The 501,445-nt window shown below is 43.6% G+C and overlaps 68 protein-coding genes, 2 long non-coding RNA genes, 1 other non-coding gene and 1 pseudogene across 121 annotated transcripts; 37 read left to right on the forward strand and 35 right to left on the reverse strand.

The window, feature by feature from the left end:
• Window positions 1-4,469: 4,469 nt before the first annotated feature.
• On the forward strand, window positions 4,470-27,261 carry LOC120453542 (protein serrate). Its single transcript, XM_039638294.1, has 15 exons — window positions 4,470-5,111; window positions 6,927-7,571; window positions 10,700-10,817; window positions 11,318-11,505; window positions 15,363-15,417; window positions 15,922-16,237; window positions 19,426-19,559; window positions 19,683-19,858; window positions 20,112-20,355; window positions 21,708-22,436; window positions 22,764-22,961; window positions 23,033-23,128; window positions 24,432-24,803; window positions 24,909-25,516; window positions 25,639-27,261. Exons 2-15 carry the CDS (start codon window positions 7,335-7,337, stop codon window positions 26,392-26,394), a joined length of 4,227 nt encoding a protein of 1,408 aa, XP_039494228.1. The 5' UTR covers window positions 4,470-5,111; window positions 6,927-7,334; the 3' UTR covers window positions 26,395-27,261.
• A 4,916-nt stretch (window positions 27,262-32,177) lies between these two features.
• On the reverse strand, window positions 32,178-33,591 carry LOC120453720 (DNA repair protein RAD51 homolog 3). The gene is made up of 6 exons (XM_039638548.1): window positions 33,466-33,591; window positions 33,187-33,408; window positions 32,998-33,104; window positions 32,780-32,937; window positions 32,480-32,608; window positions 32,178-32,422 (listed from the first exon to the last, which is right to left on the reverse strand). Exons 1-6 carry the CDS (start codon window positions 33,483-33,485, stop codon window positions 32,246-32,248), a joined length of 813 nt encoding a protein of 270 aa, XP_039494482.1. The 5' UTR covers window positions 33,486-33,591; the 3' UTR covers window positions 32,178-32,245.
• A 90-nt stretch (window positions 33,592-33,681) lies between these two features.
• Window positions 33,682-34,216, forward strand: LOC120453721 (serine palmitoyltransferase small subunit B). Its single transcript, XM_039638549.2, has 2 exons — window positions 33,682-33,841; window positions 33,899-34,216. Exons 1-2 carry the CDS (start codon window positions 33,745-33,747, stop codon window positions 34,054-34,056), a joined length of 255 nt encoding a protein of 84 aa, XP_039494483.1. The 5' UTR covers window positions 33,682-33,744; the 3' UTR covers window positions 34,057-34,216.
• LOC120454298 (degenerin del-1) lies at window positions 34,154-35,816 on the reverse strand. The gene is made up of 7 exons (XM_039639494.2): window positions 35,779-35,816; window positions 35,609-35,722; window positions 35,345-35,561; window positions 34,836-35,284; window positions 34,572-34,778; window positions 34,377-34,483; window positions 34,154-34,317 (listed from the first exon to the last, which is right to left on the reverse strand). The coding sequence occupies exons 1-7, from the start codon at window positions 35,814-35,816 to the stop codon at window positions 34,154-34,156; spliced, it is 1,296 nt and encodes a 431-aa protein (XP_039495428.1).
• Window positions 35,817-36,911: 1,095 nt separating this feature from the next.
• Window positions 36,912-38,740, reverse strand: LOC120453702 (serine protease grass). Its single transcript, XM_039638524.2, has 4 exons — window positions 38,505-38,740; window positions 38,286-38,446; window positions 37,798-38,126; window positions 36,912-37,642 (listed from the first exon to the last, which is right to left on the reverse strand). Exons 1-4 carry the CDS (start codon window positions 38,566-38,568, stop codon window positions 37,036-37,038), a joined length of 1,161 nt encoding a protein of 386 aa, XP_039494458.1. The 5' UTR covers window positions 38,569-38,740; the 3' UTR covers window positions 36,912-37,035.
• Window positions 38,741-40,204: 1,464 nt separating this feature from the next.
• LOC120451422 (serine protease grass) lies at window positions 40,205-42,142 on the reverse strand. The gene is made up of 6 exons (XM_039635095.2): window positions 41,975-42,142; window positions 41,719-41,891; window positions 41,120-41,333; window positions 41,013-41,061; window positions 40,769-40,962; window positions 40,205-40,705 (listed from the first exon to the last, which is right to left on the reverse strand). The coding sequence occupies exons 1-6, from the start codon at window positions 42,048-42,050 to the stop codon at window positions 40,281-40,283; spliced, it is 1,131 nt and encodes a 376-aa protein (XP_039491029.1). The 5' UTR covers window positions 42,051-42,142; the 3' UTR covers window positions 40,205-40,280.
• A 358-nt stretch (window positions 42,143-42,500) lies between these two features.
• On the reverse strand, window positions 42,501-48,497 carry LOC120451421 (NADP-dependent malic enzyme). 2 transcript variants are annotated; one of them, XM_039635094.2, is made up of 7 exons: window positions 48,257-48,497; window positions 45,720-45,894; window positions 44,599-45,648; window positions 44,386-44,538; window positions 44,026-44,320; window positions 43,806-43,934; window positions 42,501-43,736 (listed from the first exon to the last, which is right to left on the reverse strand). In XM_039635094.2, exons 1-7 carry the CDS (start codon window positions 48,271-48,273, stop codon window positions 43,702-43,704), a joined length of 1,854 nt encoding a protein of 617 aa, XP_039491028.1. In that variant the 5' UTR covers window positions 48,274-48,497; the 3' UTR covers window positions 42,501-43,701. The 2 variants fall into 2 exon arrangements, with proteins under 2 accessions (XP_039491028.1, XP_039491027.1); XM_039635093.2 differs by having other exon boundaries at window positions 42,501-42,957; window positions 43,770-43,934.
• Window positions 48,498-49,058: 561 nt separating this feature from the next.
• LOC120451379 (lateral signaling target protein 2 homolog) lies at window positions 49,059-68,305 on the forward strand. The gene is made up of 5 exons (XM_039635035.2): window positions 49,059-49,713; window positions 64,322-64,462; window positions 64,528-65,268; window positions 65,337-66,394; window positions 66,461-68,305. Exons 1-5 carry the CDS (start codon window positions 49,678-49,680, stop codon window positions 67,437-67,439), a joined length of 2,955 nt encoding a protein of 984 aa, XP_039490969.1. The 5' UTR covers window positions 49,059-49,677; the 3' UTR covers window positions 67,440-68,305.
• A 52-nt stretch (window positions 68,306-68,357) lies between these two features.
• On the forward strand, window positions 68,358-71,468 carry LOC120451185 (cilia- and flagella-associated protein 58). Of its 2 annotated transcripts, none has more exons than XM_039634633.2 (4): window positions 68,358-69,022; window positions 69,086-69,703; window positions 69,769-70,085; window positions 70,145-71,468. In XM_039634633.2, the coding sequence occupies exons 1-4, from the start codon at window positions 68,508-68,510 to the stop codon at window positions 71,347-71,349; spliced, it is 2,655 nt and encodes an 884-aa protein (XP_039490567.1). In that variant the 5' UTR covers window positions 68,358-68,507; the 3' UTR covers window positions 71,350-71,468. The 2 variants fall into 2 exon arrangements, with proteins under 2 accessions (XP_039490567.1, XP_039490568.1); XM_039634634.2 differs by having other exon boundaries at window positions 68,886-69,008.
• Window positions 71,432-74,517, reverse strand: LOC120451186 (cilia- and flagella-associated protein 58). Its single transcript, XM_039634635.2, has 7 exons — window positions 74,361-74,517; window positions 74,086-74,305; window positions 73,737-74,026; window positions 73,231-73,679; window positions 72,856-73,172; window positions 71,830-72,791; window positions 71,432-71,769 (listed from the first exon to the last, which is right to left on the reverse strand). Exons 1-7 carry the CDS (start codon window positions 74,451-74,453, stop codon window positions 71,500-71,502), a joined length of 2,601 nt encoding a protein of 866 aa, XP_039490569.1. The 5' UTR covers window positions 74,454-74,517; the 3' UTR covers window positions 71,432-71,499.
• A 46-nt stretch (window positions 74,518-74,563) lies between these two features.
• Window positions 74,564-76,419, reverse strand: LOC120451190 (palmitoyltransferase ZDHHC16). Its single transcript, XM_039634638.1, has 6 exons — window positions 76,251-76,419; window positions 76,023-76,170; window positions 75,645-75,954; window positions 75,373-75,584; window positions 74,982-75,307; window positions 74,564-74,930 (listed from the first exon to the last, which is right to left on the reverse strand). Exons 1-6 carry the CDS (start codon window positions 76,292-76,294, stop codon window positions 74,825-74,827), a joined length of 1,146 nt encoding a protein of 381 aa, XP_039490572.1. The 5' UTR covers window positions 76,295-76,419; the 3' UTR covers window positions 74,564-74,824.
• Window positions 76,420-76,472: 53 nt separating this feature from the next.
• LOC120451188 (NKAP family protein CG6066) lies at window positions 76,473-78,129 on the forward strand. Its single transcript, XM_039634637.2, has one exon. The coding sequence runs from the start codon at window positions 76,561-76,563 to the stop codon at window positions 77,941-77,943; it is 1,383 nt and encodes a 460-aa protein (XP_039490571.1). The 5' UTR covers window positions 76,473-76,560; the 3' UTR covers window positions 77,944-78,129.
• Window positions 78,130-78,366: 237 nt separating this feature from the next.
• Window positions 78,367-80,675, reverse strand: LOC120451187 (protein SPT2 homolog). Its single transcript, XM_039634636.1, has 4 exons — window positions 80,521-80,675; window positions 79,106-80,387; window positions 78,830-79,042; window positions 78,367-78,772 (listed from the first exon to the last, which is right to left on the reverse strand). The coding sequence occupies exons 1-4, from the start codon at window positions 80,581-80,583 to the stop codon at window positions 78,702-78,704; spliced, it is 1,629 nt and encodes a 542-aa protein (XP_039490570.1). The 5' UTR covers window positions 80,584-80,675; the 3' UTR covers window positions 78,367-78,701.
• A 729-nt stretch (window positions 80,676-81,404) lies between these two features.
• On the forward strand, window positions 81,405-85,221 carry LOC120452842 (large neutral amino acids transporter small subunit 1). Its single transcript, XM_039637272.1, has 6 exons — window positions 81,405-82,405; window positions 83,013-83,526; window positions 83,800-84,000; window positions 84,082-84,231; window positions 84,369-84,546; window positions 84,615-85,221. The coding sequence occupies exons 1-6, from the start codon at window positions 81,957-81,959 to the stop codon at window positions 84,674-84,676; spliced, it is 1,554 nt and encodes a 517-aa protein (XP_039493206.1). The 5' UTR covers window positions 81,405-81,956; the 3' UTR covers window positions 84,677-85,221.
• A 1,176-nt stretch (window positions 85,222-86,397) lies between these two features.
• Window positions 86,398-90,818, forward strand: LOC120453719 (carbonic anhydrase 2). Of its 2 annotated transcripts, none has more exons than XM_039638546.1 (6): window positions 86,398-86,476; window positions 89,413-89,525; window positions 89,606-89,696; window positions 89,788-90,056; window positions 90,122-90,272; window positions 90,427-90,818. In XM_039638546.1, exons 1-6 carry the CDS (start codon window positions 86,413-86,415, stop codon window positions 90,681-90,683), a joined length of 945 nt encoding a protein of 314 aa, XP_039494480.1. In that variant the 5' UTR covers window positions 86,398-86,412; the 3' UTR covers window positions 90,684-90,818. The 2 variants fall into 2 exon arrangements, with proteins under 2 accessions (XP_039494480.1, XP_039494481.1); XM_039638547.2 differs by lacking the exon at window positions 86,398-86,476 and adding an exon at window positions 87,515-87,686.
• A 904-nt stretch (window positions 90,819-91,722) lies between these two features.
• Window positions 91,723-93,346, reverse strand: LOC120451788. Its single transcript, XM_039635739.2, has 5 exons — window positions 93,100-93,346; window positions 92,875-92,967; window positions 92,667-92,823; window positions 92,179-92,312; window positions 91,723-92,118 (listed from the first exon to the last, which is right to left on the reverse strand). The coding sequence occupies exons 1-5, from the start codon at window positions 93,176-93,178 to the stop codon at window positions 91,766-91,768; spliced, it is 816 nt and encodes a 271-aa protein (XP_039491673.1). The 5' UTR covers window positions 93,179-93,346; the 3' UTR covers window positions 91,723-91,765.
• A 1,662-nt stretch (window positions 93,347-95,008) lies between these two features.
• Window positions 95,009-98,817, forward strand: LOC120453238 (fibrillin-2). Its single transcript, XM_039637839.1, has 4 exons — window positions 95,009-95,133; window positions 95,195-95,364; window positions 95,868-98,659; window positions 98,715-98,817. Exons 1-4 carry the CDS (start codon window positions 95,032-95,034, stop codon window positions 98,768-98,770), a joined length of 3,120 nt encoding a protein of 1,039 aa, XP_039493773.1. The 5' UTR covers window positions 95,009-95,031; the 3' UTR covers window positions 98,771-98,817.
• Window positions 98,812-100,172, reverse strand: LOC120453239 (protein takeout). The gene is made up of 4 exons (XM_039637840.1): window positions 99,900-100,172; window positions 99,596-99,845; window positions 99,326-99,459; window positions 98,812-99,252 (listed from the first exon to the last, which is right to left on the reverse strand). Exons 1-4 carry the CDS (start codon window positions 100,024-100,026, stop codon window positions 98,891-98,893), a joined length of 873 nt encoding a protein of 290 aa, XP_039493774.1. The 5' UTR covers window positions 100,027-100,172; the 3' UTR covers window positions 98,812-98,890.
• Window positions 100,173-100,474: 302 nt separating this feature from the next.
• LOC120452194 (circadian clock-controlled protein daywake) lies at window positions 100,475-102,118 on the reverse strand. Of its 4 annotated transcripts, none has more exons than XM_039636310.2 (5): window positions 101,871-102,118; window positions 101,470-101,662; window positions 101,150-101,396; window positions 100,962-101,095; window positions 100,475-100,905 (listed from the first exon to the last, which is right to left on the reverse strand). In XM_039636310.2, the coding sequence occupies exons 2-5, from the start codon at window positions 101,552-101,554 to the stop codon at window positions 100,595-100,597; spliced, it is 777 nt and encodes a 258-aa protein (XP_039492244.1). In that variant the 5' UTR covers window positions 101,555-101,662; window positions 101,871-102,118; the 3' UTR covers window positions 100,475-100,594. The 4 variants fall into 4 exon arrangements, with proteins under 4 accessions (XP_039492244.1, XP_039492243.1, XP_039492242.1 ...); XM_039636309.2 differs by having other exon boundaries at window positions 101,470-101,675; XM_039636308.2 differs by having other exon boundaries at window positions 101,470-101,675; window positions 101,735-102,118.
• Window positions 102,119-103,504: 1,386 nt separating this feature from the next.
• LOC120453889 (extensin-2) lies at window positions 103,505-104,916 on the forward strand. The gene is made up of 2 exons (XM_039638805.2): window positions 103,505-103,664; window positions 104,022-104,916. The coding sequence occupies exons 1-2, from the start codon at window positions 103,653-103,655 to the stop codon at window positions 104,715-104,717; spliced, it is 708 nt and encodes a 235-aa protein (XP_039494739.1). The 5' UTR covers window positions 103,505-103,652; the 3' UTR covers window positions 104,718-104,916.
• A 3,064-nt stretch (window positions 104,917-107,980) lies between these two features.
• LOC120453612 (proline-rich protein 2) lies at window positions 107,981-111,598 on the forward strand. Of its 3 annotated transcripts, none has more exons than XM_039638389.2 (4): window positions 107,981-108,265; window positions 110,207-110,409; window positions 110,489-110,765; window positions 110,835-111,598. In XM_039638389.2, exons 1-4 carry the CDS (start codon window positions 108,257-108,259, stop codon window positions 111,459-111,461), a joined length of 1,116 nt encoding a protein of 371 aa, XP_039494323.1. In that variant the 5' UTR covers window positions 107,981-108,256; the 3' UTR covers window positions 111,462-111,598. The 3 variants fall into 3 exon arrangements, with proteins under 3 accessions (XP_039494323.1, XP_039494322.1, XP_039494324.1); XM_039638388.2 differs by having other exon boundaries at window positions 107,982-108,265; window positions 110,826-111,598; XM_039638390.2 differs by having other exon boundaries at window positions 107,984-108,265; window positions 110,225-110,409; window positions 110,826-111,598.
• Window positions 111,599-111,985: 387 nt separating this feature from the next.
• On the reverse strand, window positions 111,986-119,010 carry LOC120453818. 2 transcript variants are annotated; one of them, XM_039638699.2, is made up of 5 exons: window positions 118,503-118,986; window positions 115,843-116,133; window positions 115,386-115,743; window positions 114,682-114,885; window positions 111,986-112,243 (listed from the first exon to the last, which is right to left on the reverse strand). In XM_039638699.2, the coding sequence occupies exons 1-5, from the start codon at window positions 118,506-118,508 to the stop codon at window positions 112,230-112,232; spliced, it is 873 nt and encodes a 290-aa protein (XP_039494633.1). In that variant the 5' UTR covers window positions 118,509-118,986; the 3' UTR covers window positions 111,986-112,229. The 2 variants fall into 2 exon arrangements, with proteins under 2 accessions (XP_039494633.1, XP_039494634.1); XM_039638700.1 differs by lacking the exon at window positions 111,986-112,243 and adding an exon at window positions 112,253-113,344 and having other exon boundaries at window positions 118,503-119,010.
• Window positions 119,011-124,693: 5,683 nt separating this feature from the next.
• LOC120453196 (protein spaetzle) lies at window positions 124,694-129,647 on the forward strand. 12 transcript variants are annotated; one of them, XM_039637771.2, is made up of 8 exons: window positions 124,694-125,584; window positions 127,137-127,244; window positions 127,413-127,499; window positions 127,750-127,923; window positions 127,987-128,044; window positions 128,176-128,557; window positions 128,628-128,862; window positions 129,310-129,647. In XM_039637771.2, exons 1-7 carry the CDS (start codon window positions 125,519-125,521, stop codon window positions 128,803-128,805), a joined length of 1,053 nt encoding a protein of 350 aa, XP_039493705.1. In that variant the 5' UTR covers window positions 124,694-125,518; the 3' UTR covers window positions 128,806-128,862; window positions 129,310-129,647. The 12 variants fall into 12 exon arrangements, with proteins under 12 accessions (XP_039493705.1, XP_039493706.1, XP_039493703.1 ...); XM_039637772.2 differs by having other exon boundaries at window positions 128,203-128,557; XM_039637769.2 differs by having other exon boundaries at window positions 127,750-128,044.
• LOC120453205 lies at window positions 128,853-129,250 on the reverse strand. Its single transcript, XM_039637792.1, has one exon. The coding sequence runs from the start codon at window positions 129,106-129,108 to the stop codon at window positions 128,980-128,982; it is 129 nt and encodes a 42-aa protein (XP_039493726.1). The 5' UTR covers window positions 129,109-129,250; the 3' UTR covers window positions 128,853-128,979.
• A 998-nt stretch (window positions 129,648-130,645) lies between the features above and the next one.
• Window positions 130,646-136,602, forward strand: LOC120453193 (endothelin-converting enzyme 1). 2 transcript variants are annotated; one of them, XM_039637759.2, is made up of 9 exons: window positions 130,646-131,422; window positions 133,172-133,331; window positions 133,394-133,488; window positions 133,561-134,134; window positions 134,197-134,479; window positions 134,545-135,376; window positions 135,620-135,668; window positions 135,858-136,056; window positions 136,161-136,602. In XM_039637759.2, the coding sequence occupies exons 1-9, from the start codon at window positions 131,311-131,313 to the stop codon at window positions 136,503-136,505; spliced, it is 2,649 nt and encodes an 882-aa protein (XP_039493693.1). In that variant the 5' UTR covers window positions 130,646-131,310; the 3' UTR covers window positions 136,506-136,602. The 2 variants fall into 2 exon arrangements, with proteins under 2 accessions (XP_039493693.1, XP_039493695.1); XM_039637761.2 differs by lacking the exons at window positions 135,858-136,056; window positions 136,161-136,602 and adding an exon at window positions 135,724-135,846.
• LOC120453204 lies at window positions 131,730-132,562 on the reverse strand. The gene has a single exon (XM_039637791.2). The coding sequence runs from the start codon at window positions 132,477-132,479 to the stop codon at window positions 131,934-131,936; it is 546 nt and encodes a 181-aa protein (XP_039493725.1). The 5' UTR covers window positions 132,480-132,562; the 3' UTR covers window positions 131,730-131,933.
• Window positions 136,603-136,695: 93 nt separating the features above from the next.
• Window positions 136,696-189,875, reverse strand: LOC120453195 (RYamide receptor). 6 transcript variants are annotated; one of them, XM_039637766.2, is made up of 8 exons: window positions 189,510-189,875; window positions 166,584-167,342; window positions 165,354-165,470; window positions 164,486-164,684; window positions 138,068-138,136; window positions 137,776-138,010; window positions 137,336-137,427; window positions 136,696-137,110 (listed from the first exon to the last, which is right to left on the reverse strand). In XM_039637766.2, the coding sequence occupies exons 2-8, from the start codon at window positions 167,237-167,239 to the stop codon at window positions 137,072-137,074; spliced, it is 1,407 nt and encodes a 468-aa protein (XP_039493700.1). In that variant the 5' UTR covers window positions 167,240-167,342; window positions 189,510-189,875; the 3' UTR covers window positions 136,696-137,071. The 6 variants fall into 6 exon arrangements, with proteins under 6 accessions (XP_039493700.1, XP_039493698.1, XP_039493699.1 ...); XM_039637764.1 differs by having other exon boundaries at window positions 137,706-138,010; XM_039637765.1 differs by having other exon boundaries at window positions 137,776-138,136.
• On the forward strand, window positions 169,096-173,090 carry LOC120453198 (phospholipase A1-like). 2 transcript variants are annotated; one of them, XM_039637783.2, is made up of 3 exons: window positions 169,096-169,153; window positions 169,224-170,190; window positions 173,038-173,090. In XM_039637783.2, the coding sequence occupies exons 1-3, from the start codon at window positions 169,114-169,116 to the stop codon at window positions 173,054-173,056; spliced, it is 1,026 nt and encodes a 341-aa protein (XP_039493717.1). In that variant the 5' UTR covers window positions 169,096-169,113; the 3' UTR covers window positions 173,057-173,090. The 2 variants fall into 2 exon arrangements, with proteins under 2 accessions (XP_039493717.1, XP_039493716.1); XM_039637782.1 differs by lacking the exon at window positions 173,038-173,090 and having other exon boundaries at window positions 169,224-170,242.
• Window positions 171,913-173,090, forward strand: LOC120453203 (annotated as a pseudogene).
• On the forward strand, window positions 173,829-174,974 carry LOC120453199 (phospholipase A1 VesT1.02). Its single transcript, XM_039637784.2, has 2 exons — window positions 173,829-173,894; window positions 173,953-174,974. Exons 1-2 carry the CDS (start codon window positions 173,855-173,857, stop codon window positions 174,930-174,932), a joined length of 1,020 nt encoding a protein of 339 aa, XP_039493718.1. The 5' UTR covers window positions 173,829-173,854; the 3' UTR covers window positions 174,933-174,974.
• LOC120453202 (phospholipase A1 VesT1.02) lies at window positions 175,533-176,600 on the forward strand. 2 transcript variants are annotated; one of them, XM_039637789.1, is made up of 2 exons: window positions 175,533-175,576; window positions 175,631-176,600. In XM_039637789.1, the coding sequence occupies exons 1-2, from the start codon at window positions 175,533-175,535 to the stop codon at window positions 176,598-176,600; spliced, it is 1,014 nt and encodes a 337-aa protein (XP_039493723.1). The 2 variants fall into 2 exon arrangements, with proteins under 2 accessions (XP_039493723.1, XP_039493722.1); XM_039637788.1 differs by having other exon boundaries at window positions 175,533-175,572; window positions 175,627-176,600.
• LOC120453201 (phospholipase A1 2) lies at window positions 176,931-178,067 on the forward strand. Its single transcript, XM_039637787.1, has 2 exons — window positions 176,931-176,990; window positions 177,051-178,067. Exons 1-2 carry the CDS (start codon window positions 176,951-176,953, stop codon window positions 178,022-178,024), a joined length of 1,014 nt encoding a protein of 337 aa, XP_039493721.1. The 5' UTR covers window positions 176,931-176,950; the 3' UTR covers window positions 178,025-178,067.
• On the forward strand, window positions 179,070-180,247 carry LOC120453200 (phospholipase A1). Its single transcript, XM_039637786.1, has 2 exons — window positions 179,070-179,147; window positions 179,223-180,247. The coding sequence occupies exons 1-2, from the start codon at window positions 179,105-179,107 to the stop codon at window positions 180,194-180,196; spliced, it is 1,017 nt and encodes a 338-aa protein (XP_039493720.1). The 5' UTR covers window positions 179,070-179,104; the 3' UTR covers window positions 180,197-180,247.
• LOC120453194 (location of vulva defective 1) lies at window positions 180,709-183,339 on the forward strand. The gene is made up of 3 exons (XM_039637762.2): window positions 180,709-180,749; window positions 180,804-181,080; window positions 181,134-183,339. Exons 1-3 carry the CDS (start codon window positions 180,710-180,712, stop codon window positions 183,106-183,108), a joined length of 2,292 nt encoding a protein of 763 aa, XP_039493696.1. The 5' UTR covers window position 180,709; the 3' UTR covers window positions 183,109-183,339.
• LOC120453192 lies at window positions 183,491-187,018 on the reverse strand. Of its 2 annotated transcripts, none has more exons than XM_039637757.1 (2): window positions 186,976-187,018; window positions 183,491-186,918 (listed from the first exon to the last, which is right to left on the reverse strand). In XM_039637757.1, the coding sequence occupies exons 1-2, from the start codon at window positions 187,007-187,009 to the stop codon at window positions 183,677-183,679; spliced, it is 3,276 nt and encodes a 1,091-aa protein (XP_039493691.1). In that variant the 5' UTR covers window positions 187,010-187,018; the 3' UTR covers window positions 183,491-183,676. The 2 variants fall into 2 exon arrangements, with proteins under 2 accessions (XP_039493691.1, XP_039493692.1); XM_039637758.1 differs by having other exon boundaries at window positions 186,994-187,011.
• A 637-nt stretch (window positions 189,876-190,512) lies between the features above and the next one.
• Window positions 190,513-193,154, reverse strand: LOC120452212 (extensin). Of its 2 annotated transcripts, XM_039636332.1 has the most exons (3): window positions 193,050-193,154; window positions 191,849-192,764; window positions 190,513-191,589 (listed from the first exon to the last, which is right to left on the reverse strand). In XM_039636332.1, the coding sequence occupies exons 2-3, from the start codon at window positions 191,982-191,984 to the stop codon at window positions 190,643-190,645; spliced, it is 1,083 nt and encodes a 360-aa protein (XP_039492266.1). In that variant the 5' UTR covers window positions 191,985-192,764; window positions 193,050-193,154; the 3' UTR covers window positions 190,513-190,642. The 2 variants fall into 2 exon arrangements, with proteins under 2 accessions (XP_039492266.1, XP_039492267.1); XM_039636333.1 differs by lacking the exon at window positions 193,050-193,154 and having other exon boundaries at window positions 191,849-192,857.
• Window positions 193,155-197,135: 3,981 nt separating this feature from the next.
• Window positions 197,136-198,168, forward strand: LOC120452374 (leucine-rich melanocyte differentiation-associated protein). The gene is made up of 5 exons (XM_039636566.2): window positions 197,136-197,150; window positions 197,210-197,243; window positions 197,312-197,548; window positions 197,627-197,775; window positions 197,829-198,168. The coding sequence occupies exons 2-5, from the start codon at window positions 197,214-197,216 to the stop codon at window positions 197,959-197,961; spliced, it is 549 nt and encodes a 182-aa protein (XP_039492500.1). The 5' UTR covers window positions 197,136-197,150; window positions 197,210-197,213; the 3' UTR covers window positions 197,962-198,168.
• Window positions 198,169-198,496: 328 nt separating this feature from the next.
• LOC120452486 (aldehyde dehydrogenase X, mitochondrial) lies at window positions 198,497-201,439 on the forward strand. Its single transcript, XM_039636734.1, has 5 exons — window positions 198,497-198,639; window positions 199,715-199,819; window positions 199,903-200,003; window positions 200,060-200,631; window positions 200,692-201,439. The coding sequence occupies exons 1-5, from the start codon at window positions 198,604-198,606 to the stop codon at window positions 201,333-201,335; spliced, it is 1,458 nt and encodes a 485-aa protein (XP_039492668.1). The 5' UTR covers window positions 198,497-198,603; the 3' UTR covers window positions 201,336-201,439.
• Window positions 201,440-201,728: 289 nt separating this feature from the next.
• On the reverse strand, window positions 201,729-208,228 carry LOC120452487. 2 transcript variants are annotated; one of them, XM_039636735.2, is made up of 5 exons: window positions 207,937-208,228; window positions 202,847-203,101; window positions 202,629-202,787; window positions 202,422-202,563; window positions 201,729-202,368 (listed from the first exon to the last, which is right to left on the reverse strand). In XM_039636735.2, the coding sequence occupies exons 1-5, from the start codon at window positions 208,025-208,027 to the stop codon at window positions 201,831-201,833; spliced, it is 1,185 nt and encodes a 394-aa protein (XP_039492669.1). In that variant the 5' UTR covers window positions 208,028-208,228; the 3' UTR covers window positions 201,729-201,830. The 2 variants fall into 2 exon arrangements, with proteins under 2 accessions (XP_039492669.1, XP_039492670.1); XM_039636736.1 differs by lacking the exon at window positions 207,937-208,228 and adding an exon at window positions 205,363-206,299.
• Window positions 208,229-208,875: 647 nt separating this feature from the next.
• On the reverse strand, window positions 208,876-219,936 carry LOC120450992 (probable Rho GTPase-activating protein CG5521). 2 transcript variants are annotated; one of them, XM_039634295.2, is made up of 8 exons: window positions 219,287-219,936; window positions 216,957-217,067; window positions 216,453-216,470; window positions 215,983-216,154; window positions 214,957-215,923; window positions 210,824-214,896; window positions 210,569-210,765; window positions 208,876-210,511 (listed from the first exon to the last, which is right to left on the reverse strand). In XM_039634295.2, the coding sequence occupies exons 1-8, from the start codon at window positions 219,390-219,392 to the stop codon at window positions 210,255-210,257; spliced, it is 5,901 nt and encodes a 1,966-aa protein (XP_039490229.1). In that variant the 5' UTR covers window positions 219,393-219,936; the 3' UTR covers window positions 208,876-210,254. The 2 variants fall into 2 exon arrangements, with proteins under 2 accessions (XP_039490229.1, XP_039490231.1); XM_039634297.2 differs by lacking the exon at window positions 216,453-216,470.
• Window positions 219,937-220,403: 467 nt separating this feature from the next.
• Window positions 220,404-221,738, forward strand: LOC120452724 (putative gustatory receptor 97a). The gene is made up of 2 exons (XM_039637089.1): window positions 220,404-221,447; window positions 221,505-221,738. The coding sequence occupies exons 1-2, from the start codon at window positions 220,404-220,406 to the stop codon at window positions 221,736-221,738; spliced, it is 1,278 nt and encodes a 425-aa protein (XP_039493023.1).
• A 298-nt stretch (window positions 221,739-222,036) lies between these two features.
• LOC120452725 (tetraspanin-13) lies at window positions 222,037-225,503 on the forward strand. Of its 2 annotated transcripts, XR_005616498.2 has the most exons (5): window positions 222,037-222,224; window positions 222,585-222,752; window positions 223,377-223,739; window positions 223,817-224,344; window positions 224,431-225,503. XR_005616498.2 is itself a non-coding variant. In XM_039637090.2 (4 exons), the coding sequence occupies exons 1-4, from the start codon at window positions 222,165-222,167 to the stop codon at window positions 224,524-224,526; spliced, it is 687 nt and encodes a 228-aa protein (XP_039493024.1). In that variant the 5' UTR covers window positions 222,043-222,164; the 3' UTR covers window positions 224,527-225,503. The 2 variants fall into 2 exon arrangements, 1 of the variants encoding a protein (XP_039493024.1); XM_039637090.2 differs by lacking the exon at window positions 223,817-224,344 and having other exon boundaries at window positions 222,043-222,224.
• A 2,973-nt stretch (window positions 225,504-228,476) lies between these two features.
• Window positions 228,477-237,358, forward strand: LOC120452869 (uridine phosphorylase 1). 2 transcript variants are annotated; one of them, XM_039637315.1, is made up of 6 exons: window positions 228,477-228,767; window positions 230,386-230,455; window positions 235,081-235,204; window positions 235,611-235,958; window positions 236,017-236,388; window positions 236,457-237,358. In XM_039637315.1, the coding sequence occupies exons 2-6, from the start codon at window positions 230,400-230,402 to the stop codon at window positions 236,598-236,600; spliced, it is 1,044 nt and encodes a 347-aa protein (XP_039493249.1). In that variant the 5' UTR covers window positions 228,477-228,767; window positions 230,386-230,399; the 3' UTR covers window positions 236,601-237,358. The 2 variants fall into 2 exon arrangements, with proteins under 2 accessions (XP_039493249.1, XP_039493248.1); XM_039637314.2 differs by lacking the exons at window positions 228,477-228,767; window positions 230,386-230,455 and adding an exon at window positions 233,739-233,993.
• Window positions 237,359-237,414: 56 nt separating this feature from the next.
• Window positions 237,415-239,194, reverse strand: LOC120452868 (sperm-associated antigen 1). The gene is made up of 5 exons (XM_039637313.2): window positions 238,833-239,194; window positions 238,357-238,775; window positions 238,174-238,301; window positions 237,985-238,112; window positions 237,415-237,928 (listed from the first exon to the last, which is right to left on the reverse strand). The coding sequence occupies exons 1-5, from the start codon at window positions 239,103-239,105 to the stop codon at window positions 237,491-237,493; spliced, it is 1,386 nt and encodes a 461-aa protein (XP_039493247.1). The 5' UTR covers window positions 239,106-239,194; the 3' UTR covers window positions 237,415-237,490.
• Window positions 239,195-239,441: 247 nt separating this feature from the next.
• On the forward strand, window positions 239,442-239,513 carry Trnaq-uug. Its single transcript has one exon. It is a non-coding gene; the product is annotated as a tRNA-Gln (tRNA).
• Window positions 239,514-239,561: 48 nt separating this feature from the next.
• LOC120453989 lies at window positions 239,562-241,293 on the reverse strand. Its single transcript, XM_039638944.1, has 6 exons — window positions 241,208-241,293; window positions 240,815-241,013; window positions 240,624-240,760; window positions 240,509-240,562; window positions 240,133-240,448; window positions 239,562-240,076 (listed from the first exon to the last, which is right to left on the reverse strand). Coding segments are annotated over exons 1-6 (1,215 nt in total). The 5' UTR covers window positions 241,209-241,293; the 3' UTR covers window positions 239,562-239,568.
• Window positions 241,294-241,629: 336 nt separating this feature from the next.
• LOC120454700 (aminopeptidase N) lies at window positions 241,630-273,195 on the reverse strand. 3 transcript variants are annotated; one of them, XM_039640233.1, is made up of 13 exons: window positions 273,057-273,195; window positions 272,411-272,500; window positions 263,249-263,945; window positions 262,026-262,061; window positions 248,403-248,586; window positions 247,765-248,094; window positions 245,113-245,484; window positions 243,624-245,054; window positions 243,442-243,565; window positions 243,189-243,379; window positions 242,962-243,129; window positions 242,761-242,904; window positions 241,630-242,695 (listed from the first exon to the last, which is right to left on the reverse strand). In XM_039640233.1, exons 3-13 carry the CDS (start codon window positions 263,271-263,273, stop codon window positions 242,440-242,442), a joined length of 3,261 nt encoding a protein of 1,086 aa, XP_039496167.1. In that variant the 5' UTR covers window positions 263,274-263,945; window positions 272,411-272,500; window positions 273,057-273,195; the 3' UTR covers window positions 241,630-242,439. The 3 variants fall into 3 exon arrangements, with proteins under 3 accessions (XP_039496167.1, XP_039496170.1, XP_039496169.1); XM_039640236.1 differs by lacking the exon at window positions 262,026-262,061; XM_039640235.1 differs by lacking the exon at window positions 272,411-272,500 and having other exon boundaries at window positions 273,057-273,189.
• A 2,822-nt stretch (window positions 273,196-276,017) lies between these two features.
• On the forward strand, window positions 276,018-278,113 carry LOC120454701 (DNA-binding protein Ets97D). Its single transcript, XM_039640237.1, has 5 exons — window positions 276,018-276,187; window positions 276,265-276,379; window positions 276,444-276,513; window positions 276,569-277,283; window positions 277,345-278,113. Exons 1-5 carry the CDS (start codon window positions 276,124-276,126, stop codon window positions 277,773-277,775), a joined length of 1,395 nt encoding a protein of 464 aa, XP_039496171.1. The 5' UTR covers window positions 276,018-276,123; the 3' UTR covers window positions 277,776-278,113.
• LOC120454702 lies at window positions 277,890-308,368 on the reverse strand. Its single transcript, XM_039640238.2, has 3 exons — window positions 308,038-308,368; window positions 305,924-306,526; window positions 277,890-279,422 (listed from the first exon to the last, which is right to left on the reverse strand). The coding sequence occupies exons 2-3, from the start codon at window positions 306,192-306,194 to the stop codon at window positions 278,431-278,433; spliced, it is 1,263 nt and encodes a 420-aa protein (XP_039496172.1). The 5' UTR covers window positions 306,195-306,526; window positions 308,038-308,368; the 3' UTR covers window positions 277,890-278,430.
• Window positions 308,369-308,987: 619 nt separating this feature from the next.
• On the forward strand, window positions 308,988-313,274 carry LOC120454590 (homeobox protein rough). Its single transcript, XM_039640041.1, has 3 exons — window positions 308,988-309,537; window positions 312,387-312,621; window positions 312,995-313,274. The coding sequence occupies exons 1-3, from the start codon at window positions 308,988-308,990 to the stop codon at window positions 313,272-313,274; spliced, it is 1,065 nt and encodes a 354-aa protein (XP_039495975.1).
• Window positions 309,663-313,553, reverse strand: LOC120454593 (oxidoreductase-like domain-containing protein 1). Its single transcript, XM_039640045.1, has 3 exons — window positions 313,408-313,553; window positions 310,370-310,724; window positions 309,663-310,056 (listed from the first exon to the last, which is right to left on the reverse strand). The coding sequence occupies exons 2-3, from the start codon at window positions 310,607-310,609 to the stop codon at window positions 309,799-309,801; spliced, it is 498 nt and encodes a 165-aa protein (XP_039495979.1). The 5' UTR covers window positions 310,610-310,724; window positions 313,408-313,553; the 3' UTR covers window positions 309,663-309,798.
• A 37-nt stretch (window positions 313,554-313,590) lies between these two features.
• On the reverse strand, window positions 313,591-314,269 carry LOC120454592. The gene has a single exon (XM_039640043.2). The coding sequence runs from the start codon at window positions 314,183-314,185 to the stop codon at window positions 313,658-313,660; it is 528 nt and encodes a 175-aa protein (XP_039495977.1). The 5' UTR covers window positions 314,186-314,269; the 3' UTR covers window positions 313,591-313,657.
• A 129-nt stretch (window positions 314,270-314,398) lies between these two features.
• LOC120454589 (ribonucleoprotein RB97D) lies at window positions 314,399-317,580 on the forward strand. 4 transcript variants are annotated; one of them, XR_005616638.1, is made up of 7 exons: window positions 314,399-314,571; window positions 314,735-314,964; window positions 315,036-315,280; window positions 315,345-316,067; window positions 316,121-316,277; window positions 316,463-317,261; window positions 317,323-317,580. XR_005616638.1 is itself a non-coding variant. In XM_039640039.1 (6 exons), the coding sequence occupies exons 1-5, from the start codon at window positions 314,491-314,493 to the stop codon at window positions 316,270-316,272; spliced, it is 1,431 nt and encodes a 476-aa protein (XP_039495973.1). In that variant the 5' UTR covers window positions 314,399-314,490; the 3' UTR covers window positions 316,273-316,277; window positions 316,463-317,580. The 4 variants fall into 4 exon arrangements, 2 of the variants coding, with proteins under 2 accessions (XP_039495973.1, XP_039495974.1); XR_005616639.1 differs by having other exon boundaries at window positions 316,132-316,277; window positions 316,463-317,580; XM_039640039.1 differs by having other exon boundaries at window positions 316,463-317,580.
• Window positions 317,581-318,118: 538 nt separating this feature from the next.
• LOC120454591 (SPARC) lies at window positions 318,119-321,026 on the forward strand. The gene is made up of 3 exons (XM_039640042.2): window positions 318,119-318,253; window positions 319,870-320,049; window positions 320,111-321,026. Exons 2-3 carry the CDS (start codon window positions 319,888-319,890, stop codon window positions 320,861-320,863), a joined length of 915 nt encoding a protein of 304 aa, XP_039495976.1. The 5' UTR covers window positions 318,119-318,253; window positions 319,870-319,887; the 3' UTR covers window positions 320,864-321,026.
• Window positions 321,027-321,293: 267 nt separating this feature from the next.
• LOC120454594 (histone H2A.v) lies at window positions 321,294-323,360 on the reverse strand. Its single transcript, XM_039640046.2, has 4 exons — window positions 323,170-323,360; window positions 322,781-322,858; window positions 322,482-322,595; window positions 321,294-321,864 (listed from the first exon to the last, which is right to left on the reverse strand). Exons 1-4 carry the CDS (start codon window positions 323,170-323,172, stop codon window positions 321,634-321,636), a joined length of 426 nt encoding a protein of 141 aa, XP_039495980.1. The 5' UTR covers window positions 323,173-323,360; the 3' UTR covers window positions 321,294-321,633.
• An 837-nt stretch (window positions 323,361-324,197) lies between these two features.
• LOC120452597 (nucleosomal histone kinase 1) lies at window positions 324,198-326,289 on the forward strand. The gene is made up of 2 exons (XM_039636896.2): window positions 324,198-324,582; window positions 324,639-326,289. The coding sequence occupies exons 1-2, from the start codon at window positions 324,349-324,351 to the stop codon at window positions 326,220-326,222; spliced, it is 1,818 nt and encodes a 605-aa protein (XP_039492830.1). The 5' UTR covers window positions 324,198-324,348; the 3' UTR covers window positions 326,223-326,289.
• Window positions 326,277-327,527, reverse strand: LOC120452598 (integrator complex subunit 12). The gene has a single exon (XM_039636897.2). The coding sequence runs from the start codon at window positions 327,433-327,435 to the stop codon at window positions 326,440-326,442; it is 996 nt and encodes a 331-aa protein (XP_039492831.1). The 5' UTR covers window positions 327,436-327,527; the 3' UTR covers window positions 326,277-326,439.
• A 356-nt stretch (window positions 327,528-327,883) lies between these two features.
• LOC120454274 (cation-independent mannose-6-phosphate receptor) lies at window positions 327,884-349,001 on the forward strand. 8 transcript variants are annotated; one of them, XM_039639439.1, is made up of 18 exons: window positions 327,884-327,969; window positions 328,359-328,436; window positions 328,511-328,597; window positions 328,920-329,136; window positions 329,194-329,351; window positions 329,426-329,709; window positions 329,770-329,917; window positions 329,975-330,096; window positions 330,162-330,274; window positions 334,971-335,425; window positions 335,596-335,709; window positions 341,862-342,008; window positions 342,388-342,567; window positions 342,628-342,754; window positions 344,409-344,476; window positions 347,519-347,789; window positions 347,861-347,991; window positions 348,203-349,001. In XM_039639439.1, exons 2-18 carry the CDS (start codon window positions 328,380-328,382, stop codon window positions 348,281-348,283), a joined length of 2,760 nt encoding a protein of 919 aa, XP_039495373.1. In that variant the 5' UTR covers window positions 327,884-327,969; window positions 328,359-328,379; the 3' UTR covers window positions 348,284-349,001. The 8 variants fall into 8 exon arrangements, with proteins under 8 accessions (XP_039495373.1, XP_039495376.1, XP_039495372.1 ...); XM_039639442.1 differs by having other exon boundaries at window positions 328,514-328,597; XM_039639438.1 differs by lacking the exon at window positions 327,884-327,969 and adding an exon at window positions 327,988-328,296.
• LOC120454276 lies at window positions 338,029-341,853 on the reverse strand. 2 transcript variants are annotated; one of them, XR_005616602.1, is made up of 2 exons: window positions 340,534-341,853; window positions 338,029-340,373 (listed from the first exon to the last, which is right to left on the reverse strand). It is a non-coding gene; the product is annotated as an uncharacterized LOC120454276 (long non-coding RNA). The 2 variants fall into 2 exon arrangements; XR_005616601.1 differs by having other exon boundaries at window positions 340,454-341,853.
• Window positions 349,002-349,050: 49 nt separating the features above from the next.
• On the reverse strand, window positions 349,051-392,914 carry LOC120454273 (protein toll). The gene is made up of 4 exons (XM_039639437.2): window positions 392,478-392,914; window positions 364,832-364,952; window positions 352,455-353,694; window positions 349,051-352,351 (listed from the first exon to the last, which is right to left on the reverse strand). The coding sequence occupies exons 3-4, from the start codon at window positions 353,672-353,674 to the stop codon at window positions 350,293-350,295; spliced, it is 3,279 nt and encodes a 1,092-aa protein (XP_039495371.1). The 5' UTR covers window positions 353,675-353,694; window positions 364,832-364,952; window positions 392,478-392,914; the 3' UTR covers window positions 349,051-350,292.
• Window positions 392,915-400,573: 7,659 nt separating this feature from the next.
• LOC120452414 lies at window positions 400,574-401,899 on the forward strand. 2 transcript variants are annotated; one of them, XR_005616466.2, is made up of 3 exons: window positions 400,574-400,832; window positions 400,892-401,185; window positions 401,242-401,899. It is a non-coding gene; the product is annotated as an uncharacterized LOC120452414 (long non-coding RNA). The 2 variants fall into 2 exon arrangements; XR_005616467.2 differs by having other exon boundaries at window positions 401,018-401,185.
• Window positions 401,900-406,721: 4,822 nt separating this feature from the next.
• LOC120454046 lies at window positions 406,722-407,994 on the reverse strand. Its single transcript, XM_039639041.2, has 4 exons — window positions 407,859-407,994; window positions 407,650-407,799; window positions 407,389-407,495; window positions 406,722-407,241 (listed from the first exon to the last, which is right to left on the reverse strand). Exons 1-4 carry the CDS (start codon window positions 407,859-407,861, stop codon window positions 407,199-407,201), a joined length of 303 nt encoding a protein of 100 aa, XP_039494975.1. The 5' UTR covers window positions 407,862-407,994; the 3' UTR covers window positions 406,722-407,198.
• A 242-nt stretch (window positions 407,995-408,236) lies between these two features.
• Window positions 408,237-408,853, forward strand: LOC120454045. The gene is made up of 3 exons (XM_039639039.1): window positions 408,237-408,391; window positions 408,446-408,601; window positions 408,662-408,853. The coding sequence occupies exons 1-3, from the start codon at window positions 408,364-408,366 to the stop codon at window positions 408,778-408,780; spliced, it is 303 nt and encodes a 100-aa protein (XP_039494973.1). The 5' UTR covers window positions 408,237-408,363; the 3' UTR covers window positions 408,781-408,853.
• A 47,062-nt stretch (window positions 408,854-455,915) lies between these two features.
• On the reverse strand, window positions 455,916-456,787 carry LOC120452648. Its single transcript, XM_039636966.1, has one exon. The coding sequence runs from the start codon at window positions 456,568-456,570 to the stop codon at window positions 456,001-456,003; it is 570 nt and encodes a 189-aa protein (XP_039492900.1). The 5' UTR covers window positions 456,571-456,787; the 3' UTR covers window positions 455,916-456,000.
• Window positions 456,788-458,050: 1,263 nt separating this feature from the next.
• LOC120452544 lies at window positions 458,051-458,895 on the forward strand. Its single transcript, XM_039636819.1, has 2 exons — window positions 458,051-458,209; window positions 458,365-458,895. The coding sequence occupies exons 1-2, from the start codon at window positions 458,200-458,202 to the stop codon at window positions 458,814-458,816; spliced, it is 462 nt and encodes a 153-aa protein (XP_039492753.1). The 5' UTR covers window positions 458,051-458,199; the 3' UTR covers window positions 458,817-458,895.
• A 5,622-nt stretch (window positions 458,896-464,517) lies between these two features.
• On the reverse strand, window positions 464,518-467,139 carry LOC120453640. The gene is made up of 2 exons (XM_039638434.2): window positions 466,942-467,139; window positions 464,518-464,871 (listed from the first exon to the last, which is right to left on the reverse strand). The coding sequence occupies exon 2, from the start codon at window positions 464,867-464,869 to the stop codon at window positions 464,594-464,596; it is 276 nt and encodes a 91-aa protein (XP_039494368.1). The 5' UTR covers window positions 464,870-464,871; window positions 466,942-467,139; the 3' UTR covers window positions 464,518-464,593.
• LOC120453639 lies at window positions 465,261-465,881 on the reverse strand. The gene has a single exon (XM_039638432.2). The coding sequence runs from the start codon at window positions 465,838-465,840 to the stop codon at window positions 465,529-465,531; it is 312 nt and encodes a 103-aa protein (XP_039494366.1). The 5' UTR covers window positions 465,841-465,881; the 3' UTR covers window positions 465,261-465,528.
• A 1,090-nt stretch (window positions 467,140-468,229) lies between the features above and the next one.
• LOC120454303 lies at window positions 468,230-468,607 on the reverse strand. The gene has a single exon (XM_039639501.1). The coding sequence runs from the start codon at window positions 468,605-468,607 to the stop codon at window positions 468,230-468,232; it is 378 nt and encodes a 125-aa protein (XP_039495435.1).
• A 986-nt stretch (window positions 468,608-469,593) lies between these two features.
• Window positions 469,594-474,649, forward strand: LOC120451294 (WD repeat-containing protein 20). Its single transcript, XM_039634847.2, has 4 exons — window positions 469,594-470,660; window positions 471,843-472,031; window positions 472,097-474,037; window positions 474,124-474,649. The coding sequence occupies exons 1-4, from the start codon at window positions 470,097-470,099 to the stop codon at window positions 474,181-474,183; spliced, it is 2,754 nt and encodes a 917-aa protein (XP_039490781.1). The 5' UTR covers window positions 469,594-470,096; the 3' UTR covers window positions 474,184-474,649.
• A 495-nt stretch (window positions 474,650-475,144) lies between these two features.
• On the reverse strand, window positions 475,145-477,064 carry LOC120451295 (protein YIF1B-A). 3 transcript variants are annotated; one of them, XM_039634851.1, is made up of 4 exons: window positions 476,953-477,064; window positions 476,085-476,623; window positions 475,645-476,031; window positions 475,145-475,584 (listed from the first exon to the last, which is right to left on the reverse strand). In XM_039634851.1, the coding sequence occupies exons 1-4, from the start codon at window positions 476,972-476,974 to the stop codon at window positions 475,351-475,353; spliced, it is 1,182 nt and encodes a 393-aa protein (XP_039490785.1). In that variant the 5' UTR covers window positions 476,975-477,064; the 3' UTR covers window positions 475,145-475,350. The 3 variants fall into 3 exon arrangements, with proteins under 3 accessions (XP_039490785.1, XP_039490782.1, XP_039490784.1); XM_039634848.1 differs by having other exon boundaries at window positions 476,926-477,064; XM_039634850.2 differs by having other exon boundaries at window positions 476,941-477,055.
• A 465-nt stretch (window positions 477,065-477,529) lies between these two features.
• Window positions 477,530-479,108, forward strand: LOC120453554. Its single transcript, XM_039638307.2, has 3 exons — window positions 477,530-477,704; window positions 477,767-478,789; window positions 478,853-479,108. Exons 1-3 carry the CDS (start codon window positions 477,638-477,640, stop codon window positions 478,882-478,884), a joined length of 1,122 nt encoding a protein of 373 aa, XP_039494241.1. The 5' UTR covers window positions 477,530-477,637; the 3' UTR covers window positions 478,885-479,108.
• A 1,811-nt stretch (window positions 479,109-480,919) lies between these two features.
• LOC120452886 (neuroendocrine convertase 2) lies at window positions 480,920-496,308 on the forward strand. Its single transcript, XM_039637342.1, has 12 exons — window positions 480,920-481,531; window positions 491,293-491,400; window positions 492,230-492,500; window positions 492,592-492,629; window positions 493,085-493,161; window positions 493,521-493,609; window positions 494,155-494,330; window positions 494,403-494,716; window positions 494,951-495,184; window positions 495,252-495,416; window positions 495,501-495,618; window positions 495,674-496,308. Exons 1-12 carry the CDS (start codon window positions 481,331-481,333, stop codon window positions 495,833-495,835), a joined length of 1,953 nt encoding a protein of 650 aa, XP_039493276.1. The 5' UTR covers window positions 480,920-481,330; the 3' UTR covers window positions 495,836-496,308.
• The last annotated feature ends 5,137 nt before the right edge of the window (window positions 496,309-501,445 follow it).

Genomic DNA, 501,445 nt, shown 5'->3' on the forward strand with positions numbered 1-501,445 from the left:
GCTCTGGGGCAACCCTGCCGAGGTCCAACCATTCATCTTTGGCCGGTTCGAAGGGCCTGGTTTTGGGTTTTCGGTTTTGTCGATTTTCGGTTTTCAGTTTTCAGTCTTCGGTTTCGTCGGCTGGTCATTTGTTGGGTTGGCGTGTTGCTTATCCCGACGATTCTGTTTGAAAATTTCCAACGAAATGCTGGAAATGCTGCCGCCGAACAGGACTCAACATGCAGAGTTTATAGGTATTTTAATTAGTTGAAATTTCTCAGTGGCTACATGAGTCTGGGAACAAGGTGAAAGAAGAGAACCCCTTAAGGGACCACCTAGGTAACAAATGTCTTTCCTATGTAAACATAAGTTTGGGCCCCCAAATGAGCAGCTCGCATATATATTACTTCTCCTAACCGAATTGATTTAAGCCTAATGAAGCTTAATAAGAACGAAAATCCACCATAAATGAAGCGATTACTCTAAAGCAATCTCATTTGAGGATTACGATCTTCCAATGAATAAAGTATTCAATTTTCCAGAAACCAACAGAAAAAAAAAAAAAGTTCACCCAAGCGGGAAACTAAAATTAAAACGTCGACTTAAGCCGCCAACGAGAAGGGCGACATTTATCCGGACAGTGACAAGTGTCCAACCCCGGAGATGAGCCGATCTTCCTCGGTTTTTGGTTCTGATTTTGATTTCGGTTTCGGTTTCGGTTTTTGAAAGGTTATTGTTTGTTTAATTGCGGGCAAGTTGGCTAGCTAGGGCGGTGTGTACACTTGAAAATTGTAACAGCAAAAATGATAAATGATTCGCGCATTTAACCCTCCACTTGCACAGCTGTTGGTTTCCACTTCCTCCATGCGATGCCATGCGATGCGATGTGATGCCAGTGCGTAACATTTGCCGCAAATCAAAGGCAAACCGCTGATGACGAGGTGGTGGTGGTGGTAGTGGTGGTGCCTGGGTGCTTAGGAGGTGGTGGTTTAGGTGGCCGGACTGCCTTGGGTGCACTTACAGCCACGAAAATGTAATAAAAACGTGCGTCTTCACTTCATGTAAATCATGTCAGGCGGTGGCGAGTAGCGCGAAATATTTACCCTGCACTCGTACAAAAAATTTACATAATTTCCAACATTACCCTAATAAATTATAAGGTTAAACGCTGCTGCTCAACATGTCCTAAAAATGTTTTTAAGCCTCCATAAAAATGAACACACGCATTTAATATTCAAATAACACTTTAATGTAATTAAAAATATTTGAATATATGAACCCTTCTGTTTTTTCTTAGTACTTTAATTTAAAGTCATAGTTTAGATAAAAATTATTTTGTAATGACACAATTTGTTTGCAGTGTGATGATGCTGCAGTGCAAGTAACATAGCAGCCGCGGCACAAATGAGGAGCACGGCATGGAGATCATCCTGGCCGCAGTGCGATCGCAATCGCCAAATGGAAGGCAAGGTGTCCCATTCGGAGCTGGAGTTCCAGTCGGTCCAGGGCGTCTCTGCATATGCATCTGCATGTGCATCTGCACTCCGCCACACTGGATGTACTCGGGTATACCTGGTGCTGGTCTACTGTCTACTGGCGGTGGCGTGAACGTGCAAACATGTTGCACATGAGAGAGGCTGCCGCTAAAGTACTTGTACTTGTCATATTGTTATGGATTTATGGCAAACACGTATAGCGCTATAAAAATGACATATGCACGTGTATGGGTTAAAGTATGGGCTCAATATGAGAACTCCTTGCCGCACACCGCCTCATCTTTCCCTTAACCCCTTCGCTGTCATCGCAGTCGCAATCTGAATCGCAGTCGCTGGGTAACAGTTGCACATGTTGGCAAAAGACATGAGCACGCGCAGCCATCTCGATTACTCGCTTGCGTCGGCGCAATCGAGACCAACCCTGTCCCGATTTGCGATCTCTATATCTTTTCAATATATGTATTCTCATCCCCCTTCCCAGTGCCACTAATTAATCGCCTTTGTTCGTGTGATAATGCGATGCGTTCGCAGCCTGTTTGCCTTACTGATTTTGCAATTGGATTTTGTTTTGGCAGCGCCTAGGGGTGGATTTTGGGTTTAATGAGGCGTACCTCTATCATTTTACCCCTCTTTGGGCGAACATGTGTGAGGTTCACAAGTGCCTTGATTTTGATTTCGGGTAAGGTGGTACAAATTGCGGGGTCACGTCAGGTGGTCACATTGATGGATGGTGTGCAATGAAAAATCTGTTCATAGCACAACTGAAGAGTGGTAAGTTCGTTAAGCTGACGAATGGATCAAGCAACTGGAGCATTGTTGAAAAATTATCATAGTAAAGCAGTGGTACAAATTTTTTATAGTCTTTAGTTAAACTAAATCAATGATATGAAATATCAAAAACAATAGTTAAAAACGCCAAAACTTTTAGAAAGGTGGACTTCATTAGCTTCTTCTCTTTACAACCAAATTTTGAAGTCATTCTAACTCAGCTCAGCTAAAGATGTATAATATTTAATGATGCTACTTAATTTAGTTTTTAATAAATTCTGAAAAAAGTAAATGCAACCCTTAGTATTGCACAAGCTGTAACCATTAGCAATAACCATTTAAATTGATAACATCGGATTATTTTCGTTCAGTTCAGGGACCCTTCTATTGTATAGAATTTGTAGTTTCTACACCATTTAGCTAAACAGTGTGAAATGCTATTAGCTAATACTCACAGATCTTTAAAGTAAATAATGCAATGGTTTTCGGGAAAACTGCTGCCCCTTTTGAGCTCACTACCAATTCCCAGTCTTTTGGCTCGAGTGTTCTCTCAAGTGTCCGTAACTTCTCGCTAAAAATATGGCCCATAAATCTCGTGACCCAGCACTGTGCCAATAAAAGCGTTCATAAACAACTAACCTAAGGCAATGATTCTCGGCACTAAGGGCGGCCACTATGTGGTAACCACTAAACCACCAAAAACCACTAACCGCAAGCAGCCACCACAACGGCAGCAGGAGGAGTGAAAAATAAAAAAGAAAAACGAGGAGGCGGAAAAAAACACTTGAAAAATCTGTCATAAAATGTTGAGTGGTGTAAAACCAACTGGTTGAAATTGCCAACATATTTGCCTGTTTGTTTAATGAACTCGCCCAACGAGGGTTTTCTTTGGCTTGAGGGGGTGACCCTTTGTCGAGAGGGTGTGTTTAACATTTTGATTACTCAATATGTTTGATTTTATGGATTTATGCCACCGCTCTGGTCCACTTTTGCAGCTGTTACATATGGCAGTGAGACAAAGGCAGTAAGACTTGGCCAGAAAACGAAAGCTAATCCCAACAAAGAAATGCCATTAAACGCGAACAAGTGTCCAACAAACCGCCAACACAGAGTGCCCCCAAATTATGAGAGACGCGCTCGAAGACACCTGTAAGTCGTTGTCTGCTATTAGTTGAAATCAAAACGAAAACAATGTAAGCCACAGTGAGCAAAAATCAGATCTCTGGGGACTCTGCAGAGTCTCAAAGACTCAGTCTCTGGAGGCTGAAGGCTGTAGTCTGCTGGCCACCAACGCAAAGCTCTGGTCGTCGCCTTTTAGCCAATTTTGATATAACTGAAAGCGTCAATTATACGTGAAATTTATGATGCCGTGTGAAGAATAACACCAACTTGCAACATATTTGGACAACGAAGCCGATGCCGATGCCTATGCCGTTGCCGTTGGCAGTTGCCTTTGCCGTCGCGGTGGCCCGTACAATTGCCGCTCTGGGGTCTCTTGTCGCAGATATGTAAGCTGATAATGGGCATTGTAGTGCAGTTTTTCTTCCATTTCTTATTCTTTTTTTTTTTTTTTTTCTTTAAGCGAGAAAAGATGACAAAGGAGCTGGGAGACCGCTGCCCAGTACGCCCACCAAATAGAGGAGGATGGAGACCCAAATGGCCAGGGAGACGGCTAGAGAAGACATTTTGGGCACACACCAAGTCAATTTGTTTTATCTATTGTCGAACAAGAGTCATGTCACAACGGCACAATGAGATTTACTATGTGTTGTTGCTGTTGTTGTGGCAGCAGCAGTTGTGCTTTTTGTTGCTGCTGTTGTTGTTGCTGCAGTTGTTGGTGCTGCAGTTGTTGCTGTGGTGGGCAGACAATGGAAAATCAGCAACATGATTCGATATTTAGATATGCGCCTCAAGAAATATGAGCCGCTAACAACAACAGTAAGGTATAACAACAACAACAAAGATGCTGCCGCCTGTCTTGTTGGCCGCATGTAATTGCCAAGTTTGTTGCTTAAGTCTTTTGTTTTGGCTGCGCTGATAGGCCAGTTGCATTTAAATTTGATTTATACACTTTTGGCCAACAGATAATTGGATGGAAGTCGCCGCTCTGTCTGTGTGGTTAATAATTGGCTGGGCAAGTATCATTCGATTTGATTTGGTTCCCAGCCGTTGAAGATTGTGGGAGCGTTCCTTCATATTAGGTGTTAATTGCCAGTCCCTTGGAGCTACTAGATCTGGAGCACACACGCACACACACACACACACAGCCCCAGAATGCACTTATTGGCATAATTAAGTTGGAATCGTAAAAAGAAAAACGGCAGCCGGGAGCCTCGGGCGCGCATGCGTGCAGCAGCCGAAGCGGCAGCAACTCCATTAACTGCCGATTCCGATTCAGATTCCGGGCCCCGGAGCTATATAGAGTCGTACGACCAATCAGCGGCTAGCTAAAGAGCACCGCTCGAAGAGCAAACTGGTTTTCTTCAAAGAGAATATCAGAGAGAAACGCTTCAAGTTAAGCTCTCGGATCGACGGCAAGTTGTGCCCAGAGGCAATCAGTCGTTAGTCGAAGCCTGAAGCGCACGCAGCACTCAGCGGAAGTCGTCGTCAGTTCAGTTCAGAAGCGGTTTCGTTGGTTCAGACCGAGCCACACAGTTCTCTTAAGACTGCAGATTACCACCACCATCATCGTACCATCACGAGTACCATCAGCACCTTTACCACCACCAAAACCGCAGCACTCTCGCGTGACTTGCTCCGCCCCGTGAATGGATGCTGCTCGAGGGCTGGAAATGCCGCAGGATTCGGTTAACGCGTTTAGTCGAGCGCCGTGCTTCGAGCGGTGATGTGCCCCCTTTTCTGTCAACGGTAAAACCCCTCCTCGAATTGGATTATTGTGTACCCCAAACTGAAAGCCACCATCCCATCCATCCATCCATATAACATACGAGTATAACAATTGTGAAAGTGTTTAATGTGCGGCAATCGAATTAAATTGCTTGCTGATTACAACAAATGATGAAGAGCAATCAACTACAAATGCTCGGTGGAAGAAAAGCAAATCGAGAGATCGACAATCAGCCGACATTTTAACGTGTGTGTTTCCATAGTGTGTGATTAATTCCTGAGCCCAGATCGTGTGAGCCATGGAAAAACGGAAATACCTTTCAATTAAATACAATACATTAATATATGAAAATACAATGCCGTCAAAATTGTGTTTAATCAAAGGCGAAAAGTAAAAGTGCAAACAATGTGAATATGCGAAAACGAGTGCCCCATTCCGGGGAATCGCTTGGCCACAGTGTGCTCCATTGATAACGCACACAGGCAAAGTACAGGGACACAAGCACACGCTACTACGAAGTGGAATTGAAACATGCCAAGTGAAAGAGAGAAAGAAATGAAAACAGCCAACTAGTTCATAATGCACGCAGATAATACAAATAATAATAATAATGGGCGCACATAGAGAAATTTTTACTAGAACTTTTTAAGTGGGATTCCTAACAATATATTGGAATTATTTGACCTTCTAAAAGCGATGTGATTTTTTTTATAAAATTTAAAGGAAATAGAATTGGATAACATATTCTACAACTCTCTATAAGGAAGTTGGCATATCTTAAGTAAAGATGTAGCTTTAGTTTTCTTCCGTGCAGAGGGAGAAAAGAGAGATTGTGAAATCAGTGAGGTTCTGAATGGGTGGTACGAGCATGGGAAAGCCCCTGATCAAGAGAGCGCGGAAAATGTACCATGCACCGCTTAATGATTTACCATATGCAACGAATTGCGGATCTAGCACGGTCCAAAGCTTATTCAGATCGGTTTTTGTTCAAGACGGATCTGCTTGCACAATTATTTGATAAATCAGAGTGCATCCAGAAATGACTATGTAGTACTTGATGAAGATACAGGGTACAATATAGTTTTGAGGCCTGCAGTAGTTCAGCGTTTTGCAAATTGCCAAGAGTGAGGAGTGAAAGTAGGGGTATTAAGGGGAGGTAGCTGCATCATCCACTTGCAAAAGCCACTTCCGGTCATGCCCTGCAGCAGCAACATCCACATCAGCAGCAGCAGCATGAGCAAGAGCGGCAGCATCTGGGTTTCGATTCAAAGTCAACGACTTCCGTTCCGTGCCAAAGCCGGGTGGAGGCCCCAAGCAAATTACTTAATTAAATGGACAATTAACACCCGAGCAGGAGGAGCACGAGGGCGGGCTGGGGGGCTAAAGGCCATGGGAGTATAGGAGATGGCCCGGATGGCAGGGACAGGGGCAGGGGCAGGGTGGGAAGAATGAGTAATGTGAGCAAGAGTGAAAATATCTGTAAATTAATATGCGCACAAGATGCAAATTGTTTGTGGCCAAAGACACGGCTCCATAGTCGCAGCAGCAGCAGCAGCAACTGCAGCAGCATCTGCAGCAGCCACATCAACAGCAGCAGTAACAGCGTTAAATTAACATAAATTGAATTGCATTTGCATTTGCTGCACGTTGCCGCTTTTTGCGGTCTGGCAAAAGTAAATGTTGCTGCGGTGGCACTTGTTGCGGCTTGCTGCGGTTGCCGCTACTGCTACTGCAGCAGCAGCGGCAGCTGCGTGTCAATTAGCGTTGATGATGCACAGTGAAATAGATTTTCCGCAGCCCGTTTCAATTCCAATTTCGTTCGACAATTGTTACAGCAAAAGATCTACAAAACACCATCCATCGCCTATCAAGTGGAAGTGTCAAGTGTGAACAAAACAAAAACGAGAAAAGCACCACATACTAAGGTTCCATATAAATAATAAATAATTGTGTGTGATAACAACATTAACAAAAAACAAAAACAAAACCAAACAAAACGAAGGCAAAGTGGAGAAAATGATACAGCATCCAGAGTACGACGACCAGTTATTCAGCTATACAGAGCAAGTGTAGTGTGTGGCAAGTTGGAAACAAACAAAGGCAACAAAATCTGCATACATGGGCTAATTAAGGTTGCCCAGCGAATTTACATTTGTGTGTGGTGCCAAACCAAGAGTAGTGAATCCGAAACAAACTCCATCTAGATCGCCGAACCAGCATCACGCTCGCAAACGCCCCCCAGAATGTACAAAATGTTTAGGAAACATTTTCGGCGAAAACCAACAACGTCGTCGTCGACGGAATCAACAATAGAATCACCAGACAGCCTGGGAATGACCAAGAAGACGGCGACAAAAAGGCAGCGTCCGAGGCATCGGGAACCCAAAATCGCGACCCTGCCATCGACGATCCGCGATTGTCGATCATTAAAGTCTGCCTGCAACTTAATTGCTTTAATTTTAATACTGTTAGTCCATAAGGTAAGCAAACCAACATGCAAAAAGCGATCGAATCCCCAAAAGCAATAATCAAAATCGAAAAAAAGGCCCCACATCCAAATACATGCGGGTGTAGTCTCTTTGGCAAAAGGCCAAAACAAAAAAAAAACAGCCAAAGTTGATTCAACCCATGTGAATTGGCAATGGCTGAGGGCAAAGTTTTGATGGGGGACGTAAATAATGATGATTTTGGGTTTTATTTTTGAGTGATTTATCAACGCCGCATCCAAAAGAGCTGTCTTTAATGAGAGCTCTTACGCTGGAATTTTCGCAAAGCAGTAAATCAAGCATAAGTCAATAAACGAGATTCGTAGAACCCGTAAACAAACAGAAATCATTTACTAAATAATTTAACAATATTTAAAATACTGAGAGTAATGTTTGGCATAACAAAAAAAGCATTAAGGTTTTTACAGTTTTTTCTTTCAAAAATTAAGTTGTTAACGCAAGCTTACATCAATCTATCCATTACCTTTTAATATATACCTACGATTTGATACCTGCACTTAGTCAAAATATTCCTCAAGTTTCAACCATTTAACTGGCATTTAAATAAAGTCATTCTCTCGCTTACAAAAAAGCCACTGACTAAGAATTCTGGGTTTATTAGGATCGGATGGAGCAGGATTCCTCCGAAAGGCGATGCGCCAGATTAGTGGGCAGTTCTATCTACGAGAACCATCTCTCCGAAATGGTTCCCACATGGCAACGGTAGTCGAGAATCACCGGAGCCAGGGAGTTTACGGGGTGTAGCCGTCATAAAGTGTTACACAAAGTGCCTAAACATGTATTGAGATGCCAGCGGAGATGCCCCGAGCGGCAATTAAAAAGGCAAAGAGTCGGAGATCCAACGGCAGCCAACGAACGGTTCAGAAATACATAAAAATTAATCGTTGGTCGGAAAGTTATAGGTAGTTTGGAGCATGGAGATGCGAGGGGTCTTAACAACAATTTGATTAATACGCCAGAGATCTCGAGAGCCAGACATTAGAATCCGTGGAGCAGGCGAGTCCCAGTCCCAGTCCCAGTCACAGTCACAGTCCCAGTTTCAGTCCCCAGAAGAGCAATCCGGGATGTGGCCAACCGTGGGGTAATCAAATTGATTACACACATTTATCTACTTGGATGAGGGGATTGCATTGATTTAGGGTAAGCGAGGCGATAAAAGTCGCCGGCAGCAAAGATCCACGCCGGGTCCCAATGCAACTATTTAGTTGTTAATGAAGTAAATAAAAGTTAAATATTTTGTAGCGGCGATTTATGGCCAACTTCCAGGGAAAACCAGGCAGCCAGGCAGCCTTCCAGCCAGTCAACTGGTCAAGCGAATCCGCGATCATATCGTAGCAGTTCACATGGCTCCATGTCAGTTGAAATTAACCCAGTTACTCGGCCAAGTTGGGATGCCAAAAAGGCCGAAAAGCCGCAGAAGATCTCTCTCATTTGAGCTGACATTTATTGATCATAAGCTGCGTATTAAACTGACTGCGAAATATGCATAAAATGCCCAAAATCTGAAATGAGTTGGCGAAACGAGCTCCCACGTTGACGAGCTGCAGTTGACTTTATGGCCAAGATTCGTTTTGCTTCCCTGTTAACTGCAGGCTTAATTAAAATTTAATTTCACATTAACATCGTGTGTCGGCTTCATTAAGCGTTACGATTTTCCCCCAGTTTACATGTGGTGCCTCAGCACCAATTCCTTGAGCATTTCTGGTGGTTTATCTAATCGAATTGATTACGTCAAAGTTGGTCCGGAATATTAGCGGATGCACCTGCTTCACTGCTTCATGAATGAGGAGCATGGCCCGCGGAAATGTGATAAATAAATAGTAAGCAGCCAGAACCGGTTCCATATAGCATCTCTCGATCAACGGTCGTCCAAGAATCCAATCAGTTGCAGTGGAGTCTTTGAGTTTGAGTTTGAGGCCCAAACAAAAGGAAATCTCGAAGAAACGCCAAGAGAGAAACCAAACACAAACTGGCGGAGAACGTCGGGGGGTTTGAAGAGGGGATTGCATTTGATTGATCTATGGCATGATCAACAATGCATGTGGCTTCGAGCTAAAGTTTCGTTTTTTGTCGGCCTTTATTTATTTATTTTTTTTTTGAAGCTCCATCTGCAGCTGCAGGTGACTTGAAACTGGTGGATGCCGTTAGCCAAGAGGCCTGGCTAAATTGCAATTTATTTCTAATAAACTTATCAACACTGCCAGCTACCAAAGACCATGACAATAAATTCACTGAAATATGAAACCATAAAAGCAGAAGTCCCAAGTTTTCATTAGCATATTTTCCGCAAAGCCAGAACCCATCCGCCGGCCGGTAATGAACCCTAAAATACAAAGTTGATGGTCAAGTTGCGGCTTCCAAGATGCAGGAGGCTCTCCTTCTGGCTAAATTATGATAAGCGATTTGGCGAAGAATAGTTAAACTTTATGTGCCATTTGTCAGGAGCGTTCGAGTGCGAGAGATCGGCAATCGGCGATCTAATGTGTTATTAATTTTATGGCAAATGCTCCTATCGATGGAGCCGTGATTTGTGGCCACTCAGGACCCACGGATTCCAGTTGGAGCACAAAAGGCATTCTAAATTATACAAACTGCTGGATATCTCGTTTGATTAAGTGAGCCAAGCCGAACAGTTAAGCCGCTTTGTGGGGAAAATATTTCTCATTATTTTCGTGTTTCATTTGCTGCCAGATTTATCAGGCTCCTTTCATTTGCCTACCACTTTTACGAGGTACGAGGTCTCTTGGTCTTTTGATTTTCCTCTCTTGTATCGATCCATCTATTTTTGTTTTTAATTAAAACCTCTACCGCAGTCCAATCAGAGCGCCCTAGGTGGCTTATTAGCTTTTACAACCGTCGAACGAGCTGGCATCAGATCCATAAAGTGTTGAGCATATTATTCGATTTGGAATCTAAACTGGCGAGGGGATTGGTGCAGTGGGTATGGGTACTATTCGATTGGGATTCACTTTGTTTGGGGTTTGGGGGTTTGGGAGGCTTCGTTATGGGTCATGATTGATTTGAATCGATTTGGGATCTCGGCGCTTGTTTTCGTTGTACTGGCATTTTTGGTTAATTTTGGCCTATGTTCTCCACCACAGATATCCGCAGCTGGTAACTTCGAGCTGGAAATATTAGAAATCTCAAATACCAACAGCCATCTACTCAACGGCTATTGCTGCGGCATGCCAGCGGAACTTAGGGCCACCAAGACGATAGGTAAGTCCATGCTCAACCTTATAAAAGCCCCAACTGTGAGATGAAAGAGTTTTCATCGCATCTTTCATCGCATTTTTGCTTGTCAAAGAAAGTTAAACCCTTAAGTTAACTGCAAAATGGTAATGAAATGGTAACGAACTTCTTAATTGCCCTATTAAATTCATCACGCTTCTATAATAACATAAAACATTATGCAAATTTTCTGAGTTACCAGATATTTCCTCTGCATTCCATTTGGATTCTTAAGTACTCCGATATTTCTTATCTCCCTTCCCCCAAAATAGACGGTCAAGGCTCTCGGCCTATCAGCAGAATTTGCACTCTGCATATTTCTGGTTCTGTGCTAATGTATTCCCTCTTGTTTTTTTTTTTTAACGTTGCCCGGCAATTATGCAATCTCGGAGGCAACAAAGTCTGCATTTCCATAGAGTATATAGAGTAGAGTACTTATATGTATATATTGGCAAGTGTGATAACCCGTGCTGGAATTCCCATTTCAGGCTGCTCGCCATGCACGACGGCATTCCGGCTGTGCCTGAAGGAGTACCAGACCACGGAGCAGGGTGCCAGCATATCCACGGGCTGTTCGTTTGGCAATGCCACCACCAAGATACTGGGCGGATCCAGCTTTGTGCTCAGCGATCCGGGTGTGGGAGCCATTGTGCTGCCCTTTACGTTTCGATGGACGGTAAGTGCAGTTCCCATTAATATTATGCTATATTATACCATATACCATATATCCATGTTACCCCTCTGCAACCAAGACGCACGCTTTTGGCACGAGCTCTCACTTTGTGGGGTAGCTTTCGTTATTGTTTTTTCGACTTTAAGATAGCTCGGTTCCGCCTGGAGAGCAGCCAAGCTGAACTGAACTGAACGTTCCATGGGCGATAAGGTCTAGCCGGCAACAGAAATGTGAATGGATCTGAGCTGAGCCGAGCTGAGAGCAGAGCTCGTGCCGGATTGATAAGAATATGTATTTATGAAAAGCAGCAGAAAACAAGCACAAAAACAACAAAAACTGTGAGGGGCATAGTCTATGTGGGATTTCCACAGCAAACAGATTCTTTGCGCTACTTCCTGTGGCCAAAATTCCAGCGTGGCCTGCACCAAAATCAACGGCCGTGAAAATTCCAAGACTGGCACCAAAAAGCGGCTTACTCATCTCGACCAGCACACATTAAAGTTAAGTCCCTTGGCCAGGCCATCGTCATCTTGGTGTGCGGAGATTCTGCCGGCGGTAGCCGAAAAAAAAGCAATTAAAAATTGTGTTTCATGTTTTATGCTTCTTGGCCGGGCACCTCCTAAGCGGCTTTCGGTTAATTAAGTGAGCATAATGCGGGCTTATGACTGCCAAACTGGGCAGGAATAAAATGGTAAAAAGAACAGACTGAACACACTTGGACCGAGAAAATAATACATAAAATAAACGTGGCCTGCTACGTTCTTTTAACTCGGTTAAGGTAAAAATGTAACCTGACTGGGTGTAGTAGTCGCAGAATTGAAATACAGTTTAGCTCTTTTGCTCTTTTTCATTTCGTTGTTATGTACGACTGTTGTTCTGACGGTTGTTTGCTGCTGTTTTGGTGCTGTTCGAAGCTAACTTGGTTAACAATTACACGCCTTGGCCAAATCGGTGTCCCAACTAATGCGACTGCGAATCGCTGCCATGGAGCACAAATGTTATATTCATTGAGAAGAAATCTTAAGAAGTGGATGTTTCAAATTTGTATTATAGATATCTGCTTATATATTCTATATATATTTTGCGGCATTTCACAATTGCAATCCAGCTAATATCTTGTGTAAGCCATTTGATAACATAAATGAATAGTGCTTAACAAACCACAAAACTTACTTTTAATTACAGTATTAAACCCACCTTTAAATGAAATTTTTCATTGAATTATGGGCTCAAAGCGATGGAATTTCTGTAATTGAACAGCAAATTAATTTAATTATTTTTCGAGTGCAGCAGAATTTGCAGTCGCCGCTTACGTCGACTCCGACGTCGGCATGCGCATGCGCCGTCGTTTACATTAGGCAGGTTCAACTGTGGCTGGGCTGGTGCGGTGAGTTGTGGCGGGGGAGCAGGCATGCGTCAGAGCCGGGTCTTGGTCTTGGTTGGGTCTTGGCTTGGTCTTGGGTCTCGGTTTGGAACTTGCGGCTTGGTGCTGGGGGCTTGGGGCTTTCGTCTGGCCTGCCTGTTCTGTGTCTCCAGCATTCCCTCTCCCCGAGAGCAGCAAAGTCGTGGCCTGAAGTGCGGACAACCTGTTTCGTGGGAACATTACCTTGTCGCGCTTGTCGCTCGGCCGATGGCGATGGCGATACGTTACGCTTCGCTTTGGTTTCGCTTTAATCTTGTGCCTTTGCCAGTGCTTCTTACCTCAGTTCCCCGCAATTCCCCCAACTCGCGCCAAGCTCCCCAGCTCCCCAATTCACATGTGAGTGACTCGAAACTGTGACTGGGTGCCCAGAAAGCGAACGAATACCGGGCGAATTCTGCATAATGCCAGGCGTAATATTCGCCTGCAGACAGTCAGTCAGTTAGTCAGTTAGTGAGTTTGTCTGGCTGCCAGGCACCCTCAAGAAGCCTTTCACAAACTCATGAAAATCTTCAAAAACCGAAAGACAAAAATCAAGAAAGAAAAAAAAAAGAAAAACGAGCTGCCGATATGGTCGCAATTGTCCCACTTTTTATTGAATGACTTCTTCTGCTTCTCCGGCTGCTGATTGAGTGAATGGCATGTTAAGACTCATAAACATGACTTAGGAAATACTTGAGCCCGGCCTCAAGAGCACACATCATAACATATAACATCGGCGGGCCTTCAATGTAACTGTCAAACGCCGACTTCACCTAGGGACCCCCTCTCCAAACCTTCCAAGCAAACCAACCATCCAACATCCACCTGAAGCATTCGAACTGAACACAGAGCCAAACGAATTTCACTTGACAATATTTTCCAAGTTCCAAGTTGCCAATGGCCTGAAGATCTGGAGTGCGCGTGCGCAGCCATTGAGCGATCTCAAGTGGTATTTGTGGTGCCTGTTCCACTTTTTGCTCAAGATCAATGAATGACTGCCCAAATAAACTGTGGGCTTTTTGAACCATTTCGCTACCCCCACAACAGTCACTTTGTCCGAGATGAAACACTTTTGTGTTAGCCCATGGCTTCCATTAATGAAAGTGCTTTGGCCAGAAGACAAGATTCTTCACATTGTGTAAACATTTCGGTGGCCAATTCAGAATTGTCTCGCTGAAAGCTACTTGATTTCATGTTTTATTTTTCGAAAAAGAGAAACTAATTTTTATGCACAAATGAATCTTGTTTAGCCAATCCGTCTCCATCTGTATTCATGTAGCTGAGAACTTCCTCCCATTGGCTCGTTCATATGTGGCATCGGGTATTTTATGAAATCCAAAACCAAACGCATCGCCATTTTCAATTGATACACTTCCGCTGGCATTGCCGTGCGCCATATATATCCGTACATCCAGACGGATCATGATTTTAGCTCGAGCCCGGAACAGAACTTAAGTGACAGCGATATGTCAGCGCGTGGAAAATTGAATGGAGGCTGGAAATTTGAGCCGGGGTGGTCGGTTTATGGATGGATGGATTTGTAAACTGTGTCAAGTTGTTGTCGCTGCTGTTGATCCGTCTGCAATTAGCCAATGTCTGCTTTGGACTGATTTAGTGTCGCGTCGCCAGGCCAATTACATGGGAATCCCCTCATCCGCTGCCCCGCCCATCGGACCATCTTTCCTCCACTGGCGACCGCCTCCCACTGCTAAATGAGCATTTCCTGGCATCCAGCGGCGGCATCCAGACATCGTCGACGTTTAATTGCTTTCTGCCCAACGAGAAATCTTCTACAGCTCGCAAATTACAAAAAGAAAAAACAGAAACATTGGATCTTCAATTTTTATGGGCCCATGCATAGGAAGAGTTGAAAGAAATCAGAGGAAACTCTTGATTTTAGAGGTCGAAATGGTGGATGCTCTAGGATCTCTTGCTTTTGCAAAGTGTTCTAAATTTCAGATTTACATTCTTCTTTTAAAAAGAAGAATTGACTTGGAAATGCAGCTGCAAAATCATTTCCTCCTTTTTAAAATTCAAAAACTTTCTCCGGAGAGGGTATGAAATGCAAACCAATCTAGAAATCAAAGAGAATTTGGTCTGCGTTGCTTTTTCGCATTTTGTTTTGACCAATTGCAATGCCATGGACAGCGACATGGACATGGCCAAACTGAAGTCTGTTTAGAAAGTCCGCTTCTCCTGCGTGAAATTAAAGTGTTTAGTTTTGCTTTGGCTCGCTTTGTTTGTTGTCTGATCGCTTTGTTCGTCTGTCGGTTGGTTTGCTGTTTGTTTTCTTGGTTTTTTTTTTTTGGTTTTTTGTTTTTATTTTCTGTTTTGCGTTGTCTTCATTTGCATGGTGGGCAGCCCGAGATTAAACTGTCCATTAGCGTCAGCGCAGAGTCAAACTTGAAGACTGCAAACTAAATGCCACCTTTCCTCCTCTCTTCACGTTCAATTACAGAAGTCGTTTACGCTGATACTGCAGGCGTTGGATATGTACAACACATCCTATCCAGGTAAGTGCGGTGGCAATTGGAGACTTGTGCTCGTTACCACAGCCCCTTGTTGCAAGCTGCAAGTTGCTAGTTGCATGTTGCTTGTTGCACGCTGCTCGTTATTGTTTGCCAGCCGGGCATTTGGCTTAATTAGCAAGCAAAGACGCAGAAGAATACACTCAGAGAAAGGCGATAGTACTAGTTCAACTGTTGCAAATGTACAATAACTTTGATGTTTCTTATTTGCCAAGTTTTGCCTTCTTGTTTCTCTGAGTGCATCCTTAAGCGCCCGCAATGGTGCCAACAACTAACTAAATTCTTCTGCCCACATCCCATTTGCCCCTGCTCCACTGGAACGCCAACGTTGATGCCACCAACAACGAATCCCAATCCCAATCCGAATCCGATGACAACCGCCACAACAATTGCCATGCCACGCTCGCCGCCCATCGGAATCCTGACCCGAAAACACCCAACATCCCAACTGAATTCAACCCAACTCAACTTGAATAAAATGAAATGCAGATGCGGAGAGGTTAATTGAGGAAACATCATACTCGGGCGTGATACTGCCGTCGCCGGAGTGGAAGACGCTGGACCACATCGGGCGGAACGCGCGGATCACCTACCGTGTCCGGGTGCAATGCGCCGTTACCTACTACAACACGACCTGCACGACCTTCTGCCGTCCGCGGGACGATCAGTTTGGTCACTACGCCTGCGGCTCCGAGGGTCAGAAGCTCTGCCTGAATGGCTGGCAGGGCGTCAACTGCGAGGAGGCCATCTGCAAGGCGGGCTGTGACCCCGTCCACGGCAAGTGCGATCGTCCGGGCGAATGCGAGTAAGTAGCTTTTAAGCCTATGAATATATGTAGATACATACATACCTGGTTTTTCCACACTTCATACTGTTTCATAGTGTCGAGAGTAGATTGTACACCTTTATAATTACGAGCCCCCCTGCCAGCCCACTTAACGATGTGATTATGACACTTTTTGCATGTGGCCACTAAACTTTGGGGCCGGCTTAATGGCCCTGGCCTCTGAGGAGTCGCCACTCGGATGGTTTTAAAAATCGACAGCCAGGCCGGACCAGGCCAGGCCACAGTTATGATAATGGCCGAGAGTGGTTTCTTTTTGCGCGAGATCGGTGGCAGCGAAATGGGTTCTTTAGCTCACATGGGGCGCTTTTTACTACATCTGTTTTTTAATTCAGTGCCAATTTTTTTCGCTGCTAAATGTGTGAAATAGTTGGCAGCGTTTCTCTCAGGAAAACGCCAATCAGTCGATGATCAAGTCAATGATGGGAAACATCAAGGAGTTTCATTAAAGTTAATTGAGTATTTTTGAAAAATTGCATATTTTGGGTATTCCTAAGCTCATATCTCAGCCAAATTGAAAGGTGGGTGAAAATGGTATACCATTTTAGAAAGCTATTTTAATCCTTAAACGATTTGTATTCAAACTTTTTTTAAAAGCGAAAACAATTTTTTTTTTAATTTTTGAAATTTTGATAAGGGGTACCATCATAAAATTTTCAAAAAATCGCCAAAAATTTTATTTTGGAAATCAAAAAAGTTTTAAATGTACGAATTTTGTATAAGTAAAAACCAGCCTAAAAATGGTTTCAGAACTTAAATTGGTTGAGATTTACTCCAAAAATCGGTACAGTGCGGTACTCCTGAGCTCATAACTCCTCCAAAAATAATGATATATCAAAATAGTATGGTTTTTTTCACACTATTCTGAATCCTAAACGATTTGTATTCACACTTTTTTTTAATAAAAAATTTTTTTTTTTTTTCACTTTTCACTTTTTGGTAAGGGGTACCATCATCAAAATTTCAAAAAATCGAACAAAATTAAATTTTTGAATTCAAGTAAAACACGAATTTACTATTATTGTACAAGTAAAATAAAGCGTAGAAAAGGTTTTAAAACTGAAATTGGATGAGACTTCACCAAGTTATGAGCATAAGCCTTTTGATTTTTCGCTAAAAACCGCTACCAAAGCGAATTGTATTTTTCCCAGCGCTGGTGCTCAAATGAAATGGGAAAGAGCTAAAAACTGATCAAATCGGTTTATTTCCAATCAAACCGCATTCCTTATTAAATTGTTCGCACTCGGTAACCACCCATTTGGGAGATAACCCGAGTGCTATAAAGTTGTAACCAGCCATATAATCTGCAATCAAGTGCCAGTACCAATGCGATTCGCGGCCAAAGAGCAGGCTAATCAAACGCCCGCACGATGGCCAAGCAACTGATCTGGCCAGGAACTCCTCCTTCTCCTCCTGCTCCTCTTGCTCCTCTTGCTCCGCTTTCTTGGTTAGAATTTGTAGGCCGCCTCTTTGGAGCGCTCATGCTCAGAGGCTGGCAACTTGGAGCGACTGGCGCAGAGTTTATGCAGAAAATGTACTGAAAAACCCATAATATCATTTGGTAACTAATGAATATATATATTTATATATATAATATCTGTGTAATGGTTCCAGGTCTTGATCTTGAAGTATTAGGCCTGCAACTTTAAATCTTTAAATATCTAACGCATGCAGTAAATTTCGCACAGTGCAGTTGCAAGTCCCCAGACCGCAGCACGAAAAAACGTTTGTGCCGCGGTTGTTCCTGTTGCAGCAGCAATAGTTGCAGCAGCTGCTGCGGCAACAGTGGTTGTTGCCGTTGTTAATGCACCAGCGTAACACAGAATACGTGAGCCGGCGGCCATGATTGCATTTCCCGACTGCATCATGATGCCTCTGTCAGGCATCCCATGGCATCCACAAAGCGCCGAGCACCTCCTCTCGTCCTGGTTTTAAATAGCAATAATTAGTGTGGCCTAGAAAACATCAAAAGTCAGCAGATTTCCGCTGCGCCGCAACAATTATAAGCCAGAAGAAAAATTACTTTTGCTGTTTGCACGTTGCTGGCCCATTTGCGATTTGTTGGACGGGAAGGCCTCATGGTGGAACCAGAGCCGCAGATTCGCAGATTTGCTGGCAGATAACAACAGGCTGCCGTTTTAATGAAATCATAAATTACCGACATCGAACGGCAATGTCGACTATCGCACAAGCATGACGTGATGCCTTGGAGCTTGTAGAGTTAGCACCTCGCCGGGCGATAACTCGATACTTCGATGCCTCGATGCCTCGAAGGCTCTATACTCGATGCCCCGGCTGGCTAACTTTGATCCCGCTGCACTTTGGCGTGTTGCAGCGATAAAATCGCAGTTTTCGCCTCGAGCTGGAGCAGGAATTGCAGGCTATTGCAGTTGCCAAAGTGGCCAAAGCCGACTGGCTGCACTGCCACTTTAGCATTTGATGCATCAAGGCCAAAGTTCAGAGTGACCCAATTCGGTGGTTGGCCAGAGCCAAATGCGTTCCCAGGCCAAATTGAAATGTAAAGAAACACCGGAGCCCAAATTGCCCAAATGAATAATGGGTGAATGTTTTCCCAAGATGCAGATAACCTTCGAAACCCAATGGCTTAGGCCTGCCATATAAATGGCTATTATTATTTAGCAATATACTACAATTAGAGGAGCTTTAACTGCACTGAGACAGGTGTTTTATTAACTATCTTTGAAATAGGAAACATAAATAAGTTTCCTCCCATCGTTGGCTTTATATGTTTCCCAGCTGCAGATAAGATCTGGATGCTATTACATCTTTTCTCGCAATGAGCTCACCTTTCAGCTGGGTTCTTCCACAGCCCATTTTGAAATCAAAGTTACGCTTGCAAATCGCACTCATCTTCACTTGCCGACTTGTATTTTCCCAAGCTGCAAGTTCGAACACTCCCATTTGTATCCCATCGAATGAAGATCACCTTTCGGCCAAGGTCTGCGATGCCCCATTTTGTAATCAGAGCTTCGCATATTTATGGGGGGGGAACTCTTTTTCCCAAGCTGCTGAATCCTTCAACTTTGAGCTAACCCCATTCGGCTAGGGTCCTCTATGCTCCATTTACCAATCAGCGAAAGCAGACACAAGACGCAGAGACTCATCAAAAACTTCGATTTAATCCACAGATGCAGACCCGGCTGGCGAGGTCCATTGTGCAACGAGTGCATGGTCTATCCCGGTTGCAAGCATGGTTCCTGCAACGGCAGCGCCTGGAAATGCGTGTGCGACACCAACTGGGGTGGCATATTGTGCGATCAAGGTAAGTTACCTGCCAATTGGCTAGTGGGAATGAGAATGTGAATGGGTTGGGGTATCATCGGATAAAATCGATGCCATTACGCCGTGATACATATTTCATAGTCTCGCTTTACGCATTGAACAGATTTAAATTTCTGCGGCACCCATGAACCCTGCAAGCACGGCGGCACCTGCGAGAATACCGCTCCGGACAAGTACCGCTGCACATGCGCCGAGGGCCTCTCGGGCGAGCAGTGCGAGATCGTGGAGCATCCATGTGCCACCAGGCCGTGCCGCAACGGCGGCACATGCACGCTGAAGGTAAGTCCCAGATTTATGCGCTTCTTCGCAGTGCCATAAACTAATTTAATACGCTCTGAATGGGCCCCCCCATCTGCACTCAAAGAAACTAGTTGGTATATGAAAACCATGAAAATATTAGTTTAAAAGATGAATAGTAATGCAATTGAATGCAATTAATGAAGCAATGTTCCTATTCTTCTAACGAACTCTGAAGCAACTCTCTGAAGCAATACTATAATACACATTCCCAATCATTAATTTATCTTTGCAGGCGAGTAACCGAACTCAGGCCCAAGTGTACCGCACATCACATGGCAGAGGCAACATGGGCAGGGCGGTAAGACGCAGCAGCTCCATGCGCAGCCTGGATCATCTGCGGTCGGAGGGGCAGGGGCAGAATGGCAGCAGCTCCTCCGGATTGGTATCCCTAGGATCGCTGCAGCTGCAGCAGCAACTGGCCCCCGACTTCACTTGCGACTGCGCAGCCGGATGGACGGGACCGACATGCGAAATAAGTGAGTTTTGATTTAATTTTATTCCGCAGCACGCGATTAGCCACAGCTCAGCTGAATGTGGCTCTTTGTCTGGCCCAAGTTGGCCAAGTTGCTTGCCAAGTTGCTTGCCAAGTTGCTGGTGGCTGATGTTGCTGTTTGTGCGGCAATGTTGCCGCTCGATCATGCAATTGAGCACACACGCATTTGACTGTAGCGAAATAAAATGAAGTGAAATGAAATGGAATGAAATGAAACGTAGCACGCACAGCCTGTTATTGTGGCCGGCTTTGGCTTTGGCTTTAAGTTTCGGTTTTGGTTATGGGTATGGGTATGGGTATGGGTATGGGTATGGGTTTATTATGATTGTTGTTGCCACGGTGGTCCGGCAAATCTTTGGTTCGCTTCGGTTTTGCATTCCAATTGGAGCACGACCGACACATTCACCAGAAACTATTTGCTGGCCAATGCAATAAGCCGTAAGCTAATTGAGTTGCCATTCCCAAAACGAATGTGTCGGCGTTGAAGGATTTACATTTCTACCAGCCATTTTGGCATGCCAATTAAGGGCCTTCAATTGCTGGCAAGAGCTTTACTTTATTCACTGACATTTAAATGGTTTGATTTCAATATTATTGTCACTTTTAAATCCATGATATGAAAGTATTATTTAGGTAATTCAGTATTTTCTATATATAGTAAACACCTTTAAAGTCATCCGATTTCGTGGGAAAATTTCGTAGAGCTTAATTGAGTTAAAAGTTGTCTTAACTGCTGCTGATCGGCAATCTGACCTTATTTGCGGCCTAATGGCCAGCAAAGGGTCAGAACTTTATTTTTGGGGTGCCCTTCTTATCGGACCCTCCATAATACAAACAAATGAGTTGCGTGCTGCTGAAGGAAATACAAAAATGGAGTGAGAAGGAAGCGTCCTCACCTGAAGATTCCAGGCAACCGATAAGCCAGGCACGCAGGCTCAAGCTATGTCCATACCCATACCCAAGTCCATCCGCGAGTCAGTTCAATGACTTGAGCCCGGGCTAAGAGCCACCTGCTCGAGCTTCTGCCGCTCGAGAGCTCAACAGCAAAATCAACACATTCACGGAGAGAAAATAAGTGCTAGTATCAAATTTTAAAATAATATATAAAGGGTTTCTAGTTTACAGCAACAATGTTTTAAAAGCAGCCAGATAAGGGATGTTTCAAAACTGTTTTAGAAAAGATTAAAATATATAGTACAATCATTTATATAAACCAGATTTAGTTGTGCTATTAGCGACTAGTTTTTAATTACGAGCAATTTCCCACAGTGCTTGCACTTTATCTCTCGATGGCACTTAAACAATCTGCTTGAATTTCCCCTCATTCCTTTCCAGATATCGACGAGTGCGCCGGGGGTCCCTGCGAGCATGGTGGCACTTGCATCGATCTAATCGGTGGCTTTCGATGCGAGTGTCCGCCGGAGTGGCATGGCGATGTCTGCCAGGTGGATGTGAACGAGTGCGAGGCGCCGCATTCCGCCGGAAACGCTGCGAACGCATTGCTGACCACCACAGCCACTGCGATCATCGGGAGTAATCTGAGCAGCACTGCACTTCTGGCTGCTCTGACCAGTGCGGTGGCATCCACATCCATGGCCATTGGACCCTGCATCAATGCCAAGGAGTGCCGCAATCAGCCGGGTTCCTTTGCCTGCATTTGCAAGGAGGGCTGGGGCGGAGTCACCTGTGCCGAGAATCTGGATGATTGTGTGGGTCAGTGCCGGAATGGAGCCACCTGCATTGATCTGGTCAACGACTATAGGTGCGCCTGTGCCGCAGGATTCACGGGTCGCGATTGCGAGACGGACATCGACGAGTGTGCCACTTCACCGTGCCGAAATGGTGGCGAGTGTGTGGACATGGTGGGCAAATTCAATTGCATTTGTCCACTGGGCTACTCGGGCTCCCTGTGCGAGGAGGCCAAGGAGAACTGCACACCATCGCCATGTCTGGAAGGCCACTGCCTCAACACGCCCGAAGGATACTACTGCCACTGTCCACCGGATCGCGCCGGAAAGCACTGCGAGCAACTGCGTCCGCTCTGCTCCCAGCCGCCCTGCAACGGTGAGTAAAAATGGCACACAGACCAGGCCGAGAGGCCATGGGAACCGATCTCGCCCCGATGAAGACATCATTAAGCTCATCAATCGCAGATTGCCAGCTTTTTGTCGTCTTCCGAGAGACGAGAGATTCCACAGACATACACTTTGAAAATAAGTTTAGAAATGTTTAAGAACTTCGAGTTTCATAAAAGACTAAATTGTTATATGAAAGAAGATATTGCTTTTTAAGAGTACTTTTATATTTTATTTGCCAACTTTTATGAAATAGTATATATCTCTGAGTGTAACCCTGCGTTAATAAGCCTAATCATGTCCCCCAATCCAACAGAGGGCTGCTTCGCCAATGTCAGCCTAGCGACGTCAGCGACAACGACGACGACGACAACCACCACATCGGCGACAACGACGAGGAAGATGGCCAAGCCAAGCGGATTGCCCTGCAGCGGACACGGCAGCTGCGAGATGAGCGACGTGGGCACCTTCTGCAAATGCCATGTGGGCCACACCGGCACCTTCTGCGAGCACAGTGAGTAATCCCGATTGCACACATCCACCGATGCACCAAAAAGAGACGGCAAACTCATTAACTTTCCGCAGATCTCAACGAATGCTCGCCGAATCCTTGTCGAAATGGGGGAATTTGCCTTGACGGCGACGGCGACTTTACATGCGAGTGCATGTCGGGCTGGACAGGTGAGTCGAGACGGAATGAGATGAGATGATTTGGGATGAGTCGGGTCGGGTTGCGATGAGCTCAGCTGAACTGAACTGCACCGAACTGAACTGAGGCGAACTGAGCCGGGTTGAGTCGGGTGCGCTTTAGGCGCTTTGGCCAAGCCGCCAAAGTGAACGTCAAAGCGTTGCAACAAGTGCAGACTGCAAAAGTGGTGCTAAGCCGCAGGCAAAATACCCTAGGGACATGCTGCTGTTAGTGGGGGTTAGTGAAAGTGGTAAAAAGTATCAAAGCAGGTTAGACTTTCAATCAATCTACATTAAATGAACAGGATAAAATTAGACAATTATATTTTTTGATAAGTTAGGATTATAAAACATATTTCGTTGTCACACACAATGGTTAGCTTTGATTATGCCAAGTTTAATTTACAAGAAGTTTTTTAGACCAGCCGATTTAAATTTACAACCTCACCGAGTTTTTACTACTCCTTCCGAGAGGGCATAAAAACCTGCTGTATGCCGACTGCCTGACTGGCGCATTATCAACGCTTGGGGGGCTTTAAATGGGCGCGAGACGAGTGTTGGCCACGTTAAGTTAACAGCGCTACGCTCTCACACACACGATCGAGTCGGTCGCATTTATTTGAACATTGAAAGTCGGCAGTCATTACGGCCTCAAATTGAAGCGAATGCGGCTAAGCCGCAAAGCTTTACAAAAAAAAAAAAAAAAAAAATAACTATTTGCGCGTTAGTCGCAGTCTTCGTAGCCGGCGAATGTATTTGCCACATGTGGCAGCCAAAAACTCCAAGGGGGGCCCACCGCAGCTAGGCCAAACCTTTGCCATGATTTATGTTTGTTTTTAATTTGCGATTTGCATATTTCACGCGTTTCGCTTTTTTGTCACAGACACAGCTACAGAAAATGAAAATAGATTCGGCTACAGTTTAGATACAGATACAGATACAGTCAGAGCCACATCGATCTATGTCGGCTCACTTTTACTTTTCGATTAGTTCAAGCCAAGCCAACGGTCATGGTAATCCTCTTTCTATGGAGTTAGGCTCCCACACTCCCAATGAGTTTGTTGCTTAAGTCATTCGTTTCTGGAAAGTATATTTTTTTGCCAAGCAAGTATATTATAATAAAGAATTAAGTGAAGGCGTAGTAGGGGTAAGAAATTTAAACAATTTGCGTTAAGTTCGTTGCCTAAGTCTTTTGTTTCTGGGGAACCGTAACCAATTGTTTCAGACATTAAACCTAATAAACTATTTATTAAAATATTAAATGCAATTTTTTAAATTTATTTGTTCCCCTGATTAGGTAAGCGCTGTTCGGAGCGGGCTACAGGTTGCTATGCCGGCCAGTGCCAGAATGGCGGCACCTGCATGCCTGGTGCACCGGACAAGGCTCTGCAGCCGCACTGCCGCTGTGCGCCAGGTTGGACTGGTCTGTTCTGCGCCGAGGCTATTGACCAGTGCCGCGGTCAGCCGTGCCACAATGGCGGCACTTGCGAGTCGGGAGCGGGCTGGTTCCGCTGCGTCTGCGCTCAAGGATTCTCCGGTCCTGACTGCCGCATCAACGTGAACGAGTGCTCGCCACAGCCCTGCCAAGGCGGTGCCACCTGCATCGACGGAATCGGCGGTTACAGCTGCATCTGCCCACCGGGACGCCATGGATTGCGGTGTGAAATTTGTAAGTTTAATTCTCTTGTATAACTGTTATGGATATTTTGGGGTTTACATTTATTTTGAATGTTGAGTTAGAAGCTAAAAATACTAATTTATATGTATTTTTTAGTGCTCTCCGATCCCAAGTCCGCCTGTCAGAACGCGAGTAACACCATCTCCCCTTATACCGCCCTGAACCAAAGCCAAAACTGGCTGGATATTGCTCTAACCGGAAGAAGTGAAGACGATGAGAACTGCAATGCGTGTGTCTGCGAAAACGGCACCTCTCGCTGCACGAATCTCTGGTGTGGATTGCCCAACTGCTATAAAGTGGATCCGCTCTCCAAGTCCTCGAATTTGTCCGGCGTTTGCAAACAGCACGAGGTGTGTGTACCGGCACTAAGTGAGACCTGCCTCTCATCGCCTTGCAGTGTTCGAGGAGATTGTCGAGCACTGGAACCATCGCGACGGGTTGCTCCACCTCGGCTGCCAGCCAAATCCAGCTGCTGGCCCAATCAGGCCGTGGTCAACGAGAACTGCGCCCGACTCACCATCCTCTTGGCCCTGGAGCGAGTGGGCAAGGGAGCTTCGGTGGAGGGCCTCTGCTCCCTGGTAAGGGTGCTGCTGGCCGCGAAGTTGATCAAGAAGCCGGCGAGTACTTTTGGCCAGGATCCGGGAATGCTCATGGTGCTCTGTGATCTCAAAACGGGCACCAATGATACTGTTGAACTAACTGTGGTAAGTTTTTTTCACATTACTTCAAATGGCTTGTGTATTTTGAAGATATACAATATTTACCTAATGTTCATAAGCACATAAATCTAATGACAACCCCATTTTGATCTATTGTATATTTTCAGTCCTCCAGTAAAATAAATGATCCGCAATTGCCAGTGGCGGTGGGTCAGCTGGGTGAACTCCTCAGCTCCAGGCAGTTGAACGGCAATCAGCGTCGCAAGGAACTGGAGTTGCAGCATGCCAAACTAGCTGCCCTCACCTCCATTGTGGAGGTCAAGTTGGAAACGGCCCGAGTGGCCGATGGATCGGGTCACAGTCTGCTGATTGGAGTGCTATGCGGTATCTTTATAGTCCTGGTGGGATTTTCGGTGTTCATCAGCCTTTACTGGAAGCAGCGTCTCGCCTATCGCACCAGTTCGGGCATGAACTTGACTCCCTCGCTGGATGCACTGCGTCACGAGGAGGAGAAGTCGAATAATCTGCAGAACGAGGAGAATCTGCGCAGGTATACAAATCCCCTGAAGGGCAGCACCAGCTCCCTGAGAGCGGCCACTGGAATGGAGCTAAGCCTTAATCCCGCTCCGGAATTAGCCGCCTCGGCGGCGAGTAGTTCCGCCTTGCACAGATCGCAGCCCCTATTCCCGCCTTGCGATTTCGAGCGTGAGCTGGACTCCAGTACGGGTTTGAAGCAGGCGCACAAGCGGAGCTCACAGATTCTGCTGCACAAAACGCAGAACTCGGACATGCGAAAGAACACGGTGGGCTCGCTGGACAGTCCGCGTAAGGACTTTGGCAAGCGGTCGATTAACTGCAAGTCCATGCCACCCTCCTCGGGCGACGAGGGCTCCGATGTCCTTGCCACCACTGTGATGGTTTAGCCGTGATCTCACCAACCAACCAACCAACCAACCAACCAATCAAGAAACCAACCAGCCGCCCACAGCCAGCTCAAAGTTCCAATTGCCACAGCACGGGCGCTATTTCCAAGTGCATTAGTAGCGTAATTAAAACTAGGATATAGATTAGGCTTACGAGGTACTCCACAACGGAGTGGCTCTGTTGAAAACGTAGCTTTTCTAAATCCAGGTCTGTTAGTGTAAGATGGGGTACACAAATAAATTGGCTAGTTAATCAAGCTTTTCGAGGCCACGGGTTGGGCCAATTTATTTGTATACCTGATCTTATCTTAATACCAAACCAGTTTAATCTGTAACTTCGAGTTCTCTTTAAGAATAACTTTTTTTTTGTGGCGTTTTCCACAGTGTCATGTCGATGTGGACACCCAAAATATATAAGTTAGCTAGTGTAATTCCGAACTCTTCTCTTCGCTAAGCAACATCCTACACAGTGTGATATTTAGTGTAACCCAGGCGCGCATTTACGTTCATTTAAAAGTAATGATATACTCGTATATAAAAGAAATCAACTCCTTGGCTAGCACAAGCTGTATATAGTTCTCATTTAGGATCGTCGCGCTCTATATTGTGTATAAGCTGTAAATACTGTAAATTAGCAGTTACCGTTATTGTATTTTGTCTATAGATAGATTCATAGTATTAAACTAAGACCCAGCCGAAACGCGTTAGACTTTAAAAGTTGTTTGCAATTGTACGCAATAATATAGTTTTACGATCGTAGTTAGGTAGCTGTGTAACCGGGTAAGATTCAAACGATTTTGTACTGTATTATACCTATCTGTGTAGTAATATTTATTTATTATATTAATTTTGATCTAGACGCAATAAAGGAATATCAATAAAGATAGTAAAAGACATACAAATCGATTGTGTATTGTGCGCTTTGGGAAGGGCAGAGAGTCCTGTTCATTAAATATAATTCCACATATTTATAAGACTTGGCAATCATACCTTAAGACCTTTTATCTTATGATATAAGGCAGCTCTGGACTGCTGGACTCTTTTTTCCAGCAGCATCGTTTCCTGTCATTTGGACTCGTCTGAATCGAACAGAAATATGTTCGGCTGGGATGGCGGCGATCGCATTTGAAATATGCGCTAATTGAATGTGAAAACCAAATGCAAGTTGGGCACTACAACGGTTCGAATCGGAGGACAGGATCGGGACACAAATGGAGAGACCGGCGAAACAGATCAGAAGGCCAGGAGGAAAGAAATCGAAATCGACCAGCAAACAGCAAACAGCGAGCAATGCATTTTGCGTTGTTCGGTTTCTAATTAAAATACCAAAAAGAGCCGGGCGAAACACACAAAACTAAGCTCAGCGGATGATCAAGGCCCGAAGTCTTGTGGATTCAAAAACAGATACTGCAGAGGTGGCTGGCTTTTTTTTTTTTTTTTACCACAACGTGCGTAAATTTCGTCAGCGGTAAACTCGGCTCGAACAAAACGAAATGGCCGGGTTCTGGAGTATGAGTGTGTTGTTAATGAAGCAGAAAATGCCTTTTCCAGTGTACGGCGGCTAAAGTGTTTTATTTAGTTATTGAACAGTACTGTCCAAGGCCTGGACTTTGGTAGCCGCCCTTTTCGAACCGCCGCAGCCGAGCGAAATTTTAGCGGCATTTTTGGCGCTTTTTTTCTGTATTATTTGTGCTGCCAAGCGCTCCGCTGATGTTTCGGTGGGGTTGTTGCTGTTTTTTTTAATTAACGCGCGATACGTTTTCGACTTTGAAGGGCCAAGGAGCGCACATGATGGGCATATAACTCATTGGAATTATGGTGGACGGAGGCCAACAGGCAGCAGCAGAAGGAAACGTCGGCCAGCGGGCCAGTCCTCGAGCTAAAGTGAAGTTGCCCAGCCAGAACAGAACGTACATAAACTTTATCCGTCTATAATCTAAATATGTTTCTCGGTTGGCTCTTGGCTCTTTGCGCCGTTGTCGTGGCTGTTGCAACAATTTGCAGCAAATTGAAAGCCAATTACGTTGTTTGCAGCATGCCAAGGCAGCGACGGTCGCTGCGGATCGCATCGGATCGAAACAACCATATAGCCAGGGCCACTCGGCTGCCGGCAGACAGGCGAAATTGCGGGGCACACAGCTCTCGTAGACGACATAAATATCAAATACAGGTCCATAAATTTGAAACCAATTAGCCAACTTAAATTGATAATAGTTTGCCGCTGTTCCACAGGGGTTCACAGGAGCTGGGTACCTAGCATTTGCCTACTACTACTAGCCGCAGGAAGCTGCCACCGACGCGATCCACTCGAAACCACTCGAACCACTCGAGGATGTCTTTTGGCGATCGCTAATGGCAGTGCCATTTGATGACATACGTCGCTCGTGTTGAGCCGCCAATTTTCGACCGACCAACAATTGCTGGCCATATATGTATGTAAGGACGCAGGAAAGGCAAATGCAGCAGCGACATCAGCAACTGCCACTGCAGCAAATGCATCGTCTCATATGTCGCATGTCGTGCCTGTCGTGTCGTTCTAATCACAATTGCTGCCTCTGCCTCTGCTGCGGCTGCGGCTGCGGCTGCGCCTTTTTATGGCGCTTTTATGCAAAACAACTTAATTTCGTAGCCCGATCCGTTTGCCACAATGCAGCGCGTAAAATATGCACTCGCAGGCAGCGGCAGTAGCAGCAACTCCAGCAGCAACATGGCTAGCAAAACGAAAGACTTAGACAACGAACTCGTACAAATGTTTCGACCATTTGCCTGTGTGTCGAGCTGTTATAGAAAATTATCTGAAACTGATTTGATATATATTCAAATAGGCGCTGTGCGACACATGTTGCTGCTGTTACATGCAACTTTTGCCGTATTTGTTGCACGCAGCAGCAGCAACAGCAGCAGCAGCAAAAGCACAGAGCTCCTGGAGAAGTTGCAAACCACAACCGCCGACTGGTAGCCAGGTTAGACTTGTCGTTGTTATTTGTATGAAATGCTATGGATAACATCGCCAGCAGTAAACGTTTAGTTTGTGTTTTAATTAAAATATTTTCATTTCCCCTGCGCCAGTGGCAGGCGAAGATTGCCGCTGAGAAACACGCTGCGACTGGATCAAGATCCAGGCACATCCGTGTCTTGCTGGACAAGTGGCATTTATAAGCTGCATTATAAACTAATTTAGGTGGGGAATTGATTGGCTAATAGACCTGGGAAACGTCCGAGTGAAAGTCGTAAGAAAAGATCTACCATCAAAGAAATATCTTTACAAAAATAAATCGAATTTTATGAGGCTATATAGTGAGTCGTTTATTTACTTAGCTGCTGAACAAGTTTAGGACACGCTTTTTAAAACGATATTTAAGGTATTTAACCAATCTGTTTATTATCTTAGCTACAGGAACCTTTACCAGAATATCACAATTAAAATGACAAATTCGATTTGAATGTCAAAACATTAGGATCTAATCCCAGTGGCCATTTAACCCCTCTTAGGCGGCCATTAATTGATTTACCAAGCCCCCTGAAGCCCCGCAACTAAGAAAGAGGAGCCAGAAAACCAGTGAAAAATCACCCAACTGCGGCAGAACCACGCTTTATAAATGTCAGAGGCGACATTAATGTAGCGCATTTGTCTAATTAGACAAGCGTTTTGGGCATGATGCTCCGAAGCTCTTGCTCCACGCCAAATAAATTAATCAGCTAATTGATGGGCATAAATTACGGGCATGCAAATGAGACGAGATCGCGGCTGCTCTCCTGGCTAAAAATTGATGGCCAGGCCAAATTAAATTGGGCAAATGAGCTAAGCCGAACCATTTACTATGTCAATGGCCGATGCTAAAGGGCCACCCACTGGGCCGATGGGCAGATAGCAATCGAGAAGTAGTGGAGCGCTTTCCAAATCGAAGCTTGCCAGGTGCAACGTACAACTCAATTAATAACAATTTCTCAGAACAATAAGCCAGGCGGCGGCGGCGGCGGCAGTGAGTGCAATCCTTTTTGGCCAACATTTGATTATCTCACGGCCAGAGTGGAGCAGCGCCTGCCTCCTGGAGCCGCAGCTTGTGGCCGTGGCTCTGGCTATCGGACGCTGCCATCGGGGCGGCGCGGTGTTGCGGAATTAGCCACTCTGGGCCTGAACTTTGCCGGTGCACGAGGTCGTGGCCAAATTGCCAGGCCATGCTCGCTAGCTCGGAATGTTTGTTGGCTTTTTGCTTTTTGTTTTAATTGAAACCCGTACGAAATGGAAAATGGGAAATGGACTTTCAACTTGCCAGCTTGGTAAATTACCCACACGAAAAAACATTATTTACTTTGCTCAAACTTAGAAGTTAAAATTATGTATTAAATACTATATTAGGTAGTGATATGTATAGTAATACAAATACCAAGCTTACCGTTGCCTTTAAATGATTTCAAAATTAAACCTATACCAAATCTTTATCTGTAAAGTTTTGTACTGAACCTAAACTGTTTTTCCGATCACAAACTTTTTTCCGTGCCACGGGCTCAGTCAGACCATTTCTAGATTTGAGGCCCAAGTGCATTACAGGGCCGTTGGAAATTTATGGCGGGCCAGGCGGTGTCGAAAATAGCGCCAGCAACTCCGCGTTGACGACGAAGACGATGCGAGCCCGATGTTGATAGCTATAGCTTTCCGCCGGCTGAAGTTACTTTCTAATGCTGCAGTCACAGAGCGGAGTTGTGAATGTGGATGTGGATGAGGATGAGGATGCATTGCACACGAAAGTCATAAGCGCAACCGAGGCAATTAAGTTCGAGCGACAAGTTGCGCCGCTGGAAGCCAGGAAACTCGGCTAGGATCGGGTGGGATCGGTGGAAACTGGGAGGGGAGCTCCACTGCAGCTGTTACATGTTTATGGCTCGAAACGGATCGCACGTAATGGGATTTGCGCTGAGCGACAGCGATAGCCTGTGACTGCACCAGCAAGCTCCACCAGGAGGCAGGCAGCAGGCAGCATGCAGCAGACACCAGGCCCAGTCACATCCACCGATTCAGATCCAGAGACTAAGCTATATGGGTAGAGCTATAGCCACAAGTGCTGCTTCGACTCCAGCGCCTCAATAAAGCCGATCGCATTACCAATTAGGCGTGCACACTCGGCTAAACAGCCGCCTCCTTCTGGCAAGTGGAAATTGAATTAGTTGTCGCTGCATATGCGTGACTAGCTGCTGCCCGGAGCTCCATGTTCGCCTGGCGAATGCACTGCAAAAAATAATGTGTTTCAGTTTTCTATTTTAATCTTAAGGACTAGGACATTGGTCCTTACACAGAAAGCACTAAACATTTAATTTAAAATTATTTAAATAGATAACTAATTATAAAATGAAATTTTACTTTTTCTGCGTGTATAATCAAAAGGCCGCGGGCTAGAGATCGGCGGTCTGGTTTGGGTGTCGCCGTTCGTATGTGTAAACACTTTTTACACTTTGCCACATTCCTGTGCCGCGCGCATAAATCAGGCGTTGCTCGCCTGTCAATCTGGAGCTGCGCCATCGATAGGCATCGGGGTCGTCGTGGAGTGGAGTGGAGCTGACCGGAGGAGCTTTTAGCAAGTGCTCAGCAGCTGGCTGGGTGTGCGCTAGTTGCGGATCCGTTTTCTATGCCAATGCGAATCATGGCAAGTGGTTAAGGATGCCGTTGGCCAATGCTGCAGCTTCTCCTCTTTTCTGTGATAATGTTTTGATCCTTATCCCTCAATAAACTTATTTTTATTTAAAGAAAAACAACATTATTTTATTTTTAACGGAAATTCTAAAACTTATATAGAAACCTTAAGGACCTATTTCTACTTAATGTTTTAAATCGATACAAAAGTAAAAGTTAGCCTCATTCAGGCTCCTTAATTAATCTACTCGTCCTCCACGACTTGCCCAGGTGAAGCTCAGAGCTGCTCGCAAACCAGATGCGCTCGTTGATCAAGTGCGAATGCAGATCCCCCAAGGCGGGCTCCACTTGGAACTTTTTCCTGACGTAGCGATGCGTGAGCACATTGGTGAAGACCCACTGCCGGTGGAAGGGATTTTGAAAGGAATGGAAAATTGATCGATTGTGAGGACTTACGACCAATTCGTGTTGACATTGTAATCTCCGCATGCTTTCGTGCAGTTCCAGAAGCATCTCGTAACGCTGGGCGCCATCCTCAAGCATTCGCAGGGTAAAAGCCAGGGAGTCGATTACAATCAGCTTAATCTAAGGAGACAGTCGGGTTTTTTAAGTTACAGAAATGCCTTTCAATCAAAGATAAATACAAATTGGTCTGGCAGATGTATGGATTTTTTGTGATGTTGGGTAGGGACAAGGAAAATATTTTGTGATCGTGAGGAAAAAGTTATAATTAAATATTCTAATAACTAATATTACATATGGATGTTCGGCAAGATGTCTGTGGCAACTGAGAACTGTGGCCATCAGTTGATGCAGTTTGTGGCACTTCACATGGTAGACTTTCTGCAGCATTTTGTGAGCCGTAAATTCTGGAACTTTATGAGCATACTGTCTTTGCAGTTTCAAAGCTAGTTCTAGAAAAAAATTATATTTAAGTTCGCCAGACGAATATATAGTTTACTTCATTAACTAACCCTGTAATCTGTCGGGATGGAAATCCTGATTGGTGTCTATAAATAATGCGCTGCCTTCCAATCCGCCAGCTGCCTTGGGAATTTGTACATTTAGGCAAAGTTGCAAGCTATCAAAAAATACATATGTATATCAAATAAATACATAACATTGTTAACTAATATTTAAGAATGTAATAGTTAATAACGTACCACATTTGCGTTTTTCCCGTGCCTGAATTGCCGATCAGTTCGACGAGGTGACCCAAGGATATTCCACCTCCGAAATGAGTGTCCAGGGCTTTGTTGCCCGTCAGGATCTTGTTTGTGCCACTTTGTGAGATGTCCCAGCAGGATTTATTAAATATTTCACGGTTTTCATGGGACACGGATGGTCTTCTTTCAATTGCTTCTGGTTGCGAGGGCTCACAAACCCTTGAAAGTCGCAGAGTTTATATGGATTCAAAGAGTGCTGTACTTGCTGACACTTACCGCACAAGTTGATGGTTCATAATAAGCTCCTGTGTGGGCTTAATTTATTTTAAAACACTAAAAACAAACGTTGTGCTCACAAATAATCAAAACAACCGCGCCATATGGTTTTACAGCACTGTTATGACTTAACATTCACTGCTACGTTAGTTGACGGTCAAGGGCTGGCTGCTACAGAACTTCAAGTTTTATAAAGTCTGGCTACGCCGAAAATCATATGTTTTTTGTTTACAACTTTATTTCCTGCGACGCGAATTTATTGGACTTTAGTCATACAAAATGCTGAATTTAAAACAATTGGCCAGCCACGCCTACCGCCAGTACGAACTGGTGACGTGCGTCAATATGCTTGAGCCCTGGGAGAAGAAGCTGATCAGTAAGTATCAAAATTGCGAGTCAAATCCAATTGCTAATCCGGATTATCACTCCTCAGATGGATTCTTTCTGGTTATGCTGTTCCTGGTGCTCTTCTCCAGCTTTATGTATCTGCCAAACTACATGCAAACCCTGATGCAGTTCGTCACGCCGCCCAACTGGCGCAATTCCCCGGACAATGCCGCCTATGTGGCACAAAAGATGGCACGGAGCTGAGCTCCACACTACCCATATCACGTACAAGTGCATCCGGTACACGCATACTCCCTATAGAAAGACAACTATGATTTAAAGCTTATGATATTATTGTGATTTACGTCGACTGGTCTAAGATCTGTAAATATTGAACTGTGCCAAGAAATAACCGCTTAACCCACTGCACAATCGTTTTTCTGTACCGCAGACAGATAACAATGGTCTCCACGATTCGCAGAGCGGATGTGTTGAAGAACAGGCCAACCAGTCCTCCCAGGGAAACTGAAACGGCGGTCTCGAGTTAAAAACTAATAGAGATTGATACGGATGGGTTAGCTTACTCAAGAAATCCAGGATTGTCTTAGTCACACGACGTACATATCGTTGTGTTGGCAGCTCAACCAACGCCACTCGGATTTCCGACACTTCATCGGAGGCTTCATCATCCCTAGGAGTTAAAAGTTACATTTTTAAGTGACCCACTTACTTATTTGACCTCTCAAACTGCTTAAATGAAACTTCCGCAATATGCTTACTCATCAGCCGAGTTGTAGATAATGTTGTACTCCGGCTCCTCGCAGGAGCTCATGCACTCGCAGGACTTGCGCTCCGTCATGATCTTGTCGCGGATCCGGGTCAGGCAGATCAGGCCGCGGTAGTCACAGGCGGGCAGGTAATTCTGGCCGGGAATGGCCATAAAGTGACTGGTGCAGTTGCAGTTGTCCAGTTGGAGCAGCACAGTACTATAAATTATTCAATATATGAAATCAATTATATTAAATAAGTGTGCAAAATATTACCATTCCACCACGCAGCCGGAGTAGCTGTAGAAGTCGTAGATTCCCATTCGCTCCGGCACATGCTCATGGCCATAGCGACATCGTCGGTGCTCCATGCTTAGATCCTGGACACTCTCGTCGTTGTGCACCTCGATCACGTTCAAGATCAGCTCCTTGTAGTGACCCAGCAGCACCGTTTCCCGTATCATGCCCTCGGAAAACTGATAGGGCACATCGACTGGGGCATGCACGTAAAGCTGAATGTCGGCGGCGGCATGGAAGCTTAGATGACCCGGTCCCGTCATCCGGTTGTTGGTAAACTGGACATGCGACACTTTGCGCGCCTGATGCGAGTTGAAGGAGAAGCACAGTCCATACTCCGTGGGCAGGGGCAGAAACTGATCGCAGCAGTCGAACAGCTTGTTCAGATAGGTACAATTCACCAGCAGCTGATGGCACTTGGTGCGAAACTGCAAGGATTCGCGGATATAGCTAGGAGTAAGTACAGCAGACTAGGCCACTAAACGCACCACGTCCACAAGGTGGGTGAAGTTGGAGGGACATCGCATCTTGGAGCAATCCTCGCAGCTGCTGCAGACCCCTCGATAGAAAACAATTTCCGAAATGAAATCATCCACGTGCATATCGTGCTCCACGCCAAAGTGTGAATCACTCAGATCCCAAATCCGCTCGGCATTATATATCTCGCATACGGTGATGGCCGGGAAAGTGGAGTTCCAATTCAAACTAGACAATCTAAGTTAGGAGGTATAATTTGTGCCATTTGAACTCACTATATGGTATCCAGATTGAATGAAACCGACGAGGCGAGGTAGCTGTTGAGCAGCGACACGGAGACATTCGCAAAGAAGGGCAGCGTGTGGTAAAAGGTCACCAAGTAGAGAATCCTGCAATGGAAACCAGGCTTGTGTGGGAAGTATATGGATCACATATAGCAAGTTACATTTTCAGAATAATTCCGTGGAAGCGGCTACTGCGCATTGTGAACTATTCAGCTGCGAAAAGGAAACTGTTTGACCAAATTTTCTTTTTGGCCACGAGCTTTTGGTAACAATAGGCTGCATGATGGCTATCTATCCATTGTTTCCGCTTTGGCCTACATCAAAATAACTACCCAGTTTTATTGGCTCGGATTTAGTTCAATGTTAGAGCTCACATAAAACAGTCGCCCCAGACAATTATTTAAATGGATATCCTTAAAAGCATAAATCATATTGCACTTTTAGGTATTACTCACTATTAACACGGAGCTATATATAAATTTAGTTTGCAAACGGATTCGGAGACAAGATCTTAGGTACACGTATGTACATATCTTAAATGGATTTTAAATGCAGCGTCTAACCGCAAAATTATAGCATACCAACGTCATTACCATTATTGATGACTCAGTTTTCGATCAAAAGTCGCAGTTTATAGCAGTTATTATATATAACTTCTGAGAAATCACGTTCTTATAGAATGATTACTCTTCGAAAGATTAATGATATTGAAATAAGTGGTATTTTAGACCGTTATCCATGGCAATGACGACGAAGTTGAGGAATCTGTGATGTAAATATCGAAATTAGTCGGAAAACTAAAGCTATGCTCAAACCATAGGAAAAGCTATGAGTCAGTGGAGCAGTTCATGCACCAGTGAGTTTCGTTGGGAACAGGCGTTGCATGGTACATCATGGATTTAAACAAATTTTTTAAGAGTGACTCACAATTTTCCATCTTAAGATTTCAGTTTTAAGAAACCAAAACCCTGCGGAATCTAACAAACTTAACCTAGTCCTTTTGTGGCAAAAGTTAGTGGTCAGGATTGTTTTGAAAATAACTACATTAAACACTACTACATCCCATAGCCTTTATAACTATCTATAATCTTGAACACCATTTTAGTTGCTTAACTTAAAAATATAGTTCGCTTTCGTAAAAATATCATGGTTATTGTACTCATATACTCTAAATAGACAATATAGACTTGGGTTTATTTAGAAAGGATATGATTTCTTTAAGGCCTCTGCTTCCAATTAAAGCCCAATGTGAAATTATCCTTTAGTTTCCCAAGATAAAAATTGGTATTTCAAGTATTGCTGCTAATATTATTTATTAAAATAATTTACAAAGCTAGATATTCCTGTGGCAAGAACGCTTAAGACTACGGATATAAATAAGTTGGTGTCTTGAGGAAGAAGAGTATCGTGGGGTGGCACTACTGAAGGTTCTGCGTGATCCAGGGCAGCATGTCGATGACGCTGGCGAAGACACCTGGCTGGTTCTGGTTCTGACCGCACAGCCGTCCGCCGTAGGAGACCACGCCGTACTGGACTACACGGTAGGTGTTCTTGAATCGGTGCTTGAAGAACACTGGGCCGCCGGAATCTCCCTGGCAGGTGTGCTTGATGCCGGTACCCGTGGCACAGATGTGGTTGTCAGTCACCTCACCCTTGTTGTAGTACTGCCGGCACTCGTCCAGACTCTTCCTGGTGATCAATGCCTGCTGGAGCTTGGTGGCGATGGTCTCCTTCTCGGTGCCGCCCCAGCCGGCGACAAAGAAGCTCTGATCGAAGTCCAGCGCCTGGGACTTCTGGTCGATGGGCAGGCAGACGGGCTTGATGTGAGATTTCTCCTTGACCACGCGATCCAGCTTGATGATGGCCACGTCATGGCTGATCTTGCCGTGCACGTAGTTGGGATGCACACTAATATGCTCAATGCCGTACTCCTCGTAGGGCGGAATGCACACGCGGTTTGTGCCGCCCAAATAGTGGCAGTCCTCCTCCGAATCCAGGTCATGTTCGCCCAGGCGCACTGCGATTCTAGAAACAGAAATACCATTTCCACACAGATTAGTCATCAGCAGTAGATGTTGAACCAATTATTAAATAATGGCTATCAATTTGATTTACAATCATCTTAGATAATTTGATCGTGATGAAATCGTTTGCGGATGAAATTAGAGGGTGGAACTTACACTTCGGGCTGATTGATGATGCAGTGGGCGGCGGTCAGGATGTGGCGCTCGCTGATGAGGCTGCCGCCGCAGCGGAAGGGACGCGGATCGTTGATCTGGTACTTGAGCAGGGCCACCCAGGGAAAGTCGCCCGGCTTGGCCGTCTTGCCACCGCTGACCTTGGGGTTGCCCTTGTTGCCGCAGTTGGTCACCGAGTTCAGCAGCTGCAGACCCTGGCGATCGTACCGGTTCAGATTTCCACCCTGCGATCGGATCACCTTCGTCTGGGAGGGTTGATTGTATGAGGAGGACTGAGGAGACGCCTCGTTGGGGCAGCAAAGATGGAAGTCCTACAAACATAAATTCAAGTCCGATCATTAGAAAGATATTCTCAAAAGCCGTAAAATGAAGGTTTTAATGGATCTTCTTTTCTTTACTCTTAAAATCAAATAGTTTTCCATTTACTTTCGCAGTTATCTGATATATTTTTTGAAATAATTCAAACTTACCCTTGTGTTTGTGGTGCTCCTGCACTGCATCTGACTGATTTGGTTGTGGATTTTCCGTGGAATATCTCGTCCGTAGAGCCCGATGATCTTCTGCACGAAGGGGCACTCCTGGTATCGGATGCACTGACCGGCTCCTTGGGCCGCAGTGACGCAACTGCTCTCTGCAAGTCAATGGATGGGTAAACATCATCCGTGGGATAGATCTTCGTGTAAACTTACGGCTGATGACCAGCTGGGGCAAGATGCACAAGAGGAGTCCAAGTCCAATCGCCGTAGACAGCATCCTGACTGATTGCTATGTTCAATAATCCGTAATCAAAGTGGGAGGTCTTCCTGCTGCAGTTAAAAACCTGTCTCAAGTCCGGATGCAGATGCTTTTACTCTTCGATGTCTCGTTCCCGGTCACGATAGAGTTCTCCAACGTGCGCGCTGAACAGATGAACTTGTAATGAACCGCAGATCGTCGTGTGCCGAGCTTTTGTAGCTCGGATTCGCGTGCTGTGGGAAGCGCCAATCCAATCCAATCCAATCCAGACAGCATTAATGATCAATAGCTGAGCGCAACCCCAGATCGTTGATACAGGTTTTGCGGCACTTCCACCAGATCAAGCGCATGCCGTTCAGAGCCGGAGAACTACTAGTTTCAGATACTAGCTACCTTATTGAGATAGTGTCGTGGGTCTGTAGTACAATACTATAAAATTACACTCTCTACAATATTATTACCTAATTAAGTGGATAGTATACGTTTTGCTTGTAACATATGTTCAATATTGTTAATATACCTAGTATTTTTACAATCACAGAACATAGCATAACAACGATTGAAAATTGCAATCATCACTTATGGTACGAAAAGCGATAGTGGCACTTGGATCGTGGAGCGTGGGAAAAGCGATTAAATTCCAGGAAACCCCCTTGCGATTAGAGGGCTCTCCCATTCGCAGCTGGTCGATCCAAGTGGCTGGATCTCTGCCCCCATCGAAATCTGAGATTCTCCGACTGGAGACTGCCGATGCAGTCGCGGGGACTGGCACGCGTCGGTGAAGTTCAACAGGTGGGGTAGACGGCCATTAGAGGCGGTACTTTTTTGCTCAATTAGTATGCTCTCCAATTCCCCCATTCACCTGGCTACGCCCATGGTGCAGGTCGTCGCCATAGCCATATCGAAACCCGTTCTTTGGCACATGAGACCGATGTGTAACATGGAATTTCCAGAACAGAAATTCCCAGCATCGCGGGTAAGATCTCTAAATGCGCCATGCGTGAAAAAAAATCCCCCCAAAATTTGCGGTTTGCGATAAAAATCCTGCTAAGTTTAGAACGCACGTCACTTGGGACAGGTCGGAAACTCTGGTTCTCATAAACTTCCTACTCCTAATAACCCAGCACCTGACTATAAGTTATCCCGTGAAGAAACATAAACTGTAGTCCAATCAGCTTATCTGAAAGTTCGTTGGAGGGTCTGGTCATTCGAGTGAACGCATATATTAGCTTAATTATCGCGGTTGATTAATAACTCAATAGGTACTTATTTTCCCCATAGACGATTGGCCCCTAGGCAACATACAATATACTTGGCTATCACTTGAGACTTAAGCGATATTAGTCACACGTCTATTACACAATAATTCTGATTGTTAATATTCATAGAAAATGTGAAATTGTATTCACCTGTCTGAGCCAGGCTTTGTTTATTCATTTGATAGTAATAAGATGTATTTATGATTCATTCGCAAGTAATTGAAGTTGTTGGGGAAAAAAGAGTAGGAAAGCTTTTCACTTAATCAATAATGCTTCCAAATCCACAGGGTATGTGGTGTTTTAAGCCACAAATCGAATTCCTAATCTCATTTACCCTTTAAGGTGTAATTTTATGCAAACCACATTTCGAATAAAACCGCAAAGTTGTTGTATGAGTTTACAAATATGTGTTTAATATATTATTGGGTTCGACTTAATACTAAGGCACACTCTAAGAAATGCCGATGCTCCTCACAGGCCATTACTGGCCATGGTGTCCGTGATCCATTGCACGTACTCGCCAACATTCGTGTACAGGCCGGGCAGGCTAACCTGTCCGCAGGTGACCACACCCTGGCTAACGATTCCGAACTCGACCATTTTCGGGGCATACTCGCCCAAGTACTGGGCGGGTGCCTGGAGTGGACCGCCGGAGTCGCCCTTGCAGGAGTCCTGCAAGTCACCGCCGCCCACGCAGAGTTGGCTGAGCGGCACTGCCCTGCGGTAGGCCTGGGAACAGGCGGAGCGGGGCTGGAGCGGCACATTCGCCTGGAGCAGCACGTCCGAGGAGGAGCCGTTCTCGGTGGTGCCCCAGCCGGTCACGAAGTAGGTGCTTATCTGATCCGCCTTCTCCTTCAGCTCATCCGTGATGGGCAGGCAAATGGGCTTGATGTGCTCTGCATAGAGATTGTATAATAAGTTATGGATGTGGAGATGGGGATTCACTTGACTTGGCTTACTCTGGAATGGAATGCTCCTGTTCAGCTTGAGCAAAGCGATGTCATTCATGATGTGACGCGAATCGTACTTCTCATGCACCAGATACTTCTCAATGCCCACATCCACAACTGGCGGGGCACACTTCTTCTTGCGTCCCTGCTGCCGGCAATCCTCCTCCGTGGAGATGCGGTGCTCGCCCAGGCGGATCTCATAGCTATGAAAATTAAGATTAAGACAGGAGTGCTTTGGGCTTAGTATACTCACAGATCATTCTGGAGGCCGTGGACACAGTGAGCAGCGGTGAGGATGTAGCCTATAGTAGTATACATTAAATACAAGTTCAAATCACATTGTATGGGTGGAACACCTACGCTCGGAGATCATGGCACCGCCGCACAGGAACCTGGACTCTCCAAACTGCTGGTAACGGAGCAGGGTCATCCAGGGTCTGGAGGAGAGCTTCACCTCGTAGCCATTGGCCACCCGCTGGCTGAGGAAGTTGCCGCAGTCGAAGTTTTCGTCCTTAAACAGGCTCATCACCTTGGAGTTGTGCTGAATGTTGGCTGAGGGGCAGCAGAAGTGACGCTGCAGAAGAGACGTCATTAAAATTAATCAGTAATTAGTGGTTCGAGTAAAGACCTAGTTTATATGGAAATTATAAATTACCAGGAATTAGTTTAATTATAGTTTGCCACTGATTAAGTTGCCTACTGCATGTGAATATCAATGAGGTTTGCTCTATATCTTTGTAAATATGAATGAGTTTTGTTGAATAACATAATTGTTTGCCATTCAATTAGTTTTAAATATAATCAGTGCGTTTGCGAAGGGGATTTTTCTAGGATTCCATTATACAAAAGCTGATACAGAAGATGATGTTGACAGTGTTTTGATTTATTTGCTTTGATAATGCCACATTGACCTTTGCTTCTCTATGGCAATGGGTATTAACCCATCGTTCTGCACTCACCACTCCATTGAACTCGCCGCAGGAAGCCTTCTGCAGATAGCTGGTGTAGTCGGCTGGCACTTTCTGTCCGGATTTGTGGACTTCCGTCAGCCGCTGCTCGATGCTGCGGCAGGAGGAGAAGGGCATGCACTGACCCTGATCGCCATCCGGTGTGGTGCAGTCGTCGGCGTAGTCTGACCCATGCAATGTACACCAATATTAGCATTAGCATCCCAACGACGCGGATACGAATTCGGATTCGGAGAATTCCCCTAACCTGCTCGGGCAGATTGCATGCCCATCGACGAGACGATGGCAATGCCATATAAGACGGCGAGGCTGCTGGCTATCATCTCGCTGGAATCGCTGATCTGGACTGATCGGAACCTGTAGTAGTGTGACGTGGATGTCTGGGCAAACAGACGTTTCAAGCTCGACTGGGAGATAACAAGCTGAGAAATTGCGTTTTATACCTCCAGCAGTTCGGTTTGAGAGAACCGAATCGAGTTTAAATCAGAGCTTTAATCTCTCAATTTTTGAGACATCTGTCGCATCATCTCTTCCCCCAGTGATCCGGAATACAATTAACAATTTATGGGAATATCAAAATATTCTGTTTTGTTTACACTTCCCGAGACAATAACAAAACGAGTTAATCAAATGCGATCCCAAGCCTCTCATTCTCTTGCCTAGAGAAACTTGAATCTCTCTCAAAAGCTCTGAAAACAAAGGGGCTTCAAGATCACAAGAGAAATCCAGCTAGTACTTGGCATAAAGGATCCCATTGAGTTGAATAGTGAGTGTTTAACTTGTGTTTTCGTTTTATTGTTTATCGCACATCATCATCATCTAGTCAGTGGTACAAGGGCTGAATCGGTCCAATCGATCATAAGGGGTAGGGGTTTCTAGTTATTGATACATTAGCTCGACCTTTTAACAATAAATTATAACAAAGCTGCTTAATTGCGTTAATAAATATCAGACATGGCTCAACAACAAACATAATCATCGCTCGAATATATCTACAGATATAAGGGAACTAATCGATAGAAAGCATAATGTTCTAACTTAGATAGTTGTAGGTTAACGGCAGCGAATTAAGTTGTTTTACATGTGGAATCAGTTGGATGGTTGGTTGGTTGTTTGGTTGTTTGGGTTGTTCTCACCAGTTCTCGAAGCAGTTAGCTCTGCTGTCTAGCCAATTGTTCTAGGCGGTCGGTTTGTAGGGGGTTTCGATAATTTACATTACTTCCTCGCTCTCTGTGTGTGAACGAAAGGAGCATATAGCAATAGATAAATCAATCAATTGTCGAATTTCGGGTGGGTGATTAAGCGTGAATTTGATAAATAATTATAGATTCAGAGCTCGCTTGATGCCGCCGTCAGAGTTAGTAGTATTAGACAGAGCAGATCATATCGAAAGCTGGGTTACACTGAGAATGCAAGATAGTTATGGCAAGCGGCGAGGAATGGAATTGCGAAGCCAATCGGGTGTTTAAATTGTTACAGCAAACCATAAACATAGCACAGATTAAATACAGATAGTATAGTGATAGGATAGAATACTGCGTAATTGCTTTTTCGGAGGCGTAGTCACCGTCACAGTCATTGTCGTTTGGTATCGTTCGTTTTGGTATCACAAAATTAATAACATCATAATTTTTACAGATATAAAACAATCGCATACATACATAATACTATAAACAATTTGAAAATACATTTAAAAACCGATCCGTTGACTCTGCAGTTTGTTGAATGATCTAATTATATTATTAACATTTTAATAATTTTTTAGTTACGTCTGAGTTTGACTGTTGGTGCCAACGGATCGATCGACAAACATTAAAAAAGAGTGAGCACTGGAAATTTATCTAGTCTAGGGTAGTTAGTAGTCGGTTGGTTGTTTTGTTGCTTGGTGCTGATGGTGTACGCTTGGAAGTAGTAGAGTGTGTTAGATGCAAAACAGAACGGTGCCATCAACCAGTTGAACGCATTAATGCTATTTTATTTGATGGCGGCAATGAGCGGGCTTTCTTCGCCTAGAATAAAATAAGAAAGAAATTAATTTTCACTTTGTTTTCCATAGAGTTTTGTGGGCACTAAATCACGAGTCTTAATGTAGGGCATCCGCGGCCAAACCCAGGAAGCGGGCATCGAGCTCTCGTAGTTGAAGTTGTACAGTTGGTTCTCCAGCCACTTGCGCTTGTCCTGTGGCTCAGGGTAGGTGGATGCCAAGCCTACAAAACAAACCAAATGAGTCATATTTTCGCTTCTATTGGCTGTGTTGCCTTCAGGTTTCTTTTTTCCTAAGAGGGAGTGCTAACTTACCTCTATCGTAGGCACATTTGGTCACGCCAACGGCAATGTTCATGGACACGTTGCGGATGCTCGACAGCGGAGGATACAGCGAGCCGCGCTCAATGTCGCTGGGCTCCACAAAGTTGGCCAACTCCTGGGCGGCGATGAGGAACATTTCGTCGGGTATGTGGTGAGTACCCGTGCAGATCACGCCCAAGCCAACACCTGGGAAGATGTAGGCGTTGTTGCCCTGGCCCGGGTAGAAGGTCTTGTCACCGATCTGGACCGGCGGGAAGGGAGAGCCCGACGAGAAGATCACGCGAGCCTGTGCATTTAAATGATTTCATTGAAATTAGTTTGTCAATACATTTTTTAATTAAAATGACTCACATCCGTGTGCTTGTAAGCATCTTCGGCAGTGCATTCAGCCTTGCTGGTGGGATTGGACAAGGCGAACACCACGGGCCTCTCGTTGTTATCCGCCATGGTGCGCAGGATCTCCGGTGTGAAAATGCCGGCAGCAGCCGAGGCACCAATAAGCACCTGTTGATTAGTTTAAGATAAGCTAAAGTTCTTTCAGAAATACCACTTCTTAATACATACACTGGGCTTGATGGTGGCGACAATCTCGGCGAGATCTGACATCGGATTGATGTCCTTGGCGTAGTTGATTTTGTGGCCATCCAGGTTGCCCACCTTGCGACTCTTGGTCAACAGACCATCAATGTCGACCATGTAAATTCTGTTGTAAGCCTCCTCGATGGGCACACCGTCTTGCACCATGGCCTTGACGGTGAGATCGGCGATGCCGATGGCGGCCTCACCGGCTCCTGCGAACAGGAAGGTGTAGTCCTTGAAGGACTTACCAGTAATGCGCTTGGAGGCATAGAGTCCAGCTACGGCCACGGAAGCGGTTCCCTGGATGTCGTCGTTGAAGGTGCAGTAGGTGTTGCGGTACTTGTCCAGGAACCTAAATGCATTGTGGTTGCCAAAGTCCTCGAACTGGATCAGAGTGTTCTGGCCATAGCGCTGTACCACGGCCTCCATAAACTCATCAATGAAGTCGTCGTACTCCCGACCAACCACACGCTTCTGACGCAGACCCACGTACAGGGGATCCTCCAGCAGATCGATGTTGTTGGTGCCTACATCCACCACAATTGGCAGGCACTGATGGGGCTTGATTCCGGCCAGAGCCGTGTACAAGGCCAGCTTGCCCACGGGAATGCCCATGCCGCAAGCGCCCAAATCTCCCAGTCCCAGGATGCGCTCACCATCCGTCACACAGATGGCACGCACATTCGGCTCCGGCCAGTTCTTCATCACATCAAAGATGTGTCCGCGATCGTTGTACGTGATGAACAGACCATGAGGACGCCTGTAGATCAGACCGAAACGCTGGCAGGCCAAACCCACTGTGGGCGTGTACACAATGGGCATCAGATCCTCGATGTTCTCCGACAGGAAGCGGAAGAACAGACGCTCATTGCGATCGTACAGATCGCTCAGGTAGAGGTACTTGTTCAGCGGCTCTGTGTACCGGTTCACGGCGATCTTGCAGAGCTGCAGCTGCTCCTCCTGCGTCTTGAAACGCGCCGGCTGCAGTCCGTGGATGCCCAGAGTCTGGCGCTCCTCCAGGGTAAAGGCCAGGCCCTACAAAAATAAGCATTTTATATAGTTAACACAAAACTTAAGTACTGCACAATTGATTTAGCGCTGCTTACCTTGTTGAGTCGTGGATCACGGATGTGATCTATGCCGCGCACCTGAGACGGGCAGATGATATCGCCCACCACCTCATGATAGTGTCGAGCGGTGGGAACTGTTGCCGCTGCCACCGTAGTCTTTCCTGTTGCTGATGTGCTGCATCGGCAAAATTTGCTCACAGTTCCACATAAGCTGCGAATTGCAAAAGTGCATTACGTGAATCATTTATCAGCGCGGCAATTGGAGAACCCCCTGGGAACCCTTGACTTTGAGGTGGGCCCACTGATAATCTTGACATGGCCAGTGGGGGGCCCCCTGTCCATCCACAACAAACACACATATTTATGGTATAAAAAAGCCATGTCCAAGGTCGACGTCAGCTGCTTTTTGTTTATCACCGCGCTCTGGGCACGCCAAAATATAAAATGAAAAGCAAAAAAGAAGGAAACTAAGCCGCATTGTTTACAGCTGTCCCCCGGAATCCAAAGCGCCAGCGATAAGAGGGGATGGATGGCCTGGCAACATCACGATAAAAATCTATGCACAGCCATGGCCACAAAATTAGCACCTAATAAAGTTCATTATTAGATATAAAATATAATGTATAATATAGAGAAATTCCTGCTTTACTTTTTAAGGGTTTACATCCTCTCATTGGTAAACAAATATTTAAAAACTCCAAGTTAAGTTTGTTTCTACCGCTTGGACTGAAGCACATTATTTGATTATTTTTATGACGAACAACTAAAGTAGCTAATTTTCTGGGAACTTTCTTGTGCGCGTATCAATTTAATGAATTACAAAATCAATTGGATCATTGAACTTGAAAATGTTTTTCTGTTCCTGAAGCGTAATGCCCCAAGATAAGATTGCAAAACTTACTACACGTTGTGATGGGTTTACAAAAATAAATTATGGACCCGAACTTACTTGATCAATTAATTAAAAACAGGTTGTGGTTACGAAACACTGTAACTGTTTGAGGTAGCCAAGGAAGATCATAAATCACTCGACACCGGTAAGGGAATTGGGTGCTATAATTGTGACCGCTGCTGTTATGTTTTGCTAGCTTCTAGTTTCACTGTATGGTGCTAATTACGAGAGGGGCAAATGACGGGAAAGAGGCGTGTGACTAATTTGTGTTTGCGGTTCATTGATGGCATCATGCTCGTGGGGAATGGGTATGGAAGTGGCAGTGGGTTGGTATCGGAATAGGAGTCTGGATTTTGGTCAAGTTGGAACCGGTTAGTGACGTGCGCCGGGCTGGAAACACCTAGATCCCTTGCGCCGACAAAAGGCGAGCACTTTGGGCTGATAATTATCGTTTAGGTAACGCCAGCTATCATTCGTCAGTTTTTTCCATTTATTTGAATGGCACTCACATGAGCCCCACCACGTTGAGTGCTAAACCATTTCGCATATCTGAGCCAAATACACGGAATAAATGCGTGTCGTAAACCATTTCGAGTGATACCCTTTATCTTCAAGTGAGCGCGCGACTACCAAAAATTATTTTTAGGGCCCCAAAAAGGCCTACGAATATTCCTATGAATACGACTGGAAGCTGAAGTTGGCCAGGTTCATTAAACTCTTTACGTCTTTCTTTTTGCTAGCCGCATTTCTGGCTAACGGTTTGCGGCTAACGTGTGGGAGCGAGAGGCAAGATAGCGGGCCAGCTGAAAACATTTTTGATGAACTTGGCAACGAAAAACGCTGACAACGGCGAAACAAAACACACATTTTTTCGGTATATGCCACTAAATTTAGAATTCCGCCAGACCATCTTTCGAATATACAATGTCCATGTCCATGGTATTGAAGGTGTTGCGTTTTCGCTACACAGGAAATAAATTTTTGTCGATTGGAAAAGTATTATTCGAAAATTTCCATAAGCTGTTTTTCTTAGAAAACTGCCAAAGAATAAGAGATCTCGATCTCTTTGTGTATTTGTACTTCTTATCCAATTATGAATCATAGGAAATTTACTCAAAATATGCCTATTCTTCATGCGAAGAACAACGAAAATAAAGCACATATACCTATGATAGGTGGCACCCCCCGTTTCGCTCACTGCAGCCCATTGATTTTTTCAGCTGTTTCTTGTTTGGCAGCCAAAAAAAGGAAGGCATGCAAGTTCGAAAACGCTTATGCAACTGCAAGGGAAAAGTGAAAATTCTGAAAACAGCTGTTCGCCTAACGGGACCAGCCAGTGCGGAAAAGGGAGGGAAAATGAAGGGTCAATGCCAGGCCATGTGCGATTCCCAATCGGAATGCCTCTCGCTCGCACACACAGGGTTTCCCCAGTGAAAACGAAAGCTGCGCAAAAGGAGGAAGCGTTGAGAAAGAGAAATGGGAATAGGAATATAGTGTACATATATACGGACGCCTTGGCGGCTGCTCGTCTGATCCGAGTGACTAGGTCACTGGGCTACCAGCTGGGGCAGTTGCTCCTCCCGCATCGCGAATTCTTACATAATGCGCGCCTTCACACACACTAACAAATCCTTCGAGAGTCCTTGCAAAAAACCGAAACTCGCGAAAAAAAAAAGCTTACCTGGGTCGTGAGAACATTTTTATTTCGTTTAATTGCTTTCCGTTGGCTTGCTAATATTCGTGCTCTTGTGTCAGGCAGATCCGTTTGACACTTGTCCAGATACAAAGAGCTAATACTTTCGGGTGCGTACGTTTGCTTTACAGTGTGACGCGGTCAGAGCCAACGACGATTTTTCAGGAATAAAATTATAGCTCTGCGCGCGGGTTTTAACCCTCCCCAACAACTTACAAAATCGACACTAGTGACCAGGCGACGCGAAAACCTCCGCGAAACTTAAATGGGACTAGAAAATGGCAGATGCGCTGAGCGAGTGCAGGGTGCGGAGCTCCGCTAGCGGTCAGTGCGGACGCGACCCTTTTAACGGACAAACAGCGTGGAAGCGAACCTGCAAGCCTAAAGTTTAGTTCACCTTCGAAGTTTGGCTAAATTGGAAGTAGTTAGAGTTGTAAATGCATATGCGTATTCCAAATGGGCTTACAATTGTGTTAGCTACATTTACATCATAAAGTACTTACCAATAGAGGTAGCACTATCCTACTTGCTGGAAATGATTCCATATGAAGCAAGATTTAACACTGCGTAATAGATTAACTGTAGATCATAAATTGGTAAAAGTGTATTAATTTATAAACTGTTGAGCTGGAATGTGTAATTTTTTATAATTCACAAGCTTAAAATTGTAAGTCAATAACATACAGCAGTATCTCATTGCTAGTGTGAACGGCGCGAGTATCTTTTCACTTTCGCAGTATTTACCCCGTAACCGAAGAACGCCACACTTCTGGCAGCTACCATTCGCAGACTGCGACTGGTCACATTAATCGAAAAAAAACTTTGCTGCGAACGCACGGACGCTCCGCTGTCGACGGAAATCGCATCGCAACGCGAAGGGCGGATGAGTGCTGCGCGAGTTTAATGGAAAAGTTTGCAATCCGAGTCGCCCGACATTCGAGTGGTCAGCCTCCGCTTTGACGCACTGCCTCTGCAGGCCTCCACAGGACAACCGACGCAGTTTCCGCGAGGGAAATGCAGCTCCACTTAATGAGACCGTAGAGTCACGCGTGTGAGGAGCACGAAAAGTGAAAAAGCAAAAAGCAAAAAAAAAGAAAAGAAAATAAGCGAGAGGAGAACAACAAAAGGCAGGAAAGCAAAGTGCGAAGAGGCCGAGGCATTTAAACAAAATTCACAATAATCAGTAATGTGCATTTAGCAGTTGCCAAACAAATTGCATTTTTTCTTTGTTTTGTTTGGCTCGCACGCGCTTGTGTTGGTGTACAGTGTGTGAGTGAGTGTGTTTGTGTGCGCGAGAGCAAGGACAACAAGAAAGAGCAGCGGAAGAGGAGAAGACGAGCAGCAGAAGGAGGAGGAGGAGCAAAAGCAACAACTGTGGAGCTGCAGCTGGAAAAAAAGAGCCTCCTGCGATGGACACGTTTAAACGTTGGCTAAACAAACCCAAGGTACAGTTGTTGTTTTCTGCTCTTATTTTCGCATAAATTATCAACGATAACCCGATTAGTAGTGCCCTCTTATCACTAAAAATAATAAAAACAAGCAAGAGCGCAGCGCAATTAATTAATAGTGAACTGAACGGAGCGGAGCGCAAGAGAGAGCAACAAATGGTGTCAAATGTGGCTGTGACTGTGGCTCTGCCTGTGTGTGTTAACTGTGCCGTTGTGACGTCAGCCTTTGGCCCTGGCTCATTATAATCTAGTGCGCTCTCGCTCGCACCCTGTTAGCCAGCTGGGATTTAACCGCATTTCGTTTCCGATGATTAATTCGAATTCGCTGACGTTGCAGCAATTGCATCTCGACGTATATTGTTGTTGTTGTCGTTTTTTGCACAATACGTGTGTGCAAACTGCACTCTCAATTCAAATTGGAAACACTCACCAACACATGCACACCCACATGCACATGCCCGAAGTAACAACAAAAACAAATATGGCGCCAGTCCGTTCGTGTTGCAAATTACAAGCAACAGCAGCTAAAGCCAAAGCTAAAGCCAACTAATTTATGTATCTACGCCTGGTAATTTGGGATCTATTCTGTTCCGTTGGCAGCGGGGAAATCCCTCGCTATCTCGCTGTGGAAAATCACTCGAGAAAACAATGTCAAAGCTCCAGCGAACAGTCTATTTATATCCCTCCAACTCACAGTTGAAACTAGCTAAGACGGATCTTTCAGATCCTATTTGAGGATATGGTTTAACTTCATAGATGTCTTATAAAATACTTGCCAAATATCTTTATCATTTACCACATTTTCAATATGTATCATATTTTACACATTTCCAATATATATCATATGGTATATTGTTATTATCTTTCAATTTAGCAAAGTATCCTAAAATGCTATAATATGAAGGTTTTATTGAACTTTTTCGTGACTGAACTCCTGTTGCTTATGAAAAGAATTGTCCCTTGCACACAAGTTCGTCTGTTTCTATTTTAAGAGCCCCCCATTTTCGGGTGTCTGGAATATGTGTACAGGGTAAATGTGAACCGCTAGACCCAAGCCTCCAAAAATAAATCGCCGATGGAGCGAGTTTCGTGCCCCTCATACAGTTTTCCTCCCGATCGCTCGTCAATCAGTCAATCCGTTTGACATTTTGATTGCCGTCGCCAGATTTCTATTTGTGCGCGGTGCTCAAGAGTTGGAAAAATGGAATTAGAAGCAATTTACACGCAAATCCATTAAATCAAAGGCAAACACCCTATATGGCTATATGGATATACATTTGTACATATGGCTATGGCTGTGCGGTGTGTATTTCTATATTTGTGTGTTTGTGCGACCTCGGTTACCTGGTGCTGGAGGTCAGTGTCGAGACTTTTGTCGGGTGTTGGTTGGTGGGGCTCCTCCACTCTCGGAATCGAATCGAATGGCAAACAGATGTCTGGACTGATCTGATTTGGTCTGGTCGGGTCTGTGGGCAGAAGGGCCTCGGATGTTTATGTTTTCGAGTGCTCAACAGCCGGGAAGATATTGTATTGTATTGTACTGTATCTATAGCTGGCACTTCGATTAGATAAGATTGCACTGTGGGGAGTGGGTGGGATTTTCCTGCGCAGCACGTTTAGTCGCAGGTGATCGAAGGGGCTTGGTGTTTATCGATTAACGGGCTTGGTGCTTATCGAATAACGAACTGGGAATGTATCGTTTAAATCGCAATTTGAAGCACGTTTAGCGTTTGTTTTCCATAAACAAAGTTTAACAGCTGGAAAGTCAAATCTATGCGGCTTTAACACTTGAAAACCTTTGGTCAATTAAATGCCAAGAAGAGGTGTTTTTGAAGTGGAAATGTAAATGGAACTTACATTTCGAAACCCCTGATCTTATTGGCAAAACTAAATCCCATAATGAGTTTTTTCTGTTTGGTATTTCCTTAGTTTTTAACTTTGGCCGTAAATAATTGAAAACTTCGTAAAGACTGTTAGGACTTGGCTGCATGATTTATTACGCTCTAAATGCATTCGGAAATTCCAATTGGCTTTGCAAAAGTGATCAAAGCGAAATGGAAATACGGTTTTCTTCGGTTTACTTTCCGGATGCCTTGTAGTTAGTTGCTCTCTCTACTTTGCTTTGTTAATTAACACACTTCTTCCCCATACCCTCTTCCCCTTTTGGCGCCCACCTCGCATGCAGCTCATAAGTAACGGTACGTTTTCCTTATTTTCTTGGTGGTGGAAAATGGCTTGCAAACGAAACGGAAAATCCACACAGACGTCTTAAGTTTCTGCTTTTCTTTCATACTTGCACATGTGTGTGTGTGTGTGTGTGTGTGTGTGTGTGTTTGCAACTCTTTCGTCTGGCATCAACATCACTGCTCTTCTTTTTCATTCATTGACTGCACACAATTTTTCCGCCGCTGCTTCCTGGTCTTCTCGTCTCTTTCTTTTCTTTTTTCCTTCTCGTCTCGTCTTTGTGATTGTGATTGTGTCAACTTTCTTTCTCCTGCAAAGTGAGATTCTTGGGCCGAGGTCGCTTTTGTTGCGATTCAAAAATAAACAGAAACAGCACGGCGATAGCGTTGCCAGATGTGTCGCAAGGCATTGCCATATCGAGTTGCATAATCCGAGATTGCTTTGCTTTGTGGTGTGTCAACCCTGTCCGCTGCATTCTATTGCAGCAACGAGAAACTAGCAAACACTGAATGAGTAATTGTGGCGATTTTAACGCGAAGGTTTTACTGCACCAGGAAGTTCACTCAGCTTGCAACAATTTCAAAACATGAGATGGTTTTACTTTGTGGTGTGTCAACCCTGTTCTTTATTTACACTTTAAAGGCAGCAAAATGCTTAGAAGCTTCCCTTTAAGTGGCACAGATTAATCAGGCGATACAAGTGTAATACCTTTCGGTAGAGTATGCAGTGAATGTAATTGTTTTCACTCCGTCTGTGCATATAAATTTTCATAAAAACGAAACCGACAACGTGCTGAAGGCAGACAAAGGCGAGGAGAAACCGAGACAATGGAGGCTGGGAAAGAGGCGACTGCCCCGAAACCCAGATCCGAAAAAACGCGATCGGATCCGCAGTCAATGGAACTGCCAACTGGCAAACAGGCAACTGGGGGCCACTAAAAACTCTGAAAGAAGGCGGCACGCGCCACAGGCGTCTGTAATTGATTATCTCTGATGTGGCGGCCACTCGATCTATGGGCCGAAAACCAATAGCGTTACATCATTCTCCCATATTTAATTTGCTTGCATAAATACAATATACAATATATATTCCCATCTAAACTCGTACACCGCACATATAGGAAGTATTGTACAGACGATAAAGCAAACACTTTTGTGTTTTTTTTTTTTTCGCCTGCCGTTGGATACTTGATTATAAATGTTTGACGATGAATGCATAAATGTATACGTAACGTATGTACAATAATATAAAGCAAAAATAGTGGGTGCGGACTGAATCGTATTTGAGTCAGTGTGAGTGTGAGTGTGAGTGTCTGCCGGTTGATCAGCATTATTGAGCACATGGCTCAGATTCGCATTCGTAGTCAGATTGCGATGGCTGGGCTTTTCCCAGCAGTACTGAGACAAAGGCATTTGTGATGTTCTTCTATGCTATTCTGCTATTGGCAAAGACTGAGTAGTTCCTCAGCTTGGTTTCTGGTATTTTTACTCGCTGCTTTTTGGCTGGCCAAACGATATCTCTCTTATGTGTCTTGTGTCTTGGGTTTGTGTGCTTGCCATAAACTCATTTGAAGTTGGCATTGAATTGTTTTACGGCCCGAATCGCCAAGAAACAAAAGTAAGCCATAAAAAAGTGAAATCTATGGGTGGCTGGCAATGTCTGATTTTTGTATTTAATCGTTGCTGGTTTGTGTTTTTTTTTTTTCTGTATCGTTTCTATAATTATTTTCGGTTTTTTTCTGAAAACCCCCCCTCTCTTTGAAAGTCTTGAACACCCCCGGATTTTGGAGCATGTTGCAAAGGTGTGCAATTAAAGTCTGTTGCGTCGTCAGCACGAAAATCGGCCATTAACACAATAAACTCTGACTTGTGGCTTACAACAAAAGCATAAAAGTAAAAAAATTACCCACAAAACAATTAAACATGAGCTGGCAAAATGGAAATTACAACAACGAAAGCCGTTTAACAATTCAAGCCTAAGAAAGTCATGACTGGACGACTATAACTAGCTGAATGAACCAAGAAAATCGAAGGGGGGAAGCTATCTCCTTAGCCAGCTTTATAAAATTCACTTATTTACGCTTTCTTAACTTAAACTTATGGCCGAGGAAACGAGAGCGAAGAGTAAAACTTTTCTGACAAAAGTGAAGGAAGTTAAGTGCCAGAAAAGTCAGCCCTCTGGGTAATGGCAACCGATTATAATGCCCATTTCTGTTTCAATGATGCGGATACAGTGCGTTTCGCAATCCCAACCACATTATGAAACGACCTTACAAGTAAATAATTACGATAAATAGAAAGATAAACACCAAAGAAACCTGTTGAGGGAGAGCTCTTATTACACCAATATTTTGTGTTCACTTGCTTGACGTTGTTTGCTTTCAAAGCATTTTTTTCTTTTTTTTAACTAACCCCATAAAATGTTTGGATCATCATTAAATGCATTAAGAACGTACGTTGCATATGTTTATTCATTCAGTCATTGAGTTTACCCCATTTAATGCAATCTCTACCATATTTGCTAACTTCATTTACCGCTCTGCTGTTCTGAAAGCAACTACATATTACACCTCTTGTACAAATAAAGCAAGTTGCCTCAAGCTCATTTTCACCATCTGCGCCATGAATGGACTCGGTGCGTATACGACCCGTTGGACAACACATTTAATGCACTGCAACAATGTGTTTGTAGCTCTGTACTCGTGCTTGTGTTTGTGTTTGTGTTTGTGTTTGCTTGTGGTTGTGAGAATGTCTGCTTGTTGCTCGTGCCAGCAACAACAACGACAGCGATAGTAGCAACAGAAACAACAACGAGAGCAACCTGTATCTGTATCTTGCGGTGCATTTAATTTGGGCCATATTGACATGTGCCGCCACTGCCGGCGTCACCGTTAACGACTTTTGCTTCTGCTCGCCGCTGGCCTCAATTCGGTGTTCTAGTCTGGTGGAATATAAAGTAAAGGCCGCCAAGGTGGGCCACAAATGTCGACCGTTGACTGCCAAGTCAACATTACGAAAGTCTTGATAAACAGCATTCTGATGGAAGTCGCCTGAAGGCGACTCTGAAATACCACTGACTGCTGACTGCACGACAGGCATTTGTCATTTCTAATCACTATTCAAATTATGAATTAAAATGTTGACTGGGGCTTATGCTAAAGATTTTGACATAGATTCGACTCATAATTATCATTACACGGGTATCATTAGGTTTATGGATAATTAATTCGAATGGAATCTTGGAAAGGAAAGCGAAATGTCATGATAAACAGCATTCTTTGTTCCAATCACTGTTGAAATTATATGAAAACGTGATGACTAAAGATGGCATGGCAATCTGAAAAGAATTTGGCATAGATTATAGATTGATATTAACATAATCTTTATCAGCTTTAAGATAATTAAAGCAATCTTTGTTCTGGAATTCCAGGGCAATAACTTAATGTTCGCAAGAATTTATCAAAGAATTTGTCAGTTCTGGTAAATGTTCTAGTTACAAACGATGCGGAAAACATTAGTTGTTTTTCTTATAAGAAAGGCGTACACTTTACAATTTTTCGTAGCACCTCTATTATATTACAGCATCCAATTCCACACTTTTGAACTTGAGGTCATCGCATTGCGAATCTCTTGAGCGTATTCCTCTGAAACGATGGCACGTGATCGGGCTTTTTACTTTGTCACATTCAGCTAAACCATTTTATTTGCTTTGGATGATTTAATCAACTTGTTTTGAGTGTCTTGTTCCCTGACCCTGCTTCTAATTTCCCGCGGGAAACACTTATGACAGAACGCGAGTCTGTTTCTTTTGTCAGCTTACTAGCAACTTTTCCACTGGGGGAAAAATATGAAATTAACACGAAATTAGTTGATAATACAGGCCACATATGTCCAGTGGTCCCTTATGTCCAAGTATTCGTGATCCACGCGCTATTTAGTGGGTTTAGTGACGCATTAAGTCGGTCCAGAGAATATACACAATATACTGATAAAGGAAATCTACGTATAGACAATGTGTATTCATGAATTGAGCTCACGTAGCTTTGTGAATCGTGCCGAAAACTCTTATTCTACAGAAATAGTGACTAAGATAGCATTGATCGATTGCAAAGGAAAAAATGAATTTCACAACTCTACTGGAACTTAAATATCTATTAATTTCACTTAGACTTCATTGTTTCAAATAGAAGAAACCCCCGAATTCCTCTCTTTTTTAACCTATTTAAGGCAGTAAGCAAACAAACCTAATCAGTAAAAGCTATTTAAACTCGATTTATTTACATTAGTAGAGAATCACAGCTGATAGCTATATATTTATTCATTTAAAGTGGGTGCTTGTTTTTTCAGTCATGACCCTATAAGCAGCATTTGTATTATTACCGCAAACAGGAAATAATTATATGCAACATGATTATGGCGATTACAATGATGATTTTCAACCGAGATGTGATGTTAGTGAACGTAGATTCTCTGAGATCCCATCGATTAAGTCGTTATCTCAATAGCTGGCCGCGAGCTTTCCCATGACATTATTTCCTTCTGAATATAGAAACTTGAGTAATTTTCCACTGTTACTGACTATAAGTATGCATTCGGTATTCAGTTTGTCCCGTCTTTATCGGACTCTAAAAACACATGTAGTCCATACATGTCGACTATATCTTACATTTCCGATAAGATTGTGTAACATTTTCAAAACGAAAATCAAAAAATCAAATAATTTAGTGCACGCTCGCCGCTTTGCTTGGTTGGGTTCCCTTCTGTTATTTAGCTCAGTTCGATTATTTTCTTTATTTACTCGCCTTTTTGCGGAAGGCAGGGCTTGTAAATGCTGGTTAAATATTGGTTAGCAACTTAATCCTCATATTTATTCAGTAATTTCCTGTTACCGCTGCTGTGCAGCCAACAAATACAGAAACTGAAATTACTTTACAATGTTTTCATAGTGATTGCGGTCCGTGTTATCACAACTGACGTCGACTGAAGGCTGTCAGGGCTTTAGTCGTCTTATTGATCACTTTTCCTTGCACTCTATCACTCCGCCACCAAACTGATAATTTAGTTTTACAGGTCAACTGCTGAAAACCCCGTTCCACGACTGAAACTCTCTGGCTGTTGCTCAATTCCTGACCCAAGGTGGACCACCACTTGGTTCATTGGCCATCTCGGCGAGGAGATTGTGCCAAGGCAGTCTACGTGCCCGCCGTCTCCGTCGCCACCGTCACTACCATCGATATGTCAATTATTCGTTACGCTTTTTGCCAGACGTGCAGACAGTTTCCCAAAATAAAAACGCTTTTCAAATGGCCAAACAAACGGTCAGTCGGGGAAAAGTAAAAGCGGTGAAATTTTCACATTCACAACGAGTCGATCTCCTCGAGGAGTCTGAAGTGAGTGCAATGGCCATTCCACACCAATCCACTCCACTCCAGCTGCCCAGTCACTCCACAGCTGTGGACTTGGAAGCCACTCTCCTACTTTCGAATGGCGGCGGTTTCAATAGCGGATTGCATTACGCCCGCCAGACACCGCCGGCCATTGCGTCCCACTTATTACCTAATCCCAAACCCAATACCGAACCCAATCCCAATCCGCGGCAGAGAGCGCCCCTGCTTATCAGTTAGCCGGCGACACTTTGTTGCACAGCAGAGGCGAAGCCAGAAACTATCACTGATATTAACTTGTTCACATCGCATCGCCCTTTTCTCCCAGTGCAACTGCTGATTACATAAGGCGGCACAGCGCGTCTAGGTCTCACTTTTTTCTGGCCGTGTCTGTGGCCGGCATATCAATGAGAGGAGCGGGAGATCGGATGCGCGTGTGGACGCCAACGCCCACGTACTGCACGTACAGCTGGTACGACTGGAGACCGCCCCCTTCCGAAATCCGCTGTTTGGTTACTCAATTATCGAGACTTCCGAGTGCCGGACGGACGCACTTTAACCCCCGCTGGAAAGTGAAAGCGATTTGCGGTTTATCCTCTCAGTTGTCATTGTCGGAGTGGAGCAGGGGGTATTATCTATCGGTGGCAGTGTCAAGATTATTAAATACCAGTGACAGTGGCAGTGGCTCACAGCCACATGGAAAATCCCAGCCAGCTGCGATGGGAGGAGCAGGAGAAGAAGCCATTGAAAAAGCGGTGCGGTGGGGGAATCGAATCCGCATTTCGATACGCACGGCTCCAGAAAGGTGAAATGTAATCCCTAAAGTTTAAGGTAAATCAGATTAGTGCTACTGCAGTTTCAGGGGTTTCCATGAAGTTATTAAAGTACTAGAAAGTTGCGAGTTGCTCAAACGCTTGCTATCGAGTGACACTCGTGAAAACGAGTTTGTTAACTTAACTTAAACTTAAAATGTTTGCTGTATAAAATATAAATAAGTTTTTGCAATATTTCATTAAATCGAACTTTACAGATCTTAATCATTAAATGCAAATAATTCAACCGGAATCAACCTGTTGATACGATAAAAAAAAAAACAAAACAAGCTGCGAAATAAGCGGTGACAAAGTGATTTTAAAAATGTGTGGCCCGTTTGGTCTCATTTTATCATCGATTGCGACACATTTTTTGGGGCCTCATGAATATGCAATGGGGCTGATGATATGACCTCTTTCTCCGCCCGACTACCCCTCCCCCCCTTCGTACGCCCACAATGCCCAATCTTTCCGTCTTTCTTCGCTCCCGAGGTCTGCCGCCCATCCATTATTATCCAATTTATTTAATGGGTTTTATTGGCATTCGTCTCTTGGGCGCATTTTGTCATCTCTTCCGCATTGATTTGCCTTCGCCAGCTGTTTTCCGCTCTTTTTCCCTTTTCTTCTTCTGCTTCTGCATTTACATTGGATAATTTCGGTATGCAAATTTTCCGTTCGATTTGTTAAGAAACTGAATTAATTATGACATAATAAAAAGGCCACTGGCTTGGCTGCATCTGATCGTATCGGTGTTCGCCAAGCAAAGTGTGAATTTTGTGGGCAGTCAAACGGTTCGTTCAACTCTGTGCAGTTTACCGAAAATAAAAATCCTTAAAACGACTTCCGGTATATCCGTTTGCAAGGGTTATAATTTGTATAATTTACCCGCGCACTTTGTTTGCCCAGAGTTGAATGCACCCGCGATAATTCGATTTATTTCTGCTCGGTTTGTACATTTTACTTCTTATTTTTTGCTGGCGAATTTGAATTTTATGCTTCTTGGGCTGCAATCACTATGTTTGGCGATATGTCCTGTATAAAGCATATCCGTTGTTCCCTTTTGGTTGCCATGTATTTGTACATAAATAACCATTGTATATATAGGCTGGCTATCTGCTGTGCTGATATTGAATCTTTATATTTACGCGAGTAGCTTTCGTTTGTTTATCAAGCTCATTTATTTATATACGATTTGACCGTGACTCAGTTTTCACTCGGTCTTTCTCTTTTCGTCTGGTGGATTGTTTGCATGCATAGGGGATACAGCGAAATTCCTCTTAAAACATTAAAGATGTAATGCAACTTCTACAGAATAACTGTACCTTTAAGGTGATGGTTAGTCATACGAATGATTACCTGATTAGCCGATTCCCAGAACTCAATCTTTGCATTGGTTTTACCCTATATCACAAGCGAAAAGGGGGGTGTCTAACCAGTAAAACTACACAATTGATTAGAGTTACAGGTTTTTTACTGTTTTCACACAGTCTAAGCCATTGCCTGTATTAACTGCGACGCATTTTCCGATAGTGTTTATTACCGGTTAATAATATTAACTGCAAGATACATTTTCTTCATCTCAACGTGTTTTGATTTATAAATAATTATATTTAGCTGATGAGCGAATTCACGTGAGATTGCTATATGAATGCAAATAGTTTACAATTATTGTTAACTTTTCCCATTTGTTTTTTAATTACATCTTTTGGCGCATTCACGTGAGTATCTTCGATATAAATGAAATTAATGTTTCTAAAGCCATTCGATTATATTTGCATTAAAAAGTCATTGATTTTTGGTTTTGAACAACATCGCATGACACATTCACGTGAATTTATTTGATCTATTGAATGCGAAACGTTAGATGAGAAATTATGAGTAGCTTGCCAGTTTTAGCACTTGCATTTGATATTTGAAATTTGAGCCAATTAAATTACTCGCTTAATTTGCAGTCGAGCAGCGCGAATTGTGCAGAAATTGAATTCAATTGATCGGTGGTTCCCAGCTCGAGAGGTAGTTCTCCAGACGTATCCCCTCAATTAACCGATGACAACCGGGTGCCAGGTGCCGGGACCAAATTGGAATCGTTAGGGGGTCACGACATTCGCCCTGCGTATTCACCTCCAGCGCCATTTTTAGAGAATCTCCTCAATTGGCCAATGCAAAATGTCCAATTGAAATCGTAGCGAAATGCCAGCAGTGCCAGCTGTCTTAAAAAGTACAAATCGTGCGAATATTCCAATGTCAAGTGCGTGTTTCAGTTCCACAGAGTCCTTTTTGCGTCAGCAAACGCGGCGTGGCTTTGGTCCTTCGAGTGCGAAAGCCTTCGGAGCCAAAGGGAAAGATATTCGTTCAAATACATACATAGATACAAAGGCTGGCTGTCTCGCCTGTGTCCTTGCCGTTGGCTGCCCTCAAGGATACAGATACATATAGAGGGACAGATACAGATGGTGGGGCAAAGGGGTGGAGAAGCAGCCTGTTGCGCGTGTCATGGTCACCACTGCGGACAGCTGTGACGTCAGGCAGATGTCCTTATGGTCAGATGACTGAAATCGCACGCTCGTTTGCCTCATTTTCCGGATAATTAATTTCTTTGACTGTGCAGCACAAATTTCACTAAGGCATATTTTCTTAGCGTGCATTTTAAAATAAACAATTGACTTCCATAAATAAGTTTGAAAATCTGGTCACTCCCAAGATCAGTACTCATAAAATCTAGCATTTTTTCTTAACTTTTAACGAATATTTAATTTTAGGTTGGCATTTGCTGATAAACCGTATTTGTTACAACGTCTGCAACAGCGTGCAATTAGAAAGTTGAACTCATAATATCTCATTACTCATAATTGAAGGCTTTGACCGTATTTCTCAACTGGCGGCGTGACTACTTCCTTTTATGATTTGCATTTCAGGTTTGCTCAGGCGTCATTTATTTTCCTCTTCAACTGGAACTAAAAGTGGTTCTCACCCACATCCACATCAAGTCGAGCAGCAAATTTCAGCAAGTTTCACCTCCATTTGCGATACGGCTCTATATCTCAAGGCGTCCATATGAGTGTTGTTCTGTTATCGTCCGTAAACAGCAACTAGCTGGTGGGTGGGGAGAGGTGTTACTCACCCTTAATTAGCTGATTGAACACAAACCAGTTGAAACAACAATTAAAATACTTGACAAAGGCAGCTTCCAGCCGGGCAAATAATATGCAAATAACCCCGGTGGATGTGGATGTGGATAAACACAAATGTGCTGCTCAGATATTAACAAATTCGGATATGAAACCAAAGGTGTGGTCTGTTTTTAAGAGGTAAACAAAGTCAAAGAACTTTTGCCATATCGCCTTGCGAATCAATTCCTCAAATGTTTGCCCTCTTTCTGCCCGGATTTAATGTGCAAATAAAAGTGCCTAATATTTTATCACGACTGTGGCAAGCAGCAGCTTGCCAAAATTCAAGATTCGCAATGAATAAGTCACGAAGTCCCATTTCCTCTCAACTTTGCCAGAAGTGCCAGCAAAATCCTTGGAGTCGTACCTCCTCCAACTTTTGTTCGTTTCGCTTGGCTTGAAACAAGCTTCAAATTTTTAATTACCATTTAACATTTGCCTTTTTGTCAGCCGCTGTTGCCGGGGTTTTTAACTCTTTAATTACATTTGGGATTTGGCTAAATGCTTTTATATATTTATGAGGCATGTAAATGGCTTTTGATAATAATTCATTATTAACTTCAAGGCTCAGAGTACAGTGCGAAAGAATGTCGAGTCGCTTTTTAGCGACTTATTTAAAGTATAATTAGACTGCCTGCTTATCACAAGCTCTGACTTAAAATTCTTCAACACACTACACAGTGTAGGCAAATTTCTAAATTATGGAATTATGTGTAGTTCCCCGGTACTCAGTATTATCAGTATTACTTTTTATCAACTATATTAGGTACCTTCCTTATCCTCTCTATATGGCACATTCTCATACATGGAACTCCCTTCTTGCCCCGCTGCCAACCAGTTTGTGTCCAAATTGCGACGCTAATTAATGGCTACAACGACTGGCACTTACAAAAAGTGGCTGGCGTCGACAACGTTTTGGCCAACATTGGTCGTCATGACGGCCAACAGAATATGGGAATGGGAGCGGGAATTCCGGCAGGGGTAGTGCGGTGGTGAGGGGGGTCTTCTTGGGCAGTCATTGAACTATTTACGCATGGCCTTGCTCAATTTATATAATTTATAATTCTCAATTAGATTGCTTATTCTTTTTCTGCCACCACTTTGCTGCCATTCCCCATTCCCCATCGCGTTTAGCTGGCAAAGTGAGCGACTGAAACGGAGAACAAAACACACGCCAAATCGAACCTCAAACATTATACGATTTTTAGAGCTTTGCCCATTCGATTGTTGTGTAAACAAATGGCAAAAAAAAAGAAAAAGAAGAAAACAAAGGAAAACAAACTTTACCCTTGGGCCTATGACGAAATGTAAAAAACGAATACGAATACGAGTACGATATTCTGCATTGATTCATCGAATCGCGTGGGGTGATTCATTCATAACCACTCACTTGCAATGGCTCAAATGGAATCATAATTACTATTTCATACTTCGTGGCGTAACTACACGATAAAAAACCATTTCTTAATTAAAATTAAAATGTTAGCAGAAATAGGAAACATTAATTTTCTAGTTCTAATCAATGCCTCAATGATTTTTTCAAGAGACTGAAATTTACGTTCACCTAGTTTAGGGTGGATATGAATGATTTTCTTTTAGTTTTTCAATGTGTGGAAATCCAACTGCTATCGTAATTGGTCTTTGTTGTGGCACAAATTTCCCTTGAACCAGCTATACCCAGTACATATATTCGTATTCGGATTCGTATTCGTATTCGTATTCGAATGTGAGTTAAAGTTTTGCGGACGCCCGCCAACACCTCGAACCTCCGGCTCATTGACAAGCGACTACCTTTAACTCGCAAACTCGCAGCGAGCGAGCCAGCGATAAAAAATAAAAAAAAAACTTGCCGAACTGCGCAGTTTTGGGTTTCGAGGCGGAGAGTCAACGCTTTTGACTCGGACTCGACGTGTTTACCTTTATAATAAACACATTTCGCTTCGTGCATTCGTTTCCTTTCCACCACGGCCAGCTGCTCTTGCCGCTTTCAATATTTAAGCGGAGCACATATGCGAAACACTGAAACACTGAAACAATCCAATACAACAGCACAACAGCACAACAACAACCTGACAACCGAACAACTCACACACAATGGCCGGTGAAAACAAGTTCAACCGCCGATAACTTGCTTTATCGCCAGGCTCTCCGCCCCTCCGGCACCTTACCATACCCCGTACTACTCGCTGGTTAGGTACATCTCGTGCGATTTGTTGGGGTTGGCAGCCCCGCTTAAGTAGAGCCACGTGATTTAATGGATCATTGAGATTTCAGGCACATCGCGGCTAAGCCCACTTGTTGCATGTTGAATGGGAAAAAGCTCATCCAAGCTCATTGCATCATCCCAGTGGGCTGGTGGCTTCCCCTTTGCTCCTCCTTACACATGAGGCACATAATTGTTATTCGTGGCATCAGCTTACAGCAGCGGTTGCAAAATCGATGGAGGTGATCTTACAGTGGCCATCAAACTTATTGCATCAAAACTAGATTTTTACATTCGTTCCCCACTATTTTGAAAGTCAAAAAGTTTGTTAGCGACTTTAAGAGTGTCATGTAGTTACTAAAAATAAGATGAATCGTAGTAAAACAACTCTGCGTATGAGTGATTTTTCATACAAATATTTAAAGAACATTTTTCGCAATTCTCTCTCTCTCTTGTCGAATGCAAAGTGTGATTTATTATTTTGAGCCGCATTGTAAGGCCCCAATATTAGCATACGTGATATGTGGATCTGTTGTGAAATCAACGAAAATTAGTGGTGCTAATTAAGCCGGTCGTATATATGCTTGGATGATAGCGTCTACGTGTTTAGTGGCTTATTGAGTCATCCTTATCGCCATTCGGCTATCGTGTACCACATCCAATACAACGGCAACCCCATCATAACCCATTGCAGTTGTTACACGATCCCTCAAGTTCAGCAATCATCCATTATAATTTGTTGCACTCGCGGAGCGATAAGCTGCCATTGAGTTCAGTTGGGGGAAAACGAGAGAAAGGCACTGCTTATCTACGTCCAATTACTCATCCAAATTTCATCTCCATTTTATTTTTACAGGCTGATGACAAATCGCTGCTGGCCCGCTTCTTCCATGCGGATCGCTCCCTTACAGCGGTGGCCAGTGAGTTGGACAGCTTCGATGGACGCGCAGAGCCGGATCGATGCACCAGACTGGTCAGCAGACTGCGGCAGAATCAGGTGGGTTTCGGCAAGAGTGGAATCTTAAGTGAACATCAAAAATATAATTGCATTTCTGTTTACAGGACAAAGTGCTGGCCATCACGAACTTGATAATGGAGGAACTACTCGGCGAAGATCGTGATCCGCGTGCCTTTCGCGCCAAATTCCCCGAGGAGGTACTCCAGGAGAACTTGGCCGGGCAACTGTGGTTCGGCGCCGAGTGCCTGGCAGCAGGCTCTTCGATTATGAACAGGGAGACGGAGAGCAAGGAGATGCGACCACTGGCCCAAGCGGTGACCAAGAGCTTGGGTAACGTGCGCGTCCTATTGAGGGATCAGTGTTTGAAGAACAATGTGCCGAACAGCAAGACACTGCATCTGGACTTGAACGATTCTACCACGGAGCAGCTATACGAAAGTCTAAAGATCTTCGACAGACTGTTTGCCGAGTTTGAGTTGAGCTATGTGAGCGCCATGGTGCAGGTGAAGTCTCGCCATGAGTACGAGATGCAGCAGTGGATAGGAGTGCTCTTCTCGGAGACGCTGCAGCGAGCTCTAAAGATCGGGCTGCTCGACCAGGAGATGGTGGATGCCTTCGATCCCGGCCTGATGTTCTCCATTCCACGGCTGGCCATTGTTGCTGGCTTGGTGGTCTATGCCAAGGGGCCGCTCAACATGGACATGCCGGGTGATCAGCTGTCGGAGATGTTCCGTCCCTTCCGCACAATCCTCATCAAGATCCGCGATCTCCTGCGTAATCTCAATAACCAGGAACTGTATCAGCTGGAGAAGCTTCTGTGTACCAACGAGGACATCAACACTAAGGTGGGTTGACCTAAACTTAAAATAAAAAGCGACAATTTAAAGCCTAATAAATCCTTAATGTATTTCAGGTGCCACTTGGCTCAAGCAGCATTGAAGCGCCCAGTCCAGAGCACAGCGCCCATCCAACGACCAGCAGTAACCAAAACAATAACAACAGCAGTAACAACAACCACAGCAGCAGTAGCACCAACATCACCACCATGGGGACAACAAGTACGCACAGGACCGTGGAGCGGCTGGTGGATCAGCGAAACAACAACCATAATAGCAACAGCAACAGTAGCACTAATCCAACAGTGGAGGGAGCTACGCTGCGCTCTCCGTCCATGTTGTCGCTGTCGCCCACCAGCACGCCCACCGCCTCGCCTGCCCCCTCGCCCACACCCTCGCACTCGATAGCCTCGACATCCTCGGCGGCGACAAGCTCCACTAATCCGCCAGCGGACTGGAGCGATGGCGATGATGAGGACGAAGACGACGACGATATTGAAGTGGATGAAGAGGATCTAGAGAGCAGCGACGATGACACGGACGAAGAGCAGTTGCTCAAGGACATCGTGGCGGCGGACTGTGCCTCCGGTTACCTCATACCCAACACCAATCTGGGCAATCTGCTGCAGCCCCAGGAGGTTCCTCTCACGGACAACTTCGTGGCCAGCGAAGATGACGAGTACGGAACGACAGAACAGCAGGGTCACCAGGGACTGGAGGAGGAAGAGCCCAGCACCAGTGCTGCCATGCTGGCGGCCACCCGCACCTTGCAGCGGCTGCGCCTGCCCAGCAGCGACACTGAACCCCTGGCAGAGCCCACGACAATCAAAGCGACCGAGGAGCATATGCAGCAGCCAAGCGGTCGCCATCGGGAGAGCCACAGTCACCGCCATCACCAACGCCACCATCATCACCACCATCACCGTCACTCTCATCAGCATCAGCATCGGCAGCCACATCCGCATCGCACAACGCGCAGTGGTCGCAAGCGTTGCAGCCTGGAAGCGGTGGATCCGGAAACAATTCAGCCCGAGCGTGAGCAGAACCTAGCCAGCGGCGATACCAGTGCCGCCTCCTCGCTGTCCGATGATGTGTCACTGGCCATGCGCAACACAACGGCGCGCCTCAAGTTCAAGTAAGTAGTATTATAGATAAAATAATGGTCACAAGTTATTAAACTAATAAATTTTTCCATCAATAGAAGCACCGAGAACCTGCTGCACCGCCTGTTTGTCTGCATCGCCGGGGTGGCCGACCAGCTGCAAACTAACTTTGCCTCCGATTTGCGCCAGATCCTGCGCAGCGTGTTCCTCATGAACATGTCGTCCGCCCAGGAGGAGATAGACATACCGGAAAAGACAAAGGAGTCGGAGCTGTTCGAGTTCCGGGCCTCCGAGAACGATGTGATACAGGAGAGCGCCGGCTCCAACCAAAGCATTTACTCAGCCGAGGAAGTAAATCCCGAGCTGGACAACGTGTTCAGCGCCGGCGGTGGCAATCAAGCCACTGGTCAGCGCCATTCCGCCGGCGCCAGTATGCAGCGAAATAATACCATTGATCTGGCGAGTCAGCCTGGCGAAGAAAGTCCCAGTGGAGCAACGATGGCCACGAGTCGCTCGCATGTGACGCGTAGTCGGAGTCTGGGGGATCAGGAGGCAGCCAGCTCGGCCACCAGCAGCACTGCACACTTGCGTCAGCAGGAGCAGCAGCAGCAGCAGCAGCAATTGCAAATCCAATTGCAGCGACAGCGCAACAATTCCGTGGGCAGTAACACGCCCTCAAGCGCATCTTCCACTAGCTCGAGCTCCGAGCAGAACTCCCCGGTGAGCGCCAGGAGTGGCAGTCGCCGACGCCTGCAAAGCAACAACGAAACCCAGATGCCCTCTTCGGCAACGAGCACCTCAGCCACGCTTTCCCCTCCGGCCTGGATACCCGATGGCAAGGCACCGCGATGCATGGCCTGCCAGACGCCCTTCACTGCCTTCCGCCGGCGTCATCATTGCCGCAACTGCGGTGGAGTCTTCTGCGGCGTCTGTTCCAACGCCTCCGCTCCGCTGCCCAAGTACGGACTGACCAAGGCGGTTCGCGTCTGCCGGGACTGCTATGTGCGCGAGGTGCGCTCCGGCATGGGTGTCCAGGGAGTCCAGAGGGTTCAGAGCGTTCAGGCCAGCGCCTCTTAGGACTGGCCAATGGCGCTAGAAGGCGCAGCTGACGACCAAAAATGTGGCCGAGATGGAGGAAAAGCAAACTGTGAATCGCAATTGTTCCGCAAACAATGTTTTCTTTATTTTATACGTAATCCTAATCCCATGCGAAGGGGCCACATGACCACAGCCAGGGCTCGCGTATATAGATCATATATATCTTAAATATATATAAACCCTAGCTATATATTTTTTATTTCCAAACCAATGACCAACTGAGCGTCTATCAAACGAGTCTACAATAAAGCTTCGAACTAAACTAAACGATATTTGTTCATATCAGAAGATAGCGCCAGCTTTAAGTTCGGCTTGCATTTTTTAACTATCACATTTTGTTTTCCGTTCTCCGTTTTGTTTTGGGACATAGGGAAGCACCTTTTAGAGTGGACAAGAGTTTTTTACCCGTAAGCTTTAACTTTGCAAAATCCTTTGTCACTAGCCAAGGCCTTACTATATGGCAGTTAGAGATATAGATAAATGTATATTTTTCTAGCGCTGAGTATCAAAGTGCGATTGTGCGAACGTATCAAGCTGATTAGTAGGCGTTAACTGTAGCAGAAATTTTTGCGAAACATTTTTTGTGATTTATCGTAATTTTATATGTATTAATTCGCTTATGTTAATTCGTTTCTATTTGACCTAGCTGGAATAAATAAGTACGTAGATGTATGTGGCAAGATGAAATCCTTAAATTGAATTTCAACAATAATAACAACTATATTAACACTAAAGATAAACATATATATTTTCTGATTCAAACTTGTAAAAAGAATGTAACAAACGAAAAATATGTAAATTGAGTTTAAGAAATATACGCAATTTTATGCTTAAATAAAAACCAATCAACTTCATTTTTCTATTACATTTTGCGGCTTTTGAAAGGGGGAATGCTGAACACAATGTATTACACTTCAACGTCACACTGATACACAACAATTTTTTTTGTTGACTTTTAATTTTTTGTTCTTTGATTTTCGGTAGGATTTCCTCGTTGTCCTGCAATCCTTCGCGGGTTGTTTTCCTTTGTTAGTTGATACCCTGAAGATGAAAACCATGCAGCGCAAGATGTCCAAGCTCCAAAAGAGCTCCTCCGTGTATTCCAAGACGATTTCGATGGTGCACTTGCAGGAGCGATTCCGGGATAGCGTAGAGCCGGCGCAGATAAATCTTGTGCGAGATCTTGACGAGAAGTTCTTCTCAAACTCCTACCAGCTGGTGCAAGATCTAAGCGAACGCTTCCCCTTCCTCGCGGGCAAGGTTAAGATGTACGTGGACATCCTCTTCAGACTGCACACGCACTACGTCTCCGAGGTGGACCAAGGTAGGGCAATGCACGAGAAGGTGAGAACCGCGGATGAAAAGCTGAGAATGGCCCTGCGAACCACGTCCACCTCGGAGGCGATGATGGAGCATCTGCGGGAGTCTTTGGAGGACGCCTGGCGAAACGAGGACGCTACCAAGAATCGAGAGGAGACCATGCAGCTCCAGCTGATGTCGCTGGTGCGCGGCGATCAATCAAATATGCCAAGAGCCATGACCGAACAGGTACCCATCTCAACGTGAGTTCTTCTTCCATTTTCCATTGACTTCTCCTAACATACTAGAACTTATCTTTTTCGCAGCAAGGACCTCCAACTTCATCGCTTGGTTCTTAGGGAGCGCGATCGGCTGGCTGCCGAGCTTAAGGACTACCAAAAGCGTTTGCATACTAACCGCGTTTACTCGGAGACGGTGGAAGGCATGATTGAGGTGTCCAAGGAGATTATCTCCAAGCTCAATGCGCGGGTGAAGAAAGCCGAGTCGGAGAACTTTAGGCTGGAGCACAGATGTAATGTGGAGGCGGATAGGTACGAGGATCGGCTGCTGCATCTGAACAAGGAGCTGGCAACGGTAGTGCAGCAAAACCAGGAACTTCTGGCTGCAGATAAGGATTTTGTGGAGCTGGCTGCCATCAACGATGCACTGAAGCAGCGCAACGACCGTCTGTCGCGGGAGAGCCATACCCTGACCAAGTCCTTCCGCCTCATGGAGGAGGAGAAGAACAAGCTGCAGACGAGCCTGAAGGTGGCCGAGGCTTTCAACGATGCCCAGAGAAGGGATAAGGCAGATCTCGTAATGGCGCGCCGTGCAGCCGAGAGGGATGCCAAAAAGAAGGCTGACGACTCGGTGCTCTTGGAGCGACGATTCCACCTGCTGGCCAAAAAGAACACGGAGCTCAACGATCAAGTCCTGGTCAAACAGTGAGTAAACTAATGATTTTAGAATAATGGTGATAACTTAGCTGTGCTTGCAACTAACCTTTAAGAAATGAGCTCAAGGTGCAGGAGAAGAAGATAATGATGGCCACCGTCAAGCTGGATGAGGCCATCCGCCAAAGGGAGGAAATACATCGTTCGCGGGAAAAGCTGAGAGTGGAGATCACCCGATTGAATGACATTGTGGCAGGAGTGCGACACGAAATCGCCAGTATTCGCCATCAAATGCAGGATTTGCTAACCGATCTGCTTCGAGCCCACAAGCAGCTGGACGAGAAGGACCTGCAGGTGCAGAAAATAGCTCGGGAAAAGAGGGAGCAGAGCCTGGAGCTCAATGATGCGTACAAGAAGATCGATGGGATAGAGGGTAAGCTCCACGAAAGAAACTATTAAAAGTTAAAATTAATTCTAAAATGATTTCTGTAGAAACACTCGCCTTGAAGACTGAGCGATTGGAGGTGCTCCAAGTGGAGCTGCAGCAGAAACAGCTGGAGTTCACGAACGTCAAGAAGCAGATGGAAGTAATCCACTCGGAGAAGGTCATGTTGATCAAGTCGATGGACATGTGCTCAAGGGACCGCTCCACGCTGCAGAATACAATGACCAAGTTGACGCACCAGATCAACCAGATGACCAGCTCGCTGGCCATTAACGAAAAGGAGATCTCCAGCCTGAAGAACCAAATTGAGCAGCTGAACCGAACTGTGAAGCAGAAGCAGAACGAGATTCACTCCAAAAGTCGCCTGTTGGCCAACACAAAGTCGGATCTTCGGGAGATGAAGATCCGATTGGAACAAGCCACCCACACCATTGACACCGATGAAAAGCGATTCAAGCACATGGCCTGTGCCCTGGACGAGGTCACCAAAGAGAAGAGCCTGTTGGGCTTGCAAATGGTTAGGAGGAATGATGAGGTGCGTCTGCTAAAGGAGAAACTGGATATGATGCAGAAGGCCATCGATCGGGGAACCATGCAATACAACCAAAGAGTGGAGGACATCAGATTGCTCAAATTGGAAGTGGTAAACCTGCGAACTTCACACGAATGCATGCAGCGCGAGGTGGGCAACAAGGCGGCCATGCGCCATGATGTGATTCGATTGGAGCGGCAGCTCAACCAGGAGAGGCTCAGGGTATCCGCCTACTCGGAGGAGCTGTCACGCCCCTGTCGCATCCATCGTTGGCGTGTCATGCTGGGCAAGGATCCGCGCCGTTTCGAGTTGATCAGCAAGATTCAACAGCTTCTGAAGCGCAACATTCGGCTATCCGTGGAACGGGAAAACAAGGCCAAGGAGCTAGCGGCATTGGAGCACGTGCACGAGGAGTTCAAGCGCCAGATGACATATCTACCCGATCCGAGTGTGCGTCAGAAGCTCTGCATCCAGCAGCGCATCAATCGCCGTCAGACCCGCCAACTCAAGGTCATGAAAGCCGAGCTCAGGATCAACGAGATCGACCTCAAGACCAGGGAGCACCTGATAGAGGGTTTCCAGGAACAACTGCGCCTGCATCATCGGGAGAACAAGGAGAATTCCACTGGTAGAGGTGATTTTTCCATTCGCAACGGCAAGGCGTCCGACGATGAATTCACGGAACAAGTGTTCGACATGTCTGCCAACTGCGAAAGTTAATCTAAACGAGCTGAGTGATAGTAGCACCATATACATATCTACATGTGGAGGCCCACCTCCAACGTCGATAGGGTATCTTTTACACTTTCAGAATATTAAAGAAAACATTGTTACCAAAAGTAATGTGTATATTGTTTGGTAATAGTAGTATTAGAGTATGCTACTGACCATCTTGAAACCCGCACCCAGAGTCCTAGGCAGTTGGGCGGGCGCGGAGTAGCAATGCATCTGCTCCAGCAACTGTCGCTCCTCCAAGAGCTTCTGCTTGTGCTTCTTCTCCTCTAGCAATTGGGTCTTGGTTAGGGCCAAGCTAGCACGCATCTCTTCCAGCTTTTCCTTCTTCGACTTCTCATCTGCCTCCCGGGCACTGAGCTCGGCCTTCAGAACCTTCAGTTTCCGATCCTTGGCGGATAGATTAGCCTGTTGGGAGATAAAATATAATATTCTCATCATAGCAATCTCATCTATATAAGGATATACCTTAACGGTGTTGAGCTCCGCCCGCACTTTATGGCTGGGAAGCTTGAGCATGAACTCCCTCAAGGCCGCATACAGCTGTTGGGCTTCATTCAGGGCACGTTCCTGCTCCAAGGCGGCTACATTCTGCTGGAGCAACTGTTTTCGCAGGATACTTATGCGCCCGAGGAGATCCATTTTTTCTGGATCCTTGCCGCTCAAGAGACGCCACCGATGGACGTTCATGGGCGTGACCATCTCGTCCTGCAGCGCACGCGCCTTGATCCGTTCCTGGTTGAGCATGCGATGCATTTGCAGCAGTTCCTGGCGCAGATCCGCTGCACTCTCTCTATCCGCACGCAAGACATCCCTTTCCGTACGCAAATTCTTTATCTCCACGCCCATTAAACGCATGTCGTCCTGACACTGGCTGCACTGCCTCTGAGTCTGATCGTACACGGTTTGCAGGTTCTCCTGGCTGTGCTTGAGTCGATCGAACTCCTCGTTGCGTTTGGTCAGCGCCGCACTGATAGCATTCTTCTCGTTCATCAGGTTGTCCACATCCTTGCGCAGGCGCGCCAACTTTTGCTCATCCTCTTGGAGTGACTTGGCGTGCCGATCGTTCTCCTTCCGCTTGTCCAGCAGCTCCGCCTTAGTGTGCTGCTGCCCCAGCTGGGCATGCCGGATATCGTTGCGCAGCAGACGGCGCTCCTTCTCCATGCGATCGATCTGCAACTGGAGCCTGGACATCTCGGCATCCCTGTACCCGATCTTTGCCTTAAGTTTCTCGACGAGCGCCTGTAGATTCACCAGTTGATCGCGAAGCTTTTGTCGCTCCTCATCGGCCACCTGGACACTGCGCTGAAGGGTCTGACGCTCTGCGGCAAGAGCATCATGCTGTTGCTGGAACTTGGAGCACTTTGCCTCCAAGTCGCTGATGGTGCGTTTCAGTTCAATCTCGTAGTTCTCCTTCAAGTGCATCTCATCTAGGAACGGTGTTCAAAATTAAAATCAGAGATCATTTAAAAGTTAAAAAGTTAAAAGCCTTACTTTGCAAGGCATCCAATTTGTCTATCCAGTGCTGAATCTCGTCCAGCTTTTTGGTCTTCTCCTTCTTGAGCTTGTTGGCGTCCTCGTTGAGCTTCTTCAGCTTGGTGTCCATCGTGGTGATGGTGTCCTTAAGAGCACGCACTTCGTGCTGTGCCTCTTGGTGCAGTGCATTGCTCTGCTCGAGCTGTTGGTGCTCAGCCTGCAATTCTCGCCTTAAGGAATCCCGCTCTTTGGTCAAGTTTTCGTTGTTCTTCTCGAAATGATGAACCACGCGGCGCATTGACTCCAGTTCCTTGTCTTGGGTGCCCAGCTGGGTTCTGCATTATGTTGATTAGTATCTAGAAGATTATCTTTTGTTGAATATAAGCCATATACCTTAGCCTTATGTTCAGCGTTTCCACTTCTCGTTTGGCTTCGTCTAATACCGCATACTTCCGAGCAATCGCCTCCTGGGACTTGGCCAGTTTCCCATTGTCCTGGCGCACCTTTATCAGTTCATCCTCGCGCACCTTTAGTAGATTGATGCGCTGGTTCAGAGCCCGTTTGTTCTTATCCCGTTCCTGCACTGTGTACTCCAAATCCACCGTGATCTTGGCCAGCTTGTTATTGGCTGCATTGTGCTGGGTGTTTAGGTGCTCTAGGTTCGTCTTAAGGGACAAGATCTGCAGGTTCTGGCGCACTTTTACTTTGGTTAGGTGCTCGTTGGCGGCTTTCATGTGGGAAATTTGCTCCTGGTAGCGGGACTCCTCGGTCTTCATTGTGGAAAGTTCCTTAGTCAGGGCATCGCTTTTGCGCTTCAAGTTGCAGGCATCGCTGGAGGTTTCCTAATATGTGAAATATCGATTAGATTGATGGTAAATTAGGGTAATCATTTAACGAACATCAAGTAGCTTGAGCAATTCTTTGTTTTTGGCCTCCAATCCTTCGATGGTGTTGTCCAGTTCGGTGGCGTAGGTCCTTTGCAATTGCATTCGCTTGTTGAGATCGGCAATCTCGGCGTTGAGACGCTCCCGCTCCTTGCCATCGTCCCGCTTGCTCATGGCCAGTCGTTTCTCGTTCAGGTGGGCCACCATCTGCTCGGATTCATCCAGTTTCTCGCGGAGACTTAACACCTCGTCCTGAGCGGATTGTTCACGAATCTGAGCAGCATCCTTCTGCTTCCAGGCACCCTCTGCCAATTAAAAGTATTATTTAAGCTTTTTTTATTACAAATATTTTAATACTACTTACCTATGACCCCACGTAACTCCTCAATGGTGGCCATGTCCATTTTAGTGACCCGAGCGGCATTTTCCAAGCGCTCTTCCAGGCTTTCAATCTCCTTGCGCAGTTCCTGGGATCGCTCCTTCTCAAGTCTCAGATCGCTTTTATAGCGACTGCCGCAGATGAGCAACCTCTGGACATTGTCCGCATTGTTGGGAGTGTCCTTTTGCCGCAGTGCTTTGGTGGCCTATAGATAATATTTGTATTATACAACGCTAGGTTCCAATTTTTTAATTAGGTACCTCAGGGATTTTGTCGCATAGTTCCTTGTAGAAGTCATCATCAAAGTCATCTGGCACCAGAGGCTCATCTTCTGATCCGGAAGCCTTCGACATCTTTAAGTCTTGAGTACTTCCAAGTCTTATTGAACAAACTCATAGCCTTAACCTTGTCCTGGCAACAAGTTGCCATACCGGCACAGGCTGTCAAGGACAACGCAAAACGATTTGTATACTAGTTGTGTCTTTTATTAAGCTAGCAGTAGTATAGAAGCGTCATTGTGTTTCTAATCGTCATGGAAACAAAGTACATGCTTTCGCATCTTAATGCATACGAGTAATGCATTTTGAGTAAACTTTGGAATCGTAAAAGACTTAAATTACTACATTTTACTAAATAAAAGCTTTTCAAACCTACTAAATTGAGCTTAAACGTAAACTATTAACTTAATATTGACTTGCTGGCATCACAATATTTTCTGTTAGAATTACGGCCACTCGTCCTCGAAGGGCGCATCATTAACCGTGTGGAAACTCAGCCCAGTGCCTTCGGGCTTGTGCCAGGATGGAAGAAGCACAGTTCGCCAAAAAGATCTGCATGATGTTCAAATAAAAAAAGGTTTTCACTTAAGAAATTCAACGTACCTGCCACGCACCAGACCCAAGAACAACTTCCAGTTCTTTTTGGTGCCAAAGTTATATGGATTAATATAAATGCGCTGTTGCTGGAGGTGCCGTTTTCGCTCCGCTTCGTTAATATGAGCCTCTACACTTGTCTCGCCACGCGTGATTAGCTTGGCGTGCCAAATGGAGAGGCTTCCGAGAGCCAAGACCACGGCCACATTTGTGAATGCCATGAACCAAAGCGCTCGTCGTCGACCAGGCGAAGCGGCATCTGTGTCCACAATGGGTGTTGGAAGATTGTGCACTGCTGGAGGCAGCATAAACTCATCGTACTCATGCGGATGTGTCTGAAGTTAAAAAAAGAAAGGAAGATGAAATAAAGCCTCTGGCCAAAATCACCTTACTGGATTACCACTGGAATGATGTGCCCACTGAGATTAAATTTGACTGGCTGCCCCTCCAAGGGCTCAATTTCCGTCCAGTTTTCGCCATGCTCCAACCAAAGGTATTTGTGGCCAATCTCCAAGCCAAACAAAATAAGAAACAGGCAGCCCAAAGTGGTGTACGTCATGTAGAGGAAAAAGTACCGATGATTACCATACCCCACACAATTGTTGAGCCAAGCTATATAAAGAATATATGTAACTTAATGCCGAAAGTCTTTAGAGAACTGCAGATACTCACGACAGTGGTGATCCATCTTAAGAACGCAGCGATTGCAGATGGAGCAGTGATGAGTCCTCGGTGGTTTGGGAGCTATGCACTTGCCGCACATGCTAACCGCTTCCACCAGAGACACGCCCTCCGGCGGATGACCAGCCGGCGTGATCACAGCCATAACGTAGTGGAAGACCACATTAAGCAGCAGCCAATTGCCCACAACGAGGAGGAAGTACGTCATCAACTGACTCTTGGCCCACCAAAAGGGCAAGCCAATCCAGTATGCGATACTAACGACTGAAGTGGTTAAGGCAGCCACGCCAACCACAAAGAACTAAATAATTAAAAAACAATAAGTATTTTTATGAACGATGAAAAACATGTTATGTAGCATAGTGTTACCGGTCCCAGGCAGTGAGTGTAGTTGTCCACAAACCAAAAAATGGGGGTCAGACAGACGTCCGAGGCGTAGGAGGAGTTCATGTGGGCGTTGAACGTTAAGGAGTGCCAGCAGTGTTTTATATATGACCAACGAAGCCGCAAAATGGATCTAATAAATAAGTAAACAATAAACAAAAACATTGCAAATTAGTGTGGTACATTTGGGGAGTGGGATATTTCCAAGCTTACAGCAACTCCTGAATGGAATGGCCCCTCCACGTAATGCGCGCCATTGGTAGCAGTTAATAGCTTTCCGAGTATAATTTATTATATTTATATTACAGCATTTTTGGCGATAAATAAACTTTATTTTGGCGAGTATATTTGCAAAGTTCGTTTTGGTGTGACCTTCCGCAGCTAAAATCTCTTAGTCAGCTGTTGCCTATCGATAAGCCGCCGCCACTATCGATGAAGTTTGCTATCGAAGTCGGTTCACCAATAACCACAAACGTTTGTTTTGCATTTTCCGGTGAAATTGTTGAATACTTGTATTTTCAACATGCGTTCACGCAGCAGGAGTCGCAGCAGGCAGAGGGAACGCCGCCGGTCTGTTTCTAGGGGTCGTTCACGCTCGGAAAGAAGGACTTACCAGAAACCACAACACAGGAGATCAGTTTCCCGGGAGAGGGAAAGAGACAGGGAGAGGGAGCACCAGAGGGAACGGACTTTAAATCGCGGATCTCGTCGCTCCAGAGAAAAGGATGCAGTGCCACACCGCCGCAGAAGCCGTTCCTCGTCCTCCAGAAGCTCCAGCAGCAGCAGTGACAGATCCAGTCGCTCGAGAAGTCCCTCCAAAAACCGCAAATCCCGGCCAAAATCCGTGGAACGCTGGCCCAGCGATCGTTATCATGAAAACAACGATAGGCGGCAGAATCCTTTCCGGGGAAGGGCTCCCGAGGGTAGTTTCATTAATGACCCCGCCGAACCATCGTCCAGGTCGCAGCACAGAGGCAGAGGATCGTCGAACCACCAATTCAAAGGTGACACCAAGGCTGTGAATGCCCGCAGGAACCAGAGGGTTCGCATTGGCGAGGAAGGCGTAGCAGAGGTCTGGGGCAAGAGTCCATCCCGGCCAGAAAGCGACGATGTGGAGCTGGTCAAGGGCTCTTACATAGGACCCAAGAAGAAAAAGAAAAAGGGCAAGAGCAAACACAAGAAATCTGAAAAGAAGTCGAAGAAAAAGTCAAAGAAATCGAAAAAGAAAAAGAGCAAAAGAGATTCCAGTTCCTCCTCTAGTTCTTCCAGCAGCGAGGAAAGTAGCGACGAGTCCAGCAGCTCTAGTTCCAGTTCGGAAAGCGAAGATGAGTCCGAGAAGGAAGATGTGTGGCTGGAAAAGACTGCCGACGGTATCAAGAAGCCTAAAAAGAAAAAGTCGTCTGCTAGCAAAAAGGACAAAAAGTCTAAGAAAAAGAAAAAGAAGCGTAAGTCCGAGTCGGAAAAGTCCAAGAAGAGCTCCTCCTCGAGTGCCAGCAAGTCCAAGAACAAGGAAAGTGGCACACACAACGACGAGGACGTGGGACCCTCATTGCGACCTGGCGGTAGCCTCAATCAAAAGGATTTCGGCAAGGCCTTGCTGCCAGGAGAAGGTGCCGCCATGGCTGCCTACATTGCCGAGGGCAAAAGGATTCCCCGCCGTGGTGAAATCGGCCTGACTTCCGATGAGATCGCCAATTTCGAGTCCGTGGGCTATGTGATGAGCGGCAGCAGGCATCGGCGCATGGAGGCTGTCCGTATCCGAAAGGAAAACCAGCTGTACTCCGCCGACGAGAAGCGCGCGCTGGCCATGTTCAGCAAGGAGGAGCGACAGAAGCGCGAAAACAAGATTCTGTCGCAGTTCAAGGACATGATCCACTCGAAGCTGCAGGCCAAGGACAAGAAGTAGGAAAGCATCATACTATGTTAAGGATATTGTCTTCAAAATGGATTTCCAATAAATGCCAAACGCACATAAAGATGTCCGAATGATTGCCTCAAATTCGACGAATGTCGCAACTTCATGAACTTCTAAATATTTTATATGTACAAAACAAATGACGATCGTAAATTAAAGACATTTTTAGTCTATTCATAGAGTAACTTAATAACTTTAATAAACCCACGAAAGTTTTTGGCGGTAAATGGTTTTTTTCTTATTCAAACAAATTCCTATTCTATTATTTTCAATAATTTTCCAATTGTTTCTACGTTAGACTTTTAGATAAATTTCATGTTTCAATCGAATTCGGCATTTGCATAAAACGAAATAATTTTAATACCCTTTGAAGACGACATATTCAGCACTCCGGTGTAATAAAACATATTCATATTGCCAAGGCGAAAAAAAAACTTTATTGCTGTTCCCTTTTTTCTATGCAATTCACTGGATTTCCTGTCCGTCAATCTACCCGAACTGCACTTCAAATCACCATTGCATTCCTGTTGCACTAACACAGCGCCTTCTCCAGCGACAGCACACATAATTATTATTAAAATTCAGTCGTTGCATACTAATGAATTCAAATTATCATATATGGGAATATACATATCATGCCAAGGCTCTGCGGCCAAAATCCATATGGCGACGGATTAGGCCAGGTCGGGATGAAATACAGTATGCGACATGGCATACACACATTAAATTTATTGTGTGTCCTATCCGTTTCATCTTCTGGCCATTTTCTGTTTCTTGTGCGCCGCCTCCAAGCGCATGTCCTCGAGATCCTCTTGCATACCTACGAAAATGATGTCATTATTATGGGTTTTCATACGCCATATGGTTTATTACGTACCCAACTTCTTGCTGATGTACTCCTCGCGCTGCATTTGTGCAAAACTGGACTCCATTCCACGATCATCGTCGTCTATTCCTTTATAACGCCGCTTGTCATACCCGAAAATGTCGCGGATATGGGAAGATATATCCTCCTCGCAGTCGCCATCATCGATGAAGTCATCCAGCTCAGAATCGTATTCATCCTCGTCATCGTCGTCGTAAATGCGTCCTTTAAAAATCGAACAAAAAATATATATCTAAAATCTATTCAATAGCGAAGATGTTTAATTACTTTTGTTGACTGGCGGTTCAACAGTTTTTCGTCTCTTGACATCTGCGGGCGGGAATTGTCGTACGACCTCAGATCTCTGAACATTCGATGAGGAAATCGGTCGCGTCTTTCCGACCGGCGCTTTGTTAGAACTGGAGCTGGGTTTTCCAACCGCCGATGCAGTTGGTCCAGACCTAGCAGGCACTGGAACTGTTTTAGTAGCGGGCTTAGTGCTTGAAGCAGAACTTCGACTAGTAGAGGAATGGGAATTGGAACTGGATAAGCTGGTGGAGCTTGAGCTGCTTTTCGTTGGCTGTGGGGTCGTTGGTTTTTTAAAGCTTTCACTTGGTGGATTGGCTGGCTTGGCTTGATTCAGCTTGGGGATGCGTCCGTTAGCCTCCATGCGATTGGGGATGGGTTTCGAAATGCCCTCCTTGCCTTCACTTTCCCGCATCTTGAGTCGCTGGGCGCGCTGCTCGTCTTGCCGCTGGCGCTCTTCCATCTCACGTTTTTCACGGGCCGACAACAAACGTTCCGGTTCCTTTTTTTTCTGCACCTCGAAGACAACGGGCTCGTGCTGTTTCTTTTCGGCTAAGCGAAGCAAGGCTTGGAAGTCCATTGGCGGCGGCTGAGCAGGTCGTTTGATCTTCGATCGACGCTGCTCCTCCTCCTGTCGCTTTTTGCGCTCCTCCTCGCGTTTCTCTGCGTTCGGGTCATACAGTGTTTTAGAGGTACTATAAGAACGGGCCACGGAGGCCTCCTTAGACTTGGTAGCGCTGGATGGGGTAGTGCTTGTACTGCTCCGCTGACGTGTGTGACTCTTGGCCTCCTCTCTTTCCCTGGTAATGGCCGCCTTAACGCGCTCCTTGGTCCCAGACAGATCTCTCAGCGACTGTGGCCTGCTGGGCGCAAATCCCTTGTCTTCCTGGACATCTCGCACTTTTTCAATGTACTTCTCGTAAAATGCATTCGCTTCGTTGGACACGTAGCCGTAGTCATCGCCCTGACCCTCGCCCGCCTCGTGGCCATCGATGGCCTTATCGTAGTCCTTGGCATCCTCCAACACGGATTTGTTCGCCGACTTGGTTACCTTCAGCATTTTACGAATCTTGTTCTTGGACTTTTCATCCCTCTTGGCGAGCAGATCGTTAAGCTTCTGGCGCTCCTCGCGTTTCTTTTTCGCCTCCTCGGCCTCTTTCTTTTGGAGAAACTTCTGGATGTTGTTGGACAGCTGCTTGGACTCCTTGGACTCTTTCTTGGGCGGTGCATACTTGGTGCTGTAGTATTTCCCCTGCCCCTGACGCTAAAGGTGAAAGATGACAATGATCAGATGCTACATACGTTTTTGGGTCACAAAGGGAATGCAGACGAATCCGCGTTCTCCGAGTTTCAAAATCTCACGCAAAGGATAAACTGGACACCTATTTGCTTCTCACCTCATCCTTAGTGACTGCATCACTCTTCTTTTTCGCAAGGTGCAGCAGAGCTCCAAAATCCATTTTGTGATCCGTATTCTTCTCTTGATTTACTTTTAGCTCATCAATAGGTCTAATGATATCGATTGGCGATAGACCTTCGACCAAAATGGTCTACTGTTGTACCGATAGGAAAACAGAAACAAGCACGTGAGTGATTTTTCGACACGCGCACGACAAATATATTAAAGAAGTGAATTTAAAAAAGACTTGTACTTAATTCTTGATAAATACTGTATTCCAATAAAATTAAACTAAAAAAAAATCTGTTTTCAACTTTAATTTAAACTGTATACTTTCTTTTCTCTTCTGTAAGCCCAAATAAACCAAGTCTTTATTTTTTTATAAAACAAATATTGTGTATTTTTTTGATTTTTATTTATTTTATTAAACAAATTCAATATTCTGAAGTAGTGTGGTCTACCTGTTTTCTCGATAAGTTTTACTGGAATTTTGTATTCGTTTTAAAATAGCGAGTGTCCATTATTAGCGATGTTCTCCACCCACGATGGTCAGTTTCTAAAATGCCAGTCTCCAAATTAGAACGTTTTCATCGCGTGTGCGATACGGCCACACTCTTCCACAGATCGCGCCTCTGCTTGTGCTTGAAATTTCGCGCGTAGTTTTCTTGGGGCTTAATCATTTAAAAAATCCCAATAAGAAAACTGCATCGCCCAACTATGGAATGCGTCAGATTTATATTCTTTGAGCTTATTCTATTATTTAATTAGCTGTTAAGATTGATTTTAAAAATATTTAAAAGACAAATGACAACAAATTACATATTTCATACAAAAAGTGCACCCTGTATCTGGCAGAAAAGCACCCCAGGTATTTCAGAGACAGCCCGGCGCTGGTCACACTGCGGCGGTGCTCGGGAAAACGTGGGGTTGAAAAACCTTTGACCGATAGTGTGCCAATTCCTCAATTAAACCGCATAGTTTGCACAATTCGGCGGTTACCTCGATGTCTGCTCTTATTTACCAGACCCATTAACCGAATTCCGCGAGACGGAGTGTGAATTTTCGTTAAAATCGTGAGTTTTATGTGCGAAAGACTCATCTGCAGGGTGTGTTGTTGGTGCGAGCGAGAGGGCAGCAAGCGAAGAGCCGACCAAAACAAACTAAGGCTAGCCGGCGGAAAAGGAAGAAGAGGAAGAGCAGGAGTAGATAAGCCAAATACAATACAATTGAAAAACACATTAATAAACATACAAACACACGCACACACGCGGAGAGTCACACAAACGAACACACTTGCCTCGTTTAATCAATTAACGGGACAACGGCCAAAGAAACAGTTACAGTTCGCTTTCAGACGTCGCGTGCGAAGATTGTGTCACAGAGCAGCGGGATAATAATACCTTAGCCCTTGGACACAATACATATATAGACGCCATGCCCGCCGCCGATGAACTGCAGTCGCCGTCCAGCGAAATGGTCCTGCTGACCCCCAGCTCCGGAAATCCTCCCTCCAGCATAGCCCAACCAGCGGCAAATCCTGCCGAGAATGCTCAGGGTCGCGAGGGATCCGCCGAGTCGGACAGCAGCAGGGTTGTGATCAAGAAGCAGCTGGGCCTCCTCGAAGGAGTGGCCATCATCCTGGGCATCATCTTTGGATCGGGGATCTTTGTGTCCCCGAAAGGCGTCATCCGGGAGGTGGAGTCCGTGGGCGCTTCGCTGGTCATCTGGGTGCTGTGCGGACTGCTGTCCATGATCGGTGCCCTTTGCTACGCGGAACTTGGTACTGCCATACCAAAATCTGGAGGGGATTACGCGTACATCTTTGAGGCGTACGGATCGCTGCCGGCTTTTCTGTATCTCTGGGATGCCATGATGATATTCGTGTGAGTCTTAGTGGTCAATATTTTTTGAATATTCGCGAATATTTCGACGCTTAAGTTTCCTTATCTTTATTTACTGCGAAAACATGACTACGACGGTATCAAATTGCTTTCGCTGATTGATTTCAAATTACCATATTATCGCCAAAGGGAACTCATTGGAGTAAAAATAAAAGCTCATTAACCTTTTCTTTTATCTATGTATGTATATGTTTTGTACGAAATAGCATAGATAAGGAAGTACACAGAACCTGATTTTCAGTCATGGTCAAGTTCAAAAACTTTTCAGATAAGACTAGAAAGATGGAATACTTCGGATCGGTGTAGATGCAGCCGGTTTTTCAAGGTTAAGCCATGGGCTGTGTATTAGAGCCTTAGAAAGTGAAACGAGCCTTATCACTTAATCTGCGCTATATACATTTATTTATTGGGGCAGTTCCGCCAGTTCTGCATTGAGCGTTTTATTGCCAGCTATTTTTGCTGTTTAGGATCGGCGATAAGCGCAAATATCTGCTTTTCCACTTTTGCATGCGGACATTATCAGCAGGACATATGTCTGAATGCAGTCTGCAAAAAATTTCCACTGATTGTGTGCTCTTATCTCTTGCAGGCCTACGACCAATGCCATAATGGGCCTGACCTTTGCCTCCTACGTGCTGGAACCCTTTTTCGGCGGAGCCTGCCACATTCCCAAAATAGCGCTGCAACTGCTGGCGGCCATAACCATCTGCTTCCTCACCTACCTGAATTCGTACTACATGAAGGTGACCACCAAGATGCAAAACATCATAATGTTCACCAAGATCGCCGCCCTGGTCATGATCATCCTGGTCGGTCTGGTCTGGATGCTAATGGGCAACGTGGAGAACTTCACCAGACCCTTTGAAAACACTGAGACTGATCCCGGCAAGATGTCGGTGGCCTTTTACTCCGGCATCTTTTCGTATGCCGGCTGGAATTACTTGAATTTCATGACGGAGGAACTGCGGGATCCATATCGCAACCTGCCGCGTGCCATTTACATCTCACTGCCTCTGGTCACCGCCATTTATGTGCTGGCCAATGTGGCTTATCTGGCCGTGCTGTCGCCCTCGGAGATGATCGCCTCCAATGCCATCGCTGTGGTGAGAATTTAGCGACCCCGTTCCGCTTTGCACTCCGATCAGATTAGACATAAATCATTAAATCAGGCTGCAAGACAGTAAAATTAATATTTTTACTTTAAAAAAGCTATATGAGCTTTAAATCAGTTCTTTTAACGATTTTGTCTATTTATAGCTTAAAATTGCAAAAATGCGATCAACTGCTAGGAATGTTAAATTATTTGATCGGAAAGAGAAAAGTCAATTAGACCAGTGGATTTTCAAATGATTTCAATTGATCTCTTCTCTTGACAGACCTTTGGCGATAAGATTCTCGGCATCTTTTCACTGATCATACCCATCATGGTGGCCATCTCTGCCTTTGGCGGCCTTTCCGTCCACATCATGACCTCCTCCCGCATCTGCTTTGTGGGTGCCCGGAATGGCCACATGCCGGCGATTCTGTCCCACATCAGCGTGAAGAGCTACACCCCGCTGCCGTCGCTCGTTTTTCTGGTGAGCTGCGCCCCTCAATTAGCGCACAAATGATATTATGTAATTAATCCCTAATTGATTTGAATGTGTCCCTCTCGGCAGTGCTTTCTTTCCATTGTGATGCTGGTTGTGAGCGACGTGTATGTGCTGATCACCTATGCCAGCATTGTGGAATCGTTCTTTATAATGTTGTCGGTGTCGGCGGTACTATATTTCCGCTACACCCGTCCCTGCATGGAGCGGCCAATTAAAGTGAGTAAAGCTTAATCAGTGTTGCCCATTTAGACGTTCTATAGCCAACGGGATCTTTATTCCGATAGCAACGTTATAGTTCTAGAAGCTGAAACTCTTTAGCAACACTAATCTAACTATATTTGCTGCTGTGACAGGTCGCCGTGTGGATCCCTGCCCTATTCGTCATCGTGTGCGCCTTCCTAGTCGTCGTGCCCATCTATGTGGCGCCCTATGAGGTCGGAATGGGGGTATTAATCACCATAATTGGCATACCTTTCTACTACGTGGGCGTCGTGTGGAAGAATAAGCCGAAATGGGTGCAGAGCACGATTGGTGAGTAGCCCTTCACATTAACCCCAATGTGTGCCATTGTCCGACATTTATATGGTTTTCTTTTCTAGACTCGCTGACCTTCACTTGCCAGAAGCTCTTCATGTCCGCCAAAGAGGAGAAGGAGGACTAAACTGCCATCGAAATGACACAAACTGGAAATACTGGAATAATTTTTAAAACGATCTAGCTATTTGGCCTTTCAAATGACTACCTATTAAATCTCTATATTGATGTGAAAGCTTGAGGACGAGAAAGCTTGGCTCGTTGAACCTGAATACCAAATAACGAAAATACCTAAAAAAGCGGAAGACATGACCTGTACATCACAAGGACTGGAAAACGAAGTCAATACTATTTCATATTTCTATATTTATATTTATAAACCATGACAAAAGCGTTTACCTAAAGTGCAAATTCATCGAATAGTAGTTTAGTATTGATTTTTAGCTTAGCATTTATTTTGCACTAATTAAATTCGAAAACTAAACCAAACCAAAGTAAGCCAAAACTGTTTGCCAAAGTTGCGATATTCAGGTCGATATTTGCCATATAAAGCAGTTTCATATCATTTTTTGTTGCTTATTGTTTAAAAATTCGGTTATTGTTTTTGTCCCTCATTTTACTACCTAAGTGCATTGCATTGCAGTTTGTAATAAAGATTTTTGTACGTTTCAACGAAGCGCTTTGAATTCAAACTTTTAGGCGCTGCTCGCGAAAGTATGCCACAAGATTTTTGCGAAAGATAAAGCAAAACAATTGATAAGGTTGAATTGATTGAGCATTGCGTGGGATGTAAGCCCATGCCTCCGCTAATCAATTAGGGCTGATAAATAATGGGTCTATTTTAAGCCATTCACGACGGAGAAGTCGCGATTTTGGCCAAAAATAAGTCACAACCTGTCGTCCCCATTGACATTTCGGACAATCGGAGGCTTGTGGAATGACGCCAACGCTATATTCGATCACTGATAGAGTATTCCATGTGGATCCAGAACCGCGTCTAGGTGTTTTTAATTGATAAAACTGGTGCGCTTATCTGGGATTCTCTGCACGGTTCGCAGGTGCGCCCGTCTATGCGAAATCTGGGCGAGAGTAGTAGGCTGATTTGTATGCGCCGTATTCGGCGTCTCGTTTAATGTCTTTTTAAGTATTTATATGCAGGGAGTATTTCTTGTTACCAGATCGCTCGTAAAATCGCCTCTATAGGATTTGATGTTTTTTATTATGGCCAAATAATTGAGTTATTGCGACTGGCCGAGCATCTCAAGTGCGTTGGGAGGCTCCCCGAGCCGTGGTTGTAACTGCTTTATTACCCATATTAGATGTTAGATGATTGCTATCTCACAAGTTGGGGCCTCAGATAGAATAATAGTTGGCTAAAAGGCTGCTAATTGCCGGCACGTGAGTTCCGCCTCAAAAGAAGCCACCTTTCGCACTTGACGAACTATTCCACATTTGTTGATCGATGCTGACAGGTGACTTAGTGATCGATATGGAGGCGTAAGCTAGCAAATATTGATTTATTCTGCTTGACGTTTGCATAATCAATTGCATGCTAGATTAAATGGAAATGCCTCAAACGGCGGGGAGTTCCTCTTGAGCCAAACTGCTCATGTGATAATCATGCGATTATACTCTGATAAATATTGACACCTTTTTGGGCCATCATTTTGGGCTCTACACAATCGTGTTCAAACAATTAAATTAGCAGCGGGAAAATCAATAAGCCGAACGGACCGAATAGAACCGGTAACCGAATCAGATTCCCTGAAACTAGATTACCTGATTCAAATTGGATTATTCATATTATTTTCTCCTTGAGAGTAAGAAATTTCTATAGTTTACATGCCATCGGTAGTTGAAGAGATGGTATACAAAGTAAGAGTAAAACTGATCGTCATATTGCTTCTCAAATGTTACTTGAAAAAAGGTAAACTAATGGACAATACCCACCATCATTATTAGCATTTCAAATACAGTGCACAATCAAGAAGTAACACCTTTTCCATCACAATTTTCCTCAAGTGTTTTACGACGGGACTCTGACAACTGGAATCCCACTCTAAACCTTGGCATTCAAAATGTCTGGCCTATGATATCTGGACAATTCAATTGCAAATGTGCGACTTCGTGAGACTACTGAATGGCCACCATAAAGATATAAATAGATATCAGAGTGCCTCCTATATACATATTATATGTATGCAATTTTAAACACTATCATTCCCACATGTGGATCACGAACTGCCCATACATGTGTAATATCAGCGTTCTGTAACGCATGAGCATGAAAAAACGGCTCAGATCTGGCATAATAAGCTGAAAACGCTCCAATTCGTATAGCCGAAACTTGAAAACGTGCGAAAATCGCTCAATGAATATGCCCCATTGCCTCGGCAGCGATCGATCGGTTGGATTTTTTTGAGGACTCCGCACTTAATTAGCGACTTTCGACATGACGTTGCCGCGCGACTTGTTGGCTCAGTAACGCGCAGTGACTATCCGAAAACAAACAAATAAATCGGCAAATTGTATGCAAAACAAAATATTATCGTAAATGATCGAGGGCGGCATTAGGTGCGAATTATGACGAGTTTTACCCTTTGATTTTTGATTTCGGCCAGCATTGATCGACATAATGACGCCCTTTTGGTCTTGGGCTTGGCGGTTCGATTGAGTTTCCGTGACGTTAAGCATACGCCGTGTTTGCGCCGTACGTTAAGCATACGCAGGGTGGTGCAGCCGTCTGCTACATTTAATTCAATTTCGCTAAGTGGGCGACTTAGTGGGCTGGCTTGCACCATGTTCCTCCGATCCTCCAGTGCCTCCTCGCCAAATTCCTATCGATCGATCGATCGTCGGCTGTTCGCGCGACTCTTTTGCACAGGTGTGTGTGAGCGGTGCACGCGCTTCGGGCGGGGATTTCAGCTTTCGAATTTTCAAGTAGTTCGTTGACTGCCCGCTGAGGAAGTTGTGAAGGTGCCCCGCCAGCGAAACGTCCGCGCAGTCTAGAATCCGTCACCCGATCGGAAGGTGCTATAGCCGCTCGTCAGGAGTTAAGAACTTTGGAACGTAACCGTGAACCATGAAGTTGGCTACTTTCTTCGAGGCTTCGTTTTTGCTTATCTGCTGGTCGCAAGGTAATTGCATTGCCATTTCTACGAAGTCCTGTGACTCACTCGTGTTTGTCAGAGTCCAAGTTGTGCAGATAGCTACTATATAGTGAACTGAAACCAAAATAGCCATAAATTGATATCTATTCGCGGGAAGTACTTTTCTTTGAGAATTATTGGTTTGTCATACCCCCAGGCAACTGTGCACTGTGAGAAAAGCACCAATTTTAGTTCTCTAATTAAAATATTTTCTTAAAAAATATTTTTTTTTTAAATTTCTTTTCTCATTATTACATAAAAGGTATACTTTTTTTTTTTTAGAATAGAAAGAGAATTAGTGCTTGATCGTTTATATTTGTGCATTTACTTCGTGTCTATTACGAAATGTCAATAGCTGATAATGGTGGGATCTTGGCATTAGCAGTCATAAGTACACACTTCACGAAGCTAATTTTAACCAGTTTAATGGTGTTCATTCCACTTGAAACTGCCAATTAATACATTTTATTGGCCGCCGTTTGATTTAGACGTATTGCTGGACTTGAAGTTGTTGAGGTTTTCGCCAATTATTAGCACTTCAAAAACTACTCAAAATGCAATCTGTCATCTTTGCGGAAGCTCTATAATTACTATTTACATGCTAAATGGAAATCTGTAATCTACTTCCTAAGACTTTAAAATATATTTATTTATTTTCCTAATTAGTACGGACTTAAAAGATCGATTACAACAAATAGTAGCTGAAAGTAATATGTTTATAATATATAAAGTGGATGACATAATGCCCGATGGCCATACCTGACAAAATACTCAATTTAACTAATTAATTATCTAAGACTTTGATAGCCGGCACTGAAATAAATAATATAATATAATAAACGTTACTACAAATAAACAACTAATTAGACTAATTCATCAATCGACGAGCAGTGCACACAAAAATGTGTGCTTTAGTGACATATCGAGCAGTTGTGCAGACAATGGCACAATGGAAAACCATGTCATATGATATGTTAATTCGCAGCGAGCTCTTCAAACTGAAATTATCACCAATCACATGCAAATTAGCCGTTAAATAAGTATTTCCTTTCGCCTTGCAAAAGATTCCATGGAATTTGCTGCCAGCTTTCAATCGCGTTGGAAAATAATGAAAATTGTTTGCTCGCGCCATTATCTGGATCTAAATCAATATCAATCGGCGATATCTAATTATTGGCCCGAACGTGCCCTTGGCGTTCGCACTCTTTCCGAGCTTTCCCTGGAAGCCTGTTTACCCACTAAGCTATTTATTTGCCCAGCCATTGACTAAAAAAAGAAAGAGATATTCAATATTTGTTGCGGAGCCCCATTTATTATGCCGTAATTCACAAGTGCTCGTATATGTCAGAGATAGCCCCGGAAAATCGGGAGAAGGTCAACCAAAGGGGGTGAATAGCACCCACTTGCACGGGCACGTGATCACTCATCAATCGTGGACTCAAGATCGCAGATTGCGGCTGACGTCTGGTCTGCAAATGGGGAAACACTTTAATCATTTTGCCTGATTCAGGACTAAGTGCGCATTCCAGCGGCTAATTGATTGCGGTTTCGTTGTGGAAAGACTGCACATAGTAAATCCAAATGGCATATAGAATACATTTATTTGCATATAACTTTGTTCCTTAATATTGCCTTTGTTTGGAAACCAAACCCTCGAAACAAAAAGCATTGTACATCCTACAGTTTTGAAAACCACACATATCTTCCTTTCCAGCTGTCAGCAGTCATGTCTTCGGCTATTCCGAGCCCAACCAGCGACGCTGGGCGCGTCATCATGGTCACTGTGCGGGGAAGACCCAATCCCCAATTGCCATCACCACCAGCCGGGTAAGACCAACTAGCAGCTCAAGGCCCAGCCAAGCGGGTACGGGAACCCAACTAAGCCCATTTGCCCATCCTCCTTTCAGACAATGGCCATTCATATGCCGGCGGTGGACATGATTGGCTACCACAACCTGTTGCCCTATCCCCTGAAAATGATCAACAATGGACACACGGGTATGATTTGACTTGATATCCACTGAAATTACCTACTTTTGACCAATTTGCGCAGTGTAGAATTAGTGCTAATTAATCCGGTGATTTTCAGTTTCTATCAGCATACCCAAAGTGAATGTGTCTGAGGTGGGTGAGGATTTCCTGCCCTACATCCGTGGCGCCAAACTGCCCGGTGAGTTCGAGGTGGAGGGTCTCCACTTCCACTGGGGCGACAAGAACAACCGTGGATCCGAGCACGTCATCAACGACATCCGCTACACCATGGAGATGCACATTGTGCACCGGAACAAGAAGTACGCGACCATTGGGGAAGCTCTTAATCATCCGGATGGTGCCGCCGTCCTGGGCTTCTTCTTCAATGTGAGTGGTTGAGGAGTTGAGCTTGTTTCGACTGATTTATAAACCGATTTGTGTTGCTTGCACAGCTCGACGAGGATGAGGGTCCCGGCCTGGTGACCATTAACCGGCATTTGCATCTGATTGCCGACGCCAACCAGGAGGCTACACTCAACGTCACTTTCTCGCTCTCCTCGCTGATTGCTGGCGTGGATGTGGACAAGTTCTACACCTACAAGGGTAAGTAACTAAAGAATTCTATTCTATTTGCAATTAGTATTCAGTGAGCGTTTAAGCAGGCAATACTCACTGATTACCTGACATCGAATCGATGTCTACAAGCGATGTTTATCTTTAGTGTCACTCAACTAAATACTGCATGTCGATTCTCCAGGTTCTCTGACCACACCGCCCTGTTCGGAGGCCGTCACCTGGATACTGTTCCCCGATCCCATCCCGATTTCGCCCAAGCAGATCTCTCGATTCCGTCAGCTGTCGGACACGCAGGATGGTGCATTGGTGGACAATTTCAGGACCCTGCAGCCGGTGGGCAATCGCAGGATCTTCGCACGCACAGGACACGTGCGCCACACCTCGATTGCCGCATTGAAGCACGAGGGCGAATATCTCAAGTACGACTGGTTCTACTGATCTATCGACTCGAACTGGCGGCCGGATGTGGAGCACTGTGCCATCCCATATTAGGATACCTCTAAACTAAGCATTTAATAAGTTACACTAACATTTAGTCTAGGCACTCACAGAGAATAAAATTATTAAAAACAATAGAGAACGCTATAGTCGAGTTGATATACGCAAAAAAAAAGGAAAAACGATTTTTAGCAAAATTGCAATATTTACGATTGGTATTTTTGGCATAATTTGGCTAAAAATGGTCAGAAAGCGAAAAGAATTACAGTTTTTTACTCCTAATTACCAATACTAACCAAACAAATCACTTTTTGACCGACTCTGTTAAAATAATTTTTGGCCAAATTTTCGCATTTTTTGTAAGGGGTAACATCATCAAAAATTGAAAAAAATCTGAAACAAATAGAATTTTTTTCTGAAAACGCAGTTCGATTGGAAATTTAATTACGAACTCAACAAGGTATGACATTCCATATTTGGAATACTATTTCGAATGCTGTGATCAAAATACTGATAATTATTTACGCAAAAAACAAAAAATCGATTTTCGCCAAAATGTCCATATTAACGATGGGTATTTTCGGTATAATTTGGCTAAAAATGGTCAGAAAGCGAAAAGAATTACAGTTTTGTACTCCTAATTACCAATACTAACCAACCAAATCACTTTTTGACCGACTTTGTTAAAATAATTTTTGGCCAAATTTTCGAATTTTTTGTAAGGTGTAACATCATCAAAATTTGCAAAAAATGGCCAAAAATTAGAATTTTAAGTTTGGGATACAATTCGATTGGGAATTTTATTACGAATTCAACGAGGTATGACATTCTAGTTTTGGACAACTAATTTTACTGCTATCGGAAAAAACGGATTATTTTTATCAAAATTGTAAAGACAAAAAAATTGTTGTCAAAAACCTGATTATTTCAATCGGCGTTGTTACCATAACTTGGCAAAAAAGGTGACAGAGCTTAAATGAAGACTGTTTTATACTGCTAATAAGCATAGCTAACTATTCCGAACACATTATTTTTGAAATGCATTTTTTTTTATTTTTCTTTATTTAGTAAAGAAACACCTTTTATGTGATCATGTCGGATTTGCGACCATACAAGGTCAAGGAGGTGGGTATGTCCTCCACGAAGAAGCTGGCTGGAAAGACCGCGAATGTCTTGTGGAGAAGATCTAGTAGCGTTCGTTCCACGGTTTCAACCACCAGTGGACGCAGTGCCTCGAAGACACTCTGCCAATTGTCGTTGAAGAACTGATTGGTGCTTTTTTCCACCTCCTTGCTGTGGCCGTTGAAGAGGTTATCCATCCTGGTGCGCACTTTGCCAACCTCCAATTTTACCTTCACGGACGTCACATTGTAGAATGTGTAGCCGCCCTTCTCGTAGAGGCGTGTCTTGGTGCTCATCAGTATGTCCAGATCATCTGTCAGTGGCAATACATCCGTTTATCTTCCACTTATTAGCAATTATCATTCGAATTTACCTATTTCCATAACGATTTTTCCATTGCCCTGCAGAGGCACCAGCAAAATGCGACCGACCATTTTGTAGTGACCATCCATTCGCATTTGGGGCAGATAGATTTTTGTTAGCCAGCTAAAATCCTTCTTGCTGACCCTGGTGGTGAAAAATAAATACACATTGGTATAACAAAAATATAAGTCTTACATATATTTATCCATTATTACTATTCATAGATGCAAAGCCCGAAAGCCGGCTTGTTAAGTAGACAATTTATTGAGACTGGCAATACCACGTGAGCGAAACTAATTGATAGATCAATGTGAAAAAATATTTAAGAGTCTAATATAAGAATAGATACAGGTATAGAAACGTAAGTGTATTATGAAATCGGACAAACTTATGTCTGAGAGTTTCCCATTAAAGATGTTCGCCTATACAAGCTCAACGACCTCAATGGAGCAACTTTTGATCGCTCTTGACGGCTGGGTGGAATCGATAGCTACTCACTTGCTCTCCTTGATCACCATTTTGCCAAAGCCACTGATCAGCATATCCGTAAGATTGGCGGAAAGCGTGGCCACGTCGCTGTTATTCTGATTGAACACCAGCTGTTCCTGCCTCATGGGATCGATGGGTCCAAAGGACTCCTCTATTTCGGGCACACCTGAAGAATAATAACAAGTCAGTCGCATGTCGCAGGATACTGATATCTCACCTTTGATGAGCTGGTTCATAAATGCCTGTATGGAGCGAGTTGAGCACTTGGTGAACTCCGGTTCGTAAATCTTACATGACTCCATAAAGGAAGCTGCGCAGAAAGCATATTTATAAATAAATAAAAACGATTAAATAGTCCACACTATATATAGTACTTTATTTATGTACTTTCCTTATAATAGTTTTGCAATAGTACATATTATTCGCAATTTAAACCACTTACGTTTTTCCGTGTAGAACGCAACGCACCGGATGCCTTGGAGGCTGGCATGGAGCAGCATTAGTAATCCAATTAGGAGCATGGTGGAAAGCTGGCGTCACTGTCACTCCCAGAATCACTGCCGGAATCCCAGTCACAATCCGCACAGATCCTTAATCGAGTTTACTACGCACGAGCTGCGAATGAGATACAACTCGTAGTGGCGTTAGTTTTTATCTGGACAATATATATATCCATGCCTATGACTCGGCTGCAATTGATGAATTGAATCTGGAGTCTCTGGGTAATACCAGAATCGAGCTATTTTACTTTGCTCGCAATGCAAAATTCAATTTATTGCACGAGAGTACGAGAACGTTACATAATGAAAAATTATCAATAGGTTGCCTTAAAAAAGTAATGAAATAAATACATCAAAATTATCTTAAGAATTTATATTTCGTGGAATTGAACATATTTGAAATTTTACTTAGACGTATTAAAAATGTGGCTATTCAATATATCTATAATCTATGCGATGGAAAAAAATCAAAATAAAAACTTATATATTCTTTAGAAGCAGCTTTTCTTGCTGTGTAGCTGCTGATATTGCTGTTGTTATGCGACTCTGAAACTGTAGCGACTTTACCTTGCAACCGAACCGGTAAGCCAATTTAATATCTACATAGCTGGAAAATACGCTGACAACTATGGCACGAACAAAACAATGTTTGTATCTTTGTATTCGGCTCTGCTCGGATGTGAGCAAATTTAATTGCTTGAACTAAGGTTCAATAAAAAGTTTAGATGCCATAATTAAAACATTAAATGGAGGTACGGGAGCATCTTTCAAATTGATCACAATGTGTTCTTTATCTAATAACTACAATAAGTATAAGTGCATGGAATAAACTTCATTTATCGCTTGAATGATGTCATATTTTTAAGATGTTGTATATATCTGGACTTTATTCAGTCGGTATATTTCAGATATTTTGAAAGTACAAAATATGTAATATACTAATATATATTTTGTATATATATTTTTAAGTTTGAGTCTCATCTAACAGTAAAAGAAACAACTACGAGTCGATAATGTTAGTCCCATTTAACTGAATTATGTCATGGTCTAGTAACTATTCGCTCTTATACTTTACATTTACAAGCATGTAATAATATAACTTTATTTACTATCAGCTCTTTGAAATTACCCTTAATAACTTAACAAGTGTATTATAATTTTGCTAAGATGTTCGTAACTTAAATGTGTATTCTTGATCAGCACCACCGACTGTAATTATAGATTCTTTGAGTGTTCAAACCCACCACATATGTTCGAATATTGTAATAGATATATCAATTAATGTGTACATATATATATGTATCTGTAAGGGTATATAAACCTCGGTTGACCGTTGTAAACTTTTATTCATTTCATTTAATTTTATTATGCTCTCACAATTCGTTCATATACACGAGTCTAGTTTGATAACACTGCACTTTCAATCTAGTAAAATAGAGATATGTATACCGTATATTACATAGCCGACTATTATATAGCCTATATTTTACATACTAAGTTTTAAACACATAGTACCATCAGATATCTTGGTATGTGATTCATTTTTTATTATAAAAACCACGACGTGAAATAAAATATGATAAATATTTAGAGTAACGACTTTTATAGCAATTTATGAAAGACCTTCAAATGTTCCATTGTTTGTTGCTCTTTGGCTGACTGAGTGAGTTCATCTCCAAGTCGTCATGTAAAGGAACATAGAATTAATTGCGATAAGCGTTTCTTTAAGTTTGAGAACTGGACTGAATATTAAGTTTCGTGATAAGAGCTGGCTGAGTTTTGCTTTAAGGGAAAAATTTTGCAAAATAATTTGCGCAGGCCTCTTCAGTACTATTTTGAAAGGCTTCACCATCGGTTGAATACTTAAAGCGACCATGTGGATTTGTAAAATAGTTATATATTCCCTACTCTTCGGACTCGTTGCGGCTCAGACCTGTGAGGTTACGAGTAGAAGGCGTGTTAATAACATTACCACGGTAGGAGTTCTATCAATAGCACTACAATTTATTCTTTAAAATGTTTTTAAAATGTGTTTAGATTGTCAAAAATAAGGTTTGCTGTAAGGGATATAGGAAAGTAATTAGCGCTGCACTCAGATGCGTTCCACAATGCAAAGTGCGAGACTGCGGAAGTGGCTCCTGCACGAAACCAAATGTCTGTACCTGCCGGAAAGGATATGTCAACTTTAATAACGATCCATCTAACAGGTAGGTCCATGGTAGATCCATGGACTTTACGAAGCCCAAAGAAAGACGCGTAACCATTATTTAATCAAAACAGTTACGTATTAGTTAAAACAAATTTATCAGAAGGTTGCGCTTCCTCTGTTTATTTAGCTTATTTATATATACATATCTTCAATCCCGTATAAAGGGACTTGACCTTGAACTAAAAAGTATTTTTGTATGTATGCAGTCTAACAGTCTTTAAAGATAAGGTGCATATATGGAAACTCCAAGTTTTTGAAAAAATTCCTATCGCCAGCTTTATGCACTTCCTTACATTAATTTGTGTGATCAAAAATAATGCATGATAATGGCTATTTTGAAAAACAAAAAAATCTCCAAACAAGAAGAAAAAGAATGTTGATTAAGCCGCCATAAAAGGCACGACAGTGACATTGGAAAAACACAAATTTCGCTGGGATAAAAAATTCAAAAAGTTCTTAAAAACTTGATTTCTAATATTTTTTCTTTTTGATTTCGTTCAGATGTATTCCCTTTTGCAAGGGCTGCAGTCGAGGAACCTGTCAATCTCCTAACCGCTGTGTCTGTTCCGACCGCCACCTGTTGGACAAAAAGACAAACAACTGCGTGCCCCAATGTGACAGTGGTTGTCCAAATGGAACTTGCATAACGCCGAACAATTGTAGGTGCAACCAAGGATACAAGCTGAATGCAACCACCCAGGTGTGTATGCCAACATGCAAGGATAACTGCAAGGCAGCCAACGGCTTCTGTGCGGCTCCCAATCGATGCGAGTGCAATCCAGGTTTCATTGTCAAGCCGAATTCCAAATCATTTGGATGTCAGCCGGTCTGCAAAAATGGCTGCAGCAACGGGGTTTGCCGGGCTCCCGACAAATGTGAGTGCAACAAATTCTACAAAAAGAACTTCGATGGCAACTGCGTGCCAATCTGCGAAGACGAATGCGTTAATGGAAACTGCACGGCACCGGACGTATGTCAATGTCTGCCGGGGTATACGAAAATCGGGCGAAATGTTTGCCTGGCCGTTTGTCCCGGTGACTGCAAGAACGGAGATTGCGTGGCTCCCAATGAGTGCTCATGCTACGCTGGATACACAAAGCAGGAAGGTGTCTGCACTCCAGATTGCAAGGATAGATGTGAGAACGGATTCTGTGCTTCTCCTGAAAAGTGTTCTTGTAATGAAGGATACAGGATGGAAACGAATAACAGTTGTTCACCAATCTGCTCTAAAGAATGTGAGAACGGATTCTGTTCTGCTCCAGAACAGTGTTCCTGTAACAAAGGATACAGGATGGAAACGAATAACAGTTGTTCACCAATCTGCTCAAAAGAATGTGAAAACGGATTCTGCGCTGCTCCAGAACAGTGTTCCTGTAATAAAGGATACAGGATGGAAACGAATAACAGTTGTTCACCACTCTGCTCAAAAGAATGTGAGAACGGATTCTGCGCTGCTCCAGAACAGTGTTCCTGTAATAAAGGATACAGGATGGAAACGAATAACAGTTGTTCACCAATCTGCTCAAAAGAATGTGAGAACGGATTCTGCGCTGCTCCAGAACAGTGTTCCTGTAATAAAGGATACAGGATGGAAACGAATAACAGTTGTTCACCAATCTGCTCAAAAGAATGTGAAAACGGATTCTGCGCTGCTCCAGAACAGTGTTCCTGTAATAAAGGATACAGGATGGAAACGAATAACAGTTGTTCACCAATCTGCTCAATAGAATGTGGGAACGGATACTGTTCTGCCCCAGAAGAGTGTTCCTGTAACAAAGGATACAGGATGGAAACGAATAACAGTTGTTCACCAATCTGCTCAAAAGAATGTGAGAACGGATTATGCGTTGCTCCAGAACAGTGTTCCTGTAATAAAGGATACAGGATGGAAACGAATAACAGTTGTTCACCGATCTGCTCTAAGGAATGTGAGAACGGATTCTGTTCTGCTCCAGAAGAGTGTTCCTGTAACAAAGGATACAGGATGGAAAGGAATAACAGTTGTTCACCAATCTGCTCAAAAGAATGTGAGAACGGATTATGCGTTGCTCCAGAACAGTGTTCCTGTAATAAAGGATACAGGATGGAAACGAATAACAGTTGTTCACCGATCTGCTCTAAAGAATGTGAGAACGGATTCTGTTCTGCTCCAGAAGAGTGTTCCTGTAACAAAGGATACAGGATGGAAACGAATAACAGTTGTTCACCAATCTGCTCAAAAGAATGTGAAAACGGATTCTGCGCTGCTCCAGAACAGTGTTCCTGTAATAAAGGATACAGGATGGAAACGAATAACAGTTGTTCACCAATCTGCTCAAAAGAATGTGAGAACGGATTCTGTTCTGCTCCAGAAGAGTGTTCCTGTAACAAAGGATACAGGATGGAAACGAATAACAGTTGTTCACCAATCTGCTCAAAAGAATGTGAAAACGGATTCTGCGCTGCTCCAGAACAGTGTTCCTGTAATAAAGGATACAGGATGGAAACGAATAACAGTTGTTCACCAATCTGCTCAATAGAATGTGGGAACGGATACTGTTCTGCCCCAGAAACGTGTTCTTGTAATAAAGGATACAGGATGGAAACGAATAACAGTTGTTCACCGATCTGCTCTAAAGAATGTGAGAACGGATTCTGTTCTGCTCCAGAAGAGTGTTCCTGTAACAAAGGATACAGGATGGAAAGGAATAACAGTTGTTCACCAATCTGCTCAATAGAATGTGAAAACGGATTCTGTGTTGCCCCAGAAGACTGTGCTTGCTATGAAGGATACAGCAAGGAAACTGAAAACAGTTGTGCACCTATTTGTAAGGATGGGTGTGACAACGGGCTTTGCGTATCTCCAAATGTTTGCAAGTGTAATGTCGGATTTTTATACCTGGCAGAATATAGAAGTTGTGGACTTGAGAAAAATGTACTCAGCGTTGTAGATTGTGATCAGACCTGCCAAAATGGAACCTGCATTGAAGGAACATGTACTTGTGGTGAATATTATAAACTGCTCGAAGACAGCAACGGTCAATTCTGTCTTCCGATTTGCGAGCCCGAGTGCATCAATGGATTTTGTGAATCTCCGGGATCTTGTGTTTGCTGGGATGGAGAGAGTCCGAAAGATGGATATTCTTGCCAATCTGTGGATTCTTTTGGTTCATTAACGCGCCAGGAAAAGACTTTAAGACAATTGAAGTGGTCATTTATAACGATTGCTGGCATGGCTTTGATGTTGGCTATAATAACCGCAGTGGTGATGATGTATATCTTTAAAAAACGCTCTTATGACGTGGACAAGAACGGTAAGCTACAATTTAAGCAGTTTTTGAATAGCTTAATGATTTTTCTTGTTTACAGAGAGGGAGTTCGGTGTATATTTTTCTCCCAAAAAGGTTGATATTATTAGAGCATAAGCTTCAACGGCAAGCCATTAATTAAATAAAGAATATATGTATACGTTTTCAATTTTTTTATTACACAATTTAAACAAGTTTACAGATGGCTTACTATGAGTGAACAATAATTCATTTCACTCAACTATTCTTTTTACCAAGCTCCTCCTTCGAACCATAAAGTTGCTCTGGCGTTGGTATGTCCTCAATGAAAAAGTTGGCTGGTATTAAATGGAATACCGTAGACATTACGTCATAAAGGATATTCTCCACCGTCTCAACGATGAGTGGTTTAAGGGCCTCATAGAAATCGCGCCAGTTTTCATTAAAAAACTGATTCGTACTGCGCTCCACCTCCTTGCTACGCCCGTTGAACAAATTGTCCAAATATGTGCGCACTTTGGTCAGATTTAGTTGAACCCGCACAGAGGTCACATTGTCAAAGGTGAAGCCACCCTTTTCATACAGACGAATCTTTGATAGTAGCAAAATGTCAAGATCATCTGCGGGAATTTTAACGTGTAAGCTGCGCATACCCATACCCAATCTCTTATATAAATATCACAATTTAATTACCGATTTCGATAAATATTTTGCCAGAGCCACTCAGCGGTATAAGGAGTATTCGTCCGGCCATCTCATACTTTCCATCCAGCCTCATTTTCGGTAGAAATATTTTTGTCTGCCAGCCAAAGTCTTTCTTGCTGACACTTTTATTAAAAAAATGTTATGCAGTTTGAGTTAAATTATTAAGATATTTGTTCTCCACTTTATGTTCTCGAACAGCAACAATAAATAATTATAAAGGGAAACTGTCTTTATGATTATCATATTCTTTGTACTTACCGACTCTCCTTGACCTTTGTGTTGGCGAAACCCTTGACCACCAGCTCAGTCAGATTGGCTCTGATGGTGGCCACCTCGTTGTTATCCTGCTTGAAGACAATATCCCTTACTCTCATGGGATCGAAGGGACCGAACCGCTCGAGCACCTCTGGTATTCCAATGTTCAACTGATCGAGAAGCTTCTGGATGGTATTCGTAGAGCACTTGGTAAAGCCCGGTTCGTAAATCCGGCAAGATGGCAGAAAGGCAGCTGGGCGATCGGTTTACATTGAAAGGAACTGCGACTCTAAGGACATATACTTACGCTTTTCGGAATAATAGGCAACAGCTGAAACCAGCGATCTATCCATGGTGATTTCATTTAGACACAAAATGGCCATTAATACACTCCAAATGCCGAGCAAAGTGCGGCCGTAGCGCGTGCTGCTCATGCTGCCGTACTAGCAAGTTTTTAATAATTAAGTAGTTAAGTATCTAAGTAGCTCAGGGAATAGTATCTGTATCTGTATCTGAGACTGAGGCAGCCGCTGCTCAGTCACATCAAACGGTGTCACGCTTTGAAACCGACTAGCCGGCTACTAGCTGCGATCCGGCGTTTTATTCTCAACTGCCAAGATCCGAGATTCGGGTTCTCATATATGGTAACGACTTACAGCAACCTAACGATGCCGGGGCCAAGAGCAACTCATTTGCTTAATATAAAAACATTTTAATTCACCTATTTCCTGACTTAATAGCGAATATACAGTGAGAAAAGTAACTTAAAATCAGGTAATGCATTTTTATTGGTAATATAATAAAAATATTTTGAATTTAATGATATGAAAATATCTTGTAATATAATAATAATACAGTGTCAAAAAAAAAATCATGAAATCATCTGTTATAAACTCCAACACATTCTCACTATTTATTTAATATTAAAAGGTACATCACAAGAACCCAAAAATATAACATTGAAAGTACGCGACTTTGAGCTACTTTTTCTCTGCGTTGCTTTTAATGGAAGTCCTTAATCAAATAGGTAGCTGGTACATAGGCAAAAGTCTTCTTGAACCGATCCAGGAGCACTCCGCCAACTGTTTGCTCCACAGCTGGACGCAGGACCTCATAGAATTCGCGCCAGTTTTCGTTGAACAAAGTGTGTGCGGTGTCCTCCAGATCCTTGTTGCCGCCAAAGAGATTTTCCAACTTGATGCGGAATTGCTTGATCTCGCGGAAATTTACCTTTACACTTTGCACATCAGCGAAATATCCATCCGCTGTGGCCAGCGGCTTGACAGCCATTTCCAAGAATAACAGAGCATTTTCTAAATAAACCCGCTTTTTAGATAGTACTTCTCGTAAATTGTTGATATTTTCTTACCAGCTTCAAAGTAACCCTTGCCATGACCATTGAGATTCAGGGCTACCACATGTCCTTTGACTTTGTAATCGAAATTGAAACGCAGCTTGGGAACGGAGATCAAAGCTTTGGCTACATAGTGATTGGGATCCCAGCTGAGAATTTTTTATGGTCAACCCCGATTTCGTCACAATATTTTAAAAGCTTACCTGGATTCTATGACTAACGCTTGACCAGCACCTGCTACATTGACTTCCTTCAGATCGGCATTGATGGCTATTTGCCTGCTGGCATCCTGGGCAAATTTCACCCTCTTGATGTAGAGTGGATCAAAGGATCCCACGGCATTGTAGCCGGGAATTCCATCCTTCCACTGACGGAAGAAACTCTGGAAGTTTTTGGTCAGACAGACATTAAAGTTGGCATCGCCCACAGCACAAGGTGTTAGAAAGTCGGCTGTAAGTAATATATTTAAGAATATAGTTAACTTTGCACTTTATTAATAAATTATTTGGAGAACGTTCATTACGTTTCTCTGCCAGATATTTGGCTCCTTCAACTGCTGAAAGGAGCACGGCTACAATGCTCAGGAACTTGGCAACTTTGATAAGCATCTTGATGATTTAATTCCAAAATGTGATGACAAGAACCGTTTTCTTTGAATGCTCTGATTGAAATGACGATTCTGTCTGGTCTCCGGTAAATTTATTCGAAATGGTACCCTTGAATGTATAACTTTTAAAATCATTTCATTGTTTTGTTGTTTTATATTTATTTAGTTTATTTATTCCTACTCTGTTTTCGGTACAATTAGTAAGTAAACGAGTTTGGTCGCATTAGACTTGTTGTGGTCGTACAAGGTGCCTAAATCATTCGAGTCATCTGATGCGATACCCTATCCCGAAAATGCATTAATTTCGACCGTATTACTTAGCCTTTGGCTCGACGGCGACTCCACTTCCAGTTGTAAGAGGCAGCAGTTCCATACTACGGCCATAATATATATGTATCTAGATACTTAGCCATATATTCTAGGTGGCAATTATCCCACTTTCGCTGATGGCGAACTGGTTCTACAAGACCATTAAAAAGCGATGGCTTAGTATGACGACGGTAATGCTGACGGATTTACGTGGTTTTGTAGATCTCTCTTGAGAAAATATATTCTTATAAATTATAGACGAAATTCTAGTAAACCACCTTTGCATAGATGCATACTCAAGTGAGGAAAAGAAGCCAAGCGAATGTATTTATCTGCATGCAACCATGACCAAGGTCTGCGGTTCTTGGGTTAACGAACTTGTGGTTTTGGCATAAGTATCTACACAGAAAATAACGAATTATGAATTATGTATCATGAGAATTTTACCTTATATGCATATATTTTTTGTATTATTTGCCACAGTAAGACATGCAAATCTGCCGATCTAAAAGGGGACAGACATAATTTATTTTATGCATTGCTGTCTGGTTTGTTACTTGCTCCGTTTTGCACAGTGTAGAATATGATTTTAACTGGATGAACGAAAATCCCCGAAAGGTTGGAATAACGTCAGTACTATAATGTAGGTTGACAACCGTGTTTGTTTTGAATGTTGTCTGGGGACTTGGGCCCTTAATCTTATATCAATTGGATGCTACGTTACTGGTTGCTTGTGAAATAAGAAGAAAACATCGTTTAAACTAATTTAAATTCAATAAATTTAAATTTTCTATGACGTAATGACAGCAACCAGTTTTCTTAGTCAGAGCATTGACTAGGTCAGTATACCAGCATATAAGTTTTTGAATTGCTTTCTTTTTCTTTCTTGCGCCAAGTGTGAGTTTTGACAGCCTAGGAGTAATGGCTGAATCCGCTGTCAAATTGCTTGTTGTGGTTGCAGATTGCTTTCGGCCAGTGCACTTCACTGGGAGCAAGGTGTTTGGCCAGGTATTTGCAATCGATTAGCAGGTGAGGGGGAATTGACTTGCATAATTGGAATGCTTAGCAAGTGCAACACTTCCGCACCTCTCAGTACTGGCATTTAATTCTTTTCTGGATTGTTGTTTTCAGCGATGGCAAAGGTACTTATGACTTGGATGCAGTTATATATAGTAAGATGTGGAATAAGTGTACCCAGTGTACCTAGTTCTCATCACTGCTGCTGCTCTGATCTCATTGCGTATGCGTGAGTGTGGCGGCCTGGAAGCATAAATTGCTGGCCAAGAATTCGAGTAGACGACGTTAACAACCTGATTGGAAATTGCTGCGCGTCGTCGCGTCGCTCGGCTGGTAAGTGAATTACCTGTAGAGGTGAGTGAGTGGGTATACCGCTCATGTACTTACGTCCAGCTGGCTGCCGACCGCTTTCGATTTCTATGCTGCATTCCAAGCCAAGTCGAATCGGTTCTCGGATCGGATCGGGAGTTCGGGTCTCGGTATATGTATTCGTTTTCGGTTTCTGATCGCAGCTGATCGCCAGATCCAGAGACTTCGGCTTGAAGCTTTAGTTTCTGCCATGGCTTTTTCCCCCTCTTGGCCCGCTTTGGCAAAATGTTGACTGCGGTATAAAAAGCGTTGCACGCCCTGATTTTCTTTTGAGTTTGTCGTTTCGATTCGCAGAGTCTCGTGTGCAAGTGCAGAGCATATTTTCCATTTTCGCAGTGCATTACTTAATTTGGGAGATTGGTGAAAACGGTTCGACATTGACTATTGGTTCTAAGCTTGGCGATATGTTGAAATTGGTAAGATGCAGCCAGGTGGTTGATAGTGCTACATCCCAAAAACTCGATATCAAAAAGGTGTTTTTCAGAATTTGCGCAGTGAATTTTTAGAATGCAATTTAGCCAACCGGTTTGATCAGATCAGTGTCTATGATAAAAAGTAACTTAATTGCGGGTTTATTACTCAGCCATGTCCTTGAGTGAATGTTTGTGCACTGATAATCAGAGCAGCTAATTAAGGTATTTAGCCCAAAGTAAGGCAATAAAGCCAAAAGTTCATGTGTAATTGCTGTTTTCACAGATGGGTGTGACCAACATAGTGATTTTATGATGCAAATGATTTGAGTCACTGTTTACCTCTTTGTTTTTCTTTTTCAGACCTTGTGTTTTGGGCTTCTGCTTCTGGCGGGCCACAGTGCGTATGCGCAACATCAGGACTACACCACACCAGTGCCCATTCTCAAGCAGATCGACAAGCACAACGACGATGGATCCTACACATATGGATACGAAGCGGCCGATAAGAGCTTCAAGATCGAGACCAAATACGCGAATGGGGAGGTCTACGGAAAGTACGGCTATGTGGATGACCAGGGCAAAGTGCGGGAAATTGAGTATGGAGCCAGTAAGCGTGGCTTTGAGCCCGCTGGCAGCCACATCAATGTGCCACCACCCACGCTGACCAACAGCAATCCCTATCCATTGGGACCCAACGAACTGGACGATGGTCAGTATCGCGAGGATCCCGCCGTGTACTACAAGGACCAGAAGTTCAATCGCCCCCTATCACCGGCCAGTAAATTCAGTCTAAACGATTTTGGACGCGGCCAGCAGCAGGCGTACGCCCCGCCCCCTCGGCAACCCGCCCCCCAAGCGCCCTACTACAATCCCACACCCCAGTACTACAATCCCCCGGCTCCGCAGCCCCGCTACTACCAGCCCCCGGCCCAGAACTACTATAGTCCCCAGCAGCAACAGCCATACAGAGGGCTGCCGGAGCAACATCATCCCTCCCTGCGAAACCTCAACCTCTACACCGGTTCCTATAGCATCGACTATACGGGCCGCAAGTAGGAGGGAGGAGGAGCTTTGGATTGGGGGGGGATCACCTTTGAGTTGGGCCAGAGAGTCAGGGACTGAAGTGTCCGAGGACAATGTCAACTTGTTACTGCCAAATAAATCAGTCACTCCGCACACCCCACATATATCTATTACTGTACCTGTTTGTATATGTTCTTGAATGTGTGTAATAAATCGAGTTTCGAGACCTGAAGCGTTTACAGAGAAACAAAATTTGGTTGGTAATTGCTGTAAAAATCAGAGGCATTTTTGGTGTTAAAGAGCGCGTATATAGTGTTTAATTTTATTATGAGAATGCCATTAATTTACAGTACCTTTTTCGCTGTTATTTCCTGCTCACTAATTGTTCTCAGTGCCGAGAAGAATTTGAAGTATCTGCTTTGGCATTCAATTTAGCCAACTACCAGGTTCCGCTTCAATTGGCCCGCCCCATAGCAGAAATCGTAGCAAAATTCAGCCGATTGAAATAAAGACAAAGAGCCCAGCAAGTGGCCAATAATCGTTAGGCCATTACGTCAACACAGAATGATCGAGCCAAACCAAAAACAAAAAAAAGGCAAGCATTGTGGCCAAGTCGGATAGAAAACCAAAGTAGATTTGCTGTTGACTGGAATTTGGTGCACTTATGCAATGTGCTGGCCCCAAACCACTTTCAAATGCACTGCCACCAACGTTCGACCAGTTGGCCATAAGCTATTGGCCATAAGCATGGTCTATGGTCTATCGTCTATGGTCTATGTACTTTGTGCTGGGTGGTGGAACCACTGCCTTTGTCTTTTGGGTGTGTGGACTGCAGGTACTGGAAGCAGTGCTTTAAGACTTGTTGGATAATTGGAAGTCACCCTCGGATCAATAGGCACACAAAGAGCTTAAATCAGCGTGGTACTTATCTGTTCGTTAGCTTTAATGGGCTATTAATTAGGTAATTTAATTGAATTTGAAATAAATTTTTCAAAGGCTTCTCATTTTATTAAAACTGATGATTAACAATTTTTGTATTTGCTTACAGAAATACAACAAAACTATTAATAACTGATCTATTCAGCTGAACCTAAGAGCTATTCCCTGTTTACCCTTAAAGCCACTATTAATAGTTTATCATAAAAATTTTGTTGTGCGAGCTATTCAATTTGCTTTCCACTGTGCCAGTTGGCCAAGTCAAAAATTCAAAGCGTTTTGCTGGCGGCACAAACGGAGAATCAAGTCCAGACTGCACCTCTTAAAAAGCAGTGCACAAACACACATTACAGGCTTGGAATTATTTGTATATTTTCAGCATTTATATAATTCCGCAGAGCAAAATAGCGAAACTGGTCCGCCGCTGCTGGGGCGTTGGCATGACTCAAGAATTTCCTGCAAAACTGTCTGCTTTGCCATGGGTGACTTGCGAACAGCTGCTGCACTTACACCACTTTTTGCAGCACTATTTTCTGAGGTGGCAAAAATCCGTAGGTATGGGATTGTTATGGTTCCCATTCAAAAATGCGTGGGCAAAGATGCTGGCAAGAGTCGAGTTCAGCATTAAGAATCTATTCCTTTTGCACTGCATTCAATTGCATTGAATAGCTCTCAATCAATGGAAAATGTACATTTGTTAGATAAATATAAGTAAAATGCCAAGATTGCTTGAAGCATACTTAAAGAAGTACCTGAAGTTCCATTGTGAAATTATTTCTAAAATTAAATTATGTTCCTTTAAAGTCCTAGCACCGATTCCCTAAAACATTACCCCAAGTTTGTGGTTATACTCCGATTTTTTTTAGCGTACTCTTTCGACCTTGATCGTGCCAGTGCGTCTACGCATGTCCGCAAGTTCAGGTGCACGCCCATTTGCCCCCCAGACCGCTGCCCACAGACAAAAGCCGGACAGAAACTAGTCTTTAAAGTGATGTATTCAGCGAAATAAAAATAAGAGAAAAAAGGCGACTGACAATCGAAATAGCAATCGCACGCACATGAAGACTGGAAATCGCCCTGCGTCATGGGCGGCACTTGTAGGAGATATCAGCATACAGAAGGGGAGCAACTGGGGGGCAGACAATCGTTGATGGTTTCCTGATCTGAGGCAATGTGGTGCAGTGGCCGACCAGTTTTTAGCTGAACTATCCGCCATTCCGCAGCGGGCTGTATGTGGTTGTTCAGCAATAACGGAGTGCTGCTCGTGGTGTGTCATTAATTCCAAGAGAATGACTCCCGCAAGGCCATTTCGAGTGGCTGCAGAAAAGTGCAGGCGAAGGAGTGGAGTACAGCTAAGTGACACGCTGCCTGGATCTGGTTGTGATTCCGACAATATTCTTGACGTCAAGCATACGCACTGTTGCACCACAGAGAATAACATGGTAACAAATTCTTAAGATATTTCTTCGCTGACTGGTGTGTAAGCTTTGATATACTAGAATATGTCTTTCGAACTTTTATAAGTTTAGATATAAAGTTTTTACATATAAGAATACGTATGTAGAGTAGAGTATGTCATTTAGGACAGGTTAAATATAACTTTATACAATTTATAGGCACACCAGTTTTAAAGCGCTCACGGCCTACCAACTTTGCTACATTTTTGTACAATTTACGGGCCTCACAGTTTTGATTAATTATCGTGGATGACCACATCTCAATGGAAGTAGTTGCCATGGCGCACGGAAGGTCGGAGTTAGAGCTAAGACTGCCACCACCCCGATTTCGAAAGCAATTTGTTAAATTTATTAAATTGTTTTGTGGAACTTAACGAATACAAGTGGGTGACCTAATTTGTTAAGCTGTGGGGTCAGCAAATATCTTGAAATTGGCAAAGCAAGTGAAATGGAATTTTGCTGAAGCCATGGGGTGAAGTTTAAGCTTGATGTAAACTGAATAGAATTCCTTGGCATCTAAGCTTTTAATGAGAATTAAACTTGTATTGCATATGAAATTTAATATACTTTATATATCTGGTCATTCTTGGCCATTCCTGTGGTAATGGCGAGGAAAAGCTCTTCAAAGCACTGAGAGAACTCCCGCGAATTCGCTGTCTTAAGCTTGATCAAGCTCTGCAGCTTCTCTTTCTCTCTATATATCTCCATATCTTTTTCTCCAGAGAAACATTTCCACCAGCGACCGCTCTCCGTCCTTTCGTTGGTGAAGTTTTGTGGTGCTGCGGCCGTTGGTGTGGCTCGGTGGTGCAGTGGTGCTGCGGTGGTGCGGGATGTGGGGTCTGTTTGGTCCGTTATGGGAGAGGGAAAAAGGTTTTCCGCGATCGGTATATAAAGCGAAATACAACAACCTGGGCGGCTCAGTTGCCGTCGGTCACAAGTTAACACTCCACGCGATCTCCACCGAAGTCGGTCCGAAGAATTGGCCGATTTGCCCGAGATAGTCACCCGGTTCATTAGGGGGATTTGGAATTGGAATTGAAAGTGCTTTGTTGTCTTCGCCGCTCGATATTCAGCTGGGTGTTGCCAGCGAAGGCCTTTTGCGATTGCATTCAGGGTTTAATCGATTCGAAATAGCTGGCCCCACAAAGCCAATCAGCGGCTACAATTCAACAGTTCAACATGAAAGTGGTATGTGAGTGGGCGGTTATATACTCGTACATACGTATGTCGATGGGTGGTGGTAAATATCAAAGGTCGTTCGACAGAATCACTGGATGCGTGGCTGCAAAAAGGGGGATGTATATAAGTCTGGTACCCCCAGACAAACAAAAGGGGGCGGTACTGATCTGTAAACTTACGTCATCGCCATTGCGGCGACTGTTGTGCAAATATCGCATAATTTGCTATGCAAATCGAGCGAACCGTTAATTTGCTCCCAGCCCCCAGCCCCAATCGCAATTGTTCAGCTTGGCTACAAGCGACATTTTGCCAGGTCTTTGTGCCCGATATCCAGTACACCAATCCAATCCAATCCACTTGGCACCCAATTTGGTAACTGGATTTTGACATAATTTATGAACGACGCAGCTTCTTGAGAAAAAAAAAAGTTGCAGGAACTTCAATCAGCACAAGTTGCACTAACAAGCTCACCGCTGCCACATAGTTTTCCCCCCTTTGGTCCAGCGTGAAAATATCAAAGGCAAACTTTGGCTCAGTTCACACGCGGCAGTCAGCTTTTTGGTCAGTTTGTGTTCGGTTTTCGGCGCACTGGGTCCCTCGAGCATGTCGTGGCCTGGATGTATCTCTATCCGTACCAGTATCTGTATCTGTATCGCTGCCTGTATCTAACTACCTGTCCGTCCACCTGTCCGTCCGCGCCAAGGCTGCGGCACATGGAGCCTAGCTAGTGAAAGGTTTTGGCATGCGGAATGGCAAACAAAAACCAGAGTTCGAAATGCCAAAAAGAGTAAAAGCCAAAAAACAGGAGATAGATTCTGACTATCAAAGCTTGTTCGGCTGAATACTAACCCATTAAGCCAACATTTTCCGCATTTCGGGGTTTTAAAGGGTAATCTCTTCTTAACAAGAAATATAAGTGTTTTGAAATTTAATAGATTTGATTGATTTAAATATTTGATTGCAAATATTGTGATTTATGCAAAAAGCTCCCACGAATTGCATGCCTACTCGTACAAAACATGGACAGTCACAGGGTTGTCTTTCAGTTATTCAGTAATTTCGCGCAAATTTCTTTGGCATTTGCTTGCCGCAGTTGCACACTCGCAACACATTTCGGCAAGTGTGGGAACTTTTCCCAGTTTCCCATGCATAATTTGCGTGCCTGCCTCTTTCGGGTTTTCTTCTCCCTGAATTTGCTGCCGGATTACCCAATTGCAGCTGCGATATGTTCGCTGTGTGGGAGTCACATGGCTGGGCAACGATAATTGGCATTCCCCATGCTTCTTTGGCATCTTTCATCCCGGTAGCATTTCTCCACGCCACTGGTGGCCATTCAATTAATCCCATCCAGCCCATCCAGCTGAGCGGCCGTATCGCGTGTCATTGGGATTGGGCTTTCAACTGGGCTCGGCCTTTATGCAACTACACTGCGGAAATGAAAGGATAGGTTTCCAGAAATTTGAAATGGCTTCAAAAAGATTCTTCTTTTCAAAATACCATCAGTATTCAATTGGTTTAATTTCTTTAAGTCTATAAACATGCAAGCCTTTCAACTAGAAGGTCATTCTTTAAGTAAAACCCGAAATGCTCATACGTGTTGATTTGGCTTAGCTTCTTTCTGACCGAAAAGTTAAGTTATTTCTTTGAGTGTTTGTAACTAAATCCGGGGTATTGGTTCCTGCTTGGCATTGAGGGTGTCATTGGCCGGCGGAAAAGTGAAAGGCAGTCTCAAGTCTGACTTAAGACTTTTGTAGACATCGTCGCCGTCTGGCATTCTGGGCAGCACTCAGACTCTGATGCACTGTCAAGGTGTTTCGATGGCCAGGGGCGAGGTGGAAACTCAACTCTTCTGGCAGACAGTGTGCAATTAACTAACCGGTTGTCATTTCACTAGACACCGACTTATGCCCATTTGTATCCTATCACCATCGTTTTAATTGACTAAAAAAGAATGGGCTTGTCTTACAGATGCAACGCGTGCTCTTTGTCGGCTGCCTCATAGTAGGTGTGGGTATGGTGAGGTCACAGGACTACCAGGATTACCAGGAGAACACACCAAGGGCTGCTCCTATTCGGCTGAGGGCCAATGCCGCTCCTGCTCGAGCTGAAGCGCCACGGGCTGATCCAGTGGCAATCCTCAAGCAGATCAACAAGTAAAGAGTGACACATCTTTATAACATATATAATACACATCTTTATAACATATATAATACATATAATGTTACCCATCAGGCACAATGAAGATGGCTCCTACACCTATGGCTATGAGGGAGCCGATGGATCCTTCAAAATCGAGACCAAGTTGGCCACTGGCGAGGTGAAGGGCAAGTACGGATATGTGGACGAGACCGGAAAAGTGCGAGTCGTGGAGTACGGAGCCAACAAGTATGGCTTCCAGCCATCCGGAGAAGGCATTACAGTGGCACCACCCACACTGGTGGATGAAACTCTCAAGGAGGAACCAGATTACGCCGACGAGCCGGCACTACAGCGGCCTCAGAAACCCTACGTAAGTTGCAAGACACACTTAATCGAATAATTATTTTGGTAAAACTGATCATTTTTTAAGCGTGTTCAGCGTCCCCAGCCACGCCCACAGCCCCGCCCACAACCTCAGCCGCAGCCGCAGTATGTGCAATACGAGGAGGAGGAGGAACCACCACGTCGGATTCAGTATGCGCCAGCTCCTCAGCCACAGCCTCAGCCGCTGCCGCAACCACAACATCTGCCACAGCAGCACCACCAGCCTTCGGTGGGTCCGGCACCGCCAAGACTCCAGGTGCCCGGCGCACAGCGCACCACCGACGTGCTCTACTCACCACTGCAGCGTCCTGCTCGCCCCGAACCGGATTACTCGCAAACGCAGAGCTTCGGCGAAGGACCCTCGAATGTGCGGATTTCCCGGCCCGTTTACGCCCTGCCCCCCGCCTCACCAGCTCCGAGCAGTGCCCGGGCTCAGGGATTCCTGGCTCCCGCCTCCGGCGGACGTCCGCTGCTGGAACCAGTGGGTTTCGGCCAATCCCAGGGACCCAGCGCTCGTCCTGTCCAACAGCAGCCGAGCTTCCAGCCACAGCCACAGCCGCGGCCACAGGCTCGTAGTGGTGGAGGAGGTGGCTCGGGATTGCTGGATCAGCTGGCCCGGGACTACGCCCTGCCCCAGGGAAACGCCCAGCCGCTGCACGACATCACCTTCGGCTACTACTGAGCTAGACTTTAGTAGTAGGCGACTGCAGTACCCATCTTCCTGAATAACCCAGAGATTCCTTGCTTCTAGGTCCTAATCGCACAGGTGTGCCCTGTCCTCAGATTTTCTAAGCGATAATAAAAATTCCCTGTAATAAATTGAACTGTGTTCCAAGAGATTTTACTGCGTAAATTGAATAAGTAAATTATATAGATCAAAGCCTTCTGTTAGGCTTGGGGCAACATAAAATTTTCTTCTGCGGATAAAATTAAATAGTCAGATTCACACGCAAGTACTACTTTACCTAATCTGATTATGAACAAAAGATTGATACATTCTGCAAAGTATTTCTATTAGATGGTACTCATGTAATATATTTAATATACTATATTACTCTAATAATATATAATAAATGTAGTTTTAAGTCTGTATGAAATTGCTAAGCTTTTACATCAACTTTACATAATACCATGTAAAGTACGGCTTTCAAAGTGTACTTTTCGGCTTAAACTGAATTTCCCAAGCAGAGAGTAAAAGAAGCGGTGTTTAATCAACGATTTATTTAATTAAATACTTAAAGGTAAGATGGGGAAGTTTAATTAATGCCAACTGAAGTTGCTGAGAGGCCCCTAACGAGGTTCTTCGAATCGAAAATGTATATAGAATGGGGGGAGAGTGACAGCAGATAGATTCGAAATAGACAGGAACGGCTTGACTAACTCTAGGATACGTGGAGATGGACGGTGCTGTTAGCGAACTGGGCGTGGTCCACAGCTTCCTCAGCGTCCTCTACTGCTGGTAGACTGCAAAGAGATCGGTGAGAGGTGAGAAAAGGGTTCCCGATTCACTTGTGTGCGGTGGTGCAGCAGCGCAGGAAAGTGGGTGTGCGAGTGGAGGGAGTGGGTGGATTGGTGGTGCTGGGGATCTTGTGGGGCATGCTGTGCTTAGATGCTTTCGGATGCAATATCAATGGCGCGCTTTATTGCCAACCATCGCTGGGAAGCTCAATAAATAATTAATTACGATTGCGATAACGATAACGAGAACATAACATAAATAAGTTATAGGTAAATGCTGCACATGACTTAGAGGACTATAAGCTAAGAACTGCTGTCCATTCCATTAGACCTCCAGCAGGCGATTGAACATCAATGGATCCTGTATCTCGTAGTCCTGCGGCCGGAAGACGCGCTTCGTGTGCTTGCCGCCCGCCACCTGGCGGCGCACCTTGTAGCCACCGCTGTGTCCTTGGTGGTGCGGTGGTGCACTGTAGACGTACTTGGACTTTTGCACCACTGGCGGCAGGTACTGGAAGTGGGGCGACTGCTTGTGCACCTGCTTCTCAATGGAGTAGACTGGCCCGCTTCCATGGCCGTTGCCCTTACGTTTGGCCACCTCCAAGGCGGCTATTATGGGCGTCAGATCCTTGAGCGCATTACTCTTGGTGGCGTGGTAGTTCTCCACCCGGTAATCCGAAGCAGCTTGCGGTGGCGGCGCTGCTCCTGCGGGTGGTGTGTAATCGTAACCCTCGTTGGGATGCTTCTGGATGTAGAGCTCCTCGGCGGAGGGGCGTTTGGCCATCTGGTGGTATACATCCGCCGGATTCTTGGAGGCCGGATTATAGGCAGCTGTTATGGATTCCGTGTGCGATAGGGACTCCAAGGTGCCCAGGTTACTGGGCAGTGGTATGCCATAGCTGTTGTAGACCTCTGCCTGCTCCAAACCCGTACCCGTTGGCAAACTGGTATCCAAAGCCACTGTCTTGGATGCGGTGTACTCGGTTTTCCCGTTGGGCAGCATGCTGAGGATCTCCTGGAGCTGCGCAGCCGCCTTGCGGGCTTCCTCGTCCGACAGCTTGGAGTGGCGGCCATAGATGTTAAAGTCATTGCTATTTGCGCTGATCGCTGCCGTTTTGTGGTTGTCGTTTTGAGTGGCGTATGTGTGTATGTGGTTGTTTGTTGTGGTGGTGGTGGTAGTGTTGTAGTTGTTGTTGTTGTCGAGGTGTGTATGCAATGAGATTTCATTAGATTGACTAAATTAAATATTTGCGTTTTTATGTTTGGGTATTTACACTTCGCTTGGTCTGTTTATGTAAGAGTTGATGGGTGTATGACAAAAAGTATAAAAACTGTTCATCATCTTGCTTTTTGAAATGAAAAAACAATTAAGAATAATTAACAAATAAGCTAATTATATTCTGACTCGAAATTATAATTTTGCAAGACGTGAAAAGGTTTCTTACTTTTTACCTCTTTTCTTTGTTGTGTTAGATGAGTTTAGATTTTTTATACAAAATGATTGGTTTACTTTACACATTTTGTACATTTCTGGGCAGCTTCGAAATGCTTTGCATGATGATCGTAGATGAGTTCCGGTTTTAGTTTTGGTTAGCTGAATGAGAATAGTCGATAGCCGGCGTTTCATTGAAGGTTTCGCTAGACTCTTTAATGGGCCATTGACTATACACGTATGCGCAACTTTATCAAGTATGCGACATGTGGCCACTGCAAATGGCACCATTAATATCTGTACAAATCGCTTAAGTACTATTGGTGGTTAACGCAGTAATGTAAGATATGATAAATTATTGAAACATGTTCACATGTCTCTATGTACAATGAATCGATTAATGTTCGCTTGCGCAATGTGTTAAAAAATCGAATAAACTTAGCCTAGGAAATGTGTCATTGGAACAAGTTCCAGGTGCCTGACCATTCATCATAGGCGCACTGGGAGAGATTTCGTCTGGCAGTGTTAATATTTACAGTATTTACAATGTATCTCGACTCTCCGCCTCGTCTTCACGAGCCATGAACAACTGATGATGGTGCTTTCACTTTCTTCTCGTTGTTTGCTGTGTGCGGAAATCAGATGAGGGCCGCCAAAAGGGCGGGTGGGTATGGGGGTGGTATGCAAATGAAGCTGAGTGATTGCTGATTGCAAGTTGATGGGACAAGCCAACGCCTGTTGTGATGTCAGTGTCATCTTTGGGATACTCTTCTCAAAATTGATCAATTACTTAGACTATGTCTTTCAAGTTAAATTAAGTCTAAGAAAATATATACAATCGTATTTACAAACAGTATGATACAAGTTGATTTTTAAATAGAATATTATTCTTATGGATAATCAGATAGAAAACCCAACACCAAATTCTGTTAGCAAAGCAGAGTATGTACAGTGGAGATAGTTAAGAATGGACCCTGAAGGTACTGTATCCTGCAGACCCATTACTACGCACCATCTTGTCCATAGGCCGATGGCAGGTAATTGCTTGGCGGCGACTCGAAGGCCGCCGGGTGGCTCACGCTGAAGGGCGCCCCGCCGCTGTAGCTGGCCCCGCCCACCGGCGGGAGGTACTGGTGGGTGGCGCTGCTGTAGGACGGGGGCTTCGATGGCGGACCGTAGCTGGCGTGCCCGGTGGGTATCTCGTACGTGGTGATGGCTGCAACGAGACAAATGCGGAGGCATTTAGTGGGGTAAAGTGGAACGCAGACGGAGATGGCGATGGAACGGGTTGCTGGCGAAAACGAAAGTTGCCGGCCTGGCCCCCAGGTTCATTGCACGCTCCATGCTCTGATTTGGCCATTGGATCTGCTGCCAAATCGGAGCTGGGAGTTGCCTCTTCCGTTTTGGCCAGGTGCGGCTGTGTTGGTTATTAGGCGGCTTAATTGTCATGCATCTAGTTCAGCAGCCGAGTTACGTAAGCGAAAGACAATATGTTTTGATTTCATGGTCCAATGGACAATGGCATATGCATTTAAATAAATATTATAGTATCGCGACCTAGTCCAATTTCTTTGTGTATCTGCTGCACTACAAGGAGATTGACTAAATGTAACTATATACTTGGGTTGCTTCATGGGTTAACCTAATATACTATTAACGAATGAGGGAACTTGTAGTTTTTTCTTATCAGCTTCTAATTTCTCTGAGTGTACTCACTCTCGTGATGGACGACGGGTCCAGGAGCGGAGACGGTCTTGTGCCCACTGCTGCCGCCGGAGGAGCCGCCCGACAAGGAGGTCAGCTTGGCGAAGAGACCGCCGCCGGAAGAGGAGTGACTAGTGGCGTAGGTGTGCGAGTTGATGTGCGCCGAGTTGATGATGGACTTGCCCACGTCGGTGACCTTGTCGCCGCCGGCGGCCACCAGGTTGCCGCCCGCACTCAGCGCGTATCCGCTGCCCTTGATCAGCTGACCCTTGAGTGCGGTGACCCCGCCGGTGATGGCCTTGACCGCCTGGAAGATGGTGTTCAGCACGGACTTCTTGAACGACCAGGGGTCATAGTCCACCGAGTTGCCCTGCAAGTGGTGGAGGGATGATGATAGATTTAATCACATTAAATTGCAGATCATAGCCAACTGCATAGTCAGGTTGTGAAAATGTCGTTGTCAACTTACGTGGACAACAATCTCGTGGGACTTGTAGCTGTCCCCGCCTCCGCTGCTTCCGCCGGAACTGCCGGAGGCGATTGAGGCGGAGGCCTGGCCAATTCCGGACAGCAGGCCGGACTTCAGGTGCGCCACGTAGTCGAAGCTGCCGGACCGCTTTTGCACCTGTGACTCCTTCACACTCTCGCCCGGCTCATTGTCCAGATCTGTGTCTTCCAGGGAAAGGGACTTATCGCTAGCTGGGAGGGCGTGGCACATCAGTGGGAGGGCGGCCACCAGCAGAAGACTTAGGCTGAAGACCTATATGTGGTTAAATAAATTAACAAGTTTGCCAAAACTAATGTACTTCAAAAATAGAGCCATCACTTTGTAAAATGAGAGTATATTGTGCAATATCTTTGAAAATCTATTCAAATTTTACATGACAGCTACAACAAAAGCTGTAGACAACGAGGAAATTCAATTGCCGAAATGAGTCTCTGCAGCGGTTGCACCACCATCGCTTTTTTGTTGCTACTTTTGTCCGCTTGCCACATCTGTGCACTCATTTGTCAACTTACATGTCACACACACACGCACACATCATGTGCAATCATAATCTGCCACTTACCGCCGCCATACAAATGTGAGTCGTAATCCTCGATCTGCGTATGCAAACCCACTAAAACCAAACCCCTCATTTCTACCCCCATATTACTCCGTTTACAGTTGAGCGGGCTGGGCTTATTGGCGGGGGTGGATGGGCGGTAATGGTCATAACCAATTTGGCCAAGAGCGAGGCTAAGACGTTGCTTTGACTTGCGGCATTTGCAACCGTTTCATGCCCTATCAACATGCCAATATGCTAATTGATATTGAGGCTAATGCTTCGAGGAATCTACTTAGTCTTTATCGTTAATATTAATAGTAATCGCAATTGTGAGGAATAATTAATTGATTAATTCCTCAGGTTTTTTGATCAAAACGTTACAGCATTTATCCAAAAATAATATGCTTGAAATAGAGTTATATTTATTGTAGCCGGGGAATAAAAACGTTTATGTGATTAAGAAAAAAGTGGCTTAGGAAAATGAAAATTAAATAAAATTACAATTGGCTACCTCATCTCTTTTTCTTCCACGTTTTTGTTAAGCGCTATAAGTGTTCGTGAGTAGTAATCATTTCCTTTCAATAAATTGCTTTGTATTTTTACGAAATTATAGAAAACACTTGTTGATATTACGCTGGCCTTATTTTCGGGCATTGATTTGTGCAATCCACTTATAAACTTTGTGAAATATTATCTTGAAATTGAGCCAGATTTCGGTCGGCGTATCGATGGGGGCATGTTCAACAAGCCGTATTGATATTTTTGACAAATGCGTTTTAAATTAGTTTTATATTTGGGTTAAAGTGGAACCGCCTCGAAAAATATAAATTGAATTGGCAGCCTTTCTCCCCGCGATGGCGCAACCTCGATTATGACTGGCCAAATATGTTGTGATATCTTATACAATGCATTAATTGCCCTAGCCATGGCCCAAACAATTGGCCAATTGCAATCTGCATACAAATGCTCTGATTAATCAATATGAATATTGTTCTTCGTTTTGGGATTGCATAAGCAGAAACATAATAAAACGGTGGCAAAAAATAATTGAAAGTTAATTGCTGGATACAATTATTATTTATGGTTCAGCTGAGTAATTAATGGTGTGGAATTTGTTTGCAAAATTCGCTTGAATCCATTGGCATATTGAACTATTGGCCAATATTTGCCAAAACCATTTTCCCATCCTAGCCGCATCTCTTTGATTGCTGTTTGTTGTTTTCTTTTTCTGTTTGCTCATTGTTATGGCCAATATTTTGTCTGGTCAGAGAGTGAAAGTGCTGTATTTGCCGGCTTTGTGGCCGAAACACACTCGCTCTCTTATTCCGTGTTCACTAACAATTAGCATATTAATATTATTGCTTAATGGCCGATGAGCAGAATGCCTACCCTATTTTTTATTATTTTTTTTCTTTTTGGTTTTGGTATACATATTTATATCTAACTACCTCAACTTTGACTGGTAACTTAATTGCGGTAGGTTCGGTTTACGAACCCGTTTATTGTCGCTACGTGTGCCTCGCCTCACCTGGTTCGTCTTCGTTTTCCGTTTGGCATAGCATCACCTGGGCCGTATTCAAATTTCTTAACGATTTTCGAAAGCAACCCGCTGACGGGTAGAAGCCAACGGGTCTGACATAATAATTATGCACGACATTTACCTTCGCACTCGGTCAAATGGTCATCGCTTCTTGTGAGTTGCATGACATAAGGTTCCGAGCGAATGAAGGTCTTCTACTATAGAAAAGCTCAATCTCCTTAGCGCGTTTGGAGTGCACTGAAGCATCGATTGGGATTTTTGGGTTATCCATTTGTTGCGTAACGAAAGCATCTCTATTAGTCACTTATGCGAGACCGCGCAGCGCTACAGCTTAGCTAATAGCGTCAGCGATGTGTGGCCAACATAAAACGGGTTTCGCTGCAGAATGCCTTGCACTTGAACTTGTTTGCCAAAGAAATTGCATAAACTAGATATGAGCAGGCATGCAGGGAGGGGGCGGAGGAGTAGTATCTCCAAGATTAGACCGCTCAATTAGTCCAGTATTCGGATCAACTTTCACTGCGCTATCCTGTGACTTACCTTCATTTCGGGCTCCTGTGTTTTTGCTTTTTGTGGCTTTTAGTTGCAATTTGGGCCTTCGATTAGCTGGGCGGCTAATCGAGATCAAAATTCACTTTTACCGATGACGTCGTCGGGTTGTATTTAATTTTTAAACTATGTTTTAACGCTGTCTCCTCTTCACACCAACTTTCTTCACTTGGCCACTTGCAATTAGCACTTTGGCCGCCGCACTTTTTTCTTTAGCTTCGATTTCGAACCGTTTCGCTTCACGTTTGTTTTGTCATCGGCATTCGTCTCAGCGGCGGTTTTGCAGCGAACACATAAAATTTCACTCTCCACTTTCTTTCACCGATTCGAGTCTCCCGATCTGGGGATTGGAGCTGCGGCTATATCTCGGCAACGTCTGCGCTCGAACTGTGCTCGAAAATCGCGTTGTGCGGCTTATTTAAAGAAATCATCGGAGAGACGCCAACGAAGTGCATTTTGAGCGCTTTTTGGGGGTCTTTTCGAACGCTCTTAGTCGTGGGGTTAAGAGTGTTGCCCTCTCTTTCTATGCTCTTTTTGTGTTACAATTTTATTTTATATTTTTTTCGGCAGCATTGCCGACATTTTCATGACAGCCTCTTGGCCACAAACGAGTGTCTGGGGTTCAATGCGTTTCGAGTGGCATCGGCATCGGTGTTATCCACATGTGGCAATCCGAAAACTGCAATGCGGCTCATTAAGTTCGGTGGCATAAACGTGTTCGACTGCTCGAAAAAAATCACTCTTGGCTTCGTTTTCTGACATGGCCCAATCGAAAGACTGAGGCAACGAACTTGAAATGGTATGATCGCTAATGGAAAAGTTGGTATCGCAAGAAGTAAAGCAAGGACACGATTTTGCTTTGGAAATCTTCTGAGAATCTACTTCTTAGGTTACCATTCGTATGTTATGTAACCCCTGCCAGTTACAGATTGAATCAATACATTAAAATATAATTTAACAGATTAATAATAATTTAACAAACTAGGTAGGTAGGTGAATGAATTATGTTGAATTGACTGATTTTCTGATTTTGGTAAGTATTGTTGACTGTGTAAATTCTGAAAAATCCTTCAGTAGCGTTATATATTCTTGACCCAAAGCTAGCAAGATCTCTAATGTCCGACTTTTGAGAGAGCAACAGCCTTGAACTCAAGTACGTTGCCTACTGATGAAAGCCTTCAACTGCAGACTCCAAAATTGAGTCCCCAAATATCAACACAATGCGAACTTGAGGGCAAGCCATTATCTAATGTTGCGACAAATGGGTGCAAGTCAGTCCTCTCGGTAAGAGTTCACTGTCACTATGTCAGAAGCGGTTCATTTGTAAACGTGCCAAACAATTACGGCTAACAATGCTGGGGTTAACAATGGATATTGTAAGATGCCTGCCTGTCTCCATCCTCTGGTGACAAAGTTGGCCCAAATGGGTAAGTCCTACGTAGGCAAATCCACAATTCGAAAAATCCCCACCTCTCACTGGACTGCGGTTATCTAACCGAAAGTGAAATGGGCCCAAACCGAACAACTGCAACTGCCAACTGAAGTTGCAACTGCAATAGCAACTGCAACTTCAACTGCATAAATGCAAAACGCGAAATGAGCATGAAGAAAACTTGGCCCAAACATAATACTTAAGCACTCGTAGTTAACAAACTGTAAATTTGTTAAACAGCAAAAGGAAAACAAGACGGCACAAACCAAACAGCAGCAAAATAATGAAAATGAAAATAAGAAGAAAAACCCCAACTCATGTAATAGCCGGCGAATATATATACAAATGCGACAAGATAATTGCAATTGGGGGCGGTAGCTGCCGTAAAAGGGTTTTAAGTGGTAATACCCTAAGATGAAAAAAGTGCTTGCAAATTATGGTGCAGAAAAACATTAACATTAAATGTAAAACATTACTTTAAGAACACGCTATTTTGGGCTATTCTAAGTTTGCATAAAAACGCTATTTAATATTTACAAAATTTTGTTATGGTAACACTTTATTGCCAGCTTGTTGAGCGGAAAAAGGTGTGCTGAAGGCCATTTGCAATTCGTGGAAAATCCAATAATCCCATTTTTCCCTCTGCAAATTGTTTTCCTAATAATGTTTGTATATTTAAGCCACAGTTTATTGTGTTGTCAACTTAAAGAGTGGAGCTGGGATATATAAATGTTTTTTGATCGGTATAATTTGTGGTTAAGTTAAATTTCCGCCGAACCGACAATGTGGCCATTCAGTTCAAGTTGAATGCACAGAAAGTGAATCCAATTCAACTTAACTGATGGCCCGCACCCAATATTGCGTATACGCCACCGCAGCGATAAAAAAGAAAAACTATCGAACGACAACCGGTCAAATTTAAAAAGGAAGGAAGTAGCCGATTGGACTTAATATACAATTTATATCGGCTCATGACAGATGAAAGAAGCGATGAGATAACACAGGAATGCAAGAAGTCTACAATTAAAATAAATTCATTATTGTCACGGGAATTCAAGTGCCGAGTCTTCTCATAAATAAATTTACAAGGCGCCAGGCTCCCGAGTGCCACTTCCTGCCATTATGGCGTTCGGGTTTTTTCTATCTTTTTATATCATCATCCAGGCGAAGTCCGAGGCCAAAAAACACACATGTGCTTTTAATTTTTCACTCACTTTTCATGGGTTTTCCTCGGCTGCTAGTGTTGTGCTTTTTGTTTTTATTTTTTTTTTTGTTAATTGACGTGGGGCAATTGGCAGAGCAAGCAGGCAAAAATAAATAAGGCGCAATGTAAAAATGTGTTGGGAAAAGTTTTCAGAGTGTAACGTGAAGTGCGATAACAGGCCGCTGCGCATTGGGAAATGCTAGAAAATACCCGAGCATCGACCATCGAACACCAGAGCCACCAAAGTCCACTCCACTTCCTCGACTTCCTGCTGCAGTTGCTCGTTAGTTGCGCAATGAACTTCAACTTCAAATTCGCCAAATGTTCGGCTGTGCCGGGGACAAAAATATCCGAAATCCATATCGGAAATGAACCCGTTTTCGGCGTTTTTAGTGGTCGATTTCTATTATGTTTTATTTTGTGTGTCTAGTTGAGAGGAAACTGCATGGTATAATTCAATTTGGTGCATTATATGGATCTAAATGGATATGGAACGTCAGGCAGCAGCTGGGCAGGAAAAAAGTGAAAGCATGCCAGGCGCTTGGATTTATTGTTATTTGTCTAGCACTCCAGCAAGGGGGCATCTCCATTTTTCATACCCCTTTCATTGCTCCCCTGTCAAAATATAATACTGCCGAGATTATGGCTATGATGCAATCGTATCGGCCTATTCCGACAAATTGAGCAACAGCTGCTGCCGCGATCTCGTCCTGGTTGCCAGGTTGCCAGGTTGCCTGTTTCGAATGTTTATTTTCGAGGCGAACGCACAAGAAATACGCTGGCGTGTGTGGTGGCTGTCATGGAACTGAAATTGCATTTTGCAAAGCGGTGCGTCCACATTTTTCTCAGGTGCCGTGCCGCTTTAATTGTGCCCCGTTTGAATACGAGTATATTTTATTGAATGTGCAATGCAATTTCATTATTTATTCAGTCGGACGGACGCACACCAACTACACTGCGATACTGTGATACCGCGACCACTTGGACACACATGCATGAGCAGGCTGTCATTAAGCGTATTTCACTATTTCACCATTTTCTCGTTAACTTGACCCGCCAACTAGTTCACTTGACTTGCCCTGACTTTTGGGGCATCCTCGCCAGATTGGCCCATCCGCCGCTTATCTGGATAGCCAAGGTGCCGCATCGATTAATGGACGCCCTAAATGAGCTCATTTCCCGCTCGATTAATAACTATTAGGTTCGTTAAATGAAGACATTGGAAAAATGGCACCTCAATTACTTTAGCCACGTGTTTTTCTTTTGACGCTTTCAACTCACAAAATGGTGCTTAGGCTCGCGAATTGTATAATTATCTACTGTTTGAAAAGTCATGGCTCCTCTGGTAGTTGAAATTAAAAGATTAACTATTTTTGCTCATTAAATTTAATCTACACAAATGTTATTCAGCGCTTTACAAAGTTGACCACATTACAACTATGGCAAGACATTGTGAAAAGTCTTGACCTTTTCCAATATATCAATTCGTAGACAAACGTATGATTCAATGTTTACTAATAAGTTGTAATTTTAGCGGTTTCGCTGAAAGTATTTAATGAAGTAGTTTCAGCTGCGCTAACATAAATTTTAACTGCTAAGTGAATTCCAAATGAACATCTATGATAGTTGAAGCTCAAATGATAATCATTAACTATGCTCATTTAAATACAATCTTGAAGCCGCCTAAATATATGCCTCTCAAATTTAGTAGATCCCCAAAGTATGCAAACAGATTCCTGAAAGTTGAATGCAATCGTATTATTTTGAAATGGATCGCTCAGTTGAGGATTTAATTGATTTTATTGATTTCTTAGAAGCAAATTATAAACACGATTTTATAGAACAGATATAAGCGGGCATTAAATAATAAAAAATTGCATCATCAAGCAATTCAGTTTCCGATCACGTATATCTACTTACATGCTACTGTTCCCCTTCATTGCATTTCATTACGTACTTATTGATAAAGAAATTCTTATGAATCAACGGTGAAGCTGACGGTTCTGCGAAATGGCCTTAAATCATTCATTGGCTTAAAGTAGATGGAATATATGAGTAGATATGGCCAAGAAGAATTCATTCTTTAAGGAAGTTTCGGTTTTTTCAGGGCGAAAGACATCTACTTTGGGCCATAAACATAAACACAAAAAAGATCCATTCATTGCATGGCTGTGTGCGACTACGTCAGATGCCGCTTACATGGCGTAAATTCGCAGTGTGCAACTTTAAGATGCGGTTTTTTATCGGGCGCTCTCGGAAATACCAACTGAGTCACCATCTTTCCCAACGCCCCAGCACGCTCCAAGGCGGCGACTTGCTGGCTAATTTGCTGGCGACTCGGACCTGTGACTCCCATGACGCGTGCGCCAGCGGAACTGACGTGTGCGGCACCCGTTCGGCATACCAAATGTATTAGAGATCTTAGATCGTGGGTATAGTTTCATTGGTGGTGGTGTTGGTGCCGAGAGCTTTGATGCCGAGCTTTGCCCGGCACCACTTTTACTTTCAGTAGCAACAGGTGTTGGCCGGCAAACGGTCAACTTGGCCGAATGTGAAAAGCCCTACACTTGGCGGGTTTAACCCAAAAGAGAAGGTGGTAATCAATGTAATAAAGTTTTGCGTATTTTGAGTTCGGGTAAATTTTTGTCTATAAACCAAAAGATATCTGTGAATATCTGGACATTATTTCTACAAATTTGCTGGCGTATAAACTAAGTTTCCATGCACCCGTGGTTCCAGACTCCGGCGCACTTGAACCGCGGGCTTCTTTGTTTTTACCAAATAAAAAAGCAATAAAAATCTAATCAGGGCTGTTCGACAACATGCAGACAGATAATTCCAAGTTCCTGGCATAGGCCGAAGAAAAGAGCAAGTTTGTACTGTATTTATTAAGTACATCTTTTAAAATCGGCTTTTACCAATCATCCAAATGTAGTTTCATTCACTTCCTCAAATAACCAACCACTGATATCGCTAGACAAAAAGAAAGCCTTTGAGTTATATGTATGTTTGTCTGCTTTAACTTTTTGGTTTTAAATAAAAATAATGCTTTCCTTATAAATGCGATAACATGTGCTTTTTGGCATTTGCTAATCAAATGCCAAAAAGTGCTATATACAATTTTGTACTTAAGTTTTAGGCTGATAAAAGTCCAAGTCAAAAGTTTTAGGTTCAACAACTAATGTATACTATACATGCTCTTTTTTTCGGGAGCGAAACGCAGTTTGCAAATTATAGAGGTAGTTGGGGTATGCACACTTTTCTCCAAGTGTCAGATGATTCAGATAATTACGGCTGGTAAAGTTTTTCGTGAAGCAGGCGCGATATGTACTGCCGTTCCAGAGTCAGCTGTGGATCAAATCGCGGACCGCTCAACCGCTCAACCGCTCAACCGCTCTCTCTCCATACCCTTCTCGCTCGCACACCCTGGCAGTTGGTCTCGCTCGCGCACAGCGCCCTCTCCCGCTCGCACTCTCGCCAACTAGCTTAAAGCTGCACTTAAGCGCGCAGCAATTGTTTGGGGAGCAGCGCCAAGACCGCCTTTTGGTGACCACTTTTCAGTTGCCTCCCAGACGTGCGCTCTCGCTGTCGTGTGTTCTCGATCGCGAGAAATCGAAATCCCAGTCGTAATCGAATTTAGTTATAGCACTTAACACTCTGCATGCCCGCGGGGGGAGCTATGGTGAAACTCTCGATCTCGACCGGAAAAACCCAGCGCGCGTCGCTATAATCTCAAGATCGGTGGCAGATGGTTTCAGGTCCATAAAAGCGCAGGCATCTCGCGCTTCTCGTATCACTCAAAGCCCGCGCACAGAGCCGAAAAGTTCTTACTTATACTGCGATTGCCCAGCCAGCGCTATAATCCAAATCCAAATCCAAATCCAAATCAGTTATAATCAATATCAATATCGCGGCATTTCAACAGAGACCCCGATCCGATTCGAAAACAGTTCCAGCAAAGCGGCGAGAGCGAAACTAAAGTGAAAAGCAAAGCGACTAATTGAAGTGTCTGCCTGTGTCTCGCAAACGTGCAAAGGAAACAAAAACAAAACGGAATAGCCAACATATCACACACAAAGCCGCCGCACAAAATATATTTATAAATAAATACGGCAACAGTAACAATACTGCTAACAGCTACCGATACAAAAGCCCGGCATTAACATTAAGTCTTGCCAGTTTGTTTATTTTTTATTCACGCCAAGCGATAACAAAGTTGTAGAAATAAGAAAATTGGTATAAGCCGCCACCGATCCGCCAATCACCTGCTATATATTTTACTATCACCGAACCCCGACGCAGACGTACGCCGTCCACAGAATCTATATAGTTAAATAGTTGAAAACCCAATCGAATAAACCGAGATCGTTCATGATGACGCCCATGTGGACATCGCTGTTCAAAGTCCTGCTGCCACTGCTACTTGCGGTTGCCATGGTGAGAAGTTTTTCAAATTTCAAAACAGTCGAACCTACATAGTCAAAACTGTAATTTAAAACAAATATTTAAAGATCAACGAAGCTGTTACTTATTCTAAAGCTATATAATTTGATGAAAGGTTAAAGTGTCCTTAAGCAAACAAATTTATTGTTTTCTTAAGACAAGAACTTAAGAACGCAAGACTCCAGAACTTGATTTTTGTTTTGAGACAGTTGCTTGTTCCAGCTATGAAAGTTCGACTGTATTTCTGTTTTTCTGTTTGCTGTTTATCTATGCTTAACATAACTGTCATTTCATTGCTATATATTTCTGGTGGTGGGCTTTTTACTTATTACATATTTTAGTTTAGATTTTCCGCAGTTGTTATAGCAGTTCTATTAGCCGAAGGGCAGTTTCAAGTTGAAATTAAGTCTGAGACTGGAAACCTGTTCGCATTGCCATTAGCAAGTTATGTGCAATTTTCATTCTCTATATGATAAATGCACATCATAGGCATTACAATAATATTAATTGTCATAAACAATTTGAAGTAATTTACTGCCGACAAATGGGATGATCATCTCTGTGTGAAATGCAATTAGTCCGTAATAATGGCGTCGAATATTAGAAAATCCGTTTGAAAAGCGCCTGAAACTTTTGTCTTTCCGGTTTTCCGCGTATTCCGCAGGGGACCGGTTCAATAGATCGTTTTGAGTTCTAGCTAAGTTCCAATGGGTTCATGGAAAACCTAAAACTGTGAGGGAAAAATTATCCAATGTTTGCCTTAGTTGCCTCAACCCAAGACACTGATGAACGCGTTTAAAAAAAGATTGATTGTCGAGCTTGGGAAAAAACATTTCTGAGAAATCGTAAAAGTTCTCAGGTAATCAAGTTCCGACGGGTTGGCATCTAAAATCGGGTTTAATTCGTGTTCGTCGAGACCTAATTTTTGTTTGTTCAAATTCTTTTGGAATTTCTGTTGACTTTATTCGCGATATGAATAATAATAAAAACTCTTACTAAGATTAGAGACTATAACCAAGGCATGTTTATACCACTGCATATATATTCCATGCGAATATTTGAAGAATATTTGAACACACAAGCTGATAAGCTTCGGATTTTCAGAACATTAAAAGCAACTGTTTACGATTGGCTTGTTGTTTCATAAAAGAAACCTTCCGGTTTAATTTTTTCTAAAGATTGGCTGCCTTAAGATTTGTCAGTTTATTTTGAATTCCAATTTGCAGTTGCTAAGTAATTTGCAGTTGCAACTTTCCCGAATATTACCAACTCAGATTTTGGGCTCTAGCTGTTGTTTTATATGCATATGTAGGTTCGGGTCCTAACTCAACGGAACTATAGAGGCGATGGCGAGAGAAAACTGCGCTTGCCCGGAAAACAGCTGTTCAAACTTTTCGAATACGCAAATGTAGTGCCGACAATAGAGAGCGAAGTCTGGATGACAAACAAACGAGCCCGAGCACCGACCCACCAATATTGTATACCCACTCCGTTGTCTTGGCAATGTTGTTGAACCGCAAACAAAACTCTCACCTGTATCTTTCAGATAGTTTATATCAGTGTTCAATTAACGAAGCGACCCGAGGCCGAGGTGGGAGCAGAGGGCATGAGAAATTCGGGACGCGGAGAGCCACCAACTACTACTTACTTACAGGTGTGAGCACAGTGTCCGAGAGAACCAGTTGTGTCCCGAAACAGACCCAGTTGTATCGTTATGCTAAATACCTGTACCTAATAACCCTATTGTGTCTGTGTGGTCAAAACTGCTGAATCGAGACTAAAGTCAATCGTCTTGTTTTTTTATTTCGCCATTTTTGTACAGTACGAGGCCAAGGATTATGATGCTGTGATCAAATCGCTTTTCATAACTCAAAATATTACCAATGATAAGGGAGTTGTACTCTTTAATGTAAGTGTATACCTAGGAAAATGCATGCTATATTTTATAAATTCTTCTCTGATGTGAGTAACCGCCCTTCACCTTAAATCAATGGCGATCCATTTGCTTCAGAGACGAATTGGTGCTGCTTTCTTATAAACTCCTGCTCATCCCCATTTTCCCTGCTCATTCGGTTTCTCTTTGGGTTGTGTGTTGTCTTTGTGCTTTCTTTTCTTGCCACTTGGCTAAAGACTAACACGAGTGAATTCTACCCGTACAGACGGCCGCGGACAGTGCACCCTTCATGCCCATACCCATCCAGCGCGACGATCCGCCCCAGAAACAGAATCTGAAGCATAATCTGAAACAGAATCTGAATCAATCCCCGATCCCTGAAACGAACCACCATTACCATCAGTATCAGAGCCTGATCCAACCAGATCAGTACTTCAAAGTGCAGCGCTCCCCGAATGGCAAGCTGAATCTGGTCTTTAACGATACGTTCGTATCTTTGCAGAGGACGGAAGCGGAGATGCAATCCGATCAGACGAGTCCCCCCCGACATCATTCGAACTGTAAGTACCAAGTACATTGGCCCATATAGATGCTCAGTTACATTCTATACGCAAACAACTGCCTTACAACTAACTACTAAATCGATCCCATACTCATTGGCCAACTGCCTTTGGCGCTTGCCTAATTTTAGCCTTTGTCTTCCCCGATTCCCCCCTAGTCAACCAACACACTTCGCAAGCCCCACCACCTCATTCCCAGAATGACACCAAGGATCAAAATCCCTGCTCCAAGGGTAACATGCACAAGCACAAGACCTTCTGCACGGAAGTGGATGACTACCCGGACATTTCGAGCCTCACACAGAAGTTGAAAACCAATTTCTCCAAGTTCTTTGGCAACGATTTTCAGCCCACGGATGTGGGCTCTCGCTTTGGTGACGCAGACGAGCGATTCCTCTGCAGGAGCATAAGGAGGACTATACAACCGAAAAAGGGCATCAAGGCGGACAATACCTGGGAGTACATTATCAATACCGATGAGTTCAAACAGTCCATCCAGATCGAGGAATGCGAGTAAGTTATACATTGGACTTATACCACTAACATATGTACCTACTATTAACTCCCTAAACCTTACCCACAGAGGAGAGAACCAAGCCTGTGACTTTGCCGCCAACTTTCCGCAAAACTACAATCCCGTTTGCAAGCAGCACTACACACAGCAGACCCTGGCCAGCCTCAAGAGCGATGGCAAACTGGACGTGGTGCTGGAGGCCTTCATGATCCCATCCTGTTGCAAGTGCGCCTTGAAGGCTGTGTGACTCTGCAGAATGGGGATGGGATTCTCCAGTCGATGGCTGCGACAATGTGATATTGAGGTGAGGCCACCATTTATTCGTACATTGAATTTAAAACGGAGGTACAGAACAGAAACGACTGACTATCAATTAGCAGGGCATTTGAATGGATCCTTGGAGACTGGAGACAAGTGCTTCTCACTTGACCAACTTGCGCAGCGTCCAGCCGACGGCATAGAATCCCACCAGCTTCAGGGCCATTCCCTTGCTTTCAGCCTTCACCAAATGCTTAAACTTGTTCTCAAAATTGCCAACGACGCGATCCATCGAAATGAGATAGTATAATGTCAGCAATTCAGAAGCTTGCGAAATGTGTTAAGCTGTGATGTATTACGTATCGAACTTTAATCAAGAATATTTATTGTGACTCGTAGAGACGAACTTTTCAGACTGTGACTGACAACTTGAAATATATATACAGCTTCATTGACATTATTACCATGCTAACTAGATGTGATCTCTTTGCAGCATGAAGTTTCACCCACCACAGAATGGCAGGCCAAACTGATCAGGGGTCGTTGATTTATTCCATAATCTGCAGAATCCACACATAGACTAATGTGCATATTAATTTAGAGCTTTAAGTCGAGTCACTGTAACCATATTCGTGTCATATATTCATTTTTGGCTTCCTCGTCTAATGCCTAAGCTAGAAATGCAAGTAATTAGTCATAGAATAGCAAGACAAAACAAATAAAAAAACAAAAAACACAACACAAAAAAAACAAACATAGAAATAACGATTTGAAAAATGTATGTTAAAAAAGATAATGTATAATAAATGTATGCAAGTACATGCCAGCAAAGTAAAGTTCTTTGAACCCATCAGCGAGTACCTGGTGGACAATTTATTTGCTTATTAACCATAATTCGGTTCCCCCCGCAGCGCAAACCAATTACACCCTAGTGAGTGTAAACACATTCCCCAAGAGGGGTGGCTTCTTTCACCGGCAAAAGGATAACATGCATCGCATGGCTTTCTGCCGCTGGAGTTTCCAACTGACAGCGGGGCGTATGCGCGATGTGTCTTGAGGTGCTGGCGTTGGCGCTGGCGCTGGCACATGTGGAAATCAATAGTATTTATCGATTCCCAGACACAATAAACTATGTCAAAGTTAGGCCGAACAATGCGAATGCTTGTGGATTCGTTGTGGGCGGGCAAAGTGCCACAATTTAATTACTATTATTAGGTATCCTTTCCGTATTTGGCCAAATCCCAGTGTCGTGTCCAGGTCGATTGGGCATTGGACATTGGCCAGGGTCATCAATCATGCATTTCCTCAACACCCGCCACACACCCGCGTCCATATCAATTAGCAACTATCCATATATCTCTACCCGCCGATTTTCCATATATGTATATATATTTAGAGTTTGGGGTGCCCTTTGTAATGTACTTTTTCTCATTACGCCACTGGCTCCGTTGCGCCGATTGTGGTCACTTGGCGTCCGTTCGTGTTCTGTCCTGATTCACTGTGGAAATAAACTGCGATTTGTAATCGACGCCTGCATACCTCTGAAGATTGGTTGGCAACATCTGAAGTCACTTGGCAATACAAGCCACGAAAGGTGCACGAAATAAATACATTTAATACATAATCCCAGTCGGCATTTCCACATCTGTGTTTTAAGTACGCCCGCGTTATCGCTGCTAATTACTTTTAAATAATTTGTTAAGCAATGCACAATGGAAACGCGATATAACTGATTGCTGTACACATGCTACATACCATTTTGCGAAACGGATCGACCCGACCCATAAAGGGTACGATACAAACAAGAATATGGACAACATGCAGGACAGTCAGACAGTGTCGGCGGCGTTTCTGGGTGGGAATGGAGATGGGCCAGTGGGCCGCATTGGTGGCTCGTAATTGCCGCAGCACATTTGCATGGCCAAAGGAGTTAATGGGGGTTGCCTGATTTGTTTGTTGGTACTACTATTGCCATTGCCAGCCAGCCAGCCGTGTTGTTGTTATTCGGTTGCTGGCTGGCTGGCAGGTATCGGTGCGGTATAAATACGTTCTGTTGACGACGCCCGGGCTCCAATACGCCGGTAGTCGCTGCTTCAGACCAGTCACCCGCTGCACTGGCTCCACTTCGAGTCGATTTTTCCAGCGTTCTAACTCCAGCTTTTCGTTTCGGCCCCCACATAATGCCAAATTATGCAACCGCCTTCTGTTGGCAGTAGCGGCGAAAAAAAGGCAAAAGGCAAACATTCCGGCTAACGAACAAACGATAAGCTGCTCAACCGTTCCCACTTGGTCGCCAACTGTTCCCTGCGCTGAGCGCAACATGTGGGCGCTGTGACGTGCATTCGGATAAGGCTCATCATCACCCGGCTCATTGATATGCTCCAGAGTGCCTAGGAAAATCACCGGCAGTCTGCGTTGAAAAAAAAATAGTGGAAAAATCACACGCAATATGCAATAATCGGGGGCTTTTTTCCACTGGGCTGACTGATGACACATGGCTATGGAGGATCGCAATCGCATCTGGACCACGGGCAACATTAACCATGGCTTCTTTGGCGACAATCTGCAGCAGCAGCCGTTGCCCCTGCAGAGATTGCAGACACCAGGTAAGTCGTTTTTATATTCATTGAATGGGTGTCTATTATTTTAAGCATGCCTGATTTTAGAATAAAACATATGTAATAACATTCCTAAGAATTTTGAAAATCAAATTTTCGCAGTGAAGTAAAGAACGGTATTCTCAGTAACAATTCCGAATAGTTAAGCACGAAATGTAACTTTAAAAATGCAAATTAGCAAAAGGTGGCTTTCAGTCTAAAAGTCTGTTTTAGTTTAATTGTAACTATTTGAAAGCTCACAGCTTTAGGAGTAAATTGAATGGTTCCAAATAGCCATTGCAGCTAAATGCATTCGTAATTGAATGAGTCATGTTTATTTTTTAAACGTATGTGAATGTTCATATTTGTATCGAGTATAATAAGGCAATTTATGGTACTGGAGTCTGCCTAATTACCACATTAAATATTTAACCGCAAAACCTCAAGTATCCGCATGTCAGGGAACTCAGAAAATGACTGGACAGATTTTCATTGACGATTCAGTCAAAGTAGATTCAATCTACCGGAACCACCCATCGTAAATAGATCCGAAACTTTTGTTTCTTATTGTGGAAAGCCATTTAATGGCCCACTTGGGAGTACCGACCATTGCCATTGCTTTTTTTTCATCGTCAATGGGTTGAAGGGTTGCGGCATCTTCGTCTATTGCATTTCCCGAATTTGCTATGCTGATATCGTCTTCTTCAGCTTGATCCACGACATTATCGGTATCATTTTCTGGGAGAGAAGCAGCTTTTTCGGGCTTCCGAATCCTTTTTGCTTTTACCATCACGTCTTGGTTATTGTTCTGATTGATCCTAGCCAGCTTTCTGAACAGCACAATGCGATCGTGCATGATGAAACCGACCACCATTAGAGCCACCACCATGAAGACCAAGCAGTCTATAAAGCTCGATATCATTCTATAGGGTCTTCCAAATTTGGCCTCGAATCTGGCAGCCTCCTTGAAGATCTCAATGGTATTGTACACATCGTCGGCCATGCCAAAGAGATTTGCCTCTATTTGGGAAGTATTGAACATCAGCGCGGATAAGGAACGAAACATTTGGAATAGGCCTTTTTGTAATTATTTTAGAATTTTGTATTTTACAATTATGTACTACCTATCTATTACATCTGACAAAGGACGAAAAGCTATATGTTTACAAGACCAATATTTATAGACCCGAAATCCTTCGTTCTAAAAGTACGTAAACACGTAAATGACCGGGATTAGGTGTTTGACCAGAGAAGCCCTTACTGTCTCTATTTTGCATGCAAATTCGAGATCGGTTTGTGGGGCTTAATGGGCTTTAATTTTTTTTAAATAGGTTAAATTGCTGCCGGACACGCGAAATGTTTTCAGGCCATTGAACCGGACGTTGTCACCAGTTTCAAATGCTTGTTGTCTTGGACTTTGTGTAAATGCAGGTCCGCATTCGCAGGACGTTCCAGTGACAGGTGTATGCATTAGCCGGGCGATTAGGGACACCCCCAGGAATGGAATCACATGACGGAGACAGAAAAATGTCCCAGATCAAGATAAGAGGGTATACACGAACATAGAAATGCGATGGGTGGTGGTTTGGCGGTACAAACACAATTGACAACATTTGACTAATTAGTGTTAATAAAACGTACCTCGGAGTATCGGCCATCGATTGATATGCATTTCTCAAATCTAATTGAGCTTGGCCGGAGACCAATTAGTACTCAGTCTGGGCATTGTAATCAAAGATTGTTGAAACCCCATCACAGGTAACCTCAGCCTTCTTGCGGCACCCATTCGAGCCAATGGCAGTGGCAATGGAAACGCAACTGCCAATGGACATGGTCAGCATTCGGCCACGGAGAGTGCGAATGGAAAGCAGCTGCCCTTTGAGCCCGTATCCTCGCACCTAATTGGCATACAATCCAAGTAAGTGCCCCTCTTATTAGTACCTAACCATTGTCTAACCATTTGATGATCATTGTATTAAGGTTTCGTCGGAGCTATTACCACAAAGTGGTGCTGGGCGGACTGGTGGCCCTCGTAATCATTCTGCTCATAGCAATCATAGTCGTAAGCCTAGGCCGTACGTGTCAATTAATATTTTTGGTACAATGCTTAAGTAATTATAAAATAAAACTCACTTACTATATTCCAGTTAAGAAATCCAGCTCGATTTGCCGGAGCAAGGAGTGTATCCGCACAGCGGCCAGCCTCATTTATGCGATGGACGAGCAGACTGATCCCTGCGAGGACTTCTACAAATTCACCTGTGGCCGGTGGGCCAACGAGCATCCGCGTCCGGATTCGGTGACCTCGAACGATTGGTTCCGGGAGCGTCAGGCGAACATAATGCGTGTGGTCCGCGAGTTCCTCCGCTCGAATATCACCAAATCGGAACCGGAAGCGGTGGGCAAGGCGAAGACTATGTACAGAGCCTGCATGGATACGAAGCTGCTGGACAAGCGGGATCTGGAGCCACTGATTAACTATCTGCTGCGTTTCGGACTACCCATTCTGCCCTCCGCCTTGAATCTCACCCTGGCAAGTGGTTCCAAATATGCCACAGAGGCAGCCAATATCAAATACAACTGGCTGCAGTCGATTGTGTCCATTAAACAACACCTCACCATGGACCTGATCATAGGGTTCGATGTCTTTCCGGATCCGTTTAACCGCACCATTAACCGCATTGCCCTCGGAACTCCAGAGACTGATTCGGCGTTTCCTTTGTGAGTAACCAATGAGTTTAATAAATACGTGGTATATTTAAAGTAACTGGAATTACCAATAGCAACAACGATGACTCCCATAAAATGCTCCGAAAGATCCACCGCAAGACCATTTTCATGCAGAACAGCGACGATGAGGATGACACCGAGGAGGATCGGGAGAGCGAGGAGGAGGAGGCGGCCAAGCAGACCAACACCGGAATGACCGCCTATCTCTACTACGTCCGGAAAGTCATCGAGAAGTATCTGCTTTACGTGGATCCGAATGTTAACCAAGAGGAGGCCACTCTGGGCATCACCGAGTTGGTCAAACAGGGCGTTAAAGTAGCAAGGAAGGTGCATGAGGTAGGCACACTTACAAGTACACCGTAATATAAATTAATGGTAATATATTTAATTAATAAACCCAGTTTAAAGAGAACGCTGAAAACATGACCAAGCCGTCTAAGAACCCGGCAGATGACATCATCTATATTACCCTGCAGGACCTGCAGAACCAAACTGACAAGAACATTGCACCCAAGACACTGCCCATCTGGGTGCGTTACATGGAACTGATTCTAAAGGGCACTCGCCACGCCGGCAATATCCAAATGACCCAGAATCTGACAATAGTAACCAGCCAGGCAGACATCTCGTATCTGCAGAACATTGTGGAGTATCTGGAGGAGACGCCACCATCCCACATCGAATCCTATCTGTTTCTGAGTACCATCGAGGAGCTGGTTCTGCACACATCGAGTTCGATGCGATTGCTCCACTCGGAGTACATGCGGGTGGCCATTGGAACCGAGGGTAGCACCCCGAGATCCCTCTACTGCGCCAATGGAGTAAACAGTTTGCTGGGAATGGCAGTGAGCTATGTCCTGGCCGACGCGGACTTCACCAAGGAAAAGCTGCCTAAAGTCGAGCGAATGCTGAGTGATATACGACGCTCCTTCGATCGCCTGGTGAAGTCCACGTCTTGGATGGATGCGGCTACCAAGAGGAAAACCATTCAAAAGTCAGCTGAGATGAAGAGCTTTATCGGATTTCCCCCTTGGCTGCGAAATGCCACTGTGCTAAATGCCTATTACGAGGGAGCGGAGGTGAATGTCAGCACCCACCTGGAGAACCTCATGGACTTCGTCCACTGGCAGATGATGGACAAACTGAACGAAATGGATAAGCCGGAGCCCATTGGCTGGGCCACTTCGCCTTCGAATGTGAATGCTTTTCATACGTTTCAATCGAATGCAATCAGTAAGTGCACTTCAAGAAAAGCCCCACTGAAAAGAAGGAAAGCAATTGGATAAATTTGAAATTAAAAATCCTTTAATGTAACTTAACTGCTCAACTTTACGGCAGTAATAATAATGAATTTATCATAAAATCCGAACATTGATAAATTCGAGTTTGATAGTTCAAACTTCAGTGGTCCTATGAATGAGCATGAACAACATTTACTTGTGGAGTGCCTAATCCCGACACTATCTTCTTTTGCAGCTGTGCCCATTGCCATTCTGCAATACCCGTTTTACGACCTTGGTCTAGAGTAAGTTCGCCCTGGAATAGCACTAAGTACTAAAAACCGAGCACTGAGCACACAGATAGCCGAGCAAACAGCGACCCAGGCACGTTCCCTCACCAGCACCCGCACCAGAACCCGCACCAGAACCCACACCTAGCACTAATCCCTTCCCGGAATGGCCCTAACCCGTGTGTTGGTCTGTGTCCTCGGCAGGGCGCTCAATTACGGCTCGATTGGAACCATCCTGGGCCACGAACTCACACACGGCTTCGACGACAGCGGCAGGAGATTTGACCGCGCGGGGAACATGGTCGAGTGGTGGTCAAATGGGACCATCGATGAGTATGTCAATCGCACGGAGTGCTTTATGGAGCAATATAGCCGCTATCACCTCGCAGACATTGATGAATATGTGAGTACATATGGCATGTACACTTTTAATAAATTCTTTGGAAATTTAGGTTGTTACCCAAATTATAGAGAACATTGCTTATTAGACATTTTATTTTTTCGCAGATTGATGGCGAACTGACGCTGGGCGAGAACATCGCCGACAACGGCGGAATGCGGGAGGCCTTCTACGCGTACCGTCTCTACGTGAAGGAGGTGGGACGCGAGCGGTCCAAGTTGCCCGGACTGGAGCACTATTCCCACGAGCAGCTCTTCTTCATCTCCTTTGGGAATCTGTGGTGTGAGACCTACACGCCAGCTGCATCGCGTTACGCCCTCAGCGATTCCCATTGCCCGGGACAGATGCGATTGCGGGGAGTGCTCTCGAACTCGGAGGAGTTTGCCAGGACCTTCAAGTGCGCACGAGGAACCCCCATGAATCCCAACCAGCCCAAGTGCCGCATTTGGTAGTGGTAGTGTGCTCGATGAATACGCAATTGAAACAGGAACAGTCAAGTGATTTTTCTACCCGTTTGTACTTAAGCTAGCCATATATGTTTAGATCAAATATACAGGTGTCTTTTGCACGGTTCCGTATGCAGGTGCAATGAACTTAATGGTAAAACGCTTCTCAATCGAAACCCTCCGAGCTCGCAGCTCATAAGTAGGCTACGTTTTAATTGTAATAGCTAAGAAAGCTCAATTTAAATTGCATTATTTTGGGCTTAATGGGTACTTGCTCTTAACGATATAAATTACTTGCATGTGAATATTGTATATACTTTTAATTAATTACCTTTAATATACATTCATTAAAATGACATTGAGTTGACACTTACAATACAGGTGAAACACTCGGACACTCACACACGCACACATATACACTCAGCAAAATGGGGTATTCGATCTTTGGTTGGTTGCTGTTGCTTCACGTTGTAGTCGCACTCAAAACGCTGCGCTCTTTCCGTTTGCTTGAGTTCCACCTGAGCTTCCCAATCGCCGCACAGGTGAATTAGTTTCAGTTTTTGGTGTGGCAGCTACCGCAGCGGTGACGTCTCGACGCACGACAATGGGTTCTGGTTTTTTAGAGGGGTAGTGAGTAGGAGAAATGTGTAGTAGTATTATATTTATATCATACAACTCTTAAAAATGTAGCAACATTTTGAAAAGTAATTCGGAAACTGATTAATGTATTTTATTCCAGAATGATATCGATATTTCACATTCAATAAAATTCAGATTTCAGTGATACTTGGTATTATATCTCTTAAAGTAATCTTTTTAAAAAGCTCTTAACTTACCGCTCGCAAAGAAATCGCTCGTGGCTTTCGACGAGCGCTGATGTAAGTGGTGGATGTGTTCATTCGATTGAGCTGAAGTGCTGGACCCGTTCCTTTGTTATCGCCAGTTGTGCGTGGAAACGAGAGGAAAATGTTAGAAAATGATTTATGATTTAAAACTAGTGAACGGGAAGATGCAGTGGGTGCTATTCATGCGGTAGCGTGTCTGTGTGCTTCTTCATTGGCATGCAAGACTACAGAGAAACGACAGAAACTATGGTCACTAAGGACAATGGATTTCAGATGATCTCCAAACTTTCTTTTAACGAATCAAAAAAGCAACAATACGAATACGGAAACGGAAACGGATACTAAGTGAAGGGGCTGGCACCTAATGCGTATTTTGGGTTTCCGGAGTAGGGCATCGCCGACTTGGCGATGGTACTTCGTGGGCATCTCACCGGAAGCTTCGTTCATGCGATCGCCGCCACTCCGCAGAAAGCGATTCAGGCAGCAGCAGCGAGGCAGGCCCGGCACACGGTGCATCAGCTGGACGAATCCGCTCCTGAAACGGGCGTTCATGTAGCAGTAGATGATCGGGTTGTAGCAGCTGTGCGACATGGCCAGCCAGTGGAAGGCGAACCACACGTACGGCAGTGGTTCCCAGCGCGTGAACTCCTCGTCGTTCAGCAAAAGCTTTGGAAAATAAATCCGAGGTAAATGTTGATTTTTCACAGGAAGCGAAGAACCCACCTGCAAAATATTGAAGGGCAGCCAGCAGCTGGTGAACACAACCACCACCGTCAGCATCATCTTGACCATCTGCAAGTGAAGAAGAGGGCGATTAATTTAAGGACACTGAAAGTACGAATCTATTTATAGGACTTCTGCGGTCGTGAACTTTGCGAATCATTTCATTGTTTTTATGGCTCAACGACCTTGACCTCCGCTTCCCAGACTGTTGAGCCGTAAAATCTGTTGTTTGCCATTCCCCCCATAAAACATAAAAACCATCCAGTTCAAGTTTATTTATATAGGGAGGCAATGACTCGCTTTTATGGCCTATTGCAACTTATTTTCATCGTAGCATCATAAGGTTTAGGAAATAAGGTTTCCTTGGAGCTTCGCAAGCAAATTTTACATGTAAAGCCATGATATGTGCCAACTTTTAGGCGGCGAAAACTTTCCCCTTTCTCAACAGAGTTATCATAAATTTTACTTCCCCATTTGACACGCAAGTTACCTATAAAACTCTCCCCCTGTTTGAGTTTTGTTTACTAGTCAGTGAACAGAAAAAACGCCATATTTCTAGGATATTCTATATATCCTAACAAATCATTTCATTAAGTAAGTCACGGGGCTTTAATTCACATATACAAGAAGAGTGGCTCCATTTAGGAGAATTTCGATTGCAAATCGACCAGAAACTGATTTGAGAATATGATGGCTTAGTTTTCTTAAACAATGAACTCGGTGGCCACGTCTCTTTAACGTGACCACCTGAATAAAAAACTAGACATAAAGTTTTACGGCATGAAACAAAGCCACGATTAAGATGTTTAGTTCAGTTTACACATCTGGAGTATCTTACACTAAACAAAAAATATTTTAAAGCCTCATAGCATAAAATGCTTTAACTAATTGTGCGAATTGTTTTTCCAAGGATATTACAAACAGTAACATGGACATATTCAATTCTTTTTATTTGAGTGTACTTTTAAAGTTTTGCTTGCAAGACAGACAGATGAAGCCTGTTGATGCAAAAACCAGCAGATGATGAAATCAGAGATGAGTTCTTAAAAAGCAGACTTGCAAGGATAGAAATGGAATCGAATTTGCATGCAAATATTATGACATAATCGGCGGGCAAAGCGACTATAAATGGAATCTTGCAGGGGACTATGAACTGATTCCATACTCGTTGTGGATGCGAATCTCTGTGTACGACATTTTTCTGATGTCAGATGGGTGCATCTGGCGGCAGTTTTCCGCTGTACAAGCTGGCAGTTGCATTTTATGAACCCGCCAAGTCGTTTTATTGGCCGCCTTTGTTGTCGGTCGATTCTCCCATTTCAAATGCAGTTTCCCGTTCCACTCTTGAGTTGCTGGGCAAAGTAAACGAGTGCTCAACGCGGCCATTTGATTCGTTTTAATGCCTCGTTTGTTGGCCATCCAGCCGGGGAGTGTGAACCATGTCAACATTAAGTATACGCCGCGTTGCTGGACGTCAAAGCAGCAACACGAGGAGCAAACAGAGTGCGCCCAAGCAAGCTCGTCGTAATGAATGTTTATACAAATATGTTCCGTCATGCTGTTTTTCCCCTGACGCCTGGACACGCATCTCCGCCAGCTGTGACCTTTGGCCCCAACATGTGTCTGCAGACGGATGAACTCTGGCATCAACTTTCCCTAGCCCCCCACACAGAAAAAAAAGTGTGTAAGTAAATGTTTTTTTTAAATGTGAATATTTTTTAAATTTAATGACATTTTTTTCCAGTGCACTCGTTGTCTGTGGGTGGAAACTGCAACATCATCTGGCGTCTGGAGAAGTCTTTATGCCGCGGCCGACTGAAGTGCTGACTCTGCGGCCATATGTCATATGTGCCGGCTATATTTTCTGCGCCCGCGGCTCTAGTTTCATCTTTATTTTGGCAGTTTGTTTTGGCCACCTGAGCGTGACAGTTCCATGGCTTAATTGCCGGCTGCGGAGGCTGCCGGCATTAGCTGCAATCACAAGGCACTTGGCTTTTTCGGTGATTTGTTTTGGTTTTGAACCGGTTGGTGGTTAAGGCTGAGTCCGCCCATCAAAGTTTATGCCGCGTCTGGGCTTACATAAAAAATGAGCTCATGTTTGTGGCTCAGTACAGCCGTGTTGTAATTCATCAAAATATTTTTGGCTTCACACCCACAAAATCAAAGCGGTCAGCTTTTGGAACTGGGCCATCAAAGTCTTAGGCTGACAAATGAGGCTTGGATTCGCCGAATCTGCTACAATGAGGTAGAAAGTGAGAGCTCCATTTCGAGTGGAATAGAAAGGTTGTGATGGGGCACAAAGCGGACTTTATTCCAGTTCCTTTCTCCAATGTAATTCACTAATTGAATTACCGGACACGTCCGTCTTATGGAAATTGTTCCTAATTCTAGGTCCTTTTTGCTTGATTTATTAATGAAGTTTTGCTTGGCAAGGACGCTCAAAAGCCTTTTAAGTATGGATAATATACCTTGTATACATGTTTTCTTTTATAAATAAAATCGCTAAAGGCATAACTTCGATTTTGTCCGTCTTAATTTATTTCCGGATGTTATTAAAGTTTTTCATCAGCAAAAATAACACCACTTAAATAACAGCAAAAAGGCGTGGTAACGCGTTTGACTGCGTTTTTTTTTTGACAAGCCTCTTAGTTTTTATTATTTGGAGCTTTTTTCCGTCACTTAGCCTAATGACACTGAATGCGAATGGACAGTAAGCAAACACAGTTTGCTGCAAATTAAAAGAAAAAACTTTATTCACAACGCTGCTGAATTGGAAATCTTTCTTTTGCGTGGGAGTAGAAAACCGGGACCTAAAAAGTTTGGTATAAAGTAATAACAACCGCGAACGAAAATTTGATCAATAAAAGGGTAAAGCACGAATTTTGAAGCTTACAACCATTAATCAATCCAATTCACTTATCGATTAGCTCGTGCCCCAAGTTATCTTGACCAATTCCAGGTAATAACAATTGACCCATGGGCACCCGCATGTTTGATGATGTGGTAATTGAACCAGCTTTTAATTGCTCAGCAATTGCGAAAGTGCCAGAAAAATGGGAGAGAAGCCTAGTTGGTAATAGTTTTGGTAATTTAAAAGCCACAACCCGAAAATCAGTTGAGGTGTACACCTAACGCCCAAGTTGTTATCCGTGAAATGGCAAAAATCAAACGGTCATTAAACATTTCGCTTGGCCGGCAGCCAAACTAATCAGCTACTAATTTACACGGCAAGTTACAGCCCAACCTCGCCTTACAAAATGCGGTTTTACTTTTGATTTCAATTTAAATGAAATATTTTGAGCTTTCAGATGAATTTTAAAAAATTTATTTGTAGCTTTATTAAAATTGATAATAACATTTCAGCACAGCTATCAACGGGATTAGGATGATCATTATTTATAATATCTTTAGTGAACCAACACAAAAGTTTAAGAGCTGCTAATGTTAAAGCGGCGTTTTTACGGATTCCCAAACTTGTGAAGAAAATAAATTGAGTACAATAACCAAATGACCACGACAAGAAAGCCGTAAAAAGCCAGTCATAAAAAATAATCCAATAAAATAATAAAACTAAAACACGAAATAAGAGTAAACAGGACGGAGTGCCAAATGGACTTTTGTTTGCCGCAATTATAAGCTATGCGATTTATAGTCCCATGAACAAGGCTTGGATTTACCATTTTCAAGGAGATTTTCTTTTCAGGAAAATGAGTGCTATTTTTCCTCGCGATTCCCTATAAGCCATATTAGACGATAAAACCAACTTAAGTCAAAGACGGAAATATTTTGTCGGGTTTTGAGGGATACTCCGCTTTGTTGTACATATCTTCCCAGGTCCGTTAGCCCACATTTACTTTAACGACCTACATACATACATTATAATTAACCAAAACGCCATCGTTGAGTAGAGGGGCGTGGCAGAAATACGCACAATTAATTAAAGCGCCCAAAGTGTCATAAACCTTTCAGCGTTGTCAATTAAACGCGGCAACCGAAAGTGCGAACCTAAAACCTCACAATTTCTGCCCCCCTTTTGCTTTTGACCTCTCGGAAGTGCTTCACCTGCGATTTATTGCGGGCGTGGAAATGAAAAAAAAACTCACAGAAAAGAAAACCACACGCCCACCGGGTGAAAAGTAAAGGTCATAAAAATGTTCGCTTGAGCCGCAGTATATACGTATATTTTTATTTGTGACTGGGAGGGGAAACGTTTGTCGGTTATGATAGAATAATGTATTTCCCAGTGTCCGTGCAACAAAATCTCTTTGCGTTCTCCGACAAATTGAATTTTAAGGATTTTATTTTCCCCATAAATTGCGCCTCATACATATATTTATTTTGTATATTTCAAAAGCTTTCCCATTCGCATTATTCTGAATTTGCTTGTTACATTCCTCAGAATATATAACGTAAAACTCAAGCCAACACTGCAATATTAAATTCACATTCATTCTAGGCGTTGCTTTTCATCTTGATTATACTAAGTTTAAAATACGTCATGTATATGCAAATAATGGGTTTGAAGTGCAAATGACTGTGGGTAATTAAGTGAAAGGATATTTCCATCGAAAAGGAAAGTGCACCAAATTGAAACAATGTTGCGGCTTAAGAAACTTTTCAAATTTCCCAACTGCAAGCAGTCATGTTCTATTTTTAGGTAGGATCTATACAGGTTCAATTCATTGGCCACTTCATTCACAATAGCAGTTTTTCCGGCCAATTTCCCACAAGCAAAGTCCTGTTTACGGTCCTTCTGTTCCACAGTTTGTCCTGTTTTGGCCATTTGGCCAGCCGGGCAACACGTTTCCTTTTTTACGAGCCATCTAGGAATATTCTGACAAGATAAAACGCACGTGTACGAAAAGGAATTAATTAGGCTTATTGAAGAGCCTCTTGCTACCAAATTTTGCCAACACTTCACCTATCACTTCACCATCACTTATATATGCAACATTAAAGAATGTGTACTAGGTTTTCCTTAATTTGAATATGATTTTTGAGGGTCTCGTCTGACTTCCAGTAAAGTGTGCCGCAGGGCGACGCTTTTGTATGACGGATTGCCATTGATTGCGCGGCAAAAGCTATGGGTAAACCTATAGTCATGGTAAAAACAACAGCAGTGGTTCATTTTGAGCCCAGACAGGCGGAAGCGAAGCATATGCCGGTGAAATATGAGGCTGGGAACAAAGGCAGCGGCACACAGCACGCCGAATTGAGCTGAGCCCCTTGGAAAAATAGACACCAATTTCTGGTTAACCCATTTGAGTGATACATCAGGTTGGGTTGCCTTCCCTCGAAGTCCTTTTGTTCATATATGCATGGGCACAGTTCTGATTCCTTTACTATTCATTAAATAAATTGGCCAGTGATAGCTTAGTTAACCATTGTTGTACCCAAGAAATAAAATTATATTTATTTTAAGCTCGTGTTTACGTTGCTTATAGTACTATGTTCAAGGTATATGTAATTAGGAAAGCCTGAGAAACTTCAACTTCATTGGAATTATCTTAATTATTGCAATAAAAAGTAGGCTGATATGGGTTAACGGTAACAGCAACACTCGCGATGAAGTGAAAGTGCTAAAGCCGCGCGAAAATGAGAGGAAGAAGCTCGGCCGGCAATGACAATGCCAAGCTGTCTGTATACTTAAGGCATTAAAACATTGTAGCAAAAAAAAAAAATCAAAATTAAAAAAATAAACAGAAATTCACAAAGAAAATAAAGCGAAGGCAAATTGGAGGGTTTCAAAGCAGTTGGTAATGAGAGGGAAGAAAACAGAGCAACAGTTTGTCATTAACTTGAGGCGAACGATCTTGCTGCCTCTTCCCTGAAAACTTTGAATAATATAATATAAAATACCAACTTTAGGAGATTGTGCAACTGGAGCCACACACTCCACAGCAACTTAGCGGAAAGTTTACATTAATTATAAGGATATAAATTGCTGGTCAGCTGTGTTCCTCGTTACTATTTAACAACAGAAATGCGTGAAATCCGTCGAAAAAGAAAACAGAAGGAATGCGAATATGGGCGAGAAATTACTTTTTAATTAGTTCACTGTCCTCCGATGTCAAAAGTACCCTTTTCAAGAGGTTAATTAGTTGAGGGAAAATGGAAATTGAGCGGAAAGGCAGGGTCAGCGAATGATTTTCCTTGTCCCCTTGGCTACTAAGTGCCATTTAGCTTAGAGAGTGTGAAATGAGAATATCTTAAGGGTTTTTTTTTCGTAATTTTGTCACCGTTGTTTTTTTATTTGTGCATAACGTACTTAGGCCTAGTATAATTAAAGTATATGTATTTATATGTATGGAGCAAGTCAGGCCTCGCTAAATCATCTTCTGCTACAAATCATCATCATCATCATTCGCTCTTCCGGGCGCCAGATGAGGTTCCCATCCAAGGAACCAGCACATGTCGCCTATTAGCTAATAGAATTTTCCAGGCAGGACTGAAGGTTAGACTCCAATTTAGTTGAAGGTGAAAAATGTACAGATGCGACAGGTGGATAGCCAAAGTGAGTGAAAAAAGGATTGGAAGAATGGAAACGTATTATGTACAACAGTTGTGGGCGAAAGTGCCGCCCCCCCCTTTGAAGGGAGTAATGTAGGTCTGAGATAATTGGGGGACACATGGTGGTCGAAGATCGTGAGGTGGTTAATGTGATGTGGATGATGTGGTGTACTCGAGTGAGAGTTTTGGGGGCATGTCAACGACAGGACTAGTCAGTTCGAAGTTCGCAATTTTGAGTTCTCGATGGGTTGAAGATCCATTTAGTAGGGTCCGGACTTTCCAGGTGGTCCGTAGTTGCTGGACGGGGCCGAGATGGAGCCGCTGTCTCCTCCATTGAAGCCACCATCGCCGCCAGTGTTGTAACCACCGCCGGTCCCGGCACCAATAGAGCCCGAGTTTCCGCCAGAAATGCCGCTCGAATCCTTCTGGGTCTTGTACTTGATGAAGTAAACCTCTGGCTTCGATGGCTGCGTGGGTGCGGGCGTGGGAATGACAATGTCCTGCTGATCCTCGGGCTTCTTCACCAGCACGTAGACCAGAGTCTTCTCCTCGTTCTGAGGCTGCAGGGGAATAACCGGAGCCTGGTACGATGGTGGCGATGGGGCCTTGATGAAGATGATCTTGTAGTGCTTCTGGGACTGGCCAATGGGCAGGTTGGGGCGCTGGCGCACTTCTTCCTGCTCTGGTGGTGGCACGTGCACGTAGATGTGCTTCTGCACCAAGGTGGTGCCACCGCCGCCGCCGCCTCCACCGCCTCCGAAACCGCCAATGCTGCCGCCTGTGGATAAATAACATTATGTTTTGTGTTAAATTGCGATTACATTCGGATGTGATCTTGGGTGCACAAAAGACACGCACCTCCACCGAAACCTCCGCCGGAGCCGCCTCCGAATCCACCGCCAAATCCGCCGCCTCCTCCACCACCACCGCCGCTACTGAAGCCACCGCCTCCGCCGCTGCTGAAGCCACCGCCTCCGCCGCTGCTGAATGATCCTCCGCTGCTGCTACCGCCGAATCCGCCACCGAATCCTCCGCCGGAACCGCCGCCGAATCCTCCGCCAATGCCACCGCCAATACCACCGCCAATGCCACCGCCGGAGCCACCGCCGCCACCAGGACGGTTGTAGTTGTATCCGGCTTCGGGACGGGCGGCGGCCAGCGCCAGGCAGGACATTAGGATGAAGGCTTTCATGGCTGAACAATCACGGGTCAACGGTGCGTATGGGTAATGGATATAAGATGGGGATGCGGATTCACGGCTTATTCGTTCACAACGCACACACTTAAGCACTCGGCACTATTCCACAGTAATCCTCGGTCTGTGGTTTAGTATGGATGAATGATGATTTTTTTTTTGTTTTGGGAAGAACAGAAACAAGACGGGGATTCAGTTATACGGATTGGGTTAACTCAAAAGCTTGAGGTGCCTCACGTTGCTATATCCTCGGAATGCACTTGGCTGCTGTTTATTAGACCAAATCAAATGCTTCACTGACGAACCACTGCAGCCGCATCACCAATTTATACAGAAATCCAGCCAGATGCACGTCACCACTACAACTACCACAATATCAGCAGTTGTTGTATCCGCGAGAGGGTCGCCGTTTCGGCTTGGGTTTGTTCGTTTTTGGAGATGGCGATGGAGATGGAGATGGAGATGGTGATGATGATGCGACTTTGCTTTCTGGGCACTGCGCATGCGTGGCGAGCTGGCCAATAATGAGGCGCTGTCTTGGCCATCTGTCTGTGTCTCTGTGTATCTGTATCTGTCTGCAAAAGTATCTGTATCTTTAACGGCATGCTTACTTGTATCTGTGGGGTTACCGTCTGTTTGTGTCTGTGTCTGTGTGGGATGGCAAGTGAAACCGAAATTACCGCACAATCAACTTATTACAGCACCGCCGATTTCCCGCTGTCGGATGTGCTGGAGAGCTCTCTCTCACTGAGCGTCTCGTTTTGGCCACACATTTTTTGGCCAAGTCGAGACCCAGTGTCGTGCACTTTCGCTCTCATCGCCGCTGGGCTGCCACTGCCGCTGCTGGGTTAAAACCGATCCCTCACTTCAGCGTCAGCTGGCCTGGCGAGCGGATGCTTTTTTTGTGGGGTCGAATTTGGAAAATTTCTGCACGCTTCTGCTCTCAACGAAAGTGAAAATCGTAGGAAAACTCCCCCAAGCTCACAAGTCTCTCCACTCTGCAAACAATGGCAATTTCGAATAATTTGATGTCTGTCTGTGGATCTCTGGGCCGGCATTGTGTTTTATTTTCTAAGGGGGGGAGAAAAGCCAATTTCCCTGCCCCTCGCACGACAAATGCGAATACGTGCCATGATGGATGGCAGAGTGAATGAGTGTGATTGTGATTGTGACAGCGAGTGTGTGTAAGTGTGCCACTGTGCGAGGCCTACGATCCGTAGATTCTCCGTATAGATAAAGATATATATCTGGGTTGGCCGTGTCTGGTGTGCGAAAGTAATTGCCAGGCGGGATCGTATTTATTGCCAGACATCCTTGGCGTTTGAGCCATGGCAAATAAATCACAAATAATGTTGGCTCTTGTTTTTGAAACCATAAGGCGAATGGTGCATAATGCGAGGTTACCAAATTTCGGGTAACAGTTGCATATTTCACACTACTTGAAACATATACTTTTTCGCGATAAAGTATGTCGAAATTTTGCATCTTTTGTTGAGTAACAAACTAGTATTTTCTAAGAATTGAAGACCATTTGTTGCTATGGTAAAATGGTTTTGTTGAAAAAATCAAAATATATATATATATATTTATTAGCCTTTATATCTCATTATGCCTACGGATAAATCATCATTTTTAAGCTGTAAATAAATCCGCCATTTTATTAAGTTTATTTTCCTACAACTATTATTTATTTGTGAGTACAAAGGGCTCAATGAAGTGGTGTGTTGCGTAATTCACGCTTGTAAACAAAATAAAATCCTGTTTAATGTTTTTTATCAATGCACGTAATGTTATTAAAGCCAATTTATTTCTTTCCACTGCCACTTTTCGTATTCAGGCAGCTAATTGTGTTAAGTTTAATGAAGTGGTCCATCAGTTCGGAACAACTTAACGTTCAATGAACCGAATACAAAGCAGCGAAAGGTGACAGAGAGTGTAATGCAAACCACCACTTATTCAATTAGATGTCAGTTTTCGGGTCAGCATTTTTATTGTGCGATTCGATGCGATTTTTAAATTTTTTGTGGCGGCAGCTTCAAAAGACTAGGTTGGGGAAAAACCATCAGTGGGGCATACAAACATAAAACATGAAATAAGAAACATATTCGGGGGGAACGAATTGGGATGTAAAATAAACACTAGGTGGTACACTAACGACTCAAATAAATACAGTAGTTGACATGGACATATCATTAACACTTTTATGGCTCAAAACACCTCTCACCTTAAAATCAAAAACCAATAGGTGTATTTCACTTTTGGACACATCACAGTTTTGTTTGACATTGTTTTCATGCCCACTCGATTACTCATATTTCTATAAGCTAATGGAATGAGCATTTCTCCAATCTCGGTAATTAAAATCGAGTGCTCATGAATCACGGCAATTCCTAAACGACACTTGACAAACGACTTTGTGGCTTGGGTGTGTGTAATTACCACCTGGTGGGGGTAAAAACGCAACTCCGCCTTCTGATGCAAGTGAGGATGTCGGCTCAAACTCGCGCTCTTAGGAATAATAATAATAAAAATTAAAACGCAACTGCAGTCAGCTGTCAGCCGGGTAGTGTTTCCTATTGCGATTTCACCTTGAATCGCTCTCAGTGGTTGCATAACCAAAAAGAGCTACAAAAAAGGCCATTTCTTCGGGCCAAGTTGAGCCAGGAGCAACAGTTGCCATATGCAAACACTGTTTTGGCTAACGAGCGTCGAGCGATTTTTCGTGTATTGACAAACGCGAGGCTGCAATAAATTGCTCGGTCTGGGAAACGAATCTGCATCAACGAAATCGAATTGAAAGAGCCCAAAGTGCCGAAAAGCCGAATTAAACCGAATTCAAAGCCTGGCCAACAGCACCCGCCACCAAGGAGCAACCAGTGGCCATTCAATCTGCATCTCCGCTGCCTCCGAATGTCACTCCATGGATGGGAATGCAAATCGGAGCTGCAATCCAAGTTCGAGTTCACATCCGAGTCCGCGAAACGCGGTCGCCTTGAAATGCGCAAGTCTTGGAATTTGAATACCCAAAATACCCTAAAAAATCAATTAAAATGGTTAAACTATCAAAAAAAACCTTTTAATATGGAATGCCATACCTTGATGAGCTAAGAAAAACACTCTCTTTAAAATTGCATTCCAATTGAAAAAAAAACATTTTTTTTTTTTTTTGCAAATTTTGATGTTGGTACCCCTTATCAAAACTGAAAATTTTTCAAAAAAAATTTTTTTTTCCCATCAGCCTAAAAGCGGTTTTTATGGAACCTGTAGGTTATTAGATGTAAAAAAATACATTTCGGGTGTCTGTGGTTCACTTCTAAGCCAAGATATTCCAATAAGACCATAAAAACGGTCTTTTACCAAAGACCTGAGTTTCACCCAATGTTTTACATTCTTCAGCAAATATTTTAATAAAGATAAAAGCTACTAACAGATAACAAAGGGTATCTGGTAGTTTAAGGGTGAATGTTTCCTTTCCTTTTCTCCAAACTAAACGCTTTTCATTCAACTTCCGAATGCCGCTGGGAAAAAAGCGCCAAAAGCGCGCCGATCGCCAAAAGACCAAAAAGAAACCGCAGCTGGCGATAAATCTCACGCTCAACAATGCGGCTAAAAATAAGCAGTCGGCCGACTGAGGCTGCCAAACAGTCAATGGGGATCACAATGCCTTTGGGACGATAAAAAGCGTTTAAATTGGAGTAAAGTCAACTGTGTGAAATTTAGTGTACTGAAGTGCTTAACTCAGTAAGTTGTAATGTGGGGCGTAATTTGAATGCGTTGCAAAGGCATTGAAATGCAGGTAATACCTGGACAATGGGATGCTATATAGGTTTTGCAACAGAAGTAACATTGATTCCATAAAAGATATTGTTTATCCCCCTTCGTGTTCAAATAACAATTTGACTTGCCAAATAAAATTGGTACCAACCACAATTTATTTCGCCACTAAATTTCCAATGTACGTTGTAAATAAACTCATGGCATGTATCTGTTTTTGTGTAGAAGTACTTCAAATTTCGTGCAACTATAAACTCATTTGCATATTAAGTGTGAGCCCAGAAAATGTCAGGGGGATATTAGTTTACTCAGGCATCTCAACATGCATATCTGGGATACCAATGACTTGAACTTTGTTCACTGGGCTGACGCCTCGGTGGGCGGTGAATCAACAGAAAGTTGCATAAAAGTAACAAAGATGCAATACATTCAGGTTGACACTGAAAGATAAAACACACACGCAATGGGCAAAAATATGGGAGCATCCCTGGGAAGTGGAGTGGGGATTTTTATGATTTTGGAGGCCGGGCCCGTGGGGTAGGAAGTCGACTAAGACGACGACAGTTGTTGCTTCCTGCATCCATTGTCGCTGGTTTTTACCGGCGGCATCATCCCCCTCACCAGCACCACCTGCACCTCGCCAGCACCTCATCCTCCTCATCCTCCTCATCGGTTTTCCATCTCCAGTCTGCCCAGCAACACTTCCTGCTTGTTAGGCAAACGGCAGCGTGCAAATTTTATATTGTTGTGTGCGATTTCTGTGTTTAGGCTCTTTGCGTTTTTCTCTCGCTTTTTATTTTTAGTTTTTTTTAGTTTTGTGCAGCCGTCTGAACGGTTTCGCCGTTTTTACATTTGACATTTTTGGTGTTGCTTCAGTTGGTGCATGTTGCATGTGGCTGCGTTGTTGGTCTGTGTTGTATGTTGCCGCCGGCGCGTCAATTGCATCTCCCATCTGTCCGCGATGTTATCGTCGCATCGGTGCATCGATTCGAGATTTGCAGACTTATTATTTATTGTATGTTCGGTTGTCCAACGGTTCGAGATGTTCAATTCAATTGAATTTGTTGCTACTCGAACTCTTTTGCCGGCGCATATGTTTCTGCTCGCTCACTTTTAAATGCTAATTAGTGTCAACGACTTTTTGCCACAGAGTTGGCTTTTATATATTTTGGTTTTTCGCTTAACGGTTGGCCATTTGGCAATTCAAGCAGCGCGTCAAATTGTCTAAGGTCGCCGGCAAATGAAAATGTTAATGTCCGATAGCGAATGGGGCATTCAGAGTGGTTAGTAGTCTTCGAGACGAGCTCAAATGTTTGTCATTAACCTTCATTTGCAGGCGGCAATTAAAAGTTCTTGTGTGTCTCTGAAGAAACTTTTGCCCATTGTACCTAAATTGAATTTGGATTTACAGATGTCTAACGCAGATTTCACTTCGCAATTGGATTTAACCATTGGTAACCCAAACCAATAGGTTTAGGGGTTTAGGAATTTTCCATTCCAGTTTTGTTTACACTCACGTGAATACCAACGAACAGATTTCGAAATGTAATTAAGTAAGAATATGTTTTACCAGGTGTATATTAAATTTACGTTCTTCATTCTATTCCGTAAACACATTATTCTTATTGCTTTTATTTAGCAAGCTGTTAATTAAATTGCAACACATTGAAATGTCGGGCATATACTTTGTATTCCTTGAACCACTTTTACACTTGCGTATCCCTTTTTCTTGTGGTCTGCACTCTAAAACTTGCATGACTTTCAGCCATTTTTTCTTTCATTTCAAGTTGCCGTTTAATAAACGCAATTTAAGTTGAATACCACTCTGTTACAATTTGCCGAGTAGTGTTCTTGTACCGCATTTCGGTGGCTTCCTCTCCAACTGACAAATGGAAAAGTCGTGTCGAGTGCGGATCATTAATCATCCGCCACCTTTCGCACATACCGAACGCATTTCACCTATATCACTTTTGAAGTGGTATGCAAGCCCACAAACTTTGGCTGCATTTCTGGCAGCGCGAAAGAGTAACTGCGGAGCTCAAAGTTCAACAGGAGTTGCTCCATATGGATACGCAAGCTGCGAGACTAGTTACTAAGTTAACACTCCACTTAATTCCGGAATAAAAATCAAATTCACACCTGAGTCCGGAGAAATGTGGGTCGCTCTGTGCTTAAGAGGTGCAGGGGTATAAATGCAAAAGAGACCATAAAATGGGCGCACAACGTGGCGTATGCGTAATTTTACAAATGAAGTGCAATTTGAATGAATCCTAAAACTGGATGCTGCTGAGCTCGCAAAAGCGAAAATGTGTGAAAAGAAACTGCCGACTTTGATTGTGCGCCCGTCTGCTCTTAATGCATATCGTAAAACTTTTGCCTAATGAAATAATTAAAGCCAACAGCGATGCACAGAGAAAAAGAGAGTAGACGTAGTGGTTTACTACATCAGGGGTTTCCAAAATATTTGCTTTGATCTTAATTTAAACAACAGACAAAGCTGGGAATCGTATGTATCAGGCATGTAATGGGTTGTATAAAATATGTATTGAAACTTAAAACCAACAGTTTTACAATCCTTGTATATTCTTTATTAAATTGTAAATTATTAAATTTGGTAAAAAATGTTTCGTATGTGTGAAGGATGTGTCCTATTCGTCATAAAAATGGCTGAGAAAAACACATTGTATGCCAATAAGGGCATGCCGCTCACTTGGATTTGCATGTGCCAAACTTTTATTGCATTCGGATTGCAATTGATTCCCTTGCCGCCGAGCGGAATTTCAAATATCTGCGGCTCCCACCCAAACTGATGTGGCTGAAATGGAGGTGAAATCTGGGGATTGGAACTCTGTTTATAATGCCAATTGCGGTGTAATTTATGTTTGCGGTGGGAACCGCGGGGGTTAAATTGTGTGGGATCGCGGTCATTGTGGTTGATTTGTTTGTTTTTGGGGTGGATACAGCAAATGCATATTAAATGGAAATATCATTTTGTCTGTCATATTAAGAGGTTTTCCCCAAATCAGCGGAAATCGCTTTGTGTTTTCTCTTCATCTTTGCATTTCATTTTTGCATTTCCTGGGCGCAATTTTTCATCATTACGAGTATATCTGTTCATCAGCAGCTGCACGTGCCCCAAAAACCCGGAGACCCGAAGAAAAGAAAAGCAAAGAAAAGCTGAGAAGCCAAGAAAGGGAAAAACGTGCGAGTCTGTCGGCCATCGATCCAACAATGGCAGCCACAACAGACGCATTTGCATATCTGTCGAAATATTCGTAATTCATCAACGACATCCATCCATACACTCCTCGATACGTGGCCAGTTCCTCTGGGCGAAGTCCGTGTAATTTGGCAAGAAGATAATGCAAATGGTCATTAGGCACAGAGTCGGATTCGCAACTTTATTGGCCGGCTTATGCAATTTGCCAAGTCTTCGGTCTTGTGGCTAGAAGAAACCACAATTATTTAAATTGCACTGTCGAAGACGTAAATATGCGTGAAGTGTTTGCGATTCCTTTTACTTTTCGGGCGGCAGATAGTTTTGTATCACCGTATCTTTGTATCTTTCCATTGTTGCGTGCGCCAGTGGAGTTTACTTTAAGTCTTTTGCAATCCACTGAAGTCTTCTGTAGATTTTGCAGATCTTAAGAGGTCTGGAATACTCTGGGAATTATGAACAAACCTTGAAAAAGTTCTTCAACAGCTCCCAAGGAAATAGTAATTTGGTTATGCTGCTCCTAATAAATTTCGATTGAAAGCCCCCAACTTTGGGCAAAAGTAATTGAAGTTGACAGCAAAGCTTAAACCACCTTCCTTTACACAAACAAAAGTCAAAACAAGAAATCGTATTTTGCGTAAATGGGTTTCAAATTTCACACTTTGGCCAAGAGCACAAGGCCTGAAATATAAGCCATAAGCTTGGGATCTAAAGATTGATTGAAGGGACTGAAGGCCTGGGGGAAAGACACTTTATGCCAGGGGAAATACGAAAATGTCAAGATAAACACGGCCGAGGCTGAAAACTTGTTAAAATCAATTAAGGGCACGAAGCGAAAAGTGAAAGAACGGCCGCCAAATGACAGTCAAACCAAAGAGAGTGGTCTCTGTGATTGGACCATCGTCGCATTGGTTACGCAACTCGGTTCCAGGATGCAATGGCCATCGAGTTATGAAAGATGAGTGGAGACCTCTGCCGTCAATTGGAATGGCGCGATAATCAAGGCGATTTATGGTGACTGCAAAACGCGTGGCAGCGCGCCAAAAAGGATGACCACCATGAACCGGCTCCCAAAGTGGATGCAGCACCCCCAACTCCTAAACCGTGACCATATCTCCATGGGAATCCTCAGCGCCACCACCCCCAACCACAAAATCCTCCGTAACCGATTGGGTAAGCGCAAATTGAACTCAAAGATAAATGACCAGTCCACAAAGAGATTGAGATTCCCATCGGAACTGGCTGGCTAACTTTCGCTTTTAGGCACTGCCATCCAAGATGAAGACGCTGCCGATTGAAGTATTTTTTAACATCACATGCAGTCACTCGTAATTAATCTAAACTGCCTCTTAAATTGTGCTGCACAGTTCAATTTTTTGTATTTAGTTTATAAGTAGATTAAGCATTAAATAGTAATAAGGAACAATGCAATATTTGTAATGCTTTCAATTACAAGCGTAATTTGCCTTTATTAATTGGTGGACTTAGCGGCTACCTTTGCTTTGGTTTATTAAATCAGCAAGCACTGTATGTTCACTACCCTATACATACGTAATTTACACTTTGCATCTACTAAAATTTAAATAATCAATTACTTATAAGGTAGTGTTTTAAGTTTTATAAATATTAAAAATTTATTTTGCTCTGTAACAAATATTATTAGCATTATTATAGAGTATCTCCGATTTGTTGTGACTTTGCAGATCACGTTGCTGTTTGTATTCATGCAAAGTAGCCGGCGTTGCTTGTTTTGCAGTTGTTCGAGTGGCGTTTGTTGCCGCTGGTGTTGTCATCATTTCCACTTTAGTTGTTCAGGCAACCCGAAACCGCTTCAATTGGCAGTGCAAATATTAATGAGCGAACGTGTCCGGGGCGTTCACGAATTCGTATGCAATGTGGTGATAATTGTCCCTTTGCCAAAATGACTTCATCGTAAATGCGGAAAAGATTATCAATGGCCCGAAGCGGTAAAGGAGGTCGGGTGAAAGAGGAGTGAAAGGGACTTATCACTTGTTGCGTAACGATCGAAAGGGAAAAACTTAAAAAGCGACCGACAATTCTGTGGCAAGGCCAACTCGCAAAGGCCCAAGTCCCAAAATTGAAGGCAATTTAAAGACCACTAAAGCGTTAATTCCCAGCTTTTTTTGCCACTTGAAGGCACACGCACATGTGTTTTGATGTGTCCTCTGGTCGAAACCTCAGCCTTTGGCAACAGATGCGTGGCATTGCTTTGCGTGCCCAATTTGTGAAAAATGTACAAGCATTTGGCAAGTTTCTTTGCAGCTTCGAGATATATATCTGTGATCTACAGCACTTGCCCCGCCCCTTAATCATCGCCAGATGCAGCGACTCACGCACTTGACACGCGGCTCGATTAGGGGCTTATGAAAATTGCGCGAGACACGAAAAGGTCACTGGTGGAACTGGTTTGTATCTGCGATTCGCGGATTTCCAGCAGTTGCAAATGTGACCGCAAGTGGTCGCATTCACGAGCTGGCCGCTTTTAACCTTGCAGACCTTGCCACAGTTGCAGCCAGTAAGTTGTTAGTTGTAAGCTGTAAGTTGTGGGTCTGCCAGTTGGCAGTCGGAGTCCACAAAAGTGTCTGGCCAAGGCGAAGGAGGCGAACCAGGCGAAGTCTTTGCAAACGGGCACAACATTTAACCTTTCGAATGGGAAAACGTGTCAGGAAATGCTCTGGCATAACCAAAAAAACCACAGACTCAGTTTGGGGCACATTCGTTGGTACAAGATACTTGCACTTTTTTCTACTTTCTCAGATGAATTTGGCCACGACTTCGCCCTCCAGGAAGAGACAGATAGAAACGTGGGCAGAAATTGACCAGGAAAGATTGCTTTACACTTTTAATACTGGTAATTTTCCGTGTTAATAACCATAAAATAATAGTAAAGACGAATTGGTTACATTTTATGGCAAATCTTCGCCAGGCTTAGATTTAATATGCAGCTTGCTGTGAGTACGATACGATATTGACATTTGGTTAAAGCTTAGCTAATAAGATAATTAGAAATAAGATTTTAAAAAGTTGGATTATTTAACTTAAAGTTCTTAGGGCTTAGGTTTATATTTCCAGAAGAGAAGAAACATATTTAACCATAATGTGGGACCAATGTGGTTGCCATCGGCAATGGCATCATGTTTGCCCTTTAGTCACTCATGCGACCACATAATGAGGCGAATTGGAGCGTATTTCACGGATGCATCCGAGCAGCAATGCGATCTACCGAATTGTGCAACTGCAACTGGACATCCCAGTGGCTGGTTGTCGCAAAAGTTTAACGCATTTATGCAAATCGCTCCATTATCGAGGCACCCACAAACTGGCATCCTCAAAAGTGCATTAGCCACATGAATGTATCCGTATCTGCATCTACATGCATCTGATATGCGTGCCTCTGGGCGAATCGGTGTGGCTTGTGCCTTTAGTCATTAATCCCGTACACTCATCACCCGCAAATGCTCACGTTTTAATTAGGCGATGAGGGGGAGGCACCGCAATGCTGGCCAAAAGGCATCAGCAAATGTATCTCACGGATGTGCATGGTCGTGTCGTGGTCCGTCGACGGTTGCCAGATATCTGGTTTTCGGTATCTGTATCTACAACTTATATGCAGAACCGTTGTTTACTTTTCGGGAAACTCGAGCCGGGTGAAAGTGCTTCACTTTCGCAAGCTTCTTTCGCACATTTTCACATTTCATTGCAAACGTTTGGCCGAAGAAAACTAAAATTAAACCATTTTCCCAGCCAATTTTACGCTCTTTCTTTCGTTTTATCTATCCTGTTAACATTTCCATTACAACGAAATTCAATTCCGTTGTGGAGCTTAAGTTGCGGACTGAGACTTCAAGGTTTTAGTAACTTTTATCTTAGTATTTTGGTTATAAATTTAAGTATGAGTATTCCTCCTAAAACTGAAAAGCTAACATCAAAATTTTAATCTTCATATATCCCATGAGATGCAACATTACACTCACATTCCCAGTGCGTCTAACCCACTGAACTTGAGCAATCGTTACCCCAATATTGTATTAACTCTATCGTTTAAGCCAAATATGTATGTACAAAAACGGGGGAAGCCCTTAGCACGCGACATTTCCGTACCTGGCAGACAATGGGACAATTGTGGCAACAGTCGAACAGACGACACCTTAATAGCTCCATGGCTCCATAAAACGGGGCGACAATACCCATAAAGCCACCCACGCACCCGATGCGGCAAAGACAATTGTTCGGGGAGCGGAAAAGGTGGCAGATGCTGTGTCATGGGCCAGGTCCGAAGCATGATATGGCCATATTACTTTCGCCATGAGAACCACTAACGCAATGAGAACCACTACGTAAAAAGTGGGATGCGCGTTTGTCCAGGGGAGCCATGCTCATGCTTTTATTTGCAGTCGGGATAGAGATGATATTTGCAGTGGCGCTGTTTATTTGAAAATGCCATGACAACTGAAACTGTTGGGTAGAAGTCACACCACCAACTGTGTCTGCACTTCAAATGCAATATATGAAAAATCTGTTTTAAAGCTTTATGGGGCTTAATGTTATTTACCTTGCCAGACAACAAAACTCTGCACATATCATTCTTATATTGACTTTTGCAACATTTGTACTGCATTGCTTTATGTTCCATTCTGAAGCTTGGAAATATTTTTTGATAATTTCAAAATTGAACTTTGAAAAAAAATTTTATTTTATTTTCATCACAAACGAACAGCTTTGGTTTTCATGTTTTAGAAGTCCACAAGCCAACGATGTGCTGTTAAATTTTCTGCAGAGCACGACGTTCAGAGCTCCACTTAAGGCCACAAATCATTTTGCGGCAGTTGGCATGGATGGGATCGGATGCAATGGGATGGGAGTGGAGCTGGGAATGGAGCTGGTCGGAAGGTGGTGTGTGGTGTGTGGCAAGGGATGCAGATATAAAGTTGTTCGTGCGCCTCCAGGGATCCAGATAGGGATTTCTTTGCATGTGAGTCATGTGAGTATGTGTGACTTGGATGTTACGACACTTGGCGAGCTGAAGATTTATGCCGCAATTACCGCAAGTGTAAACTAATTACGGGTTTAAAGTGCCAACTCAAAGATAATGGCAGTCGACAACACAAGCAACAATGAGGTAACAAATAACAACAAAAACTAAGGCAAGTTAACCCGCTTCGCCGTCGCTACTGGTCATTAAGAGTTGACCATTAACAGTGGCTTATCAATTTGAATTATTTCTGTGCGGGATTTTCTCGAGTGGTTCGATGGGTGAAATAGGAAAGCATTGGGCTCCAAAGTACAGCCAGCATCCCCCCTTCCCTTCACGGGGAATCGTGGGGATCCGCGTTAATCTAAATTGTTCGTGTCTGCCATTTCTGAAGTCCGACACCAGCTACCTGTTGGTTTCCATTTGATTGCTGCACAGAGGAAAATTCACAATAGCATTTATAACGTTTTAAGAGGCTTACTCAAAGGTTATATAAGGTTGGTCCATTTTCAATAGTTTTTAAAAGTCTGCGCGGTTAAAAGTATAAGCAAATAATTGCTAGAGATGTTTCACTATAAATCACTCATAAATTGAAACTCTTCATGGCATTTTCATTGTGCACCTGATGCCATCACCATCACCATCACCAACTGGAATCGGAGGCGGGAAAGACTGCCATGTAGGGTGTGGGCCTGCGGATGAATAAAAGCCCGGCAGGCGATGTTCACGTTTTAATTACAAGCCGCTCAGTTGGAAGGCTGAAACGCGGATACACAAAAACGGGGTTAAAGTGCCGCGAATCACACATTTCGACTCCCTGGGCTGGCCCATCTGATGATCTTTGTAACGAGCGATGAACTTTTCAGTGGTATTTTAAATGGGGCACTTGTTGCTCGAAATGAATTAGCTTTAAATTATCTTAATGTGCCTTAAATAATCTGCGTTAATTTGACACTTCCAATTATTACGCAACCAGCGCTGAACTTTGACGAATTGTTCACCATCTTTGGTCAGCTACAAATTTGCATTATCCAAATGCTGTCGACGGGTTAGCTCGTTAGCTGAGTCTCCCATTCATTTGCAGCCACGCCATACGAGGCGTATACGCAATGTGACAAAGTAGCAGCTGCAATTTGATGCGCTCGTATAGTTCTAACATTAATGAGCAGCCCCATTGATTTGCTCAATGACTGCGAGATGGTAATATCACTAGGTTGTGCATTTCTACACGTTAAAAAAAACTTTAAGAATAATACTTTGGCTATGTAAAAATATAGTCTAGCAGTTTTCTAATTGATTGATACATCATTTTTAAACAAACAGCCACAAAAACATTTTTTTAAGTAATATAACTTATAGAACTTGTATCTGAAGTGTACGCAAATGAACTATAGTAGCTGTGTTCCATTGAGGCATCTCCATTAGGGGCACTCGTCTTGGACCCCGAACATTTTTTAGTGCGTCACTGACACAGATTGCACCCAGTCGACATTCATAAATGTTGAATGCAAGTCCGAACCTTTCACTTTTGTAGAATAAACTTGTTCGGGCGCCAAGCAAACAAACAAACCTCGCCGACAAACAAGCACAAACAGACAGACAGACAGGTGGGGTGGAGGGGGAAAAACAATTGCTGGACAAGATGTTTTCTCAATCAACAGCAGATGCAACCACAATTGCCGGACAGCTGTCTTCCAACTGCAGCTACCAACGCGTTTTGCTTTTGGCCACAAACTGCTCTTTCTGGCCAACAAATGACAGAGGATTCTGCTGGTACCAAAATTAAACCTCATTTGTATCGATGTGCAGCAGGATCGATACTCTGTGACTTTAATTACCCATTTTTGCAATTACAGCAACCGATTGCAAACCACTTTACATACACGAACTGTCCTCTCACCTTGTCTATGTTTAATTTACGAACATTCATTGGCTAATTTATGGTCCTCCAAAACTCCTGGCCATTGAACCACCACCGCATTCAGTTTTATTGATTTAAGCCTAAATTGACCGAAAACGAACAGGCTGATACATTTTATAGTCGAGGGCAAACAGTCCAAATGAGTTGGCCATAAAGTCAATGGTTAATGTTAATTTCATCCTACTTGTTTGTCCCATAATTAATGGACTACACGCTTATTTTGCAATAGTCCAACGATCTGTCCACAAAACTTCGAACAAATTGTAGAAAAATAGTAGACTCTTGCATAATTAACGAAGAATTAGGAATGCCAACATTTGGCCAGGGCTCATCAACTATTTGTGAGAGCCATAAACTGTGAGCCATACCCTATGATAAATATATTTGCGGAGGTTTCGGATAATTATTTATTTGAAGAACTACAGCTAAGAGCATTCATGGCATAGGGAAATCTTCTAAAAACAGAAATTCAACTGTATTAAATTTGAAATTTAATGGTCTCTTGTTTGAACAATGTGCCATCCAAATTTACAGCTCATTTTGTTTCTCAGGCAGTTAAGTTGCAGTCAATATGCAACTAAGTTGCTTTGAAAATTCGTATTGCATAAGAAAATATTACAAATATTACGTTACAAAATCCAGTTGTAATATTCAGAAATTGTATGCATATATTCCTAAATAGTTATAACGTGCTGACATTTACACGCATGGACAAAAAATAAAATACCATGTTTGTAAGCTGGCACAAAGTTTCTTTATTTCTGCAAAGTTGTTGTTTGCAGCCATATGCAGATGCAGGAATAGACAGAAATAAATTGGGCGTAAATAAATCAATGACATGGAAGAAGGGCTCGAGTGTTACCCATCCGGTGGACAAGCCGCAGAGGGAACCGGAATCGCAGCTGGGGGAGATCCGAGATACGAAATCCGAGATCCGAGCGGCGAGATAAACAAATCGCACGAAGGGGAGACTAATTGCAGCCTGTTTGCGGAGTGGTTGCTTCTGCAGCTGCTGGCTTTGTGGGTTTTATCTTTTAATTTGCCACAAAACGCACAAAGTGCACTCAACACATTTGGCTCCGCAGCGTGGGTGTGTGTGTTTGTGGGTGTGCACAGCTGTATCTGCGTGTTTGTTAGCCGCCAGTGCGGGAAGACCAAGCCGAACTTACTGGCCAAGCCTGGGAATCCTCTCACTTTTTTTCACATGCACTCTCCATTGTATCCGTGCATCCATGGGATGTGGATGAGCCGACGATGATGAAGATTCCAGCTGCCCGGCCAACTCTGCTGCCAAGACTGGCTGGCTGCCGACTGCTGGATATGACACAGATTACGTAACGCGAAATTAACATTTTAACACAATTCAGCTGAAAGAGAAGACGATGACGCGGCTGCAATGTCTGCCGCAGCCTCAGTCGGAGAAATAAAACAAGACATTTCATCTTCAATCGAGAAGACCGCACACTAAAACACACTATCAGAACAATGATGGAAGATAGCTCTCTAAAATCAATATATTCTATTGATAACCATAGTTGAAGAATGATTTTGATGGAATATTACGATTAACGACTATTTCTTATAACATCTTAAAGCTCTTGAAAATTGTAGTTACCCCTTGTGAGGCATATAAATGCCAAAGAGAAAAAGTAGAAATGGGAACCAGTTGTGTATATTGAACTGCTGGCCGCCTCCTGTTTGGGACCTGCCCAGTTGGACGGGGATGGCTCATCAGTCTGCATTTTGAGCATCCATGGGACAGCCAACAGGGGATCAAATATCGGGAGGACCACGGTGGCGATAATGATCACGTTGACGATGACTACGATGGCCAATGCATGGGCACTTTCTGGCCAAGAGTTACGCCTCTTGCAGTCAATTATGCAATTAACGATTTGCCAGCAAACAAGAAGCAATCGCGCCAAACGATCCGCGTTTCCTTCACATCACACATTAGTAGTCGACACTTTGACAAAACAGACTCGAATGCAGATGGCAGATGCAAATGTTGGCCAGTCGATCTTGCTTGTGTTGGTTGTGCAAAAAACAAAAAAAAGAAAAAAAAAAAGAATATAAGAATAAAGAAGTAATAACGATATTCGTACTCATTCCAAAACTGCAATCGTACGCTGACAACTATGAAGTGTCATCGCCCCAAGTCAGCAATAATATTATTCCCCCTCTCGGATCTCCGATTTCGACTGATTGTTTTGCCTGCGCTGTGTGTTTCCCAGCAATTAGATGATGGACTGCGAATGGCAACTCGTGCAAACAAATTTAGGAAACACTTGACAAATATTGAAAAAGTGCAATGGCAAAAGGGAATGCCATTTGTCTAGGTAAAATAAAGTGAATTATCTCGAAGTGAGAGAGAAGTGATCACATACGTGTATCTTTTACAGTTGTTAGTAGAATTATACATTAATTGTTATTCCGAGCGAGTCACTCATAAATCCTTTCAGTTGCCCACTCAAGCAATTAAGTCTGAGCAAGATTACCCAATAAACTAGTAGTTTTCAATCGACTTTTAACAACGGGCGACAATTACGATTTCGAGGAAGCTGCGACACACAGTCGTCGTCCCATGGGGAGATCGAGTAATTTGCTAATCATTTCAGCTGCCAATTGGCAAAAATGTTCGAAAGACGATGGGACACAAGGAAGAAATTGTCAACGATGGACGATGGACGATGGCAGCGAATTGAGCGAAGGGAGCCGTCATGAGAAAATGAGAAATCCAAGTCAGCAAAATTGTTGCCGGGTTAAGTAACCAAATAGCTATTGGTAGCCACTTTTTGGGCAACTGCATCGAAGGATGGTCAGAGCTTGGACACTGGAGGGGAGCTCGAAGCTGGAGCTGGAGCCACTGCATCGCAAAAGTGAATGGCAGATGAAGCTGCATTGCCTTGGGCTCAAATTGGGTAACATTGCGCAGCGGTGGGCGAAACTGTCAGCAATTGTTTTTATTTTCATCTTTTGGCATGGGCTCTCTCTGTTTGGCAGATGAAGGAGTCCCTGTCGGATGACTGTCTGATCTCTGGGATTGGGCAGTCATTGGGCCAACTCTTTATTCTCCCGCAAATACGGCTATTTTAATTAACAACTGACCGATTTTCCACAAGAAGCAAAAGTACTGAAACAATTAAAGGCAGACAACATAAAAAATTAAAAAAAATTTTTTGCAATAAGGGTTAAAGATATACTTCAGAAAATGATATTAATTATACTTAAGAATCTTGTAGAACCAAATCATTTTTAAGATAAGATATTTTCCCAATTTATTACTACTCTTTTAAGGGTGGGAAAGTCATTAGTCCAGGTAAGGCTTTGGCCAGCTACCATGTCCACATTTTTGGCCAACGGGCTTTCGGCTTTCTTCTTCATTTGCTCAGCCATCGACTTTGGGGGCTCGTTTGACAAGTAACGCGGTTACGTGGTACTCCCAACCCCACCCCCACCCTCATCGCAACTTATTTCCTGGAAGACCACAAAACGCTGGATGGCATCTTCAGACGACGAAGGCGAAGTCGAAGTCGAAGTCGAAGTCGAAGGCGACGGCTAAGACGACTTGTACGCAGACGCAATGGCAATGACAATCTCGTTGGATCGCAAAGGCTTCCAGCTGGCAAGTGGATAGGTTGGGGGACCTCTGTACCAAGTACGGACCACATGCACCGCATAAATCTTTTCTCATTCACCATTGCCGAAACTCGGCTCGTGCAAGTTTATTGTAAATAGTGTCTGCGCCTTGCACTATGTGATTATGTGAGCATTACATGCCATTTGCCACGCTGCCACAGCCCCAAAATACGTCCCAAAAAAAAGACACAAATAGTTGCTTAAGAAGTTAAAGCTTCAAACACACTATAGTATGTAAAAGCATTTTATGGCTCAGTCCAGAACAAATCTAAAGCGTGGATAAAAAGCTACGACTATGCTCTTTCCTTTTTAACGTTAGAAATGTAGAACCATGCATTAATAATAGTTAAGAAATGAGTTGTTTGTTTTTACCCAAGTCGTACAAAATGTAAGTTTACCCCCTGCTAGGGTATTAAATCAACAGTGAGGAGCAGGAAGCCAGCCTTGCCACGCTTGCTCCCCATTGACCCCAGATTTTTCTCCGGCTGTTGGGAGCGTGAAAAAAGGGGAAAAAATGCAAAATCAATTTGAAGATTGCTGCTTCGACAGCTGTCGTCATCGCGGCTGTCGTTTCCACAAACTCCGGCCTGCTGATGGCTCAGTTTGAGCCTGAGCCTGAGCTTCGTCTTAGGTTTGAGTTCACTTGGAGCATCCAACAAGTGGGGCTTGTCATTGACTGCAGATGAAGGCAGCGGTAAGGTAAGGTGCTGCGATTGGGGTTAAACTGTGGAGTCAGCACAACACAAACAGGAGATGGCTTAAATTATGCAAGAGGAGTTTTTGGCCAAGGAGATTACTGGTATTTGCTTAAATTATAAGTTCAAAATATATTTGTGCCCACTGATTGGTGAATATTTACTAATAATACAAATTAAGTAAACTTCGGGGGTCCGTTAGAGTACACCAATGTGCAACATCAATGTGCTAAGATCAATCAATAACAATAGTTTTACTTTAAGTTACTCGCATAACAGAATGATGTACTACATATCTTCAGTTCGTCGCTTTGGTACTTTCAATTGTTTTCTAGTCACCATATATTTTCCCACAAAACCCCTTAGCCATGGCCACTCTCACGGGGATTTGACTAAGGGAAGGGTCAATTTAAAGCGCATATTAGTTTTTGCGGTGGCTCAAAGGTGGAGATTCAGGGTTTCAAATGGACTCACCTTCCGTTTGGAGCGTGCCATCCGCTGGTCGCGGCTGGTTTCCGCCTCGCCTGGCGGTTTTTTACCCCAGACGCGGATGGTGATCCGGGTGTAGGTGAAGATGAGCACACCCAGCGGCACGACGAACTGCAGCCCGAAGAGGGAGAGGGTGTAGTAGTACTCCTGCGTCCGCGACGGCCACATCTCGCGGCAAATGTATCTGATGGATGCACGCGCACAAAGGACATCACATGGAAGTAGGGGACAGAGACGGGTGGCAGTGCATTAGTTTCAAGTGGTCAGTTCTGGTGGTCACCGAGCATCTGCTGTCACAAAAGGACACCCGCATATACGCTCATGGACTCTCGGTTGAGTGCACAGCTTCATTTTAATGCTAAGCCCTTCAAGCTGTTGCAAACAATGACAGGATGTGATGGTCCTGCAAAACCTTTTCTCATTACTCTCATTGCAGATGAGTTTCAGTTGCATCTATCTTAAGATACAACATAATAACCAATTTTAGTTAACTATTAGCAATTAGAAATTACTTGTAGAATGTGCACAATTTAACTTGCTTGTCTAGGAAGGTACACAAATGTGCGTAATACTTTAAATATGAGCTCCACTTGACTTTTGCTCTGTAGGTTTAAATACTGTACGGCCGGCTTTTAGGCATATGTGTCTTCGCACGGAGTCATTTTCATGCTGTGTAAGAAAACACTCGCCAAAATTAATTTTATACCATTATACCAAAATGTAATGTTAATACTTTCTTAAACCAAAGAGTTGTTAAAATAAATATCTTTCTCCGCTTGTGAATAATATCAGACGATAACAATCTGTCACATTTGGTTAATCTTGTTTGCTGTTTGAAATGCTCTGTACTTACTTCTCACATTTCTCGTGCCACGGCGACATGGGGATGTGAAGTCCAGAGACGATGGGTATGGGAAGTGCGGTGGCAAGTGCGATAAACCAAACGCCGCCGATGATGTAGGTGGCATAGCTGCAAAGGAAGAAAGAGTACATATTTAAATGGGTTGAGTTTATTTTTTTCTAAATGTTGGTTATTTTTGGTTACGACGCTACTTTTGAATTTTGAAGGCTACTCTTATAAATTGTTGCACTTACTCCCGATTCAACGGGGCGTATGAGTGATGCTGTGTTTTTTGTGGAGCGTGATAAGCGGGCATTAAGCACTGAGCTCGGTTTGTTTTGGCTCAAGGAGCGCTCTGCGGTAGCTGCGTGCTGATAAACTGCAGTCATGTTGAATAATTATTAGCATTATTGACGTTATGTCCCCGCAAATATTTGCAGAAGCCACGAAGGATGACTTTCGTCGTCCCCAATTACTATGAAACAGTGACACGCACTTGCAAACACTGACGTCAGCAAGATTTCCATGTGGACAACACAGCAAATTTGCAAAGCTTATAAAATCTTAGCTTAAAATGAAAATAAAAAACTTTCATAAAACAAGTTTTAGTAATTTAAATCAATTATAAGATTTCGTAAAGGAGATTTATTTTATAATAAATATTTGAACAAACGCAGGTAATTTTTCTCTGTGCACATATAACGGACATTAAAAGTAGTCCGAGCGTGAAATACTCACGCCAGCTCTTGAACTCGGCGGAAGATGAGATGAATGTCAGTGGATTGACACCGTGGCTGATTTTCCGAGGGAAAACCCGCTGTATTCAGTTACCAAGCAAATTGACGTTTGCAATACGTCCGGCTAGTGCTTGTTGAAAGCGGCATGGCTTGGATTTACTGGGTCTCGGATTACTATATAAGCCAATCAACACCGTGAGCCGTCTTACTAAAAGCCTACCTGTACTCCATTCCCTGGAGATCGTAGCTTAGGTCAAGTGGTCAAAGTGGACACAAAAGTAAATACCATGTGGCCACTTAACGGTGTCTAGACACGCCAATGTGCGAGCTCTTGGTAAACGTAGGAGAAACTACTTCAATAGTTGTTTTTTACGAGTTGTTTTTAAAGAATTACTTTAGTGAATAAATTAATAACACACAAAAATGAGCAATATGAGGACTAACTAATCTTCTCTAAAGCTTCTTATTCTGAATCGGAATTAATTACATTTTTTCTATGACTTACCGTTTTGTGATGCGAGGCTTGAGTGGCCACATGATGGCTATGTATCGGTCGATGCTGATGGCCACCAAAGTGTAGGCGCTGACCAGAACGGAGACCGCCTGCGAGTAATTGACGAAGTGGCAGAGGGCCAGGCCAAAGGGCCAGTAGTTCAGGATGTACTGCGAGATGAAGGACGACGGAACACAGAAGACGGACATCAGGATGTCGCCCAAAGCCAAGCTGGCTATAAAGTAATTGGTGACCGTGCGCATGCGCGGCGTGGAATAGACGATGTAACACACTGTTCCGTTGCCGATCAGGGCAAAGATGAAGATGGGAATGTACAGCATGTAGACGATGGTTTTAAAGTAGGCACTGGACCAAATGTTCTCCGATTGAAGGTCGTTGCCGTCACAGCTAAAGTTCATCATCACAGTGATATTATAGGTCTCAAACTGGAGGCCACTGAGCGTCGTTGTGGAGCCATATTCATAGCCAGACTCTTTATCGCCCGTTGGCAGTGCAGTGGTATTGTATACAAGGGATGCGGAGTCCGGCAGGATGAGGGATCCCTCCGGGTAGTCATCATCCTCGTTCCGCAGCAGCGGCTGCTGGGGAGCTATGTAGAACATCTTCTCGTTGCCACCAGGCCACCGAAGGCTATTGTGCAGCTCCATTCAGGCGCGTTAATGGAAGGAGAGCAAACTCTTAAGCCAACTTCAAGTCGTGGAAAACTTTGCTCAGCATTCTGGGCATGAAGCCTGGCTCTTCAAACTCGACCTGCAAGTGAAATTTTGCGGCCATAATTACTTCAGTGTTTTAAATATGTGTTGCACTGCATTGCGGCTACTTAATAAATCATGTTATACATTTGAACAAAAAACGTTGCATAGTTTTCGGCGCCTGACAGTATAAGAGTTTCTCGGATGTGCAAAACATGAAGCAGGAAGTGTAATTTACTATATAAAGAAATGTCTAACACCAATTCAAATTTTTCAAAAGTAATTTCAAAGGTAATTTGAATACCGGTGAACAGTAATTTAAGAAATGGGCTATACAAACGTTCCTGTCTTCGATGCTATGCTTGTTTTAATAACATTCTGAATGAACTCTCACATCGACCTGCAACCCTCGCCACCCAAAAACACTTTGCACCACCCACCAGCAAGAACAGGGCAAAGTTATCAGAGGGTAAATTGGTTATCTCAGCTCAATAAAATTTTTGGGAATTTGGCAAAGGTCTAGGCGTGTGCGGAGTCTCTTTTTGTCATTTATTTTGCCTGGCATCCCTCAGTGATTTTTTATCAATTATCCTGGCAAATTCTTCAACCTAGGGTTCTGTCAATATATCCCATGTCAGGCCACTTCCGCTCATTTTTCCGAGAAAATGCTAAGGAATTTACTCATTAATGTTATTCAAATAATTTTGTATTCTCAGGCATTTGATAAGCTGGCAATTAAAGTAAAATACGCATTACTTGAAGTGTCTTTCGATAACGTACAAAATGAGGTAGCATAATGCAATTTAAAAATAGCCCATCTAAAGTTCAGATTAAATTTTTTTATTGACTGATAGGTTAAAGTTGCTCTTTGGTATTTAATCAAAGGACAGGTTGAAATGCAAAGGCCTACATCATAATTCAACGTTAGGTTGCAATCAAAAATATTTCTACCAATAGCAGCAGCCCTTAATTAACGAACATCACATTAATTTTGTATTAACAATGATGTAAAACTGCAAATGTGTGCCGAGAATGCCGAAACAGGTGAAATAATTACATGCTGTTGGGACGTCGATTGGTATTCTGCTTGTACAACCCAATATCGAAAAATAGAAATGTGCAAAGCCTGCGCAAAAATTCCAAATTAAGGGAGGCACCACAGACCAAAGCAATTCAACATAATGTTGGTTACAAAAAAAAAGAAAAAGAAAGAAAGCTGTGGATATGTGCGCCATTAAAAATGTAATAAGGTCTTGTGTTTTCCTAGAAAATGTAAGCAGTTCGGATTTTTTGAGCTTAGTTGGCGCCTAAATTTGTTTAGCGGTCTTTTAGGCAGCACGCAACGATTTTTTAATATCGGCGAGAAACATTAAAATACGTTGGAAAACCACAGGAAGGTAAACATTTGCCGAGAATGTTTTTATATCGTCTAATAAACTTAACGCTTTGCTTTAAAACGATTAGCTTAAATCAAAATGCATAACATATTTTCTCTACTATTCATGCTTTTATGGAACTCAACCTTTTGACGTTGCAAAATAAATCGCAGACAATAAGCGTCACAAAACTTTTCTTTTTTTTCATTAAATAAAATTGTCTAGAGAGCCAACTAAAGCCAGCCTATCAGTAGATAAAAATGCGATCAGATTCGGAATTCCAAAAAGGAAGAAAAAGTAAACAATCAGATTAATTTAATGTACCCATACCACCTAGTCAGCCAAAGGTAAGCCTTACGATCTAATCTATTGTCGATAACTCGACCACCATGGGACCTATAAAAGACACTGTTTGCGTACTGAATAGCCATCAGTTGTGGGCTCTACTACAATATGAAGACTTTCCTGATTTTGGCAATCTTTGCTCTAGCCGGTAAGAACAGAAACATATTCAGACACCCTTGGAAATGCCATATAGCAATGTCATATGCTTCTTTTAACAGCTTCGGCTTTTGCTCTGGAGGAATCCGAGCGCATCAACGGGGAGAACGGCTGGTACGTTCCCCAGCAGGATGGCTCCCTCGAGTGGGTGGACATGGATGTGGCTGAGAAGTGGATGGAGGCCCAGGAGAAGCTTGAGGGTCGTGGTCTGACCACCGTTCCCGTGAACTTCTACCTGTTCACGCCCCAGAACCCCTCCAGCAGCAAGCACATCTACGCCACCACCAAGTCCATTTCCAAGTCCAACTTCAACCCTGCCCACCCCACCCGTTTCGTGATCCACGGCTGGACCCAGAGCTACTTGAACAGCATGAACTCGGACATCCGCAAGGCCTTCCTCTCCAAGGGAGACTACAACGTGATCGTCGTCGACTGGGCCCGTGCCCGTTCCGTGGACTACGCCACCTCCGTCATGGCCGTTGCCGCCACCGGTAAGAAGGTTGCCAACATGATCAACTTCCTGAAGGACAACTACGGTCTGAACCTGAACGACGTGTACGTGATCGGTCACAGCCTGGGCGCCCATGTGGCTGGATATGCCGGCAAGAACACCGACGGCCAGGTGCACACCATTGTGGGTCTGGACCCTGCCCTGCCCCTCTTCAGCTACAACAAGCCCAACAAGCGTCTGAACGCCGACGATGCCTGGTATGTGGAGTCCATACAGACCAATGGCGGCAACCTGGGATTCCTGAAGCCCATCGGCAAGGGAGCCTTCTACCCCAACGGAGGAAAGACCCAGCCCGGCTGCGGATTGGATGTGACTGGCGCCTGCTCCCACGGACGCTCCACCACCTACTATGCTGAGGCCGTCAGCCAGGACAACTTCGGAACCATGAAGTGCGGAGACTACGAGGAAGCCGTTTCCAAGGAGTGCGGAAGCACCTACTCCAGCGTACGCATGGGAGCTGATACCAACGCCTACATGGTCGATGGCGACTTCTATGTGCCCGTGAACAGCAAGGCTCCCTTCGGCATGATTAACTAATGGCTGTACAATAAAAACGATGCTTCAAAAATATTTCCAGTTCCTTTAAAATTTCATATCTAAAATGGGTTGCCAAAAAATATGTTATTTTATTCATAAGAATGGTTTCGTATGTCTCCTATATGAGGAAATACCCTGAAAAAAATATAATATAATTTCACTATGCACCAGAAACATCTCTGCGAATTTCGTCAAAGAGTTTTCGCACTTTGTACGACATGTTTGTAATTATAATTAATGAGCGAATGGCAAGCACAATTTTGTCAGCGGCAAAGTCAACTGCCGCATCTATTTGTATAATATAATAGTGGAGGCACCACCCACAAGACATCACCCACAAATATTTGAATAACGACCTGGTCGCCGGAGGTGGTCTGTGTGTCCTTGTGGCCCAATTAACTCTCGAGCATGTCGAGTATTTGACAACGAGTATGTGCACCTGGTGAGTTGGAGGTTGAAGTGCCACACTTTCTATTATACTTGAGATTCATTCATTTAATCGTCAGATAGGATATTTTTGGACCAAGCTCTTGAGTCCCAACAGTCTGATAAGGAGTTTTTTCAACCCGAGACCCGACGAGAAAAGTGCAACCATATGTTCCACCTTCAGTTTTTTTGTATTTGAACGGACTAGTTTGGTGTTTTAATTCCGCATCAAAGTCCAGGGATTTGTGGCCTAATGTAACCTAAAAACAGGACGAGTAGAGTATTTTAAGCATAGCTTTGTTTGGTTTCCACACAACTTTGGGTGACATAACCACCCAGGTAAGCTAATATTAGTCGCACGAATGTTTAGTAAGGATAGGTCGGACTATTTGCGAGTTGTTTTTATTTAATTTGCTTAACCAAACGACAAAACCCATATATCATCATGTGAGCCAGCGCTACGTGATATACGATACTCTTCGATATGCAAATTATTCAAAATGCTCACTGAATCTTTCTATGATGAACTATAATGAAGTTAAAAGTCGTGGGTGGTCTTGTGTTCATGTTCATATTCGCGTTATTAATTGGATTAATTTCTCAATAAGCGATGATTAAGTGGAAACGGAATAAAAAAAAGTGCCTGAAAGTATGCCGTTATTTCTGAACAAATTTTAAAGTTGTAACTTCCGGTTAAGCGGCTCCATTGTAAAAACGCACTTCCTGTTTACTGCTGCAGATAAAAATTATTTTGACTTGATGATAATTTTTCTTGTTATTTTCTTGATTTAATGCCCCAGCTCTACACATTCATTGAGTAGTTTATAGCACAGATTACAAACCACCAGCTGACCAAGATAACAGAAGTCGAGCAAAACAAGAATGCACTGGAGTGTTAAATTAAATGCCCATTTAATTATACCCACAATTACGTCCACTTAGCCCGACTTACAGAAGATTAAGTTGCTTGAGGGCGCCAACCATTGTAATCGATAGCTGATAGCGGAGGTAACTGCTTGCTGCTGTTCATGACTCGTGTGCGGATTGGAATTTTTCGCCCACACACACAAATTTCCATAGGTAATAACGCCCAACAATCAAAGAATCAGTTTGCAAATCGACCACGAATGGCGCAATTGAAAAGCCAATCAGCAGATAATGGAGCCATCAGATTTGGAGTTCTTATAAAAAAAAAACACGTGTAGTATGGCTGGCAATCATATTAATTTAAATGTACCTAAACCTCCCAGGCAGCTACAGTAATGCCAAGCGACTTAATCATTCCGTGATAAGTTGGCCCACTGGGGACGTATAAAAGCAATGGTTTTCGGTCGGAACTGCCATCAGTTGTGGGCTCTACTACGTTATGAAGACATTCCTGATTTTGGCATTCTTTGCTCTGGCCGGTAAGACATAAGAACAAGAACTAAAATTCCAAAAGAATCCTATTCAAATCCTATTCCTATTCCTTTCAGCTTCGGCCATTCCGATCAAGGAATCTGAGCGCGTCCATGGGGAGAACGGCTGGTACGTTCCCCAGGAGGATGGCACTTCCGAGTGGGTGGACATGGATGTAGCCGAACAGTGGATGGAAGCCCAAGAGCTGCTGGAAGGCCGTGGCTTGACCACTGTTCCCGTGAAGTTCTATCTGTACACCTCGTCTAACCCCACCAAGGGCACGAAGATCACCGCCACCACGAAGTCCATTGATGCCTCCCACTTCAACCCCGCCCACCCAACTCGCTTTGTGATCCACGGCTGGACCCAGAGCTACAGCTCCAGCATGAACAAGGACATCCGCAGTGCCTGGCTCTCCCGAGGAGACTACAACGTGATCATCGTCGACTGGGGCCGTGCCCGCTCCATAGACTACGCCACCTCCGTCATGGCTGTCGGCTCCACCGGCAAGAAGGTTGCCAAGATGATCAACTTCCTGAAGGACAACCACGGTCTGAATCTGAACGACGTGTACATAATTGGTCACAGCCTGGGCGCCCATGTGGCTGGATATGCCGGCAAGAACACCGACGGCCAGGTGCACACCATTGTGGGTCTGGACCCTGCCCTGCCCCTCTTCAGCTACAACAAGAGTCCATCCAGACCAATGGCGGCAACCTGGGATTCCTTAAGCCCATCGGCAAGGGAGCATTCTACCCCAACGGAGGAAAGACTCAACCCGGCTGTGGAATGGACCTGACTGGCTCCTGCTCCCACGGACGCTCCACCACCTACTACGCAGAGGCCGTCTCCGAGGACAACTTTGGATCCATTAAGTGCGGAGACTATGAGGAAGCCGTGGCCAAGGAGTGCGGAAGCACCTACTCCAGCGTTCGCATGGGAGCTGATACCAACGCCTACATGGTCGATGGCGACTTCTATGTGCCCGTGAACAGCAAGGCTCCCTTCGGCATGATTAACTGATAGAAATATAATAAACTACAAAATAGCTAAGAAACCGTTGTGTTCTTTAATCAAACATTCTGTATTTTTCTCGTTATCGAAAACCCACTCTCGGTTTTATTACTAATAGGCAATAATTGTTTTTTATGGGCATTATAAAACTTAAGCATAAAAATATATTTTCCACTACATACCACTAAATTCGATTGATTTCCGATTGATATCTGGATTTTAGGAACGTAAGAAGGCGACAGAAATTACCTTTGCTTCTTCAATGAACTTCCTTGTCGGATTCAGACGACCATAAACCATTGCATTGCTAACCAACCACTTTGTTTTATTGACATTTATGGTTGCACTTGACCATTATTTGGATTACCTTGAGTTCTTTAGTCATTGGTTAACAATGGTTTTCTTGATGGAAGAAACAATTGAATTAAGGAACTGTAATCATCTTTTATAAGATTTGCTTAAAAGGAAGTGGTAAAACGAAACGTTATTAGAGTAAAATCCGTATAATCCGTTTCTATAAAATATGCAAATACGAATAGACTAATAGCAAGGTTAGGGTTGTGACCCTGAACCTTATCTCTGTGTTGATGCAAGCTGAAAAGCTCTACCGTATTAGGTTTTTCCCTTACGATACGCTATCAAAGTACGACGTTCAAATCGTTTGTATCGGCCCTATCTTAGTATTCAGAAGCTGTCAAAGCCTCAAGTGCTTACTGACATTTAACGGTGATTACGGTTATTATTTCAAGACTATAAAAAGCGAGAAATGAATGCTTTCTCTATCACAATTAGTTTGAGACCCCCAACATGAAGGTGTTTTTCGTTCTTGCCGCTTTACTGGCAGCAGGTAAGTTGTCCTTCATATTGGCAATTGAGACATTTAAGACATAAACTATTTTCAATAGTAAGTGCCCTGCCCATTGAGGAGCGCGTCAATGGAGAGAATGGCTGGTTCATCCCCAAGCTTGATGGAAGCTTCGAGTGGATGGACATGCAGGATGCCGAGGATCTGATGACCAACGGAGCCCAGATGGAGGGCCGCATCAGCACCAACGCTGTGAACTTCTACCTCTACACCAAGTCCAACCCCACGGCTGGCAAGGAGATCAAGGCCACGTCCGGCTCCGTCGACGATTCCCACTTCAACAAGGATCATGGCACCCGGTTCGTCATCCACGGCTGGACCCAGAAGTACACCGACGACATGAACACCCGCATCACCAAGGCCTGGTTGTCCAAGGGCGACTACAACGTGATCGTCGTTGACTGGGCCCGTGCCCGATCCGTGGACTACGCCTCCTCCGTCCTGGCTGTTCCTGGAGCCGGTGGCAAGGTTGGCGAGATGATCAAGTACCTGCACGACAGCCACGGCTTGGACTACGATAGTCTGGAGGTGATCGGCCACAGCCTGGGAGCTCATGTTGCCGGATACGCCGGTAAGACGGTCGGAGACAAACGTGTCCACACCATTGTCGGTCTGGATCCTGCCCTGCCCCTCTTCAGCTACGATAAGCCCAGCAAGCGTCTGTCCACCGATGATGCCCACTACGTTGAATCCATCCAGACCAACGGCGGCAAACTGGGATTCCTGAAGCCCATCGGCAAGGGAGCCTTCTACCCCAACGGAGGCAAGAGCCAGCCCGGATGCGGACTGGACGCCACCGGTTCCTGCTCCCACGGACGCTCCGTGCTCTACTACGCCGAGGCCGTCACCGAAGACAACTTTGGATCCATTAAATGCCATGACTACGAGGACGCCGTGGCCAAGGACTGCGGAAGCACCTACTCCAGCGTTCGCATGGGAGCCATCACCAACGCCTACATGGTCGATGGTGACTTCTATGTGCCAGTGAACAGCCAGGCCCCCTTCGGCAAGATCGAGTAGAACCATGCCCTGAATAAAGAACATTACTGAAGCGCCGAAAAATTTAATCATTTTTTCATTTACTTATGACTATTTTAGGGTTTAAAGAGCGCATATAATTATTATGGAAAGCGATAATGGTTAGCTCTTGTATTTAAAAAAAAGTTCATTTATATTTCAATTACTAATTAACTTAATCCGTTTTAAAGTATATAGTGCATTCCCAAAGTATTTATGATTTGCTCGTAGAGTCGTATTTTTCTAGCGCCTGAATTATACTCAGCAACACCCATCGATATGGAGGACCTACTACCGCTCATGAAAGTACTTATAACTGAAGTACACTGGGATTTTCGAAGCACTTGAAATCAATCGAGAAATTCTTGTTCTGACTCGCAATAGATTAAATGCATGACATAGATTACAAATATTTATATATAAATACATCTCGTCTTATTGAGGTTTACAAATACAATCATTAAAAACGAATAAATGGCCGCAAATGATAAGATTATCTTATAATACTATCCTGATCTTGTATGAGCTGGCTTTCAATAACTTACAGCCTATATAAGCTCTGGTAAAATGGTTGAGTACGTTAGATTCAGCAAAGATATCAATATGAGAGTGCTCGTAGCTTTAGCGGCTTTGTTGGTAGCAGGTGAGTTGTAGAAAGTATTGTTGCGATACAGTAGTCATATTTCTTGGTTTCCAGTTAGTGCTCTTCCCATTGAGGAGCGTGTCAGTGGAGAAAATGGATGGTTTGTACCCCAGGAAGATGGCAGTTTTGAGTGGATGGACAAAAAGGACGCCGAGGAGCTTCTAAATAGCAATACTCTCATCGAAGGACGTGCCAACGACGTCTCCTTCTACCTGTACACTAGACATAACCCAACCACTGGCAAGGAAATCAGAGCTGATTCTTCCTCAATAGAAGACTCTCACTTCGATAAGAACCAAGGCACTCGATTCGTAATCCATGGATGGGGTGGACGCTACACCGATAGCATGAATGTCAAGATCACCAGGGCCTGGCTTTCGAAAGGAGACTACAACGTGATCGTAGTTAACTGGGATCGTGCCCAGTCCGTGGACTATATCTCATCGGTGCGAGCTGTTCCTGGAGCTGGAGCCAAAGTGGGGGAAATGATTGAGTATCTGCACGAACACCATCATATGTCCCTGGAGAGCCTGGAAGTTATCGGACACAGTTTGGGTGCCCATGTGGCTGGCTTTGCTGGAAAGCAGGTGGGAGGCAAGAGAGTCCACACGATTGTCGGTCTGGATCCTGCCATGCCCCTGTTTGCCTACGATAAGCCGGACAAGCGACTGTCCACCGAAGATGCCTTCTATGTGGAGTCCATCCAGACCAATGGCGGTGAGAAGGGCTTCCTGAAACCCATTGGCAAAGGCACCTTCTATCCGAATGGAGGTAGAAATCAACCAGGTTGCGGTACCGACATCGGAGGAACCTGCGCCCACGGAAGATCCGTCACCTACTACGTGGAGGCTGTCACCGAGGATAACTTTGGAACCATCAAGTGCCACGACTACCAGGCTGCGTTGGCCAACGAGTGCGGAAGCACCTACAGTGGAGTTCGCATGGGAGCTGTTACCAACGCCTACATGGTCGATGGAGACTTCTATGTCCCTGTGAACAGCCAGGCCCCCTTCGGCAAAATCGAATAGAGGGGCAACTTTTATTTTCATCATCTTATCTAAATTCAAAAATGAATACTCCAATAAAGATAGTCATTCTTTGATTTGAAGAGTACTAGGATTTAAAACCACTTTAAAAAGTTGCATTGTAAAAAGAATACTTTATAGATAGCATGGAAAGTCATATATTAGAACGATGCAACACAGGCAACTTGTTAATGTCATTAGCATACTATCAGTTGATATCATTACCATGTATAAAACACTTTCATGATAACAGTCGTTTCCTGATCTCAAGTAGATTGTCTATTGATAAGTTACAGGCTATAAAAACGGTTGTAATGAACCTTAAGCACACTACTTTTTACGGAGATACCAGAATGAGGGAGGTATTTCTTCTAGCAGCATTATTTGTAGCGGGTAAGTTCTTATTGGTTTTTAGAACCATTTTGATTTAAATCATAATTTCCTGGTTCTTAGGCTTTGCGCTTCCTATTGAGCAGCGTGTCAATGGCGAAAATGGATGGTTTGTGCCCCAGGAGGATGGCACCTTTGAGTGGATGGACAAAAAGGAAGCTCAAACCCTGTTAGAGAACAATTCCCCTATTGAATACCGTTCCAATGAAGTATCCTTCTATCTTTATACTAAACAAAACCCCACGGAAGGCCAAGAAATTACTGCCGATGCTTCTTCAATTGTTGCATCTCATTTCAACAAGGATCATGGAACTCGTTTTGTCATTCATGGATGGAAGGGAAAGTATACCGATAGTATGAATGTCGATATAACCAAGGCCTGGCTGTCGAAGGGAGACTTTAACGTGATCGTTGTGAACTGGGATCGATCCCAATCCGTGGACTATGCCATGTCCGTACGTGGTGTTCCTGAAGCTGGAACCAAAGTGGGAGAGATGATCCAGTACATGCACGAAAATCACGAGATGTCACTTGAAACCCTTAAGGTGATTGGTCACAGTTTGGGTGCCCATGTGGCTGGCTATGCTGGAAAGCAAGTTGGCCAGAAGAGAGTCCATACCATTGTGGGTCTGGATCCTGCCCTGCCCCTGTTCAGCTACGATACCCCGGACAAACGTCTATCCAGCGAAGATGCCTTCTATGTGGAGTCCATCCAGACCAATGGTGGTGTCAAGGGATTCGTGAAGCCCATTGGCAAAGCTACGTTCTATGTGAGTGGCGGAAGGAAACAGCCGGGATGTGGAGTGGATCTAGCTGGAACCTGTTCCCATGCACGATCCGTTCTCTACTACGCCGAGGCCGTCACCGAGAACAGTTTTGGTGCCATTCAGTGCCAGGACTACCAAGCTGCTCTGGACAATGAGTGTGGCAGCACCTTCAGCGGCGTCCGCATGGCAGAGGATTGGAATGCTAACAATGTGGAGGGCCACTTCTATGTGCCCGTAAACAGTGAGGCTCCATTCGGGCAAACTGAATAGAAATCAATAAAGAGTAAATATCAATAAACTGCGCTCCCAAAAATTAGGTGGTATATTTTTGCCAGTCTATCTGCATCTTGATAGGCCTCTCATGGGGTTCTAATCACTGTCAAACCGCCAAGTGCTTTGTCGCACGTCAGTGGATAAGGATGGGTTCAGCAATCCACTATGGAATTCGAGTCGCCATTCATGAAGGGCTCCTTTAGGCAAGTCACGTTGTCTTCAGATATTCTGCATTTTTAATCAAATCGTTTTGCTGGGGGTACTTGGCTTTCATTGATAGGAAAGCATATAAACTAAATAATCAAGGTGGTATATACATATATTGTGTATTGCATTGTTTATGTTAAGTTCAAAGTAAGCCTTCTTATCTCAACAATTAAAATATTTATATAATATTAAAATAACTTTCTAGCACTGACAAGGAACATTTCTTTGATAAACGATTCACTGATTTCCGAATTCAAATGCTTTTGCGATTAGTTTTATATTTAAATTGGCGACCAGCTGCCAAAAAATATTGATTAGAATTGACGAAGTGGCCACAAGCAAGCAACTGATAGTAAAAGCAACTAAAGGCTTACCTCTGCCAGAAAACACAACGCTATACAATAACACTCGTAAAGTGGTAGCAAAAACCATTATCATTGACTTGTGCGTAAAATGAATAAGATTAATATCTTATTTAAATATAATTTTCAGAGTAGTGTTAATTAAAATTGACAGAAAGATAGTAGATAAAGGTGATATTTATACAAAGTTGATAATAGCACTGATCGAATAGTACGTCAACCATTGTTGGCTATCTGAAACGTGAACTACTTCATAGGGACACGCGGCCAGAAGAAATCAATTCAATCAAATTATATTCAAGATGGACATTCGAACGAAGAATAGATTGCCGGAACACATGTTCCACTCTTATCGAAACGGTCGATGGTCCGAGTGGCCAATCCAGTGGCCTATCTTAAGTGGTATGCTTCAACTTGTCTGTGATTTGATCGACTGATCGGACCCACCATCCATATAAAGTAGCAACCACGCCACCCACTGTTGTTAGTTGAAGTTGACTTTGCCGCAATGATGAAACTGTTCTTGGCCTTGGCCTTTTGTGTCCTGGCGGGTAAGCACGAGAAGGTTCCACATTTAGTACCTTATCGTCCTTATTGAATTATCTGTACTTATTTCGCATCTTCAGCTAATGCCGTGGAGGTTCGTGTGAACGGTGAGAATGGATGGTATGTGCCCCAGGCTGATGGTACCATGGAGTGGATGGACCGCGAGTTCGCCGAGGCCTACTTGGAGACCAAGAACCGCATGGAGGGACGCAACGTCCTGAACCCCGTCACCTTCTACCTGTACACCAACTCGAACCGCAACTCTCCCCAGGAGATCAAGGCTACGTCAGCATCGATCTCTGGCTCTCACTTCAACCCCAACCACCCCACCCGCTTCACCATCCACGGATGGTCCTCCAGCAAGGATGAGTTCATCAACTACGGAGTCCGCGATGCCTGGTTCACCCACGGCGACATGAACATGATTGCCGTTGACTGGGGACGTGCCCGTTCCGTGGACTACGCCTCCTCCGTTCTGGCTGTTCCCGGAGTCGGTGAGCAGGTGGCTACCCTCATCAACTTCATGCGCAACAACCACGGCCTGAACCTGGACAACACCATGGTGATTGGTCACAGCCTGGGCGCCCATGTCTCTGGCTATGCCGGCAAGAATGTGAAGAACGGCCAGCTCCACACCATCATTGGTCTGGACCCCGCCCTGCCCCTCTTCAGCTACGATTCCCCCAACAAGCGTCTTAGCTCCACCGATGCCTACTACGTGGAGTCCATCCAAACCAACGGCGGAACCCTGGGATTCCTGAAGCCCATCGGCAAGGGAGCCTTCTACCCCAACGGAGGAAAGAGCCAGCCCGGATGCGGCGTTGATCTGACCGGATCCTGCGCCCACAGCCGCTCGGTGATCTACTATGCCGAGTCCGTGACCGAGAACAACTTCCCCACCATGCGTTGCGGCGACTACGAGGAGGCTGTGGCCAAGGAGTGCGGTAGCTCCTACAGCTCCGTCCGCATGGGTGCCACCACCAATGCCTACATGGTTGCCGGAGATTACTATGTTCCCGTCCGTAGCGATGCTCCCTACGGAATGGGCAACTAAGTCCAGTCTTTAATCTAATAAATTGAGTGAAAGCTCTGTGAGCGAAAGCAATCTCTCGTAAGCTTTATTTATTGATATTCCGGGTTACCATTGTGGAGCGCAAGTTTGGGGACCAACTAGATTTTCTTTTTTCTTACGACTTCAAGCTTTTCAATATGAAAGTTATTTATAGAATTAAAGTTTGGATTATCTTTTTAACGGTTGCGATTTCTACCAAGTTATTACAAAGATAGTTTAGTAATTTCGTTGACTAATACAATTACAATGCAGTCGATATGATATTACTTTTGAAATATCCTCTAAAATTGGTGATCCCATATTGGGTTTCCAAGAATTGCGTCAAGTGCTAGTAACGTATTTTTTCCGGGGTATTAGAATCTTACTGATTAAACTTGATCTAATCACTTCGCTGTTGTTGCGCAGATTTGGTTCTCATTCAACTTTTGCAGACTAAAGGTATAAATACCACCACCAGGAACAACTAATAAACCATTCTAAATATTCACTTTAACGATGAGATTGTGCCTTCTTGTGCTGGGCTGCGTGATTGCTGGTAAAGACTTTGCACATTGACAGTTTTCGGTAACCTAGCATGAATTGAATTTAGCCAGCGCCTGGCCGGTCGACCAACATTCGGTTCGAGTTCATGGCATCAATGGATGGTTTGTCCCTCAAAGGGAAGGTGGCCTAAGGTGGATTGGCAAGGCGGAGGCGGAGCGCCAATTGGAATACTACGAGGCTCAGGAGGCGTTGGAGGGTCGTCTGTCCCTCAACACGGTTAATTTCTACCTCTACACGCAGCAGAATCCTACCGATGGACAACAGATCAAGGCTACCCAGTCCTCCATCGATGCCTCTAACTTTAATCCCGAAAATCCAACTAGGTGAGCATGCCAGCGATCAATTTATACTTAAACTAACTGCAATGCTTCTATAGAATTACCATTCACGGTTGGAACTCCAATTACAAGGATGGGGTGAACACCAGGGTAGCCAATGCCTGGTTCCAGTATGGAGACTACAACATGATTGCAGTAGACTGGTTGCGTGGACGTTCCTTGGAGTACGCTTCCTCTGTGGCCGGAGCCCCGGGAGCTGGCAAGAAAATTGCCGCACTTGTGGATTTCCTTGTGGAAGGATACGGCATGCGCCTGGATACTCTGGAAATTGTGGGCTTCAGTTTGGGCGCCCACGTTGCGGGACACACCGCCAAGCAGGTGGCCTCTGGCAAGGTGGGAAAAGTCGTTGGTTTGGATCCGGCCTCTCCGCTCATCAGTTACTCCAAGACTGCAAAGCGTCTGTCCAGCGATGATGCCGTTTATGTGGAGTCAATCCAGACAAACGGTGCAGTTTTGGGCTTTAGCCAGCCAATTGGAAAAGCTGCCTTCTACATGAACGGAGGCAAATCGCAGCCAGGTTGTGGTATCGATATCACCGGCAGTTGCTCACACACCAAAGCAGTTCTTTATTACGTGGAGGCGCTGCTGTGGAACAACTTTCCTTCAAAGCAGTGCGAAACCTACAAGGACGCCAATAAGAACACCTGTGCCGATACATACAGTTCAGTCTTGATGGGTGCTACTATAAATTTCTTTGTCGCAGAGGGTATCTTCTATGTGCCGGTAAACAAGGATTCCCCCTACGGATTTGGAGAGGTGAACGGTGGCGGAGAGGTTACAACAGCTGCTCCTGCAGTGACTACTACTGTTGATGGTGAAAATGAATCGACGACTGAGGTCTCCACATCGACGACAACGGATGAGCCTGAGGAGACGACAACCAAAGAACCCGAAGAGGACTCCACAACAACCGAATCTTCCGAAGACTCCTCTTCTACAACCGAAAAGCCCGAAGACTCCTCTACTACAACCGAAGAAGCAGAAGATTCAACTACGGAAGCCGTAGAAGAAGATAATACGACCACTACTCCTAAAGATGAAGAAGTAGAATCGACAACTGAAGGGCCCGAAGAGGAGTCTACTACTACTAAGGCTCCCGAGGACCCCCAAGAAACCAATACTACACCTGATGAAATTGAGGATACGACTACTGAGGAAGTAATTGAGGACACGACCACTGCAGCTCCTGAAGATGATGATACCACTGTTCCTTCAGACGATTCGACCACAGAGGAGCCCGAAAAGTCATCTACTTCACCCAATGATAATGACGACTCAACAACTGAGGAGCCCGAAGAAGTTTCGACTACTCCCAAGGAATCCGAGGAGTCGACCACAACAACCCCTGAAGATGATATTTCTACGTCTGCTCCTGGAGACGGCGAAGACGATGACACTACCGCAGCTCCCGGAGATGGCGAAGAGGAATCAACCACCGAGGACCCCGAAGAAAACTCCACTACTCCCGAAACCGAGGATTCAACAACCGACGAGCCCGAGGAAGAGACTACAACGAGCAAGAAACCCGTGGAACCTTCTACCACAACCGAAGAACCTGAGGAGTCCACTACCGAAGTTTCCGAGGATACTACAACAGAAGAACCCGATAATAATACTCCCTTAACCGAAAATCCTGAGGAGACGTCTACAACAACCGCAGAACAGGAAGTATCGACTACCGGTGAACCGGATGTTGATAGTACTGTTGAACCAGAAGGTGACCAATCGACAACTGAGGACCTAGAGGAAGTATCCACAACAGAGGTTCCCACGGAGCTTCCGGCGGCCCCAACCACGATTCCCACTGAGCTTCCTTGGACGACAACCACAGTTCCCGTTGAGATTCCTTCGACAACTGGTGTTCCCCCTGAAGTTCCCATCACCACCCTTGCTCCGGAACTTCCTATCACCACGCTGTCTCCAGAAGTTCCACCACCGAAAGATGAAAGCACCAAGAACATCTTCATTTTTAACGTGTTTTTGGTAAATGTAAAGATAGAAAACAAAAGTTAAAGATAAGCCAATGCTTCTTACATAGTTTCTCGCTCATTTGACGAAGAAAAAATTATAATAAAATTCAAATAATAATGCAGGTCGCTTTTAAAAGTTTTAGCTAATTCGTTTTTCTCTGTTTAACTGGGAGAATAATTTACGTTGATTCGGATGACTCACAATTAATAGTGACAGGGCTTCTAAATCCATGTTATATGTCAAGTTTATCAGCTCGAACACTTGATTATTCCTGAGACAGAACGTGCTGATTAGTATATTCAAGTTCTTGTATCGCATTACCGCCAGTCACAGCTGCTTTCGATGGCGGCAATAAAAAACTTTCCAAAAAGTCCAAGTTACCAAATGGCTACTTCCCAATTAGCTTGATTTATATACTTGGAACTTATCATGCCTGCATATTTATTATTCATGCGAAATCAATTGACTACATTATACGAAATAATCAGGTTGGTAAAGTCGCTACCCTGATTACAGGAATTACTTTCTTTTCTTTTGTTTTGTTTTTAGATTTAAATATGTTTGTCTTATGGTATAAAAATACATCAAGGATATAATCAATTGCACGTTATTATTCGAAATACTTGTATTCTGTTCTCACACAGATTTCATCCACATCAATAAGACAATCTTTCAGAGGCACATTAAAATAGCTTCCAAACGGACATTGCAGATTGGCGACCTGACCTTCAATGCACTGCCTGTATCCAGCACAGTCGTAGGGATCCTCTTCAACTGCTCCTTCATCGCAAATTTGTATATTTGTGACGCAAATTCCTCTCCTGTCCAGCAAGCACATCTTCAATTGCAGATCGTAGTAGAAGCCATCTGGACAAAGTTCCACAATCAGTTCACCATTATAACATTTGAGGTATCCTGCGCAGTTGTTAGGATCTAATTTGACCTGTCCTTCTGTGCATTTTGCAAGTGGATCAACACACACCCCATTGATGTCCAGGATGCAGGACTCATCGGGTTTAGTCATCGGCGGACCAGTGTCATTGTGAAGCACCTCAACTGGGCTATGATCCTCTTCCGTCATTGCACACACTTTATGCACATCATAGAGGCAATCTCTTTCTGCCACATTGAAGTATTGTCCAATGGGACATTTCAGATTTTGCACAGAACCTCGAATGCATTGTCTGTAACCAGCGCAATTATTGGGATCTTCTTCGCGGACTCCTTCTATGCAAAATTTGATATTAGTGACACAAGTAGCTCGCATATCGACTATACATTTGCTCGTTGTGGTATCATAAAAGAAGCCACTGGGACACATCTCCTCCTTCAGTTCTCCATCGACACACTTCAGGAATCCTGCACAGTTGTTGGGATCTAACCTAAGCTGACCATCCCTGCATTTGGCAAACGGGTCAATAGTAGTGGTGAAATTTGGAGTAGACTCAGTTGTAGATTGCAAGCCGATAACAGTTGTTATATTAGATTTTAAACAGACCTCATCCACATCAATGGAGCACTCTCTTTGGGTTATGTTGAAGTATTTACCGGAATCACACTTAAGGTTCTTAGCCTCACCTTCAAAGCATTCTATGTATCCAGCGCAATCCTGCGGATCAACCTCTCGTATTCCTTCTGTAAACGATTTATTATTATAGACACAAGTGACGGTATTGTTTTCCAGATAGTAAGCTGTATCTAAAGTTGTGAACTGCAGATCTAGATCAGTTGTTTGCCAATCCGAAGTAGAACTATCCGTGCCTAGAGGCACATCGTTTGTAGTGCTTTCTGTATTTGGATTCCATTCTGTATATCCTTTAAAATCAGCAATTGAACTATCTGTATATAAATCCGAAGTTGCGCTATCCGTACTCGTACTTTCCTGCGAATCACCAATAGTACTCTCTGAATACGAAAACTGTTCTAAATCCATGTCATATTCAACTCTTGATCTAACGCAGACTTCATCAACGTCAATGAGGCACTCTCCTTGGGTCACATTGAAATATCTTCCAAATGCGCACTTGAGCGATTCGATTTTACCTTGAATACATTGAGTGTATCCAGCGCAATCTTTCAGATCTTCTCCAACAATTCCTTCAATGCAAGTACTAGTACTTCTTACACATTGTCCATTGTCCACTAAACAGGTTTTTGAAATGGAATCGTAGTATGTCCTATCGGGACACTCCTCCTCCACAAATTTTCCATCGATGCATTTGAGGTATCCTGCACAATTGTTGATATCTCTTTGCTTCTTTCCTTCTGTGCAGCTTGTGGATTGCCCCACACAAGATCCATTCAAGTCAAAAATACAGGAGTCTTGGGATGTAAGATCTAGCAGAGCAGAATCAGTAGATTGGGATTCCGCATCAGTACTCTCGGCTTGTTGATCTGAATAATCATTAGTACTTTCAGTATATTGATTATGTTTCAAAGTGGTGAACTGCAAATCTAGATCAGTTGTTTGCCAATCGGAAGTAGGACTTTCAGTGCTTGGAGGAACATCGTTTGTAGTACTTTCCGTACTTGGATTCGAATCTGTATATCCTTTGAAATCAACAGTAGAACTTTCGTTATCAAAATCCGCAATTGTGCTATCCGCGTTCACACAAGATCCATTCAAGTCAAACATACAGGAGGAGTCTTGGAATGTACGCTCTTGCCGAGAAGAATCAGTAGATTGGAAATCAGGATAAGTACTCTCGGTTTGCTGATCTGAATTGGCCGTAGTACTTTCAGTAAATTCATGATGTTCTTTTTTACTATAAGTTTCTTTCCCTGATTTGTAACACACTTCATAAAAATCGGTGAGGCATTCTCCCTGCGTCACATTGAAATATTTACCAGAATCGCACCTTAGACTTTGGACCTCTCCTCGAATGCATTGTGTGTAAGAAACGCAGTCCTTGGGATCCTTTTCGCGCAGTCCTTCGACACAAAGTTGTCTGATTGTAACACAAACACCCTCAGTATCCACGGAACACGTTTCCAGCCTGAAGTCGTAGTAGCTACCACTTGGACACTTCTCCTCCACAAACTCTCCATCGATGCATTTCAGATATCCTGCACAGTTATTAGGATCTATTTCTAGTCGTCCTTCGGTGCACTTACCTGGTGGATCCACACACACGCCATTTAAGTCAACAGTACAAGTTTTATATGTGGGTTCAAAGTATGTGCCACTGGGGCATGTTTCAGTTTCTAGCTTTCCATTTTCGCAATTGAAATAACCAGCGCAGTTAGTTGGATCCACCTGAACTTCTCCATCTGTACACTCATTTGAAGAGGACGAACACACACCATTCTCATCCACCTGGCAGAGTTTGAATATGGGCTCAAAGTAGCTACCAACAGGACACTTCAACTTCACAAGGCCGCCATTCAAGCACTCGAGGTAGCCGGCACAATCCTCGGAGTCCACTTGTAGTTCTCCCTCCAAACATATTTCTCGTTGAGATGCACAGTATCCAGTTCGAGACAGGCGGCAGTTTTTCGATATTACATTGAAATAACTCCCAGTAGGACATCTTTGCTTTACCAGATCTCCACGAATGCACTTAACGTAGGACAGACAATCATTTAGATCCTCGAAGATTTCTCCATCGAAACATAATCTTCGCGATGTAGGGCATACACCAAACTGATCCACCACGCAGATTTCATTACTCGCTTCAAAATAACTTCCATTGGCACAATTTAAGTGTACAGTTTCATCGTCGATACACTGAAAATAACTGGCACAGTCATCCGTGTCCGCAGCTACTGAGCCCTCGGTACATTTTACAGAGTCCTTAATAATGGATCCAAAGGATGGACGCATCAGACATATGCATGCCAAAATACAGAACTCTAAATTGGTATGAAGTTTCTTTTTTAAATAATATTTTTCTTTGTTGGTTGGCTCACCTTTGTAATACTTCCGACCTAGTTGCAACTCCATTTCCTTATATTCCTACAATGAGAGTTGCGCTTTGCAACTCCAGCTTTTATATTGCAGCTCCATTAGCACTATTGTAACGATTGATAAGATAGAGTGATGACTTTATCTCAAAGAACTTACATATGTTCCTTTATAAGTGGCAAATAGAAAATATGTGAGAGAAACCACTGACAAGTGACTCAGCAAAGGTATTATTTAACAACAATGGTGTCATGTAAGTCTGCAATAAAAGGGACAACTTGAGAGGATTTCTCACAAGACAACCCGAATCACAATAATGTTTTCATCAAATAACCTATGTTACTCTCGGTTGAATTCACACTTTGTGCCAAGTGATTTGCATATTTTCATCAGTTACTTTTATCCCCTTGTTCAAGCGGAGGCTTCCGACTAAATTTCTGCACATCTCGATGACGGCAAACTATTGAATTTACATAGGAAAAGTGTCCTCCATCATTTGTTGCTTTTTGAGAGAGGTTAAATGGCATGCCCAAAACTATTTCATTGTTCGAAAAGGTGTCTTGGCAGCTGTGAAGAAATCATTTACAAAATTCGAGAATGGCTGTTTTAAGCTTAGCAAATCGTTATTTTATTTTCAAAAATGCACGTATGTTGTCCAAAGGACAATCATTTGTTGGTTGCCTCTTTTGGATAAGTGAATGCCTGTTTGTAGTGACTTATATGCCAAAAAAAACCTAATGGTCCTTGGGTAAGAGTGACTGCAAGTGGAAGTAGGCAAGTGTGACATAAAAAAAACTTCAGCAAAGTTAGGAGCTCAGGGAAGGGAATATTGAAGCTTAAAAAGTCAGCTAGTTTATTTTTCTTTTTTCCTTGGGCAAAACATTAATAGCATTTCTTTTGAGCCCTAACTCCCGAAAAATTGCCAAATTCCACTTTGGTAGGTTCGAAATGATTGAATTCCTGTGATTGAAAAAGGCAGACTGTAAACCAATCGCAGAATGACTTGAAACTTTTTGTCAGTCAAACAAATCTCTTTGCTCAGGCAAGAGCAAACTTCTGGGAAGAGAATTTTCAATATTAAAAGCCGGGTTGGCCAAGTGCATCTTGCAGATGGAATTATTCAGAAAGCCGTTTGAGATAAGCTCACAAACTTATTATTCCTCCTAAAATACAATTTTCAGTTTTTTATACACACAGCCAGTAAACTGTTTAAAAGTTTTGCCTTTGTGTTTGTGCATGTTTTCAGTGTAAACAAATTGACCTTGTTTGCTGCAATATTGTTTCTTTGGTTATCTTACTATATTTTTTAAGTGCTTTAAAGAAAAAAACAAGTCCTAGTAAATAAAAGCGACATAAGAAAACGTCACTGGGAAGCCACTTGAGAAGACTGCTTCCTCATTTAACTTGGTTGAAAATGCTGTTTATTGTTTGCAAACGAAAATATCCAAATATTTTATATTTAAGTTTCATTATTGCTTTTTGCAATATGTGTATAATTGCTAATAGCAATTTATTTACGAAATCAAATAACATCAATTGAAGACAAACTCAAAAATTGTGTCCAAAGCGAGCTTCAACAAAATTCAGCTGTAACGCCAAAAAATAAGGAGAAAACAAATCGAATGTCTAGGCTGAATTAGTATTTATGATGCTTTTTGGAGTGATGGACAAATTATGCTTCTATCGTTATTCGAGTATATAAAAATATATGCCTTAAAACGAAAATGGTTTTCCGAAATAATAAGCCAGAATCACAACATGCCGGCAAGCAAACAGTAAAAACAATGCCATATTGCGTTAAATGCAAAATAAAAGCGGAGTCGGTAAATAGGATAAACAAAGGCTCAAGTGATATAACCTTTTTGGTAACACAAGTCCACTAAAGCTGAAAGGCCTTAAAGAAGCCCCCAAAAAAATTATAGAATTTAATAACAATGTAGGTATTCATGTGCAACAATGGCAGCGCACAAGGACATAGTTGCTGAAAAGGACAAAGCCCTAAAACTGCTCCAAATTGGGATCATCCTGCATAATTTACAATTAGTCCGGCCAAGCATGGCTGTCGACAAAAGCAAAATGGATGGAAAACTTAGGAGATAAGACCTGCTTAAGTCCAGTTCATGCAACGCTTACAAGGACACCAGCGACAACGTTGCGTATGTGTTATGTTATTTATGTGCAACTAAACTTGTGCAGCTGCAACACAAGAAAGTGCTGATTAATGGTGCTTCCGGAAGGAATAAGTATAATGCAATACAAAATTTGTAAAGGGATTTTATCTTGATCAGTTAATTTGATGAGTTCAATTGAATGACTTAAAGGAGCTACCAAAATTGTAATAAATTGACATTAGCAGGAAGGTTGGTCTGAAACACGTCCGTGAATTATAGTCATGTGTCCGGAGTTAATCCCAGCCAGAACTGAACATCCGAACAGATGTGTGAAACTCAGGCAAATGCTAACGAGCGGAAACAACAAGCCATTTGCCGGCGGAGAGGACAAGCTGATTAGCAGGTAAACAAAGCTCATTACAACTCACCTGGTGCAGTGCGTCGGATGAGACGGGAGCCACCCAGGAGGGGAATGCCAATGTCAATGTCAATGCCAATGCCAGTTGTAATGACCTGAAACAATGGCCCACAATTTCACTTGCACTCACTCACTTGCCGTATTGCGTATACGCAATGTTGGACGCGTGATTTTAATCGCTGTTCATTAACTGTTTATTTTTTACTGATTGTGTTTTCGCTGCTTATTGCCACTCACTAAATTGAATGAAATGGGTGTTTTTATTTTTAATGGGCTTATAAGTTTGAATACGAAATTCGCTAATAAGTCACGGGACGACCGACAAAATGTGAAGGTACACGCCCACCAAAGATGCGACTCGCGCGAGCACAAAAAGCGAACTGAATGTGCAGCCGGATTTTTCATCCGGACTGACTGATCAACCGGCCACGAAACTCGGGCACGAGCCACTTGAAGATGGTCGGCAAAGGCAGCTCCTCGTACTCCTTTTCCCGGCTTTTCCATCCACATGTTGCCGCATCGCTTTGCGCAGGCACCAAAAAAACCCACAGCCAACTGTTGGATTTGGCGGGAAATCCTAGCAACATGTTGCTGCAACCACAACCATCCAAACACTTTGCCATTTTGGTCATTACTTTACGATTGGTATCTGGGCACAGCAATGAGGAAAGCCCTCGAAATTGGGCCTACCGCAGAAATTAACAAAACGTAACGCAATTAAGCAGGCTGTAAATTCGCCAAGTTCACGTCTTCACTAAGGGTCAATTATTATAATAGCCGGCATGAGCCATCATTAAATCACTGAAATGCGAAATCCAATGTTGTTCCACTGCGTTTTGTCCGAATTAACTGGACCATTAACTGTGCTTAAAGAAGGTGTATACAACTTTTGAGCAATATTCCATACTAAAAGCACTTTTTGGTTTTTTTTTATAAATTCGATATTTATTATCTACTCTTTATTAAAACAAATGTAACAAGTTATACAAACGAACAAACAACGAGATGTGCATGTGGGAAGTTTTGGCACGTGTGCATGTGTGAATTGGGAACTGGGGATTGGGTAGAGGTGCATCCAATGGACATTAGACTATGACAAACTGTGAAATTGGCTAAGGCATCACCATCTCAGAGCCGGGACCTTCACTTCAGCTTCTTCAGGAAGTAGCGGTTAGGAGGACCGTAGCTGGTGGCAGGCACATGGGAGGGAGCCAGTCGCTGCTCGGGCTGCTCCTCCACCACGATGGGCGCCATCGAAGGCTCTTCGATGGCCAGGGCGGCGGGAGCGGTGGCAGGGGGCAGGTACTGGTTGGCAGGAGCGGACAAGGTGGTCTGGACCTCCTCACCAGTGTAGGCAGCGGCAGTGGGTGGTCCGTAGACCGCAGAGGGAATGGCTGGCTGCTCGACTTCCGGCTCGGGAGCGGGAGCCAAGGTGGTGGGTGGCAGGACATCGGCGACCTCGGCCAATGGAGCGAAATCCTCGGCGGTGGCCTGACGGGGTTCCATCTCTGCAGGTGGGGGACCGTAGACGGGGGCCTCCTCCTTCTTGGTCTTGTACTTGATGAAGTAAACCTCTGGTTTCGATGGCTTGGTGGGTGGTGGCGTCGGGATCACGATGTCCTGCTCCTGCTCGGGCTTCTTGTGCAGCACATAGATCAGAGTCTTCTCCTCGTTCTGGGGTGGTGGTGGCACCACTGGCTGACGGATGGCCGGAGCAGATGGCGCCTTGATGAACACGATCTTGTAGTGCTTCTGCTTGGGTCCCTGCTGGTGGTGAACGCGGGTCTGGATGGCATCCTCCTCCTCGAAGTCCTTGGGCGGCACATGGACGTAGATGTGCTTGTGCACCTTGGTCTCCTGGGGCCCGTTGTTGTAGCCACTGGCATGCTGGACACCAGACAGACGGTGGGCCATGTTGTAGCTGTCATCGTAGGCATTCAGGGGCTCAGCGGCGGCGGCAGTGGGAGCCACTTGCTCGATGGCATTCAGCTGCATTTGGGGTGGCAAGTAGGTCTGCTGGGGCGCTGCGAAGTTGGCGAACGACTGCTCCTGGGGCAGGGGCTGGTAGATCTGCGGGGGCACGGGGTGAGCTGTCCAAAAAAAGAAAGATACATGGAATATATTATGGTTAGAAAATCCTTTTTAATTTGGAAATAAATATTTTGACTTACGATATTAATACTAACAAATTAAATGTCTTTTATATACTGCATTTAAATTGATATGAAACATAATTGTCATTTTTTATAAACTTATTTGATTAAAAAAACTTTAGATAAAATTATTCTTTAATGATATATAAAGCTGTAATCTATCTGAATATTTTGTTTTCATCCCCTCGCCACTTACCATTGAGTGGCAAAGCCCGCTGGCTCTGCTGCTGAGGTAATCCGTGGTAGGCGTACGGGGATGGGGGCTCAGGACGACCCAAAGTGGTGGCCACCAGGGAGGCCACACACACAACGAACAGCGACGAGACACGCATATTGCTTCTGGTAATCGGAAATCCTTTGCTGCTTAGTAAGCCCGTAATCCTTTGGCTCGATGAAATGCTTCGATGGAGAAGCTCGATGCTCGACTGATGCTGACTTGGCCAACGCGGTCCAAATTTATATGATTCGATGTCCGCAGCGCCGAGTGCTCAAAATCTCATTACAAAAGGTAAATGAAATAAACGAAAAAAATGAATTTAATTAAGCATCAAAAGAGACGCGAAGAGCGTCGGATGAACTTGGCCAAAAGCGAGTAGATGGCGGCGCAGAGCGAAGATACGGATACGGATGCAGAGAGAAGTCGGCGACACGTGTCTTTTGGGCTCACAAGCGAGAAACTGGAGCAAACCCGGCTGCAAATCGAATCTCCCAGGAGGGGGCAACCCCAATAGTCCACATTCAACGCCCTGGGCCAACGCGAAAAATGTTTGCCCAAATCGTTATGTGTAACACTCTCCGCTGAGTATCTCGTATCTTGTATCTTGTAGCTCGTATCTCATATCGCGCATCTAGCATCTGAAAGATGCAGCAGCCGCAACCTTCGGCCAAGTGCGCCAAGTGTTTTCACAATTGGAGCGCACTTAAATCGCTGGCTCGAAATCGAAAGTGACCCACGATTACACACTCGACCGAGTCCCATTGATGAACTTCATTCATGTGACGCCTCGAGGAACTTGTTTGTCCAGTTTGTACCTTCTCGCCAGTCGGGTCAAGTGATTCCCCGGCAATCCAGTCATGGGATAATCCATTTTGTCACATGATAAGCAGGGAATCTAAATGGTTAATGGAAAATGTCAGTACAAAATGTTCTGCTAGGACATTAAACTCAAAAGCTGTGGGTATTCGTTAACTGCCATAATATACATGTGCAGTTTCGTAACGTTAAATAGAAAATGTATGTACAATTTTAAAACAAACTTTTAGATAAATAATGCTTTAAGCTCTATGATTAAGTTTAATTATTTCTACTCATTCTTAAGTATCATTTATCTTCAATGTTTTCTTATAACATATGGAATCAACAATAGTTTCTTTAAAATAACCACGTCATTGCTTACCATACAATGCATTTCAGCCCATTCTTAAGCCCCAACAAATTCCTTCATAAAGCTATAAATACACCCAGTCATCAGACCAAAAATAACACAATAACGAAGGGCTTTTCAAGGCCAGCTTCAAATTTCCCCTCAAACTGTCAACCGTTGACGGCGTACACTTTCAACACCTACGACAACAATTACGAAACAATCGTAACAAAATCAAAATCAAAATCAATTTTCAAATTGAAGCCAAACATTAAACGTCAAAAACGAAATCGAAACAATAAGTAATAAAACAAAACAGCAGCTACCCAAATCAAGTGAATAGCGAGCGGCGTTTAATTGGATTTGGTGCACACAGCCATTGGGATCGAAAGCAAATAGACCCCCCCCCAGTACCCAGTGCCCAATACCCAATGTCCAGTAACCAGCTGAATCGAGACACTTGTCCACTTGCTGTCCACACACAGCAATCATTAATCGTAATTGCAGCCGACGCATCTCGGCGCAGCGAGGTGGAGAAATGTCGAGTGCCTGTACGGACACATGTAGCTTATGGCCATAACTACATCCACATGGCTATAAGGCGGCACAAGAAGCTGGGGGGCGTACGTAATGGCAACAGGGTTTTTGGGGCTTTACGTCACCGATCGATCGATTGGAAATTGGTGCACTTGGCCACCGAAGAAGAAGCCCAACGAGTCAAGCGCTGACAGCGGGACGAAGGGCTCGGCTACCAAAGAAAAAGCAGGGATGCAAAGGTACTCGGAACGTACGCAATAAATTGGGTCAATAAATATTTTTTTATACATTAACATAAATGAAAGGTATTTTAAAATATGACACAGAAATGTGATAAAATGGTTCATAAATATCAGTAAAACAGACCAAATTGTGGGCAGACGAGGTCAAAATATAGATTGTTATACCTTATTAGACTCCTAAAAACATTCTTAATCGATTGGCATTCAAGAATGAAAAAACTTTTTTTTTCGAAATTTTGTGAATATTTACGATGTTACCCCTTACAAAAAAGTAAAATTTTGACAAAAAAAATTAATTTCCTGGAATCAAAAAAAATTGATTGTGATTGTTAGCTGAGGTCTTTAGCTCTAAAAAACTGTACTATTCTTAGCTGTGAGTTCCATTTTGGCCGAGTTCTAGACGAAAGCCTCAGATATATAGGTACTGAAATAAAAACTGGGTCTAAAATGTATCTATAGTAATGGTATTAAAAGTTTCATTTTAAGGAATATTATCTTAAGTACAAGAATAGCTTTTATTCCATCCCTGGCCAAGAGAAAAGTGAGAAAGACCAAAGGAGCTGGCGAAGATTGTGACATCGACGGTTCGAAATTTGGTGAAAATCAGGTCAACAGTGCAGTAGCACGTCCATCGATGAGTTATTGATTTGTGTCGAATATTCGATCTCCTGCCCTTCTCCTCTTGGCATTGGCTTGTTGTCTTGTTGCTCGGTGCCCTTCGATCGTTTCACATTGACATTGCCGGGGAGCAGCGTCCCTCTTGGGGGGAATTTCCATTGGAGCAGCTTAAAATAGACGGAGCGACCGGGGATGCGCCACTTGACTTGCCACTTGTTGCATTCAAGTGCCACGAACAGCAAAAGCCATAGAAGAAGCACGAAGGGGCAGAAACTTTGGGGCTTTGTCATTGAGATGTGAACCCACAAGTCGATTAGTTGGCCAATGGCAGTCAAGAGGCGCATTCCATCGCCATCGAAGAATGCGTAGGTCACTTGACTTAAATACGGAGTAGAAGCAGCTGCAAAACCTTGTAGTTTAAGTGGATATAATGATATGGATAGCACTCTCAGTAGTGCAGAATGCCATATTATTATACTTTCTACTTAATAGTCTAACACTTAAATAAATTAACACCAAAGTAAGTTAACATAAAACACTTACATTCGAAACCTCAAGTTAACCTAGGCTTTACAAATTTGACTTCCACATAAAATAATTTACTGATTTCCGAGAAATGCTCGACTACCACATTAAATCATTTTATTACACTCCAAAGCAAGTGGATATTTTTCACTTTTACCACAAACACCGAAAATAAAAAGGCAACTGCAAACGAAACATGCAAATCATGCTCCAAAAAGTTCATACAAAAAAGATCGCAAGTAGATGTTATATATTTAACTGGGGCTTCAGCCCACACCACGTAAATTATGACAAATGGCAGATGAATGTGGACCTATGCCGTGGCATTCCCCCCCCTTTTGAATACGTTGACAAATGGTTCGGTTAAGTGACTTAATAGCTAGCCCGGAGGAGCATAGTGATGATGATTACTGCGATCGGCGACGCCGATTATCTCGTTAATTAGAGACCACAGACAACCAGAGCATTTTTGCCATTTATTGCCGCTTGCCATTCCCGCCTCGTCAAGGTCACCCGATTTTAGCACAATTATCGAGGCCCTTATCCCAACCCATCATCATCGCCTCCGGTTTTATGTAACGCACTTCCAGCCTGTGGGAAGTAATTAAAACTGGAGCAAGTCGAGTGCTTTTTATTCACGAGGGTGGTTACCGGGCCTTCGTGACCAGGTTCCTAAGGCAATGTTAATGAGGCTCCAACAATTTAATGAAGAAAATAAATTGAATTTCAGGATAAGTTAAATATTTCCCTAGTTTATATACATATGTATGTATTGAATTAAGTGCTGAGAATTTGTCATCAAAGTGGCTGATAAAAATAAAAAGTCATTACGGGTTTTACCACGAGTTTTTATGGCTTAAGTAGTTCTTGGAAGGTTTTTTATTAAGGAAAGTTTTAGATACTAGGACTAACTGCCACTAAGTTTTTATTATTCGCGCGTATTTCCTTCAGGGGCAACGCCTAACCAAATCGAAGACCACTTGCCATGGACTTTAACGTGTGCCCAAATATTGACATTGAATTATAATGCCCATTGAGACGCACGGCAATCAAAGGCCTAAATATAGAGTCACACACACGCTTATTACGGCCAAAAGTAGAGTGTAAGCAGGGGAAATAATAACATGGTTAGCAGACAAAGGCAAGTGGCAAATACTTTGTCACTGACAGGGCTCAAAACATAAAGGGTAAAGGCTTTTCTTTCTCGGGATCTGCAACAGCTGTCGGCCAGGCCTATTACTTTTCACGTATCTCGAAGATACGCAAAACTTTATGAGTAGATACTCATCTGCCGGTGCGTATGCTTGGGTTTCATTGAATTGAGTGCCCGGCTAAATGCTGTGAGCCGCAATTTGTATCTCGCGGTTTATTTACTCACGCTGTCATCCCCTTTTGTTTGCCACTAGTTTGCCCAGCCCCCAGCCTCTAGTTCAATTTGTTTGCCATTTGCAGTCAATCGCAGTGTGGCCACTAACAAATACGCTTGTCAGGCCGCTTTGGTCTTTCCATTTGCCTTTTCATTTCGGGTCTTTAGTGGGCCGTCATCTCTGTTTGCCGGCCAGATGGCAATTAAAAATGTATTTACCAGCTCTTTGCCATTGTGGAGCACTTATCGCCCAACTTGCACTTGACCAGTTCCGATTTGAAGAGGTTTAAAGCCATTCGAAGGACTAGCCCCTAAATGGCCGTTACTAAATGCGGTCTCGCATTTAAGCCCACTTGTCGTATACTCGATGTGCAATCATAGTCGCCCGCTGGCGCCATCTACATGTCATTTAACTTGATAGCTTATCACCAGCGTCTTTCTTTCTTTTTCGCCTTGAACAAGTTCAGGCGATGAAAGAAATCGGCAGACGTGGAAAAAAGCTTCACAAAAGCCAAACAAAGTTAAAGGCAAACAAAGAGCATATGGAGTAGGTTACTGGAGTCAATGGTTTCAACTTTACAATACCTTATAGACTCGGAAATATTTAAAGTTGTTTATTAAAAGTGCATTATCATCATATATAGCCTAAAAGCCAAATGTTTTGACTCTCTTACATTTTATAATTTTACATATCTTCAAAATGCATATATAAAAGCAAATGCCCAAGAAAAATCATCTATGTAGGGTATTAAAAACTTTAAAAGAGACAGCCCAAAAACAAAAGCATTCGGCTACGACTGCAGCACAATCGAGCACTCATTTCAGTTGCTCACGACAAGATCGCCGGTAAGGTATCCGAAAGACACAGTAACGCTCTCGCTGAACACATATACAATTTATCTCAGAGCAATGCAAAAGCCGCAAAATAACGACAGTCAGGTAGGAAAATCAAGCTTATCTAGTCAAGATTACAAATCGTATCTCATTTATTTTGTCAACCCGTTTAGCTTATTTTGGTGCAACAGAATTTACGAACACTGACTCAGGAATTAGTTATGAAGCATGCTGATCACGTAGAGCAACTGGATCTAAGCCACAATTGTCTAAAGGATCTGTCTTGGTTAGCGGACTTTGAGCAGCTGCGTCATTTGGTCCTGGACAGCAATCGCATGCATGAGGCACATTTGAGGACATTGACTTGCCCACTGCCACAATTGGAAGTACTTATGCTCAACAAAAATGAGGTGAAAACACAGACTCACAGTTCAATTACTGTATATTAGAATGGATCGCCAAATGCTGCAATTTCTTATCGATTTCAGTTCAGTGACCTGCCGACGACAATGCGACTGATCAGAAAGTTCTTTCCCAACCTGCAGTATTTGAGCCTGCATGGCAATCCGATCTGTCCAGATGGCTTGGAACTGCAGCCATTCTCCAGTTACCTGCGCTACGACTACGAGTACTACAGGTGGGTTTGTTACAATATTGATCTATCTATACTTAGCTGCCGATCTGTTTTAGCAACTACATTGCACAGTCGCTGAGCAAACTGAAATTTCTGGATCATGGACTGGTTCAACGCACCTACAAGTACGAAAGTTTTCCCATACAAAATTACAATGGCAAACAGCTTATTCAGACCACAAGTGTCTGAACATATTAGCAAATACCACTTTTAAGCTATGTTAATTATATTTAATGAAGGAAATTCAAAAAATATCTCCCGTTGATCTAATTATGGATGTTTGGGTGCTAAAGAGTATTGTTCACGTATAAGACCACATCGTAGACACCAACCGTATAATACAATGGCATGGACATCTAGCCAAGACACCAACCACCACCAAAAGCATAAGCTTTTGATGGTCGAAATGCAAAGAAATTGTTTTAAATAATTGTTTGTGATAAATCAATATCTGCGAGTACACCAAAATAAAAATATAGATTTTTATTATTGTAACATGTTATAGTATCAGCATTATAACTATAGTACAAGTGTTCTTTTACCCATATTTTAAAACCATATATACTACAAAATCTATGGACACTTTCTATAAATTGTAGGGCACTCGTATAAAAAATCTTTTGTTTGCAGCCGGCCGGCATAAGATAATTCAGAGGACGAGCACAAGCAAAGTGAGGTGATGAACGGCAGTGCAAAACAAATCGCTGATAGCCAGTTATCGGGCTCTATATAAATGGGCATCTGGCAGCTTTTCTGTTTCAGTTTCGCGACGACTCCCAGACAGCCGGTTTCTAGTTCAGTTCTTGAAAGTGTATATATATATTGCTCAATATGGCCGATCCCAACGCCAAGCCCAAGTACACAAAAGTGAGTATAAATATTGTGGACAGCTGTCTATTAAATAATGCAAGACCCTATTACTTCGATGAACTTACGCTAAGTGCATTCAACTTGCACTTCACATAATGCAAGTTAAATGATTTAAAGTAAATTGCCTACTAAAACTCAGCCCACACCAAACTCGTTTGTGTCGCAATTTAAGTATGTACAAATACTCGTGATTTTGGCCTCCTGATACATACAAATATTTAAGAAAAAAAGATAATCTGTTATCAACAGATGTGGGACGTAAAAATAAGCAGACTCAGCAAATATAGAGCAATAATGATTAAAAAGTTTTCTATGCTGATAAGGAAACATTCGTAGGGGGCCAACATGAACTTGCCCTTTTTCTGATACGGATGGGACTTTGAATCTTATAAACTTACGCACTTTTTAATTGCGAAATTATGGAAAAAGAATGAAGAAAAACCAACTAGTATAGCAAAACAATTACTTTTAAAATTTTAATTGAGGTTTAAAAATTGTCGTAGAACAACTAGTAAACTTTTCTGTATCTGTAATGTACAAACTCCTTATAATACCATGATTTTAATAACCCACTCCTTTACATTCAATATTGTTGCCAATAGACTCCAATAAGCGGCCTACTTTATCTTGAAAGTTTAAGAACGGTGGGCCTATAATTTCCTATCGCCCAACGAACCATTATAATTCAAAACAACACCAGATAACAGCCTCAAACGACGTTAGCTTATTGTCAACTGTTTTGTGTTGTTTACAAACTCGACAATTTGAAATCGTGACTAGAATTACACTTTACAGTGTTTACACTATCGCGTGTCCCCGGCAAATTGAAATGGCCCATTCAGAGGGTTGATAACTTGTTTGAGCGGATAAGTAATCGCTGACAAACTGGGCTAACAACAATGAACAAATTGCAAAAATTACTGGCACACCAATTGGCTGGTTCACGAAAGTGGATGAAATTTGAGCATACTCATGTGCAGTGCAAACCCAATCACTGTCAGGTTGGGGAAGATTCCATTGGATCCATTAGCTTTATACTAAGCTCAAACCGTCTTAATGCATTTATTTATAGCTTTTCATCAACAATGAGTTCGTTGATTCGGTGTCGGGCAAGACCTTTGCCACCTTCAATCCGGCGACGTCCAAGGAGATTGTGAAAGTCTCCGAGGGAGATAAGGTGAGTCCAGCATTCTCGAAAGAGATACGATGGTGAAATAGTCATAACATTATAACTGCTGATTGCTTCTATAATTTAATTAGGCTGACATCGACCTGGCGGTGAAAGCGGCTAAGAAAGCCTTCCATCGCGACTCGGAATGGCGCAAGTTGAGTCCTCTGCAGCGCACCAATCTGATGAACAAGTGAGCTTTACCCACACTTCACAACCTAAAGCATGTTTATTAATAATCCCCTTCAGACTGTGTGCCCTGATGGATCGGGACAAGGCGTTCCTGGCCAGCCTGGAGACCCAGGACAATGGAAAGCCCTACGCAGAGGCGCTCTTTGATGTCACCTACTCGATCCTGACGCTGCAGTACTACGCCGGCTGGACCGACAAGTTCTTCGGCGACACCATTCCCGCCGGGGGCTTTGTCTCCATGACCCGCAAGGAACCGGTGGGCGTGGTCGGCCAGATCATTCCCTGGAACTATCCCCTGCTGATGCTGGCCTGGAAGTGGGGTCCTGCCCTGGCCGTCGGATGCACCATCATCATGAAACCCGCGGAGCAGACGCCCCTGACTGCCCTTCACATGGCTGCTTTGGCGAAGGAGGCGGGCTTCCCCGCCGGTGTGATCAATGTGGTCAACGGATTTGGACCCACTGCTGGAGCTGCCATCAGTGAGCATCCTGATATTGCCAAGGTGGCTTTCACCGGCTCCGTGGACATTGGACGGATTGTCATGCAGGCTGCAGCCACGTCGAACTTGAAGAGAGTCTCCCTGGAGTTGGGCGGCAAGAGTCCCGTTGTGGTCTTCGATGATGCGGACAGTAAGTGGCTTATCACCTTAAAACTAACTCCAAAACCTTATTTCTGCTTTCCCTCATTAGTTGACTTCGCCGTGGAAACCACCCACGAGGCGCTGTTCTCGAATCACGGCCAGAGCTGCTGTGCCGGCAGTCGCACCTACGTTCACGAGAAGATCTACGACGAGTTCGTGGCCAAGGCTGCTGCCAAGGCGAAGGCACGCAAGGTGGGCAATCCCTTCGAGGAGAATGTGCAGCAGGGTCCCCAGATCGACGATGACATGCTGACCAAGGTGTTGGGATACATCGAGAGTGGCAAGAAGGAGGGTGCCAAGTTGCAGGCTGGTGGCAAGAGGATCGGCAACGTCGGTTTCTTCGTAGAGCCCACTGTCTTCTCGGACGTGAAGGATGATATGCGGATTGCCCAGGAGGAGATCTTTGGCCCCGTGCAGTCCATCTTCAAGTTCAGCTCCCTGGAGGAGATGATCGATCGGGCCAACAATGTGCAATATGGTCTCGCCGCCGGCGTTATTACCAATGACATCAACAAGGCTCTGAAGTTCGCCAACAATGTGGATGCCGGCTCTGTGTGGATCAACTGCTATGATGCCGTGCTGCCCTCCACTCCATTCGGCGGATACAAGCACTCTGGCATTGGCAGGGAACTGGGCAAGGATGGACTGGATAACTACCTGGAAACCAAGACTATTACCATGAAACTGCTTTAAGCTGGAACTTGAAGAGTTTCCTGTATCGTATACACAATATTTGTATTTTATTCGCACTTGTTTTCGGTTTTATGTTGCATTTTAAATAAAACTCATGGATTTTAGTTACCAGAGGTTATAGTCGAGAGAATCGACTGGACAATGTGGCTTAACCAGGCATCTCCAACTTAGATAGAATTTATCAGCCCAAGAGTATGCAACCTTTAAGTTGCATAAATTCAATTCCAGCCACAAAATTGGAATAAAAGTATTTCCTAAAGCCTCGATTAAACCACATTTTTGATATTTGATATCGAGGCACGAGTTCACTACGCTAGGAAAGTGAAAAATATCAATTAAATATCGATCGATCAAGGACTCTCGATTGGAGGGACCCTTAAAACTTAACCTAAATTGGGTTAGTTGATAAAATATTCCTTAGTCATTAAATACTAAACACTAACACAACGTATAAAAATAAACCTGAGATTGCTGATCTGCTGGCCAGCAGCAGGATTAGGCCAAGTTGGTTGGCGGAATCTGAGACTGGCTCCGCACCTCCAGAAGTGGCACCGCAAGATCACTCAAACGCGATCTGGCACTGTGATAGTCATCCTCCGATCTCGGGCGCACCTGCGTCTGATGCTGCGGACTGCTCTGCTGCACTACCTCAGTGTACACCGGTTGTACACCATTTCGTCCGCTATCGAACATATCATCAATGTCCACCAGCTGGAAGTCCACGGCGAATACATATCGCAGCACCATGACCAGCAGAGCCACAATCCACAGCACCATGCCGATCACGTAGCTGCAGCGGAAGAGCTCCAGATATGTATCGTGGGATACGTTGTGGTCGTGGATGATGGGACGCAACAGGGCGATGGCATCGCCGCAAGTGATGGCAGTGGGATCTGTGAGATTCTCCCGCAGTTGGCCACAAAGGCGCCTAAGATGGCCATTGGTCAGGATCGCGTAGATTACGCTGCCCAAACTCATCACCGAGAATATTACAATGGAGGGCACCACAATGCGCCATGGCTTCGGCAGAACTCTGAATATTGTTTATTAATTTAAGCACTATGAGCTTGAAACCTATATACTCACGAGCTCTTTTTGCTGCCTGTCTGATAAATCAAGCACATGGCTGTCCAGATAATGGCCACGATCTCTGATATGAGGGGAAACACATACACAAACTGAGCTCCAGGGCCTCGTTCCCAAAAAGTGGCCGTAGCATCAATGGACACTTCAGTAAAAGGAAATTTATAAATTAATTATTGTTATTATTTAATTGTGCTGTTTTACTCTTACTTGTGCTCAAAAAGTGACGATCTGCCTCAGCGTTGAAAGTAATTTTCGGCGGAGGAGTCGTCGTGCTTGCCAAAACCTCCACTTTCTTTTCAGCAATCAGACGCTCCAACTTCGGTCGATTCTCAATCGATTCATAGATATGCGGTAACTTATAGATTTCTTGTAAAAAAGAGTTGAATTTGTTTTTAAAGTACAAGTATATTTTGAAGCTATCTTACGGCTCTCGCTCTTCAGCGATTCGGGCGTGACATCCTGCACGGAATAATGCCTTCCATAGGCATACTGGGTGGCCTTGATGAAATCCCGATGAAGGATCTGCTTGCTGGGCTCATCCATCTTATCAAGGCTGCGCTCCCGGAAGATAAGTTTGGCACTGACTATTCCCTCGTACAGATCTCCCGATATCATGTTCAGCGATATGTTCCACAGAATGGAGAATACTGCTATCAGGACCATGAGACATATTACCATATCTGAAAGAAAAGAGAAAAGTTGTTAGTAAAATTAGTAATTTAAAAATTATAAGAATTATTTTTTAATTTTGTACAACCTTGAAATGAGTAATACATCATTGAAATATATTTTATACCTTTCACTTTATTAAGTTGGACATAAATTCAAAAGCCAGCCAGCTTGACTCTCAATTATTTACTCATTCCGAATTTAGATTTCCCATGTTAATATGCCACACAAACGTAAAATAACAAATAATGAAATCATGCTTTTAACCTCTGGCACTCTTTAGCATTGCAAACATTTTCATCTTTCAAACGGACCGCTGACAAATTTGAATTTGAAATTAATGGTTCGCAAATAGACATGGCTGCATTTGGAAAATCAACTATTTATGGTTCTGCGTTCAGGAGCCATAGATCAAGTATACGCACTGTTGCTTACAATGGATTTCAAAGTTTTGAGAATGGAAAACACCAGTGCTTGAAGGTTAGCAATTCGATAATTTATGGCTTTCTAGTTATATTCGGCCTGGGTTTGTTGATTTTGTTTGTTTTATGTAAGAAACCGCTAACTTTGAACAGGTCTTCGTATATTAACGAGTTTGTGTGAGTTTCTATCGGCGGTATGATATCATGCCAAATGTTATAGAGCTCGGTTAACGAGTTGGGTCGAAAAATTTTCAGATGACGTCGATACCGTGACTGCCTCCCAATAAAATTCCATTCAATGGATGCAAATATTCCCGCATATTGTTCGAAATAAAGAGAAAACAATTCGCTGGCAGAGTCAACAAACAGATTCGTGGATAAATATACGATTATGCTCGGTGTGCATAATAAAAGTCCCATGGCGGAACATGTCAAAACAAGGAAAAATGTTATATTACCATTCCATTTTATGGTTTATAATGGACAGCTGTATATTACAAGTTCGCCCATTTATAGAGCGAATAGATCACGAGCTGCTACCGCAAATTTCATGCCCCAAGAGCTTTGTACGCATTAAGCGGAATGTTTTTTGCTTTTTGGCCGGCCACCGACTTTATATACACATGTATATATACGAAGCGATTTACTGCGCGTTGCACGATCCGTCGAAAAGTGGCACCAACGGAATGACATCATTTCCATCATGAATCCGCTCTCATCTCCGGAACATGGGTAAATAATATTCAGCAGTGTTGTTCAGTCGTTAGCTCAATCGCTTTTGGCCAGGTTCGTTACTGAATATGGCCCAAAAGAGGCCAAGCCTGACAGGGAAAACTATAAATAAATATTACGAAATGCTTCAGAATGTTATCTCCGCCAAAAAGGTAGTTTTATTTGAAGAATTTTCTTCCAAAAATCTTATTGGAATTTGCATTTCAAGCAGCTAACGATTTTCCTATCGCCATTGACTAAGTGTTTGTTTACAAACGATGGCGCCCGGAAGTTTGGCACTTTAGCCAATTTGTTAATGCCATTAACAGAAGCCACATGGCGAATACGTACTATGAACTACGCCCACTCATATAAACTTTCCGCCACTTATCGACAGATGAGAGCTGCATCAAATGAACTATATACATATATAGGAAAATATCAAGACAAGTGTGAAATTGTTTATAAGCAAACACAATCAAAGTTTATATTAGCGCATTGGGCCCAAAAGGCTGTTGGCCAATTTAGCACCTTTAATGAGTTGATTGACGCTATAAAAATGGTATAAAATTGGCACATTTAGCAACGGAAAATGGTGGCAGGCCTTGTATTTTATCTTAGACTACCATTACAACAGCTTTAATCTATGTCCAAAAAATTGAAAAAAAAAAAACATAATGAATTTATATACAAGTTGAAAAACAGAATTCCCACTGGGAATTCACGTCTATCGAATTATTTATTGTTTCGGTCTGTCTCTGCCAATTTTCAAAACATTCGAATACATATACTCAATCGACTTATTGATGCTGAAAGACGCGCCCCCAAAAAGCAGCCTCCATGACTGATGGACTGATGGACAAAACCATGAAATGGCTTTAATTGACTTAAGCATTTGCTGTCAATGGCAGCAGACAGTTCACCTCAAATTTAACCAATTGGCTTTCCACAGTACGACATTCGAATTTCTAAATGTTTTTATGGATCTTGTTTTGGTTTTTATTTTGGGCTTTATTTTCCTCAGCCCTCTGAAGGCCGACCCCAAAAATGTATTTTAAGCACCAAGGGCTGCCCTCAGCATTATTCTAAATACAATAAGCACATTAAGTCATGTTAAAATATATTATTTATTAACGTACGATTTAGATAGCGAATATCGCTGGTGGTTAGCTTTCCTTGTTGGTATTTTTTAATCAGCTCCATTTTGGCATGCTAGTTTTTGGTTGGGGAAATTCCTTTTATAAAAATGTTCCAGCTTTTTTATAATTTTTATCACATTCATAACATATTTTCAACACATTTTTTCTTGGAATTTATGCACAAAATTTCTAATAATAGTTTTTACTTTCATCTGTTTAGCTTTAGCGATTTTTGTTGGAAATATTATACGTGACTGATGGAAATCAAGATTAGCGTACAAAAATGATTATAAATTTGGTTTCTACTTTGGAGGAAACCTAATGTAGCGCGAAGACTTTTTTGATTTTCGCCTCGATTCTGTTCACTTGAGCGATCGAAATAATTGAGATTAATTGATTTGAAATTACGGAAAGTGTGCGGGTGTATTTGTTTGTACATATGAAAAATGCCTACGCGAATTTAGCAATTGTATTTCAAACACTTTGGCTATCAATTTACATTTGCCGCGCACAGCAGTTGTTCGGGCTTTCAATTTCCATTTCTATTTTCCTGTCACATTACGTATACGTAACGAACCGAAATTAACACCTTTCGGTGCTCGTTTTCGAACATATGTAAGTATTTCAATGGCTTAAAGTCGTTTGGAATGGGTGTTTTTGGTTTGGGAAAAGTGACATCCGTCTGAGCTCACGAGTCAAGGTCAAGGTTTGGGTCGAGAGCAGGGGATTTTTCATTTATGTGGGTTATTTACACCGCTTCGATATCACTGATTTGCATAACAAGCAATGGCACTGTTAATTGCCGAACCCGAAATTAATCCACGCGACGTTCGGGCACGCATCCAAAAGATATAAACCGCACCGCACCGATGGATTTCAAATTCTGCGTTCTGTTCGCTCGCAATCCGTCCGCCTTTCGTGACTGTTGTTTGGACACTGAGGCGACTATATCGGCAGTCCATAATTCTCCAGCGATTTTGTTTTTCTCTCGCACTCATTCGCTCTATAGAGAGCTGTATCTGCAGCTCTAGTCTACTAAAAGTTGATTGTTTTTAGGGGGCTCTCAAGAGCGCGCCTCTTCAGTTTTGTTTTGATTTCGAAAATCTGCAACTGGTTGATCTTCTATGTTTTTGTTTTGGGCCTTTGTTTTGATTTGGTTACTTCGTGTTGTTGACTGTTTTTTTGTTTTCTTGTTTTGTTCATTGCGAACGGCGTGCGTGGGAAGGGAAATCATTGTTTTATTTTTACATTCTGAGTGGTGCGAATGTGGGTTTTGAGACTGACTTTAGAGCGTAGTTTACAACTTAAAATAATTTGCTTTACATCCATTAAGTTATCTCCGCAGATCTATTATTTTATATATCCGCAATTAAGTCAAAGTGAAAATTTTATTTCTGTGTACTCCTTGTTCACAAACCTTATTAATCTATACTCCCTCAAAAGCTTCCAGCTATTTGCGAAATTCGTTATTCCCTTCATGTATATTTATAAATTTTCATAAATAAACAAAAGCACAATTTATATCTTCCATTATTGTGCTTCCTCAGTCAGAAGCGAGCATTAATCCGATATTCATAGAAATACAAATATCCTGTTCTATTTGCAAGTCCATTGTTTCGGCTTTTGGGCAGTTGCCATGGCCGCAATTATCGCCGATGACCTTGAAAGAACACGCCGCTTTTTCACGTCCAAGGTGAACTTAATTAGCGGGCAAAAGGCCTTCGAAGGACTCGTCGATGTGAGTGCTCCAAATCGCGTGCCTGGCAGGCATCTAGTTTTTTTCTGGTTTCTTATGCTAAACGCGAAACTCCATCTAAAAATGACGCTAGTCACTTGGGAGCCGTTTTCAGTTTTGAGGGTCTTATCGCAAAGCAAGTCTGTTAAGTTTTTAAAAAACCAAAAAAAATGGTTTAATGACATGATATTATCATATATAGTATAGTTTAGGATATATGTATATAGTATAGTATCATATATTTTTAGTAAGCAACTCATATTAAATTTCGTAAATCTACAAATGCACTTTAATCTATAATTTGCGTAAGTCATTTTTATCGCACTGTAAGCTGATAAATAATAACATATATTAATGTTGGCTAACCTGAACTAAACAATTACCACCCAAGAAACTTATTTATAGACTGTGTTGCGGCCAATAAAAACCATAATAACTATTTCCCCTGGTTTGAATGCCTTTCGCCAGGCGATAAACATTTCTAGCCCTGACGAGTTCTATTGAATCCATTTCCACACATGTCATAATAAGGTCTTCGCCACCGATAGATAAACAAGCAAATCATTCCTTGCTCCAATGTTGAAACTGGCGATGACGTCGTCCCCTTATGCAAATCCCCAGCAGACAATGCGACGTACATGAATATATTTCAGAGTTACAAGGTTCCAAATGAGTTATGATAGTGATCAATCACATTCTAAGCGAAATTAGCTAGTAAAGTTTTTCATAACAATGTAAGAAAATTGAAAGATATTTTTAAACTGAGTTCAGTGCTTAATCTTCGATGATTCAATCATGTTCCACATGGCGTATGCGCGTTTTTTGACAAAACCACTTACGTTCGCAGCGCACCACTTCGCTCCTGGCTTCCCGGGTTAGCATCTGCAGGCTGTCGCCAATCCGACGTATCCTCTGCGGCCGACTCCCCATCTCTGATCCGCGGCACTTGGCACCCGCATCTAATTACGTCTTTTGTTTACAACAGACAAACAATTAGCAAAATTGCTAAACAAAAACTTAGCACTTGAGTGCGCATTATTGGACTCCAGTTGCTCAGTTCGGACGAGACTTGGCACTAGCTTGATGTTTGACCCGCTGGAAAAGAAATGCCACAACTGGAGACGTTCAGACGACACGACCGCTCGACGAGAACTGTGCGCACGCCAAGCGGCTATGGGCCATTAGGGGTATTTGCCGCTGCTCCGGGGAAAATTCAAATGCTATGGCGTCACTTGATAGTGGTGGTTACGGCACTATGCAAACAGCATAGAGCGCTCTTAGATCCCTGCCCAGTGGCGGCTATCTTTTGGGGGATGTATATTCAAGAAAAAGCGATTGTAAATACAGTAGAAAAATATACCCCGTAATCTGTAACCTTGTATTCTAAATTCGAAGTGTACTTTATATAATAATATTTCACAACATATATTTGCTAAAAATACTTTACCAATAAATTGTACCACATTCATGTACCTATGTCCATTGTCCTAGTACCTATGTAAACGGCTAGACAGTTGCCATCTCTGATCCCTGGCAGCCAGCCGACTTGTCTGTCCACTCCTAAGGGGCGGGCGGGTGCGAATCACCCCTAAAAAAGAAACTACCAAAAACAGGAGTCAAGGCAATGACCTCTCGCGGCCGGGCCCATAAGTCTGGGCCACCTGGGAGACGCGAAATGAGTGTCAGTAGAGCGATTGCGTGTCCAGCTAATTACTACCAAACGTTAACAACATCTGGCTGTGGGAAAGGGGGAATGGGAATATTCGTTCGCAGCGGGATTTCAACTCTTTGAAATTCACGTTATTTATTGTACGAAAAATACTCGATTGTTTCTCAAATAAATTAGTAAATTAATATACATATTAAATCGTAGTTGTAAATGTATGTTGTATATAATGCGTTACTTGGTGTTAGTTACAAATTTCACATAGCATTAATTTGCTTTTCAATTTATTGGTTTTTGTTTGTTTTTTTTTTTTTTATACAAAAATGTTTACTCGCTTAAGGTTAATTGTGTTAATTAGACTACAGATTTCATAAAACATTTGTGCAACAAAAAGGCATTGCAATTAACTTTCAGTTGCCCGTTTTACATAAATACAAAATTAACATATCTCAGTGTAAATATATATAAATATAAATCTATCAATTTGATCAATTCGTTGAAACAATTCGCAGTGAAATACAAATGAAGAACATCCCTATACTGGTTAATAAATCATCTTGTAACAATTTCATTTTTACACACAAATAAAAGGCGATTGTTTGAACAATTTTAGTTACTCTGTTGTTTTGTTTTCCTTTCTAAGACTCACACTCCTAGTGACGATTGCCATCGACAGTTGATAGGGTTTTGAATAGTAGAGAATGCTTATAACTAGGCTACCTATACATATAGCTCGATTACATAATACTAGTAGTTGATGTGTTGCTTTAAATGGGCAGAGCAAGTTTCTATGTTCGAATTTTGATTATTCTTGCATTTTGTGCGTGACACTTAAAACGATTCGAATTCTTTGAATTTGCGTCTTGTGGCCAAGCGTAAAAATGTGACATTAAAAGAATGAAATATATATATAATATTGAATAACAGATTGCTTTGGATAAACAGCGCAGCACAGTGATTAAAACTGAGTAAATGCGAAAAAAGCAATTGTTCAGCTAGCTGATAATCAATTTGCACTCGAATGCTTAAAGCTCAATAACTAAATAGTCTTACAATACATCGAATGAATTAACATAATTGATTGCATAGATAACATAATTTCAAATTAGTGTTTGAGTGGACGCAAAATACAGCCGCATCGCAGGCGAGCGGACTTATAAATAAATACGTAAAAAGAAATCATTGTAACTAGGTAAAAATTCGCAATGCATTACAACACAGTGTTATATTGGAAATGAAATAGAGGGGATAAAAGTAGAGAGAACCCTTCGATTGGAAATAGTAGAAATAAATAGTTAATTACACTGATAGACTAAGTTGAAAACCGAAATAAATTACAACAACTAATATAGGAGGAAACGTGTTTCGCAATACTTTTCGTTTGCATTAGAACTCTCTGCATCTTTTCGGGCCTGGCTTGGCCCTTGGCCGAATTGGTGGGGAAGGGAATGGGTGCAGGTAGTACCGGGAATCGGAGGAAAGGGACACGTATTATTTGAAGCGTCGCTGCGGCAAAGTTGGGCTCTCGGGCGGCGTGTCACCGCCTGCTCCTGTCCCGCCTCCGACGGCGATGTGCTGCAGCGAGTGCTTCTTGGTCACGCTCTTAAATGGAGCCCCCAGTTTTCGTGGGCCACGCGGTGAAGCGGAGGTCATTCCAGTGGCTGCCTCCATGGCCGCGGTGGATCCAGCGGAGGCCGATGGCGCAATTCCCATTATGGGGCCTGAATCAATCGAGGCTTGTACCCAACCTTGAAGAATTGAAATGTTAGCACTGCTTTCCACAATCTACCAGCTCAGCTGCTTACCTTTAACGGAGGCACGATTGTGATCCAGCAATGCAGAAGCCAGCGGTGCTGCCGAACTGCTAGCATTGGATTCCCTAAGTGTGCCCAGCGTAGACAGTGGCATGGGATTGTAGATGCGGCTGGCGAAGTCCTCGAAGGTGGTGCTCTCCTTATACCGAGAAGATACGCTATCCAACGAACGATTGCGCTCCTCGTAGCTGCAGAAATATAAATATCACTTAGAATACAATAAAATAACGTATTAATTCTACTTACAATTGTTGGTAGAGCGGCAGGGCAGCGCGCTTCGTTCGACTGGCATTGATTGCGGTTGCCCGGATTAGAGTGGCCAAGCAGGCGCCACTTACCACGCTCTCGTTGGCCAATGGTCCAAACCACGGCACTTCAGGCTTCCTGTTCACAGTCACGCGGAACAAACCATTCCTCAGCGGATATACCACAATCAGCACATCGCAAAACTCAGTTGGCAAGATATCTCGTCTGTAATCCCGATGGTGCTCGCTCCATACAATGTGAACCTCGTCGTTGCCAAGATGGCGCGTCTTCAGTAGCATGGCCTCCGAAGAGTCCGAGGGCATTCTGGTGGCCACATGGTAGACAACCTCCAGAAAGGGAGTAGCGTAATAGGGAGCTGTAGCTCCGCATCCTTGGCGGGGTAATCCGCCCAGGAAGCCGTTGTGCGTCTCCAGATCGATCTCCCAACCCAAGGCTGAAACAAACATCTCGTAGGTGCTGCTTCCACTCGTATTCCTAAGGATGCTTCCCTTATCTTCCTGCCCGGCGGCCACATAAATAACCGCCATTTTGTGGGTTTCCCGGCATTTTTGGAGATCAACGTTTCGCAGTTCCCTCATCAGTTTCTCGCTCCTCTGAAGCAAGTGCGTTCTAGACCGTCGCTCCCAGCCGGCTAGTCCTAAATGTGAAAATAGCAGCCGGCAGTATTGGAACGGCATCTCTGTGCGGGTAGGCAGGGAATCAAAGGAGGCTGTTGCGGAGTGCAGTGACCTCTGATCCGATTGCTGCAGTGAGGAGGTCGAGCTGGCGTGCCGCAATGCCGGAGATGGAGCCTGCGTCGAGTGGGTCACGAACTCCTGCTCCAAAAGGCGTTGATTCAGAATTACCGAAATGGCCTGAGCTTCTTGGTTTCCACTCAGAGGACTGCTTGTTGGAGCATTCAGCTGGCTCACAGTGGGAGCCACACATTCTGGACTGGTATGGCCAATGTAGGCCAACATATCGTCCAATTGATCCAGATCTGGTGCCATGTCCTTGGCCAATGGCAACACTCCCGCCGGACGGTGCCGCAGAGTGTGTCGAGGAGCTTGCAGCTCATGTGTTACCATGGAGGACGTCATGGAATCCAACGGTTGGGTGTGTTGAATCTTTGGTGTGGTTTTTGGTGGAGGTTCCTCCGCCTTCCGCGGTTCGGAGTACAAGATAGAAGCGTCCCAGCAAGCTTTACCATTGAGATCCCTCATTAGGACCCTAACCTGCTTATCGGCTGTAACCAAGCCAGCAGTAATCCCTCCACCGGGGAGTTTAAGTGTAGGCAGCTCAATAAAACTGGCTACCAGACCAGAGTTCAGCATGAAAAGCTGCATATTTTGGGCACTTACAACAGAAGGAAGTTCCACAGAATCGCGTCTCGTCTCCACCTGACCACCATAGCCTGCATTTCCAATGTCATCCTGCTCCTCGACCATGGAACTTAAGCGAGATGCTCCAATTCCCATTGGGAAGTGACCGATGTGGGTGACCAAATGCATGGACACTGCTTTAGCACACAGCTTGATGGCTGTAATGCATTTCTGAATGGTCTCGGAGGTCTGATAGGTAGCTTCCGGCAGGCGTCCATCGCCTTGAAGATCGTCGTGTGCGATGTGCATATCAAAGTCATCATCGGCTGTCAGTTTCACCCTCTCATGACGTGGAGCACCGGAGGCAACTTGCAAAAGTACTCTGAGCACCTGGAGCACTAGCGTGTCGCCTTGTTCGTTGAAGGGCGCCAGCATAATAGGAGCTGGAATAGTCATGCAGAATTCGCCCAAGCACAACATTAGAGAAGTTAGCACCACTTTGTCCGAGTCTTTGGGCTTGGTTACGTTTTGGATTTCCAAAGCTTTGCAGATGGCAGTGATGATTAGCTGGGGAACTCTTTCAATGGCGGCCAGTTGGCGTCCACGCTCGGCGCACAGCTTTAATGAATCCACAGCTACAATGGCAATGGTGTGATGCTTAAACTGCAACGCCTGTAGCAGTACTTGTAGCACCTCCTTTATGCGCGGGTTGTAGACTCGTGTCTCCTTGGGATGCACATCCTTGTGATGCGGCACCGCCTGCTGAAAGAGGTTAGCCCTTCCGGAATTCGAAGCCGGCAATGGTTGAGATAGGCGCATTAGCAGCCACTGGCCGAGCTGAGAAAGTGCGATGCATCGTGCCTTGGCTGAAGGCTCCCGCCTGGCGCACCGCAGCATAATGTTCAGGATGTGATCCTGCAAGTCCGCACACTCCATAATCTCAAACTTTTGTGGCGTGGGCTGCAGGACGGGGCGTGGCAACAGCGAGGCCGGATAGCAAAGCAGCGATCCCAGGAGAGCCGCAACCTCAGCTCTTGGTGTACTTCTAGAGACCTCCAAAGAAGTCAGCAATATAGCACTTGCATGGACCAGATCCAACAGCAACAGAGTGTGTCCTGGCAGAAGCAAACTTAGGAGTCTAGGTCCTTCTAAGTGCTTGAGAATTGCATAAATTAAGTCCCGATCCTCGCCAGTTAGCAGCTGATGGAGTGCGTGATAGAACAAGGGCAGTTGTTGCATGTTTACAGCACCTTGAATCGCTAACGAGCAGAGCAATTGAAGTGCCCAGAGTTTGCCCTTCTTGAAGGATCGATCCAGAGAAAGAGATCCGTAACACCATGGTGCCACAATTCCAATGGGCGGCACCAAAGTCGGCATCGGTGGAGTGTTCTGATTATCAGTGGATATTCCTTGGTTCTGCTTGATCTTGATCAGATTTTGCGTCATTTCTAGCAGATGCATAAACACCTGGGCGTGCAAATCCGGTTTGGGTATGCGATTAACATCTCCTAGAGCACCAAGCATGCGTTTCCACATGATGGAGGTGGAATCTGGGTGCCAGCCCTCCGCTGAGCCTCCCAGAATAATACAGCGACGTCCGGAAACACTTTCCGAGTTACTGCCACTTCCGTAACTACCAGAATTTGCATCATCCAAACTCGCATCAATCTGCAGTTGGGCATCCTTGATGGACCCACCTTCAATTCCACTGCTGGCGGTGGGTGACGGACTCCTCGAGCCCGCTCCACTTTCATTGTCTCCCTCCTGGTAGCTGTCCGTTTCCTCTGCATCACCTTTTCGCGACAATGAATCAAGGGACATGGCTCGCCTCAGGTCCTGCGGATTAATGCGATTCTCTGCAAGTTGTGACGGCTGTAGCGCTTTCGGCTTTGGAGTGGCCGCCCGTCGACGTCGTATCCTGGAGCTCCGGGCCGCTGAAGCCAAGCTTCCTTCGCTGTAGCTCCTACTAAGCATGGGAGTTAAAGGTATCGGTCGTGTTCCTTGGCCGGTGCCTCCCTGGGATTGCGTATGCTGGTGATGAGGTCGAGGATGATTTGGAAGAGGCACCTGCGACGAGGTCTCCTCCGAGCGACTGCTACTCGACTCTGCTAGAGATTCCCGCTGCCTGTTCTGGCTAATAGCAGCAGAAGCAGCACTGCCTCCATTGGCAGCGCTGCCCGATCCCGATCCCTGCCACACGCTGCCAATGCGACGACGCTTTTCCGCCCGACTCTCAGCCACTCGATCCAGGGGTAGATCCAGCAAGTTTATGCCGTAAGTGTATCGCGAAAAAACACGCGTCAGCGTTTGAATGGTCTTGTTCCATTCAACAATAAGCTCCTCGCGGTGCGTCAAAGATTGCAGGACAGTCAAAAATTTCTCCCACAGCAGCACGTTGACAGGCACTTTGGTGTGCGCCCGTATCCATGTGACAATGAGTGTTTGGAATATAGCAGACCCCAGGATGCCGCCCAAAGTGGCACTCTTGCTGGTACCACTTGGCAATGTATGCTGGTTTTGGTGCAACACAACTGAGGTAACCTGCAGCAAAACCATTAGCAGTTGCTCCCAGGTGCGCGTGTCCATTTCCGTGTTCATGACCATGGTGCGGTACACATTCAGCACCTTCTTGCAGATCTCCGTCTGCTCCTCTAGTGGAGTGGAGCGATAAGTGCGCGAGCGGGTGGGAAAGCAGATGTTCAGGTTGGCCGTGTTCACCAGGAACACGTTGGCCGCATTGGTTACAAAGACCTGAAAAAAATACAAAACATTGAATAGGAAATTCAGTCGGGACTCAGATGGTTTACTTACCTGTAACACATTTTGGCGGCCAGCTCTAACTACCAACTGATCCTTGGAGCCTGCAATAGCGCCCACATAAGATGGTGTGCGAAGTCGTTGGCTCCTGGGAGTTCCACCCGCATTTGACGGAGGCGGCGGATCGTCGTTTGGCTCTAATAAGAACGGTGGAGAGGTGTCGCCCGTCATCCAGTCGCGGTAAACAGCGATGGCTGTGCGAATTGCTTCTATTTGCGGCTTCGAAGTGAAATTAAGCAAAAACGCCTGACGATACACCTCGTGCACAAAGTTGATATTCTCGCGGTTAGCATAAAACACATCCCGTACGATTTGACCCTGATGATAACCGTGTAGACGCACATGGTCCACATCATCCATGTGTAAGGTGCAATCCAATCGGTGGTTCAGCAAACGCTCGTGGGTAAAACGAGAGACCCAGTTAATCAGGACAACAACGCAGGAGGCCATTACTTCCTCCTTTTTGTGGATGGATCGCATGACGGGCAAGTCCAAGCGGGGATTGTAGATGGAGCAACTGACATCGAAATTGGGCGAAAATACTGGCAGGAAAACATCCATGAATCGCTGTAGCAGGAAGGCAAATGCCCGGTGATCCTTTAGGACCCGATTATCCCGCCATCTCAGACAGGCCGCCGTGTGCACCATGCTGTTTAGCAGAACCTCTAGGCCATCCCGAGGATCCGGTGGCGCTGACTTCTCGCTGGATGAAGGTGGCAATAGGGCAACGACCTCCGAACTCTGCACGGGATGCGAGAATGCGTTGTCGTGAAAAACTGATGCCATCCCACCGTCCGCCTTCATGTTGGGATGTGTGAGAAAGTCCGAGGCACTGAACTCTGTATCCGGACCGACCACACCTTTCTGGGGTACAATAAGGCCAGGGATAAGGTCCGCGTACATGGCGTGCACGTAGCCTGGTGCATTTTCGCCTAGTGTCTGATACCAGAGTAAGAAGTATCTGAGAAAGGAAGATTAGGTTAGAGTGCACTTCAAATTGTTGTTAAGGGGTTGACTAACCTGACACCTTCGCGTCGCAGCTTGGGCGAGTTGCCTAGATGCAGTAGCTTGGCCATGATGCGACTTAGGGAATGGCATTGCCACCGGCGGGCCAACAGTTCTGGTAGCAGGCATAGGATCTTCTCCATCAGCCATAGTGAACCGTCCAGTTCCTCGCGATGCGCCTTGTGCACTGTTTTAAAAAATTAGAAATGCTTTATAAGTGAAAAGATTCCATTAGGCAATTAGAGATTCCTGCTTGCTATTGGGATGCGATCGAAATGTCTGGACAAGCACAAGATGCAGAGAGACAGAGATGTGCATATGGTGGAATTCGTATTCGATTCTGAGATTTCAAGCGCAAGAAGAAAGACCATGGGACGTAGGCACATGAGGTTATGGTAAAAAAGAATTCAAAAGCAGAGTCGCAAGGAGGAAGCGGATGCAGTTCGATGGTCAATTCATGTCAATAAAAAACCACATAAACTTACCAATGTGAAACGGAAGTTCTGCCAGTTAGGGGATTTACAAAAATAGAGAGAGAAAAGGCGGTAAAATAGAAATAGATGAGGAGTTCAATTTGGAATATCACGTTTATTTTTTATAACTAGCTCTACAAAAATGGGACAAAGCATAAAGATTACGGAAACCCAAACAAGGCAGATTTAATGTCGTCGCTGTTGGTTTTATTTAATTGGTGGAGCTTAAAATGTTCCAAAAGATACGCGCAAATTAACCAAAATTAAATGGGTCAAGAAACAAGAAGGTATTCTACGGCTCAACGAAATAGGGATACCCTTTTTTTAGTACTTACAAAAATGAAAAAAAAATCAACGCAATAAAACATCACAATTTGGCTTCGATCAAAGTTCTTTTTCTTGTACTATTGTAACCTCTTTAGGAAGCAAATAAATAAGCTGAGAAAAACACCTTTGCAAGAGTATAAAACACAGCAATATTCCGATCTGGGGTAATCGCAGAATAACTTAATTTACCTTTTTGCTTTAGATTCGCCTCGGCTTGAATAAAGGTGTCGTAGAGTATGAAGTAGACATGACTGTAGTTGGTCTCGAACAGTGACTTCGATTCTTCCAGCTCCACATTATCTGAAATGTATATAAATAGGTCAACAATTAAGATATATGTGGCATATTGGGTTAATATAGTCTACTTGTATTATTCTAGAGACAAGTTCATATACAAATTTCACTCTCTTTGAAAAGCCTCTTATGCGTATGTAATTAACTTAAAAGGCCCTCATAACATAGATAAGAAACTAATTAAACTGAAATATTACCAAATTGCAGACCTAATTTTCCTCTGTAAAGCAGAGATAAGAAAATGGCGCCAGGGGGCAACAACCAAGTTAGTGACGCAACATCGAACCCAGCACCTGGGCATGTCACTATTGATAAGACCGCAAATCCCATCCAAGCAGGCAATGATTTCCCAACTTAGCCATGTAGAAAACCACGCATGACGATATGCCCAATAACAACAAGTGAATTGGAGGCCAGAAAGCTATTAAAAGTTCGAGTTACGAACAGAACACGTTATGATGGGTGCTCAGCGATTTGCGATGAATCAGATAAGTTGGGGTCTTGATAGGTGCAAGAGGGTGGAGGTTGGTGGTTGGGGGGTGCGGTTCACTGCCATTGCCGGCTTGCTGTCATCAGCAAAACACACGGCAAAACAGAAGAAAGCTAAACAAAGACGTAAAACAGAGTAAAAAACCTTTGAAACCGGTTTCAGCCGAAGGCCAAAACGCACAGAGCGAAGATGACTACCATTGCACAGAAAAGAAAACCAGAGAAATGTCTATGTCGATTTAAGAGAACTGAAGTTCCAGACAAATATTCTACGGTAATATATTATAGATAATAAATACTAATAAATAGTATTATAAATATTAAATTGTATGTATTAATATATAATACCAATACCAATTTATGAACTGCTCCCAAAACTGGTATAATTATATTATAAAACCAAATCAGAAGAATATTATTTGAAACTTGTTTTCCAAAATATGGACAGCTTTTTTCGGTGTTCGTTTGTTATTGTACGGGCTAGAAAACCACAATTGGAAACGCAGCCATTGGGAAGAATGTCTAATGCGTGTAATTTGCCAAGGGACAATGGCAACAGAGAGGCAACAGCAATTTGAAATAACAACAATAGTGTGCCGGAGGGTGGCAGCCAGGTGTATTTGTGGTTTATTATAGCGGGGGGCACCTGTTGGAAGTCGCTAGCTGAGGTGACACAAAAAGAAAGCCACTGAAAAAAGGGTGGCGAAGGTGGGAGATTGGTCATATCGAGACCCGTACTTGCTGTACAATGTTGGCTACTACAGACCACATACAATAAGGCGAACCAAAGGTTGCAATCATTTTGCAAAAAATGCATGACATCTTAAATAACATGTAATATTTCACTTGAAATTTAAAAGAATTCCGTGCCTGTTGTTTTGACTACTGAAGGGTGTATTTATCTGAAATATGAAATCATATTCAAATGACTTTATTTATGTATTGGTTTTTAATTTGACTCATTTATAAATAAATATGCTATGTTTAATCACCAGTTTCAATGAGAAATACCTAGATATATACGCAGAAAATAAACAAATTATCACAGAAAACAGTACAAATACAGCAAACTGAGTACAGCACAAGTCCGACTTAGGGAGTGAAGACTGTAGCTCCACTTGTTCGCTTCTTTATCATTTAACTTGTTTCACACATTTTCGCTTGCCACATAGCGGAGCATGTGTAGATGTTTTTCTGTAATCTTTTTTCCGTTTTTGCATAAATTAATGTTTTGCCACTGGAAGAATGGGCGGCCTATGTGGGTTACATGGCCTATGTGGATGTGGAGGTTTTTTTTGCGCCCAACAGGAAATGGCCAGCATTGTGGATCCACTTTTAGTTGCTGTTTGCCGCTCTGTGGGCAGAACGTCATTGAGAGCGAGCCACCGTGGAACGAAAATGGTGCGAACGACGCCCACCAAGCCGAAAAAAAAGTGTTCATATGCATAAAAAATAAAGCCAACCAGTTTCATTGTTATTGCTATGAATGCAAATAAATTATGAAATAATTAACAGTCAACAGAACCGCCAACGCGGGACCTTGGTTTCAAGGCGCCCATACACTGTGTGTGGTTGGAAAATGGCAACTTTCGAAAAGGGTTTTTAAACAAATCCGAAAATATGCCCAGATTGGTCTATGAACTAAGTAATTTACTGTAGTATCTAGTTGATCTAGTTGTAAGATCTAGCTATAGCATATGTTAGGATCTATAAGGGCGTACGTAGGTGCTACTCACCCAATATCATGCGGAGGTGTCGCAAGCGGGAGGCGGAATCCTTCTTGGAGTCCTGCAACTTGGCCGTGGATTTCTTCACGTCGGCATGCGATTTTTTTGTAAACATTTTGCACCTTGTGTTCTCTGCCCCGCACACAAACACACATCACACACACACTCGCTCACTGGCACTCACACTTGCACACACACTCACGCACATACAGGCACAAGTGCAGGCGGTATACACTTTCTATTCGCTGATTTGTACTGATTTTTCTCCGATTTATTTTCTCTGCCTTGTATTTTCTCTGCCTCTTTCAGCTATTTATTTATACGCGCACGCCAACCATCCAAAAAAAAAAAAAAAAACCATCAAACCGAATGAAAAAAATCACTTTTTGTCCAGCGGAGCGCCCCGGAGAAATTATTTAGCAACGTCCGCTCGTTGCGCGGGGGGGGGTGGTGCGGGGGTGTGTGTGTGAATTCCGTGGCTTTGCGCTGCTGTTTTTGCAATTTCCCAAACTTATTTCATTGCGAATTATTCACGGACACACTCGGCGACGCGCTTTTGCACTTGCAATCCAACGGCTGGCGATTTACAGCGCATTTTTCCAGCTTTCAGCGTTTATGTTTTCTTTTCCATTTGCGTCGCGTCTCCAGTTCTGTTCAGGTTCCGTTCACTGGCAGTGGTTCCGGTTCGCGGCAGTGCTGGCAGAGCTGGCAGGTTCGGTTTTGGCTGTGCGGAACTAGTTCACAGTACACTATGAACCGGTCAGCAGGGAAATGTTCGTTAATTTCAAATATTTATCATTATCAAATTTTCAAATTACAACTAAGAATACATACTTTAATCGAGTTTCACAAAGGTAAACTCGTAGATGTTATTGTATTGAAAACATTATTAGTTAAATTACACTAACTAATCCGTAAGAAGATCCCACGATTGAAAATATAGATCAATATAAAAATACAATATTATTTTGGATTGGAACTCCCTTAAACGAGGCTAACACAGTACTACTACCCGTGATTCATTTAACAACTATATTATTTAATCTCAGATAAGAAACCTGGTAATTAAGCAGCAATTTAGTCTAAGTGACTAGCTCGAATTCATCCCCAATTCATCCTCAGTACAATGCGATTCCTGCGAAGGCTGACACGTCGATTTCGCTCCGCCTGGCAGCGAAGACTTCCCGCAAGTTTCCGGCGAGGAAAACTCCATTCCCAACTGGTGACATTTTGTGTGTACGTGACCGTATTCCTCAACATACTTTACGGCGTTTATCTCGGTCGCTTTTCCTTCAAGCGCAAAAAGTTTGTGTTTTCCAAAGGGGTTACTATCTATAGCTTGTGTTCGGCCACGTGTTTTGCACTGTTTTACATCTGGAATATTTACAACGAAATTTCCACCGGCCAGATCAGCCTTCGAAATACTATTGGAATATACTGCTATATGAACGTCTGCGTTTGTCTGTTCAATTATGTGACACAATGGGTAAAAACTTTGGAGATAATTCGATTCCAGAACAGTGTTCCCCTTATTAAGCTCCTCGATTCGGTGGACATTTCGGCGATAATTGTGTGGCGGGCATTTGTGTATAGCCTGATCAAGATCGTGTTCTGTCCGCTCATCGCGTATATAACCCTGATTCTATATCAAAGACGCTCACATCCGGAAAATCAGTGGACGAGTTTGGCGACCGTGAAGACCATGTTGCCGCTGATTGTATCGAACCAGATAAATAATTGCTTATTCGGCGGCCTGGTAATTGCAAATGTGGTGATTGCTGCGTTAAATCGAAAGCTGCACGGCATTGTTAAGGAGGCCAATATGCTGCAGTCACCTGTCCAGATGAATCTCCATAAGCCCTATTACCGTATGCGTCGCTTCTGCGAGTTGGCCGACCTTTTGGATGAGTTGGCCGAGAAATATGGCGTCACTGCCAGCCTCTCAAAGAAATACCTTCAATTCACGGATTGGTCCATGGTGATGTCGATGCTAATGAACCTTCTCGGCATCACCATGGGAAGTTACAATCAGTATTTGGCCATTGCGGATTACTACATCAACGAGGAGCCTTTCGATCTCTTCCAGGCCATTGTGCTGCTCGTATTTCTGGCTGTGCCCTTCCTAGAAATCGTCATGGTGGCTCGGATAAGTAACCAAACTTTCATGGAGGTGATTTTCATCATTTTTTTTAATCTCTGATAAAATACTAAGCTCTTCTAATTGCAGACCAGGAGAACTGGAGAACTCTTGCAGAGATTCGAACTGCAGCACGCCGATGCCCGTTTCAAGCAAGTGGTGAATGCCTTCTGGCTACAGGTCGCCACCATCGACTATAAACTTATGCCACTGGGCCTCCTGGAGCTGAACACTTCGCTGGTCAATAAGGTTTTCTCTTCAGTCACTGGCAGCCTCCTGATTCTCATTCAAAGTGACTTGACCTTAAGGTTTTCTCTAAAATAATATGGATAGCTTGAACTTTTAAGAATAACACAATAAAAATAAATAATAACACAGCGTAAATCTTCAAACTACTATTTGAAAAAACCGCCTTAATCAGAAGCAGAGTCAACAAGCAATTTTATCGATAAAACTCATAAATGCGTTATTACAGCTGCTTGCCTAACACATTTGCTGCTAACATTATACTTTAGTAAATAATTAAAATTTCATTTAATTAATCAACAAATATTTTCAGTGTAGTGACTTTTTGGGCATATTTAATAATAACACCAAATTTAAACCAATCGGTTTAGTTGCTGATTATCGTATCGATATCGAAATCTATATTGAAAGTGAAAACTTCTGTAGACGGAATAAATTCAATTAGCTAAATTCGTTTTTACACAGTATCCTTTGCAGCCAGTAAGAATAAGCAAACAGAAAATCATGTGCGGCGGTTTCACCTGCTCAAAAAACGCGCTAATAGCGCTCAACATTTTGTATGTGGTAAGCAAACACAAACAACATAAGCAGAAAAACAACAACTGTTGTGCAAAGCAAAAGCAGCAACAACAAACACGGAAGAGGAACAATGAATAAACGGCAGCAGCAACAACAACAATAACTACAATGGAAAATGAATAATTAAATTATCATTATTGAATCATTTTCGTACATAAATATGTATTGATTTTCCTCTGCGGTGGCAGGTGCAATCTGCATGTGTTTGTGTGTGTGTGTATACATACCTTTCGGCCATTTGTTGTTGCTGCCCTCAAGACGAGAATCCTTGAGTCCTTTTTCATTTGCCTCCTTTCATTCTTTCTTTTTTGCTCTGCGTGCGTGTGTGTGTGTGCGACCCCACAGATGATTGGATTCCTGCTGATTGGAGTGGGCGTGTACGCGCGTGCCGCCTCCATCGTGACCAACCTGCCGATTGTGGGCGGGATCCTGGCCTGCGGTGTCATCCTCATATGCATATCCATGCTGGGACTCGCCGGAGCCGTGAAGCACCACCAAGTGATGCTCTTCTTCGTATCCTTTTGCCACAAAGCCTATCAATTTACAAACGCACAGAGCTGGCAGCTACAGTCGTGGTCAACATAATAGCAGCGCAAGCTTAGAACTTTAAGTGATATCTAGGGAATCGAAATTTTGGTTAGCCTTAAAACCTGTACATAATTTCTTTAAACAAAATGATGCAAATTGAAAGCAAGGATCTTAAGATATCTTACTAGTATACTTCTAACCATCATATATTTAAAGTTTAAACCAGAGATCTTACTAAGATACTTCTTACAACCACTTCCTTAAAGCTTAAAGCACTAAATAGTTAATAGCTCCAAAACAGGACCTATTTCATATCCTAGCACTGCTATTATTCTAGCCGCTACTGTGGCCCACCACGAAGGTCGTGGCATGTGGAACAATTAGCGTACTTAGACAAGTACCCACTTCCGCAGATAAAGCGGGCCCGTAATGACTGAAATTATGAGTGGGCCTCAGTGGCTGTAGCTGCCGCCTCGCTTGTTGTGCTTCCATGACGTCAACTGGAGGGTATCACTACGTGACCCCCAGTGAAAAAATATGAAAGCAAATGTTATATTTCAAAAGCACTGCCCGGCTTAGCCTTAACCTTTAGACCCTCTCCGGCTACAGTACATGATCATTCTGTTCATGCTGTTCCTGATCCAGTTCTCCATCGCCAGTTCCTGTTTGGCCGTCAACTCCGAGCAGCAGCAGCAGTTCGCCGAGCAAGGATGGATGACGGTGCCCACGGATTTGCGCAAACAGGTGCAGGACAGCCTGAAATGCTGCGGATTCAATGCCACCGCACCGAGCACATCTCCCGTGGTTCCTCCGCCAAATGAGCCCTCATGCGAGCTGATCAATCAACAGTGCTGTGCCCACTCCTCCGAGCCGGATTGTCGCTGTGAACCGTGTGGACCCCTACTGGAGGACAAGATCGATTATGCCTTCAAGTTGTGCGGCGGTCTGGGCATCTTCTTCAGCTTCACTGAGGTAAAGTACAGATTAATGCATATCTGATACAAGTAATCCAATTTCCTATCAAACCAATCCCCACATGCTGCGCTTAGTTCGTCGGCGTCTGGCTAACAGTTCGCTATCGCAATCAAAAGGATCCGCGGGGCTTGCCCAGCGCTTTTCTCTAAATTAGAAGCTAGTCGTGAAAGGGATAAACATTTTTCAGATACAGAAACATTCAAAACTTCTTTAGTGCATGTATTTCTGCTCTGTCTCTGCTAAATGTTTAACGTTGCGATGGAAGATTTCATGAGCCCTTGGGGCCGACATACCATACATATACAAGCATCCTTTATATTTATACCATCTACAGATATATATATATATTAAATCACATTGCCGCAGAACTATGTACGTAATGTGTTAGTTCGTAATTGATATACAACTTTAGACATATATACATATTATAGAGAGATATATATAGAAGGAGAGAGCAAAGCGTTTAACCCAAAAACAAGCAATCAGCTAAGAAACATATTTCCCTTTACTCTCAACACATTTTCTTTAACACTTTCGACAAAATTTGTACTAACACGAATGCCTACTCTTTGACTAAGCATAAATCCAACAAGTGACCAAGGGTGAGAATTGTTTATATAGTTTGATTTCTTATTTTTAATTCTTGAATCTCTGTTGAGCACTGTCTAATTTAACTTTTCTATCACAGGTCCTGGCTGTTTTCCTGGCGCGTCGCTACCGCAACCAACATGATCCTTGCTATCTTCCCGCACGCGCCGTTTTTCCGCACGATTATTTATATTGAACAGGCTGAAACTACAACATGGAAATGAAACATTTTAGTCAAAGGGATGAAGGCTGAATTTTAATTCTTACAATCGCGTTTCCTAACACAAATCGAATGCAAACTGGAACAAATGATTACTCTTAATAGAAGGAGCAGAAGAAGGTTGAGGAGTTATAAATGTGCTCAAAACTGCTGCTATTAAGGATAATTTTATTTTACTATTCTACATGCTTTTATTGCACAAAGTTATTTAATTACGAAACCTCCATTGAGATTATGTTTAGATGTAATATTTTAATCTAAGTTTAACTGTTTGAATGTCCTTAGTTAGCTCTTAATGCCTTTCTTTGCAACTCGCAACAATCATGAACGACTCGACGTGACTCGACCTCCACTCAAAACTACTGTACCATTACGAGACAAACATTTCAACAACCTGATCTTACTGTAGAACTAACAACCAGTCAACAATTGTAACTAGCAACGTAATAAGTATACATCAACCTATATACAAACGTAATTGCATTATTGCCCTCAAGGCGTATAAACAATACTCTAAATGTTAGCTGTGTGTTAAACTTTAAACTAGCGAGAAAAAAAAAGCCCACAAAATAACAAAAAAAAACAGTAATCCTCTATACATATACATGTCAACAATTATACAAGTCTGTACGGATAATGCCCTACACATAAGAAAACTGCTTCTTCAATTTTTTCACTTCTTTTCCGCACTAGCTCGACTTTCTCTGCAGCTTATCCTTCTCGACTTTTACCCTCGCCAAATGCCAAACGCCATCAGCCATTAAAAACAAATTGAAACACATCACAACCAACACGCTACTTCCTCTACGCACACTTCACACTCACATGAAAATAGTTTTCCCAACAGTTTCCTTTCCAGTTTCTTTTCGAGCGACAAGTAAACCATTAGATAATATTCTCTGTATTCTGTGCTGTGATTGAAGTAAATATGATCTTTAAAACAACAAAAGCAATACGAAAGCGAGTCTTGAGTTTCATTTCCCGCATTACCCCAAACCCAATTAATGAGCGACACTTCCTCTTGGGAATTCGCGGCTTGGGATATCATTAGCGAAGGGTCTCGGCTTACCACAGTCATCCTTGCTGGCGGCAAAAGGTGGCGAAATGGTTGGGGGCTCAGGATAAGGAAGGATAGAAATTTGTGTAATGGTGTCTGCGTTTTCCATTTATTAAGGTTTGCTCTTCCTCACGTGGAATTTTATGTCTGTTTCATGATTTAATTTGTTAGTTCAATTTTAGTTAAATGGTTATAACTATTACATGAACACATAAATATTTAGATTTAAAAACAAATTGTTTTTGATAAGTTATAAGTTTTGTGTCGTTTGATTTTATGTATACATTTTTATTTTATTTTTTAACAATCTTACATTAAGTTTCCAAAATTGGTTGTACCTTTGCTAGCGATGTGTAACCACAGTCCCAAACACCATAATCATCCTAAGCGCAGAAGGAGATTAACGCTAGCGCTTAGCTTGACGCCTCCCTGGGGCAGGAGAAAGGGGTGGGCCCAATGAGTGAGGTGGTCCCCACACTCAACGAGAAAATGGCCGAGGGAAAATCTCACTCAAAGCTGCGTTGAATTGGGCCAAGTTCAACGCACTGCGATGCAGAAAACATTGTTCTCTCGGCGAGAAGAACTAGAGAGAGAGCTGTTCGCTTACGTAACAAGGACTCAGTCCAGGGGGCGGATATCCAGGGGCGGCGTTTCCGCTTTTGCGTGCTGGAATGTGGGCGTGGTGGTATCCTGCATGCCGGGTTCGACCCAGCCCCAAGTTGCTCCGCCCCCCCCACAAAAAAACACGCTTGTCTCATTTCTTGGTAGGCCGTGTTGACACTCGCAGCGGAAATGGTCAACAACAGATGCGACTTCGTCACATTTTCCTGCCTGCAAAGTGAAATGGAAATGGAAAATTGATCCAAAGTGTCGTGTCAACGAGGTGGGAAAACATCAGTATTTATTTGTCAAACAGATCAAGGAAATGAGCGTCTGTGTGGGCGCTTGAGAGACATATCCTGCAGGGGCCATTGGAGAAGCAGAAATGCACACTAAGAACAAAAATATCGATTCAACAAATGGAAATACATATAGTACATTTTACTTGCTTGTGTGTCGGATGAAACTTTAAATAGTGCATTAAAAGTCGCAGACAACTAACATTTCCATCTGAGGGTTGATTTATAAGCAGTTTCAATATGCCAAACCCGCTCTGAACTTTAGAATTCCTAGGAGTCCTTTGAGTAACCTTAATATGATTGACCCTTTCATTTTCGTAGTGTGCCATTGACACGCGCCAGATATTAAAATTCCTAATGGCTGGGCTCGGCCCTTATCCCTGAATCCACCATATGCTGTGTTCTCAACTGTTGATCCAACGTTGCGTATGAGCGATGTCTTGTCAATTGCGTGCCCCATGAGACATAAAACGATGTGATTCCCGGCATAAAATCCTGATGATTATTATTATGCAGTGAAATGGAAATTTCAAGCCATTTCTATGAAGATTTCTTTCTTGTCACTTGAGTAAATGAACGTTTTTCAGCTCCTTCGAAGCGGAGCCGCCGCTCAATTATCGAAAATCCACGAAAGCAAAACGTTTAGTCACCGTTTTACTGCCACCGCTCGCTCTTCCTCTTCTGCATTGCGGGGGGAGGGCCCTTTCCGCCCATCGTAATTCGTAATTCGAATTTACTGCCCATGTCGGTGTCGTGTCATGTTGGACTTATTATCTCCGTCTGGGCCGCAGTCAACCATGGCGATTTTTTTGGGGCATGAATATGTGTGTATATATATGTACACACGGCTGTATGTGAAAGCTTAGAAATTAAGCGATAGAGAACAGGGGAAATTTATTTGAATGTCAATGTCAAGTTAAAGTCAAGCTGCCTATTGATTACATTTAATTAAAACCCACGGACAGATGTGATCTCATCTGAAGGGAAAATTTACAAAATTCATTAACTTGTTTACGGCATCTCCTTCTAATTGGACTCATACATTCCTTGGCATTGAACAAATATTGGTTCTTAAAATCTAAACAAAAAGTTCTTCTGGTAAACAGAAGATTACTCATGGGGAATGTGAAAATTAGCATCTCATTGTTTCCGCTAAAAGAAAAGTACGCACAACATTTTATGTTGATATAAAGAAAAATCCAATACATAAACCTGTTTGTTTTGACACACTTAAATGATTTTACGCACCCTTCAACTCGGCAAATTCATTCTAATGTATTCAGCAGCATTTCCATTAAGAAAATCCTTTATATTTTCGCTCAATAAACTCCTCAATCCGCTCGAATAGGAAACGCTTTACGAGCGCCATAAAACGGAATAAAATGAATAAACAAATACCGACTTCGTGTGTGTTCGCAGTTATGATGTGGCATACATGGCGTATGCGCAACGTCCACCCCCACATCACTCAGGTTGCGTATACGACAAGTGGAGAGCCGCCGTGTTAAACAATTTTCCACACCTTTAAGGTTATTAAGTGCACATTAAAAAATAACTCAATTCAGACTTAATGGTCAGCTCATGTCCTGTAGGCCAAGTAATTAGGAGACGGAGGAGCAACGCGTGTGGCATGGTCTGCGCAGCAGCTGTTGCACAGAAATCCATTACCCAGCCCAAATACACCCCCTCTCACCGTACGCAACTTCTATTTGAGTGGGATTTCCAAGAAATTGTAAACAGTTTTTAGTGGCCTTGCTTGCTTAGCTGTGGGGCTGTATAATTAAATAACCCCTGGACATTGGCAAAACTTGGCCGAGTTCAAAATCGAGTGAGGCAGGCGAGTGAGCGAGGCGCTTCTTCCTTCAGAGCGTTGAGTGAAAAGCATAAGAGAGAGAGTGAGCGACCATTTCAACCAAGTAGAGTCGAGTCGAGCCATTTCGCTGTGTGGGACTCCCCTTCAGTCAGTTGGTTTTGAAACCTCGCGCAGCTCTGGTCGTCGCTCTTCTGTCCGTGTTGCCACCGTGATTTTGTATCGGAAAAGAGAGTGTGGAGAAGGGAAAGAAAGCGTTCCTGTTTGCTTCACGTGCCTGCAGATAAACAAAGCAATTCAGCAATCGAAATACCAACGCGCATATCGCGACAAGGCAACACGATATAATAGTGCTGCAATTTTCTTTATTTGGTGCATATCCGGAAAATTACAGCTAAGAGGCAGCCGAACTCAGCGCAAAGAAAAAAACACAACACCTAGAACTCTTTACGTAAGTCAGTGGAGCGGGAAAAACGACAGCAACAATAAATATGCCCAGTACGGTGTATGAGACGTAAAACTTTCTCTGTTAATGCTGTCTGCGAAGAAAATCAATAGCTCGATTATTGCTGTTATCCTGTCGCAGGATACACACAAGCCAGCTGATGCTACTATTGCACTGTGTCTTGAAAACATCTGCTGGTCAACGAGGTTTCTTCAAATAATTGAATAAAGTTCGCGGGAGAATAGGGAGCACTGTAATTGTATCAACCCTTCTCCTTTTGCTACCCCTATTTCATTATGTACCTCCTATTCCGTCTGCATCAGCTGGATATCTGCATTCATTGGCCTGTTGTTCATTGGAATGGTTCAGCAAACGCTTTCAAGGCTATATCCACTTTAATGGGTCAACAAGCTGTGCAGCCACTAAAACGGATTATCTTCGTTGTCAGTGGAGGGATGATTCATGATGTGGAGAGTCAAACTTTAAATTAACTTAGAAAGATACTTTTCAACACCCCCGTTTCCCAATTAGTACCTCACTAGTTTCTATAAAGAGTAGTTTGAATAATTAAACTGATTAAGTTTCTTGTCATAAATCATAAGAGATATCTTTTAAGGTTCATAACCATTTGAGTTCCACCCCAAAAAATGACTAAGCTCTAGAAAATACCTTTGCAATATCCTGCCAATAATGGTTTTTCCAAGACGCTTTCAATAAATCTCTTAAAATAATCCCCCGATGTGCCTCTAAGTCCCGAAAAGTATGCAACAGTTCCATCTGCTTTCCTTTCTCATAATTACAAATTCAAGGCATAGCCAGAAGCCGAGTAAACATTGCTGGAAAACAAGTATAAACAAAGTGGAAAATTGAGGACACCGCCTTTGCCCTTCCCTGCGGCGCTTTTGAGTGGCTGCCTGGTCAAGCTAATTGTGGCTGGCCTTGAACTTTCTTGCTTAGCGAACAACAAACACCCAACACAGAAAGATACTTTGGTGCCAGAGTGTGGCATAACTTTTAGAGGGAGGCATTTCATGTTGGCGCAACGTGTCCCATCTTGGGGCCAAAATAATGCGAAAAGTGCCAGCGGATAAGCCTCCGCAAAATGAAAAGCTCAAACATTTGACTGGTCCGGCTGGGTTTACAAACATTTCAAGGACTCCAAGGAGTCCCCCAAACAGTTTCCCAAGTTCCAGCACACACGAACCCTCGCATTGATGTTGGCACGTGACGTTTCCCTGACGTTTTTTAATTAAAAGCTGTCAAAATGCTTTGTGCGCGCTTTCCACTCTTTCGCTGTACACATACAAAATGGCATTATATTTATTTAAAAAACCAAAAAAAAAAAATATTATTTGTATTAATTGTTATACTTTTAAATGTGGTCATACATTTCAATTATATTTTTTACACAACTTTTAATAGAATTCTTTCACTGTAGTTCCTTTGCCCCTTTTTTTCCAGCCTACGGCAAAGCTTGTTTAGGCCTCCGAATGTGGCACGCATTTAAATGGGCTTTGCATGGCCTTTGCCAAAAGATGCTGCCACTTTTCACGTTGGAATTACGCGCTATTAAAATTCCATTTACGTTTCAATCTCTCACCCACACCTCGCTTTCTGTTTGCAGGCACCCACCGCAAGATGTCGCTGCTGCTCACAGGAAACAGTGCCTCCCTTTCCGAGGAGGAGCTCGACGAGTAAGTAACTAACTTTGGCTGGCTGAAATTAACAGCATGGCCCCAACTTGGGCTGACTTAATTCCAAGTTTTTGTTTTACTCGCCTGCAAGTTTCGGCCCCGGAAGAGGCTATAAATAAAAACTTTTGTGACTAAACTGCGCAGCTGACTAACAATATGCCAGCAATTGTTGGTAGTTAGAAAAGTTGGTAATGCGGGTGTTAGAGCAATTTGCACTCGCAAGGTGGATTGCCAATTTGTTTACAGCTTGCAACAAGAAAGTTATGTACATATATTATCCTCTTGGGAGTAAAGTTGTCTCTTAATTTCTACAAGAATCTATTAGGTTACGCCTAAAAGTATAATGTAGAATAGTTCTCTTAAGGTAATGAAACAAGGAGTAAATTAAACATAATCACTGGTTTTAGACAGAAAAGAAGCATAACTGATGTCAAAATGGAATATTCAACTTTTGAATAAATGTCGTAATATGATTTGCTCTGCTCAACAGATTAGTAATTCTCCCTTCTCCCCGATGACACAAATCGCTATTAATTGGTTTAGCCATAATCGCATAATAGCGGCTACCCACAAATTGCCCTTAATTACTGGCTCATTCAGCTATCAGAAGCACTATGTCAGCCACAACTGAGACCTATAAATAGGATTGATCAGACACAGTATCTTGCACATTCCCTGCTGGCAAAGTGCGAAAATAAATGGGTAACTAGCAAACCAGGGGCGTTCTATTATCTTCCACAGGCCTTCAGTGGCCTTGGGCATTGGAGTGGGTGGTGTTGCTGCCACTTTGGCATTGCTCATACGCACAGTAGTCGCAAGTTCAAAGCCGGCAAAACAATAAAGAGCCAATTATCGATTCGGGCGGGCCCATGGCATATGTCAGTCGGTTGAAGGGCCATATTGCCCATACGCCCACACCCAAAAAGGAGTGGGTGTGATCCTTGGCTCGCGGCCAGTGGTGCGTGAGTAATGCAATTTGGGATGACGACACGACTTGGCCCACTGAACTGGCCCTGACTTTTGCGTTCTTCGCCCGATTTCTCATTTCTCAATCCCTGCATTGTCCACAGCTTCATTTGCATTTCTCGTCTCATTGTTTGGACTTGGCATGACCTTCCGCCTGACTTTCACCTCCAGTGGCCCCGTAGTAATTACCCGACCATGTCTTATCTCCGACCTGCAGAAATGCTTAATAGCTTTGTCCGGGTAAATGCAATTCCATTTCGCCCCTTTTGTTAGGGGGGTTGAAGGTGAGGTACGGCTAAGAAAGGACTTCACAGCCTTAAAGGATATCCATTTAAAGCTCTCTGATTAATGGTTTGCCGTGTGACGTGACTTATGCATAATTCTTTCTAAGCTGGAAAAAGCTTTTGCTCGCCTCGAAGAAGTTCCCCAACATTTAAATCGATTCTGGATTTATGAACTTTCACTGTAAGAAAATGAGGTAACAAAGTTTTTAAATAGTTGCTACGTTCGTAAATTTGTAAGTTTAACATAACCAGAAATTGTATCTTGTGCATAATTTCGAAGAAGTGCTAAGTCACCCATAAATAGATCAAGTGCTTGGGCTCACAAAGGAAAGACATGATTCATGGCAGTGACATTTGTTGCTGCCACTGACAGTCAAGCTTACCCACGGTACCCAACCAAGTAGAATGACCCAAAGAAACGACTTCAAATGGCCACGATTGCGTACTCATCTCAAATTACAAAGAAGCACTATATACCATAAGTTATGATGAAAACAAACTTGAATATCGATACTGAACCACTTTTCATGACTTGTGTTGGTTAATGAGTTTTCTTTATTTTGCTTGCCATTCAAACGAATATCACGGCAAGTCTCGCATAGTTTTCGCTTATATAAACAGCGATTTTTGTTTGGCTTTGCAGCTGGCAAAGTCCATCAATGGTAGTTACGGCGAATTGGCCAAGTTAATTACGAGTATGGCCATTAAGTGGATTCCACCGCTGCCGCACTCTGCTTACCGCCAAAATGCGACCTCAAAACCAAATTGTGAGCCTCGTCACGTACATAGAAGCCTCCCTCTCTTTCTATTGCAGTTTCGCTATCTCTCTCTGCCTCTGTTATTATTCGCCTCCCTATCTCTGTCGCACTCTCTTTCCCTCTTGTGGATTGCTGAGCCAACACAGCCGAGCCCCCTTTTTGACTGCTTTTGACTAGGCTTTGTTTTTGCCTTTTGCTCTTTTCATTTTTTTTTAGTACCTACTACTTGCGCAGCTTTCGGGTATATTGTGCTAGTATTACATATATTTATATATAAATATATTAATTTAAAACTAAACATCTTGAAGTTCGTTTCTGTAATGGGTAAAAATCTTTTCATATGCAACACAGCTTAAAACATTCTGTATCTAAATCGGGTATCTTATAGTCTTACCCATTTTCATTTATTTTTCTGTTTTCTCTTTCTGTTTGTTCAAGTTTCCTGTTTTCTTTGCTGATTGTTTCGCTTTCTGTGTGCCAGTGTGAGTGCAGGAGTATCCGTGAGTGGGCACTGAGCTCCTCTTTGGTTTGTCTTTCGCCGTCGTCTGTTTATGTATATTTAATGGTCTGACTTCGAAAATAAAGCCACCGACATCGGATGACGCAGTGCTGACTGGGCCTACTACAGTAATGGCAAATAGTTGCGCTGCTCACATTCTTGTAGCTGGTGAAATATGGCTTTTAGTGAAGTAACTTTCAGTTACGTTAACAGGGTGTCTAGTTCTATAAAATTAGTGTAAAAATGGCAAATTAACCGACTTTGGTTTATTTGCATCTAATTTGCAAATATCAGAGTTGAAGAATGTGAAGCGATAATGGTAGCTAAAAACCCGTTTAAAATATACAAAACCAAAAATTCCAAGCCAATTTGCATATATAAAATGTTATATTATTGGTTCGGCTGATTGGACCTGATCGAGCACCCTGTTCACATGGCGAATAAAGCAGCGAAATTGCAATAATTGGATTACGCAAATCCGTTATGCTCAGCTGCAATTTCGCCTCAAGGCTCGTGGCCAATTGCACTTGATTAGTGATGCATAAGATGCACTCTGAACTGATAACAATCGGCTGTATGAAATTCCATAAAAGTTTTCTTGCCCCCGCCGACTAGCTCGTTTCTATTGCACTATCAAATTGCGCAGCATAACTTCCGATTCGCCGAGAAGATTGTCTTATCTATATAGTTTAGCAGAGGCGGTGCAAAATGGGCATTCGGCTAACAGAGCTCTGTAAACCGGCCTATATAAGAGCCGGCGAAACCCAAGAAATTTTTTCAGTTTCGCTCGAAGCGTTGACGTGTCTACACGAGTAACTAGTTTTGTTTTTTTTGGCTCGCTGGCTGCTTTCGGTTGCTAGCTTGATAGTTTGGTAGTTTGTGGAGTGAAAAGGACATTCGAGAGGTGACATCATGCCGCCCACCATTACCGATAATCAGACGCACGACTTCAAGGCCCACTACGATTGCGCCCACAGGTCCTCGCTGCAGGACGACGAAACGGATGATGCGTACGTGAAAAGGATAACGCGGTAAGGATGCCGAAACCGGTTTTCGTCCTGCAGCTGCCTCTTCAAGCCAGCCGGGGGTTGTTGCTCTTGGCGGGAGAAAGTTTCTCTGGCAATTTAATAATTCCTAGCAACAAATAACAACCGTTTTCTATTGTTCACCAAATCAACAAATCCATTTGTGCACTGCAATGCAGTCTGCTGTCTATAGTTTGCCGGATGACAAATCGCTGAGTTGGCAGCAAACCACCTCTTCATCTGGGCGAATACCGAGAAAAACGCCTCTGCCAAAGAGCCGAAAGGAAAACAGAACGCTTGGCCAGTTGGCCAAATATTTGCACAGACCGGTGGGTGTGCCGGCAACTCGATTACCCTGTATTCATTTCACAGATTCATTTTCATCTTATCCGGTTTCCGAGCTCATCAACTCATGAGTTATGCTTCAAACTGTGTGCATTATAATCGGATGTTTGTCGCAGTGCTTACGAAATATATTTACTACGCTTATCAATCAAGGTCAAGACTACACGGTTTTTTTTTATTGTTCATTATGCTAGAGTCATAGACATTTTGCTTTTTGTTTTGCTCACACTTCTAAAATGTTTTTTTTCCGACCCCCGTTTGACGCACTTGACAATGATTTTGGTTGGGGTTTGGTACGATCTAGGCATCCAACATCGCTTGGGGGGTCTCTATAAATACAGGCACTAATACAAACCAGATTCAAATATTGATTAGAAATACGAAATTTGCAGCTGACATTTCCATTAAATAAATAAACATGCTAACTCACGATTGTGTGACAAAATTGTGTGTGTAACAAAAGTTTATTTTGTGAAAAATAATTATTCCAGTGCTGACGAATTTCTTCCTGCCTAACTACTGATTACACTTTTGGGGGCTTGTTCGGGCAACCACATTTCTAGGAAGTACTTTGATAACCTTATCTTTTATCAGAGAACCAGTATTTTTAAGTGTGATTTACACCCGACAGCTGAAAGTAATTAACCCATTCATTTCTTGGCCTGAAGTGGGCGTGAATTTATGGCCCCGCCGGCGTCGAATAGAATGCAATCCTAATTAATTCGCTTTGCATTCGCTTTAATTGTAGGTACTCCGATGGAACCGTCAAATTGCGCAACTCAAACATCGAGCTCATGGACCAGGACATCCTGTATCACCTGGCATTGGGCAGCGAGAGCCACGATCTGCAGGAGATGTTTGGCGATGTTAAGGTGAGTGGTCTGAATGAATTGAATTATTCATAGTCTGAAACGGGTAAAGACAATGGGTGGAGACTAGACCCAGACCTAGACCTTGATTGTTATCAAATCAAGTGGGGCACAAGCGAAACGAGTTCATTAGCTGTTGCCAATTAAGCTAATTATATGCTTAGTCAGAATTATAAACTCAATAAATATTTCAATACACTAATCTAGTACAGGTTCGATTTGCGATTTACAAATATATTTTATATAAATAATCATAGTACAAACTTTTGGTTTGTAGTATACTCATACATAGGTGGCGTGTTTAGATTACAAGATGATATTAGTAATTTACACATCTGAAAAACGAGGGCGGTTATTCCCCTTTATAAGCTCACTTAGTATATGCCTCTGTGAACTCTTCGACTTTCAGTTCGTTTGCATGGGCGGCACACCAAAGCGCATGGAGAACTTCGCCCATTTCATAATGAACGAGATCGGCTACAAGTTGCCAGCGGGCACCCAACTGCAGGACATCAGCGCCTATTCGTATCGCTACTCGATGTACAAAGTGGGCCCGGTGCTATGCGTCAGCCATGGCATGGGAACGCCCTCGGTGAGCATCCTGATGCACGAGATGATCAAGCTGATGTACCACGCCAAGTGCAAGGATCCCGTGTTCATCAGGATAGGAACCTGCGGAGGAGTGGGTGTTGACGGCGGCACCGTCATCATCACCGAAGATGCCCTCGATGGGCAGCTGAGGAACTCCCATGAGTTTGTAAGTCTATCTAAAATAACTGAAACTAGAATCATCTCACTAAGCATTGGTTTTACAGACCATTCTCGGCAAGACCATTCATCGTCCTGCGAAGCTGGACAAAAAGCTGGCCCGTGAGCTAAAGTCCCTGGCCAGTCCCGATGATCCGTACGACACCATCATTGGCAAGACGCTGTGCACCAACGATTTCTACGAGGGCCAGGGCCGTTTGGATGGCGCATTCTGTGATTTCAGCGAGAACGAGAAAATGGACTATCTGGAGAAGCTGCGCGAGAACGGTGTGGTCAACATCGAGATGGAGAGCACCATCTTCGCGGCCCTCACCCACCATGCCGGCATCAAGGCAGCGGTGGTGTGTGTGGCCCTGCTGAATCGCCTGAATGGGGATCAGGTCAACGCGCCTAAGGAAGTCATGAACGAGTGGCAAGCGGTGAGTGACCTAGTCTAACATCCTGTCAATGGAGTGTAATTAAACTTATGATTTGTTACCCCCAACAGCGTCCGCAGATCCTTGTGTCGCGCTACATTCGTAAGGTCCTTACGCACAATGGACAGCTGAAGTCGCTGTTTGGACACCAGGGATCCATCAAGTCACCAAGGCGCTTCAAGCTCGTCCAGCAGGAGTCTCAAGCCCACGAGTAAACTGGTCCACATAACCAGTTCCATCTCATTTCACCTTCTTACATTATATGTGCGCATCTCTCCAGTATACAATGGTGTTTCAACATTCCCTAGTTTAGCTCTGATTAAGTTCCTAGCTTTATTTCTGTGTATATCGCCCACAACCTCATTGGATAATTTAAAACCGAGCATATTGTACGTATATTCATTGAGCTGCCAGGCGCTGAAATATGTTAACACAATTTAATATATATATATATATTGTATATCAATAACATATGAAAATAGTATCACTGAGTGTGACGTTCAAAGGTTATCAGAAATAAACGCTTTTGAGATCACAAACAAAATAACGAATAATATAGAAGAATTATGAAATTGTTAATTGTTATGTTGCATATTTTAAATGGGGCTTATCTATTAAGCAAAAGTTCAACAATAAGAAACACACTTAATGCTACATTTCCATTTTATAAATTATTATATTACAATGTATTGAAATTCCTAAAGATTTGTTAATCGTACGTGTTGATTAGTGTTGCTACCGTACACTCGTCTCTAAACCAAAAAAAAAAACCAACAGCACTTTATCTTTCTCTGTCTAGTTATATCCAAATTTAATGAAAACAATACGATGAAGAACAAAATGCTGAAAATAACATCAATACAATTACGTTTAACACACGACAAAACCAAATATACAAATTATATTGTAAAAACGAAATTTATGAAAAATATTTCAACGGTATATTAAAAGAAATTGTAATTAAATTATACAACCAACTCTGCGAAATTTCATTTTTTGGTGGCAAATTGTTATAGAGAAGATTTGCCATTATTTGGACTACATATATTTTTAAATAAGTTTACAACCGTAAAAACCTCATGCTGCAGATACAGTATCTAGTTATTTAAATCTCCTGTATTAGAAGTTTATTGCTGGTGTTGAGGTTGTCCTGTGGCAAACGCAGCATGGCTTCCTTTGGTGTCGAGGGCGGACTTTGTGGCTTCTTGGGAGCACCTCCCTTGTTGGCCTGCAGCTTATTGCCCAAGGCTTCTGCGGCTGACACCAAGTTGCTTTTGACCATGCGATTTGGCTTGACCAACTCGGCTAGATCGTAGTCCTTAATGGGTGGTTCGGTTTTCTTGACCACAGTTGTGGAGCTTTTCACAACCTCTTTCTTGGCTTCGGAAGTCTTCAGTTGCGGAGGATCGATCTCCTCAATTTTCAAACGTGTGGCACTGGACGGAGCCACCTCTCCCAACATCGAAGTAAGCTTCTCCACGGCTTTCGTGGCAATGGCATTACCCGGCTCAAAGTCCAGTACCTTTTTGTAAATGCTTAGGGACTGAAACGTAGAATTTTAGCTGAAAACTAAAAGACAAATGTATAGAAAATCATCACCTCAAGGTGTCTTCCTTCGGCATTGTGGGCCTCTGCCATACGAAGGTGCGCCTTAACATTCATAGGGTCGAGCTGCAGACAGGCCTGGCAATCCGATATGGCCGAAAAGTATTTCTTCAACTTGAAATCTGTGGATGAAGTAAAGAAAAAATTATATCTGAGAGAATATTATATGATATTATTACTTACGAGCGACAGCGCGATTATTGTAAGCGTGTACTGCGTTTTCAGGATCGTATAAAATGGAGCAGTTGTATTCCTCAATGGCATTTTCATATTCCTTGGCCTTGAAGCTCTCGTTGCCACGCAGTCGATGTCTTTTAATACAAATTAAAGAAGTGATTAGCAAATAAAGCACTTAACAATATCTACCTTTCGGCAAATTGCTCCCTCTCCAGTTGGCTTAGGTTTTTTAGCTGTGCTTGGAGGCGTTCATATAGAGAATCCTTTTCGCTTCTCAAATCATCAGTGGCAACCGATTTTTTGTGAGTGGCAATGATTTTCTCTACCTGCTCCTGGTCGCGTTCCTCATCCAAATCCATGCGCAGTATCTCCTCATCGGGATCGTACTTATCCCATTTACTATAATCCGTGGATTTAATTCGAGCTTCCTTATTTTTGGTATTAGGCTGGGCTGGGGCCTTTGGCGCTGGTTTTGGGGTTTCAGTTTTACTTTCTGCATCCACATCGATTTTGGAAGGTTTACGCACAGATGGAAGATTCAAATTCTGCTTAACTTTCTTCAGCTCATTGAGGGCACTATCCTTTGTTTTAATGGCGTCAGTCCAATCCTAAAGTAAAAATTATGTTGAATCCAATATTTATGTTAAATTCAGAAGAAAACCTACCAGAATTGGCTTTAGTTCGGTTTTGTCCAAGACATTGCTTTGCTTTATCTGCTCCTCGTAGCGAAATAGCTTACTGTCCGGTTTCAGTGCCTTTAGTTTCTCCTCCGCACATCGTTGCAAGTCCGGATAATGTCCTTCCTGGCCGGAACGCAGGACTTGGACGATTTTCTCCATTTCCCGGGCATTTGTACACTTTTCCACATGGGCAAAGTCCAAATAGTGCAGTGGTATGTTGTATTTTTCCAAAAGAGATTTCTTTTTTTCATTTTCCATGTTTCCGCTTTGCACTATCAAATAAATACAGGAGCTGCTTGGGGTTCTTATTTAATCTTGTGTATATCGATCAAACAAACATTTACCGGCTTGCTTGACAACAAACATCTGTGCTCTTGTGAATTCCCTAAAATGTCAGAGTGAGACTTTTGTTCAGCTTGTTTCAAAAGCAGCATAGCTTCTCTAAATATTTGTCTAAACGCAATGAATCGAATTAAAACGCTTTATTTAAAATACACTATTGTTTTCTTATCTTCAACCCCCTAACACACCGTAGAACAACGAAAAGAGTGCCCGCAGCAGAAAACTGTCATTTGGCAGCACGGCCCATATCAAGGTTCTATGGTGTAATGGTTAGCACTCTGGACTTTGAATCCAGCGATCCGAGTTCAAATCTCGGTAGAACCTTTGTGATTTTTTTAAAATTTTTTTTTTAACAGAATAAGATACGTTTAATTGGTCATTATGGTATTTTATTTACTTCATTCTGTTTCTTCTGCAAGACACATATGATATTGTATATTTGGCGTTTTGCTTCAATTAGCAAATCATCATTCAAGACGGCTAGCTCCTTTGTTACAAATTGACTAAATTCTTCAGAGGCCCTTTGCTTTTCGACAGAGGGAGATTCAATTGGCTTTGGTGGCTCATCTTGGTCCAATACTTCGATAGACACCTTGCAATGGCTGGGCTCAGGATCAGACCAAAAACAAACTTCGTTGGACGCGGGAGAGCTCGGCTGAATACAATTATCAAACTGATTGACAACGGAATCGTTAGAGCTCGGGCGATTGCTGATGGCTTCGGGATTTGGTTTTGGCTCCAATTCTTTGAACCAGGACGCATCGTCTTCGAAGCTACTTGGATCCGAAAATCCATCCAGTTTTGTGAAATCAATAGGAGTCTGGATTTTTAAAATCTTTGAATAATGAATCCACTCAGACTTATCTCCCACCGAATCTCGCTGTGTTCTGCAATTATTCGTAATATAATATAGCAGCTTAATAGTTTGCAAGAGAGTTCTTACCTAAACGTGCGCATAAGTGATTCAATTTTGGATTTAATATCCACTGGTAATATGCGAACGCCACGCTGCTGAAGCTCATTATGCATATCCTTGTAGACATCAATTTTTTTCCTATCACTTTGTATGTGACATGCGAATTTTTCCCAGACATCAACGAATATGCTCTCCTCCGCCGGCTGCCAAACTCTTCGCGACTTCACTCCAACGTTGCTGGTTTTGCTGAATCTTTTCCTTACTCTTTTGGCCTTGGGCATTTCCTCATCGGTACAAAAGTTCACAGCACTTTCATCCACGAAGACGCTTTTGAATGGTGTGCCTATTAAAAAATGAAAACCGTTTAGAGTGCATAAAACTTAATATTTCTTGAATTTCGAACCATATTCGATACGTTGTGCGGGATCGGCCATATAAACAGAGGAACGGGTTTTGTCTGAAATGTTAAAATTTTCGATTAGATACATTTTCTTGTTTGGAATTCCTTGTGTTCTTACGAGAAGTTTTCGGTGGCTGCGTATAGTCCTTCCATTCCGAATCCTTGACCTCGTTGGCAGATGCATTCACCACCAGTGCCATCGCATCGAAGTGCCTCCAGGTGATACATTCGTCCTCCTGGTCGGAGTGCAGCAAGCTGAAATCGCGGAGATTATCAAATCGTTTCTCCATGTGAAAGTTATGTACTGACTTGAAATACTTTCGCTTCAATGATTCCATTTTGGACTTGATTCCCTGGACATTGATCTCCACGCCAACATCTCGTAAAAAGGGTTCCAGTTCCGCATAGGTTTCCGTCAGTTTCTTGCCAGGCTCAAACAGATGCAAGTTGTGGATCCAGATATCGATGAACCTGTCCTCTTCGGAAGCGTGCCACTTCCTTCTGCTCACTAAATGGAATTGGAAAAAGTTTAAGTATACTTTGTTTGAACTACAGATTTCAAAACAAAGCCTGATTTCGAGAGTGTCACAAAAACACGAAAGTATTTTAGTGATTGATACCATAACAGTCAACAAAGCGCTGTGGTATTTGTTAAGTCCCTTAATTGAACTTCTACTATTGTTTATTTAGTTGTATACTTACTTTTTCTAATATTTAAGCTGAGTTAATATTTGTTTACAAAAATTTAGTTGATAGTAAGACCGTTTTATGAGTCCCAGAAAATCATAAAAAAACAACTGTTAGGGTTGCCAACATGTAAAATATATTTATATACTCGCAAAGTAAGTGGAATTTTTAATTGTAAACGTTTCTTCTTTCTATATTAATTATAAAAATATTAAAGTAAAGGTTTAAGATATGCATTAAATCCGTTTTATTAAAATAGTGTATCGCAAGAGGAACGGCGGAAAATGAAACAGTATTTAGATCTGGGTTCATTGAGACCGTACTGGTAAAAATACTACATTTCAGGGCCGCATAAACAGTTGCTCTGATTTCTTTAACCGCCAAGCTCAAAACTCCAAAAAATAAATCAAAGTTAACAAGTAAAAATAAAAGATGAGTTTTGAATAAAATTACGTAAATACATAGTTTATTTAAGTGTTTAGTGTAAGCTTTAAAACTTATTTACATGGTTGTGCAGCAGCGATACAAGTATTTCTGTGTTGGGCTTTACAAAATACATAATAGGTACTCGTACATTAATAAATATATTTGTGTGTATGCGTGTATTGCGTATTGCTTTAGCAAACAATTTAAACCATGTACTAAGGACACTCAGTTTCAATATCTTCCCACGCTCGAAGTTTCCCCACCTTCCGTTTCCTCCCAGGACCTTTAAACATTGGAACCTTGATTGGATCGACTACAAAATAGATTTTTGGTTCACTTAGTGCTAGATTGATTCACTTAGGATCTAAAGGTGTGCGAACACAAAGTACTTGACAATCATAAGTATAGATATAGATTTAGATAATACAGGTTTTACACTTTAGATATTTCGTGACAGATATTGCGTTTTGTGGACTTAAACTGATGCCTAGAATGATGAATGGGAGTTATTCGAACTATGTATTTTCCGATTGCTTTCTATTTTTAGTAGGAACGTTGCAGAGCAATGCCGAAAAGCAGAAGAGAAGCGAGACTTACAAATAAATAAATATAATATACAATTGCAAAAAGTAAATCGGTTACCTAAATTATGCTGGCTAACTTACACGTTTATATCACTTTTCGCAAATAATTCGTTTGTTTAAATTAATTTGAGGCCTTTGCACGAATACAAATAATGGTAATAGTTACAATAACTAAATCGCGTTTTTGGTTGAAATCAATTTGAGTTCTTCCCCACCCCACTTTTTCCATATGTTCTCCTAAAAGATGTTGATCTGGAACTCGCTGACAATTCCCTCGAGGAAGTTCTTCAGGCTGTGATACGAGTGGCTGCGCCAGTAGATGTTGTTGTTCACCTGCTCCAGGGCCAGCTCGATGGCCGATTCCACTGCATGTAGTCCCAGTTTGCGGCAGGTGGCGGCCAAGTCCAGCAGCTGGTGCTTGTGGTAGTCCTTGTTCATGTAGATGGTCAGCGACTTGATCATCTCGGACAGCGTGGAGAAGCCATCGCCATAGCTGTGGTTCAAAGTAACAGGAATCAATTGAAATACATTCAAAATAGCACACAATGTATCACTTACTATTCGGCAATCTCCTTTATGTTGCCCTGCAGAAAGTCGAAGGCTATCTCATGACCAATGGCATTGGAGGCCACTGCGCGGAAGGCCAAGGCGCCATCCTGTTTCAATATGCCCGACGTAGGATTGATGGTCATGTTGAGGTACCTACAAAGTTGTTGCACATTAATCTTTGGTCTTTGAGCAATCCGAATAGTAACTCACTTGGACAGCAGCCAGGGTTTGGTGGTGCAGCCCAGCGAGGTGAGTATCTCCTCCTTCTCAGAGGCGCTGGTGGTTGTCTTGTACTGCTTGTAGGCGAAATACCATTCCGGTGAGGAGCCCTCCGCCAAGGAGGTGCAGTAGATCACAGACTTGAGATTTGGCTTAATGCTGTTCGTTTTAAATATTATCTCAAAGTTACAGTTTTTATAGTTAAAGCCTTTACTTACGGATTGTTTTTGGGATCGCGCATCCACTCGCGGAACTTCATCTGCGCCTTTTGGGTGCAGCGATCGTAGTTGAACTTGCAGGCGAAGTAGGCCACCAAGGCGCGGTGCTTCAGTTGCAAGTGCGACTCGTTGTCCGGCTCATGCAGGCCATAGTGATCAAAGGCGGGACGTACGATGAACTTCATGAAGGCCTGGTTAGAAAAAATATATTATAAAACACTCAAATAGTAAGTAGTTTCATTAGAATGCCTACCCTGAAAGTCTCGTAGGCAGGCTCCCGCTTCAGGTTGTAGATGAGATAGTTGAGACCAGGCTTGGCGGCAATCCACAGCAGCTCATCATCCACGGCATCGAACAGCTCCATGAGGAAGGTCAATCTAAAGGTAGAATAATGCTCTCAGTTCCATTTACTTGGAACTTACTTTCCAAACTTACGGTATGTCGTAGGTAAGGTATTCCGCCTGCGACAGATGCAGTGCATCGTCCAGCAACTGGGCTCTTGTGATCCTGGGCAGTGTGCTGAAGTTCTTCTTGAGCGCCAGCCAGGAGGTCATATCGTAGTTGACCCGATAGTAACCCTGTCGGTTGAGATTCAAATAGATCACGTTGTCGCTGTTGCTGTTATGCGTGAAGACATTGCCCACGATGAGCTCCTCCTCATCCTCGCTCCTCATCCAGTGCGTGGGTATGTTGTCGCCCTTGCGCAGCTCATCCGTCTCGAAGGTGATGGGTATGAACCAGGTGCTCAGATCCGCAGTGTTCTTGGAGGGCAGCAAATAGCGCTCCTGGCGCAGCACGAGATCAGCGCCACGACGCTCCACATTGACAACCGGATAGCCGGGCTGTGTGATCCACGAGTCCATGATCTGCTTGACACTCAGATCCTTGGGCAGAGTGCCCTCTTCGTGACCATGATGCGTGAGCATGGCCCACAGATCATCTCTGTCCACGTTGCCATAAGCGAACTTCTTCAGAAGATCCCGAGTGGCCGACCGGAAGGCCACATCGCCCACAATCGAGTTGAGCATGCGCAGCAGAATGGTGCCCTTGGAGTAGCTGATGGGATCGAAGATCCGCCTGACATCGTTGGTGGAGCGCACATCAAAGGATATGGCGTGCGAGGTGTTGTCCGCATCGTGCTCCATCGACTCCTTGAACTCCAGCATGGTCAGCGTGTCCATGCTCTGGAACTCCGGGTGTGCGTGCTCCAGTGCCTTGTAGCTCATGTAGCAGGCGAAGCCCTCCTTCAGCCATAGATCATCCCACCACTTCGGCGTCACCAGATTGCCGAACCACTGGTGGGCCAGCTCGTGTGCAATGATGCCGGCCACCACCTGCATGTGCTCCGATGAGGAGGCCAACTGCAGATCCTCGGGCACCAGGAGCGCCGAATCGCGGAAGGTTATGAGGCCCCAGTTCTCCATGGCAGCGAATCCAAAGTCCGGCACGGACACCAGATCGATTTTGGGCAGCTTGTTCTTGATGCCAAAGAAGTCCTCGTAGTAGGGCAGGAACTTACGCACCATCTTGTACGCATAGTGTGTCATACCCACGAACTGGGGTCGCGTCCAGATCTCCACACGCGGCGTCATCCCACTGTCCTCACTGGCAAGCCGCGAATCCACCATGTTGGACACAATGAAAGCCACCAGATAAGTGGGCATCTTTGGCGTGGTCTGGAAATCGTCCCTTGTGAAACCACGGCGATGGCGAGTGGTGCTCGACCTGGGCATGTTGGACAGGGCCATCCTGAACTGCGCTGGTCTGACTATGCTGATCGAGAAGTTGGCCTTCATGTCCGGACGATCGAAGCAGGGAAAAGCGCGTCGGGCATCCACGGGCGAGAATTGAGTGCTTATCATCCATCTAAAAGTAGGAGCAAACTTAAACGAGTTTCCTGGATTTTTTTGGGGGCATCACTTACTCTTCGTGCTTGGTGTCCGGACTGGTGTAGCTGGTCTTGTAGACGCCCTGCAGTGTGTCCGTCACCTGGCTGACGAAGTCCAGACTGAGCAGCACTCTCAGCTGGTTCTCCGCCGCCAAAGCCTTGCCCAGATTGATCACGAACGTGGCATTATCCTCACCGTAGTCGCTGTCGAAATCCAAGTCCTGCTCCTCGCTGGCATTGCTGGCGGAATCGGAAAGAGCGCGGATCACCCGGACATTGGAGATGCTCACATTGTGCACGTCGAGCACGATGGGCTCCCAGCTGGTCACCTTGGCCACGTCCCGCTCGATCTCGATGGTCAGGCTGCCATTGCTGGTCGATGTTTCCACACTTGGCTCAATCAGAAGGCTGCAAGAAGATGTGTATCATATAGTAGTTTCGATGGTATCATGTATAAATAGAACGGGAAATGCTTGGGCATTTGCAGGTGAAATGCAAATGGTGGCCAAAAATGCCAGGTCGCTGCCATCAAAAGTGCCAATCAATCAATCAATCACTCGCCCAGAGGGCAAATTAGAGGGTACCACAAACAAACATGTGTTTGGCACACCAATCGCCGTCATTCGGGGGCATTGCATTCTGCCTCGAACTTCGGACGCCGCCATTAGTTCGGAATGAAATGCGGCAAATGAAATGCATGCCATCAAAAGCCGCATCAGCAAACAAATCAAAGCAAACAAGAAGCGCAATAATTGGCTAGCTGGCTGCCACAAATATGCAATGCTCTATGGTGGCTAAAGATTTGTATACCCTTAATTTAAATCTAAATATACATATGTATAATATACAATTTTGCAGAATTTTGTTTGAAGAACTTATTGTCAGAGCCATTTAAATACAGTGATTTGCAGTTAAATATATTTAAGCTGTTAATGACACTCGTTTTGATCCATTAATGATCATAATTTGATCCCCTAATGATCCATTAATTGTTGCTCAATTAACAGTCATGCCTCGAAATTATAAGTCTCTCCAAGAAGTTGAGCATCCCATGGAAGCTAGAGTACACCACATAGATTGAATATCAATTCCCCCGGCTCATTCGCTCACACGAATGCCAAGAATGCCGCAGACCCGCTGGCAGATGCAGCCAGTTGGTGCCCCATCCTGCGACTCCAACTCCGAGCTTGCCCCCCCGTTTGCCAATCTGGAGTCCCCTGGGTGCGGGCTTTGCGCCTAGTTGCAATTAATTGAGGCGATTGGCTTACAATGCGTGTTCTGGGGGCAACCAGGAAGCGAGCTTTCAGACAGCAACTCCCATACAGACAAAGATACGGATACAGATACAGATACAGATACAGCTGGATTTTCTGATCGGCAGCTGCTAAATCACTTGCCATCGATACGCTCGAGTGGCAAAACTGTGCTGCACTTGCCGCCATCCATCAAGAATCGACTCCATCCACCGATTCCGATGCCACTGGACTTACTGGAGTTTTTTTTTTTTTGGTTTTTGTAGGCTGCGTGCCGTGCACAAATTAATGCCCAGCTTGGGCTTTCTGTGTCAATTATATTAATGCATGCGGCGGCTACCGGGGAGCCGCGCATCTTCATTGAGCAAAGTATCTTGCTATCTTTCTATCTTTGTATCTTTCTATCTGACCATCTATGTGGCGCATTATGTCATGCCGACTGTCGGCGTGCCTCAATTCTTTGCTTAGATCTGTGCCGCCTCTTCTGCGAAGTGTGACCGATGGATGGATATGGCACAGGCCAAACCGATTTCCCATCGACCATTGGACTTTCTGGCTCCTTGGTTGGCCATCATCTCCTGGGGTGGCCTAAACAAGTTGTTAGCCCGATTGCAAGTAGCTGGCGCGTTGGTACACGGCGACTACTGAACTGCAGCGGCTCAATCCTTGACCCACATCCTTCCATAGAAATAGAAAAGTAAATGTGTACTTGCGAGCACAGAAAAGTGACGTCAATGGGCTTGCTTCTGGGGTGGATGCCAGTGGAGTAGTTGCCAAGGATAAGGCTCAAGGCTCGGCGGCTGGGTAGCCGTGTATTTATGGGCGAAAGTTCACTTGGAGTAGGTTTACTCTATTAGCATGTATTTTCCATTAACCAACACACCCTTTGGAAATCCCTTTAAAAATACTACTTAGGTTATTTCGAGTATTTCCAACTTTCAGATGACTGCATACCCCATGGAATAGGAATCTGTTTGTACTTTAAATATTCCTCAATTAATAGCACCATTTGCAAGTCTTCAGTATGAATCTTTAATTGCCTTTCATTTCTGTAATAAAATGCATTATCAGCAATTGAAATGTCTAAACTTTTGATGGCTTAATCCCAATTATCTCGTTAAACGTTTAAGCTATTAAACTAATATCTAAAACGGGCTTTTTTGCTAACTTGTCAAAACACATCTTGATGCAACCGTTTTAGCTAGACAAATTGATCCAGTTTTCTATCGAGTGTCAGTGGGATGAGAACAAGATCGATTCCGGCATTTGCAGTGTCAGCAAAAAGAGCCGGAAATTGTGGAAAATCTGAGTGAGCAATTTAGATGTCAGCTGAAATTGAAAGGCGAGCATGCAAAGTAATAATTTAAGCAGATGGATGGCATTTAATGTTCATTAGGAGCACTTGGTGGCCCAAGTGGCCAAGTGATTCACTTACCTATAGTGAAGTGGTCGCCATCCTTCGTAGAGTTTAAGCGGACGATTGATGGGCTTGGTCGTGTTATCCTCGACTTCTGCTGGCGGCTCCAGCGCCGGAATGTCACCCACTTTCGGATCCACCATCCTTGTTTCGGGCCTCGCACTCGACGCGAACATGCTGGTTGCCAAGGTTGTGGTGGTTATGGTGGGTGTGGTTCTGGGCGTGGGCGTGGGACTTGGCATTGGAGTGGGCGTGGCCGCATCCAGGGGGGGCGGGGAATTAATGCTCACCCAGCCGGCGGTTTGGATGGGCGTACCATTCGCATCGTGGTGATCGGCGGTGATGCAACTGAGTGGAAGGATACAAATCAGTTTTGGTTGGACTTGGTTTATGCAAAGTGCTCGGGTCACACCCAATTCGCATGCTTTTGACCCTTCCACACCTCGAAATGCGTCGAAGGGAAAAGCATAAACTGCTTTCACTTTCCGAATGAGGTCACATTTTGTGGCCATCGACTGCCAATTAGCACGCTTGCCAAAACGTTTAGCACAAATGCAAAACGGAACACCGCGAAATAAAGCAAATACCCGGCCAAACTTAATAAGCGAACCACACCCGTTTGGGTTTAATGTGGATCGGGTTCACAACTCACTCACCTGGGAGTCACTTCCTTGGGATTCAATCCCTGCCTGGTCACAAAATAGGTAATGGCAATGGTGAAGAGTAGGGCCAGCACGGTGATGAAGGCAGCGATGATGAGACAGGCTTTGGAAACATAAACCCCCGATGGAGGTCCATTGAAAACATACTTTTGGCCATTCTTGGTCTTCAGCTGACCGCCTGGAAAAGACATAAAACACTATTTAATAACAAGTTAAGATAAATGAATCTCTTTTATACACACAAGTATTTTCCCCCAATAGAACAAGTGATAGAACGAACTATATGAGCCGTCTGAAATTATCACACCCACATATCTATAGTTTTACAACTGGGCCATAAAGTTTCAGCTTTGTCCAATTAATTGATTGTTTTCACTACATTCAAAATTTGTTTATAGATCTTCGCATCGAATTATTGTTTCGAAATTCGTGGAATGCCAATGTGCATTATGTGCATACATACCGTCCATGTAAACAATTGATGGCAACATCAAACTGATTTATAGCATAATTTAGACAAGGCTCTCGAGTGCTTGGAAAACTACATAATGTTAGCAGGCCATTTAGCGAAGTGTCGAGAACGACATGTGGAAAACCAATCGCACCTCCCCCCGCGTTATCCATTCACCCCGCTGAGTTTCTGGCCCAAAAGCGATCGTTAAACTCGCTCTTTATGGCGAAAAATGAACTCAAGTGAAAATTAATGTTTAGCTCATTATAAAGGGCAAAACAGACTGTCGAACAAGCCAAGAAGTACCAAACTAGTTGGACCTGAGCCAAAACGCATAGCACAGTGGTGACCAAAAGTATGGGGGCACTAGACTTAGGTAACAGCACTAAACTACTGAACAAACTTTGAATTTTTTAATAGGTTGATTGCATTTAAGATGAGTAATAGCTGCAGCAGTTTATTCAACAGAAAACTGCGTTTTTCCTGGTAGTCTTATCTAAAAAACCTTGCGCTAAAAATACATAATAGCGTGGTCATCTGATAAGCAAAGAACCGTGATCGTGATAAGCAAAAAATTCCAACGCACGCGGAAGTAGATAAAAAGCGAAAAAAAAAAATGGTATCAGATGGCTTGAAGTGGTCACTACTTTCCGCACTCACTGTGCCCCTGTGTCAACGAACGGGAGCAGAAACAGCAGCACGTGCTGCGAATTTTCAATTACCACTGTCCGATTACCATTTCCCTTCATGGCCTTCATCGAGAAGTATAGTATTGTAGGAGGCCTCAAACTTTTTATGATGTGTGCGCATGGCACTTTTATAGGAAAGGCATCGTTACCAGTGAACCAACGCCATCGTGTTTTAATTAAATTTCACTCCCGACACATCACCGAGTGTGTTTTCGTGGAAAGGTTGCGGTAACTTTCTAACGTGCACTCGCACTCTCATCGATTTTCCACCTATCCCCATTCCCATTCCCATACCCATCCCCATAACCATTCCCCATCCACCTGTTGCAATGTATCTGCAGTTCATCGCGGGCGGGGGGCCGAACATCTGCTCCAAGAAACGCGCCCCATTACCGGCATCCCCCGGCTTTGATCTTCGACCATGGTGGTGCGCTGGAATTTATGTGGTGCAGTTGAAAATAAAGCGAGCAACTGCACCACCTGCAGCTGCGATCTGATTGAAGGGGGCACACGCAACTCGTGTGCCACTGATGAATCAGTTGTCAAGCAGCATAACTCAGTGATAGCAGCGCACTGAAAGCTTTTCACTTTGCCTTTAACTTTTCCCAACTTTTCCATTTCCCCCGCAATTTATTGTTTGTTTGCCGCTGCAGCTGCAGCAAGAGTGGGAGGTGGTAAAAAATCTGATTCTGATGAACCACAATTTCCGCTGGAGCGGGTGTTTCGATGTTACTTCATTAGCAGCGGGCAGCTAACCACTTCATCGCACTGTGCCCCACCCAAATGTCGATTTAATATGCACAAGTCGAAGTTTAAGTAGCGTCAAGCGGCAATAAAACATTCAAATTAAGCTGCATGGATACCCATTTTTCAATGCGGTGAAATTGTGTGGGCGCAAGCGTGAGGCGCCACCAAAAAAATGGGCACGCCCACCGACGAGATTTCGGGTTTCGAGTTTGACTTTTATGTGGGAATGCCGAACCCGTCAAATTTAACGAACATGGCTAATGAAAATGCTAATTCGCTTTGATTACAAGTTGGGATCTTCTGGAGCGATCAGTGCATGAAAAGATCTTTAAATGGTGCGGCTGCGCTAACAAACTATGCCTAAAAAAATCTTTAGAATGCAGATTGCCTTAAATCCCTACAAGTCATTGCCTAATTTTTATTCAAATGTTCGTTTCACATAAAAACTAGTTTTTTTATTGGTCTGAAAAGATATTTAAGAATGCAAAATTTACACTTTGTTAGAGTGGAAAGTAGTAGGTTATTGTATACCTCTTTTATTTCAGTTCTATATCAGTTCTTATAAATTTTGAAACATACCCAAAAATCTGTCCTTTGAAATGTAATCGAAATGGAAACGTTTACGTATGTTTTTCGTGTCGTCGAGCTTAAAGTTACGCAGTTTGGCCACAAGTCCTTGAAAAGGACCTCCGCCCGCGGTGGCAGATCCTGCCGCCGAAGGACCTGGTGGTGATGATAATGAAGCAGAAGCAGATGCGGATACGGATGCAGATGCGGATGCAGATGCGATTTTGGCTGATGTCGGAGTGCCGGCTGTTGATGTGGTGGTGGGCGCGTAAATGGCCGATGCCATCAATGGGATTTGCAGTTTGGGATTGGTATAGGATATGATCGCTGCGTTCGACGAGAGGGAGTAGAAGAAAAAACAGAGAGCAAGCTGAATTTCAAGCCAAATGAGTTAGGAAAGCAAGGTGAAATGTTTGGATGTTTCATTTATTATATGTTACAATAATTGATGAGCGTGTGATGATCATGTGATGATCATGTAATGAGCGTGACCAATGTGAGCGAAATGATGAGAAAAGAACATAATATGCGGGGTAGGAAACTAAAAGTAAGAGTACTATATCTACAGGGTACATATGTGCGGGTGAAGTCGATTCGTTTGGTTGGCAATTAAATTGAACGGCATTTAATTAAATTGACGCCGCGACTGATGGGGGGAAAAATCGAAAAGGGGCAAATGAAAATGCGTTCAGTGGCACGTGTCGCTGCTGGGGGCTGGTCTGATTTTTCATTTACCCTCTCTCAACACCCCCCCTCCTCCAAGCCTGTTGAATTTTCCCAATCGATTTTCCCACCGCTTTGTTGTTTACCAGCGATGCGTGAGTGTAAATTACACAGAGGCGATTTGCCGATGGCCGGCGCCAAATGTTTCGCATATCGCTAAAAATACAAACGCACATTTGCAACGCATGTTCATGCAATCGGCGGTGGTGAGTGTGTGTGTCGGCACCTCGGTGTTATTCAACTTTGGCAGATCGGCAGCCACCATCTATAATTAGCCATAAGGAAATTTTAATTCTCAAATGATTTTTGCACATTTATAGATATAACGCGACGAACAATGGCACTCAAAAGTGCTTCCGAGTAGTACACGTTGTGATACCCTCCAGATTCCAGTGGGTAAATAAACCGAGGTGTTGTAAAAGTGCCTAAATAAATATCCGCAATCACTTCTTGCTGTGTGTAAATCTTAGATTTGCTGTTTCATTTGTAGGGAATCATTTTGAACTGCATTTTAATTGAACTTTATTGTATGCCACCAATCAGGCAATTTCTTCTGATATTAATCAAGATTTTTCTGGCACCCAAAGGGTAATATAATATATTTGCTATCTAAAAATTCCCGAAATTGCCACTTTCCGAACCCGATTTATAATATTTTTTAGCACTTTCTGGCCTCGAACATCAAAGTATGATGGACTCACCATGCCGACGTCCAAGTCAGAAACCGCCAAATGAATCATCGACTCAGTTGATCACTCAAACGAAACCAAAACACCTATTCGAATTCGGAACCCCATACCTTTTTTTCCCATCGGGTAGTTTTATGATACTCGTTCTGGTTTGGCTTTGCTTGTGCTGTGTCGTTAAACGAAATCGAAAATGAAAATGAAAATGAACTTAACTCATAAAACCTAAATGTGGCAACTGTTTGCATTTCGCACACACACAAACACCAGATCGTTTTACACGGCGTTACTTGCGTTCTGTGGTCTCAAATTACGCGAAGGGGAATGGTGGGGGCCACTACTCCATATCTTAATGACTCAATCATGCGTTAAATGCCAAAACATCACAAACACTTTAGAGCACATGTTTGTATGTTATGTGGACGCTAACAAGAGTTCAATAGCAGCCATAACAAAAATGTGATTACGCGACTTTGAACTTGGGTAAGTGATTCGGCTAAAACGAATAAGGTAAACTGTGTGCGATTAGTGTACAGCGAACTTTATTCAAAGTTCTAGAATAATATCAGTAGATATCAGTAATAATATTAGTAGAATAGATACACTTACACCAAAAACCAAGTTAATAGTTTTTATGTATGAATATGTATTTATTGTTTCTAATGCAATTGACAGCATGTTAAAGACTTTATTCGATAATGGTGGTACAACAATATTAATGTTGCGCAAGACCCACAAACGATACATTCTTATCACAAAACTGACGTTTAATTGGAAAGAAATTGTCGCATTTACGTCATCGAACTGCCGTGGCTGCTTTCTTCCAACATTGAGGAGGGCCCAAACAAAAGTGGTATCTTATCGCATTCATCGAAATCAGAGGCAGTCAAACAAGCGTTTCTTCTTTTTTTTCTCACTCTCACTCTGTTATTTTCGTTAATTGTGCATGTTGGGGAGGAGTTTTTCCCCCCATTACCCCCATCTCCCCATGAAGTGCGATTCCAATTGGATACGTTCGCTGTGTCTGTGTCATATTTAATGATAACCCATTTTCCCCCAAAAGGGGTACGAGGTATGTGGGTTATGTAAACAACTTCTGGTCATGCTTACAAGTGAGTTTCATTCAGCTGGCCCCCAGACAAAGATGCCCCAACTGCGATAGCCACTGGCATGGGGGCATGGAATCATGGAATCCCTTTTCACGCTCATTTCAACTTCTTTCTTCAAGTGTTGGTTCAAAACTGGGTTGATTCACTGGCTCTTCATCACTGGCTCGCCATGTGTCAGGGATCTGTTGGCTGCTTTTTTGCATTTCCCTTTACTTCATTGACCCAGTTTCTTTTTCAAAAAGGAAGTCTCCTGACACTTGCGGCATTAATTACAGCGCCGAAGAAAAATCAAAACACATGTGTGTCGCTTCAGGAGAAATGCTATATAGGTCATATGGAAGAAGACATCTGCAAGATCGAAGTTTTCTGTACCACAGCAATATATACAGCGATATTATGTGACATACAAAGTCGCGCCACACTTTTAATTGGCCCCCCACTTAAGTTGCTAAACAAAAAGTACATTGTATGTGGGGGTTTTCTTTTTTTATGGTTTTGCAGAGGCAGCCAAAATGTCTGCGCTTAACAATAACAAATGTTAGCCGCCTCGCATTGTCAATTGCTGAATGTTTAAATGTTTGAATGTTTACCAAGGCGAAAGAGAATGGGGAGTTGGCCAACTGATCCCATCGGCCACGAGTTTAGTGAACTCGGGGGCCAGAACGTGTCGAGGAACTCCAATGGAGTTGAGTTCTGGTGCTTTTATTTTTATTTTTCCCCATTTCTCCACATTTCGCATGGGTCTAATGAACCATTCAGTCGATGATTAGAGGGTGTGGTGTGGTGGCTGCCGGAAAAAAATTCTGCGGAAACGTCAGCATAACTCGTGGAACTTCAAATCGCTAATGTTGCATGCACCGAGGTAATAAACCATTCATTTGTTGTCACATCACATGAACAAATCCCATCTCGTACTCATCTGGAAAAACCTCACAAAACGCCGCAATGTTTATTCGGCATTTTCTATCTTTTGTAGGCTTTTTGTAGCTTTGACGCCTGAACAAAATGCTTGTTTACTTCTGGCCGAGCTTGACCTAATCCATTTGCTTTGATATCCGCCGCTTCCAACTCGAATTCGTTGAATTGCACACAGTTTTTATATCGGTTTTTACGAGAAGAAAAGCAAACAAATAGAAAGTGTAACATCATGACATTAACATAACCCGCCTGAAAGCGCGATTTGTATTTTATTAAATATTCAATATTTTCCACAGTTGCAAAAGGCAAAAACAAAGGCTAATGAAGTCGTCCAGACAATGCACTTAATTATGCGTCAACTGGTAGTCAAGATCCAGATGTGTTGTTGGGTTCCCCCGTTTGGGTCACATTTCCGGTGCAGAGCAGAGCAGAGCACAAAGAAACTGAACACCAAAAACCAGTCGCTTTATTTGCAGTTACCCAACGGTAGCCAAAAGAAGAAGTATGAGAAAAGAATAATTATAATTGTATATCCCCCTCGATGGGAAAACACAATGATATGGTGACATATCCCAACAGAACTTGCCACCTTTGCACCCAATGCAGCCAAGAGGCACAAGAATCTCAAGTTCTTGGGATGCTGGAGTGGGTATGACAACATTTGGCAGCCAAATAATACGTCTGGGCGACAAACAAGCCTTGAGATTTTGAATGTTTTTCCTCGGCTTTGGCTGGCTGTTTGGGCTGTGATTTATCATCACAACTGCCGTTGACACCCCTACCCTTACACACGGAGTGGGCGTGGCAACCGGGCATTCGCCATGCCTCTTCATGCCCCAACAGACGTGCAACTCGAAATGCAATTCGCTTCACTCCGCCAATTACCATACGATTACCATTAGGCCCGAGCAAAACGAAGCATTTCGCATGCAGCGATCAAGTGGCTGTGGAATATTTTGTGGAGGGTCTCAAAAAAGGCCTAAAAGAAGTACAATATTTGCCTTGGGTGCTTGAAATGCTTGTAACACCACGAAATCTGAATGATTTTATTATAGCAGTAAGCAGCGTTTATAGAAACGTGACTCATATCCATTGCTCCAAATTTATTCTTTAAATTCCGCCCGAAACTCTGTACAAAAGCCGTAAAATCTAAATTCCAGTCATACACACTGTCCAAAGTTTACCAATCAGTTGGTTACATTATGCCAGGCACAACCTTCCTTAGCTGAAAAAATGACAAATTAAAGCACTCAAATCGACACTTTGCCATGCAGTTTTCGAGTGCGGCTAATTTGTAAATTAAATTAGCGCTCATTCCCATTTTGCCAATGCGGAATGACTATATGACGCCACCGGGCAACAAAGCAGCCGTCAGTGCTTTTTAGACACTCATAAACCTCGCACAACCCAATTTTAATTAGCCGTACAAACCACTAGATTCGAGATACAAAAGCCAGAAATCCGCCCATGCAGCTTGTGGGTGAAGTTCCTCCACAAACATTTTGCAAGTCTAGTCTGCTCCACGAAATGCCATAAAAAAGTGGACGAAAAGCAGTGGATTTCTACCTGGCGAGAATAACTCATTCAGGTTGAATAAACTTCGAAATAGCCAAAGAACGGGTAAAAAGCACTTCTCTGTTTAAAATGTCAGGGGCATAGTCTCACATTTTATTTAGGGCTCTTTATAGAAGCCCCCTGAAGTCACTTTACTGCCTAAAAGTCGGAAAACAATTTCATGTTTTAATTATCGACAACACGTAACGCAAGCGAATGTAGCAAAAAAAAAAATTGCTTAATTTTTTCAAAGTTTTTGCAATTGATAAGAAGAAACGTTGCGTTTTTCTACAAGTAGTTTTGATTGTTTTATGGCATGCAACAATTTTGATGAGTTTCTGATTTGACGACTAAATTGGTTGGCGTTTTTGTAATAAGTCGTTTAAGCGTTTTACAATTGCTGGCATTTTTGCCAGTCAACAGCAATTTACTCATTCATAAAATACACATTCAAAAGTGGGTGCAAAAATGCTGAAACTTATGAAAGAGTTTGCAAAAGTCCCATGTGCTTCAGCAATAAATAGTCTTATATTTTATTTATTGCTAATTGTTTACTTAGAAAAGAAAGAAAAATTCCTCCTATTCACATATTTTATTTATTGCTAATTGTTTACTTTGGGAAGGAAAATTCCTTCTATTTAAATGCAGTTAGCATTTTGAGTCTTATCGAAAGTGAATATCTGACTTGGGCCCACCCACTTTCCATCAAAGTAGACACGCCCTCCTCAGTTTCCTTATCAGATCATTAAATAAATTTGCACGTAATTTCGTAATGTGCATAAACCATCATTTCGTATAATTAAATAGTCTATTCTTTTCACTTTAGCTGTCCTTGATGGGAATTAAAATGTCACCGTATATAATCCATCATTTGCTCGTTACACACACGCTTTTTGGCATAAATATATGCATATGGTATATATATTATTTACTTTCAGGAAATATTCGCATTTTAAATTATGACTGCACACTGTAAACTTGACGTTTTGTTTTGTTTTTTAGCGCTGGTTTTTTATGAAGCTCATTTAATCGGTAGCTAGTTGGCTGTTAGCCAAATTATTTGGCTCTCGTTTTCAGCTGCCTGGCAGTGACATTGTCACGCCTTTTTGGTGAAAGTATTTTCGAAACATTTTATTTTTAATTGTCTGTCAGAAATGTGTGCTCTTAGTGCCACATTAGCTCAGATCTAAGAAAATGTTGGCCACTATATGAGTAAGGTGAGTAAGTTTTCCGCGAAATTCCGATTCGTAAGTGGCTTTAGTTGGGCTCCTCAGATCTCGCATGTGGTGGCTTATCCAGGCACTTTGATCCACCAGATCCACTCGCAATTCTGACATTGGATGGTGTTTGATTTATCGCTGTCATTTATCCACTGCCACAAAAGGGGCAGCTAATTTGAGTTTAATGAAGCCCGCAACACCTCAGAAATCTCCCTACATACATACTATATACATACATATATATAAGATCTTTGCCCGAGGGCTTGTCAGTGTCCAATCGTCGAAACAGCCTACGCCACACAGCCCAAGGTTTGTTTTTATTACAAAAAACTGATTAATTGCCATGGGGGATTTTTTCACATTTCCGTTTATTCACTCTCTTTTTTTTTGCGCTAATTTAGAGCTGGCCTACGGTTGCCAATTATGGGAATTTGGAGTAATCCAATTATGAGTTGTGTGGGTGGCGATGCTTGCTCCGATCTCACTACAGATACAGATACAAATACAACAGATACAGATACATACGCATGTATCTGCACTTAACTTCACCCACTGCCACTGCCTGTGTATCGGCACCCTGCCATTAACAATGGCCGATAAGAATCTGTTCCGCATTATGACAAATGTTCGCAGTGGCCGCCAGTCTTATATGCAGCTCAGGTGCCCGGAGGCCCGACAATTTATCTGACTATTAAACGCCAATCTGGAGGGGCTTCAAATACGTGCCGGCTTTTGCAGACTGCCAACTGATGGATAGCATCTTTCGCCTTCAACGCCGTTTACTTTGATGCATTTCAAAGTGCACCTCTTTCCAGACACAATCCCCAACACACAGTGACGGTGGCTAAGTCACGAGGTGCCCCTGGTCTTTTGTGTTGGCCATTTTAGCTAATTTCGTTCGAGAATGTTGAAGAAAAAACCACAATTTTGCATGCATATTACAAGACCGAGCTTGAAATCTACACCGAAAATCACTTAGCCCCATTTAGCACGACTGACCATTAAAATAAATTATTTAATATTATTATTGGCGATAAAGCTGCTAAATAATGTGGCTGCAAAATGTTTAAGATTTGACAGGCAGTTAGTCTTAGGCAAGATAAAATCGACAGAAAAATTGGCTTTGCTTATTCTTAGTCCGAAAACTGGCAGTGATTTACTTGGCAGAAGACAGCTCAAAGTTGACTTCCTATTTGGCCATATATTTAGCTAAAGTTTGATGACTTCTCGACTTTCATATGCTTTAAACTGCCAACATTGCCCCCAATGAAAATCTGAAGTCAAAATGGCTGCGCATGCGCATAAACTCCAGCTGCTGACTAATAAAATTTGCATATCCACATGAGCATAGTTTTCATTGCTCGCAATGAAATGAAACGCCTTAGATGAAATATGTCAACAGCAATTGGCGCTACTGCAAATTGATTTCAATTGTATGCACAAGAGCGCCAAGAGCTGACGTCATTTCCACGATTGTTTGCCGCCGCTTGTTGGTCAACTTGCTAATCGTTCAGGGCCAAAACCGGCTAGATGCACTGGGAAAAAACTACCACTTGATTTTTAATTTATCAAATAAAGGCAGCCCTTAAAGAACTCTGTCTTTCAATGAGTTACTGTGAGTGAGAAAGAATGAATAATGCAGTTTTTTCTCTGAAATAAATTATATTTTAATAATCTTTACATACTACCACATAATATTTTTCTCGTGTTCAAAACCGGCGAGGCACCCATGCAAATAAACACGGCGACTTGCGAAGAATTCGGTTGCAATTCGTTCGAGGAGCAGGCCAAAAACAATTTAAATGCAAATCACGTGTTCTTCTGGCTGCAACCGATCAATTGGCCAGCGATTGTGGATTGTGGCCTGAACTTGGACCACAAATTGAGGTGGAGAATGCCATTTTCCAGTGGGCAATGAAAACTGACATTTCAGCGAAATGGGGGCAGTGGGAGAGAAAATAGAAATGATCAAATCGCGGCGACATGAACAATTTCCACATATATTGACTGTTCAGGAAAATGTTGTCACTCACAAAAAATCTTGGAACAATTGATCCTAAGAGTAAATCATATCGAATGGGCCATTGAAAAATTTCAACATTGAGCAACCTGAGATGCATTTTCCATGTCGTGTAATTGAACACCTTAAACGATTTGAAAATCATTTTAATGCCCAAGCAAAGTTGTCTTGACGGCATATAAAACGTGTTTTTAGCTCACGTAAAATCTTTTTAATTCTGTCATAAGTGGGAGGTGTTAGGCTTAACGCCTTCATTTCCACTTCTTAACGAGATTTATGCAAATTGGTATAGCTTATCAGCTAGCCTCATTATGTCAGCTTCATTTTTGGCAACGCAATGATCCAAAGATCAACTTAAGGAGCAAACAGGCAAATGAATGAAGAACAGTGCTGTAGATCATTTGAAATTTATTAATTTAAATGTCTGGATCGTTTCGTTGGTTTTCTCTGATTATTTATTGATTTATTATGCATACCCTTTCCCAGTGTACATACATATGTATGTATGCCAATATTCGGTGGTGCTTCGGAACTTTGGGGCAATGGCATTTGTCATGCTGTCGTCATCGTTCGTGGTTGGTCTTTTATTTATGCTCTAACATAAAAATATACACACAAGGTCACAAGGTCAGTTTGATAGCGAACCAAGCATGACTAATTTAGTGTTTGATTTACAGAATAATTTCTTTTGTTTACAGCATGTTTTTCCAATGTCATAAACGCTGATGCCAAACATAGTTTAATTACAATTTAATGGCGCACTCAGTTGTCTTCATTAAAGCATTTGCGCAGCTGTGAAGTGTGTGTTTATGTACCGAATTCAAGAGCAAATAAATGTATAAATTTCGACTGCCATCAGCGATTCTTGTGAACTCGATGAACAAAAACCTAATCTGTTTCTTATTTATTTTTGGTGGAGGGGGAGTAGAACGACTTTGGCCAGACAAACGAGAGGGAAACCGCATCAGGCGATCCTAAGGCCATGGCCAGCCAAAGATATATGAGATTTTATGCTGGCTCAAAGAATTCCAGGAATTAAGCTTTAGCTTTGCTTCGGTTTTGGCATTCACAAAACCGCCAATTTATTGCCGTTTCATTTCGCATGCAGTCCTTAAAAAAGCGCTGGCTCCACGGAGATGACATCATATTGGAGTTCCGAAAACAATTTTCAACCGTGAAAGACGTGACCGCGTTGCACTTTTGACGCCACGTACTTGAAGACGCCGCTCGAGGAACTGCAAAAACCTATAATTTATGACAGTTTTTGCCTTCTCCCAAATGAATATTAATTGAAATCGCCCAGCTTCCCAGCTTCATAGCATCCCAACATCCGTCTGACAGACAGTTTTGCCTTTTGTGGAACATTTAGTTGTCAGCCTGCCGACTACTTTACGCTTCACTTTTTACAATATGGAGAATTCCTTTTCTTGCATGCCATTACTTATAGGAAAAAACGTACATAGAATCAAATATGATAGGCATGGCCAATTTGGGCTGCGATTTACATTCGCTAATCCCCTTTCTTTTCAAAAATTATAAAAATAGTGGTTGGGATAGCTATGTTTATTGGCAGTACAAAACCGTCTTCATTTCAGCTCTGTGACCTTTTTGGCCAAGTTATGGCGAAAACCCCAATTTAAAATATCACGTTTTTGGCAAAACTTTTTTTTTATTTTATGATAAAAAATAATCACTATTTTTTCGAAAGCAATAAAAGTAGTGGTCCAATTCGTAACAAAATTCCCTATGCTCCTGTGCTCAAAAAAGGAAATTGACATTTTTGGCCATTTTTCGCAAATTTACAAAAAATGAGAAAATTTGGCCAAAAATTATTTTAACAGAGTCGGTCAAAAAGTGATTTGGTTGGTTAGTATTGGTAATTAGAAGTAAAAAACTGTAATTCTTTTCGCTTTCTGACCACTTTCAGCCAAATTATACCGAAAATACCTATCGAAAATATTGAAATTTTGGCGAAAATCGATTTTCTGTTTTTTGCCTAAATAATGATCAGTATTTTGATTAGAACATTCGAAATATTGGTCCGAATATGGAATATCATACCTCGTTGAGCTCGTAATTAAATTTCCAATCGAACGGTGTTTTCAAAAAAAAATTCTATTTCTTTCACATTTTTTGCAATTTTTGATGATGTTACTCCTTACAAAAAATGGGAAAATTTGTCCAAAAATTATTTTAACAGAGTCGGTCAAAAAGTGATTTGGTTGGTTAGTATTGGTAATTAGGAGTAAAAAACTGTAATTCTTTTCGCTTTCTGACCATTTTTAGCCAATTTATGCCAAAAATACCAATCGTAAGTATTGAAATTTTGGCGAAAATCGATTTTCTGTTTTTTTGCGTAAATAATTATCAGTATTTTGATCACAGCATTCGAAATAGTGTTCCAAATATGGAATGTCATACCTTGTTGAGTTCGTAATTAAATTTCCAATCGAACGGTGTTTTTAAAAAAAAAGTTCTATTTTTTTCACATTTTTTGCAATTTTTCATTATCAAAAATGCGAAAATTTGCAAAATTATTTTTTCCGAAAATTATAAAAATGGTTATTGGGATAGTAAGCTATGTCTGTTGGCAGTACAAAACGGACTTTATTTTAGCTTATGTAAATAAAACGAAGCAAAAATAGAATGCCACTTGGGCAGTTGTGGCGACACAAGATATAATAACAAAGTGTCAGCGACCGATCATCGATGAATCTAGGGAGCCCTTTAGATGAGGGGGATTCACTGGTGGGCAAACCGGCTCTTAAGCTCATTGCCATATATCTCAGACTTTAATTGGGCGTCATCGAAATGAATGGGAGGGCCCATCCATATGGCAATCCAGTTGTCCCACCTCGCCGATCACATAATTATGCGTTGGTTATGAAGACGTGTGTAGAACAAGTGATTAAATGGAAGATCTTTCAATTTACCTGGACTTTCCACACCCATTATGGCGTCAGAATCCTCTGCAGCAGGTATTTGAAAGAATTTGGTGGTTTTTGGGTTAGTTGCTGTGCTGTGACTCAGTCGTCAGGTAACGTAATTGCCTATTTCTATTTCTATTAGCCAAAGTGTTTGCCAAAAATAAAAACAAATAGAACTAATATTGCAAATCTAGATGTATTGCCTCAGTGCTCTGACTAATGGTGAGTGAAGTGTCTGTTTGAATAATTTGCATCTGCATTCGCATTTGCATTGCTGATAAATTGCAGAATTCGGTGTCACTGTGCAGATCTCATCGTTCTTGTTTTTTTGGTTTCTCTAGAATTTGAATTCAAAGTCAAATATTTTGCTGAAACATCTGTCGGTGTTTTGCTGAATGAATTCTGCATTGTGCGAGAAATATTTTTAGGTATTGTAGGTGAGCTTATCGCATAGAAACCACAAAATGAATGAGAAAATACTCGTATTTATTGTCGAAAACAGTCATGATGTAAGTGTCTCTATGGCGTCTGAATCCTATATATATATCCTATATATCTTTTGCACTGGTGGGCGACTATGAATAATTAGCTGATGAAATACACATTTCGCAGTAATTAAAATTACTTGATTTTCGAATAAATCGTGCAGATGTACAGATGCCAGTGGTATAATTTCGTCTTAATAAAAGTTGTATATTCAATTTTATAGATAATAATTAGCCAAGAATTCAAAGCTTGCAGAATAAATATCTATAAATGTCAACAGTCCAACTAAGTAAAGGTAATTTTATATTCATACGAATTTGTTTCCTGTAAATGACATAACTCAAATAATCTTAAATCTTTTTAAATGATCTTAAAACGAGAGTAAATATGAACAGCATAAATGTAAGGCAGAAGCTGTTTCATCCAAAAAAGTATGTTAATTCCAGTTTAAGAATTGATAATAACCAAAAACTATCAATGAAGTTTAATTTAGAACCACTTTCTTAATATTTCAGTAATGCTCAGAATCGACCAAAGGTATAATGTGTATTTAATTTACACCCCATCCATTTAGTGCACAATGAAATGGGAAGAAACTGGCCAAATGAAATTCAATAAATCTTCAAGCAATCAACAGCATTTCAAACTCAAAATGAGAATTGCATCAAGGAAAGGCATTCTTGAGTATCGCATGGCACCCACTTGAATCGAAGGATTTAATGGATTTAATGGATTTAACTCACCTTCGTTGACGTAACCGCCCTCCATGGTGCCAAAAGTGTACACCTCGCTCCGGTTGCGATTGCCTCTGCCCTGGAACACTTTTTGGCCGCGACCTACGTCTATGTGGAGTCAGAAGAAGTCCAGAAAGTGGCAATGTTGATGGGTGATGTGGTGGTATGGGGATTACGACCCCAACGGACTGGCCAATGCACTCCACACACCTCGAATGGATCCAAATCCAACAATCTCTCTGTTGCAATGCGTGCGGAGCGCTGTTCGTTCCGCGTTCCAGGTTCTTCGATTCTTATTTATTTTTGTGCCAAGTATTCGGTTGTCTGGCTATTTATTACAATTTATCCACCGATTGCGGCACTAGCAGCAGCAGCAGTGCACTCCAAATATCGCAGGCCTGGCCTCAAAGATCTATGGCGTGCAAGTGGCCGGGCATCATCGTGTGCATCTCGGCTGGATGGATGCGGCTGGATATACTCGTATACAAACAATCTCGTCCCACTGTCCCACCAAGTGCGGAAATGTGCTCCCCGAGCGTAAATCTATCTGCCAGTTGGATCTTCGAGCTGCAAACTTCAGCTGCGACTCCAGCGAAGAGATTTCACCAGAATTTGCATGGATCCACGCTCCTCCACTATTGTCCTCGCTTTTTTGGGCTTGGCCTCCTGCTAACAGTTCTCCTTCAGCGACGTTGTCTTCTTTGGCCTGAAAATGGAGTTGGGGGTAAGAATAAAACACGAAAATAAGTAAATGTTCTCCGCCAAATTGACCAAAGATAAAAGTTAACCTCGCATTTGCTGAGGGGTCAAAGGCAGTAAATCACATCGCATAATTGCAATCACTGGGGCGTGGAATTAAGACCTTTGACTTGACCCCATCACTGATCAATGATCACTGCCTTGACATTCGCTCTATATTGCAATGGAAAATACATATGATTCGCATGCTTTATCCTCTAAAAATAGCCAACAAAATCATTCCGTCTTGGAATATTTAGCTCCTTCATTTCCGTTTCGCTTTTCGCTCAATTACCCTTCCCCTTCGCATTTTTCACGCATCTGCATGGTTGGCGCCCACGGATTTGTGGATTTACTTTTGTTTTCATCTGCTCGTTGTTTGCTTAAAAAATCTTTCAGCACATAAAGTGTTGACAAGTAAACAGGAAAAAAAAGAAACGAATGATGATTACTGCACTGGTATTAAAACAATATTCCAATAAAAAATCCTTTGATTAATCCTTATAATATTCACATTTTATCTTATTGAAAATAAGTTGAAAACTTTCCGTACAAAATTCCAACTTTAGCTGCACATGCTGTTCAGTTCATGATGTCACTTTGTCAATGTTTGTGCCGTAAATTGAAAACTAATTTATAATGCAAATACGAGCAGCGAAAAGTAAATAAAACCCTAGGAAAACCAAATTTGTTTATCGAAAGCCTGAATGCAATCGGTTGTTTTTTTATTTTTTATTGTTGGCAAACGCGAACCGTGATCGTATATTTTGACAATGATTAAGCGGCAAGTTCAATGTCAGAGAAGCGAAGCGAAGCCCAAAAGCGGAGACCCAAAAGCGAGTATCTGAGTATTGAATATCGATGGACTCATACATGTTTGGCTTATCCAGACGAAATCGGAAACAAATTGCAAACCGACAAAAACTGAAGAGGCAAAGTCGAAGAACCGCACCCGATAAAAGTTAGCCGCGAACTGCAGAGGAACGCTGTGCGAAGCGAAAGATACTCGTACAACGAATGGAGGAAGAACAATCAAAATACTTTACCAAAAACAGAAACAAAAGATATTAAGTAATAAAATAAAAAAATGATGGAGGGACAGGCAGACAATTGTCACGACGAAGGGCCATCAAGTGAAATGGTCTTCAATGGATTCATACTTGACATTCATTCGATTGGGCGCCAAGAACACAACAACACTCATTCTAGTGCCAAAAAAAAAAAATAAATAAAGAAAAAGAAAAAGGCGAGCTCGTAAACTTTCAATTTTTGGAACCGACTCGCTTGGCGATCAATTTTATCGGCGGAACGAATTTTAATTGAAGCCACAGACCGCAGAGGGAAAAGCGGGGATTCTGAGTGATTACATGAATACGAATACTCGTACTCTGTCTGTCTGTGTGCTCGTCTCTAACAAGTCGCATAATTAAACTGGCATTTGATTAATAATCATTGAACCCGGTTTGACCCGCACTTCGCCAGTGCAAGGGCTTTTTTGTGGTTTGTTAGAACAATTAGCGCTTACATTACGCACTTTAAATCGACATTTATTGGGTTAAATCTGTGTGTGCAGCCTTCGACAAGCCCTTGCAATGGGAAAATTGGAAAATGGGAAAAGTGGTTCAATTGATGTTCAATAACTTTATTGCTTAACGAGTGTAAATATTGAACGCAAAGGACACTCATTCTACACTCGTCGCTACGGGTGCCATCAATCAAGAATGGAGTGTCGAGTTAATTGCCAGCACACAACTTGGTAATTATGTAATTGTCATGGCCTTGTCTTGGGTGATTCATGGGTTATTCATCGGTTAGTCCCCTTTCTTAGTTTCCCTTCCACTTATCTGACTCGTGTGACAATGACAAGGGTTTTGGGTCTGGAGTTGAAGTTGAAGTTGAAGTTGGGCTTACAAGTGTAGCATTGACCCGAGGTCACAAGTGCGACAGCCAAATCTGCACAAATTTCGGCAGCAATTAGTGACTTCACACTAGCTCTGCTTCTAATTACTTAATCGTTTCCCAGAACTCATCTTTAATAACCATAAACATATAAACATTCGTATGCATACATTGTTCGGTTCTTCAGCATATAAATTTTGGTGGCTTCTGTCAATTGTTTCCATGGCAGGTTAACAAATTGCGAATTAGCAATGCAAATTATTACTCATGTCAGGCATGAGCACTTAATAATCTATCGGTCTTTATGGCATACGAAATAACCATTCTGTCAGCATTATTATTACACAGCGTTACAAACGCCCACAATTTTGCGGAGGCAATGCCACACTAGCCCAGTGCAATATTACGTATACGTAAGCGCTGATGACAGATCATTAGGTTCAACTTCGGGTAGACTAAAAAACCAATTAAGTCAAACAATACAGCAAAAGCCAACGGGGATATGGCGAATTAATAGCACTTTTTGCTTTTATTTTGCTTGGCTTTTATTTTGCTTTGCTCTCCGCTCGACGACGACGTCATTGTTGTCACTTTTCGCTGCTGCTTTTGGCCGAATAATATAAATAAGCAATTTACTCACAGCTCAGAAAACACAACAACAATGGTCCAGAATTTATTTTCGCCTCGCTTTTGTCAGGCGAATATATTCATAGATATTATTGAAAGTAAATAACGAAACTGGGTCAGCGCCAGCATCCCACAGTGGGGCGTCAGAAAAAAATACATCACCAGCCAGATCAATCATATTTTTTGGGTGTACAAAAAATAGCAAAAAATAACTACAAAGAGCTACTGGGTGACAAAGTTTGGCGCCAATTGCTAATAAGCCATTGCGGCGCACGTGGCGTATACTTTATACGAGTATTGGTTTACGAGCGTCCATAAAAATGCGTAAGTTTCTCACCTAGAGTTCAAAGCCCCCCAGGCGCAACAACTTTCATCTAAGAGCGCAAATATTAATTATTCGGAAGACTAACCATATGCCATAAGTGAATCATACCGTGCTTCCAAGCAAATTAAACGAAGACGTGCTGAAAATAAGCTAATTTGCAGACAAAGTGATTATGGCAAATCGATGATGGGACTTGTCAATAGCAATTCAAGATTTTGAATATAATTAAAAACATAAGAAATTGTTAAATCTAAATATAAATTTATTTTTATAATATAATTTGTATGAATAGTCTTAGCTCTTTAATAAAAACAAACACTTTAAATTTTACTTCAAATTTAGTTAATAACTTTTTGAGCAAAAGGTAATTCCAGGGTACACAATAATTCGACTAATGATAATTAATATGATTTCTTAGTTTGTAAGCCGAAACTATGCGGAATGCTATTTTAATTGAACAGACCATTTTGGTCATTGAAATTAGCCAATAAACATCTTAAGCACTTTTCTGAATTTCTCGCTGAGGTGTTGTGTTTCCCGCATATGTTGGCCATAGAACGCGGATCTACAAAAATGCTCGTTTATTTGTTCAGAATTATTGTTTGATTCGGCCATTACCGAATTGCTGCTATAGTTTCCCTCGACTTTTCCGCATCTACGTTTATTTTGAGTTGTCTATTTTTATAGGTGATCTGATGAGTGGCCACTGGGCGGGCAACCTGCCATTCGCACTATCGAAGGAGCCGTAAATCATTCGTATTTGTTGCCATACTCGTATCTATTCAACTACACTATGCTATGTGAACGTGTGTGGAGCTTTTATCGGTTCAACGTTTTGGGGCGAATGAAGCGTGCGCTCCAATTCCGTGTTCATTGAGTGGCGGAGTGGCTGCCGTCAAAAGTCTCGGTGACATTCATCGTTGTCACTTGTGCGATGGTTAAGGGGAGGTGGAATGGCCACTAGGGGGTGGCAATGGGTTAAGCCGGACATTAGACATTAAACGCCTTTTTTTTCGGCTCTATTTGTGGAGCCCAGTGACGTAAGCCCGCTGCCGTTGTTTCAAGGTTATTTGGGCTTTCGGTCTCCAAGTCCACAAACTGGCATGAGTTGCACTCGATGTTGATGTTGATGTTGGTATCGAATTGAATGAACACGAAAAAGAGTGGGCTAATTACAGAGCGACCATCTCAATGATTACTCATGTTTATCAACTAATTTCTTGGATTACATCTAAGATCACATGTAAAGATTATTTAAATTCGGCACTAAAAGTGACTCACTGACATATAGAATTAATTTTCTTTATAGCTGTTAAGCTAAACATGAGATCATTTTTGCTCAATGCTATCTTTGCACTATCTTTCCACTCAAAACATTTACATGAGACCAACAAAAATATGCCATGCCCGTGATAAATTTAGCGCAAGTTGCTGCCTATAGTGTTTATAATAAGTATATATGTATATATATATATATATGTATAAATCACTTAATTAGCCTACATGGGTTAATTTTTGCAAAGTACGTTCCCCATGCAATCTCCGCTTAAACAATTACAGGAGGTTACAAAAATATTTAATTTTCGTGATAAACTTAAGAGCACACAATCTAATAAATTGCGATGTCTCCGTAAAGATAATGCGCCCCCCTGCAAAGTTGATGTCATGTCTGCAGAGGTGTAAGTTTTTCCCCCTTTTCTCCGCTTACACTAAATACAGTGAATTCTGGCCAGCTATCTTGAGGCGGAAAACTGCGGCTTTCCATCTGCATTGCGTGACCAGGCGATGGCAAAAGGAGAAACACACCCACAATTGCAACGCAACCTCCCACCCAAAAGCACTGTGTCATAATTCCATAACACGCATAAAAATTTAACGCCATTGCATGTTGGTTGTTGAACTTATGACCCCACGTCCACTTGATGGATGTAACTATAGTACAGCTATAGTATGTATATGCTGATGGCCGATCTGATGGCAACTGGGTGCACTTTTCGGGAAACTTCCCTTACCCCTTACCCCATTTCCCATTTTCCATTTCCCCCTCAATTTCTGTTGTTCTTTTTTTTTTGTGTCAAATTAGTTACGCCCTGGGTGCTGCAGGTGGTTGTTGCTATTTTCGTCTGTCAAATGAAAATGTCAAATGTTTGTGGCAGCCCAAGTTGTCAGTGGCTCGCTTGGTGGTAATGAGAAAAGTGCCGCCTCATTCATGATTATGTGAATATTTTCGTAACTTTGCCTTCCTCACCTTCATTGTTATTTTATTTAAACAAAGTGTTGTTTTGCCCAAGAAAAAGTTACGCGCATTATTAAAACATAATTAGCCTAGAAATACATCAAAATAACTCTGTTTTCTGTTGCTGTGAAAAAATAAAATGTATCATAAAAGTAGGATATATCATAAAAGTGGGATATATCATAGAAGTAGGATATATCATAAAAGTAGGATATATCTTAAAAGTAGGATATATCATAATAGTAGGATATATCATAGTAGTCAAATTTTGGAATATTTTGTGTAGTGCACATATATTTGTGTAACTTTGTGGCCCTTCGCATTCAAACCCCCATTCATCTTCATTCACTCGGCTGCCCTCGCCATTTGCATTTGATCTTTTGTTTTGTCATCTGTCAAATGCACTTGCTGACGTCACCGGACTATTAATATTCATAACGCTCGGCCCAAGTCAAAGACAATTGGGCAGCAAGTTTATCAGGCTGCCGCCTTATCAATCATGTGAGGCCCATGAATGAATGAAGTTTTACGCTCACACACTCAGTATTCATGTGCATATATTCATACTCATATAGTATATATATATATATATGAATATATAGAGCTGATCTGCACACGTATAGCTTAATGGCAAACAAATGCTTTCGGTTTCTGTTTTCTCGTTCTTCAAGCCAACGACATGGCATTTTAACGATATTCGGTGACCTTGAAGGTGGCAACAAAAATTTTAAATTTTTATGCCTTTTCTACGACAGCTGCTTTTGTTGCTTTTGTTGTTTTTTTTGCGTGTTTGATATTGCATATAGAGTCTCGTGTGTGAATAATTTGTGAATAAAGGCGCGGGGAGAGCGCGATAGTGAGAGTGAGTGTAAAAATGTCGAGCTAGTTAGGAAATCTAGCCACGCCCACCACCTTCGCCCACCGCCCACAAAAATGAAATAGGTGGGCGAAAGAATTTCTCGCCTCACTTTGCACTTGAAATAGTTCTGTTTGCGTTTCTGTTTGCTTTTCGGCTCTCTCGCTTTTCCATTTTAATGAGCATTTTTATGGAAACTGGTGCTGCCCCGTCTAATTGTTGTTATTTTCGTTTGCAGCAGCGCCACAATTATCATTTGTTCTTATCAAATGACTCATGAAACGAGCAACAATTTACCAAGGAGTCCCAACCTAGTCGAAAAAAAAAAAAATATATAAACATTACGCGTGAATTGTGCAATAAAAAGCGTATCAGCCGACGCAAGAAACCATTACATATTGCATTAAAAGGGCAGAGCGATGGTGAACTGGAAACGCAATCGAAAATCCTCCATATGTTTGAGGTGGAAATGAACGGAATAGAGGGAAAATACTATTGATAAGAGGAAAGTAACACAAATGTAATTAAATTTATTGTTTGTTTAATAAAATATTGCATGAGATTTCAGTTGAGATATGGGAATATATTCTTGTTTTTCTTGTAAGAAAATCAAAGAAAGGTATATAGGATATAGAGCAGACTTTCTCATCCTGCCCTTTCACTTCCCTTCAATTCCGACAAGGTGCGAAACCACAAAAAGGTAAGCCGAATCCAATTCAACGGGGAGAAAAGAAAACCCAAATGAAAATCGACGGGAAACCACAAAATGCAGCAATCAACTGAAACTCCATGGGTGGCATAAATACATGGGTGAGAATATGGCTTGAAATTGGAGTGGAAAAAGCTGGGACGCCCTATATGTATATCGTATGTATGTGCGGCAAATGCAATTATGCAAATAGCCGCCTTTGAAATGCAGCGAAGGAAGCCATAGCGGTTAGAAATTAAATCACACAATAACCATTAAAAAGGGGTTACAAAATCAAAGAAATATTTATTTTCCCTTAATAAAAGAGACAATCGAGGGCAATTGAAAACACGCGCCAAAAAGGTAAAGTAATGTGAAATCAATACCCGAAATTTTTGGAGGGTAGATTCCTGGAGGGTAAAACTATTCCAAAAAGAGGGAACTTGATCTTCTTGCGCCGCACTACCTGAGTGCGAAACCCAATCTGCAGCCGCCGATGAGCTCATGCCCAAATGAAAATCAAATAAACAGATAAGGGAACCCCTTGTCGCATCAGAAAAATTACAATGGAACGGATACAACTAGCCCCTTTTATGTGGCATCATTTCAGAGTGTACATTTTTGGCACACTCTTCCACATGGCAAGTCGCTTATCGCTGGACTTTTATCTAATTAAAGCCTCTCACATATGCCTATGCTGGCTGTAATCTGATTGAAAGGCCGACAAAATCGCTCTAGTGTTAAATTAAAAGTGGTGTAAAACCCATACAGCTGCCACAATCTTGTTCGGCGAGTGTTCACTGTACTTGATTGCCGCCCGATTGGGCACCATTGAAACTTAATTAATGCAAAATGTGCAGTGCTGAGAGGCAGTGGCAAATTAACAAAGGCAAATTTATTGAGTGGGCTTGGTGTAAATATAGTTTTTAAAATCATACTTGCAGGAGCTTTAGTCGCCCATGTAGGCGACCCATTTACTCAAAGGCTTCAACATAAACTGCCTTTTTACATGCACAGTGAGAAATTATGTGGTAGACTTGGACATCTCTACAAGAAAGATTTTACTGAAAAATAGCTCATGTTAGGCATAAATTTTAGGTCTATGGTACAACAGCATAGAACATGTCAACACGACATTATGAAAATGTGTTATTACTCAAACGAAACATCTATAAAAAATAGATATAAACATATTTTTAATGTGCGCTCTTAAAAAAATGATGGAAACTTTGATTGTCCTTAGGGAATTCAAAGTTTGAAAAGGATGTGCTGTATAGCAATGAAACCACTCCGAACGGCCTAACAAGTGGTGCAATGGTGGTGGCCACTTGGGGCACTTGGGGCACCACCCAGAGCCACAGAGCCAAAGAGCCACCCACGTGCCGCTTTTAAGCGCCGGCTAAGAGAGCCTGCTGCCTGCCACTTGTTCGGCGTTGCATTCGGCGCATGGAAATGGAAAACACTCTCGTGCTGTTGTTGCAACATGGAAAAGCGGAAAATGCTGCCGGCGAAGACACACAGAGAGAGAGAAAATGAGCGAGCACGAGAATTATCCCAGCTGTTTCAAGGGGGTGGGCGGTGAATTTTCACAGGAGGTGAAAAGTTCAAGCACTGCAGCAGGCAGCGTCCTTGGGAATTCCAGCTGCTGTGGAGCACTCGGAACCGGCATTGCATTCGGCCGAAGGACACCTAACCACCAAAATCAATAGTTGCCCGGGTCACTTCGGATTCCCCCTCCCTTCCCATTCTCACATGGTGTCCAAAAAAAATCAGAAATCAATTCAAACGATTGCCAAACTCACCTCGTTTGAATTTTCCACTTGGCTGACACAACACAATTTGTAGGCTTTCCTTACAGCTTGTTGGGCATTTTTCGGATTTTTTTGATCAAGCTGTTTTTTCAAAAATTGAAACAAGAAATATTGTAGTATTATTTATTTTTGGTTTGGCTTATGGCTTATGTGCAACTTTGCAGCGACTGTTACATTTTGATTGTTGATAGCGTGCATTTGTGAGTGCGTGTGTGTGCTTTTGATTTTGGTTTCAATTTCAATTTCGATTTTGCTTTTGATTTTGATTAGAGCGAGGGGAAAACGAATGCAAATCGATGGAAACCGCCTATTGTTTTGTTTGGCCGCCAGGGGCAATGTCATGCAGCTGAAATTGTCGTTTTATTTATATTCGTTACAAATTTTAAATTTAGCTCGCCGGTCTTTTGTTCGGCGGTTTTGTTGCTACAAAAGAAGTTGAATTTTTAATGCTACAACGTGTGTTTTATTCCACGTCTGGCTAACTAGTTTTTCAGCCAACGCTGAAATTGTGTTCTAAATGGCAAACAAAACGCCCACACAACAAATTCCGCCCACTTTGTGGTAGTGAAAAAGGCAACAAAAAAACGCACACGCACGCACACTCAAAGATAACGAAAAAGTTAAGAAACTTGCGTACTTAATCAAATAAGCGTTATAGCAATCGCGTTTTTGGCCAAAAACAAAACTCGCGAGCGCTCGGCACTTTTATTATTTCTCATATATTTTTTGGTAGAACCCGCGCGCCGAAGAAACAAAACCGTCGCGTTTCAATTGCGCCAGAAGACTGTCGTTCAATATTGAAACCCATTCAAATTAAACACCCAGCCGGCTGCCAGCGAACATGTTCGAGTTCGAAGACAGCCGTTTGCCGGTGCGAGCAGTTGAAAAACACTTAGAACAAATACTATAAACAAGTTTTTCAATTTGCGGAAATCGCAAAGTGAAGTACACAGCTTAGGGCCTCAGTAAATGTTTACTATTTAAAACTAAGCTGTCAATTAATCTGATTTACTTTTACTTATATTTCTAAGTTCCCTTTATAGTTTGAGCACTTAGTAATTTTGCGTGCATAGTTCTCAATGAAATTCCCACTTCAATACTTTTCATTTCTTTTAAGTAGAAGCTCATAGATTAGCTGATTTAAAAAGCGAAAATCTTAAGAAAATGTATTGTAATCAATTTTAACGTATAAGCAACCATGACTCAGTTGGCTTCTCCGCAATTGTACGCAAATCATCTGAACAAGTGTTAGCTACCATATTTTGGCCAGTGGTGACACAATCGCAGAATATTAATGAATCCAAAATGCAGAAGTGACTCAGTCCACGAGCGTTAGATTTATAATATCGGAAATAGCCGAAAGGTGATAGCAAAGTAACATAAAACTAACATACATTTTTCAGAAGACCATATCGATGTGCTGCTGTCTTGACAAAACCACTTAAACGGTTCATCAATAACGTGACTGCACTGCCCTCAACTGAGCAATAAATAATTCAGACTTGTTTCGGAAAACCAATAGAAAGCGGGTCACAAACGAGCTCATATCCTGGCCCTAATTCAAGCGAAGGTTTCTAGGTGTAGACCGAAAAGCGACCATAACTCATTCGAAAAAAAAAACCAATTAATTAAAAACCAGAAATTATGAAATGAAGAGCGCAAAAGCTGAAACGGAAATGCCGACCGCCTTTGAAATGTCCTTGCAGCTCAAGTATTAGCGATAGCGTTAGCAATCCTTGGACGACCCAAATACTGGCCATTCAGTGTGGGCCACGGAAATGCAAATTCTCCAAGTCCCGAGCTCTGGTGGTCTGGTGCTCCACTTTGGCGCTCCGCGTGGGAGTTGTCCCTATTGATTTAATTCCAGCCATCCAGTGACGCAATTCCGTGGAGTTGAACGCTCGGCCGACAAATAATCCAGAGGCGAAAATCCCAAGGGGTTGTTTTCTTTTTTTTTTTCTGTTTTTGGGTTTTGTTGTTTTTATTTCGACGGTCCTTGGCAGCCGAATATATGGGAATTTTCTGGCAGTCGAGGGCGCCACAATGACTGCGCATAGTTTTATGTACGGTATCGGTTTTATGTGAGTTTTCCACGTTGTCATTGCCGGTTTTTGGGCATCTGTTCGTTCGGTTTGGTATCCCCACTGCAGCGCTGGGTGTCATGACCTAGACAATTTTCGGTCTGCCTAGATTTCTATCTACGCGAAGGTCAATGCGGCGTATACTTAACATGTAATGAGATAAGCCCTCATTAGCATATAATGAGTAATAAGGGTTTATGTCGAAAGAAAGATAGAAAGTTCACCGCTACTCACGTCTAATAATAATATCCAAATGAGATGACTTTGACAATGACTCAACGTCAATGGCTGTGGAAAGTACACAAAATAAAACCAAAACTGACCTGAAGCGCCTGAATTTGACCAGCTGGCTAATATTAGTCAACAGCTTGGCGGGCAAATAAACAAAGCAGCAAAGCAGCGTTTGTCCTCAAACAAAACAAGTCCGCACTTTAGTTTGTTAGTTTTCTTCGCTTTTCGGACACGAAACGGATGGGGAAAATGGAGTTGCAAGGTTGCAAAAATGGGGATGATGATGATGTGCCAGAACTTTCCGTGGAAGACATTGAATCACTTTTGACCGAGTCAAAAGTCGAATCAAATTCAAACATTGTCATGAGCGAGATATTCGCAAGCAAATATCGTTCATCAGCGCCAACTGAGTCAACACCATGAGGTAATGCTCCCAACTCCGGACTATTCAGGCCGGGAGCCGTCATTGTCCATATCTCGGTACTTGGTACATGGAACATGGAAAATCGCTTGTGTTAACAAGTGCGCTGTGCACTTGAGGCTGTCCTCTGCTCCATAATACAATTGGCATTCTTTGTCCCAAACGTTTTGACCCACTGATCGTGTTACGGGGCATTTAATCAGCATTAGCTGCAAATGAGCAGCACTTTGCCACTTCACTTGCCAGTGGGAACATCCAAGTACTTCCTAGTCAGGCCGACACACACACACAAACATGGCCAATTGTGTCGGCCAATTGAGTCTGGAACCGAAAGAAAGTGGCGAAAAGATATCGCATGAAGAGCGAACCACTCAACCACAAGTGGGTGTCTTATTGTTGCGAATTGAATTCCTCAATTAATTTCGATGGCTTTTCTAGGAAATCACTCGAGGGGGAGAGCACACAGTTTGTCACCAAACATATTGCTAATTTTTATAGATCGTTAGGCTTAAAATATTAATAGCCTGCGATGAACAAAATTTTGAGGGCAAAAATAAGTTTTTTACGAGTTTTTGATGAATGATTTTCTACACAGGAAAAGAGAACTTGAATAAACTGTAGCAAAATCATGTTTTTTTTTAACTAAATAACTTTGTTGGGTTTGCTCAAATATACTTATATTTGTTTTTATAGCTTTATGTTTATAACAACTAGCTAACAAAAATTCTTATTTTTATGATTTGGAAAACTTTTTAAATTTTAAAAGAGCCGCCAAAATTTTGGAATCAGATAAGATTGGTGGCAATACTGGCCCATGATTATGCAGCCCTGGCCTAACGCAACCTAGTATTAATTGGTATTTTCACACCCTGCGCATACGGTCACACTGAAGATGCAACAATAATTCCACGAGACAAATTTGTTAACAAAATTAAGTAAATATCGGCAGTTATTTACGCATTTAAGCCACGATGGACAGCAGCAATGACTTGTCGGACGAGCTAATACGCCGCCTCAGTGTGGGCGGTGCCTTGGGTAAGTTGGATAATGTCAATTCCCAATTGGGACGCACCTGTTGTTGCACCAAAATATTAATTGTAAACAATTTGCAGAGGAAGTGATTGCCAGCGAAATGTTCGAGGATAGCATCGATGTGGAGACGGAGGCGGAGCCGGACGACATAATCATCGTACACATGGACATCCGGGAACCGCTCAGCAATCTCAAGTGAGTCAGATGCAAATTACCACCGTCTGCCATGCGAATAACCCTCATTTTTTTGTACCCATAGATCACTTGTTGAGCAAAAGATAGGGGTGTGTCTGAATTACTACACATTTTGGCTGCAGGACGCACAAGAGGTGAGTCTATCGGCAGGATAATAGAATGTTTAACTAAACCCCCACTCTCGTGCAGCTGGAATCCCACAAGAATCTCGTGGATCAGTGCGTCAAGGGAGAAGGCCTGGTGCAGATCAACGTGCAGATACAAACTATTCGCAAACGCATCAACATCGCCGATGTCCTCAAGCCCACGGAGGCAGCTCTGGCTGCCATGGCCGAGGAGGTGGCCGGTCAGCTCTCGCCCCCGGAAACGGCCAGCCAGAAGAGTTCCTCCAGCGAGAGCCCCATCAAAACCCCAATCAAACGCAAGCACAAAGAAGACTCTGAAGAGGAATCGGCTGACACCAAGGATGTTAAGCCTGTCCTTAATTGGGTGCTGGACAGCAAGTTTAAGCGCGAACAGATACGCCTGAAGATACCCGAGGCGGCCATCGAATGGACACAGGCGCACGTGACCCACTGGCTGGAGTGGGCCGTCAAACAGTTTGAACTGGGTGGCATCAACATGAGCGACTGGCAGATGAACGGTCAGGAGCTCTGCGCAATGACGCACGAGGAGTTCAATCAAAAGTTGCCCCGTGATCCAGGCAACATCTTCTGGACCCACCTCCAGCTGCTAAAGGAGTGCAATTTCGTATCCGTGGTGCACAAACAGGCGGAGGAGCAGAGGAAGCCCAAGCAACCGAGAATCATGTCGGCAACTGCCATATCGACAACTTCAGGGGGCACACTTTCCCTCGAACAGCGCATTATGCGAAAATCCTACCAAGCAGTCAAGAGTTCCGATTGTAAGTAGAAGAGAGAGAATTACAACAAAGCTTAAACTCACAATATTTACTTCGTTTACAGCCGTGGAAAATACTCCGACATCAATGAGCCCCACAAATTACACGACCATCGGTTCCGGCAATAACGGACAAGTGCAGCTGTGGCAGTTCCTACTCGAAATACTCACCGACTGCGAGCACGCGGACATCATTGAATGGGTGGGCACCGAGGGAGAGTTCAAGCTTACTGACCCCGATCGAGTGGCCCGCCTTTGGGGCGAGAAGAAAAACAAACCCGCCATGAACTATGAAAAGCTATCAAGGGCTCTGCGCTACTATTACGATGGGGATATGATCTCCAAGGTGTCCGGCAAGCGATTTGCATACAAATTTGACTGCGATTTGAAGCTATTGATCGGTTATGATGCGAAAGAGCTGTCCCGGCTGGTCAACGAGCGAAAGGTGGTGCCCGAGCGCGTAGCTCCAACGGAAACAATTAAAGAAGACACGTGACATGGCGAGCTGAAGCTCAAGGAAGAACCCGACATACTCTGGAAGTACGAGGAGCCTTAGCGTTGGCTGACTTGGTCGGATGACGGCGCCTGGTTAATAATACAAATTGTTACATATTTTACAATCTTAAGGCACACGATTTTATTATCCATTTCGTATTCGCTAAGGTTTATAATCTCTGTCTACATAAGCTATAGCTATAAGTATCGCTTTTATACTGCTAATCATCTTAGTTATTATCTGAATAGTATTTCTATAGTGTGTATATTGAATATTGTTCGTTACATGATTGTTGCGATTTTTGTAAAATCCATAAAACTAAATTCATTTCCACGCGATTTCCATTTGCATTTGCTCCTTCTTCTCCACGGCATCGTTGTGTGTTGATGGTTTTGTTTGTGATTTTACGTGACTAGTTTGCTTGCTTAACTGATCTAACTAAGCTCTAAGCGTGGGCATTTAGCAGCTTTGGCTAAATCGCCTCCCAGTTAGCTTGTTGATGGAGTACAATGATGATGATGGCCTGGCGGAATGTGCACGCAAATGCCTCTTTCCCCCAGCTGAACTGGCGCTAAACTCGAACGGCTAGCGCCGCCAGTCGGGGTAATACTTATATTGCCATTAAGCTTTGAGTATGGGTTTTGTGATGCGGTTATTACAGCTCCGTGGTGATCTCGTCCTGCGGTCGAAAGCCCAGCTTGTAGAACTCGTCCTCCAGCCACAGCGAGCTGGCGTTGAGATCAGAGATGAGATTGCCGCTCTTCAGCGTGTTGAAGCTGCTGCCGAAAGGATCCGAGGCGCGTGGCTCCTCGAACTCGTGCAGGCTGATCAGCGAGCCAAAGAGGTGCAGCTTCTGCTGCGCCGAGGCACTGCTGCTCCGATCGCCGGCCATCAGTTCGCCCACTCCCTGTGGCGTCGCCGTGGGCGTCACCTGTTGCCGGAAGATGCTGGGCTGCTGCAGTTGCTTCTTCTTGTTGGGCGCAGCGTAGAGCACCTCGTGGTGACCGGCATTGTGGCCGTGTGAGGCCTGGAAGAAGTCGATGAGCTGGCCCACCTGGGGCTTGTAGCGCTCCAGGGCCTGCTCCGACCAGGCATACAGCCTGGACCAATCTGGCGGCGGGGCGGGAATCAGTTCGATGGGCCTATTCAGCAGTATCAGCAGCTTGGCCAGATCCCGGACGATGGGCCTGTACGAGTTGGCAGCCGCCACTTCGCCCGACAAATAGAGCTTCCTGATCTGCCGTCGGGTATCGTTGAGCATGGCCAGAAAGTACTCAGCGTTCGGACGCATCTCGTTTAGCTGCCTCATAAAGTCCGCCCGATCCATGGTGTTCTCGTTGATGAGCTTTTGTTTGATGGACTTTCGCCGCCTTCTCCTCTTCACCAACATCACCGCGACGGCCAGCAGGGACAGGCAAACGAGAAAGCCACCAAGAAGTCCAGCGAGTGCGGCCATCAGTGGTCCCGAATAGCCGGTGGGCACACACACCCGACCCATGAACTCCGTGTGGGCGGACCACTGATCCAAGTAGCCGGCGGGGCACTGATCCACGCACTGCCTCGTGTCCGTCACCAGGTACATTGGACATTTGATGCAGCCCGCCTTGTTGCAGCGCAGGCAGTGGGAACTCGTCGTCAGCGGGCAGCCTGGGGATGAGAAAGATGCAAACGGAACTGGGTTAGTCACTCTGTGGGTCATTATGGCTCCCTCAATTAGCGCTGATCAGCATAATTGTCCCCTCATTTGCATAGGAGCACACAAGTCACAGCACTCCCACAGACAATTGTCCACGGTTATGCCGACGAATTAAATCATTTCCAGACATTTCGGGAGGGCGACTCCCAAAATACACTAAGCAAACACTTCTAGGATTTAAGTTCGTTCCCTGAATTTACACAATAAGTTGGTAACTATAGTAGCTTTAAATCAAATATTTACATCCAATTGAATGAGAAACTGAGTACTATTCAGTGTAATATTCCAGTAACTCCCACAACATTCACATGAACTGCAATTTATGCAAGCAACTAAGACGACGATCCCAAGCGAAGCCAGAGCAATTGAACCCTAACGATGATGTCAAGATCTGTCCGCCCCGAACACATGACATATCTCAAACATCTTTGTTTGCCATAGATCTTCGCATAGCTCTGGGGCTTTTGTGTGTCGTCGCTTGTTTCCCTACGAATTCAAGGTAACGTCAACAAACAGTGTTTGACTTTTGGCTGCCCAAACCCAAACAACATTAGCATATCGCCACCCCCTGTCCGCCCCAAAAAAAAAAAATAGTAAAGTGCTGGGCAAACAGAGGAGGAGCTACATATACATATTCTAGGAAGACGACGAAAACTGGGTAAGTTCAACATGGTACAGGCTCTTGCCAGCGGCTTCGTCGGCTAAAACTTCGCCAAGATCAAAAGCTTGCCAGGCCGCCGCCAGTTTCTGTTGTCAACCGACCAAGAAGACGACGACGACGACGACGACAACGATGAAGTCGAAGACGCACCGAGACTCCCAAACAGGCCAGAAGTTGGGTCTTATCTGAAGGAGCCCGCCTCCCTGCCCAATATATCTTGATACTGGATAGCCAAAGAAAACAATAACATCGCACCACGTACGCATCCAGATCCAGTCGGTCGGCCCCCATTGCAATGCACTTGGCGTCTGTTCAGGTGGCTCAGCATCGTCATCATCAATGGCATTAACTTGTTTATGCGCTAATCAGACACACACATCCCCCAGGCGGGAGTTGGATCTGGAATCGCATACCCTAGATCTGGGATGGATCTTGAATCTTGAATGTGGAGTCCATGGCATTGGCAATGGCAATGGCAATGGCATTGGCAATCGAAATGGCCAATTCCGAGGCAGAGGCGGATAATCAGATGTAATTCGTAATTGATATTGCCCAGTGGTCAGTCGTTCTTTTGGTATTCCAGCTCGAACCGATCTCTGGGGACTGGGCGTGCAGTTGATCAATGATAATTGGTTATTAAGTGGATGATTGCCTTTAGTCCGCCTGTCAATGCCGACTTACAATTCCAACTCAATGGGCGTGCATCTTCCACAGGTGATCATGTAAATGTTCTGCAATTGCAGACTGCTGTGATCTTGAAGCGATATAAATAATGATATCGATTGCTCGATTCCGTGGATCGGGCTCAATGATACAGACTATATATGGCAAATCAATTTGTCCATTGCCATGAACTCAAGCGCAATCCTCGAGGAGATCAGATCAAAGATGGAGTGCCTCTCCAGCAGATGGGCCAATTTGCCGCATAACGATGGAAAATCTCAATACGATCGATTTTTATTCACCCATTCAAACGACGGTCTTAAATTATGCCATGATTAAACAATCTCATTAAATTCAGCTTTTATAATTCGGGACCAGCCCATCTGCAGCCACGCCCAAAAACTTAAATTTCTCCTCACCTGCTGCAAAATGATCGACTAAATAAGTGGCTGTAGGCGCATACGGCATTATAAGCCATAAAACGCTGATGACTACAACTATATTTACGTCCATCAGCCATCACCCATCATGATTATCAGTTTTCGGTGTTTGGGAAAGCCAAAGAATTAACAGCCCGAAAGGCGTTGTTTAAACTTTCTTTGAATGAGTCAGAGAATCTGCAGACCAGCTCTCCGATTTTAGCTCTTAGCACATGATGTGCCAACTATCTAGGCGTGTCAGCAGTTAGCAGTCAGCAGATATAGACACGGGCACCAAAAACACAAACACAATACAAAAAAAAACATATAATCGACAAATTACTTTCACTCAAGACAAACAAGACAGAAGGCAGCAGCCAGCTAGGGCCATAAAAAGCGAAATAAAATGTTTATCGGACAATCACCATCAAATGAAACACGCATAAAGTAAATTCATTAGATCTCTTTATAACGCGTATATCTAGATAATTGAGTATCCAACAAGGGAAGTGCAGAGGAGTGGAGCGGAGGGAGGGTGGGGTGCTTCTCCGGCTCTATTGGGCGGCACAAAGGCTCAAGGTCGTTCCAAATCAGAGGGTACCGCCAAACCGAATGTGGAGCTGACAAAATGTGGGGCTGTCGCACACAGCACAGCTCGATTTGCTGATCGTCGATCGTAAATTGTAATTTGCCGCCAGCATAGACAATGCCTGGTCACTGTCATGGATTTTATACTCGGTACTCGGTGGAACTCAAGGGTATGCGCCATTTGAAATAGTCTTGTCTACACGAAAATCAAATAATTCTGTGACTCAACATCTTAGAAACAATTAAGCATCTTAGGTTCTATAGCATGTGTTTATCGTTTGTTTAAGAAAACCAGTTTAAGCGCGTAATAATACTCAAAATCATAGCAACCCTAGGTATCCGATAGTCGCAACACCCAAATACAGGCTCATACACTTTTCTTAGGGAAAAGGCGAGGCGAGCACTTGGCTCTTGTCTGTCAATTAGGCATTTGACATTTGCATAAATGTTTATGCAAAAAGCGACAAACAGAACGCAACGAAAATAAACAAACAATGCCTCTATGCAATGGCCAAAGTAAATATTACGAAAAACAAATGGCATACTTTATGAGCCACTTCCTTCCTCCACCCACTCCACCTCTCCCTCCACTCCTCATAGTTTTTTGCAAAGAAAATGCAAAAATGCTTATGCAAGCGAAATGAGCTTTTTGCCATCAGCAGTAATTCAATTTCTTTTATGTGAAGAAAGTATTTTTGGCCACACAAAAAAAGGTGCCCCAAAAAACTGAAAAAAACCGGGCTAACTGAAGCTGCGCATGCGCAAATGGCGTTTATTAAAATAACGGTACTTAAGTGCGCCCTAAGCAAACTGCACTCAACTCGAGACCGCAACATGCAACTCCAAAAAAAATGAAAATGAGGCATGGGGCAAGCAAAAGCCGGCCCAAAAAAATAAGACAAAATAAATTGAGAATGGGCGGACCTGGGACAACGGGAATCGGCCACAACATCGACAGAACAAAGACCTTTAATCAGCATTTTTGAGGGACACCACTGGAACTGGAAATAATATGAGAGCACAAGTTTAGCTGAAGAAGAGTTTGTGTTCTTCTATGGAAATTGGGTGTCAAATAAGCAAATAAAAAACAGATATATAAGCAAATTAAAAAGATATATATAAGCAAATTTAAAGAGAGAAATGTAAGCAAATGTAAAAAGAGAAATGTAAACAGATTGCCAAGAATTTGTTAGAGTTCTGCGGTTTTGTTTATATTAATAATGTTTTATTTAAAACAACTCCAATATCATTGCACTCGTTGCAAAACCTAAGCCTTAGTGTTTCGTTGACTCGACTTGCCGTGCCTTTGATTTGATTTGTTTCGAGTATCATGACCAAGCTCTACACACCCAGAGTTTGGTTCATGAACTCCCGAAAATTGCTACTACTCATAAATATACGACTCCCAGAGCGATTCACTGCACCAAGGAGCGCCGATCTGTCCCGCCCTTTCAACTCAATTCCATTTGCTTCAATTGCGTTTTTAATTGCCAATACATTTCCAACACGTCAAATGACAATTTATTATTAAGTATTGCTGCTTGTGCTTATTGTTATTTTGCCTGTCTCAAAATTATAGGTTTGAAATCTTTTATTTTCTGTAGATTTTGTTCGCTGTTTTGTGATAAATTGCCAGCCAAAAAAAATACACAAAACAAAGCGAAAAGACATTTTGCATTGGCTGGTTTCAAACATCCGTTCGATTTTTGTCATGATTGTCACGATTTACTTGCTGGACACAAATAAACTTCGACTGGGATTCAGCCAGATGCTTTGACTCAGACTGGGTATTTTGAAATTGGATTTTTGTTATTTCTTTAGATTTTGTTGTGACTTTGGCTGTTCGACCAGTAATTAACATTCAGCTGACAAAACAAAGTTTGTCCACCACAACGCGTTGAAAATGATTTATGTAATATATAGGAATAATATTTCAATGAAACACCTAACATATCTTAAATACAAATCAATAGCCTCAAAAATCCATTCTTAAAATTCTTCATCTACATCCATAGATCAAGAATCGGAAAACCAAAGATTTTGCGCTAATTGCACGCGACGTGAACACGACTTGAATTTATGGCCAAAGCTTTCGGCATGTGGCCAAATTAACACCTCAAAAGTCGGCAAGGTTTCCATTTCGATGACTGGTGACAGATATCGGGAAAACAGATTTTTTTTCTTTTTTTGGTCGCAATTTTCCTGACTCTTTTTGGACTGGCCAACTGGCCGTTGGCTGCCAATTGGCTGCAACATGTTTCAGGCCATAAAAATCAAATTTACAACCGCAGCTGTCGGACTGTAGCCGTAACCATATGGAAGTGGAAGTGCTGCTTAATTTACTGCCCAGCGATCAGTGATCATGCGTTGCAGTTTTGCCCACTTCGAGTTGCTTTGCTCTCTAATTGCCGGCGCAGCGCGAATAACTTGACATAAATGCATGTTGAGTTTAATTGTTTCATGTAGTCGCAAGTTCCTTGGGGTAACTAGGCCCACACACAGCGGTAAATCTTAAGGGGAATATAGATGGAGGGATGAGGAACACTTCCAGTTACAGTCCACAGACAAGTAAGTTCGAAATTCTTATGGGGAAAATTGTCTAAGCAAATGTCACAAATTAAATTGGCTTGCACGTCACAAAGGCGCAAATCGGCCCACTGACATTTGCATAATTTCCAGATACACAGACACACACCACCTGCATTTGCATAATAAAAAGATACAGTACCGATAGGCAGACAAGTAAATAAATAAATTAGTAAATGCAAATGTTGGGGGTAGGGAAAAAATCTCTATAATAATAAGCGACTTGACTTTGGCATTGGACTTGATTGAGTAAACTACTTGTACATCGAAATTCAATCAGCTGAATGGGGCGGGATCTCCATCAAGAACAGTTACAATCTTTGTAGGAAACATTTTGCGTAGGTAATCCTCCACTCAATCAAATGAATATACTGTTTTAAGATCAGATAGCCATACATATTATAGGCTGTCGCTCGAAACTAACAAATAGAACTAGATTATTGACAACCCATAAAATTAAGTACTTTACAAACGCATGCGATGATCTATGGGTTTCCTACTAAACCAGATATATTTCTATGTCGAAAGCCCTAAGAAATTCCACTCACTCCTCGAGTCTTAAGATATTTCTGCATCATTAGTAAAATTGGCCCTAAGCGGCCCTAATTCAATTTATAGCTTTAGCCCAGGGGGGATTTATTCTAATGGGTATTTTGCTCATTAAAGCACCTTTTGAAACCATTTAGTTCCTTCATTAAATTTTGGCCATCTTAAGTGATTATGATAAACAACAAAATGGTTGAGTAACATGCAGAAAGTACAATGAGCTTCCAGGTATTTAATTCAAATGATTTCCAGAAAGTAAAACTTGCTCTCGGATAAATCAAGTTCCATTGGATAACCGCATTATTTTCTTTGTCAGCTGCAACGGCCCGCATCACTCTAGCGTAAGTTTCCCCATTCCTCGGCCCATCTGACCATATGTATACATATATAAATCTAATTTTGCAATATGTCAAGTAATCTGATAGCCACGCACACTCACTCAAAAAAATCGTAAGCCAGATCCAAGGCAGCCAGTTAGCCCGTCTAAGCCAATTAGCCAACGAGTGACTCCATGCTGATTAGCATGACGAAATGTCGTAGCATTTGGTAAGTAGAAAACAAAAAAAAAAAAAAAATTGGAGGAAAGAAATATCAAATAAAACATGCCCCATGGTGGGTGAATGGGGCAAGCAATGCCGAAACAGCAACAGCAACAGCAACAGAAACCGAAATCAGACAAAAGCTAAAAGTTCAAATGGTTCAAATGTGCCGGCCAGCCGCCAGTCGGCTTACATCAAATAGAGCCATTGATGGAGCCAGGATGCCGAAAGGGGAGTTGTGAAAACAAATACCTGCCTGCCTGCACAGCGAGTAGCAAAAAAATGCGACAAAATCTGCTCAAAAGTTAAACACACGCCACGCAAAACTCTGCCAACTGGTTGCAGTCACTTGCACCGCTCTGCACCGCCCTGCACCACTCTGCACCACCCTGCACCTCCCTGCACCACTCCGCAGCACTGCACCACCGAGTGGACTTGCGCAATCCAGCGACGCATGCGCAGCCACCAACTTGCTTCTTTTTTTTTGACTTTTTTTTTTCCAAACGGTTGCAGTTTTTGGCCTGCAAATTGGCCAGCTAAACGCTGACTGCCTCTATGGCCGATAATTTTATTTCTCTCTTTTTATTCCGGTTTCTGTGTGTTTATCAATTAATTTGAATTTATTCAGAGGCGTTTAATGTTGTTCCATGATATTTCTTGTTGCAATCAAATCTAATGAAGTTGACAGCCCGTTGGCTGTTCGGTAGCTTCTCTGTTCACAGTTTCGCAGCGGCGAAAGTGGCCAATGATAATGTCAGCAGGCCGTTCAATTAGCCAAAAATAAATGAAATTGCACACCGGCGAAATGAAAGCTGGCCGAATTCATATATGAACCCTAGCTGGGCTATTTACATACTTGTGTGTGAAATATAATTAGTTATTTCTATGGAAGCAGCACTTTTTTCCGCGTTGAGCTGATGAAGAAATGGTGATAGTAGGTTGATTTATTCACCAGACATTTGAGCAAACAGCCAAGGTTTGCCTTTGTTTGCGCTCAAAACCTGGTTCAATCAATTATGATGGTTATCCTTTCTTTGCTGCGGCCATAGAAATTGTTTGACAAACGGTAGCCGGAGATTTTCTTTCACCAAACAAAATGAGAGTAACAACTTCGACAGCGACGGCTTCCGTAAGTTTTTTGAAAAAATAAAAATGCGAAAGAAAAAACCCTGGGCCAACAAGAGATCCACAAATGAGCAGAGTCATCGAACAAGGGGGACTCGGCGGAGACCTCAGAAAATACAAAATACAAAATACAAAACACAAAATACGAACTACAGCATACAATACAAACAGCAGAAACATGTTGGCACGAAGTCCAAACTTATCCAAGGCAGCACAGACATGTCGCCTGACTTTCTTTTTAAGGTCGCTCGGTAGCGGCTCATTAAAAAATGCTTTACGTTTCTTTCTTTTCGGGACTCTGCCGCCTGCCTGACTGACTGACTAACTGACTAACTGACTGACTGACGACGACTGACAGGCGAAATAATTAAGTTTCTGAGCAAATGATAAGCGCTACTTTGCAGGAGAACGTGTTTCAAAGTGTAACAAATGCGTAGAAAGCAACATTTACCACCACACGGTTTCTTGTATTTTGTCGAATACGAATTCTCCACCCATGCATATTCATCGCTGAGAGGGCTATGGATTTTCACGCCCGATAAGGTGTCAATAATGCGGCAGCCGACAGCTTCCACATGTCACACAAATCAAATCGAACAAAACCAGCCAAGAGTACTTGACCGAATTCCGCACAGACAGGCCAAGACAAGAAACAAACAGACAGACAAAAAGACGAATGAGCAGCTAAACAGCCAAAGAGCCAGACAAAATAAATAAATCGGTTAAAAAACTACCTCTTCTATAAGAACCTGCAGCTTGCAACAGCAGCATAATTATGCCCAGTGGAGAACTCGCATGAGAACTCATTGCCCCTCCTCTTCACAAAGAACTTGGGTTAATGGCAGTGCAAAGACTGCAATTTGAAAAGCAAACCAAGTCCGATTCGGACACGATATTCAATTAAGTTTTGTGTATTTCGAATAATAAAATGCCAGAGTTTAACTGTCCAAAAGTAACTATGCTGGCCGTAGTTTGGTTTGTATAAGTTCTCATAACTTACATTTACAGCTTATTCTTAGTTACCTTGTCTAATGAATATTTCATAAGCAATATGTATTATTTTATGATAATTTATATGACAAGTGAGTTGACTCGAACTGTTTCCTGCTTAAATTCCTCCAACATTCATTGATCCCAATTCCAGCTTGTAAAAAAATCTAGTTCAAAGCAGCACTACAAAACTTCACTTCAGAAAAGCCTCTTCAATTGATTTGATGGCTTTAAAACTATACAGGCCATTTGAGGTCTTGCCCAAATATACACTCGAGAACCCAGAAAAGCCCATCCACCGAGATTTGTTTGTTCCGATTTTGGATGCATGAAGAGCTTTAGCCCTTTTCCCTACCTCCCTCCATTAAATGCATTCCCATTGCAGGCCCGCATGAGCAGATGGAAAATAAATATTTTCACACATGGCAGCTTGGCACCAACAGAAATATTTCGCTGTCATGGTTACAGCAAAGACACAAGACACATATTCGTACTCGTACATATACATAAGTTTGTTGGTACTTACAATCAAATATATATATGTTGATCATAATCTGCCAGCGAACACGACGACGTCACAATGTCGCCACCATTTTTGGGGGAGGGAGCTCCAAGATCCCAGTCCCGAGGATCGTGCTCCAATCGTGGAGAGAAATATGGCAAAAGTCGTGCAAATAAAGGAAAATGAAGCAGTGCATATGTACAGTGTACATATGTGAAAAGCTCGGAAAATGCTTCCTTGAAAGGTGTGTGTGTGTCCGAGTGTGTGCTCGTATGTTCGAGTATGTTTGAACAATTAATACTGCTTTTTCGACTCGCAGCGTCACACATACTCACATCTCGGGGAGTTGGGGACTCTTTTCCAGATGAAAACTCCTGGCCACAGAATGCGGGCAGCACTAAAAGATGCCAAGCAATGTCGGCTCGTATTTATGGCTCTCAGCAACAATCGGAGCATCTCATCGGCCATGTCCCAGATGATCATCGGATGGCCCTGGCCATCATCACGATTATGATGATGACCATTTTGGCTCTGAAGTTCAGTTCTATTGGGAAAGAAAGTCGTTGGCTTGACGTACCGGCAATGCGGATTTCCACGGAAAGCCAATTTGATGACGCCAATAAAATGCGCTCACCGGCAATTGATTGTTGTCGACACGGCCACAGACATGCGCTTCTAATGGCTCGAATGGCCCGCTTGGAATCGGATTTGTACTGGGATGGCTGGGAATGACGGGGATGGCATCGGATTGGATTGGAGCGGACCAGGCCAAGACAGATCGGGCCACCGCCAAGAAACCGCAGCTGCATTTAAAGCCACACAGCGACAATGCGGCAACAACAGCTGACAACTCCAGTGCCACTTGAGCCTTCAAAACTTGCAGCTTGAAGTGCATTTTGAGAAAAAGACAAAGAAAATGAGTTAAGGAATGCCGCCCGGAAAAAGGGTGCATCGAACAGGAGATACCCAATATATATAATATATATATGGAAAATACAAATGGGAATGTACATAGGAGAAACAAAATGTATCTGTAGCCTTGTAGTTATCTACACAAGAATATAAAAAAAATCAAAGTGCATACTACTTCATCATACCCTAGCACTCAGTTAACTTTTTCCAGGGTATCGCATCTCACAAAAATATGGTCCACAAAGGCTTGAAAGCTCTTCAGAGCATTGAATATGAAAAATACTTGAGAGATGCATCAACATTTCCCGTTCCCATTTTGGCAGTTTGAGCTCAAGGTAATGTACGATTCGATTTTGTAATTATGAAAAATGAATCTAGGCCTGTGCCGCAATGCCCGACTGAATCGAACCGAACTGAATTCAATTCCTATCTCCTCAAAAGCGAAACTTTCACCAAAAAATACATACGTATACATATATCGAAAAAAAAAAAAAGAGTGCATGAAAACTTTCCAACTTTGACTAATTAATGACTCCCTGAAAATGCGTAGCAAATTTAGGTGTCAGAATTTGTTTCAGCCGAGTAACATGTTGTATGTACATGTTGTTTCGCTGCTGTGACTGCAACATGTCGCCGAACATTTGAGTGCAGTAGGTCACTCAGTCAGCCACTTGGCTTGGGCGTGTCTTGTCTATATTGTTAATGCCATTAAACCGTGGCCCGCAGACTGGATATTTTGTTTAAATTGAAACGCCCACGCGACTCGAAAAGCTGCAGCAAGAGCAACAGCAACACTTGTCAGCCCAGAAAGCGCAACGCAAATGTTTGAACACATGTCTATGCAAATGCAACCCACGGCAGTTGCACTTTGAACGCTGCTTTTAATTACCCAAAACAAAAAGAGACCGCAGCACTGCTGAAATAATGAAATAAAGAACCAAAGGCGCACTGCGTTTTTGAAGTCCGCAAAGTGCGGAAAGCGAGCAAATCGAGCTTATAAAGTGAACGGAGCCCAGCAAGAAGTTTTTGAAGTTAATGTTGCACTTTTTGGTTAAACGCCCAACGGCAGTGGAAATATGGAAATGGATTATGCACAACTAAGGTTTACTTTTTAAGATCTGTAGAATCTATACATATCAAAAGCATGGCTAAAAATTAACTACTTAAACGTATACATTCAGATATTTTCTAAAATGAATAGAAACTGATAAAGAACTATAGTATTTCCTTTTAAAATATTCCTTGGGTGTGATCACGATATCGTCACCTCAATTATAAGCAATTTAAAAAACCGTAACCATTAACAAATAAAAAATTAGACACTTGCCCCATAAAGATTGTATAACTAGAAGGTATTTCCGCCCCCAAACCCCCCATTTTGCAGCCCACAACAAGTGGCACATGCGCAGTAGCGGCAGCCAAGCGGAAATGGCCGCAAATCGTGGCAATAATTGCGATCGCACGTCGACTGCAGTTCAGCCAAAAACCAAAAATTACTTAATTCAATTTTGGTTGATTTTCTGTATTGGTAATTTGCTCGTTTCTGTATGAATGTATGTATATAACTGCGTTGGCGCCGCGACCGTGTTGAAAATAAAATGCAAGTTGCTCGAATCAACAAAAATTAGCAGAGGGCTGTGGCAATGTGGGGAAATCAAACGGGCGGTGGGAGGTGGGGGGGTTTTTATTTGTATTTCAGGGGGGAACTGGGAAATTGCTGCTGTCAAAATATTTCGTGGAGGTGGTTTTTTGGAGTGCAGCGTACAAGCGCAAGTGTCATTCAATGACATTTTTATGATGGACATAATAATACATTTTCATAAAATGTAACATTTTCATTTTACCATGATTATGAAATTTCCGCCGGCAAATCGTTTGCCAAGAAAAAGAGGGAGAGAAATCATCCTAAGCAACTCGAAGCTGTAGTTAAAAGAAAAACCGCATTTGGCCAAAGAGCACAAATGCACCCGAGCTTCGACTTTTTGGGGTTTTCGGTTTTCGGTCTTCGGTATGGGCCAAAACGCATTGACATGGCTGACACATGTTTCGGTTTTGGGTTTTCGCATGGGCAACTTCATTTGAATACGCTTTTGGCACTTGGCTAATGAATAATTATTCAGTTTTTCAGCTTTTCCTTGTGGCCATAAGTGTGCATGTTATTATGGCTCACCACGAGAGCTCCATGGAGTGCCTCCATATGAAAAATGTTTATTTACCTGCAAGAGAGAAAGAAAGAAAAATATGAAAAATATGAATTTTTACGAAGGAGGCAGAAACTAAAGAGCATATGTAGTAGTACTAGATTTGAAGACCAAAGGTCAGCGATGAAATATTTCAAGCAATTCTCGTTCGGCGACAATTTGCCATTGCTGACACCCACATCGAGTTATCTCTGGCTAATTGATTGAGTTCAACAAGTTGAAGAAATAATAAAAATCAATTTATAAGTTTCATTTTTGGGGTCAAGCGCGCGCTGACTTGCGGCTGTGATGGCAAAATCGCCTGAAATGCCCAACAGTATTGCGAAAAATATTGTTGAAAAATTAAGTTTACAGTTTTGCAGTTGCTGTTGTTGTTGTTGTCATTAACACGCCAATTTAAAGCTATTCATTCACAAACAGTTTGTAGTTTTGATTTGGCAACTCATGCGGCGCCTGCTCGGTATTGAAACGTGCCCCAAAATGTTCAATCAAAAACACATTACGTCAATTTCGGATTTTCATCGATTGTTGATGTGGATAGAAATCGAAGCGTTCGTTCGCAATTGCGCAATGAGCCGACAAACACTCGTAAACATTGCGTGACATAATAATTTTTAATTATATTTATTTTTCCTGTCGCCGACTGTGCCAACTGAACTTGAACTTGAGTTCAACTGGCCCATCAAATCATGAAATCATGCGTAAATAAATTGTGTAAAAATTTTCATTATTAATCAATTAAGCCTAGATCGCCAGCTACTAAAAAACTTATTCAGCATGGAGCATAGCAGTAAAATAAAAAAAACTTTAAAGTTGAGATTCTGAGAATCTTGGGGGGAAGTTTTATTAGTTTTCTCATTGTCATCATGCATTTTAATGCCGATGATTCAACGGGTTTGCCTTGTTTTAAATGGCATTTAAATTAATGTATATCCCACTCAGAGATACTTTTTATTATTTAATTATTTTCCAGACACCTTTTCCACTGTTTTTCTTCTCCCATACATAAAATTCCACTTGTTACGCCGGGCATGTGTAAAAACTATTCAACACTCTCGAAATGGAAACTTCCAAAAGTCATAAAAATGAAGAAGTACAACAAAAGTTTAGAGGTTCAATGCTCTTGATCACCGCGTGAGCAACTTCGCTCAGCCTTCTGATTTCATGTGTATCCAAAGATCTGATGACAAACGAAAGTTCTTGAAAATGATTTCGTCATCCACATTCATAGTACTATCAATATTATATTAAACTGTTACATCAGTTTTAAAACAATGGAAGCTAATGACTGAAAACTAAATATTTAATTCCATTGACCTGTAAACTTTGTTACTTAGCTCACTGATACCACTCAAGTTAATAAATAGCAATAAAAGATAATGCTTAGAAGTATCTCTGTAATCAAAAGTGCACTTACACGGAAAGATCTATAAATGCTTGTGCATGCAGGTCAATGCTAAGACTTCTATCAACAATAGATAAGCTAAGTGTAGTTAAAGTTGTTGAGATAATGTATGTAAAGTGAAACAGTCTTAAAAGCCTTCTTCCCAGAATTGGTTGTAGAGTATTTAACATTTCAAATTGATTCTGTGCAGTTTAGTGCCCATTTTTCTGACCCCCTTTCACAGCAGATACCGCGAAGTGAATGATAAGCTGCCATGCATATTAGCAAACACAAAGCTGTTGCCATTAGTCACGATTCAGTTGGTTATATAACATCGTCTAAAAACCCGTCCGGCCTCCAAACTCATCGCATTTGCAATCGGAAAAGCGGTGTTCTATGTAATAATAAGCAGCTTGACTACCCAGTGAATGCAAAAACACCCAGATCGGCTAATTGCCAAGCAGAAACACTCCTCCCGCATATGATATCATCATCAGCATTATTGCAAATCGCTGGCTTTGGCATTGCATTTTCTACGTTGGGTTCTCCCTTCTCTCAAGTGTGAAGCCAAGCGAAATTGATTTATTATCCTCTCAATGAGACTCTTAATTACTTTATTCGAAACACAGGAATGAATATACATTTAAAAGGCGAAGAGAAACCAATTTTTTAGTACTTTTTGTTTATGGCCAAAATATTACAAAACTGGCCAAAATTTATGGAGGAAACGGAGAGAATTCCGCCGTCCGTCTGCCGTTCAATGTCATGCGGCGTTTGTTTAAACTGAATTTTCAGATACCAGATATATGTCTGTATCTGTATCTGAATCTGCCTTTGCTCATCCACATTCACATAAATTGAGCAAGCTTTTCGGCCGTGTAAATTGGTTTCTGTAAGTGGCGGCCATTCACTGCGAAAAAAAAAAGGAGAACAAGAACGTAATCATTTTGCGCCGCCAAGTGCTAGTGTTTCTCCCCCTGCTGTTGATTCTATGGATTCCATGGACTTTAATTAAGAGGCTCGCGAACATTTAACGGTTCTTTGCTTAGGCAAATGCGAGCAAATGCATAAATTGTGGTGTATTTATAAGATACAAGTCGCGATCCGCCGATTAGCTTTTGCCTCGTTCTGCTGTGCAGTTGCACTTGCCGAATACAGTTGGCGAAATTGAAACGTATCTCCGCGTAAAGTCTAAATAACCAAACTAGTTTGCGATTAAGCAGCTTAGAGTTACTTAGAGTAGAGCTCAGCGATCTCTGGAGAACCAGATTTTTCATAGCTGTTCAACGGATTGGCATAATCTGAGCTAATTCTGGAATGAATGTCCGCCGGTCCAAGTCATTAACGCTATATTAATACATTCATTAATCAAAGGAGAAGAATCCCGCTCTGGAGTGACAAAACGATTATGCAAATGAGAGCTGTTCCTATTCGGCAATATTTATGGATGATTTCCTTAGGAGGTTAATGATATTAAAAATCAACTTCTTAGCTTAATACAAGAAATGACGGCATTTCTCTAAACTGGGAATATGTATGCACTCAGATGATGGTATAATAAAACTCCTAAAAATGTGTTAATAACGACTTTGAGATTTTGTATAATAATAAAGTGTTACGTGTATTACTGGCTCTTTCAGCTGGTCCACAATTTTGTTGAACTTGCCTGGGAAAACGATCTGCTAGCCAAGATTGGCGTACTAGCCAGTACCAAGAAAGCACACCGCACCGTTTTTGGCCAACATTCCCAAACGATTTTCCATAGCGGCCAATTGCACGTTCTGCCCGGCAGCAGAGACCTGTCTTCAAATTTATGCACATTTTTTTATTGGCATTTGTTTTAGTTGGTGGTTCATGAAAATTCCGTTTCTGATAATTAAACACATTTGGTGCGCATTGCAGTTGCATTCTTTCTGGGGGCTTTGTTTTCGTTTACTTACAGTGGTGTTTTGTTATTTTTTTCATGCAGTTCGGCCGACGTGCCACAAACATTTCAAAACTTAATTGAATTAAATTGTTGATTGAGGCGATGAAAATGAATTTCCATTGGGGGCAGCACTCAAACAGTCAGTTAGTTAGACAGACAGACAGATAGATAGACAGACAGACGGTTTTTCAAGTGGATTTTCACGTTCTGATCTTGTTGGTTCAATGAGTTTGCGTTGTGTCAATCAGAGTTTTGTGGAAACAGAAGCGGAAATCCAAGTCGCCAAGTAAAGCCGGCGAACTGAAATACCAACGACTTGGCCAAAAGCACGTAGCCAAGAAGTACCATAGAAGCCAAAGCCCAAATGGTGACTTCCGCTTCAGAAGATCGGTGGAAGGAGGAAGCTGGCTTAAGCTCGTGGACGAGGCAATTTCTGGACGGACTGAGCCCTTAACTACCTGCTAAGCATTATCATTTAGTTAATATCTTCTCTTAGCCTCTTAGCTTCAACTTGGCCCGCGTTTGCCCAACTTAGAAACAAATTCACGAAAAATCCACCAAAAAAAAAAAGAATAACAACAGAAAACTTCTTCTTTGGCCAAGAGAACCAGTTTCTGTGGCCAAAACAAGTTTGGGTTCGTTATTTTCTTTTTGTATTTTTTTTTTGTTCGTATTTTGTTGCCAAAAGTTGAGGCTATTAAAGCGATGCCGCCAAGTTTGCAGCTGTCCGAAGCCATATGAAGTCATAAAGAAAATTTACCCAAAACCAAAAATTTCTATATAATGAAATTTTGTTAGCTTCTTAAAGGCGATTGGGGGGCATGGTGGCACTTGCAAAATTAGTCGTCAGCTCGTGTTAAATTAATTTTCACAAAAATGTTGCAGCCAGTAACTGTTGGCTGCATCTGCCACTGTGACTGCAACTGCATGTGGCAGATACAAAAGCGGTCAAGAAAGTAGATCTAGAAGCATAGATATATTCCTCATGCAAAAAAAGGGGATGCAAACTATTTTAGAACAAGGTACATTCTAACACTCAGTTACATTAACTTTTAAGGTGCACCTTTTAAGGTGCTCCAATCCCACTTTATGAATGATTTTGAAGGCTTAGGAATGCTTTAGATATTGCACCTATTTTGAGTGATATTTTTTTGACCGCCACTGTGACTAGTAAGTGCTGACTCTTAAACCGAGCAAGTACCGCAAGCTGCAGCCGATCAGCAAAAGGCGATAAAACCCACGAAGACGACAACTTGTGCCTCCTGCAGAACAATGCTCCATGCCTGTTGTGTTGCAACTGGGAAGAGATGGTCCGGGATCAATGACATCATGATGAGCATCTGGGTGGATGCTGGGCCTCCTTTGGGCTGCTGCAGCTTCTGCCGCTGTCATTCTGCGGCACGGAAGAAAGTTTCCACAGTTCCACAGTTCGTGAGTGACTAACAGCCAAACTGACTAGCTGACTGGCTGACTAACTGACTAACTGACAATGCGACCGACTTAGAACACAAACTGTTTGTGCCTTCAAGATGCCAGGAGTTGTCTTCAGTCTTCTGGCTGCCAGTTTGCCGAGTCGTGACACCGAACAAATGTCAGCACTTGCGGGCGTGCGGCTTTGACTTTGAGCCAAACCCAAAGCCGAAAGCCAAGTTCCAACTACAGCTACACTGCTACAGCCTGAAGCCTACAGCTCCGACCAACTCCACCAATCAATTATCTTGGCCTAGCCGCGAAATTTGATATGGCTATGATGGGTTTGTGCCTTTCTGTACCGCTAATGTGCGTTCAGCCCCTCCGGCCGGCAATGACACACGAGGCTCAAAGACAGCCGCCTTTTAAGGCATAGATACGGTTGTAACTGTGAACACTGGACTACAAAAAAAAAAAAACAGAGCCCCTGAAAGCTCAGCGACACTCAATTGATCCACAATTCCGATGCACTAGCCTTGGTCGCCTTAGCATTAACCTCTGTCTTGGTCGTTCATTGATCGCCAATCGTCGAGTGGCCCCATCGACGACACGCCCACAAACTGGTCGCAAACCGCACATGGTCAAGCGTTCGAGATACAAGATACAAGATATAGTCAAGTGTCACGGCGCCCGCTATATTTAGATCGAAACATTCAGATACGCGGCAACACTGCGCCTCGAAAATATTGAATTTCAATGCTCATTAGCTAACGCTATTTTGAGCTTGTTAATGATAATTTTTGAAAGACCAATTAACTAATTATCTGGGTTAATTGCAAGGTGTTGGTTAGCAGATACGCTAAAGGTTGAATTTAAATTTGCTCAAGAAACTACTTATTTTCTGCTGAATATCTTATCTTAAGCAACAACTTTTAGTGAGCACTGTGCAACACATATGTATACGATTTCAATCGATTGCTGTCCATGGCGAAGCAATCGAATGTCAACGATCGCAAAGACAATCAAAGAAGAAAGACAGCACAAACAAGCCTACCAAACATGAGTACTTGTACTGAAGTGGTTTTCCCATACTTCCCACTTTATGATATTGGGATTGGGAGCTTCTCGTTTTGTTAGAGTGGCGCACGAACGATCAATCATCGCACTATGGCCCAAAATCTGTTGTGGCCATGTCTCATTTGAAAGCACTTGGTCGACCAAGTTGTATGTGGGCCTTGGTTATTGCAATTATTTAAAAGTAGAGAGCGCTGCGGATGAGGGTTCATTAAGCGAAGTCAGCCAAAGTCTTTGACCTGCGAATAATACGTTCGCTTCTTTTATCTTCACTTTTGGCAGGAACCGAGAGTTTATTATTAAGCGCAAATTTAGATCAAATCTCACCGAGGTGTCGAGAGATTTATGATTGCCAAAGGCCCCTTCAGATCTGTGTGACAGATATCGCGGGAATGGGGAGATCTTGAGCGGGATCGAAAGAGTTCTGGCCAATGGAACATGAAATTCACATTCACTTCACTTCACCGATCCGCCGATCGCCGGGCAAAACAATTTTAATGGCCGATCGAGCGTGTCGAACTGTTTGTTGACATGGACGGCCGGCTGGCTGACTCGCTGGCTGGCTATCTTATGGATACCCATGTATCTTGTATCTATAGCTTTCATATTGGTTTCTTTTCATCTGTTCTCGCGCTCCTTCGCTGTCTATTTCTGTGGCTAATTAACTTGTAGCCTGAATGTGAACACATTTCTTTTCGGGTCTTAACACTTTTGTTTCTTGTTAAATAAATAGTGGGTGGGGTAATGGTAAAAATGGGGCGATGGTAAAGAGCGGCACGCTTATAAATTCGTTTTCATGGAACATCAAATGTCAAATTGGCTGCGGTGAAAGTTCAGAATGATCTTATATTTCTGGAGGGTTCAGGGAACTTTTGCCATAAATTTGCCTTAATTATCCCCCCCGTTTAACGTGGACTCTTTCGGGAGTTTTGGCTCATTAGCTAAAAGTTTTCGTGCATAAATTATGTGATATGCGTATTTCAAAAATTAGGTTTTTGTGAAATTGACGGCTGGCGAAAAACAATGAAATCGATCATTTCGTATAGTCATTCCAGTGTTGAGGTTCGTTCACCTGTCCCTCTGCAGACAGTCGATAATCATATGCGAACAAAGAGCCAGAAAAGCGCCCGAGGGGCAGGCGGGATACTTCGGGGATTTTATGGAGTTGGGGAGGTAGGAGGTACCAGAGACCGTGTACCGTTAGAAACGTGATAAGCCATTCGGCGACTAACGGTACATGTGGAAAAATGTGCATAAATTGGTTAAAATTATGACAAAACACAGCGAGAAGTGTGTAACAATGTACAAATCAAGTGGATAAGTTCTTGATCCCCATCAATATCAATCGATGCCACTCGAAACCGAACTTCTTTGAATGCGATCCTAAGTCCGATAAGCCATTAGATAAAGCTGTGGAAAGTTTTCATTTGCATATCAACGATAGAACACATCCATGAAATATTTCGAAACCTACGAATTGAATGATGAAAAGTCATTTCACAAATGCATAGCTTAAATAATATTGTATTTAAATTGATGAGGCATGTCGAGAAGCATTAGATGTCATTAAATAATAAAAAATCCATTCAAAACGTGAAGCTGAAAATATATAGATGCACTATTTTATCAGTCTCAAATCTCAAATATTACACCATTTAAATTGAGCACACATAGCAAGAACCATTGGTTGTCACCAACTCTTAAGGAATGTTTATGAATAAACGAGCAAAACAATGAAAATTCACTGCAGAGATGCATTTGTTAAATGTTACTACATTTTAATGAAGCGCATTGGTAACATTTCTGTCCACGAGTTTTCAAGCATGTAAACGCGGCTATAAAATAACGATTTTATGACTCAACCATGGGACACCCCCGACCTTCTCGATGTAACTAAAAAGTCGTTTAAATAACTAATTTTAATGCCGCCGCGAAGAGAGCGGCGAAAAGGAAATCCCAAAAATAATGCGAACAACATTTGTCGCCATGTCGCCGATGATGAAATTTTCATTGGCGCCAAACGGAAAAAAAAAATTTTGTTCAGCCATGTCCATTCAATTGAAAGAAAAGTTTTTAATAGCCACAAATATTTGGGTTATTTTTGAATGCAAACGTTCGAAGGCATTTAAATGCTGATCAAAATATTGCCACCACATCGCAGCGATTACCTTGTAAGCGGCTTACAGAAGATCCCCACAACAGGCAGTGTGTTGCCACAGATCTCTGAGTCCAGTACCAACAATGGCCTTATCGACCGATAAGATATGGCCCTGCACCACTCACGGCTCAGAGGTGGGCTGAGGTGGGAAAGTGGGCGTGGAACCGCCCCAAGGGGTGGGGCCACATGCCATAAATTGGCATAAATTAGCCAGTCGTCGTCAAATTAGTCGAAGCAAGGTAAGCGGGCCCAGCAAACAGCAAACAGCAGCAATGCAAATCTTTGCTGCACCGGAAAAAATGGCATTCAAAAATATTGTATTGTATATTATACAAAAATAAAGTGGATATTCCAGTAGCTCTACTTAGGAAAGTGCATTCATACTTGTAAATTTAAAAGGAATACAGATAGATTGCATTTAACAATCTTATATCTAACGATGTAGCTAATCAAAAGTTTTTAACTATTTGTGCATTAAATTTGGGATATTTTACGATTTTTCTTATAATATTTTTTAGTGTTGGACAATTGCTGTCGCGCCTGTTGGCGAGATTTGCGTAACTGACTGAGTTAGTAACTGACTGACTGACTGAGTAACTAACTGACTGACTGACTGACTGACGGATGTGCCCCCAGCCCATTCGAATTTAATTTTATGCACTCGGCTGTCTGCAATAATTGACTGTTTATTGGCAACAGGCCGTCGATGTCGGCGCTGGGCTTTTTGATCATTTATCGGATCAGTCGGTTTATAATTCGCACTGCCTGCCTATTCTGTCATATGGCACTTCGATCCGATACAAGATCACCGAGGCACTGCAATCCCTGAGGGTGTGTTGCCGTGACAAATTGCTCAGTGCGGAAGCAATTTCTGTTAAGCATTTCAGCTGCGAAATTGGTCATTTTTCTCCCCTTGTATTTTTATAGCCAATAATTGTGGCTTTGACTTTGATTTCCGTGTGGGTGCCAGGCTAAAAAAAAGCGGCAAAATACTGCAGAAAAGTGCAGAAAAGCTGAGAGATGGCTGGCGCCTCCGGTGGAGGTCAAAGCGATGTTAAACGATTGGGAAATTGCTAAAATAAATGCAGAAAATATTTGAACCATAAACGGGGATAGTTGCAAAGTTTGGGACATGGCATCTTGGTATTGAAAGCGCAGGAGTAGTCGAATAGCTATTAAAGCTGATGATGATTAGGGTTGAATTCATAATATAACTTTAGTAATACATTTTATTTATAACTTTTATTTATTTATGGGATTATATTATCTAGAATTCAATGGATGTTAATCGATGACAAATTCAAAAGATATTTCCACGTTCGCTTAATTTAGTACCTCAGCTTTCAGAACCACCATAAAGCAATGTCACTGTTTGTACATTTAACCATATCTTGAGGTTGTACCATTAATTTATGGATCTTCTTCAGCATGTGCATACAAAGTCCAAAAAAAGAAAGCCAAATTTCTAGGTCATTGTATAAGAAGCCAAAAAAGGAAAAGGCCAAAAACAAACAAACAAACAAAACAAACCAGCGAGCAGCAGACAAAAAGCGACGTCTTCGCTGGAACAAAAGTTATTTATGCAACTTGAATATGTTGCGGTTGCACGCCGAAGTTCAAATGTCAAGTGAAAGAAAGAGAAAGAAAGAGAGAGGGAGACAGGGAGGGAGTGAGCCAGAACATAAGTCAAAACTTGAAATAAAACATCTGTGCAACTGCTGGAGAGGCAGATATTTCTATTTCAATTAGACAAACTGCTGCATGTGGGACGTCAGAACCAAACCATAATGAATACACAATAATGTTGTTAATTTTCAGTTTAGTTCGTTGGTTTTTTTTTCGTTGTTGTGGCTGCACATGCTATGCATCTATATGTGCCTATGTATCTGCATCTGCATCTGCCCGCATCTGCAGCTGTATACTCGTCAAGTTTCCAAATGAACTTCAACTGCTGTGCCGAGATTCAAATTTAATGACTTCGCTTTTCAATTTACGAGATGTTTATGGCAAACAGCCAGCCGGCTATCAGCGAGCCAAATAAACCAACAGAGACACAATCAAATTACACTCGAAAGTTGAATAAGGGAACACAAAAATACACATATTGGATTTTGAGCTTTTGGGGTTCGACCAAAATAATTCATATCAGAATTCAAGTGGTTACAGAAAGTGCTAGGGGATTCAAATTGGTGCCTATTACAAATATACGATTTTGTTGAGTAATTATCAAACAATAACTATATCTCTTTCTAATAACATATTCTAAACGCACTTCAATCTATAAGATAATTAAAACATATCAAAATATGTAGTATTAGAAACTGAAATTACTTGAAAGCAGTGTGATTCATTTACCCAGAATATGTATGAATCCTAACTTTTTGTCTCTGTGTTAAAACTTATTAGCATTGAGGGCGACACGATCGCAAGAGATCGGCGCCGGATCGAAACGCCTACGTCACGAGTATATATCTATATCGCCTCCACTGCCCTCTTTGCCGGAATTCTGTGGGAAAAGAGACGGACTGATTGCGGGCGAAAGAGACGCGACTAGATCACAATTGATTTCTGAGATTTCGTTGCGTTTATGGCATATTTTTATGGCACTTTTGGGTTTCTTTTGAACCTCCGTTGTCTTCCACTCATTGGGTAACATTCACTTTTTGTTTGGCACTTTCTTTCTAATCGAAAGTTGTTGCTTAGCTGCGTGAATGTGTGGGAGGAGATTTTTGTTTTTTCATTTTAATGGGGAGGGAAATGCGTTGGCCGCTGCCAAAACCCCAAAAAAAACAAAAATGTTTCGGTTACTCTTCAAATTAAAAACCAGAGGGGGAGAAAAGCGCAGAAAGGAAAACATTTCGAGACACCTGTTTACGTTGTGCTGTCTTTTGTTTGCCAATGCAATTTGAAGGGGAAGCCGGGTTAAATTCAACGTAGGTGGCTGCTTTATGGCCCCAAATTGTTGCACTTTGCTTCGGTTGTGTTGTTAGTTGGGTTGTCGGTATGTCTGTATGTCCCGTGGCCAAAACAGCAAACAATGCTGTCTGTAGATAAAAATCTACCAAATTTGCCTATATAGAAAGTCGGTGGCTGCACTGCAACGAAAAGTTTTCCCCCCTTTGGGTAAACAAATCGAATAGAATATATACTCCTCCAGTGCCTTGCACAATTTATCCATTAGGCGCGTTTGTTCTTTTTTGAATGTAAAATTAAAAACAAATAAATAGCAACAACAAACGACTGGTAAAACAAACAATGGGATAATCAAAAAAAAAAACAATAAAATAGGGAAAAAAGAATGAAAAAATCACAGAGGGAGGGAGGGCTCAACAGGTTCGGGCCATAAAATGCGAAGAAACCGTTTCATTTTTCCTGACTTTTCGCAAAAGGTGTAAACACGAGGCCCCTGAGGTGGGAGGTAGTGCATGTGCATGTGGAAGTGGACGTAAACGTGGACATGAATGTGGATGTGAGTGTGGACGTGAATGTGGATGTGGCGGAGGACGTGGATGGAGGCTAGACACTTGCGCACACTAAACGATTCGGTTTTCAGGTGTTAAAAACTACCTGTACCTGATGCAGAGAGTCCGATTTCGGAGCATGAAATCGCCGGCCGTGCTGGAAAAATGCTGGAAAAATGCCATGAAATGGGCTTTCGTCAAATTAGCGTGGCAGCGTTAACCGATGGAGGGATGTGTGCTTCTAGAATGAGTTTAGGGTACGATGGCCCGGATGCTGAGCGCAAAATGCATCTAACAGATGCACCTTCTCTGTGGGATATTTCGCACTTTGTGCCTCACATTCTAGGTTCTAGGTGTTTTTTTTTTGTGTTGTTGTTTAGCTCTCCATTCTGATCGCTCGTTTGGGTCGTTTGCCCATGTCTGTGCTACCTGCTGCCTTGATTTATATATTCTTACTGCAAAACTGCATTCGGTTTTTATCTGTATCTGCATTTGCATGACACAAAACCTGGCCGGGGCCCTGTTATCTAACTCGAAGAATGCCCGTTCCCTCTGACTTTGGCACTTGATCTACCATATACTACCATATACCGCTCAAGATGAAGCCGAATGCTGAATGCAGCATACTGAATACTGAATACTGAAGAGACTCCACTACGGCTGAGGCCTCATAAATTCTCTCGTCGTTTAGTTTTTACGATTGTCGGCTGGCTTTGTTTGGCCGAGGCACACACAACTGTGGGCAAGATAATATCACCAGTTGGGCCTTGGAAAATGTATTTCAGCGCAAGTGTATTATGGCACGATTGTCCTATCTATTAGACTCAAGAGTATATTTTTATAACCTCTTCCTAATTATGCTCAAAATTAAATAAAGATAACCTCTTTCTAATTATGCTCAAAATTAAATAAATATAGAAGGTGGGTCGAATTGTTATGAGATTTCTTTAGTACATCCCTACTTTCAACTTTAGGATAAGCAAACAGTACTTAACCAAGTTGGATTCTTTAGATTACCAGTTTTATCTAGCAAATAATATAAATGAGTAAGTGTTCTTAATCACTCTTGTAAGTAACTATTATTCTGACCGCGTCTGTGAGCGCTAGCACACACAGAGCCACGCGAACTCACAGATACAGGCCGCTTGTATCTTTCGACGTTGGCCTATCTAAATACATGCTGAAGAGTTGAAGTGCCAGGGACCCCAAGCCAAAGAAACGGCAGCGACAACAGCCTCCTGCCAAGATCTCTGCGCCTGCGTACTGTACTCGGAAACTCGGAAACTGGGGAACTTGGGAACTTGGAAACTCAGCACTCGGAGCAATACCAAAACCAAGACCAAACTAAAAAGCCAAAGCCAAAGCCAAGACCAAGAAAAGACCCAGTCTGAGCTGAGAGGCTACCAAAAACTGGTCCCTGGGCCAAAGTTTGCGTGCTTTGCTGAAATTTTTACGCTGGACCCGGCACCCGAAAACAAAAAACTCTCTTTCAGCTCAGAGAAGAACATTCAGGTAGTCCCCCTTAGGCATTTCATATTTTTGGCCAATGTCCAGGAATTGCGATGAATGGAGAGGTCGAGGGAAAAACAGAAGACGGCATTAATGATGCATTAAAATGTATTCATAAAGGCGTGCAACTATTTTAACGGTCTTTAGGTGCCCATTCAGCTCTCGAGGAATTCAGGAAATGCCTGGAAATAGCGTATTATACGAGAAATGGACTGTGAAGATTTAATGGGTTTCTAGCTCGGGAAATTCGATACTACTTCGGGCATAGTACGCTGGGCCACCCACAGCTGACGGCCATATATCTAAATCTGATCTAAATCTAGCCAAGGGTTATGGAAAATCCCAAAGCCCGCATATCGGCCCACGAAAATGTTGCTTTTAATTATGACACATTTAAGAAAGCCACAGATTTACGTCCGTAAGTTCACCCAAGCCCCTAAATTGCTGTCGAGTCATAAGTCGAGGGCCACAAAACTCCAAAAGAAAAGGCCGACGCAGGGAGATAGGGATAGGAGAAAGGAGACGGAGAAGGGGAAGGAGATGGAGACAGTGAGTGTGACTTGACGAAAGTACTTTCATTTTCACGCTCATAAAATGGGACTACCATTAAACTTAAAAATGCCGTCGTAAAAACTTAAAAATCAGAAACGTAGCAGCCAAGCGGCGGCCAAGTTAAGCGGCTTAAATGACATTTAAATCAGTCGAAATACCAAACGGGGGGAACAGAATTTGTATGGCCAAAACAGACAGGCGACACTGTATGGAAAGGTAAACACTCGAGACTGAAGATCCCTTTCACTGCACAGTGGACAGGACAGGAAGTTCGCACTTTGGCAAAGATCGAAGAACCCCAAAATGAGCAATGGAAATTAAAACTATAAAGAAACCCCCGGCGAGAGGCCCATTCCAGCACACGTCTTCTTCGGTTTCTCCCCGTGATTACGCTTTAATCTCGTTATAATGAGGCAGGAAAATTGCTTGGCGGATGTGCCGAGCGTGCCCGAAACGGGAACGGGAATGGGATTGGGAATGGGCTTGGGATTGGGATTGCAATTGGGATGGGTACATATAGTATGGTACATGAGGTATGGGCACTCGAATCTGGAACCTGGAGCTGCGGTTGACATCCTGGTTGCCAGCTGGGCAGCACTCATCTCTATCTCTCTCTCTCTGATTCCCTAACTCGAGTGCAGTGAGATTGAATTACCAGGGAAAAAACGTGGGGAGGACCATCTCAAACGGGGACAGACACAATGCAAAAGGTAGAGACAAGCGGCAGACAGCAGATACACTTGTTCGCGTAATCTGTTCCCCACTTTTGTGTCCCCTCCCCATTTCGGAAATATGATGCCGCCAAGGCGCAGGTCGCAAACAAACCGAAGACACCGAAGATCGGGAGGCACGAAAAAAGGGTCCCAGGAAAGAGTTGTGCGATAAGGTTAGATAAGCGCCGGCACATATGAATGCTTGTTTGCTAGTATACCTGAAGCGGCGGCCAATGAACACTTCCTTCTTTCCGCAGTGGAGCACACACACACACGCCTTATTTGGGTCTCTCTTTTTTTGGGTCTGATAAGGCGAGCATGAATGAAGGTTGTTTTCTTATAATTCTGGGAAGAACTCAGATGATGGCTCCACTTAGTACATTAGCCGAGAGGATGGAAACATATAGAAACTAAGTTGAAAACACCCATAAAATACAACTAAAAGGAGGAATGTTCCTAATATTTAAATTCTTTAAAGCAGAGACCTATCTAAATTAGGAAATTTGTAGTATTTCCAGTTGATGAAACCCACCTGAATTTTGCAGCATGCCGGGCAGCACCACCGACGACTCCGACTTGAAGCCACCATTTAGACCGCTGCTGCTGGTGGGCTTCTCCAATCCCATGTCCAGGGTGGTGGAGCCGTCCAGATCGACGAGGGTGTTGCCATTGAAGAGTCCCGCGTCGCGGTACTCCTTCGCGAAGGGCGTGGCAGCCTGTGCCGCCCCCACGCATAGCACTATGGCCAGCCATAAGAAGATGATGGCAGATGGGCCGCTTTTGGCCACTTCCACCGACCGCATTTCACTGGGGCACTCTTCACTTCACATAGACGAAAGCCAGTCGATGGGAATTATATATTTATTATTGTGACGAAGCGTGACACTTTCAATTAACACCGCTCAGCGGCTGCCGCCGAATGCGAAAAAAATGTGTTACTTTTGATCATTAAATTAGTTGGAGTCGGCCGACTTGACTTTGATGGGGCACCGTAAATTCAATTTGCGCTCGACGTTTGCTCTCGTTTCGCACTTGTTACTCTTTTTCACTGCCAATTAGGGAAATGATGTGTGTCAGCAATTAGTGAAAACGATCGTCCGTCCAAGTCACTAAAGTGTGTCAGACGTTTTTGGCACTGCAAAGATAAGGGAACATAAACAGTGGGATTAGTACGGTCCAAATCAGAAGTTCGCGTATGCGTGCCAATCTTTTATCATTTCACGGTGGCAATGAGTAAAGCCATAAAACTGATTCGGAATGGCTTGGCAAGTATTATTAATTTTTAAAAGGGAGTTTTTATCAAGCTTAAGGGAAATCCACATGGGAATATGGGGAATACTACAAGTTTCTTTTTCTTATCCTAGGAAAGCAGAAGTAAAAACAAAATCTTTATAAATGTTAAAGTATACACATCGCGAAATGTTTGTAAACAAAATATTAAAAATATCTTAAGATATTTGGATACAAAACATTTCTTATCTCTAATCAATCAGTGCCTTTAGACCCAAAACCGATGTGCATTCGTCACTATTATGTTTACTAGCACTTTCATTAACATTCTGCACTCGCATTTCTAACGGCAACTGACCATCACACATTGCCAACAGCTGTTATTCGTTGTTGTTGTTGCGCTGATAATTGGTAAGTACGCGTCATTTCTATTAATCAAACATAAAAGTCCGCGTTCATTTCCATAACAATTTTCCCGTAATATGCTGCGCATGCGCAGGATAATGAAAACGAGCCCACGAGAAATCCCGCGGCGGGAATTAGGGAATCAAAAGAAATCCCACTACAAACCACTCGAAAGCCTCCGCCCACGCCTCTGAGCGTACGAGCGGGATGGCGCGAGGCAGGAAGTTGCTGTGTGCGAGCGAGAGGGCAGCGTGCACCCTTAGCGCCGCTCATAAATGTCAATGGAAATGAAAAGGGCGATGTTATTGTTTTTTTTCCTCGTTGTTTTTGGATGGAAAACAGAATGAATAACATGTGGGTTTCGGTTTATTAAACATCGCTTGAAGGAGAGGCTCTACACACGACAAAAAATTACAAACTGGGCAAGCATTCTAAAGATATAAGCATTATGCTAAAATGTATCCATATTTTTGTATTGTGTATGTTGAAAGTCACTGTTTTGCAATGGATTCAAATCCCATTAAATCACTTAAAGTCTGGGTTTTATTTCGCTGTGTAACCAGAAGGTATTTATAAATTGAGCTCAACAAATAAAACGCACGAAAAAATGTTCAAAAAATTTGCATATGTCAGTGTAACAAAAACCGAAATTGATGGATGGAAAAAAGTCGGCGACTGAAAATCACACACTCGCGGACTTAAGCCAAATAAGCGCTAAACGAAACGAGTTTTAACAAAATATTTTTGCATTGCTCAAACGGAGAGCCGCCGTCAGAGAAGCAAACACAAATGCACGCCGGGGCCAAATAAAAGCCATTCAATTAATATCCGGCCAGAAAGCAACAAACAAAAGTCGCTGCAATTTCAGTGCTGGCCTGCCTTTGCATGTTTTTATTTGTTTTTTTTTGTTCGCTGCTCCCATTTTGCGAAGTGGGGGGAGGGAGGGAGATCGGTAAACAAAATCGAAATTGGCTAAAAGCGAAGGGATGTTGATGCTCCACTAAGGCGTACCTTGTATTTATTTTCGTCACCACTTGTTGGTCTTTGTTTATTGTTATTATTCTTTATTGGCACTTTCGGAGGCTGCGACAGCTGCGCGAACTAACGGTACATGCGAATCGAGTGCGCAGCGCAGACGGATTGGCAAGCATAACCGTAATCGTTTGTTTTCGTTGTCTCGATCACTATCACTTCATCGATATATCTTTCCCGAAACGCATGTTAGCACATCGAAGTTTTGGGAACACATTATCCATGCTGATATTATCCACGATCTCGACTCGCCTTGCCTCGCCTCAATTCGATTTGATCTCTCGCGCGCGCTATGTAAAATTACAGATAGTGGCGCGTTTCGGTTGCTTATATAGACTTTTTGCCATTTAGAGGGACCGTTTGAGGTATTTGAAAAAATGCTTAAAATACTGCAAGGTATTAGCATTTTCCCGTCTCCAGAGATCTCGCGGTGACTGTCTTCGCTAAGCGCCGATGGGGTAAGAAACTTGGCTAGGCCCAGGGCTGCACGCCTGCACTGCTTCTGTGGACACCTTGTCACTGCTTGCTGAAGAGAGGGCGGAGCTTATTTTAAGCACACTGCTTGCCACCCCTAATCGAAACTTTGGCCGGAAGTAAAATTAGGGGTTAATTGCGCAGCATTTCAGCCAATCAAACTGGGCATCAGGCCACACTTCAGGTGTTATGTGGAGGGGGAAGGGGGTTTCTTTTTTTTTTGTATTATTATTAGTAAGCAGCATTTTAGGCGCCCCCGCTGCTGCTGTTAATATTTTGATGTGCCGCGTAATTTGCTTTGTTTTTTTTTTCGTTTCCAGTTCCTCTGCCGCCGTCGACGTCAGGATAAGCGTCGCTTGACCAGCGGAAGTAGCCGTATGTGCTTGGCACTTCAGTCGCTCGCCGATTACCCAAGTGATTAGTTTGGACAGCTCCGCGGCACATCCTCGCACGCAATGCAACACCACAAGGTTGAGATTGGCTCACCCGACGGCTCGCCAACGGCCATCGAAAGGAGTGACAGCATAGAACCCATCTCGAATACCGCGATTCTATCCGTACCGCAACGTCCTTCGTCGCCGCGACAGTTTTTCGAACGTTTGTACGGGCATTTGGAACGACGCTCGTCGGAAAATGGGGAAATCGACGTGGGAACACACGCCCACAAGCCGCCCTCTTGCGACACGCCCTACCACAGCGACGGCGGAAGTGTTTCCTCGCCGGACATTTCCATCAGCGATGAGCGCACCTCGCTCGCCGGCTATCCCGCCTACGATTTCTACACAGACTCCAAGGACTACGCCCAGCATCCCACACAGCAGCACCAGCAGCATCATCACCAGCATCATCACCAGCATCATTCGCATCAGGTGCACCAGAAACTCAGCTACGTGAGCCCGCCGCCAGCCATTGCCGCCGGAGGAACAGCGAATCCTGGCCTGCCACACGGATTCCCAGCCGGTTTCCCAAGTGACCCGCACTTCAGCGCCGGCTTTTCTGCATTTCGTAAGTGCTCATAGGTGTTTTAGTTATTACATTATAAAAATGATAACTGGCTTTTAACAATGTCCAGAATATTTAAGCTTTAGAGCAATTGAAGAAGTTTGTTTCTAGCAAAATAACTCCTTCGCTTTAGCGTCTTACATGTTTATTGTGAGGTTTCTCAGTTCTTACACACTAAGTACAAGAGTAAATTTGAGCTACTACGAATTTGGTCCTAACTAGATATTTGTATATTTAGACAAGGGGAGGGAGTAGGGACTTGTACTACGGTGAGGGCGGTGTCTTTGGCTTTCCCTGCTTCGCTGCCTTCTCCGCCGCCGCCTTCTCCTCCCGCTGCCGCGCCATCTGGCGCAGCTCCAGGCTGAGGAACATCTTCAGGTTCGGATCGGTGATCTTGCTCAGCACAATCTCGCGCGCCTCCTCATCGTTGTCGCCCAGCAGCTTGGCCAGCGTCTGTGCGTAGTCCAGCCAAACGCAGTTGGCGCATCCCGACATGCAGCAGGTGGTGGGTTCGGGTGGTATCTGTAAAGGGATATACACGTTATTTGGATGATAAAATAGTTATCCTATGTGGGTTTCATCTATGTAACTTTCGTCTCAAGATAGAAAGTTATTTCAGCATTGTGAGAACATTTCGAATGCATTTGGGATACAACTTTTGGACTTAATCCTTTAATAGCTCCTCTCAGCAGTTTGAGAAGTTCTTAAAACTTGTATGTATCCGTTTATGGCGTATAGTCATTCTAGATCGGTAGATTGGCATATCTTTGTAACGAGCTTATCAACTGATATAATCTACCTTTAATAGCAGTAACTTATTAGCTTACAACATTACCTCAATGTTTCTGAGTCGCTTTCTCCCCTTGCTGGTTCTATCTTTGGCTTTGGCTGTCTCCTTGCCCGTCTTTGTGTCATTGGCACCACAGCCACTCGCTGCTTCCTGGGCGGCCGCATCCTTGCTGGCATCATCCTGGGAGCTGCTGGCCGACAATTGGCGGGCCAAGGAGGCCCAGCGCTCGGCGCCACGTCGCAGCAGCAAGCATCGCGGACAGCTGAAGCCCAGGGGAGCCAACATTTCAGCCCGATCCCCGAAAGAGTTCGAAAGTTACGATTGAAAAGGCCCAGAGGAAGTGATGAGCATTTCACACGCCTGCGCAGGTGCAGCCCAGATGAACTTGGTTCCGCAGGAACTGCAAAAAAGTCGGATACGCAAAAAACAGCTTAATTGCAAGTGGCTACAATATTGAATAACCCCCGAGTGCGCTGGCCAGGATTATGTAAAATCAGTTGGGAAAAAATAAACAAAAAAAGAAGAAGTTGGAGTAGCCAAGCAATGCCACACAATGAGCTGCTGCTGACCCCCAATGCAAAGAAGTTAGCCAAGGAAAAAAATAACTGAATGCCAAGAAAAAATTAAAACGCATTCAGCCGTGAAAGTTTTCGTTTACTTGCGGCTTTTTCGTTTGCTCCTGACGAGCTGATGAGCTGGTGAGGTGATGAGGTGGTGTGCCAGGTGTGGAGGTGAGGTGAGGATACGAAAAAATTGAAATGCGTCGACTAATGAAAATGATCGCAGGTTAAGGGTGAATGGCTTAGCCATTTGCAAGCAAGAAATCAAAGTTAAAGCGTTATCAATATTGGGTAAATAGATGCAGCTCTCCGAGAAACATTTTCTTCTTTTACCATTCAGAATAGTTGATATATGATAAGCTACAATAGCTAGACAGTTACTATAAGTACTTAATCCCTAAATTATAGAGACACACAGTCTTATTTGAGTAACTTACAAGCCAAACTTTGGCAAATCTCAAAAAATAACAAGTGTCTGAAAAAGTTAGCATTGTAATTGAGCTCGGCAGGAAACCTAAAAAAGCAAACACAAACAGAAAGCGAGGAGGGTTCAGCGAGGAAGACACATTTCAGCCACAACAAACTGTCCAAAGGACACTTGGCTATCGAATTTCACACGTGATTTAAAAAATGGTTCGGCGAGCGGAGGGGTAGCAAGGATCGGGGTAGAGCTTAAGCCCCTCTAGAGCCACGCTGACTAGGGGTAATCAAGCAAGAGCTAGAGATTACAACGCCCACAAAGGCAACCCCTTCCCGGGAAATCCCCGCCCACCGAGCAACTTGTCAGCTTCGCCTTGTTACATCAATTAGACTCTAAACCGCACCATTGACAATGTGGTGGGTGCTTCTGGGTAGGAATGGGTAACTCTGCTTGTGGCTGGGTGGCAGGTGCTCGGTGCTTGCAGGGGGGGAAGTGGGGCATAATGTGCGCTTGGTTGAGCTTCATTGTCGGCGACACTGCGAATGCAAACAATCGGGCGACAGAATGGAAAACTCGAAAGAGCGGATGATGCCGAGAATTCCGACGAGGATGATGATGATGGCCAGCCAGCTGTTGGCATTGTTAAAACTTTCCCGGATCAGCATAGATTGCCGAAATAAAAAGAGAAACATAAATAATAAAAAAAACACCTAGACAAGAGAAACTACGTGGTAAATGCACTTCTAATGCGCGCCACAAACGCGACCCACGAATCCTGGCAGTTTGGTGGGCGCAAAGGGACGAGGAAGCACAATTTGGAGTGGTTAATTATTTGTTTAACTGAGCCAACACGCAAGCACATTCGAAAACGTTTAGTCCCGCTCACAACTTGATGGTTTGTTAATGCAAGATTAATTTCGCTCTAACATCTCCATTGTTCAGGGCGCAAGTGGAATGGGTGGGCTATGAAAAAATGAATGATACATGAATGATATATGATATACATAGCTGATAAGCTGATTTTAACTAGAAATTATTTATACAAATTGATAATCAGGACACCAATGCATCTCACTTTCAGTGGCTCGCAGGCGGCGCAAGGAGGGCAGGCAACGCCGCCAGAGGACCACTTTCAGCACAGAGCAGACCCTGCGCCTGGAGGTGGAGTTCCATCGCAACGAGTACATCTCCAGGAGCCGCCGCTTCGAGCTGGCCGAAACACTGCGCCTAACCGAAACGCAAATCAAGATCTGGTTCCAGAACCGAAGGGCCAAGGACAAGCGCATTGAAAAGGCTCAGATCGATCAGCACTACAGGTGGGTTTCTATATAACTGATGATGCAGATATCAGAGATTTTGATTAAGCTAGCTAAGAGATGTGACATTAAATGAACATAAAGCAGAAGAACTTGCATATCTGGTTGATGAATAGCTCGTGAAGAGGATTTTAGTGGGTATTTATACCTTCGTTTTCGAAACGGAAGTAATTTAAGGAGATGTCACAAGTTTAATTGATGGCACACATAAAATTAACACGAAATTAATTTTACGACATTTATGCGCACACAGACCCAATTAGACGATATCCTTTTCTTTTCCTGTTTTTTTTTTTTTGTATTTTTGGACGAGGGGTGGTTGCTGTTGTCCTGCTCGAAATTGTTTTGTACTTTGATGTAATCAATTTTTCAGAAACTTTGTCGTGGCCAATGGTTTTATGAGCTCTATAATGGGTCAAGCCACCGCGACCATGCCCCCCGGAGGCGTCACTGGGGGCGTGGCAGTGGGCGTGGGCCTAAACTATTATGCCGCGGCAGCGACGCCTGCAGCGCTGCCCAAGGATAACACGCAGGATGCCAACTTTATCGACATTGATGACCAGTACGAGCGGCAACAACACCAACAACAACAACTGCAGCAGCAACAGCAGCAGCGACGCCGAGAAACAACAACGCCTATTAATATTTGCTAATACTTACTAATTGAATACATTTATTTGAGCTTTAAACTGTTTAGATTAAGATTGAATAAAGACAATTGTGAAAACAAAACAGCCTGAAGGCATTGCACTTTGCGAAATAATCACTTTTTGCCCACGAACTTACATGTGCTATGGATTGAGCATTTTGCACTTGATTTGTTTATATAAGAGAGAGTTTTCAGGGAAACGAAGGAAATTTGTTAAAAACCAAACAGCAAAACTAACAAACAATAATGCAGCCCTGGTGCTCAGCCAGCTGTTCCTGCTGCTTATAACATGGACGAAACTATCGATAGACGCGTTAACGTAACTGCCAATACTTAACAGTTTTATTTCCAATCAAATTCAAAAATGAATATGAAAATATGAAAGTTTTATCCTCCAGTAGTTCCAGCCAAATAAATGTCCATTGCTTCCTTATTCAAATGTACAAACTGGCGCCTTTTGGGAATCGGTTGGACATTCGGTAAGCGCGTGCCATTAACTGCATTCAAACTGAGATTGGAGCTGGGATCGTCATCATCGGAGAAAAGTGTACCATCGGATGAACTGGGTGCCACTCTTTGAGCTGCCGCCGCCGCAGCGCTGGTGGTTGGTCCATGGTCCTCCGAGGACACACTAGCCGCGGAGCCTTGAGTTGTCCGACTGCTACTCCCCGAGAGAAGAGCCCTAGCTGCCTGTCTATTTTCCAGATGTCTCTTGGCATTGTTGTTCTTCAGCCTGTAGAGCCGGATCAGTTGCGTGTAGCACGTGAGGCACAGTGGCTGCGACCGCAGCTCCGAGTTTATCAACCGACCGAACTTCAGCAGATGCGGATTCCTTATTATGCGGTACGGGGACCTCAGCGTGTGATTCCCCAGGCCGCACAACCGGTGCTCCTCGTGGGGCGGCGACTCCGACATCTGAACTTATATGAAATATTTAATCAAATGCGTGAGGATACTGATTGGCAGTTTTGGCTTAGCTGCTGTTGAACTGGATGACAGCTAACGCATTTCCAATTCATCTTCATATGTTTTTTTTACCATAAAAGTTTCATAAATTGTCCAATCATTTTCAAGTGCGCATACCCCACATAGTAGGCTATCGATAACATATCAATTCATCGTTGCCTTTACAGTCATCACAATTTTCATTTTCGCTTCGACCTACAACGTGCAACTTGGTTTTTCGTTTGTTAATTTCGGTTGAATTTCGACCTGAATAAATGTCTAAAATGCTGGTGAAGGAAGAGGTCCTATCGGAGGAGTCCTCCGATGTGGTTGTGCTCTCGGAACGCGAGGATGATGTAAGTACTGGCCGTAAAACCAACCGCAACATACACGTACATTTGTGTGCATGTATGCGAGTTGGCGAGTGACGCACCTAAATTGGTTCCCTTGTACACACACACACACACCACCCACTGATGGGCACCCAACCTAACCCACTTTCCACCTCACCACCGGCAGGACATATGCGAGCTGGAGCACTTGCGTAAGCTCTTCATCGGCGGGCTGGCCCCGTACACCACAGAGGACAACTTGAAGGTGTTCTACGGCCAGTGGGGCAAGGTGGTCGATGTTGTGGTGATGCGCGATGCTGCCACCAAGAGATCTCGCGGCTTCGGTTTCATCACCTACACAAAGTCCCTCATGGTGGACAAGGCCCAGGAGAACCGTCCGCACATCATTGACGGCAAGTGAGTATTGCTTTGTGGGGGGTCATTCCGTTTTGAGAATAGATCTATACCATTATGCCTGTCGCTTCCAGAACTGTGGAAGCCAAGCGGGCACTGCCCCGTCCTGAACGCGAATCGCGCGAGACCAATATATCCGTGAAGAAACTGTTTGTGGGCGGTCTCAAGGACAACCACGATGAGGAATGCCTGCGAGAATACTTCCTGCAATTCGGGCATGTGATCTCCGTTAAATTGCTAACTGACAAAACCACTGGAAAGCGTCGGGGCTTCGCCTTCGTCGAGTTTGACGACTACGATGCAGTGGATAAGGCCATCCGTAAGTATATTAACTAAACTGCAACACCGGTAAGATATTGAATGTTCACCTTTCACTTTTTTAGTTAAAAAGCAACATTCGATTAAGTACGTGCACGTGGACGTTAAGAAATCTATCTATAACCTGGAGAAGAAAGACAAACAGCAGCCAGGTGCGTTGGCCAACGGCGTCAAGCCGCCGCTCAATCAGCAACAGCATCAGCAACAACCGGGTCCGCCACAACAACCACACAATGGCAACATGCAGGCACCTGGCTTCCGTCCGCCAGTGCCGCCACCACAGGCAATGCCTCCCTACCAACAGCAGCCACCACCGCCAATAAGCGCTCCACCCCCAAATTACAACTACTGGGGACCACCACCGCCACCTATGCAGTCCTACTACCAGCAGCCACCACCACCGCAGATGAACGGCTGGGGGCCCTATCCGCCGCCACAAAATGGTTGGAATGCACCACCACCTCCACCACCGGGTGCCCAGCAGTGGCACCCCAACCAGTGGGGTTGTCCGCCACCAGTGCAACAGGTGCCGCCGGCTGGGGTAGTGCCACCACCCATGGGTCATAATGGTCCACCGCCGCCAGCTCCAGGCAACTGGAACATGCCGCCACCAGTGCCGGGTGCCGCACCTCCAGCGCACCAGCAGCAGCCGCCGCAACAACAGCAGCCACCACAGCCAAATTTCGGCACTGGCTATCAGCAGAGCTACGGAGGCGGACCATCAAAACACAATACCATGAATGCAAACCGCATGAATCCTTACTCGGCAGCGCCGCCTAACAACTACCGTAAGTGGATTGCACTATAAATGGCCTTTGATTACGAACAGCTACATTTATAGACACTCCTCAGCAGCAAGCGTATCCGGCTTACAACGCCGGACCACCGCCGCCTAATGGAAACGTTCCTCCGTCAACTGGCGCCAAGGCGGTGGGCGTATCCAATGGGTCTGTGGCCACGGGAGGTAGTGCCAATAGCAAATATCGCCGCTAGATCGGGTGAGTAGATGGCGACATATAGTAACCGTACCCGCCATTTGTTGTTTGTTTTAAATGTGGCCTATGCATAAGAGTTACCCCAAATACGTCTTGCCATCCATATACCAATTTCCGGCATTGATGCACTACGTCTGAAGTACGTGTTTATTTATAATTACTAATGTGTAAAATTCTCTTTGATTTAGATGCTCTTTGGGCGGCTAAAGCTCAAGAATCAAGACACTCTTTAATAAGCTCGTTCATAAGCTAGGCCACACTCGCTTAGAGTTACTAAACAGGAAACTTAACGCATTGTCTCTCTATCATAGGACAACTAACTACGATTTTACTCTACACTTAAGCTATACCATTGATAAATCTACGATTGACCTAAGCTATGCAAGACTATATATAAATATTTTATACAACGTATTGTGGGAAGCGAGCTCTTCTCCCAATCGACTTACTTTAGACATAATTTTGGAACTCTAAATCGTAGAACATGCCCAAATACGATATAAAATTACACAAAGCTCTCTATATGAATCCAACTATCTCTCTATCTGTAAAACGAAGTGATGGATCGTGCAAAGGTGGAGGAACAATTGTCAGTCATAATCAATTAATTAGACATAGATCACGGAGCTGTAGCCTGAGCTTATTGGCCCAAAAACAAGTAGTTTAATCGTAGATACCTATGGATTACCTTAACCATTTAAATAAGAAGATACGTCCAACAAGAAAACACAAAAACAACAAAAAATATAAGAATATAAAATTCGAAACGAAAAAAAGTCGGATCACAAATCAAATCAAACGCAGGGCTGGCGGGCGTGGCCTTAACTATTATTGTACACAAGAGATGATATCAAAACAAATGTCAATTTTTACAAGAAGCAAATCGGACACTTATATACTGTAATGACGTTGAAGGTTTCTAATCTAGCCTCCCACGATGTTAATTTATCTATCTCTTAATTTGTATTTCATGACAAACTCGAAAACGTATGTATATATACCAGAAAAAAATGAGACAAAATGCTAAGAAAATGTATATGCTTTTTAGATTAACTAGATTTACGATTTATTCTCGACTCTCTCCTACATTTAAGCTGTAGTGCACGCCAAGGGCTTCGAATTGAATTGATCATGAAATATAATGCAGTATTGAGATATGGGAGGTCTAGTCCACAATTTGCAAGATTCATTTTGGGCTACTAAGCTGCAACATTATCGAGATACAATTTATCACTTAAATGAACTCTATGAAAACCCCTGCCCATATTTATTTTAAATAAATACGAAATAAAAACAACACTATGTATTTGTTTTAGCTGCCGATATGTAAGTCTCCTTCTCTGTAGCGATAGCATATACTATTTACCCAAAGATTTAGTTAACGTAATGCAATTCTAGATACAAACAAATTTCTCTCTTAATTTTAAACATACTCTACTCGTACTCGTATTCGTATTCGTATAAACCAAGCAAACTAAGCCATTAAACGCTTCAGACAAAGTTAATTCGTAAGGTAAGTTAGGAAACGGATCTCATCTAGAATATACTAGAGTTCTTATAAGTGCGCTTAAGTTCCTGTCTTATGTGTAGCATGTCAACCAACATTTATTACGCTTCTCTAAGCAAACCACATGTTTCTTTTCCGAAATGAAAACCCGGAGCAACGCTGGAGTGGCCTGTTCCAAAGGACCAGAGCTTAAGTTTCCCATAGAGTAAGGTAAGTAGCAGAGGTCTTGTTTTAATTTATTTGTTTGGAAATTAACACCAATAAAAAGAGCTACCAAAATCGAGGCAATCAGTGTTTTTATTCCAAGCGAACATGTTGGGAGCCAACACGTTGCAGGCGACCCCAAAACATGGACAATGCTCCACATTGGCGATCCGTAATCATTCCGAAGCTTTTCCACAGGCAAACAGTCGCTTGCCATCCGCCAACGCGATTAGACATTTGAAAGGAAACGCTTTTTATTAGCCGCACAGTGAGTACTCGTTTAGTGAAACAAAGGACGGACTGAGTGTCGTAATCGGATTTAAAACAAGTGTGTGACAAATACAGATACTCGGCTTGTTCCTCAAATTTCTGCAATCTCAGCTTTTGGCTCGCGTTCTTCAAGTTCAATGTTCCCTGCTCATTGGCAAATAGTCGATCAATTGGACTTAATTTTCGATGAAACTGGTCAATTATTTGGCCAGAACGTAGAGTTTTTAGGCACTTTACTAGAATCCCAGAGTTAGGCGTGTGTTTTGCAAGGTCAACTGCGAATTGCACTTCCGCAAATTGAAGGAAATTATTCTGCGTTAGGCCCCATTTCACTCACGATTCATTGGCCCCTTGGACATAAACATTGCATCTTTGGAGGCAGCATCACGTCATTGTTGCTAGTTTCGTCGGTATAATTAAACAGACACAGTTGCAGTTTGCATATATGTATGTGCAGCATGTGGAATGCACTGCGGCAGCATCCCACTCGGATATTCCTGGAAGCCCCCATACCCCATTACCCATTCCCCCTGAGATCGCGTATACATTTCTCAATTGCCAGATACATAGCTGCGCATTTGAGTTGATATTTTGCGCCACAAAAGCGACGATTAAGCACATCTCACATCTTGCTGCCCAAAACGGAAGCGAGCGATCCTGATAAGCGGCGGTGGGGCCAAGTCGCCCGTTGCGATAAGCCAACTGTGTCGTTGGGCAACTAATGTGCCATATTCTATATTCTGTATTCCAAATGACATATGCCATATAGCACATAGCACTAAGATTGAGCATAAAACTGGGGCGACGACTTGAGATGATTACGAAAATTCGGCTTGACTTGAGCCTGTACGTTTAGCAATAGGATTAAGGTCAGCTTTAATCAGGTATATGTTCACATCAACTGGAGCACTTGCATATATAGATGATTTCATCAGCGATTTGGGCAAAAGCTTTGAACGGAACAGTTCAACATGTGTTCAACATGCCCCAAATTCTCATATATTCCCACATATTTCGACTTGCGGTTGCAAAAAGCGAGAAAACTATTTGCATCGGGCACAGGAAATGAAAGGCAAACATTTCAAATTCTGGGATTTCATCCATCACCTGATTTCGCAAAATACTCTCGGTCTGTTTGGAAAACTCCCAACTTCTGCCAACAATAAGTTGCCTTTGTTTTCCAAGCTAAATTGCTCAAAAAAGGAGAATCGCTGCCATCTGTAACTGCGCGCCACATTCGCGCTGACCTTTTGAACCCTGCAGCAGAGACGCGCAAGATTTGTGCGGCTTCTTCAATTGTTTTCAATGAGCAAAAGACGCCGCTCGGGCTGTGGATGTAAAACCACCCCGTAAGGGTGGTGGTTACAAGATCTCCAGCGGAGTGGAGTACAGTAACGCAGCAGTCCGGGGTACAGTCGAAAACCTCCTTGAAACGGAAGTTGGGCCACGACTTCATTTGGGTTTTCCCAATCACTTTATTTATAGTTCCACCCTTGATAGTTGCCAAATATATTGTAAAAAGGGTATATGTTTAAAAGATAGCCAGAAGAACGAGAACTTTGGGTTAGTGAAGCACAATGTGTTTTAAAGGAACATTACTCGAAACCTTTGTAGTTGAGATCGCCAACCAAGATGCGCTCCCTGTGGCTGCTGCTCGGCTTGGGCCTGCTGGCTTTGAGCCACGTCCAGGCCTCCACGGACATTGCCGATGAGCTGCTGGATGAGGACCTCGACCTGTCCGACATCGATGAGAACGAGGAGGAGTTCCTGCGCCTGCTGGAGGAGAAGAACAAGGCATGTGGCCTCTAATCAATTACAAGCGATATACGCTAAATTAACTAAATGCCATTTACAGATCAAGGACATTGAGCGGGAGAACGAGATTGCCACCAAGTTGGCCGAAGTGCAGCACAATCTACTTAATCCCGTCGTTGAGGTCGATCTCTGCGAGACGATGAGCTGCGGTGCCGGTCGCATCTGTCAGATGCACGACGAGAAGCCCAAGTGCGTCTGCATCCCGGAGTGTCCCGAGGAGGTGGACACCCGCCGCCTAGTCTGCACCAACACCAACGAGACCTGGCCGTCGGACTGCTCCGTGTATCAGCAGCGCTGCTGGTGCGACAGTGGTGAGCCCGGTTGCACCAATCCGGATAACGCCCACATGCATATCGACTACTATGGCGCCTGCCACGAGCCCAGATCTTGCGAGGGCGAGGACCTGAAGGACTTCCCCAGGCGCATGCGCGACTGGCTGTTCAACGTGATGCGCGACCTGGCCGAGCGCGATGAGCTGACCGAGCACTACATGCAAATGGAGCTGGAGGCGGAGACCAACAACTCGCGTCGCTGGTCGAACGCTGCCGTTTGGAAGTGGTGCGACTTGGACGGCGACACCGATCGCTCCGTCTCCCGCCACGAGCTTTTCCCCATCCGTGCTCCACTGGTCAGCCTCGAGCACTGCATCGCACCGTTCCTCGAGTCCTGCGACTTCAACAAGGACCATCGCATCACACTGGTGGAGTGGGGCGCCTGCCTGGAGCTGGATCCCGAGGACCTCAAGGAGCGTTGCGACGATGTCCAGCGGGCTCAGCCCCATCTCCTGGGTTAGGGCCAAGGTCCACCTTTCACATTTGTAGATTGCTGCAATAGGTAGTTGCTGCTTGCTTCCTTAATCCAAAAATGTCTACTTTAGCAAGTTTTTTGTGTAAATGCTCGCTGTTTAATGAAATATATGATAACTTCTTTGAAATAATACGCATTTTGAAAAGTCAGTCTATTAATTATTATCATTCGGGTGAAAAGCTACAGTTGTGATTTTTCTCTTTGGGCATTTACACTATTATTGGGTTTACAAACATTGTGGGTTCGAGAGCTAAATGCAATGATTAAAACTGAACTGATTACGCGTTACTGTACTGCTCACAATTAAAAGAAAACTTGTACTTTTTACAGCTGGAATAAATTACCATCTAGTTGCAATACTTTACATTCATCGACACAAGCGTAAACATCTCGTCTGGGTTTTGGAAATAACAGGATTGGCGTTTTTATTATAATTTTTATTAAATTTATTCGTGTAATTACTTTGCTCTAAATTAAGTTTTGTTTTTGTTTCATACTCAACCTCGCCAAGAATGCGTGCGGGTAAATACGTTTTGTGTGTGTTTTCTTTTTTTTGTTTTGTATGTTGTATGCTTGTGAGTGTTGGGAGATGCTAGAATTACATAATTATGTATTACGTTGTATATAAGAAATATGTGCTGGGCGCACAGAAATGATTACAACTCGTCGGTTTGTTAGCTTGTCTCTGCTGAAATCTGAATTAAACATTAGTGTAGCATGTTTCGAAGGCGTCCGAATGCCGGATTGCCGACAAGCTTAATAGGCCTGCGACAGAATGACGTTGCCCTTCCGCTGCGGATCCTGCACCGTATCCTCCTTCTTGCCGATCAGCGACTTGTGTATGTGCGGAATGACACCGCCGCCGGCAATGGTTGCCTTGATCAGGCTGTCCAGCTCCTCGTCTCCGCGAATGGCGAGCTGTAAGTGGCGCGGCGTTATACGTTTCACTTTCAAGTCCTTTGATGCGTTGCCTGCCAACTCCAGAACCTGAAATGGATGCGCAAATCAAAGAAATTAGTTTATTTGTCCAATTTAGAATAAAGTAGAAAAGTAAAGTAGAAAGTAGAAAATAATTTTTGCCACAAGCTACAGCAATTTATTGACATTTACCACTCATTACCAAAACAAACATCGAATTTGCGGCGTAAACAAAACTAAAAGATATTCTTTGGAAATACAAGTTTAAAAAAACATTTAAACAATAGTATATTGTAACAAAAATAAAACGAAAATCAAATGTAAACGTTTTATTCGGAAAAATGGCGGGAAAAGTGTAACTTCCGGAAGTCGTTAAAAAATATCTATCAAAATTTATAAAATCAAGTTACAAAGTTTTTTAATAATGAGGCTCGACCATTTCATAATTAAATTGTAAATTTTCGTCATTCTCAATCCACATAGTGTCAATAAGAAAAGCCGTTTTTCAATTGGAGCGGGAAAATAGGAGTTACTGTACACAATAAGAAAAGTGGATTGAATGTGAACTGCAGGAATTTAGAAGCGAGGGCTATTTCCTAAACATTGAAAATGTCAACAGGAAACTGTAGCTGGAGCGGGAAAAGCGCCGCAAGAGAGAGGCGGGAAAAGTCGACGGACGCACTCACCTCGGCGGTCAGGTATTCCAATATGGCAGCGGAGTAAACGGCTGCAGTGGCTCCGACGCGTCCGTGTGACGTAGTGCGGCTCTTGAGATGGCGATGGATACGACCCACGGGGAACTGTGTGCGGCATAAGGGGAGGATTCCTGTTTAGTTTGTTGGACCGGCGGTTGGGTTGTTTATGTTTTTGTCACCCCCACGTCCGCCGAGAGCAGACACCCTGTTGTGGTGTGGTGGAATATGCTCGCTGGCGAGGTGGGTACCGAAAAGGCGCCAAAAACCGAGGTACAGATTGTAAAACTCACCTGAAGACCCGCGCGCGCCGATCGCGATACCGCCTTCGCCTTGGCCTTTCCTGAATCCTTGCCTGCTTTACCGCCAGCCTGCGAAGAGAACACAGCACAATGCATTTCATAGTACAAAATAATAAAGCGAATGGCAAAAGTCGCAGAAAACACAAAATGGTGGCACCGCTGCCGAAGTGAGGTTACGGCCGATCGCCTTCAGCAGCACAATAACAAATGCCCGCCGATTTCGAGGCTCCTTGTTGTTGCGGCCTACGTGGTTGTCCACTTTCGAGTGCACTGTGTGCGTCTCCCGCAATTCGGAATCCGCATCAATATTTAATTCGCGGGGGGCACGCGCAGTGCGAAAAGCAAGCTGCGCTGCCGCTCAAAATTCGCCGCAATATTACCATTTCTGTTCAATCGATTTTTTCTGCTGCCTGCTAACTGCGCTTGCGAATGGCTGTGGGCACTCTGTGTTTGTAATTGCCGCGATGGGAATGCTTATTTTGTTACAACGCGGAACCGGAGCGTGTGAGTTGTTTCTGCGGAATTCGGTCTCGACTACTTGAAATTTTTTCGGGAAAAAGACGCCGTCAGCGGACGCCAGGGGTGGAGAGAATATAATCGATGTTTGGTTTATCGATATGTGCTCACCCCTAGATGGAAGCTTCCACTTTTGACCGCATACGGTAGAGTGGCGCCATTCGCGGTGCTTAGATATCGTAGAAACTGAATCATTATTTTTATTATGTTAGCTACAACTCCAAAACTTTTCCTACAGCAACACATCACCCAACACGAAAACACAAATCTTTATGAGCAGACTCAGGGTTGGACACTCCAATCTTACAAACGCCCACTGAAAGCCCTCTCCAACATATGCCCTCTTTGCAATCATCATAATTTACGCGTTAAACACATCCTAGTTAACTCTCCTCCCATTTATCTTCATATATCAGTTGCCTTCTATCAATCAGCCCAATAACCGCACTTGCTAACCCAACAAACGATAACATCAACAATATTGTAACATTTTTGTTAAACTCCTACCTAATTCATAAAATATAAAACTATAGTTTCCTCTTTCTCTGTATAAACCATTGTCACCTTAGATGAACGAAAGCCCTTAGCTGCTAATACTCCTAGTTCAAAGTTACCTTATAGTTTTATTCTATAAGTGAGCTTTTAATAAATATACAAGTACATTTTTATATTTTAACGTTGCCTTTCAATCAATCAACCCAATAACCGCACTTGCTAACCCAACAAACGATAATATCAACAAAATTGTTACCTTTATATGTAACCCTATAGTTTTATACTTGAAGTAAGCTTTAAATAAATAAAAAAAAATACATATACATTTTTATATTTCAACGTTTTGATGCCTTGGCAACAAGGTACCAACTCTGGAAATATATTTTTTTGACAAGCAGTTGCGATATATTTTTTAAGCTGCCATTCACCTGACAACCCTGCACGACGCTTCTCCCCGCGCAGATTGGCAACCCTGATGGCCCGGCATTTCGAGCGGAATTTGTGAATCTTGTACTTAGCCACTATTTAACCACGATCTTGCCCAGATTATGCCGCGTGTAGCCAAGCCGAAAGCCGCTGCGCCGGCCAAAAAGGCAGTGCCGGCCAAGAAGGCCAAGAGCAAGTTGTACGCGATGCCGGAGAAGGTGAAGGAGGGCACAGTTTTTACCGATTTGGCCAAGGGCCAGTGGCGCATTGGACCCTCCATCGGAGTTGGAGGATTCGGCGAGATCTACGCCGCTTGCAAAGTGGGGGAAAAGAACTACGATGCGGTGGTGAAATGCGTGAGTAGTGCTCGCTTGCCTTGTTGGAGTTTTCCCATTAAAACCCGTATTTTCAGGAGCCACATGGCAATGGTCCTCTCTTCGTGGAGATGCACTTCTATCTGCGCAACGCCAAGCAGGAGGACATCAAACAGTTCAAGCAGAAGCATGGCCTCAAATCATTGGGCATGCCCTACATACTGGCCAATGGTTCCGTAGAGGTCAATGGTGAAAAGCATCGTTTTATAGTCATGCCGCGCTATGGCAGCGATATCTCCAAGTTTCTGGAGCAGAACGGCAAGCGACTGCCCGAGGGCACTGTCTACCGACTGGCCATTCAGATGCTGGACGTCTATCAGTACATGCACAGCACTGGCTACGTTCACGCCGATCTTAAGGCGGCCAACATACTGCTGGGCCTGGGAAAAGGTGGTGCTGCGCAGGCGTACCTGGTGGATTTCGGTCTGGCCTCACACTTCATCACAGGCGATTTCAAGCCGGACCCTAAGAAGATGCATAATGGCACCATAGAATACACATCCAGGGATGCCCATCTGGGCGTGCCTACCAGACGAGCGGATCTGGAAATTCTCGGTTACAATCTCATCGAGTGGATGGGCGCGGAGTTGCCATGGGTCACGCAGAAACTACTGACTGTACCTCTTAAAGTTCAAAAGGCCAAGGAAGCATTTATGGATAACATAGCAGACAGTCTCAAGACGTTGTTTCCAAAAGGAGTGCCCGCTCCAATTGGGGATTTCATGAAATATGTCTCAAAACTAACACACAACCAGGAGCCGGACTACGATAAGTGCCGCAGTTGGTTCTCAGGAGCGCTCAAACAGTTAAAAATTCCAAACAGCGGAGATCTCGACTTCAAGCTGAAGGCACAGACCAGCAGCAACAATAACCTCAGTCCACCCGGCACGAGCAAAGCAACAGCAGCCAGGAGAGCAAAGAAAATTGATTCGCCAGTCTTGAACTCATCACTAGACGAAGAAATCTCCGCAAGCGAAGAGGATGAAGAGGAAGATAGACCACCTCGCAAGAAGACTGCTAAAAAGGTCTCCCCATCAGCCCGAAACGCCAAAGTTTCGCCCTTGAAGCGAGCAGCTGCTGCCCCTGCCGCAGAGAGCTCACCACCCATCCAGAAGCGCGTCAAGACTGAGCCCAAGTCAACTCCCAGGGAGAGAGCTACACCCAAGGCCAGTCCCAAGCCAAGGAGCACACCGAAGGCCAGTCCCAAGCAGACACCCACTGCAGCGCGGCTCAAGACTCCCAGTGCTGCCAAAATCAATTTCAGCCCGTCTATTTCGCTGCGCGGACGTCCCGGTGGCAAGACCGTGATCAATGATGACCTCACCCCACAGCCGCGTTCCAACAAGACCTACGAGTTTAACTTCGAGCTTGACGTTAGCATGGATGCCAACGTAATTGTGAATGTCAAACGCAAGAAGAGGGCGGATAAAGATAAGTCCGCTGCGGTTGATTCGCGGACACCCTCATCCCGCAGTCTGGCGTCCAGTTTGAAGGAGGAGGGCTCTCCCGCGACCCGAGTAAATCTGCGCAAGGTGAACGGTCATGGCGACGAAGGCGACTTCTCCACATCCGGTCGCAGTCCGCGGACACCAGCGGTCACTGTGCGGAAATACCAGCGATAGGAGTTTTTGTTTTCTGTATTTTTACATTTGTAACCTCTATAATAAAAACTTGAATTATTTTCTTACATTCATATTAGTATTCTGAATTCGGAAGTACATATGTACAAGTACAAATATCATTTATTTGAAATGATTTCTGGTTTAATTTCGAAATCCTTGTTAAACGTTCAGAATCTTATGAATTTCAACTTTATACTTAATTATAAGGAATGCTATATTACTGCTTTGATCTGCGCTTGCTGCTGCTACCGCTTTCGTGATGTTTCGAGGAACTGCTCTTGGAGCTGGACTTGTTGCTGGAGCTGCTGCGTCGCGATGAGGTGGTGCCACTGCCACTGCTGCAGTGCTTCTCCAGGCTGCCGATGGCGCTAAGTGATGGCGCCGTCGTGGATTTGGACGATCGATCTTCTTTATGCGATTTGGACGACGACGAAGAGGATGATTTGTGGCCATGCTTGCTACTGCTACTGCTGCTGGCGTTGGTGGAGCTGCTGGGCTCGGGCCGGTAGAAGGGCGACGAGGAGTTGGAAGAGTTTGATGAGCGCGACGAGGCTGCCGAGGATTTGGCTTTGCTGGTCAATGGCATGGGTTCGTCGGCTATAAAGACAATTGGCGTTACGGCTGCTGCAGAGGATGCTGTCCTCCCACTGCTCGTTGGCTTGTTGCAGCACGTGTCGCACTGCCAGTTCTGCTCCTGGTCATCGGCCGCCTCCTCCTTGGTTATGGGTGGCTTGTGGCACTCCTGATGGTACATGGCGCCGCATTTCGAGCACTCAATTAGCCGGTTGGTGGCCGTGAAAACCATCTCGCCGCACACGCAGCAATTGAGATCGCCAAAGTCGCCGGTGTCTCCGGTATTTACTATTCCCACGGCACTCAGACCGTCATCCGAATCCGCAATGGTGTCCACCGAATCGGAGGGCTCCTTGTCCGGTGAGTTGGTCAAATTAATGATCTCGTCCGCATTGATGGGCTGCTGCGGTGGCGTGGCAGCCCGACCGACAAAGTTGGCCTCATCCTCCAGCATCCGTGGCGTCATGTTGTTGGTTAAACTCTTTTCCGGACCAAAACGAGTCTTCAAAGCCTCGTCCAAAAGCAGACGCAGTTCGGCCGCCGAAGTGGGATTACTGGAGTGCAGCAACTTGATGGCCTTCTTCAGCACAGGATCCACTTCCTGGGCAGCTGCAGCTACGGCGGCTATATTTGCGGCCATCTTAGTTTCGTGTAAATATAGTAAATAACAATATAAATGCAGTTTCTGCACGCGCAACAGCTGTTTTTTGGCCAGTGTAGCCACACTGCCTGCTGAAGCCATTCACTTGGCAACGTGCATTATAAAAAGGCGGGAAAATTGAATTTTAAATTATGTTCTATAAAACAATAAAAATAAAGTTATGGGTTATTTCGCATAATCTGAAGCCTATAAACTACAATGTTACTACATAAGTAATTAAAAATTTTTTTTTGTTAGGTTTTTAAGCTTAGGTATGGTTACGTACTTCTGACAATTGATTAGGTATATCGAGCATTACTTTATTCCATATTATTACGGCATGTTTAATAGTTATAGTTATAGGTAATGGTTATTAGTTTAATAGTACGTATGCATTATGCATTTTCAAAAGCGCAACAGCTGTTTGACCAGTGCTACCACACCGCCGCACAGCTCCGCCTCTTCCGAACCGCTGCTATTCGCCTGTTAACGTAAAGTAACAGCTTAAAGAGCCAGTGTTGTTTTTTTGACCAGGTAATTTAGCCGCTTACAAACAAGGTGTATTTAATGTGAAATTAGTCATTTTGCCAATATTGGTGTTCGTTGTTATAACTTGCGTGCAACTGCGCCGTCGCCTATTGTTATTTTGTTTTGTTTTGCTGCGCAAGGAAGAAAAATACATACAAACGAACAGCCGTGGAAAAATCGAAGCAGAGAGCCAATCGGAAAAGCAATAACAACTTGGCTCTCTCTCTTAACATAAACAGTTAGCTAGCTGGTGATAAGGGAAATCGAATTGTTTTTTGTTGCAAAAAGAAAACAAGGAACGCTGATCTTAAAGGTGGAATCACCAATAAAACAGTAAAAGAAACAAACTGCAAACGCTTTCCAGCGCTTTGACTCATTTTGTGACAATATTTCAGCGCCTGCAGGTGACCAAAAAAATGCGTTGCAGTTTGCACAAGGACTGCGCAGCTCCCACGCAGGAAAATTTTCGTCAGGTGGGATGATGATACATTGAAAAATCATTTAAATTGAAGCACAAAACTATACATTGCATTTATTCACATTTCAGCAGATGCGTTTCCGAATTGTGATTTCCCTGCTCTTGCTGCTTTTCTGCTGCGGCGAGAGTGTCGCCGCTGACGCAGCCGATCAGCTGGTAAGTGGGCGGTTGGTAGGTGGTGGGTGGTTTGTGTTCCGTGGGCGGGAAGTGGGCGGCGGGCGTTTATTTTGGGGCTGTTTGTTTGTTTTCACTGCGCACTTGTTGCCTTTTGGCCGATTCCCCGTTTAACGCCTCCCGCAATTGCATGTTTTTCGACCGCTTATCACTTCCAGTCTTTGTTGGCTGAACATTCGAATGACTAAGAAATCAATCAGCTGAATAATAGAGCGATTAAAGCTAGCGGAGCAGTTATAAAAAATATCTTTTGTTTGTTTTAAAAAAAAAATAAGAAATTTTTATATGCTTACTTTTCCATTAGCAATTTTCCACCACGGAATGTAAAATCAAGGAGCCCATTTACGGCAGCACCTTCGACTTCAGTGGCCTCCACTCGGACTTGGGCCATGTGGTGAAGAGCGTGAGCAATGGAGACGACCAATTCGAGTTCAATATATGCGGCAATCTTTCAAAAACCTGCAATGGCGAAAGTAATGTGGCAGCATGCCTTAAAAAACAGGGAAAGGAGCATGTTTTGGGTGAGTTGAACCGCACTTTATATGTATCTCATATGCTAAGATGCCTTTATTGTTCAGGTGTCCAGCATGAGTTGTTCTACAACCATGGAAAAATGTATCTGAAGTATAAGAGCGGCGCAAAGTGCGACAATGGCACTGCCGAAATTGCCAACTACCAGCTGCATGTCAGGCTCATTTGCGACTATACTTTGGATGCGCAGCCCATAACGGCTACCGTAAGGATTGGAATTTCTTACCTAAATACCATCATTCTAATTAACATACTAATATGCTGCTGTGCTTGTTCTAGGCCAACGATGGCTGTTCTTTTTACATCTCCTACAGGACGCCACTGGCTTGCCTTTCCATTCCCGATGGCCTGCAATCCAATAGTTGCAGAGTGGGGGACACCAAGTCGAATGGAACCTTCGATCTAATGCCGCTGAGTGATAGTAACTACCGCACTAGCAATCGTCAGGGTGCCATCTTTGTGATCAAAGTCTGTAAACCAGTGCTATATGGAGAGAACAGCATGTGTCCTGCCGGCAGCAGCGTTTGTCTATTTAATAACAAAACCACCAATCCAAAAGAACGGTGGGTAGAACTTTGATTAATATTGCTTGCAAGATATTAGTCAAAGGTTTTTCCCCATAGATTTATCAATTTTGGCAATGTACAAACGCATCCTGTGGTGGAGAATGGGCAGCTTTTGCTCAGGCATGAGTCCCCAACGCCCTGTGCCAAGAACTCCAGTGTAAACTACACCAGTGTGATTTACTTTAGCTGCGACAAGTTCATCAGGGTGCGTAGTTTAATGTTTCAGGTTTATGCTCATGTTAATCTTATATCTTCCGTTTAGAATGCCCATCCGGAGTTCGCGGGTCTAGGAGCTGATTCCTGCACCTACCAGTTCAACTTTGTAACGCCTTTGGCCTGTAATGATCTCAAACCGTGCACGGCCTTCACTTCCACAAATGAGCTGTGAGTTATCTATTTTCATAAGTATATTGAATCCACTTTAAGTCCCTGCTGTGCCCACTTAACAGGTTGGATCTGAGTTCGCTTAGCTCTAAGCCAGCTCACACTTTGCTTAAGGATGGCAAGAACTATACAATTGCAGTGTGCGCAAATGCTGGGGCGCCCTGTCTGGGAAATGGAGGTAAGTGGTCCCTTTGCGGACTGAAATATTAAAATAGATTTTTGGCCAAACCTATTCGTCACAAATGAGAGTCATAATTAAACAAGTTTAGGGAGACCGTAACCTGAAAAAGCTTTAAACCCTTTCGCCTCGATGGCTCTTGTTGTGCGGGATTAATGATTTTTTATTGCTCTTCTGCTCGAGTGGCTCTCATGGCCATAATCGTCTTCGCAACCGGAGAGGAATGCCGGAAAAAATGGGAAGGGCCCGGTCAAGTGTTGACCATTTCATCCGGTTTCCATTAAAGCGCACACGAGTGGCTCTTTCCGGGTTCCTCTACATCTGTTCATATACTCCATATACTCGCCCACTCGCACTTGTGTGTTGGCAGTTGTAAATGCCGTGGTATGATGATAATGATTTAGATCTGTGATGTGGTCCGTCATATATTTACATAATTTACGAGTCTGCATGTGTATATGCATGTGGGTTGGTCAGACCATTAAGCTCGCCAATCCTCCTATCCGTTGGCTATCCTTCCATTCCACGTGAAAATTCAATTTACATTTTTTTGACGTCAGTAATAAGCTAAACGCTTTCGACGGCCTTCTGATGCTCTGCGTTTTTTGATCAGTCTGCTATGAGTATATATTTATATATAATTTAATGTGTAGCTTAAACTTTAGATTGAAATTTAGCGAATTCAGCTCCTTCGTAACTTTAATATAATGTGTTGACTTAGGTGGATATGTGAAGCGTCTAACACTTTATAACTTCATATTATATATAGTTGGGTGAAGCGAAATATAAATATCAACACATGGTTTACCCTGCCAGTCCAGTGCATAATCCTACAGCACATAATGCCAGCATATCCGCAGCTTTGATATTTTTCTATTTATTTGCCTTGTATGCGCTGCATCAACATAGGGGACGTTTCGCCCTGGCAAATAACAACTTTTCCTGATGCGGGCCGTTGGCAAGTGAAACGTGTCTCGTTTTTCGGTAGCTGGTAGCTGGTATCTGGTAGTCATGGCACTGCTGCTCACGCAGAGCAAGGATGTGTATCTGGGTGTTCGCACTGGGTGTCCTGCATTCGTAGTTGACTGCAGACGCATATCCGTTGGCGCGTCCTTTTCGGTTGGCTGGCTCGCTCGCGGCTCACACAGACACACAGACGGCGTTGTGGAGGCGATACCATGGCCCACTGCTGGGCCTAAACAAATAAATAAGTGTGTGCTGTGCTGTGCTGCGTTGTGCACCCTTTTGCCAAACTGATGTCCAGGCCATGAGGCAGAGACCTACATGAAAATTTCATTTGTTAGGCAAATAGCAGACGCACACACATGCGCGAAAGTGGGGCGCAGGACGTGCCAGAGCTTTTGTAAACAAGCTGGCGCTTATATGCACTGCAAAAAATATATGACAATCTATCACGATGGTGCACATATATCAGTAACTAGAGAAAGATTTAGTATAGATGATATTTTCGTGGTCTCAACTACAATTCCTTGGATGCCAATGTAAAATATATTTATCTTAGTGTGAAAACTAACATACTTTTTTTTCCGGTGCACACTGCGGTGCACGTTCGCTGTTTGGCGCCCAGCTGACACTGGCAGACGGCATATTGCAGGCAGCCCAACTCATCCCACGATTGGGGCATTAAAATCTCCTGGTTTGCATAGCTGAATTCAATATTTGAAGGCATTTGGCAGGGGGCTTGGCCCTGGCCCACTCAGCAGCCTGCCACTGAGTTATGGCCACGCCCCCATACGAGGGCAAATCCCCACGCCCACCAAACTGCTGCTGCTGTTAATTGCTTATGCAGCATGCGTTTCCCTGTCATTTTGTGTAATTTTCATTTGCGATTTCGTTCTGCATTTCATATTTATTTATGGTGGGGGCGCGGAAAAATTTTCATTTTTGAAGGCTGTTGGTTGCGCTTTGGCCATATGCACTATGTACACCATGGGATATAATCAGGCAGGCTTCATTTAATTGCGCCTCTTCAAAATAATTGTCTAAACAAATTTAGTGTGGTTTGCAGTCTATAAAGGTATTAAAAACAGTGTAAACCTATTTTAACACGTGAAAATTAATAAAACATGATATTTCCTCTGTAACATTTTAGTAACAGTATATGCACATAATTTAATGATTGATTATGACAATATAATAATGGTTCAAATACAGGGCATTAAGAAGATTATGATTTTAATAATATTGTTGCTTATTTCTTAGTCTTAGATGTATAAATTTAAGATTTCTGTGTGGTTTTTGTGGTAGTTTACATTGAATAACATGCCCTATTTTGTGGAAATCTGGAGAGTATCAAATTCCAAGTGGCACAGCACTTTTGTGCTAGCTGTTTTTCTTGAGCGGCTGCTGCCGCTTTGTTTATAATTTCAATTTGCTGTTTTTATTGTTTTCGCATTTTACTCCTTTTTATGGGGGGGCTCCGGATGCCCAGGGTTCTCTGGTTATTTGTTTGCGCGCTGCTGCTGCTGGCGGGCAAATTCAATTTGGCCCCGAACTGGACAAAAACCGAACCGGTCCATGCTGATGCTCCTCCAGCTGCTCCTCCAGCTCCTCCTACTCCTGCCAGCCGTAACTAACACTTGCCGGCAGCTGTTTGGCCTGGATGCGCCATCTAAAATGGCATCAGGCAGCTACTAAATCGTTTTATATTTGTTTTTCTCCCTACTGCCGGGTTTTTGCCGCCCGCCGCTGCTGCCGGCTGATGGTCAATGTTTTTAGGGTTACTTTCGCCCTTTGCCTCGATGTTTTCTTATTGAAATTCAATTTGGCCCCCGGGTTCCACTTTTGGCCCTTTCGGAGGCGGCCTCGCTTTTTGGGCAACGAAATATTTTCGGTCATACCGCGCTGCCTTTCGCCTTATCAATGCCACAAAGTCAGCTCCTTATATTTAACCCTTCTCAGCAATAGGCGGAATTTAAACAATGTTTTGTTTCATGACCGCAATGCGAACCCCAAGGCGGCTTTGAGTCGAGATTGCATTGGAATTCAATTTGCGGGGGCTGTATTGTGTGTCGTTGTGTTTGTGACCAGGTCAATCTCGTTGGATAATCTTGACAAGGAAATGATTTTCACTCAAGGTGTGTGTGCGCAAGTACACATTCTGGACCGTATGTGTCACACAGCTGCGGTCGAAATAATAGCTCAAAGGAGTCTATAAAAATGCCCAATGATATTGTTATTCAAAGCTGTTTCAATCTTGTCTTGAGTTGAACTTCCATTGGTACACACACTATATGAAGCTTACATTTATATTTCTTAACAAACTGCAAGTTTAAACCATTTTAAAGCTGATGGGACTTTCCGCTCTGCGCTTGTCTGTTCAAATAAATCCTGAGAGGACGTCTTCTGTTCTTCTGGGTCTGTGGTCTGCTAAATTCAATTGCATTCTTCCGCAGGACACTAGCAGGTCCTGTTTGGAATATACATACATATGTATGTACGTATATGCTTACACTGGGTTATACAGAAGTACATACATATATTGTCACGCAGCCCCACAATGTCATTTATCAATTTAGTTGACAGTCGATTTCTTTTTCGATTTGCCAAAAGCCACCTCAATTGGTCTTTTTCTCATCGTTTTTTGTTATTTTCTCGTTGTTGGTCATGGCTCTTGATCCTTCTGTTCTGTTCTGCATGTGTGTGTGGATACTTGTCCGATGTCTGCAATAAAGTATAAAATTGTGGAAGGCGGTTGAATGGAGCTGTGGATGGGGGCACTGAGTGCAGAGTGATGGGGTCTGAAATTACCATACTCTAGTCAAATCACAATCACAATGCTGTCTGCTCTAGGGCGCTCAATCAAAATCCGGCAAATGTGAGTGACATTGCTCAAAATTGTTGGCTTGCAAGTGAAATGCTAGATGGTGGATCGAAATGGGAAGAGCCAGAAACTACAGCTGCAGGGCGAGTAGGAGATTCTGTTTATTTCCATAAAATTGGGTTGTCAGCAGGACGCTTTTAGCTATCCAAACAACTTAATGTTATTTCTAGCCAATTAAATCGGAAATTCCTTAAAAAGAAGTACATGAACCGAAGCAAATGTACTGGCATTTATGCATTGTGTGGTATTGATGTGTTCCCCTGTCCATTGTATCTGGATGCCACTCTGGAAAGGAGGCGACACTAAAAGCCTTCCGATTGCTTGGACATTCTCGCAGTTCGGGTACTGAAAAAATCCTCCTTGCAAGTTGACAAACAACGAGAACAATTAATTTTGGCTTTGATGTCCAGTCGCTTCTACTGCCGCTCCTTGTTATCCCTATTCCAGCCCTAAGCGGGTAACGCTTCATTTGCAGGACGTAGAAGTCCTGTGCTCAGCAGTGCACTGTCAGAAATAAGTGCACTTTAAGGTCAAGTAAATTAGTAAAAGTGCGAGTTCTTCAGGAGTAAAGAAGTAGGAGTTTCAGCAAAACGCGAATTCTTAAGGTGGTAATCTGAGTAGAGAAATTAGCCTTATTTAAGAAAAAACAAAAAGTGACTTTTAGACAATAGCCTAAAATTTGTTTGAGTGTGTTCAGTGAATGGCTAAGGTTTTTTCGCCCAGGATTTGCCGGCTATGCTCGTGTTTTGTTTGCCTTTCAGATGGTCTTTGTTTTTTCTTTCTGACTTTTTGGCACTTGGCGCCCAGCCGTGGAGCACTCAATTGATCCGTACGCTTCCCGTTCACTTGCAGGCGCTTGTTACGAGCAGAATTCCACGACCATCAGCCTGGGCAACTCCAACTCGCAGTTGCGTTTCAATCAGACCGGTTCGCTGTATTTGCTGTATGAGGATGGGGCCCAGTGCTCCACAGCAACGGGCATGCGGCGCTGGTCGACGAAAATCGAGTTTGTCTGTGCGAACAATGCCACCAAGGACAATGGAGTCAGCACTGCTGGCGGTAGCGATTCTTTGAAAATAATTGAGGACTCCAATTGTCAGCTGTTGATCCAATATCAGACGCCGCTTGCCTGCCGGGAGCCGATTAAATGCAAGGCAACCAGCTACGTGGACCACACAACCGATGGACTGGGCAGCAGCGGCGACGAGCTGATCGACCTAACGCCATTGATTAGCGCCAGCGACAACTACGAGGCACGAGTGGAGCTGCCGGCCAGCATGGAGCACCTGGTGCCCAAGACGACCAAGGTGAGCCGTTGTAGTCCCTGATTTCCCCACAGGCAAAAGAGACCTCCCCAAAAATACCATGCCAATTCTGAACGTAATTTGCTGGCTTTTGTCTTTGCCACTCAACTCAACACAGCCCAAACGAGGAGGACTCCGTTCCAATTCCGTTTCACCCTCTTATTTCTTTGCAGTTCTTTTTGAATGTGTGCCGTCCATTAGTGCCCAAATACCAATTAGGCTGTGCCGGCGGATCTGCTGCCTGCATGGCCAAAGTGACGGCCGCCGGCGCCCCCGAGGAGGAGCGTGTAAGTACCACACGAAAATCCACATCTGCACATACATATCCGCACAGCTGGGGGCAAGTAATTAGTAACACTACTCTTTGATTAGACACAAAACATTTACAAAGGCTAGCATAAGATAGTTTTATCTACAAAGCTAGCAAAAAGTTTGTTATATTTAGTTTGTAAAAAGTATATTTCATTCTTAGGTTAACATAGGGATAGGCTTCTAAGACATATTCCACTGAGCCCAGCTGTGTGTGTGCACACTTCAAAGGGGCACAAGGGGGACGCGGGTGTTTTGGCCACGTGAAGGAAAGCAGCTTATGTGCTTAAAACTCTTTGTATGCATGTAACGTTTTGGGAGGAATGCGCGGGGATCGCTCGTAATTTGAGTCACTCCCACTACGTATTTCCACCTCATAAACGCCTCAATATGCTCGTGGCTCCTTTGGTCAAATGCCCAAAATTGCGGTGCCATTCATGCATTAAATATGCAGCAATCTAATTGCTAAGCTTCCCCCACAACCCACTGGCCAAGTGAAAAAACCATAAAGCTCCCGCCCAGCCCAACATACTTGGGTGCCCAGGGGACTGACCAGTGGATTTGCTAGCTTCATTAAGAGGAACCTCCCACCTCCAAACTACAAGCACGAGCCTCGAACCTCGAACCTCGAACCTCGTACTGGCGGACTGGGAATTCGTATTCGGACTCACACTGTCTGCCGTTGACAGCGGCCAAAAGTTGTTTAATGCCAAAAATCTCCTCGCTGAGCATGTGGTCCCAGCAACTGTCCAACTCTGTGGGGTTTTCGGTGCCTAAATACTTAAGCCCACAAAAGTATGCAATGAAATTTGCCCGAATCCAGATTTCACCCAGAACCACAAAATGGTCGAAAAAAAAAAACACTCCCTCTTCTATTCGTAATACCTAACGCTGGGTAAAATCTTTGCAAATGAATGAGATAATTGGAGGGGATTTGCTTGGACTCAATAATTCATACATTTTTCCATTAGGCCATACCACACACACGTATAGAAAAAAATGGGTCTGATTTAAGCCGGCGTATGCTTTAAATTCCCACTGGTAATTTGAACTTGAAAACTCGGTATTTTTCTGGAAAAATGTGCAAATGTGAAATGATAATAATTCAACTGCTGAATTCAATTTACTTATTGTTTGCGTGCCGCCTTGAATGCGTGTCCTTCGCGGCTTTCAGCAGCTTGAGTTTCGGCTTAGTGCCAGGTCGTCTTTGTTGTGAAAGTTGGATGAATTATGGGGCTCCCCGCCAAGTTGCCCCGCCAACCGCACTCGCCCCACTTCAATCAGCACAATAATTGCATGCGACAATGGATGCATGCCAAGGGTGGAGGCAATCGCTCTTGCCACTGCATTTTCCGTATTTTCCGTATGCCAGGCCCAAAATGTCGACCTCGTGCCCTCCGACCCCGCGTTGTGGCACCTTCCGGCTCTAACTTTTATCACAAGCTGCACAAATTTCCCGGGTGCAAAAACATTGTTCAAGCTGCTAAAAAATAAGCACGTACGCGTTGGAAATGGCTATGCTCTGGAGTTGGAAGCGGAAAGTACGGATAGGAGGCAGTTAAGTTGCCAGCAACTGTGGGAACCAAAGCAGTGGCAGCCCCATAGGGGGTTTTTAAAGATAAAAACATATTTTATGCTCTTTAGTTTTAAAAAGCATATAATTCAACTATTAATAGCTTAATACGGTAAACAGTTTGATGCTTGACTCCTTTCTTAGTTTTCTTAATTTGTTTTCAAACCCCCCTAAGCAGGTGTAGGGTACCCCCGCCACTGCTTGTAATGGCTGCAGGGGGTCGCAGTTTTGTGGCTGGCAGCACGCGAGTGAAATATGTGAGCATAACGTAAGGTCAGTCAACGTAACGTCGCGCTACGTAACGAAACGGAACGGAACGAACGGAAGGAAATGGCAGAATGCGGCTTGGGGGGTAAAATATCTGTAAAAACAGCTTTTAGCGGCCAGCAGCATCCATGTGTGTATGTGTGTGTGTGTGAGGGGGCAAGAAAGGAGGATGGGGAGCAGGAGAAGGGGGGTGTGCCTACCGGCGACGTGCCCTGTAAAGCATTTCCGCTAGCGGGGATGCTTCAGTGGGCGGTTGGGCAGATGGTTGATGGGCGGATGGGCTTTTCTATGTGGCTCCAAATGGGTGGCGGCTTAAAGTGCCATCGGCTTTGTTTTCATGCCGCTAGCCTGGAAATAACGCAGTCATGGCAAATATATTTTTATAAAAATTCTATTGATGTATTTTCGCAGCTAGCTGTCAGTAAATCACAGAAAACTATTTGAAATATTCAGCATATGCGGTATTCACTTTTAAAATTATATTTATATTATAAAAGCAATAACTAGTTTCACAATCAATTCAAATTAACTACCTAAAGTATGCACTACTCAGCATTTCGTAGTATCTTGAAATGTGGCAACCGTTAAAGTAAAAAATATAATGGTGTTCATAGATTGCAAAGAATCTAGCTTACTCTTCAACAAAAAAAAAACAAAATGGAAATCATATTTCTCGGTGTACCTTTTGGTGGTGCCCCCAACCCTGTTTACATTTTGCGCCACGTTTTGCATTTTGAAAATGCTTCGTTTCCAGAGCATTTCGTGTGCGGAAACGGAAATGTGCTGCTCGTAGCTGCTGACGCGCACTTGAACGGACCCCAACCGCCAGTGCTCCCCATCCCGATTGGTGTCCCTGCTCCTCCTCCTGCTCCGCCTCCTGGCCAGGCCCACTCATTGGCAGTTGTCGAACGTTGTCGCCTGCATTGGCATCTTGGCATCTCCCCAACCGAACTCAACCCAAAGCTCCCCTCTCTTCAGCCGTTATCGCATGCACATATTTTAATGTGCTGCCATTGCATATCCCCAGGCTAACAGCTACAATGGAAAGAAGCATTGCTGCATCCTGAAGGGGATTCCATTAACCCACTGTGCACAAAAGAGCTCCGGTTAGTTTTTGGGGCTGAGTAGCATGAGATAGTAACTTGAGATAAATTAGTAGCAATTTTATGTTATTAATATTACCGAAAAACTATAATAACTATAAAATCTTCCTCAGAAGTTATTCAATATATTTTTTAAAAGCTTAAGCGCTTTAAAAAGATTTAGCTTCTTGAATGTCCTTTTTCTGGTACATAATCTAAATATAGTTTTGGTAGTTCGAAGTGCTTTCTTGCTTTAAAGCCTTTAGTGGTTTTTAGTGGGTTAAGCAGCTGGCACTCCAGACATTTGCCGCCTGGTGCGCTTGACTTAAAGGAAGCCCCGGATCAGCGACACGTTTGATTTTTACTGGGAATTTCGGCTTGGATTGCTGCGAGTGCGAGTGCGAGTGCGAGTCAATTCATTGGCATGCAGGGACTCCATTGTCAACTCGATGGGGGCGTTTGACTTGTGCCAGTGCAAATTTGGCAACGGGCATGTGACTGGCATGGCAATTGGCCCCCACTCCCAGGAGCCATTACCCCGGTCCATCTTCTCCTCTCTCCCCTCATCTCATCTGCACTCCTCTCTAGCTTGCGGTGGATGCATCTCCATTTGCATTTGCATTTGCACTTCCGACAATAACCACAAAATCGTCAAAATGGCTGCCGATGGGGTTCTTCGCCCCATCAAATCGGATTAATAACGAAATTGATCAAATTGTTGTGCAAACAGCTGAATGCCTTGCCAGCAGCATCTCCACAATGCGGGCTTTAGCTCGTCCCGCCTTCGTCCTTCTCGTCGCCATTGTGCTTATTGTTATCCCAGTTATTGTCCTGGCCCTCAATGTCATGCCTCTCCTGCCACTATTGTTGTTATTGTTGTAGTTCCATGGATTCCTGTGAATTTCTGTCTCGGCCAGGCTATAATGTCAATGCGACCGCAGGCGAGATGACCCGCCCATTCGGCCCATTCCACGATCCTGAATCCTGAATCCTGAGTGGGAGTCCTTTTGCGCTGGCATGTTTCTAGCGAATCGCTGAACTTGCGGAAATCTTTATTGCTTTTCAACTCGGACATGGCCTTGTTATTTTTTCCTTCGGCAGGCTTCGATTTGAGTTAGAAAACTATATGGAGGTTCACAAGTTAACAAATGTCCTTGATTGTAGGATTCCCTTGCGTACTTAACTTTTTGTAATATTTCCAATACGCCTAAGGCGTTTCAACTCACTGTTCATTTCACTGCATCATATCATTTCACCGCTCCTTGTACAATCAAGCCAAATAAGAAAGTAAAAGCATTCCCTTACAAAACGGAACAAAACGTAAAGGATAAGCTGCCTCCGCCTCCATTGTTTTGCCACTAATTAGAAGCAGCTTCCTAAATAAATGTCGTGTCCTGAAATCCTTTTGAGAATCCGAAACAGTTCTTTTAATCTTTCGCCGCCACCTTCCCGTTGCTCTGCAGCGCATTAAAGTTTTCGATTTGTTTGCCTGGCTGGGCCAAAGATTTTCCAACAATCAAGTCAAGATTTTCTTCTTGTTTTCCTGTCCCTTGTTGTGAGCTTGGCCTTGCCTGGCCTCGTGTCCTTTTGTGTGAGTGTGTTGTGTTTTTTTTTGTGCAACTCATTTATTTGTATCTGCAAACAATTAAGTTACTTTCAGTCTGGCCGGCCAGTCGTCGCTGGCATTTCGTTTTCCTTGTTTTTTTTTGTCCTCTTATCCCTGAGAGGAAAGTTTTGCGAAACTTAAAAAAAATAATCACAAATATCCAGGCGCACGCACACTGGCAAACGGAAACATACAGAGAAGTTACTCGCTTGTTCAAATGCGATAAGAAAGTTTTTCAATAAATTTTGCACAGCTAGCTACTGGGAAAACTTACTGCCGAGCAGCACCGTTTGCCCCTGTGTTTTAAGTCAGTAAGCTGGCGCCGACAAAGTCCCCTCAATGTGCTCCATTTCCCTCTGCCTGCTCAGTTTCGTAGCTCCTCAGATCCTTACGCCTTTCTATAGCCTGCTCCAATGCTAATGAGATTTCTCGACTGAAGGTCAGGCCACGTTGCTCATCCCTGTCGCAATCTCGTTGTGTATTTGCTGATGGCGCATTAGCTGCGATTTTGATTTTCAAATGGATTCTCAAAAGGGATGGACTCACACAGGGACGAACTGGGACGAACTGGCCAGTGAAACGGCCAGCAATAAATAATAGAGCAAACTGCTAAAACATCGCCTGAGCTGCATACGAAATGAGTTCGGAGCAAAAGAGCTTGGCACTGGAGCTCCAGCTCCTAATACGTTTAAGATGAGACGACAACATGTGCAACGCTTGCCGCCATCGACCTTGTTGACCCGAGCATAAATCTTGTGCCACTCGAACGCCAATGCACTCTTCCTTCTTCCCCCCTGCTCCCCTGCTCCCCTTTTGCCGCTTCCCCCACCAGATACTCTCTTACAGGACCAGCTATCCCTGCTTTTTGCGCATTAAGCTCACGTCGTTGGCCGGCTAGTTGGATAGCTGGCAGCGTTTAAGCAGCCTGATTGCCAATAGCAGCAGTTAGCGTGCTCCATCGATGGGGGCAGCAGCAACAGCTGGCCAGGCGACGAACTAGTCAAAGGCTCTCCCGATTCTAGAGTCTTTGGAAATACTATTATATACTAGTTCATGAAGCATTTTAGAAATAAGTATATTAAACTCTTTAATGGATACCCCAAAGGCAAAAGGGTTAGTCTGTATTATTATTTTTACTTGGGATACTCTTAATTCATATGTGTGTACTAGCATAATATAGAAGCTAACATAGAAGGTATATACTATCTTCATAGGAAGTAACTCTAGTTCGTTTTGGTCGGGTGCTCGGTGCCATTGAACTATCCATTAAATTGTCGTTTGTGCTGACTGGCACCAGCATGTCCTGCTGGCTCTTGGCCATGCCAGTTATCATCGCATCGATGTGCCGGCCACTCCACACTGAATCCGACTGATTCGTTGTTGGTTGGCCTGGAGACTCGAGACTGGAGACTGCAGACCGACGACAACGATAGCAACAAGCAGAAACCGCCAGGAGGGGCTGAAGGCGACACAGGAACACAGGAACGTGTGCGTGGCTCAGACAGGGATTTCGAGTTATTTGCCGCAATCTCAGACATAAAGTTAAACATTTCGCTTTTTCCGAGGTTCATTCAAGCTCCTCTTACTCCGTCTCGTTCGCAGAGCATGGGTTTTCCGCTGGTGTCACTGACGCAACTGAATCGCACCTTCGCCGAGCTTCTTTACTTAAAGGGAGACCCCTGTCCCAGCGACAACACCACGGAGCTCTCCACGCACATCCTTTTCAACTGTGATATGCGTACCGGTCGGGTAAGTACACTGCTCAAAATCACGCATTATATGCTGCAACTATGCTTAAGTTATTCATTAATTAGAAGGAAACATTTAATACTAATTAATTGTACCTTCCAATTTGATTTGCCATTACTGAGCTCATGAAATATTATATATACTTAAGTACGTGCAAATTTTATTTGTGTAGTCCGTTACGGAAAATTGCACATTCAGGGCTTTTTGCAGAAGGAATCGCCATTTGGCAGGGTTTTCTGTGGACATTAAATGACTGTGTGGCAGCAGCATATATGCGATTATTTCATGGCCACTGGTCCCATTTCTGTAGCAAATTGCAGCATGCACCTAATGGTTCCACCACCACCTTTCCACTTACTCTTTACTCCTCCATTTTTAGGGACAGCCCGTGCTGCGTTCGATTGAGGACTGCGCCTACCGCTTCGAGTGGGCCACCAATGTCTTCTGTCCGCCGCACGAGTGCATCTTCAGTGCGGACACCTGCGATCTGGTGCACGACGAGCTGGGTCGGCGTTTCAACTTCAAGAGTGCGCCGTTCACCAAGGATGGCCAGATTGAGGTGAGTCGAGCTGAATGGCTGTTGGAGTGAGGACTGTAAATTGCACTTTTCCGCCTGCAGATTGACTACAACGCCACAAAGATGTCGGTAAACATTTGCGGAGAGCATCGCAAGGCGATGACGGACTATTCGCAGGCGCTGGTCAACATATTCTTCACACACGAGTCGCCTAATTGCGGTCGGGAAGGTGAGTGGTCCTCTTGAAGCAGTCCGGCTAATTCGATTTACATATTCCGGTGCTTCGGCTTAAGGAGCGGGAGAATCCGCGTTGTCGCTAGTCGCTTGTCACTTCCGTTTCCGTTTCCGGTTCCGCTTCCCTTTCCGCTGGCGCAACACGCGCGCATTGCCGCCATTTTGTTTGAATTTCGCTCGCCCTTTTTTTTTTTGCCCCTTGTTTTTGGTATGCTTTTGGCTGTTTTGTGTGAAAACGTAGCAATCGCATTAGATTTGGCATACAGCCCAATGCACTTTCCGTGCCGGGCACTTCTTGCAACACCCCACCATTTGGATCCTCGCGGCATTTTATCGCGTAATTTTTGTCGCTGGCACTCGCGATTTTTTTCTTTTTTTTTTTTTACAGCGGCGCCGTTCTTGCAACTTCTACATTTTCGGGTAGCCGTTTGCTTTCATACCAAGATTCTTTTTGTTCATCTGCGAGCAAAGTGCTTGAAATTATACAAGAACAACGAATTATACAAAAAATATCAAGCAAACGAAAAAACTGTCTGCGAGATAATGCGGTAAAATAATCTTGCTGCACTTGGGGAAAATCTCTCTTTTTCTCTGGCGCTTTTCCTGTTTTTTCTATACATTTCATTCGTTTTTTGTTTGGTTGATGTGATACTACTGCATGAATATTTAATGCATGCAGAGCGCAGACAGTTGGATCGCACAGGAGGTGGGTGTTTGGATTTGGGTTTGAGTTTTTTTTTTCTTTCTGTGGGGGCTTAAAAGGCATCCGGCTTCCACAGCCGAGATTTCCCCCGAGCCATCGGGGTTAGCTGGCTTGTATTCGCACAATGATTTTTATTCGAGCCATTGCATGGCACTTAAAACTTTGCTATTAAAACGAAAAAGTTTTTATTTTGACAAATAAAACTGACGACGATTTAATTATGACACATTTCCATTGTCTTCAGTCCTGGCCGTAAAATGGTATTATTTTAAAACTCTGTGTGCGGCACACAAACTGTTTCGCCATTGTGGGACGACAATGCGCAATCTGCAAACGATCAGACAATTTTAATATGCCCAGTGACAGGCGTTGGCAGATACCATAATTCTGGGTGGCTGCCGGGGGAGGAGGAGATGGTCCCGGGATAGCCCAAATCCCAACGAGTTGTAGATTTTGTGTGGCTTTGCGACCGAAGCTGAAGGCTTTGATTACCCCGCTCCATCCACACTCAAATATACCCATTTGACCGACAACAGTAGCAGCCTGACCCTGCTGGAATCCAGGACAACTGGCCGGAGCAGGAGAAGGAGCAGGAGCAGGACCAGCAGCAGCAGCTGAAGCTGTGTTGTCGTCTGTGGTGATAATTATTTTTGGCTTTTATGCGATAACTTTGCAGTGTCCAGGCCCAATCCACTTTGCCTAACCCCCTTGTGCTCTATGCTGTATCATTTCAAATTTTGATAAGGATATTCGTACTGTGTGTGTGTAAGGATGTCTGCCTTTGTCTGTGCCATAAAAGTAGAAAGGCTGACTTTCTGGATCCCTGCTGTGTCGCTGCTTTTGTTCGGCTTTATTAGGGTTAAGATTGTTTTGAATTGAGGGGTACATTTGAACTAATTAAAGTGCTCTCGGAACTAATGCCCTATTATGTTTACACTCCTTGCAGGCACGATGAACGTCCAGATTCGGCTGATATGCAGCAACCAGACGGAGAGCAGCAGCACCATCTCGAGCGTAAGTACAGTGTACTCTATGTATTCTCCCACCTGAATCGGTTAGCATGGCATCTGCTGCTTATTCTTGGCTTCTTCAAGGATTTCAAAAAGTGTAGCACGATTTTCAGCGCTGTGCTAAATGCGCAGCAAAGAAACACAGCGGGAATGGTAACTTTGGGGATATATCACATGCTTTTTCTTTTAATGCTTTATCATATAATACTACAGCATTTATGTATCAGTTCAATGTTTTGAAAGCTTCTGTGCACATAATGAGAATGTAAAAGGGGAATGTGTTACAAATTTGTAGAATTATTAATATAATTTTGCTGGCCAGCTGCACAGCAAGGGTACACGAAGTGGGACTACCTGGAGTTATTTTTCTTACCCTTTGCTTTTCGGCTGCTTTGTGAATGCGAAACAAGAAATCTTCGCAGTCGGCAGGTCGGTGGGTCCGTTCTCAAAGTCTCGCCACAAGGCACAGAGCTTGGGCTTCAAAGCGAAAATGTAGGAAATATGTGTGCGCAAAAGGGCAACAAGGGACTAACTGACGCAGCAGCAATGCCACCTTAAAAAGTGGGTGGTTGGGTGGCGACTAAGGCTGTGGGTGGTTAAGGTGGTTGGGCATTGCAGGTCAGGAGCTGCGGAGCGGCGGAGCTCAGAGCTCGGAGTGCGGCAGGTATCCTTTGTTATGCTTACCACTTGGCAATCGGCTTTGCCTGTGCATCTTTCTCATTTCAGCCCTTCTCGGCGTGGCTGTGTCATTTGTCTTTTGTCTTTTCATATTTTCTGTTTTTGCGGTTCGCTTTGCATTTCTTGCTTCTTGTCTAATACCTTCCACCAGCTCAGCTCTTAGCTGCTGGTTGGAGCTTTTGTTTCCCGAGCTCATTCGTGTCGCCCCACGTCTTTGTTGTCATCAATGGGATGTGCAGGTGCTCCAAAATGGGGGATCAGATGTAGAGATATGCACGCATTGTTCGCACTGTGACCCCTTCGTTTATTGACCAGATGACCCTTGCACTTTGGTGGTAGTGGTATAAGCCAAGGATTGCCATGCCAGCAGGCAGACGAGTCGCTCGGTCCGGGGTAAATTAAATTACATGCCATACACGCCTCTCATGCTGCACCTACGAGAGTGTGCACGTGTGTGTAATAATATAATTAAGTTGCATTTGCCTGCAGCACTTTGACTAATGACCAAGGATCCGACTTTGTTGTGGCTTCTCTGGAAGGCAGCATCATTAGTATGCAGGCCCGACTCTCTTTAAGCTAATTAATAATTGTTTGTTTTGCTTGGGCGACAATTAACCGCAGGTTGCAGAAATATTTCCCCATTTTGCCAAGCACAATACATCGTAATTAGTGGACCAACTGCAATTGCATTAGTCGCCGTCCGAAAAACGTTTTGCAATTAGTGCTTGAGGTCGCTGCCCCTCGCCCCCTGCTCACTTTAACATCCAATGAGGGATTGGATGGGGTACCCCAAAAACGCCAAAAACACTCGACGGTCATCATTACGCCGCATTTTAGTCCATTACGCAAAAATTACGCCCGGAGATGCGTTGCTGATTGAAAATATTTGCCGGTCCATTTTCTAGGTCGATAGTTGTCGATTTTATGTTTCACTCCGTCGCGACGGACAGCTGGACCCAAATTTTGGCGTCCTGTTTTTGGCTTCGCTTTTCCATTTGTGGCACCAGGCAATTGACCCAAATTTAAACCGGCTGCAAGCTGTTTGCCACCACCAACAAACGTTTCCAAATGCCGTCGCCATTGGGGGTGATGTCACAGATGCGGGCCGTCGCCTCTGACACCCCATAGTACACCTCCCACATCCCGACATCGCATTCTCCACATACCCGCTCCCAAAATCCCACTGGCCAAAACCCCTTTAACCGACTGTCGTCTACCAACAATCGAATGTAGTTTGGTTTGGGCTGCCACTCGTGTGCATGTATTATCCGATGATGTTAATTGCTTGACACGCTCTCTGGGATCTTTAATATTTCCATTTCCATTTCCGAGTAGTTCCAGACAGCTAATACATCCGACTAATTTAGCTCACTCAACAGGTTAAGCCGAACAAGATGTTCTGGTCAGCTTGGCAGGGAAGTTGAAATGGGGGAAAAAGAAAAGCTAATCGCTGGAAGTACACAACACGCTTTAATCCTTGGACTGCAAAGCGGAAAATAGCGTTTGCTGCTACACTTTAAAAATAAGTGTGCAGTGAAATGCTAAAAAAATAAGCTTATAAGCAATATCTTGAAATGCTGGAGTCTGCTTACTATATTTGATTGATAGATTAATTTGTGGTTTTGCATAAAACTTGTTTAAATAGTCGACTTTAGAAATACGAATTTATTGGCAGTGTATGTGTGCATTTATAGCAAACTGTATATATGCACAACGAAGGACAACTTTTGGGCAGCAACAAAAAGGAGCTGTGTACATGGTTCCTGGCACTGCAACTGGCAGCGGCGCTGTTGGAAAATTAGCGATTCAATGAAATGGGATTTTAAATGGCTGCAAACTTTTTAATGCGTTGCCCCCTTTCCGCCTCGTTTGTCCCCTGTTCCCGGTTCCAACCACACCACCTAGTCACCCGATTCTCCTCGCGGACATGTTCGTGTCTGGTGCGGCGCCTCGCCGTGACGGGAAAGTTTTAGCCATCTCGCCATCCAACCATCCAGGCAGCCAGCGAGCGTTTTTGCCTTGCCACTCGCAGTTGCCAGTTGCAGTTGCGCCGCAAAAGTTTTTAAATTATGCGCACATTTGCTGTTTCATTTTGCAGTCGCTGGTCGCGCCGGAAATGGTCTTTGGGTGAAAGTGTTACACAGCAGCAAGGGTTTTCCTTTTCTTTCTATGTTTTTTTTTTTCACCAAAGCAGCAGGATGCAGGCGGAAACAAGCAGCAAGCAGTTGTTGCGCCACGAATTTGCGCCGGAGTTCAGTCGTATTTTACTTGGAATTTATGCCCCCACACCAATATCAATTTATTTATTTATTTTTGCCCAGCCCTTAATGAAGAAAGTTTCTAATTACACAAATCCGCTTTCTTGCAGGACCAGCAATGCAATTTGCTTTATGTGCAGCGAACGCCGAGCATCTGTGAGTTCCTTTCCCTTGGCGCGACCCAGCAGGATCTCGTATCCAATGGCTCCACGAGCAGTAGCACCAGCAGTACAACCAGCGGTACCTCCACCACCACCAGCAGCCCCCCTGCACGGGCATCGCCAGCGGGTAAGCCAACCAAGGCGGCCACGTCGACAACGACAACAACATCTGGTCCCGATCCGGCGGCTACTCCCATTGGGCCAACGGCGTCCGTGGGCAGTAAGTGCAGTTGGGCCCCACCTCCTTAATAATCCGTCACTTATCCGCCCCGTTGTCCCCGCTCTTTTCAGCCATCCTGGGGGCCATTCTCTCGGTGACCTTCTGCGTGACGTGCCTGGGCCTGTTGGCCTTTTCGCCGGCGCGGAGGCAGCGCGTCCGCCGACTCTTCCGGCGCAGCAACTCCGCGGTGCGATACTCCCGGGTAAGTCACCAGAAAATTGATAAATTTCTCAACATTTTGTGTGCGTGTGTTTAAGCAATGGGTTTCATTGTTGGAGTTACATTTTGCAGATACCTTTGCAAATATACATTGTTGAACATTTGAAAACATGTTGTTGCGTTCTTTTTTGATTATTTCAACGTTTGTTTTCGTTACTTAATTTATTTTTGTTCTGCTCATCGTTCCATTGCAGGTGCAATCCAATGAGGAGGCCAACCTACTTTTGGAACCCAATGGAGAGTTCACCGAAAGCGATGACGACATGCTGCTTTAGGTGGGCCCAATCTAAGCCAAGTCGTCGTCGAACGCCTTGTTCGCCATTAGGATGATGGGGCTGGGGCACATGGTAGTTAGTTAAAGTCGCGAGAGATCCCAAAGTGAGTAACATAGGACACCAAAGAAGACATTACTGAAAACTGGAACTGATTGTGAGCTAAACAAAAAACAATTGAAAACTAAAGAGAACCGTAGTAGGCAAGTAGGGATAGGATAAGGAGGTGAACTGCTGATATAAAACTGTACAATACGCGAAGGCAACAACGACGACTTACGAAAACCAATTACTGGAACCATATATATATACACATTATATATTTTATATACCCTTCGTATGTAAAGGAAAATCCCGAACCTAACCCGTACCTATAGCTATAGTTGAATGCGGCCTGCATTCGCCAGAGAATTGCAAAGGACAATTGCTTAAATCGTATTTTCGCTGAGGGCTAATCCGTATAATCCGTGTAGCGCAGCAGCTTTTTCCTTCCATTAAATATGTGATTTCATATTTAACATTTTCAAGTGCAGCTTCTAAGTGGTATTCCTTTGAAAAGATTTGTATTTTACTCTAAGGCTATCTGTACTTACATTTTTGTTTGCGTCTTGTGTTGTTTTTAGTTCAATAAGGCGAGCCACAATTTAAACGGCTGAGTGTACACTTTTAAATGTATACATAATAAAATCTAAAACAATATATTTGAATCCATTCACTGTTATATCTTACCTTTCTGTTACCTTGGTCGGGGCAAATGAAAAATGTCGTGGTTTTAAATTTTTAAAATATATTTTATTTGCGTTGTATGTGTGTTTCATATACAATTAGATTTAATGTACTTATACGCATACAGAGTAAATGAGTGTGTGTCTGCATAAATCTGTAGGTACCTTAGGTATTACATATCAGAGACAATCTATAGCTTAGACGATATACACATACGTTAGCTTAATTACATTTACGTATCATAGACGATATTCTGTTTTCGTATGGATGAAGAGCTAACCTAATTGTTTGGTAGATGACATGATAGTGTGTGTGTCCACTGAATTATGTCTTCGGGCGGTATGTACTTATTTATATAGCGTCGTTTAAATGGGCGTGAGATTACAGTTGATACTAGTGATAGTTGTGAGTAGGACCTTGAATCTGCTGTGCGATACGTTTTGGAAAAGTACAGAAATCATTATCCATTCATTATGTACAGAGACGGGGTGTGTATGCAATCGAATATGAATCCTTGGGGTCTATATATCTAGCATACGTACATACATACAAAGAAGGCAATTTGTATTTCATTTCGGCTGCTTTTGTTGCGTTTGTTTCACACAATTACAGAGTCTATACTACTATTTGGATACGTCGTATGTGTATTGCAAGTGGTTCACCTAGTTGTAGGTTGCGTTCTAACAAATAATAAGTAGCTAGTTCGAAATAAAGCTCGATTTGTTCAAAATTCAGATTCCCATTACGTTTGAGATTCTGTTCAAAAGTAAAATATAAATAAAAGTGGCCATTTCAAAAGGTATTTTAGCATTGAGCTATTCTCAGTTTTGTATGCGGCAGCTTGCAATAATCCTAGTGTACAAATAATTACTTAATAAATGAGATTTTTATGTCTACAAGAGTCACAGGGTCTATGCTAAGCTTACATATAACACTTAAAACAGAGTGATGTGGTAAAACTAGCTTGTGTTTCCAGCTTTCCTCAAACTAATCATTTTTGTTTCATTTTTCGTCAACAAAGGCCACATGAAATATTGAAATTTGAAATTTTCACTAAGTTTTCTTGGAGCTTCTACAAGCGCTACACAAGATATTTAAACCTATAAGGGGGGCGACTGTTACATGACCAAACACGAGGAAATCGATAATATTCTTTAGACTTTTTACATTCAGCTGGGTGCTTACACCGCCTCGTCAGTGGCAGTGGTCGTCTTGGAGGCTTATCTTTAACGGAACAATAGCTCATCATCGGGATCGAATTGGAACAGCTCCGCCTTCTCCCATTCCTATACGTCGCTCTGTTTGGCATTCGTGTTGATGATGAAGGCGCCGTTGATGTGGCCATTACCGTGCGACTTGCCATTGGGTGTGTACAGATTCGTCAGACCGTTCTTGCCGTTGGCAATCATTATGGCCGGATGCGGGGTGACGCCATTTAGCTGCGCTACCAGCGGATTCTTGGTAGACTCTGCCGGCGGCGTGGTCAACGGCGGCGTCACCGGCGACGGTTTGATCAACTCCAGCTTGTCGTCCGTGGAACCTTTCAGCGCCGACTTGATTAGCGCTCCATTACTGATATTGCTGATGCCCCTGCGATGTGGCATAGCATATCGCAGCCTATCCCAGAACCACGGGTCGCCCCACTTCAGGTAGGTGTTCATCTTTAGGTAAGCCTTCAGCTCATCATCCAGCTTCTCCACGTCTCCGATGTCCGAGTAGATGATCACAATAACGCGCGCGCGTCCTTCGTCCAGTGCCGATCTATGTGCCGCCTTGAATTCAAGGCGCGACCACTCCGATTTGATGAAGTTCGGGCTGAGCACAATAATAGTCCGTCTTGAGTCCGCCACGGAGTGCATAATGTTCTCGGGAATGTAGCCGCCCACCTTCCAGTCGCGATCGTGCACACACAGCTTGAACTTCTGAGGTCCTTGCTCCAGTTGCGGCACCAAGTAGTCCTCAATGAAACTCTGGTCCTTGTGCGAGTACGAGATGAAGGCATCGAACTTCTTGTCCTTGTCCAGGTCCTCCTCCAAGATAGGCCAAGGCCAACACCCACCTAAATTATTGTACCACCAAATCTTGATTTCCATCTTGTATTTGTAGTACAGGGCCGCAATGAGGCCGACTATAAGACCAGTCAATGCAATTACCAAAGCCAGGGCTATGAGCACGCCCTTTTCCGCCGGACAAATGTCGTTGGTCGACAATTCCACCATTCGAGTGGGCACTTCGGCGTCCACGCACATCATTTCATTGCGATCTCCAATCCTTTCGAAGTTGTCTTGGGTGAAAAGGAGTAACGGCTTGGCGTTACAATCACACATCCATGGATTTCCGGACAGCTGTACAGAGCGCCATTTCATGGTACGATTAAGGAAACCCAGCACGGTGTCGTTCAGATTCTTCAGGTGGTTCCAACTTACATCCAAATGGTTCAGATTGGTAGGCAGTTGATCCACGTCGATGTTGGTTAGATTGTTGCCAGCCAGATGGAGACTAGTGACACTTTTATAGCCAGGTGTATTGGCCAAAGGCAGTCGGAGCAGTGTGTTGTTCTCCAAATGCAGCTCCATTAATAGCATGTTTTTAGGCAGATTGGGCAAGCGGGGAACATGAGTCAGATTGCCACTATGGCAGTTGATGACGAGTGCAGTGTCATAGGTTCGCACATGGCAGTCGCAGCCGCGCGGACATTTTCTATACTTGGGATCATCGGATAAGTCCAGCGGACAGAGGAGCGTCTGGGGTTTCACCTTTTGCACTGGAGTACCCTCCAAGGCATTTGGCTGATTGCAAACCAATCGGTCTGTGCCTAACTTGAACTGCTCGGCATACGGCGGCTTATGGACGCCCCTAACCAGCTCGATAAACCAAAGGATTGTACAGTCGCAGACCAGGGGATTATCGTTAAGATCCACATGCACCAGATTACCAATGGAGCTGTTGTCAATGTGAGCATATTTGGGCAATGCGATACTTCGTATCTTATTGTGCTTCATGTTGACATGCAATTTGTTCTGCGATAGAAATACCAGATCCTCGTATCTCAGCGAGCTAATGTTGTTGTAACTCAAGTCCAGCTCCCGCAATTTGAGCATCGTGTTCTTCCAGTCGTTGTAGACGAATATGATTGAGTTGTTGCGCAGATTAAGGGTCAAAAGGTCGACCATGTACCAAAACGGGGAGTTGAGCTGGTACTGGATCGTAAGATCGATATCGTTGTGATCCAAATGCAGATGTCGCAGTCCCCTGGTGTTGATAAAAGCCATGGTATCGATGGTGCGAAGTCGATTCCTGCTCATAACGAGGCTCACTAGGTTGCTCAAGCTGCTGAATATGTCGCTGTAATTAGAAAACAAGGAAGGTTACATATTTTACAATGATAGTACAGTACGTTTATAGGCGTTTGCCTGAAACTAAAAAATAAACTATAGAATGTATTTACCCGCTAATGTCGGTGAGCAGGTTATCCTCCAGACGCAGATCCGTCAGATTGGTGGTATGACGAAAGAGTGAGTCCGGCAGATGTGTCAACCTGTTGTTGCTCAAGTCCAGGCTCAGCAGGTTCACCTGATATTTTAGCAAAGTGGCGGGCAGAGTGCTCAGCTGGTTGTCCCCCAGCGAGATGTTGGTGATCTGTGTGGAATGCTCGAAGAGATCACCCGGCAACGTTTGCAGATCCGCTCTCAGTCGTAGGATCTTCAGTTCCGGCTGATTGGCAAACAGTTGCGATGGCAGTGTGGCAAGGGGAACGCGATTGTTCATCAGGCGCACCTCGTTCAGGTGTCTGTTGTGCTCGAATAGGCCCTGCGGCAGGGAACGGAATAGATTGGCGCTCAGATTAATATCCGTGACATTCGTGAGATGGGCGAACACATCGTGCGGCAACTGCTCGATGCCATTATCGTGAATATCTATGCCCAGCAACGAGGTGGCACCTTCGAAGTCGTGTTTAGTGAGGTTGTGCAGTTGATTGCTCCACAAATTCAGCTGCTTCAGCTTGGGCATCTTGCCGAAAATGCCACGCGGCATTTGTCGCAACTTGTTGCTACCAAACTCAATGGACTCGAGATTCTCCAGATCGTCAAACAAATGCGTTGGCATTTCCTCGATATTTGCCCTCAGTTCCAGATGACTCAGATTCCGCATATCTGACAGTAAGTTGGCGGGAATGTGTGTCAGACGACGGGTGGTGAACCGGAATCGCTTCAGGCCATGCAAACGGTCCAAATGCTGCCGTGTTATGTTCATGCCCAGGTTGTCGCTCTCAAAGATCAGCGTCGTGGGCGAGACGATGCCCAGATAGTCCAGGATGCTGGCAATCGGCGTGTGACCGGGCAGCATACACCGTCGCATCTGAACCCTGTCGACCTCACCAATCCTCATTTTCTTCGGCAGCTGCTGGTAGTCCGTGGTATCCGTCAGATTGCACATGATCTGTACGTAGTCATTGGGCTGGATGGTCAGCCTAAACGTGGGATTCTCCGCGTTTGCCGGGCAAATGATTTCATATTCCGACATACTGGGTGCACACTGACAGATGCCGTCGATGCTAATCTCAGTGCACGCATCCCGACCGAAGGATGCCTCAGTTGCTGGCCACTGGATGAGTTGTAGGATCACCAGCAGCAATGCCAGCTCGGTAGCCGTCTTAAGTCGACTCATGATGAACAATTATGGGTGCACTGCAAAAAGAGAAATTAAAAGGAATGATTAGAAATGTGTGGCAGTCAATTTATAGAAATTATCATTCCATTGATATTCAGTATGATTAATTATAGGCTAATTATTCTATGAAACTGTTTATAGCCTTTATAACGTACTCAAGGTGATTTTCCCTTTAGTGCACACTCCGTAATTAATAGGAAGAAAACTTTAGCGCATTTGTCATTCTCATAATGACAGTCAGAACAGCAAATGCTCGAAATGTAATGAAAAGGCTGCGACTGGGAGGCGGTATTAACATTTACGTAATTCTACGAGTATGAAAGAGAAATAAAACTGGATACAAACATTGTGCCATTGCCAAAGTGGAGTAAATTTGGCAAATGTGCTCATTGCACGTCGGTGCGTAGAGTCCTTTGAATGCGGCTTAATCACGGGACGGTTAATTAAGCGCGAGTCAGAATTTTTGACAGCCCGTTCCAAATATTTCATTAGCATCACGCATACGCCGTGTGTGTGCAGAGGAGCAGAGGCCGAAAAATGAAATTAATTTAAATGCCAACGTTTTGTGGGGCTGCAAATCACAGGATGACTCCTGGGCACACACAAAGCACCGGACGAGGAAACCTAGTGGCAACACAACTCGTGTATAAATATGGCACGAGAACACATCCTTTTCGCCTCTCGGAGTTCGCTTCCTCTGCCATGTTGCATTTCATGGTTGGCTCACCTCGAAACCACGCCCAACTACTGTTCCCCCATCTTCCGTCCTCCGTTCTCCGTCTCCCGACTGCAATCGCCATACCCTGTAATCCCGGCTGCTGCCCTCTACCTCTGTGTGTGGTGTAATTACGGTCAGGGAGTGTATAAAATTTTGTAAAACGCTCTCTTCATTTCTTCGTCCGTTGACTGGCGACCGACATCCTTTCGTCCTGTTGCTCCATGTGGATAGTGGAGCACTTTACGGTCTTTGTGCATTTAATGAATTTGTCATGCGCTCGAGTGCTGCATAATACGAGATTTTTGCCAAAGCTCGGCGAGAACTTGAGCTAGCAGCTCAGCCCACAGCTGCTTCCTTGACGTCCTCTCAATCTGATGGTGACAATTTAATTGTGTCCATTACGTACAATTTGAAAGGAATTCAATTAAAAGTTTTTTGGCTTTCTAGCTGTCGCTCCTAAAATCGGCAACTTTAGGCCATATTCCATTCACTGTCAACTGTCCCATTAGCCAAAGAAAGCGGAGAAAAAAAAGTCTCGTATTTTTCCATCACACCCCCCCAGAAGCTTTTGAATGAAATTTTGATAAGGCAATTTAATTATGCGCGCTGTAATTTGATTTTCAAATTGGTGACTTTTCCTCATTAATTAGGACATTTTCCAAGGGTTGGCCCCTGGCTGTGCAGCTTATATTGATTTTTGACTTCCCACTTCACAATCTGAGTTGAGCTTCGATAACTCGCAAAATTTGATCAATTTCTGGGCAACTGAAAAATCTGCAACTGTTGGTCATTTCAGCTGCTGTTTGCTGATGAGAGAACAGATTGGTAGATGGATAGACAGGTTATTTGCTTTGGAAATCGAAATATGGCTAAATGCTGATGCTAATAGTTATTGCAAATTGAAGGCATTGTGTCGGCCAAGTGTTTGTTGGCCATCAGATGGTAGATATCGAGCATATTGCCCTTAAGCTATTAGATGGCAAAATAGACAAGCTTTGTTTGGGCCACAGGAGTTTTGGAACTCGACACCTTGTTTTTGCAACGGCAAAGAATCCCTCGTCCTGGCCAACTTCAATTTGGCATTAAACTTTAAGCTTTAAACTTTTCACCCAATGAGTGGATCCAAACTACCTTGGCCCACAGTGTTTTGCCTTTTAAATTTCTTCCTTGGCCAAGTCAGCCAGTCTGTTTGCCGTACGAACTGGCTATTGTGTTGCTTTTCTTGGCAAAATTTTAAACATTTATATTCACTTAGGAAAATTACTTTTCGCTTTTATGCCACGCTGGCCGTGTAAATATCCAGAAACGACCTGAAACCTGGAACCTGGAACCAGGCACCACCTACAATCCGAATTGATATCCCGAGCGCGTTTTGTTTATGCAATCTAATCTGGGGCGGATTGTGCCCCGGTTTGTTGACATCTTGCCCGGAGCGAAACCACCTTCTCCTGTTCCTTCTACTCAATATGGAGCAACAACATTTACATTGGGCAATCAGGCTAGAAGTGTGGCCTTTGCTTGCTGAACTTTTTGGGGCCGTGCCAATTAATTGAATCCTGCTCTGGCACCCAATTTAATCCCGCCAGGCAATTAAAAATAATTGCTCATTTCACACAAACTCACACATATACACATATACACACACATGCTGGGAAATTATGAACACACATACCTGCGCAAGCGTTACGCTCGATTTAAAATTTTGTCTTGTTTAATTAGACGCTCGGTGTCGTTAATAAAGGTTAACGAAGTTTTGCCAGAGCGCAGATTTTTCACACATTTTCACACACACAGCGCACACATCTCACAGGATGAAGGATACTGAGGGGAAAGCTCAATACCAGCACGTAGTAACCCACACACACACACACACACGCAGACAGAGAACCCATGAAGATTCACAGACATTCCAGTTGAGTGCGCATTTTTGCACTCACATGCTCACTTCCGGTATGTAACGGTACTAAATTCATTAGGCACACTAAATTACAACCGCAGGCATGGCACAATGAGGTTGTGTGGGTAGAATTTGAGTTTAGGTGCTCCTTTTGGAGAAGGCAGCTCATCGCTTCCACCTTGGATTTTTATTGCTCACCCAAGGAGTACACAATGTAAGCCTTCCCGAGAGGAAACCCCACTTCGGTATGAGTGTTGGTGTGTGTGTGTGGGTATCCAAGACCGATGTTTAATAGTCGTACCGCCCGCAGGTTGCTCTTGGAAAATTGGCTTTCGGATGCCTCCTGCACAGGAACCACCCAGCCAGACATTTAATGGTTAAGTTTTCTTAATGCTCGACTGTCGGGATTACGGCAAATGCCAAAGTGTTTAAATGGCGTTGACATATTGTTCGCCCTTTAAATTAATTTTTGTAATATCAAGAGGAAATACGAGTAACACACACACACACATTGAGCCCGTTCATCAATCAACATGACTAATTACTACAATTTCTGCCAAGCGGCAGCAGCAGCAGCCACTCCAAAGCTTCTAAGGAGCAGTAAGGGAAGCAAAAACAAAACATATAAAAAAAAAAAAAAAAAGCAGAACAAGTTGTTTAACAATTTCTTATTAAAAACTTACAAATGCTTCAGAAAAGTTCGTACAAGCATGTGAAGTACACTCGAGGAGGTGGAGAGGGGGAGAAAGGGCGGGGTCCTTCGACCATTTTCCATTTTCCATTTCCTAACGCCTAGCCCCTAGCTGCTAGGAAACCGAAAGTCTGGCCAAGTGCGGTTTTTGTATCCCACTGCACTGGCAATGTTTCATTTTCCCCCATTTTCAATACGAATGTATGTATGTGTAGACATATACACATAGCATATGTGTGTGTGTGTGCGGCTGCTCGGTTGTTTGCCAAAGGATTTCAATTCCCCCAAAAACTTTTGCAAGTCTTTTGGCCCCATGTTTCTGGTTTTACAGGCATCGCCTCCAACACTTTGGTGAACAGGCGGCAGCCGAGACATGTTTATATAGCCAACCAGATGGGCCAATGTATTGCCAAACGGGAGCTTTAAGTAAACATCTGTGTACTCCACATCTTAAGATGTTTTTCTGGGATGGATTGGGGGGAGGGGGCGGCATGTGAAGAGTCTCAAAGCGGGTCTTAATATCGCAAAATTGGAAACTGTTCAATATGTGATTGTGTGATTGGCAATGTTGCACTGCTTTTCTTTCCAATACAATTAAATGAACGATTGCAGTTCAGTAAGTGCATAACAGAAGAATATTATTCAGAAAACAAAAACGAGTATAAGTGTGCAAAAGCTTTATAGCCACAAAAGAAGTATCTCCAAAATAAATGCATATTAGAATTTATTTAAAGCATAAAGTGCACAAAACTGAGAGCATGTATTCGAATACATTCAAGTGTCTCAACAATATAATTTACAGTGTTAAATGTCAAGTCTGGCATTGTGCGAAACCATTCATAAATATCTAGTTGCAATTAATACATATTGCTGTGTGCCTTCTAGTGAAAGCCAGTGATAAATGTTGAACATCTTCTTGGAATTGCTCCCAAGCTGCTGCTGCTCCTGAGCTAATTATGCACAAACATAGCAAAGGTTGGCAAGGTTCGCAAGGTTAAGACATCCTTCGAATGAATACATTAAGTCCGCATTCATTATTTATGGCTTACACTTACCTACTCTTCTGCAGAATTTCAGCCGAAGCGCATCCAAATTCCAGAGGCAACAGAAGTGAGGGCACGAGTGAAACGAAAGTGCTGCTGGTGCCGCAATGAAGCAGTGAATTGAAAATATCTTGAAGCTGCTTATGCTGTAACGCCTTTGCGTTAAGTGCAAACCGCCAATGGGCGGGATGAGTGTAAGAAATGCTGGCATTTAAATTTAAAATTTCTATTAGTAAATGCATCAGCAGCAGAGCTCAACTTTTGCGAGAAGGCGCAAGTGAAGTGAACAAAAAACCCAACTTCAAAGTCAGCGACAATGCCAAATCCATAAGATACTCGCTCACTCATTACTCTTGCCAGCTGCACAGCTCACTGAAAGTTCAAGTTACGCCAGACAGCTAAGCAGATGAAAGAAAAGGGGTTAAGACCTGATTTGCGCATTCCAACCCGAGACCCGCGACCCGAGACCCGACACTCCCGCATATATCCCAACCCAGCAAAGGGCCACTGCCTCTTCAGATCTCGTTGAAAGCCAGCTCATTGTCTGGGAAATAGAAAGGCAGTAAGGCGCTGCTGCTGCTGCAGTTTTTTTTTCTGTTTTTTTCTGTTTTTTTTTTTGTCATTTTCTTGGCAAAGTGAGGAGAAGTCGCCAAGTGAAAGGCTTTGTAATGTCATTTGTCTGTTAATCATGTTGTCGTCCCAAGTTTTGCGCAAAGTTTTAAGCATAATGCGCTCGTGCCCGAGACAAATGCAAAAACTTGTTGAGCCCATGGTAATGGCAGTGGAGCATTGGACGTGGGGCAAGGCGGTGCAGGAGGAGCACCACTTGGGGCAACAGAAGGACCAGCAAGCATGCGTGACGCATTCAAGTTTAATAGGCCCCATTCTTGTTGGCCAGGTCGATGACGATAAGACCGTGCTGATGGTGATGATGTTGATGACGTTGATGATGATGATGATGATGATGATGATGTTTTTGCTGCACAGCCAGTTGTTTGCCGTGGCAGAAAACGCAGAAGCGCCAGTGGTCGATTGTTTGCTCTGTGGCTCTGTGCTTCGCATCTAGCCCAAAGTCACTCAAATGAATACTTTGCGGCTGACTGCTCCGCTCCTGCACTCCTCCACTCCTCCACTGCTCCTCCGCCCGACCATCACTCCACTGGCTCCTTGGCTCACTTAGCGCACATCCTGTCAGCCCAGGTTGATGTGGCCGGCCATGTTTAGATTCGGTGGATGGGCAAACATTTAACGTAAATTGATTTCCACTCGCCAGGCGATGACGCACTGCAAACAAGCTCAAGAGCATGCACACAAAAACCATATATACCTTAGTTTTCCTACTACCAAATATTAATCTTAAGCTTTAGGTTTTTGAAGAGATGACAACTAGGTGAAATGAATTATTATATAAAATTTCAAATCCCAGGATCACAGCGTTTCTTGCTGTGTGGCAAGACAATAGCTGGAACATCTCAGCGTCTCTGCCCCGCTTCATTATGCCAGCACCATCAATCTCCCTGGCCAAGTCCACTCTTCCACTTGCAACTTGTCATTTCCTTAAGCTACGGAGTTGCTCAACTAGAGCGCTCTCCTCGGGCGGCTAAGTAAATTTATCTGCAGTTTCCACACACGCACAGTCCATCACATAAATAAACAACTCGACGTCGGGTGGAATGGGTTCTGTTCCTCATTGCTTTACTGTACTGTCTGCTAGCTGCTGGCTGCTAGCTGCTGGCTGCTAGCTGCTGGCTGCCGGCGGAACAGAAATAGAAATAAAATAATAGACACCCAGTCCGCATTCAATTTGGCTTCACCTCCTTGAGCCGCTGGCATCGTAAATGGAAATGTCGTCCATTCCACGCTTGGCCAGCGTTCATTTAAACAGCGTTTTATGGGCCCATGCGATGGTTACGTATGGGTATCTAAGTGGCAGGCCCTCATATTGTAAATAATACAGCAATATGCTGGGCAACCCGAACCTATTTAAACCCAGCTATCCAACGCAGCTAACCAACTCATCCAACCCAACGACAATCCGCCCAATGTGGCCAAGTCCGATTGCCAGGGGACGCACGTGTACACTTCAATTACCAATGAGGTTGGAGGCGCATCTCGTTTCTTTGGGGAGCCGGGCCAGGACAGGTTTAATATACGACCAACTACTTAATTTTTCGCTGCATTCAAACTTTGCCGGTCGGTCTTTCGGTCCCTGAGCATTTTTATGCTTTCTTGATTTCTATTTATTCGCCCTGTCGTCTCCATTTATTTGCTGTTGTTCCTGTTCCTGTCCACGGCTGCTGGTCCTCATAATTTTCGCTTTGTTTTATTGTATGCAGCTTAATTCGCCGGTCGCCAAAACAAAACCAAAACTCCGCACTGCCAACTCCCCTTTGGAAATTTGAGTCACGTTTAAAGTTCTGTGGCCCTAAATGGCATGCTTGCCATGATTATGGCCGCCGAATGTACCCCACTTATAGGCCGATGCCGTATATAGCGCTAATTGTGCACATTTTGCGCTTGTTATAAATAATCGCACAAGACCCTGCTGTTTGTTGGCCATTTAAGCTCCGGTTATTGCTTCGTTTTGGTCGCGTTGTTTGTTCGCTTTAGTTCAATAGGGGCCGTCATTTTCTTTTTTGGCCAGCGCAGTTGGTGGACCTAAAGTTGTAGCTGCGATAATTAAGACACTTTAGCTGGTGGTGCCAATTGTTCTTAGCTTCTTTCTATGAAAGAATCATTGAGATGTTTAAATAAATACGCATGTAAACACGTGAGGAAGGATTTAATTTATTACAACGCTCATTACTTTTTAAGAGAACCCGTTCATTTTTCTGCACTTGCCCTAAAAAAAGCTGTAGTCAAAACCAAAACATATTTCCGCGTGACGCATCCGAATTTGGGACACAAATGGAAAAAAATGAGTAAAATCATGCCATGCGAATGGAGTTATCTGTGACGGACTTAATCCCAATGCAATATTTATTTGTAAGAGCACTGTTTTGTGTGTATATTTGCACTGATTGCTTTATGCAACGACTGCACATAGACAGGCGGACAGACGGACAGGCAAACCGTCACCACATCCGATGAATGTCCGACTTGGTTTTGCAGTGACCAGAAAAAAAGTATTGATTGCCCTTCATTGTCGGCCGAAAACCATACGATTTTGGCACTTTTTGTCCCCATTCTGATTTGGGTTTTTATTGTTACGATATATATATATATGGTTAGATTGGAGTTTTTTCGTTGGACTTTTGGCCTCTGGGGCTAGGCATTAAATATGTATAAACAATGATAGATTTTGGCCTCGCTTTGATTAACATTTAAAATGGACATTTATGTTGATATATATATATGTATTGTATGCTTCACACGCGTTTATAGAGACATTAACATTTATCAACAAAATTTACTGAGAGTGCGGATGCTGCTTAACATAAATTTACCAATAGCCGCGAAAATGCAGGATGTGCCCCCAGGACAATGCCGGCCGCAATGGCTATAAATAAAGATTAAAATCTCTGAAATGGTCACAAAAGTGCCTGGCACTTCATTTCAATTTATGTACATAAGTATTCATATATATGCCGATGCACCACTCATTCACACACACTCACATATTCGGTGTGTGTGTGTGGCGTTGTGGAGATAAATCAAAAATCTCTGCCTACTTTTTGGGTGTCACAAGGCTATTTTCCAGGACTCTGTCAGTATTCAGTGCTCCCTGTTTGCATTGTTGCCGCACAATAAATGCAATTTCATGTTTCAATTGCAGAGTTAAAAAAAGGGAGATTTAAAGTCACCAGCTATAGCAACTACAACAAAAACAACAACCAGAAGAAGAAGAAGAACAACAACAGTTGTTGGTGAAATGAAAATCAAAATGGCGACGACCGAAGTGAAATCATTACGTATACGCAGCGTTGTATTAAAATTCACAGCGTGCCTTGTGATTTTTATGCACGCGCGTTCACTTGGCTCCTTCGCCCCGCATTTTTATGGCCATTAAATCAAAGTACAAATAAAAGAAAGTAAATAAAAATTTCGTTACAGCCTTAATAGATGGGGAGGGGGGGTGCAGGGTTTCCTGGCCTTTTGGTTTCAAATGAAAATGAAAAGCTGAAATCTTGTCATAAAAATGCGCGAATTCGTAAAGTGCACTTTATGCGCAACGTTTGTGACCAACACTCGAACTTAATGAACGTTCCATGAGGACTCAGTGGAAAGTGCATGAAAAACTGAGTGAGTAAGAAGTGCTGATGGCTGCACAGATAGTGGAACAGTGAGTGTTTGTAAAATCAGGTGCTATGTGGTGTATTACCTCACACTTTGCTGTACTAAAACTTTTAAGAATAAGCTGAAATTAATTACGAGTAGTTCCGTCTGGTAATAACCCCTTAATTATATTTTAATATTTCAAAACAGCAGCTGCCATAAGCACACAAATATTTTGCATAATTGTTGGCGTCATTCCCGTGAATACCGAACCAAAAAATAATTTGATGGTAATTCACATGAAATTTGTACATTTACATATTTTCGCAATGGGCTGCGCCACACATACAAAATATTTCAGTTGCAGGACCAACATCACCAGGAGCAGCCCCATCCGCTTGGCTGCATTAATTGGTTTTTCGTTAGAATATATATTTTCTGGCTAAGAAGGGCGGATGAAGATGGAATTTTTGGGACGGGGCGGGCATGCGAGGTGTTGAAACTATGCATTTCATATGCAAATGCAAATTTAATGAGCTTTAACTCGATGCCATCCATGTGCGGGTGTTAATTTTGTGTCTGAGCGTGTGCGTGCGATTATGCTGGCAAAAATATTTTGTTAATTTTTAATTTTAATTGCAGTCGCTTGTTTGAAACTTTATTTTATTTATTTATTTTGGGCTGGCGTTGAATTTTGCATAATTATGTACTGGCCGGACTGTCAACATGGCAAAATGGCAACATTTTCGAAATGGAAATAAACATTTTATTATTTATTTGTCAAATACATAGCCGTCGAGTTTGTTTCGCTCGGATTGCAGCTGCATATTTGACGCTTGTGTGTTTTCTGTAGATTTTTTTCCATTTCTTTTTTTTCTGTTTATTTCGTATTTTTGAAATTGGTGGGCGTGTGACAGCGCATCAATTAAACTAATTGTGCATTTAAATTGGCAAATTATTGCTCGATCCTTAATCATAAATTATTTATGCAATCAATTTGCATAAAGTCAAATAAGCCGTGCACATTGTGTTTGTCCTTTCGCCACGTGGTCGCTGCCGCCGCATTTGGTGGGTCAAAACGATGGTCAAAACGGACGGACTGGCAATGCAATTTAAATTTTGTATAGCCGCTTTGCTTATTCTTCAGCTGGGCCAAATACGCCATTGGCCTTCGTGTGTTTTGGCCCACGCTTTTATTTTAATTTGCGGTCAGCAGCCGTTGCCGTTGCCTAGCGAAAAGCAATTAAGTGGGCTCTATAGCTCGTATTTTCTAGCAGCGCGTCAAATTGAAAACCATGCGCGAAATTTAAACATTTTTCACCAATTTTTTTTTCCTTCTCTGGCTTGTCAGTGCTCGGCTTAAACGCAGCTCGCCTGGTCAGCTGGGTTTTTTCATGACCTCTTCTAACTCTGTCAAAATTTAATTAAATTCTTCAGCTCTTTTTAAGCCGCAGGGATGCACTCTTAACGCATAATTTGTCCACCAACTCGGAGAGCTACTGCACTACATGTGGCATATAAAAAAAACAGGGCTTTTGCAGCTAAGCTGCAAAATATATCTGAGATAGCTTATATGTATTGCCAGAGTGTTGCATACTGCTTGGGGCAAGGTGTTTCTCTGCGACCATTTTTTTTTTTTTTTTTTTGTGGCAATGCAGCTGCGGATGGCCTTTAAACGATGAACTCGTGAGGCGTGTTGTGATACAAATAATATGATATTTGTAAATGTAAGCTTATGTTGTACTGAAAAATACCAAGTGTCGTGCGTGACAGGATTTCTCTATACTTTAAGGACCTTTTCACGCTTCCACATCTAGTGGCAAAAGAAAAGAACAGAAGTACATTAATAGTGGCCGCCGCGGCGTTAAGCCTTTCAGCCATTTTTTTGTTCTATTCGTTCCGTTTGTTTTTAGACGCCCATAAAAGTGGCACTGAAAATGTTTTAAAAGTGTTTTTCCTTATGCAACACAGCGGCGACAAAGTGTTTGTGGCGTATACGTATATTTTTTCGTGTTCCTCCGGTTGACATTTAAAAAAAAATGGCTGTCACAATGCATTTTCGCATTTTGCATTTCGCAAAAAGAGCGAAGGAGATGGTGTGGCAAGAGGTGGCAATAAAAAAGTAACAACAAGTGCCAAGTGTGGGTGTGTTAGTGGGTGTGTGTGTGTTTGGTTGTGCGCCTGACAGTGAGTGTAAAGAGTTATGAACTCTTCGGGAAAAAATGCAGAAAATTTAGAAGTGTTGTGCGCTCTTTTTGGCAATGTGCTGCACATTTATGAAAATAATTGCGGTTTTCATTTCCGTTTTTATTTTTGTTGCCTTTGTCTATTTTCTACGGCAACCCCATATTTATTTAATGCAATTTATTTATATTTGTAGTTCGCTTTATGCTCAATTACACACAAAACCACAACAAAACAAAAAGGTTAAATGAAAACGGTGCTCAAATTGAATAATATAATATTTAATGATATATAAATAAAGAGGGGCTATTTACCCCCTATGTTGGCCGGATATTAATTTTACAATATATAATGAATATTTACAAGTAGCGCGGTGAAGGCAGAATTAATATTTATTTTTACCTACCTTGCTCAGAATTGTCCTTGTGGGTTGGAGAAAGGTTGAAGTGTTATCCTTGTATCCTGGCGACCACTACAGATGCAGCTGCAGCCGGTTGAACATTTTTAATGTATTTTTAAGTAATTTACTGCAAGAAAAAGCGTGAAAAATATGCAAATTAGCTGAGAGGTCGCAGACAAGAGGATGTGTGTAGGTGAAAGAGTAGGGCATCTTATTAGCATTCCAAATGACTGGTGTGGTGGGGCCATTTCTTCAGAGACTTTTCAACTTTTAGCCTGCTAGACAAGTGGCATACATACATGGGGGTGTGTCATTATGACACTAATTATGTCATACATACGCACAAGTGGCAAACAAGCCGTGTCCATGTGTGCCTTCAAGTGTGTGTTCGGTGTGCACACGACACGTGTGTGTGTGTGTGAGTGTGTGTGTGTGTGAGCCACTTAAATTTCAACGCATACGTAATGCCTATTCATGAGCGATGTCGCCCACGTTGCAGCCGCTTAAGGGCGTGGCTGGATGTGTATGCTTAATTTAATTAAGCTGGCTGTTACTTAGAATTTGCAATGCAGCCATAACCGCAAACAATTTGCAAGTCAAGAGCGTATAATGCAGACAAGAGACGGCCAAAGGATTACGTTGACTGAGTGCTGCTGCAACTTGACATGAATCACTCGCAATGGGCAATGTGACTGGAATACGAAAAAAATACCCTTTGAAAAGAATATTCATTCAAACTTTTACAATAATTTTATTCAATTTTATTCAATTTTATTCAGTTTGCTCTGCATTTCGGGCCAATCGAATGAAATCGAAAAAGCATTCTGGTTGGGCAATACGAAACAGTTTCAAGAAAATAATTAAGAACTAAGCCCAGATTGCAAATAAATGACAAAGTTCACCCGGGTCGAAATGGGAAAGGTCGTGTTCTGTAATTCGGTTATTTCCTGCCTGCCGTCTGCCATGTGAAAAAAGGCAGCAGGGCCAGGGGGGTATGGGGATATAAACTTGGCAAATCTGCATATTTGAATATATTTCTGGGACTCAACCATAAATAAGGAAGCATCCTTTGTATTTCTTTGTTTATTTTATATGCATGGCCAGCTCCTGCTGACTAAATTCATCAGCTCATCTCCGCCTGTCTGTCGCATTCGTGTGTGTGTGTGTGTCTGTTATTTTGTTATTTTATTTTGAGGCCCAAAATTCTCTAATTGCTCGCCGCATACAAATTGCCAGTTATCTAAACTGACAACTTCTCAGGAATTTCTAATTCAATTGCCTTTTTCGGTTCCGGGGTTAAGGGATTCGAGCCCAAAATTGAATGAATACCAAATATGTGTGCTGTATTTTCTCAAATATTTATTTGACTTTCCATCCTCTTTGCTTCGGACTAATCTTTCGATTTTCTTCATTATTTTACATGGCATGTTTAGCACAGATTATCGAAACATTTTCTTCGCCACCTCAGCACCTTAGCCAATTTAAATTTCTTATGGATCGACAGCTGTTTCGATGAATTGAGCAGATGCACAGCTAAAACAATCAATATATAGTTATCGTATCGTGAACTAATCCTTTTTTTCTTCCTTCAACTAAAAGAGATTACTGTCACAAATGGCTTATATTCATGCTATTATTTTCTTCAAAGGAAATTTATAAGTTATTTATAAACTATTTGTTTCTGTGTTGACAAGTCTTTAAAACCCATTATCTGTCCGATAAGTTTCTTAAATGGCTGCGATAAATGCAAGCAGTTTGTTATCTACTATCCGCTTGCACCGCGTTTATGGCAGCTATATGTATATCTGCTAATTTGCATAGGCTGAAAACCGCAATCCCTGACTGTTGCCACATAATGCTGCTGCATTCGTATTCATCCAAGCATGCGGTAACATGCATTCATGCCACCCCAAACTCCCCCATTTCGACCGTCTATCTGTCTGTCTGTCAGTCAGCTGTGTCTGGTTGCATTTTCATATTGAAAATCACTGAAGTGGCAGACCGGTTTCCCCTGCCTCCTTTCCTCCTTTTCACGTTTGTGTGGCAATTTCGGTTCTCTTACTCTTTACGAATGAAAGATTATAAAAAAAAGGAGGCGAGCGCATTTTAATTTTAATAGACATGGGCTGGGGAGCTCTAAAGCTCTAGCTTTTCAGTGCATGTTTGCATAATGAGGCCTGCTTAGGGCGGCCAGCTCTCAATGGATGTTAATAGAAGTGATGCTGCAGGCAGCATTTTTATTGCCCTGCCCTGCCATCTTTTTGTTAAATAATGAAATGTGCAAATGTGTTGCCACGCTGCCACATTGCCAAGCGAACTGCAAACAACAAACATGTGCAGCATGTATATGTACATGCATATCTCATGTGGATGCATGCGCCCTCCATTTTTACATAATTACATCGCAGCAGCTGCTGGAGCTCGCCTTTTGTTTTTTGTTTAGTTGCTAATTTATTTGTGTATGCATTTGGGTCTTTCATTCATGCAACTCTTCTTTTGTATGAGTTTTTCAGCAATTTGCAGCCTTTGTTTGGCACATTTTAGTATGTAGAATGTAGAATGCCGCCGAATGGTTGTGCATTTGTAATTACTTCAATTGCAATTTGCAACTCCCTCTGTATCTGTATCTGTATCTTTTACAACACATGTTTCATGGGCATAATTCGCGCTCGACTGCACTTAGCCAACCAGTCAGTCTGCTGTGCTGAGTTTGAAAAAGCCTTTTAAATGTGGCCGAAACGATTCATTGCCCTGCTTTGGTTTCCACAGCACTTTCTAAGCTTCCTCGCCTGCCTTTTACCAATTCTAGGCAACATGGTTAGCCGAAGTTCTTTATGCCGTTGCGGCTGCTTTTCCTTCTTCCTTTCTTTTTTACCGTTTGTTGCGGCTTCGATTTCCCATTATGCTAAAGGTATGGTAAAAAAGAAAACTAGTTCTCGTGCAGTGGCTCCCTCGCATTGGGTCTTACTTTTTCTAATCACGTTTGCCCACCGCAGCCGGAGCATTGAACCAGGAAAGTAGATTTATGCTTTGTTCTAGCTGCTGACGTTCTAGGTGTTTTGAGTTGTGGTTGCTGTTGTGCAGCGTGTTAATTACCGTCTTCTACTTCTACTTCTTCGACGACTGGAAAGTCGATATGGCCATGTTTTTGCCGCTTGCCGCTTGTTGGGGCAGTAGGAAGCGAGTCGCACGCATTAACCACAACAAAGTTCTCTGGGAAGTTGCACGAGAATATGTGCTTCATTTTCCACACGCATAAATCATCTTTTATTAGCATTACCACACGATGGGTTTCTGTTCTCTGGGATTCGGATTTCACAAAAGCCAAAAAAACAAAAAACGTGGTAAAAACTGAGTAAAAGCGGAGAATGTTTGACTTCATGCCGCTGGAATTTTATTCTTTATGCTTTGCATGTTCAACTCTAATTGAAATATATGACTGACCTCAAAAAACCGGAGCCCCGAATTGGATAGGCCATTTCTCACAGCACGCAAAGGATCGTGCAGATATATAACCGTATGTATGTATAGTACAAAGTGTAGAATGTATACGAGTACATCACTCTCGACTGTATTACACTTGACCTTTGGCCAAATAAACTTATTCGTACAAAGGAAAGCAAGCGAAAGCCTTGAAAAAAATTCGTGTTTTCTCTTAACCTACTTCCCGAAAACGAAAAAAATCACTCAGCCAACTGGGGAAAAAGAAAAACCTATCTGAAGGATAAAAAAAATCTTTTCACTTTTGTTGTTCCGTTCTTCGTGTTCCTTTCCGTTCCGCTTTTCTTTTTTGTAATCAACAAAGTTCAACGCTGGCATATAAATATTTGCATGTCAGGGACCAGAAAGGAAGTTTACACAAGAAGAAGAGCGACGGGCACTTATTATTATATACGAGCATCTCAACAACAGCTTTAAATTAAAAGTGGCGGCAGCCTGCGAATCGGATGCTTTTCAGTAAGGTCCACTACTGTGGGTTGTTGTGTCAGCTGCCGTTGTCTGGACTTCATTTTATGCGCTGACAATTTCTCATTATTAAAATTACAGCGCCCAGCCAACAGAAGGAAAAGAAATTGCACGATGGAAACTTGCAAACTCGATAGGGCGCCCTTCAAATACTCTTACAAAAATTGCCCCAAAAGAAAATCTTTAAATTTTATTTATACAAAAAAAACAATGCTCTTTTATATTATATTAACTGCTGACTGAAAAGTGATTATGTTATGTCAACAGATCATATAATATCATATAATAGGGAGTCAAGTAGGATAGCAACATCATATGCCCAAAATACTTCATCATTTCGAGAACGTTAATTCAGAATTTAATTATATTCTGAGGTAGCCAATACATATCATGTACGTTAAATACCCCTTTCAAGGAAGTTGAAAAGCCGAAAGAGAAAAAGAAATGCAGTTGTGTTAATGTGAAAATAATCACTCCACGCGGCGTTCTGATTTCACTTGCAGTTTTTGCAGCACTCATCCAATAGAGCGGATCGAATGGAATATATTCCATATATACATATATATTCCATATATTCCCATTCGATCCGCGGAGGTGTGCTCATTAGTGCCTTTAAGTATCTGGCAGATCCTTGCCCATCAGATGCCATTCGAAAATGGCGTTCAGTGTGCGTTCGTCTGTCAGCTTCGCGTCATTTCGTTGGCATATTTGTGTTGGCTACATAAATCAGCGGTCGCATGTCATTAACTTGCGATAAATCTGTCATAAACAATGCAACACATAAATTGCCGTCGATGCCAAGTGCGGAATGGGATGGTAATGGGTTCCATCAGAGACGCGGCGGAGGCGTGGCACTCATCATCGGGCCAAACAATGTCGAAAATGCAAATCAGGGTTGTACACTCTGTGGTGTCTCAGTGAGCGAGTGAGTGGGTGGTGTTGGGCGTTTTGTTTGCTGCTGTTTGCTGGCCGGGTGGTCTTGGCCAAAAGGAGGGTGGGTAGGGGGAAGGGGTAAAGGAACTTTTAGCCGCTGTCGCGGAAGCAGCACAGCGGGCGACATTATGATGTTGACGAAACAAAGGCCCGTTTGTTGGCCTCAGTTTGTGCGTTAGCGGTCGATATGCGTTTGCGTGTTAGTTCTGTTGATATTAAAGCGGCTTAAAATTAATTTCACTGGATAACAAAAACATACATATAATTCCATTAGGAAATTTTTGTTGTGCAATCCTTTTCGTGAGTTTAATAACTTTATTTTTGTAGCTACACCATGGGTCTGTATTTAAATTCTCGAAAATAAACACAATGGCCATTGCACTTAACAAATTGCAACGCAGTTAAAATTACAAACTGCCAAGTATTTGGCAACAGCAAATGCAATTTCGTAACAAAAGTCTTTTGCACCCAGCCAAAGGAGCATGGCTTTTAATGGGGGGCCATAAACATGCAAGGGTCAGCGAACAGAGGCGTTGGCAAAAGGGGGTCTTCTTTAAATCACACATCAAATGCTTCGCTTTAAAGTAAGTATAAAGACTTCTTTACAAAGCACAACTTACATATATACTAATGATGTCTAGACACCTTGGTTTCTATTCTTTTAAACCCCATTCTTTTGAGTAATCACGCCCGTTTTCAGTTGGCCACACAAATCTGTGGAATGACGTGGGCTAAAATGCTTCAATTACAGAGAACTTGTGCTGGGCGTAAAACTTTGCGGTTTGTTGCTGTTGTTCTCGTTATTTGCTGCTGGCCGCCAGTCGCTGCATTGACATGTAAATGACCTTTAATTGATGGGCTCGAGTGGCTTGATTGAGTGCCAGCGTGGTGTCGAGGGGGGGTGGGGTTAAGGGCGCAGAGGGGATAAGGGGTTATGGGGTAAGGCGTCCAAAGAACTCGCACATGGTAATTTGCATTTTGAAAATGCCGCAACTTTTGTAACTTTATGTGGTGGCCTTTTCGCCATCGGCATCGCCATCGCCATCGCCACCGCCTTCGAGCATGTCCTGTCCAATGTCCTTTCCCTTGATCCTTGGACCCTTTGCCTGCACGCCAGTTGGGCTGTTTGCCGTTTGCCTGGTTGTCTGTCAGTCTGGCTGGATGGTAAAATATTTATGTTGCTTCCACCCAACTGATTGCGGCGAAAAAGCGCAGCTCGGCGAAATGAGAATTTATCGCAAACACATAAAAAACGGCTACCCAAAAACGAAGTATGTGTGAGTGTGTGTGTGTGTGCGTGTGTGTATGCACTCGTATGTGTGTGTTAATGGGTTTTTCGTGTCCATGTATTTGGGAGTACGGGGGAAATGGTCTTCCGTCTCTGTCGCGCGCCTGCACTTCCGCCGGAAGTTTGCATGTTCCTATATCATTCGCAAGAATCTGAAGCGCGCTTAAAAAAGCTGAAAGGCAAATGCAGTCACAGCCGCGTTGTTCTCACTCACTCTCCCTCTCTCCCTCTCTCTTTGTCTTTTATTTTTTGCCCCCAAAAGGTTACCTCCATTATAGCTCTTTATTTATGATCCAGGTTAACACACACAGGGCCATGTGTGTGTGAGTTGCTAACGGTAATTGCGGTGTCCGCCATCGCTTGGCCCGCTGGCCCTCAAAGTCGATAACATGTCATTTGAGCGTCGCTAATGTCTTCATTTATTTTTAGCATGCCGCGCCTCGCTTCTCCGCCACTGGAACTGCCGTCCATTTTGGCCTGGCCCAAACGAGCTGTTTGTTTAGATAAAAGTTTGCTTTCGGCATTCGGCTTTCGCCCCTCATCGCCATCATCTCGCCCAAGCGCCGTTTTCCTAGAGCTGCCCATTCCAGCTACTGCCCCCCAATCCGTGTGTGCTGGCCATAATTGGACACGAGTTCGGGGCTTGTTTACACATGCATTTTATAGACGCTTTTAACGTGCCAATTTTGTGGGGCTCTCGCTGCGTTTTAACCGATTCGGGGTTAATGTGCTAGTGGAAATCGCCCGAGTCGAGCTGGTCAATTTTCCCGAAACTCCAAGGCGCAACTTGATTAGGAAATGGCGAGAAAGTGGATGGGTAAATACACAGCGCAAAAATGTAATGCTTGATTTTGAAAGTGGCATCTGAATTTAAATTAGTTCTTACTATACAATGCTTGTAATTTATATCATTGCTTCGTGATAAATTCAGACTAATTCTTTAAAAATTAGTACTTTTCTACTTTAAGACATCATATTTGGCATGCTGAACAGCACCCAGCGCTGGATGTGAGTTCCAAGTTTTTGCACCAACTACGGACAATTGTCACGCACACAGAAATATGCTTGGGAAAGTGGCCAAAATGGAGGCTCACGCAATGACCACGTCCGCAGTCGTTGGCAGTCGTCCGCTTTCGGCCAGCATAATGAAGAATGGCTTCTCACCGTTTTAATGCCACATAAGTCCTTTCGGCCACGCCGAAAACGGTCTTTTGACGGACGCAGCTCAAACTTGGCTAATTTCTCAATCAACGAATGGCGCTCTAATTGCGCATTAGGGTGTAAGAGGAGTGAGTGCTGGGGCACTTGATGGAGCTGGAAGCCATTTGAGAAGTAATCAAAAATCCCCATCAAAGTTGTGTGAGTTTGCCAAGTTTGGCCGCATATATATATCTATATATATATATATATATATATATAAATGGTCGCTGTATTTTTTGTTAGTAACCCAACCGCTTATGCAGGAATCCATAAAAAGTAACTCAACTCGCATGCAAATAAAGGATTGTGGGGGCCTGGGCACAAGGAAAAGCGGAAAAGCGGAAAACGGAAGGGCGAAAGAACTCGTGAATGGCACACAAGATGCGCCACCCCGAAAAACCCAGCAGGCAGTCACTTAACCCCTTGCGACAACTCCTTCTAGCTTTTTCCTCACTCAACTCCGCAAGCCGCAGTAATGACAGTTCAAAAGGGCAACAAAGTACTAAAAATAGTGGAAATTACCGCAGGATATTCAAATTTCCACATTTGCGGAGAGGTATGGAAAGCGAAAAGTACATATATGTACATACATACATATATATGTATGATTGTTTGAGTATGTGGGAGTGTGCTGCACATCGCATGCGATAGAAGTTGCGCCATTATAAACCTCGACTCCAACTGAAGTAAGGAAAGTGGAGAAAAGTGCTTTCTGTATTGGCCAACAGTTCCTGGGATCTACAGACAGGACTCGGGCACTGCTCCCGCCAGCCAGTGCTTCTTTTTTTCTTTTTTTTTTTTTGGCTCCTGGCATGTGGCAGCGATAAGAATCGAATCCTTTTTGCATTGCATGTTAACACATGCAAATTGAAATGTCTAAATCATGCACTCACACACTGGCAAACGGTGAACGGTGAAAAACGCGCTGGCAATGAACGCGAAAAACACGAACGAAGAATTTTCGAGGCGAGGGATATGCAGAAATATCTTGAATTGCATTTTAATTGCTACCCCAAAGCCTTGCCAGCACTTGAGTGGCTAAAGGAGTGTCCGATAACAATCGACTCTAATATATTTTGACGTGCTAGCAGCTCACATTAGAACGTAGGAGGATAGGGAAACAAATTCTGAAGGGGGTTTAGAGTTCTTTGGTTGATTAAATTTAGATGCTTGTTCCCATTAGGAAAGGTAGCATTGTGGGGTCCATTATATGCAGTAGCGTAATTTGGTAAATATTGAGGTTGAACCACTGGCAAAAACCCCCACCCACGCCACTGTCCACCGAGGCAATTGCTTAGGCAACATTTAGTGGCTTTTGTGGCTCACCAGCCATGTAAAACGCTGCGCGAATGAAATGAAATACTTGCGGTATCGGCCACACTAAAACCCTGTACTGAACCCACTCCACATCACTACACATTTTACAGCACACCCAAGCCATTCACTCCCCCGATGCAGGCATATAATTAATTATTGTCGCAACATCATTAATCAGGCTATGCCAGGACATCGTTTATATCCACTCGCCCCGTCTCTGTCTTGTGCCGATTGTCTGTCCTTGTCCTTGTTCATGTTGTCCTTGTTTATTTATCTGCTGACGTCTCGCTCTGTGTGTAAGTGTCTGTGGCAGATTATGGTCACACTGCGAGTAAACCTCAAACAAGCACTTAAACGCATAGAGTGGGCCAAAAGCGGGCCAAAAGCGGGCCACAGCGCGTTAACCAACTGACTGATGACTGTCGTCATGTGCGTGCGACCTTCACCCACTGCCAACTACTCGACACCCCACCCCACTCCACCCTACATACCACCCATTTTTTTTTGGGGGAAATGAAAAATGATGTTTTTAATATGCAGGTCTGAATAAAAGTAGAAGTAACTGAGTGACAAGAACAGTGAGTAAAAGTGTCAAAGTGGCTAATGTCGTTTCAGGCATTTAGGATTCGGGATTGCAGGGATTAACAAGTTAAGCGGCATTACGGCATTGTGCCGACGACTGACACATTAATTTATTTACAGGCACATTAAGCACTGTCTATAGGTTAATTAAAATTATTGAAATTGCATGTCGCTCTTGAAGCACGGCGGCTGTGTGGTCATTATGAAAATTAATTGGTTGAAACCCAATTGAAAGCATTTGATAATAAATACTGAAAATATGCAAAAAGGGATTGTCCACATTATCGTTTTTATCATTATCATTATTATTATTTTCATTACTATTATTATTATGGCCATCTTTTTGGAGCGGCACTCCATTAATATAACGATAATGGCGATTCTGGTGCTGCTGCCTTTGTTGTTGATGATGATGATGTTGACAATGCCTCTGGTTTCTGGTTTTTCTGCTGCGCCACGCTGCGCTGCGGCTGTTTAACTCTGCACTTTGGCATTAAGTATTTAATTGCCGGCTGCATTTACCAATAATTTTACACAAAGGACTACGCGACACGGCCGATTAATTAAGAAGAATATGCATAGTCACGGACAAAAGGATACGCGCGCATGCCGGCGGTCACAAATACAAATATATAAAAATTAATGAAATGTTGTGTTTATACAAATGATAAAATATTTATTAATTCGTTTGCCGCGACACATGTCAACACCTGTTTCGCACGGCGGACGCAGGGGCGTAGTCCTTTTTGGACGACGGGCGTAACTGTAATTGTTTCTCAACAGGCTGTCGCAGGACATGTACGTGACAGGCGAAGTGGAAATGGGGGAAAGTGGAGACCCCAGAGGTGGTAGGAAAAATCAATTTCCCTGCTGACCAAAGCCAGACATAAATATTTCATAAAATCAAAAATAAGACTCGGAGCGCAGGGAACGAGATCAAGTGGTCGTGAAGAATGAAAGACAAACAATTTGCCGTACTGGGATATAAAAAAAAAACAATAAAAAGAAAAGGGAACAAGGACCTCAACGAGAAGGTCCTGCATCCCTGGCAAAAGTTATTATTAAAATGATGAGCGGAGTAAAAACGGGGTGAACGCAGAGCGAGTGCGATGGCAATTGAAAATCAGCGCATAGTCAAACGAAATAAAAAACCATAAAATCGGATTTCCAATATCGACAAACAGATAGATGGACAAGTCAGGCTGTGCACACACTTGATACGCAGGATGGTCTGCCGCAGACGGTCGCCGGACTCTTGGCTCCTGGTAGCCAGAAAGAAAGGAGCTTCCTTTTTGCATTTTCCCTTGGAATTGCATTTCATTTTGAGTTGTTTATCGATGGAAACGCAGTGGCGGCGACGCCTTCGGCTCCATCCTTTGCCATCCTTTTTTCGCCGGCAATCGGAATATGGACCGTAAATCATTGAGAATTGCTCGGGCTGGCACGGTGGACCAACCCACAATATCCTCGAGTAATTTATGTGCGTGCGGGGTGGCGGAACTCGACCGCCATAAGTGTAATAATAATAATGGCTTAATGATTATGTTTGTCATAAGCGGGCCCTGGCAGTCGGATTACGTTTTATGAAGTGCCGCAGGTCAGGCTTTGGGGGGCCCCAGGATTTGTCAACACCCCTTTCAATCTGGCATGCTTGGGTTTCATAAAGAATGAATTTATGTGGCCTCGGGATCATTTGCAGGAAGTCCCCTTAGCCCCTCTCCCCCTTTTCTCCTGTATTTCGATCAATAATTTCTAGCAGGGGTGTACTATGGCGGCACTTGGGCTTCGGCTTGAATCTCTGGCCATTGCCTGATTTTATCCTGTTTATTTGCGTGCGGAAATGAACACATGAAGGCATACAAATAGCAAACATAGAAACGCAATTACGCCCACTTCCTGCGTGTGCTTGGGTGGTAGCCATAACTTGGTTTTTATGCCACCCTCACATTTGGGCTTAATAAATGCTTAACGCACTGCGCCGTGCCGATTGCTCGATCGACAAATCATCGGGTAAGAGGGAAAAGCCCATAAAAGAAATGTCATAATACATATTACAAATATAATAAAGTGCCCGAGGAACCGAGCACACGCATCGCTGGCAGAGTAAACAATTGTTTGCTGATGATGGCACCATCGTCCTCCTGCTCCTCCTCCTCCTAGTCCTTCTGCTCCTCCTCCTAGTCCTCCTACTTATTTTTCCCTAGCTCCGGCTGAAACAGCTTAGCAACGCAACTGACAATCACAACAGCTTAGAGGGCCAACTGCCACAGCCAGACGTTGCCTCGAGTTGCGGCTAAAACGATGCTTAAATATAAACGGGCGGGGAAGAAAAAGAAGAAATATGCGGAATGCCAGCACCCGCTGATGAGCTTTCCAGCGACAACGCGGCGTATGTGTGATGCGTATACGTAATTTGTTATCAACGCCACCGCTGGCTGCCAGATTCAGGATAATAATTTCTGCCTGCCGTCTGTTTAATATTTTTCGCGCCTAATGAAAAATACTGGGCGTCTGCTTTTGGGGTTCTATGAACTGTTAAACCTTCTTTCCCGAGGGCTTCGTATCATTTGTCACACACACATACACACACAACCATACACACACGATTATGCGACATTTCCTTTTTTATTAAGGCTTCCATTTATTTTTTGTGTACGTGAGCCTGGGTATCCTAATGCGTGGCCAGGATCTGTAGCTTTTAGCAGTTGTCTGGGTGCTGATAGCAGATAAGCATTTGATGAGCTTTAATGCCAAATTGGTATAAGGCAACATACGAAGGCAGCTTAAAATAATGCCAACCAATTAGCGCGTTTATCTGCTTAAATAACAAAACCCATAAACTTGACGTGTTGACCATTTTGTGGAGTTCAGCTTATGAAAAACTAAAAAACATAAAATATGCTTTTTATATGAATACAAATTTAAGTTTCATTTGCATCAGCCATTCTAGTAACGCGCAACTTCTGCGAATTGCATTTATGCGGTTTTACAAACTTTGGTTGCGCAACGCGTGAGGAAAAGTTATGCGTAAATAAAGGATATAAAATTCACATGCGACTCATGCGAATGAAAGCAAAGAACTTTTCCATCCACAGAGAAAAAATGTGGGATGCAAAAGAATTGAAAACGACGGTATGTAAAGCATTTATAAGCCACTGTGAAATAAATATTCCCCGAAAAACTTTTGACATGCCGCCATGAACAAAATGTATTTGTTTTTAATACCCATCAGGCACAAAGAACGATATGGATGTAGTCGTGAGGGGGTTGCGGGAATTTCAGACTGATAGTCAGAGCAACTGAGTTGTACATGGCAGCAGCCACTTCTTATCTGCCTTTATTCAGTTTAAATGAATATCAAAGAGTGCTTTTACATCCATGTACAGAAAGCGAGTACACAAGAATGATAAAAAAAGCATTTAACCGATATTTATATAATCAAGCATGGGTTATCAGTAAGGGAATATAAATCAAAGGCTTGTGTTGAATACAACTGGACAAAAATACACATATATTTTTGAAGTTCATTACATTTTTGAGAGCAAACATAAAAATAATGGATAAGAAATAAGCTACGGCAAAAATCGAAGGCAATAAAATTCGAAAGAAACACTTAAGATACATGCAAATACTGAGAGGTAATTCTGTTATATTTCTTGTTTACACAATATGCAATTTTAGTTTTGCTCCAAGGCTATTACGAATCTCCTTGAAAGAATAGAAAACAAGTTAAAATTAAATTATTCAGCCTAGATCCCCATTTACATGAGCGAGTGGAATAGATACGAGAAATAATTCTAAATTATGTTGACATTTTAATTGAAAATTCCTTTTGAAATGCAAATAGAAAATCCAACGAGAGACCAAATTCAATTGCCAACCCAAAAGCAAATCCGCCCCCCATCCAAAAGATATCTAAGTCATGTGACCTGATGTTTGAGCATGGGCATGGGAATGGCGTATGTTTTTGAATAAATATGAAGTCGAGCTTGAAATTGAGCTGGCAAAATGGTAAAGAGAATTTGGGGGAGAGCAAGAAAAAAGGTTGTACTCGTATGTAACGTAATAAGGCAGAATTAATAATTTAAAATATAAATTGCCACAAGAGCACATGAGATATTTTAACCACAAGCAATTTAAATATTAAATGAGAATGAGAAATGTACGTTAAGGCAGAACAGTTGGGGCAGTTGCATAGCTACCAGCAGCCGCAAAACTTGGAATCCGAAACCTTGGAATCCGTAACGCAACTTCCGTCTGTTTCGTCCGTTGCCGATGTTTGTGTAGCCATTTCCGCATCCTCATTCTCATCCTCATCCTCATTTCATTTTCTACTCTGCTGCTGTTGCCTTCTTCTCTGTGTGGGTGAGCGTGTATGTTGTGTATGTGTATGAGCACGTCAAGTCAAATAAATTTAATAACGCATACACATACACATACGCATATGGCATAAAAACAAACCGACGTGTATGGAGTTACGCATACGCCACGTGGTCTGGAGTGGAGTTGAGGGGAGAGACGTTACGGCTGTGAGGACGTGGCCATGCCGCTAAGGATGCGCATCAGCGAACCGCAGTGGCGGCGTCTGATAACAATGCAAATTAACACGGCGTATGCGCAATGTGTGTTTGCCACAGCCGTGCGCTCCGCATTTTACCTTAAACCTTAGCATATTATTTTGCGCCGGTCTTCGTCCGAACGAACACGCTTTAAATTTCTGCAAAATACACACATACAAAATGTGCCGTATATGGCAGCGGTGTATATCTGGATTGCATCGATTTTTACTGCCGTTTCGAGCCCAATTTTTTGTATTTTTGTGGACGGCCATTTTACGAGCCACTCACATGCCAGCTGAGGCACACATAGTATATACATATACATATTACACATCATTTCGCCAGCGACGATGCGTAAATTATGCTCTAAAGACAAGAGAGGCAATTTGGGGAATTATCAGCGCAGCCATTAACTTCCGATAAGTGCCCGAAAAAATGTTTGAACAAATCGCTTTCTAAATGCCTGCTCAAGTCGAACTTTTAACGGCAAAGAAACATTGACAGCTCGATATCAAGAATCGTTTTCGGATATGATTCATTGAAGGCAAGTAAAGATTACGCGTACATATGTGTACAAAAAATGTAGGTGAATGTAAAAAAAAAAAAATATTTAATGCTTTCAACTTTTATTTTTCAAATATTTGTAAGCATTCATAAAACACTAGAATATAACTCATCTTAAAAATCTAGCATCTCGGTTTTGGCTTTTTGTTTCATGCTAATGAGGCACTCTTCGTTTTTGCCATTATCAGCAAGCAATGGATTATTAATTAAAGAAGTGCCACTCAAAATGAACAATCTGCTGCAAAAGCTAAAACCCAAGTGAAACCAGAAGAGCCACCACTCATGAGCGCTGGTTTGGTGCTCGTTTATTAACTGCCATCCAGAGCCACACTCGAATTCGCTTGGTTTTTGCGGCTTGCCAGATCATTAATTTTTGGGGAGTGTCAAAAGCGAGAAGCGCGCATTGTATTACATCAAAGGCTCGGGTGGATATCGACTTTTAAGCCATACGGCTGCTGCGAGTCCCTGTGAATTGGAAAGCCATCAATTATGGCCCCCAAACTCAATTCAATGTAATCCAGCCAGATGGCGCATCTTAATCGTGGCTCGTCGTCATCATCGTAGTCGTCTCAATTGCTAAATCATGGAGGCGAACTTCAGTTTGCCAACTGGATTGCTTAGTTATGCATGCACATATGTACTACATACATACGAGTATGTGTGTGTCATCATGAATATGCGAATATGTGATAGCGAGTTGCGCCAATCAACTGTGGCACGAATACAAGCTAAATAAATCCCGTATCTGAAGCTGCGAATCCAGTGAGTCTACGGCAATTGTATGTGCAATTTGGTGCACAACAAGCGCAAACAATTGTGGGAAAGGTTATTCAAAAGTCATGCGACTTTCCCGCCGCCTGGGAAAATGTAACGAAACCCCAAAGAGCCGAAACACAAACGAAAACAAGCAAGCAGCCAAAAGCCACGCTTTCACGTACCAAAGAGCTACAAATTTATTAGCGAGTTTTTTTTTGCCACAACTCGATGTCGCATCCTTTCACTTTGCCAGTTGACCCCTCCTGACTTCTACATCCCCCGGCTGTCTGGTTTTCTGTGTCATAATCAATAATTAAAGCCGCCTGCGACTGATCAAGATAGACAAAGTGTTTGGTATTTGGTATAATGGGCTGGGCAACCATAAATATGAAGCCATGTGCAATGGGTTTTTTTTATGCGCAAGTGCAGATACTTTTGCAGATGCGGCTGCAGATAGAAACAGAGATACAATCTGTGAATCGTTCGTGTGTGCGGCCATATGTGGTGCAAATATTTCATTCATGACGCTTGTAAATCTTCTTTTGATTGCACTTAATACTTGTCACACAGCACGGTGCAAAAAAAAGATTGCTGCTAGCAAAGGCATTCCGCACACAGAAAATATACAGGAGCTGGGGCTTAGGATCCACCACACATTGGGAGCACAAAAAAAGCCAGCCAGCCACCCAGCCAGCAAGCAAACTAACAAGAAAAACTGCCAACGGTAGGAAGAAAATCATAATAATCCAACATGTTTGCATTCAAATTGAGAATTTCTCATATGCTCCACCTGAATGAGAAAACGTATATTGCTTTGAATGTGTGTGCGTTACTCTGCCTGCGCGTTTGTGTGCGTGCTTGTGCACAGAGAGAAAAAGGAAGGAAAAAGAAGAATTATATTATATTACCTAATATTAAGGCAGCAAGCAAATACTTAAAATGCTTTCATTCAAGAAAATTTTTAAACTTGTATTTAATAACTTGAGTAATTGAGAACTTTTAATCGGAAGTAAACATGAAATATGAGTAAGCACAACAACGTTTTTCCATCTGTAAGTGAGTAAGTATTTCTATCTCTGCTGGGAAATCTCATTTCATTTGTGCACCATGCAAACAGCCTTCTCACACACGAAGGTACAGGCACAAGGCTGTCGTATTCGCCTTTCAGCTCTGCCAGTTAAAAATCATGTTTTCAATGCGAAAGATTTTGGCTATCAGCAAAAACACGGCCGCAGGATACAGATCCGGATCCTTGTTGCCCGGAATGAGAGACACCTTTTACCGCAATTTATCGTACACTGAATCTTAAATCCCCTTTATCACACACTCGCACATGCAAACAGTTGGACGAGGAAATGTGTTTGCCATCACAGTCGCTGTGCGTTGGTATGGCGATTCAAGGCATTATCCTTGGCGGCCTCGCGTTGTAAAACCAGAATTATGCTTTTTTATTGAATGTGAAAGAAGCATAGAGGGCGCTCGGTATAAAAAAAAAAACAAACAAGTCAAGGTGCGCGAAATATGCACACCATATAGATTTTAATCTCGGAATTTATATTTGCCTCGTTTGAAGGGGCATGGTAAAAATGTGAGCATGGAGTTTACCAAGTGACTGGGGCACAAAAGAATGCAGGAATCCGAGAGTAAAAGTCCATCTCCGTTTTCTTGGTTATCAGGGAAAATCTTGAAAACTTATTACCAGATACTTGAAGGGTCTCTCGCAGCTAATAAAAGCGAACTTCTCGTTCTGTGTCAGCTGCCTGCCAACTTATTCGCTTGTCCTTCCAGCCGCAGAGTGTCACAAAAAAAAAAAGCATAAAAAAAGTGCCAAGATGTCGTGAAGGACTCTCATCCCCTCATTCTTGTAATATTCAAAGTGTCCTGTTAACGGTTTTCAAGAGAAACTTTTCAAATCTACAAATTGGTTTCGCCTCTAACCGCAAGAAAAAGATTGCCGAGCCTTTCTGACTTGCGCTGACAAATCTCTTGCCCCAAAAACGCACATACGCACCATGGCAAATTTCACGCCAGGGCCAAAGGCAAAGTCAAGTCAAGTCAACTGTGGGAAAAAGAAAAGTACCAAGAAAGTTGAGAGAGAAAGGGAGAGAGAGGGTACTCGAAATTGGGAAAGGGACCAAGGCAAAGGAAGGCAAAATCAAGTATAACACAGGCAAAACGTGGGGCTAACAACGCTAATACCCCTGGAAAATCCCAGCGAACAGCGGGGTAAACTTTCACAATCTCCAGATCCTTCGGCTCTACCCATTCCTTGTTCGATCCCACTCCACTCCACACCACTGCCATTCACTTCCATTCACTGCCATCCATTCTCGACCCTTTGCGACAAACAAATCCAGACCAACAACTTTTGCGAAAAACTTTATGCATTTCACTGCTGATGATGAAAACAAGGGCCACACAGCGCAAGAACAAAAAAAAAACCGTGAAGACCCAAGAAGGGAGAAACAAACGTAATTCCCGCATTTTCTTGATTTTAAATTTTCGAACGGCACCAGCAGAAAATACTTGTAAGAAAACGGTTTGCTCCAAGGAGCCAGGACACATGTCCATCCCATCCGCCCGAGGCTGATGCAGAGGGATTCAGGACTTGGGACTCGGGATGCGGATGGCGATGGCGATGGCGATGGAGCGATAACTTTTTGATGTTTTATGGCTGTCAAGTTGTTCTGTCGCCATGTCAAAATTTTATTATAAATTCGCACACCCCCCGTTTTTTGTGGGCCTTCTCTGAGATGCCTGCATCTCCTCTGTGGCAATGCCGCTTGCTTAGTTCGCAGCCAGCGTCATTGATTTGCATAAAAACGTTAACAAATATTTTCCATTTTATTATGGCAAGTGGGACCCCAAAAAAAAAAATGATAACAAAGCGCGGGCCAAGCGGCAAAGAACCGACAGACAGCGGTGAAATTCAATATGTTTTGTCTTCATTTTTTCCTTCTCGGCGGTAAAAAGGATGCAGATGAGCCTGCTGACTGACAGCACAGTCTCGAATGAGGAGTATCCTTCGGAAAATAATCAAATTCTAAATTAAATATCCTAATAAATGAATTTATTAAATTAATATAACTGAAAATAAAATTGTATTAAATTTGCCTTCGCGTTAGTAAATTGCTAACTGAAGCCAACCTATATTTTTTTTAGAATATTTAACACTATCGATTGAACAAAGCTTAAACAAAGTAACCAACAAATGTAATTGTACACACACACACACACACAGAGAGTGCCCGTAGGAAATCGGAAAGAATAATAAAAAGTTATACTTAAAAAATAAAACCTGCAGCTGTGTTACCCCTTAAACGTAAACTCCAACAGCAAGTTTCAGGACCCGGGGTCCTGGAACAAGGGTATTCATACATCAAAAACTGAAGCTGCCTTTGGGGCGCAAAAACAAGACAAACAAGTCTCTTTCGGTTTTTATTGTTGTTGCTGGGCTGCTGCCGCTTGGTAAATATTAAAAATACATGTAAAATTCAATTTCTTGGCCTGGGTATGGGTATGGGAATGGGTATGGGTGTGTGCTTATGTTTGTTGACTCGCGGCTGCTTGTCGCAAATAAAATCTACATGAAAAGCAAAAAGGAAAGGACTCCGAGGGGTCCTCAATCCCTGCGTCCCGCATCCTACGTCCTGCGTCCTTTGACACTTTTGCTCCAGCGAGCTCAATATAAATAAATAAAATTCTTTGCGGCTGTTTTGCGGTGTTGTCGGCTGGCACCAAAACCGCTGCTGGGAAATTAATTGAAAATGCTTTCGTTTTAAATAAATTTTCAAACCAGATCGACCTCCCCCTTCCCCCCATTCCCCTTACCAAAAAAAAAAGGAATCGAGGAGAAAAGTAAAAGCAATTTCAATTATACGAAGAAGTCATTGCAAAAAAAAAAAGTAAGCGAAAGGCGCAATAATAAGACACAAAGTCAATGACTGTGTTTGATTGAATCAAATGTGTGCCGTTGTGTGCTGCAATTAAGGCGATCTAAGGATAAATAAGCCGGAGTGAAAAAGGGCCAGTCTGGAGCAGTCTCCAAATCAGTTGCCCCTGGGAAAGTCGGCTCTCATGCATTCCTGTCACGATTTTCGATTTGCTTTGCTTTTGAAGATGTCGTCTTTGAGATGCTGTGAGTAGGTACGTACATATATATATATATGTATTTGTATGTACTTATTTACAATCAACTGCGCTAAATTGGGCTAAAACTTTTTAAAATGCCATACATCTTCGGCTCGACTCGACTCGTCGCAATTCGATTTTGAACGAAAAATCCTGGGAAACAAACGCTTAATTTAATTTATTTTGCGCAATTTTCCAATGCTGTGCTGGCTCAGCACGAACGGCTGCTCATTAATTTTGTTTTATTTCATTTTATTGGCGCATCAATCGACAGAAGGGGCGCGCGCTCGAGAATCCCAATTTGAGACTCCACTGAAAGTCAGCATTTTTTTTTTCGGTTATTCGGCGCTATTTAGTGTTAAATTTTATGCAATTCACGTTTCACGTTTTCCATGTTTCCCGCTCGAATGGGCCGTCCGAAAATGCCCGCCCATTGCTCATTATCGTTGTCATCATCTGGGAAAATCTTTTCATTTTCCGTGCGCGCCCCTGCGCCTAGATGATAATTGAAATTGGACAATTCTAATCGATATTCTGTTGAGGCGTGAAATTTCCGTATTGCCTCTGTATCTTCATGAAAATCCCCTTAACTTGGCTTATCTGCTTATCTGGCAGCCGCAACAACACAAAAAGCGCTTCCAGCTCCATGAAAGAAATGAATGTCAGAGGAAGTTTTTAGCTCGACGTTACTTAAATGCCCGGCAAACATTTGAATGTAGTGCGCTTGGGGCAAACATTCAGATGTTAATTCGCAACATCCAGAGCCTGCCATCCATATGTACAATCGACTGAGAGCCCAGGGGGACTTAGATGGCGTATTTAAATAATTCTTGAAAAGCTTTTTAAATATTCATTTATATATTTATGCACTTATCCTGCGGCCAAAGCCTGCCAGCATGCCAGCCATGCCCCCTGGATGACAGGTCGAATTTGTGTGGGAAAGTTTTATGTTCACACAGATTCATGACCAGCTTATGCTTGGGTTCTCATAAATAGAGCGATTTGCAGACAATTGAAATGCGATAAACACAAGCAAATTCCATTCGTTTGAACAGGCAGGAAACGAAGCAACTTCAAAATAAATCCTTGGATACTCACACTCAAAGGAGGGGCAAATAAAGAATGGACCCAGTTTTGGATATTTAAAGCTTCTCACTGCTTCTGCTTACCTGCAAATAAAACAGAAAAAAAGAAAGAATATAATGTACTGGATTAGAGCAAACTTGGTTGATGGATTGTGCGAATGCATTTGCCAGGGACAGCTGAAATTGCCAAGTTTACCCACAGGACCGACATAATTGATCAATATTTAGCATGGCAGCGCGTCAGTGTCGACAGGCAAAGTGGCAGACATGCAAACAGGTCATCAGGGTGACTTGGGCGGGCTGACACGGATAAGACCGATTGGGGGATAGGCCAAAGCCGCAGAACCCCAGGACCCCAGGACTCCAGGACCCCAAAGAACCCAGAGTTTAAGGGGCATTTGCCTGGGTAAACTATTTCGCATAATTGGTTGCCGCTTCTAATTGCTTTCTGACAAAATATATATAACTCTCTCTGTGTGTATGTATGTGTTTAGAACTCAAACAGCGAATTCGTCATTATCTTTTAATTAATTTTCTCGACCAAACGATGAAAGTTTTCTCTAGAGCTTCATTTTCTTTTGCCAGCCTTCTGTTTTTTTCGTTTTCGTTTTGGTTTTTTGCTTTTGTTTTGTTTTTTGTTTGGTCCTGTTTTCATGACAAACACACAGCCAAAGGACAGCAATAAGCATTGCTTTATTTATCTTGTGTCTGCTTCTAGTTTTGGCCTCTGACAGTTTTCATGAAAACAGAATTTTCCTTTTCATTTTGGCTGCTTGGCAAAATAATTACAAAACGAAACGAAACGCGCTGCTACTGCTGCTGATGTCGACATGAAAAGTCTTATTTGTCAAATGGCTCAGAGCCCAAAATTGGACTCGTCTGTTTGCCAGTGGCGATGGCGGCGAAAGAAGAAATCACATCCATCCCACTCCTCCTTCGGCTTAAGCGGCTTACGTGGAAATCTCAGCTGTTAGGCACTGATGGGCCAGATTCCCACGCTAGGTTCCCTCCTCGATTAACATAACCGAGGTAGATCCGATCCATCAGTAAATTGGTCGGCCACAAAATCGCATTAGGTTCAAGTGGGCCGCCTCAATTTTCATCTCCCACTTTATCGCGCTAACTAAATTATTGGAAAATGCATTCCTCGCGAGTTTTTCACGGCGCATGCGCAGCGGCATCAAAGGTGTTGCCACAATGCGGCAATCACGACGTAAACAACCGAAGAAGACCCCGTTATGTGTGAGTAAGCCACAGTCATTTCCTAATGGCATTTGCTTAAGCCTGGCTCCAAGTACAGTGCGTTTCGGGGCTATAGGTGTTCTGGAGAAGTATGTATTCTGGAGAATGTATAGTGTATATATTTGAATGCAATTTATAAGACGGAAACCATTAAGTTTTCATGTCTAAAAGTTCATGATGAATATATTTTTGTTTTTACACGTTTATGAAACAACAATAAATCAGCATTCTCCACTGACTTTTATTTTTGTATTTATTGCAAATAATATTTGTACTTTCTCTGTCTTGATTACCTCACCATGAGACCGCATTAGTTGCGTTTACGCTACGCTATTTTTGTGTAAAGCCACTTGCTGTGAGGCTCCTCTTGCCTTAACAATGCGTGACGCACTGTATGGTGTCTTGTAATATATTTTCGAGTTTCAATTTGGGGTCTTGACTTTAGCTTCGCATATTTGTGTGACGGCGGCGTCTCTCAGACTTACTTGTCAGTTTTAATAACTCGCCTGTTGCGAGGCAGATAGGCGTACCATCATCATCATGGGCGGGAGCCATAGAAGTTACGATTTTAAGCTGCAGGTTCGTTAAACTTTCTGTGCTGACTGGGCCATAAATTAGGCATACATGTGTGGTATACACTGGGAATATCAATAATGTTCTCTGGCCCTTCAGGTTTATGGGCCATTAAAAAGTATGACTATGGTTATGCCTCTGGACAGCGGGCGTTCAGACACTTGTGATATAATCTACTGGCTGACTCGTTCATAATTAATGCGCAGTGTCCTAATAATAACAGTAATTAATGTGTACTACTGGAATGTTAGATTCGGCATCTGAAATCAATATTAAATAGGGGCCCCTTGTGAAGGTCTGCCCACGCGACTCGATTAAAAATTAAGCACTCCCCAAGCTGTCCCACAAAACAGATTTTTACCATACAAAAGGGAGGAGAGAGAGTGAGTGGGAAAGACCCTAAAGAAGATAGCGGTGGACAAGGAAAGAATCAAAATCAATTTTATGTTTATGACACTCTGTTTTTTACGACCTCTTATGTGGATCCACACAGCGGCCAGCTTAAAACATGCAAGAGCTCAGATTTGGCTTCGTGTCTGGGTTTTGTGTGTTTTTTTTTCTTTTTTAGTTCTGATTGCGGTGGGTTCGGTTCGTCACTGGCCGATTATCATTGACTTTCATCTAAAAGGTGGCCTCGATTTATACATACATACATATATGTTACTGATGTACATTTGTCGTATTCCCATTCCCATTCGTTTGTGTCCAGGGCCAGGGTCCACAAAAAAAACTGTCATATGTTGATTTTAATGGCGTCAATCTGTGCAAACAGTCGGACATTTCGCTCCTGTCTGGCCCATTTGCCCCATCTGGGCACCGTCTCTGTTTGCATTTATAATTTGTTTGTGTATTGATTTACATGTACCCGGGCCATCAGTCTTGCTCCGATTTTGTTGGATGAAGTGAATTGTTTATAGAGCCTGCATAAAAATTGCAGACATACCGATACCATGCCACGCCATGTGCCCCTCTGTCTGCAACATATTGACACATTTCAGTCCGCGATTGATTGCTATATAATTCCGACTGTCCCCACCAATTGCAGTTTCGACATGGACGTGGATATGGATTGGGTGTGTGTGGGTGTGTGGGTGTGTGGGTGTTGTGCGTGGCGGGAGTCTCATTAGGAATGCAAATGTTAGTCCTTGTCCGCCCTTAATGTGCTATTAAATTTTCAAGAGATATGCCATTGATGTAAATTCGAGGGGCTGGCTCCTGACATTTTCGGTTATTGGGGATCATGTCAAGGCAATGGGGTGTATTTGTGTGTGTGCTCAAACATTTTCCCAGGCTGAATGGCCGCCCGGATATCAATCATTAACGTTGGTAGCAGTCGTCAGAGCAGAAGTACCTTTAATTGCAGACCATCCACGCAAAGTGTTGAGTGTTGGCCCTTGGGAGTGGTGTTATCGTGGCATCTTGGTCATCTAAGTATATTTTGGGCTTATCAGCTACTTAAATCTTGAGACGTTTACAAGGGTACTACGAAGGGTGCTCGGCGAGGCATGATGACTCGATCGCCTTTTACTGGCACCTACAACAAACGTGTCTTCCTGTTCTTGTTGTTGCGTGGGCATTTCTTATCATTTAATGCCTATCAATGGAAAAGCGTAGGTTTTCCCATTTACACAATCCATTATCTTTCACTTTGGGTTTCGTGTTCCATTCTTAAAGCTAAATCAAGCGTTGGACATTCACCATTTGAGGTATTTTTAATATCTGGCCCAAATTGTTGCTGACTTACTGTCCTACTTGCCTTTGCCCGCTTTTCTGAGCATTAAAATTAGCTTAAATTTTAATTATAGCCAAGTGCCCATTTGGGCTCCCTGGCCCACTAATGAAGTTCAAATATTCTTACCATTTTTTATATTTCTTTTCTTTTTTTGGGCCAAACTCCAGATCAAAACCTGAGCCAGAACATTTTATGCTAATGACAAATGCTTTTATCTCGGCCAGAACAAAACGGGGCAAAAAGAAAAGGCGGATGAAAAACGGAAAATTATAAGCAAAAATTGTTGGCAACCTGCTGCTGATGCCGCTGTCTCTGCTGTTGCTGTTGCTTTTCCTTTTGCCAGCTGGGTGGCAGGAGTTTTTCCACCCCACGCTGACCCTAATCATTGTGCCGGACTGACCCGCCAAGTTGGTGAAAAGCTGCAGATCGGGGACCGTGAAAATTACACCGCCTTTCCCCTGCCGCCGCAATGAGGTTACGAATATTACATGCCAGGTGGGTGTTTTTTGGGTGACTAAATTTATGCATTTTTTCTATGCGGCTTTAATTAAATTTCTCCTTTTCGGTATGTTTATTTTTTGGAATTTTTTCTCGTTCCGTTTTCTGTGGCCGCTAATTTCCACGTTTAGGCGCGTCTAATGTTTCCCCTGCTGTGGTCGTGTTTCTTTATTCAAATGAGAAAATATGTGGCTGTGTCACAGGTGAGGAGTAAGGCCTAATTGGCCCTGCCACGGGGTTTATTATATCAACATTTACTCGGCTTCATTTGGTATGTCTCATTCACATTCTGGCGCCATCTGTTTGATTATGGCAATCGATTAGCCAACTCCATCTAATGAACTAGACCAGAGCACAGGACACGGATCAGAGAACATGTCGCCATCAAAAACTTCACGAAGGAAAACTCCTGCACGCAGGTAGGAAAAAAAAACCATAAAGGCCACAAGAGCGGGGACAAACAATAGAGAGATAACCCAAAGATAGACAGACAGTGGAAAATTAATGAGATTTTTCATTTGTGCAGCTGATGAAGGCATTAGGGTGAAAGCAAGTGCAACGACTTCATTTCCCTCCACCAAAAGAATGTCGCAGTGGGGAACTTATGGTTCTTCCTCCACTCACGAGTTTTATGGTCAGCTGAAGCAATAAAATTGGAATTAATTAATTGAATGCAACGCAATAAGCCCGCTGACTGGCCAAGCAGGTCTATCTGATTTCAATCTGATTGGAGAGTAAAAAACCTCACACGTTGAAGGGACACCGAAAGAAATCGGATGCAAGAATAGCTGATAACTATAGTCTGGCTATGATAATAATACATTTATTAGATTAATCTATTTATAAGACATATTATTATCGTGTAAAGCAGACATGCACATATAAGAAAATATTATATAATTAAATTGCAACACTGTTGTTATCATTTTAATAACAGATATTTCCGTGTAGCCGTCTCCCATTTACGTCACCGATCTGGTTTGACTTTGGGTTTAACCGCCCGCCGATTTGAGATCGGGAGAGTAAGACATATGGTGGATCGATCGTAACGCTCTTTTCAGCTTAGGAAGCTGACTCATCCCGCTGAGCGGACCAACTGCCAGTCATAGAAACGCTGAAAGCCAACGTGCTAATTATCAACACAAGTCGCCAATAACGAAGAGTGAAATAGCAGAAAGCTAAAAAACACTTGGCAGATGTAAAACCCAAAGCGGCGGAGTCAGCTTTGAATATTGTTATCAACCGAGTGGACACAAACGCCCTCAAAAAATGAGAGGAAAAAAAAACAGCTAAAAAAGCGAGTACAATGAATCTTAAATGAGTTTCTCATTGTCAAGCAGTGCAGAAATATTTATGTATGACAATTCATTTTGGGCAACTTTTACCGCCCGCAGTTGAACTAGTGGCGGTTTGGCCATAACAATAACGGAGCCACAATTACAGCTACTTTCTAACGTGGCCAAGACCAAAGACCCAAGCGGAGCATCTTGAACGTGTGCAGTTTGCCGTTTTCCACTTCATTTTTTCGTTCGGCTCTTTCTTGTTTTTTTTTGGCAGAAGTTAAGTAGACTGTTAAATGACTTCCGCAGTTTTACCTTTACAGACGAAGACTCACATTTTTTTCAGTTCGCCGCCATTGTTATAGCCGCTTTGAAAGCTTCTGTGCCTTTGATCTGGGCCACAGAGGAAAAATCTTAACCCAAATCCAGGTTACAATTATTCGGAAAACCCGCAGGCAAAAGGAGCTCAATGGCAGGAGGTTTACTATTGGGAAAAGTACCACCAATATTTATATGTATTGCAAGGTATTATTATTGTTAAAACATTGTTCTTGAATTCAAGCAGCTAGAATGAGCTGAGCGATAATCCTTGAACTTTTGATAATCTTGGGGTTTTGCTTATATACAGAGGTAGTGCTTAAAGGCTATCAGCTTAGAGGAGATGGACGCACAAGGGAAAAACCAGGACGGACGAAATGAATTAAAAGCAGGAGGGTCATAGGGTCAGAAAGAATTTTGGGTTTTACCTGAAATTAATAAACTATTTTGTTTCGCGATTTCTTATCAACAACATATTTGTTTATGAGGAGCAGGGTGAAAAAGCCACTCGATAAGTTATAGGGGAATTTTGGGAATTTTTAAGAAAAGAAACGTAATGATTAGTGAATTGTCGGTCTGGGAATTCCATATCAAATCATTGATACTTTAAACATGTCAGTTATCACGAATCATAAATTTCATTTCCCTTTGTTCGATGAGTTCTGTATAAATTTGCGTTATTTAAAACAACAAAGGCAATCAGAATATTTTCCCCTATCAAAACCGTCTTAAAACCACGAGCCCTTCTGCTACATGGAATTTCCAGCTAACAGGAAACTTTGTTTACTCTCAACCAAAAGGTTCTATAAATAATTGGCTAAATCATGTTCGTTTAATTGCACAAAGCCAAACTGCATTGCCCAGAAATTCCCACCTTTAGTATTTACAAATAAAAGTCCCCGCAATGAAAACCTGTTGAGCGAAGCTCTCTTTGGTAGTAAATGAACTTTTGTTGTGTCTGTTTGTGTCGATTCCAAACTGGTTTTTGGCCAAAATTTGGAGTGTTAATATGCTGGCTCGTGAGCTTTGAGCCAAGTGCGTGTGCCTTTGTTTTCTTTTTTTTTTTTTGTCTTGGTTCATGGGTTGGCCAAAACGGAAAGCACTCCCCAAGGCCGAAGAGCACTTGCTGCTGCACTGCAGCATTTTGCACATTTCCCAGGAAAGTGTCGAGTAAAAACCTCGGAAATTGTGGACCACAGGAGTGTGACACACACAAACACTGGGGAAAATTGTGCAACGGTAACAATTACTGTTACTGCTATTCATCGCTAATATGCACAGGAAAAAAACAGTTTAATGTTATTGATAATATTGGTGCATTTATGAATTCAAACAGATTTTTTAGCTTCTTTTTTATGTACTTCAAATTGACTTTGTCTTTCTGTGGTCAAAATTGCCACAAAATGCCAGCCAATTGCCACCAATAAGCAATCAATTTGATATATATTTTTTTCCTGTGCAATTATAGGCGAATTGGACTGATCAGCGAGTGGGAAAGAGATAGCCGAGCTTAGCGCGCGCCAAGCGAAGCTTAGCACAAAGCAAAATCGAATGGGAGATACCGAGACAGAGCGAGATGGCACGGTTCAAAGTGTAATAACTGAACAAGTAAAGACGTAAATACTTACCGTTTTAATACGTGTTTTATTAAATGTGAGGTTAGCTGCTCCGCACCGATCTCTTGGGCAAATATTAATATTTATTTGGCTTTTCTTATGCTGGCACGAACAATCACGCACTGGCACTGTTGTTTAGCTTCTCTGTTCGCGCTTGTTCGCACTTTGAAGCCGCGATTTTTCGTTTGTTTAATTTTTTTTTGGTTAAATGCTTGCTACACTTTCACACATTTGCATTTAATTGCGACTTGTGTTTCTTGTTTTTATGGATTTTGTGCGGCGTTGCGTTGCTCTCAACTTGGCTTATTCGCATCGGTTGCCAAATCGCTGGCCACAAAAAGAGACAAACAAAAGCGGCCCACAACACACGAACGCGCGACTCTGACTGGGAAAATCCAAAATCCAACTGCTTCAAGCGCGACAAGCGTGTGTTCACGTCGGCGAATCGGAACAAACTAAACTCGACTCGGAAAGAAAGGAGAACTGGGAGCTGAAGAGCTGACAGAGCGTTTACGGCGGAGGGAAAGACGAGAATTGCTGGAGTCGCCACAGAGATACCCTTTACTCACTTCGCAATATGAAATAATAATGGACTAATTAGATTAAAAAATCAAAAAAATTAGATACTTTTTTTTCACACTATTTAATTTTAAATATATTTTATTATTTTTGGCACAGTATATATATAAGTATATATGTATTATCTTCTTTTTGGCACAGTTTGGTTTCAACTGCCTCAAACTCCAATTTGTTATGGCATTTCGAAATATTTAAGCTGTTGCGTACTGATACATTATCAGTTTATTATAATAGGCACGCGTATGAAAAATAAGCTATTCTTGGAATGTTATTTTGATAATTCTTATCAGTACATTTTTATTTAAAAATAAAATATGAGAAATGGGGCTCTCAGACGATTTAATGTACATAATTTGCTTTAATTTTTGGACAAGAAAAATGTAATCTTGCTTTAACATCTGTGTGACAAGTAACGTATTAAGTCGAGTAAGTCCTTCTACCCTACAAATTCCGTTCGTAAGTACAGATGCGAGGGAGAAAAAGAGAGAGACACACGAATAATCTTCGTGTCTGTGGTCGTTGCGCTATAAGCAAATCGCATGCGATAAAAGTCATGCGAGAGAGGAATACAGTTGTAATACAGGTACTTCGTATACGCGTATAAGAGAAAGTGGCTGAGCGAGAGAGAGTGCGTTTTACTGTTTTGTTTTCATTTTTGGGGGAAAAGCCGGCAGTTGTTGTTGGCCAGTAGTTCTCAGTTCTTGTTAGCCAAGTTTAACCGGTTAGCTTCGAAGTTTAAGCATCTCAGGCAGCATACGTAATAACAGTGATTATGGATTTATTAGTTGATTAGTCCCTCTCTAAGTAAAATGTAAAATGTAATTGCCAGCACGTAGCAGACTGGTTGTTGTTGCTGACTGTTGCCAATTAAAAGCACACTTCCACAACATCGCCCCTCTCGCTCTGCCGCTTGCGACTCAAATGAAGTGGAAGTGCGTTCTGCTAATGCGAGACAGGGATGGGACATAGCTCCCGGGGGAGCAGCGTGTGAAGTGCGACAGGGATGGGCAATGGGAAATGAGAAATGGGGGAAATGCAAATGGAAATCGTATCACTCTGCAACTGTGTTTTCTGTAATTATGCACGGCGTATGGAAAATAAGGACATGCTTATGAATAATCCTTGAATTCGTGTAAAATTTTCATTGCTGTCTTGTTTGGTTTCCATTTCCATATTTTTAAAAATTTCTTAATAGGTTACCAATTACCTGAGCTCTTTGGAATTGAGGTAGCATTTTTTGAAATATAGCAAATGCAACAAATGTTTTGTTTATTACTGCGTTTATTATAACTAAATATAATATTTCAAATATTTTCTTTCCCTTGTTGCAAGCAAATAACTTTAACGTTAAATCAAACAAAGCAACATCTCCAAAACAGATACATTAATATAGTACACATTTGCCACACTGCCCGTGTTTTTCATATGAAATACGTAGGATTTGCTGTAAGTATCTAAGATATTACCTAAATATGCGCATGTAATTCTGACCGAGAGGAAATTCCAACCATTTCCCATTCAATGTACCCACATGGGAAAACACAGCGCACAGGACACACAGCAGAGCACTTTGGGGGATTTATTCCTCATTTGCCTTGTTTTATGGTAGCTGCAAAATTTCACTTTGAATTGTGCCGAAAATTTAATTTGATTTCATTTTCATCAGGGAAGCACATAAATAGTGCAACAAATGAAATTTGTACGTGCCACAGATGCCGGAGGAAAGCCGAAAGCCGAAAGTAGGCCCACATGTGTTCCCAGGTCCAGATTTGTGACCATTTGTGCGTGGTTGGCCACGACACGCAGAGCCATAAATTTCAGATTCTCAATAAACTAATGGCAATTGGTATCCGAAAGATACATCCCATATATGTACATACATATGTATATCTCTTCACACACGTACAAACTTATTCTGACGCGTCTGCGTTATTAGTTTTTCTTTTCCTTTCGCTCGGCGCTCTTTTCAATCCATGTGACACTTTTATCACACACGTTCGACTCATCAAAAAGTTAACGACGATAATGACAAACATTTCAAAAGCAAACACTCTGAGGCATGCAACCAGATCCATTTTCCCCAGCCGGGAGATAAATATCTAGCATATAATGCCCGGCCTTGTTGTTGTGGGGCAAACACCTTAATTAACTTTTTTCATGAACATCTTGGCTTGGAACCCGGTTCCCCTTCCCCCTTCTCCCTTCCTCTTGCCCCTCGAATCGGTTTAACTTGGCTTATTTATTAGGGTTATTTGCTCAACGAGTGGTGGTCTGTAACCACATGTGTGTGTGTGTGAGACGTCCTTTCACACACAAGAACACACACACTTGCTATCGCATGGGTAACTACCTGCTCATTTTCACCTGAGTACGTGTTAATTTTGTATATTTATCTTTCTGTTTCCCGAGTTCTCCTAGATCTGAGCTGAGCGCTGGCAAATAGAAAGATTGTATAAATTTCATCGTAAGCGGGAATGACAGCGGCACCCAAAAACAAGAGCAGTCCGAATTCCAATTAACAGCTGCCAGCTTCTTTGGCCCAAAACCAAAATAATAATACACAAAGCCATAGCCCGGCAGAAACAACAGCTCCAGCTTCAGATTCAGCTCCGGCAAATGGAATTGTATCTGACACGTTCAACTTTGACGTTGACTTTGGCTTTTCCTCAGTTCTGCGCCCGAGTTTTCCCCGCTGACAACGTGGGAAATGCAAATGGCAAGACGGAGAAGTTACCAAGTTTTGGACAAACACTCATGCACATGCCGAGAGGAACAAACAAAGGCTTGGAGTAAACCCATAAGGGAAAAAGCACTGCAAGAAAGCGGGGAAGCCCACCAGCAGTTCTAGTGAAAGTGCCTACGTAAAGCTATTCATTCACGAAGTGATAGTGTTTGGTTTATCTTAAGAAAATCATATTTGAATATTTTTAGAGACAGTTTACTGTTTTTAAATATAACACTGTGTACTATCTATCTGTTAGTATTCTAAAAAATGTATGAATTAAATTTGCCCAGTGAGTATTCAGTTTCCACTTGTATCCGCACCGTCTACTTTACTTTGAACTCCCTTTGTTTCTTTCTCAGCCCCACCCACTTTGGGCCTTCCCTTTCCTTTTCCCTTTCCCTTTCGGTTTTCCCATTTCGGCGTTATTGTTTTGTTTCATATTTTGTCTTTTTGTTTATCCCATGGCTGTCAGCTTCCTTCGATATTTGATATGATTTTGTGTGAGTTTCGCTGGGTTCGTCGGCTACCGTTGGCCGCATCGCATGGTTTTTGTTTGCCTCAAGAAGGCGTTGAAATATGCATATGAGCCGCATTTCCGAGTCTCAAGTGGCAGCGATGCATTTGCTGCAAGCGGCACATGCGCAACATATGTGAATGTTGCATTAGCAGTTGCACTTCCAGTTGCAGTTGCACTTTTTAATTTGCAAATGCTGCCTGGCCGGAAGTTGGCGCATCTCTGAGCCGCTTCAGCAGATTCCAGATGCCAGATGCCAGATGCCCAGCACACACTCCCCAGATACTTTCGCAAATGTAAAAATAGTTTTGCACCAGCAGATGCAAATTATGGGATAAATGAAGCGCACTGCCGAGGAAGGTTTCCAGTTCCTGGAGATCTGCAAAAACGGGTTGCCAGTGGAGGTGATATCATTGCAACAAAGTTGGTGTTGGGCTTATCGCATATCTGGTTTCTGTATCAAAAATCAAATATATCAAACTGGTTTAGGTTGCAATGCATAAACATCCTGTCGCGTGGCTTTAACACTCCAAGTGATTAAAGCATTTTCCGATGCCTAATTGATGCATCCGCCGGTGGCAAAGATCATGGTGCATAGCATAAACATTGTAGACAGCCAGCCAAAGGAGTTGTAATTTATACGTAAATTTATTAATTCAAATTGTGTTTGTATGCAACAAAGCGGCGGCTCAGTTGGCAAGAGTTGCCGCCTCCGAACTGAAAATAAACACATTCTGCATGGGATGGGGACACTTGATGGGCCATTGTGAGTGAGCGCGTGATATACCCAGAAGCGGATTTGACTCCACAAATCCACGTTGACATAATTTGCGCCACATGTGTGCGCAACACGCAGCAGCAAGCAGGCCGTGGCATACGTTTCAGCGGTTCAAAGGCTTCCCTTTTTTGGGGCCAAAGTTAAAAATAAAAATCCGTTTTAAACACGTGCGTGGCGGAGACAGTCTTCTTCGAAATGGGGAGCAGTCTTGCAGCTCAGACTGCAGCGCCAGACAACTTCCACTTTGACTGACAATTAATTTCAATTGCGCATTCGCGTTAATCGCTCTTACAAAAAAAGAAAATAGGGAAACTTACTTGATTCCACACTCCCTCAATTATACTTTCTCGGGCTTTTCCCAGTGTGTTGCCTTCTGCTGCCGCTGCTGCTGGAGGAGATTAAAAATATAAGTGACAGCGCAACGTTGATGGGGGATTTCCCGCAAGGAAAATGTCAAGTTCAAGAGTCATTACAGCTGGCTAGATGGAGTAGAACAATACAGAGCATACGGAGCTTGGGGGCCCACAGATGCGAGTGGATCGAGTGGATTATTTTTGACGTTTATGAAGGCTCTAATTGATTTAAGGGAGCGCAACGCATTATGGCATATTCATTCTGAATTTCTTATTTTCTCTTCTTATTTCGGTGGGGCACGTGGTGGTGCTGTTGGTGGTGGGTTGCTGTTGGTGGTGGGTTGCTGGCGGCTTATCAGCGGTGCGGCGGCTCAAATTGAATTAAGTGCACTGGACGCGTTGCCATCACGTGCATCGAGGCCTCGGAAAAGGTGGAAAAAGTGATCCTTGCGACGGCGTACCGGCGGCAGGATGTATGCAGTTGCTTTTCCGTTGTCCTTTTTCGAGCTGGCTAGCTGCTGCTTGTTGTTTGCACTTTTCAGCCTTTCCTTTGCCATGCCCTCCATCGCTGCCTTCGTTTCCCGCACGTCGACGTCGACCTCGCACGTTCCGCGGTAAAGTCACGTATTTTCCAGGTAATTTACGTTGGCGAAACTGTTGCCATCAATATTTCTGGCCATGCTGGCCGTTGATTTTAGCCGCATCTTCATCGGTGCGATGTTGTTTTTACTCATTCCCGCTCTCCCGTGTGCATGAAATGCGTTTTTTGGCCTTTGTACGTGAGCGTTGTCCCTTCGGCCCCCGTTCACTTATTGTTTTCCTCACTCCTGCTGCTCCTGCTACTCCTGCTACTCCTGCTACTCCTGCTACTCCTTCTACTCCAGCTGCAACACCCACACCCAGTTATCCTGGCCGAGGAGTGCAGCGAAATGTGCATAACGTGACCGGGTTTCTTAGTTGGCTTTTAGCCGTCCAAGTCGAGTTCGAAAGTGCACAGGACACAGGAAATGGCGCACTCGCTGCTGATACTGCTGCCCCTGCTGCAACTGCTGCTATTTCACTTGAAAACTTTTCGACAACTTTCGGACAGTTGCCAGGGATACTGCCGCGAATCCTGCTGAGTTGTTTGTTTGTGCTGCTGCCACTGCTGCTACTCCTGCTACTCCTCCAGCTGCAAGTGCAACTGCTGCGGTTGTTTGCGGTAAATTAAGTTGCTGCCATTGAAACTGCACTTGAGTTAATCGTTTAATTGGTTCATGTTCGGTGGCGGGTGGCGAGTGGCGGGTGGCCCTTGGGGCAAGGTGGCAACTGGAATTGATGGCCCAACTTTCATCGGGAGATCAGACAAGCAAAGATCAAGCCACTCGCTGTATAAAATCCCCGTAAATCCTTGCCCATTTGAGAAGTTTATTTATTTCACGATTCTTGTTAGGGATGATAGAAAAGCTCAGTTATACTTATGTGTTCGAATAAAATACTTAACTCTTGCATTTTTAATAAATTTATTTTATTAATCTTTATTGTATAGATATTTTATTCGGTTTCTTATAGATTATATTCCGTCTTATGCAAATTTCTTGTATCTAGTACACATTTTAATTTTCTGTCCCAGAAATTTTCATAAGAAACGTCTAAAGTTCAAATTTATGTGTGGCCTCACGCATTTTACGAGATTCATAAAGAGCAGAAAGTGAAATAAATAAATTAATATTTTATTCAAGTGGCGCGGAGGAGGCAAGTACTCGAACTGGTTGGCCAGTAAGGGCCGAGACTGTTTTATGGCCAGGACTTGTTCCGAGTTGTTGGCCCTGTTTTATGATGGGTTGTTAATTTTTAAATGCATTTTTGCCCTCCATCTCGTGAGCTTTTGAGGCACAGCCCAGTGTATTTATGTGCGATCTGTGCCTCGGTTTGCAGGGGTACTCAAGTGGAGGCTGTTGATTTTATTTCCAGAGAGTGCAGAGAACACGCGAGTCTCGAATCAATATAAAATAAATTCAGGGGGCGTGGCAGGGGCAGGGGCATGGGCTGCAGAAAAAGGGTTGAGCCATGTACTTGCCATAAAATCTCATGAAATATTTAAACAATCAAACTGCGAGTGGAGCACGGATGGTGTGGTTATGGGTGGTTAAAGTTAGCGAGTCTCCACTTTTGCACCTGCCAACTGACAGCCAGGAGATGTTGCTCCTTCATCGCCTCCATTCGCAGTGTAAGCTTATTTAGCAGTTTCCGTTTCCGTTTACCTGTACCAGCTGGCACATCCTGGGCTCCTTCGAGTCGTCCTGTGCAAGTTTAATGCATTTAACGCTTACATTTCAGCCCTCGAAATTGGCAGAAACGGAGCAAAGTTGGCCCGCCCATCTGTCGATTGTCTTGTCGGAGTTTTCGTGCCACCTTTTTCCTTTTTGTCTGGAGTGCTGGCGCTCCAATTCTTCGGTGGAATTTCTCAGAAATTGTTGCCAAACAAACGAATTAAATTTCGAGCAGACGGCAAGCCACTTGAACTATTTATATCCTTTCTGTTTCCGTATCTCTTTTTTTTTTTGTTTTTTTTGTGGCCAGCGGAGAACAAATCCCAGCGCTCATTGAGGTCAGATCGCATTGCGTTTTTCGGGGGTTTTTTCTTTTTTGTGGTGACATTAGTGCAGGACACCCACTGTGCGCGTGTGTGTGTGTGTGAGAGTGTAGTTGCCAAAAAAAGAAATGGTTACAGTTATTGCTTTACTGCCATTTACCACCGCATGCTGAGCTCCGCCCGAGTTGTTTATATCCCAAGGATGGGCGATGCTGCAGATATTGCAGATATAAGTACTAGTACCAGTACCAGATACTGATAGATCGTGGGGTATTGGTATGGCATCTGGATGACTTTGGCTATTTCCTTTTCTCCATTTGGTTAATTGCTAGCTTTGGGTAGTTTTTAATCTCCTAATGGCCCCATGGCTATCCTTTTGTCGGTGGAGCTTCAATCGATTTGCCAATTATTTCAATGATTCCAAACCGTTTGCTTTCTCTCTCTCCGCTTGGCTTTCACACAACTGCTTTCTTCGTTTCCCGGCTGTGGCCGGTCGAGTCGTGAAAACTGAAAACTGAAAGCTGAAAAAATGAAAACTGAAAACGGTTGGATATAGCCAGCCATGCAAAATGCTGGCCGGAACGGAACGGGGCACAACGGACGATGCCAAGCGGAAGCGGAAATAATATTCCCCAGCTCAAGCAGCGGAAATGATTTATTAAAAAACGGACCGGCAGGCAACTGAGAAATCATAATAATCGCAACAATAACAAAAAAAAAAATGGTCGATGTAAGGAAAAAAATGTCAGGGATAAAACTTGGTTTTGTCACACAATAAATCGTAACAGAAATCAAAGTGAAACGAAACTGCCAGGAAAAAGTTGTGAACTCATCGAATTTTCGGTACGCTTTTTGTAGAAGAAATAAAAGCGCATATATAATGATAAAACTTCTATATTTAGATAAGAGTAAATTGCAAAAATAAATCCATTAAGATTAGATTCAAAATTCGCATAAGATTTTCCTACTGTAGCAAGTGCATTGAGTTCTCAGAGTTCAGAATAATGTATATATACCCTGTTTATCAGCATCCAATACAATTGCTCGACAATTACACTGAGGGAGGATTCAGTGCTTAGTGACACAGAAATTCTGATTCTGCTGCTGACAGTTGGCAGGATAAAAGATACAAATGGAGCGCAGCGAGCGTAAAAACTGAAAACGTTTGCAAATGTATCTTTGGCTGCTTAAAGGGGGTGAGTCTTTAAGTCGGATTAAGCTACAGTCATGCATTTGATTTGATCATTTCCAGAAGTCCGGGCACTTGAAGCATAATCACTGAGTGCAGCATATGAAGTGGCTTTTTCAATTATATTTTATACCAAATGCAGTCTGTGAAGGTATTCAATTAGGATCAATGTTATCTATGCATCTTTTGGATTTCGGCTCACTTTGCCCCCTCACATGTCAATTAGCAGGAAACATCTCTGTTTCCCTATCATTAATTACAGCTCGATGGCTGGATTCGTTTTGGGGTTTGGGGGGCTGCAGAGATTTTGTTTGGCCATCAAATAAACAAGCGACTGCAACTGCCACAAAAGCTGATATGCATTGCTTGGATAAACAACATTCTGTGGCTGCATTGCAAATTAAATTTGTCTGAAGCTCTTATCACTTATCACATGGCTGAGCCAAAGTCAAAGAACGCAGGACGAGCTGCATCCGCTCGAGCGCACAAGTTGCAAAACTAATTAGCAGCAAAGTCAGTCAAGAAAATGTAGTCAGCTACCGCTGATGTTGCTGCTGTTGCTGTTGCTTTTGCTGTTGCATCCACCAAAACGCCACAAATGCTCTAAACGGGAGTGAGTTATGGCCCAAAAGGATGAGCAAAAGTGGTGCATCAACCCATTTGCCAGCTGCACACACTAGCTAATAAATTTAACTATAATCCGGCATTGTTGCACTAAGTACTTTTCATATTTACACAATATATAAGCTAGGTGAACGAGCGTGTGTGTGCGTGTGTGTGTGTGTGTCCCGCATTTGCATTCACATTTATGCAGCCGACAGGCCTCAGATGCATGGCTAAAACTGCCTGAAACTGAAACTGAACTGGATGGCAGTTTCAGATGCAGAAGCAGAAGCAGCCATGACACAGGAACGCCAGACAGTCCCGGAGTTTGCTCTGTCTTATGGATACAGTCTTCTGTCGTCTGTCTTCCGTCTTTGCTGGCCTGGCAAATGGGTCAAAAAAGGAGGACGGCTCGGTGCGGGATGCCGCCTCTCCAGGCGACGTTAACCGCATGTGAAAACTTAACTTCCGGCGACATAAACACTGGCAAGCAGCTAGGAGCAAGGAGCAGGGAGCAGGGAGCAAGGAACTTGCTTAAAGTGCACCCGGAAAGAGCAACGAAAGTAAGTGCAGCGTCAAAGCCAGATGAAATATTCAAATGAACAACCAGCTGAGCCGAGCTGAGAGCTCATAAGCAGCGCATAGTTGGGGTCAACTTTTTAGCACAGAGGATCGGTTCTACTTAAGAGCTATATCTACTGATTATTCTAGATAAGAAAACATAAAAAATAACCTATTATTCAAAGCTATACTCATTCTTACCAAAGGTATCTATACCTTTTTAATCAAACTAAAAAAAAAATTGCAATGAATGCTGTGTGTATTAAAACTCAACCTAATGCGCAATAATTATATCAAATATTTATGGCATCAACCAGTGATTACAGCTAGGATACGCAATTAAATGACAGATTTATTAATCATTCATTAAGTAAGTTTAATGGCAATGCATGAATTAATAATACGATTATGACTGTCATTCCTCTGAGCAGTTATGGCTGCTGAATGCGATTGGTAAATACTAAATGTGCACAAAATGAATGTGATAAATTAAATAAAATTATTTTCATACTGTCAGCTCGTGCAACACAGTTTTGACCACAATTGTATGTGGATAACCTGCGGCACACAAGCATTTGACTGACGTAAAAGTGAATGTGTCTAAGCAGAAGTTGGATCGCGTGTTTCTGTGCCAACGCATGTGTGTTTGTAGCTGTGCCACACTTGGCCACGTTTGCAGCCAGACAAAAGGATAACGACGAAAAGAAAAAAAGGTTGACAACAATGCGGGCAGACATTGCTGTGGTTGGGCAAGGATATACGCCTCCATGCCTCCATGCCCCGTGCCCCGTGCCCCATGCCGCCTTTTGCCTGGCAGGTTGTCGACCCGATTGTTGTCACTGCGAACAGAACTTTCGAACCATTTCCGCCGGCTGCAGTTACCAGGTTACCAGCAGCTACCACGCACTGGGCCAAAATTAATTGCATACATGGCCCGCACCCACTTGATTTTTCCTGCTGATTTATACCTGAGCCTCGGATGGCGGAGCGGCATCTGTTTAACTTTTGGCCAACGTCAGTGCAGAAATTAGGTGCCCAACTCAACGAAGACGATCGCTTCCTGTTGTTTGAGCCGCAAGCGAAAGTTGTTTGAGCCCTTTTCGCTCCTCCTGATTTTCAGCCAAAGTTTGGAAAGTGAAAAGTTTGCCAGCGAGCCGGAGACCGAATCAATGATTAGCAGCAGCAGCAGCAGCAGTTTTAGAATCGAAAAACACTGTGGGCGGAGCTTTATGGCTGGCAGCTAGTTATAAAGTCATTTCGTTGTCTGAGCGTCTGAATCCAGGACCCTGAAAACTACCACATAAGCGTGAAGCTCATGGCGTTGTCGCCATGACCCAAAAATTGTACCCGGAATGGCCCACTTAGAAGGCGCCGTGAAGCCTGCTACAGATCCTTTGATGGCGATAAGGAGACGGGCGAAGGACGAGAAAGGAGCAGGCAAAAAGCCGCTTAGAGTCCTGGGGAACCCTGTCTCAGCATCTCGCCTCATTGCATGCCACGCCTGCTTGCCCCGAAAGGATCCCATTACTGTGTACCGTTCTTACCGCAATCAAAATTGTTACTTTCTAAGCCAATATGTTTTATGATGTATGAAATTTGATGTTGCGATAACATTTTACACGCCTGGCTGCGCTTTATTTTTTTTTTTGCCCATCTTAAAGGCCCAGTTGAGATTGCTTTTAGCCCGGCTTTTAAAGACTCCAGCTGAATTGGCAACCCCTTGTGGCTGGCTATGTATTTCGTTTGTATTTTTCTTTTTTCCTCACTTTTCTGAGTCCTCTTCCTTTTTTATAGGGGCTGCCGCAATCAACGGCAAAGTTCAATGGGCCAAAACGGATGCCAAACTGCAACTAAATTCGGCTTTTACCAGTGAAATATTGTCAATTTCACAGCCATCCAATTGCGTGTGTGTGTGTGGTATGCTTTTCATGGTGGCAAGGTTAAAAAGTGCAGCTCTTTGGTGTTGATTTTTATCCCCATACTAGACCAAGCGATTTATGCCCTAAAAGGAAACGAGCCAGGTGCTACGTGGTAGCCAAAGTTGTTCAAGATTTAGTGAGTTTACATCTGCTTTATTTCAGGGTATCTAGGTCTGGCGAGGTAGCATCTCGTCGTGTATTACAAACTACTTACACTAAAACAGAAAACCTGACTGGTATAAGAATAGAAGTAGCAACATTTTGGCAGAGATTTTTGGAAAATAGCCACTAAAGGCATATTAGTAGAGCATTTATGACTCGACTGTGACTTTTTGCCGGGCCATACAGCCAATTGAAATGTGTCACCGTTTTGCAGCGTTATGCATGCATCGCTCGCTCCTCTGGGCTCCATAAAAAACGGCGCTTATCATTCGCTTCTCTGCCGGCCATTTTGGTGGAGCGTTTTGGCTTAAGCGCCCATTCTTTTCGACAAAGTCTCTTGCGCTCTCCCCCCGCCCCCCGCCATTTTTGCGGCCATTTTTGTTAGCTTAAAATATTCTTTTTATGCGCTCACAATTTTTAATGCGCTTTGGCCATTTTTATGAAGCTTCTCCCATACTATGTTGCCAGCCGCCCAGCTCAACCGCCGCCTGTCATTTTGTATGAAATTCATGAAGCGCAGCGCGGTTTTGTAAGCGGAAGACTTAAGCTGCCATTGGCCAGTGGTTGCTAGTGGGTTAGAGGGTTTTAGTGGGTGGGTTTGGTGTGTTTGCTGGTCGACTCAGTATGCAAATGGCCATGGCCATGCTATTTAATTATGTATTTAATGCTGCAGTTTGCATAATTAAGCACTGCACTTGAAGTGCACTTTTCGGGGGGATTTTCTGTGCAACAAAAAAACCGTCTTGCTAAAGACTTTATATTTCTCGTTTGCCTGCTCGAAATGAGTTCTAAATGACTTGAATTAACCATTTAACGCTTCGATGCGGCAAAATGAAGAAGCAGGCAGCAGAAGGACCTCCTGCTCGTGTATCCTGTCAGCCATTGTTTATTTATGCTGAGCAAACGCGAGCGTGTGCGTTGCGTGTGAAATTGTCACGTCAACGGCAAACCAGAGAAAGTCAAAAGTGCGTCCTTGGTAACCAAGTCTGCTGTTGGCTGACTGGTTGGCTGGTTTGGCACCTGCCGTTTGCTTTGACAAGAAATCAAATTAACAGCCCGCAACGTCTTGGTGCCCCAAATGGGCCGTGCCGCATTCACCCGCTGAGCAGATATTACTCATACGCCACGTGGCAGATGCCTCTCAAGTGGCCATTGGTGCGTTTTGTGTGTGTGTGTGTGTGTGTGTGCCTTTGGCCAAAAACCATTGACCTAAAACCCCAGGGTCTGGCCAAAGTGGCACTACACCGCCAGCCTAAAATGACGAGCACCCTTAACCCACGACACTCGTTGCGAATGCATTTTAGCCCCAGAGCTTTTACAAAAACAGGATCACATGCATGCATTCATTGCTCAAAAAGTTTCCAACTGCTGCTGTTGGCTGGTGGCTGTGAATGTTTTGCATTTTGTTTTGCCTTGACCAAATTGACCAAATGGGCGAAATGGTTAACTTTACATTTAAGCAGATTACAAAACATCAGCGCAACGCTGGCAGGCTCTATCCTGGCTCCGAGTTCCGAATTGCCGAGCTGCCGAGCTGCCGAGTTTCCCCGTTGATCCTGTTCATGTCAGGAGCTGCAATGCCTGTCAGCCTTGTGTCAATCATTTGCCACTGCGGCAGCCTGTAACTGGCTTTAGTGCGAAGATAATTGTTTTTTGCTGTGCTGTGTGCGTCGACTGCTTCCACCGAGGCTTTAAATTATTTTGTTTCGCTTTTGTGCAGCATTTGGACGCCGAAAAAAAAAGGGCTCCAACGTGACAGTGGCTTAATGGATGTCGGTCCCTGCTCTCAATTGAATGTGACATCATCAGGCGCTCACCTCCGCATCCCCAACGCCACCCAGTTGCCACCCAATAGCCTCCCAATAGCCACCCAGTGGCCACCAGAACGCGGCGATGGCTAATTGCCACCGCCTATTTGAGGGCAAAGCTAATTTCGATTAGGCAAAGCCGCAGACAGCATCAGAAATTTCTGTTTGGTTTCGGGTTTGTACGTTAAATTGCAATTGCGGTTGACCGGTAAAAAATCAACTGACTTTTGGAAAACCAATTGATTGCGCAAGGAAAGGAGTCAATCAACAAAGCCAAAGTCAATGAGTTTGTAATAATCGGCGCAGTTTTGAGGTTTTTTCGGTGGGCCACAAGTTAGAAATCCCTTTCAAGTTGAACACATAAAATAATTTTAATCCTTTTTACCATTTTATTTTATATTTACTTAAAAAATTATTAAGGTTATAAATTATTAAGTATTTAAATTATTAAGTTTATAAATTGTTAAGTATTTAATTTATTAAATTTTTAAATTATTAGGAATATCAATTTAGCAAATCCTTGGAATTTGAAGCCAAATTTAGGATTTAAATAAATGATGCAACAGAATTGTATCACATGTTGGTAGCAAATAAACGCTGGCAGCATTGGTGGCAAAGAGTGAGAGCATCGTTGATTAATTTAATTACGTGGCCCGGAGTCGGACGACGGCTAACCGCTTCAGTGAACCAATTGAAAAATATTTTATATTTTAATTGAATTGCATTAAAATTCAATGCGCAATTTAATTGTCATGGGCTGAGGGCTGTTGACGCTTGGCATCCAGGCATGTCAATTGATTTGCCAACGGTGGCATGCCACATCGCAGACACTGGCAACAATGTTTTCAATTTTTCGCTTTTTTTCTGTGGATCTGTCTGCACATCATTTGATTAAAATAATTGGTATTAGTGTGCCACATTCCGCAATAATGGCACATAATTATTTGACAGCTCGCTAATGAGGCGGCTATAAATATTCTAATGATTTGCGCTCGTTAAGCTTCTTGAACCTATAAATAGTCATATAAGAAATACGTTAGAATCAGTATCCATCTAAGCTTTGTTGCTAGCTGTAACAAATTTATTATTTACATTGTTGGCAAATCACAGAGGCCCAAAACGTAATTCATTGGCCACACAGTAAGCGAAGCACTTACTTTCCTCCGTTCTCAACGCGTTGACAGCTTGCAGCCTTTGAGGGCGAAAATCGTATTGTCCTTAATTGCTTTTTAAAGGTCTGCCAACTGAGTGAATCAAAGTCTGGCTGCCAGATAGATGGGTGTGTATATGTATATACGTACATATATGTAGAAGTATATATGCACATGCACAGGTGGAGATCGCTGGGCGGATGCCCATGCAACATTTGTTTCAAGCAATTTACTTCAACATAATCATATTAAATTTTCTCCACCTACTCGTTTAGCTGGCTGCTCCTTCTCGTCCTGCTGCTTCTTTTGGTCCTTGTGCTCCTGTGTGTTTCTCGTCTGTGTGTGTTTTTTGTGGGGGCGTGCACATCGTTTTTGTCTAGCAGTTGCCACCTGGACTCCACTACTCGGCCGGTGTATCTGGAAAATTATACTTAAAAGCTGGGAGCGTCCTTCGTACGGAACAAACACACACACACCATCACATGCGTCTGACTTTGTAAGCTGCTGGCTGACACCAATAGAGACTCCGGTACACACGGCTGCAGGGTGTCCTTTTTATAGTTGCTCTGCGGCAGGACTCCTCCGACTCTGGTGTGTTGATTTTTTTCTATTCTCCCCGCCCTCCGACGCTCCGCAGCTTGTGCCTGCCCTGCCCAGGTCGTTGGCTTTTTGGCTCACATGGGGGCGTTTTCATTTCCTTTGCTGGCGGCAAGCAACATGCAACATCCAGGGAGTTTGCTTTCTGGGTTCCGCGTTCCGGGTTCCAGGTTCCTGGGCCAGTGCCAGAGCCTTGCTGCATATACTACAGCAATTATAATTTCCTTCTAATTTCATTTGTAATAAAGTAAAAGGCCTCGCCACGGCTTGAGTCAGGTGGTGATTATGCAAATTCGCTGAAATCCATTCGCCACACCCAATCATTTCCACAACTCACGGCTTGGTGTGTTGTGGGGCAAGATCATTTCCTTCGACCAGTCGACCATGCAGGTTCTTTGGTTGCTTCTCTTGGGTAAGTTTGTGGCATACTGCGTATCTAACACCCAGCTTTAAACCCGGCTTTAAGTATCCTATCTAAGTGCAACACGGGGCGATGGCAACTGCACCACCTGCGCTGCGTGGGTGGATCGTGCGGTGTGTGGCTTTAATAATAGATGCTACACCAGTTTCAAGAGCTCCTGCGAACTGGAAATGATCAATTGCAAGCTACCGGAGGCGTACAGTAAGTTGCTGGGTACAGTGAACGATCGGTATGGGTAACTCAATGTATATATGCTTGCAGAGTTTAAGGAAACGCCCTTTTATGGACACTGCTTCAGATCCACGGTGCAAAAGTGCAAAGCATTTGTTTTGCTAGAGCAGCTGAACAAAAAAGACAAGTCCGTGGAAATGTTCGCTTAGGCAGTTACATTTATTAATAATATAATATAGCTCGAAGTTGTGCCAAATAATATTAAAAAAAACCATATCTTCACCCCCTTTTTAACTGCCATACTGGGCTGCCAGTGAATAAAATATTTTACTTAAATCAGCCAATTAAACTTCAAAAGAACTGGCAGTACTTTGTGGGTGCGGGAGGCTGTGAGTTCGTGGTTGGCCAACGGTGCAGAACAGTCATTAATATGAATGCGTTTTTCCCCTTTTTTTTTCTTGTTGCAACCTTTGCTTTTAAAAAACAAACGGCAACAGTAGCAACATAAAGAAGTATTGCATCAAGCATATAAATGGATAAACATTTATTGCAGTTTATTGAAAAATTGGCGGTTATCGTACACAGTAGCCGAGCAAAAGGGTTACCAGAATGGGAAAATTTGCACGACCGTTAAGCGTTTTAATTTCACACAAGAGACGCAGCGTTAAATGCGCTACATCCAATCGATTGAGGTATATTGTTTTTTCAAATGTATACTCATAAAATATACAATACCTAATAAAATCACTTTATAAGAATATAAAACATGTATATCTGACTGTGATTGATGTGTGACAAAACCTGCTAAAATTAATTTCTCCCCCTGGACATTTGTGTGTGCTAGCTCTGGGTTACGCAAACAGCTATAATTATAATTACGCCACTTCGAAAATTATTAACATTATCCTGGATGTGGCAATCCAAAGGGTGCACCACTGGACGTTAGCTCTCATCACTTACGTACATACGAGTATATATATTTATTCAACCATTTATATTTGTGTTGCGTGCCTGCACTTTATGGCCAGGCAGACACTTGCCGCGGCACACGGGCTGCAGTAAATTAAGTCGTTAATATCTTGTTTATCATGGCCTCCATGGCCAACGACCGTCGACCATTGGCCATTGGCCATATGTTGACCCGGGTCGGTACTATGCGCCAGTTAATTACATGATTTATACCCATAAATATACGCATGCATTGAGCATGATTTATGAAATTAATTATATCCTGATTTCACCGGCCACGTTTTGCCCGTGTTGGGGTAACCAGAGTGATCCAAGGACCAAGATATAGTGACTGGTCTGTTGGATCCGGTGTCCATGGTCAGAAGGCAGAATTCTGGGGTTCGTAGTCTTGATTCTAGGGATCCTTGATCCTTTGTCCGTGGTTTGTTTCACGATAAGGGGTAGCGCGAAGTGCTAATCGGTTTATCACTTGCAACAAACTCGGCCAGCGCGCACACATAATTTAATTGTATTGAGCCAGGCACGAAGGAGCAGCCAGGATGTATGTAATATATATATGTATATGCACATACACATGTGGGTGGGTGGCCAGCTGGCGCCCACTTAAGCGCCGTCCAACTACTGCTAACTCATTATGACTGTTTTATTAGCAGTTGGCGGGGGAAACGCGGAAAAGGCGGGAAACGCCAACAGGATCTGCGTTCTCCTTTCGCGCCGCTTGTTTCATTTACACTCGCTGCCTGAGAATTACTTTATTAGCCTAATTAAATGCGCCACTTGTACGCAAAATGGCACGCGGCTGTGGGCGGCGAGCAAGCCATTAATGAAATTAGCAAAACTGTGAGAGATTTCTTTGCCGCCCCAAAACGCACTAATCAGATTAATTAATTGCACCGTCCTACGTTCGATCGAATGCTACGCAACTGGAGCCATAATCCTGGCCAGCAGCAGCTGCTGATTTGGCATGACACGCATGGCGAAAAGTGCCGCGAACACCCGCGAGTGCACCAAAGTACCCAACCAAACTCACTGGCCATTGTGGCTCTGAAACGGAAACGGAAACAGGAGCCACATGCGCCACAGATAGCGATATATGGCCGGAGGATTATGTCCGCAATGGAGGGCATCGCCAAGTGTCAGTATGCCACATGTACTGCAGAACCGCTGGCTAAACGTAAGCCAGATACTGGCACACACAAGTAATTCCCTTTATTCTTTGCCGACAGTCGTAAGTTTTTAAATATTTACACATATGCGGGAGTGTCCTTTCTGTGTGTGTTCGTGTTTGTATGTATGTGTGTGTGTGTGGTATTTGCATGGCAGCAAGCAATGAAAAATGGCCCACCAGTTGGTTGCTCTGGTTTGCTCCAAGTTTTGTAGTATGTTGAGTTTTCAATTTGGTGTTACAATAGCAAGTAGCAAAAACTAGTCCTTAAAGGTATTATGACCCATTAGTTAAGTACTCAATTATTAGCTAAAGCAATAGTTTTAAGCTTCTCATTTTGAAGAGCACGCCGCTCATGGACCAAGTTTTAAACCTAATTCTTACTTTTCCGAGTAGTACTCTTGTGTTGCAGATTTACCAAAATCCCCAGAAAGCGCTTTCAATTGTTTTTAAAGCACAGCCTTTCCACATAGCCCCCCCACTTCAGTGGGCCACTTTCGATTCCCAGGACCTGTGCTCGTTTTCATAATCAAGTCAGGTAACTTCATTGGAACATAAATTCGCACTTATGAGGCAAAGCTGGAATGTTTGCTAAGCCCACACTATCAGCAATCGACGAACAACACACACATACACTCACCTTCTTTGAATGGGGGAAAGGTAGGTGGTGTGGCGATAGTCATGAAATATTTTTGAGAAAACAATTTTGCTGGAAAACAGCTCTCTGGCAGTGGAAAAACTCGACAATGCTTGCCAACTATGTAACTTGGTTAATCCTATTGATTTTCATTTGCATACAAATTAGAATGTGCACAGCCACATTGGGGAATCCAGGAGTAGAGCTCGAGTAAGAGTAAGGAGTGGGCGTGGACAAGTCAAGGACTCTTCCGGCAGTTGGTTAGCAATCTGCCAAAGGATTTCAAACTAAAAACTCTGCAAGGCTGCAAGGGCTGACTGGTTGGCTGGAGGTGGGAAAAAAAGTGTTTAACATGTGTACAACCATATCCAGCTGAGGGAGAGGGCTTAAGCTTCTTATGCCCTGGCATTAAATTTCAATTTAAGCTGGACGCTTCGAAGGCGAACTCCGCATCCTGGCATCCTTTCGCAGGGTAAGGGGGTTTGCCATGGTGCTTGGAAAGCGACGAAGTGCGAATGCTTTGTGAAACAATTAGCATCTTGCTTAATTGTTAGCAGAGCGCAAGAGCGGAATATGCGAGCGAGTATGCGAGTATGGGTATATGGGGATCCATGTGGGATAGAATTTTAAAACATTTTAATGGAACATAAACTGAGCTTAAGGAGGCGGAATCCAACCTCATGGGTATTTGCTTTCGCTTTCGCTTATGCTATTTTGCTTTTGCCACCCTTTAATGTCCAGTGATGGGAAGTGGTTTGTTTTGCATGTTTTTGCACACGATATTTCATCTTTACGGCGATTGAATAGAATTCGATTGTTTACTAAGAATTTCATTCGATGAAAACCTATGCTTTCATATTATTTAATATATATGCAATTGTTAAAATTAAATTTTCGCAGATAAAACAATAATTACTCATAACAATTGCATAATAAATTGTGTGAAATAAACTTATACCGAATATTATCCATCACTGAGTGCCCAAAATGCGAAAATGAAATTTAATGCGGTGCTGATACTTCTTAAGACCCGTGTTTCGCGCGAGCATTTTAATATCCTTTAATATTTCATTACGGCCCGACATCTGCATGAGCAAACAGCATATGGCACATACGGCGAGCCGTGGGACTTTCCGGCAAGGAATTTCAATTAAGATTAATTCGCGCATGTATAGCCGGCCGAGCTGCGGCACCTTGAGGATGAGATGGAGCTGCTGAGATGGAGATGACAGGATGCCGGTAGGAATGCCAGGTGAAATTGGGGATGCCGATCCCCCCACCTTTTTGGCACCTACAACGACGTCGCGGTTTCTTTTCGCACTCGACTGCACTTGGGGCCACGCCTGAGCGGCGATGCGTTATGAAGAGCGGCTGAGAAAAGGGGGGCGCCTCCAAATTGTGCCACTTAACGGGGAGCAGCAGAAGCCAAAAGTGAAAAAAGTGTACCAAAAACCAAAAAAAAAAAAAGAAAACAGAAAACAGAAAAAAAAGGAGGAAAATGAACAGGAAGCAGCAAGCCAAGCCGCAGCAGCAGCGGCAAAGAACAACAGCAACAAATTAAAATAAACTTTAATCAGGGTGGGCAAACAAGGACGAAAAAAGTGAGTGCCAAAGTAAATGCCGGCAGCACACTAAGTGCTTGCGTTTCATCATCATCATAGTCATCATCATCAAATTCCTGGATGGATGGGATGCAGTGCAGCAGACTTCGCCTCGACTTGTCATCGCTTTTGCTGCAGCTACTTCTGCTACTGCTGCTGCTGCATCACCATTGATAACTGGAGTGCTCGACGGGCAGTAAATATTTTTATTCAAGTTAATAACGTTGCTCTAGTTGGCAGTTTTGGTTGGTTTGCCGTTTGCCGTTGCCGTTGCAATTTCCTTCTGTTTTTGCTTATGCAGCCGTTGCCGGAGCTGAAGCCGAAGCCAGCCTGTTTACGGGCCAAGTCCTTGCCGGCGTCTATTTACCAGCACTGCAGTTGTTTACTGAGGTTTCCATCATCCGTTCCCTATCTGCGCTCCACTGTTTGTTCATTAGCCGCTCGGTCCATGGCAAAATCAGCGGCAACACCAACCAGCAGCAACCAGCAACAGCAACCAGCAACATTCTAAAGGAGCGGCGGATACATTTTTACTCGTCGCTTGTTTTATGCGGTTTCAAATAAATTGCCAGCGAGCATCATTTCCACTTCCCCTGCCAGCGCCAAAACTCCAGCCCCCCATCCCATGATTAAGCAGCCACATTCTGCTCACTCATCAGCAAGCGCTAGATGCACACAAAAAAAAACAAAATATTGATACAAAAAATTTATCACAGTTGTTAATAACAAATTCCCCGAAACGAGAAATGTTCACCAGATTAGTTCCATTGAGGTAAACATTTTTGTTCATTTTTTGTTCGCAAATTTAGTAGCCAATTCTATTCAATGACTAAATGAACAAAGCAAGCTCACACTAAAACTGTGATATTCCATATGAATTTCATTTAATATTCATTTAATATTCATTTAGATGAATACAGTGCTCGGCATACCAAAAATGCAAAGAATCATTGTAATGTAGCTTGCTTTCAAATAGTTTCAAGTTTTTCTTTATGCAGCATTATTTTAATATCAGCATTTATTTTAATAAACTAAACCTTTTCTTTGAGAGAGCGAGAGCACTTCTTTTTGTAGAGTGTGCAAATGCTCTTTGGTTTATCCGGACATCCTGGGTGCCTCACATCCTGCAGGATACGCCAGGATACTGCGCAGCCCTTCACTTTTGAACAGTAGTTACTATTTATGGGCAACACTTTGCCGGCTTGGGGTAACGACTGTGACTCAAGCCGGGAACTGAAAAGGCAATTAAATGATTATTTGTGCTTTTACTTCTTACCCGTGATTTAATGACGTTGTGGAAATATGTTTGCTGTCTGCCACAAAACCCACGGGCGCGATGTAATGAACAAAAAACAATTAGGAAATGTTCCCTGGACTTCTAGGGGTTTGGTCTAGAGCCGCAATTAATATATATTTAAATGGCTTTTTATGTGTTTCCCTTGACTGGCTCACCTTCATATATCATAGTTAGCAGAGGGTCAGCGATTCCGATGGCTCAGCACATGGCGGACTTTCGAACAAAAGTCGGTAAAGGAAACAAATTTGAATTCAATTTTGTGCTACCTTTTGGTTGGACTTTCTCTAAAGCAATCTCATTTTCCTTATTGGAGTTTTCTTTTTGCATAAATTCCTCATTTTGTGATTTGGATTGTGCTGCCTAAAAGTTGCCTGGCTTGATTAATGTCTGGACGGGATTGTCTGAGTGCCTAACAAAGCGGAAAGTGCTGACTTTGAGTGCAGTTCGTGTTGTCGGGCTTATTGACACATACTTGTAATGACAATTATTTAATTGAAAGTACACAGACGAAGCGACAGAGTCACTGAAATTAGTTTGACAAACTTTGATATTTGATCATGCGACTTTGCATGAAAACTTGAGCTGACTTCTCGACAACAAGAAGTGGGGGCAACAAGAAGGTTGTCGCATTTTCTATTTGGGCAACTGGCATTTGCACACAGAGACATTGATAAGGTTATTGTCGCCCGGATTGCATAATACTTGCATCAGGCAAGCCTGAGTAAATAAACACAGGAACGACGACCAAACAAAGCCAAAGTAATTTGCACTTGTCCTCACCGCATCGCATGGCATCTCATCGTCCCCAAATCGTCCTTTTGGTCCTTATGTGTGTGTGTGTATGTGTGTGTACGTAATTCCAGGTGTTTCCTGCGCGTCTCCATCCCTGCTTTGCATAATTATTATTATGATTGCTCAAGTTTTGGGAATTCGGTCATGCACAAATGCAATTTCATTGAAGCCCGAGACGAAATGTGCGCCATTAGTTCATGCGGCACACGACCACATTTGACTTCAATCAATTTGCATCGCAAATAAGTGATTTTATAACTAATGAGAAAATGCTAAGCGACGTTTAACAGCAGGTGCACTGCCTATGCAAGGGATATGCATTGCAACAAATGTCTACTGCGCTTAGTGCAGATAATGTCTCAAATATCATTAATTTTGCTCGAAGAGAAAAACAAACAGCACTGCAATTTAATCAAACATTTTGGATTATATGGCCAATTTGGGTAGAATTGTTTGTATTTGTACATTTGCGAAATGTTATCTGCAGCTTTAATCTTCGCATTTAACTCTTATTAAATATGGTTTGACAAACCTCTTAGCCAATCAGGCTAATAGATTAAGCTTTTCAGGTAATAATAATTCAATAATAAGCGGCAAAGTATATCTTCAAAAGCTTTTGTATAAAGCTTCAAAACGTTGGGCTTGAAATCCTTTTAGGATTTATTCAATTTCAAAGGCCAATCCAATCTTACCACAACAATAACATTAAGTATTAAGATTTGATGCCACACTGACTCACTGATTTATACATGTACTTTTAAGCGATTTTCCTAACTTTAATCTTTATATTTCTTTTCCAAACTCGCTTTCGCTCTCTCCCGCAGAAAAAGGACTCGATGTGAGAGAGCAGGACTTGGCTGGCATGCCAAAGTCCTTGGTCGGCAGATACCCGCGGGGTGGAAGGACCCACCTGCTGGGCGCCATATCCTAATGGCCGCAATGTGCGCGACCATTAGTGAAACATATGGCCGCTCGAAACGGGACGGACCATCTTTGGGCCCAAACTTTTTCGCTTGCCTAAACGTAACTTAATTTTTTGGCTTTTCCAGCGACAAAACTCGAAGGGCTGTGGCTGCGGGTCAAACCCAGCTTGTTACCTGACTCGATCCGGCTCTATGGGGTAATTGGTCCCCGGAGTGCCGTAGCTACTTAGAGACATTGTGTGGTCCAAGCCGCTTGGTCCTGGCTGCTCCTTCCTACTCCCTCTCCCCCTCTTGTCCTGACAACCATCTAGGCATATTTATGGCACAGGAGTGGCGATAAAAAACGCTAACCGTTTCGGCTTAGAGCTCTGTTTTTTCCGCTTCGAAATTAGCAAATGCACTAAGTTTTTCCCCTGGAAATTACAAGCTAAAGTTTTGTGTAATCGCTGGCTATATTTTATTCTTATTTGGGCGAGAGTCCTTTAAGTTTCTCAGGCACGGCACTTTAAGTGGCAAACACAGAGAAAACCAAACCAAACCAAAAACCAAAGATTTCCACTTAAGTGAAACTCCATGATCGCTCAGGTGTGGCCATGTGTGGGCCAACTCAATTTAACGCCCAGAAGGCAGCAAAGTAGCAGCACAAATAAAGACACACAGCATTCCGGGGATTGCTAGCTCATAAATACTTAAGTAAGCGAAATGAAAGGCAAAACCCAAGACGACCAGGCGTCCCGGAAAAAGGACACGGCAGGAAATGGCACCGAGAACGAGAAGGAGTACGAGAACCCTAGGTGCCCAAAGGTGTCCTCTGGGTTAACAAAAGGTTCAAGCGAATTTCATGCGTTTGTCAATAAAAACTGGAGTATATACACACACAAACACGCACAGAAAGTCCCAAAATGGTGACCCAAAAATGGGAAACCAAACCGGGCTAAGTGAAGGCATATTGACCTTCGTCATCCCAGATCCTAGCCATTTCCCCATGGGCTGCACAGCCCAAAGTAGAGAGCAAATAATGCCGATGCGATGTTGAGCGTTCGTAATGGTGGCTATTTGCCCGGGAACGTGTGATAGAGATAGAGACCGTGATTTAGCGAGCCCTTCACGTGCGACGATTGCTTTGCAATTAGCGCCATTTCAGCAGTTTCCTCACTCACGTCGTTAATTATCCGTCGCTTCTGCATTTGAAGGCTGTCTGCCGATGACCCGATGACCCGCCGCCCATCGACGACAGTTTTGTGACCCATTTGGGTGCTTTCCCGTTCACTGCTCACTATTCACAATTCACTGTTCACAGCTCACAGCTCGCGCCTAATGGCTAAAAAGGCCCTCATAAATTTGGCACATGCCGAACAACGGGGCGCATACGTAACGTCTAATCGTATGTAAGAAAGCTGGCTCCAATTAGTCGTGTCGCTTTCAAGTGCCCTCCATCTCCACACTCATCCTTGTCCTCGTTTTTGCAGAGTGTGCTAGTGTGCAGAGAAAAAAAACCGAGCACTTGAAAATTTATGATGAAAATAAATTTTCTTTGCCTAGTTCAAAAAATGCACATACCGGCATATTCGATTCTACATTTAATTAAAATGTATTAATTACATGTTTTTTCCTCTGCCATTTAAAAGGAAAGCATCGAATATTGCATATTCTAAAAAATATTGTCAGGAAAATATCAATGATTCAATATTAATGTGATTATGCGTACACAGAGTATAGTTTGATTATAAATAAACTTTATTGATTAAATTCACACATGCGTAATATGAGAATCTCTAAATAGATTTTCACCGTTTTTTTTTCTCAGTGTCCTTGTGATTGTGCTGAGAGCGCTGGGCCTAACGAGCTGAGATGTGGGTGGAATCCACAACAATGGCTCCAAATGCGGCTGCACAATGGCCCTGTGAAATGGCCGCGGGCTCTGCCACTTGGCAGAGTGTCAACACGTGGGGCGAAAATAGAATGGCGAAATGAAGCAACAAATCTGCGATACTGTGAAACGGAGAACAAACGCAAAATTATGGAAAACAAAAGGAAGTCCCACATAAACATTTGTTTACACTGAATTAAAACGGAAATAAAGCCGAGCCCCCTGAGCAATAAATACGCAAATCTGAAACGCTGCAGGATATCTCGCATATATATTAAGTTTCAGCCAGTGCGTGTGGACAAAAACCAGCTAAGCTTTCAACAACTTCGAAACTTACTTTGGTATTTAATATTTTATGTACTCGCTGGCTAAAGACACGCAAAGGCCGCTGAATTATATGAGCGTTTCGCCGCCACACATTCCACCAGCTACTGAGGACCGAATGTTTTTAATTGGCCCCGAAACGGAGAAGTTGCCTGATTGCAGAGGCGTTGACTAAGGTTGCTATTTACGACAACTAAAGTCTGTCATGCCATAACTACAGGTAATGACTTCATTTCGCCCTCTGAGTGAGGAAATAGAAGGAAGTAGCCATCTGGAACGACGGCCACATCCACAACCACAACCCTGTTCCGATTGGCAGCGAGAAATTGCATTGCGCAATGCACTCCCCGAATGGCATTCAACAGAAGTGTGAATTATAAACACGCAGACCACGCCACGGAGCTGCTCCTAATAAGCAGCCCGCATTCAGCGGTCGGTGGGAGAAAAAACACAAAAAAAAACAAGAAAAAAAGTAAAAATGTCCGGCGATATTAATCGCATAAAACGAGCAAAAAAATATGCTAAAAAATTGTTCAATTAATATGAGCTGCCTTCGAGGGAAAAGCGGGAAAAGCAGGGGAAAAAAACAGTGCAGCATGTAAAACGCTACTAACGCGCATAATTTTCACACAAACAAACTAACACAAGCACACATTGTTAATGCCATGTAATTAAGCGCATGCTAAAAAGTATGCAACAATAATGTCCCGCTCGACAGAGGCGTCATCAGAAGGAGCACTTAATGTTATAACATAGGGCATGACATCCCAGCTGAAAACGTGAGCTCTCCGCCAGTGAGTGCAGTTAGTCCAACGACCAAGCAAGCAACCCAAACAACCAACCAACCAACCAATCAATAATCGTGCTACGAGGCGTGGCACGTTACTTTAATTGGAGCCCATGTCAAAAACAGGCAGCCAGAGTGTGGAAAAAATCAAATTTATTTTCAAGCAAAAGCGTACAAGTGCTGTTGGCGCATGTGCCAGATCAATCAATCCACTTCAATATTACGCATTCGTGGGCTGTCGGTAACTGGCCGTGCCACAAGGATGGCGTCTAAAGGATCACAAACGCACAGAAGGATAGAGAAGAGCCCAATTATTTAACAGCGAACAAAACTCAACTCCATGGTGTCTAAATGTAAGTTTTAAATGTCCATTTTCCAAAGCGAAAATATCCTTTGCATACTTATAGACACCATTATGAGTTTCTTATACAGATCTAATGTTGTTTTCCTCGCGACAAGTGTTCACTGTATTAGGAAACCAATAAGTGTGTATGAGCCCTTGTCCAGTTCTCGGCGGCGGTGCTCCATTGTTTTCTGTCATTCTGTGGTAATTTATGCAAATATGCCCAGGGCTTCATGCCAAGCTTGTGAGGCGAGACCAGCACAGTGAGGTACAGTGAACTAACCCACGCACGCACACATGCACACACCCACACATGCACACCAGCACACCAGCACACACGACACGAAGATGTAAACTATTTAGCAAACATTTGCATAAACATGGCTGTGTGTGTGTGGGTGTGCTTTGGCATAATGAAAAGCAGTGTAAATGTTTGCACACCAACAAAAGTGAGCCGCTGATGGCAAAAAAGACGGCAAAGAGTTGAGTTATTCTACAATCACAATAAACAATGTGAAAAAATGTATATAATTTTTATGACGCCCTGCGGTTGCTGGTACTCATTTTGTATGCTTTATAAGGCCGCTCCTGTCAAGTCCAATAAATTTAATAACGCATGCTAAAAACCGTAAGCAGAAACGCGCACACGCCGAAAAGAAAAATAAAAGCTGAATTTCAGCTCGGCGACGGCAAATGGTTAAAGTACAAGTTAAATAGGGTGCAGCATGCGATGGTGCTGGCAAAACATAAACATTTTCCATTCAACTTAAAATTGTTTACAAAATAATGTGAAAATGGCTGCCAAGCATGTGTTGCCTGTCGTTCCCCCACTTCCCCCCTCAGCATCCTCTAGCCTCACTACCCCGCCCATTACCAGTGTGTGTGTGAGTGCGTATGTGTGTTTATGTCAAAACGGCGATAAATGTTGCTAAACAGGAGCAAGAATATCAAAAACAGCAGCGGTGTTTGTGTGCAAGGGAATCCATGCCAAAGCTATGGATGCTGCTGCTGCACTGGAAAAAAAATCTAAAGAAAAATGCCACAAAACGCAGCCAATAATTACCTAATTCTTTTGCAAGCTAGCCAAATAGGTTATTTCTTTAAATGTTTTGTTTAGTGATTTCAAAATGTTTTAAAGGTCATATTCATAAGTAAAGGTAAGATGAAAACATGTAAAAAGATTTTTTTCCGAGTGTTGCATTTAGCTGCTGCCATTTGCCGCTGCTGGCGCGCTCCATAAGTTCAATGCTTTTTAAATACCGAAAAAGAAATCCAATCATTTCCAAAGCGACCTTTGCATTACACAACGTTACGCATACGCCACGTTGGCCCGCTGCACAAAATGGCAGTTGAGCGCACGATGAAGAAGTAGAACGAATATACGGGTCGCCATATCGCGTGGCACTGCGGAATTTTATGGCCTGTTAAAGGCAACATTTTTATACATTTCACGCGCTCACATAAATAACGATTATGCTGCACAGCCAGCCGGAGCCGAAGGTTTATGACTTTTCGCCCAAGGAGATTGGCTTGCCCTCGACTTGCCTAAATGGCTTCATTTTGCGGGGAAAAAATGTCAATTGACAGCTGCTGAAAATAGACGAGTCTAATTTATGTGCCTCCTGCAGGAAGAGCGCGCGAACGCGAGTTGAAAGCGGAATGAAAATGGAAAAGTTTCATACATGCATATGTGTGATGCTTTGCGGAAAAGTTTCCGGTAAATTAAGCCAAAGTGTTGTGGTCCACAGCCAGCACACATCGCATCACCAAGTCACTGGCAAAGTTTGGGTTGAATTGCTACCAAATTTGAAGACAAAACAGTCGGAACAACTGACTCCACTCCAGCAGCTAGTGCTGCTTGCCTCAAATTGTCGCTGGCAGCTGTGGTCGTGTTGCCAAATTGGCAACAAGGCTTCGTCAGCGGAAATGCAGACACGCACTCGAGGACTCGAGGCTGCAATGTGCAGTAGTAGTAGTAGTAGTAGTAGTAGTAGTAGTGGTGGCTGCTGTAATCAACACCAATGGTGCCGCACACACACACCCACACATACAACCCGATAAAACCTCAAAGTTGCAATATAGTGAAAAGTCAATTGCATTTTGATGTCGGCAGCAGGAACCAGAATGCCAGGAGCAGCAGCAACAGCAGCAACAGCAGCAATATCAGCAACAGCAGCAGAAGCCACAATGCATTTACATGGCAAGTTGTGCCGTATAATGAAACAATATTCAATTATTTATCAAAATAATGGTTTCAAGCTGAGTATGCCCTGATAGCCGACAGGCAGGAGAGTCAATCAGTACCAGTAACAGTAGTGGAGGTGGCAAGCGTTCTAACCGAATTAAGCCTTTGAAGTGCTTCTCTTACCACACCTCATCGTTATTGTTGTTAAAACCGAGCATAATCGAAATGCAAATGAGCGTAAAATAATGTATATAACATTTGAGTTTAATTTCCCGCTCATGCATAATGTACGGCTAAAACTTTCATGGCACTGCCATTTCAAATCGTGCATGTTAGTGAGGACAAATGTTTATAATTAGCATCGATTAAGGTGTCAATAATTCGTTTCATGAAATATTATAGATATAGATTGGACACCAGGTGAGCGTCAAATTAGTTAGTTATGTATGTGTGTTTTCCAGCTGAATGCCTTGCAAATTGAAATTTAATTACAGCAAATCAAGTTCGAAATGAGAATTAGCCGCTTCTATTGGCTGCGGCGCATCAACTAATGAAACGCAAAATTCAGTCAAATTAAGTGGCCATAAATTGTAGCCCAACATATATACACATATGTATATACTCGTAGATCGCTTTCCATTCGACTGTATGAAGTGTATAAACTGTACTCGAGCAGGTGTCGTGTCAACACCTTGTCAAACTTTTGCTTCCAGAGTGCCAATTGCTAGCAGGTGGCGACAAGGACTTGGGCAACTTACTTCTATTTCAATGCATGTCAACTAGGAGTGTCAGTTGCCCTTTTTTTTGGCCATCATGCGCATAAATGAAAAACGTGTTACGGGTGCTATGGAGTTAACAGTTTCACTTTACCTTTATACAGTTACTGCTGCCCTTTCCTTTTTTTTTTTTTGAGCCAACTTCTCTCTGTGCAAATCATGATTGACATGCGAATTGCCGGGAGAAATAAGAAAACTACATTTTCTGCAACTGACTTTGTTTGCATTACGTTGTAGCTCCAGTCTGCCACCTCCTTCGTCTGCTTTTATTTTCCAAAAACGAAACTAAGTTGACTTTAATTAGGCAAACGACAGTGCAAATGAAGTTGACGAAAGTTTCCCTCAATTGATTTCGCCAAGGTCTGACTTGGTTGTCGTAATTTTATAAACACTTTTTAAAACACAATTTGGCCGGGACAAAAGTTGAAATTATTAAGCATTTTAATCCAGTGGCCTCAACTGATACAAGTAATTCGAGTTGGCCATTCATAACGAGATTCTCACTACTTTCCATGGAATTCAATAAGGAACTTTTCGTGTCTGACGCAGATGGGCAAACTCAACTTCATCTTCGAGCTTCTTGGACATTTTGTTGCTATTGGCGAGCAACCTATTTTCGGCCTTCCATTCATAACGTAAACTTCCTTAAAGATTTTCATGGTCGAAATTGGTGGCCTTTCAAACTTAGAGCACACTTAAAGAAAATTTATGTCACTGAAATTTATGTCAGTAGTGAAATTATATTTCCAATTTTATGCAGAATAAAGTTTTAGTTGCTGTGCAATTGCTTTGTGTAGCGAAATGAATAATTTAGCTAGTTTAAGCCGGAAACTTTTGACAGCGGTCAAGGCATTTCCATTTCAAAATTTATTGCGTAATTTTATGATGATAAATTAATTGTACAGCCTTGCGAGCTAACTCAGTATTCGGCTGGGATTGCATTATTAAATGACGTGACTGGGGAATAGGAGTTCATTTATTATGCCACACCACTCCAGTTGAGGGAGCAGTGGGTTCTGCTATGTAGATGTGCTCCGGCCGTTTGTGTCGCCAGTCGTTATCTTCTGAGTGCTTCTGCGCATCGATTCTGCGATTCTGGGATTCTGCGATTCCACTTGAAAGTCGAGAACTTGGCTTGTCATTTTTGCATTCGCACAGCAGTTTGAATTATTGGCAGCATAAAAACGGCGACAGCCAAGTGCGTGACGTTCAGCTGCACTCCATGTTTGATGCTATGCGTCAGCATTCGAATGCTTGGTATCCCTCCCACTTTCCAACTGGCTTTTCCGAGCGAATTGCCGTCCATTCAATCAGCATTTCAAGCATTTGAAGTGACAATCATAATGCAGTCGTTGCATTGGGAATTTGCTTTGTATCCTGACAGTCGACTATCGAAGCGGCGAAGTGAGACAGCGCTGCGCACAAAAGTAGGCAACATCGAGTGGCAAGAGTGTGGTAAGTGTGAGCTGTGTGGAAGGACACGTAAGCTTTATGTAAGCGGTCGGAGATTTCCGCTCAGTGGCAGGTAATTGACTTACAACACTTGGCACTGTTTAACTGACATACTTGACTGTAACTGAAGCGATGGGCCCATAAGGATCTCACTCCGTACAGGGTGACTGGCGTGCGGTAAAGGATGGTGAAATACTTAAATACTCTTTGCCACAGAACCGGAAGTATGCTAAATGTTGCTCAAGAATTATAGAGGCAAAAGGGAAAGATATTTTTGCACTAATCCACACGAAGCTCTCAGCCAGCAATCTCCACTTTCCGCACACGACTAACCCTGGTGGTGCTCTGTTGCTTTGCGCTTCAACAGGCGAAAGTTTATGGCCAACAGCTACAACCCACATATATACCGCCACCACCCACCACCCCCCGCAAAACAGCAGCCCACACCTACCCACAACCTTTGACATGCCGCAAAAGTGACCTGAGAGCAGGAATTGCACGTAGCCAAAAACTTGCTCCTACTTGCTCATGGTCGAATTTCAGTTTTCTTTTTGTTTTTTTTTTTGTCTGTTCCACTTGGGGTTTTTTCTTCTTTATGGCACTCCACCCACTTTGTGCATTTTTGTGCTAAGTTCTCTCTATTATTTGCTCCGACCACATTTTTCTAGTTTTTGCACGTTTCTACTTTATTACCGTCCATTCTACACCCAACCCCCCTCCCCAAAAACACCCCGATTGTTCGCCTTTATGGCCTGGCCGACAGAAAAAAGTGGCTTCCACAAACAACAAGAGCCGAACAGACAGACAGACAAACTGCGGTCAAGATGGCCAAGATATGGGCCTGCATCTCTCTTATGGGCATCCTAAACCATCGCCCTGTGCCGGCCAATTTCTAATTTCGAACATTTACAACAATATAATGTAATGTTTGCTTCCAACCGCACGAAATGCCGATACTACATAGATAACTTAACAACTTAATGGCAGGCCGCAAGTAAAGAAACTTTACAGCAATCCATGGGGCCAAAAGGGGATTCGGATGGCGATTGCGATTGAGATTGGCATTGCTCTGGGCACACAAAAGGGATCTCACAAAAACCAAAAAGTGAACGACAACACTATTGTCGAACATAAATCAATTGGGAGCTTGCACTCAGCGAAATACGCTTCTAAATGCTTAAATTCTAAATGCAACTTTGCATCTTAAATATAAGTAGGTGTATTAGAATTGTAGTGCCAAATTGGAAATCATGCTTAAATTAAGCTCATGAGAAGACTAGCCATAAACAGACTATTCAAAAAAGTTGTTTGATGCAACTTATTTTTGTTCAAGTGGCAATCACATTCCGGGCACTTTAGGACCATCTTTGTTCAGTGAGTGTAGTACATGCCTCGGCACAAGTCGGGCCACATAATCAGAGCGATTACTTATGTCAGCACAAAAACACAAAAGCAGGACAATGAATCTGCTGCAAGAGCCTTCAAGTAGTGGGTTGAGTTTAGGTGACATAGTGTGGGTGGTGGCATGGTGGCATGTGCCATTAGCAGCATCTAACCCCCAGCCGCCCAAGAGGTCAACCAAAAATGGAGGTGGGCAAGACTCCATCATCCACGGCAAGAAGGATATGCAGCTGCAACTGGAACTGCAGCTGCACCTGCAGCCGCACTCAGTCAAACAAAAGCCGGTCGGGATGCAAAAGCATTTCGAGGTAAACATGTTGGCAAAGTGTTACAAGTGTTGCAAATCTCTTTGGCCTGCCCTGCGGCTGGCCCCAAAAGCCGATGGAGTTGGAGTTGGCCAAGTGTAAGTCCTTGGCTTAGGCGTACGATTGGCAAAGTAGTAGTAGTGGTAGTAGTAGTTTGCCTGACACAGTGTCGGGGATTATAAACAGTTTGACTTTTGCCCGGGCCAAGAAATCTTCCAATACCTCGCAGAAAATGAGAAAATCAAGAGACTGGGGACAACAACTGCTGGGTCAAACGGTTGAGCTGTGGGCCATTGCATATTTATAGTGGAAAACAAGTTTCTGGTGTCGTGATTTATGAACGTTTCAACTTTTCCACCTTATCAGCAAAAGTTTCAGACATGCCGGCGTAGGTCGACGCAGTCTGGCATATGGCTGCGTAGGTGAGGACTTTTAATATGCACACACATACATACAGAGTGCTGAGCTTCGCGGAAACCCACCTCATCATCATCGTTTTGGAAAAGCCAAGGGCAAACTGCGGACTGGCGGCGTCTAAACTTTGGCTCACAACAAAATTTCGCAAAGCATTTTATCACGTTACGCTTTCAACTGGCTATAAAAATGCATTCACATTCTGCTTGGCTGACTCTGACATGCGCCATTTTGCCGCCACTTTCCCCCCCCCCACACTAAAGAAAAAAATCCGCTCCAAATACCAAATATCGCCACTAAAGCGCGACGGTGGCGGGGGTCTATAAAAATTATGCCCCCAAATCGGGCTACGTTGATGTTGATAGTGTTGTAGACGAGTTGATTTGGGCCGTATTTACCCTACTCAACTGCTGACAGCGCCACGCTAAGTAAACCCTTTTGATTTTACTACGAAAATCGATTGCAAAATTTATAGGGAGCAGAGGCCATTGTTAGTATTTATGGTGACGGTTTTATCGTGTTTACGGGAATTAACTGGGTCTATTATCTTCTATTATTATAGACATCGTGAGCAGTGGGGCTTTAAAATAATCAATCTATACAAGGTATATAGTATTTCCAACTAAGTGAGGTATTAAATTGATAAATCAAACCGTATTTTATTGGTTCATATTACTTTAGTCACGCTTTTCATCCATATTGAGATCAATATGCATGCATATGAAATAATTCACAGCTGAGTAGCTGTATACGTTCACAGGTAGAACAAATCATATTTAATTAAAAAATGCCGCCGTTCATTGTTAATGGAACTCACTTAACGGGGGCTCTTTGCCGGTCAATAAACGAGGGAAACTTCTGTGGCCATACCTGGATTTAATTGATTTAAAACTCTGATCTGAGGCAGACACACGTCCACTGGTCATAAAAGTGAAAGCGCAAACACAATTATGTATAAATATTGAACAACAATAAATAAAATATCAAATTAACACCGAGACACAGGCGAGAGGGGATGTGACAGGTGCTGCAATGGCAATGGAAATGACTGCAGCAGGCTAACCTGGCCACAAATTGTTGTTAAACAAATGTTTTTGGGTGCAAAAACGACGGCAGAAGCCAAATAAATTGCAATATTCATGACAATTGTAAACACATTCACACACATTTAAATGCAAATATAAATACAAATACACATACAATGTGAAAGTTTGCATTTCCTTTGTGTGCATACAAATTATATTTTGTGAATTGAAACCTACGAGTGCAGCAAAAATGCATATGTGTGTGTGCATACGATATTTAATTTCAGCTGCTTTCGAATTTTCACAGTTTCCCTTTACATTCAATTATGCGTTAATTAAATATTCAGGCCCACAGGTCGGCTACTTCATATTTTAAATAATTTCTAGTTGAGCGGATCAAAATCGCACGTTATTAGTTTGCTGCTTGAAATTTTCACTTGTGCTTCGCAGAGCATAAGACTCACCATGATTAATAAGGCATATTGTATTGTGCCACACCTTTGATCTATGAATACAGTCGCACAATAGCCCTAATGGAAAACTACCAAGACAACGGATAGTTGTTGACAACAGATATTTTAGTGGGCTGCCGTAAACAATCGCCAACCTGCCGGTTACTTTCCATGGCAATACCTGCACTTTATTCACGCCCCATCGGAGTGGGCGACATAAATTGGCCTCTGCAAGGTGCAAATTGCCAACAATAAATTGTAATTAATGATTTATGGAAAGGTTGCCACTTTGCTTACCACCAGGCAGTGACTATTTAGTACTCAGCAAGCAAACGATTTGTTAGTGTGGCGGCAATAAATATGAAAAACAGCAACCACAGGGTAGGATTGTTTCGATTCCAAGAGTTATGGTGCTGCGAAAGACAAATGTCCTGTGTAGGGCATAAATATTTCAATTATAGTACGTGATTTCAATATTTCTAGCGCACTTTGATGTTGGTTGGATGCTCGGTTGATAGCTTGTGAAGCCATTTTAACAGGCACACTTGGAATTTTAATTCAATGTATTTGCTCTAAAAATATAGGATGGTACTGTAACTATTTCTGTAACTATTTACCATTGAGCTGAACAACTTACTTTTATTTAGTTTATCCAAAAACCCTTTTAAAGCCAAACTAATAGACACAGTCTGAGTTGAAGCGACTTTTCGCCGAGTGCGTTCGAAGCCAATATCCATTAGCCAGCAGATTAATGTGTATCCTTCGACCTCCTGTTCTCAGTTTGCTCCAGTTGCCAGTTGCCAGTTAAGGTGTATTATCAGCCAATTTCCCCAGCACAGGCATGGCCCCTAAGTACTTGGCGCTTATCCTAGCTACGTTCGCGTAATGTGCTCGTTTCCATGCAGCTGGCTGGAAACTCCCCTCCAACTTCCCTTCCAACTTTTTTCGCCCCGCCTGGCTCCTTATTGTTTTTCCACTCTTATCGGAAAAGCTGAGCGTGAGCCAAATATCCCTGGTATCCCTGGCTGTATTGAGCAGCCAACCCGCAGCCGGTGTGTAAATATGTTGGCTTGCAAGCCCTTTGCATTTTAATTAAGGCGCCAGCCATGAGTGTTTGCTTATTTAATTGCACAATCGAAAAAAACTTTCACGATGATTTTTTTTGTGTGTGCCCAAGTGTTTGCCTTTACACGACAAGTTTAAATTATTAACCATGGTATGGGATGAACTGGGATGTCTGGCTGCCTACCAGACAGCCGGTAAGCGGGGGCGATCCAACAAGAAATTCAATTTCGTTAAGGCAAACAAGCCAAAGAAGTACAATTTTTGGCTGCTGCATCTCCAGAAAGAAGAGACTGGGGCTGAATGTCGGCGGCAAATTGCAGGCTGCATTTTATATGTCCCGAAATTACACAGCCTCCGATGAGTGTGTGTGTGAGTTTGCAAACATAAAAAATATATCAGAGACGTGGAGAGCTGGGGAAAAAGGGGGGAGCAAACGGGATATGGCAGTGGATCCTGGCAGCAGAACGAAGACCGACAGGGCTGTCGTTCCCGTTGTCGCTGGCATCATTTTACGTCATTTATCACAATCATGACATGGCAGGATGACAGGCTGCAGGCCAGCAGCTTGAATTGGTCCTGGCGCCGGAAGTGGACAGGATGCACTGGCCACGGCCAGTCGACCAGTCGACCAGTCGACCAGTAGAGCGAAAGCCGGAGTTCGGCGCATTCGCAGATATATATATTTTAATACAATTTGAAACTGTAGCCATCGCCATGTTTGGCTAGCAATCAGAATCGGGAGCAGATAATTAAGAATGTTTCTCTTGGGGAGTAAATTAAATTCCGGGCATTATGCTCTGCCGAAACAGATACTGCAAAATCCAACGTTGCGTATGCGTAATTTATGACAGAGCTCTATACGTAAATGCAACATTAAACATGGCGTATGCGCAACATCCTCATTACGTACACGTTCATATCGTAATTAGATGGAATCAAATTTCGTTCATTAATTCATGAGTTCATTTTACTGAACCGTAATGATGCCATAACCATTGGTGCTCGCTCCAGTGAAATGCACAATGAATTACCTATTGATTTCATCCTTCTGAACTCTGCTGGGTGCAGTGGCTGAATATAAACATGCAGATTGATGATGTGCTGACTTTGGCCAACCAAGGCAATATTTCCTTATAACAGTTATGGCATTCCACCCCCCAAGCCCCTGACCATTTCCCATAGCTCTAACGAACGGCAACCGAATGCAAAAGGTCCCAGGACATGCGGGAGCTTACAACAAAACCGAAGAGCACCGCACAAATAACACAAATAAAACATAAAAAAAGCTAAGCTAATGGATATGCAAACAACTGGCAAAAGGGACCGGACAGGACGCACAGTGCCTGCAAATAGCAACGAACCGTAATGCATCTAAATAAACATAAAAACACAAACAGAAACAGAAATAGAAATAGAAACACTGGCGCAGTTCTACGAAAGAGGATTTTCTAGTGGGCTTGGGTTGGAGTTTGGATGGGTTTTTATTTTTGGGCCCTGCGTTGCCTTTGCCTTTGTCTTTTATGCATATGCGCCATTTTTAATATTTATATTTCATTCTATTCCAAAATTGCAACACACACATGTTCGGAGCGCACTTGGCAGTGGCAATAATAACGGAAATAACAATGGCTGCAACGGCAGGAGCAGGCTTTATAATTGCTGGTTATACAACCACAAATGTTGTTGCCACGTTGCTGCTGACTGAGTGTTTCCTGGCCGTACATGACACCAATTTATATTACTACCCCAACTCTCCCAACCCAACTAGCCAGAGTATTAATAACCGACGAATGCTGTTGAAGTTCCCCTGTGGTCGGTACATTACCATTTGTTGTTGTTGCCTCTGCCCCGTGTTGCATTTATTTCAATTTATTGTACCCATTTGTGTCATATTTACAAGGCGCCACCAGTGCAGCAGCTAGGGTGTGTCGCTTTGGCCATTAGAATAATCCTGCAAGGAGCAGGAGCCCTTCTATTGAAGGCGAAATTACACGAATTGCAGGCCACAATTCTCGTTGAATAATGCGCCCAGTATTTTCCAGCCACCCTTTCCAACATTTTCAGCAACAACTGAAGCCCAAAAACCCCAACCCAAGCAAAAGATTCAGTTAGCCAGTGACAGTTTAATGAAAAAACTTTTGCCATTACTTAGAGCGTCGTCCTAAATGCAAATGATGACGACTTGCATATTAATTTGGAAATTATCTGACCACGATGAGGCCATAAATCTTCATTTCGACTGTGAGCAAGAGAGCATTTATCCTTTAAAAAGAAATTTACCACAGCTTAAAGAGTAGCTTTCGTTCCATCAGTCTGCAGTCATTACCAATTTAGCCAGGGACACCTACCTGCAGAGTCCCTTTTGCATTATGCAAATGCTTGCAGTTCCACCTGCAAGACAAGCCAAGTGTGTAGCAAATTGCTTGCTTTGCCAATTTCCCGCCCTGTTGCTGGATATTTTGATTTTCACACAATCATCGATGTGGGTTGGCTTAAATCGAAACTTAATTAAAGTTGCACCAACGGAGGGAGCAGGTCCTGCTGTAGGTCCTGCGCCGCAACACTGTGAGATATATGGGCGTCGTTGTCCTTTCCCGCCCATCCGAGCATTTGCTTTGTGCAATTTTCAGTCATTAAACTCTGCCTGCCAGCCCTTGGACCTCAAGTGTTGCTCCAGCTTACACGCCCCCATGTTGTCTATACAAATTTAACACAGCACCCGGCGACCTCAGCATCCTCAGCCCCCCTTTTTGTAAGAAATCACCCACGCCGTCCCTGTGCGATGGCTTTGCAGAGCTTTTTAATTTTAATGAGATCTCACTGGCTGACTACGTGACTGAGCTGCTGTTGGTGTTGTTGGAGTTGCCCGGCCAGCAGCCACGCCCTGTCACTAATTGAGGCGGCAAAAAATGTTTTTCGCTAACTTGGCCCAAGGCCACGCCCCCCGCCACCATCTCCCGCCCGCAGCCAGTTTCTAATTACAAAAATATGCATATTTAAGGCGTTTGCCAAAGATTGCAAGTGAAGGGACAATGAGAAGAGTGCTTAACAATGTCTGTCAACTCTCGGACTAAAATGGTGTTGGCAAGTGTCATTGCTCAGTTAACTGGTCTGTTAACTGGTTTACTTGGTTCACGACAGGCACACTTTGTGAACTCGATGTTTTTATCTATTCAACATTTGTAACTAACCTCGAGTTAGGGATACAAATCGAATAAATATAAACATGTTGAATGAACAGCGTCATTAGTGAACACAGTATAGCTATAGATAATAAACAAAGTTGTATAAAAAATGTTGGTTTAAGTATTTTGCATAATCACAATTGTTTTTTTATGACTTTTAAAAGTTGAATAAAGAAAAATAACAATCAAAAGCAAATCGAATGCATTGGCAATAATCCAACGCAAAAAGTCTGGTTTACTGAATATTTGTTCATGTTTTGCCAAATATAAAAAAACCACTAACTTGTTTATTTGCAAAATAGATTCATTGAAAGCTTTCGGAAATAATTGCTGAAAAAGCACAATGTGTTGAACTCATTAAAAGAAATGGTTGCATAAACATAATGCCGCACACAGTGACTTTAAAACTGCATTTAATCACTGGCGGAAAACAAGCATTTGAATGGCAAGTGGCTGCCAAATTGATTTCAATCTTTTATACATTTGTAGTACACGATGTCTGAGGAGATTGCTAATTCAATTCCCCCACTCGCATTTGGCCAATACGAATTGGCGACCACGCCGGCGGTTTGGAGTTTGGGGGAATGCGGTGGATGTCTGGGCCATGGAATAAACCGCAAAATAGATTGATACATTACGTGTCCTGGTTGAATGGACATCGGGTTAGACCAGGTGTGCAGTGTATGTTATTTTACAAGCACACACACACACACTCTCACACTCAAACACACACACACACACATGAGGATCGTCCATATCCTGATGGAAACTGATTGATTTGTTGCATTCGCTTGCCAATTCGAATTTCAACAAATTGGGTTTTTGCATTTCAATCAGGCAAAAAGGATTGTGCCAACTGTGTGTGTGTTTCTGGCTTGGAATCTGGCCAATGTTGTTTCAATTTAGTCAAATTAATTTTTAAATATGTGGCCAAAACGAATCTCCTTGGACTGACCATGCTGCTGTGTGCCTGGATTTCAATTATGAGCTCAGCATGGTAATTGCCCTGACCCACAAAGGGAATAAGAATTAGCGAAAAATAAACTAACGCCTGGGTGCAGCGCAAAAAAATAATAAAAACACACAAAGCGCTAAAGCGAAATTCATGTCAGCGGAAATGTTTTGCTCCAATGACAATAACAACGGCCAAAAGCGGCCGGAGATGGCGGCCAGTAGGGGGGTTGGGAAATAGAGAGGGGAAGGGGGATGCTCCCTGTGACAATGGCGTTGCGTTTCCGTTTCCGCTGCTGATGCTAAAAGGGGGGAGGAGGGGGGGCACCAGAGGAGCAGAAGGAGGAGAGCGAAGCGCCGGCAGCGGCAAATGGCGCAAATGAAAAACTACTTTTTGCCGGCCAACCAGCATCCTTTTCTAGGATTTTCCCCAACTGCAAGCTCCTCTAGCGCATTTGCCACTTGTTTGTGTTGTTTTTGGCGAGCAGATCTTGTGACAATGGCGCCTGCCAACAGCGTTGACATTCCGCGCTGACAACAATGCGCTTTTCTAAAAATGCCACCAAAGGTAGCAAATGCTGAAATGGCAGAAACGCGAGAACCCGTTGGAGTGGCAACATCAATGACCCAAGGCGATGCTACCGCTATTCTCCTCCACACAGGAGATTATGCTAGAGGATGCATCATCTAGGATACAGCAGCTGACAGATCCACTTTCCTTTCCTTCAGAATTCCACCATCCAGCAGCCTGACGAATTTGCAATTACAATGTTGATATTGTAATTAGGGATTCATTCATGAACATGACTGTACGCCCATGGATTTTTTTTTTCTTAGCTGGCCATGATTTATGGCTGCACATTCTCCATCAGGATCGGCCCACGATGACACGTGCTCCGGGTCCTGCCAGCCTTGGTATGGTTTGGTATGGTATGGTATGTCCTTTTTATGAAAGCTCTGGAATGCAGGACGTGCCTGAGCCGCCGCAGCTGCGTTTGCATAAATGGTTCAGACGCGAACAAAAAATAAAAAAAAAAGGGAACAAAATAGAGGAGCCACCGAGTGGGATGACAAAAATTCAATTTGGATTTTATGTAGCCACTACTTGCCGGGCACTGCAGAGTTGAGCCAAAAATGCAACGTAGATGTGGAATCATAAACATGGCCAAAGCTGAGCCTCTGCATCTCCTCAGTTACTCCTACAAGTTATGAGTTTAGCTCTCTTCCTATTTCATTTGGCCAAGCGAGGCAATTTCAGGCATTAAGTAAGAGTTTTTCTGCTCGGCCCCCAAAAGGGAAAAAAAAGGGTGCGCAAGTCAAAAATTTAAAATACCAGCGCCATACAGATGGATATAAATGCCAACATATGCAGACAGCAGGGTACTGAGCATGCCCCTTAGGCTGCCACTCCTGGACCAGCCAGCAAACACAGGAAGCGCAACGGCACTGCCAGGATAACGTTCGCAGGAAGCAAAAGCCAGGATATGATAAGCGCTTGACAAAAAGAGCAATGCAGCAAACAGAGCCGGAAGTCGGTGGCACAGGAATAGGAAAAGTGCGGGCAGAAAAAATGGACATAAAGTCGAGTTTTGGGCAAAAGTATTTTTATGACCTCTGCTTGTTAGGCTTTATTGGTGCGCAAAAGCAATTAAAGAAGACATAAGGGGCAAACGGGACTGGTCAGTAAAAACAGAAAGAAAAACCTGCGTAGGCACATTTCGAGAATGGAGTGCTGCACACTGTACAGTGAGGCAAGAGTGTGATGCACGGCCTGGGAAATGATCCCCTGACAGTTGGAAAAGCCGGAAACAAAGCAAACCGTTGAACAAAAGCCACACATAAAGGGCACTTTATTCCCTTACTCTGCCGAAACTATGGCAAAAATTTAAATTTATTTACTGCTTTAAAGCAGTGGCACATTCAATATTAAATAAATCAAATTCTTAGCAGTTTACTACAAAAGACAATTCTAATCTCAGCCTAAAATGTGTCTATTTATTTAAATGGTCTTATTTGAATGCCTAATACTTGGATATCCGCTTTAAATCCCTTTGCAGCTAGCTTTAAAGTGATTTTAATTTAATTCCCATTACACGTGCATTTCCAAACTCGATTTCACGTTTAAATTTGAAGCCAAAACACCAGCAAAAAGCGCTGTAAACTTTTGTTGCCAAAGACAACAAAATAATATCGATTATTAGCACCTACCTAGCCGACGGGACTGTCAGATCCAGCTTTTCCCCCCCCCGGAAACTTTGCACAAAAACGGCAACAGCAGCAAAAGCTGGAGCCGGAGCTGGAGCGGAGATGTGCGGAAAGCCAAAAACGCCAGCCAACCAGCTAAGCAGTGAGGCAGTCAGGCAGACAGACAAAAGCAAACAAACAAAGCTCCCTTGGAAACGTCGAATGCGAGGGGAGGTGGGGTGTGTAGTGAAAAGGGGGCGTGGCAACAGCGAATTTCGTTAGCCCAATTAAAGCAATTTCGCCAGCCCAACTATCTATCGGTGAAATGGGAATACGTTGGCAGCCGGGTAGTAAAAAGCATAAACCGTTCTTTGCCATAAACATACATATGTACATATATACCGAGTGTATTTCATTTCATTAACAAGTATTCGTGGCAATCGAGCTCATTAGCTATGCCAATCAAGATGCTAAGTAACTGCGATGATGACCATGTCAATTTGGGGGATTAGTAACGCCATGGCAATCGTAAGCGGCTTAAGTTCTGAACCCAAACAGATAAAATAGCGCCGTCTAGCGTCACTCGAAGGTGCAAAGTGCCAACTCGACTCGACTTTTTATCGCCTTCGTCCTGCTGGATTTATGTACCTTTTTTAGCAAAAGGAACGTAACGAAGTCTTATGCATGTTCAATTGCTAAATTTATTGTTTACATGCAATCAGCTGTGTAATGAAAAACACGTCACACAATCAGCGAGCAATGAAGGTGCGCTGCAAAGCAAAACTGAAGCCATAAATTTTGTGTGGGTGGGCTTTCATTATGATTTATGCGACTTTGGTGCCCAAGACAAATGGCTAAGTAATTGAATTACGAGCCGCTGCCAACAAAAGGATGATAATTCTGCTGAGTAAGCCCGAGCACTTATGCAAATTAGCGCTGCTGATAAGGCGACGCGATGGAAAAAACAACATTGATTGCAAAATCAATGTGCAGTGAAGTGCTGGAGTTGCGGGGCCTGAATGGCTGGAAGTTGGCCAAAAGTCAAGAGCAACCGGCTAACGAGAATGACACCACGACACCAGGACACCAGGATTCAAAAGTGCAAGCTCAGGGTTCGCCAGCGGGCAGTCTGCGCTTCAGCGGCAAAATGGTCGGCAACGGAAACGGAAATGGAAAGAATGGAGTCATGAGCATTATTTGTGCGGAATTACCTTTAACGAGGTGACTAGCTGGCGGTCCTGTTGCATTACCATTACCGCAATAAACTGTAACCCAACCGCCACCCAGCATCTTGGGCCTCCGCTTTCGAGCACGCCGGCAAGTTGCCGGCAAAATTGCACTTGACTCGAATGCCAATTACATGGGTCTGCAGATGTCAGCGGATGGGGAGAGTTCGGAATGGCAGGATGACTGGATGGCTGGATGACTGGATGGCTGGATGGCAGGCTGGCAGGACTGCTTGGGATATCTGGCTGGGATGGCTGGCAGGACGATAAGAAAAGAGTGACACAGCAGATGGCCTGGGTACTGCGAGGCGAATGGCATTGCCACAAAGTGGATTAAATATGAATAAAAGATATTTGAGTAAATTGCATTACAGAGTTAGGCTGTATTAACTCACTGCATTAACCCGGCAAAGTCGTCGCCCAGCAATGGAATTGTGTTGACATTTTTGATTTCTGCCCAGTCAAGCTGTGCCAAAAGCTGCGGCTTAATTCCAACTCCCAACTTTTCAACTGCCTGCCGTGGCGCTTTATGACGAAAAAATAATATTTAATCTGTTCGGCATTCGGCGGGCAAGAGTGACAAAAGTTTTAATTAAGAGAGCTTTTTATATCAGCACACAAGCTGAAAATATAAAATTTCAGTTTCACTTTTAATTAAATTCTTTGTTTAACTAAAATGAACCAAAAAACGATGGCGGGCAAGCAAAAAAAGAAAAAAAAAACAGTGCAGAGAGAAAAATCCCATTTGGATGGAAAGCGTAACCGCAAACCCGCACATAAAGGCTAAGTGCGAATGCACATGTGTGTGTGAGTTTTTAGTGGGTGTGGAGGGGGAGGGGGGGGGGTGTGGTGTTGGGTTGCGCTTGTAATTAAATTCCCTGGCCGCGATATTTGTTTCTGCAGGGCCACGCCCACCGCGGCATCCTCAACCCACGGCAAACACCGAACGTCCGGGCAGCGGGCCATTGCCACTTCCTTTCATCGCGGCCAGTGCAACAGGATAAGCCAGTATACGCCAGGATATGCCAGGATATGCCAGGATACGCCGGGGTAATTCGATTACGCTGTGGCCGAGCCGGACATATGTACATATGTATGCCATGGCCATGTCGAGTGTATTTGTGTGCGTGAGTCCGCGCCACAAATGTTATTAGAACATTTATGCGATTTGAACGAAAAAATTAGTTTACTATATATAAAAAAGCGCTTCAGATGGCATCGTGTTGAAAGAAACCCGCCAACTAATTTAATTTCAGGTTTCCTACTAACAGCTAACTGCTAAATTACTCATTTCTTATGGCCTGTTATTTGAAACGACCCATTAAATGTAGTAATCATACTATATGCTATAGATATGCAAAAAAAAATAGTTGATTTAAATTAATTATGAAAGTGAACACCCCAAAATGACTTAATTCACAACAAGGCTAATGTAATCACATTTGACTCTAGGTTTTCCGCCGAACTGAGTAATTAATTACTGCGGCGAACTTTGTGCTTAATCAGCTGTCGTAATGCATTTTCAATGTTTGCTTGGGTTCAATCAAATCGAGCTTGTCAATATTAATCAGCAAGCATCGTTAGCTATTGGCCTAATGTCGGCTCTAATTAGCGGGAAAAGTTCGAGTTTGAGTGCGATGATTGATGCAGTCAGGTATTTATCTAAGCCCAGCTTATTTCGCCTGCATTAAAGTGCACAATGCAACGAACGAAAGCCCCTTTTTATCCAACTAACTGCAGCAATCACAGCCTCATCAAACCTAGCGAAAAATATATGAAAAGCTTCCATTTCAAGCGGTACAAAAAATAAACCAAAAAAAAAATCAACTTTGGCAACGGCAGCAACTCTAAATAAGTTGGCAACAGTTAAAGCACGATCCAGACAGCACTTTTCTCGGCTATATATTTCTGTGGCCACTATCGAGTGCCGCAGACATGAAATTTTCACAAAGTAGCAAACTTTATGCCGACGCCGATGCCGCCGCCGCACATTTTTGCCAGTCACACATACCCGCAAACTCAGAATCGAGTTTTAGCCTGGCCAAAAATACAAAAAAAAATCAAAAAAAAAATATAAGAAAAAATGGTTGTAGCGGCGGCAACTAACTGGAACTTTTTGTTCGCATCTCTCGCTTTTTTTTTTTGGTACGATATGGCTGTATATGTATGTATTTCTATATTTATGGAACTTTTTCAATTTGGAACTAAAGTTTGCTTTTTTCGGGTGAAATTTTTATTCATAACAAAGCAAAGCGTGACCGTGGGAAAGTAGCCACAAATTTAATGGCAAGGCAAACGCAATTGTAGAAATGCTTTCGCACTGGCCGCAATAAATTCGGCCAGTGATATATATGCGTTATTAAAAACTAATTTACATCGTGTAAACGCTCGGAACTTTCGAGATTTATGTGCGCTCATAAAAAACTAAATGCGCCAAAAACTGTGATGCCTTTTTTTGGCCGCAGACAACAATGCCCGGCGGACATCTTTTACACAAGCGGCTTCCGCCGTTCGCACACACGAAACTTAATTGATTTTGCGGCCATCACGGCGTATGCGTAATTAAATAATTGTTAAAGGAGATTCTGGACCATATGGCAAATTGAAATGCTATTTGTAATGAGTCCATCCAGTGGAAGGCAGACGGTGAAGGAAATAGTTTTGCGGGGCAAAGATACTTCAAGAGCGATAAATTTAAATTTATGGATAAGCTCATTACGCTGCAATCACATCACATTGTCCTGACACAAGGACATTAAGCCGCTGCCCACCGGCGGACATCACAATAGGCCACTTTTTTCCTCCACTTTTGTAATGGGTCTGTGCATTTAAATGCGCTTAAAACCAGCCGTGTTCTGTTCAGGCTCAGGCTGACTGGGCTTAATGCAATGGAAACAAGCCGTTTAATTGATGAACATTTAAATGAATTTACAATATTAACATACGATTCGGGGATTTCATTTGAGCATTGCCTAGAGCTGGTTAAATAACAATGAAAGCCTACAAACATGTTGTGCTTAATGCCAATGCTGGTCGGTAAATATCGTAATCGCTTCTATAATTTTCATTGGCAGCAATCGAGCGAACGTAGCTATTAAGTCCTAAAACACTTGTCGCAGTTTAGTGTCCTTTTAATCTGTTTCCCTTCTCTGCCCCTCTGCCCCTTCCACGTGCCATTGGCATGAGTGCGCCTATCAGCTGCCAGGACAACGCATTTGAGCCAGGAATGAGAGCTCTAATTAGGAGTGTGCTTGTGTGCGTTGAACGCTCGTCAAGTGCTTATCGATTGTCCAACTCCATAATCACACAAGTACGAGTATGATCGCCATCCAGTGGGCTGTTGTGTGAATGGGTGTCCTTTGTGTCGGTTACTGCACCATTTAAGCCACTGATGGCGCCACTTCACTTCACAAGCGTTCAATGTTTGTGCGGCTGCCTCAATTAAGCAGATTTGCAGCTTGATTTTAAATTAAGATTGTATCGCAATGCACTGCCGAGCAAAGCCCATTAAAATCAGCCCCAGTCAGTTCTCAGTATCTTCACTATCCCACTGCAGGAAGGACTTTCTTAAGTGGGCCTGCAGGCGAGGATCTCACATCCTTTTGCCAGCCTAAGACAAACTCAGCGATGCGTAAGCGTAACATTAAAAGCAATTTTCCGTTGTGCAAATCCTTGTTTAAATGCCAAGTGCATTGGTGTGGGTGTTTGCCAGCGTGTGTGTGTATGTGTGTGAGGGTTCTCCTGTGTTCCTGTACGTGTAAAGATGAAAGAGGATACGGTTTGAATTTCTGCTCCCACGCATTTGTATGTTAATTTTAATGGGCATACGAATTTGAGTGCGAATGCTTTGTTTGTAATAAAATCTCATCCTTTTTTCGAGTATTCAAATTACAGATTTCAACCTTTTTGTGTGTCTGTGTGTGTGTGTGTGTAGCACAGCTAGAACAGGTCCCGTTACGCCTGGTTTGAGCCCTAATTTGATGCTCCAGCTCGAAGTCCTTTGAGAGATTGTATCCCTGAGCTGCAGCGCCCGAAAGTGTGCTTCATTAGACAACTAAGCAACGTAAGCATATGGAAAATGCCAGCTTAGACCGCCTGCTCCTTCATTTTACATTATTTATTTTCAATTTCACCAGAGACACAATTGCCGGAGGCCAAAAACAACGGCCACGGTGCGTATGCGTGATGGGTGGTGGTCGAGCTGAATGTCTGCTGGATGTGTGTGCATTTGAAATGCAAAATAGTTTTGTGAGCCGCAAAAATGGCTGCCATTCGGCGGCTATGTTGCCTCATTTGCATGCATGATGTTCGCGCCTTGATGAGGCCTGCAGGGCATCCGTGGGCATCACGTGGGCATTCAGTGGACATCCAGGGGGCGTGGCACCGCCCCGAAGGACGCTGTCATTCCACGAACGTCGCTGATGATAAAAGCATTTTGGGCGAATTTAAATAATTAATGGCCAGGTGAAATTTTGCGTTGAAATAGGCATTAAAATTTAAAGGGACCAAGACCACCGCGTTTTCCACCAAAAAAAAAAGAAAGAAAAAAGAAACGGAAAGCCGTGGTTAATTTGTACAGACAAGCGCACACTTCTGCTCAAGTATCAAGTATTTTTCATCAGCCCCGAGCTCGCAACGTTTTTACAAATGTTTTAATAATTACCGCACTTAAATTTAAACACTCTGGGCTCCCCTAAGTTGGCCACTTCCAGCTGCTTTGCTTACGCCCGCCGCCGTGGAGCAAATTGTACAAAGTAGCATTTTGGGGTTAACTTCAAGTTAACAGCATTAACAACAACAATGCCAGGGAAAACGGAATATACAACAAATAACAAACAGGAGCAACAAGAGCGAAGGCAAAAAGGGCTTTAAAAGTTTCTTAATGTGCAAAACTTTGTTTGGGCTTTGCACTAAAAGGAGCGAACAGAACGAAAAATACAGACAAAAGGCTGCCAGCAACGCGTAAGCAATAATTGCAATTTTATTTTATTTTCCTTTTAAATGGATCCCATTACGAGAGCGAGAAGAAACTTTAAAAACAAAAAATACTTATTTTGCCCCCATCAAGTTTGGCACAAAAAGCTACAAAACACAAAAAAAAAATGGGGCAACGCGTTTCGAGACCTATTCAGGCAGTTTGACAAACAGCTGCGTTTGCCATGCGTTAGCCTGTGAGCCATATTTCCTGCCAGACGCCAAATAAAAATCCCCAAACTTATGTTGCCAGGCAGCAGACGCTGACATTGCTCCTGATCCTGGAAAGACTCGGAGAGTCTGGCATGGCCATGGGAATTAACAGCACATCGAGCAGCTCCCCATTTTGCTTACTGCTCCTGGCCCAGACATGTGCAGCTAGTCGTATGCATGCAAACGATGCTCCAGGGACACCGAGACGTTGATAAGTTTGCATATAAATTGTGACACATGCTGTGGAGCCTCGAACGCCAAGACACCAATACGCTAGGATACTAGGATACCAGGATACTAGTCTATGACAGGACATATTTTAAAAGCAACTCGAAAGCGCGACGTTATTTATGTACGGGCGTTAAGCATTAGCTGAGATTTTCATTAAAATATCTAAATACCAAGCTGTAGGGTGTCGAGATTTCCTCTCACTCTTAACATATTAGAAAAGTTTTACTCGGCCAGCTGGCTGGGGAGTTGAGTTCATATATGGGACTAATGCGGACTACGTTGCGTATGAGTAATGCATGCCGAAACAAAAATGTCAAAGGTCTGAACTTTGCCACACATTCACAGCCCCAGACCGAGAGACCGAAAAGACCGACATCGCCGGACAGAGACAAACAGCCACGCCCCACAACCCGCCCCTTGTCAGTCTGGCTACTACTCCTTTTGGTCCTTGCTGCGCACCCACCACCCCACCACCTTTCACTCCATGTGCTGCTGCTGATGCTGCTGCTGGTGCTGTGACATGCCCTAAAGTCCTCCCAAGTGTCTGCTGTGTCGCATTGAATTTATTGGAATTTTCGTTTTGCTTTGAGCCCGTCGTCTAGGAGGACGTCCTTGTTGGCCTGTCCTGGCCTCTCGTTTTGGCCGTATCTCCGCCTCTTGTCTGTGTGTGTGTGTACGAGTGTGGATGCGATGAGCCAGCAGAATGTATCCGTTGTCTTCCGTCGCCGACGGAGGAACAATTCCGTTAATGTTTCGCTGGCTTGCGGCTGACAGCGGTCAGCGAGCGGTCGACTTTGTCGGTCCGGTCGGGGGAAGCCCCAAGTTCAGCCAACCTAAATATTAGATGAGCTTCACTTTTCTATTACATCCGGGGGTTAAGGGTAAGGGGCAGGTCAGTGCGGCTGTTGAGTAATTTTCAGACCATAAGCTTCATATTTTATTTATTCTGGGATTGTGTGCAGCTCAAATGCATGATTGGCAGCGAAAGCAACGACAAAATGTTGGCAAATCGAATGGGTATCAAGTAAAAGATACTGTCCAGTGCAGGCAACAAATTAGATGCTTAGCTAGTTTCAAAGGTAACAAAAAACACCATTCAGTTCTGATACTTTTTATAATAAAGTTCTGCTGAAATCTACTTAACTAAATTCTTATTTAAACAGAAAACTCTCAAATCGACACTGCTCCTTTCTGATTTTAATACACCTAATGAAATGTATAAATAATGTTATCAGCCCGACGACAGCCCTTGGCATTTCCCCATTCGCAGCTATCAGCTATCGAAGCGCCCCCTAAAAACTTTTTGTTTGCGTTATTGTTTTAATGGCCAAAATAAATAAATATCGATTATACCTGTGCAGGTGAGCAAGTGTAAGCAACGTTTTGGCCGCTTTCAACAGCAAATGGCCCCCATGGCGCAGAGCTGTCAGCTAGCGTGTTTAAAAACTTTGCCCTGCCGTTCGGACTGGAGCAACTGAAGCAACTGGAGCAACTCCCCGGGCTGATCTGGAGCTAAATCGAAGCTGCAAAAGGTCGGTGGGTTTTTTTTTTTGGGGCCATGATAAGACTAATGCTGGCCGCATGGCTAATTGAAAAAGTTGCACTGCCATTTCTGTTGTTGTTTCATGCGCAGCCAGTGGAAAACGAGAAATTGCTGCTGCCACAGACAAACTCATATACAAAAAAAAAAAAAGCAAGTTATTGTTATTACGTTTGGGTCCTGGAAATGAGAACGCAATTGTGGTCAAGTTTTGTGAGGCATTTGCATAATAAGCCCTGTGTATGGAACTGTGACTGCTCCTGCTCCTAGTTATTGTTACCGAGTCACTGGCCAGCGGCGCATGAAATTGTTGTCTGCCTCAGGTTGTGGCTCAAAAAATTAGAAGAGCCAGCGAGAATGGGGTAGAGTTGGTAGTGGATGTGCCATGGGTATATTGACCCAGGACCTGCTGAGTCCGAAGCACGGCCAAAACGGAAAGCATAAATTCTCGTACGATATGAAAACAGCCAGCAAGCATCCGCACATAAATAAATCATAAATATTAAATGAAAATGAAAAATAGCCAGCAGGAGCAGAAGGAGCAGCAGCAACAGCAGCAGGAGTTGCAGGAAGCGCACAGAACCTGTCAGCAAGTGCCTTACACTGGCCGTGGAATTTAATGCAGGATCCAACAATGCACCGGCGATCGCATGATTAGCGGCAGTCCACGTTCAGAGCTCCAAGCCAAAGCCAGTCCATGACTCACCACCAAGTGCAGACCAGTATCCCCAGCAGAACCCAGTAGAAGACAGCAGCACCCAGCCAAAGCAGACAACACCAGACCAGAGCAGAGCAGAGTAGAGCAGATAGCCAGGCATGTGCTGTGGCCTCCGGCAACGCACGATATTCTCACAATGCAGAAAATTACTAAATTCGATATGCAATTTATAAAGTCGGAGCAGAGTCCCCCTCGCCCTGCCCTGCCCACCCAATTCCAAAACGCCCGCAAACTGGGCGCCTGGGCTCCAGCTCCACCGGTCCCTCTGCTCCCGCTGGTGTAGCAGTCTCCAAACGTTGTCTGGCTTTTTTGGCATCGCAGCTGAAAACGATTTGGTAAGTACTGTTTGTTGATACCCAGCCAAGGCTTAAGTGTACCCAGAAGCAAGAGCAACAAAATCCTGGCAAAAATACTTTGCTTTAATGCGCTTTGCCCGGCCAGACTGAAGAACTCTGGGGGGGATTTGGCTGCAGAGATCATTGTGGGCTGCTGGTTGCATGCTGCATGCTGCATGCTGCATGCTGGTTGCCTGCTGGTTGCTTGTTATTTGAAGACGTTTAAGCTGCAACTGAGTCAAAGAACTGTGAACTATATTCATTTTCAATATCGTTTCAGGTTCTTTCGGATAACGCAACTTATAAACTTGCCCTGCCAAGAGAGAGAAAATCCCCTTATATTTTCCAAATTTGGCCCGCACTTTGCAGTACCTTCTGATTGGAGTCTCCTGCAGTATCCAATTTATGATTTCCATTTGACCCCGTAATAAGCGGCACTTTGGAACTTGATTACTGGCAATCAAAGACAGGAAAATGTACTGAAAATCAAGTTTCTATTAAATCCACTTTTGCTTAACAAAATCCAACCTTTGTTACTTTTTAATGGCTTGCGCACATGCCAAACTTAGCATAATTTCTCAGAGTTTCCCTAACCATTAATGTTTTGAAACAACTGCCACGCACACAAACTCAAAACTCCGGCTGACACGGGACAAGATGATTTAAAAAGCGTTAACATATTTTCAGGCGCATATTTGGCCAGCGAAATGGGGCGGGTCAGAACCGCAGACGCACACAGTTGGTCGGAATAATCATTAATCATTTTATAACATGGCAGAAAAGTTTCCGCGCCAGGTCGGGTCATATTCGCAGTCGTAGTCATAAGGCATTAACTTGCCGGGCACTTCCGCGCTTTTGCCGTGTGATATTATCAAGTTGATTCCACAGGCGGGTGGGTTCAGTGTGCTTTTTTTGGGGGGGGGGGTTTCGGGCGAAGGAGGTGCTGGGCAACCGCGACAAATTTGAAAAATGGCTCAAAGTTTTAATGCCACGCCCCCACCTCCCTCCGCTCCGCTCCCCTCCACCAGTCGCATGACATACGAGCTGAAATAAATATTTTTTTCCCCTGGCACGTTACAAATGTTTTGAGTCAGATGAAAAGTTTGCTTCATTGTGTGCAAATTTAAGAGCTCCTCGCATTGCCGTGTGTTCGTGAAAACTTTCCATCTCGCCGAGCAGTTTGGAATTGTTATTTCAAATTTAAATAGCCCGGCCACGGGTGTGCCATGCCTGCTGAATTACTCGACAATTTTATGACTCCATGCATAAAATCCGTATGACGCTGCAAGTTGCTGCTCCTCTCCTCCCTGCTCCTCGCCAGACTTCATCAGCTGTTGCCGGCAATTCCGTGTCCGTCTGCCCTGTCCGTCCGTTTCGTTTCGTTTCTCCGGAGAAAGATGGTGGAGAAATGGCAAAATGCGGAGTATGGGGTACGGGGTACGGGTTTTAGCCGAGTGCCAAGTGTCTGGCAAGTGTAAATCGGCTTTGTCGTCGCTTGTTGTATATATACAATGTAAACACAAACTGAATAATACTGGTTACACCGAATTGAGAAATCCTTTTCTCTCTGATTCTCTGTTTTCCTGCTAATCTCTCGGCATCTCCGCATCTCTCTGTTGGTATAAGAGAAGTCCACATCCGCGGCGCATGCGCAATTCCCAGAGATTTCTCAGCATCTTTAGAGCGGATGTTTTGTTTATTTGTAAGCGAGTTGTGGTTATATCTCTGTTTTTAAGGGATTTTTAAAATCGAAAACCGAAAAAGTTGGGATAGACATAGTTACCTATGTTTATTAGCAGCACAAAACAGTTTTTATTTTAGCTGTGCGGTCATTTATGGCCAAGTTAAACGCCGATTAAAAATATCCGATTTTATACAACAATTTCTTTTTTTGATTTGTTGTTGAAAAATAATCCGTTTTTTTTCGATAGCAGTAAAAATAGTTGTCCAAAAGTGAAATGCCATACCTCGTTGAATTTGTAACAAAATTCCCTATCGATCCATGTACATACACTGAAATGCTAATTTTCGGCCATTTTTCGCAAATTTTGATGATGGTACCTTATCGAAAATGCGAAAATTTGTCAATTTTTTTTTTTCGAAAATAGAAAAAGTTGGGATAGACATAGTTGGCTATGTTTATTAGCAGCATAAAACAGTCTTTATTTTAGCTCTGTCACCTTTTTTGGCCAAGTTATATCGAAAATATTCGATTTTTTACAAAAATTTTATTTTCCGATGTTTTGATAAAAAATAATCCGTTTTTTTCGATAGCAGTGAAAATAGTTGTCCAAAAGTGGAATGCCATACCTCGTTGAATTCGTAACAAAATTTCCTATCCATCTGTGCTCAAAAAAGGAAAATTTACATTTACTAAAGTTCCCAAATTGCCCAGAAACTTCCATTAAAAACTTACCTCTTTGATTCTAATGAGGCGTCTGAAGTGATTTTCCAAAGATTTCGAAGGACAATCTGCTGTAGTTTTCAAGATCTAAATTTCACTTGGCTAAGAAGCAACAAGAACTGAGAAGGGGGAACAAAACTTTTTGGCCAAACATCAAATTCACGCCGATTTTTGTCATTAGAGCAACAAGAAACTTTGGGAGCAAGCACTCGAGGCTACCGTTTCCCTCTTGGCCAGATTGCAACCACCCACTAAAAACCGGCGACCGCCCACAGCTCGCTCTTTAGGCCAAAAGCAGACTAACCAACTGTCACTTGGGCAGGAAGGGTGAAGGAGGGGGGAGCCTTTTTAATGGTCAAAAGTTTTATGTTTATTGTTTATGCGTTGAAGCAAAAATTTTCATGAACTTTTCATTGTTCCGGTTTGCTGGCAGAAAACTTTTAGCATACAATGCACTTTAATTTGGCTGCCCCCAGCAGCAGTTACGGAGAACCTCCCACGAAATGGGGCGCTTTTGGCCAGAGGAAACAATGGGAAGGCAAATGTTGCAGCAAAAGTTTATGCGCCAAGAACTTGGCCAAATGACAGTGAAAAGGGGCCGAAGAAAATCGACGGCAAAACCAGAAACAGCATCTCAATGGTACACATTGACTGGCCGGGCATTTCATTTGCGCGTAATATGCGCAGGCCAACTTTACTTTATTGCAAATAAAAGTTCTAATGCATCCCTCAAAATTTAGTTGAAGCAACTCCAGTTCCGGCTCAGTTAATTTTTTCCATTCACTGGCGAAACAATGAGATGTCCAGCCCAGTGGTTCGTGGATCTTCCTTCTGATTTTTTTTATTTTTTTTTGCCTTTCCCCTCGTCATCTTGTTAACATTTATTCTCGCCTCGCTTTTCCGCTTCTCCTCTGGGGGCCACCTGCCTTGTGGACTTACAATGTAAAAGTTACTCCAACTTGTGTTCGAGTCCGACCGGCATTTTTTAGCACCGGCCAAAGTTTTTTGGCCACTTAAAGCAGTTTGTCAGTCCGTTTGGAGCGTTAACTTGGCCATCTTGCGAAGCTTGCATTTCTGCTGGCAAAGTCCTTCCGCAAAGCAGAGTTTACTTTCAAATTTTTCAATCATCATATTATACAGTGTGACAACGAAGTTTCTAAGGATGCTAGCCACACATTTTGCATTCTGTGCAAATTCAGCTTTCTAAGCATATTTGCAAGTACAGTAGTTTACGAGTAAACTGGTATATACGCCAGTTGATGACATAATAAATTGTTCTAGCTGCTGCCACATATGCTGAATTCGAATAAGGGGGGCACTTTCATCTGTGCCCCACTCACCCCTGCAAAATTGTTTATTTGCTATGTGAAATATTCTTTACTGCCCGGCAAAAGTGAAGTGTAAATATGCCCCAAAGAGCTGGCATCGAATTTTTCCTTGTTTTCGCTGTTGGCACTGTTTTTTTCTTTTTTTTTCGGCTGTCAGTCGTCACAGTCGGTGCAAAATGACGCCCACAGGCCGATCGGCAAGTGTGCAAACAATAAGGAAAGTATTTTCAAATAAAGTAAATATGTCTTCGAAATAGCTGTGCTGCAACTGAAACTGAAAACAAATGGAATTCCGTGCGCTGAAGGTTTTCAGCAATCACACAGAAAAATGAAGTGCCTAGAAAGAATCGAACCAAAGCATGTTCTATAAAAAATATATATAAAGAAATATATATAAAATATTAATATATTATATCAGCTGTTAGTGTAAGTATTAAGAAGCTGTATTTATAGACCGAGATAAGAGAGTTCAGATCTAATGAAAAAGTTGCCGAATCAAATGGCAGAGCGCCTGTAGGCAGCTTTTAGTCTCGCCTGTTTCTTCAAGTGCCAAAATTGAAGGTTCCAAGTCACGCTGGAGCAGCGAGAAAAAAGTGGCCACATTCTAGTCGAAAAATTGTGCTCGCCCCGTGGACACATGGGACCTGCGTGGAGGAGGACGAAATTGTGACACAAAGTTATGACAATGATGAAATGGGAGCGACGTCGACGTCGCCATCGCCGCCGCCCGTTCATGATGATGATGAGCCGCAGCGGCAACTGAAGCAGAAGGAGCAGAGCGACGTCGCCGGAGTCCTGTCATGGACACGGATGCCAGCTGCCACCGGTGGGAGAATAAGACATTTTCCGCTTTTCCGCCCACCACCTACCCGACACTTTTCGTACTTATGCCCGCCGCAGGAATACAATTTCATTTGATGTGCATGTGTGCGATGAAATTTTCGCACATTTACATAAAAGAGATGCGCCCGAAAAGTGGAAAGGGAATACACAGCACCTCTCATATGACCAAGGTATGTGAAATGCCCTAACCTGACGATAGGATACACAACTGTGTCACTAATGAAGCACAGCCAAGAAGGAGTCCCAAATGAGGCTTCATTTTCGGTGCAATCGTGTTAAGTTCATCAGAACTCGGATTACTACGACAATTTCGGGACATTGCCAGGCGATGACATTTTTCGACTTTCACCAACTTGACTCGCAGTCAACTTGGCATTTGCATGCCAAATACCCAAAGAGCGATGCCAAGTCATTCGCTCACATGTGACATTGCATGCCGCATTCCAAAAAAAAAATGTAAGAAAAGAAAAGAAAAAGATGAAAAAAATATTACAAGGAGCTCGTAGGAGAAAGCGAACGCAACAAAACTTTACGAGCACCAAATACACTTAAAAAGTAATAAAATATTTTATTACGGCACACACATACAAAAAAACTACTGCCGCACACATGGCAACGCATGAAATGGCTACGGAAATGGGCAAACACATTACAGCGAAGTGAACTTGAAAGACTTCGACTCAGCTGCTTTTAAATAAACCAGAGCTCCTTTGCGATAAATTAAATATTCATTAGCTGCGAGCAGCAGACATCACGCCCCGTTCGATGTCACGGATTTTGATTAAGCATCTTTAATGCTCCATCAGGATGACGATACGAGTCACTAATCAATAATGCGCTCCTAACGTCGCAAAGCTAATTCTGCGATTCAGCCAGTTAACCGCAGGGCCAGGACGACTTTGAGTCCTGCTGCCTCTCCCGCAGGCGCTGTGCGTGCGGCAATCGAGGAGCAAGGACATGGAGCAGCAGCTCGTCCCTCCCGCTGTTGACGCAGTTCATCAATCAAATTACTGGCTGTTAGTCAAGCAGTCATGTGATTTGATTGATTCGCGCTAAAAATCCGTAGTCAAACAAACGCCAGATCCAGCACTCGCAGAACGGCATTAATAATGCGGCTTGAAATGAGGAGGATTGCCAGTCAGTCGTCCGTTGGGTTGGTTGACAAAACGGGGTGACACTGTTGCAACCGCAGCAGCTCGGCTAACTGGCTGCAACTGGCTGCATCTGGTGGCAAAAACGGAAACGGAAATGGAAAGATAAATCGATAAGCGCCTTTCTCACACACACACACACATAGACTAAGTTGCACACACGCAACGGTGACAGCTGCTTAAGCGGCACACAAAGCATTCATTTGTCACTCGAACTGGGGTATACATAAATAATTTACAGAAGACAAAGTCTCTGCCTCGAGCATCTTGGCCAATTTTAACAACTGCTCCCCGGCCACCGGTTAGGGCATAAAAAATTGTTACGTCAATGAAATTGCCCAATTTTATGTTCAATCAATAAATGCAGAAGGAGCAAAGGAGCAGAAGTAGAAGCAGGCACACTGTACGTGTTGGCTGCCTCAATTTATTTGGTATTCATGCAACATTAACATGGATTTTTATTAGTATCATGTTTTTGAGAAGGGTTACGAACCTACTGCGACCTGTCCAACTAATAAAACTCCCCCTGGCACTTGCTGTGAAATATACGGCCGGAGTCGAAGAGGCAACCCTTTTCTTTTTTTTTTCTGGATAAACATTCCGAAGCCAAAAGGGCTTAGCGCTGGCCAGGCGAATTGTGTTATGCCTACGGCTTCCAATTGGATGGCATCGCATCAGACAGGTGATGGAAAATGGATCGAGTCGATTGCAAGGTTGCCCTTTTGGCAGTCAGAGTACGTGACTCCTGCCGCCTGGCATTTGCCTTTGAATTTTCCACCTCCATCCTATATCCGCACTTCACATTCCCCATCCCAATCCCAATCCCAATCCCAAACCCAGTTCAGTTCCAGCTCCAACTCCAGCTGTCTTAGCCGTGCGTGGCTGGGCCAACGAGAATCAATACCTGCTTTGATTGACACTTTGAATTTAAAGCATTGAATTAGCAAAGATATCCTCGAAAAAGCGGTTTTCGTGGCAGCCTTCAGCAGTGGGCTTGTTTAAAGGGTTTGGAAACTGGAGTGGGAGTGGGAGTGGAAGTGGGAATGCAACCTGAATCTGATTCAAGTTGCCCCGGCGACACTAAGCCGATTCCTTTCCTTTGACTGGAGCCGCAGCAGCAGCCCCGTAACCGTCTTATATTAATTCATTAAGCAGCACCAAGCATCCATGTAACAGCTAAGAGGTACAGTGAGTATTGGCTACACAAAAAGCTTATTCTAATAATGTGGAAAAGTTAACTCGCTTGAAACTAACTAATTGTTGTGTTATTTATATTCTACCAAAACTATCAATTTAGTATATATTACCAGGATTGGCAAGCCTACTTGTAAAGCATTTGAATGAAACGAATGTGGTAAAATCCAATTATAATGAATTATTCCAAGCATTGTTCACTGTACCCCTTTGCCGTCGCCCCAAAGTAGGCAACACGAAAAGTGCTGCAGAGTCGCAGCCACCAACAAGTGCCTGAACTTTCGCTGAGTGCTTTCAATGCCACCGCTCCTGTATCCTTAACCCCCCACCCACGACTCCTTCGTCCTGTTTACTAGCTTAGCAATGCTGACGACCCTTGGCCAGCGCAGAATGTCTCACGTTTCAGCCACTTTTCGACCATAATTACAGCCAAGAGCAATTTGAAAAACACTTGATGCTGGCAATTAAAAAGTTGAACAACATTTTTCTGCAGCAAAACGGGGTCCACCTCACTTAGCTGCTGCTCCAGGCTGCAAGTGTAATTAATTAGTTTTCAATTTCACTCTGCTAAATATGCATAATTTATGTGCCGGTGAAGTGGGTTTGGTAAAGTGTGGGGAGAGCAATTGTAGGGTTGTGTAGCCACGTCATGGTCATAATAAAATTTACTAGCCATTACTCGCTCCTTCTCTCTCTCCCGCTTTCATCCTTTTTGGAGTGGCAATTCTCCGGTCTGGCCATCGCCTTCATCTTCTTCGTCCTGCCGCTTTTCCTTCTTTCGCTTGGCAATTTGTGTGGACCAATTACTTTGTTTGTTTGCCGTTCGCCGTCCGCCGTGCGACAATTGCAAAAGGACAACTGCGACTTTTGCCTCTATGGCAGTGGTGCAGTGGCAGTGGCAGTGCAGTGCTGCGTTTCCTCTATTTCCGTTGCAAACATTTCCGTTTCGCATTGCTGCAAATTTATTGTTTCCTTGCGGTTTGCGTGTGTGTGTGTGTGTCTGGTTCTGTGTGTGCTTGGATACCTCGATTTGTCCTTTTTGCGTGTCTCTCGCTTTTTGAAGCACTCTTGCGAGGACACTTGGTGCGCTGCTTGAGCCTGATGGCGCTCCTCGGCACCGGCACCAGCACCTTCGTCAAAGGGGATCTCAGCTTGAGACAACAAGGACTCCTCCGACCAATCAAACAGCAAAATGGCGGTAAAGCGGAAGTGCCGTCCCAACATTCGCCCATGCCACACGCACAAACGTTGTTGGCGCTCTTCCGGCCGGAAATACGCATTTAGTTGCATGTGAAATTGCTACATTTTTTGTCAACAGGCAAATTTATATATATTTATTTCTACGCGTTTCTTATTCGGTAAGGCGGAACGGAACCGAGACTTGGCGATGAAAAATTGAAATGTCGTTTCTAATAAATCATTTCGGCAAGGCGCACACAGCGACTTGTTTGTTTCGCTTCTCCGCTCTCATGCCGTCGCCAACTGTTTGTGCTTATTTCCGTTTCCGCTGGCCCCACGACCCTGGCCTGGCTTCATTTTTCTCTTTTTTGTAATTTTTTTTTTGTAATTTTTGTATTTGCCCTCTTTTGGGGGGCTGGGTTTACCTTACCGGATATTTTCAGCACCGTCATTGCAGCCGACATAATTAATTACCAGGGCGCGAAAAGCATTTCCCAGCGGCCTTCTCCCAGTGTGCCTCCAGTGTGCCTCACCTGAGGCGTTGGCAGTGGCATTGGAAAACAGGAAGCGGCCTGTCGTCCTTGTACCCAGATTTGCTGACAGCTGGCGGAGACAAAGGACGAGGACGAGAACGAGGACGTGGAGGCTGCCTGCCAGCAACGCACAGCCATTTATAATTGGATCGCTTTAATTATGTGAATTTATGTGCGGGGCAGTCACTTATTATTGTGCCCGCAGGATAATCCACACACAGCAGACAACGGACATCAAGTTTGGACTCATATTTGAACTGACAGCCGCCAACGAGAAAGTCCTCTTTTGGCTTTTGTATCAAATTAGAATGCATGAGTAATGGTGTTACATGCACAGGTGACCACAAATGGAATACTAAATGAATTCATTATGCCGCATGACAGCTTCCATAGAGTGAATAATCCCCTGGATTCTTTCACCCCTTTGCTCTCAATTTACGAAGCATTTATCTACCGGGCTCAGTGGCCAACTTAAATCTCAATCGACTCACAAGACGAATGACACTTTTATCGTAAATTTTCTGCTGCTGTCGGGAAGAAAAATTTTCAATTAGGAGGTGCCACCAAAGCTGCAACGCCCATTATCGCAGTGCAATTCAATTAGAAGCCGTTCAGCGGGTGAAAGGTTGAATGAGGATGAGGATGAGGATGAGGATAAGGGTGAGGGTGTGGGTGGGACTGTGCCGCCGGAGGAGGCGAATCTTGCCAGCACATTTGACAGCATGAAATTGAGTGAGCTGCAGTTCCTAGACACACAATGTCCCGCACGTAACGTCTCATTTCGGGCCTTCCAATCCAATCGAAGGACAAAGTGGCGGAGGGGGGAAGGACGATCTAGAGCACGATTTGTGCGCCAGAATACAGGAGCATACATATCGTGTATAGGCAGGAGCACCCTTCGTCCTGCACTCTCGCATGAGTTATCATTTCAGGCACATTGATTTATGCAGTCGCCGGGAAAGCAACCTGCATGGCTGCTGCTGAGATAAGAATTAATTGGCAAGTGCACTGTGCAAATAAATTGCATAGCCATCCGGGTGTGGGTTACGCTGTTGGTGTGGGTGTACGGGATCTGTTCTGCCATGCTTTGGATTGGTGTTCCTGGTGGGCAAATGCAAACACACATAAAGCAGGTCCCCGGCTTGCAGCCGCTTTTAATGCAAATGTGACAAATGTTTTACGGCTGGCTGCGTATGCATTGACTCTGGGCAAACACCTGTAAATGGATTGAAGCCACAGCAGGCGGCCAGGAGCGGAGGCAGCCATACCCACCAATAGATTCATCTCACTGCAACGTTTCACTCCCAATTGGGTGATCATAAATCTGTCACTCATCGCTGATTAGCATCGGCACAAAAAGGACACTCGCAGTTGTGGATAGCTACCTACCTGTGGACAACGACCTGTGATCTAAGGATTAGATATAAGAACCTAGTTATTGGTATGCAAACAAAAATTAATATAAAAACTGATATAAAACCACCACAAGTTATTAATTACTGAACAATTTTGTGACCCTGAAATCCGCTCCTGCCTTTAAGCCCCGTATATCAGTGGCAACTGCAATTGCAGAGGACCCACAGCCGGTCTCTCTGTTTGCATCCTGTGTAGGCTTTAACCGGTGCTGGCCTTGGTGCCACATTTGCATTCGCATTCGGATTTGCAGGGCACACTGTGTGCTTGTGTGTGTGTGTGTGTGTGTGTGTGTGGCGGCATTTTCAACTGCATTTTTGCCCATATTTGGGATTTGCATTGCCACATTAACCCCCGGTGCTTGTGTGCTGGCGCCCAGTTGAATTTGCAGTAGGAGAGAACATAAATTGAAGGGCAGCTGAACAACATTGGCAGACGATCAATATTATTGCGCCTGCGGTGGGGCAATCAACGAAATGGAGAGTCCCTTAACAAAGACGCCACATGGAGGATACGAAAGTTCGGGGCGTCATGGGTCCCCCGAGTGTATGGGGTGTGCTCTCTATTAGCCACATCGATGATGATGGTGGTCTATATTGATTTCCCAACTGATTGCCTCCGCCTTTAACTATATTTATGGCATACTTAACGCTGGAGCAGCGCCTCCCCAAGCGATGGCAGTTAAAGTCATTTTCGTAGTATTTCCCAAGGATATTATCAGCCGTGTTTCAGTTGCCAATCGGTTAATTACTTTTTGCCCAGCCTGAGTCAGCAGGATGCTAGAGTCCTGGCGGAGTCGTCTTCTGTACGTCTCTGGTACGCAATAAATTAGAAGTCGCTTTCATTGATTTCTGCTGAGAGCAGCAGGTAAACATTTAATTAATTTGCACGGCCCCCCCAACCGCTAAACACTTTTATATCAGTGGCAATTAAAATTGCGTATACGTGATGTTGTCTGCCATCGCATCCGCGGGCATTGATTAACGACCAGTCGAGGAATGCAAAGCGTGGCAGAAATGGGTAACTGAAAACGAAAAACGAAGAGAAATGTATGCAAATTGAAGATTTATTAAAGCCAGACAAAAGAAGTCGGGGTCGTGATCCAACACCGGGCGTTAACAGTTGACAGTAATTTCCTGCATCTGGACGCGCTCAAAGCAAAATGCAATTTCCGTTGGGCTGCACGGTGTAGTCAGCTCCTTTTTTTTATGCGCCGCCCAGCTGCATGTGTCATTATTCTTATGCCGTTTTACCTGGGCCATGCTTTATGCCAGCCAAGGACAAAGGCTTAAACCTGTAAACGGGTACTGAGAGCCTGGTTAGAGCCAGGCCCGCACGGATCACAGCAGCTGCTGCCATGCCGTACCGTAAAAAATAACCCCACCGAAGGAAAGGACATGGTAAAATGGCACATCAAAGGCGGAGAAGCTGACCTCCAGACCTCTGGAACGCCAGGCCTTCAGACCTTCAGTTTGCAGCAGACAGAAAAGGGCATAAAGGAGAGTAATGGCAAAGGATAATGCGTGGCTTTGCGGCATCATCATTTAATATGCTCAAATGAGCAATGTGAGAGATATTATTTGGAATTCACTAATCCCATAAGTAGATCCAAACAATGAGCCGACAGGCGGAGTGTTCTAAATATATAATGACACAAAACAATGCAATGCCAATCGAAATGCATTAGGTCAATCCAAAAATATACTGTATGCGAGAACAATTGGATATTGTTGAAATAATTGCAAAATATCGAAATTATTTATAAAGCAAACGCATAACATAGCAAAATAAAATTATTTGCACACATTTTTTTCGGCATCGATTTCATTATCAATCAATTGTTTCGCCTATCAGTATCAGTGTTTTGAACAAGTCTATCAGTCAGCAATAAACACCCACATCAGTAAGAAACTTTTTACTTTATTTACAGATAGAACTAGTGAGTGAAATGGCGCAGCATGACTAACCAATAAGTTAATGAATATTCGAGTTTGGGGTATTGATGTGATTATTGATATAGCGAGTACATGGTTTTCCCACAGCATCAGTAGTACGCCTCGCACTCCATCTGGCGACGCCACTGCGACCAGTCCGCACAGCCCACCATCTCCGAACTGGCCACGAATCCTCGGCCGGCGGCGCAGTTGAGCAGCAGAGGTGTGGCATCTGTGCTGGGGCACATGTAGAATCGATTGGGATCCGGCGATGCCCAGGGCGATGGCACATGGCCGGTGGTAGTGCTGTCACAGCCAGCTGACAACTGGGCGGCCACCTGCTCCTCGGTGGGCCGGCAGGCTGGCCAGTGGCCGTAGGGCAAACAGCCCAGATAACCGAGACCGCTGAAAAATCCCCGACCCGGCGGACACTCCAGCTGCAGCGGTTGTCCGCCATCGGAGCACACGTAGAATTTGTTGGGATCCGGATCTCCCCACATGTCCGTGGCATGTCTGCATGTTGCATTCGTGGTTGTGTCCGGGTTGGCGGCGCTGGCAGCCATACACTCCTGCAGCTGCAGCTGCAGCATGGCCAGGATGAGGATCGGGAGCAGCATCCAGGGGGAGTAGCTCCATTTATTTTTCATAAATAATTTCATCACGAACCGCCAACGGAGCATTTATTATTATGACACACAACGTTCCCCCGTTCGCTCACTGTCCGAATGTCTGATTTTTCCTTTTGTTTCTTTTCCCTGTTTTTTTTTTATTATTATTTTGGACTGCAAACTGCAGTTGGCGGGTAAATTCAGATATTCTTTTTTTTCACACACTTCTCATCATTTGGCCATAAGCTGGGTTCGTTAATAAATTTATGTGTGTTGCTCGCTGGTGAAAAACTCGACTCGACTGATTGATGTCGTCGCCATTGTCTTTCGCTTTTATAGCCATGCTCATTGCAATGACTTTCCATGTTCCCTGCAGACCTTATCGCCAGCTATTTTTACAGTCATTTTTCATCGGGCATGGGGCACCGGGCATCGAGTTTTTCGGGCATTTTTTTTTATATATTTTGGTTGAAAGTGACGTCGTCGCTCTCTTTTGGCAGCGTTTTGCTGATTAGATAAGACGGACTGGTTTAAAGTTGTTTGCTCTCGGTCGATAAGTTCTGGAAATTAATGGCACGAGAGAAGAAGATTTCAATCAGGAGCTGGCCAAAAAAATGTCCTACTCTCATCGTTCGATTGTTAGAAATTCTCTTTGCTAACTTGGCCGAATGAATCAGAGTGCCATTACAGTTTTGGACTACCGAAAACGGGGAGAGTACCGAAACACACACATGCACATCGCTTATCTAAGCGATAGCAGAGACATTAATTGCCTTTCAAATGAAGCCAAATTGGAAATTATTGCTGCAGAAATCAGTTGAAAATTTAATTACGCTCCACTGGGCGAAGAGATAATGGAGCATTTTCGAATGGCTTCGGTAGTATTCAGTATTCAGTCGCAGGCCCAGCTGCTGTCAAAAGTTCTAATTGATTTGGCTTAGAGCGCCCAAATGAAGGAGCTGCCACAGCTGCCGCCGGCTAAGAAGTCACTTTGCGGCCAGGACACGAAGCCCATAACCTGCTGAAACAAAAAAAAAAAAAAAAAAAAAAGGAAAAACTTCTTAGACGTTTTTGTTGTTGAGTCACGTTGTCAATTCAACTTCCTTACTTCCTTACTCGCTTCTCCACTTTTTGCACTCTATTTACGCGAGCCCCAAGTTTAAATAGGCAAACTTCGTGGAGTTCTGCCAAAGTTGACAATATAATCGACATAAATTCCAATAGGCTTGCTATCGATGTTGGCTTCCACTGGCAGGGAATTCAATTAAAAGTTTCCCAGACGTGAGCAGCGCACCAGGTGACACTGAGAAACCAACATTTGGCACCCAGACACCATGTCACACCAAAATCAAAGTTACTTTGGATTCCAGGAACTGCTCATCGCCAACCACTTGAGACGTGGTATCTGTCAAAGGCAGTACAGCAAATTAAGCCAAGAGTTCGCCATTATCTGCATAAGAAAAACACCCGAGATAAGCGATGTGGCCAAGACCAGAAGCCAAAACAGAACACAGAAAACAGGCCTCGCAGAACGTTCATCATCGGAAGTGTCAACAAGTCAATGGCAATGCCAATGATATGGTCCCGTCCCGATAAGTTGCCCGATTGGATAGAATGTTATAAAAAGCCACTCGGTGGCCATCCAATCGTTTAGTCTGCGTTACATTTTTGAATCGAAAAGAAGCTGATAAAGGATTCACCATGCTGAAAGGTAAGCACATCCTTAGAAATAATCTACTCAACTGTTGTGACTGGCGTAAAGTGAAACTCATCGAATATTTACAAATACATTTAAAGCATATTTACCAGAATTATGAACATGATAATCTTAATCACTATTACTATTAATCACTTGGATATTCGCAGGACTCATCATATTCTTTGGCCTCCTGGCTCTGTGCTACGCCGCCTCCGTGGGCAGTGCCAGCAATGCCACCGAAGTTTGCCAGTCGGAGGACGAGCTGTGGGGCGGCGAGGACATTAGGAAGTTCTACTTCTGCCTGGACGGCCAGGTGATCACCGACGAGTGCGATTCGGGATACTATTTCGTAAACAACGCCACCATCTGCGGCTGCCTGCCCTCCGACCTGATGAAGCCCTCCTGCGTGAACCTGGACATCAAGGTGCCCGACTGCACCGGAGACAGCAATTTGCGGCCCCAGGCCGCCGACGATGTGTCCAGCTTCTATCTGTGCACCAGCGATGGTGCCACGGAGCTGCCGTGTCCGGATGGCAAGGCGTTCGTCGACCAGGATGGCTACCTGGGATGCTTCGCGTGGTCCCAGTGGCGCACGTTGCGCAACTGCGTCGATGACTGATATATCACCAGCATGGCGTTTTAATTATAGTTCTTCCAGCGCTATCCACTTGCCGCGATTAAAAGTGTCCGAATTGAAATGTTATTAACTTTAAATTGATTGGAAAATAATTGATAAATGAGCGGCGATCGAGTGGCGCTGATATGATAAGCGGTGACACATATTGAAACCCCCAAATTGAACTGCTGCGACATTTCCGGGCTCCCATACAGTTTGGTATGCTATGGCATAAATCTTGACTTTCCCCTCGCGAAGAGCAAAAATTACAGGGCGTTGGGAAAGCGACAAACATTTTCAAGAAAATTCCAATCGCATGTGTGCGAGATTGGGATTGTGAGTTTGTGTTGGCTGCTGTCGCAGCGCTAAACAATTGTCGCCGCAAACTTTGGCGCAAAACAAACGGCGTCGAGTGGGGGACAAATTACAGGGGCCAGTGAAAAGGAGCAAGGAGCAAGGACCAACTGCAGGACATGCTCCTGGTTTCCCGAACACATGTTCGTCTGGCGAGAGGTCCTTGGTGGCAGTTCTACTCGCCGGGGCTAAAAATGAGTTTAAAGTTCGATGCCGAACCGCATTAATCTTGTGCTGTGTGCTGTGTGCTGTATGGTGTGTGGTGTGTGCGAAGTGGTGCAACATGAAACCAAAAGTTGCCAATGATTGCGTCAGATGCCCCAAAGGGAGTCACGTGAACGCTGAAAGCAGAAAGCAGAAAGCAGATCTAGTGGGTTTCCAAGTGATCCATCCACCAGCTTTTGTTCCTTGCTCTTCGTGTTGTTTTTCCGCCATGAGAACGCCAACTCCCAGCCCTTTGATCACTCGCAGCGATTGCACATCCCCGACTAGGTAATAAATGTCTGAGTGGGCAGGCAGCGCGGGCCAAGTGTCACTGACACGGAACTACAGTCGGTTGCATGTAGTCCGGAATGGGGAACCTCCTGCTGCTCAACCACCCAAAATGAGTTAGTCAGGAAATTGCATTATTTGTCTTTGGCCGTTGCGGGCAAAAACCGTACAATGATGGCGAATCCAGAAAGAGGAGCCTCTGTGTGTGTGTGTGTGTGTGTGTGTGTGTGTGGATGCGGACAATGCTGTGCCGCAGCATAGCCATCCTCCCATGGGGAGCACTAACTAGTGTGGAAACTGCCCTCCACCCGGCACCTCTCTCTCATTGCTGCTCGTTTTGCTGCCTCGCCAGCAGCCACTTTAAAATGGCGTGGCTATCTCCGGACTCCGGCCGTCACACATGCGAGTTTTCAAACGCTCCAAAGTCAGAGCAATCTTTCTGCTCCATTTCCGCCGGCAGCTGTTGCTGCCACCACATCCTAGATTCCTGCTGCTGCTGCTGCCTCCAGCTGCTTCAGCTCCTCCAACTGCCTCAGCTGCTCCTGCCACTGCCGCTGTTGTTGCATTTTAATTGCATGGATGCCTGGGCCGTTCGGACCATTAATCCTGCACAAGTTTTGCGCAAAAATTGCGAGAAGGGATTTTTAAAGTCACAACTGTCGTATGTTATCAGCATACCCAGGGAGAATAGCTCCAACACAAGAGGGTTCACACTCGGAGAAATATTAATTTGATCGCTTACTAACTATTTATATATCTTTAACTAAATAATTAACAATAATACAGACATCTTTCTATTTATTTGATTTTTATTATAAACATTTTACAAAGGTGGTATATTTTTAAATTTGTTATTAAGTACACTTTATTATTTTGCCTGTTGAAAAATAGAATGCCTTCTGTAGTTTTCGAGCTGAGAACTCGGGCCTGTAGTTTAGAGTCCGTCTTGTTGCACAGAGCCAGTGCCGCAGTGGTGCTTGGATTTAATTGAGTTTACAATTGTTTTGTGGCCACTATTCGCCGCTCTTCAGCCGCCAGCGGCCTGTGAACTCTGACCCCTGGCTGACGTGTTGTTACATTAATTAAGTTTGCTGCGCTGGCTCGCATAAATTAAGTCGACAACAGGGCGCATACGCAATGCGCTCGTAGTTTTCTTTTCGACTTTTTGCACCGCTTACTTCCGTTCAGTTGGCCATTGTACAAGTCATTTTCCGTCGAATGGGCATAATTGGCATTTTTGGAGTCGCAGGCCTCTGTGGTGACAGTCACAGTCAATGGGCAGCCCCCGACTTCCTTCAATTTGCACCCCCTTCTGCGGCTTCCGTTGAATGATTTTTCAGTGCGCGCATTTTCGCGCTTGAATAGCTGAATTGCTGGCGAACGGCAAATGGTATGGGTGCTTTTGGGCTGGAAAAGTTGGCTTAAACTTTTCCACTTGAATGGCAGCGGAAGGTTTTATGCGCCTCGCTTCCACTGTGCCACTGCCAGTGGCAAGGAGAGTGGGTTCTGGGCTACTGGGTGGTGTTGGGTGCTGGTGACTTGTGCCACATTGTGCTGCCGCCGCTGCAGCGGCGCATGAAAGTATGCAGCATAAAATTTGTGCGCGGCAACAAATAAATATTTGACCCCAGCTCACAGCTCCCAGCAGGGTGCCAACCCTCCCCCCTTTCGGCCCCTCTCCCTTTTTGCCGCTGCCGTTGAATTTATATTTGCACTTAACAACCGGAGCAACAACAGGGGGAACAGGAACAGGAACAGGAGCAGCGACAACGACAACGACTACAATGCAACCACAACTCGAAGTTGCCAGCCAGCAACAACAGCAATGGCAATGGCAACCACCGCAGCACCACTTTCGAGAGGGAAAAGTTTGTGTGTGGCTTATTTTTCGGTTACAAATCAAATCCAAAATCGCATTAAAATTGCATGCAGCGGAAAAATTGTGCACCCAGCACACAGTACACAGGGTGAAAGGATGTGAGAGGAGGGCAAATAACCGCGTAACCAGAAGCCTTGCCACCATAAGGACCTCGCAGGAGCTGCTAGGAGCTGCTAGGAGCTGCCAGGACCTGCGTGAATGGAAATGGTGGCTCAGCAGGATGGTGCTCAAGTGCCACCGAACTGTTGTTGTTAATGTTATTGTTGTTGTGCAAGACATTTGCTGCGGTGCTTTTGCTCGATTGTTGCTGTTGCCGTTCCAATTGAATTTTTGCGAGACGAAATCACTTCAACGCCTTCGATTTCAATTTCCGCCACATTTCAAATTTGTATTCAGTTATTGCATTTTGCCCGATTCACCTCGATTCGTAATCGCTGATTTGGGGTTGGAACTAGTCCTTTACACAGGACTAAAGTTGTTTTTGGCGATATTGATCTGCAAAATTGGTTTCGCGCAAATGGTAATTGCATTTTCTTCGCTGACTGCACAAAAATCATATTCAAGTTTTCCATGACATCAATTACATTTATGGTTGCCTACAATAGAACCAAGTTGTGATTCTTGCTTATGGCCGTTTTTGAATGCCAAAGATAGAGTGCCCAAGGATATGGTTTGCTATTAAGGAGCATAAAGTCATCATCAGAACTACGTTTTTCCACTCTTGGTCTTCAATTTCTAATTACTCCGTTTTTTTTTGCTTGTTTTCTGTGCATTTTCTCTATTTTCTATCCCCCAGCTTTGCCGCTTTCCATTTTCCGTATCTCCGTGTGATTCGATTGCTTTGCGATTGGACACGCACATAGAAAGCCTTTCTCTTTTCTCTGTTCCCTCTTCCTATGTGGCCATCTCCCTGGAGTTGGCCGCATCTGGTTACGTAAGGCGGTACCTTTTGATGGGCGGCTAACCAGTTGCAGCATATCGATGCAAGCCGCTAGTTAACCCTTTAAAGCCTAAGGGGTTTAAATAAGTTAGGTTTTTGGCAGAGTCTTTCTTGGTATAAAGATTTTTGATTGTGAAACTTCCAAGCGTTATATTTATAATCATAGCGTTGCTAGTTATTATAAGTTTCAGCGGTAATCTAATGGGTTAAACAACCAACTTTGAGACCTGGCTCTCCATTACGGCGGCTTTTCGTGCATTTATTGCTGCTTCTGCTCCTCCTCCTGCTCCTGCTCCTGCTCCTGCTCCTCCTCCTGCTCCTGCTCCTGCTCCTGCTCCTGCTCCTGCTCCTCCTCCTGCTCCTACTCCCTGCCCCTACTCCCGATCCTCTTCCTGTTGTTTGCTGTCACTCGAGGACGACGCTGTCTGGCTGGCTGAATGGCCAAATGGGCGGCGTGCTGTTGTTGTTGCGGCCCGTGTTGTAATGGTGAGGCATCAATATCTCATTTGTATAACATATCGCAGTCAATATGAGACACGTGTATAAGTATCTAGTTTACTCTGTGGTGGTCTTGGGCCCCAGTCGAGTTGGTGGAGGGGGGGGTTTTCGGGGTCCGTTGCATGTCATTGTAATGGTATCATGCTGTAACAGATTTCTGTTTACCTTGATTTACATATGAAGCGGGTTGTAGGTGGTTGTATGGTTGGATGACTGGATGGTTGGATGGGTGGTTAGGTGGGTGGGTTGGGCTTGGCACACAAGCCGCAACAGAGCAAACAAACGACACTGCTGCTCACTCCTTCGCTGTGGCACGTAAATAGAAAAGAAAACACTTAAGCATGCACTTAGTCTTTGCGCCTTTCACTTCGTGTCGATGGCGATGGCAATGGCGATGTCGATGGCTGTGTCGCTTTGGATCAGGACATAGATGTATATTGGTATATTGGTATGGGTGTGGCTGGGTGGCAGGATGCGGGCGTGTGTGTTGGCTGTGTTGTGTGCTACCAACTGCGATTTATGCAAATTTGTTTGGCTGCTGAGCCAAGCCCGGCTGTCGACTTTTTGTTAACAGTTTCGGTTGCCTTTTTCTTTCCTTCTTGCTTTCTTTCCTTCGGTTCTGGTGTGTCCTGTGCGAGTCCTTTGTGCTGCTGCCTGCCCCTCTTACCGGTCTTACCCACTAAGCAAATAAAGTTATTTGCATGCGCAAGTAAATCGATTTGTGTATATCAAATTGTGGGGCTTCAAACAAAAAACAAAATGAACGTATAGAAGACACAAACACACACTCACACTCAGAGCTGAAAGCCAAACAAAAGCGGAAAAACAAAGCTTACCGCTTTGCCGCAGCTGCAACAGGAAGAACGTAAGTGAAATCTGGATCACACGAATCGCTTAATATTGATCGAACACCAATGACCGCACACATTCACACACACCCACACATACACACACTTTCGCTTTAAATTCAAATACAATTAATTAAATGCTGTTGGCCGCTTAAGCGCCGCTTGATTCCAAATTTAATTGGGGCATACAACAAATTTCGCAATTACATTAGGCGCCGGCTGTTGAAAATTTCGGGGGGGGGGCGGAAATAATACCCGAAACTGCCACAAAGCTGGCTACACATTTTGTTTGTCCATTTGAGAGCTTTGCGCTGCAGCTAATTAAAAATTATTAAAACTAGCGAGAGAAGTTAAGTCCGTGCAGCTCAACGAGGACCCGACCATGGGAAATTGCCATCATGTCAATTTACCAAATTGCGCAAACAAACAGGGGGCAGCCCCGTTTTCCAGCCCCCATCCCGCATTGGAAAGGACACCAAGGACACTCCACCACCCGCACGCACATTTCGTAATTGTTGCACGTATGGTGTATGGCGTATGGCGGCACAGAAAAACAGAAGCAAATCCCTGCCAGCATCAACATGCGAGGCGGCCACCCGAAAGCGGCTTATGTCCTGGCACCACCACCATCACCACCATGCCCATGTCCTTCGAGCAGCGGGCCACGCATAAATTAAGCAGCACTCAACCGGGAAAAATCGAAAAGCGCTTTTTAATTATATTTTCGACAATTTGTTTCAATACATGCGAAACGCGCGCACGGCGTGTTTTATTTGCGCGGCTTTGTGGGCGGATCCTGCGGTTCGGTCCACTGCCAGTCCTTCCACTTCACGCACCGCCGCTCCCGGTCGTAGAACAGCTCGTTGGCCGGGCAGCGGTGCAGCTGGGCGGGTCGATCCCGATCCCGATCCCGCACCTGCTCCTCCTTCGATTTCCCACTTTCGCAGTGCCAGTAGGCGGTGGGGTCCCAGAAGTGGCGGTAGCTCTGCCCCACTTCCTCGGGACTGCGACAGCCTGGTTCTCCGTTGTAGTCCCGACCAGACATGGCTGAAAGTGAGAGGACGCAAATTTAAGCACATTTGGGAATCACACTCTGATATATTCAAGTTTTTCCCATTGACCCACATAAGTTAAGCTTATCAGCTGGGCAACTAAATAAAGCTTAAGCCGCATAATTGTATATAAATAAATGTATTTTTAACCATATTTTACAACTTTGTAAGCACGCGTTAAAAAAGTGAGAAAAGTCGGAATGTTTTTCCGCACTCGTAACACCACGCAAATATTTTTTAAAATAAATAATTTATTATCAATAAACAAAGAGAAAAGTGCGGAGACAAATGTGTTTACTTTGTTTTAAGTGCTTTAGTTTAATGCCCGCACAAACACAGTTAACCATTAAGCTAAAAAAGTGCATATTTCCCATTCTTTATCTCTTTTGCTGGAATGTGTGCATTTTTATTTACGAATTAAGTAAAAATTTCCATTATTTGAATGTCTGACATTACAGAAAACATATTTATCTGTGCAAATTCTTTGTGCTTATCTTACGCGCGCTAGTTAGTAACTAAGTTATTTGTCAAATAAATTAACTAAATCTTTACATTTACTAGACTTTGACGGACATTCTTCACTTTTTGACACATGATAGGGATATTAAATTTGATTTATTTTGAAAGAGCGTGGAATGCTAAATCTCCAGTTCTAGGCAGCAACTTCGGGCTGACTGGGCGGCTGGACACTGGGAGACCACACCCACTGGGCCCAAGGAACACAGGCCTTGGCGGAATCCAACCATGCAGTGGCAATGGGACACTGGGCGAGGGTGGCGGGAACGCCCTGGGTGGAGCACATCCAGAAGGCGCTCTTCAGGTAGAAGTGGGCATATAGTGCCACCTCCACTTCCTCGGCCGTTTGGCAACCCGGCTGACCCGTGGGCTTGGCCACAGCAGCGCCGCTGCAGTAGGTGGAGCAGCCAAGGATTAGGAACACAGCGAACAGAGGCAGGAACTTCATCTTGAACTAGGGGTGGCTTTCGTTGGACTGACCTATGCTAATCGGTGGAACGCTTTTTATACACGCCACGGCTAAGCGAAATCTTATCGAGCGGAACTGAGGTGTGATGCTGTGGTCGCGATAAGCTCATCTGGTATTAATCCCCCCCAGCAACCCACTCTGCTCTCGCATTTTATGGCGCTGTTTGTTTGCCCAATTGTTGTTTCTTCCGCTCGAGCCGAGCTGGATTGGAACTGGCCAGGTGGGGCGGATGGCGACCCATCCTGGCCGAACTGCTTGCATATTCATGACATCAACGGCAGCTGTAAATTATTTTCTGAGATAGCCGAGGCAGGCCGCAAACAAGCGGAGGAGCAACGACGATGTTGCCTCGCCTGGATACGCTGGCTAATTAATTCAAAACACTGCCTCAAAGGCATTTTTGGGACTGGGGCCAACAAATTTCACCTGGCTGCGCGGAGGGAGGAGTGCGCCTTAAGCCACATTACGTCCTTCGTCCTGGCGCACTTGAGTAATTGCCACAGTGCACTGCACAGTGCAGTTGGAGTTGGGAGTTGGGAGTTGGAGTCAGAGTTGGTGTTGGTGTTGGGAAAAGGCCTCGTTGCCGCCCTTCTTGGCCTTTGTTGCTCAGTTTTGCGGATTGGGCTTTTGTTAGTTTTGGGCCATAAATTAAATCGGGTTATTAATGTCTGCCATTAAGTGAAGCCACCGGGAGGAACGGCACTTTGCTGCCTGCAAAATGCCCACTTCCTGCCGCCGTTGTCCTTGCCCCCAGTGATTTATGCTAATTCGTGTGGCATTTGTAGCATTTCCCCGAGTATTTTGAGATTTTCAAAGACAAGACATTATTTTGCCAGCGCACGCAGGTAGAACACTGATTTCAAATTCATCCGACCACTCAAAAGCTGAAACCCAATTATTTGGCCTACTATTTTTTTTCGACCACTGTCAGTTCACTTTAAAATGTACTTGCAGCGTGATTAAACGGAATGGAAAACAAAGAGGAGGGCTTCAATGCAATTAAATATATTGCGTATACGTCACGTATGCTAAAATTTCATTTCACAATTTTTATACCCGCTCCCTTTGATTCGCACTCACTCTGTTTCTGCTCGCTTCCCTGTTTGGCTGGCGGAAAATTCTTTTACATGCAAATATTTTGTTGGTTCTCGCACGCACGTCGCCCGAAAGCTTCGAAAGCGAGAAATAAAAATTCAATTGAATCGTATTTTTTCGCCGCTTATTGATGTGCTCGGCGGCCTGACAAAGCGTTTGACTGACAACTGTGAAATGAAATAAAATTCTCGCACCAAATGCACGGGCGAGTGCATCAAAAATAGCAAAATGGCAACTTATTGCCAGACAGAGCGGACAGCAAAGGGATTGGGTCGCCACCAGTTGACTGGGGAGCACAGAACGAGTGCCCTCCACACATATTGATTTATGACAAATGCTTTGGCGGCAGCACCGTAAAGGGGGCGTGGCACGTCAGTCCAAACCGCTTAAATGCCGTCAGAAGCCGCGCGTTAACAATTGCAACTGTAATTGCAACTGGCCATCGGCGCATCATCACACCGCTGCCATAAAAATACACGCCAAATCTCCGACATCCGGGCACTGAGAGAAATGAGTGTGCCTCGAGTGCTGCTCATAAAAATGATTCATCCAGATATGCAACTCGCGACACTGAGATATGCGACTTATCGCTCTCGCGATTCGTGCTCTTGACATTGGCCAGATAAAACCACAAGGGGGTTCTTGGGGACATGAAGAGATATACTGCCCCTAAAAATATTTGGCATCCATCACTTCGCTTGCCTTATTGGCTTTGGTTGCTCTGCAAAGAGCATTACTAGAAATAATTTGTATTTTTGGCATTTTACGTTCAAACAGCTTTTCGGGCATTTCTAGTGACATAAGTAAAAATAAATAAATAGCTAATTAAGTTCTTGTCTCTTTAAATTGGCTGCGCCGTATTTTATTTTTCGTAAATTATTTGCTTAAATTATGTTAAAGAGCGTGACAAATTATTTAAGCTTAACAGCCAAAATGACCCCCGTATTTTGTTATACAAATAGCTGAGCCTAGAAAACTAATAAATTAGCACGTATTTAATATTCCCATCGAAGCAATTTGTTTTCGTGCATTTAAAATGCAAATGCTTATTATCCCATATACGTGTGAGTTTACATTATTTTGGTTATTTTACATGTTTACCCAACTTTAACATTTTTTGAGAGCCAAAACTAAAAAAACAATGAAGAGTAACGACATCAGAAAATGACCAATTTAATCTGTGAACCAGTTATAATTAATGTTTTAAGCAGAAGTGTGAGAAATCTTTGCAAACCCATTTCTATGGCCAAGAAATCTGGACTTCCTTACTCTCCTAACACGGCACATATCCAGGAGGACGACTGGGTGGTTCCTGACACGGCTTCCACTCCCATGCGGTCCACGGCACACAGGCGTTAAGGTCCTGGTCGAATCCGGTGTTGGGCTGGCACTTACGGAGTTGGGCCTGCAAACCGATGTCGTTGCAGAGCCAGTACTTGGTGGGGTCAATACAATAACGCTGGGGGATGTGCAGCTCCACCGGGTTGAGGCATCCCGGCTCAAAGCTGTCGTTGCACAGCGATCGGATTCCGGACGGAAGCAGGAGCAGCACAAGGCAGCAGGCGAGTGGCAAGAACGAGGCTAATCGGATATAATCAGCTTTAGTCCTACGAATTGACAGCGAGGGCATAAACTTACCTTGCGGATGCATGGTGTAAGTGAAAGTGGGTGTTTAGCCGGCTGGTGGAGATGCTTTTTATACGAACACTCCAGCCCTTCAAGTGGCCATTCTTATCAATCGCTCTTGATTGATTCGAGTTCGATGCGCTGCTCGAGGTCGTCGCTTGTTTGCCCATTCCACTTGGTCAGACTACTCGTAAGCTGATGTGGGGGGAATTCCTTGGGTGACAATGCCAAGACAAAAGACATGTGTCCCAAACGAGATTTAGCTGGGAACTTCAATGCAATTGGCAGTGCAAAGTAACAAGAAAATGGGAGCGAGTAAAAGGCGAAAGGGCGGCAAAACAGCAGCTTCATTCTTCTTCTTCACTGGCCAATTTCGCAGGACATGCCAAATGCATTTCCGGCTAACACCACACACACACACAATGGCAGTTTCTAAAATAACGCAAGTCACTGGTTTCTGTCGAACGTTGTTTATTTCGTTGGTTGTCCATTGATGGTGCAGAAAAACCAAATAATGGGAAAAGGTCAAGAAGGAAAATAGATAACAGGAAAGCCATTTACAAATGAACAATATTAAAGTTTAAACCCATATAACTAAATACTTTTAAATTAAAGTTAAGAAAACATTATTATTTTCTTAATTACTCCAAAAACAAATTTAATTTAGATATTCTACAAATTCAAATTACGCGCCACACTCTTCAGTGCTGCCCATCATTACCGCCGCCTGGCACCATTGATTGTAATCTATTTTTGTCAGTCTGGCAGCTATCATTAGTAATAAATTGTTTCCAATGATAACAATCGCAAATATGTTATACATACGGTGCTAAATTGTTTTCTATATTTGTTTAAAAAAGTTACAACAAAATTTAATTTCAAATTTATTTAACTTTGCATTAAATCGCTTAGAGTGACCAGTCGCTGAAGCGTTGGTAATCCACACTTACCAAGCTCTTGGTACTAACATCGATATCAACGCGAACATCGAAAAATATCGACGGCAAATATCGACGTTTTTTCACATCGCTAAGCCCAATCAGAAATTAGAAATAAATTAAGTAATTTGTGCGGAATAAAAGCGAGCGTGCGGCCGATGCGATAACCGCGATCCCCGTCACCCTCAACCCGCCGCCACCACGCCGTGATGCAGGCAACCAGCGCAGTGGCCGGAAAACTCGGAAAACTTGGCGAACGCAGCTCCAACGGCAGAAACAACAACAGTGCAAGCACAGCCCCACAAAAGTCGGTGTAGTGAAGGAATTAAATCTAATTATAACAAGAAAACAAGCGAAGGGCAAGCCCAACCCCACGGCGCTTAATTAGTGGCGACAGCCAGCGTTATTTGTGGCTGGATAGGAGCACCTGCAGCGCCCGCAGAGCCACCACTAGCACCACTGGCACCTGGCATTCACATGGGCTGAGTGCCGAGTGGAATTGGTGGATCGGCGAAGGCGAAGGCGCAGCAGCAGCGTCAGAGGAGCAGTGGAGCAGGAGCAGGTGCCGCACCAGCGATGGCCAACCAACTGGACGCCAGTGTGAAGGACGACCTGAAGACGCAGTTCGTCACGCGCGAGGGCACCTACCGCCTGCTGACCCTCTCGGAGTACTCGCGGCCCAACCGGGTGGGCTACAGCAGCAACCAGAGCTCGCCGCAGGTGCGCGTCTCCATGGTGACCCTGCCCAGTCCGGCGCAGGGCAAGCTGGGCACGGATGGGGGCGTGGGCTCACCTCTGGCCGGAGGAGGCGGAGCAGCAGGAGGAACCACCACCACAACGAATGGCAGCTCGCCAGGAGCGTCGCCCACAGGAGCGGCTGGAGGCACCACAGCAATATCCAATGGAGGCGCCGGCGGTGACAGCAACTATAGCCACAGTAACCACAACAGCAACAGCAACAGTGCCGGGAACAACACTGTGGAGGCGCGTCTAGGTGGCGGCATTTCCATGCACTCCATGATGAACGGCGGTGTCGTCGACCAGAATGGTGTGGCAACAAACCAGGTCCTGGGAGGCGATCGCATATGCTTCAACTTCGGACGAGATCTCTACGTTTACTCCTTTCGGGGAGCCAAGAAGGTAAACATTGTTGGCCAGAGATACGTCTCCATCCGCAAGCACGTGACATGGCGCAGATTGGGGTGGTGCTGCGGGCTTATCACACCAGAGATAGAGGCTGCCGGCAATTGCATTCAAAGCGGATTGCACCAGCCAATTGGCGGGGGCTAAAATACCTTGCCATTTGCATGCAGTGTCCCCCCAGTGAGCTTAATTTGTTCCATTTCGAGCGCTTGATGATCAATTCGCTTGTTTGGCGTTTTTATGAATGTTTATTGCGCTCGAAGGCAGCGTATTCAGCTCATCCCTGCGTGCGGATTACCCTACCTTTTGTTTGGAACCCTCGAATGCAGCAAGGGGTTGGCCTTTTGACCAATTATCAACGCAAGCACCTGTTCAATTGCCAAAGTCGATAGCATTCTAGTCCATTCTAGTCAATAAACATTCCGATAGAGTAATCCTGGTTCGACTTTCGCCCATACGAATTGCTCATCGCCTCGCTTGTGTTTGCCTTGTTTCCGCGGCCCAGCAGCTGTTTCTAATTCTTTGGCATTCTGTTCAGCAACAGCTTGCGATTCTCCTTCTGTATTTGTTTTAGCTGGGCTTCTTTGTTGCCATAGTTATATGCTGGCGAGAACTTGGCAGGGCTTGCATGGAGCTATTCCCACCTGATTCCGCCAACAAGCTGCTAATTTCCACTCCGCTTTCCAAATGTGTTAATTTCCAATATTATTTCATCCCACTGGACGTCATCTTCCATGCCAATCTTAGCGCAAACGGAAATATTTTGACTTTTATTAATATCAATATTTCATAAGCAATAAACTTTAATCGTTAAAATTATTATTATTCCGAGTTAGCACAATTTCCAGTTTCTCTGATGCTTGCGATGACTTATATTTCTGTGATTTGTTTATACACACTCATGTTCAGTGGCATCTAGTTACACAGAGCATCGAGTTTATGATGCCCCCATCTTAAATTACAAATTATAAATATTTCCAGCCCCACCTACATCTTGTACTCCCCAGATATTATATAATGTTTTTAAACTTGGTTTACATTTTTTTTATTTAAACTCTTTGAAGATTTTCTAGCTGCGAACCATTCACTTTAGGTTTATAATAGGAAAACGTAATGCAATCCAGAACGAGCAAGATAAACATAAACAGATGATAGTGACTCTTGTTGACTTACTTTCAGGGCACGGAGATGAGCAAGCCGATCGATAAGAAGTTCTACAAGGGCACCAATCCCAGCTGCCACGACTTCAACGCGAGCACGGCCACGCCCACGGGAGCGCCTCTGCTGGTGGGCTTCACTACAGGTCAAATCCAGCTGGTCTCCCCGCACGTTGGTCCTCGGGAAGTGAGGAAGCTCTTCAACGAGGAGGTGAGTGTTCTAACTGATAGTTACCATTACAAAAGCTAACTGATTACTGAGTGTCTCTCTCTTAGCGACTGATCGACAAGACCAAAGTGACCTGCCTAAAGTGGCTACCCAACTCACCGCACCTGTTCCTCGCCGCCCATGCCTCAGGTCACCTGTACCTGTACAACGAGGAACTGCCCTGCGCCGCCACAGCGCCCAGCTATCAGCCCTTCAAGCTTGGCGACGGCTATACGATACTCACCAGCAAGTCCAAGACCACAAGGAACCCGCTCTTCAAGTGGGTCTTCAGCACCGACAACTGCTGCGTCAATGAGTTCTGCTTCTCGCCTTGCGGCTCTCACCTGGCGGTGGTTTCCCAGGACGGTTTCCTGCGCGTCTTTCACTACGACACCATGGAGCTGCTTGGCATCGCACGCTCCTACTTTGGCGGCTTCCTCTGCGTGTGCTGGTCCCCCGACGGCAAGTACATTGTTGTGGGTGGCGAGGATGACCTGGTGACCGTGTGGTCGCTGCACGAGCGACGAGTAGTGGCTCGCGGCCAGGGCCATCGGTCCTGGGTCTCTGTGGTAGCGTTTGATCCGTATACCACGTCGTACACAAACTGGGATGGCGGTGACTTCAGCGACGATGAGAATCAAATGAACGAGTACTCCCATTCGCGAGAGGCGCGCTTCTCTGGAGATTCCACGGCCAATGGTGGCTTCGAGGGTTTCGACCGGAACTCTACACCCGTACACGCTGCCCGCAACGGGCCACACTCGGCCTCCTTTCGCTCGGACGCTTCTTCGGCGGAAAAGCTAATGAGTTATAGACTTGGCTCCGTCAGTCAGGATACGCAGATCTGCCTGTGGGACATCACGGAGGACGTGCTTCGACATCCATTGGTGATACGGCAGCGGGCAAACAGCGAAAGGGGCTATCTCAACGGTGGTGTGGATGAAGAGCCGGAAGCAGAGGACGGCATCAAGGTAATCCGACCAGTGGCCATGTCTGGTCAAGCGGCTGGACAGCAAGCGGAATCGGGCAGCTGTAGTCCAACACGGGAAGCAGCGGGCGGAGGCGCAACAAACGGTGCCGGCGAGCACAGCAATAGCAGTTCCAGCAAGTTCTCAACCGCCAACTGTACGATATCCTCACAATCCTCGCCCGACGACTGCGACACCGAGGCAGCCACTCCCGCCTCGACTTCATCGAATGCGGGCGCAGGTTCGGTGGCTGGAGCGGCAGCGGGAGCGGCGTCCTCCACGAAGCAGAACAACCGCAACCACGGCACTGGCAACTCAATCAAATTCCCCAACTGCATCAGCGCCACCAAGTCGGACAGCATTGACGGAGGCGGCGGAAGCGGGAGTGCACAGAGGTCGTCGCAGACTACATCGGGATACAACAGCAAGACTTCCAACAGCTCGAACAAGTCCTCCAACTCGGGCAGCGGCTTCAGCGCCTTCAACAGCCTCACGCAGCGTCTCTCGAACTTCAGTTTCCTGAGCAGCTCGGAAAAGAAGGCCGCTGGCTATGAGGGAAGCCATTCCACGGCCCATCGTCAGCACCGCAAGGCAATGAGCATGCTGAAGAGCTACAACCAACACAACCACACTGGCGGACACAACAACCACAGTCAGAGTAACAACAGCAGCTCCTCCAACTTTGGCCACTCGAGCACTCTGGATTCGGGTGCGGCCGGAGCCATTGGCAGCAGCTCGACGGCGCATAGTTTCGGGTCTTTGAAGCTGAGCAGATCCTCGCACCACTCCTCATTGGCAACGGCCGCCCATGCGTCGGGATCTGGAGCGGGCTCTGGCTCAGGTGTAAGCAGCTTCGATCCCATGCAGCTCATCGGAACGCCCGCCTGCCCCCGTTTCGATGAGTGCCCACTGCTGGAGCCGCTTGTCTGCAAGAAGATCGCCCACGAGCGGCTAACGGCGCTGATCTTTCGCGAGGACTGCTTCCTGACGGCGTGCCAGGATGGATTCATCTACACCTGGGCGCGGCCAGGTCATGCCACGGTAAGTAAGACATTTCTCCCAACATAAATGAAATCCTTCGACTTGCAGTGGGTAATAATAAATAATGATATATCCTTCTTTAATAGCACGCCTCTCAGCACTTGTCACCTGGACAGACGGCGGCGCCCGGCGGGACGGTAATTTAGTTCAATAAAGTGGACTTGGTCAACTATCAGCGTAATCTTGTCAAGCAGCAGGAGCAGGAGAAGCAGCAGAAGCAGTCGGTGATCTAGGTTAAAGCTAGGCGATTGATTTCGGTAATTTATTGATAGGAGCAAGAGTTTTAAAGGTTTTTATGTTGCGTATTTTGTATTCCAAATGTAGCCTAAATGAGTTTATGAACCACACACAGACACACCGTACACACGTAACATATATATATTTATATATATATATATACGATATATAGCTATGTACAACATAACTACGATCTATACGCAGCATCAGGCAACAGAACAAACGTATATGTTTAATCTAAATTATTAGTTGTAAATGTATTATTTTTTTAGTACGTGGAATTTGTTGAAAACAAAGCAAAGCATGTTTATAACTATTTACTAAGTGCTAGCCTACACTACACACGATAAATAAAGCAAAAGAACGAAGAAGGAAGCGAACTGCATTAGCGAACTAAAATAAACAGAATCAAATAGAGGAATGAGAAGTGGACGTTTTTTCACATTGTGCTATGTACTGAGTTGCAGTCGAGGCCCCAAACTAACCAACGACGAACTATCTATGTAAACTCACGAACTAACCTAAAGTAGGAACTGTTATCATTACTATTACTATGGATTCGTATGCCTTTTATTTTTTGATGCAAGCCGAGTGCAACGTTTTAGCATGCAGACGCAGAAGACGACAACCGAACAAATTAGACTAAATGCAGACAGGAACCGGAAATCGGTGATCGGAAATTTGAAATCTGAAATCTGAAACCCGAACCACAACAAACATTTCACACATATATTTTATAACGAACCAGGAGAAAGAATCGGCAATTTGCGATGTTAGCCAATAAGTTAACAATGAGCCGAGCAAGCAAAACCAACCAACAACACGTTACAGTAAAAAGAGACTAAAATTTCAATAAAATTATATAAAAAATTAGTTTTCATAGCTGGTATTTATTTATAAAATGTGTTTGTTTCTAACAAAAATATGCTTCTCTCGCTCGAATCTCAGATGAGACAACCACAAACTTCATGCTGCAAATGACAATGCCTTGGCTCCGGAACCGTTCGGCATGTGAGTGGGCATCCTGGCCCCGATAAACTCAAGGAGTATGCAAATTAACCTATCAAGCCTTTGGGTTAGAAGGTCTTCGGCACCGCCAGCACCTCCGCCTCTGGCAGATACAAGTGCTTGGAGAGCAGGAAGGCAAATAGCGCCTGTCCCGCGACGACCATGAACAGGAAGTAGAGTTTCCGCTTTTTCCCGCCGCTGTAGTCAAATTGCTGTGGATTTCCATACGGATCGTAGTTGATGGCTCCACTGGGCGCAGCCGGGGAGTTGTCCTGCAGCAGTTTCGTCCGCAAAGTACGGAGCTAAAGAAAAGGGGTGGCATACTTGATTGCTGTACAAATGAATAGCAATAGCAAACTTACCAAGAAGAAGCCGAAGGAAAAACTGGTGTACGCCAGCGCAATATAATATCCAGACTTAAAGAATAGCGTGCTAACCATCAGGCAGACCACTATATTAACGTACTTATAGCCAGTAAAAGCCAACAGATCCAAAGTCTTCAGACTCGTCTTCACATTCATTACGTACAGAGCTATGGAGTAAATGACCAATTCGAAAATGCTATATGCCATCGCGCTAGAGGCCTGAATGCCAAGCTGTTCCGGCGAAAATCGCTTTTGCATGCCCAGCAACAAACCCGCTACGATCACGTATGTGATGTAGCCCATCGTGGGCAGATAGAGATCCGGGGCATTAACGTCATATCGTGGTTGCACTGGGTGTTCTTGGTCGTAACGCAGAGACCAGTCCTGAAAGGGGAATGTAAGTTATATGGTTTCTTCGATTGTGTTTCACCACTTACCTTATGGATATAGGGGAAAAAGAGAAGGCGCAACTTCCTGCCCACGTAGGCGTTGTCCACAGCGAAGTAGTACTTGAGCTTGGCTACGGGCACCCACTTCTCGAACTGATTCTCCATGATCTGCTTGCCCTGATCCGCTAGCTTTTGACCATACTGCATGGCCATGTCTTGCACGATGGGCTGCTGGAACATGGCGAACTGTGGGTACTGTCCACTTGGTGGTGCTCCAGGCTGAGGTCCTCCTATTCCATAGGCGGGTGGAGCAGCCGCCTGTTGAGCGGGTGGTGCTCCATATCCGAATCCGGGCTGCTGTTGTGGTGGCTGCTGCATGTGCTGCGAAGGCTGGCCGAGATTGGGATCGAAGCCATAGCTGTTGACCGGCGCCGGAGCAGGTGCTCCGTACATATTGGGATCCAGTATACCGGGGGCCGAGGGCGGGGCCATGAAGGTGGCGCCACCGCCCATCATCGGAGCCGAGGGTCCCATGGCATTAACATCACTGACACGCTTCGGTGGCCTTGGGCGACCGGCAGCTGAGGCTATTTTGGGACAGAGCAACCATTAGTTAGTGCCGGAGGATCAATACGAGACAATTGGGAAGCGGGGAACACAGGCACTCAAGCTACACACGCAGCACGGAACGGAAACGCAGGGCAGGCATAGAAACTGGGAGATAGGATGCAGTGGAAGCCAGGAGCGGCGCACAAAACGGGGTAACGTGTAACGTAAACAGTGACAGCACTCCGGATTCCGATTCCGGTCGGTCGGCGGCTGGGGAAATTCCGGAGTGGCTGCACCGGACATCCTTCGGGTATACTTGCTTGCGTAGCCTGATCCTTACAGTTCTCCCACTTACGGTTCCGCATACCCGGATTTGGATTGTAGTTCATCTTCCTCGATCAGTAAATTGTATTCAAAATTTCTGTTTTTAACACATCACCATAAGCATTTTGCAGTGTGACCGGAGTTTATTGTTTCGAAATACCGAGGCCCTCCCGCCTATCAGAATATGTGCAATACAATAATTAAAAGCCTAAAAGTTTTAATAAACAATAAATAAATATATAAACCCTTGTTAATTTTCTATATTTCTATATTTAATATATTTATCTTCATTCCGGAAACATTTTTATTCTATATCATTATACGATATTTTCATTTGTACGCTTGTGGATTTCTAAGTAGACGAACATATTTTTTTTGCTAAAACTGCGAAACTGCATTTTTGCATTGGGTGAACTATGAGTTACAGAAATAACATACATTAAGCCAGTGGATAAAAAAACATATAAAGAGGCAATTATAGATTGATTACAGTTAAAAAACAAACTGTTTTTATAAATTTTTAAAGGGTGATTTTCTACTCGCATAAGTGGAAAAGGCCTATAACCAAAACGAAATGAATAGCAGGGTGACCAGGTGTCTTTGTCGCCTGCCATCTGGCAACACTGCCAGCACACTTTAATTTTTAGCGCATTCAGCGGCGCAAAACAAAACAAATTTGATTAGTTAAATAATTTGATCGCAATTAATTAATATATTAAGTCAAAGTTATGGAGAACGCGCTTAAACGGCGATCTCTGACGCTCAGCACGCGTCTCCTGCAGAAGCGCCACAGTGGTAAGGATTTCCCCTCCCGAAGAACCATGAATACCAATTAAAATAATCTTTATTTTCCATAGCTTCACCGCAGAGCGTGCGCCCAGGACACAATGTAAGTGTATCCTTGGACACACCCGGCTCGCCCAACTCCTCAACAGTAGTGGGAATTACGTCCGATTTGGAGAGCACTCCACCACACAAACACAAGCCCAGCTTGGATGACAGTGTGGACTTCTCGCCCCGCCTGGACATCAGCCTCTCGCCCAACTGCCTCTTCTCACAGACGCTGGCCACCGAGAGTCCGGAGGTGGGCTGGCGCTGGAACCGGAGCAGCAATGCCACCACGGACAGCGGCTTCGACTCCGCGGAAATAGGCAGCTTGAGCCAGCGGGAACGACGCCGGCAGATAGCCTTTAAGGGCGTCGAGGATAGACGCAGCCAACTGGACAATGAGCAGTGGCGGGCACAGCAGATGCGGGCCAATGTTCTCCTTAAGGAGCGCTGTGCTAGGCTCAACAGCCAGTTGGAACAGATAGCTGTGTCCGAACCAGTAATGCCACACAAAACTCCCACAGTTCCGCCACCTGTTGCTGCTCGCACAAGATCAGCGTGCAAGAAGGCTATCCCAGAGCCAGTGCTTCCTCCCACAGCTGCCTCCGATCCAATGGCAGACTTCCTCAACGATTCGGAGACGGATCTCTTTCTGCTCGAGGCCTCCCAGCAACTGGAGTCCAATATAGAGCACAAAGAGCCTCCGAAACCAAGCTCAAGCACCACACCCACTAGGCACCATACGGCAAAGCGACCCTCCTTCTACATGAAATTTCTGGAAGACGAAAGCGAGGGCGAGGACTGGCTAAACGCTCTAGAAGAGGCAGTGCAGCAGGCCACAATGCCAAAGAAGCCGCGTACCTCGCTGCAGCGGTACAAATCAATGCCAACCACAGGGGATTCGTCTAGCGGAGTGTCCACCCTGACCAATGTGACGGCCAATTCAAATGTCTGCACAAGTTCGTCCTCCGCATCTGGATCAGAGCTTAGGGACACTCCGCGCATCAAACGGCATGCCAGTTCGCACGCCCTGTCCCCAGCCACATCGCATGGTAAGTGCCAACGAAGTTAAATATTTGTAGACCAAAGCAAACTCATCATTTCGTTCCATGCAGCGCGCGGCAAACTCTTTGGCAGCCGGAAATGAAACCCGATAAGGTAACCAGCCCCTGAACACAATCAGCTTCCCCTCAGCGAGTACCAATTGTGATGAGCAAAGTTAGATTTAAGATTTTTCGTTTTGTTTCGCTTGACTGGCGTGCCCCCTTTCTTGAGCATTCTGTATACGAGTACGCTAATTGATTAATGCAGCTCTAAAGCGTCTTTGAAAATGTTAATTTAAGGCTAATTAAAAATTAATTGTAATTTAAAGCAGGTCCCTTAATATTCGCATCGAATGCTTGTGCGTTCGTTCGGCGCATGCGACTCGCCATATGTTCGGCATTATCGGGCCGCGAACGCGCCGCCCACCAGCACAGGTGGCAGGACGGACAGGTGGATACGACTGGTCGCCGACAAGCAGTGAATTGTCGTCCCCCGGTTGAGCTTTCATTCACGGATAGGAAGCTCTTTGACTGCGACAGCGTTTTAAATTAATTGAAATGTAGGCGAAGGATTTCTGTTTAAATATTCTGACTATGGTTATCTATATAGGTCAGTTGGGTTTTTTCACGACTTCGAGCTGCTTGAGAAGCATATAATGAACTTAACAAAATTAGCATTTAGTTACACTTGTTACTTAAGTACCAAAATTCCTCACCATTAGTTATGGTCGATCGTTTTGCAATGAATATTTCGTTTTTCTCTTTTCCACTATTGATAAACCTATTGAAATATTCTTAAATTGAAAATACTATAAAGATGTATTATTAAGCTTGATGTAACAGCTTACATTACGGTTCTTTTTTTTATATGTATGAACAATTTAAGACACAAGCCTTAATAATCTAGTGTATACCGAAGTATTTCGTATTTTCCGTTTATATTACATAGGTTGTACCGAAAAACAAATAAAAACTGCAACTTATTGGTGACACCTTATGATGTATAGTTTTAATTAAAAATTATTTAATTTTAGCTAAGTTTTGAACTTATTTATCTCTTAAGTTAGTTTTCCATAAACTTAAATGGAATTTCCATTTATTCTTTACCAATCAAACGTACATTTCCCACATTTAATTTATGAGGAGTTCATAAAATGATGTTTAAAACGTAATGAGCCGTCTGAAAGGCGATTTCCCTGGGAAGCCGAATTTATGGCAAATGAAATCAAAGTGTGTGAATCCCATCTCGCACTTAAAAGTGGAGGAGGCAACAATCAAGTCGGCATGAAAAGCCGGCGAAAGTTGCCCCAGCTGTCTTCACTTTTCGCTTGGCCTGCAGTTTAAAGGCTTGGGTGCTGGAGGCTTTATGAACCTATTTGGGCTAAGGTCAAAGTTGAAGCCCTTTCGCAGCCATTACGCGTAAGAGGCAATTGCGCTCATGTTTATGAATAGTCTTCCACCAGTCGTCAGTAGTCCGAACCCGGAGGAGCATGTGACTCTGAATCAGTCGAATCGTGCCGAAAGTCAGCGAAAGTCAAGTATGCTGCCATATGTTTGCGGAGCGCAGCATAAACCAATGACAAAACACTGGCTACAACTTAGCACGGCCCATGGTGGGTGGCTAATGGCAGCGGGCGGCCAAACTGGTGACGTCTGCGGGCAGCTAAAGCCGCTGCAAAAGCCAAGCCAGGCGAGATGGAAAGCCAGAGTTGGGGGGAAAAGCCAGAGCAAAAGCTTAGCCAGCGCAGCTGAGCGGTAGCAGGCGAGCGGGGGCGTAGTCAGATTGATTATCGGGGGGTTGGGATTATCTTTGTGCTTTGTATATTACTTACTATATCTGCAGGATCAGCAGGATATCTATATAATAAACTTAACAGCATCATTCCCCTTTTTCTAGCGTAACTCTAACAGTGGTAACCCCTTGAAAAAGTCCTGTGCATGCCACTGGCGAACCTAGCAGGACAGCAGTATCTCCGTTAGGGGTGTGTCTAGTGGGTGGCGGGTGGTGGATGGCTTATCGGCTGCTTAAAATGAAGCTTTCGAGCGAGCTTCTCCGGCGGAGCTTTCGCACCCGCTTTGGCGCCTGGCGGACATTCATAATGGCGTCCGTCGGTACCGCTAGCGAATAGTACTCAGCGCGCAGCGCCCCAGTGAAGTTCGTGGCAGCGCACAAAGAACCCAACCAAAGTACATAAAAAAAAACAGAACTCCAGGCGGAAGGAAAGCACAACAAACTCCAGAGAAGGGGCCACAAATACACAATAAAGAAAACGAATTGCAAACCACAACAACAGGATACTTTGACAGCCGAGCAACTTGATCCTGGGCACCCAATTCGCGTGGCCAATTCTGAAATAAAAACGCAGGGTGTGCAGTGGAGCGCGTCCTTTATTTTCGTCAGCACATCGGTATCCTGCCAACGAAAGCAAAAAAAAAAGAACCCCAAAGGACGCCCCACGCACTCATCGTTTGTAAGGGCTGCCAGAGTTGCCCCATCGCCGCCAGGAGCCAGGAGGAACCCGCAGGACCAAGGCGTCCAATCTGAATTCCATGGCAGCAGCCACATGGAGCTGGCTGTTGGCCCCATTCCTGCTCCTCCACTGGGCCACTGCAGGAGCAGGCGGATCGGGTGGGGGACTGAGCGGCCCCTCCGTCTTCACCAGCTCCTTCCTGGTGCGCTTCCGGCGCGGAGTGGACAACGCGTTTGCCCATGATGTGGCCGACAAGTACGGCTTCGACAACCTAGGCCCGGTAAGTGGATTGTGCGAAAAATCAATTATTATATGGCCGACGGCCGGCTTGATGGGTCGCTACCACTTTTGGTTGCTTCTACCAAGTTGCCAGCGTTTTGGGTTCACATGCTGCACTTGTCGGGCGCGTGTCAGGCGTTAATTGCGATTGCTCGCGGGGTCTGGGTGTCCTAGTGCTTGAGTGTCCTGGTGTGTGAGCTTGTGTGTGCCAGAAGCGTGCTCGGAATGCTAAAGGCAGCTTTTTGGCCAGCTGGCAAGCGGCAAAGTTTTTGGGGCTTGTGGCATTGGCCAACTTCCGTCGGCAGAGCGGAGTTTCCGCTGCATACCGCCAGGCGCAAATTTGCGCATTGCATGCTAAAAAGCCATTGCATTCGAGCCAAGGTCAGAGTGGCGAAAATAAACCTGCCCACACACGGGGTAAATAACACCATAGTAGGTCAGTAATTTACAGTCTGTGGCACTTTGACCTGTCATTCTGAACGCTTTCTCCTCAGATTATGTGGAATTTTTAAATAATTTCGAAGCGCAGGAATAAAGATTGACAACTAAAAGCCATTATCATTTATTTATGCATAATCATTATATCTGCTTATTACGAAATCATTCCTCTTGTAATTCCTTGTGCAACGACTTACCTTGTAAAGACTTTCGCTTTCCTGTCACTGCAGGAATCTGCAATCCTGTCAGCCTGGCGATTCGCAGCGATAAATCCGCTTATGGGTTTGTCATCCGTCAAAATAATGCATAACCGTTGCCCAATTCTGTCAGCACTTGACAGCTATGACGCGCACTTGTTGCACGCACTCGCATTAGGTCAATAACTCACTCGGGGAATTCAGGATTAATGCGAATTCAAGAGCTGGAACGGACGCAATTAATTAGGGGCATCAATAACCAGTAGAGTGCCGGCGATGAGATTGAGATTGAGGGCATCGGAAGAGGGGACTACATAAAGCTGGCGCTAAATCCAATTAACTCTCCTATTCCTTGGTAATACGATATCCAGTCGGCACCTGAGGCCCCGGCTCGTTGTTTTCTTTCCTGGCGGATGGAGAGAGGTCCTTGTTATCCGATGGCTTCATTGCGACATCGATGCTGTTTGCAATGGCGCAATCTCATCTGCCCCCATCGCAGCCAAAAGCTGATTGCATGCCGCAGTTGCCATGGACACTGCTCTCGCATTGCACAGGCGAACGTACACACAGGTTCTGGGGAGAAAGGACTAATTGCGTCGGAATGTTTTTCTTTGCAAGCGAAACACGAGCAGAAATCTGTGCAAGTTCAGCGACTAATTCCTTTCGATTTGCTTCATACCCGTAGAGACAATATTATTCCGGAGAATTTCCAGTCTAATTATGTAGCTTCGTAATTATTGATTTTTTACCCACTCAATTGCCTATAATAATCCCATCAGAGCTAAGAGATTTTCCTGTTCGATGTTTTTAAAAATAGCCCCCGATTTAATTACAATTGCAGCCTGTTGGCATTTCGCCTCCGGACTTCGAACTCGTTTTTAGATAATTGCCCAGAAATCCCATGCTCTGTGTGGGTGTGGTCCTCGTAATAAAATTGCGGCACATGTATCAAAAAAACAAAAAAAAAAAACCGAAAAAAAAATAAGGAAACAACGAAAAAACCTAACTCGAATGAAATCTGTTGCTCCTACGTCAAACGCTATCGCCGAGCACAAATCAAAATGTATCCCAAACCAAAAGTGAGTGCTTACCCAGGGCAAACTCACTGTTGCTCCCATTCCAATCGATATTGCGTATACGCCGCATCTTATCTGCGGGACTTTGACAATGAGTGTGTTTAGATTTTATTGCCTTTGATGTTACGACCTTATCGGCAGTAAAACGTTAGATTCAGTCAGCTATTGCCGTACAAATCTAAATAAATCCCGATCCCGCGTTGAATGTAATTGCTGCCTCGAAACGCAAATGGGGCACGCTGTGTGGCGAAAAGAAAGCGAAAGTCAATTTCTTGCTCAAGTAAATACATATGCTTCCTCGCTGCCCACGCAGGATTTGTGCCCACGTCGTTGGCGGAGTTTAATACCAGCAGCTCTCTGCAGTTTCGTGCCCCGTGTTTGGCCAAGAATAATTTCCAAACTTGGCTAATACCACAAAGCGACTAGTCTGTGCGTTGGGTTTAAGTTTTACCTACGACCGGAACGAAAGCCTTTGAGCATGCATAGTCGTGTGTCTGCCTGGTTTGTGTGTGTACCATCTTTAAAAGCCAACAAACTCACCTGTCATTGAGCCAACCCCAACACCCCTCTCCCATCCCTTTGAGCCGCTTGTCTTCGTTGTGGGGCTGTGAGCCAAATCCTTGCATAAAGCGTTAAGTCAGGACTCCAGTTGACGTGGCCAACGGCAACAGGCGTTAGTTGTTTGCTGGTGTTGCTGGTTTGCTGTTTGAAAAGCCCTTCTAAGTCCCAAGAACATCACCAACAATGGTGATTGCAACAGCAAAAGCAGATTATTACAGCAACGTTTATGGGCATAGAAAAAGATATCAGCAAAGTTCTTACGATTTTTTCGAATTAAAAGATAGTACTTTATGAGGCGGAAAGCCATTTATGAGGGATATTAAATGTTTGTGCATTAATAAATAAAAAAATTCTTCCTTTAACGTGGTATAACTCAAAGGCGTTTTAAAATCCTTTCTGAATCCTTAATATGCGGAGTATGTAGCTTCCTTCAAGATGTCCCTATTTTCCATTCATTCTCCACACACATTGCAAGTATTTGCTTTCCTTAAGCTTGTCCCAGATAATCAGGAGTTCCTGAAATGTCAACGCTCATCTACTATGCATAGTTTCATACTGCTAAGCCATAGTTTTCTCATAAATTATGCAATAGTGTTGTGACCTTATTAAGATGCCAGCGCGTACACGCAGATGAAGTGCATATTTTCAACCTAACAAGTTTCTCTTTGCCACAAAAAACCAAACCGTATTTTGTTGCTTTTTAGCGCGTTAGAGTTGAGCTGCAAAGACAAATGTGGAAATGACTTTGCGGTCTGACATCGGCACATTCGTCTCCGTTTGCTTATCGCTGGCTGTTTTCCTTTCATTTATTATGCCAAATGAAAAACGAGTTTACAAATTCGGTGGTCGCTGGCCCAGATGGTTAGATGGTTGCAAATTAAAGGCACGGACATTTGTAACCCAAGGCTAGCAGCATATGTTGGCAAATACAAGACAAACAATGGAGGCGCGCTCCGATTCCAATGAATGTCGCTGGACAAACAGAGACGCAGTTGGAGTTCAAGATGCCGAGCCTTTGGAAAAAGGTTGGCTCCATCGCCCCAAAAACCACAGGCACACACGCCACCCACTTGCACACACACACACACACACACACACACACACTAGCACACAATCACGAGCCAGAACGGCGCACACAATGCCTTATCACGTATACGCAGTGTAGCGGCCCGAGTCCAGGCGCATTATTTATTTATTTTTATTTTTAGCCCTGGAAAGCAGCTCGATGGTTGGCCGGACAAAGGCTGGCTATTGCAGGGACCCGATGACAACAATTTCTCACAGATGGAAGATTTATGACTATTAATGCAGTAATTGGCTCTGAATAGTTTTGCCGTTTGCTTTTTCCAACGTTGTTGCCAACGGCATTTCTGGTTGAAGAACTAAAAATAATTTCGAAAGCAAGTACACTGCCTTAAGTTGTAACAGGATATATGCATTTTAAGCCATGGCAAATTCATGCTGCTGTTTATGACGCACACTTGCAGCGGTTTATGGGCAGGACTGCATGAAAGAGGTTTAACGTGCAGCAACTGAGAGTGATGCCTTGTGTAAATATTGCAAGTGGTTGAAGAGAAGGGTAGTTTATATCTTTTTGAAAGGATTTATATAAGCGAAATCTGAGCGAAACTGGCTTCAAAGGCCAAACTGAATAAGTAATGTATATGGAAAGTCACTATAGAGTCGCAGTGAGGTACCGGAGGCAACTCGTGGTCCTTTGTCAGATTTACTTTCAATTTTGATCACACTAACAAGTTGACATTGGCTCAATAAAATGACCAAAGTTGCCTTAACTTTTTACTTTTCCCCTGCGAAAATGTGACGACGGAAGCCCAACATCTGGTAAATATTTGCCAGCTTTTCGTTTGCATTTGGGAATATTGTGTTATGCAACCCACTGTCTGCCCCTGAACATATCATTTGACAAATGAGTTTTAAACTATAAATATAATAGCAAGAGAATGGCTGGGATTTCACAGGGCCCTAATGCTAATTAGAAAGTTTTTGGGTTTCGCTTAAACGAGGTCACACAAAAAGTAGAACCGAACTTTAACTAGTTTAGCCCGGCGTCTGCTTAACTTTTCTCGATGTTATTCGCAGGGCTATGTATTCATTTGATGGAGGCGAAAGTAGGGTGGCACTAAATATAGACATGCTGTAAACAAGCTGCCGGGCTCAGCGTGGATCAGCTCCCATAATGGAACCAATGGACCGTGCTCCTGGGCCCGCACAGTTGTCTTAGTTGGACAGGTGTCGCTAATGCACACATCACTGCTTCTCCTACGCCTGCTCTTTCTCTGATCCTGCGAGCATCCTTTGCGAGCATCCTTGGCTGTCGGGTCTGCCACTGTGGCTAAACAATTTAATAAATCAACACTTGAGCCAAAGTTCTGTCAAATATTTTGCCCTCAACCAAAAGGAAAATGCTTCGAGAGCCACAAAAAGTGAAAACCGAGGCGCAAGCACAAAGACCAAACGTGCCGCTTGCTCTTTGTAAATAATTAAAAAAGTTTTCAATGCCTCACTCCCGAAATGTCTGCAGTTGATAAACGAGTGTGTGAATAACACACAATACATAATTACATTTTTATTTTAAACGTTCTGGCTTTTGCGTGTGCACTCCCCCAAAATGTCAAAGGTCAGTGGGTAAAAGTTTTGTTTTCCACGCGGCAAATTTCATTTCGATAAAATTAGATGAATATCTTGAAATTTAATTAGCCAACTGCCAGCTGGCGTGGCTGCCAAGACTGCCCACTACGTAAAGTGCCGAGCTGGCACTGTGTGTATGCTTTGAGAAATCGCTCATACGCAGTGTCTGCCCAGCGATGGCATGTCAATGTCAACAGAGCGCTCCAGATAATTATGTTGTGTGCTGGCGGCCAAGCTGCCTTTGCCCTGCTCCGAATAGAAAAGCGTCTTAAGGGCTTACTACCATTGCGCCGCTTTCAATTACGCTGGCCTTACAATTTGACCCAGTTTAAGCTGCCCAGTTTAAGTCAGAACGCAATTTAACCATTGATCCAGCCAGCAAATCAAATGCCATAATCACGGGCACATGGCAGGAGCCTCAATCACAGCTTATTAGTCGAGTTGTGCGCAGCTGTTTGTCTTTGCCGTTTCCTTTGTCGCCGCATCCTGCTGAATTATTCACGAGTCCTGTGCCAGGACACTCATTTGCATTTCTCCAATTCGCCACCTGCCAGCGAGGTCTTCTAATTTTAAGGCTGTGCAAATTTGCATGCCATTTATTGACGACTGGATTTGTGTGGATCGCCAAGCTGTCAATCCAAACACGCTTATTTGCATTGTCTTGGCGCAGCACAAAGACAGGCAAGTTTTTTGCGTATTTTTCAATTGAATAAAAGTGCCACTCTTGACAGTTGGGGGGGGAAAACACTTGATGAGGATTTTTCTCTATAGCAGCACGATAAAATGCTATCATTTAGGACTCCGTTTCAGCAGTCTGCACAAGTGATTTTCGCTTGTAGCGATAATTTATGCAAACACAATAGTGCAGTAATACATATTCCTATTATTGATTGACTGATTGATTAATTGCGAGAATGACAGGAAGGGCGACTATTTTTCCTAATTAGCGCAGTTGCACCGAGAACACATTTATCACGTGGTAACCCGACTGTTATCTATATTATGTGTATGCCAGTAGTTATTGACGGCTAATGCCACTAGAAAAGTTGGTCACCTTCTGATAAAGTGACTGTCCTTGATAAACGCCTGCTTCTGACGTTGGTTGGTTAACCAAACCGGGCCATTTTGGCCAACTGAGTGTACAAATTGATGAATGGTTATTCCTCGGGGCTTTCAATATTGGGAAACAAATAAAATGCGACGATTGCGTAATGGCTTTTATCGGAGATAAATCGCTTACGCTATTCGCATAATCTGTTGCCTACTTTTCTGCGGATCTGGAAGGCGGAGAATGCGGCATTGGATTCCTCTATGTTTTCAATTTTCCTCAATTTTTTGTAGGAAAGTATTGAATATATCCGCCAGTATTTTTAGATTAAGTATGCTAATGCATGCAAATAACAAATTTATGGCGTAGGATGTAACAATAATGCGTATTTCGTTTACAAGGAAGCTGTACACTCTCCTTTTAAGGCAAACATTTTCAGGACATTGAAAACTAAATATTTTATCAGCTCTTGCGTAGGAATTTAAAAGCAATTCTGTTTGCTCAACTTGTTGAAGGTCCACCATTGTGTACTGTTGACAGCTGACCGAACAAGAATTCGATTAAGGTAAACAAAGGAAGCTATATTAACAACTTAAAGTCCTTTAAGCCCCAGGACACACACAAACGCCCATTCCAAACGGCCCATTGGTCCATTGTTGTATGCTATTTTTGCAGGCACTGTGAAATATCTGCTGCACATAAATACATGGCTGTATATGCGTATGTACGAGGGAAGCTGTCATGTACAGCGCAACTGATGATATTTCAGCTTTTTCAGCGGGTTTTTCATTTACCTTGCATGGATTCGCACGGGGCGAGTGAAAATCCATAAATTTCTGATGTTGACGGGCCAAGAGAGATGACGTGTCATGGCGCGGGCGAGTAGTGGCCACGACCCGGCTACAAAGACGCCCACACCGAAATCCCTTGGCCGTGATGTAACTACACAGCTGGTGTCCTGTCGAGCAACAAGTGTTGTAGTAGTAGTGCCGAAGATGCCAACGGCTTCTCGTTAATAAATTTGCCATTTAAATGCGGCAGCCAACTAATTATAGACACCATTTTGGCAGGCTGAGGAATGAGCAATGTGTCTCAAACACAGACAGACACAGCACACATGTGAGCTTTTGGCCAACTTTTGCGTGTGGGTGGTGTTGAGCTTGAAAAACTCACACACACAACGGACACATACGCGCGCACACTGAGCGAAAAGGGGGGTGGCGAACAGCTGCCATTTGCCACGAAGCTGTCCTTACTTTATTTTAGCCCCGTTATCACCCCGTGTGACACATTATATTTATAATGGCGAGCCCTGCACACAGACACAATGGCAGCTATATTGCTACATTAGACGTCCTGCTTTGTTGCTCTTAATATCTGTGTTCAGCTCCACCCACATAAATCCTACTCACTGAAGGTTTTGTTTTTACTTTGACTTTCACTTGGCAGTTGGTAGTGTTGGGATGCGGCATACCATATGCTGTGCTTATGAAGAAAAATCTGCAAATTATGCGGGACATCTAAAAATATGCCAGCAATTTAGCGGCATGTGGTCAAATGTCCGCCAGATTAGTTAACTCACATTGTTTATTTGTGTACCGTGTGCGTTCAAGAGCGCCCACTGTGCGTATACGCTATCGTTATCTATCTCTATTTTTTTTTTGTAAGCTGGCAACATACTTAGGAAGTCCATTAAACTGGCTAGTATAGGCCAAAGAATCCAGCTGGCCAGCTGTTGCAGTACCCATTGAGTAATTTACACACAAATTAACAGGGCATAAAAATAGACAAACTCAAACCGTCTGTGGAGGGCCGTGATTGACAGCAGTCAACGGATTGATGGCCCTCAAGTTACGCGCCTTGCCGTTGTTTTCCCGCTTACTTATGCGCGGCACTTGGCGCCTAAGTAAACCACTGAACCACTGGTGCTTGAATCCACCCCGCCAATATTGCTCCACTTGGGTGGAGCCATTTATTGACTGGCTGACGTGGCTGGCTACGAATTTATTAATTTATGACTGAAAGTCCGTAAATGAACGTCGAATTTCTGTCGCGTAATTTGGGAAATGCTTGTAATAGATGTCAGGGTTTTAAGTTTGTGTTTGGGCTTTATAAAACAGGAACATTAAGGCACGACCCAACAAATATTTTCCAAATATAAATTTCTATTATTTTGAGCACCAATATTCAACTATTTTCTCATTAAATATATTTTAGTACCTTATGGTTGGTATTCCACATATAAAGATCTATTATTTTAAGCACCAATATTAAACTATTTTCTCATAAAGTAAATTTTAGTACCTTATTGTTAGTAGAAATTAATTACATCCATTGATTTTCCGCCTTTGAAAGGGCTCCCATTTCGTTTGTTAATTTTACTTGAAATTCATTAAACGCTTCCAACGTTTACTTAGAATTACGCATTTTTCGCTGATCAAAGAAATTTCTGCTATTCCTGCAACCCTTTCCGCTCACCTTCAATTTTTGCGGGTCAAAGTGTTGAAGCTGAATTGAAAGTGTGCAGACAGCGGTCAGAAAAGCCATAAATGCCGAAACGCGAAAGGAGTGAAAGGAGTGAAAGCATTCTTCTGGCTCAATTTGCTCACCCAAATGTCCTTATTCATATTTAATGCTGCTGCGAAGCGGACGAGAATCCTTAAAACGGCCGCGTGGGCGGGTTTTGCATAAGCTCACGTTGATGGAACTCCGATGGTTGGGAAAAACCTTTGTTTAGTCAGTTACTGGCTGGGTTAAGGAAATTACCCACGTGTGCTTAGCGCTGCTGCCGGCGGGAAGCCCATCAAGTCGACATCCTTATAATTTGCGGCTGGCTTGGTTAATGAGGCGTGTTTTAAAAATAGATTCACAGTCGGGCTTATTTGGCTGGCAAATTGATGGGTATTGTCATCGCCGCTCCCCACAGATGCCGTTTTATTGATGCGCATTTGAGCGAATTATGAATTGATAGCAATGGCACTCAACGCCGCACAGCTGCTAATTAATCACGATGTAAGCCTGAATTATGCAGGACGACAGTCGCCCGGCCATCTCCGGCCATCCGTCCAAAAGGGCAAAGTTATATAACGCCCAGCAGCTGGCCAAATGCCATTCGGGTCTCCGATGGCTTAGAGATGAGCAACATGTTGCAGGCGGCGGATCAAAATCGTACACTTAGGGAAATAGTACGATGGAAACATAGTATGATAAATTCTTCCTTCTACTGTAAATATTATTTACAAGTACTTAACAAGAAAATCGTTTCCTTTCGAAGCTGCAACTTATAAAAATCTGTAATCTTGATAAAAGAACATTTTGCCAGCGTGTAGGCCGAAAATAGTGGCCCATTTCCCAAGGGCGGCCTGCCATTGGCCAAGTGAAAGTGGGTTTGGCCCGAAGGCTCGGCACGTATCGTGTGGAAACTCGAGATCCCGTTCACTAAAATTGCAGTGGGTAAAAACGGAAAATTACTGGCTCAGTCTTGGCTCTGCTGGCACTCAATTTACCAAAGGCAATTAATGATGATGATGTTGGAGTTGCTGCTCCTGCAGCAGATGATGATTATGACTGGCAATTTAGAGCACAATTATGGGCACACCACCCACCATCGAACATCAACATCAACCAACAGCCATCAGAATGTGTGAGGAATGGCTGGGGCCAAACTCAATTAGAGCGCAATTACGGGTCACGCTTCTAGGCGCAAAACAAGCAGAGAATTAATGTGTTTTTCTCAATTAAAATGCCACGTCTCTAATAAAATGTTCTCTTGCACTGCTTGGACTCCTTACAGCTGGTCGGCGCCGATGGACACGAGTATCATTTCAAGCACCGGACCCTTCCACATGCCCGCACCAGGCGAAGTCTGACGCACACACGGGCCCTTAAGAGCCATCCGGCGGTGAGTACAAGTGGAAACTTTGCGGGGGGGTAGGGGAAATGCAGAAAATTCGCATCAAGGTCGAAAGGGAAACTGGCACACTTGCTGTTAGTTGGGGCGCAAATAAGGTAGGAACGTGCTCAATGCAATGGCTTGGAATACAGACACAGAAATAAATATTAATGGGGTAGTTGGCAATTTTTCCACATTGATTTCATATTACTATCCCTGACTCTTCTGGAAAAATAATATTTTTGTTTTTATGCTTACTTAGGAATGTAAATCATTTTGTAAGACTGCCCAGTATTTTACTCGTTTTTTTCATTTAATACAAAATACTTTTCCCATAAACTCCCAGTAAACGGCAAACAGGAATCACAATCAGCTTGTAACAATGTGCCTGCTTTCTCGCACAAATGTCAAATGCCAGAGTTCATTGCAAGCTCCCAAAATAGTTTGCACCGGACATTGTTTGCCGTTCTGCATAACGGACATCGATTGCATTGCGTGCGGCTGTGCGTCCATTTGGCCAACGGAGTGGAACGTGCCAATAGGCCATAGTCGATAATCAGGGTGCAGAATGAATGCACACACAAGGTGCATGGAGTGGGCGGCGGTCATTGGGTGGGTGGGTGTTGGTAGGACAATATGGAAATTGGCATGCAAACAAGGTCGTTTTGCTTCTGTTCACAGCTGTTTGCACAGCTTTGGATTGGAACGCGTACGCATAATAATGACCCGCATGCTGTGGAGTTCGGCTTGTGTGACAGATAGCATAACCCCATTTTTGTGGTTACCACGCCGAACGTTAACACTAATGGCCTCTAACCCCCCCCCCTCTCTTACGCAGGTGCATACGGCCGTGCAACAGCCGGGTTTCAAGCGGGTTAAACGAGGCCTGCGGCCGGCGGTGCCCGCCATTCACGGCATGAAGTTCGACCTGAAAGTGGGCGAGGCCAATCGGATTGACGAGGAGCCCACTGACCCCTACTTTCCCTTGCAGTGGTACCTCAAGAACACGGGCCAGAATGGCGGCAAAGTCAGGCTGGATCTGAATGTACAGGCGGCATGGGCGCAGGGAATCACCGGAAAGAATGTTACGACTGCCATCATGGATGATGGTGAGTATTTTCGGAAATGAAAATAAAAATTCAATCTACTGGTTTATTATCCTACACTTATACACTTTATTGCGGCGTTTTCTCTGCCCAGGCGTGGACTACATGCATCCGGATCTGAAATTCAATTATGTGAGTATAACCCACACGCGCAATGCCTGCAAAGCCCTTTTAAATGGCACTAGCGAGCATTTAATTAAATTTTGGCTGACTGCACATATCGGTTGCCAATGAGGAATTATTCATGGCCAAATAGCCAACAGTTGTTGTGGCTCTATATGTGCGATTTAATTTAGTTGCTCCACAACGGATTGTTGAAATCCCTAATGTGCATAATAGTAAAAGTTGGCAGGAAATTGAAGCTAAAAGCTTCAACTTTTCCTGACACTAAAACTTTCCACCATCATTATTATTGTCAAAGTGCTTATCTGCCATGCATATGCAAGCGGGTCGAGTGAGTTGAGTTGAGGTGGCCTGCTTCCGAAAATAAATTGAATAATTTTCCCAAAAGCTACAACAAAACCCACTTACCGCACACACACACGTGCGAGCTCGTATTTAATGTGGTTACATCTGCTCATTTCCAGAACGCCGAGGCCAGTTATGACTTCAGCAGTAACGATCCCTTTCCATATCCCCGATACACCGACGACTGGTTCAACAGGTAAGTGGTTTCGAATGGGCAAAGCTATCGATTTTGGGGCCAAAAATGTCCTCAACAGCACACTGGAATGTTGAAGTGGATAATTTGTTTGTGCCATACGATTTGAATGGAATGCCCAAGTTGATGGGTTAAGCTGCCTTTGTCTTTGTGCTCGCAAAGAAAACTTTGACTAATTAAAGGGCAGTTGCGAAATTAATGGCTCTCTTCACTTGAGACTGGAGCTCCAGTCACTTGATAGTTTGTCAGCTAAAGGGCACTGCTTAATGCAGAGAGAGTACATTTTATTAAGCTGCTTACCCGCAGGATGCTGAGTAAATGATTAGCCCCATCTCATCCTCGACCGCTACTACATTTTTCAGCCATGGAACTCGTTGTGCCGGCGAAGTGGCTGCTGCCAGAGATAATGGAATTTGCGGCGTTGGCGTTGCTTATGACAGCAAAATCGCAGGTAAGTGGCTTTGGCAGAATATCCGCTGAATAAATGTACATATGCGTGTATATATCAGCGACGCCTTCGAGGTCCTGACCTCCAAAGTTTTCGGGCGTATAAATCGCATTACGCATACGTAGCGTAATCCGCGAAAAGACGGGGTGAATCAATTGTCAGCTTCAGTCATGTACGTACGTACATATGTGATATCTAAAGTGTAAAGTTCATGGGGCGCGTTCCATCATTGTAAATTGAGCTTCGATAAAATGTGATTTTTACATGAAATGGGAGATATTTTTCCTCTTGGAATGGGGAGGCAACAAGTGCGGTCACAAATCCAGCCGCGTTATCTGTCAATATTTTTTATCGCTCGCCAGGGAGAAATCATGTGAAAAATCGGGAAAAATTTCGAACAAGCACAGACGGCGTTGGGAAATGCACTGCAATGTTTACGATTGCCATAAAGCGACAAGTGAAAGTGGACGGTGTGGAGGGGATCGTATAAATATTGATTTATAATTTCCGCCATTAGATTTAATGCATACTTATCGCCCGCTCCGCAGGCATTCGCATGCTGGATCAGCCGTACATGACGGACCTAATCGAGGCCAACTCCATGGGCCACGAGCCGCACAAAATCCACATCTACAGCGCCTCCTGGGGTCCCACCGACGATGGCAAGACCGTGGATGGTCCCCGGAATGCCACCATGCGTGCGATAGTGCAGGGCGTCAATGAGGTACGCCTGAGCTGGGAAAGACGAGGTACAGTTTTTTTGGAATTTATGGCTAATCTTTCACGCCACCCGCAGGGACGAAATGGCCTGGGCAACATCTATGTTTGGGCATCCGGCGACGGCGGCGAGGAGGATGACTGCAACTGCGACGGCTACGCCGCCTCCATGTGGACCATATCCATTAACAGCGCCATTAACGATGGCCAGAACGCCCACTACGACGAGAGCTGCAGCTCCACGCTGGCGTCCACATTCAGCAACGGAGCCAAGGACCCCAACACGGGCGTTGCCACCACGGACCTCTATGGCAAGTGCACGACCACCCACTCGGGCACCAGTGCGGCGGCGCCCGAAGCAGCGGGCGTCTTTGCCCTGGCCTTGGAGGCCAAGTGAGTAATCCTCGCCTTCGCCCCTCTGATTGATACACTCGAAAGTATTGGTGTCCATTAAAAACATCTCTAAGTTTATTTTATGTCGTTTTAATGGTAATTATCATAAAATAATGATGATTATGTAGAATTTAAAATCAACATTTTGATAACAAACATGGTAGTACCATTTTTTCGAGTGTATTTCTTTGTGTCACTTTATGAATTTATGCTAAACCCACACTCCTTTGACAGTCCGCAGCTGACTTGGCGGGACATACAGCATCTGACGGTGCTGACATCGAAGCGCAACTCGCTGTTCGATGCCAAGAACCGATTCCACTGGACAATGAACGGCGTGGGCCTGGAGTTCAATCACCTATTCGGGTTCGGAGTGCTGGACGCCGGCGCCATGGTCACACTATCCAAGCAGTGGCATGCAGTGCCACCACGCTATCATTGCGAGGCGGGCGAGCTCACCCAGCCGCAGTGAGTATATCCTGGACTACTACTAGGCTTAAGTCGGCTTATCCTTTTGGTCCTTTAAATGACGCAGGGCCATTGTTATGGGCCGTTCGCTCTTCTGGGAGATCAAAACCGATGCTTGCAAGGGCAGCGACACGGAGGTCAACTATTTGGAACATGTACAGGCGGTGATCTCGGCGAATGCCTCACGACGCGGCGATCTGGAGCTCTTCCTTACCTCGCCAATGGGCACCAAGTAAGTGAATTAATAACACATAGTGCAATGCATGCTTATAATATTTTATAATATTTTATAATCATTATAATCATTACTCCATAGATCCATGATCCTGTCGAGGCGCGCCAACGACGATGACCACCGCGATGGCTTCACCAAATGGCCCTTTATGACCACTCACTCGTGGGGCGAGTATCCGCAGGGAACCTGGAAACTGGAGGTAGTATATAAAAGGCCTATATATAGTTGGCATATCTAAACGAATCCGCCCACAGGCTCGCTTCAATTCGCCCCAAACCCGACATGGCAATCTGCTGGAGTGGTCCTTGATACTACATGGCACCAAGGAGGCGCCCTACCGCACCCTGCACCCCTCGTCGCCGCACTCCAAGCTGGCCATTGTGAAGAAGGCGCACGAGGACAAGAAGATGAAGTAGGGCGGAGAGGGTCGCGCAGAGGGTCAGAGGTCAGGTCCAGATAAACATCCGCGTAGCGACGTCCATTAGGCAGCTTGGCGTTTTATCAACGAGTTTAGTGTGAGGTTCAATAAAAGTGCTGGCTGTGTTTTATTTTGGAATAGGATTGATTGAGATTAAACATTTGATTTTCATTGTGTTTATTCCTTTGTGTAACTTCTAATATTTGCCATTCGTGATTTGTGTTAGATCTGTCGAACTGAAAGTTCATTTAAGCAGGGGATGTACTCTTATAATTTCTGTTTGTGTAATTAGTTTTCTTATTTGGTGAGCTAAGCGCCCAGGGTGCCACAAAATCACTTAATTCGCTGTTTAAACTATTTCTGGAAATTGCAAAAGCGCACATTTACCACAGTAGAACAGATCTATCGAAATTCTGCACTCAACACCATAATCCGTTGAGTGTCCTAGCAAACTCTGTAGTCGATATCAAAGGCAAACAACCACAAGATAAGAACATAGAAAACAGGTATAGCAGGTATATTTGAATGCGTAGCAGGACTAGGAGCAGGCGGGGAATAGAGATATAAAATAAAACTAGAACAAAGAAAACAGGATAAACCATATGTAAATGTGTAATATCTATATGTATGCATACCCTATCTTTAACTGCGTCCTATGCTGTAGACTTATAACTCTTTCTAGTATAAAATACAAACTAAACAAAGTATTTACACGTATTTTAAAGCTATGTCCTTTGTTTTCCATCCTCTATATATATATATTTACACGAAAATACCTACATACATGCATATACATATGTACTTAAAGGATACTTAGCAAAAACATAAAATGTTAATCCCATAACTGCGGAAAAAGTTTGTCGCTTAACTTTGGTTGCAAGCCGAAATCTGCTTTAATTTGGATACAACTCGTACGTGTAAAATGCATTTACATACATAGTTTTCCTTTCAGTTTCTTTCGGGGGCCAAAAAAAACCACAACATAGTAACATTAATTGCGTGAAACCAGACTCACGATTGTAACGTAAAACGGAGCGTGTGTTATGAAGTAAAAATACATAAACAAATGTTAAAGTACAAGTGCATAAACCTAAACGGTGAGCAGAGAGATACAGATACGGATTGTTTTACCTAGTCTAATAACTGAGATACAGCGCATTGTTAAAGTTTACCGATAATGTGCGAAAGGAATAAAAAATTATATATATATACACAGAACTATATATGAAGTACATACATGTGTAATTATTAATCAAAAACCACATGAAGAGATGGCGGCAGCAACTGTGGAATAACCATTATATACATACACCGAATATTTAACTATATATATATGCATAAATGTATGATACGTATATATATAAACCACAAAATAAAGGCAAGGAGTATCTAATGTGGCCGTTAAGTTGATTTTTGATGTTGTAGATACAAAGATACAAAGAAGTAGCACCAATAGATGCACCCTACCACCCAAAATTATAGAAAGATGTGTGAATGCTAATGCAAAACCGATATTTGATTGCAAATTAAATCATTTCCTATAGCACTTAATTTGCTTTTGTCTTTTGGTGCGGTTTTGTCATTTCCATGTAATTGAACAGAAAGAGAATTTAATTTTGTAAATAAAAGTTAAGAAAAAACGGATTCAAGTTGTATAGATTGGGAAATGGGTAAAATGGTGAATTCAAACTTTTATAATCACATAACCTGAAGAAAAAATGAAACTCCGAGATAATCCTTGAAATAGTAGATTTCATTCAAGATCGAATTTCTTAGATTTAGTATGTAGTTTTTCTTTCAGTGCACTAGAGGAAGCTTTTAAAGCTCATCCAATGGATTTCTACACAATTTGCTTGTGTTCAGGAAACTCTACAAAAAGTTTCCAGCAAGCTTTTCAAGACTTTCACTACAGAAAGCTTTTAAGCATATAAAGGATATGCTTTTGAGCTTTGTCCATTTGGACCCTGCTGGGGAATTAAATGACCACACTTTATATGTATGTATGTACTTTTCCTTAATATTATGAACATCAATTAATTATGGAACACTATTTTCGCCATGTCCCGGACACGCTTTCAAAATATAATTAATGAAAGCCAATTAATATGCCAGAATGAGCATGTGATAGCTGCAGGATTTGGGGTAAAGGGATTACTGTCCTGCTGAGGTTCACTCCACGGAAAAGATATTGAATATGACGCCATACTTGGGAAATATTTCGGTGCCAATTCCTTACGTATATATTTAATTGCGGGTGATTTATAGTTTTCTCACATAGCATACATACATATATCCTAATAATAGCCGGGCCAAATTTGCACTCTTGTGTGAAAAAGGGCAACAGTTTTAATTGTTGACTCAACTTATTGCGCGATATCCGCCCATAAGTCGCCTCCTTGGCGGGCGTGTCTGTCAGCGTTTTTTTTTGTTGCTTCGTTTGCTTGTAGCCGGAAATATTTATTAACTAGAAATTGCATAGCACAAAGGCAACAAGCAGGCCGCAGGAAGGAAGGAAATGGGCAAACATGTGACGCACCCCCAGAAGCAAATACGCATACACATACACAAACTAACACACACAGACACAGCACAGCGAGTGACTCCATGGCGTATACGCAACGCAACGTGTCGGCTACGTGTTGTTTTTAGGCCTTCATAAATCATCTGGCTGTGGCCATATGATAAATTGTCATACTAATTGTTTTCAGCGTCCAAGACAGGCCGCGTAGAAACGTGGCCACAAGGCAAGGCAGGTCCAACTTTTACTTTATTTCCTTTTTTTTTAATATTTTAGGGCTTTTACTTGCCCTGTCAAATATCGCCTATCATTTGGCATTTCAATATTGCACTTTTCCAAATGGGGGGCCTCTAGAAATCCCCTTCATTTGAACTTGAACCCAGTGGCAAGCATCAATCATAATTAGCCGGCGATATCATGTGGCCATCGATGGTGTCACGGCGGCCAAGAGCGATTGTGGCAAAAAATGTAACTGGGAAGCTATTTGGTTACATGCCCGGTCAATATGCAAAATGTTACGTTTTTACATGGTAACAAGTTTTTGATTTATGACACGTTAATAGTGACAGCTTGCCCGCTTTTGGGGTCAATTGGGCGTTATCGTCGCAGTCGTGTCGTCTCCCCAGCAAACAGCTTCCAAGAGAGCAACAGGTTTTGCCATCTCTGTTTCGGTTTCTTTTTCAGTTTCTGTAGCTCTTGGCCACTTTCTTTCGAATTGGTGGGTCTTTACGGGGGTCTGTGGTCTTTGCCCTGGTGAGAGCGAGTGCGAGAGTGAGACCCAAGTTGGACATGTCTGCGGGACAAAGTGTTTGACACTTTAATGAACTGCCCGGGGTCGCGTGTGTGAGCAGTTCATTAATATTAATGCCCCCGGGCGCTCTGTTTTGGTTTCTTTCTTGCGCCTTGCGAAAGTTGTAGAGCAATTCGCTCTGGGCCAGACACAAATGTCAATTGCCAGCCGCCCGGCCATTAGCTAATATTTGGTAATTGCTCTTTAATTGAGCACCCTGTCTTCGATAGTTCTGTAATGCATACAGACACTAATTGTGCGTAATAACGGTCTGATGACCGCTAACTGCTGACCTTTGTCCACTCAGAGATAGGGAGCGATTTGTTCCTCTTAATGCTGTCATGATTTGTGTTTTTGGCGCCCCACATAATGGCCATGATTATCTGACGGTAATTGTTGTTGCCGCCTCTGGGGAGTTTGCTGCCTTGGCAGTGGGTGATTGAGTTCGTTTACCACCCCACTGCCATTGCTGTTGATGTCATGATTTATGGCTCAGGTTCCGTGGCACACGTGCCCTACAAAATTTTAATTAACAAAAGCATCAGCTCTGCTCCCACTGCCAATTCCACTACCACTCCCACTTACGCCCTCAAACTGGGCAATCACAGCGATTGGTACTATAAATAAATCTTATCATCCTACGACTTTTGACGTTGCCAAATTGTTACTGACATTGTTTGGTCTTAGTTCTGTTTGTCTTCTGTGCAAAGATAAACAGTAAACAAGAGCCCATCACCAGAACAACGAACTGCGGAAACAACAGGAATCCCGGCAACCTAGACGAACTGATACCTTCTATGGGACAGGTCTCTGGCCTCGGGACAGTTTATTTACTTACGAACACGCTGCCTTTTGCGGGTGTCATTGTCAATAGGCTGATAGGTTTTACTGCTCCTTGGAAAACTTGGCCCGTAAGCGCACCTTACACCCACGACTTCTGCCTGGCAACAAATTAAATGAATTCGTCGGTGCCAATGGGCAAAATGATTAAATTAGAAGAGCGTTTTGCTCGAGTCCCCCTCGAGGCCGTTTGCAGGATTTCATTTGGCCTTTAACAAATTATGCATATTTATAAATGTAAATGCCGGCCACTGGCCATTTGGATGCGGAGTTGCCCACGTTTGGATGAGTCTGGGGATGATGAGCAGCCGTCGGCAGCTGTAGTCATCCCTTATGTATGACTACTCATTATGCGCATAAATGGATATTGTTGGGGCCTGGCTGAGAAGCCTGTTGCTTCTGGCCATTGCTCCACTGCCTGCCAGCCAGCCTGATGGAATGTTCTGGTGATTTAGGCCTATAAATCTCAGCCACACAATATCGTGCACTGAGAGGAAAACGCACAATATTAATTTAATTAAATATTCCCATTATAAACATTGTACGATGTACGATAAATTTGATATTGAATATATACCACCATGTTATAATAATAACAGAAGAAACTTTGACTATTTTGACATGCAAGTACTCATCAAATTTGTTGCCGTGTGCATCTTAACTGGTTTATGTTGAATTCAATTGGTAGCTCTGTCGCTCTTCAGACCGCCTTATCAATTAGAGCACATCGTCAGCATCTGCACACACACATCCACCAATCCACAAACACACACCTAACCACCCACAGATAAACACTCTGAAGATTTATGTGAAACAATCAGAGCAATTAACTGGCCCAGTCGAAGGAAGTAAGCCGTTTTGCCTGTGAATCAGAGTGTGTGCCAGTGTCTATTTATTGTTAAATATTGTTTATGCAATGTCTGTGTCTGTTTCTGTTTCTGTGCCTGTGTCTTGCTATACTTTGTATGCCTAATTGAAGGCGTTTGTTGTTGGCTAGAAACTAGGAAACCCAATGCTCGGATCAACAGCAGCAATGTGTGAAGATTACGGACGGACATTTCTTAGCCGACTTGGGGAATATTCCAATATTGGTTAAGTCCACAGAAACACTGCACTGTGCGGCCAAAAACCACAATTGCTGTCGATGCCCAAGCGATGACTGACGATATTGATGGACTCGACACTACGATGGGGTTGAAAGCGAGCTTCAAACCGGGTTCATAACCTGCCGCAAAAGATGCAAATCGCAATCGCCCGGCTAATTAATTAATTATGCATATTTTGCATCGTTTTTTGTGGTAAGTAAGCGGCTTTGATGTTCGTCCGCCCAAACACGAGTAGTTCCGCAGATTTATGTAAGACAAGCAACGCCCTAAGGTTGCATGGTCTGGTTGAAAAAAAAAAAAAAGAAACTGGTTCCGTGCGGTATCCCCATTTCCCGTAACCCGTAACTTGAGACG

The sequence above is a fragment of the Drosophila santomea genome, chromosome 3R (genome assembly GCF_016746245.2).
Source record: "Drosophila santomea strain STO CAGO 1482 chromosome 3R, Prin_Dsan_1.1, whole genome shotgun sequence".
Classification (NCBI taxonomy): Eukaryota; Metazoa; Arthropoda; class Insecta; order Diptera; family Drosophilidae; genus Drosophila; species Drosophila santomea.

Excerpts from the sequence above, each read along its gene's own strand:
- LOC120453195 (XM_039637763.1), bottom strand. The coding sequence starts at position 167,239 with ATGGAGCTGCACAATAGCCTTCGGTGGCCTGGTGGCAACGAGAAGATG. Across the intron at positions 137,428-137,705 it reads AAACCCAAAATACGCATTAG|GAACGGGTCCAGCACTTCAG; the intron begins GTGCCAGCCCCT and ends GCGATAACAAAG. Across the intron at positions 137,111-137,335 it reads GAGCGATTTCTTTGCGAGCG|AACCCATTGTCGTGCGTCGA; the intron begins GTAAGTTAAGAG and ends CTAAAAAACCAG.
- LOC120453201 (XM_039637787.1), top strand. The coding sequence starts at position 176,951 with ATGAGGGAGGTATTTCTTCTAGCAGCATTATTTGTAGCGG. Across the intron at positions 176,991-177,050 it reads AGCAGCATTATTTGTAGCGG|GCTTTGCGCTTCCTATTGAG; the intron begins GTAAGTTCTTAT and ends CCTGGTTCTTAG.
- LOC120452868 (XM_039637313.2), bottom strand. The coding sequence starts at position 239,105 with ATGGAAAATGAAAAAAAGAAATCTCTTTTGGAAAAATACAACATACCA. Across the intron at positions 238,302-238,356 it reads AGGGAGCAATTTGCCGAAAG|ACATCGACTGCGTGGCAACG; the intron begins GTAGATATTGTT and ends TTGTATTAAAAG. Across the intron at positions 237,929-237,984 it reads CCGAAGGAAGACACCTTGAG|TCCCTAAGCATTTACAAAAA; the intron begins GTGATGATTTTC and ends TCTACGTTTCAG.
- LOC120453818 (XM_039638700.1), bottom strand. Across the intron at positions 115,744-115,842 it reads CCCACGAGATTGTTGTCCAC|GGCAACTCGGTGGACTATGA; the intron begins GTAAGTTGACAA and ends CACCACTTGCAG. Across the intron at positions 113,345-114,681 it reads ATCGGCCTATGGACAAGATG|CGATCAGCGCAAATAGCAAT; the intron begins GTGCGTAGTAAT and ends ACAAAACGGCAG.
- LOC120452648 (XM_039636966.1), bottom strand. The coding sequence starts at position 456,570 with ATGCTCCGTTGGCGGTTCGTGATGAAATTATTTATGAAAAATAAATGG.
- LOC120453721 (XM_039638549.2), top strand. The coding sequence starts at position 33,745 with ATGCTGAATTTAAAACAATTGGCCAGCCACGCCTACCGCCAGTACGAA. Across the intron at positions 33,842-33,898 it reads CTGGGAGAAGAAGCTGATCA|ATGGATTCTTTCTGGTTATG; the intron begins GTAAGTATCAAA and ends ATCACTCCTCAG.
- LOC120454700 (XM_039640233.1), bottom strand. The coding sequence starts at position 263,273 with ATGGAGGGCGGTTACGTCAACGAAG. Across the intron at positions 243,380-243,441 it reads CTGCCTACGAGACTTTCAGG|GCCTTCATGAAGTTCATCGT; the intron begins GTAGGCATTCTA and ends TTTTCTAACCAG. Across the intron at positions 243,130-243,188 it reads CGCGATCCCAAAAACAATCC|CATTAAGCCAAATCTCAAGT; the intron begins GTAAGTAAAGGC and ends TAAAACGAACAG.
- LOC120452724 (XM_039637089.1), top strand. The coding sequence starts at position 220,404 with ATGCGATTCCTGCGAAGGCTGACACGTCGATTTCGCTCCGCCTGGCAG. Across the intron at positions 221,448-221,504 it reads GTAACCAAACTTTCATGGAG|ACCAGGAGAACTGGAGAACT; the intron begins GTGATTTTCATC and ends TTCTAATTGCAG.
- LOC120451788 (XM_039635739.2), bottom strand. The coding sequence starts at position 93,178 with ATGCTCCTAATTGGATTACTAATGCTGCTCCATGCCAGCCTCCAAGGC. Across the intron at positions 92,313-92,666 it reads ATGGTGATCAAGGAGAGCAA|GGTCAGCAAGAAGGATTTTA; the intron begins GTGAGTAGCTAT and ends TTTCACCACCAG. Across the intron at positions 92,119-92,178 it reads AAAAATCGTTATGGAAATAG|ATGATCTGGACATACTGATG; the intron begins GTAAATTCGAAT and ends TGCCACTGACAG.
- LOC120453719 (XM_039638546.1), top strand. The coding sequence starts at position 86,413 with ATGGTATACAAAGTAAGAGTAAAACTGATCGTCATATTGCTTCTCAAA. Across the intron at positions 86,477-89,412 it reads CAAATGTTACTTGAAAAAAG|CTGTCAGCAGTCATGTCTTC; the intron begins GTAAACTAATGG and ends CTTCCTTTCCAG. Across the intron at positions 89,697-89,787 it reads GATCAACAATGGACACACGG|TTTCTATCAGCATACCCAAA; the intron begins GTATGATTTGAC and ends GGTGATTTTCAG.
- LOC120453205 (XM_039637792.1), bottom strand. The coding sequence starts at position 129,108 with ATGGATCGCGTCGTTGGCAATTTTGAGAACAAGTTTAAGCATTTGGTG.
- LOC120454592 (XM_039640043.2), bottom strand. The coding sequence starts at position 314,185 with ATGTCGGAGTCGCCGCCCCACGAGGAGCACCGGTTGTGCGGCCTGGGG.
- LOC120453639 (XM_039638432.2), bottom strand. The coding sequence starts at position 465,840 with ATGAAGTTCCTGCCTCTGTTCGCTGTGTTCCTAATCCTTGGCTGCTCC.
- LOC120451295 (XM_039634848.1), bottom strand. The coding sequence starts at position 476,974 with ATGAACTACAATCCAAATCCGGGTATGCGGAACCGTAAGTGGGAGAAC. Across the intron at positions 476,032-476,084 it reads TTTTCCCCTATATCCATAAG|GACTGGTCTCTGCGTTACGA; the intron begins GTAAGTGGTGAA and ends TTCCCCTTTCAG. Across the intron at positions 475,585-475,644 it reads TTTCCTTCGGCTTCTTCTTG|CTCCGTACTTTGCGGACGAA; the intron begins GTAAGTTTGCTA and ends CCTTTTCTTTAG.
- LOC120451422 (XM_039635095.2), bottom strand. The coding sequence starts at position 42,050 with ATGATAGCCAGCAGCCTCGCCGTCTTATATGGCATTGCCATCGTCTCG. Across the intron at positions 41,892-41,974 it reads CATGCAATCTGCCCGAGCAG|ACTACGCCGACGACTGCACC; the intron begins GTTAGGGGAATT and ends TGCATGGGTCAG. Across the intron at positions 41,334-41,718 it reads GCGGCGAGTTCAATGGAGTG|CGTCACTTCTGCTGCCCCTC; the intron begins GTGAGTGCAGAA and ends TCTCTTCTGCAG.
- LOC120454273 (XM_039639437.2), bottom strand. The coding sequence starts at position 353,674 with ATGAGTCGACTTAAGACGGCTACCGAGCTGGCATTGCTGCTGGTGATC. Across the intron at positions 352,352-352,454 it reads CTGCTCACCGACATTAGCGG|CGACATATTCAGCAGCTTGA; the intron begins GTAAATACATTC and ends TTCTAATTACAG.
- LOC120452487 (XM_039636735.2), bottom strand. The coding sequence starts at position 208,027 with ATGGGGAGTCGGCCGCAGAGGATACGTCGGATTGGCGACAGCCTGCAG. Across the intron at positions 202,564-202,628 it reads TCGTCACTTTTTGAGCACAA|TGTCCATTGATGCTACGGCC; the intron begins GTAAGAGTAAAA and ends CTTTTACTGAAG. Across the intron at positions 202,369-202,421 it reads ACAGGCAGCAAAAAGAGCTC|AGTTCTGCCGAAGCCATGGC; the intron begins GTGAGTATATAG and ends AACAATATTCAG.
- LOC120453554 (XM_039638307.2), top strand. The coding sequence starts at position 477,638 with ATGGAGAACGCGCTTAAACGGCGATCTCTGACGCTCAGCACGCGTCTC. Across the intron at positions 477,705-477,766 it reads CCTGCAGAAGCGCCACAGTG|CTTCACCGCAGAGCGTGCGC; the intron begins GTAAGGATTTCC and ends TATTTTCCATAG. Across the intron at positions 478,790-478,852 it reads GTCCCCAGCCACATCGCATG|CGCGCGGCAAACTCTTTGGC; the intron begins GTAAGTGCCAAC and ends CGTTCCATGCAG.
- LOC120452486 (XM_039636734.1), top strand. The coding sequence starts at position 198,604 with ATGGCCGATCCCAACGCCAAGCCCAAGTACACAAAA. Across the intron at positions 198,640-199,714 it reads CCAAGCCCAAGTACACAAAA|CTTTTCATCAACAATGAGTT; the intron begins GTGAGTATAAAT and ends ATTTATTTATAG. Across the intron at positions 200,004-200,059 it reads CGCACCAATCTGATGAACAA|ACTGTGTGCCCTGATGGATC; the intron begins GTGAGCTTTACC and ends AATCCCCTTCAG.
- LOC120452725 (XM_039637090.2), top strand. The coding sequence starts at position 222,165 with ATGTGCGGCGGTTTCACCTGCTCAAAAAACGCGCTAATAGCGCTCAAC. Across the intron at positions 222,225-222,584 it reads CGCTCAACATTTTGTATGTG|ATGATTGGATTCCTGCTGAT; the intron begins GTAAGCAAACAC and ends GCGACCCCACAG. Across the intron at positions 222,753-223,376 it reads ACCAAGTGATGCTCTTCTTC|TACATGATCATTCTGTTCAT; the intron begins GTATCCTTTTGC and ends CTCCGGCTACAG.
- LOC120454591 (XM_039640042.2), top strand. The coding sequence starts at position 319,888 with ATGCGCTCCCTGTGGCTGCTGCTCGGCTTGGGCCTGCTGGCTTTGAGC. Across the intron at positions 320,050-320,110 it reads TGCTGGAGGAGAAGAACAAG|ATCAAGGACATTGAGCGGGA; the intron begins GCATGTGGCCTC and ends TGCCATTTACAG.
- LOC120453239 (XM_039637840.1), bottom strand. The coding sequence starts at position 100,026 with ATGAGCAGCACGCGCTACGGCCGCACTTTGCTCGGCATTTGGAGTGTA. Across the intron at positions 99,846-99,899 it reads TGCCTATTATTCCGAAAAGC|CTGCCTTTCTGCCATCTTGC; the intron begins GTAAGTATATGT and ends CCGATCGCCCAG. Across the intron at positions 99,253-99,325 it reads CAAAATATTTATCGAAATCG|ATGATCTTGACATTTTGCTA; the intron begins GTAATTAAATTG and ends AAATTCCCGCAG.
- LOC120453204 (XM_039637791.2), bottom strand. The coding sequence starts at position 132,479 with ATGTTTCGTTCCTTATCCGCGCTGATGTTCAATACTTCCCAAATAGAG.
- LOC120454701 (XM_039640237.1), top strand. The coding sequence starts at position 276,124 with ATGGACAGCAGCAATGACTTGTCGGACGAGCTAATACGCCGCCTCAGT. Across the intron at positions 276,380-276,443 it reads GAACCGCTCAGCAATCTCAA|ATCACTTGTTGAGCAAAAGA; the intron begins GTGAGTCAGATG and ends TTGTACCCATAG. Across the intron at positions 276,514-276,568 it reads GGCTGCAGGACGCACAAGAG|CTGGAATCCCACAAGAATCT; the intron begins GTGAGTCTATCG and ends ACTCTCGTGCAG.
- LOC120453199 (XM_039637784.2), top strand. The coding sequence starts at position 173,855 with ATGAAGGTGTTTTTCGTTCTTGCCGCTTTACTGGCAGCAG. Across the intron at positions 173,895-173,952 it reads TGCCGCTTTACTGGCAGCAG|TAAGTGCCCTGCCCATTGAG; the intron begins GTAAGTTGTCCT and ends TATTTTCAATAG.
- LOC120452598 (XM_039636897.2), bottom strand. The coding sequence starts at position 327,435 with ATGGCCGCAAATATAGCCGCCGTAGCTGCAGCTGCCCAGGAAGTGGAT.
- LOC120453194 (XM_039637762.2), top strand. The coding sequence starts at position 180,710 with ATGAGATTGTGCCTTCTTGTGCTGGGCTGCGTGATTGCTG. Across the intron at positions 180,750-180,803 it reads GCTGGGCTGCGTGATTGCTG|CCAGCGCCTGGCCGGTCGAC; the intron begins GTAAAGACTTTG and ends AATTGAATTTAG. Across the intron at positions 181,081-181,133 it reads AATCCCGAAAATCCAACTAG|AATTACCATTCACGGTTGGA; the intron begins GTGAGCATGCCA and ends ATGCTTCTATAG.
- LOC120454274 (XM_039639439.1), top strand. The coding sequence starts at position 328,380 with ATGCGTTGCAGTTTGCACAAGGACTGCGCAGCTCCCACGCAGGAAAAT. Across the intron at positions 330,097-330,161 it reads TTCACTTCCACAAATGAGCT|GTTGGATCTGAGTTCGCTTA; the intron begins GTGAGTTATCTA and ends CCCACTTAACAG. Across the intron at positions 347,790-347,860 it reads GCCAACGGCGTCCGTGGGCA|CCATCCTGGGGGCCATTCTC; the intron begins GTAAGTGCAGTT and ends CGCTCTTTTCAG.
- LOC120454590 (XM_039640041.1), top strand. The coding sequence starts at position 308,988 with ATGCAACACCACAAGGTTGAGATTGGCTCACCCGACGGCTCGCCAACG. Across the intron at positions 309,538-312,386 it reads CGCCGGCTTTTCTGCATTTC|TGGCTCGCAGGCGGCGCAAG; the intron begins GTAAGTGCTCAT and ends TCTCACTTTCAG. Across the intron at positions 312,622-312,994 it reads CAGATCGATCAGCACTACAG|AAACTTTGTCGTGGCCAATG; the intron begins GTGGGTTTCTAT and ends TCAATTTTTCAG.
- LOC120453198 (XM_039637783.2), top strand. The coding sequence starts at position 169,114 with ATGAAGACTTTCCTGATTTTGGCAATCTTTGCTCTAGCCG. Across the intron at positions 169,154-169,223 it reads GGCAATCTTTGCTCTAGCCG|CTTCGGCTTTTGCTCTGGAG; the intron begins GTAAGAACAGAA and ends TTCTTTTAACAG.
- LOC120451186 (XM_039634635.2), bottom strand. The coding sequence starts at position 74,453 with ATGTCGAAGGCTTCCGGATCAGAAGATGAGCCTCTGGTGCCAGATGAC. Across the intron at positions 73,680-73,736 it reads AATTGCTCAAGCTACTTGAT|GAAACCTCCAGCGATGCCTG; the intron begins GTTCGTTAAATG and ends TTCACATATTAG. Across the intron at positions 71,770-71,829 it reads CGGAGCTCAACACCGTTAAG|GCTAATCTATCCGCCAAGGA; the intron begins GTATATCCTTAT and ends ATCTCCCAACAG.
- LOC120451379 (XM_039635035.2), top strand. The coding sequence starts at position 49,678 with ATGGACACGTTTAAACGTTGGCTAAACAAACCCAAG. Across the intron at positions 49,714-64,321 it reads GTTGGCTAAACAAACCCAAG|GCTGATGACAAATCGCTGCT; the intron begins GTACAGTTGTTG and ends TTATTTTTACAG. Across the intron at positions 64,463-64,527 it reads GCAGACTGCGGCAGAATCAG|GACAAAGTGCTGGCCATCAC; the intron begins GTGGGTTTCGGC and ends TTCTGTTTACAG.
- LOC120453202 (XM_039637789.1), top strand. The coding sequence starts at position 175,533 with ATGAGAGTGCTCGTAGCTTTAGCGGCTTTGTTGGTAGCAGGTGA. Across the intron at positions 175,577-175,630 it reads GCTTTGTTGGTAGCAGGTGA|TGCTCTTCCCATTGAGGAGC; the intron begins GTTGTAGAAAGT and ends GTTTCCAGTTAG.
- LOC120453193 (XM_039637759.2), top strand. The coding sequence starts at position 131,311 with ATGGCTATGGAGGATCGCAATCGCATCTGGACCACGGGCAACATTAAC. Across the intron at positions 133,489-133,560 it reads CATAGTCGTAAGCCTAGGCC|TTAAGAAATCCAGCTCGATT; the intron begins GTACGTGTCAAT and ends ACTATATTCCAG. Across the intron at positions 136,057-136,160 it reads TCGCAGACATTGATGAATAT|ATTGATGGCGAACTGACGCT; the intron begins GTGAGTACATAT and ends ATTTTTTCGCAG.
- LOC120453196 (XM_039637769.2), top strand. The coding sequence starts at position 125,519 with ATGATGACGCCCATGTGGACATCGCTGTTCAAAGTCCTGCTGCCACTG. Across the intron at positions 125,585-127,136 it reads TGCTACTTGCGGTTGCCATG|ATAGTTTATATCAGTGTTCA; the intron begins GTGAGAAGTTTT and ends TGTATCTTTCAG. Across the intron at positions 128,558-128,627 it reads ATCCAGATCGAGGAATGCGA|AGGAGAGAACCAAGCCTGTG; the intron begins GTAAGTTATACA and ends CCTTACCCACAG.
- LOC120454298 (XM_039639494.2), bottom strand. The coding sequence starts at position 35,816 with ATGCGCAGTAGCCGCTTCCACGGAATTATTCTGAAAAT. Across the intron at positions 35,562-35,608 it reads TTCAATCTGGATACCATATA|TTTGAATTGGAACTCCACTT; the intron begins GTGAGTTCAAAT and ends TAGATTGTCTAG. Across the intron at positions 34,484-34,571 it reads ATCTACAACTCGGCTGATGA|GGATGATGAAGCCTCCGATG; the intron begins GTAAGCATATTG and ends TTTAACTCCTAG.
- LOC120454702 (XM_039640238.2), bottom strand. The coding sequence starts at position 306,194 with ATGCGGTCGGTGGAAGTGGCCAAAAGCGGCCCATCTGCCATCATCTTC. Across the intron at positions 279,423-305,923 it reads CGGCATGCTGCAAAATTCAG|GCTGCCCGCTGACGACGAGT; the intron begins GTGGGTTTCATC and ends TCTCATCCCCAG.
- LOC120454589 (XM_039640039.1), top strand. The coding sequence starts at position 314,491 with ATGTCTAAAATGCTGGTGAAGGAAGAGGTCCTATCGGAGGAGTCCTCC. Across the intron at positions 314,572-314,734 it reads TCTCGGAACGCGAGGATGAT|GACATATGCGAGCTGGAGCA; the intron begins GTAAGTACTGGC and ends CACCACCGGCAG. Across the intron at positions 316,068-316,120 it reads AGCGCCGCCTAACAACTACC|ACACTCCTCAGCAGCAAGCG; the intron begins GTAAGTGGATTG and ends CTACATTTATAG.
- LOC120454594 (XM_039640046.2), bottom strand. Across the intron at positions 322,596-322,780 it reads CGGCGCGCGCGGGTCTTCAG|TTCCCCGTGGGTCGTATCCA; the intron begins GTGAGTTTTACA and ends TGCCGCACACAG. Across the intron at positions 321,865-322,481 it reads TGGAATACCTGACCGCCGAG|GTTCTGGAGTTGGCAGGCAA; the intron begins GTGAGTGCGTCC and ends CATCCATTTCAG.
- LOC120454593 (XM_039640045.1), bottom strand. The coding sequence starts at position 310,609 with ATGTTGGCTCCCCTGGGCTTCAGCTGTCCGCGATGCTTGCTGCTGCGA. Across the intron at positions 310,057-310,369 it reads AGCGACTCAGAAACATTGAG|ATACCACCCGAACCCACCAC; the intron begins GTAATGTTGTAA and ends ATCCCTTTACAG.
- LOC120451421 (XM_039635093.2), bottom strand. Across the intron at positions 45,649-45,719 it reads GTGATCCACGACTCAACAAG|GGCCTGGCCTTTACCCTGGA; the intron begins GTAAGCAGCGCT and ends TTATTTTTGTAG. Across the intron at positions 43,935-44,025 it reads CAAATGTGCCTACGATAGAG|GCTTGGCATCCACCTACCCT; the intron begins GTAAGTTAGCAC and ends TTTGTTTTGTAG.
- LOC120450992 (XM_039634295.2), bottom strand. The coding sequence starts at position 219,392 with ATGTTTACAAAAAAATCGCATGCCGACGTGAAGAAATCCACGGCCAAG. Across the intron at positions 215,924-215,982 it reads CTGCGACGCGAAGGTGTCAG|ATACTTCTTACTCTGGTATC; the intron begins GTTAGTCAACCC and ends TTCCTTTCTCAG. Across the intron at positions 210,766-210,823 it reads CTGCCGCTCTACCAACAATT|CTACGAGGAGCGCAATCGTT; the intron begins GTAAGTAGAATT and ends ATATTTCTGCAG.
- LOC120452194 (XM_039636310.2), bottom strand. The coding sequence starts at position 101,554 with ATGCTTATCAAAGTTGCCAAGTTCCTGAGCATTGTAGCCGTGCTCCTT. Across the intron at positions 101,397-101,469 it reads CAAATATCTGGCAGAGAAAC|CCGACTTTCTAACACCTTGT; the intron begins GTAATGAACGTT and ends TATTACTTACAG. Across the intron at positions 100,906-100,961 it reads CAAGGGTTACTTTGAAGCTG|AAAATGCTCTGTTATTCTTG; the intron begins GTAAGAAAATAT and ends GGGTTTATTTAG.
- LOC120452374 (XM_039636566.2), top strand. The coding sequence starts at position 197,214 with ATGCAAAAGCCGCAAAATAACGACAGTCAG. Across the intron at positions 197,244-197,311 it reads CGCAAAATAACGACAGTCAG|CTTATTTTGGTGCAACAGAA; the intron begins GTAGGAAAATCA and ends CAACCCGTTTAG. Across the intron at positions 197,549-197,626 it reads TTATGCTCAACAAAAATGAG|TTCAGTGACCTGCCGACGAC; the intron begins GTGAAAACACAG and ends TATCGATTTCAG.
- LOC120453238 (XM_039637839.1), top strand. The coding sequence starts at position 95,032 with ATGTGGATTTGTAAAATAGTTATATATTCCCTACTCTTCGGACTCGTT. Across the intron at positions 95,134-95,194 it reads GTGTTAATAACATTACCACG|ATTGTCAAAAATAAGGTTTG; the intron begins GTAGGAGTTCTA and ends AAATGTGTTTAG. Across the intron at positions 95,365-95,867 it reads AATAACGATCCATCTAACAG|ATGTATTCCCTTTTGCAAGG; the intron begins GTAGGTCCATGG and ends GATTTCGTTCAG.
- LOC120453720 (XM_039638548.1), bottom strand. The coding sequence starts at position 33,485 with ATGAACCATCAACTTGTGCG. Across the intron at positions 32,609-32,779 it reads ATCTTGCCGAACATCCATAT|ATTAAGCTGATTGTAATCGA; the intron begins GTAATATTAGTT and ends CTGTCTCCTTAG. Across the intron at positions 32,423-32,479 it reads AATGTCAACACGAATTGGTC|TGGGTCTTCACCAATGTGCT; the intron begins GTAAGTCCTCAC and ends TTCCACCGGCAG.
- LOC120452597 (XM_039636896.2), top strand. The coding sequence starts at position 324,349 with ATGCCGCGTGTAGCCAAGCCGAAAGCCGCTGCGCCGGCCAAAAAGGCA. Across the intron at positions 324,583-324,638 it reads ACGATGCGGTGGTGAAATGC|GAGCCACATGGCAATGGTCC; the intron begins GTGAGTAGTGCT and ends CCGTATTTTCAG.
- LOC120451188 (XM_039634637.2), top strand. The coding sequence starts at position 76,561 with ATGCGTTCACGCAGCAGGAGTCGCAGCAGGCAGAGGGAACGCCGCCGG.
- LOC120454045 (XM_039639039.1), top strand. The coding sequence starts at position 408,364 with ATGCAGGTTCTTTGGTTGCTTCTCTTGG. Across the intron at positions 408,392-408,445 it reads TCTTTGGTTGCTTCTCTTGG|TATCCTATCTAAGTGCAACA; the intron begins GTAAGTTTGTGG and ends CCCGGCTTTAAG. Across the intron at positions 408,602-408,661 it reads CAAGCTACCGGAGGCGTACA|AGTTTAAGGAAACGCCCTTT; the intron begins GTAAGTTGCTGG and ends ATATGCTTGCAG.
- LOC120451185 (XM_039634633.2), top strand. The coding sequence starts at position 68,508 with ATGAAAACCATGCAGCGCAAGATGTCCAAGCTCCAAAAGAGCTCCTCC. Across the intron at positions 69,704-69,768 it reads GATCAAGTCCTGGTCAAACA|AAATGAGCTCAAGGTGCAGG; the intron begins GTGAGTAAACTA and ends CTAACCTTTAAG. Across the intron at positions 70,086-70,144 it reads GAAGATCGATGGGATAGAGG|AAACACTCGCCTTGAAGACT; the intron begins GTAAGCTCCACG and ends TGATTTCTGTAG.
- LOC120453702 (XM_039638524.2), bottom strand. The coding sequence starts at position 38,568 with ATGCTGTCTACGGCGATTGGACTTGGACTCCTCTTGTGCATCTTGCCC. Across the intron at positions 38,127-38,285 it reads GGAGCACCACAAACACAAGG|GACTTCCATCTTTGCTGCCC; the intron begins GTAAGTTTGAAT and ends TTATGTTTGTAG. Across the intron at positions 37,643-37,797 it reads ATCATCAATCAGCCCGAAGT|AATCGCAGTGCGCCTGGGCG; the intron begins GTAAGTTCCACC and ends TTCTGTTTCTAG.
- LOC120452212 (XM_039636332.1), bottom strand. The coding sequence starts at position 191,984 with ATGCGTGTCTCGTCGCTGTTCGTTGTGTGTGTGGCCTCCCTGGTGGCC. Across the intron at positions 191,590-191,848 it reads GCGGGCTTTGCCACTCAATG|CTCACCCCGTGCCCCCGCAG; the intron begins GTAAGTGGCGAG and ends TTTTTTGGACAG.
- LOC120451190 (XM_039634638.1), bottom strand. The coding sequence starts at position 76,294 with ATGGCGCGCATTACGTGGAGGGGCCATTCCATTCAGGAGTTGCT. Across the intron at positions 76,171-76,250 it reads CATTCCATTCAGGAGTTGCT|ATCCATTTTGCGGCTTCGTT; the intron begins GTAAGCTTGGAA and ends CTTATTTATTAG. Across the intron at positions 75,955-76,022 it reads ACACTCACTGCCTGGGACCG|TTCTTTGTGGTTGGCGTGGC; the intron begins GTAACACTATGC and ends TTAATTATTTAG.
- LOC120451294 (XM_039634847.2), top strand. The coding sequence starts at position 470,097 with ATGGCCAACCAACTGGACGCCAGTGTGAAGGACGACCTGAAGACGCAG. Across the intron at positions 470,661-471,842 it reads CCTTTCGGGGAGCCAAGAAG|GGCACGGAGATGAGCAAGCC; the intron begins GTAAACATTGTT and ends ACTTACTTTCAG. Across the intron at positions 474,038-474,123 it reads CGCGGCCAGGTCATGCCACG|CACGCCTCTCAGCACTTGTC; the intron begins GTAAGTAAGACA and ends CTTCTTTAATAG.
- LOC120452842 (XM_039637272.1), top strand. The coding sequence starts at position 81,957 with ATGCCCGCCGCCGATGAACTGCAGTCGCCGTCCAGCGAAATGGTCCTG. Across the intron at positions 84,001-84,081 it reads TGCCGTCGCTCGTTTTTCTG|TGCTTTCTTTCCATTGTGAT; the intron begins GTGAGCTGCGCC and ends CCCTCTCGGCAG. Across the intron at positions 84,547-84,614 it reads ATGGGTGCAGAGCACGATTG|ACTCGCTGACCTTCACTTGC; the intron begins GTGAGTAGCCCT and ends TTTCTTTTCTAG.
- LOC120452886 (XM_039637342.1), top strand. The coding sequence starts at position 481,331 with ATGGCAGCAGCCACATGGAGCTGGCTGTTGGCCCCATTCCTGCTCCTC. Across the intron at positions 481,532-491,292 it reads GCTTCGACAACCTAGGCCCG|CTGGTCGGCGCCGATGGACA; the intron begins GTAAGTGGATTG and ends GACTCCTTACAG. Across the intron at positions 492,630-493,084 it reads CGGATCTGAAATTCAATTAT|AACGCCGAGGCCAGTTATGA; the intron begins GTGAGTATAACC and ends GCTCATTTCCAG.
- LOC120453640 (XM_039638434.2), bottom strand. The coding sequence starts at position 464,869 with ATGTCTGGTCGGGACTACAACGGAGAACCAGGCTGTCGCAGTCCCGAG.
- LOC120454046 (XM_039639041.2), bottom strand. Across the intron at positions 407,496-407,649 it reads AGGAGCAGCCAGCTAAACGA|CCAGACTTTGATTCACTCAG; the intron begins GTAGGTGGAGAA and ends TCTATCTGGCAG. Across the intron at positions 407,242-407,388 it reads CGCGTTGAGAACGGAGGAAA|GTTCAAGAAGCTTAACGAGC; the intron begins GTAAGTGCTTCG and ends GACTATTTATAG.
- LOC120451187 (XM_039634636.1), bottom strand. The coding sequence starts at position 80,583 with ATGGATTTTGGAGCTCTGCTGCACCTTGCGAAAAAGAAGAGTGATGCA. Across the intron at positions 80,388-80,520 it reads ATGCAGTCACTAAGGATGAG|CGTCAGGGGCAGGGGAAATA; the intron begins GTGAGAAGCAAA and ends TTTCACCTTTAG. Across the intron at positions 78,773-78,829 it reads GTACATCAGCAAGAAGTTGG|GTATGCAAGAGGATCTCGAG; the intron begins GTACGTAATAAA and ends TCATTTTCGTAG.
- LOC120452869 (XM_039637314.2), top strand. The coding sequence starts at position 233,875 with ATGCCGCCCACCATTACCGATAATCAGACGCACGACTTCAAGGCCCAC. Across the intron at positions 233,994-235,080 it reads TACGTGAAAAGGATAACGCG|GTACTCCGATGGAACCGTCA; the intron begins GTAAGGATGCCG and ends CTTTAATTGTAG. Across the intron at positions 235,205-235,610 it reads AGATGTTTGGCGATGTTAAG|TTCGTTTGCATGGGCGGCAC; the intron begins GTGAGTGGTCTG and ends TTCGACTTTCAG.
- LOC120453612 (XM_039638388.2), top strand. Across the intron at positions 110,410-110,488 it reads ATCCTCAAGCAGATCAACAA|GCACAATGAAGATGGCTCCT; the intron begins GTAAAGAGTGAC and ends GTTACCCATCAG. Across the intron at positions 110,766-110,825 it reads AGCGGCCTCAGAAACCCTAC|CGTGTTCAGCGTCCCCAGCC; the intron begins GTAAGTTGCAAG and ends TCATTTTTTAAG.
- LOC120453200 (XM_039637786.1), top strand. The coding sequence starts at position 179,105 with ATGATGAAACTGTTCTTGGCCTTGGCCTTTTGTGTCCTGGCGG. Across the intron at positions 179,148-179,222 it reads GGCCTTTTGTGTCCTGGCGG|CTAATGCCGTGGAGGTTCGT; the intron begins GTAAGCACGAGA and ends TCGCATCTTCAG.
- LOC120453989 (XM_039638944.1), bottom strand. Across the intron at positions 240,563-240,623 it reads GCAGCCACCGAAAACTTCTC|ACAAAACCCGTTCCTCTGTT; the intron begins GTAAGAACACAA and ends TTAACATTTCAG. Across the intron at positions 240,077-240,132 it reads TCACTTATGCGCACGTTTAG|AACACAGCGAGATTCGGTGG; the intron begins GTAAGAACTCTC and ends GAATAATTGCAG.
- LOC120453542 (XM_039638294.1), top strand. The coding sequence starts at position 7,335 with ATGTACAAAATGTTTAGGAAACATTTTCGGCGAAAACCAACAACGTCG. Across the intron at positions 19,560-19,682 it reads TGGCATATTGTGCGATCAAG|ATTTAAATTTCTGCGGCACC; the intron begins GTAAGTTACCTG and ends CGCATTGAACAG. Across the intron at positions 24,804-24,908 it reads TGGATTGCGGTGTGAAATTT|TGCTCTCCGATCCCAAGTCC; the intron begins GTAAGTTTAATT and ends TGTATTTTTTAG.
- LOC120454303 (XM_039639501.1), bottom strand. The coding sequence starts at position 468,607 with ATGCATCCGCAAGGTAAGTTTATGCCCTCGCTGTCAATTCGTAGGACT.
- LOC120453192 (XM_039637757.1), bottom strand. The coding sequence starts at position 187,009 with ATGGAGTTGCAACTAGGTCGGAAGTATTACAAAG. Across the intron at positions 186,919-186,975 it reads AGGTCGGAAGTATTACAAAG|AGTTCTGTATTTTGGCATGC; the intron begins GTGAGCCAACCA and ends ATACCAATTTAG.